Source organism: Hippopotamus amphibius, chromosome 5, assembly GCF_030028045.1.
Source record: "Hippopotamus amphibius kiboko isolate mHipAmp2 chromosome 5, mHipAmp2.hap2, whole genome shotgun sequence".
Taxonomy (NCBI): domain Eukaryota; kingdom Metazoa; phylum Chordata; class Mammalia; order Artiodactyla; family Hippopotamidae; genus Hippopotamus; species Hippopotamus amphibius.
Genome location: NC_080190.1, coordinates 39,457,118 through 40,033,833, shown reverse-complemented (window position 1 = coordinate 40,033,833; position 576,716 = coordinate 39,457,118). Strand labels below are relative to the sequence as shown.

The 576,716-nt window shown below is 38.3% G+C and overlaps 3 protein-coding genes, 1 long non-coding RNA gene and 1 pseudogene across 8 annotated transcripts; 3 read left to right on the top strand and 2 right to left on the bottom strand.

Annotated features, from left to right (window-relative positions):
- Positions 1–170,500: 170,500 nt before the first annotated feature.
- RNLS (renalase, FAD dependent amine oxidase) lies at positions 170,501–465,273 on the bottom strand. Of its 5 annotated transcripts, none has more exons than XR_009053958.1 (8): positions 465,143–465,273; positions 464,147–464,252; positions 463,394–463,536; positions 455,691–455,849; positions 236,461–236,634; positions 205,290–205,465; positions 181,966–184,091; positions 180,731–181,338 (listed from the first exon to the last, which is right to left on the bottom strand). XR_009053958.1 is itself a non-coding variant. In XM_057736664.1 (8 exons), exons 1-7 carry the CDS (start codon positions 465,258–465,260, stop codon positions 200,413–200,415), a joined length of 882 nt encoding a protein of 293 aa, XP_057592647.1. In that variant the 5' UTR covers positions 465,261–465,273; the 3' UTR covers positions 184,072–184,091; positions 200,390–200,412. The 5 variants fall into 5 exon arrangements, 4 of the variants coding, with proteins under 4 accessions (XP_057592648.1, XP_057592646.1, XP_057592645.1 ...); XM_057736664.1 differs by lacking the exon at positions 180,731–181,338 and adding an exon at positions 200,390–200,418 and having other exon boundaries at positions 184,072–184,091; XM_057736663.1 differs by lacking the exons at positions 180,731–181,338; positions 181,966–184,091 and adding an exon at positions 173,818–177,839.
- Positions 443,127–449,269, bottom strand: LOC130854059 (uncharacterized). Its single transcript, XR_009053959.1, has 4 exons — positions 448,817–449,269; positions 444,560–444,672; positions 443,686–443,797; positions 443,127–443,605 (listed from the first exon to the last, which is right to left on the bottom strand). It is a non-coding gene; the product is annotated as an uncharacterized LOC130854059 (long non-coding RNA).
- Positions 465,274–465,482: 209 nt separating the features above from the next.
- On the top strand, positions 465,483–502,287 carry LIPJ (lipase family member J). The gene is made up of 11 exons (XM_057736666.1): positions 465,483–465,629; positions 481,869–481,975; positions 484,242–484,357; positions 485,033–485,153; positions 492,081–492,279; positions 492,788–492,897; positions 494,307–494,443; positions 494,809–494,955; positions 497,654–497,725; positions 500,978–501,049; positions 502,004–502,287. Exons 2-11 carry the CDS (start codon positions 481,951–481,953, stop codon positions 502,235–502,237), a joined length of 1,233 nt encoding a protein of 410 aa, XP_057592649.1. The 5' UTR covers positions 465,483–465,629; positions 481,869–481,950; the 3' UTR covers positions 502,238–502,287.
- Positions 502,288–513,050: 10,763 nt separating this feature from the next.
- On the top strand, positions 513,051–513,495 carry LOC130854199 (40S ribosomal protein S13-like; annotated as a pseudogene).
- A 30,669-nt stretch (positions 513,496–544,164) lies between these two features.
- On the top strand, positions 544,165–561,326 carry LIPF (lipase F, gastric type). The gene is made up of 10 exons (XM_057736661.1): positions 544,165–544,228; positions 546,781–546,889; positions 547,465–547,582; positions 548,118–548,316; positions 549,421–549,530; positions 553,450–553,586; positions 555,353–555,499; positions 556,830–556,901; positions 557,591–557,662; positions 560,960–561,326. Exons 2-10 carry the CDS (start codon positions 546,788–546,790, stop codon positions 561,194–561,196), a joined length of 1,194 nt encoding a protein of 397 aa, XP_057592644.1. The 5' UTR covers positions 544,165–544,228; positions 546,781–546,787; the 3' UTR covers positions 561,197–561,326.
- Positions 561,327–576,716: the final 15,390 nt, after the last annotated feature.

The following is a 576,716-nucleotide window of genomic DNA, read 5'->3' as shown; positions in this document are numbered from 1 at the left end:
GAAGGGTGATTAGTTTAGGGGGAAATGATGGCTTTGAGACTTGTCAGTTGAAGGATGAGAATACAGATGAAGGGGACTGTCTAGCTCAAGAGGGCGGTCAAAGCTGGAGAATGTATGTGGAAGTCACTTTCAAAGCTCATTAAAGTTATTGGACTCAGTGAGATTTCCAAAGATGGAGCAGCAGGAAACCATCATCTCTGTTTTGCTTGTGTTCGCGCGTTGGGTGGAAGGGGGAAGTGGATGCAGTGAAAGACGTGGGGTACTGGCCCCCATGATGAGAGTATCACTAGAAGGTTCACAACAGAGAAGGGAGAAGAGAATGTCAGGAAAGTGGAGCTCTGTTCCTGCCTTGACTGCCACAGAGAAGCCAAGAACGAGCTGTGAGAAAACCCACTGCACATGTCAGATAGACGTTATTGGCGACTCTTGAGAAAGCAGTTGTGATCAGGCCGGCTTGGTGGGTGTTTGGAGCGTGCGGTGTTGAAATAAATACAATGAGGGTAGACCAGTGGTTTTAAGACTTTGCTGAACATCCTCATTACTTGTAGGGAACCTGAAAAATACAAATCCCTAGGCCCCACAGCAGACCTTGTGAGTCAAATCTTTAGTGGTTAGTGCCCAGGAAACTGAGTTTCCTCAGATGAAGCCAGTCAAATCTTTAGTGGTTAGTGCCCAGAAAACTGAGTTTCAGATGAAGCCAGTCCACAGAGCAGCATTTGTTAGTCACTGGTAGCTGATAAAAGGTGAGAAATCGGATGCTCTTGAGGTAGGGTAGGGCTGAGAAAGTTTTTTTGGGTTTTTTTTTCCTATAATTTTATTTTTAGAATAGAGGAGATCTGAGCTCTTTCTGCAGGTCATGGGGGAAATAATGTCATGGACGACACAAGAGAGATGGAAGATAGGAGATAAGGTGTTCCCAGCCATAGAAAATAGGAATGGGCCCCTGAGGCAGATGGGTACAGGGCAGCCTGGGACGGGGTAGAAGGTAGAGGAGGTGGAGAGGCAAGGGAATATTTGAGGACGTGGAAGTCAACCCCTGCATTTTTTTTTTTTATAAATTTATTTTTTATTTTATTGGCTGTGTTGGGTCTTTTTTGCTGTGCGCAGGCTTTCTTTAGTTGTGGTGAGTGGGAGCTACTCTTTGTTGTGGTACGTGGGCTCCTCATTGCTGTGGCTTCTCTTGTTGCGGAGCATGGGCTCTAGGCATGTGGGCTTCAGTAGTTGTAGCACATGGGCTCAGTAGTTGTGGCTCATGGGCTCTAAAGCGCAGGCTCAACAGTTGTGGCGCACCGGCTTAGTTGCTCTGCGGCATGTGGGATCTTCCTGGAGCAGGGATCGAACCCATGTCCCCTGCATTGGCAGGCAGATTCTTAACCACTGTGCCACCAGGGAAGCCCTTTTTTTTTTTAAGTAAATTTATTTATTTAATTTATTGGCTGCATTGGGCCTTTGTTGCTGCACACAGGCTTTCTCTAGTTGCTGTGAGTGGGGGCTACTCTTCATTGTGGTGCGTGGGTTTGCTCCGAGGCATGTGGGATCTTCCGAGAGCAGGGCTCGAACCCACGTCCCCTGCATTGGCAGGTGGAGTCTTAACCACTGTGCCACCTAGGAGTCCAACCCCTGTATTCTTAAACTGATTCCAAATTAACCTCGGTGTATTCTTCAAAGATTGATTCAATGCACCTAAGAAGCTTGTTGAGTCTTTCTTAGCCCCGTGTTGAGCAAATTACATGGCACTTTCATCATGCCAACTACACCCGGGAAGTGCAGGTTATGAAAGTTTAGAATTATGAAATGACACAAGTTGTGCAGTTCAACATGAGCTTATCTTCTGAAAGTTTCTATTTCACAGCTTCCGAGGGGATGCACTCTACATGACCCGTAATACCGAATGTTTAGGAGACCGGCACTAAGAGGAAGAATTGACCAAGTACCTATTACAGCTCCAGGCAGCATCATTTGAGAGTCCATTCTGGGGGTTAGAAGGGGACACTGTGGCTACTGTGCCCACAGGGCCTGTTGAAAATGGGTTCTCAGCATTGTGGCAGGAAGCATTGGGTCACGAATCATACCTCACACCTTTCTCTTGCTGGCTGCTTGGGTTCCGTGTGAAATCTGGGCCTGTAATCTCCTCCTTCTATCTTTTTTCCCCCTCTACTCAGTGTCAGCACAGTCCAACTGTCATTTGCGGGTTATCTTTGCATCCTCTGAAGCATGTCTCTAGTGTTCTTATAATAGCAATGAACTTAGTGGTCCAGGTAGTGAATAACAACCACTACACTCTTGAACTCATCATGTGCATTTAATCTAGTACCTCCCTTTGAAATGTGCCTTGGCCAAATTTCTATTTTGACATCCTATTGCAATGAAATAATTGTTTCTTATTGTGAAAGGCAATACAAATATTATGACCAATAATAGTGCTCGCTGTATACCAGACGCTGTCTTAAGTATTTTAGGTATCTTGATGCACTTCAACCTCACAACAGCACTGTGAGGTACTTATTCACATTCCCATTTTACAGATGAAAGAACTGAGGTTCAGAGGGGTGAGCATGTTTCTCCACAATCACATAGCTAGTGAGTGGTGGGGCAGGGATTCCAACCCACTTCTGTCTGACACCAGTGCCAGAGCTCTTCAATTGTAGATGATGAAATAGATTGAAACTAGAAGGGGAAGACATCCTTGGGAGTTAAAACTATTTGTTCTGGGTGCTCCCTGATTTTTTCAGCACAGTCTTGGCCGGGCATTCTTTAAACAATCTCAGCCGAAACACCTGCTTAAAGGACTCAGGCACTTTGTCTGCATCTTCCACATGCTGCTCAGGTTTAGAAAAGCCAGTTGGATGAACCCCTGGAAGCCTGTAGCAACTTCCATGAGCTCATAGAATATGAAAGTGAGTCAGAGGCTGGCCCTGATGTATCTCAGAGTTGATGGACAGGGAGGCTGTTCATTCATTCAAGAAACCATCCCAATAGAGCACACCTCTGGTGCCATGCCTGCGTTTTATAACAGTAACAGAAGTGCGGAAGCATCCATTCCAGGAAGGAACACTCACAGGAGACAAAGAGGACTAGGGTGGGGGCACTGGGGGCAGTGATTGCCTGTAACAGATGGATGTACAGAACAGGGCCCTAACCCACACAGCGAGGTGAGTGGGAGGTGTTAGTTCCTGTGAACTGGAGTTTACCCCTTGATTGACATAGGCGAAACCCACAGACGCAGACTTTCCGGATTCCGGGTAGGAGGGAGGTGCATTCCTGTGATGCTTGGATACAGGGTGCCAGTGACTGCAATTTCTCTCTGGCATTAGAGAAAAGTGTGATGGGGCAGTTTCCTCATCAGCTGCCTTGTGAAGGCCTGCTTATCTAGCAGCTCAGAAAGAGCTGGGGACTGACCGGCTGGCTGACCTTGATGAGAGCTCCTCCCCATGATTCACTGGCTGACAGATTTAAGCAACTATTTACCCCCTCTGAAACCTTTTAAAGCTGGAGATAATACCTCTCTCGCTGGGTTGCTGGGAGAATTATGGAGCCATCGGACGTCCCATCAGATACCGGCATTACTTCTGGCAAATGCTCAGGAGATAGCACTGTTTTATGTCGGTGGTTCTCAATCCAGGGTGATTTTGGCCTCCAGAGGACATTTGCCAATATTTGGGGACATTTTTGATTGTCACTAGTGGGAGGAGGATGTATTGGCATCGACTGGGTAGAGGCCCAGAATGCTGCTGTGTCCTATGTGCACAGGACAGCTCCACAGCAAAGAATTATCCCACCCAACTGTTAAAAGAGACAAAGTGGAAAAACTTTGTTCTATGTTATGGTAATGCCCATAATTCTCACAGGAACCCCATGAAGTGGCACTATTATTATTCCTCTATTTTAGATCAGGGACTACTGGGGAAATGTAATGCTTTGGAAATGAAATGACTTGCCCAAGCACAGGCAGCTAGTAAGAGCTGGGATTTAAACTGAGCCAGTCCGGCTCCAGGGTTCTCACATTTAACCACTTATCCTAGGTTGCCTGCTGCTGGAGTGGGTCATAAGCAGTGAGGGGAGGCTATCTAGAAGCTTCCCTTTCCCCTGTGCTAGTGATCTGTAAACCCCAGCAAGCATCGGAATGACTTGATGGGCAAATTAGAATGCAGATCCCTGGACCCTATGCCCAGGCCATCCTGATGCAGATGTTTTTGAGGCAGAGGCTCTACACCAGCCCTTGTGAAAGCTTTCACATAGAGTAGCAGCATGATACCAGCTATAAAATCTTGTTTTCTGAATCTCAGTTTTTCAAGAAATACTGGGTGAAGTGCTTAACATAATTGTAGGATGTTGTCCAAGGGAAAAAAATTTAAAGCAAAAGCTTTTGAACCTGGGGGTGACAATGTCTCCTTAAGGAGGCCCTCAGCTCTAACTCGTTCCTAGATGCTTGTCTCCAAATAAGAATAGGACAATGGCACCTGGTTGTCTTCCCATCACCTTAAATACTCGAAATTGGACTTCTTGTACCTTTCCCTCCCTACCCTCACCCTTGCTCCTTATGATATGGTCCATATGGCCATTTTAGCCAATTACTCAGGCCCCAAACCTCAAGCATTTTGGAATTCACCTTCCTTCCACTATGCAGCCAATCTCCAAATCCTTAAAATTCTTCTTTCATAGTGTTTCTCCTGTTGATCCTCATCTCTTCATGGCCACCATCTTCTAGTTCAGCTCTTTATCACAGGTTCTGATCTGTGGTAACTTCCTCCCTGATCTGCTAGCCTCAACTTTTTCCTCCAATGTATCCAGCCAGATAAATTTTCTGAAAATGCCATTTTGTTTCATTTACAGATCCACCAATTCACTCAGAAGTATTTACTGAGCACTGCTCTGTGCCAGACACTGTTCTGTGGACACAAAGATGGATATGACCCTATCAGGTCCCTTTCTTATTCAATGGTCCTCAGCTCTTTATACCATCATAAGCTGGCCTCCTGTCCCATCCCTGCATTTCCCTACACAGCCTCTCAGCTCTGTTCACTGCCCACTGTTCCCACTGTCTCCACTTGCTCATTGCTACTTCTGTAGCTTTGTCATGCTCTACTCTATGCAAGGTCTCCTCTCTCTCTAATCCACACGTCTAACTCCTATTCATCCTTCAAAACCCAGATCAAATTTCATTTGCTTTAGTGAAGGCCTCCCTAACCATCCTACTTCAGGACCATTTCTTCTCTCCTATAGTCTCACAGTATTTTAAATCACCATTATTTTTGGAACTGCTACTTCACAGACACATATGGATTTATTTTTATGCGTGTCTGGTAGGGGAGAAAAGGTTGCAATCTGGAAGAGTTTATTGTAAAGGATTTAGTCACTCTGGGCGGCATGGTAGATATAGACGCAAAATAGGCATCAGTTTGCCAAATGTAGTTTAAAATTCCTGTGGGTGGATCTTAGAGCCCAGATCTGCAGGCTGTGTGCCTGGCTTACCCACTTGGACCAAGAGCTGCTGCTCAGAATGGCCAAAACCCACAAAGGCCCCAGTTAGTATCTGTGTCTGGTAATAATTCCAAGAATTTCTGGATTTGTCCTTCCGTGATTCTTCCCAGAGCTGTCAGCTAAAGAGAAAGAGGAATACTTTAGCAATAGCTAATGTTTATTGAGCACTTACTATGTGCTGGGCATTATGTTCAGTGCTTAACTCGCACTGTTTTGTTCAACCCTCACAGTAACCACGTACGGTAGGGACTCCCACTTCCATTTTACATGTGAAGAAACGGAGGCTAAGGGAGATTTAGTAACTTGCCCAAGTTCGCACAGCTGGTAGCAGCTGTAGTCAATGGGAATTCAGGCCTTTCTGTTTTTATTCTTAACTTTTAACCCTTCTATGCAACCCAGGGTTGGGTGTAAAAACTATTAAGGACACCCAAGACTTTCCAATTTTTAGATGAATGCCAGGACTCATAATCCTTGTCATCTAAAAAGCTTTGTATTGAAATGAGGATTATTTTAGAAACAACATGATTCCAACTGAAAAGATGTTTTGTCATATTCAGTAAAAGAAGACTTAAAATAACTGCTGCTTGGTCATACTCCCATCTATCCTGAAAGCCAAGCTCTGGACAGCTGGGAAGATAGGGTGTAAAAGGGCACAAGCATTACAGTGTTTTCTAGGAAAACTGGTGGGTGAAAGACTTCCTGAGAAATTGCACGCTGGAAAGGAATACTCTGCTCTGCTATATTTCAAGGCAGATAATGAAAGCTTTTCTTTTGGGCACATGTTCCTTGCCCTGTATTTATAGTTGTCACTGGTTCAGGTGGCTTGAAAAGCCTGATTTCAGAAAGACTTGCCATTTCAGATTCCCCATTGGTCATGAAGGGTGAGGAATGTCTCCTAACCTTATAAAAAGCAGAGTCACATAACTTAGAAAGATGGAGTTTGTACCTATTACCAGAGCGATTTTTATGTTGTTTTTTTTTTTTTTTAGTGTCAATTTGACTTGATGGGGATAGCAATTGCATAATTTTAAAAATATGTTTTTGTTTTGTTTTATAAAAATCCAGATTTTGAGAGGCATGTGTAGCTGAGAGAAAGTGAGCTAACATTTTGGTCCAGAAAGAAATGCAGAAAAGAAGAAGCTCTTGGTGATTATGAATATTAAGTCTTTTCTTGGGAGTCAGTTGTAGTTTTTATATCAGTTCTTATTAAAGTAGTAGCAGACACATACATAATGAAGCTTTATTAAGGGTGGATGAGTCCCAGAGAGAATCGCTAGTGGTAAGAATAAAAAATGCTTCACTGAACCAACTTTTAAAAAATCTCCAAAGTTTAAATTCTTCCAGTCTCTCATAATTCAGCTTCCCCCAGAAGAACACCTTCCATTTAAAATTTGTTTTAATAATGTGAAATTTTTTTTCCATTTTTAAAATTGACTAAACCTCATCCTTCACCTATCTTCACGGTTAAGATACTTATCATCATGTTGGGAAAATGTAATTTTGGTTATGCGTCCTTTAGAATTTGCTAGTATGAAAAAAGCATTTTTAAAAAAAGACATAAGATTTAATAAGTCATTTTTTTCAGTTCCTCAGAAGATCAAAGCAAAATGGAATAGAATACCCTTCTTCCCTAACTTGGGTTAGGTGTTAATAGTTCTTCTTTGCTACCCTCTTGGTTACTGTTTAGTACAAGGATACTATTTTGGAATAGGTGACATAAGGGGTGTACCAATTAAGAATTACATTTGTTTGCTGGTAGCAAAGATCTAGCTACAGTGCTTAAACACGTAAGGATTTAATTCTCTTAAATAAAAGCACAGAGGTAGGCCAGTCATTGCTTAGTACTGCAACTCTACAGTGCCATCAGGAAAGCAGCCTCATTCTGTCTTTCTGGCCAGCCACCTTTAGTTTGTGACTTCTACTGTCAAGGACTCCTCATGATTTAAGAAGGCTGCTGAAGCTCCAGTCATTACATATGAGTTCTTATCAGGAAACAAGAGGGAGGACTTCTTGAAACACATTAATAACTTTTACTTATATCCCACTGGCCACCCCTAGCTAATATGTAATGTAAAGTAATGTAATGTAACATAACATAATATAATGTAATGTTTCAGCTTAGGCATATTACCCAAGATTCTTTTAGTAAGGAATAAAAAAATGAGTTACCATCAGCAATCCGTGTCACAAGATCTGTGTTTTAGTCTAGCTATTATCTAGTTAGGCTAGATTATACTGCAATAACAAAGTAACCCCCAAATCTTGGTGACTTGTAACAAAGGTGTCTTTCTCACTCTCACAAAGCCTGATCTAAGTCCAGTGGCTCTGAAATGCAGCTCTCCTCCATGTGATGACTGCTTCCTTTTATGGCCCCTTCTTCTTAGCATGTGGCTTCTGGGATGCTGAGATAAGGGGACATATAATTGAAGGATCTCACAAGGGTTTTTCACTGCGCCAGCATTGAAGTGACACAGATCAGTTTTGCTTACTGTCTTGCGGCCAAAACTAGTCATATAGTCCCTTCCAATTGCAATGGGGTTAAGAAGTACCATCTTCCTAATACCCACAAAGGATCCTATGGTGATGACTTTATCTATGCAATTCAATCCTATTCCCAAACTAAGCCAGTTGTATTCAATAGGTCCTAAAGCAATACAATAGCCTGTTTTTCAGTAACCATTTATCAGGTGGTTACTATGTGCCAAAGCATAGTGTCACATGCTCAAGGTACAGATACAAAAGAGACACAAATCCTCTTTCAAAGAAGTTATTGACTAATAAAGAAGACAGAAACACACCTGTAGAATAATAATGGCAATAATAAAAGTAAAATCAGGCGCTCTGGGAACTAAAAGTTGGGAGGATTTCGTTGAGTTGATGTCCAGGGAAAGGATTTTGGAGGAAGTGATATTTAAATGGGTCTCTGAAAGATTAGTAGAATTAACCTAGGTGGTGTGGTCCAATCAATAGTGTCTCCCTCAAGGAGTTTTCTGAATTAGTAGGACTGTTAGGCTGTAATTTCAATGTTGCCAGTGTCTAGCTATTTGATTTTGGACAAGTTTTTCTCTTCTGTAAGATGAAAGAGTTGGATAAAATGGTCTCTGTTGTTTCTTTCACCTCTAATTGTCTGCAATTCTCCAATTCTTAAACCAACATTATAAAAGCCTAATTATGTGGTTGTGGAACATGCAGACAGTAAAGCCTTCAAAACAGAAGCACAGTCAATGCTCATTGACATACACTTGGAAAACAGAGAAAATTAGAAGAAAAATCTAAATATCAGGCAATATTTAATCTCATTCTCTTGTTTTATTGCAGCTTCTTCCAGGATTTTTGATGCACAGGTTTAAAGATTTTGTTTTGCTTTTTTCTTTTGAACATAGTTGCCAAATAGAGCATGGAGTATATTATAGTAGTCTTTATTCTCTTAGTATACCACCACAAGCATTTTTTCTATGTTATTTCAAACTCTTTAGAAACTTAAGAAAATATGATAAAAATGATGTTTAAGTCCTTTTCTATGCCTCCTTCTGATAAGCTATTTAAAGGCCAAGTTTCCCTCATGTACTAGTGAAGCTTAGTAAAAATGAAATAATATTGTAGTGGCTTTAATCTTGTGATAGCAGGCATTGGGTTGCTTTTATTATAGTTTGTTCATTAAAAATTATAGCTCACATTTGTTGGACATGAACTACATGGCAGTAACTGTAACAAGTTACTGATATTATTGCCTCTCTTCTGTAGATGAGAAAACTGCAACCTGGAGAGATTATGTAACTTGCCTAAGGTCTCATAAGTGGAAAGTGGCTAAACCAGGATCCACAATTTTGTTTCTGCACTTTGAGAACCTGCATCACTACTGCATGGTATTGTCTGTCTCCATTGCAAATGGCAGAAATCGACTTAAGTTGGTGTAAGCAAAAAGGTAATGTAACTAAAGCCCAGAGGTAGCTCTCACTTCAGGTAGGCAGGATACAGGTTTCCACTGGGTCTCCCGTCGTGATCTTGATCGCCGTCTCTTGGCTCTGCTCTGCTCTGTGTTGCCTTCACCAACCGAGAGGCAATCCATGTGGTAGCCTCTAGTGGCTTCTCACAGTTGGTGATTTAAGTGGCAAGAGAGCCTTCTTTCCCAAAACATCGTTAAAGTTCAGCAGTATAGTCTCATTGGCTTGGCTTTTCCACATGACCATCCTTGACCCAATCACAATTGTGGGGAATAGGATATTCTGACTGTCCAAGTCTCAACCACACAACCACCCTTTGAGCTGATGAGGGTTGCACCGGGCAAATTTTAGTTCTGTCCAAATTTTATGAACTCAGAGGGGCGGGTATTCTTCAAAGGACAACGAGGGCACTTTTATCAAAAGAAGGTGAAATGGATGCCGGGCAGGCAAAACCAACCCGTGCCCTCCATGCTGGCTTCTGCAATTTCTCCTCATGGGCTTGTTTTTTTATCCCCCTGCCTCCAAAAGAGCTTACACTTTGCCATGTGGTGTTACCTCCCAAGAACACTTCACTTATGTCTTAGAAAAATAAATACACAGCCAATTTGCAGATTATACCTTCCTTAGTTCTGCTATAAATTATAGGACTTGTTCTTGGCAAAGCCTGAAGTCAAAGCTGGCTTTTTCCCACCCCCTCACCAGCTCGAAGAATGAGTGGCATTCACTGAAGGTGTGTGTCCAAGGATGGATTTGCCCACCTGAAGGGGATGGCTAAATTTATGGGAAGAATGGCAACTTTTCAAGTAGTTCCAAGCATCCACGCCAGGTTGAGGAGCTTACGGGCAAGTAGGAAATATTTTTTTTCTTTTGAACCTAGGCCAAACCTTCACTTACGGTATTTATAAAATTTGTGAATCTAGAGGAAACCCATTATGGTCACCTTCTCCGCATTAAAATTCCAAAATTTTCTAGCATGTCCCATGTGGTTTGAGAACAGCACAATGTACAGAATTCTAGCAGTGGGAAAAGACAAAACCAGAAATCAAGAAGTCTGGGTTCTAGGCTCAACCTGGACCCTAACCATCAGGGTGGTCTCAGACTGGTCCTTGGTTTCCTCCTCTGGAAATGGAGGGTTCAGTTTATACGGATTATGAAGTGCTGGAACCGAGCAGTCCCAGTTCAGGCATCCATTAGAAACACAATTTACTGGGCCGTTGGAACTATTCACAAGAGTTGAACACGTCTCAGTTGATTGGTTCTTTTCAATATAGTTATGCCAAATCTTTTTGGAGTTTCTACTCCTGGCTATAATTAGCCTGCTCCACACTATTCTCTTTTCCTAAATATGCTATAGAGGATAAACTTTCACCATGTAAGGAAGTCCAGTTAATTTTATTTTGAGGACTTTTAGATGTTAAGATTTTACTTGATATAACTGAAGGCATCTCAAAGTTTGGGAATTCCTGATTCAAATCATTCATTGAGTAAAATTCTCTTGGTCTTCCTTAGCCTCAAAGCCCTCTTGTCAAGGGTCCTGGTGCTCACTCAGCTTTGAGATGGACCACTATAATGATTCTTTTCGATTTGGGGAGCAAAGTCTGCCAGGCTTTCCTGCTTTGTCCTACAGTTAACATATGTTTTTTAAAAAACCTTGTCTATTAGGAAATTGAATGTGGGGTTCTTATATACACTCATACATCCACCGTTTATTGAGTGCATATTATCTACTGATTGCTGTGAAAGGGATAAGTTTACTGACACAAATTTCAATCAATAGCTCTGGCAGATGAGGGTCCTTTTTAAAGCAGAGGAAGCATAACTGGGAACTAATTTCTTTAAGGCTGATTTGAGAAAATATAATTCCACGTATCACTCCTAACTTTCCTGTTTCTTACAGCCTTTAATACTTACATATATTTTTACACTGAGGTATAATTCACATAACATAAAAGTCACAACTATTTTAAAGTGTGCACTTCAGCGGTTTTTAGTATATTCATTTAGCATATTCATTTAGTATATTCATTCATTCATATTCATTGTCACTACTATCTAATTCCAGAATATTTCAATCACCCTAAAAAGAAACCCCATACCCACTAGCAGTTTTGATCCCTATCCCCTCATCCCCTGTCAACCACTAATCTATTTTTTGTCTCTATGGATTTGTCTATTCTGGACATTTCATATAATGAAATCATACAGTATGTAGTCTGCTGTGTGGCTTTTTTCATCTAGCATAATGTTTTCAAGGTTCATCCATGTTGTAGCATGTACTTCGTGTGTTTTCATTGTCAAATGCTATTTCATTATATGGACATACCACATTTTGTTTATCCATTCACCATCTGATGGACATTTGGGTCATTTATACTTTTTGGTTATTATGAATAATGTTGACATGAACATTTGTTTACAACTTATTGTGTGAATGTATGTCTTCAGTTCTCTTGGGTATATAATATATCTGGGAGTGGAACTATTGGGTTATATGGTAATTCTACTGTTTAACTTTTTAAGGAACTGACAAAGTGTTTTTCCAAAGCGACTGTACCGTTTTACATTCCCATCAGCAATATACTTTTTGGGGTTGTTTTTAATCAAAAATATTTGAAACCACAACAGGAGTTAGGTTAGTAGTTTTCTTCCCAGTTTATTGGTGAGAACAGTAGGGCAATAAACTGAAAAATGCCTTCTCAGGGCCCAGATCCTAGGTTTATTCATTTATTCAGCATTTACTGAGCCCCCATTCTGTTCCTGGCACTGTTCCCAGTTCTGTGGATACGGAGATGAATAAAATATGTTGTCTGTGAAGCACTGAATCTTGAGTCTGTGAAAATTCTGTTGAAATCTTTAAAATGGTAAAGACTCTCATTTGTGTGACTCGGTTTAGGTGGAACCTGTCCAGAGTCTAAGGATGGACCTAAACAAATATCCCTTAACACTGGACAATTTTTGGATGGTGGTCCTAGTGTCCACAGTAAACTATCAGTTCATGTTTTATTTTCTTAATGGAGAAAATGTGTTAGCATCTGGCATTTGCTGTGTCTCTGAAATGAACAATTTTATACTGAAATCATCTAATCCCAGGAGTTTGGGAATAAGTGTATAACTTAAGAAAGAATAACAATCCTGAACACTTGTATAGTTCTTCACCTTCTCTAGAGCCATTCTGTGTATGTTACCCTGGCTTCTTTGACCACAGTCCTGTGAGGTAGGCCAGGCAAACACACATTATTTCCATGTCATGGATGATTACTGAACCTCCGGGAAGCAGAGTGATTTGCCCCGGGCCGCATGAATGAGCCAGAAGAAGACTCTTCACTAGAGCAGTCGTTCCCAAATACCATTCCCTGGACTGGTGCCAGTATGGGCTAGCGTCCACTGGTGCACGAGGAAGTGCGAAAAGTAAGGCAAAGTAATGACGATTTCACGTCATGAAATTTATTCAATTTTAAGAACTGGCTTTTATTCTAAAATTAAGTACCTCGTATTTCTATATTAGTAAAATGTCTCTTTGTTGAAGTGTGGTGATGGTAGATAGTAACATTTCTTATGTATTTATTTACTGGCTGTGTTGGGTCTTCGTTCTTGCGTGGGTTTTCTCTAGTCGTGGCGAGCGGGGGCTACTCTTCGTTGCGGGAGAGGGCTTCTCATTGCAGTGGCTTCTCTTGCTGCAGAGCACGGGCTCTAGGTGCACAGGCTTCAACAGTTGTGGAGCACGGGCCTAGCTGCTTCGAGGCATGTAGGATCTTCCCGACCAAGGGATCGAACCCGTATCCCCTGCATTGTCAGGTGGATTCTCAACCGCTGCGGCACCGGGGAAGTCCTAGTAACATTTCTTTATTTTACTTTTTATTTGACAAAACCAAATGTTGGTAACCTTAATTAACAAAATTTATTTATTCATTTATTTATTTATTTAATTTATTTTTCCGTTTCATAAAATCTGCCACAGCAGAGTCAGGTCTGGTCCAATCATTCCTAATTAATCACTTTGTTATTTTCTCCTGGGCACCTTCTTCTAGCTAAAGCAGAAAACATGCCCTTTTAGAGATGTAGCCATTTTTCCTATGTACCTATGTCACATGCAACTTTAGTATCCAGTCTGCTGGTTTTCAGCTAAACCCTCGTAGTCTACTATATATCAGAGATTCACAGGCTGGTGGGACACCCATGCAGGCAGAATGACCTACTCAGTCTTGTTTTCTAATTGTAAGTAAATATGTTTTATTGTTCAGTTTGTTAATTATTCTTGTGACTTTTTTGGGGGGGAGGGGGAGGGGAGGTTGGACAAGACATTTCTAGTGAAATGCAATTGGCTATATTTGAAAAGATGTAGCAATTATTCATTTGATGAATGGTTCTGCATCTGGTAGAAAGCAAGACTCAATCCAGACAGGCTAATTAACTTGCCCACATCACATACCGATGAGACGAACTACAAGTGGAAAGCCTTCTATTTCTAAATATTACTCATCTACTTCAAAATGTAATTGTGGGAACAACATACAAGTTACCAATGGAGAAATCCACTTGACTCTTTAAAACATCAAGCAAAAAGATGTAGCAGGATCAGGGCATTCTCAAGTCCTTTTGCTTGTTGCACAGGGTTTGTGGGAGGGGAGAGGTTTATCAGTGCCAGATACCCCCTCTCCTAAAGCAGCCTTCCCCACAGTGAGAAGACTTGCTCTAGGGTTATGTGGGATGGGGTACTGCACTCAAATATGCTTGGAAAAAGAGTAGCTACTCAAACTAAATCCTAGTCCTGTAATGTAGGATTTTGGATTTATTATCTGACATTGTAAACATCCAAGAGTGGCAGAGCTGCCACACTCCTCAAACTTTTGGGCTAGAATCTACCTGTTCCTCTTGTTGCTCCTGCCTCCCTCCTCTGGTATCCCTCAGAACTAGTCTTCTGCAGAAGGTAGTGTTTTTTATAGTTTTAACTACCTTTTTGTCTGATTCTCATGACAACTTTATAAGTAGTGTTATTCTTATTCCCATTTTACAGATAAAGAGCCCAAGGCACAGAGAGGTTAAGAAACTTGCCCAGAGTCACACAGTGGCAAGGCCTGTATTCAAACTTGACAATTGGGCATAAGAGATAGTCTGTGAATCCCTGTGTTGTGCTGCCTCGTATGGCTAAGTAGCTTTCTTCCTTTTACCTAGATACAGTGCTATTCCTTACATAAATAGTCAGTAATCTAAACTAGAAAATATACTGAAAGTTTCCAGTGCACTTGGCTGGTTGATGAATCCATTGAAAGCATAACAGAAAGACCACTGACTTTGGGGTGCAACAGCTGAACTCTCCCGTTTTTGCAGACATTTTCTAACTGTGTGAACTTGACTAGTTGGTTAACCTTAAAAGCCTCAACTTTCTCATTTGTACATTAGAGATAATAATTCCATAATGAGAAAAAAAGATAGCGGCGAAGTAGAGGGACGTGGAATGTATCCCTCTTCACAGATGCATTGGGAATGCACCGAAGGACGCAATAATTCCCACAGACAACCAGCTGAACACCAGCAGACGACCTCAGACACCAGAAAGGACCGCAAGGATCCTGACATAACGCTAAGTTTTTGGTAGTATGGACAATATATCTCTTATACTTTCCTTTCATCCCTATCTTTTATACATTTCTATTCCTTTCTTTTTCTTTGCATATTTCCAATCACACTATGCTCTTCTGTTCCCCTTTCTTCCATCCATTTTTAGTTTATTTTATCTTAGCATACTTATAAGCAACACTATCGATCTGCTCAGATTCCTTGCTCTATTCTCCAGATGACGCACCACCTTGGTATTTAATATTAGGTTTTTGTCTTTATCTTAGTTCTTAGTACAATTATGTAATTTCACTCTGAGAATCTCCATTCTGTCTGGTGGTACTCTAGCTCTTTTCTATATTTGATCCTAGCTTACAAAATCTCCCTGGATTAGTGTTTGTATGTGTAAAGTATTATTTGTTTGTTTGTTTGCTTTTGCTTTTGTCTCTGATTTGTTCTGTTTCAGTTGTCAATTTCTTTTGGGTTTCTCTTTGAATATCTGATAGCACACTGGGGTTCTGTCAGGTCTTTCCAGAGCCTTATGTCCTAATGGATTCAGTAATTGTGTGTCTTATACATGTATGTGTTTCCTAGACTTAGTATTTGTTTAACCCAATACTTGGACATTAGTCTGAGGCTTGGACAGTCTTCTATAAACACCTCTATCGCCAGGACAAGCAACCCCAAAAGTCTGGACAACCATGAGGAAACAAAGAAACACCATGCAGGCAAAGAAGCAGGAAAAAAACCCACAAGACCAAAGAAATGAGGAGGAAATAGGAAAAATGCCTGAAAAAGAATTCAGAGTAATGATAGTAAAAATGATACAAAATCTTGATAACAAAATAGAGAAAGTACAAGAAACAGTTCATAAGAACTCAGAAAAACAAACAGCAACAGATAACAAAATAACTGAAATTAAAAATACTCTAGATGCTATAAGCAGCAGAATGACTGAGGCAGAAGAATGAATAAGTGAGTTGGAAGATAGAATGGGGGAAATAACTGCCACAGAGCAGGAAAAAGAAAAAAGAATAAAAAGAATAGAAGACAGTCTCAGAGACCTCAGTGATAACATTAAGCATACCAACATTCGAATTACAGGCATCCCAGAAGAAGAAGAAAACAAGAAAGGGTCTGAGAAAATATTTGAAGAGGTTATAGTGGAAAACTTCCCCAACATGGGAAAGGAAATAATTAACCAAGTCCAAGAAGCACAGAGAGTCCCATACAGAATAAACCCAAGGAGAAATACACCAAGGCACATATTAATCAAACTAATGACAATTAAATACAAAGAAAAAATATTAAAAGCAGCAAGAGAAAAGCAACAAATAACATATAAGGGAAAACCCATAAGGATAACAGCTGACCTTTCTATAGAAACTCTGCAGGCCAGAAGGGAATGGCAGGATATACTGAAAGTCCTGAAAGAGAGAAACCTACAGCCAAGAATACTCTACCCAGCAAGAATCTCATTCAGATTTGAGGGAGAAATCAAAAGCTTTCCAGACAAGCAAAAGTTAAGAGAATTCAGCACCTCCAAACCAGCTTTACAACAAGTGCTAAAGGAACTTCTCTAAGTAGGAAACACAAGAAAAGGAAAACACCTACAAATACAAACCCAAAGCAATTAAGAAAATGGTAATTGGAATACACATGTCAATAATCACCTTAAATGTAAATGGATTAAATGCTCCAACCGAAACACACAGACTGGCTGAATGGATACAAAAACAAGACCCTTCCATATGCTGCCTACAAGAAACCCACTTCAGACCAAGGGATACATATAGACTGAAAGTAAAGGGAAGGAAAAAGATATTCCATGCAAATGGAAGTCAAAAGAAAGCTGGAGTAGCAATACTCATATCAGACAAATTAGACTTGAAAGTAAAGACTATTACAAGAGACAAGGAAGGACACTACATAATGATCAAGGGATCCATTCAAGAAGAACATATCACGATGGTAAATATCTATGCCCCCAACATAGGAGCACCTCAATACATAAGGCAAATGCTAACAGCTATAAAAGGGGACATCGACAGTAACACAATAATAGTGGGAGACTTGAACACCTCACTTACATCAATGGACAGAAAATAAATAAAGACACACAAGCTTTAAATGACACATTAGACAATCTTGACTTAATTGATATTTATAGGACATTCCATCCAAAAACGACAGAATACACCTTCTTCTCAAGTGCACATGGAACATTTTCCAGGATAGATCACATCTTGGGTCACAAATCAAACCTTGGCAAATTCAAGAAAATTGAAATCATATCAAGCATCTTCTCAGACCACAACACCATGAGACTAGATATCAATTACAGGAAAAAAACTGCAAAAAATACAAACACATGGAGGCTAAACAATTCACTCTCAAACAACCAAGAAATCACTGAAGAAATCAAAGAGGAAATAAAAAAATATCTAGAAACAAATGACAATGAAAACACAACAACCCAAAACCTATGGGACGCAGCAAAAGCAGTTCTAAGAGGGAAGTTTATAGCAATACAGTCCTACCTTAAGAAACAAGAAAATTATCAAATAAACAACCTAACCTTACACCTCAAACAATTAGAAAAAGAAGAACAAAGAAACCCCAAAGTGAGCAGCAGGAAAGAAATCATAAAGATCAGAGCAGAAATAAATGAAAAAGAAAGGAAGGAAGCAATAGCAAAAATTAATAAAACTAAAAGCTGGTTCTTTGAGAAGATTAACAAAATTGATAAACCATTAGCCAGACTCATCAAGAAAAAAAGGGAGAAGATGCAAATCAACAGAATTAGAAATGACAAAGGAGAAGTAACAACAGACACCTCAGAAATAGAAAAGATCATGAGAGACTACTACAAGCAACTATATGCCAATAAATTGGATAACCTGGAAGAAATGGATACATTCTTAGAAAAATACAATCTTCCAAGACTGAACCAGGAAGAAATAGAAACTATGAACAGACCAATCACAAGTACGGAAATTGAGGCAGTGATTAAAAATCTCCCAACACACAAAAGCCCAAGGCCAGATGGATTCACAGGCGAATTCTATCAAACATTTCAAGAGGAGCTAACACCTATCCTTCTCAAACTCTTCCAAAATATTGCAGAAGGCAGAACACTCCCATACTCATTCTACGAGGCCACCATCACCCTGATACCAAAACCAGGCAAACATGTCACAAAAAAAGAAAATTACAGGCCAATATCACTGATGAATATAGATGCAAAAATCCTCAACAAAATACTAGCTAACAGACTCCAACAGCACATTAAAAAAATCATACACCATGATCAAGTGGGGTTTATCCCTGGGATGCAAGGATTCTTCAATATACGCAAATCAATCAATGTGATACATCATATCAACAAACTGAAGGATAAAAACCATATGATCATCTAAATAGATGCAGAAAAAGCTTTTGACAAAGTTCAACATCCATTTATGATAAAAGATCTCCAGAAAATGGACATAGAAGGAAGTTACCTCAATATAATAAAAGCCATATATGAGAAACCAAAAGCCAACATCATTCTCAATGGGGAAAAACTGAAAGAATTCCCTCTAAGAACAGGAACAAGACAAAGGTGTCCACTCTCACCATTATTATTCAACATAGTTTTGGAAGTTTTAGCCACAGCAATCAGAGAAGAAAAAGAAATAAAAGGAAGCCAAATTGGAAAAGAAGTCAAATTGTCACTCTTTGCAGATGACATGATATTATATATAGAAAACCCTAAAGACTCTGCCAGAAAACTGCTAGCACTAATTGATGAGTTTAGTAAAGTAGCAGGATACAAAATTAATGCACAGAAATCTCTTGCATTCCTATACACTAACAACAGAAGAGCAGAAAGAGAAATTAAGGAAACTCTCCCATTCACTGTTGCAACAAAAAGAATAAAATACCTAGGAATAAACCTGCCTAAGGAGGCAAAAGATCTGTATGCAGAAAACTTTAAGACACTGATGAAAGAAATCAAAGATGACACAAACAGATTCAGGGACATACCATGTTCCCGGATTGGAAGAATCAACATCATGAAAATGACTGTACTACCCAAAGCAATCTACAGATTCAATGCAATCCCGATCAAATTACCAATGGCATTTTTCACAGAACTAGAGCAAGAAATCTTACGATTTGTATGGAAATGCAAAAGACCCCAAATAGCCAAAGCAATCTTGAGAAGGAAAAATGGAGTTGGTGGAATCAGGCTTCCTGACTTCAAACTATACTACAAAGCCATAGTGATCAAGACAAGTATGGTACTGGCACAAAAATAGAAAGGAAGATCAATGGAACAGAAGAGAGAATGCAGAGGTAAGCCCAAACACATATGGGCACCTTATCTTTGACAAAGGAGGCACGAGTATACAATGGAAAAAAGACAGCCTCTTCAATAAGTGGTGCTGGGACAATTGGACAGCAACATGTAAAAGAATGAAATTAGAACACTTCCTAGCACCATACACAAAAATAAACTCCAAATGGATTAAAGACCTACATGTAAGGCCAGACACTATAAAACTCTTAAGAGGAAAACATAGGCAGAACACTCTATGACATCCATCAAAGCAAGATCCTTTTGGACCCACCTCCTAGAATCGTGGAAATAAAATCAAGAATAAACAAATGGGACCTCATGAAACTTAAAAGCTTTTGCACAGGGAAAGAAACCATAAGCAAGACTAGAAGGCAACCCTCAGAATGGGAAAATATAGTTGCCTATGAAACAATGGACAAAGGATTAACCTCCAAAATATACAAGCAGCTCATGCAGCTTAATACCAAAAAAGCAAATAACCCAATCCACAAATGGGCGGAAGACCTAAATAGACATTTCTCCAAAGAAGACATACAGATGGCCAACAAACACATGAAAAGATGCTCAACATCACTCAACATCAGAGAAATGCAAGTCAAAGCCACAATGAGGTATCACCTCACACCGATCAGAATGGCCATCATCACAAAATCTGGAAACCACAAATGTTGGAGAGGGTGTGGAGAAAAGGGAACTCTCCTGCACTGTTGGTGGGAATGTAAGTTGGTACAGCCACTATGGAGAACAATTTGGAGGTTCCTTAAAAAACTACAAATAGAACTACCATATGATCCAGTAATCCCACTCCTGGGCATATACCCAAAGGAAACCATAATCCCAAAAGAAACATGTACCATAATGTTCATTGCAGCACTATTTACAATAGCCAGGACATGGAAGCAACCTAAATGCCCATCAACAAATGAATGGATAAAGAAGATGTGGCATATATATACAATGGAATATTACTCAGCTATAAAAAGGGATGAGATGGAGCTATATGTAATGAGGTGGATAGACCTAGAGTCCGTCACACAGAGTGAAGTAACTCAGAAAGAGAAAGACAAATGTTGTATGCTAACTCCCATATACGGAATCTAAAAATTGTACTGATGAACTCAGTGACAAGAACAAGGACGCAGATGCAGAGAATGGACTGAAGAACTCGAGGTTTGGGGGGTGGTGAAGGGGAAGCTGAGATGAAGTGAGAGAGTAGCACAGACATATATATAGTAACAACTGTAAAATAGATAGCCAGTGGGAAGTTGCTGTATAACAAAGGGACTCCAACTCGAGGATGGAAGATGCCTTAGAGGACTGGGATGGGGAGGATGCGGGGGGACTCGAGGGAGGGTGGGGGGGGGGGAGTCGAGGGAGGGAGGGAATATGGGGATATGTGTATAAAAACAGATGATTGAACTTGGTATACCCCCCAAAAAATAATAAATAAATTAAAAAAAATAAAAATAAAAATAATTCCATGATGAGTCCCATGAAGGAGTCAACCTGAGAATGTAAGTAAAAGCTCAGGAAGAGGATGGTGTGTAGCACACTCTACATGGTCAACAAGTGTCTGCCCGTTCTCCTCCTGCCTGCTTCCCACCTCACCCTTTCTCTGACTCAAATGCTCAGGTAAGCTTGGCGTGTCCTCCAATAAGATGGACTGCCTTCTACCACCTGCAGCTTCACGTGGAACAGGGCAAGAATAGATGCCATTAGAAGCTGCATGGTATAGAACAAAGAATTCAGAAAGGAAGCAAGTGTCAAGCATAATGTTCTCTGAGGAAATGAGAAACACCATGGAACCAAGAGAGCGGGTCTACAGAACCCTGAATTGTCCCCAGGGAATATTTACACTGAAGGGAAGGAAAAAATGGAGATTAAAGGACAGACAATAGAAACTAGCCCCATTGTCCACAAGCTCCTGATTGAAGAAGTGGGAGAACTGGGGTCTGGCAAGGTGACTCCTGTGGGATGTGATCCCGCCACAGGCCTAAAGAATATGCCCACTCACCCTGGGGCCCTCCTCAGATAACCTTAGGAATTTACCCTATTCAAGTAGCTGCCCTTGCTTCTCTAGTTTTGTGTTAAGAATGTGGATATGAATCCTAATTCCTCCTATTACTACAATATGTATCCTCATAGGGAGACATGGCCTCATATACTCAATAGCTGTATTTTCTTATGTCCGCTGGGCAAAAATAAATATGTTTAGGAGTAACTAAATAGCTAAGGTGATGATTTGGAGAACCTAGTATTTAAAAAACGCCTTTAATGCTCTAATTCAAAGGATAAGGCAATGATATTAAAGACAATTTTGAAAATAAGATTAAAAAATTAACCATGGTTCTGTCAGCTTAAATTTCTATTTTCATATATTACAAAACTTATTTCATATATTTATTTCATATATTAGATTTTAGTCTTTTCATATAAAGATATTTTTTAAGATTTCAATCATAAGCTATATGCCATTAGGTATATCTTAGGCTTAGGAATTTGCACATATAATCTTTATAACTATCATTTTAATGGCTTACGTGGGAAAGGATAGTGTGAGTTCCTCTTAGGAGTGGGGAGAGAGTGGCTCCCAGGCACGATTATAATGGTGTAACATCATTTGCTAAACCATGTCCCTACTGGTGATCGTTAATAGCTTTGTTCAATTACAGATAATGCTGTCTAGCACCTAAGCATCTTTATAGCTACTAGAAACAGAGACCCAACTATAGGATCTTAAACACATTAAAAGGGGGAAAAAAAGGCCAGTGGAAGGGTATTCGGGGCTGGTTTGATGTTGCAAGAAGACATCGGTGGCCAAGGCTTCTTCTGTTTTTCTGCTTTGCCATTCCTTTTGCCTGGCTCCCAAGTTCAAAGTTACAATATGGCTGCTTGAATTATAGATGTTATGTCTGAATTCCAGGCAAAAAGTAGGAAGACGAGAGAAAAGCAAAAGGTGCCTCTTCCCCACCTCCACTGTCTATTCCTTTTTAAAGAGCCTCCCCAAAGTTCTAGACCAAAGCATCTCATTAGCTGTGTGATCTTGATAAATCACACAAACTCTCAGAAGTTTAGTTTCTTCATCTATAAACCGACAGCAATAATTTTTGCCTCATAGGATGTACATGAAAGAATACTGTGAATCCAAAAATGCTGTGTAAATGCAAGTATTAAATCAAAATAGTACTTGTGGTCCAAGGCAGGTTGCAATAGCTGAAATAGTTTGTGTCTCTACACTCTTGTTGCAAAAGAATACATTACAATTACTTATAATCATTCCCTTTCCCCATCCCGAAGTACTTTCGAGACAGAGAGAAAGCAGAACTGGACCATGTTTAGTTCATGTCAAAGGGAAGTTTGAGGATTACGAGATTCCAGCAGTGGTAGAAGTGATTAAACTCCAAAGCCGCCCCCACATGCCTTCATGTCTTTGCCACCTGGAAGGGGACTAGTATGTTGCAGAAATGGGCCACCCCTAAACTCAGAGGCTGAACATCCTAACAAAGGCCGTTCCTCAAGAACTCACAGGCCTCCAGGTCAACGAACAAACTGCTGTGGGTGGAGTGGCCCTGATCTTAGTAATCAGAATTGTAAGCTCCCTGAGGGCAGGGATTCTATCTCTCTGCCCCTCTGCATTCCAATGCCTGGCACCTAGAAGGACTTGAGTAAAAATCTATTTATTAATTCTAGCCCCACCTTGAAGACTGAGAGTCATTCTTACATGTGACTTATTTAAACTCTTGTGCCACTTAGCTGGTCATTGTTGACTGAAGCTACAAAGGACTACCGTGGTTTGAAACATATTTTTTAACAAAAATAATTAAAGTTATAAGATAAATAAGCATGTACAGCATGATAATATAAATAACACTACTATAGGTCGTATATTAGAGTTGTCAGAGTAAATCCGGAGTTCCCGTCATAAGAAAACATTTTTTTCTATTTCTTTAATTTTGTATCTATATGAGATGATGGAGGTTCACTAAACTTACTGTGGTAATCATTTCATGATGTATGTAAGTCAAATCATTGTGCTGCACACCTTGAACTTAGCACAGTGCTGTGTGTCAATCATATCTCAATAAAACTGGATGGAAAAAGAAAAAAAGAAGGAAACAAGCAAGGCCAGAGACATCTATTGCATCAACCAGGCAGGATACTGACAGGTAGTCAGGGTGAAGGACAATTATACAAACCTGGACGGGGCTTGGATGGTGGAGGAGGCGGTGAGGGGAACAAGAAGTGAAGATGACTTTGAGATTTGAGCCTGGGTGATGGGAAGAATGGTTCTGTGACCAGAAAAGGGGAAGTAGAGGTACAAGCTGGGTTGGGAGAGGGACGGTGACAAGTTGAATGTGCTGAATTTGAGATGCCCTAGAAGTGGTGCACACATCTAGGAGTTAGGTGGAAATGTGTAGTTCAAAGGGGAGGGTAGGGACACACATGAGCAAATAAAAACAGTCAGACAGCTGCACTGTGGGCTGAAGTCTGGAGCCTCAGCATTAGATGAACTTTGTGGGAAGGAGAGTAGAGCAGGGATTCTTACTTAGGGTCTGTGGATGGGCTTTGTGGGCTGAACTCCTTAACATTTTAAGCAGACTATTATGTGTATGCAAGTGTCCACATTTTCACTGGAATTATTTATCCTAAACAAAGTTAAGAACCATTGGTATGTATAGAAAGAGGTGGATTGAGAGGGTGTTTATGGAATTTTTACATAGTAGGTTCTGCCTAAAATAACCAGCCCATCATACCTTAGATTGCAGTGGTAGCTGTCTTTACCATGGCAGACTCTTAGATCAGGATTATTTTAAAAATGTTTCTTCTTTCCAAGATAATTCAGTAGGGAAAGAATAATCTTTTAAAAAAATGGCCCTGAGATAAATGGATATCCACAGATGAAAGAATTAATCTGGACCCTCTGCCTCACACCATATATTTACAAAAGTTAACTCAAAATTGGTCAAAGACTTAAATATAAGAGCTAAAAGTATAAAACTCTTAAAAGAAAAACACCTCCTAAAATGTATATCTTTGTAACTTTGGATTAGAATGATTTCTGAGATATGGTACCTAAAGCACAAGAAACCAAAGAATATATTGGACCTTATTAAAATTCAATTTTTGTGCTTCAAAGACACTACCAAGGAAGTGAAAAGACAACCCACAGAATGGTAGAAAATATTTGCAAATCATATTGCAAAGATATGATAAGAATTTTGTATCCAGAACTTGTAAAGAATTCTTCTTACAACTCAACAATAAAAAGACAACCCAACTAACAATGGCAAAGGACTTGAATAAACATTTCTCCAATTTAAAAAAAAAAATAGCCAATAAGCACATGAAAAAATACTCAATATCATTCGTCATCAGGGAAATGCAAATCAAAGGCACAGTAAGATACTACTTCATATCCACTGGTTTGGGTAATAATAATAATAATAATAATCAACAACAGATAATAACGTGTTGGCAAGGATGTAGAGAAATTGCAATCTTCATACATACATTGAATGTACGAAATGGTATAGCCATTTTGGAAAAACAGTAGTACAAAGGTAAACAGTAGTACAAAGGTAGTACAGTAGTACAAAGGTAAACAGTAGTACAAAGGTAAACGTAGAGTTACCGTATGACCCAATAATTCCACTCCTGGGTATAAATTCAAGATAATTGAAAACATATGTTCATAAGCTTGTACACAAGTGTTCAGAGCAGCATTATTCATAATAGCCCCAAAGTATAAACAACCCGAATATTCATCAGCTGATGAATGAATAAATAAAATGTAGTGTAGTCAGATGATGGAATACGTACTGTTCAGACATAAGAAGGAATGAAGTACTGATCCACGCTGCGATAGGCATAAACCTTGAGACTATCATGCTCAGTGAAAGAAGCAGGACACAAAAGGCCATGTCTTACATGATTTCATTTAAATGAAATATCTAGGGTAGGTAAATCCATTGAAACAAAAAGTAGGTTAGTGATTGGCAAAGCTGGGGAGAAGGAAAATGGGGAGTAATGACTAATAGTTATCAGTTTCTTTTGGAGGTGATGGGAATATTCTGGAATTAGTGGTGTGAGAATAAATAGAATAAAAATCACTGGTGAATTTTATGATCTGTGAAATCGTATCTCAGTAAAAAATATTCTTCTGTCTTCTCTGATTCTGATTGCTTTTAAATAGGATGGAAATAATATCCATTATTCAAGAAAAAGGAATTGCATGAAAAGTCACAAAGATTAGAGAGTAAAGAGAGATGTAAGGGAACAGTGGATTTAGAGGGAACATAGGTGTGGGTGCGGAGGAATCAGGAGGTGAAGCCGCAAAGGTAGGTTGGGACCAGAGTTTCAAGTCAGCCAGTCACTGAATGAGTCATAAATATTCATGAGGACTTACTTGGTGCTAGTCACTACTTTGAGTGGTTGAACAAAAAGACCTGATCCCTATACACACAGGGCTCAGAAGTCTTGCTCTGGTGACAAACAAATATTTAATTCAAATTCAATTAAGCAGTTATCAGAGTGTGAAGGGCTGGAAGTTCAGAGTGCTATGGAAACGTGATGGTGGGTGCCACTGGTGTGTGCGGGAATCCGGGGAAGTTTTCCTGAAGAAGAGGAGGTTTAAGCTGAGAAGGGTCTGACTTCCAGGCCAGTAAATTTTGACTGAACGTGTCAGCAAGTGAAAGCCATTTAAAGGGGCTGTGCCCTGGAGAGGGATGCAATAGGAACAATGCCATAGGAAGATTTAGCCAGAGGTGGTTCTTAAACTCACCATGCAAGGCTCTTTTGGGGGCCAGTCTTGCCCAAAACACCCTGTACTGCCAGCAAAGCAAGGGTAGGAAGAACATTTCTTCAACAGGGACAGTTTGTGAGTTGCATTTAGAGGCGTGTCCTTCCAGATGTTGCTGGAGAAAGGGCACTCGTGACTGTTCATGAGAACATGATGGACTAGCACAGCAGGCCTCTCTTCCTCCCCACTGAAAGCAATTCATCAAGAGCCCTTCCTGGCCTTTTTTTTTTTTTTTTTTTTTGGTCAGGCAGTTAGAAATGTCATCATACAGCTCCATGTTCTAGGGTCACTTCTTTACCTTGAATGTGCCCCAATGGGAATTGTGAAAATGAGCTGCTAGATCACGATGTATATATTCTTTAAGTGTGGGTGTGTATGTACCTGTGTCAGGGAGAGGTGAAGTGCACAGTTGAGAACAATATTGTCAAACAAATTCTCTCTCTTTCTGTCTACATCAGTATTTGTATCTATCTATTTCCTGGTCTCTGTGGGAGCTGTTAGGGGACAAAAATGTGGATGACGTGGGCTGGACTCAGGGAGCTCCCCATATATCGAGGGACATAGGTCAAACACAACCATAATATGTATCAAGGACCATTGGAATTCAAGGGAAGGACAGGTTAGTTCCAACAGATGGAGAAAAAAAAAAAGAATTTCATTGGATAAGAACTCCCATGTCTACTTTAGATTAGAGACACAGGCTGACTATTTTTTCCCTTTCAACTCCTTGGAGCTCCTGAGAAGTCCCTGAGCCCTGTGTTTCCTTGATGGATTCAGCTGACTCACTGATAAGTCCTGCAGACCTTTGCTTCCTGGTGCCACCTGTATGCTGGTCACTAATGCCCCTTCACTCACATAGAACAACTCTGCTTATAGGGCTGGTGCTTGTTAGGAGGGCTGGAGCAATTCTTGCCTTTATTTAAAAAAACATACCATTGTAAGGAAATCTTGGTGAAAATAGCAAATATCCTGCCTGTCCTTTTCATTCTGCTCCTCTGCCTCCTCCAGCCCCACATTCTCTTACACACCCATCAACTGAGGTCCTTAAGTCCTAGAACCATTACTTCCTGGGCAAATCTCCTTGAAGAGTTGGAGTTTGGCCTGAGGCCTGGGCTACGGCCATTCCTTCTTTTTCTAGGACTGTCTACCTGGAAAGGACAGTGACCTAACCAATCGGGGTGGGCACAGTGCTTTGAAAAAGTGGGAGCTTGGGAATGAATCACTGAGGAGTCGCCTGGCCAGTAGGAGTTGCCTCTTTCAGCCAGTAGGATACAAAGATGCAAAGTCACCCAGACCACACTGTTGTACTGGTTGCTATTGGTTCCTTTTGTTTAAAAAAAAAAAAAAAAAAGCAAGCAAAGAGGCTGTTTGCTAAAGAAGCTTTTGTTCGGTGGGAAAAAGTGCTTCTACCTTAGACAGGAAAGGCGTCCGCAATGGCAGGAGAAGGCACTGGGCAGTCTTCTCACAGAGCCATCTGGTGGCTCTTCGCTGTAAGTGCCGCTCCTGGAGCTGCCTCCCTGTGGGCTGAGCGCGCTCGCTCCATGTTTCTCTCCTTGGAGAAATGGTCTCCCCAGCTCAGGAAAGAGACTCTCCACGACCACGTACCAGATGGCTGCCCACTTTGACTTTCCTCACTGTGGCTTTCCAGGACCCGCAGGACCTGCCCCTGGGCTTCCTGCCCACTCCTTGCCCCTCATCTCCAAACATGCTCCTCTAGCTCCAGGACCAATGGCCCTTCTGTGCTCCCCAGGCCCTTTGCATTCCCTTCCCTCTACTCAGGATGTCTTTCTCCAGCATTTTCTCAAGACTGGCTCCTTCTCATTGTCCATATTTCAGCTCAAATGAGCTTTCCTCAGAAAGACCTCCCTCTACAGCAGTCCCTACACCAGGTCATTCTCCATCATGGTTCTTTGCTTTATTTTACTCACAGGCTATTTAATGGTAGCTAAAACAACCTCATTCATTCATGTACTTTCCCTTGTTTATTGTCTGGCTTAAGTCTATACAGGCAGAGCCTTTCTGTTGCATCTGTGTATCCCTAGCATGGAGAAAATGCCTGACTTTTATTGGGTGTTCAGTAAATATATGTGGGAAAAATGAATGAAACAAGTTACAAAACGTGGAAAGGTGGAAGCCAAAGAGCCCAGGGGGTCTGTCTGAGGTTGTGCTGGACTCCTCCTCACCCACGTTTCTTTCCAGATAACAAGCTATTGAAGGGTCTATTTCCACGGCTGGCATCCATTTTTCTATGGGATTATATTTTGGGTGCCAGGAATCTGGTTCTCTCTCACCATCCAACCCTGCTCTCTCCCTTTCTTGGTGTAGTTTTCCCTAATGTATAGTCACACACTCTAATAGCTTTAACAGGGGCTGTATTCATAAGGGAAAGCTGTCTTCCATCTCGAGGCGCCATGGTTTTTAGACGTCTCCAAATACTCAGTGCAAAGGCACTGAACCATCAAGAGAAATGCACACCTCATGAGATCAAACTCTCCCGGTCAGTCTGCCTCACCGTTGAGAGCACCTGGCGTGCACACCCACACCCCCTGGCAGCCAGCAGCTGCCTCTTCTGATGAGGACTTTGCATTTCCCAGCCAGCAGCCAAGACTCTACCTGCTCAGATTCTTCAGGGAAGAGCCCTCAGATTCCAGGGGGTCAGGTCATGGTTAGCCAGCTTGCCATGTCTAAACCCAGACCTGGTCAATGTTCCCTCTCAGTCTTTTCATTTTTCGCCAGTCCTGTGTGCGCATGCGTCCACCCCTCCCGCCGCCCCCATCGTATGCATGGTCTTCCTTTGCATCGATATCTAGAAAAGGTGAGCTTGAATCACCAATCCAATGCGCTGTGAGTGTCCAGTGATTTCTCCAGATTTTTTTTTGGTGGGGGGGGGCGGGGGGTTATTTTCTTGTACTTACCCCTGGCTTCTAACTCCTTTATTTTGTGACTTTGTTCTTTCCGTGATTCTGTTCCACAGGTGACTCACACCTGAAATGAAGCCTCATCCCTGAGTTCTATCAACACAAACAAATAAACAAAAAACGTTATCCACACATGGAAGTTTGTAGGGGAGACGTGACAGCAGATCTGAGAGGAAGATGCAAGAGCTTTTATCGCAACAGGACACAACGATGTGATGGAGATAAGGCATCCAAGTTCTGGACACCTTGGGATTTTTCGCTGGCCGTTCCGCCCACAGAGAGCCCCAGACTTACCCATACTGATGACCTCTCTTTTTCTCATTGCCGTTTTCCTGGGTTTTCCTCACAATTTCCAATTCTTCTTATAAGTTTTGCAGAGCCCCGTTCAGCCCTGCCTCAGGCTCTCTTCCCACACTTTTCTCCCAGTCCATTTTGCATATTTGAACCCATCAAGGTACTCCTTGGACCCAAAGGGTTTCCTATGTATTAACAGCCACTCTCCTTAGAAGGCAATTATGCTTTAAGCAGCATTTTCTCCTCCTTTGCAAGTGAATTCCCCAAGGAAAGGCCGATGGGAACATGTGTGCCATTCCTGTGTGTCATGCAAAGGAGGAATCCACAGAATACCAAAGCTGGCGTTGCCTTTTCAGAGGTGCCCTCATTATCTACTTACTGCTCTACTCTGAGATGATATATGGCTTGAGGATTGATAGCAGCTGCAGAAATCAAACTGCCAAAGTTTTTGGAGTAGTTTTATTTCCATAGGACAACTGAGAGCCCCTGGGGCTTGTTTGCCCTTTTACTGAGGGTGTCTTTCCATCTTGGGTGAACTAGCAGTTTTCATGAGCTTTTCTCAGCCTGGAACTTAATAAAAAGGAAGCATCTTCCCACCAGTTATCCTGGCAATGCAGAGGGTGGCAGAAGACTTATTGTTTTCTGAGCAGGTCGAGCTGGGCAGGGAGTCCCTGGGGGGAGAAGGAAATTTGAGTCAGATAATGTGCATGCTCAGGGGTGCTTGGAAAACCTGCAGGTTCTCACTTTGTAGCTGCAGGATGCTGAGCCCAGAGCAGTGAAATGACTTATTGGCTCAAGGTCATACATCAAGGCCGTGTAATTTATGGTCCTCTGTTTGGTTTGGTTAGGCAAGTAGGAATCCCCTTGGACTGCCCTGGCTTCGGGAACAAGCCCACATAAGGGGTGTCAGGGCGGCTCTAGAGAACCCACAGCTCCTTGAATCAAGAAGAAATGAGTCAATTGCTAAGTTCTTCTTAACTCTTGAACTTTAAAACTTTGAGTTGTGGTTCAGTATTTGAGGTGGTATGTGCATTTGCTGAGGGGGTGGAAGGTGACAGGGAGGATTCAGAATATGGTGATTAGGTTCTTTGAGCTGTCTGGGGGAGGATGGAGAGCAGGAAAGGGAGGTGGGTTTCTCCCCTGCTGCGGTGGAATAAAGCAATGTCAGTGGGTCAGCTGGATGTCAGCTCTTTCCCTCCTGGACCGAGGTGCAAAGAGTATCCAGTTGAGGTTTTCTTTGGCAGAATGACTGCTGTGTAAACTGGAATCCGAGGGGAAAAGCAATTGCTGCATGGGATTGTCTGTGACAGAAAATCTGTTGTGACCAATTTCATTCAGCTCAACAAGTCATTCTCAAGTATATGCCCGGCAGAAGGCCAGATGCGTTGTGGGGAACGGGAAGAAAAGCTTTTCAGTAGTACTACACCCGAGAGCGGTCAATCTTATTAAGAAATCAAGACCCATCTACATGGAGCAGACAGAAAATGAGACTGGAAAGCTTAATTGACAAAAGACAATATGTGTTCCAGAAAATGATGAGGTAAAGGGGTCAGGAGGAGGGATCGGGAGGAGGTGGAACCTGAATGGGAGGGAAAGCCACTGCAAGGACCAGACCAACCTCGCCGAGCAGAGAACCCTCTGTGACAGACAGGCAGGGAGGGCGGGAGGGCTGGAATGTTCCAGATGCAGAGTTTAGACTTGCTCTGAGGTCCAGGGGAAGCACAGGAGAGGCAAGGTGAGGTGATTTGGAAAGCACGCTGGCCGCAGGTTAGGAAGATGTGGTGCTGGACTGGGCTTTGAGCTTTCATTCTCTTTGCCTTAGCTTTTTAACACGCCCGATGCAAGGTCGTCCCATGAATTCTCTTTCAGGTCTACATTCCAGAGAATGCATCTCAGGGTGCTGTGCAAGACGGACACTTGGAGGCAGAGAAACCTTTTGGCTGCAGGAATTCAGGGGCTGAAAACACGATCAGGGTGGTGGTAAAGGGAGCAGCAAGGGAGGAAGGATTTGGGAGATTTGGAAGTGACTCTTAGGATGCTTTTAGGTAACTTCAGGAGAATTGGAATCAGTACAGTTGGTTTTAGGGAAAGAGAGATTTTGGGGGGGTGATATTTGGGGTGTGAGGTCACTGTGAGGCATCTTAGAAGCAGCCAGAAATGTAAGAGTAGAGGTTGGCTAGATGAAGCAGGGTAGGTGAAAGTGGGGCCTTGATGTCAGACCATGGGTGCTTTGAATCCCACTGTAATGTTTACCAGTTGTGTGACCTTGAACACATGATTAGGGTCAGGTGTCCAACTCATCCAGTTTGCACAGGACTGTCCCATTTTAGCACTGAAAGTCCTGTGTTCTGGGAAACTTGCAGCCCCAAGCAAACTCAGACACTTTGCCTGGGACTGTCCTGGTAGGAAAAACTACAAGTCCCTTGTCTTGGGAACCCCCTCAGAGCTGGATAAACCGGAATGGTTGGTGAACCTACTTGACCAGCTTAAACCTCAGTGTCCTCATCTGAAAAGTAGAGGTAATAGCTGTACCTTCTTCAGAGCATGGCATGGATTCAGTGAGATGATATGTGTAAAGCACACAGCATAAAGGTTGGCACAAAAAAGATACGAAACAAATGTCTGTTGAAAGGGTGAGTTAGCTCAATCAAGCAGGTGAACCAGGTGGGTGCAGAGGGAATGGGGAAAGTAATCCTGTGTTACCATGGGACGTGTGCAGAGTTCACGGCTTTGTGTGCAGAACTTGTGGGTTGGGATTCCACCTGTATGTATAAAAGAGGGTTTGCCAAGAAAATTAGTAATGTAAACAAGGGAAATGTTAGCCCATGGAAGAGGGCAAACCTTAGCAGCAGCATTTACATTTTAATAATGCCTCTGCTAATTATTAGCGTTCCGTCCATTCACGAGAGGATTTCCAAGATTCTCTAAAGATGGGCATGTCTGCTCTCTGGTTCAGCTGACACTGTGGCTGTATGTACTCAGATCACATTTTGTTTCAGCATTCGTTCATTCAGTTCATCCAATGACCTATTCCACCAACATGACTTAGTCTTTTTCGTGTTATGAGGCTAGGCACCGTGGAGGCTATGAAGACATGAGAAGAAATCTGTATTCTTAGAAAATTTAAATAAAATTGTTTTATCATTACACTTATTTTCTTTATTTAAACTTGAATCACCATGTCCCTCCCCTCCCTTATGCTTTCCCCACCAGCATCGAGGCCTTTTGACAGCTACATATAAGATTGCACTATGTTCAAAGTCCTAAAAGCCAGAAACAGAGACATCAGAACGTCCCCGTCAGGGCATCTTGAAGAGATGGGCTGGGGACAGGAAAGAGAGACTGGAAGAGCAGGAGAGAGGATGCAGGGACTGAGAAAGGAGGGGGAGCGGGGAGGGAGGGGGGAGCAGAAAGGGAGGGGGAGCCGAGGGGGGGGGGTTGGGGGAGCAGGGGTGGGGAGCAGAGAGGGGAGATTTCGAGGGAAAGGGTCTGAGACAGGAGAGCGGAGGGCACCGCAAGAGGGTGGAGGCCGGAAAGGGGAAGGGAAGGAAGCCGCTCACAGGTGCAGGTGAGGGGGGAGGGCGCTGAGGGGACGGCCTGGAGGGCAGGAGGAGGCGCTGCGCTGGCGAAGCTACAGGCCCCCCCTGCCCCCCACACTGAATACAAGTGTTGTCATTACGCATGTGAGGTGAGGGTTTTTTGTTTTAATCGTGGTTTTGTTTCTTTAGCCACAGCTAAGAGGAAACTGAGGTGGAGACCAGAGCCTGGTGATGAGGCCGGGCCCGCAGCCCCGCCCGGGCGGGACCTGCTCGCCACCCGCCTGGGGCTGTGCCTCCTGCCCCGGGTGAGGCTGCCTACAGCCCCTCGGTGACACCGGAGGGGCAGGAGCCTGCTGTCCCCGTGGCCTGCGGAGTCTCCCCTGGCGGAGGAGGCCACCACCTCCAGGAGCCGGCGGCTCCCCCGAGCTTCGCAAGCTGCCGCTTCCCCAAACGGCTTCCTCCTCAGAACCGCTCTGGTGCAACCTTGACACCACCCTTCCTCTTCCTTCACCTGAAGAGGCAAAGCGGGGTCAGGCCAGAAAGGCTGCCTCCTTTGCCTTTCGTTTTCTTCAAAACTCCTTCCTCCTTTCCATTGTCGGGCACTGTACATCCCCGAGGCTTTCCTAAAGTAAGAGATTCAGACTGAAAAATGCATAACACACCCCAGGCCTCAGAGGCCAAGAAGGAAGATTTGTGTGTAAATAATCAGTTCACTTTCCTTGGAGAACGACCAGGCTGGAAGGGCCGGCAGAGAGCGTAATTGTTAGCCAAGAGCTGTGGACCAGAAGGTTGAAAAATTCCACAATCTGAGCCAAGTGGTCAGATCACTGGCTGCCTCAATCAGCAAAACTCTGGGGCCAGGTCTGGCTAGCCCGAGGACGGCTGCCACCGCGGTGCCACTCAGCAACCCCACACTGGTTTATCTCTTGGGTTATGATCTCAAGGGACAAAACCATTGTAGACTTTAGACTTGACAGGAAGCCATGCTATTGCATATCAGTTTGGGAGCTTTAAAAAAATTATGCCCAATCTATTTGAAAGATGCTAAGCTGTTAAGTACATCGTCAGGCAATTCCTCTCTGCACCTGGCTCTGCTGTGTATCCTGGACCTTTCTGAGTTCAGGCGTCCACGTTTCTGTGCCTCATTTTTGCTTTGCGTCGTTGGACTCTTAGGATGCTTTTAGGTATTACTCAACTGCCCGGACAGTCCATTTTCTGAACAAACTCACATAGATGGCATTTGCCCAGTGTTTCCAGAGGCTCAGGGCTAGCTTGGAGATGATTACATTCAATTATGCTTGCATATCATGTAATAGTTTGCAAGCACTTTCCCTGTGCAGTACTCCACTGAAGCCTGCAACAATTCTGCCAGATGGGTACGATTACTCCCCATTTGTTGATGAGGAAATGGAGGTCCAGCGAGGTGAGTTGACTACTCCGAAGACTTAGAGCTCGTGGCAGGCCCAGCTTTCCTGACTTAAGCTGTAAGCCTTTCCACCACACCTGCTGCCTGTCAATGACAGAAAACTAAAGATAATAAGGAATAGGGATTGAGCTTTTACTGTTCACCAGGCACCCTGCTAAGTACTCTGACATGCATTATCTCATTTAGTTTACTCAACAGTTACAAGCAGGAGCTGATGTTATTCTCCCCATCTTTAGATAAGGGAACCCAGGCTTAGAGGGATTAAGTAAATTCCTCACCGGCACACAAAGTAGTAAAGGGACCTAAATACAGCGTGTTGGTGTTGGATCCCAGAGCTGGTGTCCCTAACCCCTGACCACCACGCAGCAGGCAAGAGTTAGGGCATCCAGTTAAACTTGGGTCCTTGTATTTGTCTAAATGTTTCCTTGTCCCCTGTGTAAAAATTGTAGCGCTCTGGGATACTGAAAGCCCTGTTCACCAAATCCTCTGCAGACCACACAGTTAAACGGGTTGCCAGGTGCCCTGGTTTGGGGTGACAGAAGAGAACAGGAGGTTTTGGGGGACATAAGGGAGCATGAGGCTGGCACGGAGAAGGAGGAGGGGGTTTCCCCTCTCAATACGGCCACAGTGACAAGGACTGAAGGGCAAGATGGCGCTGGTGCCGTCACTTCTTGCCAGCCATGGGCGCTGTCGCAGTCTTTTTTTTTATAGTGCCACGTATGGCACTTTCTTAATTGAATTTTTCATAATAATGGATCTGACCTGTATCATTCTGTTAGCTTTAGCAAAACAAATTCTGACAGGTTTTGATATTAGAACTAAAAATATGTTTCCAACTAGCTGAGGAGCCATAAAGCAGGCTGGAATCACGCTAATGATAATGCACAATCTGCTTGCTACCATCACCTTCTTAGCGTTTACATGGAGCAAACCACCCAGAGATAATGTGAGCCTTGAATCGCCTTCCAGTTTTCACTGATCTTCTCTAATTTACCAAATAGGTGTAGGGGAGGGCTGAGAAAAGTCTCCCCAGGTCACCTTGCTGTGTCCTCCCTGATGCCTCCGTGTGTCACGTGGAGTCTTGCTGGTGCCGCCGCTCAGGAGTCTGTGGGACGGCCATCCTTGGTGGGGCGCGAGGGCTCTTTCAGTGAAAAAGCCCGTGTCTCTGGGAGGGGAGATGCACACTGATATTCTCAGGGGGTTCTTCTCAGGCGTCTTCTCTGAAACAATGCTGGTGACATTCCGTAGGGTAGAGCGAGCAGACTGCCCTCTCCTGGGCTCCACGTGTGCTGGCTTCCTCCCGCCCACCTCTCCACACAGGGCAGGGACCCTGCAGGGCTGAGGACCGACATCCCGCTTGGAGCCCATGCCTCCCCACACTGCTGGTGCTGGAACCCCCAACTGCTGACCAAACAACCCAAACCTGCTTCCACACTCAGGCTTCTGCCCTGGGTCTGACTTCCCGAGAGTCCGACATGCTGTGGGTACACACCCCGAGTTCTGAGGGGCGTCAAGAGGCAGCTATGTCAGGACATACGGTTGGACAGCTTGGACGTACGGTTTGAGGGGTCCGTATACAGGTGAACAAGGTCCCTCACAACATGGGACAGAGCCGGGGGTTGGAAAAGATGTAGTATAGCCTTGGGCTAGGGGCCTCTTCCTCATGTTCACTGAGGAATTCTGAGGGCTTTGAAATTTGAACTTGGCCCTCCAGGTCATTATGAAGGTCTGTTTGCTGAGGCAGGGGGGTAGAACATATTTTCTTCAGCAGTTTGTTAGCTTGACTTTTACCTGTTAGATTCTTAGACGTGTGCTGTGTGGATCTCCGTGTACTCCTGCTCTAGCCCCTGAAAATGCCACGATGGGCCTGAGAGGGTGGGGACTGAGCATGATGGACCTTATAGGTGGAGTGTGGGCTGCGTAGACATAGGACTTCTTCTTTCCTCACTCTCAAGGTGATGGGTTCATGGAAAGAGTCTCAGTAAAGAATGGGAAGAGCGGGGGACTTGGCTTCTCCATTTGGATTTGTGAGCAAGTAACCAAATGTCCTGGGCCAGCTCCTTTGAGGGCCTCAGCTTCCTGATGGGTAAAAGTGAGAGAGGAAGGGTTAGCATTTCCCCGATGAGTTATGGACCTCTTGCCCTGCCACATGATCTATGACAAAAGGGTTCCTTGGTCAATTACATTTGGGAAACAAAATTTTTCTTTGAGAGTCTTTTTTTAAAATTAATTAATTAATTAATTTTATTTATTGGCTGCGTTGGGTCTCATCGCTGCACACGGGCTTTCTCTAGTTGATGCGAACGGGGGCTACTCTTCATTGTGGTGTGCGGGAACCTCATTGTAGTGGCTTCTCTTGTTGTGGAGCACAGGCTCTAGGTGCGTGGGCTTCAATAGTTCCAGCACATGGGCTCAGTAGTTGTGGCTCACAGGCTCTAGAGCACAGGCTTAATAGTTGTGGTGCACGGGCTTAGTTGCTCCACGGCATGTGGAATCTTCCCAGAGCAGGGCTCGAACCCGTGTCCCCTGCATTGGCAGGCAGATTCTTAACCACTGGGTCACCTAGGAAGTCCTCTTTGAGAGTCAATGCATATTTGCATAATAAAGACTTCTAGAAATCCTAGAGTTTAAAAAAAACTGATTAATTTTAATTAACCTTATTCTTACATCAAATATTTATTGAGTGCTGACTGTGTGCTAGGGTCTATGCACATTTTATTTAATTATCACACCAGCCCTATGATGTAGGTATTATTAGCATTCCATTTTATAGTTGTGGAAACCAGGACTCAGGGAGGCTGAGTAACTTGCCCAGAATCAGGATTGAAGCTTTGCCACCTGACCCTGGGGCTGAAGTCCTCATGCATCCCCAAAGCCAGTCTTGTGATCTCTTTCTTTCTTGTGAGTCATTAAGGAATCTTTTTTATGCTTTTCTCTTTTGGTGGTTATTACCACAGGCTAAGAGAAATCTCCTGTGTACTTTGTATTTATTAGGAAGAAACTTCTTCTTTCTTATTCTAAACATTTTTCTAAATTGAAAAAAAGATTTTAAAATAGTATCAAATATACAAATGGCCAACAAGCACATAAAAAGTTGCTCAATGTCATTAGTTATCAGAGAAACATGAATCAAAACTACAATGCTATTTTGTACCCACCAGGATGGCTATAATGAAAAAGCCCAGAAAATAATCAGTGTCAGCAAGGATGTGGAGAAATCAGAACCTTCATACACTGTTGGTGTGAATGTAAAGTGGTACAACTAGGATGGAAAACATCCTTGCAGTTCCTCAAAATTTAAGCATAGAATTACCATAGGACCCAGCAGTTCTACTCCTAGATATGTGTTTAAGAGAAATGAATATATTATGTCCACTGAAAAATTTGTATACAAATGTTTATAGCAGCATTATTTATGGAAACAACCCAAATATCCATTAGCTGGTGAACAATGAGCAAATTATGGAATATCCATACAATGAAATATTATTTAGGCATAAAAAAGAATGAGGTACTGATACATGATACAACATGGATGAAACTTGAAAGCATTACACTGTTTGTGGCCATTACACAAAAGGCCACATATTATATGATTTCATTTATATGAAAGGTCTAGAATAGGTAAACCTATAGAGACAGAAAGTAGATGAGCATTTGCCTGAGGCTGGGGAGTATGGGGGCATACGTGGGGGAGGTGATAGTCGACAAGTTTATAGTCTCTTTTTGTGGTAATGAAAATGTCCTAAAGTTGATTGCAGTGATGTTTTCACAACTCTGTTAATATATTAAAAAGTATTGTTTTTTACACTTTAAATGAGTAAGTTGTATGGTATGTGAATTATATCTCAATAAAGCTTTATCTCCCCAAACCTCCCACCATATTAAAGACAATTTTGAGAAAGAAAGGCCTGATTTCCCCCAATGCCATAGACTTTCACGTTTCATCCTCCCTTCTTATCTCTGTTCACTGCATTGCATGCAAGAGTGCGTGTATTCCATTACTCACTCAAATAAGACAACAGAAGTGGCCAGTAGCAGTGCTATTTATTGATTGATTTCTTCGCTGATTTGTTCATTGATCATTCTTTTATTTATCCATTCATCCAATGCACATTGGTTGAGCCCCTATGTGTGCGAGGCACTATGAGAGGATAGAGCTGTGAGTAAAGTAGACAAGATCTCAGTTCAGAAGAAGCTCTCCAACTTCTTGGTGCAATGAAGAAGTGCACAGGCAATTGCAGTGCAGTGTAAAAATGCCGAGAAGGGGAGTCTTGCAAGGAAGGTCGTGGAACCCTCTTGAAGAAGTGATGCTTCAGCTGATTGTTGAAGGGTGACATGTTTGGGCAATTTCTAAGGTTTCTAAATAGTCAGAGCCAGGGCAGTTAAGGAGTGGGGTGACCAAACAAAATAGGACCTAATGGCCATATTAAGGAGGCTGTGCTAAAACTTGATGGCAATAGGGAGGCAGTGAAGGCTTTTAAGCAGCGCAATGGCATTCTTTTCAAATTATTGTAATCACAATATCCATCCTTGCTATGGTCTGAATGTTTGTGTCTCCTCAAAATTCATATGTTGAAATCCCAATGCCTGAAGTGATGGTATTAGGAGGTGGGGCTTTGTGAGGTGCTTAAGCCAGAAAGGTGGAGCCCCCACGAATGACCTTATAACAGATGCTCCAGAGAGATCCCTAAGCCCTTCCACCACGTGAAGACACTGTGAGAAGGGGCCACCAGTGAGTGAAAAAGAGGGTCCTCACCGGAACGTCACCATACTGGCACCCGGATCTTGGGCTTCCCACACTCCAGAACTATGAGAAATAATTTGTGTTGTTAAAATATACCCAGGCTGTGGTATTTTGTTATAGCAGCCCAAGTGGTCTAAGACGATACTATTTTGTATTCTCTAATATTCCATTCCGAGTATTTTTCTAGGTTTTTACACAGGTTTCATAATTATTATTTACAATGGCTGTATATTTAATCAAATGGACACTATGTTTTACTACATCATACGTCATTTGTTGGGACATGAAGGGTTTTTTCCCCAGTTTTTCTCTCACAACCCTTCTCTTGTTGTAGACAACGTGGCAATGGACATCCTCATTTTCTCATGCATATAAAGCGCCACCTTCCTGCCCATTCCCCATTCTGTTCACATGGCAATGGACATTTTACTCACATTATTTTTCTAGGAGTTATTTCCAGGATGGACTGTCACAGGCATTGAAAATCTTTCAGCTCTGACTTGGTTTCATCCATGCACTTTCTAAACAGGCTGTTGATGTTCTCTTTACCAGCACAAGATAAGCAGAGCATTTGTTCATTTTCTCTTTTCCTCTTTTTGGTGAAGGGACCCTTTTTCTGGGCGTACCATTTGTCTCAATACACCTGCTGAACTGTGTAAAGGCTGGACTATTCATCACATACTAGGCCTGACATATCAAAAAGTAAGAAAACCACATAGAATTTGAGATTATTAGTCAGGGATGGAGATTTTGAGAAGGAAAGTGTCAGAACCATGTGTTAAATAAAGTAAAACCAAGCTTAAATCATTAGTGTTGTTGACGCAGTTTTGCCAAGTTCCCTACCCTATAGTTTTCTGTCAGAATTTGAAATTTTTCCTTGAGAGTCATGGTTGTACTATTTTTAAAAACATTTTTACAGACTTTTGTCCATCAAGAGAATCCAATAGGCAAAGGCACTGGTCTTTGGTATTATAAAAGCCTATTTAGATGGAATGTGGCATTAATGCCTTCCTCTGAAATACTGTCAAAATAAAGATGACCTTTCAACATCCTTGTCTCTACAGCACATAAAAAGAGAATTACCTCTTATTCTGTGGAGCCCTATAAGAAATACTATATTTGTATAACCGCAGTAGCAGTTACTTTCGCTAGGTTCATGTTTGTCTTTAGCAGGAAAAGTTGGTTCCAGGAAGGTTTCAGCTGAAGGAGATTGTCTTAGCTAATGTTAGACATGCAGGAGGGGGTAATATATAGCATGTTGGCTTTGGAATGATGGGTTTGAATCTCGAATGTGGAAGTGCATCATTTCCTCTTTGAGATCTCGCTGCAGGAAAGCTGGGGTATGGGAGACTTCAAAGGAGTGGAAACTATGCTGTATAGAGAGTCAGGAGAAGTGGGATCCAGTCTCTACTCTGTCCCTAATTACTTCATTCAGTATCTGTAAGGCCCTGGGTAAAAACTTTCTGAGTATCCTGATAAAGCCCACATGGATTTATGGGCAGGAAAGTAACAGGGGATGGTTTAGTACTTGCAAGGAAAAGGAAAGCGAACTCTTCCCAAAGATCATCTTATCTGCTGGTTAAAACATATTGGCAATGCCTGGGGCCACCAATGCCAGGCCAGATTGTTTGGGAGACTGAGGGATTCAGCAATGGGAAGACCCAGTGACAGGTACCATGGAGCATGGTGTGAGTGTCAGGAAACTTGTGTCCTGGCATGGCTCATCTTCTCTGTTATTGGGACTTGAGTATCTCAAATATCTCCCCTGGCTTTGGGGGAAGTATCCTCAACCATCGAGTGACTTCAAAACCAGTTAGCTGGTTTTGTGGTATCTGGGAATTTCTTCCAGTTTAGGCATTTGGTGGTTCTATGATTTTTTTCTGAGGAAGTTCCAGTCCCTGTATTTATTTCCACGTGAAACTTTCATGGTCTTAAATGGACCAGCTCCTGGAATCTCATCGTAAATAACTGTCTGCCGAGTTAAGGGGACTCCCCTGCACTATTTAAATCATACTGCTGAAGTGTAGCTGGGATGACATATGTTATCAGGTACCGTCAAGTAGAAACAGAGGAAGAAAAAGACAACATTCATATTTCATTCAAGTTTCATAAGGGGATACAGACAGTCCAATGACTGAAGGGCTTGGAGAACTGGGGGCATTAAGTAGTGGTAGAATGCCTCTTTTTGTGAAATAAACAGGGTGTCAATAGGATGCTCAAGAATTAGGAAGCTGGAAGTAAAGTTGCAGGTGGTCCAGGTAGAAGACCTACATCTCCTACTTGGTTGAAAATAAATTTTGGTTGATTCTTAGCTCAGCAGGAGAGACTTCAATTATCCTACTGACAGGATTCAGATTTCATGTCACGCGAATGTCTATTACTTTTCAGAGATCGTGTGCAGCATTTGCCTCCTGCACTTTGTCTTGGTGGGAGTGTGCACCTTATAAATATTCTCATTTTCGGGAGCAGAGAAGCCCCTCCTGATGTATGAGATGGTTGCATAAGTAGACACGCTGTGCTTGCTGGTTGCATGATAAAATCAATATTATGAAAACTCGCCTTTCATGACGTTCATTGCCATTGTGATTGTTTCTTCATACGATTAGATTTTATTCAAGTCTCAGGGTTGTTTTGGAAAGGAAATGCCTAGAGCTTTTCAACCAGCTTTGTTTTGGGAAGGTGAAGGTGGAAGATTGGGATAGGGAAGTGAGGAGGGGTCACTTTGTCCCAACTAGATCCTTCTCTCCGAAGAGGATTTGGATGTAGAGTCAATTGGGCCTTTAGATTAGAATCAGTACATCTTCTTCTGCCCTTGTTTTCTACGTTCTGTTTTCATGAAACCAGCTCCCTAGTCCTAACCACAAGCTCTAAGATTTAAGAGCTGGTGTGGAATTTGTAAACATCCCATTTTGAAGATGTTCTTCTAGGTTGCAAGAGCTCAGTTCAGTGAAGCACACAACTTCCAAACAGCTTTTCTGGGTTCTTTTGACAGCCTCCCACCTGTGGGAGGAGTTTGTGTTCATATGGTGAGCCTTCTCTACAGGCTCGGGTGTCAGGTCACATTATTCCTTGGCCAAGGCAGTAGTTTCTTCCCGTAATTAGTACAGCTAAATCATAGTAGTAAGGGCTTAGATAACTGTAGTTCATGTACCTGTGGTTTGTCTTTCTGGTTCGCAGTCAGGGAATTCTAGGATTTACCAAATATTCTCTCTTTGCAGAAATTAGTTGCTGATTTAGGGGAATGAAGATTACATACTGTGATGGTTAATTTTGCATGTCAACTCAACTGGGCTAAGGGATGCTCAGATGGTGGTAAAACAGTATTTCTGAACATGTCTGTGAGGATGTTTGGGAAGGAGATACGTATTTGAATCAGTAGACTGAGTAAAGATCTTTCCCACCAACATGAGTGGGTATCACCCAACCCTTTGAAGGCCTTAATAGAACCAAAAGGTGGAGGAAGGAAGAATTTTCTCTCTGTTTGAACTAGGGTATCCATCTTCTCCTGCCCATCAGCACTCTTGATTCTCAAGCCTCCGGACTCAGACTGGGATTTACACCATTGACTCTTCTGGTTGTTAGGCTTTTGGGTTTGGACTGGAATTACGCCCCCAGTTATCTGGGGCCTCCAGCTTGCAGACAGCAGATGGTGGGACTTCTCAGCCTCTATAATCATGTGAGCCAATCCCTCAGAATAAATCTCTTTCTATATATCTATATATATCCTATTGGTTCTGTTTCTCCGGAGAATCCTGATTAATTCACATAGTAAAGCCTCTTTAAATTATTGCTACAGAGACCAATCAAGTCCTTTGATTAATGAACAGGCATCTATCTTCTCAGCATGTAAAATGTGTCAGACACCGGGGATACCTCCACATCGAAGACAGGGCCCCATCTCAAAGTACTCTCTCTGGTGGTTCAGATTAATAAGCAACCCCCCTCCCCTCCCCAAAAAATAAGCAAACCCCAGGGTACAATAGTGTCATGGGAGCAGAGGAGGGCTACCTTTACTCAAAAAGATCAGGACAGATGCCCCCCCCCACCCCCGCCCCGCCCCAGCAAGTCAGAGTCAAGCAGCCCCAAGAAGAACCTGGAGGTGTCAACAGGGAAAAGACCCAAAAAAGACATCCCCAGCTGAGGGCAACACAAGAAAAGGCGCAACCCTGAAAAGAATATCCCTTTCTAGGAACCACAAATAGTATGGAATGGCTAATGCACCGTGCATATGTGTATCTTGGCGTAAGGTTGAAAGGATAAGTGGTGAGGGATGAAGTTGGAGATGTAAGCAGAGACCAAGTCACGGAGGCCCTGCCTTGTGTACCATTTGAAGGAGTTTGATCTTTATCCTTTACTGAAAACATAGGGAAGCATCCAAAGATTTTTAAGCATGAGAATGACACTCACTCAGTAATTCAACAGATATTACCGGTACCGACCCTGTGCCATGTGGTTTTAGGTCCTAAGGTTACAGCAACAGAGACGCGCACTTGAGAAGAAGCTTTGTGGCAACAACGTGGGGGGTAGGTTGGGCTTAGAGCCGATTGAGAAGCAAGAATCCTAGACTCACTGTTTTACCTGCATCGAGACTGTCTGCGATGTGTTCATCATTATTTTCAGCAGACCCCAGAGCAGGACAGTAGCTTATGTGAAATACTTAAAAATTTTTTTTGAAACGCTATGACCTGGGTAAATTCTCATGAGAAGGCTGATGGATCGGCAAGGTAAGACATTTACAGAAATAAAAGTCACAATTTTTATGTATTAAGTTGCTGAAAGATAGAAACACATGTGAGATGGAAGAAGTTGTGCAAAGAGATTGGGCAGTGACCCTAGGAGATACTGTGGGGGAGCAGGGAAGTGAAGGCAGGGAAGAGGTGTGTTATACAGCCAGCTGCCACCCTAGGCAATGGAGTCTAAGCCCACTGGGGAATCTGGGGAGATGGTGTAGAACCCAGCTGTCTCAACTAAAGGGCTAGGCGGCTGGAATGTTTATTTCACCGACTCCTTACCTCTCAGTGGTTAAGGGCTGCTTCCAAGGGCAACAACTTCCAATTTGCCCTGTTCACGGACTAACCACATTCCTAAGGCCGGAAGCGCAGGTGATCACGGGAAGCGGCCATCAGTGTGTTGAGGTGGCTGCTGAGGAGATGTGGGAGAGGCAGTGATGCCATCCGTTGCAGGAATTAATCATTCTGGGTGCTTTCCATTCATTCATTCATTCATAGGTACTACACTCTATATTTGCAATGATATGTATAAAACAACAATCCTGAGGATTAGATTAGGTTAGTGGTTCTCAACTGGGCAATTTAGCCCCCCAGGGGACATTAGCCAAAGTCTAGAATCATTTTTGGTTGTCACAACTGGGAGGGGGAGGGTGCTACTAGTATCTAGTAGGTAGGTCAGGGGTGCTGTTAACTCTTCTATAATGCACAGGGCAGACCCCACTCCCACTCCCCTGCCCCAAACTCACAAAAACACATCAGTCTAAAATGTCAAGAGTGCTGAGGTTGAGACACTCTGGGTTAGATTAATGCTATTTCAGAAATAAGAACTCCAAGATTCGGAGAAACTGAATAACATTTTTTGGGCTTATAAACCCAGTGCATGGCCCGGCCAGGATTTGAATCAAGGTTTATCTGTTTCCAAAGCCCGTGCTTTTCGATTTACGTTGGTCTGCCTTCCAGAGGGAGAGACAGAGAGAGAGAAAGAACTCGAATCCCAGAGGCTCACTGAAAAAAACCTCAGCATCAGTACTGGCCGTGTCTTCTGGCCCAGGACTTCAAAGGAGCCTGGAGCTGGCTGGAACTGGAGGGAGGTGGGAGAGAACACCTTTCCCATCTCTCCCTGGCCTCTCTCTCTCCTGGGCAAGTTGGGGCAGGCTCGGTGGGCACCGATCCCAGAACTGCATACCAGGCCTGGCGAGGCGCCCTTAGCTTGAAGCCCTGACTCCTTCCCAATGCACAAGGACGCCCTTCTCTGCCAAAGCTGGCTGGTGGTTCTTTCTGGAATGGCAACTCTCCCCACCCCCCTAGACTTGGGACGATCTTCTGGCAAGCATATGTATTGAAGAGTTACAGGTGGTGCAGACACGGCTTGGAAGAAATCCCAGCTGGGCCTCCTCCCAGGAGCCTTCTGATCACTCACCAGATAACTCTAGCTGTTTGCAGAATCCCAGGAATCTTCACTGCTCCAGGAAACCAGCTTCAAGGGCAGCGAGAGCTTCTGAGAAGCTAGAATAATCCTGGAAGCTGAAACTGATTTGTCCTTTTGCCTCCTTAGGTTATAACTATTTTTGCAATACCACTGATTTCTCCCTTTTTTTTCTTATGGTAGGAATGAATACAAAAATTAAGAGGGAAAAAAATTGAGGAGTGGGAAATATGAAGGAAAGAAGGGAGGCTCAAAATCTGGTGACTTGATCCGGGTAGTTCGACGTCTCTGAATTTGACCTGTTTCTTTTTTGGCAGGTGAAGTATAGATTGTTTTTCTTTAGGCATAGGATATAGGCTCTTTTCTAGAACTTTCAGCTCTGTAGTATCAAGTTTTCTGGTTTCCAGACCTACATCCTACCCTAGGGGGAGTTCACATCTATCACACATGCTGTTCCTGGTCTGTTTAATCAAACTTTCATTTGATGTTGGTTGGAATTTCACATGTGGATCAAGTATAGAAGAATTAAATGGTTCCAGCAGCTTACGTCTAAAGGGAATCATTAACCTTTGGCATCAAATAAAATTTTAAAACCTAGTACATCTCAGTAATATGTTTTTGGAGGCATTGAGTAGTAGCTAGTTTACTTTCTTACTCATTATTTCATTTCTTTCACTTATTTGCCAAGTAGTCATTGAGTACTTACCACGTTGAAGGCTCTTAGCAGAAGCTTCAGGGTTATGAAGGTACGTATGATCAAGTTCTTTCTTGTCCTTGAGAGCTTAAAATCTTAATGGGAAAGGAGAGATAAAAAGCTATCTCACATCACGGAATATAAATACTATAAGTATGAAAAAGTGCAGTGATTCTTTTCTGTTCTATGCTATGAAACAGCTCCAGTATGGTGATGCAGTAAATGTGGCCTACATTTTAAAGAAAATAGGTCCTGGAGAGGAAGAGAAAAGAATGCTTTAGTCTGAGGGGTAAAGGTTGGGGAAAATATACTGAGTGGGTTTGGTTCCCAAAATAATTTAAATTGCTTTAAAAACTTCTTGTCCTATTCTCCCACCGTTGCCTCTGTTAAAGCAATAACTTAGTGGATTACATATCAGTGCTGCTCAAAATGTGGCCTGTGGACCACTGCTGGTGTGCAAAGTGTTACCACTCCACAGTGAGCTAAGTACGGAAATTGATGGTGATTGTTTAGAAACAGGTACAGCAGTTTGACAGTAATTTGATTGTTGATTCATATTACAAAAAATTGGGGCTTGTAATTTATATATCGTAAAAAATTTGTATTTCCTAGTAGTTTATTTTTGTTGTACTTTTCAAAAGTATCAATCTGTGACACACTGGAAATAAAATAACAAAAAAAAGCTGTTCCTTACCATCGATGGTTTGAGAAGCACCGTATAAGTGATTGCTATCTGTCTTCCCACTAGACTATATGCTTCTTCAGGGCAGGAGCTGTATTTTTCATCTCTATTTTATTTATTTCCTCTTTGATAAGTATTATTTCCTTTCTGCTGACTTTAGGTTTCGTTGGTCCTTTTTCTAATTCTTTTAGGTGGTAGGTTAGGTTTTTTATTTGAGATTTTCCTTGTTTTTTGAGAAAGGCCTGTATCGCTACGAACTTCCAAGAGCTGATTTTGCTGCATCCCATAGATTTGGTGTTGTTGTGTTTTAAGAGCTGTATTTTTCATGTTTGTATTTAAGTCCCAAACCTCTGAGTAGGTGCTCCTTAATTATCGGTCGGATGAAATGGAAACATAAATGGGATTTGGGTCCATCATCAGCGAATTGTTTTCAACCTTTAGAAAGCCTGTTTGCATTTTTCAGCTCGAATTAGCTCTTGGATTCATATATTCATTCCCTGCGAAAGCAGTGCTCGATTTTGTTATCCTAGTGAGACTTTGAAGCTTCAAGCTTGCGGCTCTGAGTTTCAGTGCTCTGTTTCTCTGTGAATGCATGCTTGCTCACCATATCCATGTCCTCCATGAGCCTAAAGACCAAGTCCTTACCATCCTTATTCTTTCTGCCTCACCCTCCAAACTTAGTATACTGATTGGGCCTTTTCCAGTTTTATATTTCTCTTAACAGGCAGAAACGGGGACCTTATACAATGTTGCCCTTTTTTATAATACCCACTGTTTTACTGACTTTTCATTCATTCATGCCACTGATTCATTCATTCAACCCCTTATCCCCCAAACATTTATTTTTTTATTTTATTTTTTAAAATTTTTTGTTTTTTTATTTTTTTTGAGGTACACCAAGTTCAATCATCTGTATTTATACACATATTCCCGTATTCCCTCTCTCCCCCCAAACATTTATCAAATACCTATGATGTGCTTGACACTGTGCTAGGCACTAAGGTTTTATAGTCTAGTAGGCGAGAGAGGCATATAAATACAAAAGCACACTAGGGAATGACAGGTACTAGGATGGACAACTGTATGAGACCCAGAAGAGTCACAACATCGCAAGTGGTCTGCTCTAAGTTGGAATCCAGGAGCAGCACCACAGCAGAGGCGTTTCTTGAGTTCAGGTGTGAACATGAGCAGCTTGTTTGTCAAGGGGACAGTGTTGCTGGCAGAGAGCACTCAGGGAAGATGGATGGTATTGTGACTGCGAGCACAGACTCTGCAGCCAGGCTCAAATCCTGACTATGCCACTTTAAGCAGTATGACTTGGGCATGTTAGTTATCTGAGCTGGGACCCTGGTTCCTCATAAGGCAGAAGGGAATAATAAGAGCCACAGCTTCAAAGAGTTCTTGTGAGTTTTAAAGGAATATATATAGATATACACATATATACATATATGTGTATATAGACATATATACAGACATACACACACACATATATGTATGTACATAAAGTGCTTTTAACAACATGTGTTTAGGGAATTCTATACATTTTGAAATGAAAGTTTGAGGGAAAAAAAACCCAGACACACCAGGCGAGTGTGAAACTCATATCATGTGGAACTTTCTATATATGTAAAGAGTTTCCACTTTATCCTGCAGATTGTGTGGGATTACTGAAGACTCTTAGCAGGAAGTAACATGATCAGATTTGTGTTTTAGAGGGTTATTCTGGCTCAGAATATAGAATGAAGTGTGCAATACCAGAATTAGCAAAATCACTGGAGACGACAGCAATCTTCCTAGTAAGATACGATAAAGGGAGAGGGGATGGATTTGGCCAATATTACTGAGACCAAATCAAAAGGACTGAGTGATGAATTGCATGATGGGAGAGGGTAGGGCATAGTCTAATATGACTCTCCTAGAACCTGGCATCATGGGTAGTTGGGAGGTAGGGTGTGATAGCTACCAAAGGGCCGGCTTTGATGGAAAGGTGATGAAAACAATTCGTACCAGTTATGCCTTATTCACAAATTTATATCAAATATTAAAGTTAATTAGTGATAGAAATGAGGATTATGTCCTTCAGTGCTTCATAAGTATCAAGAGTTGTGCCAAGCACTTACTATGCATTATCTTATTTCATTTTCTCAACCAATATCCCCATTTTTCAGATGAAAATACTGAGGCTCAGATTGGTGAAGTAACTTGCTACATGTCCTACAGCTAGTGAGTAGAGGAGCAAGGATTTGGTCACTCCTCTGGGTGCCTACAGAGCCTACAGTTTTATGCCATCACTTAGAAATTGGAATAAATAGTACAAGAGTTGGAATTTAGGGAAAATGTCAGCTTCCCAAATGGCTCTATCTTCCTGAAGTGCTTATTGTATTTGGTCCTAGCTTTCAAAAGCCTGTGGAGACAAGGCAGAGAAAACACCCAGAAATATTCCCTGTGCCCCAAAGTCTCTGAGCTACTTGTGGTGGTGCCAGCTCTCATCCCTGTGGTTTTAGAACGCATTTTCTTCTCCCAGCCCACATTTAGACACTGCTCCAAATAAATGGCATGTCTGTTATCCTTCCACTAATGGGTACAGTTGTCAACTTAGTCTATCTTGACAATTGCTGTTTTTCAAGAAACTTCTAAAAATTTAATTATTGGGAATGCTTAGTCACTGAACAGAATTTCAAAGGGAACTTAAAAACAAACAAACAAATCTTGCCTTACCTACCGCATAAGGTGTAGTGGTGGCCCAATGAGATGACATGTTAATTTAAATGCCTTTATTCAAATAAGTATAGGATATGTTATTAGATCTTGACTCTTGTGCCTTATTGATGCTGGAGAGGAGGAATGAATAGCAGGTGTGTTGTTGATCAGACACAGCAGATTTGTAGTTCTGTGACCTTGGGCTAATTTTCTAATACCTCGAAGCCTCAGTTTCTTTATTTGAAAGATGGGGATACTCATAGACGCTTTTTTAGGGTTACTGGGACTATTAAATAAGCTGATACTATACTTAGTACAGGAACTGCCACAGAGTCACAGCAACGAAAATAATAGTTATTCTATCATTTTTCTTAATCTCCATCTTCTCCTACCTGATAATTTCACCAGACCAGCTGGGTGACTGCTTGTCGACTGCTCTTTGGCACAACTGATCTGATAGAAGGCCGGGAGGCTGCCTGGTTGCTGACCAGGGGTTTTCTTTTGCCCATTAAAATGCTATCACGTTCTTTATGCAAACCCTAAACACACTGGCAGGAAGGAGGCCCTCCCCCATGAGGTGGCCATGAGTCTGGTTTCCTGCAGCAGTGGCTCAAGAGGCAAAGGAATGGTTTCACCTTACTTAGGGAGCAAAGAATCTGCTGATTTTCTGAGTCAGGAATTCCCCAAATTGGCCAGAGCGCTGTCCCTTTCATCACCCATGTTCTCAGGTCCTTGTGAGAAAAAAAAAAAAGAAAAAGAAAAAGGAAAAAGAAAAAACTAAAAAGGAAAAGGAAAGAGCTCAACTCCTCTCTTGTCCCAGATCACTTCTTTAATTGGTTGGTTTGAAGGTGGCCCTGTGTACCTGGTGGCCACGTTAGGGTTTAATGACTTGGTCAACTGTTTGCACGAGCACTTGTCCTAGTTATCCGATACTTTGTGCTGTAGGTCAAAGTGACTAGACATTCTGGTTTTGCAGGGACTTTTCCTAGTGACATGGCTCCCAGTGTTCCGTTTTAGCCACTGTATGATGTAATGTGGCCCCGTAGCATTCCCCTAGCCTCACACAGACTGGAAACATGAAGCGATTGCTCTTGCAATATGTTCATTGGAAGGATTAAATATCATCCTTCTTTTTTCTTCTTTCTTTCTTTAAACGGAGGTTGGAATTAAAATGGAGAAGGTCCAGGGTAGCTGGTAATCGCAATCTGAAAAAGCTGGGGACTCTGAAAACCAAACTGTAATGTAATTTCTATAGGAGGAGGAGGCACAGATTTGGTTCAACTAGTTTTGAGAGGCAGGAGTGCAGCTTATTAGAGCAAACTGAAAATTAAGAATCAAACCCCCTCAGGAAAGTGAGTCCAAGCCAGTGTTAAGAAGAAAATTAATCAGAGGAATGCACTCAAATCAAGGCAAAGAAAGTGGCTCATGAAATAGAAAGTTCCAGCCTTGACACTCACTACAAAGTTTTGAGTAAACACTCTAACTGGATCTTTGCTGATTATTTTCAATTTGACCTCCTACATTTTAAACGTATTATTAGTCAATGGAATTCTAACATTCTAGGATCAGAAGGGGTGTTGGTGGTCATCTAATCTGACCCCGATGAGGATATTTTGAAAGCGTGTGTATAGGCTGGGCTGTAGCTGTGTCCCCATCCATGGTTATTGCAATGAGATCTAGAGGATTACACTGGAAACTCTTTGTCCATTTGCAAAATTTAAATTGTTCTTGCTTCCCAGGGCATTTTTATATCATTCGATAAGATAAACGGTGCCTGAACGTTAGGGTGGTGTTGTCTGTCTGCCTTTGAGATGTGGCGGTTTAAATGCTTCAGTTGTGTGCAAAGTGAGCACCTGGCATTTTAGAAAGTAGGTGGGGGGGTTGGGGGCATCCGGCTTAGCCTAGATATCCATGGTCATCAGAAGCTCGCAAAATGTTGAATTAACTGGCAGTCACTGTGTAATTTCTGATACCTTTTCTTGGGCTGGATTTTTGTATAGGAGCCTAACAATAATAATGATGAGAATTATTATTATGGTAGCTACTTTTACTGAGTGCTTACCAAGTGCCAAACATTGTTTTAAGTATGTGTGTGTGTGTGTATGTATGTGTGTGTATATATATATATTATACATACACACTTTGTATGTATGTCTGTAATTACTCGTTTAATACCCAACGTGGGTATTGCTCTTCACATTATGTTCAAGAAATCATTCTCTACCCAAAGGTCACAAAGACCTTTTGTATTTTCTTCTGAAAGCTTTACAGTTTTGTCATTCACATTTGCTCTATAATCCTCCTGGAGTTGATGTTTACAGATAGTGTGAGTTCGGGGTCCATTGGCAATTTTCTCCACAAATACCCAATTGTCCCATTATAATTTATTGAAAGACCGTCCTTCGCCCACCAATCTGCAGTGCCACCTCTCATACACCAGATCTATATATGCATGTGTCTATTTCTGAATTCTACTGTTTTGTCATTTTATTTATGTATCCTTGGGCCAATACTACACTCTCTTGGTTACTATAGTATATGTAGTTACTACACTGTCTTTAAATTACGGCTTGGTAACTGGTAGAGCTAATTCTCTCACCTTGTTTTTCTTCTTTAAGAGTGTTTTTGCTCTTCTTTTTCCTTTGCATTTCCATATAAATTTTAGAATCAGCTAGTTAAAAGCCACACAAATAGCTTGTTGAGATTTTGATTGGAATCACAATGACTTTTAGAACAACGTGGGAACTGACTTTTTTGCAATAAATTTTCCCATTCATGAACATGGACCAATCTCTTTTCTTTAATGACGCTCAGTGAAATTTCTCATTTTCCCCATAGTAGTCTCACACATTTTTGCTCGATTTATTCTTAGGAAATTTAAGTTTGTGATGCTGTCATATGTGGTATCTTTTAGAAATTTTAATTCTAGTTTTTATTGGTGGACTATAATAATACAAATGATTTTTGTGTATTGATTTTGTATCCTATTACAAATTCTTATGATTTATTTATTTATTTATTTTTAAGCTCTTTATTGGAATATAATTGCTTTACAGAATTCTTACGATTTAAATGCAGTTTCTTTTAGGTTTTCTATGCTCAAAATGATATCATAAGTTGTTTCCATATCCTGGCTATTTTGAATAATGCTGCAATGAACAAAGGAGGGCAAGTATCTCAGTGAGATAGTGATTTTATTTACTTTGGATATATATCCAGTAGAGGAATTACTGGATCATATGGCAGTTCTATTTTTAATTTTTTGAGGGACCGCCATACTGTTTTCCATAGCGGCTGCGTGAATTTACATCCCCACTGACAGGGTCCAAGGAAGGCTCTGCACTTTGACTTTTAACTATCTCACCCACAAGTCCACCACAACTCCAGTATGGAGTTACAGCTTTTACTTTATAATTTGGCAAATGCCTTTAGGATTAAGCAACTTTAAATGTTGGGCTTATCTCCTTGGGTTCTGCCTTATCCCAGATATTGTCCCAGGAATTCCTTACTATTTTTGTTTGTTCTTTAATACTTTTAATGGAATGTTTTTTTTTAATATTCTATCCAGTTTTAAAAATTGTTCTCAAGAAGAAGATTGTTCTGCTGTAATGGTATTCATCTAAAAATGGCATTTTTAAACTTTATTTCCTCTCAGCAGTGGAAATGTTTTTTCAAATTAAGTCTTAGATGGAATCATAATACATAAAACACATAGCTTAAAATGATGCAGATATCAGTGGGTCAGCTGTCTCCAAGGAACCATTTTCCTCCTGGGGTCAGGAGTCACTCTCTGCTTCCTATTTGGATCCTAAGTGGTCTATACCAGTTTGGTACCATTATATCCACACCTTCCACCTTAGTGAACCTAACCCCACCTTAGAGGTCTTGATATATTAAAATATTATCAAGAAATTGCCAAAGGGAATCATAAATATTGTGGTTTATTGAAATTGCTTATCTAACAAATTAATGCCTGTGAAAATGTCGAATGTTGATTCTCCTCCTAAACACAAGGCCTAGATCTCATGCTCTTCAGCTACCTTGATGTGTCCTGTCTTAACCTGTGCTCACTATCCTTTTGCTGCCATGAATCCTGGTCATTGTCCTTTGCCATCAGAAAGGTGATTTACACACCTTGCCAACCATGTGGTCCTTGCTGCCCACTCTCCCTTCCTTCCTTCCTTCCTTCCTTCCTTCCTTCCTCCCTTCCTTCCTTTTAGCATATCGCTGATTTTTGCCAATAGTCTAACAAACTAGGTGTGAACTAGGAAAGGGTCCTAAGTCCCCTGAGGTTCTGCTCTAACAGAACTGGTGAGTAAGAATCTTTAGAGGGAGGGAGGGAATACGGGGATATGTGTATAAAAACAGATGATTGAACTTGGGGTACCCCCCAAAAATAATAAATAAATAAAATTAATAATAATAAAAAAAGAATCTTTAGAACTTGATGAATTGGCCAGTTGAAACTCTTCCTCAGTGATGGAGGTAGAGAGCAGCAGGGAGGAAAGCACATGTACCTTGACCCAGTGTAGTTGGTGGCCAGGACCAATTTTCAACTATGTGAAATCAGAAGTAGACTTACCAGACATTCTTGCTTTATGAAGTGGATATACCCTATGCTTTTTGCTTCAAAAGTTGGGTAGAATCCAGGTAGATGTGTAGGAATTTTCAATAATCCATTAGAACATAATTGATTCATATTTTTTTCCCTCTCAGGCCGTTTAAGGAGAAGAAAGCTTTGGTTTATTTCTCCTCTAAGTGAGGAAGATAAAAATGAAACCAACAAAACCAAACAAGCATCTGAAATCCAGTCCTAAAATGACAACTTAGAGTTACGCAAACGGAACAAGTCTTTGCATGGATGTGAGAACTTGATCATGGAATTAAGACTGAGGGGTAAGCTGATGACTTCCTAATCAACTCTTATATATATGTGGAGAAGCATTTCTCAGGCCAACGTTTTCATGCTCATACCCCACTAGCAAAGAAGCTATTGTCAAGCTTTATTTTCAAAGTTTGTATTATGAAAGCAATGCATTTCATTTTCTAAATAGAACACTGTGTTATAACATTGAATGTGCTTTTTCAAAATACTGTTCCTTGCTCCCACCCCCATCCTGTCCCCTGCTACCCCTCGCTCTCTGCTTGAGGGTCACTGAACAGCGCAATTCAACTGCCCTGCTCACGATGCTACGAATCTACAGACAGTTCTGGCAAAAGGTCTCAGGGTATTCTTCACAGGAAGTTCAACAGCAAACTTTGCAATGTTAAATAAAGTATAGGAAGTTTGGTAATTCTTTAAAAATATAATGCAAATGCAACAGTTTAAGTTTCTTGATGAGACACATTAAAAATTGTCACCCTGACACAAGTTTGAGGTGCAGTTTGAGATCCGTGAGATTCATATGGACTGTTAATATCATTATGATTTTTGACTGAGCAAAATCTTTCATTCAGCTCTCTCAAGCCATAGAAAGAAGGTTCTAATTTTTGGTATTATGTCTGGTGGCTAGAAAAATAGATCATAGGAAAATGAGGGAACAGTATACAGAGGTAAATTTTTCCTAAGTCAAGAAACATGTCAAAACAAGAATTCTTCACTATTCCTGCGTGCCTAATATAGAGCTGGGTGTGTAGGTGAAAATTAGTAAATATGTTTAGACCAGCAATTGAAATTTCCTGTATAGCCATGTATATTTGAGGACTAGTCTTGCTGTTTTGTGGGGAAGATGTTGGATGAAGTAGCAGAGACACAGAGAAAGTGGAATAAGATAGATCTTGGTTTCAAATGTCATCTTCTGCCTCTTATTATATGATCTTGGAAAAATTACTTACCTCCTGAGCCTCAAGTCTATCATCTGTGAAATATAAATTATAATACCTTGCAGCATTATTATTTATAAGGATTAGAAAGAGTATATGTATAGACAACAGGATTTGCTGTATAGCACAGGGAACTATGTTGGATATGTTTTAATAACCTATAATGGAAAAGAATTGAAAAACAGAATATAGATATATGAAATATATATATGAAAAAAGAATATATATACATATAAAATGGAATCACTGCTGTACACCTGAAACTAGCACAATACTGTAGATTAGCTATACTCCAATAAAAATAAATAAATAATAAATAAAATTGAAAAAAGAAATAGTATATGTAAAGTGCTCACACATACTTGTCCCTCATTAAGTGGCAGGTGCTATTATTATTGGTAAAATGAAAAAGAACAACAGTGTTAACTTCAAAATTCTTTTATTAGGGAAAAGCTTCCCTGAGCTAACTCTCTCCTAAATCCTTGTAGCAGAGTCTGGCTTCACCCCAAATTTCAGAAACATGTAGCCTTGGTGTGAACTCTGCACCCAGTCTCTTTTCTGTAATCCCCATAGACCCCAAGTTCATCTGACCCCAAAGTGCCTTAGTCAAAGGGGAATTAATGGGACATTTGGCCAAAAATTCTGAATGGAGAGCTTCCAAGGACAGAACATTCTGGAACCCACAGTGTTTTATATCCTCTTTTCACAGTGGCTGGGGTCAAAGCAAAGCTGGAAGGAAAACCTGGACCCAAAAAGGCCAAGAGTTTTTTATTTTGAATCTGTGCTGTAAACAATATATATTGGCATCATATTTAGATGCCTTTCATTAAATTGGCTGGTCTTATTAGCAATAAAGTTAATTTTTAAAAAAATGAAACAACTTTCAGCAGTTGAAAAGTAATTCTTTGAAAAAACTCCCTTTAATGATTTTAATATTACTTTTTAATGTTATTATATTAATTTTATATGCTATGGCTCAAGTGAGAGCAGTTGTTCCATTTAAAATTTGATCATCTTATTTGCAAATACAATTTTTAAAAACATTGAGAGTCACATAATTGGTAGAAGTATTTTCTACTAAATTTCCTGGGAATGTAGGGAGGTATTTTCTTAAATTGTCTTAGTTAGAGGGCAAGTATTTTCTTTTATTCATCTTTGGATCATCAGAACCCATTTAGCATAGTGACTGATATACAAAAGGTAATAAATAAGTTGTTGAATCATGGAAGAACAAACGAATGAAATTTGTTTCCATCATAAAGTGGTAGAAAGAGCACTCCACAGAAACCCGGAAGACCTCCATGTTGACCTTGGGTTTATCACTAATTTGCTGTGTGACTTAGACAAGCGACTTAACCTCCCTGGGCAGACTCATCTGATGATGAGGCAAAGCAGTGTAATAATACTCATCTCACAGGGTTGTTTTGCTGGCATCATAAGACTGGCATGGGGTGCAGATGAAATAATGAACATGCTTTATACACCAGAACATATGCTACAAATGGTGATTAAAATATATAGGGAGAACTCTTTGCCGTTTCTTAAATTCTTGATCAAGATACTAGTTTCTGAGAGGCCAATTCAGTTGGGAACAGCTGATGTTCTCACTTAGGCTGTGCCACATGATGGTATAAATAATAGGAATAATATTGGTAATGACGTGTGTTAACTGAGCAGTTACATAAGCTAGATCTTGTGCTCGACATGGCGCGTTATTTTTAATCTTCACAATAGCCCTGTAAGACAGGAGTTATAATTGCCTTTATTTTACAGACAAGGAAATGGGGGCTCAAGTCATATCCATCACTTGGTCTGTCTGACACCAATATCATACCCTTTCCACTAGGCCATAATGACCTTTACAAAAAGTTTTACCAGGTTTTGCGCTCCACTGTGATATGGGCTTCTTAACACAGCAGATTTCATTGAGTCCTCACCACAACCAATGAGGTAGGGTATTATTATTCTTGTCCCCATTCTACAGATGACAAAACTGAAGCCTACAGAGGCTAGGAGGTAATCAGGTCTGTCTGATTCCAAAGTGTGTCTATATTTACACAGTGCTAAAATGTGTGATATTTTTGTGTGTGTGATTATGTAGAAACATACAGTGGGATACACCTAATTCTCTATTGTTTCAAAGACGAGAACGTAGTCATAATGTGTAATATTCCTCCCCTAGCAGCTGACCTTTTTCTTTGTAGAAAGAAGTTAAGGGTAGCATAGGTTCAGGGGAAACCTTTCTGCACAAGGCAGAAAAGGACCTGAAAGCAATCTCAGTGGAATTCATGGAAGATGCTTATCCTCCAGATTTCTGCTGTTTCTCTGATTTGGGGAAATGCTCCTGTTCTGAATCTTATATCCCAGTAGCTGCAGAATTCACACCCAGACTCCAGTGCAACTAGGGGGCAGGATGGGACCCACGTCTTTCTGGTCCCAAGCTCCCAGTAGAGTCATTCGTTTGGAGGGGAGGAAATGCAGGGAACAGATAGGCTTGGTGTGAGTGAGGTTCTTTCCTTTTCACTGCAGTGGTGTCTGGCATTCTGTGGCAGCAGAAGCCACAGCTTCCTAGAGGTCTTAACGTGAAATTCCTGATGTAGAAGTGGCTTTGGTGCTGGTGGAAGGGCCCTGAGACAGGAATTGTGCGGAGTTCCTGCCTTTTAGTGGTTGAATTTTCTAATCCTGGTCTTGGGCATCAGTATTAGATGCCTAACCTTGATCTGCTTTTTAACACCCAAGATCTTCTGTGAATCTTTATTAAAATAAAATTCGAAATATCCTCCTCCTGACTAAATGAGCCAGGGTGGATTCTGTTTTTGGCAAATAAAAGTTGTGCCAGATTCAGTAGTCATAAAGTTTAGTGAGTAGGAGGGCTTGGCCACCTCTCAAGACTTTTGCTGCAGCTGTGCTCTGAGCAGAGGGTCAGATCTGTCCTCTCCACTGTCCTGTGGCACCGAGTAAGCGGGACCCGCACCCTGTACGTCTCCGAGTGCTTCTGATGCTGTGGTGTGTTGCTTGTACTGGCTTCTGAAAGCTGAGCGTTAAATTTTCAGGAAGTTTATGAGTCTGTTGACAACACTGATAGCTTGAAATCAACTGCGTTGGGAGTATTTATATTACAGAAATGAGCAAATGCTACAAATCAGGCCTCCCTCACTTCTTAGTAGGTTAAACATTTACCAGCCTATCACTGCCCTGCTCTCTGGTAATTCTGTACTCTTTGCTGCAAGATAGTTTGTGAAATGTTCTGTTAAGCCTCATTCAAGGTTGATAGCTTTCTAAGACTTTTACTGGGAATCAAACTCAAATCAGAAAACATGCCTTGTAAGAATTTTGCCAGTTTGTTTGTTTCCTAAACCTAGAGAACCCTGCTATGGCTCTTCTGCCTGGCAAACTTCAAGAACAGAACCAATAGCACCTTCTTTAGGTCTTAACTGACTCCCCAGACAGAATCAATCATCTCTTCTTCTGAGCACCCTGCCCCCCGCCCCACTTCAGCACTTGGCACATGAATGCATTCACCTCATTATTATTCTTTATAAAACATGACATGCTGGGACTTCCCTGGTGGCGCAGTGGTAAAGAATCCTCCTGCCAATGCAAGGGACATAGGTTTGATCCCTGGGCCGGGAAGATCCCACACGCTGTGGAGCAACTAAGCCCGTGCACCACAGCTACTGAGCCTGTGTGCCACAGCTTCTGAAGCCCTCGTGCCTAGAGCCTGTGCTCTGCAACAAGAGTAGCCCGCACTCGCCAGAACTAGAGAAAGCCCACGTGCAGCAACAAAGACCCAATGCAGCCAAAAATAAATAAATAAATAAATTTAAAAACAAACAAGCAAATATGACATGGTGCTTATACATGTCACACTCTTTTCTAACACATTCTAGTACCTTAGATATATTCACTCACTGAATTCATATAAAACTGCCCAATAAGGGAAGTACAATTATTATGCCTGTTTTATAGATGAGAAAACAGAGGCACAGAGCGTTAGGTAACTGGTGCATGGTCACACATCGTAGAATTTACATAGTGTGGCTTAGGGTCTGTGTTCTAAATACTCCTGTTTTAGTAACTGCCTCCCCTGGAGATTGTAAAAGTTTATTGTTTGTCTTTTTGTTTTTGTGTGTCTTGAGGGCAAGATCTGAGTCTTACCCATTTTGGGATCAGTAGTTCCAAGCACAGCCCGTGCTACCACTAGGCACTGTGCACTCAACCTATTTGCGTTAGAGGAGGGGATATATTCGTATCTTCTCAGCCCCTTCCTCCTTTTGAAGATTCTTACCTTGAAGCACAATTCAAAAGAGTGATAGGAATAGAGCTTCTCTGGAAGAAAGATGGCCCCATGGACTTCACCATGCTTCTTGAGACAGCCCCATGGGCATCGCTGGGGACCCTTAGGCTCTGACCACACCATTTTTTGTATTACTGAGTTGAACCATTGATCCCAAGTTTCCATCTCGAAAATAAGGTCTCAGTTTCTGCTAATGTTAGTGCTAAAGTTTTAGTGCTATTAGTGCTGGTGTTAGGGCTGTGATCTAGAGAGGGGTGGGACCAGCGAAGAAAAGAAAGGGAAAGCCATTTAATTACAAAGAGATCCTCACCTCAAGGATAATCAGTTACTCTGGACTGTGGGAGAGACCTTCAGGAACATTAGGGTGGGAGACTGAGCTGAGATTTGGAAGGATGGAGCTCCACGCGCTAGGACACTGCTTTTGCTGGGCTGCATAAGCAGCAGAGGGCACCTCCCTCCCCTGCCACCAAAGCAATAGGCTGTCTCTGGGCAGACCTTTCAAGTTGCAGTCCCCTCCACCTGGACTACTCTCCTGGATGGGACACCATGCTCATCATCCACGATCCCACTCAAATGCCATTGCCCTGGGGAAGTCTTCTCTTTCTCCCTGTGCCGTACCTACTGCGTAGATTATCAGGGACTTTGTAGAATCCATCAAAGCATATATGACTCTGGCTGATTCAACCAGCACTCAGCAACTGCCTGAGGAGGATTGAGGAGGCTCTTCCTGTGATGGCCTCAAAGAAACCATTCTGTTCTTTACTTGCATAACTGCTTGTCCTCCACCTGGCTATGGCCTTGGGGACATGGCCACATGTGCTGCTTTGAGAGCTTGCTCCTGCCTCCCATCACATCTTTTTTTTTTTTTTCTTCCTGGCAGAAGATTACTGAAATGTGGAAGATGAAGTCAAGCTTGACTCCAGTGATGGGTATGTGAAGTGTGGTCCTGTGTTGGGGGGAATGTTCACTGTCCTCCCACTGGTATCCCACCTCTCCAGGCACATCTCTGTATATGCCATGACAATTTCTTTGTTTCTAGTACATGGCCAGGCAGTGTTTGCCATCCTAGAAGCTGTGGAGAAGAGCCTATACCCCAGAATGAACCCAGTCCAAGTGAAGCATGCCAAGGGACAACCAGTGATGGCCCTAGGAGCAAAGTTCTAGTCAATTTGGTCTGTAATTAGGCCAAATTATTTCCTAATTCCACCTCTGGGGCATCTCTAGGGAACAGCAGTTGCCTCCCCTGGCTATGTTGGGCAGTCTCTGTTCTTCCTGGACAGCCCTGGGGTGCAGACTCTGAAGGAGATTGAGGATGCACACAGCCTCTACAAGTACTTGGCTTACTGTTTAGTCTCAGTAATAGCAACCACATGGTGCTGCAGAGGCCCTGTCATGCCTGGAGGGCTTGGGTCCTATTCTTATCCAACCAGATCTATGACTACAGCCAGGCTGAAAGTGACATGGCCTGCTTAGCAACCCTCAATATCCTCTTACGGGATTCTCTGACTCAGAACTCACAGACAGGATGTGATCTCAGCTTCTCGCATACCTTCACACACATGGGCATGGTCCTGTGTTTCCTCCAGTTTTAATTGGGGTGGGAAGAAATGCTAAACATGTGTGTGTGGGAGAACAAGAGGAATTTCTTAGGGAGGATCTTTCGAGAGACACTTGGCAAGCTCCAGAGAATTGCTTTTCCTTCCCAACTTTTTGCCCTATTGTCCAGCTCTCAGCATTTTACCTAGGAGTCAATGCCCACTAGGTACCTGGCTGGTCTCCCTTCCTTCAGGCTCTTAACTCCTTGAGTGCACAGAGATGCCAGAGCCACTGTACTCAAGCACTGCTCCATCACATCCAGCTCTTTCTATCAAACCAAGTCATCCCTTCCCCATCCATTCTGGTCAACAAAGTTGTCCATCAACTTACCTGCATTTCGATTTTCCCTCCCTTTTATCATTCTTTCCTTTAGCTTCTCTGCTGCCAGCTGGTCAGTTTCCTTGTAGTTTATCCCATATCCTGTCAGTTCCTCCAACTTAGTGTTAAAGTTTATCCTTACTGGAAAGGCTGTGTGTTTCAAAACACTCTGAAAATTCCATCGTCATCACCATCAACACTCTCATTATTATCTATTAGTACATCCTTTACCTGTGCTAAGGGCTTTACATGAGATAATTCATTTAATCCTCATGCTAATCCTATGAGGTGGGTACTATTATTATCTCCACTTTACAAATAAGAAAACTGAGGATCAAAAAGATTGAGTGACTTGTCAAAGGCCTCAAGGGTATTAAGCTTATCCCACATCAAGGATTTGAACCTAGACTTGTCTGATATCAAAGCTAGAGCTATTCTTCTTCTTTCTTATTTATTTGTTTTTGGCTGCCTTCGGTCTTCGTTGCTACACGGCAGGCTTTCCCTAGTTGTGGCGAGTGGGGGCTACTCTTCATTGTGGTGCGGTGGCTTCTCTTGCTGCAGAGCATGGGCTCTAGGCTCACGGGCTTCAGTAGTTGTGGCGCGTGGGCTCTAGAGCACAGGCTCAATTGTTGTGGTGCACAGGCTTAGTTGCTCCGCATCATGTGGGATCTTCCCGGACCAGGGCTTGAACCGGTGTTCCTGACCTTGGCAGGTTGATTCTTAACCACTGTGCTATCAGGGAAGTTCTAAAGCCAGACCTCTTCATAATGATAACATACAGTCTCCCATTGACCCCATGCTTCTTTATCTTGAATTCAATCAGAGTTTATTGATGTAGTCTAGGGTCCATCCTTGGGCATTTGGGTATTGGAGACAAGGAGGAATTTTTTTAAGATCAGATGGTCCTACACCTTTTTTAGTAGTTGAGAAAACTGAAGATTAGAGGGGAAAAAAGCTTGTCAAAGACTTTGAAGTAGGTAAATAGAGGAAGCAGAACTGAGGCACATCCAGTGCTGGTTCCAATACAACACATAGCATCCTTTTGTGTTTTTGAAACTTTGTTCTCCATAAATTTCAAAATTATAAATCTTGCTTACTCAATTATAGTACTAGTTAATTAAGGATAGAAGTCATATTTCACACGTTAATAACGTATTTCCAGTCTTATGTAAGATGTGGAAGTGAAGTGGTTTACATGGTGGTCACTGAATGGAAAATGCAGAAAGAGCTGGCTGTGCCTGGCACATAGTCTGCACTTTTCAAGTGAATGAGTGGATGAATGAAATGGTGTCAGGAAGACTAGAGTTGAGTTTAAGCTAGGGGGTGTTTCCAGGAATACGGATGAAGTTTTGCAACAAAGGAAAAACACCCAGCTTTGAATGCTGCTGACAAGCTGGTCTTTAAAGAAAATTACAACACATATGTATGAAGAGAAGAGTCAGTGGAGAAGAGTTATTGAACCTGACAGGCATGGTGAAGAGAACAGCAGTGATCTCTGACTGCTCAACGAATATGCTGAACATCTGCCTGGCATCCTCGAGACCATCTCTGCCTACTGGTCCATGGGATGTTCCCCTGTGTCAAGTGTTGGCCTCTCATGTTTGGCCTTGTTCATCCAGTGCTCTGAAAGATGTGGTTACTGCAATGGGTAAAGTGCCAGGTGTTGCAGGCATGCTAGTGAATCACTTGAGCATCTTTGTAAAAAGCTGGTTGTAATTTAATAGGTCTTGGGTGGAGTCTAAGATTCTGTAATTCTTACAAGCTACCAGGTGAGGCTGCTGCTGCTGGTCTGAGCAATACTTTGAGTAACACAGTTCTAAGTGCTCCATGGGAAAACACTAGAGAATGCAACATGTGAACGTAGCTCTCATTCACCTCTCAGCATTCTCCTCTGATCGGGGATCCCCACTCTGGACCAGATTTCCAGCAGTGGGCTGGACTCCCAGCTGGTTGGTTATGATGCTTCCTTGGGTATGATTGGATTTAGGGGTCATGGAGATATTATGGGAACAAAAATCAAAGAAGCATCAAAACTCATACTTCCTAGAGATTTACACCTAAAATCCATGCAAGGAAGATCTGAGTCATTTAGAGATTCCTCCTCATTTCTAGGGCCTAGCACATAGTAGGCCATCCTACTAAAAATGCCAAATGAATGAACAAAGGAAAAGGGAGGAGGCTTTAATAAAAACATTTAGAGTCATACTATATCTCACTAAAATTAACTTTACTTATAGAATTAAGAACTATGGCAGAAAGTCAAGTAAACAAAAATAGATGTTTCAGCGACCATACCTTAACTCTCAGGCATATTACTTATGGTAAAAATTCTAAGTCCTCACTCAGAGTCTATTTGTGCTTTTTTATTTTTAAATAAAGGAGTGAAATAGTTTATTATCAGAATAAACAGAGTGATGTGATATCTCACCTTTTGTAAGATTTTATAGTCTGCAATTCACTTTAAAAATAGCTTTATTGAGATATAATTCACATACCATAAAATTTACCCTTTAAAAGTGTTATTTGTACTTATTTTACAACCTATTTTACAGAGCTTGGCTGTCTTTAGTAACGAGGAAAGGCAAGTTAAAGGGGTTTGGAGAGAAAAAGAGACATACAAAGGCAGGCAAAGGAAAAGATGGTGCTCATGGTAAGAGATGAGGTGAAAATAATATGAAAAGAAGCACAGAGAAGTACCAAGAAATCCCAATAATCTGAAACTATTAAGTTTGGTGGAAACCCCTTTATAGTACGCTTCAAATTATCCCAAGAGGATGACTATATACAGCCTGGGATAATAATGGATGTTCATGGTAATGTCCTTGAGTTGTCAAGGGGAGGTTGAGTTATACTCAATGTATTCTGCTTAGGTAGCCAAGATAGCTGTGATCCATTAGCACATTTTCATTACAAGGGTAATAGAAATATATTTTTTAAATTTTTGGGTGCTTTAAGGAGTAAGTCCTGAGCTCTCTCCACAATGACTCAGTCCATGAGGATTCCAGAAAGTTGATGTTTTATGGTATGAACTGAGAGATATGACCAAAGCTCAGCCACATACATGTGGCCCTGCCAGCTGGTGGAAGGAAGTCCTTGCCAGCACCATGTGCGTGATTGAGGGCATCCAGGCCTCCCTGGTGGCACCTCATCCTCCCATGGGCACCATCCTTCCCTTCCCTTTTTGGACCTATCTCCTAAGATCCTCCTGAATCTAAAATTTAAACCTTTCTGAATGGGAATCAGAATGGTCCCGTGTCTGAGATGCAGAGAAAATGCTGGAAGATTTTCAGTCAAATTTTCCTTTGGTTCAAAAATCTGAAACTCATTTGCTCCTCTGACCCATTCCCAGCTGCCACAGGAAGCAAACACATGGATACGTAATGCCAGGATGCCAGTGTCTGAGAGCTCTTGTTTTTGATTGTGCAATAAGCTTCCTAGCCTTTCCCTTTGAAGGGCTACACCACTGCAGTGTTAGACAAGTCTTTTTCTGAGCTTTGGTTTCCTCACCTGTAACATGAGGATGGTAATACCTTCCCTGGGCACCTCACAGGGTTATTGTGAGCTTTATTAGTAAATTTAAAAAGTAGATCAAGCATATTGAATGCTTACTATTTTTTTCAGGCAACATGTGAAAGGCTTTGCATATATTGTCTCACTTCATCCTTACATTAATGCTTGGAAGTCAATAGTTTTATTTTCCCTATTTACAGGTAAGGATACTTTAGCTCACAGAGGCGACTGGCCCAAGATCACCATGGCTACGAACAGGTGGAGACTGAATTTGAAGACGGGCCCTCTGAGTCCAGAAATTAAATGGGATAATGCCTGCAAATGTGTTTGGAAGCTGAAGAGATCTCTGAAATATATGAGGTCAATATTCTGTCTAGGGTTATTTTACAGGACCACACTGGAGTCCACTTCCTACCTTCATCTTCCTAACTCGGCTTTCCTGGCTGGCCCCCTTTCCAGGCCACAGTTGACTTTAGAATCTTCACAACTACTTATGCTGCTTTTCCTGATGGTGCTGGACCACAGGAATCTTGGGCTATAGGATCTTGGAGGTCATTGCTGGGATTCGAGTCTTTGACCTCACTGATACTTGACATATCACTTGTATTGGCCTGACTCCTCACTGGGGAGAAATACTTCCCCTGATTTTTGGAAGGGAAGCATCTGAACTGTTTTCTCCTCTATCATTGGGAAATGCAACCACTTTGCTTCTAGGATCAAAATGACTAGGATGACACCTCGCACAGATCCCCAGTGGTTGCTATTTTTCTCTTCCCTTCCCTATGCACCATCTCAGATGGAAATCTGCTGCCTGGTCCTCTTAGGTAGGAAGTACCAGGTTGACGAGGGCTTCTCAGGGTTGTTGGAATAGTTTCAGGATTTGTGAATATTTCATTTCATCTCTGGACTGCCCCTTTATTGCAAAGTGTCTGTTTCCATGGGTATGCTTGCTCTACACAAGGAAAGAAAATCTTCAGCCTCAGGTTTCTTCCTGGCTGCTTCCTGTTTCTGCCCAGAGGTCAATTCTAGTCATCTTTGCCCCGGTGTGTGACTCAGTCTAAGAGCATCTCAGGTTTATCCAAGTTTATCCAGCTTGTAAACATATATTACTTTTTTAACATAAATTTATTTATTGGCTGTGTTGGGTCTTCATTGCTACACACGGGATTTTTCTAGTTGTGGCAAGCAGGGGCTACTCTTTGTTGCAGGCGCGGGCTTCTTATTGCAGTGGCTTCTCTTGTTGTGGCACTAGGTGCATGAGCTTCAGAAGTTGTGGCATGTGGGCTCAACAGTTGTGGCTCTCGGGCTCTAGAGCACAGGCTCAGTAGTTGTGGCACATAGGCTTAGTTGCTTCGCGCCACGTGGGATCTTCCCAGATCAGGGATTGACCATGTCCCCTGCATTGGCAGGCAGGTTCTTAACAATTGTGCCACCAGGGAAGTCTCCATATATTATTTTTTTCCTACTATATTTCACACAGACTATCCCAAACTCTTAGCATGATTTTCTAGCTAGGCTTAGAGCCACAGTCAAATTTACATTCAAGGGCTATGCTTTTGATTCCTCTTCTAGCCCTTTTTGACTTTCACCATCAAAACCTATGATGTTATCAATCCTTTACCAGCCATTACTCATGGAAGCCTCTGATGCTAGAGGCTCTTTCTGACTGCCATGGACAATTCCTTTTGTATCACCACCTTGATAGGATGCCATCAGCTCTATACCTTCACCATTTCCCTTCTGAGCCCATCATTCCACATTTTGCCCCCTCCTTCTTTTAACTTGATATATTTGCTTTTCAGACAAAGGTTAGGAAGAGCTGGTGGTGAGCACACAGCTGGAGCCATGGAAGAAAGCAAGGCATCTAGATGATAGCATTACTTTTTCTCTAATCAATAATTCATTTGGAACCAGAATGTTTGAGGAAATGGAGACTAGGCCTGACATAGCTCTTCACAAATAAAAGAAAATGAGCAGAAGTCAAAAACAAAATACAATTTGGGACATGGACCAAACAAAATGAAAACATCTTGCAGCATGACAAAGACTGTGTAAACTTCTTTATGTTTCAATGGGATTGCTTTTGCAAAATGCAAGGGCATGGCTTACATTTTCTTTGAAATGTATCTGTATTTTGTAAATACAGCAACTGTGGCTTTTGACTTGTCCTTGTATAAATAGAAGTACCCTAAAATCTTACATAATTTTAATGCTGCAGTTTAACGGAGGGCAAAAACTTACTGCACAGTATCACAGCAAATAAAATGCCCAGAAAAGGAGATTATTACCCTTACAGATGAGGACCGGTCCTATCTTCCTCTGGAGAAGGCCACCAGGATCAGGAATTTCAGGAATGATTAACTGGTTTCAGATGTTGAGGGTGCCCATACATGAAAACACTTGGGCCCCGTCTCTGTAAATGCAGTTTGTTCCGCATTAGGTCTATTCCCTGCTTTTTTGGCTCTCTCTCCCATGCCCTAATTTTAATCTCTTCATGCTCATGGGGCTTGTGTTTAGTTGCTAAACCTTGGCCCTTTTCACATTCCTCCCATGACAGGTGACCATCTCAGCAGTCCCCATGAGTCACCCCCAGGTGAGTCCACCAGTTTCCCCACACAGCAGTCCACAGCTGGGTCCCATTTCACCAGCCTTGCTCCTGGGCCCTGGTCTGCTCTGTGACGTGTCAGAGCCCCAGCCTGGGGTCTCAGGGACTTGTGTGAAATTCTTCCTCCTCAACCCATCCCAGTGGGAGCCCCAAAACCCTCCTGCCCATCTTTGTTCTACAGGTTCATTCCCTTCCTTTACAGCTGTTTTTTTTTGTTTTGTTTTGTTTTTTTAAGGAAAAGTAAAACTGCCTTTATTCACAGGCAACGTTATGTTGAAATTATGTTTTTTTTTTTAAAATTTTTAAAACTTTAACTATAGTTCATTAACAATACTATGTTATTTTCAGATGTACAGCTGCAGATTCTTTTCCATTATAGGTTCTTGTAAGATATTGGATATAGTTCCCTGTGCTATACAGTAAAGCCTTGTTGTCTATCTATTTTACATAGAGTAGCATGTATCTGTTAATCCCATACTCCTAATTTATTCCTCCTCCTCCCTTTTCCCCTTTGGTAACCATAAGTTTTTTCCTATGTCTGTGAGTCTGTTTCTGTTTTGTAAATAAGCTGATTTATATTATTTTTTTAGATTCCACACGTAAGTGATATTATATAATATTTGTCTTTTTCTGCCTGACTTACTTCACTTAGTGTGTGTGATAATCTCTAGGTCCATCCATGTTGCTGCAAATAACATTATTTCATTATTTTATATGGTTGAGTAATATTCCATTATATATATATTGGAATATTGGAATAAACATATATATGTGTATATATATATATACACATACCACATCTTGTTTATCCATTCCTCTGTTGATGGACACTTAGGTTGCTTCTATGTCTTGGCTACCATAAATAGTGCTGCTATGAACATTGGGGTGCATGTATCTTTTGGAATTAGAATTTTCATCTTTTCTGGATGTATGCCCAGGAGTGCATTGCTGGATCATATGGTAGCTCTATATTTAGTTTTTTTTAAGAAACCTCCATTCTGTTCTCCACAGTGGCTGTACCATTTTACATTCCAGCAGTGTAGAAGGGTTCCCTTTTCTCCACACCCTCCCCAGCATTTATTATTTGTAGATTTTTGATGATGGCCATTCTGACTTGTGTGAGGTGACACCTCATTGCGGTTTTGATTTGCATTTCTCTAATAGCGATGTGGAGTATTTTTTCATGTGCCTGTATGTCTTCTTTACCCCTGATTTTTTTTTTTTTAGATTTAGAAGGTTTTGCCAGAGCTGTGGGCAGGTTTTCTCACACTACTTCCTCTCTCTGTCCTTTTGTTTTCCTTTGTGTGTCTGACTCTCAAAGTCCTACATATGCACTTTATCTTATACGAAATATCTGCTATGAAGTAGTATTGTCCTTTTATAGTAAATTAAAACAATTTTTTTGTGTGAATATAGTAAGAGACCAGAGCTTGAAATTCAGGAAACACCTAGAACCTGAGAATGTGGCCTGAATGGGGAAAGGGATGTAGAAGGATGGGGGAACATAGTTAGACTTAACCCCCCGCTTCTTCCTCCCAGAGCCCCTCACCTCGCTTCGTTTCTTCTTCCCAGCTCTCCTGCACTCTAGCTGCTCTTCCAGCCTATAGTTTCTAAAGAGCCACCACCTCCACCCCTCTTTGCAGTGCAGGCTCTGCCCCAGTGCTAGGCAAAATCAAAACCTTTTCTAAAAAGCAAATGCAGATTAATTTTCACAGCAGGGGAGAAAAAATTAAGAAATTAATTAATTATGGTTCTATTGACATTTCTACTTTCAAAGATAAATATTTCTTTGATTATGCCTTCTTGAGAAAGCATGTGCTAAGACAGGTTCCTGTTTATGAAACAGAGGGTTTGTAGACCACGGGGACCAATCTTCTCTTACGGATGACCATGAGAATGGCAGGATGTGTTATTTAAGGAACACAAGACAAAAAGCATTTGGAGGTAGAGACATATATTAAATTAGTTTGTTACTTGTTCTCCCTACTGTAGATGTGTCAGAGTTTCAAGTGTGTTTTACACACATACCTGCACACACACAATCAGCTATCACTTCTCATTGTGGCCATTGGAGTCCCTGGCCTTGGGTTCTCTCTGTAGGACCACTAGTTGGCTATTTCGTTTGGGGGTGGGGGTTGTGGTATTTTCTTGCAGGGAGAAAAGGATCTCATATCAAAGAGTATATATTCTAAGTTTTCGATTGCCTTCACTAGAAGTGACACACTTCTGAATTTCGGCAAGGCTGCTCTACATATATTTTTGGTTACTTTCATCATGAATATTCCTATACCTAGAGATAGGTTTGAAGCAAAGAGAACTATTTTGTCATTCAGTGGTTCAATGACACTCTTTACCCTCTTGACCAAGTTTGTCTACGATGTACGTATGTATTATTTCTTTGGCCTTGACTTTTTTGGCATCTATATTTAGCTATTGGCTCTGCAGATCCTAATAGCAATTTGGATCAAATTTTAGTTTATTTCTTTATTATATATTTGGGAACTACTAAGAAAATAACCTATTCATAGCAAGATCCACATACAAGATTGTATATCTCTATAGTGTTGAGTTTGCCGCCTATTTCTCTTCACAGTGATATCTAAAGGCACCATGCTTCATCCCAGTGACAGATGCCTTTGCAAACTCCAGTTTGACAAAGGAACCTTTTTTATTTTTTAATATGAAAGCACTCAAAACCAAAAAATCAATATCTCATACTTTCTTGCAGTGCTGTCATTTAGAAGTGATTGAACAGATATTGTTCAAATTGAGGTGGTCTGATGTGTTTCCTGCCGAGGAGCCCCTGTCAGGCATTATTGATTTTCTTTTTGGCTTTATTTGGCACAGTGCCGTAGTTCATCAAAAGAGAAGATTGTGATCAAAATAATGCCAGAGTCTTAAGGAAGGTATTTCACTCTATCTCTTACAGTGCAAAAAATAATTTTTGAATCACAGATGATCGAGCAAGAAAACTAGCAAAATGAAAATAAACAGACATGTGGTTCTCAAATAGCAGATTACTGTTCAGGAACATTCCTGAGTAGAATTTCTAACTATCTCAGGAAGAACTCAGGTTACGGGACTGACGGCCACAGCCATGGACAACCTAGACATGGTTGCTCCAAATAAATTATGGATTTTGCCTAAAGCAGTGACCCTTTCTCCTAGCATTATCCAAATTACATCTGTACAACATTAGTCCTGTAACATGAGTAAAGTTGCTATGGTCGAACATATTTGAGACACAAATTCACAAACCTATTAGCAGTCAGGAATCATTTAAAATGTTTAACCCAATGTTTCTCAAAGCCACTCTCCACCCCTGTTTTCCCATATCAGACCTGCTACTATTCCATGGAGGTAGAGCCCCACTGATCACACTTTGGGAAAAGGCTGTAACTCTTTAAACCTTGGCTTTCTTGTGTGGGTCCTGCAAACTACATCGAGCACCTGGTTGTTATTATGAAGAGGGGTGTTCTTAAGGCCAGACAACTTTCTTACAATTTAATTCTTACAACTTCGATTCTACTCTTGGCCACAGGGTATTTATCATTTCTCACTGAAAAAAAGGGGAAGAAAAGTGGAAGACGCCTTGATGCTACTAAAGAACTGTGGCATCCTCATCAAATCACTGGACATTCCATTCGCTCTCTCTACAACAGTGGATTTAGGTGGCTGAACACCAGATTCTCACCCTCCCCCAAGGATTCTCCCAGCTCTGAGCTTCCATAATTCTGAGGCACTGTTTTGGGTTCCTCCTGCCCCGCCCCACTAATAACACTGCATCCTCAAACTCAGGAAGCATCTCTCTAGGGACTTACAGTCTGGCAAGCTTTTTTTCTTGGCATCTTCAATAACTGGTTAGAAGAGGTCAGTGGGCCCTCTTTATGTCTTTGGAGAGCTCCAGTGAACGTTCGTATTTTTGCTGGGCTTCTAATCTTTAGTCCGCAATTTTCTAGGCAATCTTTCTTCCCTGCACCAGAGGTTTAAAGTTCATTTCCATGATATAAGTGGGCCACCAATGCAGGTGCAATGTCATCAGGTGTCAAGGTGCATATTTCTTCCACACAGTAGCTGAGTCAATTATTCAAGGTTATATTTCAAATAAAATGAAGGAAAGAAAAAAAAAGAAAATCTCACGGCCATCTCAACTACTGTCTGGAAGTGAGATTTTCTTTCTTTTTCTTTCCTTCATTTTATTTGAAATATAACCTTGAATAGTTAGTTTTCTTTTCCAATTTGATTTCAAACAAATTGCATATATATAGAAAATGTGAAAAATCATACACACACATGTACACACATATGCATTCATGGAAGAAACTAAAAATTACCCATAATTTCATGATCTGGGAATAATAACAATTGATCTAGGGTCTCTTTTTTTTTTTTAGCTCTTTATTGGAATATAATAGCTTTACACTTGTACCAGTTTTTGAGGTACACCAAAGTCAATCGGCTGTATTTATACACACAGCGCCATATTATCTCCCTCCTGCGACTCCACCCAACCCTCCCTGTCCCGGCCCATTAAGGCATCACCCATCATCGAGTTGAACTCCCTTTGTTATACAGCAACTTCCCACTAGCTATCTATTTTACAGTTGGTAGTGTCTATGCTACTCTCTCACTTCATCAGAGCTTCCCCTTCGCCCCCTGCCCCCCCAACCTCGTGTCCTTCAGTTCATTCTCTGCATCTGTATCCTTATTCTTGTCTTGTCACTGGGTTCACCAGTACCACTTTTTTTTTTTTTTTTTTTAGATTCCGTATATATGAGTTAGCATACAGTATTTGTTTTTCTCTTTCTGAGTTACTTCACTCTGTATGACAGACTCTAGGTCTATCCACCTCATTACATATAGCTCCATTTCATTCCTTTTTATGGCTGAGTAATATTCCACTGTATATATATGCCACATCTTCTTTATCCATTCATTTGTTGATGGGCATTTAGGTTGCTTCCGTGTCCTGGCTATTGTAAATTGTGCTGCAATAAACATTACGGTACATGTTTCTTTTTGGATTATGATTTTCTCTGGGTATATGCCCAGTAGTGGAATTACTGGATCATATGGTAGTTCTATTTGTAGTTTTTTAAGAAACCTCCAAATTGTTTTCCATAGTGGCTGTACCAACTTACATTCCCACCAACAGTGCAGGAGAGTTCCCTTTTCTCCACACCCTCTCCAGCATTTGTTGTTTCTTGATTTTGTGATGATGGCCATTCTGACTGGTGTGAGGTGATACCTCATTGTGGTTTTGACTTGCATTTCTCTGATGATTTGTGATGTTGAGCATCTTTTCATGTGTTTGTTGGCCATCTATATGTCTTCCTTGGAGAAATGTCTATTTAGGTCTTCCGCCCATTTGTGGATTGGGTTATTGGCTTTTATGGTATTAAGCTGCATGAGCTGCTTGTATATTTTGGAGGTTAATCCTTTGTCTGTTGCTTTGGTGGCAAGTATTTTCTCCCATTCTGAGGGTTGTCTTCTTGTCTTGTTTATGGTTTCTTTCGCTGTGCAGAAACTTTTAAGTTTCATGAGATCCCATTTGTTTATTCTTGATTTTATTTCCATGATTCTAGGAGGTGGGTCCAAAAGGATCTTGCTTTGATGGATGTCATAGAGTGTTCTGCCTGTGTTTTCCTCTAGGAGTTTTATAGTGTCTGGCCTTACATGTAGGTCTTTAATCCATTTGGAGTTTATTTTTGTGTATGGTGCTAGGAAGTGTTCTAATTTCATTCTTTTACATGTTGCTGTCCAATTTTCCCAGCACCACTCATTGAAGAGGCTATCTTTTTTCCATTGTATATTCGTGCCTCCTTTGTCAAAGATAAGGTGCCCATATGTGTTTGGGCTTACCTCTGCATTCTCTCTTCTGTTCCATTGATCTTCCTTTCTATTTTTGTGCCAGTACCATACTGTCTTGATCACTATGGCCTTGTAGTGTAGTTTGAAGTCAGGAAGCCTAATTCCACCAACTCCGTCTTTCCTTCTCAAGATTGCTTTGGCTATTTGGGGTCTTTTGCATTTCCATACAAGTCATAAGTTTTCTTGTTCTAGTTCTATGAAAAATGCCATTGGTAATTTGATAGGGATTGCATTGAATCTGTAGATTGCTTTGGGTAGTACAGTCATTTTCACTATGTTGATTCTTCCAATCCAGAATCATGGTATGTCCCTGCATCTGTTTGTGTCATCTTTGATTTCTTCCATCAGTGTCTTATAGTTTTCTGCATACAGATCTTTTGCCTCCTTAGGCAGGTTTATTCCTAGGTATTTTATTCTTCTTGTTGCAATGGTGAATGGGAGAGTTTCCTTAATTTCTCTTTCTGCTCTTTCATTGTTAGTGTATAGGAATGCAAGAGATTTCTGTGCATTATTTTTTTATCCTGCAACTTTACTAAATTCATTGATTAGTGCTAGCAGTTTTCTGGTAGCATCTTTAGGGTTTTCTATATATAATATCATGTCATCTGCAAAGAGTGACAATTTTACTTCTTCTTTTCCAATTTGTATTCCTTTTGTTTCATTTTCTTCTCTGATTGCTGTGACTAACACTTCCAAAACTATGTTGAATAATAATGGTGAGAGTGGACACCCTTGTCTTGTTCCTGTTCTTAGAGGGAATTCTGATCTAGGGTCTTTACCTTTCATATAGCTCTATATTTCTGTCAGGGTGCAATTTATTTCCTATTATTGACATTTTGTTACATGTTGAGGAACTACCCCCACCCCTGGCCACAATATGCCTGCACTCTTATTACACCCTTGGCTTGACTCCTGGGGAGATGGGATGTCTTTAGACTGGTAAGTTTGGGAGAGGTACTAGGTATGAAGAGCCCAGCTCCTCCTTAGCGTGTCCTGCTGCCAGGAACGTGGGGCCCCACTTGCTCTCAATCATGCAGCAAATATAGGGGTAGGTCTACAGGAGGTCCACGGGGAGGCTGGGTGGTTAAATCATGCTGGTTGGGAGTTCAGGATTGCGAAATCCGCAATACACGAGAATCAGTTTTTTGCTCAGACTTGCAGCAAGAAGGATGAGAGGTGAGTCTTCATCTGCCTTCCTCTTCTAGATTGTCTCTAACCTGGTTCATAAGTCAGCAGGAAAGAAGACTGTTGTTTATGGTCCCCTGAAACTCCACCATCTCTGACTCTAACTGTCCCTCTCACCTTGAGTCTTGCAGGACTGGCTGAGGACCAGATGCAGTGAGTGCTAAAAATGTCCCCCCACCTCTCACTTCCCTTGGAATCTATTTGCATTTTATAATGTAAGGGGAATTTTGTTTAATTATGGGGGAGGAGGGGAGAGTTTGGATTGATGGGGACAGCAGAAAGGCTGGTATGAATAATATAGTCTTATCCCTGACCAAGGCTTTTATTGGATTTGAACATTTATGGTTAGAGGGATGAAGGCCCCAAATCCCAGAACCATTCAGAAGAAACCGTCACCCTGTGGGCCAACCAGAGCTTCTTTGGGCTCTAGTTACAGAGTATGGCCCAGACTTGGAGAGGAGGATATTTTTTCAACCCCTGACTCCAACTATGCCTGCAATAGTTTGGCACTCTAAGGATTGGAAGTGAATCCTGGGCACAGGTAACGGGGTTTTGACTGTGAGCAATGGTGACAGTGCTCTTTCGTGGTCAGAGGGCACTGACAAGTGGGCCAGCATGCTGAATGCTGGGAGGATGCTGCTGCTGGGATACATGAGACACCCCTTTGGAAACTTCCTAAAATTATGGGCGAATATTTTGAGAGGGCCTAATTTCTAGGAATTATCCTGGTAAGGATCTGGGTTGTGACAGCCGTCCACTTATCTGAGAAATGTTTATAGAAGGCACACTCTCAGCCAGATAGTCTCCTAGGTTCTAAGGTATCAAGATGAACAAGATAGAGAAAGCTCCCTTTCCCCAAGGAGATTAGACTCTAATAGGAGAGTTAGGGAGATAAATTTGATGAAGATGATGGTGATGATGATTAACTTCTATTTCTCTGGTAAGGTCTGGGACACCTGTATGTGTTTCTGTGTGTATTATATGTGTGTGTGTATATATACACATATAGTACATACAGCCATATGGATTACAAACACTTTTATCAATGTAATATATCATAATAATTTTTGTAATTAAATACTGTACTTGAGTACCATTTTTAATGGCTACATAACATTTCCACAGATAGCCATGTTCTCCCTTCTGGAAACCATCTTTCATGTTGGACATTTGGCATGTTGTATTATAAATGATGATGTTTAATCCCAATTTCCTGATTCCAGCCCCAGCCCTCAAGGTCCCCAGGATCTTCTCTGTGTCCCTGGAAGCCGGCTGGCCTGTGCTCAGGAGCAGCCCCCTCCTCTGTCCTTTCTGATGCCCAGTTGCCTTGGCCATTAGGATGGCCCCTCTACATGGCTTGAGCAGAACTGCAGCCTCTCCCGCTGCTCCAGGCAGAGTGTTTCTTGGCCAGCGGCTGCCACGGTGCTCATGTTGGCGAAGTTGTGAAGGGTGTTGTGGTCAAATAGGAAGAACACCTCTCTCATCCACGTGGCTTGTCTTCTCCTGAAAGGTTCCCAAGGCAGTGTTCCTTGGGCCCTAGAGTGTTGCAGAGTTTAGTGAAATTACTCTCTCAGTTTTCCCTCCTAGCCCTCTCTCTTCCTGGGCCTCAATGCCTCAAAGGACTGGGTGGAGACGGATGTTAGATGATAATGTTCATTCTGCCTCAGCATCTCTATACCCCGTGAAGGTGCAAGCCTTTATTCCTAGCCTAACCTTGAGCTGCCTGCTTTATTCCCTCTGGCTGAGCTGCTTCCAGCTTTTCAGCCTCTCACTCACCTCTCTCACCACCCTCAATCTGGACTTCTGTACCAGTCGATCAGTGTCCCCAGACAAGCCCGGCTCTTTCTGATCCCCAACAGGGAACATAACTTTGGTTCTCTTGCAGCCAGTCCTACCTGTGCTCCAAACATACCAGACCTTCCTGACCCCCAGCAGTAAATATAGTGTGGCAAGATGATCTCCCTGTTCTGATTATCTTAATAGTACCCATATTAATTTATGTATCCCTGATTGTTTTCTTAAGCTAAAATTCCTCGAAGTTAAATCTCTGGGCCCAAGGCTATGAGCATTTTTAAGGATTTTGATACCTATGCCTCATTTGGCCTGACATCAGGCTTGCTTTAGCATCAAACGCATAGAGAATAGAGGCTCTGCTCTGTTTTGAGCAGAAGGGCATCTAGAGCACAAAATGTAGCATCAGTCCTCTTTTTGGTGGAGTAACTCAGTCACCAAAATGACCAATCCTCAAAAGCTCAGGGTTATTGGGGGAAAAAGTCACAAACATATCTCTTATTTTTTTCCTTTCTACTCAACCCACACCCCTCACCCCCACCTCGCCCCAGTGGTCACATGGTGTCACAGGGCTTCATTCCAGCCAGGTGGGAGGGCTGTTCTCTGACAGCCTGGGAAAGATGGGTTCAGAGTTATTTGTGGCAGGCTCTCTCTGAGGAGCAGAGTCATCATTCTGTGAATAGTCTGGCACTGATGCTTTCATAGGACAGGGCTGCTGAAGGATTCCCGCGTCTCATCCAAAGAGCAGGCCCTTTGGATTTCTTCCTCTTTCTGGAAGCATTTGCTAGAGGCATCCTCTGGAAATAGCACACATGGCCTGAGAATGGTGTCTGAGGGGTGTGCGGCTATCACGGGTCCTGCTGGGGCTGGAGGTCCTGCCTGCTGTGGCAACTAATTATCTTGGTTCACTTGGGACAGTCCTGGTTTGAGCACTGAGAGTCCAGGCAAACTGGGACAGCTGGTCACCCTGTTCCCAAATAAGTGCCAGGCCTAAGATGCCCACCTTTGGGGGAAGACTAACAAGTCAGACAATTAGAAGGCAGAGATAATGACTCTGGTGGCAGGGGTGGGGGTGGGGGAGTGGGTTAAAATGTGGTGACAGTAATTGGGACTGGAAACCAGAAGCCCTGGGCTGAGTGCCTCTCTCCTTCTTGTGAGTTCGGAGAGTTTTGCGGAGTTAACAGTCTTCCCTGTATTTCAGGGAAGTGGTCAGCTTGCCCTGCCTGCCTCACAGAATGCCTGCAAGGATCAAGTGTGAGGTTGCCCATGAAAGCACACTGTAAGCTGGGATACCTGGGCCAGCATAATATGCTTTTATTGTTCTATGGAATTTATGGTTAATGACACGTGAGGCTCAGTGGTAATTGATTCTGTTTATTCTGAGTTTCATTTCTCAGCCTCACATTTAGTTCAGGGTAAATGAACACACATGTCAAATGTCCTAGACTGACTGGGGCAGAGTCTGAGTTGGTGGCGAGGCGGTGGGTTTCTAGCAGAGCTGGAGCGAACCTGGCAGAGCTGCTCCGAGCCCAGGCCGTGAAAAGGCAGGGTCATTACTTCTGGTGTCTACAGGCACCTCCATCATCTGTGGGTCTTCTACCCTCTGCTGTCTCAAAGAAGGAAGGATGAGTTTGGGGTGAAGGTGGATTGAAGGTTAATTCAATTCTGTCAGTCATGGAACAAGCTTTTCTAAAGATCCATCAGTAAATGACTCAAGAATGGCAAAAAAGAGATGGGCTGCCTTTTTCCCTTCTCTTCTCTATTTTTTCCACTTTGTAAGAGCCCAGTTTGGTGAAATGAGCCTTTAGTGGGTTGTGTTTTAAATGAGACACTCTGTGGAACACAAAACATGATGGCCCATGTGAATTGCTTTTTGTGTTCTGAGTTCTGGGTGCTCACATTTGCCTGACTGCCGTTCGCTGCTCGAGAGAGAGGCGTAGAATGGAAAATGCTGCAGGCACTACAGAGGGCCCATTATCTCAAAATAATTCTTCCCTTTTAGCAAGTCACCGCAGCCAGGCTGGGGGCAGAGAACAGATGTGACTCCTAGTCAAGAATCCTTAGAACCCAAAGCAGAAATCCAACTATGGGAAGAGCTGTCATCCAGGACGAAAGGCCATCGTTGGCACGGTCCTTACTAAGCTGTAGTGTTTAGCCCCTCGAAATGCAAATGCTGTTGTTTGCAGCACAAAAGCACTGATTTTCCCTTCAACAGAGCTTGTACTATTAAAATAGCATGTCTTATGTGTAGTTGCCACACATTCTTTCCTTTTTTTTTTTTTTTTTTTGCTGTGTGAGTCAGAATGCAGATTCTCGACAAGGCCGAAAAGAAAGCAAGCCATCTCATTTACATGGGCACGGAGTATCCACATCTGGATAGAGTTAGAGTGAGTGGGAATTATTTGCAGCATTTAAATATAGGCGTGCAGAGCTGCTTTCTCTTGACCATATGAGGCATTCACATATAATTCCATGAAAGCAAAATGTAAAAAGTCCACTTCACATTAAAAGGGGCAGTTACCAGGGTGATTCAGCCATTACAGGAACTTACCCAAACTTACAGGAACTGACCCAAACCTGGAGGCTGACAATGAGTGGCATGAGGCCACCAGGCTCTTACCACCCCTCGGATGCCCAGAGTTATACATCACTGTTGGAGGCTTGCTAGAACCCACCGTGTCTGTGCCAGGAAGCTGGCAAGATCTGAGTTCTGTCCTACTTGGAATTCCCAAGCCTGGCAGTGAGCTACAGATGCTGGAAAAGCTGGATGGAAATCATTGATAGTATCAAGTGCCACGCTGGATAAATCTTGTGTATATGAATGCCAGCACCGACAGATATGTTTTCAGTTCAAATAAAATGGGGAAAAAGAGAATATGAATAGCAGATATCAAGGCACCAGGAAAGAGAATATAAATAGCTGGCATAGGCCCTAGAAAGATGAGAGGAAAGATAAATGGCTGCTTTCTGAACCTGGGGCCCATCAATAGCTCATGACAGCATCTAAGGAAGAACTACATGAATTTTACAACTGAGCAGATACCTTCGTCAATGTGTGGATGGTGGCGATATTGCTAAGGACCGTAGTGAGGAAACTGGTAGACAAATAGAGAAGATTATATTGTTAGAGGGCTAACAAGGCAGAAAATAAATATCATTTTGTGGACTTGTTCTCAAAACGACTCACAAAGTGTTAAGACAATGCTCAGCGCTATGGATTTGCTGAATCCCGCTTTCTCTATGTTAGATTTGTGTCAGGTGATGTCTAGTAGAATTTTAGGCATCTGGCCTTGACTTTGATATCCTTCCCTGGGTCCCCAATAGTCTTTTGACGCAGTATGGTAATATTATTGTCTTTACAGGTGACTCCCTCAGAATTCCTTGTAGGGAGGGGATCTATCTTTATTTAGGAAAAATTCTTGATGCTGTTAGTGATAAAAGTAGATAAAAGAATCTATGAGGGCGTAGATTCAAGGGGTGAAGGAAAGGGAAGAGAGAGCAGACTGCTGTGCCCTGGTCATGGGCTGAAGACTGAGAAAGTGATGACAGAGGAGGGAGCAGAGAGCATGAGGAGAGAGAAGAGCATGAGGAGAGAGAAGACCATGAGACTGGAAAAGGCCCCAGCACTACAGTTTTGGGGCAGCAGGAAGATAAGAAGAGAGATGTCTACTGTCCAATTTGAAGTTGCTGTCATTGCTGTGATGGAAATCTTGCCTCCCCAAAGCCATAAAGTCAACCTTTCTGATACAATTAATTGCCCGAGTGAAGGAATTTTGGGGATCAAGGGACTGATTGGGTTTGAAAAAATAATGAGTTGGAGATAACGCGTTAGCTGTGGAAACAGGAATTTGGAAGCAGAGGTATGGTAAAGGCTGTTAGTTCATTCCTAATATCCATTCTTTCTCTTTCTTATCACTAAAAAAACCTGCTGAGTTTTAGCTGGGAACATTGTTGTCCAGGCAGACACGACATTTCTAAGCCTGTTTTTAAAGTTATGAATGAACAGGTGAGATTAATGGATGGCTAATTGTTGGGGTTGAAATAGTATGCATTATTTCTAGGTTGTGCCTTTAAAAGGAATGAACATGCACTTCCCTGACTCTTTTCTCATTTTTGTTGGCTAGTAAGTGATGGAAGAGTTGGAGCAGCCAACTGGAACCCAAATAGGGGAACCCCATGTGAAGGGTGATAGAACTGCTCCACTCGTCCTGGATTGTCAATGTCTGGACTGTTCTATGGGACAGAAATCCAATCTGACACATCATCAGTTGCAAAAGTCCTATTATTTCATAGAAGCTCAAGAAGAAAAACACACAGAGCTAATTAAGCTATGACATGATGCGAAGATGCTATTGATTATAAGACACATTCCCACTTCAGAATTGCTTAAAAGTGAAAACAATTTTATTTTAAAATTGTCAAAAGATGATAAATCTGTCTCACTTAAGCCACTGCATTTTGGGTTTTGTCGTGACAGCAGCTTATGCTATATTCTACCTGACACAGAATTTGCTTTCAGAAGTGGGGTGCTGCCATAACAAAGCCAAAAGTAAGTGGCTTAGTGATCAGGTAGCTGGAGGCAAAGACAAACATTGCAAACTAGAACTCTGGTGATTCTTGTTATGCCATGACAAAACATTTGAGAAAACTGTCTGCAATGAAACCTTGGAAGATAAAGTGGTTGGTGCTGGATCTAGAAATTTTAGTGAAACTTGTTGGGAAAACTGAGAATGTTGATGTGTTCAACAAACCTCCTGCTACTTCTAAATTGATGACCTCAGGTTGGTTACGACGAAAGGTGACTCATATTCTAAAGGGACAGCTTTAGCAGGTGGTAATATTATAGGCCCCAGACCTCCTAATCACTTCCCAGTAAGACTTCTTGTCCAGATAGCAAAAGCCAAGTCAGAAGTCAAAATCTGGTGAAGGGTTTGGCTATCCCACTGAAACCTATTGTTTCAGATGATTAATTTTTTAAATTAATTAATTAATTAATTGGCTGTGTTGGCTGTTCTTTGCTGTGTGCAGGCTCAGTAGTTGCAGCTTATTGGCTCAGTAGCTGTGGTGCATGGGCTTCGTTGCTCTGTGGCATGTAAGATCTTCCCAGACCAGGGATGGAACCCCGTGCTCCTGCATTTGCAGGCAGATTCTTAACCACTGCACCACCAGGGAAGTGCTCAGATGATTTCAAAGGAGCTAAAATGAGAGAGAGAGAGAGCGCAAGGGCAAGCATGAAGGAGATGAGTGGAGCACAAAGATGAGTAAATATAAGATCAGGTATACACACACACACACACAACTCTGGACGAGCTCTTTGGCCATAGTTACACATACATGGAATCAACTGGAACCAAATAACCAAAAGCCTAAAATTCTTCCATTCCTCAAAACAACCCTAATCCCCCCAAACACATCCCAAGCAGGAAGTGAATTACAAAAACTGCACAGCTCCCAAGGGAGGTCTGCTCTTCAACACTCATTTCATAATAATGGAGAAGGAAGCACTTCTCAGTGGGCAGAAGCAGGATCAAATCAAGGACATTTATTCAGTCAGAGGAGGGGAACTTCAGTCATTGCTATAGACAAGCGGCTGCTGTGTTTTTCCATCTTCCCTTTGCCTAATGGGAGTTTTAAATTGTGGTCTGCGAATTTCTTTTATTTAAAATTAATTAATTAATTAATTATTGGCTGCATTGGGTTTTCATTGCTGCACACGGGCTTTCTCTAGTTACAGCGGGTGGGGGCTACTCTTCTTTGTGGTGCGAGGGCTCCTTATTGCAGTGGGTTCTCTTGTTGTGGCACAGGGGCTCAATAGTTGTGGCACACGGGCTTTGTTGCTCCGTGGCATGTGGGATCTACCTGGGGCAGGGATTGAACCCGTGTCCCCTGCACTGGCAGGTGGATGCTTAACCTCTGCGCCACCTAGGAAGTCTGTGGTCTGTTAGTTTCTACTCCACCACTGTACATGGGGTGTGTGTGTATGTGTGAAAGATGCAGATAAAGCTTCAGTGGACCCCAAGGAGCTGCATCTAGACCATGGAAAAGATTGCTCCTCATCGGACAGAGCCCAGACTTGGAGCTATAAACAGCAACCAGATGGGACATTAGGCTGAATCCCTCAGGGATGGAGCAAGTATGTTCCATGCTGTTTGTGGGAAGAAGGGTGTGATTGCATATTGGAGTGGCTGCAGAGGGGGACTGTGCAGAGACTGCTGGTTGTCCTCCATCATCCATTCTCTCCTCACTCACAGAATGTCCTTTTTGCAGTTAGACCTATGACAGCCTAAGTAACAAATGCATTTCCAAGCCTCTTTTGCAGCCAATTGTGCAATGCAATAAGTTCTAGGTAATGAGTTATGAGCGGACATGATGTGTACCACTTCTGCTTCATGCCTTTATAAGGTACGAGTATGAACTCTGCATGTCATTTTCCTCTTCCTGCTACCTGGGATGCAGATGTGGTGGCAGGAGCTGGACCAGTCACCTTAAACTCAAGCATGTGCATTGAAAATGGCAGAGTGGCTTTACCTTCCTTATTCTGGCAACCCCTGGACCATTATTTGAGAGAGGATGAACTTCTACTTCGTTTAAGCCACTGCTGTTTGAGTCTTTTTATTACAGCAGCTTAGACTGAACCCTAAGAAATAGAAGCTGTAACCAAAAGCATGCCCAACCCATGAATTCACAGAAAACTTCTGAAGGGCTTTTGCATTAGAGAAAATTCAAGACAAATCTTATCTATATCTCAAGGGGCAGATGAGAAGAGAAGATAAAATCTAGATCTCCTGTGGGCCTTCCATTTCCCAGAACAGACAAGTAAATCCAGACAGGAAGCAGAAATGCTACTATTGCCTTAGCAGCTGAAAGCTGGAGGCAACGTGACCTTCACTCTCTGTCCAAAGATGTGGGTAATTTTTATATGCTAAGTGTCATCAGGCCCCTTTCTGCCACTATTGCTTATAAACTAATACTTTACTTCTGTCAGGGAGAGGAAGAGAGGCCACTTTTCTCTCCTCACAGAAAATTTTATCCAATAGTTTTTAAACGAAAAGAGAAAGATATTTTATTTCTAAATTTGTCAGTCACTGCACTAAACTGAGAAAGTTCTGTTACGGTTTTCTTGAGCGATCTTACACAAAACAATAATTAACATTTCTTGGGATTCTTGGAGCAGTCTCTCCACGTATGTCACCCGGTGCTGTAGCCACAAGTAAAATGGAAAATGTGACTTGCTTTGCTGACTCCAGTCAGGCTTTGCTAAGCGCGACTGAAGTAAGTCTGAGCGTATGGCCCTAAATAAATGCTGACCCATTTGCCTATTTTTCCCTTCTACTCACAGAAACATGGACGTTTTACATCCAAATGAGCCTTGATCAATCACCTGGTTCTCGTTTTAGATTCAAGGGAAGCTGGAGTGACTTGATAATTAGGGGCTGCAGTGGGATTGGAGCATGGTCTCCCAACATCCAGCTCATGGTTCCTTCCGCCTCACTCGGTCCCTTTAGAACTTCCACTGGGGATCTTATCAGGGGAGAGACTCACACAATGTAGGACTCTTACTGGGATTTCCCACAGATTGCTTGGGAGCTCTGAGTTGAAGTTTGCGATATCCACCCCTTGTTTTTAGAAGGAAGTCCTCTCTTGAAGGTAGGTGGCCTTCTAGGTATTGAACAAATATTTATAGAGCATCAATTATGAGTCAGGTGCTATGGTAGGTACTGAAGATAAAACAGCAAGAAACATACAAAAATCTCTGCCCTCTTGGAACTTAAGAGTAAACACAATAAATAAATTATGTAGAATGTTAAACGTGCAATAGAAGAAAAGAAAACAGACAAGACGGATGAGAACAGACAAGACGGATGAGGAGTGCCAGACTGGGGGTGGGGGCATAATTTTAAATTGGGTAATCAGGGGGTGCTTCCCTGAGAAGTTATTATTCCTGCAAAGTCCTGGAGGAAGTAAGGGAATGGACCATGCAGCTATTTCAATGAGGAAGCACCTGGTTGAGGGGAAAAGCCAACTCAAAGGCCCTGAGGCAGAAGGGTGCTTGGCTACTTAGCAGAACTTTAACTTCTTGAAGGCTTTGTAAATGGTCATGATTCTCCTAAGGATTTTTTCTTTTCTTTTGTTTTCTTTACTTCCTTTCCTTTTCTTTTTCTCTTCTCTTCTCCTCTCTCTTCCTCCCACTCTCCCCTCTCCCTTTCTTCCTTTGACTGATAATATCCTTAAATAGTACTGCTGCCTCTTTTACATGCTTCTCTTACAAGTGCTATTACTAGCAAGTACCAGACAGTGTTCCAAATGCTTTATAAGTTTAATTCACTTAAACCTCACAACAGTTCTAAGAAGTAGGTATTATTATTATATTCACTTTACAAACTGGGGCACACAGAGGTTAAATAACTGACCCATGGTAAAGCAGGTAGTAAAGATGAAACAAGATTTGGACCTAAGGATTTTGGTACCTTAGGATTTTGGTAGGAAAGCACATACTTTTTCACCATAATGCTGTAAGATACCCCACCAGTCTGCTACTGATCGGACATAGTTTGCAGTCAAGTCTGAGTTGGGGTCAAAGGCTTTGCTAGGTCTTCTAAGAATTAAGCCCACATTTGCTGACTGATTCTAAGTATGATCCCCAGGGTGGAAGTGGATCTTCCATAAACAGGAATAGTTGCCGAAGGGGAAAAAACCCTCTGTTTTCTTTAGAACAAAAACATCCAAGTTACATGGGAATGCACCACATGATTTTTGTGAATTGAAGTCAATTTGGCACCAACAGAAATAACCTTAGGAACAAAGTTTGTATACAGTGTGTTCTTACGGAAACCACAGTTAGAACGTAGAGTAAACTGTTAAAGATAGACTCTTCTTTCTGGAGTTGCATTAGCTGTCTTTGGGTGGGGACAGCAAATTGTTTCGTTTATAAGCTTTGTACATCAAAAGCTAGATTTGCTTACACTTTAAAACCAAAAGGAGGAGAAAGACTTATTTTTAGCTATCTGAAATTTAAACCAAACCCAACATTGACATATGGAAGTCTCAGGCTGCACCGTGTCAGAAAATTTCTCAGAGATGACATTGAACAACAATATATTATTGCAGCTATAGAAAGTCAGTGAGGTTCTTCTCTTATAGCTCGGTTTAATGACCACTGGGCTAAAGATCTTGGATGTCTGAGAGTTAGGGCCAGCTGCGTGGGATTGGTGTTGTCATGTGGGAACTGATTTGAGTCCCATGAGGATACGAATATCACTGGATCTGGGAGAAACGGTTTCTCATGTTTTGGGTGGGTCAGTCAGCTGGTCAAAGGGCTATCTACTGCATTCAGCTTGTAAGAGAAAGGTTTAATTTTTAAGTTGTGTGTGTGTGGCGGGGGGAGTGTAGAGGATATCCTTAATCATTTTAGATAAGTTTAAAAATATAAATTAGCCTTAAAAATTTTGCCAGTAATCTTTAACCTCAAATAATCACTCAACATTTTTGGGTAGACCTTTCCACCTAGATAGATACATAAATATTGAATAGCTGTAGAGATAGGTACAGATATATAGACATATCAAACTATAGATTATTTTTACTCTATAAAAATGGATGAAACTATCCATATTATTGGGTAGCCTGTTTTTTTAAGATGTTTTTCAGTATTTCACTTAGCAGTTTTCCATACCATTATGTATTTTTCAACACCATTACTTTTATTTATATTCCATTTAAGTCTGTGCACGTTCCATGCTTTACCCAACTGACACTTATTTTGGTAGATTCCTTCCCCTGCCCCCCCCCACCCCCTCCGCCCCCCCCCCCCCACACCCCCTGCCAAAGATCAACATGTCCTAATCTCTGGAATCTGTAACTATGTTAAATTACATGACAAAAGGAATTTTACAGGTGGAATTAGGGTTCCCAATTTTCAGATAGAGGGATTATCTTGGATTATCTGGTGGGCCCAATGTGATCACAGGGGCCTTTCTCAGTGCAAGAGGGAGGTAGAAGCACAGGTCATAGAGATGAGATACGAGAAGGACTGGTTCTAAAATTTGGAACTTTTTTTCTTAATTGGGACTCTAGTCAGTGAGCGCCCTTGGAAATGATACCATTAGCAAGCTCAGTTGTGGAAAGGCAGCCCAGTAGAGTGGCAAGAACACAGATTTGGATTTGGACAGACTAGCTTTGAATCCTACATCCCTTAAGGTTGCTCAGACACTTATTGAGGGTAAACTGTAAAGTTCTTATTATTTACAAATGTCATGTCAAGCTAATCTAGTGACATATGGATTCAAAAAACAATCAGTAATGTATCTAAGTTTATTATAAAGCTCAGCATTCAGGAAGGCTCTGTTGCAACCATACAACTGCCCTGAGACGTCTCCCTCTGTGGTCCTGAGACCCTCCAGGTCTCCCACCAGGGTACCAATGATCAGAGGCTGTGGAGAAGAGGCAGTGTGTTTTCAATGACTCCATGTTCTTTGTGCATGGGTGCTCTGTGCTTGTTCAGTCTTGAGGCTTTGGAGATAAGGGAATAATTAGGTGTTTAAAATCTCTTGTTGCTCTGCCTTTCCTTCAGCAACAGCTGATCAGCAATACAGTCACTGAGGCCAAGGTTATATAATAAAGACAGAGATTGTCAAAGATCTCATAAATTCAGACTGGATATGCCATCAAAAAGTATTGAAGGGACTTCCCTGGTGGCACAGTGGTTAAGAATCTGCCTGCCAATGTAGGGGACACGGGTTCGAGTACTGGTCCCAGAAGATCCCACATGCCGCAGAGCAACTGAGCCCATGAGCCACAACTACTGAAGCCCACGCGCCTAGAGCATGTGCTCCAAAACAAGAGAAGCCTCCTCAAGAAGAAGCCCACCCACTGCAACGAAGAGTAGCCCTCCTCTCCACAACCAGAGAAAGCCCACATGCAGCAACGAAGACCCAATGTAGCCAATAAATAAATAAATAAATAAATTTATAAAAGAAGTATTGGAGAGGGAAGAGATCTAGAAGTACTGGTTTTGCCATTAATACCACTCACATTAATTCATTAATCATTTGTCTCTATCATTTTCACCATTTAAATCCCCATCTCCACTCCATTGATCACTAAGATATGATCATTTTACCTTTGAAATATCTCTCAGTCTATCCCTTTTTCTTCATTCTCATTGTCACTGGACTAGCTTTGACCTCATTTAAAATATTGCTCCCTTAATGGTCTTCTTTCCTCCTTTATATTATTCTTTCAATCAGTTCTTAATACTGCCAAGGTTATTTTGTTAAAACACAGATGAGACAATATACTGTTTCTGCCTCGAAGCTTCTAAAGGATCTCCTTCTGTGCAACACATTCCAAACTCCTCACCCAGGTCCTCAGCATTTCCCATGATGTGGTTCCAACTTACTTTTCACATTTTATTTGGTCAATTTTGTCACATAAGCACTCAGTGTAAATTGTGTTGTTTTTTTTACATATCGGTCACATTCTTTGACTAAGCCCTATGACTCAAGCAAATATTTTGATGTCAGTGCTATCCTAGATATTTTGAGACCTGTTATGTGAGAAGTTAGCAAAAAAAGAAATGTCAGGCTTAAGCTAACAAAGAGAGGTCATTTTAAAAAATACAGTATTAAGTCTGCATCATTGGGCTACAAAAATCAATAAAAATTTAATCAATATCCTTGGAAATGAAAATAAATGCATTGAAAACCATAGTCAAAAATATCTCCTGGTCTTGATTTTTCTAATCAGTTTTAGTGGAAAAGTCTTTTCTTACCAAGGGTCTGTTAATATTTCACGGAAACAAGTCCCCAAGCACTTCTTTCTTGGGAAGTATTGCTCAACTGTGAATTTCTAATGTAACAAGTCCAGAGATTATAAGTGAAGACCAGAGGAGATAAGGAGAGACACAGTTTGAAGAATCCCACAGTAAATAAATAAAATTAGATCAGCTGTTAAAATGAAATGAGAACATTCTCCAGCTTGGTTGGCAAACACAAAGGCAGAGGGTTTAAGCAGACCTGAAAAAAGGCCATTACTTTTTAATCAACGAACAGATACTCAGAACTTAATTTTAAGTAAGGGGTTCTGGGTGCTACAGGCAATGGAAGCAGTTATGTTAGATCATGTATTTTAGCAGAAGAGTCAGAATAAAATCTGCTAATCCCATTTTTTAAAAAACCATCAGGATGGAGTTAACACTCCCATAAATGATATATAGTATATAAATGCATAGCCAAGTACTCACGCCTCACTATTAAATTCACATAACACATTCCCTTTCCTCAAAGAACGTGTATTTTACACGTCATCTCTGTTCATCTCTCGCCTCATTATGAAAACCCAGAGGAAAAACAATGGGTGACTCAGTCAAGGTCACAGCATGATGAAAGTGCTTGGGAGCTGGAAGGGAACCCAAGACACCCCATCCAGTGGCATACGCATGAATTTACACTGCTGGGTACGGCAATCACATGCGTGTTTAAGTGAAGTCAGTGCTAAATGGTAACAAATGTAACGCTTCCCACTTAGGATATGTTCTTGGCTAACTCTGTTGGAAAATATTATATGGAGATTTCTCCACGGTAAAAAAAAAAAAAAATTATTTTTTGAGTTGTTTAAACAAAAACAAACAAGATCTGAAGCCCAGAATATTCCCATGCCCATTTTTCCAAGAGTGGCAGTGGCTTCAGCACGCTCGCTTTATGGACACTGTTACGTGTGAAGGCAGAATTGCACAGTTCAGATATTCTTTCTAGAGAGAATTATCAAATTCATGTCAGCAAAACCATGTCCTGCAACAGAAAGTAATGTCACATTGCAAACTGCTTGGAAAAGAACAAAACTCTTTTTTACAACATTTTGCACTCAAGTCTCATAGCTGCCTGACCAGGCTGTCCCTGGGGCTGGCAAATGTGTAGGCACCGCAGGAGCTGACAGCTGGCCAGCACATCAGAGCCTGATCCTTTAACAAGCTGAGAGACACTGAAGTCTGCTAGGGAGGCTTCTTCAGAAAGAAAGAGGACTTGAGCATCCCATGAAGGTAAAGAGACTCCCAAGGAATCTGTGATGAATATGAAGTAATGGGTTCTCAGCACTAATCAGAGTCTATGTAACAAGTTAAGAGGGGGCTGGAGAAAACCTCCAGAGGAGGATGAGGGGGCTAACCTTCAACTCCCCCCAGCATACATTCTGATGGAGGCAGGTGAGGGTGAGAGGGTGAGGAGATGCTTACTCCTCACTGCAGATCCACGTGCTCCCCACATTTCAGCCGCCTAGCAGGTAGGTAGCCCATAGGCTGAAACTTAAAAGCTGATACAAGTGAACTTATTTACAACACAGAAATAGACTCACAGACACAGAAAACAAATTTATGGTTCCCAAAGGGGAAAGAGTAGGGGGAAGGATAAATTAGGAATTTGGGATTAACATATACACACCACTACATATAAAATAGATAAACTACAAGGACCTACTGTATAGCACAGGGAACTATGTTCAATATCTTGTCATAACCTATAATGGAAAAGAATCTGAAAAAGAATATGTATATATATATGAATATACATATATGAATCACTTTGCTGTACACCTGAAACACTCATTGTAAATCAATTATACTTCAATAAAAAATTAAAATAAAAAAATTAAAATTAAAATAATTTTTAAAAAGCTGATGTGCTTCCTTGAGCTTTTTCTTCCATTGCTATGGTGACCTTAAAACTAAGTGTTCCCAGTTTTATAGCTACAGGATGCGAGAAAACTTAGTCTTGAGCTGCCCTGGAGGACCCTGGTACAGGCAGAGTTCTTGTAGGACTGAGAAGTAAAAAGCCTTTCTGTGTTAAACCACTGAGATTTAGTATTTGTTATCACAGCACAACCTAGCTTATTCAGTCTAATACACATAGGACTGAAATAACTTTCTTGTCTTAAGGGAACTTGAATAATTATGACTAGTATCTCACCTTTTTTTCTGATCTGTTTCTCATCTTCTCAATCTTAGGACACACAGTTAAGATTGTAAAATCTTGGTCAGTCCTTTTACATGGACAATAAGATCATACATTAGGTATTAAATTTGTACAAAAACAAACATGTACCCTGGCAACACTGGCACTGAAATATTGGTGTGCCTCTATTGGTCACAGGCCTTGTTCTTTACTTGAAAATAAATGCTCAGCTGTTTCTTTACCTTAAAGTTTTTTAAAATGCACTTCGATTTACTTGACATTCCGTGGATTTCTCTCTCTTTTTTTGGTAAACTATTCATTCATGGCATCTTTGAAAACATCCCTTCTCACCATGGCAGCATTAGGGATTTTTTTTTTTTGCTAAGCTGTTAATATGACATTTCTGATGTCAGATGTATTCTATTACAATAACTATTTTTTAAAATCAGGTTTTACAAGCAGACTATTATACAAAAGGTGTCTGTCAAGCAGAGATTGTGGTTACATGGCTTTTCCCTCTGGACCAAACCCCAAAAGGCACTGGAGCTACAAGGATGAACTGTAAAAGTTCCACACAATACAACCAGTGGCTGAAGTCACTCATAATTAAAGTCCCAACACTAACTTGTATTCCTTTCTGGATTTATTTAAAAATGAATCAGTTAGCTTTTTAGAAAGCCAACTCCATATTCTTGGAAATACACAAAAGAGACAATTATTACTAGAGTCACCAGCTGAACAATATAAGTAAGTAGAATAATTTAGAATTCATTGTTCATCTGACCTTTATTTTGCTAATTGAAATGATCACACTTTTGGAGTCTCTTCTTTGTTGCTCTCTGAGAGCAAAACTATACCTTTTCTAGGCACCAGGGTCTTACTTTTAGATTGGAGTAACCCCCTAAAATGATGTCGATAGAAGAATGTCTTTGCTGGTAGTCAACAGACATGAGTTCTAGTTCTTAAACTGAGTGTTTGATGGTGACGAAGAGATTATCTGAAATTCAGTTTTATCACCTCCCAAGTTTGCTTAGTTCTAACATTCTCAGCTTTCATGGTAGTGATGTACATTCCAAGGACACAAAGAGAACCACCTGTATGCCTGTGTATGTGCATATATATGTATCTATCTATGTGAGAGAGGGAGAGAGAGAGCGCGCGCGCGCGAGAGAGAAAAGAATATACATTTTAAAAAACATTTCAGATATGACTTTAAAACTCTTAAGGGAGGTTAACACTTGAATACCATTTTCTTACGTCCTTCATTTTATCATTGTTTACATTTTTTCACTCGTGATTTTGAACGGTCAATAACATCCTGTCATTCTATATATTGTAGGTTGAACAACAAAGAAAAGTAACAATTTGGATCTCTAAAGGGATGTGGTAATAATTTTTCTATAGAGAAAACTTGTGATGAGATTTAACCTGAACCTATGAGCATTACTCTGACAAGACAATGAAAATACACAGAAGGCAGGAAGGCAGGAAGGAAGGAAGGAAATTTCCATTAGGCTGGATGGGAAGCTTCCTGATGCCAGGGACTGATTCTGGGTCTTATTTCCCCACATTCACAGAGCCTTGCACTGTGCTGGGTACATAGCAGGTGACCCATAAATATTTATTGACTGAACGACAATTTCATAGTGACTGACTGGAGCAAAAGTTTGGCATCAAAACGAAGGACTGATTTTAATCGCTCATCTCTTTGACCAGGCATGCGATGCAGTGAAGTGCTGGGGGATAGACGTTCATGACATCTATGTAGTTCTTAGGGTATAAGAAATGTTTTTCTGTCCATTCTTTGTACCTTTATAGGTGTCCCCATCAAGCGTAATGGACATATTTAAAATACTGACTGCCTGCCCCTTTAATACCACAGCTCCCGCCCCCCACCCCGCCCTCCCCTTTCAGGATACCATAACCATCCCTGTGGGCCATCCTTCTGTGGGCCAGGCATGAACAAATGAGAGCAGGAAGCGTGGTCTCACACAGGGGCAGAGGGATAACGGCCTCTGCCCTGGGATGGGCCCTAAGTTTGAGATTCCTGTTCTTTGGGACGCTTTCTTCAACTTCTCTGACCTGCTGAGCTCTGGACCTTTCTTGCCTTCATCTTAGATACCCAACTCCTTGAGATGCATTTGTCCCCTGGGATTTTCCACCCATCCTCTGCTCTGACATAGAGGAAGAGCCTTATTCTCCCTCTCTCTCTCTTGACCTGGGTCTTTCACTCACCATCTGTTCTGATCTCAGTGACCTGATTGAGACTTGAGCCGTGTCTCCTGCTGCCTACAGCCCAGCTGACCCAAGCAGATAAGACAAACACAGGCGGAGCCATTAGAGACCCAGGCACAGAAAGGGGAGGTCTGTGCGGATTCCAGAGATTAAGGAAGATTTGTCAAGGGAAGTGGAATTTCAAGGGTGGATTAACTCTGTTTTCCCTCTTGCTGTTGGTACAAATGTCGCGTGAGCCCGCGTGTAGTAAAAGGGACCTCTTCAGCACGCTGCAATGTTGAGGCTCTGCACTAACTCGCACCAGCCTTTCTAGTTCCCATGTATTCATTACAAGGTTGTTCTGTTTCCCTTGTGTGCTATAAACATTTTGTGATCTGAATTGGCTGGGTTCTCCCCCTCGCCCCTCCTTCCCTGCTCACGCACACCTATGCTTGCTTATTTTCCACCTTCTTGGATCATAGTTCATGGTCCGGAAAGCTCATGTCTGTCTTGGGGAGCCGTCGAGTCGGCCACGTCTCTATGTCGTGTGCGGCCGTCCGTGCTCCCTACTGAACGGACCTCTCTGAGCCGCCAGGTCAGGGAGGGCTTGGTCCAGGCTGGTGGAAAGCTCCCAGGCCCAAGTGGCAGGCCTACCCTGGCTCTGCCTGGCTTGATTCACAGCTTGGAAGGGGAGGCACAGAACCACACCAGGAGCTTTCTTGATGGAGTCCTGCTCTTAGGCCTGGCAGGCATGGCTCAGCGAGAGCGACGTGTGTGTGCGTGGGGTGGAGGGTGGGCAGGATGTGTGCTCTGTTACAAGGCACTTCGGCAGCTCCCGTGGTTGTGGGGATGGCATCCTAGTCTTCCCACCTGCACCGTCCTTCAGAGGAGGCTCATCTCTGACCTCCGACTGACTCACCACTCTGTTTTCCAACGAGCCTTGTAGAGTGCAGCCTGCCTGCCATGGCCAGTGGCAACATTACGCAGCTCTGAAATTGCAGCCTGAACTGTGCCCTGGGATCGCAGTCCTAGGGAGTTTTATAGGGTGAATAGTACTCTGTGTTTAAGAAAAGTATGCCAGATCTTTTGACTTTTTGTTCTTCTCACTTGGAAACCAAATGCAGAGGTTGGAGGGCAAGGAGGTAGGTCGGCTGGGCCATGCTCTTGGGTGGCGGCATCCTGTGCTAACTCCACGGTGACTGATTTTTGGTTGCTTTTGTCAGCAGAGTGGCTCAGTCTAAGCTCCTCTCAGTCTTTAAAATGAGCAGCAGTGTAGTTATGTATAGGAGAAAGTCCCAGAGCAGGAAGCAGGCACCCAGCTGGAGCGCTGAGCCCTTGGGCAAGACGTGTGTTCTGTCAGGTCCGGTTTTCTCACTTGTGTGTAAAATGAGAGGCACGGTTGATGCTTCTGAAAGTCCTCTCCACAGGACCAGTCTCAGATTTATAATCTTGACTCCGGCATGGCCATACCTCTGAGTCTAACGCTGTGCCTTGATTTGTCTGTGCTGCTGGTGGTGTCCACGGTGGCACTTTCAGCCCAGGTTGGCTAATCTGTCTTCTTCCCTGCCTTTGCCTGTGGCCCATTATGATGAAGAAGGTTTGTTAAACCAGAACACAGATACCAACGGGGTATTGGGAAGTAGCACAAATAGATAAGGGAGTGTCTCAACAAAAGAGCCATGGACTTCCCTGGTGGCACAGTGGTTAGGAATCCGCCTGCCAGTGCAGGGGACGCAGGTTTGTGCCCTGGCCCAGGAAGATCCCACATGCCATGGAGCAACGAAGTCCCTGCGCCACAACTACTGAGCCTGCACTCTAGAGCCCGTGAGTCACAATTATGGAGCCCACGCGCCACAACTACTGAAGCCCACATGCCTAGAGCCCATGCTCTGCAACAAGAGAAGCCACTGCAATGAGAAGCCTGTGCACTGAAACAAAGAGTAGCCCCGGCTCTCTGCTCTCCGCAACTACAGAAAGCCTGCGGGCAGCAACGGAGTCCCAACTCAGCCAATAAATAAAAAATAAATAAATAAATGTTAAACAAACAGAAAGAACCACATTCCTCCACGTTCCATCCCAAGATGGCCCCTCTAGGACACTGTATTTTCCATATCACGTTCCATGTGTTGGTTTAAAAACTCACACCTTGCTGCCTGGACGTCACAGGCAAATTTCCCTCCCTGCCCTTGCTGTGTATCTCATCTGCAAAATAAACCCATCCTATCTGCCTCAGGTATGATTCAAGGATGCCATGAACTAATTCTGTAAAGTGTTTAGAACAGTCCCCGGTACATAGTGAGTGCTTGTTAAATATCTCAGTACCCACGAAATGTTGGTGGGTGTGCTATTAAAAAAGAAATAAATAAAAAGATCTCCAAGCAAAATAAATTCATTTGGAAAATCTGGGTTGATCAAAGTAAAACACCCTTTTTTTCCCCCTTAGTATTTACAACATTTAGTGTGCTGCTCTGTGGGAGAATTTTGAAACTTCCTTGGAAACTATGGAAGGCACAAGGTATTACTTGGAATTTCCCAAGCTTACTTGACTATGGAGTTGTTTTTGTGAAACACTTTGGTCTCAAGGAACTTAAGTGTGTCTCGTGGGACACAATTTGCAATGTAGCTCCAGAAACATGGAATCAGAGCCGCAGCGGTTCAACCTTCATCAAAGGTCTCCTCTGCAGGTTTGGTCCTCAGACTCTCCTTATCCAGAGGGATGTCTGCCACTTGGTTATGCTGTCTTCTCTTTATTCTTTTCATATTTGTATAAAATCCACCTTTTGTATTTATATTTTTACTTGAGCAATTTTTGCTAATTTTACAGACTGAGAATAGCTTAGACGGGGGCACCCTGCTGAAGGAAGCAACCAAACATCAGTCTCCACTGACGTGGAGTTAGCACAGACAGCCTCAGGCCAACTGCACGGCCCAGCGAATTTATCTCTAATGATCCCCAACCTGATAGCAAAGGGCTGGCTTTGTTAAGGAGGAGAAGTGGTCGGTGAGCTCCTGGATGAATGAGAGCTAGAAATCTGGCTCCATGATGCTTAGCATGGTGGTGTTTTTGTATAAGCTAGAAATTCTTCTCTCCATACTGCTGCTGTGACCTCCAAACAACCCAATGCTCTTACCTGTCACCCAGCTCAATATTCAACAGGCCTCCTAGAAAACCGAGTCTGCAGCTATAAAATGGATAGTGAGCAGGAGGTGAAGGTGTGGGGCTAGACCGCCCCAAAAACATATGCCTATTGACTCTGCCCAAGAACTCTTTAGAGCCAAAAGGATTGGATTAGCGGGAATTCCCTGGCGGTCCAGTAGTGGTTGGGGCTCTGTGCTCTCACTGCCGAGGCCTGGGGTTAGATCCCTGGTCAGGGAATGCCCACAAGTCATGTGGCACTGCCAAATAAATAAATAAATAAAATGAAAAGGGTTGGATTAGGGATTAGAGCCTCCTAGGACCCAGGACTTGGGTGGCCCCTTATTACTCCCAGAATAAAGCCCCATACATTAGCCAAGCAGTCAAAACTTTTCCAAAGTGAGCCAACCTCACTTCTCTCCCTCACATATCAATGGAACCTTCATCTTCACTCTTCTGGGATCACCACCCCCATCCAGTACTTTGTTGCCTCTGAATCATTGCTTTAATAACCTTGCTTCTAGGTCTTCTGTCAAACTCATACTTATTTTTAAGACCAAACTAAAAACTATCACAATGTTTTCCCAATTCTTCTACCTATGCTCACCTATCCCCTGCCCATCAGAAGATTCAGGATTCCCTCTTCTATTTACGGCAGTTTCAGGTGCTCCATTTTGAGTCCATTTCTCTCTCCTTTACATCATGGCTTTTGGTGTAGGCATGATCTCCACTCACAGAAAATAATTTATTTGAGTGCAGGGACTGTGATGTTTTACCCATGTCTCTGGCCACATCTGAACGAGTTTGTGCTAAAAAAAATTTGCTAAAATCAATCAGTTAGAGTCACTGATCCACTGTGATGTGGTTTCCTTTGCGTCAAAATTCGACATGCATATGTCTATAGAGAGCTATTTATTTTGCTTTGACTTATCATGACTTAGTCTCCTCTGGGCTAATTGTTTTGCAGGCACAGGTGATTTTCTTCATTCTTCCAAGCTTACTAAATATAGAGCAGTGTTTATTTGCCTAAGAATGGCAGTCAAGACCCTCCACCATCTGGGCTCAATATACCTTTTGAGCACATGGAGAAGGGGTGTAAACTCTCCACATTCCCTTTGAAGACTAGCTCGGTCTAAAGCAGAGTTTCTCCATCTCAGGGTTGTTACCATTTTGTGCGGGGTCACTTTGTTGCTGATGGCTGTCCTGTGCATTACAGGATGTTTAGCAGTATCTTCGTCTCTACCCTCAAAAGGCAGTAGCACCCTTCCTAACTCCTCTCTCCTCCTGAGACTGAGATAACCAAACATATCTCCACACATTGTCACTCCTGGTTGAGGACCACCGATCTAGAGGTCTCCAATGTTTTACTCTGAACCTTGGGATCAAAAGGCTCCTGTCTGCCTCTCTAACAACTCAGGTGATATCTTGCTCATCTGGAACCAACCAGGAATGCATGTCGCGGGGTTAGGCAAATGCTTTCTGAAAAGCGGGAACAGGCAATGTACTGTCATTCACTGGTACAGTCAGAAAAAGGCCATGATCCAAGTCACATAGGGATAAACTAAAGAAAACCAGGGTGGTAGTTAGTTATTTAGATTAGCATTTTTCAGAGTCCTGTTCATCATGAACCACATCTTTTGGAGAGAGGATTATAAATGGAGATTGCTGGGCTATTCTCTGGACCTACTCTATTAAAATTTGGATTTTTTCATAACTTCCAAGGAGATTCTTATTCACCCAAGAGTTTGAGAACCACTGTGTTAGAAAACAGCGCTTATTTATTTATTATCTTAAAAAATATTTATTTTTAAATAACTAGGGACAGCATATTAATAGCATGCACAGAAAATGGAATTTGGCCTCAATGTAATAAAAAATACTGTACCTTAGCTTTGCTTTCTTTTTTTTTTTTCCTCTCTCTTTCTTAACTGCCTCCTAATACAATCCACATGTCCTGGAAAAAAAAATCATCCCCATCAGAATGTGAACTTGGTTGGGCACATTGAGTGAGTCTATCCACCTCTGACACCTGGTGGGTGTTGGATCCAAGTTCCCTTCTGCACAATGTGGGCACCCAGTGCTCTTGGCACTCCCTTTTCCAATCTGCTTTGTCTGTGCTTCTTCTTTTTTCTGACCCAGGGAGAGACATTTTTGAGACTTAGAAGGAAAAGTAAAAAGAAAAGACAGCTCAGATAAGGTGCTCTTTGGCAAAATAACAGGATAAAATTGCATTCTAATTGCTTCTAAATGTGTTGTCTGATTTGGGTCTGTGTTTTTATAAGCAAAGCCCCAAACTCTTAACCCCCAGTTCCCCAGATGCAGTGCAACTAAGGTCAGCACAGCTCAGAACCTAATAAACAGATAGATTGTAACTACTTTCTGCAACTAATTTTGGTCTTTCTTTGCTACCTTGCCTTGCCTAGCCCCAGTGCCAGGCCCACTGTAAGAAATCTGTAACTCCTTGATGATTGGAATTCAGGGCTGCACAAACCCTGTAGTTCAGGGCAAAAAGGCATGTGGATGTTGGATTTTCCTACCATCTGTAAGAGATGGGGAGCTGGCGGGGTACCCAGACACTGCATGGACACCTAGAAAGTTTTCCTAATGTCCTTGCTTCCTGGGAACTGAAATAATTGGTATTGTGGTGCTTATCTGAATAAGACAGAAAACAGAAAGTGATGCCAGGGGACATTTCTATTGAAAAGACAGAGCAATCCAGTTTTCTGTTGGAACTGTATCTCCCCAGTTCAAAAACAACCCCGTCATTAAAACTGCAGAGCCAACACAAGGAAATGTAAATACAGCTATATCCAGTAATGGGACACCACCAGAGGCCTACCCTGACTTCTGCAATAAAATCTGGCCCCAGTCCTTTCAGGTTTATGTTTCTAGAGTCTTTCCTTTTTTATTTTATTAGCATGCTTGTTCCTATTTGTCAAGCGGTTAGGCTGGTGTCTGTGTGTTTGTAGATTATAGGGGTCTAGATAAAACACCAAATGGGGACTTTGAGACCCCAACACAGAAGAACACATTTTTCACAGCCATTTGCCAAACACTACTTTTATAGATGGTTGAAACTTGAGACTGGAGGGATCTCTCTTTTTAGCCAGCCTTGCCTAATATTCTGGCATCCTACAATTTTGTATCCTTTATAAGGAAAAGGAAAAAGAAAGTGGGAGGGTGGGAAGGTTTGTCTTTCATTATCTCCCTTGGAGAAGTGAGGAAATGTGGTGTTTTATTCATAGGCAAATTTTTCTGGCAAATCTTTTGAAAGTTAGTGGGATTTTATAGATCCTCTCTGCCCACTCCATCCCCTCCATGTTAGCCACTCCCCATCAAAGTCAGAAAATATCTTTGGTGGACAGAATTATTGGCTCTGATGCTTTGCCCATGCCCTTTAGGGTGTGGCTTTGTAGCCCCTCCCACAAAAGGCAGAGCAAACTTTTCCACTACCGGTGACTTGCTTTGGCCAATGGAGTATGGGTGGCAGGGACCACGTGCCAATTCTGCACTTGGGCCTTGAGAGGCATCACTGCTCTCATCTCTATGTGAAGAGCTTTCCCCAGGCAGCTGCCACCTCTCTACCTGAGGCCTGGATGAATGCATGGAACCTGCAGCACAGCGCCAAGTGCGGCTGGATCTAGAGCCACTTAGCTGAGCCCAGCTGAGATGAGCCAATACCCAGCTGACCTGCAGACCTCTGAGCAGGAGTAACTGAATAAAGCAGTTACTCCTGATTATTGCTTTAATCCACTGAATTTTGGAGTGAAGTACTTGTTAGGTTATGCCCTTAATCCCTTTATCTGTCCAATTCATATATTAATTCTCAGCTCAGTGTGTTTAAGGGCGAATGGATAATTTTTTTCTGGCCCCTTCAAAATGCTGCAAGGGCTGGTTCTATATGTTGGCTTCAGTGACAAGTTGTTAGTGACCAGCTCCTCTTTTAATGAAGAATGACTCAGGGGAAGGGACTACAGCTTCCATTCTCTATGTCCACATCATTGAGCTTGTGCATGAGATAGTCCAGTCTTGGAATTAAGTCAAGCTTCTGCCACTTAATCATGTGTAGTTTGGGGAGCCCATGAATCTTTCTGAGTCTCCATTTCACCACCTGTTGAAGTTGTTGGGAGAAAGTGGAGATAATGTACATAAACTACTCCGTACATCATAAGTGTTAAATAAATGGCAACTGTTATGTTTGTGGAATAAATCAATGAATGTTGTTTTCTGTCAATGTCGGTGACCCTTTGTAAGGTACCTACCACTTCCTTCCTGCCAAACAGGGCTCCTTCCCTGAGCTCTTTCTGGTGCCTGTCTGTCTGTGTCTGATACGGCATGTCAGCACCGTGTCTTCCTTCCCTAGTCCCTACTCAATAAAATCCTTCGTAGCAGGTATCAAACAGCAGACCTAGTTGTCCTAGTCAGTGGGTCCTGGTCAAGAGCAACAACAATGATAATAACAGACATTGCGTGCTTCCCAGGGCCCAATACTTTGCGAGACAAGGCACGCCCCACTGCAGAGATACGCAGGGTCATGGGTCCCAGACCCTCACCTTCCATTTATATTGACTCCATTTTTTTTTTTGGTGAGAAGCCGTGGGAAGGGAAGACGTCCCCAGTGACCTAAGCAAGGTGGCGTCATCCAAAAAGAATTCAGACTGGAAGAGATTGAGACAGCATTCACTGACGTGTTTAAAATCCTCTCTTCCCAACTACCCAGTACAGTGAATATTATATCAAGAATTAAAAAATTAAAAAAAAAAAAAGAATGAGAAAATTAAGAAGCTACACCTCCTTTGCACACCTGAAGAGCAATGTGTGTGTGTGTGAGTCCATGATGTAGTAATAATAATAACAATAACAGCATAAACACATATCAAGTGCTCACTGCAGGCTGAATACTCTGCGAGCATCATCTTATTTAACCCGCAAGCAACTCCGCCAGGTAGACCTTTCTATTGTGATCTTTTCCTTATTTCTGAACACAGTGAAATTCAGCTAAGCTCAGTTATTGGTCCAAGGTGTCCTGGCTGGGAAGTGATGCAATTCCCAGACTAGGTGACAGTAGAGCCCGGATGCCTCAGGACTCCAGCACGCCGCCTCCTTGTTGCTGCAGCATTTTGTGTCTATGTCCCAAATTCATCCATTCACTCCCTGTGCCATACTTACAGGACAAACGGTGCCATTCCGTTTCTTTTCCATAGCAGTGCTTACAGAGAGCATTTCTAGCATTTAATTTCTATTGAGCACTGATTTCTTTTCTCTTGGGAGCTCAGATACTCTCAAGACTGGGAAGGAACTAAAGGGAGCATTTGTTGTAGTAGATTATTCATGGTAAAGAATTTGCTGCACCCAGAGCAACAAAGATCCATTTGTGTGCAGACTGCAAGGGTGGCATCTGTGTCACACTGAATACCATAAGCACAGCACTGAGAAATGAGCTCATCCCCGGGCCCCATGGAGTGGTCCTTGGTAACAACGCTCTGTAGATAGAGTTTCTGGATACTTCTTAGCCCTTCCCCTGTTATTCTTTCTGAAACAGCCAAGGACTCAGCATTATCAAACATAAAAGTCAATTACACTAAAATGAATCTTTTTTTTTTTTGCTTGTTTTTAAAACTGAAAAAAAATTTTTTAACAGATATCAGTTTCTATTTAAAAACAACTTTTTGGTCTGGAAACAGTGTCTTCACGAGCATGAACTTCCTCAGCACTCAGCTTCTTGTCTGGGTATGAAGAGGCCGTAGAACAATGTTGGATCCAAAACAGTCCTCTTGTTTTAAGAGAGCTGTATCTTTGCAGCTTTGTGAAGGAACAAACTTTTTTTTTGGAGTCATTGCCATTGGGTAGATTTAATCATGTTGGAATTGATTTCTATTTACATGCTGACTGTGGTGGATTGAAGATAGCTTGACATTTTCTGATTCTCCTCCCATGAGGCAGTGAGTTCCTGTTCTCCACTTGAATCTGCACTGGCTTGTGATGTTTTGACCAATAGCGTACGTGGAGGTGATGCTATACCAGCTCTGGGCCATGCATTTAAGAGCACCAGCAGCTTCTGACTTGGTCTGTTGGAATACCAAGGCCCTGTGTGGGAGCTCTGGATGCCCTGAGGCTGCCAGGCTATGGGAAGCAGGAGGCACACGAGGGTCCTGGAGGGCAAGTGGCCAAGTAGAGAGTGAGGGAGAGAAAGAAAGAGATGGAGGGAGGGAGGGAGGGAGACAGAAAGAGAGAAAGTGAGCGAGCAGAGCACTGAGGCATCTATTAGGTGAGACTCTCAGAAATGGGTCCTCCAGCACCAGCTGGAATCAGAGATGAACCACCAGCTGAACTCTTCCTAAAGTCTTGACCCACGAAATTGGGAGCAAAATAAAACGGTTGCTTTAAGCCTCAAAAATTTAGAGTTTGTTACACAGTAATAGAAAACCAGCTTTTCAACTACTAAAGGTCATTATAGTGAATCCTAAGAAAGTTCTCAGGCATAACTTGGATAAAACAATCATCCTTTGGATGTTAGAGCTGAAAGGGGTCAAAGACATCATCGGTTCCAATAACTTTATTTCACAGAAGAAACTGAAATCCATAGATATTAAAACAGCAGGGCTGATAGCCACTTAGTGGTAGAGCAAGGGGGTTAACCACTGTTCTAAGAGCCTTGTGACAACTTTCCCAGATAAGAACATTTCTTGGTCTTCACATTTTTTATGAGGGTATTTACTGTTGCCACTAAATCCAGAATCTCTCATCTGCCCTTCCCCGCTCCCAGTGCCTGCACTCCATGGCAGGACACCCTCTGAGTGGTCATAGTCTAGTCTGGGTACCCAGAAACTTACCTTCCTTCTTCCTCCACCTCATCCAGGAGCAGAGCTTATTCAATGTCGTCAAATGTAAACACAGAGGACATTGTGATTCATGTTATCAAGTTTCCCTCCTTCAGAACAGGCGCCTTTCCCCCTGAAAGCCAAGAAAGGGCAAACCCAGGACAGCAGGATGAGGGTAGGCTCCTGTGTTATCTGCCTCTTGACTGGGTGCCTGGGTCCCTTGGGCTCATCCCTCACTTTTACACAGTGGCTCATGTGTAGTGAATCAAAGCCCGGGATCCCCCCAGTACACAGAGCTGTGTTTCTGTGGCCATGTGCTCTGTGCTGAAGTTAACCATGTCACTTTTAAGTTCACAGGGAAGGGGCAGCTCACAGGAGACCCAGTTCAGCTGACTTCCCTCAGTTCAAAGTGCTCTTGGTGGAGAAAAACCCCTGAAGAAAAAAGCCTTTCTGGTATTCTCTGTCATTGTTTAGCCGAGATCCAGAATAAAGTAGTCTCCACTACACTTGCCGCAGCCTTACTCACGAAAGGGAACTTTAGCTTTCAGAGACTAAATAGTTTCCAAAAATGGAAAAAAAAACAAAAACAAAAACAAAACCCAGCCATGCAAATGATGGGACTCATGCTTCATGGGAAAACTGGGGAAAATAGTTAAAAGTTACTCCCCAATGGCAGGGGGTGGGGGTTGGAGGGAATGACTTGGGAGATTGGGATTGCCATATATACATTACTAATAAGAAAAAGAGAATCAAATTGTACACTTTAAATATATGCAGTTAATTGTATGTCAATTGTATCCCATTAAAAGTTCTTAAAAAAAAAGTTACTCCCTAATGAATAATAGGAAAGAAAAAAAACATATAAAGAGAGAAAGACACAAACCTTAGACTAGTGTTTTTCAGAGTGGTTCAAGAGCCATTTGCACTGGAATGACATAGGATTCTTGTTAAAAATAAAAATTCCAGATCCATTCTGGATCTTTTGAATCAAGACCACTGGGAGTGGAAATATAAATTTTCAGCGGCTCTCCAGGTGGTCCTTGTGCTCATTGAAGTTTGAGAATGGCTGCCTCAGATTTATTTTGCAAACAAATTTCATGAAACATTTTCTGGGAAGTCCATGCAAATTTCAGTTCTGATTTACTGCTCCCTTCCTAACACTTGCCTGTGCATGTGTTTATGTGCCCACGCACATGCGTGTGCATACACACACACACACACACGCACGCGCACACAGAGTTTTATAAACCTCTAATGGGAATGAGGGAAACGGATGGAGGCAGGCTAATTTAAATCTTTATGTGTGGTTTTTAGACCTCAAGACTCAACCCCCTCCTCTTTGCCTTATCTTCTCCCTTTAACATTTCTTTTATGCATGAAACATTCTCCCCTTAGGGTTTTCTGGCCACAAGGGAAATTCCCAGGTGCAAGAACTTTCAGTCCTCAGCCTCAGGAAAGACTCTCATGTGGATTTTTGAAGATGGAGGGACTTAAATATTAAAGGATCCTCCAGGTGCCAATAGAGTTGAGCGGGAGTCCCAAAGGGGAATTTGTTTTCAACATAAATACTAATGATATAGTAATTGTGAAGCGAATATTTATAGTGTGTGGAGTGCTCTGATCAGCGCTGCCCTTGTTCTCTTGCAGGATGTCAGGGTGGGTGAGGCAAAATAGGAAAATATGGGAAAGTGGTGACCTGGGGCGTTTCTGCTGAACATGCATTCCTTTCTGTCCTTCACCCCTGACAATTTCTGGTTCCAGGCTTCATCCTCATTAACCCTTCAGTAACGGAGCCTCCTGCCAAGTGGTCCTTTACGTTGCAGAACAGAAAACGCAGAACTGATTAGACACTTGGAAAAGCATCGGGTAAAACAGTTTCATTCTTTAGACATGATGAAATAGCCAAATATTGCTTAAATGTATCCGTTTTTCAAGGATACTTTGGAAAACGCCAGATTCTCCATGAAGCACTTATCACCTTAGAAATAGTATTATTATATTGTTAGTTTTTTTATAGTTTATGTAGTTATACTATTATATATAATACTATGTTATATATAGTTTATAGTAATATTATTATACTGATTAATATTATAATAACATCAACTGCAGTTTTAGAGATATATAATAATATGCTAGTAGTGTTATCCTGTGTATTAATACCTATAGCAATATTTCTGTTATCAAGTTAAAATACTAGTAGCTGTGTAATAAAAACATCCGCAACAATAATGGCTAACGTTTATTGAGCGCAGACCAGGCGTCACATCCAGCCACAAGCATTATCTCATCTCATGTTTACTACCATTCCATAAAGTGAACATTCTGAGTGCTCTCACTTTGCATATGAGGAAATGAAGTTTATTCCAGCCAGAAAACAGCGAGACAGGGATTTGAACCCAGAGCCCATCTTCCCAATTAGCAGATCACCCGTCCCCACCCCTTGGGTTCAGACCATGATCTGCACTTTGGCTGGAACACTTGATCACCGTCTGCCTTTCTTTATAGTGATTTATGAGTTGCCGGCTCCTGGAGGGCAGAATGCGATTTGTCTCTGAAAGCTTGGGAAACCTCAGCCCTGTGCCCTGAACATACAGATAAGTGCTGTTCAAATGCCTGTCTGAATCAGTTAAAATTTCACACTCCCAACAGGGTCAGGCCTATTGATGACATGGCAGCCCATCCTCTCCTGTGTGCAGTTGCAGGAGAGCACTAATTATTTACAGCTTATTTCTAGGGATAGCAGAAGGTAATTCCTGCACGATTTCCATGCTTGTTTCATTCAGCAAGGACCAAGGCAACTGTTATCCAAGCATTTTCAAAGTGTCAATCAGATTTAAGATGAGTTCCATTAAACTATATAATAATAATGAGAAAAGCAATCATTGAGCTCTTACCATGTGCAGAGAACTATGCTAAACCCTCTGTAAAATTAATCTCGTAACTCTTATCACAACTCTTTGAGGTAGATATTATTATCTTTTTTCCATAGATGAAAGTCGAATAACATGCCCAAAGTCAGCCAGTGGGTGAGTTGCAGTGTTTGTATTTGAAATCCAATTTGACTCCAAGGTCTGTACTTTTAATCATTTAATCACTATTCTTTATTTTTAATTTAAAAAAGTGTATTATTATTTTTTATTGGAGTATGGTTGCTTTACAATGTTGTGTTAGTTTCTTTTTTATGTATTTATTTATTTTATTTTATTTTTGCCTGCCTCGGGCCTTTGTTGTAGCATGCGAGATCTCTAGTTGTGGTACATGGGCTACAGAGCTCGTGGGCTCTGTAGTTGCGGCACGTGGGCTCTCTAGTTGAGGTGAGTGGGCTCAGAAGTTGTGGAGAGGGTTTAGTTGCCCTGCGGCATGTGGGATCTTAGTTTCCCAACCAGGGATCGAACCCGTGTCCCTGGCATTGGAAGGCAGATTCTTAACAACTGGACCATCAGGGAAGTCCCTAATCACTATTCTAATCAACCCACTCTTCCCTTCCTTCTTTCTTTCCTTCTTCCAAAAATATTTAATGAATGCTTCTTCTGCACTGGGGCTGTGTCGGGTGAATAATGCAAAGGTGAGCTGATAAGACATGTTCCTTTCCCTAGCAGGTTATTGGGGGAAATCAAAGGGGAAATAAGCAATTATAAAATATGGCAGTGAATGCTCTGATAGAATCTACAGGGTTTTGAGAACAGATGCATAACAGCCATGACCCCTGGGTACCCATTCGGTTCTTTAAAGCGCATTGAATCCTCACAGCAAGCATCTGGGCTGCATGTCAGTAGCCCCCTTTGTATGTGAAGATGCTGAATTTCAGAGAGGTCAGAATAATTGCTCAAGGCCACACAGACAGCAAGTGGCAAACTTGCTATAAATCCCAAAGTGTGTGCTTTCCTTACCAGACCAAGTCACCCAGGACTAATATAAAGTAAACTAACATGAAACGGCTGCCTTTGTCCACAGAGGGCAATGTGTTTTCTACTAAATAAAATGAAGTTAAATTTTTTCCTAGCTGAACTATCATCCCTCTACAGACTTCAGAAAAACAATGTCCAAAATTCCTGCTTTTCGATGATCCTTTCTGCAAAGATATGAAGGAAAACCCTTAAGATAACAAATCTTATAATTTCTTCAAGTTCTACTGTAGTAGAGTTTGCTAGGAAAGTTATTCCTCAGTTCATATTTATTTAGATTTTAAACCTGCCCTACCTTGGATTAAAAGCAAGAATCAGTAGCTTCATTTGGGCTGTGATGAACTGATCAAGGACTAGTACTAAATGCTGAAAAAAAAAATACAAGGACTATGAAGGTCCTTGAAATACAAGGCACTTGATTGCTGGTGCAAAATTAAGGATGTGATGTTCCATGGGGTACTCGGGCCTAAACTGTTCACACACTGGAAGTTTCGAGGCATTTAACCTCTTACTGGTCCTCTGAATTACTTTTTCCTTTTTTTTTTTCTTTCTTCTTTTTTTCTTTCTTCTTCCTTCCTTTCTTCCTTTCTTCCTTCCTTTCTTTCTTCTTTCTTTCTTTCTTTCTTTCTTTCTTTCTTTCTTTCTTTCTTTCTCTCTCTCTCTCTCTCTCTCTCTCTCTCTCTCTCTCTCTCTTTCTTTCTTTCTTTTGTAAAATAAGCACAACAGCATGGAATGGCTTCAGAAGAAGGATAAACTGTCCTACCACTTTGAGAATAATACCATGTATGCCCTGGAAGAGGAGATGAAAGGGGTTCATAGAATATTCTCTTGTAAGGGCAATGGAAAACTTTCACTTCTCAGAAAATGCGTTTTATGGGAGTTCAGGACTGCTTTTGAACCACTGTCGAAACAGTCAACAGTGTAGCAGAGTCAACAATGTAAGTTTTGCAGATTTTATGGTCATTGGTCCAAATCAGCATCTCAGCTGTAATAGAAGAGAAATTTTATGTGTTTACAGAGCGCTGGGATTGATAGTTGTCTTTGCTCCTTTTGCGGTCCTGACGTTTAATGCTGTAGTGGTTTCAGAGGGTCGAGCAAAGCTTTTTCCCAATAGAAGTCTCCGCTGACTTCCCGCTCTCCCTCGCCTGCGGTCTGACCATCCACCCAGTGACATTCTTAAGCCCCAGCGCTCACAGGACACATCACACATTCTGAACGGCACCCTGCATTTTTGTGGTGTCTGATTACATTTTAAAAAACTGTTCTCGTGAACAGTATTTGGACATGAGACAACTAATTTCCTGCATCATGTGTGGATTTCCAGAACAATGCCAGAGGGGCTAAGAACACTCTTTCTCTGTTGACTACACAAAAAGGTTTTTAGCATCTGCCCAGGGCCAGAATTTTATCTTCTCCAATATATTAAAAACACTGTGCTGGAGAGCTCATGTTAAAGAGCATTCAATTAGTCAAGTGCTTTTGGAATCATCTTTTTGAGTTCTGAGATGGTCATTGAAGAATAAAGGGCCCACTGGCACTGCCCCTGATTACCCAAAAGCAAAATTTAAACAAAAAAATCTGGTTTCCCTCTGCCCCTTCCCTTTTAACCCGCTTCTTTCCACGATTTTCTCATTAGTTAAATGTCAGCGATAGTTGGCTGATGTGGTAGATTGTTAATACGTTGTGCTTGTGAAGGTCACTTTCATCTGACCAGAAGTCCAAGGAAGTTCAAATTCAGGAGAACTAAGCCATCATTTACTCTTTTTCTCATTACTCAATAAAAGTATTCAGACGTCCAAAGCTTTTTAAAAAGAAAGCATTGATCTGTGTAAGAAAAGACGACCTTGAGTGAGACTTATCACAGTTTCTTGTGAAAGATGCTATGTTGTGAAAAAGTTCAGCAAGGGAATTGTTAGTTTTGCATGATATGAAATTAGGGACCTGAGGGATCATGCTATAAGTAAAAGGTTATAAACAGGTGAACCACAGGCTACATGGAGCTCATAGATGTTCTTTGTTTGGCCTACAGAGAACTTTCATCCAGCCTTTTAAAACAGGAAGAAAGAAAATATAGAAGAGCATCATTATCATCTTGGGTTAAGCAAAAATTTCCTAGATGGAACACCAAAATCATGATCCTTAAAAAAAAAAAAGTTGGGCTCTGGCAAAATTAAAAACTCACGTTTTTGGAAGACACTGTTAGGAGAATGAAAGATAAGTCATGGATTGGGAGAAAATATTTGAAAATCACATATCTAATAAAGGACACGTATAGAGATCCCATAAAGAATTCTCGAAACTCAATATCACGAAAATAAATAACCCAGTAAAAATGGGCAGAAGATTTAAATAGACACTTCACTAAAGAAGGTATATGGACAGCAAATAAACACATAAAAAGATATTCAACTGAAGTGGTCATTGGGGAATGCAAATTGATGCAAATTAAAACCACAATGAGATATCACTTCACAACTATTAAAACGGCTAAAATTAAAAAGATTGGCCTTACCAAGTGTTAGCAAGCACACAGAGCAACGGAAATCTCACACACACTGCTGGTGGGAATGTAAAGTGGTAACAGCCATTCTGGAAACTGTGGTAGTTTCCTAAAGGTTAAATATTTAGCGCATATACATATACCCATACCCATATACATGCTTATAAAGTTGTACATTTTATTTTTATTTTATTTTATTTTTTTAATGAAGTATAGTTGAGTCATAATATTATGTCAGTTTCAAGTGATTCAATATTTTTACAGATTATACTGCATTTAAAGTTATTACAAAATAATGGCTATATTTCCCTGTGCTGTGCAATATATCCTTGTTTCTTGTCTATTTTATACAGAGTAGTTTGTATCTCTTCATCCCTATCTTGCCCCTCCCTCCTCCCCTCACTGGTAACAACTAGTTTGTTCTCTATAGCTATGTGAGCCTGTTTCTGTTTGTTACAGACATTCGTTTGTTTTACTTTTTAGATTTCACATATAAGTGACAACATACAGTATTTGTCTTTTTCTGTCTAGCTTATTTCACTTAGCTTAATATTCTCTAGGTCCATCCACATTGTTGCAAATGGCAGCAATTCATTCTTTTTTATGGCTGAGTAATATTCCATTGTATATACATACCACATCTTCTTTACCCATTGGTCTGACATGCTTATCAAGTTATATATTTTAAATATGTGCAATTTACTATTTGTTAATCATATTGCAATATCACTGTTAAAAATTGGCATATCACATCTAAATTTTTTGGATCTTGAGTTTCTCCTACAAACCAAGCAGGACACCAGCAGGCTGGAACAGAGGAGCCATGGCTTTTGTGGCTTTCGACAGGATGTCTCTCTTGTGTTCACTGTGAACTGAGCTAGTTCTGCTTCACTCATCGAGGTTGCCTGCTTGGCCTTTGCAGTTGACTTTAGATCCCTAGGCTGCTAAGCCTTTGGCAGCCATCCGAGTTTTCAAATGTTCTTGCTTCCCAGATTAAGTCCGCTTTAGATAAGTTTTTCAAGTGTGAGCCTGGTGTCAAAAACCACTAAGACAGAAGGGAATTAGGGAACTTTTTGAGGCTGAAACACTTGGATCCCACCTGCAACCTGAGATGATTGTTCCCTTGCCTACTCGGGAGGCTGATTTCATCTCTTCAACCCGTAAATAACAATGGTCAGTATGAGTCACAGGAGCACTTTATTAAATGAAGAGAAGAATTGATAGGGCTTTTCTATCTTCCAGAGCTAAAATCATGGGGCTTAACAGTTGAGCAGGGCATTCCCCAGCGTGACACTCTGTCAGTCCTTGGATGAAGGGTCTCTGTGTGCTGGGACTCAGTCAGCCTGACTGCATCCCCGTTGCTGCTTCTAGAATACCTGTTTGCTTCACTAGGGCCTCTGACAAATCGCCTTGCACGCCCTAGATTTTGGCACGGGGAGCTCAGGAATCCCTGTGCTGATCTGAGCGATAATTATAACCCTTCCAGCCACTCAGAGCCAGATTAGGACTTCCCTTTTTTTGAGCTCTATGCCTTCTGTTTATGGTTCAGCTGCCTCAGCAGACTTGGAGACCCCAGAATGGGGTCATCGTGTCTCCTTAGCCGGATACAGCTCAGTCCTTTGAAGTCGGAACTTGGTCTAGACCACAGGCTAACAGCACACTGAGTGATTGAAACTCCCTCCAACCCCAGTGTGCTTTCCATCTCTCTATAGGGGAATTCTATAACACTTCCTTAAGGGACCACTTCCTGTTTACTTGGGTGCTGACTTACTCCTGGGCTCCTCTTTCAGAAGAGTCTCAGGCCTCTGCCATCTTCGGGTATTCATACCTCATGGAGCCTACTTCAAGTTTCTAGGTCCTTGTTTTTCTTTTTTAAGAGCTGATCTTGCCATGTTGGCTACAAGGGAATTTCCCATCATTTTGAAAATCAAAGCCCTGCAGTAATCTCGATTTTCTTTAGACATCTGTCTCCATCTAAAATCTGCCTTCTTTAATTAAGGGATTTCATCTGAGACTGGAGAACATCCTTGACTTTCTGTTTGTGTCAAAAGATGTATAAATGCTGCGTATCTAAAGAAGTGTATGATATTTCTACAAATGCAAACAGTGTAACACAAAGCTTGGAGACTGAAAGTGAAAAGGGGGTAACTCAACTTGAATCTGTTTCTGGCCAGATCAAATTTAGAAGCAGACACCCCTTTTACTATTATTATTTTATTCTCTGTGATTGAATAACCCTGGTCACTTTGAAATGAGTGCCAGTTGGTAAGGATAGACATGAATGAACACACTCTCCATTCCACATTCAAGAAGGGACAAAACAGTGGTCTAACTAAAGTTTAAATCATGAGAATGTATACACAGAGTCAGATATGATGGCTTTAAATTAATCACAATGGTGGTCACATCATATTTTTCAATAAAGCTGCCAGCTTCCACTGTCTGAAACATCTCTGGACCTCTTCTTTTTTGCTAGCTTTTGGAAAACCTGCATTGGACTATTTTGAAGGTCCTCAAGAGTGTAAAACTCCAGTTATTTTTTTTTTAAGAGTTTGATTTTGGGGACTGTTTTGGGCTGAATAGTGAACCCTCAAAATTCACATCTACCTGGAACCTCAGAATGTAATCTAATATGGAAATAGGGTATTTGCAGTTTTAGTTAAAATAAGATGAGGTCATAGTGACTCAGGGTGGGCCCTAAACCCTATCTAACTGGAATTCTTATAAGCAGAGGAGAAGAGACACAGAGACAGAGACACACAGGGAGGATGCCATGTGATGATGCAGGCAGAGGTTGGAGAGCCATGTCCACAAGCAAAGGGACATCCAGGGTTATTAGGGACCATCAGAGCTAGGAAGAGGCAAGGAAGGATCCTCCCCTAGAACCTTTAGAGAGAGAGCATGGCCCTGCTGAAACCTTGATTTTGGATTTTGGACTTGTAGCCTCCAGAACTGTGAGAGAATTTCTGTTGTTTAAGCCTCCCAGTGTGTAGCACTTGGTGACAGCAGCCCTAGGAAACTAATATGGGAACTAAGTTGGATGTCTGGAGGAGTGATCAAGCTGAGTAATTCTGCTGCTGGTCAAAAAAACTCCATGATTACCTAACAAGACTGATTTTATCCTATAGATCTAAAACTGAACTTAGATGACACAAGGAATGGCTGCCTTTGGTGGCCAGCATGCTGAGACTGTCCCTTTTTAGCATTATTTCATTGATCCTCCTAAAACTGTAGTGCAGTAGCTTATCTTCATTTTACAAGAGAAAAAAATCTAAGGAGTTGATAGGTTAGGAAACCTGTGCTCTTGCAGCTGGTAATGGTCAGAATTCAAAGTTAATGCTTCTTTCACTTCACCACGCCACGTCGCAATGTCTGAAGATGCCTTCCAAAATGTTTGAGCAATAGACATATCTCTGGACTAACTGTACCATACACCAAGGTGATGGATTTGCAGAACAGTCCTCTTGAACACTTAGTTCTGGTATTTTTGTTTAAAAGATTCCCTGTCATTACTTTACAGCCACACCTTGTCTATATTATGTTGGATCCTCCACCTGCCTAACTTACATTATCACTCCCTGAGGAGGGCCTGGGGCTTCTTTTCCATTTTGTACAGAACTGAAGAAGCTGTCAACGCTTAGTAAATAATCAGTATCCAAGCCAGCACAGTGATCCCTACAAATTATGACCCTCAGGCTAGAAGACTAAAAAAAAATCCCGTTGTGCAATTTTCCACTCTTTTAGCAATCTTAATAGTGTGGGTCATGCTAGTCCTAATTTAATATTATAATCCAAACAACATTTGACTCTGAACGCAGAGCAGAGGCTCGGGAATCACCCAGGCCGTGTATGCTGAGACAATCCATGGTAGCTGGTCGGGCTGTTTTGACCTTTCCAGTATTTGCAAACTGGCTAGGCTTTTTGTCCCTCCTCTGCCTACATGGCACTTACCACGCACGTAATAATAGAACAATGGTAACATTTTAATTTTTTTCTTTTTTTCTTCTTTTTTAATCTTGTGGGTTGGGTAAGTTGAGGACCAGCTTGCATGTTTGCTGACTCTCTGATCTGAGAGGAGTCAGGCTTGAGTGTGTCTATGTCCTCTACTCAGTTGTGAATCTCTGTCATTCTCTGTCCCCAGGCAAAGAAATTGGCTTACCCCATGTGGAAGGGTTATTTACAAACTGTCTTCAAGACTACGCGTTTCCCTTTCTCTATGTGTGAGTGTGTCTGGGTGAGGCATGTACTGGTGTTTATGACGTGGCTCAGAGGGAGGATGGCCTGTGTTTGATTCTGAGGACCAACTTTCAGTTGAGTTCAATCTGAAAAGTCCCCAAATATTAGTAACTCCGCTAAGAAGCGTTTCTAGACTATGCACTTGACTTCATGACTCCTTCTTTTAAACTCTTTCTTTTTCTGAAATGAAACTTTTTTCTTTTCCATTCTCCAATCTTGCCTTTCTATAGAATCAGTTGTACCTATTTTTTTCTCGTGAATATCAATTTCATCATCTCTTGTTTGTCACACTTTGTATTCGGAATTGTGTAAAAATTAGTTGCTTTCAAGGTAAAATTTGGAAGCCTTGGCTCATCCTTCAAGGCCCACCACAATCCTCTCTCTCCTCCTAACTTGCTTGTATAAAATTCATTCACTTATCCATTCCTTCATTCACCCATCCATCCATTAAGCAAAACTTTATTGAATATCTAACAAGTGTCAGACACTGTACTTTTTGTTGATAACAGACAAGCCTGGTCCATCTTCTCATGCAGCTTATAGCCTGGTGGCAAAATGGAACCATAAATGTGATCATGCAGTGCGACAAGCTCTATGAGAGAAAGCACAGGAGGCTATCAGAGAACGAAAGAGAGACATGGAACCCGGATCCTGAGGCCAAGGGACTCTTTACAGAGGAAGCGCTATCTAGGCTGAAATCTGACCTGTGAATAGGGGCCAGCCAGGTGAAAGCCAGGGGAAAAGTTTTCTTGGTGAGTGAAATACCGTGTCTGAAGCCCAGAGGTGAGACACCATAGCACACTTGGGAACTGAAAGAGGTTCATTGTAGCTGGAGGGCAGAGTGGGATAGGGCTGGAAGGTGGGGACTGGGGATCCCCGAAGCAGATCCTGCTGGGCTTCAAAGCCTAGTGAGTTGGGACTTTGTTCCATGGTCAGTGAGGAACCCCTGTAGGGTTTAAGCGGGTGAGAAAACTGATGAGATTTATCTTTTAAAAAGATTATTCTTGCTCCCTTGAGGACAGTGGATTGGAAGAGTGTAAGATAAAGGGACTGGAAACCCAACTGGAGGCTGCAATCCAGACAAGAGATGGTCGTAGGAGCCAGGAGCAGAGAGAGCAAGAGATGTAGACAGGTTAGAGATGTTTAGATGTCAGGCAGGTCCCAAATAGGTCACATGAATGCATTCACACTATACATTCCTGCCAGACAAGCCTTGCTCCTTCTATCCACAGATTCAAGTTCTACCACACTGAGGCTCTCTCTATGTGAAGTCTTCTCTAACTTTCAACCCTAGCACCTGTATGAATGCTTGTAGGATTTTTTTTCTCTGTACCCCCTTATTTCACAAAGAAAATTAATTTACAATGTCAGTTATTTCCTTAGTGGCTGGTGAGTAAAACAAGCAGAAATCATGTTGATACATCTTTTTATCTCCCTCCCCCTCAGCATTTCCCACTTCATCTTGTACAAGGTGGATGAACCATAAACATCTGACCTGTTGACCAACTGTGATGCTTCTCCAGTTCCAAAAATTCTCCAGGTTTCACTTTAAATGACATAGCCAACCAATCAATCTAGTAGTTCAGTCATTCATTTATTCAGTAGCTGTGCTTTTTTTCATTCGCTCTGCATATACTTATTAAGTGCCTGCTATGTCCTAGGCACTATTCTAGAGCTGGTCTTCTGCCTTTTACTAAACTATCCATTTCATTTTGGATACTGTGCTTTTTATTACAGAGCCAGACCACTTCTCCTGCTTGCCATATAGGACGAGGATTAAATGTACTGGAAATGTTTTCATGCTATAAGCATAGCTTAGCACACGGTACCCAGATGAGCCATCTGATGGCTTGGGAAGGAACGAGGGTGTGGACTGATTCCTTTGGCTTCCTAGATGGAGCGCTAGTCTTCCATAGTTGGCAAATGTCTTGCCCAAGGGACTTAGACCTTGGTGTTTGAATGTGTACGGGGCTGAGTCAATCCTGTCTTGTTTTTTAAACAGTTTCTAATGTTTACCCAGTAGAAACAGAATTAACTGGTGCCAGATACTCCAAAATACATGAATCAGAAGAATGTTGGAACCCTAATGCAAAGTTCTTAATGTAAAGAAAAAATTTTGTCTTTTGCCCCTGCTCCCTGCACAGCCCTCAACCTGCCATCACCCTGAACTCCATCCTGCCAGCAACAGGTACTGCACTAACTGTGGTTTGGGAGGAAAGCTTCTGAGTTCCAAGTTTCTTCTGAACTGTGCTTGCTGTGATTTTTATGCTAGCATTGCATCAAAGCTCTTTTTTGGCAAAGAATTTGCCATATACGATTAAAAATAATTCGGGGGGCAGGATTTCTACCAGGAATTGAACAAACAATGTACTGTCTTACGCTGGTTCCAAATTCCTAATGCATCTGCTTTGTACAGTCCCCGTTTCATAAAACTACAATTCCTCATTTGTCTGAGTTCTTTCTGCTTGTGTGCTAGCAGAGTCACACCCCTTTATTTTTGGCCCTAAAGGCACCTTCCCAAGTTCGGGAAAGCCTCTTATGTGAAGTCACAGAAGCGCTAGATAATGCACTTGCTGCAAGCATTCTTGTTCAACATTTAGGAAACTACCCCATCGCTTTTCCCGATCAGGGCAGATGTTGTAGAACAGTGGACTCCTCAGCTGGTTTGCCGAAGAGACCTTATCCCTGATGCATCTTTCTGCCTGTGCCACCATCTTGGATTCTGATACTTATCCTAGTTTCTGTCTCGAAACTCGCCCGTTGAGCAGATGTGGCCACACCGCAGAAATCACATGTTTTCTTTGTTTGTTTAATTACTTTTATCTGAAGGAGCATCCTGAGGGTATGGATCAGCTTGTAGAAATTTCTAGGTTCAACAGTCTTTTGTGCTGGGCCTCAATCTTTCAGCTGTGATCCTAGAACTTTTCCTGATTTGCTGATGCCTCATTTCAACGTTTTCTTGGGGTTTTTTTTGTTTGTTTTTGATGCTAGATCTTTATATCGTTAAGTGACCTTAATTGGCATATAACAAAATCCTAGCCAGTTAAACTGGCTTGAACGGAAAGGCAGTTCCCTGGCCTACCTAACCTGGAAAGTTCAGGGAGGAAGGTAAGGCACAGCTGGATTCAGGGCTTACAGGGGATTTTCAGGACTCGGTTTCTCTCCATTTCTTGTCCGTCCCTTCTGCTATGGTTGGCTTTCGTCCCATGTTTCCTGTGCAGGAGTAGTAGCCGTTGGCAGTAGTATTATAGATACATCCTCTAATTCTCAGGTCCTGTGGAAAAAAGTATCCCAAGATGTTCAATAAAATTCTGAACCTATCATTAACCAGAGTTTTTTTTCACATACTCATCCCTGAACCCATCACTCTGGCTAGGCTTATGTTGGTACCTGTACCACATCCCTGACGTGTTAGTCCCGGTGAAGAGCTCTGAACACAACAAAACAGAAGAGCTACACATCTCAACTCTCAACTTGGGTGGGGAACCCCTTATTCTCTTTACCCACAAAGGATCCAAGTTTGCTTTAAAGGAGAGCCGACCCTGAAAAAACGTTTATAACCCAGTTATCAAGGTCTGAATGAAACATCATTATAAACATGTGTATAGTATTTTTACATTCATTGACATTGCTTTTCTGTTTCGTTATTGTGGCAGAATTTGGTTTTCAGTTCTTATTTTCAGTTTAACTTTAGTTTTGTTTCCATTATGCCATATTTAAAAAACGGGGTAGTCTAGACTACATTTTCAAAATCTTTCTTTTAAAAAGTTCATATGTCATTTTAGATGCCATTTGGAGAGGCTGAACAAATGAGTGGAATGTATTAGCTTTTATCTTTTAATAAAGGTTAGATAATTCAACTGTTAAAGAGATTTGCTAGCATTATTTTAAATGTGATGTTTTGTCTGAATGAGAACACACAGAGATTAGCATAAAAAATCCTATAAAAGTGTTTGAGAAATTTGGCTTAGTTAAGATGCTTTGTATTGGCCTCAAGAAAATTGACCAAAACATTCTTCTTCCATCTCTTTGCTCCCTTCATCCTTATATGCTGGTCTAAGAGAACACCACAGCCTATCCATGGTAATTATTCTTAATCTTGTTTTATAGGCCTAAAATTCCAGTTACACCACACACATGAAATTTAAATAGAAAAATGTTTAATTAATTAATTAATTAATTTTTATTGGCTGTATTGGGTCTTCATTGCTGCACACAGGCTTTCTGTAGTTGCAGAGAGCAGGGGCTGTTCTTTGTTGAGGTGTGGTGGGCTTCTTAGTGTGGTGGCTTCTCTTGTTGCGGAGCACGGGCTGGAGGCACGAGGGCTTCCGTAGTTGCGGAGCTTGGGCTCATTAGTTGTGGCTCACGGGCTCTAGAGCACAGGCTCAGCAGTTGTGGCGCATGGGCTAAGGTGCTTTGCAGCATGTGGGATCCTCCCGGACCAGGGATTGAACCCATATCCCCTGCATTAGGATGCGGATTTTTAACCACTGCGCTACAAGAGAAGCCCCTTAAATAGAAATTTAAATAGGAGTGAGAAAAATCCTACTGCCTCTGTTATGATTATTATTACTATTACTAATAATTATACTAATGATAGCTACTAATTATTATTATTTTTTTATTATTATTATTTTTTTTTTAATTTTTTTTTTTGGGGGGTACACCAGGTTCAATCAACGTTTCCATACACATATCCCCGCATTCCCTCCCTTCCCCGACACCCCCCCTCGAGTCCCCCCCACCCTCCCTGCCCCAGTCCTCCAAGGCATTGTCCATCGCTACTAATTATTAATTGCCAACTATGTGCTAGTGACCAGAGAAGGTTCTTAGATTCATAATTTAATTAAATATCCTCAACAGCCGATGAGACGGGGGTACTATTCCCATTTCTGGGTGAGGAAACCAAGGTTAAGAAAGCTCCTCTGAGATTTCACACAACCAGTAAGTTACAAAGCTTGAGAGTTAAACACAAGTCTGCCTAATTTCAAAGCTCATGATTTTTGTTTGGGTCCTGTTAACTGACAGACTTAGTCTTTAGGTCTCAGGAAGTCCTTTTCCCAGGCCCTGATTGGCCCATTGTGGAGAGAGGCTTCACTTGGATGGCAGATAGTGTGTCCATGATCACCCTTTGGGTATCAGTTTTGTTCATCAGACAGGTCCTTTGTGGCTGCTTTTCACATTTAGACCTTTCATTATTAGTCAGTCCTCACACAGGTAAGCTGTTTGTAGATTTTGTTATCTGATCATGACTTTGTCATCTGATCATGACTTTGTCATGTTTGTGAGAGAAGAGATTAAGACTCTTCATTAAGATGAGTTGGAAATGGCTGTAGTGTTCATAAAAGCTACATATTTCTATCTTATGTCTTAATCAGTGGATAAATAGGGATGAATCAATCCATTCCTGGATTTCAGCACATCGTTACGACCAGGAAGCCTTCCATTAACAGTAGGTTCAGAGTACCAAGGCATCAGGCAGGAAAGGCTTTTCAGGAGAGTAGCTTTGCTCAAACTGCCTTAAGCAAGAAAGGGAGTTCTTTTGGCTAATATCATTGCCAAGTTCAGGCAAAGTCAGCTTCAGGCACAGCTAGATCTCGGGGCTCAAATAATGTCATCAAACAGCTGTGTCGCTCTACCTTACATCTCTGCTTTCCTCTCTTGGCTTAGTACTGCAGATGACAGGAGGGCCCCGAGAGGCCTCGTACTCACAGTCTATCAGCTTTCAAGCCCGGCACAAAGACAGTATCTCTTTCCTAAGGGTACTAGCCAAAATCCTGACAATAACACTTTGGCTTCACTTGGGTCATGCACCCACCTCCTGAGTCAGTTACTGAAACTGAGAGAGAGAACTGGCCGGGCCTTAGTTGTGTACTGTCCTCTGGAGCATGGGAGTGAGTTGAATCCCTCCAGAACCATGAATTCTGGAAATGTATAGAAAGATAGTTTTCCAAAGGAAAGTCAGGAAGAAGGGAAACCAAAGCAACAAACCAACCAACCAAACAACAACAGCCATAAAAACACAGGTGTCTGCCATACTTTTTCTAGAACTCAATTTCTCTATCTGGAAATAAATCTAACTCCAGAATTCTGAGCTGCTGGGTACCCTCTGGTGGGGGCAAGCAGGCAGAGAAAGATGTGGTCTGCGGGCTACTGCCCAAGCATTAGTTAGGGTAACAGAGACGGACTCTGGGCATCCTCGTGAGCCAGTAGGCTTGGAGGAGTCAGTAATTAAGATGAGAATGTGTCCCAACGGGGAGTGTTTCCCAGTTAGGGGGATCAGTGAGAGAGAGCAAGATCTGTCCTGAGGAAAAACAGATTTATTTTCAAACATCCATTTGGGGTGATTATTAAACAAGCCATTTAGAACACTTCCATGCCCCTGCCGGGCTGCACTCTGAAGATGTGACATTTGGGAGGTAACACCCACTGTTACTAGTGACTAGAAAATAAGGATGATGTGGCAAACCATGTCAAACAATACAGGACAGTCCGGAACAGGAGTGACATGGGTGGCCCTGGGTTAATTAGAGGTTGTTCGGAAGGGTATGGATTCATATAGTTTGCGGAAATCACTTTTTCATCAGTTGGGTAAAAATATTAAAAAGATTTGGGTTCATGTTTCAACATTTTCAATAAAAAAGCAGAAAGTGATCCTCACTCTATGGTTTGGTATAAAAAGCTGAGAAACCTTTGGTTCGGATCAAGGGATCCTGGGAACATATTACTAGATAATAGAATAAATTACAGGCCATCCAGGAAAATAAAATAGAGGGCCTCAGCTATAAAGAGAAACCCAAGTTAAGAAGATGCTCTTGGAGTAGAGCGTCTTATAGATCAAAAAAAATTCTCATGACTTTTCTAAACTCAGAAATTTTCTCCAATTGAATGTTAGAGAAAAACTCTTGTTGCTTTCAAAATTTAAAAAGGGGGAGTGAAAAATAAAAAGATACCCTATTTTCTGGTTTCCTGTACTGTGAATAGTGCCAGAGAGCTGGCCTCCAAGGCCTAATGGATGCCACCTGGAATGAGTGTCCAGGTCCCTTGGCACCAGCCCTCAGCAGGGACTAAAATCAGCACCTCCTCCATCGTCAAGTGGACTGTGGCTAAAGCAACCAGCCCTGTGCCTGTCAAAATATAAGCTAAGGATGGTATATGGGATTAGAGAGGGAGCATAGGACCTCAGACGTTCCCAAGAAAACTGAATCATATAAGGCCTGGCCTTGGACGATCTGCAGCTCATTAATTCCCCCTTTCCACAGCGGCGGGCGGGCTGCTGGCGACGTGGGCTGCAGATGGGAAGCACACTTTCCTGGGGCTTCGTTCTATTCTCCAGGCTCCTCTTAGGCACCAGAAGTATTCATTTCCTGGCACGCATGGGGATTTGGAGCACGGGTGTCCAATTCGCTCTTTGGACAGCTTGGATGGCTAGCTGGGCCCTGGAATATTTGAAAGGGCCAGTGGGAACCCACTGTTATGCTAGATGATGCCTGACCCAGCCGTCCCATCTCTCTGCCTCTGCAACGCAATCGTGGCCCCCAACTGACCTCTCCTTCCTCGATTCTCCTACTTCTGACCATTCCAAACATTGCTGCCAGATACATCTTCTTAAATCACCATTTAAAGTGGTGAACCCTTGCCCTGAAGGTTGGCAGGGACTCTCCTTTGTTTCCAGGAGAGTTTTGAGTACCTCCATCTCAGTCAGGCCAGTGGCCCATCCCCAGCATCCTTCAAGAACTCTGTGCATGTCTCCCTCCAAATTTTTGCCCATCTCTTCCCCTGGGCTGGAATGTTCCCTTGCACCCCTCACCCCCCTGCATCTACCTGCCCTGTCCAGACCACCCAACTCTCAGGGTTTTTGTCAACAGATTGCTTACATTGTACAGCATCTACACTGCTCCTAGGACAATTTATTGTTCCCTTTTTCTCTTTTTATTTTTAGCACATTTTCATATACTTATGTTAGTGAGACTATAAATTTCTTCCTGTCTTGTATCTTCCAGAAGGATGATCACATAGGTGATATTTAATAATTACTGAGTAAATGAATACATAACTAAGGGGCATTGAGAGCACTAACAACATTCTTGTGATTTGAGTAAAACAGGTTAGAAAAATTACAACCTACTCCTAACCTTGCTATTTCAAAATCTGAATTTGATCTACTCGTAGGTCAGTGTGCCCTTTGTACCACTTGTTTTAATTTGCAGCAAGAAAAGATGCTAGAAACATCTTTCATCAGCAGACTATTTCTACTGTCCATCCTTTGCTTAGAAACCTCTAGTGATTTTCTATCAGTACAACATTAATAACAAGCTGGGCCTTGGAATTCTCTGTTCTCCTGACTCCTTGCTTTGAGGGGCTCCTGCAAACTCCTCTTCCTGGTTCCTACCTCATTCTACTTCCTGGTTCCAACCTCATTTTCAAGGAGGCTTGAGCAGCCGGCCTCTGCCCCTTCCCTCTCCCAGTCAGATGGCTGCTTTCCCTGCCTCCTGGGCAAAGAACTAGGGCCTTCTGAAGTTTTATCTTTAAAGCTGTGTAAAAGCTCCTCTAAAGCTGGAGTACCAAAGAGGGGGAGGTGCAGAAATCTGATTTACCATTCAGTGTCTGTGACTTGTTGAGATTAAACAAAATAAACAAAGGCAGGCATATTTGAAACATGAAAGACACATCAATTCCTTCCAGCTTGTGCTATTTCCTTTTGAACTCGCATCTTGTGAATGTTATTGTCTCCCTACTCCTGAGAGCCTCTGTCCCCTTCTGGGGTCTGAGCCCACCCTTCAAGGGAATCTCCCCCAGGGAACAGGAAGCCAGGGAAAGTGTGGCCGTCCCTGAGCCAAGCTGGCACCCTGATGGCTTAGCAAACCTTGCCTTCCACTCCTTCCTGCTGACTGAGCTGGCTCTCCACCCAAATGTTGGAGATCAGGGCCACAGGTGGATGGAGCTTCCTGGCTTTCACAGTGGCCAAGCAGCCTAAACCCTCCACTTGATGGTCCCTGATTCACAGGTGAGGAGACTGAAAGCACAGAAAGGGGGTAGCGCTGGTGACAGACACAGATATGAATGAACAGAGGCTGGAATGCCTCCCCAGCTCTCATTTTCACCCTTGGTTATCCCTTGTTTGAAAATCTGCTTTCATTTGCTTGGAGTCAACTCCAGGAAGAAAAGGAGCCTTACAGGATCTCTGGGTGGTCAGGGTCAAATCTTCAGGGGGGACATAGCCCAGGGACTGCTGAGGTCAAGTGCTGCATTCTATGATCTTCCCTGGGACCTCCGTCTCATGGCCAGGACGGTACCCAGCTCGTAGTAGACTTGAGCATCTGTGAGAAATACAGAGGTTGAAAGAACATTATTGCTAAAAGGGATCTAAGAAATCAGTCTTCCTTACGTAGATGAGAAAACTGGGTTCCAACACGTATGTAAAATCCGTCTTGGATTTTCTTATTCATCCATTCATTTGTTCTGCAATGATTTATTTAGTGCTTACTACGTGCAAGGCAGAGGGTCCAAGGTCCCTGTGCTGGTTTGTAGACAACTGAGACCAGAACTCAGGGATCCTCACTCCTCCAGTATTGCAGTATTGTTTTCTCTACAAAATGTTGTCAGCCAGCACGTTAATTAGTTACTTGACCATTCATCAAGCCCCTGCTAAATTCTAAGCACTGGTGTGTGACATAATTATTTCCATCAATTTTATACCATCCTGAAAGGTGTATGATGAGGAAACCGAGGCTCTGAGCAGTTGCACCCCGTGTTGGGATCCTGCACTAGTAAGCAGTAGAATTGGGATTGAGCTGGGCGTCCATTTTCACCACGGCGCATTAGCTTGGCAACTGCTCCCAAGACTCCATGCTCACTTTGATGGGGCTGACCTCACTCTCCAGCAAGGGGGTCCCCTCCTTTTTACCAGCAAACCTTTGGAAATGCAGTTCCTATGCTCGGAATGCCCTCCTTTCTTCCTCTCTACCTTATTCTCACTTCTCCCTTAGGGCCCACATCTTGATTTGCTCATACTTCAGGAATGTTTAGAAATAATGAAATCTGCCACCAAGATTTTTTTCTTTTTAAAATTTTTTTTTCCTAACTACTTTTATTATTTATTTATTTATTAGTTGCATTGGGTCTTTGTTGCTGCACATGGGCTTCCTCTAGTTGCGGTGAGCGGGGGCTACTCTTTGTTGTGGTGTGTGGGCTTCTCATGGCGGTGGCTTCTCTTGTTGCGGAGCATGGGCTCTAGGCACATAGGCTTCAGTATTTGTGGCACGTGGACTTCAGTATTTGTGACATGTGGGCTCAGTAGTTGTGGCTCATGGGCTCTAGAGCGCAAGCTCAGTAGTTGTGGTGCACGGGCTTAGTTGCTCTGTGGCATGGGGGATCTTCCCAGAGCAGGGCTGGAATCCATGTCCCCTGCATTGGCAGGCAGATTCTTAACCACTGCACTGCCAGGGAAGCCCCTGGCCACCAAGTTTTAACTTTGCTGAGCTTACTGTTTAGAGAGCCATCATGCCTTCAAATGTGTTTTATTTTGTCAGGTTTTACTAACAAACTCGGGTCAGACTGGCAAACTGTATCGTTACATAAACCTTTGTCACTGGCCCTTTAGAAAACAGAGGAAGACCTTGACCTGTCTTCTTTCCTCTTGTCTGGAACAAATTGCTACTTGCCTTGGTGGTGGTGGTGGGGCGGGGGGGGGGGGGGGGGGGGTCATTTGCTGTTATTCAGCCAGGAGTCAGGGAATGAATGCTCTGAGTAATCAGATATTCTGATGCCTAGGGTTACATTTTATGGGTCATCAGCTCTCGAGGAACTAGAATGAAATACACTTGACACAAATACTCCACTAAGCACAATGCAGTTTGCTTGCTGGGTTTAGGTGCTGATCCTGTGATCACCAGTTATCACTTGACAGGAGTCGAGGTGTTGCAGAAAGAGCACCAAAAACCAGGTAACTAACCTGTTGAGTGATTCTGAGGCATTCCATCTTTCCTTTCTGAGTCCTATTTCCTCCTCTGTAAGAATACTGCAGATTAGATCCAGTTTGGGATACGTGTTGCATGCATGCCTTCATACTCTACTCCTGGGCCCATGTCAGACATCACTAATCAATTGAGGTGCTTTTTCCTTTGATCCCTGACAGCCTCAGGATTCCTTTACACCCAACGTTCCGGCAGCAGTCCTCAGTGGATTGGAGTTGGCACATGAAATGAGAGCTATCTGCTAGTGTTGAGCCAGATGATCTCCAGGGTCTCAGCTTTTATGCGTTGCCTGGAGCAAGTGCACGGCAGGTAAAAAGCTGGATGGTGGATAGTTTGTGGTGTTATCAAGCATTAAGTATTTGACCAGTCTGAGATTTTTTTTCCTCTTCAATCCACTGAGACCTAGGCTAACGTGGCTACTGAAAACTATGGCAGGAATTGTATCTAAAATCCTGGGTGGGCAAGTCCAAGTGAATGGTGACAAGAAAGGTCTGGTCTGCTTGGCTCAATGCCTAAGGCTCAAGTCAGCTGTTAACGTCTCTTGAAGCCCCCCTCATAGAAATAGGCAAAAGTCATTAAGCCCACATCTGAGTTCTCTCTGCCCACAGCACTAGGCTGGGATGTGTCACTCTATGTTATGGTTAGTGGGATGTGAAATACAAACCTCCTTGTGGATTATAAGCTTCGTGTTATCTTTTGGGTTCACAGCCTGATTCCATAACTAACAGACTGTTTAACCTTTGACAAGTTACTTAACCTTTCTCTGCCTCGGTTCTTAATTTATTAAACAGGGAAATAATAATAGTATGTACTTCTGGGGTTCATGGTGCCCACCAGAGAGCTCACTGATGTAAGCGCTTAGAAGACCACCTGGTATATTCTTGCTGTTTTACTATTATAAAATCACAGCCTAGCACAATGCCTGATGAACATAGGTGCTGATGTATGTTGACTGATTGAGTTTTTAAATGACCATCAGAGGTGAATATGCACCTTTGGAGGGACTCATCCAAGAACCACCATGGAGCTGGATATGACAGGATCTGTCCTCAAGGCAGTGGGGAACTGAACAGGGCAGATTTTAGTACAAAGGGTCTGAATCCATCTGCCTTTAAGGCCACTAGAAACTGCTGAAGGGAGGAAGCTCTGCTCAGTTTTCTGGGCTCAGGGAATTTTTATTCTTCTAACTAGAATCTTCCGTCTTTTGAAGCATATTCACAAATCATGAAAGTACTTTTGTGAGAATACATCATATTTATCTCATTGTGTCCTCAAACAAACATATGAGCTCAAGCTCAAGGCAATATCACTCCTGTGTGACTAATGAGGGGTGGCTGAGGCCCAGAAAGGTTACATGACTTGCCTAAGGACACACAGCTTTTGTGGGCGGCGCAGAGCCTATGCTCAGACTCCCATCTCCACAATCTCCTCTATTCGCTCTCCTTCCTGTTCTCTCCAGAAGCACAATTCAGTTTTAGGTTTCCCAGCAGTTTTTTCTAAATAGCTTCAGGAAAAAGCAATTTTATTAATATATTAATATAAATAATGAGGGCTTCCTAGGTGGCGCAGTGGTTAAGAATCTGCCTGCCAATGCAGGGGACACAGGTTCCATCCCTGCTCCAGGAAGATCCCACATGCCACGGAGCAACTAAGCCTGTGTGCCACAACTACTGAGCCTGTGCTCTAGAGCCCATGAGCCACAACTACTGAGCCCACTTGCTGCAACTACTGAAGCCCACGCACCTAGAGCCCATGCTCCACAGCAAGAGAAGCCACGGCAATGAGAAGCCCACGCACCGCAACGAAGAGTAGCCCCAGCTCGCCACAACTAGAGAAAGCCCATGTGCAGCAACAAAGACCCAACACAACCAATAAATAAATAAATAAATAAATAAATAAATTTATTTTAAAAATGTATAAATAAAGAGTTGATGAGTGATTTTTATCTTCTTCAAATCCTCTAACCAAAACATTCCCACAAAAGGAGTCTGCAAAACATGTGTGAGCATGATTGGAAAAATAGACAGGAACAGCATGTAATACTTAATGAAACGTATAAGGGACAGAACTGGGCTTTTATTCTAAACACAATCTTCCTTTTGCTGCCAAATAAAATAAAACAAGTATGAAACAGGAACAAACCACTGTTGGACATGCTTCCCTAAAGACTTGGACACAATGTGAAACCAGGAGTTTATATGTTGCCCTTTAAAAAAAAAATAAAGGAACAGGTACCTTTTGAGGAGACATGACTTTTAGTTTTCTTTTCCATGGTAGGAATAATTTTTCAAGAGACCAAAATCAATTCATCCCTCGTTTCTCCCGGAGACCAGGAGATACGGTCAACCCATTTTCCAAAATGGCACCCCGCCATGACCTGAAATGAGTGGGGCTGGGTCACCATGTTTGCACACGTGAGAGCCCCCATTCTCCTAGTTATATGGCTTCAGCTGATTGTGATGGTTGGACCCCAAGGGGAACCATAGCTGGCTAAGCCAACGAGATCCCTTTCTTTAGCTATTTTCAGTCACAGAGAGGAGGATTCCAATTCCAGTTGGTGTAAACACTTGAGTGGGGAGAACATGGAGATTGGGGCTAAGATAGCTACACTGGGCCACGCTGAAAATGAGCATGCAGAGAAAAGCCGAGGAAAGAAAGAGGGGAAAGTGGGGTAGATACAAAAGGCAGTGAAGGCATGAGAAGATATGAGAAAGACTGTGCAGGTCTTGAAAAACAGAGGGACTATTTTTCAAACCCAGATTCCAACTGCAGTCTGGGAGGTCTGGCTGGACTTCTTGCCCTAAGTTTCCATAAGATTCCATAAGATGCCCTCGTGTCTTGGCAGAATATAATACTCTATTTGTTCGGCAAACTGTTTACTAAATAACTCTCCTTCCTTGGGCTACTTTGAGTGGATTTTTGTTCCTCACATCCAGAGAGGCTTTGGTTGGTATATCTTACAGCTTTCTCTTGCTAACATACAGGTTGGTCAGGCTCATTCCAATGATCAGGTGAGGGTTATTCTTTTCTTTCTCTTTCTCTTTCTTTTTCTTTCTTTCTTTCTTTCTTTCTTTCTTTCTTTCTTTCTTTCTTTCTTTCTTTCTTTCTTTCTTTCTTTCTTTCTTTTTCTGTGATGATTTATTGTGCATTTAACACGTTCCAGAATCTGTGCAAAATATTTCACTGTGTGATCTCATTTAAATCACTTAACAATTTAAGTTAGTTCATACAATTTAGTACACATAACAATCAGAAATAAGTACAACTTTAACCCAGTTTTGTAGAGTAGAAAACTAAGGATGAGAGTAAGGACAACTGACTTGATCCAAGGTCATTCAGGTAATACATGGCAGAGCTACTATTAAAACCTAGAACTGGGCAGGTCATTTAACATTTCTTTGCTTCAGTTTCCTAACTTTAAAATGGGGACAATAGTATCTACAAAGAAGGAATGTTTTGAGATCTAAAGTCAGGTGGTGAAGAAATAAAAGTATCTAATATGCTGCTTGATACTTAGTGCTCAATGAATATTTGTTTAAAATAACAATAAGGCCAGGGTTTTTAACTGAGGTTTGTGGATGGGCTCCAGATCTGTTTACTCCCCCAAGTTACATGCAACATTTATGTATATGTCAATGCCCATTCTTTTTTATTTTTTCCCCTGGAGAGAGTGTTTGCTTTCCACAGTTTTCACCCAGGTTGGTGCTGCCCCAGCCCCACCCCCAAAGAGAAAAATATATACTTTAAAGGAAGCTTAAGATCCTCCTTTGTCTCCACTCGTCACTCACTCAACTCCAAGAAGGAAGAGTTTCATGGTGAGTTAGGTGGAGGTTTCGTGTGACAAGGAGAAAAGAAAAATGCTTGACTTCTATGTGGGAATCCTGGCCCTTTTGGTTGTCTTCCACGTTGCTTCTCTCACTGGGTGATCTGTGTGGCTACGACTGTTGACACTGGGCTATGTTGTATTTGAGATATTTGAGGAGAGATGGGGTCTTTTAGACCTCCCCTTCCCAGGCAAAATAAATCCTCACAGGTACACAGGTCTGATCCCACAGGTCAGCGGACTTGGGCCAGAGCCTCAGTGGGTAATCAGGCCTTCCTTTGCCAGCTCTCCTTGTCACGCTTGCCCTCATTGGTGTTGGCTTTTCAGCAGGAGAGAATTTGAGGTCAAGACCCCATCTGATATTTCTCTGCCTCTCAATAAAATAGTTTAGCAATTTTTTTTATCATCCTTTGTGATTACACACACATACATACACACAGTAGCAAAGTCTCAGGTAGAAGGTTTCCAACCATTTGACTGGCTTTAGTTGATAAAGATTTAGATAACTTTATTTTCCATTTTAGCTTCAAAATTTAGGAAACTAATTTCATGAATAAAATCAGCCATTTTCTCTCTTTTTAACACATAACCCAGATAATAGCACAAAACAATTATTGAGTACTCATTTTATGCCAGTAACTAAGCTATGCATTATCTCTAATTCCTAACCACCCTATGAGATTGGATATATTATTATTTCCATTTGTAGATTAAGAAGCCAAGCCTTGAAGAGGATAAAGAACATATCCAAAGTCACCTGATAGGTATCTCACTGGAAACTTCAGTGACTAAACTGTCATTGATTTGCTTCATGCTACGGTAGGAAGTGTGTGGTGTGTGAGTAGAATCCCATCTGTGAGGACATTTGGGTTTAATTTTCATGTCTCTAACAGCTGGAAAAATCAATTCTCAGTTTCTCCACCCAACAAATCAGGTGTCCTGATACCTGCCTCCTCCTTCATCAATGATGAGACCTCTTTCTGAGTGTGCACACATGCTGCCCAAAGACAAAGAGTTATTCAGCTTAGTTTTTACAATCCAGATTCTTAGAGATCAGCCAGCAATGACATACCCTCTGAACCCCGTAGGGAAGAAAACCCAAATTTGTTACTCTCTATGGAGCCAGCCAGTGTTAGAAATTAAAGTTTTACTGACACTGTCTTCTTAGTTCTCTACTCATTACATTGTAGAATTGTTACACTCACCGGCTGGAGCTGCCATACAAAATATTATAGAGTGGGTGGCTTAGACAACTGACATTTATTTCTCAGAGTTCTGGAGATTGGGTAGTTCAAGATTAAGGTATTGGCCAATGTGGTTCCTGGTGAGGGCCTTCTTTCCTGGTTGAGATGGCCACCTTCTTGCTGTATCTTCACATGGCAGAGAGAGAGAGAGAGAAATCTCTCTCTTCTTCCTCTTTTTCTACAGCCACTGATCCCATCATGAGTGTCCTACCCTCATGACCTCATTTAACTCTAGTTAACTCCCAAAGACCTCCTAAATAATATCTCTAAATTGGGGGTGACGGCTTCAACATATGAATTTTGGAGGGTCACATTCAGAAAATAGCAGCTGTAGTTTAAAACAACAGGGGACCAATAAAGGGTTGATAATGTTATTTTACTAATTAATTATTTAAAATTAATTAAATTTGACTACTTAACATAAAAATAGACTAAAGGAAGGTCCTTTAAATGCACTTAGCTATATAAAATACTTACACTGGCGTCCTAATTTTTTCCATCTCACTATGGAGTGACAAAACTTTATCATAAAATGAATATTGTAGACCATTGCTATTGAAAGGTTTTGTATGACTTTACAGTTGAAGAGACAGAAAACTTGCTTTATTTAAAAAAAAATGTTTTGGAGTTCAACTAATTTGTGCACAAAGTTTTCCTAATTTTGAACTGTTGGGCTTCTGCTCTGAGGCACTGTTTAGAGGCAGAGAAGTTGGGAACACTCAGTAGTTGACAGACATTATAATTTAAGACATGTTTATCCAGCCCAATGTCAAGGACATCAAAGTGGACAATTTTAGCTCTTTATCTCTGCATGGTTCATACAACCCTTGGTTATCTAGTGTAAAATGTTAATTTTAATCTTCAACAAATAATACTAGATAAATAAAATATCAATCTTTGATAAGTAAAACTTGACTCAGAGGTATTAACCCCTGCAATTAATGTCTACCCCAACTTGCCATATGTCTCTGAATACAGTTGGAGAAGAATTTCAGCTATCTAAGACTCATAAGTTCCCAGCTCCAGCTGGGACTTCAAATCATGTTTCCAGAACACAAAGAACACTTGATAAAGTTGGAGAGAAATATTTTTCAAAAATATGTCACTAGGCAGCTTGGGAGTGATTTAACAGAACCATCCTACAGGGTATGAATTTAACCTTTGATCTCTGAAATGAAGGTCAGCAAATTTGTTTTTACTCTGCATCTCTTATAATCAACTCAATGTCTGGGTAAATCAGTTTCTAAAGAGGAGGCTGTGTTTGCAGATAAGTGATACTTTCACCCTCCAATTTTTAGCTGCTTAACCCTCTCTTCCCTGAATTAAATTCGACCGTTGTTCTCAACTTTTTGTGGGAGAGGAATCTAAAAACTTAAGATGCCGTATATTAGAAAGTCAGAAATGCCATACGGCTGCCTGCAAAATAATTAAAATGTCCAACAGAATGTTTCAGTGATTTTTTTTTTTCCTTCTAGGAGATGAACACATGAAAAGACACTGGTTTTTGTCTATCAGTTCCCCTGAAGTCTTCTTGCTAATCCAGGGCTGGCAAAGTATAGCCCATGGGCTAAATCCAACCCACTGCCTGTTTTTGTAAATAAAGTTTTATTGAAACATAAACATGTTCATTCACTTAGGTATTACCTCTGGCTGGTTTTGTGTACAATGACAGAATTGAGTCGTTGCAACACAGATCATATATCTCACAAAGCCTAAAATATTTGCTCTCTGGGCCTTTACACAAAATGTTTGTCAACCACTGCTTTAAATCCAAGAAAGAGGCTTGGAGTGGTGACATCACAAAAATACATCCTTAGTCCAGATACACCAGTGGCTTGGGGGTAAATGAGGATGGACATTGGTTTTCATCCAAATATTCACTTTGCAGAAACAGAGTCTGAGAATGACGTTAAGCTGATGAAAAGAACACGAGTTGGGGATGCATCGTAATGAGGTATAGACGTAGTAACTAAATTTATTCCTCTGATTCTCCAGCAGTCTATCTAATAAAAATACGCTACAGTGGAGATGAACCCAGAATCTTTAGCTAATGTTGGCCATTTGGGAATAAGAATTCTTTCTCTGCAGCAGATGTGTGGCTCAAAGTTCACCACGAGTGCACTTACAGAGAGAGCACAGCATGTGTTGTTCTGTGAGGGACCAGCACTGGCCTGTCAATGGAATAACTAATTTCGTTAAAAGAATTGGGGAAAGTGGGGCGGGGGACGGGGACGGGGTGGGAGCTAGGCTAGAACAGCGGAAAAACCAATTTTAACCCTTTCTGGGAATGACTGTTTACTTTTTAAATAGTGATGATTCTGTCCAAGAAATGCCTATCGAATATAAGCCACAAGAAAGTGATGTGCTCTGTAGTCGTCCTTGCCAGTCATCCTACATGGACAGCTGCCAGGAAGTTGATACACAAAGGCGATCATTGCATGCATGGTTATTTCAGTCATAGACACTCGTCATGCCTTGAAATCACTCCACTCCAAGAATTCTAAATCCCAACTTCCTCTTGCCCATCTCAGACGTCAAGTGTGTGGGCTGATAAGGGTGGGCTCCCTCAATTTCCTTCTCCAGCCCAAACTGCCAGGTATTCAGTCTGGGTCTGGATTTTCACTTCTCTCTCGGAAGAAGAAGGACAGAGACCCACCACTGGGCTTGAGCATTGCCATGTTTTATGCCCTTTTTGGGACACCACTTTGTCATCTGCAGGTTCTTCCTTTCTACTGACTCTTTCTGTTTCCCTAACATATGTTTGGGTCTCACTTGCCCTAAAAATATAAAAAACCAAAAACAAAAACATCCTTTCTTGAACTTAGTGATTCTCTTTTGCCATTTTCCTGGCTTTTTCCCTTTTTACTTTCTGTAGCAAGGATAGGACTAGGTCATGCTGTAATAACACACAGCACCTACATCCCAGTGGCTTTCCACCACCACCCAACTCTGTAAGGATGTACCTACACTGCTGCCACCTATTTCTTCAGTGTCCACTCACCGTTCCCGCCCCCCATATCTTCCAAAACCTGGCTTTTGTTATCATCACCCCACTACAACCACATTTTGTTGTTGTTTTGATTTTTTTTTTTCTTAAAATGATCTCTTCGTTATCTATCTAACCATATTTTCTCTGCTATTTCCTCCTTGGTTTCTTTGTAGAATTTGACCCAGACTTTAATCCCCTTCTTCCTGAAGCCCATTCTTGGTTTGCGTGATAGTGTTTGCAGGATTTTCCAGATTTCCCATGTCCTTTCTACACACTTTTGCTCTGTCTCCTTCACTAATTCCTCCTGCTCTTCCTCCTACACAGTGGAGGTTTCCCTAGCAGTTCAGACTCCTCTCTGCACTCTCTCTGTGCTCTCCCTGGGGCTTCAACCTTCAGCTCTGAGCATGGAACTCCTCATCCATCCATCCCTTTCTCCAGATCTTGAACTACAATTCAAACTTTCACTTGGATTACACTTGCAAAGTAATGTGAATTCACAGTCTCTCTAGAAACCAACCCTTCTCCTTCCTGTTTATGGAACTGTATCAGTTAAAACGCTGCGGCTACAAGTGACAGAATATCCCAATTCAACTAGCCTGAAAAATAAGAAAATTCATTGTCTCAAGTAATGGGAAGTCTAGGTGCTTCTCTTGGCTCTAACCTGCTCTGTGGCTTCTGTCATGGTAGGTAGACTATTATAACATCCCCAGTGATCATATTCACATACATCAGCCTCTAGAAAGAGGATCCAAGTCTAAGTTTGTGTAAGTTTTTTTTTTTTTTTGAGAGCAATGAAATCTGTTCTAGAAGTCTCCCTAGCAGGCTTCCTTTTGGTTCTTTAAAAAAAATTAATAACAGCTTTATTGAGATATACTTTGCATATCATGTAATTCATATAATTCAGTGTTCTTCAGTACATCCACAGAACTGTGCAGCCATCACCACAATCAATTTTAGAACACTTTCTTTGCCCCCACAGAAAGCTGTATCCATTAACAATCACTTTCCATCCCCCTCTCCCCAAAGCCCCTGATAGGCACTAACCTACCTTCTGCCTTCATGGATTTACCAATTCTAAACATTTTGCTTAAATGGAATTACACAATACGCAGCTTTTTTGTATCTGGCTCCTTTCACTTATCCTGTGTTTTGAGGCCCATCCATGTTGTACCGTGAATCAGTATCTCATTCTTTTTTATTATGAAATAACCGTATTCCACTGTATGGACATACCACATTTGTTTATCCATTCCTTACTTGAAGAACATTTGGGCTATTGCCACTCCTCTGCTTCTTTTTTGCCAAGAATGTTGCCATATGCTCATGCTGAATCCAACCCCTGGGAAGAAACTGGAGCCACCTGGATGTCTTGGACAAATCAATACCCATCCCCTGGGGCTGAGGATAAGTGCATTTTCTCTTAAGCAGTGGCCACTTAGAGAAGGGTGAATATTTGAACAAAATTGGAGGAGGGGAGGAGAGATGGGGAATGTGGGATAGACAAAAAACAGGGTCAGCTAAAGGCAACAATCTATACTTGTCAAGACCGAAAACTTTGGTTCTTTTTCCTTCCTGACCAGTGATAGCCAATTGGTAGCCAAGCTTGTATATTTAATCTCTGCAATTCCCTCTCTCTCTCTCCCCTCTCCTAGCCTCTCCCTTCTCCCCATTTCCTCCCGTTGGGTGTCCCTCCCCTCCCCCTTCATGCTCCTATTACTTCTCATCTATTTTTTTCTAACAGCCTCCTGCTTACACCAGTCCTTCTCTTGTATCCTTTTCCCCCTCCAGTCCATCTTACACATCTTGGTGAGAGCACTCTTTTCTCAGCATCCACCTACTAGGAATAATGTCTCAGCCCCTGCTCAAAAGTCTTCGGCAGCTCCATTGCCTATAAAACCAAGTCCAAATTCATCACTCACACAGTTATGATCAGCCTCATAATAACTTTAATTATTTATTCTTCTAAGTTACAAATCCCTTTTTCTATTTATGAAAGTGCCACCCACTCTCTAAGACATCTCAGATAATAAGAGCTAACATTGTTAAGCTGTGGTTATGTCGGCACTGTTCTAATCGTTATTGAGATAATTCCATTGAGTGCTTCTAAGAAGTCTATGAGATCCCTCCCTCCCTGCCTCTCCTTCTCACACTCTCCCTCTCTCTCTGTTTCTCCCTCTCCCTCCCTCTTCTCCTTCTGCCCGCCGCCCCCCCCACCCAGCCCCGTCTCTCTTATTCCCACTTCTTCAAGTAGACTTCCTGACTCCCAATACTTTTTTGTGGTGATCTAATTCACATCCATTTGGTGATGCGATCATTGGCTTCAGAGGGCTTCCGTGTGCCACACTGAATGGGACAGGGCCCTGAAGGAGAGAGGCAGAGCCATCCTTCAATTGAATTCTCATTTACGGGTGTACAGGGCTTAACAGGCTTCTAGAATCTGTGTTCCCAGATCTCCTCATCAATTCCAGGTGTCACCTGTCATGTGTGACATGCCAAAGAGATACAATAATGATAACAGTTAACATTAAAGAGCGCCTGCTCTGTGTCAAGCACAGTGACGAGCACTGTGTATGCTCCAAACTTGTGTCACCCTCACCTCAACCCTGTGAGTTCCTTCATTTTACAGATGTGGAGACTGGGGCCCAGAGAGGTTAAGCAACTTGCCCGATGTGCCACAGGCAGGGAGTGGCGGAGCCAGAATTCCAAACTGAGTTCACCTGACTCCAAACTCCTTCTTCTTTACCTCTTAGCCCCTCCACGCTGCCTCCACAGTTGGCAAGCCTGGGTGGATCACAGTCTGCAAGCAATTAGCAAAAGCAGCTCCCCAGCAAATCTAAGAAACAACCCAATCTGTAAAAGGGGAGGGGAAAGCCGTCTTAAAAGAGAGAGTTTTTTCCTCCCCAGCTGGTTGAGGGGAAGCAGTTTGCCACAGGCTGCTGAGGGCAAGGAATGTTCACTGAATGTTCCTTCTCCCAATTGTTTTTCTATGACATTGAGCTCACACACCAGGGAAAATGCAGGGCCTGAATTGAAACGTCGTCCAAAGCCATTCAGTCAGGGCTTTAAAAGAAGCTTTTGTTGGTGAAAATCTCTTTACTGTCCTGACTCTCCCTGGGCTTAGGGTTGCCTGATAAAATATAGGATAATCACTTCAATTTGAATTTCAGATAATCAACAAATATTGTTTCGGTATAAGTACATCCCATGCAATCTTTGGGACATACTTATACTAAAACATTGTTCATTGTTTATCTGAAATTCAAACTGAACTAGGTGTCCTGTATTTATCTTTGCTAGATCTGCCAACCCTGCCTGATCTTCAGGGAGAAGCCTGTTCCCTTCTGCCCTGATGGCCAACCAGAATCCCACAGGTTATGTCAGAATCTAAGGACTCGTTCTGGAAGCTGCACGCTTATGTGTATTCTATGTTGTTCCTTTAAGGAAACTTAAAAAAAAGAAATATGTAAGCTTTGTAAATAATAATAACAATCAATAATAATAACCCTTTCAGGATCTGGGAAATGCCTTGAGGGTTTGGGGGAATCAGCTTTCCACTCAAGTTCCTGGAAGCTTCTCAGTGCAATTTGTATTTAATAAAGAGCAGCAACATTGCTGCCACAGCATCTTGGGAGAGCATCCCACAGAGGAAGTGGGAGATGACCCTGACCTCACTGGAGCAGAGGCCTCTTCCTCGGGATTAGGGTTGAACTCCAAGCTCAGCAAGACCAAGCAACAGTGGAGGACTGGGTACAGGAGAGGGAAATGGAAGGATGGAGAAGGAAAGGGGGGCAGGAGAGGGAAGAGGCTTCAGGGCAAGTTCAACATCCGTGTCGCTGTTGTGGTGCTCCCTGCTTTCCCTCTCAGTGATAAATCTGAGAGCACATTCTTGGCATTGAGACTTTCCTACTTAGACCCTTCTCTTTTCTTGCTTCCTGGCACAGTGAACTTGGCCATTTGCTGCAGTGATGGACCATTCCAGGGAGTGCCCCTTCTAACCAGCAGCAAGCCAACTGTCAGAGCAGCCTCTTCAAAAAGGAAGACACCCAGGGAGGGAGAGTATTTGCCAAGCAACTAAGCGGCCCCATGTTTCCAGGTGTTTAGTGTATGTTTGTGGGTGTGCGTGGTGGCGAATACAAGAAGCCATTGTGTTCTGCACTCTGGAGCTGGCCGAGGGCCTGGCAGCCGGGGGGGGGGGTCACGATTCACTGCAACTCAACACATTTTTATGGAGCTTCTGAATCCAACGCCCTGTGCTCAGCCTGCAGGAAATGTAAAGATAAGACTGATCCCTGCTTTCAAGGGCCTTCAAATCCAATTGGGGATCAGGCAAAGAGACGGTAACATGACATGCAGAGCAGCATGAGTACCCTCAGAGGGGTAAAAGCCAAAGCTTTTAAGATGTTCAAGGGAGAGTAAAAATATCTGCTTGGAGGAGAGATCAGGACAGATGAAATGGAGGAGGTGGCATTCAAAACGAGGCTTTGCCGGATGGGTGAGAGTTTATTAAGTTGGGCAGGGAGAAGAAGACATAGTTGACAACTGGCGTTTTATTGTGTTTCATATAGAAATAAAGTCACTCTTAACAGATCTGAAATGAATTTCACTAATGGCAAGCATGGTCACACCAGGGGTAGTATTCAAAGCAGGCAAGCACGACCAATTTTATCATAAAGCTTCCTCCTCTTGGAGTAGCCTCGGTGTTATCAATAACCAACGTGGTTGGCTAGAGCAGAACCCCAGGCCCACGTGCCAGACATGGTGACGTGTGGTTTATATACCGTATCGCACTCAATACGAATGAATGGCAGCTTCCTGAATAATGTTATTATCTCAATTGCACGATTAAGACTATGGTCAAGATAGACCTAGAGATTACCATATCAAGTGAAGTAAGTCAGAAATAGAAAGACAAATATCATATGATATCATTTATATGTGGAATCTAAAATATGATACAAATGAACTTATTTAAAAAACAGAAACAGACGCACAAACACGGAAAACAAACTTACGGTTACCAAAGGGGGAAGTGGGTGGGGGAGGGATAAATTAGGAGTTTGGGATTAGCAGATACACACTCCTATACATAAAATAGATGAACAACAAGCTCCTACTGTAGAGCACGGGGAGCTGTATTGTAAGATACCTTATAATAAACCACAATGAAAAAGAGTATATGTATACATATAAAACTGAGTCACTTTGCTGTACACCAGAAACTAACATAACATTGTAAATCAACTATATTTCAATTAAAAAAAAGAATATGATCAAATCAATTTACACAAATCCACCTCATCTGCACATCCACTCAGATTCAGGTATTCTTCCATCGGCGTTACAAAGCAATTCCTCTATTATTTTTTTTTCTTCAAGGTTTTTTCATTGATATACAATTTTTGACACTGTGTAGATTCAGTAAAAATGACCAATATTGACTAATAGATAACTAATTACTCTTTTTTTTCTTTATTTATATTGTAAAAGTATTGCACAGGTGGAACCCTATTGTAAAGCATTTCACTAAAACACAGGTTTTTGTTTTGGGTGTCAACATGCCATTTTGAGCTCTTGTTATCACTGCAGGCTGCTGTATGTATAAATATAACACAGTTACTTAATTAAGAAATCATGTATCGTAAGTTTTTGGTAGTTCCTGATCAATATTTGTCTACCTCTTCAGAAATTTCTGATCTTTCAGTATAGTATTTACGTGATGATTGCTACTGAACACCTGTATTACACTTAATATTTTAATAAGATATAGGAAATTTTCTAAAATATTTTAAGGAAACTGTGGTATAACATTGTTTGAAAGTGGCTGGGTTTTACTTAATTGTGGCATAAAGTTCTAGAAAAGAAAGGCCCTGGCTCCTTTAAGAAAGAGGCAGAAAGCTTTGGCAGCCTGTAAAAACTGTTGGCACACTCCTTGGAGTAGAAACCACTTTCCAAGTCTAGGAAGTCTTGATAAAGGAAGGAGAAGTAGAGCTCTCAGCTGGCTTTATGGGGGCCTAAGTAACCATTTTCCCATTTAGAAAAAAAAAAGTCACAGGGAAACACTATTACATAGGCCTTGATGGTTTCGCTTTCTTTGTAGCTAATCACCTTCAAGGGATCAAAAGAGTTTTCCTTTTTTTTTTTTTTTTAACTTATCAGCAAAAGGAGAGGATACCCTTGAAAGCAGCCCTCCAAATATAATGATGAGGGTGGGTACCAAGGTAGATGGAGGGTGGGTACCAAGGTAGATGGTTGCCTTCTCGCAGGAGGGCTCAACACAGATGCTAGTCAGAGGGACAGTGGTACAAATCAGGGTTCCGCAAAGATCTCAGGCAAGTAACTTATTCTCTTCACGTTTAAATTTCCCCATCCAGTAAATTGGCCTCCTGCTGTTGTTTCATAGGGCTGATATGAAAATGTATTTTCTCAACAAGTAGATGTTGAGCACCTCTTGTGTATCAGCTCTCCTCGAATAAAACAGACAGCTCCTGCCTCCATGGAGTGATTAAATGAGAGGATGTCTACAGAGTCCACCGAAAGGAGTCAATACCTGCTGTGGGCGAGCCTATTGTCCCAATAAGAAATGCAAGTGCATGTAAAGGCCCATCTCCCAGGCCTCTTTTGGAAGAACATCCCCAGCTGAAGCACTGATAAGTAGAGTGACACTTAGAAGTTCTAGAGTTTAGGTAGACTCCCAGAATGAGCTTTCCTTAGGCTGGAAATAAGATGTCATTGGGCAAAGTGGGGGGAAGATCCTCAAATTATATTTCCAGGATCGGAATTTCTTTTTTCCTTTAAATTTCTTACATTGATATACTTGCTCTGTGTACAAGTGATTAGTTAATAAGTGGTTAAATCATACATGTGAATATTTTAACAGAGTTTCTTCCCTTCCTTCCTCTTTTTCTCACTTGCTCTCTCTCTCTCCCTCCCCCCCCCCATTTTCTTTGCTTTCTTTCTTAATACAAAAAGCATGAAGACTAGATCTTGTACTCTAAAAAGCCTGATTAGTTCACCTACAAAGGATCTGTCATAACTAAGCCTCCTCAGAAATGGCTGTCATGGGCCTATTAGAAATTAATCAACGTCCCTGTCAATCAACAGAAAATGTCACTGCAGTGTTGCAATATTTGTATACTTGCTGTCTTACTTTACTGTATAAAACACATTATTCCCTCTTAAATACTGGTGTCTAAACCTAACTTGAGACCACAGAAAAGGTCTTCTAAGACAACGTTTCTTCCAAGCACGGGCTATAAAAAAAGTAGCAGAGAATGATACTTCTCTGTGTACTGCAACTTCAGCGGCCATATGGTACAGACCAGACTGTATTTTTAATATCTATCAGCGAACAAATCGATCTGTCAACAAACAGTTACTGAATGTGTGCTTTGTGCAAAAACTCGCATTGGGTCCTGAGGGGTTACCCCCCAAATTTAAGTAAGTAAACAATAAGACAGAACTTTTCCCTTTGGGGACCATGAAGTTAATTAACAACTCAAAGCCACATGATCGTTGTCCCCTCCAAGAATGACAAAGCAGAGAGTATTGGGAAGGCTTTGTCAAGAAAGTTGTTCTTCAAACACAGGTAGGGTTTAGGTATTTCATTTTCTAAAACTTGTGTAATGACAAACCAGGGACAAATGTCTTCCTAGAAACCTCAGCTGCCATGTGGTCCAAAACAGACTGTATTTCTCATATTTATCAGCTAACAAATTCATCAGTCAACAAGCATTCCTTGAGTAGCTGCTTTATACAAGAACCAATGCTGGATATGTTAAATTTGTTTTTTAAATTTTGGAACTTAATGAATTTCAGAACATATGTGTTGAATATTTGGAGGACAGATTTTTCAACCTCTGTAATGTTCTGGGAGAAGTTGCGCTCAGCTTCCAAGAGCCAGCCTCCTCCCCCACGTCCCAGAGCCTCCGAGGCCAGGCAGTGCATTCAGCGTCCCCCAGAGCATAGATCACTTGAAAGCCCAACGTGTAAGGATGACGACATTCTGCCGAGCTCTTCCCCACTCACAGGCACTTTGCATCTGAGTGAAAGGGAAGTTGAGGCTAGGAGACTGCTGAATCTTGAGGGGTTACTTCCTTAAGCTTCAAAGAAGGCAAAGTTCTCTGCATCAGACAATGGAAGAATTACTTTAGTTTAGAAGGAACTCCTGCGCAATGACCGGGTAACTCCCAGAGTGGAAATATGGACTTGCTGCTTGTTCATTCCCAGGTCCATGGATCCAAGCCATGAATGCGGAGTTCTTGGCTCATTAGGAAGGACAGATTTGGGGTTATGCCATAGAGCCACCCAGGTTTTATGAGGCTGGGAGTGGGTTGCACCAAGTGCCACAGAGTGAGAAAGGAAGATGTTTGGAAATATTTTTCTGCTTTGAGTGCTGAGATTGCAAGCGTTTTCTTAGCCCTGTGGAATTCCTCTTACAGCCTGGGGATTTCTAGGTTTCTAAGAAGCTTGAGGTGGTTGTTAACCTAATACACAGTCGAAGGGAGCCAAGACAGCCTTCCTATGCCAGCTGTGTGGTAGGATGTCTTCTTAAAAGGCTCTTTAAAATCAGGCGTGTAAGGGAATCCTTCTTTCCTGAACTAGGGCCTGTGAAACTGGGTCAATGGTTCTTATCCTCATCTTCCTGCTTGCTTTGCTGAAGCACAGTGTAAGCAAATAAATATCAACGAATTGCTTAATGATTTTCGTAAGGCTCCATATTTTCAAGGCAAGGGGCTCTCCTGAAATGTTTGATCTACTCCATATGACTCTGTTTTCCAAATGGCCAGCACATGTCGAGGCCTGCTGTCCTCTGGGTTACAGGAAGACGCCTTTGATGGGTAACCGCAGAGTAGCTGAACTCTTTTTCAAGTCCCTTTCAAAAGTTCCTTTGTCCTGCTGCGGATCCTGCCACTTGGATGGTTCCAGCAGGAGATTGCTCCTGGCAAAGGGTTCTAGTACATTCTCCCTCTGATCTGGGTTTGGTCCCTGGGTAATGCCATCTGTAATCTGGTGTCCCAAAGTTTTAAGCAACAGGCAATTATGAAATAATTACCAAACTCTAGATGGGCCACTCATACTTTTGCAGCACTCTCCACCCAACTCATGCCTGAATGCATTTCCTTAAAGCCCATCATCATTCTCGACCAGCTCAGGGAAGACTGATCCTACTAATAACAACGCTTGTTGGCCGTTCCCTCATGCCTTTTGCAGGTTGTGACTGTTTTCGAGGTGGCCTTCCACCTGTAGTCTTGTCCACTGTGTCCACTGCACCAGCCTGGGAAAAGGATGGATGGTGCGACGTTTAGCCAATGGCTTTCCTGACACTTGGCGTGTACATAGTAAAGCAGTGATTTAGTTTGGTTTATTTCTATAGATTTTGATACTATTCCAGTCACAGCCCACTGAGTGGGACATACATGGATATTACCAAGTTGGGAGGGAGAAATTGAAGAAATAAAGAGGAAGAAAAAGCCAATTCTTGCAGTTGCCAGCATGTGGCCACAGTGCCTCAGGTACATGAGAACCACTGAGGACCAAAATACTACATTTTGTAATTTTCTATACAAATTAAGTCTGATGTGAACAAAGCTTAACTTTTAATGCAAAAACTGCAATCATTATTTATAAAAACATAACAAAATATATGATAGAGCAAGATTTAAGAAAATAGAAATATCTTTCCCTCTTCGCTCTGTTTTCAATGTTAAAAGTATTCGTATCACTAATATTACCATTATTAAGTACTTCTTAACCCTAGATTTACTGTATACTTATCCAAGATAGACTTTATTTTTTCTTGCCTACTGTGATGCTGTGTACCCAAAAGCCTCAGCTCCTTACTCATTCATACACTCTGTAAACTGCTGGTAGCTTTGGCCTGGTTCAGTAACTGTTTATCAAGTGGCGACTTTGCCAGGCCCACCTCTAGCGCGGGCTTCAAAAGCATGTAATGCTCCGCTCTCTCTTCTGATAGTAATTGAAATCCAGTGAGAGCAAAAGCTTTTCTCAGGCTGCTGGCACTCAGTTCTTAGTTATTTCACCCTCATGCAAGAGGACTAGCTAATTTCAGACAGATCTTCAAACTGTACTTTCAATTTTGATTAATTGAATTACCATCCACACAAACAGCTAGACCAGAAAGCTGGGAGTCATAATGAAGTCCTGTCCCCTCATTTCGACCCTCCTCACATACCCAGTCAATCACCAGCTTCTATCCATCTTCCTCTTAACTGTTGCTGAAATCTGCTCTCCCCTCTGCCTCTACCATCAGGACTTTCCGCCAGCCTCTGAAGGTCACGTCTCATACCTGGGTTTGACATGATGCCCTCCTAACTGTTCTCTTTGCCTGCATTCTCTTCCCTCTTCGCATCCACTCGTTTCCTTTTTTGCACAAAGTTTAGATTGTCTTTACCTGAATTAAAATTTATTAACTAATAAGTCATGGAACTATGATTCAAAACAGTTTGCAAATAATTTTTTTTTTAATTTTTTAAATGAATAGGCATAGAATTTTCCTGAATATTTCCTATTATCAATTGTAATATGTCAATGTGGTAAATTATATGATTGATTTTCTAATGTTAAACAATTCTTCCATGCCACATAAAATATATTGTATATGATATTTATATATACACACTCATTTTGAATTTCTTGCTTATATTTATTCAGTATTTTTGCATCTTTGTCCATATGTGAGATTGATTCTTATTTTGTCCTTGTATGGCTTTGACATCAGGATTATAATGACTTTTATAAAACATGTTGGCAAGTTTTCTCTCATTTTCTATTCCCTAGAATGGTTATTTGTTCGGGGTTATTATTTCATCCTTGAAGTTTTGGAAAAAAATTGTCCACGTAATCTTCTGGAGCTGGTAGTCTTTGTGGTATACTTTTGACTGCTGAGTTAATTTTTTCCCCTTACTGGTTATAGGTTTATTCAGTGTCAATTTCTTCTCAAGTTTATTTCCATAATTTATGCTTTCTAAAAATTGTATGGTGTAGCTAAGGTTTCAAATACATTGGTCTGAAGTTGTTCATGTGATTCCCTTATGATTTTTAAATATTTACTTTTTCTGCTTCAATGTCCCTTTTCATATCTAGTACTGTTTATTTCTGCCTCTTAAAAAAAATCAATCATGCAGGAGTTTGTCTATTTAATTACTTTTTTTGAAACAACCGGCTTTTCATTTTGTTGATCAGATGACCAACCATTCATTCTTGACAGCACCGCAAGAGTAATTTTTTGGAAACTCAAATCCACTTTTGAAAGCCCATCAGTGGCTCACCACACCGCATCCAAGCCCCAGCCTCCCAACTACTTCGCCAGTTCATCTCTCCACGCTTAGCCCATCTGCTCTCCCCTCCAGCAGTATCAGATTCTTTCTAGGCCCCAGAATGTCAGCTCATTTCATGCTCCGTGCCTTTGTACAGACTTTCCCCCCCCCCCATTATCCACTTAGTCAAAGTCTTTAAGTTCCAGCTCAAGTTTTCCTCCTCTGTGACGCTTTTCCTGACACTTTCCTTTTCTCTCTAGGTAATTATGTCCCCCTCTACCTTATTTTTCTTTTTTTAAGCTCTTTATTGGTACCTTATTTTTGTGTCTTGTACATCTTCCTATTTTTTCATCCATCGTAGCGTTTTGTTTACGTGTCTGTCTCTACTTCGGGACCATGAAATCTCTGTGGGCAGGTGCAACCCATTTTTCATCTTTATTATAACCAGCACTTTTAACTTATTTTTCCTATCCCCATGTCTTTTCTTTTTTTCAAAAAGGAAGATAAAAAATTGAGAAAAGATGACACTACATGTTTTTCCTCTATTTTAAGAAAGGTTGGCATCCACACCCTCCAAATAAGATGCTAACTAAATTAACTTCGCTCTTCCTGCTTTGTCAACCTGCACTTAGCACTGAAGAACCTGTGTGCTAACATCTTTAACTTTCCAACTTTTTAAACCAATATTTTCCTCTTATAAGATCCAAAGTATTTTATTGTCTGGACATCTGCATTTCAAATATTGGGGTATGTATATATTGTCTTCCACACAGAGAGTTTATTTATAAATGTGTGTACTATTTAATTAAAAGGGATGCTTATATTTCATGACCAACCCCACTACCTTCCTATTTAGGCAAAATACTGCAAGTAGGTAATTCAAAGAAACCTCTGTTTTAACTCATAGCTTCTCTCATCTAGAAACTTACGCTTTATAACAGTCCACCCAGATATGAATACACAAAATAAGATGCTATTTTAAAAAGGCAGCTAAGTGGTTCTGAAATATGCAAGTTAGAAACCTAGATTTGAATTCCAGTTCTACCATTTACACATCAGGCAAAAGAGCTTTAATCAGTTTTAGTCCCATCAGTAAAATAGTGGCCCTCAAACCCACCAGGTACTTGTGAGGGTTAAATCGCGTAATGTGGGGAAAATGCCTTGCTCAGTGCCAGGAACACAGCACAGCGATACTCGCAACCTTTTAACGGGCATGATAAAAAATCACTAATATACCTACTGTGCAAATGACAATTTCACGTTTACAGCATTATTACCGAGGCATTCAATGTCAGCCTAATTAAAGAAAATTCTACTTTCCTTGAGGCTCTGTTTGCTTTCTGAACTTTCTGGCCTGGAGCAGTACCTTTTGCTAATCCGTTTTATTTTCATTGTTTCAGTCAAAGGACAATTAATCAGACACTGGGATTTGGGAGTCTTGAGTCTCATTTTGAGCATACACAGTCTGGTGACCTTGAACAATCGGGCGGAATGATGCTCTTTTGTGAACCTTTTTTTGCACTGCCCCGAAGGCAAAGCATCAGTCCTCTCCTCCTTTCTGCCTGCTTAGCACTAACTCGGCAACACTGCTTCCCCAAAATCAGGACATCGATGTTTTAATTCACAAGAGAAATCCAATTCATGTAATATCTTTATCCCTCTATGAACTGTGGGGGAAAGGCAAGTAACCAAGCATTTGTCAGTATCCCTTTAAAGTAATAGCCTCTCGACAAGGCCAGCAGCCCTTTAACTGACACTTCGTTTCGCTGCTGGGAAAACAAAACCCAAAAAACAAGCCTTTTCTGCACTCTCTGCCTCCACCTGAACAGCTCAGTAATTGCAAGTCATTTTGTTTCTCCCGTCACCCTCGGCGGCTACACGCACATCACCCGTCCACGGCGCTGTCTAAATCAGGGGCTGAGGAAAAGTCCCTGTGGGAAGCGTGAAGAGCCAGCAGCTGCGCTGGGCCTGGCCAGCTGAACGTCAGCCTGCTCCTTGGCTCAACCCCAGGACTGATAAAGGCTTCGCTAAGCTTTAGATTTCCCAGGCTTTTGTGAGCAAAAGGAAAGACTGCTTTCGTCTGTCCTGACGGCCTCTCCGTGTTCTTTGGACCCGTTAACGCTTGTCTCAGGCAGGAAGAGCGTGAGGGGGACCGGGCCCGGTGCGGGGTCCATCCACATGCTTCCAGCCTTCTTCAAGTTGTCCAGCAAAGGCTGACCTATATTCCAGTGACACACACCAGATCGGAGTAGGACAGAACTGCCCAGGGAGCCGCCCACCCCTCCTCCTCCTCCTTCCTCAGCCAAGAGGGCAGCCAGATCTGTACACGACGTCCTCTCTTGTCCGCCCGATGGCTCGACAGGGCTCCGGCAGGGAGGGGAGTGAGGGGGTTACTAGGAGGCGAGCCCCCTACAGCAGGAACCTCAGGGCCACCCCACACTGTCTCTCCTCCGTGGCAGTAACCAGAAGGGCGCAGAAAAGTCCATCTCTTGGGTTTATTCAAAATGATTTCCTTCCAGCCATTGTTTTTGGAATGCTTTGCTGCGTTTCTTTAGAGTGGGCAGATGGCAGGATCCTGGAGGTGTAAAACAGCTACAAAAAACAAGATGATTCAAACAGAAGGAATATGTATCAACCCTGCTGGATCATCCTGATATTAATCAGGAGAATTGGCTTTTTTTTTTTTTTCTTTTTTTGGTTTCTTTTCCAGGATGTTTAAAGTTTTCATGCTTTCCACACCATCCCCCGCCCTTTTTAAAAAGAAGAACACACTGTATAAATGGGCCACTTTTAGGGCTTTGGCTGGGAAAACTGGTGTCATGTTTTGTATTCAGCTTATTTTGAGGACGAACCCAGTTGAAAGTCTTTAGAATAAGATCACTCGCTTTGAGTCGATGGAGGAAAGTGAAAATGGAACCCCCGTAGAGGCAAGCCGAAGCTGGGCAGCCGGGGCTGGTGCCATCCAACATACAGGAACCATGCCCGAAAGAGATAATTTCAAGTTGAGCTGTGGTTTACCACAGTGTCCTCGTGATCAGTTGAGTGGTCAGATGTCAGGGGTGACTGAAAATAAGTTCATTTTCCCACAGTGAAAGAAAAAAGAAAAAAAAAAAAAGAGAAAAGAGCAGCCCTGAGCATACGAAACCAATACTAGCACATTTCAGAGTTTGGCAGGAGCAGGCTTGAAAATGCACCATCATCCTTGTGACTCTTGTGAAGACAGCTGAAGAAAAACCAACAGTTGTTTGCTTTTGATGAGCCTAACAGTTTACCTAGCCCACGCCCCCTTTTTTCTCCCTAATAATCATAAGTAGTAGTCTTTCAGGCTGTGACTGCTCTGCCCCATCATTCGTTCAATTCCGGAGATCTCCTGGGAGCGAGGGTTAGGCGTTTAGGTCGTGACATTGCTGGCGGGAAGAAGGAAGGAGTTACAGACTGATCTCAAGTGGAAGGGTTTGGTGATCACGTGCAGCCAGACCTTCCTCCTTTGATCTCTGGCGCAGTCTGGCTTTAGGATGGCAGCTGCAGAGCCATCTTTTCCCGCTGGGTGTGTGCAGGAGGGCTCTGGGAATCAAAGTGTTAAAGTGTCATCTGCAATGGGAAAAATGGCTTAACCACAAATGCATCCTGTGCCGGCCTAGTTATGTGTTACTGTGTGTGTGTACTCTTTTTTTTTTTTTTTCCATTTCAAAACTCTTCTCTTTCATGAGCTCATATCCTAAAATGTCTCCTTTCTAATTTAGCGAGAGGGATTCCATCCACGGTTTACCACTCAGAATAGGGTGCTTTCTCCCATCACATCTGCCAGAGAAGCACTGAAAATCTCAAAGGTGAAAACCCAGAGCAACAAATCACTGCTTGGAGGACCAAAAGGCTTGATTTGGAAATCACACACCAGGCAACCGGAAATCCCACTGTCCTGGTGCCTTTTCTTTCTCTTTGTCTTTTTGTCCATAGTGCATGCATCCTGACCTGAGCTCCCTGATGCCACTAAGCCAGCAGCACCTTGAGCAGTTCAGTGGCTGTAAAATCCCCTGCCGACTTTGTTTTGGCTGCAGTTGCAACCCACATATGGGAGAATTAAGCTAAAACATCACAGAGCTAATAGCGCGCCTCTGTGCAGTGGTAGCAGATCAGTAGAAAAAGGTGACATCATGGATATTCCAGAGCTTCAGGTCTGTAGTGCAAAGCGGCTTCCCCACTGTACATCAGAGTCAGAACCTGGATTGGAGACAAAAACAACTCTCGCTTCTCATAAATATCTGCTCTGGAGCTCAAAAAATATTCTAAGTGCAATGGCTCAGAAATGGTCCCTTTCCTTGGAGACCCATCTGATTTTCCAAATCCAATCACAAACTTTTTAATAGCATGTCATGAACCTCTCAGCTCATTATTTCTCTTCAAAGCCCTCTGGTTTGCCAGCTTAGAGCCTGTGAAGTGTTGTTTGATGATGTGCTGTACCATAAATAAACGCATAGTTCATGCTAAAATCCACGCTTCACTACACTGGCTTTCCCACCAGGAATACTGCCATATAACCAGGGATATGTGATTTGCAGCAATTGCTCTGGATTGAGGGTTTTTTTTTTTTTTTTTCTCTCTTTTTTAAACACATCCAGTGTGTCATGTAGGTAATAGAACAGATTTATCACTTTTATCTAAATCCCATTTTTTTCTCTTCCTGTTCCTTCTCCTCTCCCCACCAGCCCCTCTTGTGTTTAGGACATTGAAAGTAAAGAGGGTAGGAATATAGACATGCCCCCTAAACTAGCAATCACAGCTTTAATCATTCCTTACTGCAGGAAATTGACACATTGGATACTTTACCATGTCTCTAACACCCAGTGTTCCCTCTGCTGTTTTGAAGTTGTGAGCAGACAACCATTTTACATGTGTAACCAGCCATGAAGGTTAGCATACAGAGTGGAGGTTACTGTTGTAATCAAATAAAGCTCACACAAGCTAATCTGACATGTGTTTTGACTAATTTTTTTATTGTATGGTAATTAGGCAAAAATGGTAAGCCGTTGACCCAAATTACTGCCATGTGTATTGTTTTGTTGCAAATAATGGGGAGATTAAGATGGTTTTGGAGGGTAGGGACATAGGAACACATAAATCCTATTCTCAATCAGACTCCTTTCCCTGCAGTCTCGGAGGGAAATATATGGGGAGAGAATAAGGGTGTGCAAAGGATCTTTTTATTAATACCCGGGGCTGTGGACCAAAGCCCATGGCATGGTCCAAGGAAGCATCGCTTGAAAAATTGCCTTGGCTTGCGCTCCATGCTGTCCCAGGACAGGGACCCAAACAGTCCAGCTCTTGCTACCAAATTTACGGCCTGTGGACTAGCAGCAATGGCATCACCTGGGATCTTGTTAGACAGGCAGGATCTTGCAACTCCTCACGCCTCCACCGTTATCCCTCAACCCACAGCAGAACATGGATTATAACAAGATCTTTGCTGATTTCTATGCACATTCAAGTCCAAGAAACACAGGCCCGGTCAACTTACTCTGTCCTCCTTCCCTAGATCAGTGGTTCTCAAAGTGTGGTCCCTGGATCAGCAGCTTCACTGCCACCTGGAAACTTGTTAGGAATGCACATTCCTAGGCCCCAACACAGACCTACTGAATCAGGAGTGGAGGGCACGGTCTAGAACCCTGTGGCTTCAAAGGCCCTTCGGGGACCTCTGAGGCCATTGAAGTTTGAGAACCACTGCTCTAGGTCATGCGTTCTCAAGCTTTCATATGCACTCAGATCACTCAGGGACTTTGAAACCTTCTGATGCTCAGGCTGATTCCGGGTCAATCGAATCAGATTCTCCAGGGCTGAGCCCCTGGCGTTAGTAGTCTTTAAAACTCCCCCAGTGATTCCAACATGCAGCCACGTTTGAGTGCCAGTGCTTCTGAACCATCGGTGACCTGGTAAAAATACAGAGTTCCAGGCTCTTGCCCAGTTCAGTGGCCCTGGGCTTCAGGTGATGGTGAGTACAGCCAAAGTTTGAGAACCCTTCACCACTGCTTCTCAAAATGTGGTCCCCACACTAGCCAGATTGACACCCAGCTTCCTGGCGGGAGTGTGCTGGAAATGTAATTTTCCAATTCTACTCCAAAGTACGGATTAGAAATCTCTAGATGAAGCCCGAGTGGTTCTAACACACACGGAAGATGAGAGTCACCAGCTAAGACCACTCTCCCTAATGTGTTTGTTTTCCAGGCTGAGCTTATCGGTGCTGACCTCATGAAAGAAAGACTGCTGAGCAGCAAGAGGAGTTACCCAGGCACAGGTGTGTTTATCCTCTTCCTACATGGCTCTTTCTTTAAGACATGCGGTCCACCCCGTGTCTGATGTTGACCAACGGTGCTCATAAAAACTGGGGTGAGTAAGGAGTCGTGACCTTCTTCTGAATATTAAAGGCAAAACCACTTTCCAGTTTTCCAGTACCTCTCAATGGAACCCTTGAGTGTTTCCCATGTCCTCCCATCCACACTCAGGACAAGTTCATACACTGTCATTTAATTAAGTTAGTACTAACTGAGGTGCTACCAAACATGCTCGGAAGTGGTGGAATTTGGTATCGTGGCAGAGATGGTATTAAGCCCAGAAACACCCAAATAATCACGTAAGTACGATCATGATGAAAACCACACAGGAGAAATACAGGGGCCATTAGAGGGTTAACACAGGGACTAACTTACTTTTGAGTGGCCTGTGTAAGCTGGGGCCTGAAGGGTGAGGAATTACCCAAGCAAAGAAGTGGGAAAGCCGTACTAGAGGAAAGATGTGTGCCAAGGTCCTGAGCTCAGGAAGAGCTTGATGAGTTCAAGGAGCTGAAAGAAGGTGACTATGGCCAGAGGGAGGAGAGCCAGGGAGACAGTGGAAGGAGAGACGAGGCTGGAGAGGGGCAGGGGCCTATTGGTTCAGGGCTGTGATAAAGACAGGGGATTTTATTCTAAGAAAAGACTGAAATGCACACAGATGATCAAGTATAACTATGGTATACCTGATAGAAACACTTGGCCCCATCTGTGGTGACAGAGAAGGTGTCCCTGCCTGAGTGGCATATGAGTTGAATTTGATGGATGAGTAGAAGGTAGACTGGTGACAGAGGCAAAAGTGGGTGCTAAACAGGGAACAACGTGTATGAAGGCCTTATGGTAGGAAGAACACAGTGAGTGTGTAGAACTGAATAGCAGAGCTGGACAGGCCTGGCATGGAGTCCCCAGCCTGCCATTTACTGTGTGACCTTGGGCCAACTATCCTTGCTGAGTCTCAGTCTCCTCATCTGTAAAATGGACACAGTAATAGCATCGGCCTCATAGGGCTATAGTGTGGATGAAACGAAGTATGTCAAAACATGGTACATAATGAGTTTACTAGTCCAGGTTCTCCAGAGAGACAGAATCAAAAAGATAGATGATAGATAGATAGATGACAGATAGATACAAGGGTCAAAAATTATTCGCACTCTGGTTATATTAAAACTTCTGTTGGCCACACTGTCTTATCAGCGCTGTCTGTTCAAGGCTGCTGTCTCCCCAGTCACTGCTGTGCAGGTGTGAACGTGTTATATCAGTTCATTTGTAACTGGGATGCGAGCAAAAATGGATGCCCCACTTGTGATTTGCACGAAAGAAGAGCGGTGTGCAGTGATTGGTCTTTTTGTGGTCTGAGGGTGTGCACGTCTGCACACTTCTGCCCACACAGTTGACACTCTGCAAAAACTTTGTTTTGAGGTGTTAAAACACCCTCCCTACAGTCCTGCTCTTGCTCCATCGGCCTTTCACCTGTTTGGTCCCCTGAAAGCAGCCCTATGAGGATGAAGTTTCACTTCTGATGAAGAAGCGAAGACAGCGGTGCATTTGTGGCTCACAGCTGAGCCTAAAACATTTTTTAATAAGGGAACACAAAAGCTTGTTGACAGATGGACAAAGTGTATTGAACAGCAAGGAAATTATGTCAAAAAATGATGTATTTGTCTTTTCTAAAAGTTAATTAAAATAAATTCTATAGCCAAAGTGCAGATAATTTTTGACTCACCCTCACAGATAGATAGATTTATTATAGGAACTGGCTTATGTGGTTATGGAGGCCAAGAAGAGCCACGATCTACCATCTGCAAGCTGGTGGAAAAACTCCATCCGAGTCCGAAGGCCTGAGAACTGGGGAGGCAGTGGTGTGAGTCCCCATCTGAGCCTGAAAGCCTGAAAACCGGGAGGACTGATGTCCAAAGGCAGGAGAAGTTGGATGTCTCAGCTTAAGCAAAGGCAGGGGATGGGCCCTTCCTCCACCTTTTTTGTTCTGTTCAGGCCCTCAACAACCTGGAGGATGCCCAGCTGCAATAATGAGGGTGAACTTCTTTCCTCAGTCGGCTGATTCAAATGCTAGCCCCTTCCAGAAGCTCTCTCACAGACACACTCAGAAATAATGTTTTACTAGTTATCTGGGCCTCCCTTAGCCCAGGCAAGCTGCCGCTTAAATTGAGCATCACAAGAAGTTCTTGTGGTAGGCAGCATCGTTGATGCCCACAAAGATGTCCACATCCTAATCCCCGGAACCTGCAGGTATGTAGTGGCAAGAAGGAATTAAGTTTTCTAACCGCTGGCCTTTAAGTAAGACTACCCTAATTACCTGAGTGAGCTCAATGCAATCACAAGGGTACTTTGAAGGCAGGAGATGGAGGCAGGATGGTCATTGTGAGAGTGATGTGATGTAAGAAGCTTCCACCTTCCCTTGCTGCCTCTGTGGATGGAAGAGGCCACTAGACGAGGAATGCAGGCAGCCTATGGAAGCTGCAAAAGTGAAGACGACAGATTCTCACCTGGAGCCTCAAGAAAAAAACATAGTCCTCCTGATACCTTGATGTCAGCCCAGCGACACCCAGTTCAGATTTCTGACCTCCAGAACTGTAAGATAATAAATTTGTGTTGTTTGAAGCCACTAGGATTGTGGGTTTTTGTTTTTTCCTTTTAATAGCAGCCATAGGAAACTGTGAACATACTTAATGTTAGCTGATGATATAATTTTTCCTTTCAGTGAGGTCCCTTTGCAATTAGCAAGTACAGTCTGGATTCATTTTCACTTTAACATCTACCTAATGTTCTCAAAGTAAATGTTGTAAAGGGTACTTATGAGCACAAATTCTTACTTATTATATTATGGTCTGACTGCAAGCAGCAGAAACCAATGCTATATCTAACTTAAGCAGCAAAGAAACTTGTAGGCAGAATTAACTGGAAGACTGGAGAATCAGACTTAGAAAGTTAGCAGGATCAAGAAAGATAAAAAATCAAGTACTACAGCAAGATCAAGGCTGGTAGGGTTCAGAGGCTGCCGCTAGACACTCTGTGCCAGTAACCCTGGACTCCCAATGCCACCGCCACCACTGAAAATAAAATTTTAACTCTCTATCTTTGTGTTACTAACTCAAGAGTCCAAGTTCTGGGCAAAAATTCCAAGTGTCTGGCAGCTCTGATAGAGGTGGGTCAGCCCCTTTGGCTTTCATCCTGATTGACAGTGCCCCACCACTTACCAGGGCTTATACAATGAGAGTTCCCCCCAAAAGAAGATGTTGGGGCCCGGATAACTCCCCACGTGGCAAATGTCCACCACACTTACCCTCTCTTAGAATTGTAGTTGGTTTGGGTTTCTATAACAGAATAGCATAGACTGGGTGGCTTATAAACAATAGCGATTTTTTTTTCTCACCGTTCTGGAGGCTGGGAATTCCAAGATCAGGGTGCAGTCGATTTGGTGTCTGGGAAGAATGCTCTTCCTGGTTCCTAGACAGCTGTCTTTTCTTTGGCTTCACATGGCAGGAGGGACAAAGGGGTTCACGCAGGTCTCTTTTCTAAAGGTACTAATTCCATTCATAAGGATTTCACATTTATGACCTATTCATCTCCAGAAGGCCCCACCTCCTAATACCATCATATTGGGGGTTAGGTTTCAACATATGAATTTGGAGGAGACACAAACATCCAGTCTAGAGCCCTGAGCTTCGGTTTGCTTGTCCATACAGTGGGGGTAGGAATCTCTCCTGGTGCTATCCCACCCCAAATGCGAGGTACGTTCTAACCATGGAGAGCCACGGGAAGTTTCCTGAGCATGAGCACAGCTTTCATGCCTCCGCTGTGCCTTTTGTCTGGAGTGCTGTCTTCTCTGTCCTGCGACCATCGACTCACTCGTCAGGACTTAGCATGCAAATCCTGAGGCTGCCTTCCTCTGCTCTGTTCTGTGTTGGAAGGGCCCGAGCCTTGCAGGCTGTGTTTTCTAGGCGTCTGCCTGGGTTAGACCAATGGGAGACAGCAGCAGGATGAAGAGAGAAACCTAATATTTTTCTTCTCTCTTGGGTTGTATCTTCAACTCCAGCTTTTTTCCCCCGTTGGTCCCCTCTTGCTGGAAGGTCTGCCATAGGTCTAACTTCAGGTGATCCTGGACTCTGAGCCTCACTAATACCAACTATTCTCTTTGTCCCTTTAAGCTAGAGATGGTCGGGCTGTGTTTCCTGCTGTGGCTAATCTATGGGTTGCCTCCATGTCTCGTTTGACTTCTTAGCAATTCTACAACCTGTAGTCCTGATTACTATTTCTGTGTAACAAATGACCCCCAAATTCAGTGAATACTGGAAACAAGCATTCCATAGGACAGGAGTCTGGACAGGGCACAGCCAAGATGGTTTATCTCTTGTCCACAATGTCTGGGCTTCAGTTGGGAAAACTCAAAGATGGGAGGCAATGTGAACCTGGGAGGTGGAATCATCTGAAGGTTAGTTACTCACACGTCTGGGGCCCAGGCTGGGATGACTCAAAGACGAGGACTGCTGACGAGAGCACCCAATATGGCCTGACACAGCACGACAGCCTCGGGGCAGGCAGTCTGCTTACGCAGTGGCTCAGGGCTGCCAAAGACAGTGTTCCACCCGGCATCGAGCAGAAGCTCCCTTTTGTGCCCCAGCTTCTGAAGTTACACAGCATCACCCTCCTCCTGCTCTAGTCACGGGAACAGTCACACGTTCACCCAGATGCAAATAAAGGGTTGGGGTGGGGGCAGGGATATATCCCTCAATGGCAGAAATCGGGAAGAATTTGGGGGCCACCGCACCCGGATTAGCAGTTTACAATAGGAAACTGTTCCATTTTCCTTACTTAGAATGTTTTCTGTTTTCCTAATTGGACCCTGAACATTCAGTTCAGTTATTTTCTCTATTAAAATTCCTTAAATTTCCCTGATTAGAATTGGTCGCTCCCACCTTTATACTACCATGACTCACAAGAACATTTGGAGAAACTGTTCTAATCACTTACATGTTTTTCTCTCTCACTAGACCACGGGCTCCTGGAGGGACCGCATCTTATGTATCTCAGACTCCGTCACTCTTAGCACACGCCTGGAACGTAGTGGACAATAATATATGTTGGGTGAATGACGGCATATTTTCCTCTAACTGCAGAGATCACGAAAATCATTTTGCACTCAGCGCCTAAAGAAAATCGGTTGGAAGCCTCCGCAGAGCTTGCAAAGATTTTGACCCCTGATATCGAGCAGAGGTCATGAACTCAAGTGCCAACAGGGCCTGGCATGTGTATGAGTGAATCAGGCAGTTATAGAGGAGAGCAGGGCTGAGATGGGCTGTGGCCAGTGTTTTCCTCTCTGAAAAGGCTACCCTGTAGACAGCCCTAGTCAATTCATGCTGTCAGTGTGGCTTGGTGTTTCAAGAACTTTTGATTTTGTCGAAGAAGCTAGAATCTTAACTTGTATATAATAATCTCCTGATTCTTAAATGTTATGAAGTAACTCAAAAATTTAAAAACTGCTGTGTGGGTCAATATTCTGCCAGCCAAACCAAATACAACCTTTGGCTGAGACCACTCATCTATGTCCTCTGATTTAAGAGGTTCCCTGGGAATGACCCACAGATAATTTCATCAACCCAAACTTTAATGGCTTGAGATCATCATCCTAAAAATACAATTTGTGAAAGAGGCGTGTAAGTTTAACTAGTTAGACTCTGTAACATAACAAAACAGACAATAATCTAAAAGGATAAAAGAGCAAACTGCATGTTGATTTGCTCCAGTCTGCCCACCTAGATTGTTTTAAAAGCTGTAAACCTAACATTCACGATAGTTTTATCTTCTGAGGTTAAAATATTTCTTCCATATTTTGCCTTTGATCAAACGCTTGCGCAGTCAGAGAGAAGGCATAGATTGCTGCCTAGAGCTTCAATCACTCTTCCACGACTGCCCAGCTCCTCATAAAGCTGCAGGCAGGCTGATGCCTCTAACATTTACACTTAAATGTAAATTCCAGGATGTAAAAGGAAAGCACCGGATTGAAGTCCACATAACTGCCTTCTAGTACTTGGACTTGCCATTGCCTTGCACACAATGCCTAGCATGAGATAGGCACTCAGGAATATTTGCATACATTTCTACGCGAAACAATGAGCAGCTGTGGAACTTTGTTCATCTCAGCTGGTTGTGTCCCTCAGGTGCCTTATGTGTACAATGAGAAATGTGAAACCGTTGTTTTACCCATCATTGATAAACATGCCAAGCGCACGCTCCGTCTCCTCATGTAGGTTCTCATTTAATTTCTGTAAGCTCTAAAAACCTATAAACCAGGGGTTCCAAAGCATGGAGTGGGCCGTTGTGTGACTACCTAACAGACCGCGCTCCCCTTTATCCTTGCATCAGATGAGCGTGAACAGAGATCTTAAATTCACCACAAGTGCAAACACCCCCACGCACATGCTCACGCGTGCACGCAAGCATGCACGCGCACAAATACGCTTAAAGCTGCAACGACACATGTTGGAGTTTGACAGATTCTCGTGGCTTAACTGTGCGTTACGGCAGATACTCATGGAACTTCACTCTCTGAATCCCCTCTGAAGGTTCCTTCCCTCCGTAGTTCAGGTAAGCTTGGTCAGATCTCAGGCACAAGCTAGGGAGGAATCTAAGTGGGTCATCTAAGCTTTTTTCATGCCTGTAAAGCCTCTTCCAATGTGCCGTACACGGAGCATTGATCCCCTATTCGAAGCACGTCAGAGACACCTGGCAAGAAGTGCTTTATTATGTGAAGCTGAATCCCTCCTTCCAAGTGTATCCATCCCTGTTCACCTCGGCGGAGATGAGGTTGCTAGTCACCAATCGTCAGATAAAAATCAGCCAGTGAGCTTCTACTCGTAAGCAGCTGTTGGGTCACCTAGCCTGCCCAGTACCTCTTCCTTTCTTTCATTCCTTCACCCCGCACGCTTTCCCATCTCCCCTCTCTTCTCTCTCTGGTCTTCTCTCCACCCCATGCTCCCTGGCACACAGCAGGTATTCTACATATTTGATGAATTATTCCGATTGACTTGACCAGTTTATTATGGCAGAAAGTTCAGACAGTTCTTTAAGCTGCCAATCAAAAAGTCAGATTTTGTAATAATTCCTGGAAGAAGGAAAGCCTTTGTTTTCATTTCTGTGTGCCTAGCTCCTCACACCATCCCACTCTCCACAAAGATGTAGAGACTTGTGCTACTTTGGCAAAGTCAGCTCATCACTGGCCTTCATGAGATGCGGTGGGTCAGTAGCTGTGGCTGGAGGGTCTAGGGACTGCAGTTTTGTTTCCCTTCTTCCTCTGGCCACCTTCTTAATTTCCTTTACCTCCTCAGATCTAGTCTTTGCTCTCAGAAATCGTCTCTGACCCTTCAAGATTGTTTATGTTTCTGTCGATGCACTATGTCCTCTGTCCTTAATCCCATGAGCATTTATCATCCTTTATTGTCATTGCTTCTGTAGGCATCTTTTTCCTCTACTGGACTATAGACATCTCGGGGCAGGACTAAGTGTTATTCATCATTTTATACTCAGCTCCTAGTGTACTCCTGGGCACAGAGTAGGTGCTCAATTAACTGACAATCTTACTGAATGGATGGCTATTTTATAAGCGTGTTACGTAGATAACTTTGTAGGTCTACGCTCCATAGGACACAAAGGCCTGAGGCCACAGATAAACACGCTGAAATTGCACAAGTTGGTGATACTAAGTATGTCAGTTAAGACAATAGTTGTGGACTTACGGTTACCAGGGGATAAGCAGGAGAAGGATAAACTGGGGGGCTGCGATTGACATATACACACTGCTATATATAAAATAGATAACTGATAAGGACCTACTGTATAGAACCTCTACTAATACTCTGTAATGGCCTATGTGGGAAAAGAATCTAAAAAAAAGAGTGCATATATGTTTATGTATAACTGATTCACTTTGCTGTGCACCTGAAACTAACACAACATTGTAAATCAATTATACTCCAACAGAAATTTAACCAAAAAAAAAAAAGGAAAAAAGACAATAGTTGTGGAGACAGAAGGGAAGTATGTCTAGCTGGATCTTCTAATGCTTGGCCTTGAACACTTGCACTTTAGCAGGCAGTGAATTTCTCTGGCGCGTTGGCCTTATATAGTTTTGCTGAAGATAAAAGCAGAGTTTAAGGAAACATTTGGGCAATGTCTCAGGGCAGCCAACTCCAGCAATTTTCAAAACAATGTTTCTGCTCCACAGCTCAGGCTGTGGGTGTGATTTGCCCACTGCATTGCAGAGCCCAGGTCACTGTCCAGGCTGGAGTCGCAGGGGTCTGGCTCTGGGGTAGGAGTGACGCTCTCACAATGCCCTCGACGTTGCCTCGAGTCTCCGGCTTTAACGTGACAGCCATCCGTCCTGCGCGATCCCTGGGAGAAAGGCTAGAAGCAGCAGCACACTGACTTCAGGCTAAGCAAGCAGGGTGCCAGAGCCCACATGGGGAGACTTTTCGGGGTTATCTCGCTGGGTTCAGGGGCGGGACCCGCAGACAGAGTGCCAGATGGGCTCGGAGGCTGCTGAGGTGAGCGTGGGAGTATTTGTTTCTATAGAAATGTTTCTACAGGACATCTGTAGGGTCTAGAAGTTGGCACCAGCCTTGCCCTGAAAACCATGTGGTGCCTTTCACAATGTTTTTGATGCTTTTTATTTACCAAAGGAGTTTTCTGGTAGAGGCCCCGCCTTCCACCTGAAATTCACTGATGTTCTGTGAAAACATGATGGAGGCTTCAGCATCCTAAGCCAGGCTTCTGCCCTTCCAGGAAGAGAGGGTCCAGTCGCAGTGACCGTACACTGTGAGGAGCAAGAAGCTTGTCTCCAGTGCCCTTGGCACATCCCTGCTCCCTCCCTCCTCTTCCTCAGGCCTGGATCTGTCCCCTGGGGCCTGGCTCTCAGCCAGTTGTCAACTAATCCTTGCTAAGGTGTTAGGTGGCAAAGGCTCAAGGGTTATTAATCCTTGTAGGAGCTTTCCACATTAAACAAAGTTTTGTTACTAAATCAAGGGGCATTAAAAAATCATCCCTGTAACATAAAAACAATTTCTTTATGTTCCCTATAAATCTTTACATTTATAAGTGAATCTAGTTATGATTACAACATATAAGCAATATTTGTTTTTTTTTTCACACAAAAGGACATTTCATATATTTCTTCACGTTTCAAAATGCCCCATTTTCATTACCATAGTGGTTTGAAGGTACCTTTTGCAGCACCTGTACCTCTCATGACGATTCCTGCCCTCACCCCCAGCTGCCCGCCCTTTCTGCGAGCCTCTACCCCAGACAGAGGGGGCCATTGTGTAGCTGTGACCTATGCCTGACGGATGCCTGACCCCTACCACAGCTGAGGGAGCAAGACTAGCACCAGGTTCAAGGTGAACCCATCGGAGCCTTTCTCCAGAAATGTGAAAATTAAGCCCAGGAAAAAAGACGTATGTTGGTCTCTTTTTAGGGACCTGAATCTGCAATATGTCAGCTTAGGATCTGAGAGGTGGGTTTTCTCCATCAGTGATGTGGACTTGAGAAGAGAAGAAGACATGAGAGAAGAACAGAGAAAGTGTGCGGACCAGGACAGAGGTATCCTGAGGCCCAGGTACATTCCTGCCCTTGGTTTCTGTGAGACACACCTGTATTTTTCTTATGAAGCCAGCTTCGTTCATAATCATTTGCAAATAAGAGTCCAAACTAATTATAGTAATGATGATATTATTGACTACATTGAACATTTGCTATGTGCCAGCTACGTTACTCACACTGGCTCATTTAATCCGTTCAGCTACCTAATGAGTTAGCTTAGAGATGTTTAGTCACTTTACCAGGATGATACACCTCGGTGAATTATGGAGTGGGATTTGAACCCTGATCTGTCTGGTGCCACAGTCTTTGGTCTTCACTATTACTTTAGGTGACCTCCTAAGGTAAGTGTGTCATCCCAGAGGTGGGATGAATAGAAGAAACCACAAACATACCTTTCAGGAATGCATTTCAAACACTCTAATTACAGAAAGAAGACCTTCTGAGGCAGAAGCCCCTCCCTGCTCAGCCACCTCAAACAACTGCACTCAGATGGCACTGTTCCTCCTGTGTCCTAGCTCCTGGCTGTCCTCGCCTGGGTACCTCTGAGAGGACTACCCTCTCGCCAACAACAAGGGAAACTTGTGTTGAGTCAGTTCCCTGCATACAGGCGCTATCCATATGTGGATTTACCCAGGGTACCTTTGCAAGGGTTCTCCTCTTGCCATCAACCCTGCGCTTGAACCACCTTTCCTTGCCTCCGGATGGTATATTCTTAAGCTGTTCAAACTAGTGCCAGGCCCTCGTGCATTTATTCAGTATCTACTAAATGTCAATTGGCCACAGTCTATGGGCCTGTCCTACTCTTGGGAATACAAAAAGGACAGATTAAATGCTATCTCTTCCTCCTTAGAGACCACAGTGGCATCTTAAGATACTCCCTTTCAACATCACACATTAATACCAGTTGAGAGACTCCCACAGGCAGTCTTGGGAGCTCTGTGAAGGGGTAACTAACTGTCTGAGGAACGCGGGAGGACTTAATGGAGAAATGGACCTTGGAGGCTGTGAGCTTTTGTAACCTAAGCAAAGCAAATTCACAAGTTTTAGTCTACTGTGATCAGTCATCTATTGGGAACCCATACTGAGTTGCAAGGCTATTTCTCCCCTTGTCTCCCTTCAAGGGCACCATGATCTCAGGAACTGGCAGGATGGGTTTCAAACCCCCATATGCACTAAGGATTTCTAGCCAATCATCCAGGAGTATTGCATCAGCAAAGAGCGAGTCTTTGAGTGAAGATCTGGCTTCATAGTTCTCCTGAACAGCAGCACACCTTTTCAGAAACATCCATCTAATGGAGGGCGAGGATAGTTCTCTCATGCTTGACATCTTCAAAGATAGCAACTGGGAATTGTGACTATGTGCAGAACTTCTGTTCCTCCAGGATGGGTACAGTGGAGCAAAGTTATAGCTGCACCAGAAAGGGCAGAAAATAGAGTTTCAGGAAATTCAAACAAAACGAGCCCGTTGGGACTTTCTTTTTTTTTTTTAATTCCAGGCAAATGATTGGATTGGAATACAGTCAGTGTTCCAGTGTAAAGACTCTCCCTTCTGGCTATTGATCTTGTAGCAATTCCGAAAGCTCTTTGCAGGGAAATGGTCACTCTTTCCCTTTATATACGTTCATAAATGTGCAGGCAAATTAAATGTGTCATAGATGAAATGACCAACCAGAGTACCACCCGGCTGTCTCATGTGAGCTTGGTTTATGGATTCAGCGTTCTCCAGCCAGCATCACAAATCCACCTAATGTTCCCGAGTGCTAAATCTGGAGCTCTGATTTAGCTGACAGATGTTTAAAATCACATTTAGTTGGACAACTCCCTGAGGAGGACACAGCTGCAGATGTGAAAGAGTGCAAGTTCTTCCAGTTAAGGTCGGCGGGAACTCAGCCTGGAAGCCTGCCATCTCCATCCGCCTTTTTCAAACAGGATGATACGAGCGAAGGAACATTTTCAGGCTGATTCCACCCACCTTTGGCCAAACCTCACCCCCTTGTTGAATGGTTGCCAAGACAGATGCAGAAGTTGCATTTGGGCAAAGGATGGGTGCTCCAGGTGGCCTTAACTGAGTACAAAGGGGGCCACTAGCTCTTTGAAAACAGGCACAACGCCATGTTTTGGAGCCTGCTTTGCCCCTCTGGTGGCATCTCAGGCCTGGGAATGAGTATAATTCTGGGATTTTGCACTTCGTGATCAGTTATTTAGATGTCGACCTCTCTGGATAGGTTGAAGTCCACGTGCTGAAGGAGGATGGAGAGGAAGAAGGTGCCATTCTTCTCCCCTCCCTCCTCTGCCATCCCAAACAGTTCCTCCTTCATTTTTTAAAAAAACAACAAATTTAAAATTATCTTAGAAACTCCTTTGCAAAATCACATATTTTAGACTTGTCTCAAGACTCAGACTGAAATGGATTTGTTTAAAAAAATTGTCTGTGTATTTGATGTGGGAGACTAGTGACCTTTGGTATTTTGTGTTTAAAAAAAAATGTTTGATGTCTAAAATTTCCCTGCTGAGCTTGTATTGTTTCTGGTCTCTTTTCGTGATTTTTCCATCCTCCATTATTCCCCACATTCAAAATCAGTTCTTCATTTACTCAACAGAGGTTTTGACATAGTTATGAGCTCATCCTGATGGCAGCCTCAAATCAATGCAAATCACATTATGTTGTCAAAATTGACGTGATGTGAGTGTAAGTTAAACAATTGTAAAACAATTTTAGGACAGAGCCCAAGAGACGCTCTTACACTGTCAGGAGAGCGGCAGGAAAGGAGCAGTGGATGATCTTCCGCATTCAGAGCAGGGAGCCCTGTATGTACCAAGACTTCATGCCCAATTTAAAGTTCTCATAAGGTCATCCTTAGATGCCACAAAATACCCTCAGCAGAAATTGAGGGGTGGCTGGCTAGGGTGACAGAGTGGCTTTGGTTCATAATTTGTATGCACAAGGATGAACACATATTATGTCAAGTGGGTGAGAAACTAGGAACATACCAAACTCAACCAGCGCCAATTAATCCTGGGAGCCTGGCTTGTAACTGGTGAGGCCGAGAGGCCTAGAGCTAGAAAGGGGGATTCAGGCACGAGGTGAGTAGGAGAGGCAGCTGCAGACGCTAGGGTCAGTGAGAGATCTTCAGATAGATTTCTGTGCTAAAAATGATCAACATTACACTTCCTGACTTCCTGGAGGATGTGCATTTTAGTGTACGACTCAGTCTATGATATCTTAGAAACCGTGGCTTTTCATTGTCTGGAGTGAAAGTGAAAGATTATACACCAATCGATTGCCATGGATAACTTTGGGAGGGTGGAACTGGAAGAAGAATAAGGAAAGCGATTCCTCTCAATGTGTTTGGTTTATTACAACAAACACTGATTCTTTTACCTAAAAAAAAATCTAATAAAACAATTAAATCACACATGCATAAACACACATTCCTCCCTTCAAAAGAAATTTCACTGGATGAAGAGTCAGGAGACGTTATCACTGCCTAGGCAAATTCTTTGCCCTCATCTCTCAGGAATCGTAGTATTTCTGGGAGAATAAAATGCATCAGTAGATATGGAGAGTTCTTTGAGAAGCTGAAAGGGAGACTGGAATGTAAAATGTTATTGTCATTATTCTTGGTAGGACATAAAGGGTAGTTTATAAATATCATTGACTGTGACATTAATGGTAATTCCTGGAAGAGAGTCTTTTAGACATACATTTTCAGAGGACTTTGGACACCGAAGATAAATGTTTAAAACTAATCATTCTGGATCCTATTAAATAAAAACCTAATTTGGACCTGTGGATTGCAAATAGTCATTCTTCTCTTTTATAAGTGGACAGACTGAAATAATGGGAAAGGTGATAAACTCAAAACTGCACGTGAGTTAAGGTGATGGTTAGTAGTAAGTCCCAAGCCTAAGATTTGGCCGTTAGGTCATAAAGGAACCATTTGATCAAATTATGTAGAAGTACCTTGGAGTGTTAGGGGCTTATGATGTCTGGATATTGGAAAAGACAGACTCATCTCTTTGCCAGAAACCTGGGGATCCTTGGAACAGGGACCATGAGGAAGTGGGGAAAATAAAGTGCAGTCTGCGATGCTCTCTTACTGATAAGCTCAAATCCCTCAAGCTAAAGAGCATTGTGGATGCCCCTAGTTTCCTGCACATGGGACAGAGTTAGGGAAGAACTTGCTTTGATATTCTTTGAAGGAATAGCTGCTCTACCAATTCCTGACAATGACTGGAAGCTAGAAGGGAAGCAGCAGTTGGGAAGCTCAGTGTGGAAGAAGACATTTCTTTCCTCCTTCTCTATTCCATAGTGGTCTGGAAGACAAGCTCTAACCTCATATCTAACAGAGTTTGAATCCTCACTTACCACCTGGGTGACCTTAACTCATTTATAAAAAGAGGATAATATTAGACTCTCTTGGTATTCATCAGGGAAAGTTAAGTCATGCTGTGGTAACAAATACAAAATATCGCTGATTTAAAACCACAGTGATCTATTTCTCACCCATACTGTATGTCCAGTGTGGCTCAGCAGAGTGTGACTGAGGCTTCCCCGCCTTGTGAGGTTGCCTACCCAACACAAGACTTTAGGGTCCACCAATGCAGGGGAAAGGAGTACCAGGGTTTTTGTTTTTGTTTTTGTTTTCTGTTGCCTTCATTTTTTTTTTTAATATTTATTTATTTATTTATTTGGCTGCATTGGGTCTTTGTTGCTGCCCACAGGGCTCTCTCTCGTTGCTGCAAGTGGGGTGGGGCAGGGCTACTCTTCGTTGTGGTGTGTGAGCTTCTCATTGCAATGGCTTCCCTTGTTGTGGAGCATGGGCTCTAGACACATGGGCTTCAGCAGTTGTGGCATGTGGGCTCACTAATTGTGGTGCGTTGGCTTAGCTGCTCCTCTGCATGTGGGATCTTCTGGGACCAGGGATCAAACCATGACCCCTGCATTGGCAGGCTCATTCTTAACCACTGTACCACCAAGTAAGTTCCAAGAGTACCTGTTTTTGGGTAATTATATGTGGAGGTGACATATATCACTTCTGCTTAAATTTCATTGGCCAAAGCAGGTCATGTGGCCACACATAATGTCAAGAAGAGAACCGGAAGCCTTGATGAGCATTGGTAATATCTACCCCTAGCACATCCTCCCTTTAGGATTATTGTAGAGATTGAATGTTATTGCTATTGTTACGATTTTTTTTTAGTACCCACTAGAGCCTAGGCATTAAGTGACTAAAAAAATGACCAACATTGGATCTCTGACTTTAAGCAGTTCAGAGTTTAATGGAGGGAATAAAATTAAACCAAGAGCCAAAATACAATGTGGCAAGTGCTAAAAGCCCTGAGAACTGTGCACTCAGAGAACTGAAGAGTAATCAAATTAATTCTTTCTGGATGGATGGGTGGGGACTGGGTGGTCTTCACAGAAAGTTTCACTGTGAAGGTGACATTTGTGAGTTTAGATAAAAGAAGGAGTTCATGTGGTGGAGAATGGGAAGAAAGGCAATCCAGATGGAGAAAGCAGCCTACACAAAGGCTCAGAGCAGTGAGAGTTGTTAGGGACTGAATGATTGTGTCTGCCTCCCAAAATTCATATGTCAAAATTTAATTCCCAAGGGGAGGATATTTGGAGGTGGAGCTGTTGGGAGGTAATTAGGTCACAAAGGTGGGGCCCCCATGAATGAAATTAGTGCCCCCTCTTTAAACCCTGTGAGGATACAGCAAGAAGTTGGCTGTTTGCCACCTGGAAGAGTGGTCTCGTCAGAACCTAACTGTGCTGGCACCTTGATCTCAGACTTCCAGCCTCTGGAACTGTGAAAAATAAATTTCTTTTGTTTGTAAGCACCAAAGTATGGTATTTTGTTACATCAGCCCAAGCTAAGAGAGCATAGTGAGTGTTTTCTGGGAAATATACAAAACAAAGTTTCATACTGGGGAACTATATGAAGATGATGGTGAAAGGCAAGCAGAGCCCAGACCAATGAAAACCTTGTATGTCTATGCCACAGATAGAAATTTTTTTTTTTTAATTGCAGGATTACTGAAGCTGTGCCCAGCGGTGTGTCATAACCATGTGGCAGCACAGGGCAGCGGAAAGTCCTCTGTCCTAGCCCCGTAATCTGTTCAATTAGTTTTTTGAATGAATGATGCTCATTAGCTCTGTGACATTTGGCATCTCAGGGTCTCACTGACTTCATCTGTAAATGAAGGGGGTTTGACTAGGTAAATATTGAGTTTCCTTCAAACATTGAATTTCAAGGAACATGACTCAAATAAGCACTCTCCATGGTGCTTCAGCCCCAGGAAGACTGCCAAGCCAGTTAGACCAGATAATTTGACACAACCTCCCTAGTTTCCTCAGGCACCGTTCCTCGTTGGCTACCAGTTTTCAGGGGAAGCACAACTTTCTTGTACGGGTAATTAGATAATAACTGCGAAAGTATAAAACTTATGATATCGAGGTTTGGGAGAGGGTGGGGGGTGAAGGGGAAGCTGAGACGAAGCGAGAGAGCAGCACAGATATATATACTACCAACTGTAAAATAGATAGTCAGTGGGAAGTCGTTGTATAACAAAGGGAGTCCAACTCGAGGATGGAAGATGCCTTAGAGGACTGGGACGGGGAGGGTAGGGGGGACTCGGGGGGGGGAGTCAAGGAAGGGAGGGAATACGGGGATATGTGTATAAAAACAGATGATTGAACTTGGTGTACCCCCCCAAAATAATAAATAAATAAATAAAATTTAAAAAAAAACACATGATAAATATGTAAATTCAGGCACTGCCAAGCTTATTCTTTGGGCCCCAACGTTGCAACCTGGGAAAAAAATGTATTTCTTATCATTCAATCACATATTTCAAGGTCTTCTATGTCTCACAACTGCTGACTTGAAATAAATTTTTGTTTTTGCACTATTCACAGGTGCCTAAAGGGGATTCTGATCAAGGCATTAAGTCTGTCACTTACAGAATATCTAGCCTTATGTTGGGTAGTTTATCAAGGCATTGTAAGTATTGTACTTTACTCTGGCCTCTGTGGAGTCTGTTTGTGTTAATGTCTGACTGACCCGGGCTATTGGAAGCACTCTGGTGTGGTGGTTAAGAATGCAGATTTCAGAGATAAACTGTTTAATCTCTCAGGGCTCCAGTTTCCTCATCTGGAAAGTTTCTAATAAGCAATGAGGAAATTGCTTAGAGCAGTGCCTGTCACCTCCAGTAATGTTAGCTATAATTATAATTACTACTAAGAAGTTGAAAGAGGCAAATCAACAGAGATACACAGATAACATGGAGAGAATCAGAACAGCTAGGGTAAGACTCAGATGCAGAGAAATTATACGGTGGTTGGGGAAAGGGCAGGCAGGGTCTCTGAGCACCCAGACCAACTTTGTTTTCCAAAGTAAATCCTAAGATCCTGAACCAACCAGATTTTCATATATTTGCATCTGAAGAATAATTACTCTTCTTCATCTCAACACTGTTGGCAACAATGGTATTATCACAATCAAAAGTAGATTTACTGGGAAGCTAATGGAGCTTAAGCTTCAGCCTCCCTCACTTGCATGGACCTCTTCTAAGGCCCTATATTGAATTTTGTTTTCACATATATATCTGTTTTCCTTAAAGAGGGCTGCATCCCACCAAATGTACAAGTTCAGTCTCCCCCAAAGTCTGAATCAGCTCTGATCAGTGTGATAGTGAAGTGTGATTAAGGGCCCAGGCTCTGGACTCAACATGGTCTGAATTCAAGTCTCAGCTCAGCCATTTGCTCCCTGGGTTAGTTTAGGCAAATTACTTAAGCACACTGAGACTAGGTGTCCTCATTTCTCCAAAGAGGATGATAAAAATACTACCTTCTTGATAGGGTTGGTCTAAATATAAAATGAGATCATGCAGAAGTGCACAAATAATATTAGTTACTATAGCTGATTTGTCCTTCCCTTTTGAGTAAGAAGAGGGTCTGAGTTTATCTGAGTAGAGAACTGGCTTGCCATTCCATTAGGGCTTGTAACATGCAATACTTTTCTTTGAATCCCTCTTCCTTCATTTCGCAGGCGTCCAGTGGCTAAGGTTAGAGAAAATCACATAGAAAGCATCATAAAAGTTGTAAACATGGTTGTCATTTGTTGGGCTTTCTGATATGGGGCATTTTATTGACAGAAGATAGGCTGGTAAAACCTAGTGTGTATAGCGTTCCAAATGCTTTTTGCATGAGGCTAGTTAAGACATAGGCGACTCTGAGCCACGAGGTCCCTTGAATGGAGCAGACAAGTCACTTCCCAGGAAATCTCACCTCCTCTAATGACAATGATCTGCTTCCCTGCAGGCTCCCTTGAGGAGGTGAACGCTGGATTTGTCACAGATTTGTGCAAAAAGCCCTATGGAGAAAGAAACACGGGCCAGTGGAAAAGACTCTCAAGGCTTATGCTCTTCAGAGTTCTGGAACACAAATGGTGACGTCTGGGTCACTGCTGAGGCTGCTCCCGAAATAACTCCCCTGATTTCTGGCCAAAACGGAGGGCTTTTCCCCTTTATGATTAACACAGCATGTTGGATGCCCAGCAGTCCCAGAATACTTTGCACTCTTGGCATTTCTAATTCTGTTCCTTTTTAAAGTGGTGAAATTATCCTCTTTCAACCAGGCCAACAGTCTAGAAGTTCGGGGTGAGACCTGGTCCTCCAGACAGAAAGATTCTATTCTGGTTTTCATGGTTTTATCATGTCACAGTTCAGACCCTTGCTTTCAAGGCAATCTTCTATCTTTTAAATACACACCCCCACACACCTTATGCCAAAAACTGACTTCCACTTTCAACATACCCACAACGCCATACGTGCCTGCCAGGAGGGGTACCACTCGGATCTGCCTTTTAGAGAGGCTGCTGCGAAGAAGGCAGTTGGCTGGTGGTCAGTTGCTGCACCGAACAGATGGGAGCCACAAGAGCTGGGCCGTTTCTGCCTGAGCCATTTCTTCCTCTACCAGGCAGTTTCTGCTCTGGTGTGCTCACAGGGCCAGCCTGACATAATCTCAAGGTTGTATTACCCAGTCCTCCTCCTTCCTTGTCTCCTTTCACAGGTGTCAGACCAGCATCATTGTTCGAAAGCTCTCCATACCTGCTTCTGCTTTATTCTTCACAGGCATTTCCTCTTCTACACTTAACTGAATCTCACTGCCTGCTTTTCAGAGCGCCAGACTGATATGTCATCAATTCTATTTTTAATGAACTAAAAATCTCGCAGAGTGAAGACCCTGGTAGTTTGGCAGATGTTTGAGGATACACTGCTACCAACCCAAGAAGCGGCATAGAAGCGATGCCATAAAACACGAGAAGTGGTTGGGTTCCTGAAAGAAAACACTACGCTTACATACGCTAACCCTAACCAGAGAGAGCATACAACCTACACATTGTAGACATTTGAGCAGTATCGTCAGACATCCACATTTCGTATTTTGGTACATTTGAAAAAGATGCTTAATGATAGAAAGGAGGCATGAGAAGAAGGGAGGAGGAAGAGGGGACCAGAGAATCTCAATGTGGAGACAAGAAGGGCAGACAGGATTCAGTGTCTTAGTAAGGGGCTCAGAGGTCACACTTGGAAAGGATGAGAGCCTGCAAGGGGTGGGCTGTTCTCAGGGAAACTTGAAGCTTAAACATCTCGAGAAGGAAACTCAATTCTATGGGCTTATCATCAAAGTGGCACAGCTATAGCAGCTCTGGTGTCAGCTCTTCTCACATCCAAGTCCAGTGGGAAACTGAAGCGAGGTCCTGAGCTTCGTCCTGATAGAACGAATTTATTTCATGTTTATTTTACCCCCAACCAGTTGCTACACCCAACACTATGTGACGCGCTGATTAACGTTGGCGGAGGGGTGATGCCCCATGCCGGACCACATGGACTGAGGATGGGAGAAGGGAGCGTATGCCAAAAGAGGTCTTTGGAAAGAAAGACAATAGGTGTTAGGGAGACGACTGCCAAGTGTCCACTGTCAGCAAATTGCTGGATTCCATAATAAATGACTAGTGAAATGCAGGGAGGGGTATCCTCTTTGGGGGAAAAAGCAATACAATGCAAGATCCAGGTGAATCAAACCTATCAGACTTCTTTGGCAACTTTAAAAAATATTTTATAACCATGAGATTGAATACAATGTTTTTGTGCATAAGACTCTAGCTTTCACAAGGAGTAGATGGAAATTGACAGTTCTCTGAACAAAGGAGTATTACAATGGGATTCCTGAGAGCAGATTATTTATATGTCAACAGAATTAGCATACTAAACTAAGGTGCTGTGCATGAAAGAGTTTTACTAGCTTCTTTTCTCCCCTAATTTCATATTTTTTTCACTGCTTGCTGATGCGGTGGCAGAAAACCAAAGTGACAGTGACATTAACTAGTTCTGAGTGGTCATTCTCACCCATCATCAAACCAAAGTCTGGGCTAGCTCACTTCTAGAGGGTGGACATGCTGAAATAGGACACTTGGGGTTCACAAGGTTTACATAAGCCATTTGGATGACTTCCCCATGATGGGTCAAGGACAGAAGTCATGAAAGCTGAGGGGCATCCACCATAAGGTCACAAAGTGCCAGAATCAGGCAGCAGAGATCTGAGAAGTCCTTCTTAGTCATGGTTTAACCTGTAACCCTCGGAGGAACCCAGGGGGAACCCTCAGAGGAACCCAGGAGGGAGTCTTGCTTCTACTCGAAGGGCTGCTTTTCCTGTATGTGATTCATTAACTTACAAGACAATAGAAAATTTTGTCTGAATAACAACTTCCATGACTAAGGCGTACTTGGAAATCCACTTATCTCACCCAAATCCTTTATATTCTGAGAAAAGGACCCATAAGACTTCTAAACTTTGAGGCCATTTTAGGTTCTAGGAGAGAGATGACCTCTTTGATAAGAGGAGAGGGGTAAAAAACAAAAAACCCAATGACAGCTATGCCTACATATATAATCTCTATCAATTGACCTTTGTGCTGCTTGGTGATTCTTACAGCCAACAGATGCAAATTCGATCTGCTTGAATCCCTCTGGTGGTCAAGGTCTTCTTATTAGACTGAGGGTCAGGTTTATCTTCCAGCTTCTCACCACACCTTTTATTCTGAAGATTTGGCTGACTTTGCCTCAGTCTTCAGGCCAGACACTCCAAGAGCAATTCGGGGCCACTCCCTGGCTGTTAGATACTTAGCCTCAGTTGCTGTCTTGTGCCTCTGGGGTTTCTAAACCAGAAGTGGCAGCCAGGAGTGTTCTCCTATGCTGTGACATTGCCTCGAGAGGGGACCCCATGTTTCCGTCTGCTCAGTGCTTCCCTCCAGGAGCAGCTTGAGTCCGATTCTGCTCGGCTTCCTCCAAGAATGTTGCACAGTCCTTGTCAGCTAGCAAACACTCCTTACTGTTTGCTGGTTTGCATCCATAACTGAAATCTACCAGGGAAGAAGAGATGAGATGCTGAGGTTCATTTTTTTGCTAGTTAGTGAGAGAACACGTTTTTCAAATACTCATATCTCACACTGGACGGAAGACAGACACTGTCCCAACTCCCAGACACATACCTTTCCAGGATGACCCTGGCAGAGTCCCAGGAATGAGCTCATTTCTCAGAAGGGGGTTCTTCACCTAAACAACAAACCCTTGCTTTGGGGAATAGAACAAGAAATTCCTTTGGGATTTCTCTTCTCAAGCTTCCAGGGAGGCAGTCTTCTGCAGGCGGAGATGGCTTCCAGGCTGTTCGTACATAAACTGCTGCTGGCGGGCTGGTGGCCTGTTTGATATTCTGAGGTCTAGCAAAGATTTAGTTCCAGGGGGTCACCAAGAGGTCATGGTCTCAATGATTTCCTCTGTTATTTATCTTTGGCTTGCGGTACTGGAGCCTGCCTTTGATAGAGGGCATTTCTACCACAACTGCACAGAATCAAGCATTTCAGTGCTTTGGTTTGAGGTGGGGAAGGGTTGGCTTCTAATGCTGTGAACATGTCACCGAGTATGTCTGAGAGTATCTCATTCTGCCCAAATTCATTTTGGGGGGTTTACCAGTGGCAATTTCCAGACCTGTCCTGGTGAGGTCAGCAGTTTTTAGAGTGAGTAATTCCATTTTCAGTTCCTTAAGAGATACTCTTCTTGCCGTGAGATGGAGATGAAAGCAGCATTTCTCAGGCCTGCACTGCTGATGACTCACCTATGACCGCCCTCAGTGCAGCCAGGGGACCATTTGTGCTGAACTAGCCTTTGGATTTCTCTTCTTAGAGACAACAAAACTTGCGTGGCCAGCTTGCAAGTCAACCACAGGAATATCCCTGGTCTGGTCGGTTCAGCAGGGTCTTGTGTTCCCTGAGAGGACCCTCAGCGCATTTCATGTGGGTTTGTTAACCCTGTCCTGTTTCATTTTGATTTAAGACAACCATTATCTCTCGTCTGGGTCAGAAAGTATGGGCTGGACAGGATTTCAACCAGACATGAGGGGCCTGAATTAAATACCCAGCACTTTGCCTGGAAAAATTGGTTGCGTTATATGTCCTGTGTCCTTGTTCTGTCAAAAAGCATCTCAGCAAGTGGAAGCCATTCGGTCTCAGAAGTTCCTTTCTTGTGGCGGCTCTACCCCTGCCACTGAGTGCCAGGCCAGACAGTGTGCTGTGCTATGCTGGTGCCTTCAAAGAAAACTATGTGACGTGTGCTGGAGACATTGCCATCTGTGGGAGAGTGCAGCTCTGGGCTCAACGCAGAAGGAAAAGGAAGTGCCATGACGTCAGGAATATGACCAGTGAGTCAAATTCCCAGAACAGCCAGTTGCTTCTCAAGGCAGCCTCAGCCTCTCAGCAGCCCCAGATATGGACTTAGGGAGAACTGTTGGGTACAGGGGCTAGAGAGGAAAAGAGAAGTGATATGTTCTACATATCATCTTTTCTAGCAGTGTTTTTCTATATGAAACCCAGTTTACTTACTGACCCAGGGCACAGAAGCAAAAGTTTTATGAAATAATAGTGACTGTTATTGTATGTCAGCATTCTTATTTTCTTTTTCTGTTCTTTTCTTTTTCTTTTTTCTGTTCTTTTAATTAAAAAAAATTCTTGGCTTACTAAATTACTATTATAAACCATTATGGGTCAAGCCCATATTTTGAAAAATGACACTACATTAGTGTATATAAGCACCATCTCAGGAGATGTTATATAATATGGGTTCCTGGGCCATTCTCCAGAGATTCTAATGCACTCAGTCTTGGGTCTTCCAAATCTGCATTTTACATTAACCAAACTCTAATGTGATCGGTGTGAGGGCAGGAAAGCTTTTGGATCTCTGATGTATCCCAAATGTTTTGAATGGAGAGCCTAGTACAGAATAGACCCTTGATCAATGTTGGTTGAATAAATGAATGAATGAAAAAGCACGCCTGGTGATTTAGATTCAAGGAGTGTAGGGATTATCACTGTGTTTGCTTTGTCTTTTAATTGTCTTTTTTGAAGGTAAAATTTTCTTTTAATAAAATTGCAAGCTTCAGAAAAGATTCAAAAATAGGACAAAGATGTCCATTCATCTTTTACTTAAATTTGCAGTGTAGCTACATTTGCATTTTCTCATCTCCTTATCTAATTTTTTTTTCTTCTGAACCACCTGAGAGTTAGCTGTAGACAAAAAAATGCCCCTTTATTAGTAAATACTTCAGCATGTATTTTTCTAAGAACAAGAACATTCTCTCACTTGGGTTATAACGTGAGGGGCCCCTAGACTGGAGGTTAAGTGCCTAAATTATTAAACATTGAGTAGTGCTGACCTTCAAGTGACTTCATTCTCCATCCCAGCCCCATCCAGCATACTTCCCTTTTTATCTGTACTACTCTCCTTGGTTTTATAACATAAATAGATGACCTCCAGACTTTTAAGTCTCAGACTTGGTTGAGTCCCCACATTGGGAGAAATCTTAAGTCTTCTAATCTGTGGATTCTCCAATGCAGAAATTATCTGACCACCTCTGAATCCTCTGGAGAAATTTAAAGAAAATGCAAATTTCCAAAGCTCAGGCCTGGAGCTTCAATTCAGATAGATGGGGGTGTGTGGCCCAGAAATCTGCATTCTATCACCTCAACCCCTGCCTCCCTTGCCTTCCCCCAGGTGGCGATGGCTCAGCCAGGGCTGGGAAGCACAGTTCCTGTGACCTCTCTCCAGGGTAGAATACTCTAGTTGGTGATCACACTTCCCAGGATGGCAGAGAGAAGCCCCCAGAGGTCTTCTGCACATTGGGAAGTTCTGCTTGTTACAAATTTCTTTCTCATTTAGGCTTCAGTTGCTTTTCTAATGCTACTGATCTTGGTTCTGCCCTCTGAAGCACCTTAAAACAAGGTCAGTTGGCAGCCTGTTTCTCGTAAAAATACTGAAAAAGTATTTTTCACTCAAAATCCCACCACTTTGAGAACTTTGTTAAGATTTCAGTATATTTTCTTTTACACACACACACACGCACAGACACAGACACACACAGACACATAAATGCACATTACATGCACCTTAAGTTTTAATAGAATGAAAGTTATAATACATTCTGGTTTTACTGTTACATATATGGGGTGTTTTCTCTTAACATTATATCATAGAACTATTTCAGACAGGCAAGTATGCTTCGAGAGCACATTTTCAAATGACTACATTAAATTTCACTGTCTTGATCCATTGGAATTTATTCAACCATTTCCTATAAGTGTTTATTTAGGTTGTTTCCAGCTTTTCACTATCCTAACTAATGCTTAAATAAACATATTATAAGTAAATTATTTTCTGCATCCTTGATTATTTAAGCTAGATTCCTAGAAGTGTAATTATCGAGTCAAAAAAAATGCTTAAAAATGTGATACGTATTGCCAACTTACTATGCAGAGAGGTTATGAAAATTTTAACTTCTAAGAGTCAGTTTTGATTTCTTTTTAGAAGTTAGTAATTTTTAAAAGATGTCAATTTGATAGGTTAAAAATTGCATTTTTGTTGTGGTTTCTAACCTATTATTCCTTTGTTTACTCATGAGTCAGAACATGATTTTTACATCTTTATATATATATATATAAACACATACATATATATACACATAGGCATATATACATACACATGTGTATATATTTTGATTATTTACCAGGCAAAACATGTTCGTGTGTGTGTATGTGTGTGAATTTTTTACCATCTTTTTGGCCATTTCTGTTAAACAGAATGTTAAGGGGGAAAGAAACAGACTGAACCTATTTTTTTCTGCTGGAGCGAGGGGGCCTCATGCTTCTCTTATAGGTTTGTAAATGCCCTCCTACCCCTTTCCTTAAATGAAAAAAAAAATCAGTTTATACTTCTCTTTTTAAATTGTGGTAAAATATACACAACATAAAATTTCCCATTTTAAAGTGTACAGTTCTGTGGCATTAAGTATGTTCATATTATTCTGCAACCATCATCACCATCCATCTCCAGGCCTTCTCCATCTTAACTAAAACTCTGTACCTATTAAACACTAACTCCCCACTCCTTGCTTCCTCCAGCCCTTGGCAACCACCATACTACTTTCTGTCTCTAGGAATTTGTTTACTCTAGGAACCTTCCATAAGTGAAATCACATAGTATTTGTCCTTTTGTGACTGGCTTATTTCAGGTAGCATGATGTCTTCAAGGTTTATGCATGTTGTAGCACGTGTCAGAATTCCTTCCTTTTTTAAGGATGCATAATATTCCATTGTGTGTATATACCACATTTTGTTGATGCATTCATCTGTGGATGGAAGCAACTTGACTTGCTTCCACCTTCTGGCTCTTGTGAGTAATGCTGCTATGAATATGGGTGTACAAATATCTACTCAAGTCCCTGCTCTCATTTCTTTCGGGTATATACCCAGAAGTAGGATTGCTGGATCATATGGTAATTCTTTTGAAATTTTTGAGGAACCATCATGCCATTTCCCACAGTGGCTGCACTTTTTATATTCCCATCAGCAGTGCACAAGGGTTTCAATTTCTCCACATCCTCACCAACAATTGTTATTTTCTGTTGTTATGTTTAGCTTGTTTGTTTTTTGATAAAAGCCATCAAATGGCTCTGAAGTGGTGTCTCATTGTAGTTTTCTTCTCCTTAATCAAATAAAATATGACAGCCTGCTCTGATTTCCAGCAGCCAGATGGGAAATTCAGTCTGTCACTTGGTCGGGGGAGTCTTCTTACTTCCTAGAATCACACCCGCTTGGTGCCAGGAAACTAGAGGACTGTTGAGCAATCCCAAGGTCACCACAATTGCCTTTGATAGCTCCTTGTCTGCACCCTTAGTGGCTCTTTGCTTCCCTGGAAAATGAGTAGACTTGAAATGCATTGGGTTCTGGCTACATAGTGGTCTTGCTACCTCCTTGAGGATCTGCTACCAGGCAGGCTCCCCAATCTCTCAGCCTATCTCAACCTGGACGTACCCATTTCAATTATGGGAAAATGTCATCAGTTGGCTTTAAGGTACTCTTTATAATATTTTTAAGTTAATTTCCAAATTATTAAAAACATTACAGAGTAGAAAAAATATATAACATATTCCCTTGAACTCACAATTCAATTTTAATACATTTTAACATTATGCCTTGTAAAAACTCTTGCACAAGTGTACAAAGAGACATGCGCAAAGACCTTTATTACCACAATGTTTGCAAGAGTAAAAGTTTAAAGCAACTTAATGTCCATCAATAGGGAAAAGAACAAATATATATATAGCAATTTCTTTATCCATTCATCCACTGATGGACACTTAGGTTGTTTCCATATCTTGGCTATTGTAAATAATGCTGCAATGAACATGGGGGTACATATATCTTTTCAGTTTAGTGTTTTTAATACTTTAAAAGATATTTTAAATTAAACAAATTTAATTCTTAAAAAATTGAGCTAAAGTTTTAACATTTTGTTAATGTTTTCTCTGTATTAGAGATATTAATACTTTTACTGTAAGTCATTTACAAGTTTTTTTCAATACAGGTCTGTAAACTTTTAGTTTTGTTTTCTAAGGGTTTTGAATATTTATCTAAATTTTCCTTTCTTTCTTCTTCCTTAGGGGAAGATGTATATTTGTTTATATTTGCCTCTTTAATCCATCTAGAAATTATTGTAATATATGGTAGGTATAAGAACAGAATCACATTTGATTTCTTTTTCCTGTTTGTCTTTCTTTCTTCTTTTTTAACCAAATAGTCGATTTTCCTTAAATCATTTGTTAAATAATTCTTCCTTTCTCATTAGTTCTGTAATGCTTCCTTTTATTATGTTAAGTGCTTTTATAGCCATTATTTCCATTGATCTGTGTCAATTCTAGAATCAATAGTGAATTGTTTTATTTATCTAATTTTACAATATATCTTAATAGCTGATAAGTTCAATGCTTATGACCTGCTTGCTCATAAACTTACTACTTTCACCTGTTAATTTTTTTCCAGGTGAACTTTAGAATTATTTTTTTGTATTAACAAAATCTCATTGTGATTATGTTTAATCTATAGATTAATTAGAGGAAAATGGAAAAATATTCAGTATCCCCTGCAGGAACATGTATATTTTTCTACTTATTCAAATTTTTAAACATATCATTAAAATTTTAAATGTAAAAATTCTGGATATATTTTCCTGGAGATATTCTTTTGTATACTATGTTTTTTGTTAATAAAAATATATACAAGATATATTTGCATCGGTTAGTATGACATACAGAAAAATTATCGATCTTTGAGTATTTATAATTCAGCCTCTCTACTAGTCTCTTGTTAGATTTGATAAAATGTTAGTTTTTCATTTCTTTTGCTACATCTTTTAATTATATAACATAGCTTCCTAATTGCTGATGGTCTGAATGTTCTTGGATTATTCATTCAATATGTGACAGGCACTGTTCTGGTTACCGGGGATTCCAAAGTGAAGAAAAAAAGGCAAAAACCTCTGTTACCATAGAGCTTACTACATTCTAAAGAAATCCTGATTCCAAGGCTTTGCAAGATTCACTCATTAATATGCCATGTATACCATAGGCACTTAAAAAAAGAGAGAAAAGAAGTGAACCAAGCATTCTTGAAAGACAGAAATGCAGAAGCTGATGCAAAAACAGATTTCTAGTTAATAATTATTTAAATTGAAACTCAGTTACCCTCCCTCTCAGGTAATTCAATTGTCTAGTTTTAATAAATTTCAATATGTATGACTCCAGCTTTTCACAAAAAACAAAACCATAAAACAGAATCATCAGGCTTCTTTAGCCTGATGCATTTCTTTGCTCAAATTTTTGGCTTGATAGGCAGAAACCTTTAAACACTAGGCAAAATGATAAATGAAGAACAAGAGTTTATTAGGCAGTTCCAAACTGCAGAGCAGTTCTCCCATATTCCCCCACCCTCCAAAGAACTTCCCAAAGAGTGGCAGGCAGCATAAAGTAGGGACTTTCTGAGATCACCTATTGACTGAATAGAGACCAAGCAGGGAGAATGTTGTATTTATCTCCTCTACTGAGGATAAGGTTGGTACATTTTTCTTTCTTCTATAAGGTAATTCTGTGTCAGCAATGTTTTCCTTTGGTGCTTGCTGAAATTAAAATCAGAAATGCTCATTAGTTGAATCCATTCTTTCATTGGATCAACGGATGTTCACTGAGTACCTTCTGTGTGCCTGGCCTCCTGCTTTTGTGGATCTTGCAGTTTCGGTGGCAAGTAGATATTGACCAGTTAGTACAACACACACGTGACTGGTATCACACGAGTGGGGAGACTAGATTGGCTGGGAAAAACAGGACCCTGTGCAAGGTATGTGAAAGGGCATTGCAATAAATCATAAGGCATTCATTCACTCATTCGTTCACTCAAGGGTCAATAAGAATTTTGGAGGAGAAATGACTCTAAATGAGGACAAACTTACAGTGGCACTTGAATACAGTCCCCGATGAGTTTAATAAGTAATGAACTGGCCTCCTAGCTAGGTTTAGAGCTACCTATAGATGGAGTGATGGTTATGAGAGTGAATGATTTTTCCTAAGTCATATTTCCCTAATAATAATAGTAATAATAACAGTTCACATTTATTATTTTCTATGTGCAGAGCACAATGCTAAACACTTTATATATTATATTCCATAACTCTCAGAATAACCCTAAAGTAGGTAAAACTAGTATCCCCATTTTATAGACAAAGCTCCTGAGGCTCAGAGACATAAGAAACTGCTCCAAGATTACACATCTAGAAAGTGGTAGGCTCAGGACGTCATAGAACTTACCAGGAGTTGAGCTTTTTAAAATGAAGGCCAGGGACAGGAAATGAATCTGCAAACTTAGCCAAACACGTCAAGAATGTGAAATAACTCACTCCCAGTTTTCACAGCGTTTCAGAGATTGTCAATAATCTTCAGCAGAACCTAATCCAAGCATGCAATTCTTTGCATTCAGCACACATATTTGCTAAGGAGAAGACACGTTCACTGCAGAGAATGTTTCTATTTCACTTCATCCCCACTGCCGGTAATGACCTATCCTGGTTTCTTTTCAAGGACCACTTTAGAGCAAACCCCCTTTTCCCCAAGTGTCTACTTACCAACCACGACAGGAAAAGAGAAAGTGGCCCACAGCTGATCTTAGGTAGCCCCTGCTATTCTGTTTCATGAAGGTTTTGAAGAAACCTAAAATTGTTAACCTTCCCAGTTTCACCATCACTTAATCAATGGACAAACTCTCCTTACCATCAGCTCTCCTAAGTGTCCTACACAAATGCAGAGGAAACTGGCCTTCGCAGGGGCCTCAGAGGTACCAGGAGGATCTGCTTATACTTTCTTCCTCTCTCTTCTTCCTTCCCTTCATCGTCATCACCATCATTGCTATCATTTATTAAGCATTTACTAACTCTCTTAAGGTTTTATGTATATTTAAGCCTCACAACAATCTTATGAGGCAGCTACCATTGACTCATTTTTCAGTGATGGAGGAGACAGTGAGGCTAACTGTGAGGTCACATAACGAGGAGCAAAAGTGGATTAAAATACAGATCTATTTGACTCCAGGGAATGTGTTGTTAACTGCAAAGCAGTACTGCTTGCCTTAAAAGATTTACAATGGTGCATAGGATCAAGGAACAATGGACCAGATGTGTGGGTCTAAGATAAGCCTATATTTACATAAAGCAATAGGATGGAGATTTAGATGCTATTAATCTGAGATTCTTAGACCCCTGAGTGATTAAAAATAGATTTTGGAGGGTGTGTAACCCCCTAAAACAGGAGTCAGCAAAATTTTTCTTAGAAGACCAGATAGTAACTATTTTAGGCTTTGTAGGCTATATGGTCTCTGTCGCGAACACCCCTCTCTGCTGTTACAGTGCAAAAACAGCCACAGGTGATACACAAACACATGGGCAAGGCTGTGTTCCAATAAAACCTCATTTACAAAAACAGGCAGCTAGCCAGCAGGCTCTATAATGATATGCAAATTCTATTTGCATATGTGTATCGTTATTTTTATTAACAGAAAATCTGACAGCTTTCCATAGATTCTCAAGCAGGTTCAAAATCCAAGATGGCTAAGAATTGGTCTAAATGGTCTGCAAGTGCCTCTAAACTTAGACATTCCAGGATTCTATGATTCTACATGCCTTTTCAATTAACATACTCTTTAGAAATTCCTTCTTCTTAGCAGGCTCATTTGATGGATTCTGCTGTGAACTCTTAAGTGGACTATAATTATTGCCTGCTGAGAAGGAAACACAGGACACAGTACCATGTCAACCTTCTCTGGCTTACCTGGCCAGATGATACTGGCTGAAACACAAGGACATTCCAGCCTGGATTATAGCAGCTCAGTCCTGCACCAGCTAGTCTGAAGTTTGCAGAGGCATTTTCCTTCTCCCAGAGACCACATTCTGTGTTTCACTGAGCCTTTTCCACAGAAAGCACTCACTTATCCTGACCACTCTGATACACAGTTTGGACTCCTGGAGTCAGCCAGGTCTGCCCAGCTATGGTGTGGAGGGGTGGGGGTTGTTGCCAGAAGTGTTTTCCTGCTGGATCTCTGCCTCTGTTTGGAGACCCTCTCTCTCCCAAGGAAACATAGTTCTTTCTCTTAGGAGTCCCAGTTTCATGAGATACAGCATCTTATTTACTGCTGCAATTACACCAATGTGTACCTTTACCCTGCATCCCACTCTATGGGGCTTGTCTTCCCCTGACTAGCATCTTTAGGTAGAGATGACTAATTATATTCCATTGTGTCCACCACAGAGCCTAGTACCATGATTTGCATATATATTTTAGGTTATTAGCACTGAGATCCCTGAAAGCTATAGTTTTAAATTCTTGCATTACTTTCAAAAAATCAAAATAATCATTGTCCAATCAACGAATAAAAAGCAGCATGGACAGCGTTAAATTTTAGAAAAAAAGATTATATTAAAGCAAAAAATTACAAATACTATGAATCATAATGTGATTGCATTTATATTCCAGACTTCTGAGAAGGGAGAATTGGACACAGAGTAAGATGCAGGAGGGAAAAATAGGAAGGGAGAAAGAAGTGGTAGAAACTGATAGAGGAGAGAATGAAACAAAGGGGATGGAGTGACAAAGAGGACTAGAGAAAGAAAGGCTGAATGCAGAGGGAGCCTGTTTGCTAACCAGCTACTGCTGGGTTGAAATTTAGTGTCATTAGGATGCAACCATTTCTCACAGCAAGTGCCCCCCAAAGAAGGAAATAAACCAGCAAATGAAAATAACAGGAATATAAATCATTTAGCCAGTACTTATGGAGACTTTATTCCATATTAGACTCCTGTATACATCACATCAGGATTAGTGTTAGCTCTCTGAAATGAAACATCAATAAGAGGACCACATGGTGCTGACTGTACCTCCAACTAATATTTCAGTTCAGCTTTAATTATCAGGTTCATCTGGCAGCAGCATGGTGCCACGTAAATAGAAATGGGTCATGGGAGGCCTGGGTTCTTGTTCTGTGTTTGATGATGTGACCTTGGTTGGCTAATCTCTGTGCCTCAGTTTCCTCATTTGTCAAATGTGAAGAATTCTCTGCTTTGTTTATTTCATAAGCTGTTAGGAGGATGGAAAGTATATATATTATATATATATTATACATACACACACATACTTGGAAAGTATATATACATGTGCACATATACTTGGATGAGTATAATATACCAGATAAATGGAAAATTGACCTTGTTCTTTTTACTTAACAAGGTAGTGAGTAGGCGGAGGGGTGGGGACGATGGCATTTTGCACAGAAGACTTGGTGACTCAATGACGTGTCTTTTTTTCCCTCAGTAATATCTGGTCTGGGATTATTACTGCTTTCTCAATGTTTTTAGACATACTTTTCCCCTTCAGAAATGCCAAAGGTGAAAAATACTATTCGACTGCTATAATTTGTCACCCTTGCTGCCTGAGCAAGACGTGCATAGACATTTTAGTAATTAAGCTTTTCAACCCTGCATCATAAAGTTTTATTTCAGCAAAGGCTATATTTATCAGCTAACAAGTATTAAATCATCGCACCGCTCAAGCCGTTTCTCACTTGAATATGCTCCTTTCAAAACAGAGCAGATTTCCTTGGCTGGTTTGATTAATAGAAGTTCTTGTTTGGAAGCACTGTGGTGCTGTGTGGTCCTGTGGGGCTGACATACATACACCTTGGTAACTGTTCCAAAAGGTACTGACCCCTATTTCTCAGGCAACTTTGTTCCCTTTGCCCAGGGTCTTCTGAGTCTTGTGGCCTCTGGGATGGCTTCTAGCACAAGACAGTCCCATATCCATTTCAATTTCAAAAGAGGAAGAGGTAAATGAAAGTAGAGGAACACAAGGTTTTGATACATTTTCTTTCCTTATTTGAACATCAGGGAATTGGTCTGTTCCTATCAGAGATGGATGTAAATGTAAAATGAATTTTCAAAATGATTAATTTAGCAAAGTAACAATGATCTACGTACTAAGCAGGGCTGAGTCTTTTCTCGTATTGCCATAGTCTTCTCTAAGCAGATGTACCATTATTAGGGAAACACACTTTGAATGAATAGATATTAAAAGTTGTCATTAATAGCTTAGAATAATTTCTGTAAGTACCCCATCCCACCTTTATAAATCATTTTTTTTCTCTTCTTGGGAGTATATACACTCATGAGACAAATATAACATTGCTTTTAAAGCTTCAGGATGCTTTCACTCAAATGGCTCCAGAATTATATTAGTTAAAAACAAAACAATTAGTTAATATATTTGAATATTTTTTACCATATTTTAAGGCTATAACCAAAGACAAATGTTAATCAAATATACACCAAAAATGATGAAAAAAATCTCAATATTTTTATCATATCATACCAGAGATCCCATTAATTTCCCTTTTCCTTTCTATGCTTTCAAAAATAAGTGACATTAACCACATGTCAGCATTCCAGTTTTCCATCAATTGATTACTAATAGGAGATGTATAATAACATTCTGTAGAATCACAAAACCCACTTTGTAGTTACATAAACAAATTCTGCCCGTGCCTGCATGTGTGTATATAGGATAGTGGGCATGTAAGTGTGAGCTTTTAAATACTACCAAGCCAAGGAGTCTTCTGTTGAACTTTTCTTAGTTTGAGAAGCTGCAACAATTTCTTCCCTTTCAAAATGACAAAACGGAACTCGCCATTTTGCTTTCCAAATTAGCAACAGGTAGCTTGTTTAGAAGGCTAGGGATCAATTTCTCTCCAGCCAGCAAGTCACGGGGTTGTCACTGAAGCATGTTGGTGATATGCTGAACCGCTAAGTTGGCAAATATTGAACTATTTTAAGTGCATCTATTTTCTGGTTCAGTAAATTTTTTTGTATTAAATTCATTAAACTTGACAGAGTCTAAGTGCCACAGTACATACTGGAGAGGACATAAAAGTAATAGCACTAGCCATAGGAGATAGCAAAAGGTAAAGATCAACATAATTTCTCTCAGTTTCCATTTAATTTTTATCTTTCCTATTAAGACTGGATTTTTTTTAAGGTTAAAAAGTACTGTGTGACTTGAAAAGTCAAGTTGAATCTGGTTATTTTCTGAAAATTTGAAGAGACATTTCTTTGTCAGTCAAGTTGCCCTCCAAACTGCATTCTTAGAGATGATGACATATGTGACCTACAATTCAGATCATTTAATAACTTGGAAGAGAAATGAGAAACAAAGATTATACTCTGTTATCCACAGTTCTGAGGAATCTTGCAGTTCAGCAATTTGCAAAAATACTGAATCAAGGACATACTTGAAGACTTATAATGAGGCCTTGATAATGATTATTTGGGATTGAAATTTTCAAAAGGATAATATAGGTTTTTGAACATCAACTGTTACTTTGATTTGACATAATTTTGGGGGAGAGTCATTTGTTTTTCTTAAGCACTACTTTGCCTCCAACAAGGAGCAGAAATGGCTATTCAGAAAAGTGGAGAAAAGTATAAAGTACAAGGAATTTTCATTCTAGCATGAGTTGTAACTATTGAAATTATAAAACTGATTTTATACTGCATATGAAAAAAAAACAATCAGTAAAACAATTTTTCCAGTAATTTCTCTCAACAAACTAGAAAACAAAATAATCAATGCCAAAAAATTGTGAAAACAAAATCCCAAAGTACATGTAAAAAATAAGAATACTGGTACTAAATATGATTCTTTAAAGCTTCCAGAACACATAAGGCAGAAGTGATGCAGCCATCAAAGTTGGACTGAGTAAATCCATCCCCTCCACACACGAGAAAAGGTTTGAGATGAAGAGTCATTTGACCAGGAGAGTTGGCAGCAGCATTTGTAACCTGAAAATGTTTAAAAAAAAAAAAGAATTGCAATTGACATTCTGGGCTCTGTTGTGCTGCCCACATCAATGCCCACCTAAGGAATGTTTCTCTACCTGGAGAAATCAAGATGTTTCAGAATGAGCAACAGAAAACTAAGCCAAGACCCCTAAACACTTCCCCTTGCCCAAGTGTTTACATCGAAATTCTTAAATGTTTACATTTTCAGTTATTTGATAAGATAATCAGAATTGTATTGAACTTCAAAATTAGTAAGTCATGATCTGCTAAATTAGTTGAAAGTACAGTGAATCTTTTCACTGGGGTGAAATAAAATTCATGAAATTATTCACCAATTATTGAGAACCTGCTATGTGCCAGACAAGGTGGATTCAAAAGAGATGTAAAGGGTCATGTCCTTAAGGAGTTTCCAGTTCAGCCCAACTGCTAATGTGTAAGTGTCTAAGGCCTAAGACAGAGTGAAGGGCAAGGTGCTATGAGAACACATGGGAGGAGGCAAGCACACCGCACAGAGAAAGCTTCAAAGGGGAGTGGCTGGTCATGTGTGTGCGTGTGCGTGTGCGTGTGCGTGTGCGTGTGTGTGTGTGTGTGTGTGTGTTGGAGGAGAGGGGTTGACTGGAGGAAGGGACATAACTGAGAGGCAAGATAAGAGGTACACTGTGTTTCAAATTTTAAAAACACAAAATTTAAAAATAAAGTCTACTAAGAATGTAGAATTTACTATTTATGAACCAAAAGCAGGGAGAATCAGCTGAAGTCTGGGACTTATTTTATTTTGTAGCACCAGATTTATAATGTTTGAAATGATGAAAAAGGCATAGAAGTTATTTCCTGGAAAAATTATTCTCTAATTTAGAATGTATGTTGCTAACAAGCACCCACAGTGAGGAGAATAAGCGGGAGATGAGTGTATTTATCTTGGACACTGATGGTTTGGCTAATGAAGCACTAAAAACTCCCTAAAAGACCAAATTGCACAAAGCTATTGTAAAGGCAATCTCACTTGGGACCACTTTCCTGCACAACTTCAGGGGGCGCCATTCACATAGACTAAAATGGGCAGTTCTGGTCTCTCATATAGTGTTTTCATGAAGAGTAATAGAATAAGGTCCATGAGGATTTGCTTGTTAAAATATCACACCAAAAAATAAATAAATGTAATAAATGCTATTTGGATTATGGAGCTGATTTTGGTTCTTGATAGGCTGAGTTAGTATATGCTTTTATAATTTTTTAAAACTAGAAAAACTTTGCACAGATAGTTTTATTTATATGCCATATTTTGTTTTAAAAAAAGAGGTGGTACAATTATTTCCTTCTCGAATAAAGTTATGGACTTTAATGACCTGTATCACTCAGGTACGAATGTAAAATTTTAAAAGTATCCTCTCACTTTTCCGGAGGGCACTTGATAGCAATATCATCTATCATAGACATAGCAGATAATCTTTTAAGAAATTAAGTCATAGTTTTAATTTATTATGTTGAATTGTAATTTCTTTTTTCCCCCAGCTTTACTGAAGTATAATGACAAATAAAAATTGTATATATTTGAGATGTAAAACTTGATGTTGTGATTTATGCATACACTGCAAAATAATCACCATAATCCAGGTAATTAATAAGATTTGCTCTCTTAGCAAATTTCAAGTATATGATACAGCATCATTAACTATAGTCATGTTGCTGTACATTAGACCCCTAGAACTGATTTATTACATACAATTGAAACTTTGCACCCTTTGACCAACATCTCCTTATTTCCCCCTCCCACCAGCCTCTGGCAATCACCATTCTACTCTCTGCTTCTATGCATTTGACTATTTTAGATCTCACACATAAGCGAGATCATGCACTATTTGTCTTTCCATAGCTGATAATCTTGAAATGGGGAGAAAAGATTTTTGAGTAGATAAAATAGACAGCACATAGTGCAGACACTGAAGCACAGACTTGGGTGTTCAATCAGAGCTTTTAATCTCCTGCTCAATAAATTGGATGAGTTGATTTGTCAGTGAAACACTAAGGGAGGAAGAAAGCTGCTGGGTTCCTATCTATTAGCGATTTTGGAATGTGACAATTCATAGTCTGAAAGCAAAAGATGCTGTAGAAACACTCAAAAACCAGACAGGGCTGGGTAAAAGCCTGGCAGTCTGGGGTCACTCAGTGGAGGGCAAATAACTTTCTGGCTCTTAATTGTCCCCGAGGGTGCCAGCTATTAGTTTTCCTACAATCATTAATGCTCATGATGAAGGCCCCAATATTCCAGAACCAATTCTAATATGCGTGAAGTATGAAATGTTGGCATTTCTTGAATGTTCACTGCATACCAAATGCTTCACATGCACACCCCACTTAATTCACACAGCAACCTATGAGGTAGTTACTACCATTTTCATTTTATAGCTGAGAAAGCTGAGACTCAGTGACTCTTACTTGCCCAAGGACAGAAAGCTAGGAGAAGAAATATTCAAACAGAGCAGAACTCCAGAACTCCCCTTTCCAACGCTTTCAGAAACATTTCCATAAAGACTTGATTTAAGTAAAACAAAAGAAAAACATTTGACAGTCATCTGGAAAATTCACATAAATGGGAATAATTCATTCATACGTATTCATATATATACATACGTGTATGTCTATGTATAATTTATACACACACATATATAAATCTCCATTTGTAGTAACGTTTTGAAACATTCCAGCTGACATCGCTGTATAGATAAACCACGGTACTATTAAACATTACACAAGTGTTAAGCAGGAGGTAGCTTAAGGGAAAAAGTTCTGCCCAGGGGTGAGCTGGTAATTTATCAGTGCTGTGTAATTTCATTTGATGAGTGGTAAATGCCAGATGCCAGATCACATGGCTGGAAAACTGGGCCACTGATTAGCCAGTCTGCAGTTGGGATGAAATCAATCTTGCTGCATTTAGGTGGATTTGCCTATTTTGCAATTACCCAATGAGGAAAATATGAAAACACGAAGGGTGTGTTGGCAAGCTCCTTCACCCATGTGAAGTAGAGAGCCCTGCAGTGGAGAAGCACGTAATTGTCAAAGCCACAATCTCTCACAATAATGCAGCCTTTGGCTATGCTTCCAGCCACAGTGAGGAACCACAGCTTAATGACTATGTTTAAGAGAGATGTCAGGGCTGAAACAACCCCTTGGAAATCCAGGATGTTTGGGCTCACAAGTGTGCCAGGGCGGGTCAGAAAGAATGCACGCTGCAGATGCTGATGCTCCACGGTTGCTAATGTAATGGTTCTATATACGTAGGTGATGACTGGGCTGGACATACAAATTCAAAGCAGAAAAAGCAGTTTTATATCTAAGCAATTTAAACTCATGTGTGTTTTGTGACTCCTTGCCACCTGCAGAATAAAAGGCAAACTCCTCGGCCCGCCATGGAAGACCTTTCATAACTCAATCTTATCTCCATCCAAGCCTCCCCTCTTGCTGTTTCTCTCCCTTTTGCCATGTTTCCTATCTACATTCAAACTAAGGTTCTTCAAGCACTTCCTTCTTTGTTGTGCTTCTGTGACTTTGAACAAGTCATTCTGCTTGGTGATCTTGTATTGCTTCCTCTCTTTTCTGCCAAGTAAATTGCTCATCCTTCAAGAACTAGCACAAATGTCACCTGCTCAGAGGTCTTCTTGCTCTGCCAGGCAGGGTAAGTGCCTTTTCAGCATGTTATTTACATCTATTATGTTACTTGCTATTTTGCACTGTAATTATGTCCATGCCTGTCTCCCTCCCTAGACTGCATGCTCCAAAAAGTGGGGACTGTGGTGCACTAATTTTTGTATCCAAGGCTGGAAATGGTGCCTAGCCCATATTAAGTGTGCAGTAAATGTTTACTGAGTTTAAAAAGAGACAGAATATTGTACACATAGTTGATCAAATGAAGATCTTCATAGCAGCTCCACAAAAAGTGTTATTCAGAGGCTCCCACAGAGCTGGCAGAAACTCAAATGGAAGAGCTATTGTATTTAGAAGGCTCTCAGTAATGATAAATGTCCCTGTGAACTGCTATACGTGAATGTCTCCTATGTCATGTATTAAACTACATAAACTTGCTGATTCTGTAGGTTAGAACTGTTAAAATGCTGTCAATTCTTATATGATTTAACCTAATAGTTTCTCTTTGTAATGATTATTAATTGTGAAAAGTCACACAAAAAAAGTCCCTTGGGTGTGAGAATGAAATTAAAGATGAAAAGAAAGAGGGAGCCAGACAAGTAGGCTAATGGGTATTTCCACAAAATTATAGTTGATAATTAGCAAAAGAATTCAGTGACACACATGACAGTGTACCTTCTTTCTTCCAAAACTGTGTTGACAACTAAAGCTTGTCCTTGGACTGTCAAAAATCTACCAATGAGGCTGTCAGAACAATCTCACTGGCTTGGCCTACAGAGTGGCTCTATTTTAGGGTGACAAGCTCCAGTTGACCCATTCAGCCCATTTGGTTACTTAAAACCAACCTTTCTGAAATATGGCACTAGGTGGTGTTCAAGTGAGCTAGGCAAGAATTAAGGTCTCATAAGCTTTAACCCTAGATGTGCAACGAACCTGAGAGACCTTAGACAACCTAAGAACAATTAGGTGCTTGTTGCAGCTTGTTATGGATGTAAATTACACTACATTTCACTGAATCTAAGGCACCATCAATATTTTATGTACCAATGAGAAATTTTAAAAAAATGGTGTCAGCATGACACAAAGCTTTATTTTATACTTACTAGAGAAGTTCTTTTAGAATTATCTACATGTAGATCTTTTGCAAACATAAAAAGGAAATAAAAGAGGAATAGGTTGGTTAGCTTTTCCAAAAACGTCTTCACATTCAGAGTTTGACTTCTGTGAATCACTCTTTCACTTGGGGTGTCGATGTCCACGCTTTTCCCCACCCAATCTGTCCTCTGTGCAGTCTTGAGTGCTGGCCATGCAGCCTTTCTTACAAGAGTGCTCCACTGAATTGTCTTTTCTGGGGTTTTCCTACAAGATGCTGACACCTGTTCTTCAAGTTCTGATTGTATACTTTCTCTTTGGTGGGAAAGAAAGGTTTTGGGCAGCAACCAAGGCTCATATTCTTTTTTGAAATGGTCCTTAAATTATTCGTTAATTTAAATATCAAGGGACTGTGGTGGTGGTCCCACTGTTAGATCACTAAAAATAACCAGGTTCACATGTGCGAAAACTACACCCTGACTGTCGCCTGGTGTTTACCCACTTGATGGCATCTTACAATTGATGAAATATGGCAAATATTAAATAGGGTAAGAGAAGAAAGACTTGTTATGCATTTACTTACTAGTTAGTCAGTGCACAATAAGTGCAAAAATACTGAATGGCAGGATCCTTTAAGCAGGCCTTTTTAGGCAAGCGGCATCTCAGTGCCAGGATTTCCAAGGTCTTCAGCACTGCTGGTTTAAACCCTCCATTTTCTCAATACACCCAAATGAGCAGCCTCAGGTGAAACTGACAGAGATAGACTGGTTATCACAGAATTGATTTGTTCATTTACAAAGGTAAATGTACTGATTCCAGAACCGAATCTGGTTGTCTTTCCAGACCATTCATCTTAGTAGGCAAATTTCCTCAACCGTATCATAGATTATAGGGATGACACATATGCGGCACCTCCGGACAGACATCACTAATCAATTGTGGCATTCTTCTTCACTGAGTCCAGAAGTGGCCTCAGCTTCCTTCTCACTTCATTGCTTCAGGCAGCCACTACCAGCCAATTGGAGTTGGCACTTGAGAGGAATCCTATATACCAATCCCGGATTAGAAGATTGCAGAGCAAACATGTAATTAGAAATAAGGGAATTAAATATTCTTTACTGTTTTTTCCCCTCCTTCCCCATTAGGCCAGGAGAGTCTGAGGCATTGTCTTTGTCCAAAGCAGAGATATTTCAATGCCAAGAATTAGAATGACATCAGGAGCTATTTCCTCTAATGATGCTGGAAGCTCAATTCCAATTCCCTCTAACAACCTTCTAGTAATCTCCTTCTAGACCACTGCCCTTCTGTGGGTCACATCGGGGCTTTGACTGCCGTGTGAAAATAAAATACAGATATTTTGGCTACAACCGTAGTTCTATAAAACTGTGTTACAAGTATCAGGGCTTGTAGGAAGATGGAGTTGGTGCAGGTAACTCAAAACCTAAAGAACTTTGAAAGCACTAATAAAAACAATAAAGTGAAGTGACTAGCAAGATTAACATTCTCCCAGCCTCTGAGTCTAGGGACATCTTTGCAGCCTAAACTCTGGGGCTTAAGCTTCCTCCTTTGAGATGTAGGTCCTAGGGGGAAGTTGCTTCTAAAAGAGGCCAATGTGACCAAAATTAAAAATATCCAGGATATAGCCTTCTTCATCAGTCCATCATTTTACCAAAGGGGAAATGTGGGTTTTTCATCAGCACTTACACTTCTGCTCAAGAGTGTAACATGGTGGAAAACCCAGCGGTTCTTAAGGCCACTGCAGCAGCCACTATGGCACTAAAGGAAGACAACTCGGGAGATTCTCAGTTTTTTTCTTAAGATTTTCATATTTGCTGAGGCTTTCTGTTTGCTTGTGAGAAAACATACGCCAGTCACTTGAAAACAAACGTATGAAACTGACACAATTCCCCTGTGATACTACTGATCTCCTATTTCTCAATTGCATTTGAAAGACGTCACATCAAAAAAAAAACCCTCTGGTATAAATACAGCTGATTCACTTTGGTGTACCTCAAAAGCTGGTACAAGAGTGTAAAGCAATTATTTTCCAATAAAGAGCTTAAAAAAACAAACAAACAAAAAACCTCTGGTGTTATAAAAGACTGTAGGTAATTTTATTGCTTTCTTATGTTGCCCTACATTCCCAAGGGTCACTTTATTTAAACTTAGGTATGCCTGAGTCTTGACAGCAGATGGAGATGTCTAAACCATCACTTGTGCTTTTGATAGAGACACTACATCTTTTTAATCGATTTTTAATCAATTCCAATGTCTGAGGGTGACTCTTTCCTTAAACTGTCCCTGGATTTCAAGGAAATCTTATTGTCTCCTATTTGCACGCTAACTTGATTGGGGTGAGCTTTGAGTAATAATATCTTTGTGTTGGCATTTCCCTTGCCCATTGTGTGTGTGAGGTACTAACCACACTGGCAATATGAAGAGCTCGGAGGGCTGAGATGGTATGGAGCTGATTCATACATTTCCTCACTTCCTCTACTCTGCTGCCAGTGTAAACCTGAATCCATGCCATGGTACATAAACAGCAGAAACTGAATATTTGGTTAACTTATTCTTTTATAGCCCCTATGCAAAGCTCAAAGGTAGTGGTTCCCAGAAGTCAATCTATGGCAAAAAGAGAAAAAAATAAGGAGAATTATGAACTTTTGCATAGAGCTAAATGTATTGTAATTATAAATTGTTATGAGGTGATATCTTTACTACATGTTGTTTGGGGGTTATTCTTTTCATTAAATTCTTGTAGCTATGTTTTGCTTTTTAACTTCTTACTTGCAGAATAAAAAGATAGCAATATTTAGAGGGATTTTTACTGGTCCATGAATTAAACACTCTTGGAACCACTGCTCTGAGGTGAGGTGCTTGATGTGGCTCAGAGCAGAGACTCTGTCAGCCTGAGGAATGTTTCCCATAAAAGGGGGATTGGGGAGCAGCAATGGTCAGCTCTGAAAAACCATCAGTAATCTCAAGTAACACTGGACAACCTTAGTTTGGACTTGGTGAGTGGATGAGTAGTTTTAGAAAATGGAATAAAACTTTATGTAGAATTTATTTCCCAGAAACTTGCACAACAGCCTTTTACACAAATATTAATCTAGATAGACCTAGAATCTGAGGTAAAACATTCTTTGTTTACTCGAAGCGAAATTTTCAGGTAGTAATCATAAAAGATGTGGAGAGAAATAGGAATTGGTGGGAAAAGACAATCAAATGTGGAATAAATACCTACCTTCAAATTGCAAATACCTAGAAGGTAAATGTGGTTTGTATTGATTCTCTATTTACATCTCCTCATTCTTACTGTATACCCAAGGCATCGGTTATAAGCATCTACATATGCCTGTTTACAAAACCAGGAAGAAATGTAAAGAAATGAACAAGAGACCATAACTTATGCTGATGTTGATGGAAATGTTTGTTTACTTATTTATAGATGGGGAACTAGTCCAAGTACTCTGAAAAAGATGAGACTTCAGTGTTGTGTCAATAGTGAAAAAATACTATTGACCCGTAAGTAAATTTCTGTGATGCAGGAAAGGGAGATCTGAGAAATGAAAGTTAAATACAGATTTTTTTTTAACAGTACAAAATGTTTTCTATTGGCCGAATTAAAAATGTAATGTGTCTATCCTTTTCTCTTATTTTTTTTAAAGTCCCTCTGGGGTTTGATGAAAAGGCAATAAAATGTTGATTCCTCTACACTTAACTCACCAAATTACAATTTAGTAAGAGATATTTGATGCCTTTTGAGTCCTCAGAAATAGAAAGCTAGGGGGACTGTGTTTTATTTATTTTTGTATTTCCAGCATCTCCATTTAAATCTCCATTGTACATGGTTGGTATCGAATAAATGTGCGCTCCAAGGAAGTATGCACACAGGCCAACAAAAAAATAATTCAAACTTTTGAAAGGTTTAAATTCTCAGTGTGGTCTTTAGATGCGGTGGAATTTTTTTCTCTATGAAAATAATCTCCCTTGGTTTCTCTGTCTCTGAATTTTTCATTTCGTTTCTGTGTCATCACGCATCCCCACTCTGACTCTGTTCTTAAGCAGCTTCATTGGCTGGGAAACAGCTATTCCGATGTCCCTAATCCTTGCGCTGACATTTATGTCATCACTCCTGGAAAGCCGAATTCTCTACCTCCTGCTCACTTTCTGTGGAATCCAGGCAAAGGCACTAGGAATATTTGAATCAGTCTGAATTTCAAATAGGTAGTAAAGACGGTTTCTTACCCAGATAATTCACCCTCATCTCGGAAAAGGCCATTGTATAAAGAATACCTTGAAAGGGGTATAAAACAGAACTAGGTGAGTGTGTATGTGTGAATGTCAATATGTGTGTATAATGGAATATACAGATGTTTGCCTTTATTTCAAAAGATGGAGACTATAGTGACACAGTCCACGCTATTTCCATAGTTTATAGCTAAACTGTAGTGAGCCTGCACAGACATAAAGTCTAAATAATCCTTTAAATAATGTTTTCCCTCAGAGATGGTAAATACATTCTTAAAAGCTATAGGTGTCACAGAGGAAAAAAAAAAAACCCACAAATTTTCTGGACAACCTAGCCAATTTTATGTCTAATTTTTTTTATCTTTCAAAAATTCTTTCTTAGAAGAGTCAGCTTTCCATGTGCAGATTTTTGTGGCACAGCCAGAAATCACAGACATATGGAATATATTTGTTATATTCTTAAGAAAAGTGTTGATAAGGATTATTTCTTAATCATCTACTGCATATTACTGAAGATAAGTGATATTCAGAACTGGGCTAATAATGATAAATTCAGGGTGCTTATGATACCATTTAGCCTATTTTTAGGTATATTTCCTTAAAATCCTGTACTTCTTTTGGCCACTGGTGTTTGAGGCTCTCAGTCCTATATTATATTATGTTACAGTACTTAATATTCATAAAGAGCTTTATCAACACATGGGGATTTCCTGCAGAGGCGGTACATTTTTAATTGTTTCTCGTGTGTTATGTGCATCATCTCATCTTGCCTCTGTTCTACTCATCTCTCCAGTGTTCTATTATATTTAATGGTGATTTCATAAACTCGCTTCTTTGTTATGCTTTAGGGAAAGGTTTGCTTGTATTGTGGGCTTCTGGCTACCAAGCTCTGTATCTGATACACAGAGAGCTGCTGTAAAATTACTATTGGTTGGAATACCCTAGGTGTGAAGAGAGTGATGTGGTTTGGTCAATTCTCAGCGGAGCTTTTCTCTTTACTGTTATTTGTCTATTCTATTTTAATAAACCATTGGGTGGATGCAGGCAGAATGTGCCACACATCAATTATATGATCCATATAGCAGCTTTAGCGGGCTCGAACTACAAAGGACATACTTTGCTGAAATTGTGTATTCAACTGCTGAAGTCTATATTGAATCCTTTTAGATCTATTCTGTCTTTTAAAGTCCTGAAAACACTGGCGCAGTCTATTTTTATGAGGACTTGTTCAGAATAAGCACACAATAAAGAATGAGACATTGTTTTCTCTAGTACGGTGGCAGTAGTAATGGACAAAACAACAGTCATGTTATATTTCCCTTTAGAGTTTTTCATTTAATAGAAAGTTGTTCTGTCCTTCATCAAGTTTTAGTATATTCATTCATTAACTCCTCAGACATCTGTTGTGTTCCTGGTAGTTGCCAAGCACTGTGTAAGGTGTGAGGGTACAAAAAACCAGTTCCTAGTTACAAGGTGATTTAACAGACTTGAATCTTTTTGTTTTCATCTAAATGTAAATGTTAAACTACAATCTTTCAAACGATCCGATTGCTTGGGCTGCTAGGATGCAGAGAACCAAAAATGCTTTTGATTTTGAGTGGAGAGAGAAACTTAAAATCATCTTTCCTGCTCAACTGAGCCTAACAACTACTTCTTTCGCATTTAAGTTAATAGCTGCTTAATTTCCCACTAATTTAATCCTTTTTCACCCCTCCTCCCATTCACTTTCCCTTCTTCTTGACAGCCCAGAAGCATGGCCATTATTTCTTTTCGGTTCTCATTCATGTTGAACAGACCGAATAGTTTTTTGTTTGGGTTCTGCAATTATGGCAAAAAGATTGCAGCCATTTTGATCTTTAGGTCTAGAAACAACCTTCTTTCTACTTTTAATACTGTGAAAATAAAAGGGTCAATGCTTGTGCACCGCAGACAACGGTGGAGGATAAAAAACAAGTGGTCTTTAAAGTCAGCTTAATTGAGGTATAATTTACATACAGTAAAATTCACCCCTTTTTTGTGAATATGCTATATTTATGCTATAAATTTTGACAATTCACAGTTGTGTAACTACCACTATACAACAATATAGAGAACATTCTCATCAGCCTCCCCCAAATTCCCTTGTGCCTCTTTGCAGTTAACCTCATTCACCCAATCCCAGACCCTGGGATGAGTGTTTTGTCCCTATAGTTTTGCCTATTCTGGAAAGTCATATAAATAGAACAATATATGTATGTAACCTATGAGTCTGGCTTCTTTCACTAAGATAATGCTTCTGAGATTCACTCATGCTATTGCAAATATTATCAGTTTATTCCATTTTCCTACAGTGTAGTTTTGCATTTATGGATGTGCAACAGTTTGACCATTTACCAGGTGATTAATATTTGAGATAGTTCTAGTTTTTGGCTATTATTAGTAAAACTGCTATAAACATTTGCATACAGTTTCGATGTGGATATATGACTCATTTTTCTTAGGAAAATTCCTAAGAGTGGCGTTGTTGGGTAATATGGTAAGTGTATACTTAACTTTGTAAGAAAGTGAGAAACATTTTTCCTAAGGGGCCATGCCATGCTGCTCTCCCACAGTGATATGTGAGAATTCCAGTTGCTCCACATGCCCACAAGCATTTGGTATCTTCAGAGTTTTTGATCTGAGCCATTCTAGTAGGTGTGTCATGGTATTTCATTGTCATTTTAGTTTGCATTTCTCCAAGGACCAATGATGTTCAGCATATTTTTGTGTGCTTGCTTGTCATCCACATCTCTTCTTCTTTTTGTGGGTGGTAAAATACATGTAACATGAAATTTATCACTAGTAGTAGCCACTGGCAAACATCATTTTTCTGTCTCTATGAATGTGCCTATTCTGAATATTTCACATAAATGGAATCACTCATGATGAGGCCTTTGTGTCTTGTTTCTTTCACTTAGCGTAATGTTTTCAAGGTTCATCCATTCTGTATCATGTACCGACTGCATTGTTTTTTAAGGCTGAATGGTATTCCATCTTATGGGTATACCACATTTTATGTATCCATTCATCAGTTGATGGACATTTGGATTATTTCTGCCTTTGGCTATTGTGAATCATGCTGTGATGAATATCTGTGTGTACAGTTTTATTTGAACAAATGTTTTCAATTCTTTTGAGTTTATATCTAGGATTGGAATAGCTTGATCATGTTGTAATTCTATGTTTATTTTATTGAGGAACTGCCAAAATGTTTTCCACAGTGGCTAAACCATTTTATATTCCCACCAGCAAGGTACAAGCATTCCAATTTCTCTACATCTTCACCAGCAATTATTTTTTGTTTCTTTAAAAAGAAATTATAGCCATCCTAGTTGATGTGAAATGGTATCTCATTTGGTTTTAGTTTGCACTTCCCTAATGACTAATGACATTGGGCATCTTTTCATGAGCTTGTTGACCATTTGCATCTTCTTTGGAGAAAGGTCTATTCAAGTCCTTTGCACAGTTTTAAACTGAACAGTTTGGCTTCTTGCTGTTGAGTTATGAGTTCTTTATATATTCTGAATAGTAGACCCATATCAGGTAAGTGATCCACAAATATTTTCTCCCATTCTATGGATTATTTTTTCACTTCCTTGCCAATCCTTCTGTGCACACAAGGTTTGAATTTTGATGAAGTCCAAATTACCTACTCTTTTTTTTCTTGTTGCTTATGCTTCTGATGTTATATTTAAGAAACCATTGCCAAATACAAGGTCATAAAGATTTAACTCCTATTTTTTCTTCTAGGAGTTTTATGATTTCAGTTTGCATATTTATGTTTTCAATTCATTTTAGGTGAATTTTTTTTCAAGATTTATTTTATTATTTATTTACTTATTTATTTTTGCTTGCATTGGGTCTTCACTGCTGCGCGCAGGCTTTCTCTAGTTGTGGCGAGCTGGGGCTACTCTTTGTTGCAGTGTGCAGGTTTCTCATTGCAGTGGCTTCTCTTGTTGTGGAGCATGAGCTCCAGTATGCAGGATTCAGTAGTTGCAGCATGTGGGCTCAGCAGTTGTGGCTCTAGGGCTCTAGAGCACAGGGTCAGTAGTCGTGGCACACAGGCTTAGTTGCTCTGCGGCATGTGGGATCTTCCTGGACCAGGGATGGAACTCCTGTCCCCTGCATTGGCAGGTGGATTCTTAACCACTGCGCCACCAGGGAAGCCCCATTTTAGATGAATTTTTGCATGTGGAGTGAAGTAAGGGTCCAACTTCACTCTTTTGTATATGGATATCCTGTTGTTCCAGCACTACATGTTGAAAAGACTATTCATTTCCCATTGAGTGTTTTTGGGAACTTCGTCAGAAATCAGCTCATCACAGGTATGGGTTTATTTCTAGGCTCTCGGTTCTATTCCATGATCTATGTATCTATTCTTATGTCATTACTACACTGTTTTTATTATGGTAGCTTTGCAGTAAGTTTGGAAATCAGAAAGTGTAAGTCTTCCAACTTTATTCTTTTTCAAGATTTGGCTATTTGGGGTCCCTTGCAACTCCATGTGAATTTCTGTATTAGCTTTCCCATTTCTGCAAAGGCCATTGACACTTTGATAGAGACTGTAATAAATCTGTAGGTCACTTTGGATAATATTGCTGTCTTAAAAATATTGAGTCTTGCAATGTATGAACATGGGTTATCTTTTCATTTATTTAAGTCTTCTTTAATTTCTTTCAGCAATGTTTTGTAGTTTTCATTGTAGAAGTCTTATACCTCCATGTTTAAATTCACACCTATTCTTTAGTGAAGTGCTCTTTCAAATCTGTTGCCAAGTTTTAAATAATTGGGCCATTTGTTTTCTTATTACTGATTTGTGAGTGTTCTTTATATATTCTGGATACCAGTCTTTTATCAGATATATGTTTTTGCAAACATTTTCTCCAAGTCTGTGGCTTGATTTTCATTTTCTTAAGTGTCTTTCAGAGGCATTTTAAAAATTTTCATCAAGCCCAACTTATCAATTTATTCTTTTATGGTTTGTGCTTTTTGCATACTAAGAAATGTTTGCCAAGCCAAAGACTGTAAAGATTTTCTCCTATGTTTTCATCTAGAAGTTTTATAGTGTAAGGTTTTATATTTAGGTCTATGATCCATTTTTAGTTAATTTTTGTATACAGTGTGAAACTTGGACTTTTGAATCTAAAGTGACATGTCCAGTTTCCACTTTGCTGCTCACTCGTTGTGTCATGTTAGGCAAAACAGTCAATTTGAACCTCAGTTTCCTCATTTAAACAAAGATACTTCCTGACCTGTCAGAACTGTTGTGAGGATCAAATGAAAATAAGTATAAAAGTACTTTCTAAAATCAGAGTATAAATGCTAATTATTATTATTTCTAACTGACAGCAGCCAACAGAATGATGGTATAAGAATATGTCATAATTGGAGGAAAGTCAGATCTCAATTACCAGTAGTAGAATGAGTGTTTAAAAGCCCTAGATTTTAAATAGACCCGGGTTTGAAGTCCATTTTTGAAACTTCCTAGTGGAAGAACCTCACACAAGGCACTGAGCTCTCAACTGCCCAACTTTGTGACCTATACAATGAGGAAGGAGTGTAAACCTTCACAGGGTGGAGATGAAGTGAGTTATATACAGAGCCTAGTGAGGTACACAGAATAGGGGATTAATAAATGGCATTTTTGAGGGGGGGGAAGAATGATTATGCATATACACTGCCTAATAAAATGATGATGTAGACTGTCATGGTTTATATGAATGCTATAGATGATGGCAAGATCAAGGTAAAAAGCAAGAATGTACCTTGCACACTCCTGCCTCTGGAAAAGTGTACACATTGTTAGAACATCATTCCAACATCATTCCCTTTGCCTCTCTGACTTCATCTTGTAGGATTTAGCTCAAGTGATATGTTCTTCTAGGAAGCTATTTACTACCACTTTCTCCTCAAATCTGCTCTGTGTTCACACAGTACATTGTGTAGAACAAACTGCAACATATCATGATTATCTGCTTATTGGTCAGCCTTGCTGATTATATGGGAAGGTCCTTGAATGAAGGGAGCTGTTTTTGAGTCTTTCGAATCCAGTATAATGTCTCGCACATAGTAGAAACTCAACAAATCTATGCTAAATGAAAAGATGAGTATATATTATTCATTTCTAATGTGGGTATAAATAGCGTTTGTCAACTGAACTTTTTAGTTCAGCTTGTTAGTTTTAGAGCATAAAACTGATGTCTACCCTAAACAGACCAAGTTAACTTTCCTTTATGGAATAGAGCCTATTTCTTTTAGATTGTCCACACTCATATAATAACATCCACCATCCAGTTTTCAGTAGTAATACTGGGTACAGATGAATATACATTGCATTTGTCCAGGAAAAATGACACAGACTCCCTTTTAAAGTTTTCTATAAAGTAATGCTTCAAAATAATTAGTTTTTTTGAAAAAGTGTGATGCTGACTACATGGCAGGGTAAGTTCCTGCCAAGAGTACTTGAAAAAAAATGATTTAATTAAACTTATATGTGTTAAAACATTTAATAGCTCATATAATATGGAATTTTATGAAAAGGGGAAATATCTGCCCATGTAAACTTCAATTAAACTGTGACTGATCATCCCTAATTCAATGATCAGAATTTCTCAGCTGATGATCTCATGCATATGTAGCTATATCATAATAAAGTGAAACAACTGGTTAGTTCTGTGCCAGTGAGGAAGAGGTGAGAGATTACTCAATGGAATACTTAGGACTGACACCTGTTAGATTTCCTGCTCTTGGTAGGCTGAGTCATACCACAGTTCACCGATCCCAAAGGGCCTGTTTTGGCTCTCCATAGGTTACCATAAACTTATGGCACATAGGCAAGAGTGCTCTTGAGGCTATAATTCCACGCCAGGAAATTTTGACTCATGACATAAATTGTGTTCAACTACCAGACACTGGAAAATGTGCAAGTTGTTTAGGAATGAATGGCAAGAAGGTGAAAAATCTATAAGCAGAAAAAAACTGACAAGAGTTCCTCATGTCCACAGGGATCCACCACTTTTATCTCATCTTGTTGTGATGTTAACAGTCCCTATGGTATGACTTAGTGTCACAGCCCCTGGCATTGAGTCAGTCCTTCTGTAACATCCTTGTCCAGAACTATTTGCATATATGAAACAGAGAGAGAGAAAAGACAGAGACTCTGAAAAGAGAAGAGAGTAAGAAGCAAGAAAAAGTGGGATAGCATGTGGGCATGAAGAGAGGTAATCAAGAAAAGAGAGCAAGGGATACACAGAGCTCATCTACAAAGAAATAACCATGGAATCACCCTTACCCACCTCATTTCTTCTTCCTCCTCTTGCTACCCCTATTTAATAAATATTAATTGAGAACTTGCTTTGTGCTAGTTTTGTAGTAAACATTTTCTACTGCATTCTCTCCTTTCATTCTGACCACAACCCTATGAGAGGTTCAGGTTGTACCATTTACAGATGGGACCCCGAGGCTTAGAGTTACAGTCTAGCTTGTTCAAAGGCACAGGAAGAGCTGAGGTTTGATCTGACGACTGTCTGACTCCTAAGTCCAAGATCATAATCACACCATGTTATTAAAAATCCAGGAATTACAAGACACAAATATGGGAGAAAAGTCTTAGTGGAAGAATGAACTAAAGAGCATGATTTTATCGTAGAAATAAATTGCAAAATAACACACCTAATGCACTTTAATGATAAACACAGTTGATTACTGTCATTCAAAGCATTTATCCTAGAAGGCCATGTGGTTAAATCTGTAGTGATGCACTGGTCTTTTGGGGGGAGCAGCTTTTAGAATCAGCACATTAAAACAGATAAATACAAATAGCTATATTTCTTTAGTTCTATAAAAACACTTAAGAAAATTGTCAAGACTGACCATCTATTTTATTAAAAAGATTTAAGTCCAAACAACTTTGGTTGCATCTAAAACATTGAATTCAAGCTCAGCTTTCAAAGACTTGATTCAACTGATTACATCCTGAAGAAAATGTGTCAGGCTCCAAAAGAGATGCCGGATCTTGTTGAAATAAGGGTGTGGCTTATTGGGGTGACTGACTATGCTGAAGGGGACTTGTCTAAGGGGGAAAAAAAGAGTCAAAAGAGAGGAATGTGAATGGGAGGCTGAAGAGAGGAAAGAAAAAAAAAAGAGATAAGCCCACATGGCTTATTTATCAGGGAAAATTCTGTGGGAAACTAGAATTAAGGGTACAAAAAGATTTCAGGGAGCTTCCAGAAGTGGGATATGTAAGGAATGAGAAGAAAAACTTCAAAAAGTACTGCTAAGGATGATGAATTTTGGAAATTCTTTAAAGTTCTACAAAAGATACTAGTAAAGATAAGAATTATTTTACATTCCTTTTGGTTGCTGAATTTTGTTTCTTTGACTACAACACAAGACTGGGCTATGAGGGGTTCTTGATTTATTTGGGTTATAGGAGTGTAACATTCACAGTGGGTGTTCTTAATGTTGGATCTATTGGAGGACTTTTAGGTTGCTTATAAATCTTCATAATTAGATGAAATCTTGTGTTTATGTGTACATGTATATTTTGAAAGGATGAGCATCTTCATATTTGTAGCTTTGATCAGATTCTTAAAGAGTTCATAATCCTTTCCCTTAAAGAATATAAAAGGAGTACCACTGAGGAGAGAGAAAGTAGAGTCTCAGCGCAAAAAAGCAAGTGAAGAAATGTAACTACAGAGGATAACTAATTTCTAACTTTACAGCAAAAGCTTAACAGGCTATTCCAAATTATTTTTTGCCAAAGATGCCAAAGTATTCATTGACCACCTGACTCTCCTTTTTCTCCTCCCCCTAAATTCCTCTCTTGATCTCCTTGGTATTTGAAATACATTCAGTGATTTTTTAAAAAATAAAGTAATCCATGAGTGTGCTAAGTGAGGGAAAAGGCACTGACATTTTCAGGAACTACATACCGAAAGATGGGGGAAAATTAGAGTTACACTTGCAAGCAAATCATACATTTACTGTAGTTTGAGAAAGGCATCATGATAGACTTTGAAATAAAGGAAGCACAGTGAATAATAGTGTTCTATAAAAATATAACAGTTTGATAATTAAGGTTATCAAACTGATTAAGTGTCCTCTGTCAAGGTACATGGAAAGGTGTTTTCAGTTATTATCCTTCTGCTGAGAGGATTAATATATCATACTTGTTATAGAAATCTTAATTCAATGCATCACAGCCTAGGCATCCAGTTATATTGACTGGATAAACATTTAAGTGATGGAAGGCAAGTAGCTGCAAAAGGGAGGAACTGAGAATCACGAAAAATCTGCCATTGCTTTGCTATGTTTGTTTGAACCACCTACTCAAGTGTTTTATCAAACCCCAAATGGGAGGCACAGAGCAGCTCCCAAGTCTTTCAAACACGCCTTCTTTCTTCATCTGCCTCTTTCCTTAAGAGCAGCACCCACAAAAAAGCAGTGTTATCTTATTCAAGACAAAAAATTCACTTTAGTGTCTTAGGAGAAGGCTTTCAGCAAAGATTAGTCTCTACGATTCCATGGGCAGAGTATTAGATGTGTCCTAGGCATCACACTTATGGAATAAATGAGCGACCAAATGAATAAATGAACAACGATCTTTCACCCCCCTTGCTGCCACTGTGGACATATGACATTAGAGGCAGCAGAAGGCATGGAGAGCAACATTAGGGAAACAAAAAACTGCCCCCTCACAAAATACTCCCTTTCCTCTTTATGTTTCTCACCGTTGTAGTGGGTTAAAACTAGCAACCTCATATGGCTACTTCTGGTGTTAAATGAGATTACATCTATGAATCGCCCAGCTCCAGGCCTGCTGCACTACACCCTATGGGTGTTCATCGCTGTGATCCCCTTTTCTTTCTTTTTTCCTTCCCTACCCTCCATAGTCACTGAGTGCCAGGATGCAGCATAGGGTTCACAAAAGAAGAGAAAAATAAAATGCGTGGAGACGGAGAGTCCAGCCTGAGAGGCCTAGGGTGGGGAACCTGCACCACCCACTGCTGCCTGGGGCAGGGACCCCCGTTCTGTAGTCTGCCTAGGATTTAATAAAATGAGGGTGTGAAGGGCTCTATCATTGTGTTGGTCAGAAAGAAAGAAGGGAAGGACGGGGGTGGAGTGGGAAGAACAGGAGAAGGTTTGGCTGAAGCAGGGCTGGAGAAGGAGGAAAGGAAATGAAGGGTGAGAGCCAGACTGAAGAAATAAAGGGCAGGATTCTCCTGCAACGGGAATCAGAAATGAGAGAAACTTCAAAATCAGTTGGCTGCTCTTTCTTTGTTGTCCCTCTTTCTACACCATCCTTCTCTTCAGTTGAAGCGCTGTATTACATCATATTCATACATAAACACTCGTGAATTCATTTAAGGTAGAGCTGGTGTCCCGGGATGGCAAGGGAAAAGGGTGCATTGACATTTAGGTTAAATTTCAAGGGTTAAGATGAACCTTTTAAAAACACTGGAGAAATGTTCTCTTGGGAATAATAACTGAAAACTAACTAGCTAAATGTTATTAAGTCTCTGGACCTGTCACTAATTAGCCCTTTTTCTAAGGTGATATGGGAGATCTCTCTCGCTCTCATTCTATCTCTCTATTGAACAATGTAGGTAAGACCTCTGCTCTAATGACAATGTTATGTTCTGTAGAATGATGCTCAAGGTACTATGAACAGTGGAAAATGCAAACCTCTAAATCTTATTATTCCCTTTCAGGTTTTGCAGCCAATGTAGATTTCATGACTACAGAGCTATAAATGTACTGGGATAATTTCAAGGGAAAACATCCAAATTGTAATAAAAATCATTGTTACAGTCTGGATGTACTTTGTGTTCAAAGATTTTTTTATTAAATTTTGTGATATTGCTCAACTCTGACTAGGTAATTTTGTGGGTAAGTAAAATCTATTTCTATTAACACATTTAATTTTAGGAAATAAGTAGATTTTAACCCATCTTTTCATTTTATTAATACATTATTTTGAGGAAGTCACAAGGAGAAACGCACAAGCTATTGTTTCTTTTAAAAGAATGTTTATAAATTGCAGAGTGACTTGCTGTGTAATATATCTACCTTCAAATTACATCAACAAGATTATTCCCTTTTCTTTTTTTTCAGGCCAGCCTAAGATTAAGTTAAATATCACTTAAAGACATTAGCTATTGAGAGTTTTAAAACTGTTTTAAAAGGAAAAAGTAAAGTCTTCTAAAGTGACCATGATGTGTTTAAGTAAATAGTTTCCTGGAAGGTTCACTGTATAATTTAACTTGAGAAGATATGGGTAAACACATAGACCTGCTGTAATACTTTAGGAAGTAATTTACCATTTCCTCTGATTTTGGAAAGTCCTTTAAAATATACAAAATCTGCTGTGATTTCGCACCACCACTTTTTCTAAAGGCTTCACAGCTTTGGTAACCAGCAGTGCTGACAAGTCAGATAATCAATGTGCTTAGAAATCTTAGGAAAAAATTGACAAGCCACTGCTTCTTTTCTCCTTCTGCCCTTTGCTCCATTGTCCCCAAATGACTTCACAACTGAGTTTCCAGTTCAAAAGACTTTTTCTATGAATACTCACAAACTTCTGTTGGAACATGCAGAGATTTTCAGAAAAGTCAACATTTACTTAGTGTAAAGAGCTTTTAAGTTTGAACTAGTAGAGTAATCAGCAGGTTTATCTAACCCTGAAAAACAGCTCAACTAGCTGATCTATGCAGGTATTCATCTTTCTCCCCCAAATAGCTCTACTGGCAGCAGTCAAAACCAAAGTGGGAACTTAATAAAAATGAAAATTGTGGTAGCAAAATACACTTACAAGGTTAATTTGACATATTGCAAAAATTTGGGAGGTTATAGTGGTTTCTATATAACCACAGTACTGATTTAGAAAAACCCCAGAGAAACAGCTGCATTTTGATATATAACCTGCCTTGCCTGCATAGGAAACCCCAGATTTTCAGGGTATGTAAGTCTTGAGATGTTAGAATTTGAACATAACATGGGGGAAAATTATACGCATCCCTTATTGAGAAATAACGGGATAATAAAACCTGTGTGTAAACTTCCATATTAGGCAAACTCATATTTGCTCCCAAGATCATATTAATTTCTTTTATTAGAGAGTGGCAAAGGATGAGAAGAAGTAAAGTCATGTCTGACTGAGAAGACTGTGCTCCTACCACTGGATTCTCTGATTACCTGTGAATGTCTCCATTTCTGGCATTTGGTAGCAACTGGCTGAGGCAAACCAGGCAAAATATTTTCCAGCTGCTGGAAGATTAACTCCTGCACATCTTCAATGCTGTGTTCCAAGTATGTAACTCCAAATGGGACAGTGGTGTGGATCACAAGGGAAGGCCCAATTTCTGATGACTCTAGTGTAAGAGGAACATAAAGATTCATCTTAAAGTGGGTAACACGGAAGTGTCTCTCAGCATTTCAATCTGGATTTAAGAACTGATCACAATAATTAGACAATAAATAAAGGGAAAACACATTCTAGTCTTTGAAGCATAAAATTAGGCTAGTTCTGAAGTTCAAAATCAGGCTTCACTGAAGAGGAGGGCAGATTCAAGATGTATTTTAGAGAACAAATTTTCAGGTTTTGTTAAAGAACCTGAAGGAGGGTAGAAGGCAATATGTATTGCCTTGGGTATAATTAAATTTATTGGTATGTTTATCTCTCTCACCATTAAATCAGAAGGCAGCAACCATGTCTTATATGTAGCCTATATTCGCTTTAAATTCTGAGAACAAAGTAGATGTGCACCCTCTTAATTTTATGTTAAATGGATAGCAAAATATCTTGTAGAAATTATATAAATGCCAGAATAAAATATCTTAAGGAAAAAAACCTTCTTTCTAAAAACAAGCTTGACCTTATAATCTTCTTCACCTTTGAAGCAGCATTCAAAATAACAGTCTGAAAAAAAAAAGTCTGTTTCCTTCATAACATGGAGCTACTTTCCATTTTTATTTGCCATTGAATTTTTTTTTTTTTTTGCTATATTTTCACAATGGCAAATAACGAGGGTCTGCTTCATATCTTTCACTCTTAGTAGAATATAGGAAATCAAATACAGTTTGACATTGAAAGCAAAGTGACTGAGGCATTAGAGAAGACAATCTTGGAAGGAATGTTAACCAGGATTTCCTATTATTTGTTTAAATCATGCAGAAAAGTTGAGAGAAAACAAAATAGATATGAAATGCATGAAATTATATTATGAAAGTTGGTGCTCCCCCTGATGAAAGAAGAAAATACTAAAATGTATAAGTTATTGACAGGGGTTGGGAAGACTGATACTGAAAATTCTTTAAATTGAGATTATAAAGTTCTTTTCGGGGTTGTTATAAAAGACAACAATCTCTTTGAGACAGGTTTGTACATTTTTACACAGAACAAGTAATTTTACACAGAACAAGCCACTTACTTGGCTGTGTGTCCACTCAACCTCTTTACTCTGTGTATATGCATGTGGAACGAGAATAAGTTAGTATCTACCACACTGTTCTGTGGTCTGGATTAGATGACATAATGTGTGCGAAGTGCTTAGCACAGTTTCTGGTACAGAGGAGGTGCTTAATAAATGTAAGCTATGGGAATAAAAGCAATAAATCAGATATACCCAAGGGAAAAAGTTCTCCTGGTGTTGCCCAGAAGATGGGTATGAGTTATTTTTTGTTGTTGTTAAAGTACTTCATTTTCCCGTTGCACCCTGGCTTACGAATTTTACAGCAAAATACAAGAGAAGATAGACCCAAAATGCTGTGAGCACTTTAAAGTGGCGTGCTTCCAAACATTTTAATATATATGAAGTGGGAGATCTGACTTTGGAATCTGTGCCATAAATGCAATGGTAAGAAGATTGTCCAGTTTGCACCTCACAGTAGCTGGAATGACTTGAAAGAGCAAAGAGGGGGACCCCCTCTTTGAACTTTCAAAGTTTAACTTGTCAGTGTCGACTTTATCGGTACCACACAGGAGTGCAAAATCTCAAATTCTTTCCCTGAATACCACCACGGTGAGAAACCTACTGCATATTGCCTCAGGGAGTGTCATCCACGTTGTCAGTTAATACATTCAGGGAGGCTTGTTCACAGAAAGGGGGTGGCAATGCCACCTGTCTTCCATGAGGTTCCAAACCTTCCCAGAGACACAGAAAGCTACCAGCTCAGCATTCAGAATCAGGAGAGTTGGGGTTCTGAGTTGACTTACCTATGGCAGGCTTCAAAAGGAAAGGAACTAGAGCTGTGTGCGTGAGGTTGCACTGACCCAGCCATTTGTTACAGGGGGGAGCTCGTAAAATTCGTAAGGGCAGTGATGGGGCATTGCCAGGTTTCTCCCCTTTACATTAGCCATCCACTCCAAGGAGAGCAATATAAAAGGAAATTTAAGACCCAAAATGAAACCGTTCTTGCATAACAATGAGAGAAAAACCTGGCTACTTGTTTTTCTTGGAATCAGACAAAATTTTTGAGAATTTCAATTAAAATTTGAATAGCTGCAACCTAAGACAATGAGTTTTAAAGGAAAGACCCCCAAGCCCCAAGTTAGAGGGTATTTTCAGAAGCTAAAGTGCAGAAATACAAATAGCCAACCAGAGTTTAAATGTGACCTAGGCTTGGAACTAGGGCATTATAAAAAGCCACAAATATGTTAATAGGATTCAGCGCGTAAACTCAGTGTAATCATTATTCCTTGGTCACTGAGAAGGTAATGATGTTATCTTTCTTTTTCTTTTCTTTATTCAGTTTAACAAGCATAGCACTTTGCTTTTGGCATTTTAAATGTAAAGTTCATAGTAAGTTGACAACTATTCCTGTATGTTGGGAGATCAATGGCTTCAGTCAGAAGATAAGTATTTGAACCTTTGCATCCTTAATAGCCCGGTGGTCTTGGACAACTTAATCTCTTAGGCTCCACTTTCTGCCATCAATTAGAAGGGAGTAATATTAGTTACCTTATAAGACTGTCACGAGGATTAAATGGGTCTGGATACATAAAAGCCTTCTTCAAATACAAAGTGCCATACAAACATAAGGCACCCCTAGATAATATTTTTGTTTTGACCTCTGTGCTGTGGTAAGAAGAGCTTTAGGAAGGGATAACAGAGTTGACTTCTCTCAAAGTATTAAGGTTGATTCTTATATTAACACCCCAGGAACAGTGGCAGACTATTCCTGGGTATAGGCATAGCAGTTTTTTTTTTTAATTATGGTAAAATATGTAACATAAAATTTACCTTTTAAACCTATTTTAAGCATATAGTTTTCTGGCGTTAAGTATGTTCACACTGTTCTGCAACCATCACCACCATCCATCACTAGAACTATTTTATCTTCCCAAATTGAAACTTTGTAGACATTAAACACTAATCCCTTACTCCCCACTCCCCACTTGCCCCAGCCCCTGTCAACCACCATTCTATTTCTGCCTCTATTAATTTGACCACTCTAGGTACCTCATATAAGTGGAATCATACAATATTTGTCCTTTTGTAATAGGCTTATTTCGCTTAATATGACGTCTTCAAGGTTCATCCATGTTGTAGCAGGTGTCAGAATTTCCTTCTTTTTTTAAGGCCACATAATATTCCACTGTGTGTATATACCATATTTTGTCAATGCATTCACCTTTTGGATATTGTGAGTAATGCTGCTATGAACATGGGGGGACAATTATCTGTTCAAGTCTCCACTTTCACTTCTTTTGGGTGTATACCCAGAAGTGAGATTGCTGGATCATATGATAATTTTATGTTTAAATTGATCAATCACCATATTATTTTCCACAGTGGTTGCATCATATTTCCATTACCACCAGCAATGTACGAAGGTTCTAATTTCTCCACGTCCTTGTCAACACCTGGTATTTTATTTTTTTTAAATAGCCATCCTAATGAGTCTGAAGTGGGTACTGCATTTTTTTAGTGCACAGTTTTGGGTGGAGGTCAAGACATTGAAAGTTGATAATAGCAAGAATAGCAGCATTATCATGTACTGTTAATATAACACCGAGCTTTGGAAGCCTCTCACATGAAATACCTACAATTAAAAGCTACAGACGTCACATGTTCTCCAAATAGACACTGAAATTTGTTTTGAAATAAGTATTTTCACTGCTTCAGAGCCATGGTGATATCAGTCATAATAATAGAGATTAACAGGTTAAACTTGCTTAAAGACAAAGTGTGTCATATAGGATCCAGAAAATAACATCTATGTGGCATGTAATAAAATACATTTTAGAAACAAATCCTAACTCAAGTGTGTTGAGTCAGAGACTGTGATCTATATGATACTTTAAGATTTGTTGAATGGCTTCATACACAATCAGTTTTCATAAGTGTTACATGTGTGCTTGAACAGAATTTTCTAGATGTTGAATTAACAGTTTGATAAGTTCATTAGAACAATCTTATTAACTGTATGGTTCTAATCAACTAAATTCTTATGAATTTTTTGTCTGCTTGATCAGTTACTGAGAGAAGTACTATGTTAAAAATCTCTCCTTATGATGGCAAGTTTGCCAATTCCTCCTTTCAGTTCTGATAGTTTTTGCTTTACATTGAAGCTATGTTACTCTTTTCCTATTTCCTGATACCTTTAAAAAATATGTTGTGAACACCTTTGCATCTAGAAATGCTTTTCATCTTAAAGTTTACGTTCTTCTTTCTATTTGTTCCACTTTTTGAACATTTCTTTGTTTCTTTTTTAAAAAGAAAATTCTTTTAAAGCACTTTTCTCCCTTATTGCATTCTTTCCCTCTACTAGTTTGTAAGTTTTACAGCTTATTTGTATTCTTAGGAATTACCCATAGATTTAAAAGCATCCATATTAAAGTCAAAAGTTAATATCTTTATCCTTCTCCTGAATAATATAAGAACCTTAGAATACCTTAACTCTGATTGTGTAGGCCTTTGTTGTTCAGGATTTACTTCTTAAGTTTTGTTTAATACAGTTAACATTTACTAATGTTTACCCACAGCTTCCTTCGTGGATCTCACATCTTCTCTCCAGGGTCATTTTCCTTTTCCCAAAGTATCTCCTTTTGAAGTTCCTTAATGAGGTTCTGTTGAAGGTAGGCTTTTCTCAGTTTCTGTTTTTCTAAAAATGTCTTTATTAGAAGATGTGGTACATATATACAATGGAATATTATTCAGCCGTAAAAAGGAATGAAATTGGGACATTTGTAGAGACATGGATGGACCTAGAGACTGTCATACAGAGTGAAGTAAGTCAGAAAGAGAAAAACAAATATCGTATATTAACGCACATGTATAGAATCTAGAAAAATGGTACAGATCAACCAGTTTGCAAGGCAGAAACAGAGACACAGATGTAGAGAACAAACATATGGACACCAAGCAGGGAAGTGGGGGGGATTGGGGTGGGATGAACTGGGAGATTGGGATTGCCATATATACATTACTAATAAGAAAAAAAAATCAAATTGTATATTTTAAATATATGCAGTTTATTGTATGTCAATTATATCTCAATACAAGTTCTTAAAAAATAAATAAAAATGTCTTTATTTCACCCTCATTTGTGAAAGATAGTTGTCCTTGGTATATAATAGATTGAAAATATTTTCTCTCAGCCCTTTAAAGCTATTATTCCAATGTAAGTTAGCTTTTATTGATGTTGTTAAGAAGTCAACTCTTAATTTGATTGCAGGTTCTTCACAGGTAATTCTTCTTTGATATCTGGATGCTTGTACTGTTTTCTCTTTGCCTTTGGTGTTCTGCAGTTTTACTTGAATATTTTGAGGTTTTAAGTTTCTTTTTGCTTACTTGCTTTGACTTCATTGAGTTTTCTGAGTCTGAAGACTCATTTTTGTCATTAATTTTGAAAATTGTTCAGCCATGAGTTCTCTCCATTTTCTCTGCTCTGTCTAGTGGATACAGTACTCTACCCAGAGATACGATAGATATTCTCATTCTAACTTCATGTGTCTTGATTTCTTTATAACGTTTTCCATCTCTGTCTCTTTATGCCAGATATCATGTAATTTCTTCTGATTTATCTTTCAGTTCACCATTCTCCCTATATATGTGTTTATTCTGATGTTTAATTTGTCCTTTGAATTTCAAATTTAAATTATTTTGTTTTTCATTTTTAAAAATTCTGTTTTTCAAATCCACATGATCAATTTTGATAGCTTCTTTCTTCCTAGTCACATTGTCAGTACTCTCTTTTCTCTCTTTAAACATATTCAATATACTATATTTATTTAGTTATGCAAAAATCTGCAGTCTTTATGAGTTTGAGTGCTTTTTGTAGACATATAAACACACACCAAACTATTAATGTTCTATTAATATTAATAGATTTTTATTAATAAGTACATTTTTTCATATTAATAAGTGCAATTATTCATAGTTGCTCATGATAGTGCGTTTCCTTGTGTCTTATGTGATTTTTTTCTTTTCTTTTGGGAGCCGTGTTCCTATGGTAAGTCTAAAGTTCCTAGGAAATTTGTCTCAGAAATTCTTTAAGGCCTAAGTTTAAAGATTATTCCTTTGGAAATTTACTTTCGTTTCTGCCAGATACCTTGGAGACAATACTGCATATGACTACTTTAACTGGATTTTTAAAACATACTAGCAGAATGAATTCTGGCACCAAATCTGCCTGAGGGTGGATATGTGGTTTGGCATCTCAGGGGAGATATTTTATTTCTTTTTTGTTTTTTTCCACTCCACTTAAAGATAGGCAAGAATCCCCAATGTCTTCCTTTGCCAGATAGGATATAGCAGATATAGATAAGTTTTTTAAAGCCATAAAAGTGTACCTGTCCATGTGAATAAACTTTTAAATCTAAGGGAAACAGGCTAATTTTTCTTGGAAAAAAAAGTTACCAAAATTAACTCAATATAAAAGAAATCAGTATGAACTAAAATACATAAAAGAAATTAAAAACACAGTCTATAAATATTTAAAACAAAAAAAGACTTCAGGACTTAATTATTTTACTTGTGATTTGTTTAAAATTGTCAAGCTAGTATAATGTTGATTACAGACACACACTTCACATTTACATATATAAACACACACCAAACTACAGATCATTCTTCTATTAATAATAATAGGTATGTTCTTTTATATCAATAGGTACAATGAAAAGAAACATGATAATCTCAATATGTATTTAAAAGGCATCCATTAACATTTAATATAAATTCATGGAAAAAAGATACAACGTGAAAACAAGAGACTTTCTCAAAATGAGGTAGAATATCTTCCGTAAGCTGTTGGTCTATATCATACTTTACTATGAAATAATATAGATTTTCATGGTAAAATTAGCATAAACCAAGGGTGCTTGGTATACCAATGATATTTAACATTGCTCTGGTTAATGCACTAAGATAAAAAATAAAAATAAGATTTATAATTATTAGGAAGAAGGAAAATCATGATTTAAAATAATAGTAAGCCAACATAAAATCCATCAAATTTATTTAAAAATTTTGATATTAAATTGATTTCCGCATATACCAACAATAACTAGTAAGGAAAAATAATTCTTAATTAATTTTACAAGTGTTTTTGGAATTTGAAAATGATTCTAAAGGAAAAATAAGGCAGTGAGAATATTAACTTTTTTTTTTTGGAAAAAAAAAAGATCAATGAATGGAGATTTACTTTGCCATGTATTTAAATGTATTACAGAGACACAGCAATCAAATCAGCTGGCTACTGGTTGACAATAATAGTTAATGAATCAGAATAAATCTCTCTGGAAAAAAAATCCTAAAATATAGTAAGTATTTAGTATGGGACAACAAACTTAACAAAGCAACGGAGGAGGAATGCATTTTTATATTGACCTAGAAAACTGGGTACATGGACAGTTTTAACTTAGAATATTCCCCTCCTACTTCTGACCCAAATTTGTCACCATTTCTGACTACCTTCTTCCAAAATTATATGAGGAATCTATACTCTCCACTCATATAGCAAACTCAAACTTACTGTGACATCCTTATTTACACGCAAATACTTCAGAGACCTTTTCCATCTGTTAAATTTTTTTTTAGCCATATCTATCAAGGGGCAGAAGTTGAGTTCCCCTAAGGCCAGCTCTAGATTGCATCTCTGACAGGAAAGTAGAGGATTAAAGAAATTTAAGGAGTGGCAGACACAATAGCTGCAGACCAAGAATATCAAACAATGGGTGAGAATGTTTCTTAAATTACTGATTCAATCAAATGAGCATGTGGGTATTTAGTGCAGTTTGGTACCAAGAGAACTTGGTTGAGGCCTTTTAGAAGCTTACATCTCAGTTGGGGAGATGGCACCTGGGCAAAACAATTAGAGAGCCATTATCTCTAACTGGTATGGTCTTGACAGTGTGTGCAAATAAGTTTAGGAAAGAGATTCCTGGGAAGCGAGAAAAGGGACCAGGCGTTGAGAGCCACAGCTTGAGGGGGTGGGTGGTCAGCGATCCTTCCTTCCAGCAGTGGCATTGGTGCTAAGTTTCCCTCTCCCGACCAGCATGGAACTGGTTTAACAATCTTTGCCCTCTAGCCATGAGAGCTCTTATTACAATTTAGCTCTTTCATATGGCTCCAGAGCCCAGCAGCAAATGTAATGGAGATTAAGCCAGTCACATCAGTAAGTCCAACCAAAAAAAGTAACTCACTCTTGATGATGAAAACATAGCAAGGGAAAGGGAAGGAAGAAGAGAGGGAGGGGAAAGGGAGACAGAGATGGAGAGATATGTGCTCCTGTTGTCTCTCTCTCCCCCTCCTCACCTTCCTGGCAGAGGCAACCCAAACAAGCATTGAACACTCTGCCATGTGGCATTCCACCTCCTTGGCAGCGTGTCTGCTGCTCTGTGTGTCTGCTGCTGCCGCAGAATCAGAAACTAGGCCTCACTATTCAGAGGGACTACCTGCAGGTTTTATTTGCTTTTAAATAACCATCTCAAACCTATTTCTCGTATATAAGTTACAGAAGCCAAAATTCACTTACAAGAGCTCTACTCATGTCCTGGGCAACTTCATTACCTCCAACTTTATCTGCAGGAAGGACCTCTCCATCACTGAGTTGGAAATACTAGCTTTAAAAAAAACTAATATACTTCTTTTGGTCTTTGACTTGTTTATTCTAGGCCTGTGGCTACTAATATATCTAGGGATGTATGCATTTGCCATTTTAAATAGAGGCTAGGAAGGAAAGTTTTAAAACTGATACATATGTATGTTTGTAATCCTTGTTATCCCAGGCTAGATATGTTTGGATTTCTTATGTTTAAAAAGGCACGCATCCTCTAAACAATTCTGTGTAAGATAACCATTCTGATAGGCATTTAGTTAAATATAAACAAGTGTGTAAAACCCCACACGATGAATTGAAAATAAAATGAGAATTCCCCCAAAGTTCATACTTCCAATTTCAGAAGATGTTTCCCCATAGCTCCAGTATAAATAAATGTATACAAATTCAGGAAATAATCTTCCAGTAAACAATGGAAAATTGTTCACAGAAGAGTATGTTTGCCTTCTCCAGCCAGCTGAGAAAGTAAATGATAACATTCACCAGTAATCCAAACTACTTGAATAATAAACATGTTGCCTATTTCCTCAATACCTATGAGGGCTGAATGCCAGGGATGGGGTCAGGAGGGCGGGTACAGGGATTGGACTGAGCTACTGGGGATAATTTTCTACTGATTAGAGGGGCATCCCCAAGTCCTGAGAGTGGAGCAGGTATAAGTAAGTGTCAAGGCGTTGAGCCAAATCCTCAAAATAGATAAGGCTTCAGAATAAACAAGGTCATCAGTGGAAAGGATGAGGGATGACAGGCAGGGCTTGGCCTAGGGGATGGGCAGGAAGTACTCCTACTTACAGGGAGAAAAAAAAATACATTGCCTGCAGAAATTCATTTTAATACTTCTTTTCCTACTGAATTGGCTTTGGGTCTCATGAAGGAGCTCAAACCAGTTCACAAATGGTGAAGATCTTCTGTCTGGGGATCTTCTTAATAGATTCAAAAAATCCAGTACCCTTAAAGAGAAGGCAAGGTATAGGACAGTTAAATATTGACCTCCAGGCTAATCATAAGGATCATATGAGCAAATATCTGTGTGGATGGACTGTTCGGTGCCCACTGGTTCTTCTGTGGCAACAGTAGCTAAACTTTGTTTTAGAAGAACTCTCCCCCACTTTCAGCCCTAATAAAGGTGACCAAAGTTAAACTGATCAATTAATCCATTCCTAACTAAGTGATTAGTTTAGCAATGGGTACATAATTCAAGGCAGGCCAATTGGGTCAATGAGATTCAATTCCTGTTTTGGGAAAACAGCTTCTTTGTTTTGTAAGACTTGGCACTGAAATGCTTGGTACCATGAATGAACCCAATCCAGCGGAAAGTAGAGTCAAGAAATGGATAGAAACTAAGTCTTCATATGTTGACCGAATCAATCCAGACATGCCTGCAGCTCTACTCCTGGATTTTTCAGGAACAATAACAATAAATTCCACCCCCTCCTTTTTTTGGGTTGGAGGGGGGTAAGCCATCTAAGTTGGGTTTTATGTCATTTGTAACCTAAACTAACCTAAACGTGTGAAGTATCTAGTAATGTCTGCCATATATATGCTTGTTTCTACAAATGCGTTTCCTTTCTTTCTTCTCTTCTCTTCTGTCTGCCCTTAATCTTACTTTATATCTCTAATATATAAAGAAGATTAGATTTTATCAGTTTCTTTAGGAAACTTGACCAATAATTATGGAAAAAAAAAGAATAAAAACAAAAAACAACCTCCTTCTGGGCCTCAGTTTTTTCATATGTGAAGTAAAAGGGTGAGAAAAGTTCATTCTCTTCAGATCCCTTTCAGCTTTAATTTTCTATGACTATAAAATGGAGGTCCAGATAGTGGTGACAATTTGAGTAGTAAAGCTCACCCTTTCCCTAGCCACTCCATGCTGACACTAGGGCAGAAATTCCTGGTCCTCAAAGATGAGACTAAAACTAAGAATCTATAAGACCAATGTGATGAAAATACTTCTCTTCATCTGAGCTTTCTAAGCCTTGAGTTTGCCCTAGATTTTAGGGCTTTAATTTCCATCCCACTTTTGAGTTTGAATGCAGTGAGCTACTCTATAGTATGGTTAAGAAAACACACTACATTGTTTAAGAATTCCTTGGTCTGGATTCAGCTCTGCTACTACCTAGAACAGTTCTTGACATACTCCAGATACTCAATTCACACACTGAAATAAATAAATAATTCACAGATGTCATAGCTCTGTGGAAAATCATGTGTAACTAACAACAGTTAAATTTACATACCCAGGATTGAGAACATTTTGCTTTTTAAAGATATATTAAGTTGGATTCAAGTTCATTTTGAAAATAACATTACTTTTGCTTGCATGTATTTTGATACATGTGATCTTGAGTGTGAGAACGCTAGGCCTCTTGAGATTCCTAATAACTTGAGTTATCCTCATGAAGTGTGTCATGAGTATGAAATATCATTTGTCATGTGAGCGGTGGTAGGAGAACTAGATTTCCAAGGTTCTTTCATTCCCAGGATTCTCAGTGGTGGGCTGGTAGTGGCAGTGGTGAAAGTGGATTGTTAGGGCTGGAGGTAGAGGCAGGGACTGAGAGTCTGGCTAACCCAAATCTGGGATGAGGGTGAGGGGAACAAGTGAAATTTCAAATAACAGATTTGGCATTATTATCTCATCTTTAGAAATGAATTTTTAAAGCTGCTGTTAATTTCAGTATACAAATGACAGAACTATAGGTTAAAGAAGAATATGAAAGAGTCGAGTTTCCAGGTATCAATCAACCTCACTGTGTCTAAGGGTGGGTGCTGGGGCAAGAGATAAGCTTCCATGGGGAGCTTTTATTAGGCTTTCCAGCACAGAGATTTTTACTTTGATCAAAAAAGTCTGATTTGGAGACAAAGCTCAGGCTGAAGTCATCGTTTTATGTAATTTCTCTAAGTTTTAGTTTCTTCACTTATAAAAAGAGAGATAATAATATTTATCTCAGAGAGTTGTTGTAAAGATAAAATGTAAAAAGAACACGTAAAGCACTTAGCACAGTGCCTGGCTCCCAGTGCTGGGCTTAATGAAGATTATGGATATGGAGTTTTAAAAGGTTGAATAACATTGTTCTGATTTTTCTTTTCTTTCCTTGTTACCTTTCAAACTCCTGACGTAAGTTGTTTTAAATTCAGGCTATAGAAAAGTTCTCTTTGCTTCCTATATAGAAATATATTGTAATAGAGAAGAAGCATAATTTCTAATTTGTAATTGGAGATATAATTAGCACACACACAAGCGAATACGTATACACTGAAATAGCAACAGGGAAGATGAGGGTGACTCAAGGCTGTGGGGCAGACCCAGGTTTTCCCCCCAAACCCGGATATACATTGTGCAAATCAGAGCTCAAGACTCATAAGTATTTCCACATTACAAAGGGTCTTAGATAACATTTTCCTTCATGAGACTTCTTTGATTATTCCAATCATATTTAACTACTGAATTGGAAATTCCAGTTTTGTTTTGTTTTGTTTTGTTTTTTCAAATAATTCTGACCTCTTCAGAGAAAGCAATTTCTTAAAGATTTCCATTGTGGAAAACCAAGGAGGCAAGATTTCCAGATTCCATGGCAAAGATAAATCCTTGCAGATCAACAGAATTCCTGTTGCAGGGTGCCCTGAGGAGGTTCTGTGTCAGGGAAGTTTTCCACTTGGTCAGGAATTCATGTTTGAATCCATCCCTCTCCATCATTGTTTAGGCTCTTGTCTTTATTTGGAGGAAGCAGATCTGGTTTTGTGAGATGTATCTCTCCAGAGGAGTACCTTTAGGCAAGCTATACAGGCATAGCTCAAAGATACTGTGGGTTTGGTTCCAGACTACCACAATAAAGCAAATATCACAATAAAGCAAGTCACATGAATTTTTTTGTTTCCCCAATGCACATAAAAGTTATGTTTACTCATACTGTGGTCTATTAAGTGTGCAATGGCATTATGTATAAAAATGTACATATCTTAATTTTTAAAAATCCTATATCACTAAAAAATGCTAACCATCATCTAAGTCTTCAGCAAGTTGTAATCTTTGCAGGTGGAAGGTCTTGCCTTGATGTTTCTGGCTGCTGAGTGACCAGGGTGGTGGTTGTCAAAGGCTAGGGTGGCCGTGGCAATTTCTTAAAATAAGACAACAATGAAGTTTGACACATCAATTGACTCCTCTTTTCATGAATAATTTCTCTGCAGCATGCAATGCTGTTTGTTAGCATTTTACTCACAGTAGAACTTCTTTCAAAATTGGAGTCATTCCTCTCAAATCCTACTGCTGATTTATTAACTAAGTTTATGTAATATTCTAAATCCTTTGTTGTCAACAGTCTTCACAGCATCTTCACCAGGAGTAGTTTCCATTTCAAGAAAGAAGCTACTTTCTCTGCTCATCCATAAGAAGTAACTCCTCATCCATTGAAGTTTTATCATGAGGTTGCAGCAATTCAGTCAAATCTATGGCCTCTACTTCTAATTCTAGTTCTTTTGCTATTTCTACCATATCTGCAGTTACTTTCTCCACTGAAGTCTTGAATCCCTCAAAATCATCCACTAAGGTTGGAGTCAACTTCTTCCAAATTCCTGTTGATGTTGATATTTTGACCTCTTTCCATGAATTACAAATGTTCTTGATGGCATCTAGAAAGGCAAATCCTTTTCAAAAGGTTTTCAATTTACTTCGCATATATTTATTGGAGGAATCACTATCTATGGCAGCTGTAGCCTTACAAAATATATTTTTTTAAATAATAAAACTCAGAAGTCAAAATTACTTCTTGATCCATGGCCTGCAGAATGGATGCTGTGTTAGCAGGCATGAAAACAACATTAATCTCATTGTATGTCTCCATCAAAGCTCTTGGGTGACCAGACGCCTTGTCAATGAGCAGTAATATTTTGAATCTTTTTTTTTTTTCTGAGCAGTAAGTCTCAATCGTGAGCTTAAAATATTCAGTAAACCTTGTCGTCAACAGATGCGCTGTCATCCAGGCTTTGTTGTTCCATTTATAGAGCACACACAGAACAGATACAGAAAATTCCTAGGAGCCCTAGGATTTTCAGAATGGTAAATGAGCACTGGCTTCATCTTTAAGTCGCCAGTTGCATTAGTGTCTAATGTAGCCTGTCCTTCGAAGCTTTGAAGCCAGGCATTGACTTCTCCTCTCTTGCTATGAAAGTCCTAGCTGGCATCTTCTTCCAATACAAGGCTGTTTAGTGTAGCCATCTTCATTTATTATCATGGCTGGAGCTTCTGGATGACTTGCTGCAGCTTCTACATCAGCTCTTGCTGCTTCACCTTGCATGTTTATGTTATGGAGAAGGCTTCTTTTCTTAAACTTCATGAATCAACAACCTCTGCTAGCTTCAGACTTTTCTTTTGCATCTTCCTCACTGCTCAGCCTCCAAAGAACTGAAAAGAGTTATGGCCTTGCTTTTGATTAGGCTCTGGCCTACGGGAATGTTGTGGCTGGTCTGTACTTCTATCTGGACCACTAAAACTTTCTCCATATCAGTAACAAGATTGTTTCACTTTCTTATCATTTGTGTGTTCAGTGGAATAGCACTTTAATTTCCTTCAAGAATTTTCCCTTCACATTCACAACCTGGTTGACTGTTTGGCACAAGAGGCCTAGGTTTTGGCCTCTCTTGGCTTTTGACATGCCTTCCTCACTAAGCTTATTTGGTTCTAGCTTTTGATTTAAAGTGAGAGATGTGTGACTCTTCCCTTCACTTAAACACTTAGTGGCCACTCCAGGGTTACTAATTGGCCTAATTTCAATACTGTTGTGTCTCAGGGAATAGAGAGGCCTGGAGAGAGGGCGAAAGATGGGGGAATGGCCACTGAATGGAGCAGTCAGAACACACACAACATTTATGGATTAAATTCACCTCATATGTGCAGAGTCTGTGGGACAGCAAAACAATTACAGTAGTAACATCAAAGATCACTGATCACAGGTCACCATAAGAAATGTAATAATAATGAAAAAGTCAGAAATATTATGAGAATTACCAAAATGTGACACAGAGACACGAAGTGAGCACATGCTATTAGAAAAATGGCGCTGACAGACTTGCTTGAGACACGATTGTCACAAACCTTCAATTTGTTAAAAAATGAAGTATCTGCTAAGCACAATAAAGTGAAGTGCAACAAAACGAAGTATGCCTGTATACATAAGGAGGGCAGACCCCAGGAGACTGATTTCAAAATGGAGAATTGTTTCTGCCTTCTTCAATGGAGCAGAGCTGATTACTGTCCCTTTAAAACAAGGTACATTTTTATGTTTGTGTAAGTGTAACTCAAGGATTACTAAAGACCTGACTAGAAATACTGACCAGATGAAAAGACAGTGTCCTACAGAGATACTGATACTTCAATTCCACAAACATTTGCAGAAATAAAATAACAAGGACACAAGAGAATATCAGATTAAACACTGTTGAAATTTTGCTGATAAGGAATTCTAACTTTTTATCATTATGCTGGAACATGTTTAAGTATTCCCTGTCAAATGTAAGCAGTAGCAAATCTTAATCACCTGAACACACAGAATGATGCCTGGCCCCTAGCTGAAATGCAATAAATATTCATTGAATGTATGACTGATGAATAACTTATGGAGACAGATAATTTGGGAAGCAAAGAGAACATACAGATATTTCTTTCCTTATGAAGACCTTCCCCTTACAGTAAAATTTTGGATCATAATATTTTACTTTTAAGAGGAAATGTGCTATAGAATTCTTTTAAAATGACCAAAATTTATAGATTACATAGAAAAAACATGGCCATAAGATGAAATTATTACAAAATGAGCATTTTCCTCTACTAAACATTAAAAGTCTTTGTAGAAAAGTGTCTGATGGAGACATGAAAGACCCTAATGATGACTACCAAGTGAGATATTAACATAAATGAGGTAAATTAAAATTTAAGAAAAGCTTTTTTAAATTAGTAAAATATATCATCTACAGTATACCAATATGTGTGGTTTATAGTACCTTCATATAGCCATATAGCCAATTTTGTTTAATATTAGGAAATATATTTGAACTATTTTTTATACTCTGGCAGAGATAGTTCATTCTCACCAAATAGTCCATGTGCTCCCTGACAATTCCCAGTCTGTGTGGCAGTTAAGCTGGAGCCACGTAACTAGTTTTGGTCAGTGGACATGAGGGGAAGTGAAGTGTGTCCCATCTAGTCCAAGGCTATTAAGAGCTGTTATGTGCCTTCCATTCCTTTCTTACCTCCATGCTGACTTTAGGGGCTCATGTTCTAGATAGCAGATCTACAAGATGAAGTAGAGATGCCCATCCTGCTTGTGGCTTTGTGTAAAAGCCCACAGCGTGTCAACCACAAATGCCTTTGTAGCACTGATATACTGAGGTATGTCTATGAATTACACACCCCTCATTTCAAGGGTAGAACCTTTAAGAATGATATACTTTATAAATCAATGGACTTAAAGCATCTCATATTTCAGTTCTGAGCCCAAATTGTTACCTTTTGTTTTCCTCTCTCAGGTTTTGATTAGATCTCATTAATTCATTATTTATTTAACAAAATTTAATTGAGAAATAACTGTATGTGAAGGACTGTTGCACGTGCTGGAGATACAAAGAGGAGCAAAGCAAATTCTGTCTCTCCATTCATGGACCTTACAACATGAAGGTGAAAGAGACATTACACAAATGATTCCACAAATCAAAATGTAGTTACTGAAAATTAAAATATAAGGTGTTACACTACTACATATAAAATAGTGAACAAGGACCTACTGTATAGCATCGGGAGCTCTCTTCAATATTCTGTAATAACCTATATGGGAAAAGAACCTGAGAAAGAATGGGTATATGTATATGTATAACTGAATCACTTTGCTGTACACCTGAAACTAACATAACATTCTAAATCAACTATTCTCCAATATAAGAAAAATTAAATTAAATGAATAAAATTAAAAAAAATCTTATTATAAAAGAGCATAACAGGAAAAACCTAATTAAATTAGGAATTTAGGAATTCAGGAATGGCCTCTGTGGAAATGATATTTAAACTGAGACATTCTAGGCAGAGAGAACAAAATGGACAATGGTCTTGAGGGGGAAAAACCATGGCATGAATGAAAGGTGTGACTGGAGAGCTAAGTAAGGTATGGAGGGAGGAGCTAGTGAAATAGACATGTGCTAGACCAGGGGCTGGCAAACTAATCTGGCCTCCACATGTGCTGGGAAATAGTTTTACTGGAACATAGTCATGCCCATTCCTTTATATTGGGTTGGCCAAAAAGTTCATTTGGGTTTTTCTGTAACAGCGAACCAAAAACCCGAATGACCTGTTTGGCCAACACAATGTAATGTCTATATCTTGTGTGACACCAGTAGAGCTAAGTAGTGGCAACAAGAGACCGTATGTCTCACAGAGTCTAAAGTATTCACTATCTGGCCTTTACAGAAAAAGTTTGTGACCCCTGTATAAGATCATTCAGGACCATGGAGGTCATGATAAGGATCTGAGATTTAATCTACACACAAAGGGAAAGGCTTTGAGTAGGAAAGCAAGTGGCATAACCAGGTGTGTTTGAAGATCATTCTGGCTACGTGATGAATGAACTGGAGAGGGGCAAGTATGGAGATACCAGTTAAAATAAGATGGTGCCTGGGTTGTGACAGCAGTGATGAAGAGAAGTGAGTTCAATGAAAGAGAAGAAAAAAGAAAGGATGATTCCTGATTTGGGGCTCAAGTTGCTAGGAGATTGGTGGCTCCATTTTCAGAAACAGAGAAGATTAGAGAACGAACAAATTCTGAACTTCGAAGGCAGGCAATCAAGAGCCAGCGCTTCACATGTTAAGTTTGATTATAAAATACTTTTTTTTTTTTTTAAAGGAGTAAAGTAACTCTGACAATCATATTCTGAATTCTACTTGCTTTCCAGGGCTGGAATAACCTTTCCTCTATGTTCCTTGCATTAATTCCTTTAAAAATTCCATATATTCTGCCTGTTTAACAAGTGGGGCCACATTTAGTGGGACTGCATATATTTCAGGATCTGTTTGGGAGAAGTTTTTTCTTTGGCTAAGACCTCCCAAGTTTTATGAAAACATCTATTTATCCCGAGACACAAGGAGATTTTCAGCCTGTTGCAGCTTTTATTGGCACTGCCAAAAGGAAAAATGGAAGCATTTCAATAGTCCTTTAATTGGGCCTACCCAGGTCCCCAGAGCAGGCGATTTGTCCTAACTCGCACTTGGTGTTCCAGACCTCGCTGGAGTTCTTCTGCAGTGTGTAAGAAAGCCCTGGTTTTCTATGATGACAGTCAACTAAAATGCCCCACTTTCCCAATACTCACCAGCAATAAGCAGTCATCCCTTATTAAACGTCGTTATTCTGGTCTACGCAGCATCATGCCCTATATGAAGTTTTGTGTGTTAAGTGGTATTATGATTGGACTCTCTTCCTGAAATTGGGCAAGGTTTTCCCTTTGAGCCAGCATACTGGTTTGCTCTAAGGATATCACTTTATCACTGTAGTTGCGTAATTGTGTTCAGCTTTAGATTTGTAACTGCTCAAAAGGATACCAGATGAAATATATCTCTGGGCTGGAGGATTTGACCTAATACTTTGCTCTAGTTCATTTGGTGCATTAAAGAGAAGATTTTGGCTTGACATTATAAAATGTTGAATTTGAAAGACTGAGACTAATCAGATGAACTTTTTATTTATGTTTGTGTCAAAATATCTCTGGTCCTTTTGATAGAAGAAATTTACTGGTTTACTACAGACATTCTTATCTCCTTTACCAATAAGACCAGTGAAATTATCCTTCCTGTTATATTTTGACAGAAAAGAAAAATTGAATCTGGATATTTTGGCCAAAGTTCTTAAATCAAAGGGACTATCATCTTTATGATATTGTTAGCTACTCCTGTGAAACCAATATTATGAATATACATAGTAGAAAAAGGAACAAGGGAACAAACAGGCATTTTATCTTTAATAAAAAAAGACTGGATTAGGTTCAATTGAGCTTAAGGTTCTAAAATGCCTTTCCTGACTCTATTAAATAATGTAAGGATATAGAATATCAACAACATAGAGTTCACTGGGTATATGTATAATAGAAATCTATTTCAGTGAGGAAAACTATATTTTAAATTCAAGGATGCTTCCTTCTTACAAACATGAATTTGGAATATTTTATACTGAAGAATTCCCCTAGTCCCACAGATCAGTTATAAATATTAATGGAATTTCAATAGATTCTTTTCAGAATCCAGTGTTTAATATTCATTCATATGATGCAGGGAATTCAAGGTCCTGTACAGTACATGTAGATCCTTCCCATTATCTAAATGAGCACATATATGAAGTCTGTAGGGGCAATGATTATTAAAAATAGCAGAGCCCACATATGATCTTAAAGGGCATATCAAAGCCTTCTCAGCTCACTTAATAACAAGCAAGTCACTGGTAATAAACCAAAGGACTCTTTAGGCTAAATTGACTCAGTAATGTCACATCCGGGCAAAATGATGGATTGGTGATTCTGGACAGAGTTAAAAATGCTAACTGATATAAAGTATTTATGAAATACAATGAAGCGATTTCCTGTGGTGAGATTCTGCAGTCACACTTTGAAACTTGCTCTTGAATTAGTCTCAGCCCTTTGATTTGCTGACGACTTACTTCATAGTATCTAACTCTTCTCGAATATGCTGGACTGTAAATTTTGGGGGAACTATTCAAAAAGTGATTTGAGATTCCATAAAAAGAAAGAAGAACCATAGTTAACTTAATGTTTTCTGAGTTTAACACCTTATTCGGGAAATGAGATATTGTTTAACTACCCTAATGTGTAAGTGTTATTATTTTTAACAGAAGATAACATAATTTAACTAAACTTGCACTATTGGCATTATCCTTCCTTTTTCTCTTTCTTAAAATGAAGAAAAGTTTATTTTCTGACAGAAACCATAAAATAATTTATGTGACAACAATTTATGTGACAACAAAGTAAATGTGACAGCATTTACTATGTGCCTCCAGTGTGCTGGGCATGGGACTAGAGTTTTGGATACATTATTCAACCCTTTTACATTTCTGGGAGACACTATTAACCTTACAGGACAGATAAGTGAAGCTCAGAGAGATTGAGAAACTTACTCATGGTCACAGAGCTATTAGGTTGAATTACATGAAAATGCTGGTATTCAACCATTTTAAATTACAAAGACAGCAATATAATATAGTTCAACCTGATTCGAAGTATAGCATTATAATTTGAAACTAGGTCTGTGTGACTGCAAGGTCCATGTAACCATGGAACTGAACCATGCTTGATAATACTGGCTATTTTTGATCATTCATGATAATAAAAACCAAATCATGAATTATACAATAAGGAATTCACCACTCACCAAGCTTGGGTTAATATGAACTCATCATTTGTGGCAAGGTTCCTATGTAAGATATCGTTTTAATTCCACTGTGATATAAAAAAGAGATAACTGCTAAACTGTGGAAGAGAAATGGCACATTTGCAGACCTTATCACATATTTTCTAAGTTAAACATCTCAGCTGGAGCACAGTTGTTCTTCAACCAAGTATTTAAAAAAAATCTTTCACAAAAAGAACAGTGGGATGCTTTGAAGTGTAATCTTGGAAATCAAGGTCTGTTACAGGGCATCATTCAAAGCAGATGCACGTTCCCTAGAGACCATGGTAAAACTGTTACTGAGAAGACTTGGACCTCTTTGGGATGAGAGCTTGATAAAACTTTCAAGTCTTACTAGCAGTACCTCTGATACTATGTAGTCAAGAATTCCCAATGCAATAGGCATGGAACAGAGTCTCCATAAGAGGCTTCTGATCATTCTAATTGTCAAGAGCTCACATACGTTTTCTTTCAATGGCTTCCAGATTTGGAATCTAGAGAGCTCATTCATTTTATATGATTTAAAGGGCAGTGGTGACAGATACCTAGATTGTGTTAGGAATGAACAATTTGCTGACTAGCCATTACTTTTCCTTGCCTGCTAAGTTGTGACCAGTGCTGAAGTATTAACTCTCAATGTTATTTTGGAAAAAGAGAAGGGCATCTCAGAGCTGCATAAAGGACGACTGGCTCAGCAAATATTTCCTGAGCACTGAATACACACTCTCGTTATGCTGCGATGTCTATCTCTTATTTTCAATCTTAATGAAGATAAGAGGGATCGATTGCTGGATAGCATGTGTGATAGACAGTGGCATGTATTCCCTCTAAAGGAGGGAGCTGCTAATCTGGAGAAAGCGGCAGCTCTGCAAACAGGGCATATCAATTCTTTAGCCCATGAGACATTCAGATTGATCTGAGGAAGAATTCTTGACAGTGAGAAAAATGGTGAAATCTTTTCTGAGGGAGCTCTAAGCAAAGGAAAGTTTCCATCACTTTGGGATAGTGTTATTGTGGGCCCAGATAAAAATGGACCAGAATGAAGACTTGTCAAGCTCTCATCCAGCTCAACAAGTCTTTACTGTCTCCCAGGACCTGAGGCTCACAAGCTGTCTGAGACTTACACAGTTTTACAAGACTATTCTCAATTTGCAAAGGATTTGAGATGCCTCCAGAATGATGAAAACCAGGCCCTTGTCTGGGAAGCAGAGCAGAGCACATCATTTTGAGCCCTGGCTTACAACTCAGGGTGTTGACAGCTTCACTTCAGGCTACAGTAAGGACTTAACTTCAAGATACTTCAAAACAGTTCAGTCCCAAAGACAGAGCCTTTTCCCAATTTCCAGCTCTCTCAACAGATTGACCTGGTTGCAGGTACTATGGAAACAGTAAGTTGAGCTTGCTTTATTTGAGGTCCAGACGATGAGGGGTTCTGTGTGCATTCAAAATAAGGTATTCAAACAGATGTGAGGTTTTCCATACAGACAACAGACTCCAAATTTCTGCACAGGAACTAACCTGAAGAAACCATAAAGTTCCTAATTTCATCTTAGATATTCTAAAAAGTGCCTGGACTTTGCTGATTTACAAAATAACTCCCCAGTAAAAAGCACCCATCAATTTAAAACAGTTGCTGAATCCAGAACTACATTGAGGGGGTAGGGACTTGTAGGAGGTGGGTCGCAAAGTAAATTATACAGCAAACGAGTTACAAATCTACACAGCAATCCCTCTGGTCAAGCCAGAGTCTCTCACCATGTAGTTTTCTCTTTCTTCTTTCCCTTCTCTGCTCCGTGCCCTCCCCTTAGTCTCAGAGTGTCTGAAATTATTTCCTCAATTAGGCAAAGCAATTTAGCTTTCTTTGTTCTCACCCACAAACTGGCATCTAATCTCTCCTAGGTGCTTGGCAGATAGAAAAGCCATCACTTAAAGGGATCGTAATTATAAATGGCAAAAATTAGATGTCATTACATGTAATACAGCAGTGCCTTCATTACATGATAACTACATACTAAGTTACTTGACCTTCGTTGGTGAAGAGGTTGGAGGGACTGCAGCCATTCCCACCTGTGCACTTCTGCAGATTTTTCCCTCTTTGATGTAACTGGCCTTCCTCACCTCCTTACAAAGCCAACAGAGGGTTTTCCCTTGCTACTGCCTTTCTAAGTTGGCAGCAGCAATGGCAGCCTCTCAGTTTTTCTGTTGCTCTCATCTATACCTTGTAAATTTCAGATCCATACATTTATTCATCATAAACGGTCATCTGATTCTCATTCCCCTCTTCTCTCCCTAATGGTGGATTCAAACTACACTCAGTCACCAATACATCTGGCTCTTGTATTCTGGAGGAACTCTTGGCCAACATGAAGATCTTCTGTAAATTTCAGCCTGACAGCCACAAGTTTAGGCCAATACCACAAGTGAAAATACCACTCTCAGAGGGCAGGGCAGGCAGAACACAAAGGTGGAATCCTGACACAAAAAGGGACTTGCACATGTAACGTTTAAGACTCGCTTCTTAATGTGGATGCTATATACATCTGCCATTTGGAATTGTTTATAGTTACAGAAATGCCAGGCAGCTGTAGACTCTCGACTTTCTTTACCCTTTTGCTCACTACTTCTTGGACATTTCATTACTTATTTGCATTTACTGAACTTTTTAGCAGCCCCAGGAGAAAGTTAAACAATAGGCCATGCTAAAGTTTCTGATTTTTTTCATGGATTTAAATGTTCCATAGTCCCCATCTTTCACTTTTTCACCTGAAGAAAGAAGATTATTAGGTTCATGTGACTAGGTCTCAAGCGTCCTTTAAAACCATATCATCACGAGGCAGCATGACTCTCCCCAGTTTTGATCACACATGTGAGTCGTTGCTCTCTAGGCTGTATATATCAGTACATCCATTTATATTTATGAGGACTCTTACTTGACTCCAAGTCACTAGTCCAACAGAGCCTCATGTATCAATTTCCTTCAGAATTTCTCATTTGAGTAGACTTCATAAAACGTTATGTTTCATGAGGGCAGAGACTATGGAATCCTCATTTCCAAGCACAATGCCCAGGACACAGAAGTGTCCAATGCATACTTGTAAATAATTATTCAAATGAATAAACTGAGAATGGAAAACATATAAATAAAATATTTGTGAATTCAATTTTTCCGAAACTTCCATAAGATATATTTTTCCCCAGGAATATGCTGCTTAGGATATTTTAAAGGTTTATTTTTGACGTTATATATTTAGCTGCTTTTCCACTTTCCCTCTTGTCTCTGGCATTGATTTTCATGCTGAGTTCACTTGCTTGGCAAGTGGGAGGACAAATGTTATCATAGATGTAAATCTTTCCCATTGAGGATAGCCTGATAGGGAAACCAGAGGCTGAAAGGGATCTGTTTGTTTTTACTTTGTGTGTAAATGTTCTCCTTACAAAATGGACTGAGTTATTTCATTTTCTAAAGAAAACAGATTTCTGTTTTTAAAAAGTGGCAAATATTATGTGAAATAAGATTAATCTATTTTATAATTTGTGCCTATTACTTTAAATGACAACATGTGAATATTCATTTTATGTATACATATGTGCACATATTTTATATAAGTACATTTGTACATTACACATACACACACACACATGTATACACACACATATATCTTTTTTCCTTCCTGAGACAGCATCTCAAGATCTGATATTACAGTCATGTGATATTCTGTGGCATCACTATAACAGTGAGATAGATATTTGTAATTTGTATTTGACTGCTGTTTATTAAATTGCCTTAACAGATTTATATGGACAGCATCAGTTACATAATTGAATTACTAATGACGACGTCAATAATACAAAAGACACAATATTATGAATTTTGTAACTGGTTACTGCTTGTTATTTTAAGATGATGATTGCTATTTTATCTGAGAGCTCTGTTTCTGGAGTTGATATTTTAAAACAAAAGCCTGAACTGGAAACCTGACAGTTTTCATCATTACAGTTCTTTTCCTTTGCTTTTCCTGCTTCCCCTGTTTCTTCTCCCTCTTTTTTTGTTCTACTTATAAAGTATTATCTATCTGGATCGCATTTTCTGCAAGTTTAAGGACAAATAATTCCACAATGTTTCAAATCCAAAAGCAGACATTTTGTGTTGTCAATTGCATGGCTATCACTCAAGCTGGAATAACCATGAACTCTCCTAAGTGAACACCAGATGACTGGATTTATGGCCCCAGGCCCATCCCAATTATTTACAGAATTTCATATTATGCTCCTGTCTTTTATAAAGAGTTGATGCAACAGGTAGCTATATGGAATAATCTTTCTGCATCTTTTGTAAAAGAGCCTTTAAATGCATTACGCACTATATTAGTGTTTGTTACTCAAGGATCCTAATAATACAATCCTTGCACTTATAAATTCCATGTGGTACAAAAATTTGTTTACTTGTTTTCTTCTTGGATGAGTCGGATTATTTTCTTTAATGAGATATTGAAAGCTGTGAAGTTATGGTCATTGGCCATCACATTTCTAGAGTTACAGATTGTATTAATCCTCTCAGATTGCTGCCTATTAGCAATTGTACTGATCATTAACACTCTTCTAGATGGTGAACAGGGAAGGATGCTAAAATTTTGACCAAAGATTTTGAGGGTTACTCATACATTTTATTTATTTAAGCCACTCTGACTCCTATCTGTCCTGGCAACATAGGGCTGCATTCACTTAAGTTAGCCTTTTATAGGTATGCCCTTTGCTTTAGAGAATATAATACCTGAAATAAAGACTGAAATTATTAGTTATAATATTAGGTACCATAGATGCTGACATTATTTGCTAAGTGCTATGTGAAGCTCTTTATCTGTTTAAATTATTTCATCTTCAACCCTTTAGAGTGGGTATTGTTTTCCTCACTTTATTGAACAGTAAACAGAGAGTTTAAGTAATTTACCCAAGGTCACACAGCTAGTAAGTGGTAGAACTGAATTCAGTATAGGAAGTTTGACTCCTGGCCAGTCTGTCTCCAAATTTAAGATGTTGGGAAGGATCTCAGAGATCTTCTTCAGAGGTGTAAAACTATATATATAAAACTATATATATATACACACACAGTATATATGAAGTATATATATATTTACACAGTATATATGAAACTATATATATATAGTATATATATACTGAGGATATATATATCTCCTCAGTTCCTGGCACAGAGGTTCTAAATCCCTTGGAATTTTCTGGGTGATAGAAGTGTCTTTTGGTTTAATGAAGCGACTCTTGGTGGGCTCCTAGATAGCTTCAGGATAGGGGTTGGGGTTGGTCACCAGAAAGACCAAGCCACGATTAGAAGCTTAGAACTTTCAGCGCCACTCCCTATGCTCCAAGAAGGGAGGGGGCTAGAGTCAAGTTACTGATCGATCATGCCTACATGTTGAAGCCACCATAAAAATCTTAATAATGTGGGGTTCAGAGGGCTTCTGGTGAACACATCCTTCCTGGAGATGGCACATCCCAACTCCACAGGGACAGAAGGTTCTGCACACGAGACCCTTCCAGATTCCCTCTATGTACCTCTCCATCTGGCTGTTAATTTGTGTGCTGTATCATGTCCTTTATTATGCAATAAATCAGTAAGTGTAAGTGTTTCCCCGAGTTCTGTGAGCCATTCTAGCAAATTATCAAACCCAAGAAGGGGTCATGGGAACATTGGTTTATAGCTGGTTGGTCAGAGGTACAGATGACAGCTTGAAACTTGAAATTGGTATCTGAAGTGGAGGCAGTCTTGTGGCATTGAACCCTTTGCCTGTGGGATCTGCCACTAACTCCTTATAGATGGTGTCAGAACTGAATTGCGTTGCAGGGCACCAAGCAGGGGTCGCAAAAGTCCTTGAGGTGTGGAAAACCTGTAAATCTGGTGTCAGAAGTGTTGTGAGTGTGGTAGTAGTGTGAGAGTAAAGAAGAAACACACATGAGTGTTTTTTCTATACAGGAGATACATGCATTCCACTTGTCCCACTGCTGTCTATGCCCTCTGCCTGACGGATGCTGTCAATTGTTGGTAGAATCCTTTCCTACTGAGCCTAGATTCAGCCTTGGAATCATTCTTAGTTTTTGCCCCAGGTAATGAATACCTGTTAAATGATTGGCACTTGTGTTGAAATCTATTTATCATCTATGTAGGTCTAATCTGTCTCTTTCACAGAAGGACTTATGCTAAGTGGTAGCAGAAACTGGCTAGATGTTCATCAATCCACTTTTCATTCTTCTTCCATGCATGGGTAGGCTACAGTTCCAGCTTCTCTTCCAAATAGGTATGGCCACATATCTGTTCTAATCAATAAAATATGAGCCCTCCTGATATGTACCATTTCTAGGTTTAATCCTAAAAATATCCCATATACTCTCCTCCATTCTTTTTCTCATCTACTGATTTGATTCCTAACAGCACAGTAACTCTATAAGCCACCTGATGAAGTTGTTAGTGTCAAAAGATGGAAGGAGTCTGGGTCTCTGAATTACCTCTTTGATGAAAGCTACCTACCAATCATAAAGAGCTCTTTGGGTCTTATGCGAATGAGAAACAGACTTCTGTTATGTTCAGGCCGTTAAAATTTTTGAGTGTGGGGTGGGAGGGAGTCGCAGGAGGGAGGGGATATGGGGATATATGTATAAATACAGCTGATTCTCTTTGGTGTACCTCAAAAGCTAGTACAAGACTGTAAAGCAATTATATTCCAATAAAGGGCTTAAAAAATTTTTTTTCAGTGTGTTTGTTATAAAAACTAATGTTACAAAACAAGGGTCATAGGAGATCACATTATTAGCAAGTTTCAGAGCCAGAATTTGAATCTGAGTCTTTTAAATTCCAAATTCTTCCCACAATGATAATCTTATTGATAATTTTAAAAATTACCCATGTTAATAATTAATATGACCTTATTTCAGACCTTATTTCAACCTAAATTTTCTCCAGTTATAACCCCACCAAGTTTTGCGTTCATCTGCAACAAGTCTTCTTCCACCTCTAAAAAATCTCAGTATCTTCCCACTGATGACTTCAGGACTAGACTTCCCCATCCTCTCATCTAGCCTACAATTCTTGCCCAGGTACGAAGCACAAATGGTGACATCAAGTCAGGCTTTCTCAAGTGTGTCCTGGGGAACAATTTCTGTGGACTATTGGCAGATTTGGTGCCTAAATCAAATATTCCATGGTCAAGTACATTTGAGAAATTCTAGATTAAATAAAGTGAGAAGGTATCTTTTCTAAAGGAATGTCTTTTAATAAGAAATATGCCCTGAAAGTCTCTAAAATAGGGGTAAAATCAGTAGCATTTTACCAACTTATTTGATGACAGAGCCCCTTGCCAAAGAGCATATCAAGGAACTGATGTTCCATTGAACACATTTTAGAAAGCACATAAACTTAAGTGTATTGGGTCATACCCATAATCATTGGTAGGGATCTAATATATCTTGGAATTTAGCCCTTCTGCCCAAGGAGACTTCTGTTTCTGGTTTGTGTACTGTCTATTCCTGACATCTGACAAATGATTACTCCTTGACCTTTGTCTGGTTTGGGCTACTAATCCTTTATCCTCTGGCTCTCTTCAAGACTTGACAACAGACTTTATTTTGTGGACTCAGCTCTGCCACCCTTTGTCTATCTTGCTGCTGCCCTACCTGACAGAACACAGATGTTCCCCTTCATTGATTGTGTGTATTTATAGTATTAATTCTTGATTCAATCAAACGCCCCAAATAAAGGGTAGAGTTGGGTAGTGTTAGTAACATAAAGAGACAATTCTTACTGGTCTAGTTAAATATCAGTATCAATAAAATACAGTGGAGTTACATCTTATGGACATTTACATTATGAGAATTCAAGTAGACATACTTAGCACCCTGGCCCCAGATAGTGAGAAAAAAAATAGTTTAAATGCAAGGTAGTTAGATTTTTTTTTTTTTTTTTGGCACACGGGCTTAGTTGCTCCGCGGCATGTGGGATCTTCCTGGAGCTGGGATCGAACCCGTGACCTCTGCATTGGCAGGCGGATTCTTAACCACTGCGCCACCTAGGAAGCCCAGGTAGTTAGATTTTATGTTAGGGAAGCCATTACCGGGGGCCTCCCAAAATTTAAAACTTGCATAATCCAAAATTAATTTTTCATAAAACTGACAAAGGAAGGAAGGTATTTCTTTGCTGTCTGGAGTGGCATCACCATGGGCTGGAACAAAAACGTGGTTCCCAATTCACCAGGCCCTCAAGCTTTAAAACTGTGTGATTGTTAATATAAAAAAAATTTTTTTTTGGTATTTCTATCATTTCAGAAGCTGCCAATCTTGTGAGAATGTATTAATATTTTTAATGTTGCACGCTTTCAAAGGTGCATAACCCTGATTTTATAAATTGCTACTGCATTGTAGTGTGGGTGCTTTCACCCACCATCCCACTCCATTTGCACAGCAATTTAATCTGTTAGGAGATATGACTGCTATTTCTTTCTTTCCTGTGTGTCTTTCACAGTAGAAAATATCACTCTGTTCTATAAATGCAAACCAACAATCTCATCTGGCCTCACCTAAAGAAACTGAAATCTACTGAATGTTGGCAAAATGGCTCTACTGAATTTACTGAACATTATGTCACTCTCCAAAATGTCATGCAGTTTAAAGATATTTTCAAAGATAATTTTGAATACACATGATTCTTCTCTTTATGTGCCAACTTTATAACTTTATCTCCCACATCAGACATGAATCTACTTGCAGATAATGAACATTATTTGTTGCCGACCCAGCAACCACTATTCCCTTCTTTCTTCCTAACAAACCTCTGTTTTATTCAGGTATAAATATAAGTCCCCCACAGGACTAAAGGGAAGATGATCCTGATATCAGTTCCAGGAGCAGACCTTGACTTTTCTAGGGCTGTAATGGTTGTCCCATCCCCCCTTGCCGGTGATTGGTTTAAGACTGGTTGAGTAACCCAATGATGACCTATGAGATACAAGATAGTCAGTTGAGGGGTTTCTGGAAAGATTTCCTTGATTCTCAGGAAGGGACAGAGACAGTAATAGTCTCTCTTCTTCCTAAGCATGTTGTTGGGTCTGGATGTGACTCCACTAGCTATTGCCATCTTGCTACCAGTCCTCTGAGGATGTCAACATTAAGAGTGGAAGAGAGCAGGGATGGATAAACCCTAGGTCCCTGAAGATACTGCTCTGTTATTGAATCAATCAGTCATGAAATTCTTCCTCTTAGATAATGTATCCATTAGCTTGGGCTGCCATAGACTGGATGGCTTAAACAACAGAAATTTATTTCTCTCAGTTCCAGAGAAAGGAAGTCCAAGACAAGGTGCCAGCTGATTTGGTTTCTGGTGAGGACTCTCTTCCTGGCTTGCAGACAGCTTGCCTTTTCACCTTCTCACTCTCCTCACATGGCCTTTTCTTGGTGTACGCATAAGAATAGAGCTCTCTCTCTTTCTCTTCCTCATTTTATAAGGTCATTCTTAGTCCCTTATGACCTCATTTAACCTTAATTACCTCCTAAAAGCCCCATCTCCAAATGTAATCACATTGGTGGGTTTAGAGATTCAACATTATGAATTTGGGGGGATACAATTCAGTCCATAGCAGATAATATAACAAATGTCCATATATTGTTTAAACAAGTTGAAATTGGTTTCTCTGTTATGTACTACTAAGTACACCCAAACAGATATCGTATCTTATGAAGCATACACAAAGAATAATGTCTAATTCATGACATATAATGTGAGAAGATCAAGGGCTATTTTCCTTTTCTCAGAACAAAGCAGTTGTCGAGTTAAGTTAGTCCATTGCTGTTACAGGGCATTTCATGAACTGCTGATTGTACATATATGTGGTATCATGTTAACATAAACAGTCCAGTCCTTAGGGAGTTTTAAGTTATAAAAGAAACATTTTTCTAAGATCATGTGCTCTGATATAAAAACCATACTCAGTCCAGTTCTATCATTACAAAGTTCTGGCAAGCCAAGAGACGTTAGTTGGTGATTTTATCAGGCATGATTTCTAACTAATGCTTGATGAAACCATCACTGCACCATAAAACACCGTAACAAATTGCAGTGACGATTCCTTTCAAGAATTTAGTCATTTTAGATCATTACGGTTTATTCCACAAAAAGCAGTATCTCCGCGACCCCTACAATCCTACAAATAAGAATACACTTTCACCTTTATGCCTGAAATGAATGTTATGTTCATTCTTGCAATTCAAATCTAATTTTAATAACTATCTTCAACAAAGAGGGTGGAGCCGTAGACTTTATTCTATTCTGGTAAAGCTCGTATGAAACATTTTATCAATTATTTTAGTTACATTGTAAACAAAGTAATTTTATGTAGCCTTCCAGGTGAAAATTAAATAAAATTATATTGAAGTGAAGGATTTTCATAACATAGTAAAATTCACTTTCTATATCTAGCCTGGGAAGTGGAAAGAGCAGCACTCATCAAATTTTAAAAACAAAACCAAACAAAAAACAAACTCCGCCAAGAAACAAACGATGAGAGATACATTTGCATATAGATGGATCCATATTAAAGCAATAGAACTTGGGCCATTTTGAAATCTTAAACCGTCTGACACTATTTTCATAAACTCAGTAATACAAACCATGTGGTGAATGATTTTCTGAAAAACTTTGCTGGTTTCACTGTGTATTTTATTATTGGCCAAATGTGACATTAAATTTTATCCCCTGTGGCTTGGAGTTAAATGCTTGCTCTGTTCAGAATGGCAACACTCAATTAAACAGCATTTTTCATGATCTACACCCACCATTGTTACTGTATTTAAGGGAAATAATGGGGGTACTGACCTATATTGCGTTTCTTATTATCAATGGAGATGAAGCGAATGCAGGGATTACTGGTGATGTACTGCCCAGCCCAAGGGACATCAATCTTCGTGCCAGCTTCATAAAAGAGGCCCAGAGCGTAGCGAGAGGAGTAGCTCACAGACTCCAGTTGCTGTCTTTGGCATTCACTAATTACTGTGGAAGAAAAAGTACAGGGCATCAAACTTGAAAATATCATCTTTCCTTTTAGTACATCAAATACAAAACTCCTTTAAACCAGTTCCAACTGTTTCTACCGACTCTATCGCACTTACGATGAAGTTTGAAAAGTGATGTAAAATAGCATCAGCTCTAATTTCTTTGCAGAGTGATTACTGTCCTTGGCACGCTTGTTTTCATCAAGCTGAAGGGTCCAAACTCTTTCGACTGGCATTAAGTCTCTCAAAATCTGACACCAAGTTGCTTTTCTAGCTTTGTATCTTAGTTACTATCCTGGGACTGGCTGGCAACATTATAGATTCCATACACTGAGCACTTCCTATGGGTCAGGGTCTTTGCCAAACACTTAACACCAGCATTTCACTCTATCCTAACAAGCACTGTGTAAGGTAGAATATCATTCTCATGTTACAGGTGACGAGACTCACGCTCCATCTCTCATGGACCTCTTAAGGTCTTCCATGTCATACAATCATTTGTTTGCCTGTCACCTTTCTGTCAGCAGATTATCATCATTTCTTAAAGCACAGGGACCGTACCTTAGTTGTTTTTGTTTCAGTCCTCTACCCTACTCATTACAGAAATACAAAGGATGAAAGTATAAAGGGATAGAAAGGCAAGCACAGACATGCCAAGTTAGTTAAAATGTAGGCGGTAAATAATCAACAAATGGAAAAAGACTGGGAAAGGAATTAGGCAGGTTTGGGTTCAAATCCTGACTCTACCACTTACTAGGTAGGTGACCTTGGTCAAGCTACTTATTCTACTGGGTTGGTCAAAAAGTTTGTTCAGGTTTTCTTATAAACCCGAACAAAGTTTTTGTCCAACCCAATAATTACAATCCTCTTGTCTATAAGTGGCAATAATAGTACAGGATGCATTAGTCTGTTGTGAGGATTACATAGTGCATAGCACAGTGCTTGGTATATGATAAGTGTTCATTAATCTTTTCTTCTATTATAGACAGAAAAATATTTAGGAAAATGGGACAATATTCCAACCTGGGAAGAAGAAGGAAAAGACTTCCCTCAGGTTTTAATCTCCATCTCCGATTTTCCTACCTTTAAGGGTCTCAGGGAGCTGCTTTGGGTTTCAGAGAAGGCCATAGTTCTATTCTGAAGTCTTAAGGCAAGCCAGTTCAGAAATGGAACATATGAAAAATTCTCATTTAATTGGTGAAAAATATCCTAATCGACAACAGTACGGATTGGCAAACCTCAAGGATGGGGGTTTAGCTAAACCTTCCAGAAGTGAGTTTAGGAGGAAGGCAGACAGCAAGAAGGGTACTCAGTAAACTATTTAAGCACAGTAATAATCGTACACATTATCACAGAATATTCTTGGGTACACAACATTTTTAGAACTAAGACCTCATTTAATTTTCACAAAAGCCTTGCAAGATAGATGTTTTTACCATCCTAATTTTATATCTCTATGAAACTGAGATTCAGAGAGGTTAAGTAACTTGCCCTAAGTTACACAGCTTCCAAGTTGATGTGGTCAAGATGAAGCTAGAATTCTTGCATTGGAGTCATGCACATGTCTTCATTACTCCATACTCCCCCTCCTACTCTGTAAGTCTGAGTTTCAAAATGAACTTTAGCATTGCTTTCTCCTCTGACATTAACTCTTATTTTGCACTCAGAAGTAAAAAGCCATCATTGCCTTTAACCATCATTTTCTGTCTTATTAAAAGATTTAACTACTTGACGAACGAATGATCTTCTGACACTGGCCTTGTTACATTCAATATATCCTGGGCTTCATTTTATCATTTAATCTACTTTCGGAGTAATGGGGTCTGATATTATGCTTACTGCTTTCTGAGCTGGAGGAGGTGAAGGAGACCAATACTAGCAGTTAAGCACATAATGCATACTTGGGGGCTTATCACTAAGTTTCCCGTTTTTTCAATTGAAAAAAAAAAAACACCAACAAAACTGTGAAGTCAGCTATTTAGCAAATGAAATGGCCTAAAACTCTTTTTAAAATATATATATTTTTTTCTTTTTACCAAAACTGAAAGGTCAACTAGGTTGACAACCAAACTGGACCTCTTCCTCCCTTGCCACACACATTTGCACATTTAGCTAGTTTTTAGACAAGCTGCCAACTGGCAAATCCCACTGGGTAGCCCTTTGAAAAGGTAATTGATATCTATATAGAAACAGAGGTTAACCTTAAGCACCCTTGTCTGTTCCAAGGGCTCTACAACTCATTCTGAGAATAGGGAGGTGAGACTTTTGACTAAAACAATCTCAATTTCTGAACATATTCACTTACAAAAAAATTTATCTTCAGGGCCCGGAAAGTTTTTGATTGTTGCAAGACCTAACAAAATGGTCTTATTTTCTTTTCTTTTTTTTTTTAATTGGAATATAATTGCTTTACACTCTTGTACCAGTTTTTGAGGTACACCAAGGTCAATCATCTGTATTTATACACATATCCCCGTATTCCCTCCCTCCCTGGACTCCCCCCACCCTCCCCGTCCCAGTCCTCTAAGGCATCATCCAATTTGAAAAAATTTTTAAGGCAAAATGCTAGAGGGAGCAGCCCAAGGTCCTACTAAATACATACGTTTTGGCAAGAAAATTAATAGGTTCTTTACTAGCATGTATTCAAAAGGGCCATATATTTACAAAATAAGGCTCATATAAAAGGGCCTGATTCCAATATAATGATCTTTACCTGGATGTCATCCTCATGTAATTCTGAACCACTAGGATTATATAATCTCTGTAATTATACACACACAAACACGCATGCACATATTATATATGTATATATAAAACGTATTTATGGTTATCTGATGTAAATAAAGTGGCTCTGTATTGTATTGAATGGGGTAGTTTACATTCACACCTCTGTCAACTAGGAGAACTGTCCTCATCCCATTCTCCTTGTGCCTATGCCTGTGTATGCACACATGTGTATACCTGTGGGTATGGGGGAGGGGAAGAACAGCAGAGAAAGGGGAAGAAGGGAAGGAGAGAGAAAAACAGAAGACCTGAACTGTACTTCTGAATAACATCAAGTATTTCATTTTTTTATATCCTAATGTCACGTTATTCTTTTAGTCTCCTAATATATAAAAGAGGGCTTGATATACATATTCTGCCTTATTTCCTTTGTGGTTTGGTGATGATCTTATTCATTCATTCATTGCCTACTTCATGATGTCAGGTATTGTTCCAGATGTTAGGGCTATAATAAAGAAAGATAAAGTCCCTGCTCTCAGGTAGCTTACATACTAGTGGTGGAGAGACTAGTTATCAAATAACCAAGTAAATGGTATGTCAGTTGGTGATAAGAACTACAAAGAAAAATAAAGCAGGATAAAGGGATAAAAGTGACACATCTGGGTAGGGAGGCTATTTTAAAAAGGCGGTCAGGGATAAAGGTCTCCTCTGAGGATTTTATTCTGATTGACATGGGAACCATTACTACTGGTTATGAGCCAACGACAGATATGACCTGGCTTTTGTTCTAAAAATTATCATTCTGGCTACAGGTGAAGACTGCAGGGATGCATGAGAGGAAGTGGGGCAAACAGCTATTGCAGTAGTCTTAGATTGGAGGTAACAGTAGAGGAGGTCATTAGTGGTTTCTTTTTGGATGTAGTGTGTGTGTGTGTATGTGTGTGTGTGTATACACATGCGTGTATAGATACATACATTTGCATTATATATATTTTATAAATATGTGTGTGCATGTATGTGTATATATATGTATGGCACATACAAACACATACACATATATAAAACGTAATTTTAATAGAGGTTTATATACCTACAGAAACGTATGCCTTGAATTTTCATAAAGTGAATGCACCAGTATAATCACCAGCCAGATTAAGAAACAGATTACCAGAACCCCAGAAGCTATCTTCTTCCTCCTTTACGGGCACTCCTTGCCAAGGGTAAGCAGTAGTCCTGAGTTCTAACATCATAAATCAGTTGAGCTGTTTCTGAATGCCATGTAGAGAGAATGATGTTGTATGTACTCTTTGTGTCTGGTTTCTTTCACTCAATATCATGCTTGTGATATTTTAAATGTTGTTACATGTAGTTGTACTTAATTCTCCTTGTGGGATAGTATTGCTTATATGTATCTACTACACTTTATCCATTCTGCTGTTGATGGACATTTGGATCGTTTACAGTTTTTGGCCATTACAAATGTAACCTAAGGAACATGTGTATGTGCTTCTCTCGGGTATATACTAGTACAGGAGTTACTGGATCATGGGGTTCCCTTACGTTCAGCTCAGGTAGCTATTGCCAAATGTTTTTCTAAAGTGACTATACCAATTTGTACTCCCACCAACAGTGTATGGAAATTTAGCTGCTCCACATCTTCATCCACATCTGCTACAATCTGCCTTTGCAATTTGGGATGTAGTGATATCATATTGTGGTTTTAATTTGTGTTCCATGATGACTAATAGTTGGAAGCCTTTCCATGTTTATTTGGATATTCTTTTATGATTGCCTGTTCAAATCTTTGCTTATTTTTCTTCTGGGTTATCTGCCTTTTTCTTATTGCTACGTAGGAGTTCTTTATATATTCTGGATATGAGTCATATATGAATTATAAAAGCTTTCTTTCCCTTCAGTGGCCTGCCTTTTCACTCTCTTAATAGTGTGGGTTGATGAACAGAGTTTTAATTATAACTTAGTACAATTTACCATTTTTTCATTTATAGTTAGCCCGTTTGTGTTCTGTTTAAGAACTCTGCCTACTCCAGGGTCTTGAAGATATTCTCATATTTATTTATTTTCTCTGAAAGCTTTATTGGTTTACCTTTCATAGGATCTTGGATATATTTTGAAGATAAATCAGCCAGAATTTCTGTTGGCTTGAAAATGTGGTGTGTGGGAAAGAGATCAAAGAGAAGAGATGGGACACTACTTCTCACCTACCCCAGTTAATAAACAACAATTTTGCTGTCCTATAATTTTAAAAGTTACAATATAAAAATAAGACACTATATTATAAGCAACTTAAAGCAAAGACTGTGCGTCATGAGCTTTGTGTGTCCAGGTCCCAAGAACAATGACTGATGCAACATGGGCATTCCATAAATATTGATGAATACATCATTTTAGAATATTTGGAAAGTACACATAGGTATGAAAAGGCAAAGGGAAAATGATAATCACTATATTCTCATTACCTAGAGAAACAACTATCAACATTTTGACATTTTTCTTTAGTATTTCCCTGATGTTTTTTCTTTAAACATGGCTGTGATCATATTGTACATATAATTTTATATACTGCATTTTACAAAATATCTCCTTGTAAACATAGTTTTTAATGCCCCCATACATTTTGATGGAATGGATGCTGTGTAATTTGAATTTAACCATTTCATTAATGTTGGACAGTTGTTTCCTTTTTTGTCCATTATAATTAAAGCTGTTTTATTTACATCTTTGTGCACAGATCTTTATCTACATTTCTACAATTATTTTCTTAAGACAGAATATTGGAAATGGAATTACTGTTAAATTGACATTCAGAAAGATGCACCAATTTACACTTCTAATATCTTTGCCTGTATTATTACCTTTTCTCTTGATAATTTAATAAGAAAAATAGATCTTACTTTAGTTTTAATATATATTTCTTTACTGATGAGACTAAACACTCTTCATATTTCTACTAGTCCAAATAGTCTTTTGGAAACACTCTGTTCATGTTATTTTGCTAATTGGTCAATTAAATTCTTCATGTTATTAAGTTGATTTTTATTAATGGGTGATATATTCTCCATTTATTGTACATTATAAAATTTTTCCTATTTGCTGTTTAATTTTTAGTATTGTATATATCATAATATTTATTTAGATAATCTCTTGTTTTCTCTCTTTCCTTTTCTCTCCCTTTCCTTTTCTTGCTTTCTTTCTTTTTCTTTCTTTCTTTCTTCTTTCTTTCTTTTCTTCTCTCTCTCCCCTCTCTCTCCCTCTGTCCTATCTCTATCGCCATCTCAATCTCTATTTCTACCTCTATCTATCTATCCCTCCTTCCCTCCCTCCCTCTTTCCCTTCTTTCTTTCCTGTTTAAACAGAGACTAAAACTTGATTTGTGCTGGTTATTCTTGCTCCCTATGTCCACCCCCTGCCCTTCTCTGCCCCATGCCTGGTGACTGCCCTCTCTATTGGCTAAATCTCTATGAGTCCTGAATCTGGATGGTTTTGGGCAACGAGAGGCATTGACAGGAGACTGAAGGGTGGAAGGAGACAGAGGATGGATTATCGGTTCCGTTTTGTCCTGCTTTGCCAGGTGTTGGCAATGCTGAGCTCCTTTACATTAAAGTTCCTTTCAGGCAGCTCTTCTTCCATGGTTCTAACTCTCTTGGAGTACTGGACACCTTGTTTTCTTCCTCACCCAGTTAGACCTAAAGGCAGTAATGGCTTCCTGCTGTGATTGTCCCTAGGTGTCACAATATCCTTTTCGGATTGCCTTATTGTTTTGTAAATGCCCTTTCATTGAATTCTATCAGGTAAAACCCTTTTAAATATACTATCTTTTTCTTGCTGGGACCCTGACTGAAACAATATTTAACTGTATTTTCTTCTTGCTTCTTCTAGGAAAATACCCTGGAACAAAGCATGATATCGGCTACTCTTTTGGAGTGATAGAGATCAACCTCTTAAAACCAAATCCCTGGGCCCAGGAGTCTTCCTATTGAGAATTTTTTGTGATTTCTGAAGGTCTGTGTTTTCATAAAAAAACAAAGTACTGCTTTCAACTGTATTTCTCCTTACCGAAGGCTGATGTTTTTTGGCATGACAGTGAATATTTCAATAGTGATAGTAAAACAAACACCTTAGCATTAACTTGGCATTCATTACCAATACTGTAGTTAATGGTAAATGTTCACATTGGTGGTTAATCTGTGCTCAAAGCAGTAACCTCCTTCTAGAAGTTTTGTTGTTTATAGCCAATTATAGAGGATTGCTAATTTCCCAATTTGCTACCATATATAAAGAATTTCAACTCAGGGACAGTTGAGGTTAGGAAGTCAATTGGTATTATAATTATTTAATATAATTATATTGGCTGCTTTTGATTTACTTATTATTGCTTTTATCTTTTGTGTTGAATTCCAAGAATGTCAATAAGTTTTATGCACAAATCATTCAATTCCTAATATTAGGCCATCTGGTTCTGTGGGTACATGAAGCCAATAGTATTTTAGCTAGAATAACTGGTTTTTCTTTATTCAAAGTGATTGCAGAAATAGTGTTAAAAAACCCATTTTCCATAAATAGTTCTCCTAGCAGGCCAGTAGAGTCTGAACTTTTACCATTCATGAGTCATTCCTTTCATGTAAAAGCATCACAGAACCAGTCTCATTTCACTCCACCTGGAATAAAATGAATGTTCACATGAACTCTATAGGTATAGAAGTCATCACACCTGGAAGCATATTTTCAAAAATAGTTTTGGCAAGCAATAAATCTAAAGTTTATTGGGGACAGACTTCAGTAGTTATATCTATGTGGGATTTCCCGAGGGAAATATTGCTTTCATCCTGAGAGGTATCTCTGGAGTCAGAAAAATTTGGGTTTGAATTCTGGCTCTGACACAGAATCTGTGTGACCTTGGTCGAATTGCTTAATCCCTCTAAGCATCTGTTTTCCTATAAAATGAGAATGATAACAGTGCTGGCTTTAAAGGATTGTTAAGAAAATTAAATGAGATAACATCAAGTGCTTAGCACAATGCCTGGCATATAAGTGTATTGCAAAAACCCACCACTACAGTTCTTGAATTCAAAAGCTTTTAGAGGTATCTATGTGCATAACATACTTTAGAAAAAGTTTTTAAAAAGTCTTTAGAGGCAACATCCTAAATTTCAAGCATATCAGGATAGTATTAAATCAAAGATATTGTGTGGTAGGTTAAGTATATGTACTGAATACACTTCACTTTTCAAAGCAGAGAGTAAAAAAACCCAAAACTTTTCTTTGAAAAGTTAGATATAAAAAGAGCGGATATATGTACACGTATAGCTGATTCACTTTGCTGTACAGTAGAAACTAACACAACATTGTAAAGCAACTATACTCCAATAAAAATTTTAAAAAAAGAAAAGTAAGGAGTATTAAAGATGCTAAAACTGTTTCAGATAACAGTTTTTGAAAAATTAAAATAAATTGTGGACTTTAGCTATCTAATTTAAAATGCTGACTCTTCAAAGATTTGTCTTTTGAAAGGAAAGAAGACCCATATTTTGCATTATCATTATTCTAGTATGCCGGCATTACATTTTCTTAATCCTAATCCTATCCCAGGATTATATAAAAATGAAAGGTGCCAAACAAATAGGTTTCTCTGTATTGTCTTTTGGTCACTTAATAAAAATATTTTGATGGAAAATTTGGGATTAAGCTAGTTTCACACTCATGTGTTTAGGGAGAATGCTAATCACTACCTGAATACAAAATTTAACAGGTCCATTCCATCTAGCTGCTCGCACAGCTGTTTTTTGGAAGTCATTAAAGCACATTAAAAATCATAGGCATCTTAGGGCAATTGAGTTCATATCTAGTAAGAGAAGTTTATCATGTTTCCCAAATTTTGTGGGACCCTAAAATCAATGCATTAAGAGGCATTAAAAAGGGGACGAAAAGAAAGGCACTTCCTATTCCCAGTTCACCAGATGAATCAAAAAGTGAAGGAAGTGTAAGAATTTAGGTGTTGACATTTATTTGTCACAGTGGACATTCCAGGGTTGTGAGGTATTTGAGGAGATAGATACTAAATGGTCATCTGGGTCAATATTGCCTTAATGAGAACTTCTGACAATTGTAAAGTTTCCTTTCCCTCATTTTGGTGACCAGCTGTATTTGGCTTTTTGAGGTTCATGGGGTATTAATATGTTGGAATATTATGTAAATTTAAAGAAGTCATAAACAGCATTTATTGCCTTGGTTAAAAAAAATTTCTGTAAGACACTGAGACATAAAGATACTAAAGTTTCTAAGACCTAATAATACTTAATTGATCATGACTTTATTTTATTTTGTGTGTGGGAAAAATAAAAATAAACAAGGCTTTATTTTAGGAGCAAGTTCTTAAGCTTCCATGATTAAACTGGCATTCCTGCTATACTGGGGGCAGATTTCATGCTAAAATGTCTGCAGTACTATGAAGGCCCAAACTGTTAGTGCTGTTACCAGCACTGGTGACGAATCAGGTTCCCTCCCCCTCCTCAGTGATCCAGGAGGGATTTCTAATCCCTGCTGTCTCCCCATCTCTCTAATCATAAGGAACAAACTGTCAAGGACAAAAAAATACTGTTTTCTCTCTGGTTTCTGCTTTCTTGCCACGCTGTCCCAGTTACCTTTGAAAAAGAGTATTTAGCTATACAGATGTGGCTGTAGTTGGCTCTTCATAAAGTCTTTGACTTTCTCCCAATCACATGAAGTCTCTGCTGTTTTACAAACTCACTACCCACTCTGCTCTTTATCTGGATGGAAGTTCTGTGAAACTAAAATGACAGTCAATTATTTCTACAGCAACTAGCGCTAACCATGGGATTAGAACAATAAGCATTTTTTGTTTGTTTTTAACTAGAAGCTGTTTTCTGAAAGAATGTAGGATTATTTAACTCAAGCATTGTTTACTGTAAATCCACCATGCCTCCAGCACTATGCCAGTCACCAGAAAATACCTCTTAACAAAACACTGAGCAGACTCTGGGATAGACTTTGGACTGAGACATTAAATAATTTTACCCTGGTTATTATCAATTTTATCCTTGGGAATCTTCTTTTTGGATTTCTGAATAGAAATGTGATTGGCTTTTCATGTTCTCTTTCAGAACATATACAGTAAGTCTGGAAACCGCAATAATAATGTTGGGAAATGCTTGCCTTATTTCCATGCATTCTAAATTTTTAGACTATTATGCCATCATTCTTATTGTAGGAAAAGGGTTGAGTTTTAGATGACAAAGAATATAATAATAAAGCATGTGTACTCTTATACAAAATGTCACAGAATATCACATATTTTACAGCCGCTCTTCCCAGCCTATCCATTTAATTACTTTATGGCCATGCCATTCATGAGCAATAGAGTCATTCTACAGTTCACAATAGTAAAAACTTTATTACATGTCACCTCATATTTTTATACAGATATATATTTTTATATTTATGGCTAGAGTTAATTTATATAGAGGCAATGATTCGGAGAATTAACATTCTAATTCAAAACTTTCATAGTTTTAGAAATCAGAAAGCAATGCTTTCAAGGGCCCAGGATCTGCAGTATTAAGGCAAAATGTCAGAGTCTGGTGGTATAAGCTCTAGAACACTCAGAAATATGTTCATCTTGTACTTTGCAAATCCGCTAGTTTCTTCTCTGTTTACATAATAACAATTCCCCACAATGCTTAGCTAAAGCCAAAGCAAATAAACTGGACTTGAGGGAAAAAACAAAAACTGTAAGTGGCACCAGACTTCATTTAGTGGAAGCCTACAGCATTTTACTTATTTTAAAATCAGCATACGCCCAAAACTAACAAAAATCTCAATTTCAGTGAAAAGAACAATCACTTAAAAAGTTTTTTTGTTAATTTACTGGTAAAATATTGTTCATTTTCTCTGTTATCTTTGTTTTGTTCCCATTTTAAACTCTAAGATTTTACTGCCAGGTTTCATTCACTTCCCCCTATTTCTCATCTGACCTTTACATCACTGCGAATGTTTAACCTGAAAGATTCGACAGAGGTTATCCTTCACTGAACACTTGCATTTCTGAGCCTCAGTAAAAACCTTTCTGTGTATAAATAAGTGCATATCAATATAGCATGATACACATATTTCTCCTTACTGAGCGTCAGTTTCCTCATCTGTTAAATAGTGGTATGACCTAGCTTAAAGGGTTACTATGAAGATTAGAAATTTTATGTTCTAAATATTATAAAAAAAGTTTTGGAAGTTTTATATTCTAAATATTATAAAATTATATACATATATAATTTATATACCTGGCACAAAATAGGGGCAAATAAAAAGTAATAAAAACAAATATTGTTCTTGTTCTTGTTGCAGGGAAAGGGATTAGCAAGATAGCCTTAACTGGTACAGGAAGGTACAGGAAGGGATAGGAAGGTAACAATTGTTAAAAGGAGATCTAGAAGTGGGAATAATGAAGGAAGAAAACAAAGAATTTTTCCTAGCTCATCTTTAGAAAGATATAATTTTATAGCCAATTTTATAGCCTCAAGGTATTTGCTTCTGACTATAACTTAGCTTCATTTAAATACTATTTTATCAAGTTTAGTGTATTAAAAAATTTTTTTACCAGGTATGGGTTTTTACCAGGTATCTGTTATTAATCAAAGTTAGTATATAATTTAAACCTAATACAGTTAACCAAAGCACCTCTATAGCCTGGAACATAGTAGGTAGTTTTCTTCCTTCTTATGACATATTCCAGACACATGGTTTTACCACATGCAGTCAGAAACATAAATTCCTCGTTTGCTTTCCTGTCCGAACACACCCACCTCCCACACCTGTTTATGCTTTGCTTGCAGGTAAATGTGTACATCTGCTAGGGCATGATCTCCATGATGGGATGACAAATGGGATCTTGTCACTGTATTATTTAAAGAGCAAATTCCAAAGATCAAATCTTTCTCCACACCTGTGTCTGCTTAGGGACATTAAAATGGAGCTAGTCTCATTGATTACAAGGAAATTTAGAGTAAAATTATTGGATTACTTGCTGAAATCTTTTTGGACATATCTGGTTTCACCCTAGGTTATGGATATCTCATGTACATAAGAATTCAATTGTAGATGCTTTTTCCACGTTTCCACCCTACCCACCTCGCCCTCCCCTCTGACTTAGGCAGCAAACAGGCTGTCCTGGTTAGATGGACACCTGATGACTTACTCTTGACACCTCCTTTCCTCTACTACAAACCCAAATTACCTCCTCCCCACCCCTCTCCCTCTCATCCAAGTTGTCCTATTGTCACAGGAAGATCTCTTCTTAGGTCACCAAATGCCTTCTCTTGTCTTTCTCTTTTATTCTATTTATGAACAAGACATGGGCCACTACCACAATAACAGAACAGAATTCCTTGAGCCTCAAGTAAATTGAAAAAAGCTTTAACAGTTGATGATGCAAGGATAAGGAAAGCCACGTATTTTGTAGCGAAATTAGAAGTAATAAACGATCTAACTTGTAAGAGTTCCCTGGAGCCCCCTTCAGGATCTCACAAATGACTCCATCTACCTCCTCATCTGGCTTTTCTTCAATAACCAGTGTCCAATATAAATAGAACAATTGTATTGTTCTCTACTTTATTTGAGCAAATGAATAGTATTTCCATTTCATTAACGATAAATACATTTTTGTGGGCAAGACTGAGATAGCAGATTAGAACACTGTTTCTATAAGAATACACATTCCTAATTTGAAACAACCAGATTACCAACAGAGAGTTTATATACTGAGAACTGCCTGGAGTGGGAACTGATTTACGGTCTGGTTTCTCACTCAGTACCAATTTCACTATGCCAGCTTGTCCTCTTGCATAAAGATTCAGGGACATGTTGCAAAAGAAGAAAATCAGAATAGTCAGCCCATAAAAAAGTTAGTTCACCTCTATTTTGAGTAATGCATATTGAGAAACTGAATAACACAGTGAATAAAATATTTATTTCTTATATGCAATATAGATGAATCAATGTCACTGAGAAATTTAACTTTTTAATTTGCTAACTTAATGTTTGTATTTTACCAGTAATTGCAAAAGAATAATCTATTATTCTCTTGCAAGTGTCAAAAAGATGATATTGTGGGGAAAGCAGCTCCAACTATTACTCCAGGATGGCTGGAAAAAGCATGCACTCTTTATTTTTCTTTGCTAGTCCCTGGATCCCATGTCTTTAACGGTGGCAAGAACCAAAATCAGGGTGGGATTATGAATTTGCATAACAGTATATACAGCAATCCGGTTGTATGAAATTAATGCAAATCTGCTATGTACTGTGTAGTTAACTACACAATGAACATTATGTAAATATCATAGGTATAGTAAATAAACATAAAATCATACATTCACATTAATGATATTAAAAGAACACAGATGACTGGTGAAGAACATAAAACATTCTCTTTCTGAAAAAAAAATTTTCTCTGTTGCAATAGTCTTGGTAAAAATATTACCCTATATGCTAATATACTTAACATATAAAAAAATAACATAATACTTAAACTTCACCAGAAATAGCAACCCATTAGTTACAAATCATTTATTAAACTTAAGGAACTCTTTTATATAGGAAAATTCTCTTGAAGCAAAATGATATTTGTATGGCTTATTAAAATCACAAAATTAGCTATATGAGTTTCTTGCTTTCTTGAATACAACTTGAAAAATTCTTTAAAAAGCTCGAATACAAAATCAGGTGTATTCTTCATGTTACTCTCTTTCTCCCCCTCCATCTCTCCTCTCACCCCTCTCTTCCCCCTCACCCCCCCACAGAAACCATTTTTATTATTCACTTCTAAACTTAACTCCAACTATAAAATACAGGGGGAAAATGCAATTTTATGTTCAGTAGTGAGTATGCTTTAATGAAGCATGAGTTAAATTAAGGACAAAGAATTTCTTTGTTTTTGCTTACTTAAGTGTGCAAATACATAGCTATTTAAGTGGAATGTGCAAAATTAATAACTTTTCATGTTCTAATAAAATGGCCAGTTTTTAATAACATTTTAAACAAAGAAGAAATTTGTTCAAGACCAAGTTTTTTGTTGTTGTTTTTTGTTTTGTTTTGTTTTTTTTAACTAGGGAAAAACACAATGGTAAAATTTAGCCTAACGTTTTTATTTTTCTTATCTTCCTCTTTATCCCCCTTTCACTCTTTCTCCCAAAGAATTAATGAAAGTGGGAAGAATTATCAATCTGTTGTGTGTAAATTGTCTCGAGTTATCCGCTTTCCATTTTCCTGATAACCAGTGTGGCAGATAGATTTTCCCCAAATGGGTGCAACAATATCCCCCATCCTACATTCTCTTTTTACATCCCTTCTATCAAGAGGTAGGGTCATCGTGCCCTTCCCTTGAATTTGAGAAAGCTTGTGACTAAGGCAGAACTGACACTATGTGACTTTTGAACTAGGTCATAAAAGATAATACAATTTATGCCTGGTTCTCTTGGGACGTTCAATCTTGGAACCCAGCCACCATGTTACGAAGAATCCCAGGCCACTTGAGAGGGTACATAGGTTTCTGGAGGACAGCTCCAGCCTATACCAGCATTAACTCACAGACATAGGAATGAAGATGCCTCCAGAAGATAGCATTCCCCCAGCTGTAGAGTCACCAGCCAGCTTTTGAGTCTTTCCAGCTGAGATCCCAGACACTGTGGAGCTGAGGCAAGCTGTCCCCATTGTAATCTGTCCAAATTTCTGACGTGTAGAATTGCCGATGTAATACAATGGTTGTTTCATCACTAAATTTTGGCATGGTTTGTCACGCTACAATAGAAAACTGCAACTACCAGGGAGGTCGACAATCATCTTTTCATATGTTTACTGACCACTTGCATTCTTCTGTGATCTTTGCCCTTTGACTCTTGGGCTATTTTTGTTTTGTTCACATATTCTGCATATAATCATATAATCCTACACTTGTTATAGATATTGTAAATGTATTCACCTCGTTGTTTCTAGGTGATAGGAAAGTTTGCGTTTTATGTAGTCAAATCTTCCAATTCTTTCTCTTTTTTAGTTTTGGGATTCTGTCTCTTCAAGGAAAGGCTTTCCCAAATGAAGATTATAAAAGTATTCTATATTCTCTTCCAACAATTTTATGCCTTTATTTATGACTCTTTTTTTAAATTGAAGTATACTTGATTTACAATATTGTGTTAGTTTCAGGTGTACAGAAAAGTGATCAGTTGTGTATATATATATTAAGATTATTTTCCATTATAAGTTATTACAAGATTCTGAATTATGACCAACTCTTTAATCCATCTTTTATTTATTATTTTATATGGTATGAAGTAGGGGGAATTGAACTTTGAAATGGATAGTCAGTTGTCTTTATATCATTTACTTAAATAATCCATTCATTACCTACTGATTTGGAATGCCTCTTTTATCAACCAAATTCTTAAACATATGTCTATTTCTGGACTCTATTCTGACTCATTGATCAATTTGACCATTTCTATAAAAATGCCCTTTTATTTTAATTTCTCTAGGTTTTTGGTACATCAATATCTGAGAGAGCAAGTAACCTGGCCTCATTTACTCCCCACACCTCCTGGCACTCTAAATTTCTTGGTGAATTTTAAACATTTCATCTTTCAGATGAACTGCAGAAACAATTTGCCAGTTGTCTTAGGAAAATTGTTCTGAGTTTATAGATTAATGTGGGGCCAAATTACATATTTATTGTATTGAGTCTCTTCTTGAACATGAATATGGTATATTTCCTTATTCATCCAGGTCATCTTTTAGGTCCTTCAGTAAAGTTTTAGTGTTTTCTTCATCCAATCATGTACAATCCCTTGTTTGATTTATTTCTAGGTAGTTTACTGTTTTTGTTATTCTTGAGGATAGAGGGTTTTTTTAAAAATATATTTTCTAATTGGTCATTGCTATAGCATAATAAAAATGCTGAATTGTGTATATGTGTATTTATACCTATATGTATCAAAATATATTTTATATTTCTTATATTTAGCTTTTATTTACTACTTTATTAATTTTAATAGGTTTTCAGTTCATTCCCCTTGAATTTCCCCATATAAATGACCATCATGTCATCTACAAATAATGACAGGATTACCTCTTCCTTTCCAAAATGTATATTTTAAATTTCTTTTCTTTGCATCATTGGCTAGCATCTCCTTTACCAGTGCTTCTTAAACTTTAATGTGCATGAAAATCATCTGAGGATCCTGTTAAAGTGCTGATTCTGATTTTAATAAGCTGTCAAGTGACGTAGACCACATTTTGAGTGACCAAGTCCTCCTCTCTGTTAAACAGTAGTGATGACGCTGGTCTCTATGTCTTATTTATGACCTCAGTAAGAATTCTAATTATCTGCCCCATTTATGTAGATGAACAAACAAATTTAAATACATTTAAGGACCTTTCCCACGTGGCAAATGTCAGAGCAAGGCTCAGCCCAAAATGAGCAAGTTCAAAGCCTTTGTTCTTAATATTTACTCTACACTAACTTTCTGTAATAAAAGAAAGATTAGTGTCTAACAGAGCCTGTTATAAAATGCAGATCATGTGTCATCTACTTTAGAAAATTTTGCATCAAATCTTTTAATCAACTTTAACATTTAGTTACATAGAACAGGGGTTGGTAAAAGATATCCCATGGCCCATATCTGACTCCTACCCGTTTTTGTATGGTCCTCCAGCTGAGAATGGTTTTTAGATTTTTAAATGATTGAGAAAAAAAGAAAAATAATGTTTTGTGATACATGAAAATAGATGTATTCAAATTCAGTATCCATAAATAAAGGTTTATTGGAACGAGCCATGCTCATTTGTTTACATATTGTTCACTGCTGCTTTCCTACTACAGTGGCAGAATAAGTAGAGTGGTTGGGACATAGCTGGTATAGGTTGCTCTTATCACTTTGCGGTGCTGCTTAGGTGCATTACAAATTACTCTGATGCAGTTATGATCTGACTGTGTTTTAAATGCCATGCTGTATTGTGACATCTTTTATTATTATTTTTAAATTACCACTGCATACTCATCATGTCCAAACAAGAAGAGAAAAGTGCACTTCAAATGGCAAATACAGTAGCGTGTGGATGATTTTGTTATCAAATTAGATGGCAAAGCATCTACAGCTATACTAAAAAAAAAATACAATATACTTAGGCAATACTAGATTTAAATACTCATCACAACTCACAGGAAAGCAAAAGTCATAAAATCAAAAAAATTTAAATGGAATATCTCATCATAGCATAATTTTTTCTTTTTACAAAAATAAAAAGTGAAAATGAGGGTTCAACCAAAGCAAGTTTCTGAGTGTCTCCTTTGTTTCCTAAGCAAGGAAAGCTGTTTGCCGAAGGTGAGTAAATTAAATTGTGTTTGACTGTAGCAGTTGAAAAAATTGTATAGACAAAGTAAACCTGTTTAAGACTACTGGCTTTCCAGGGAGAAGAGTTGCTTGAAGAGTACAGATTGGGAGCAACATCAGTAGTCAATTAAAAAACAAGGCAAATGATTTTGGGTGGTTTTCTCTAGCTCTTGATGAACCGACAGATGTTACTGATACTGCTCAGTTGTTATTTATTTAAAAAGTCAATCCTGCCTTTGAAGAGACTGAAGAATTGTCTTCTATGAACAAACTGCATTGTAAAAACTATAGGCAAGAATATTTTTGAAGAAATTGAGAGAAATTCAGTACAACCTGACGGGGAATCTTCTTAGATGTATTCCAAATGATGGTGATAAAAATACCTGTTCTTAAGCAGAAAAAAGGCTTAGTTATACAAATTTACAAAGCTTATGAACTTATAAGGCATCTTAAGTCTATGGATATTCATTGTATTATTCACAAGCAGGTGGTTTGTGGACAATATTTAAATATATCATGTGCAACTGAAAGTGTTAAGAGTGAGCTTCCTAATTTTTGTAGACTTAACCATTATAAGTTCTGTAAGTATTTGTCAGAATAGAATCTGAACATCCTATTTCTATACTATATAGCAGATAAACTGCTGAGCAGTGGTAATTTTTTTTGTAATATTTTTTGAGGGCCGATGTTGAAATTTTTGTCAATGGTATTTGTTACCATCAACTACTACCAGTGGACATCAAATGGATTTGGAAATAGGCTTTTGTTGAAGAATTGATAATGCTTCTTAACAAATACAACCTAAAATTACAAGGCAAAACAGCACTTAAAGGCAGAGTCAAGATGGCGGCGAGGGAAGATGTGGAGATCACATCTCCCCACAAACAGATAGGTTGCCAGAGGCCGGCAGGAGACCTGAGGCCCAAGCAGACTGCAGGAACTCCGGAGCAACTGGGTAGTACCTGGGGGAAGTCAGGGGAGCAGGGAAGGGGAAGCCGGACCAGACCGGTGTCCCGGGGGTAGCTGAGTGAGGGGGGAGGTTTCTGCCTGGAGGGACCATTGGGGGCTGGGGAGATCCAAAACCGCAACTTGGTTTCTCCCGCCCAGGAGCCCAGGAGGCCTGCTGAGCTCCCCAGCTTGGGAGCCTGCTGGGCTCCCCAGCAGGGTCCTATACCCTCCAAGGCCCCCTCTGGGCTGCCTGGCTCCTGGGGGTGTGGGAAGGAGGGAGGAGGGGTGAGGAGGTGGAGAGGTGGACAGGTGGGGGTGGGGGACGGGGAGGTGAGAGGGCAGTTCACCTGCCCTCTTGGCCAGGGAGGCTGACTGGGCTCCCGGGCCTGGTCCTTCACTCTCTGGGCCCCCCTCTGGCAGGAGGATCCTGGGGGCATGGGCGGGGGAGGGAGAGAGGAAGACAGTGGGGGTGGGAAGGGATCTCTCCAGGTCAGAAGAATAGGGGAGGCGCCGCCAGGTATTTCTTCTGGGCGGGTCCTCCACCTTCAAAGGCTCCTCCCTGCCCTTGGTCCTAGAAGTACAGGAGGGAAGTGGTGGGGGGAAAAGAAGAGAGGTGGAAAGGGGGAGGGACCCTCTGGGATCAAAGGATTGGGGGAGGAGCAGAAGGCATTTTCACTGCCCACTGGACCGGCAAGCCTGCTGGGCTCCTGGGCGTGGTCTCCAACTCTCCAGGGTCCCCTTCCAGACACATTGGTCCCAGGCATGTTGGAGCATGGCAGGGGAAGAGGAAGAGAGGCAGACTGGTGGTGGGACATTCCAGGTACAGAGGACCTTTCCCCTGCCCACTTGGGCCCGGCGGGCCTGCTGGGCTCCTAAGTCTGGTCCCTTGGTCTCTCAGGCTGAGTGGGTCATACAGGCATGGGAGGGAAGGAGGAGAGGAGAAGAGAAAGAGAGGCAGACACCGGTTGGGGGGAGACCTTGCAGGACTGGAGGATCAGGGGAGATGCTGTGGGAAATCTCCCTACCCACCTGGCACCAGGAGGCCTGTTGCGCCCCCAGGCCTGGTCTTTGGTCCTCCAGGGGCCCCTCTAGGTCTCACTGGTCCTAGGGGGTGTAGGAGGAAAGCAGGGGAGAAGAGGAGAGGTGGGCAGGGGAGGGGGCCTTCTGGGATTAGAGGATCAAGGGAGGCAGAGAAGGTATTTCCCCTGCCCACTAGCTCTGGGAAGCCTGCTAGGCTCACGGATCTGGTCTTTCACACTCCAGGGCTCCCTACAGCTGCTTGGGACCTAGGAGAGTGGGGGGCTGGAGGGAGGAAGGGAGGCAGACAGGGACCCTACAAGACTCGGAGATCTGGGGAAGTGCCACAGGCATTACCCTAGCCGAGTTGGCCCTGGGAAGCCTGTTGGGCATCAAAGTCTGGTCTCCTGCCTTCCAGTGCCCCCTGCAGCTGTCAGGGTCCTAGGGGAATAGGAGAGAAGGGGTGAGGAAGAAGAGAACCCAAGGGGTAGCAACCCTCGAGATTGGAGGACTAGCGGAGGTGCCTGGCTTTTCTCCCACCAAATCGGGCCCAGGGAGCCCGCTGAATACCTCGACCTGCTCCTTTGCACCCAGGCCAGAGGCATTCCTGGGCCCCTCTGCCTCACTGGGCCTAAGCCCCATTCCCCACCACACCCAGGGCCTTTACTAAGCATAGGCCCTGCCCATTGCCTAACCTACCCCTGGCCAGCCCCTGCCTAATCCCCGCCCCCACAGCCAAGGCCTTTTCTGGCTTTTTTTTTTCTTTTTTCTTCTTTTTTCTTCCCACTTCCTTACTTAGGCTATTGCAGTTGTTTTACCTTCCAGTTGTTGCTCCATCTTTTTATTTTTTAAAAATTTTTTCTAACACATCTGCTAGTTTCCTATTATCATATTTTTTATCTTGCTATAGTTCTGCTGTTCTCCTACTTTTTTTTCTTTTTTTCTTTTTTTAAATTTTTTTCATTTTCCTGCTCCACACAGCTTGTGGGATCTTGATTCACAAGCCCAGGGTTAGGCCTGAGCTCCTGAGGTGGGAGCTCTGAGTCCAAAACATTAAACTAACAGGGAAACCCAGTGCCCAGGAAATATGCATCAGAGTGAGGTCTCCCAGAGGTTCTCATCTCAACACCAAGACCCAGCTACACTCAACAGCCTACAAACTCCAGTGCTTGAAACCTCAGCCCAAACACCCAGTGGGACAGGAACACAATACCGCCCATCCAAAGTGCGGGGAAAATGAGATGACAAAAAAATATGTCACAGATGAAAGAACAAGGTAAAAATACACAAGACCAAATAAATGAAGAGGAAATAGGGAAATTGCCTGAAAAAGAATTGAGAGTAATGATAGTAAAGATGATCCAAAATCTTGATAATAAAATAAAGAAAATATAAGAAACAGTTAATAAAGACTCAGAAGAACTAAAGAGCAAAAAAGCAGTAATAGATAACAAAATAACTGAAATTAAAAATACTCTAGATGGTATAAACAGCAGAATAACTGAGGCAGAAGAATGAATAAGTGAGCTGGAAGATAGAATGGGGGAAATAACTGCCACAGAGCAGGAAAAAGACAAAAGAATAAAAAGAATGGAAGACAGTCTCAGAGACCTTGGTGAAAACAATAAGTGCACCAACATTTGAATCATAGGCATCCCAGAAGAAGAAGAAAAAAAAAAGGGTCTGAGAAAATACTGGAAGAGGTTATAGTAGAAAAACTCCCGAACATGGGAAAGGAAATAATTAATCAAGTCCAAGAAGCACAGAGAGTCCCATACAGAATAAACCCAAGGAGAAACACACTGAGGCACATATTAATCAAACTAATGAAAATTAAACACAAAGAAAATATATGAAAAGCAGCAAGAGAAAAGCAACAAAATAACATATAAGGGAAAACACATAAGGATAATGGCTGATCTTTCTGCAGAAACTCTGCAGGCCAGAAGGGAGTGGCAGAATATACAGAAAGCCCTGAAAGAGAAAAACCTACAGCCAAGAATACTCTACCCAGCAAGAATCTCATTCAGATTTGATGGAGAAATCCAAAGCTTTACAGAAAGCAAAAGTTAAGAGAATTCAACACCACCAAACCAGCCTTACAACAATTGCTAAAGGAACTTTTCTAAGCAGGAAAAACAAGAGAAGAAAAAGACCTACAAAAAAACAAACCCAAAACAATTAAGAAAATGGTAATAGGAACATACATGTCAATAATCACTTTAAATGTAAATGGATTAAATGCTCCAACCAAAAGACACAGACTGGCTGAATGGATACAAGAACAAGACCCTTACAAATGCTGTCTACAAGAAACCCACTTCAGACCAAGGGACACATATAAACTGAAAGTAAGGGGGTGGGAAAAGACATTCCATGCAAATGGAAGTCAAAAGAAAGCCAGAGTAGCAATATTCATATCAGACACATTAGACTTTGAAGTAAAGACTATTACAAGAGACAAGGAAGGACACTACATAATGATCAAGAGATCAATCCAAGAACAAGATGTAACAATTGTAAATATCTATGCACCCAACATAGGAGCACCTCAATACATAAGGCAAATGCTAAAACAGCTATAAAAGGGGAAATCGACAGTAACACAATAATAGTAGGAGACGTTAACACCCCACTTACATCAATGGACAGATCATCCAAACAGAAAATAAGTAAAGACACACAAGCTTTAAATGACACATTAGACCATCTCAACTCAATTGATATTTACATTCCATCCAAAAACTACAGAATACACTTTCTTCTCAAGTGCACACAGAACATTTTTCAGGATAGATCACATCTTGGGTCACAAATCAAGCCTCGGTAAATTAAAAACAATTGACATCATATCAAGCATTTTCTCTGACCACAACACCATGAGACTAGATATCAATTACAGGAAAAAAACTGTAAAAAATACAAACAAAAGGAGGCTAAACAATATGCTATTGAACCACCAAGAAATCACTGAAAAAATCAAAGAGGAAATCAAAAAATACCTAGAAACAAATGACAATGAAAACATAGCAATCCAAAATGTATGGGATGCAGCAAAAGCAGTTCTAAGAGGCAAGTTTATAGCAATACAGTCCTACCTCAAGAAACAAGAAAAATATTGAATAAACAACCTAATCTTACACCTAAAACAATTAGAGAAAGAAGAACAGAAAAAATCCCCAAAGTGAGCAGGAGGAAAGAAACCATAAAGATCAGACCAGAAATAAATGGAGGGGCTTCCTAGGTGGCGCAGTGGTTAAGAATCTGCCTGCCAGTGCAGAGGTCACGGGTTCGATCCCAGCTCCAGGAAGATCCCACATGCCGCGGAGCAACTAAGCCCGTGTGCCAAAAAAAAAAAAAGAAATATATATTTGGTACTTATCCACCTTGGACTTCCTAGGTGGCGCAGTGGTAAAGAATCCGCCTGCCAATGCAGGGGACATGGGTTCGAGCCCTGCCCTGGGAAGATTCCACATGCCATGGAGCAACTAAGCCCATGTGCCACAACTATAAAAAAAAAAAAAAAAGAGAGAGAAATAAATGGAAAAGAAATGAAGGAAACAATAGCGAAGATTAATGAAACTAAAAGTTGGTTCTTTGAGAAGATAAACAAAATTGATAAACCATTAGCCAGATTCATCAGGAAGAAAGGGGAGAAGACGCAAATCAACAGAATTAGAAATGAAAAAGGAGAAGCAACAACTGACACTGCAGAAATACAAAAGATCATGAGAGACTACTACAAACAACTATATGCCAATAAATTGGATAACCTGGAAGAAATGAAAAAATTCTTAGAAAAGTACAATCCTCCAAGACTGAACCAAGAAGAAACAGAAAATACGAACAGACTAATCACAAGTACGGAAATTGAGACTGTGATTAAAAGTCTCCCAACAAACAAAAGCCCAGGGCCAGATGGATTCACAGGCAAGTTGTACCAAACATTTAGAGAAGAGCTAACACCTATCCTTCTCAAACTCTTCCAAAATATAGCAGGAGGAGGAACACTCCCAAACTCATTCTACGAGGCCACAATCACCCTGATACCAAAACCAGGCAAAGTTGTCACAAAAAAAGAAAATTAGAGGCCAATATCATTGATGAATATAGATGCAAAAATCCTCAACAAAATACTAGCTAACAGAATCCAACAGCACATTAAAAAGATCATACACCATGATCAAGTGGGGTTTAGCCTTGGGATGCAAGGATTCTTCAATATACGCAAATTAATCAATGTGATACATCATATCAACAAACTGAAGGATAAAAACCATATGACAATCTCAATAGATTCGGAAAAATATTTTGACAAAATTCAACATCCATTTATGATAAAAACTCTCTAGAAAATGGGCATAGAAGGAAATTACCTCAACATAATAAAAACCATATATGACAAACCAAGAGCCAACATCATTCTAAATGGTGAAAAACTGAAAGCATTCCCTCTGAGAACAGGAACAAGACAAGGAGGCCCACTCTCACCATTATTATTCAACATAGTTTTGGAAGTTTTAGCCACAGCAATCAGAGAAGAAAAGGAAATAAAAGGAATCCAAATTGGAAAAGAAGTAAAATTGTCACTCTTTGCAGATGACATGATATTATACATAGAAAACCCAAAAGACTCTGCCAGAAAACTGCTAGCACTAATTGATGAATTTAGTAAAGTAGCAGGATACAAAATTAATGCACAGAAATCTCTTGCATTTCTATACACTAACAACGAAAGAGCAGAAAGAGGAATTAAGGAAACCCTCCTATTTACCATTGCAACAAAAAGAATGAAATACCTAGGAATAAACCTGCCTAAAGAGGCAAAAGACCTGTATGCAGAAAACTATAAGACACTGATGAAAGAAATCAAAGGTGACACAAACAGATGGAGGGACATACCATGTTCTTGGACTGTAAGAATCAATATTGTGAAAATGACTGTACTACCCAAAGCAATTTACAGATTCAATGCAATCCCGATCAAATTACCAACGGCATTTTTCATAGAACTAGAACAAGAAATCTTACAATTTGTATGGAAACGCAAAAGACCCCGAATAGCCAAAGCAATCTTGAGAAGGAAAGATGGAGGTGGTGGAATTGGACTTCCTGACTTCAAATTATACTACAAGGCCACAGTGATCAAGACAGTATGGTACTGGCACAAAAATAGAAAGGAAGATCAATGGAACAGAAGAGAGAACCTAGGGTAAACCCACACACATATGGGCACCTTATCTTTGACAAAGCAGGCAAGAATATATAATGGAAAAAAGACAGCTTCTTCAATAAGTGGTGCAGAGAAAATTGGACAGCTACATGGAAAAGAATGAAATTAGAACACTTCCTAGCACCATATACAAAAATAAACTCAAAATGGATTAAAGACCTACATGTAAGGCCAGACACGATAAAACTCCTAGAGGAAAACATAGGCAGAACACTCTATGACATCCATCAAAGCAAGATCCTTTGTGACCCACCTCCTAGAATCATGGAAATAAAATCAAGAATAAACAAATGGGACCTCATGAAACTTAAAAGCTTTTGCACAGCGAATGAAACCATAAACAAGACAAGAAGACAGCCTTCGGAATGGGAGAAAATACTTGCCAATGAAGTAACGGACAAGGGATTAATCTCCAAAATATATAAGTAGCTCATGCAGCTTAATACCAAAAAAGCCAATAACCTAATCCACAAATGGGCGGAAGACCTAAATAGACATTTCTCCAAGGAAGACATGCAGATGGCTAACAAACACATGAAAAGATGCTCAACATCACTAATCATTAGAGAAATGCATGTCAAAGCCACAATGAGGTATCACCTCACTCCGGTCAGAATAGCCGTCATCAAAAAATCTAGAAACAATAAATGCTGGAGAGGGTGTGGAGAAAAGGGAACTCTCCTGCACTGTTGGTGGGAATGTAAGTTGGTACAGCCACTATGGAAAACAGTTTGGAGGTTCCTTAAAAAACTAAAAATGGAATTACCATATGATCCAGTAATCCCACTACTGGGCATATACCCAGAGAAAACCATAATCCCAAAAGAAACATGTACCATAATGTTCATTGCAGCACTATTTACAATAGCCAGGACATGGAAGCAACCTAAATGCCCATCAACAGATGAATGGATAAAGAAGATGTGGCATATATATACAATGGAATGTTACTCATCCATAAAAGGGAATGAAATTGAACTATATGCTATGATGTGGATAGACCTAGAGACTGTCATCCAGAGTGAAGTAAGCCAGAAAGAGAAAAACAAATACCATTTGCTAACTTATATATATGGAACCTGAAGAAATGGTACTGATGAACCCAGCGACAGGGCAAGTGTGGAGATGCAGATGTAGAGAATGGACTTGAGGACACGGGGCTTCGGTGAGGGGTGGGGGGCAAAGGGGAAGCTGTGACGAAGTGAGAGAGTAGCATAGACATATATACACTACCAACCATAAAATAGATAGCTAGTGGGAAGTTGCTGTATAACAAGGGGAGATCAACTCGATGATGGGTGATGCTTTAGAGGGCCAGGACAGGGAGGGTAGCAGGGAGTCGCGGGAGGGAGCGGATATGGGGATATATGTATAAATATAGCTGATTCACTTTGGTGTACCTCAAAAACCAGTACAAGATTGTAAAGCCATTATATTCCAATAAAGAGCTTAAAAAAAACAACAAAAAAATAAAAAACAAAAAACAGCACTTAAAGTAAAACTTATACTGCAGTTCATTTCAATGACAATTAATGTTGTTTGAATCACATGAAATGTCCACCTGCTTTACACATTTCCTGTGCTGTCAAAATTTAAAAGAAGAAAAAGCAAGGCCTCCATTTCCACACAAATATGCACCAGATATATTTTCTGAGTTCAAACTATGGTTCTAGCAGCATTTTTTTGGACCTAAGTGCAAGTGCAAATGAAATTTCCATATTTCAAAATCTACTTAACTGTGCAATTGAGGAGCTTCCACCTACCCTTCAATTGGAAGTAATTAATTTAATGACATGCTAAAAGGCAAATATCAGGAGACGAATCAGATAGAATTCTTTAAATGCCTTCCAAGCAATGAATGTGCTCTATTAAAATCATATGCTCATGGACAGATATTAGTATTTGGCAGTACCTATCTGTATGAAAAGACATTTTCAAAAATGAAATATGTAAAATCTCATTATGAATCAGCATTAACAGATGGACATGTGCAACTGATTTTGATGACAGGAAACACTAACTTTGAACCCCAATTAAGTGAAATGTTATCCCTCCCCCACAATAGAAGAATTCCCTTCTTCTCATTAGGAGACCTATATTATAGAAAATTATACTCAGTTATTATTATTATTAAATTTTCAATTTTTTCAAAAAAGATTTGTGGAAATGTGTTCTTTCTTGTTATGTAACTGCCTAAATAATACCCTTGATTTTGCCTCTTGGCCTGCAAAGACCAACATATTTACTCTCTAGCCCTTACAGAAAAATGTTGCCAATCTCTGACCTAGAATATTCTCTTATGTCTCTTGTCACAAGTGCCTAGTAAAGATAATTCTCAAAATCAAACTCATGTGTGTTGAGTGCTTATTATGTACGAAGCTTTTTCCTTGTCAGAAAGGCACTATCATTTTCAATTTATGGTATGGAGCTTTTCCTAAGGTTGTACACTAATAACTGAATTAACCATGATTAAACCTTGGTGTTCCTGGCTGCAAAGCCTAGGCTGTGTAACGTTGGGAAATTACTTCACATCTCTAAACCTCAGTTTCCACATCTGTAAACTGAAGATTATAACTACAGTATCACCTAAATCATAGGGATGATTTAAGTATTAAATTAACTAATACATGGAAAGCCCTTAGAATAGCTCCAGTGGAGAGCAGTCAGAAATGGACTGAAGGTCCAATAACAGGAAAAAGATCAATAAAACAGTTTATTCTTTAGAAGGAGTTGATGGAGAATAGTTCCCAATTCAGCTGGCAATTAGAATCACTTATTAGAATCACTTATTACACAATCTGTGCTATTGGTAGAGGCTTGTCAAGAAAAAAATCCTAATATATTATAAACATGCAAAAATTAAACATTATATTTAAATCTGACTAATGCAGATGTGCTAAAGTCGTTGAGAAAGCCAGTTGGGTCACACTTACCTGGCTTATTCTAAGCTTTGCTACTTGTTAGTTGTGTGACCTTGGTCAAATCACTCAACCTCTTTGATCCTCAGTATCTTCCTTTGTAAAATGTAGATTATAAGTAATTTACCATTCGGGAATGATGTGAGGATTAACAAACAAACAAACACCATGCATCAAAAGCACCTAATACAAAACTTGGTATAAGAATGAACTCAGTAGATGCCAGTTCATTTCCCTTTGCCTTTCTAAATTGATTCAAAGCTTAAAAACAAAGCAAAGCAAAACTAAGCAACAACAAAACCAACCAAAGTGAAAAACTCCAAACAAACAAACAAAACCCATCTTATTTATTGGGTGTTGGAGGATAGGGAGATTATTGGGAAGGAAAGAAAATGACAGGACCTTACTAGAGCTGCCAGATAAAATATAGGACATCTATATAAATTTGAATTTCAGTTAACCACCAATTTTATTTTATTTTATTTTTTAGTATAGGTGTATCCCAAATATTGCATGGGGCATACTTATGCTAAATAAATTATTGTTTATCTATAATTCAAATGTAACTGGGTGCCAGGTATTTCCATTTACTAAATCTGACAGCCTAGACAGGACAGAATTTAGTAAGAAACCTCTTGCCCTGCACAGCCAACCACTCTCAGCATTCAAAAGAGCCAACTGTGTTTCCAAGTTGCTAACTGCAAAAGCTTCAAGGAAAAGGTTGACCCCACCCTCTCTGTCTTTGCCAAGCTAAGAGCCCAGACAGGAACCCCCATGTGAGCGATTCTGCCTCCTGTGCACGCTCCATGGGAGCCTGGTGCAGAGGCTGCTGGGAAAACTGTGGCAGCCGGCCCATTGTCCCCTTGGGTCCCTCTGCCCCAGGCTTTCCTTCGGGTGGGGCCCTGCGGTTAGTGTGGTGACTCTTTGTCTCTGCACCCCTGCCACGCCCTGCTTAGTCCACCTGGAGGTGGGGGCGGGGTGAGGGAGAGAGAAAACAGGTTAGAGTAGGGAAGAAAAGGCTTATCCATTGAACATATTTGCCAGCTGGGTTGTGCTCTGCTGTTCTGGTCTGCAAAACTTTAATTCTTACTTTGATGCAGGGTGGCTGCAGACTGTCATTGCCAGGGCTGATTTAATAGCCTGCTGGCACCAAGTCCCACAGAGATTGCTCTTGTTGCACTTTCGAACAGCTCGTGACGGTGGCTCTTTTACGCTGAGGAGGAAACTCTGTGGTTAAACTGTAGCCTAGGTATTTTTAGAGCCGTTACCATGTTAACCGAATTTCGTACATTTCACCTGCAGGATATGCAGCAGTGCTTAGGGCCTTCCCTAAACTCTAACAAAAAATAAGATTTAATAGTTGTTAATACTGTACTTAGGACCCACTACATGGTATCAGAAAAGCTACTCACCAAATACGTGGGCTGCCTAAGAATTCCTTTTTGGATGGGTTGTACTATGCCATTAGGGAGTGTTTTTTTCCCTTGATACAGAATGATTTGAAGCAACCTAACCAAAAGGCTAAAACTGGTTAGTTCTAAAGGTCAGAGCCTGAAGGCAGTGACCCATTTGTTAATCATTAAGCTTTTCTAAGCCGTCTCTGACAGAATTCTGGCTTTCTGCCACTTCTCTGGTCATTTTAAGCTACAAATTCTTGTACTGTTTCAGTTTTTAAGTAGGTAGCAAAGGTTATGAGAAAGACATCACTTGTTAGTTATTTTTCCTTATCAAACTTCTTTAGGGTTTTTGAAAGCAGAGCTGTTCTGTGTTAAGGGAATCTTCTTAACGTCCCAGCTATACAGCATTTAAAGACCAGTGGGTCCTCTAAAAAGGGAGGGTTTCTAGCTATTATTCCCATGTTAATTAGCTTCCAAAGATAAACAGGAAGTGAGTGAGAGAACACCCACTTAGCCATTAGGTATTAGTTCCCAAATCACTGCTATCCATGGTGGTTTTCTTCAATAATCCCAGCACTGAAAGTTGAAGAAACAGGAGCATGATAAGCACAATGTGTTTATCATCTTCTGTCATCAGTTAAAAACTGGAAGAGCTTTAAAATATTTTGAATGTATTTTGTGAAGCCCAGGGAGGTTGGAGTGATAGGACGTTTCATTCCTAAAGTTAATGCCAGTTTATACTCTAGACCATCTGAATTAAAATTAATTTATACACCAAAAACTCCCATAAACACAACTAAATTGTATGTAGTCAAGGGACATTAAGCTGTTAAAATACTTGCTACAATATTGAACATGGAATAGTTGTTCTCTATTTCTCAAGGGAAAAAATACAGTCAAATTTTGCTTATCCATAACCCAAACTTCCGGAAGCCTTAAGTATTTGGAATTGCTCCAAACCCTGAACAGGGAGCGGGGAGAGGCATGCAGAGGAAGGACAGGAGGGGAGAGGGGGAGAAGGGGGGAGAGAGAGAGAGAATGAGAACCAGCAGAAAGCAAGCAAGTCAGCTTTTAGAAGTAGACCTGAAGCCCTAGCAACACTGAAAAGAGACCTGGAGGTTACATCTGATTGGCTTACCAGCCAGAAGGAATGGTGAGCTCTGATTGGCTAGTGATGATGTCTCCAAATAACCAGCCTTTTTCAGGAAAGCAAATTTATGTGGCAGAAGGGACAAGAGACAGAAGAAGCAGGCAAGAAGAAAGGGAAGAGAACAGGGCAAAATGAATGGCAGATTATATGTAGTAGAGGTGATGACTGAGATTAAAATGAGAAAAAGAATAACAACACCTATTTATGGTACTGCTTGCAAGTTTACAGAGTGCTTTTACATGTAATCATTGATACTGTCTTTTCAAAGACCTGCAGGGCTCCCAGAAGTTAAATAGCATGCCCCAGGTCACTCAGCTACTCAGAAAAATAGCAGAGATTTTCTGGTCACATATCCAAACACTTTTTATGCCACACAGGTGTTGTGGAGATGATTTGAAGTTGTCCTGCAGGACAGAGAGTAGTAAATGCTCTGAATGTAGAAAAGGAATCAGAAGCCACGTCAGCCTGCAGTTTAGCAGGATACGTAAATGGAGGCGGGGGGCTCACTGCCCTTCATGACTTCAGACCTTGAAAACACAGACATAGGGATCATCTCTTGGGTATTTGGAAGAGCAGATAGTAGTGGTACAAGTGAGACTTGTGTCTTGAGAGCTTGTGTTTTCAGAGGGCAGTTCTGAATCTTTCAGTGGGGTGTATCACCATCTTCTTGCACTTCATGTAGAACTTGGGTATATAACTATTACCTCCCACCTCTTGGCTTTGAAAGCCATTCCTTTCACAGTCCTAGTAAATAGCAACCACATTCACTAGTTGCTCAAGCTAAAAACCTGAAAGTCATCTTTGTCTTTGCTTTCTCTCCATATCTAATTTATCTTCAATGCAGCTTCAATTTCCAAAATGTATCTTTAATCAGGCTCCTTCTGTCCATCTCTACAGTCACCACCATTTTCTCCTCCTGGACCACTGCAATAGCTTCCCACTTGATTTCTCTAATTTTTTGAATCCTATCTTCTCCAACTTTTGTCCACTTCTCTTCAAATCTATTGTCCGGATCATGCCTCCTTCCTGCTTAAAATTTGTCCTGAGACTATAACTCAAAATCCTTAGTATGATTTGGCCCCTGTTTACTTTGGAAACTCACCACTCTACCCACTGAAGCCTCATTTCATTTATTAAAACATACTGCAGTCTTTCCAGCTGAAGAACGTTCAGTATTGCTGCTCCCTATCTCCATATCATCAATGGCTGGCTTTTTCTCCTATTTCATGTAACCTACACAGGTAGGGCTTCTCTCACAAGCCTGTCTAAGTAAGAGCTTCCTTTCATTCTCAGTCACAGTACCTTTGCATTAACTTCTGGTGATTCTTAATCTGAAATTACATGTTTTTATTTGATTCCTTGCTTATCACCTTCTTTTTATATGTCTTTCCCCTACTATCACCATGCTCCATTAAGGCAAAGACCAAGTCGATTTCCCTCACCACTGTATCCCCAGAGCCCACAACAGTGGTATGTGGGAAGTAGTGTTTGCTGAATGAATGAATGAATGAATGAATGAATGAATACCAGGGCATTAACATACCCTGTGTGCCATATCACCTATGCACTCATGGGGTCATGGGCATGGTATACTGTGTTTCCTGTTTGTGCCCTATTATTTGTTAGTTCCTTTTAGAGGTATGAGTACTAATATAGCTGCCATAATTTGGGAAGTTTTGTGGAATCTCAACACCATGATTTCTGAAAAAGAGAATGGAATCTTGTTTGGGTTGGGACTTGAAGGATATTATAAATTCATTCTCAAGGTTTGTTAGTAGTAAACAATTGAAATCTATCCTAAAATTGGAGCTTTACAAAAGATAGCTATTTTGTAGCACGTAGGAAAGTGTGAAATTGGTTTGCCTCTTGAGATTCACATGCTGAAAGGCATCCATTCTTTTTTAGAGCTAGAAAAGTAGAGGTTCCCCACTCCTCAACAGTCAAGAAAACTGCCATTTTCTTGACAATATATGGAGCTCATACATTGGCCATGATACAGTCTGTATCTATTTTTGATTTGCCAAATTTGTGCCTCTGAATGATGAACAGAATCTTAGCAAAATGAATCGTTCTATAGGGATTTTAAAATCACAATGGAATCAATGTCTTGGTCAACGTACTGCTGCTTTAGTTACATTCGTTTCAACATTCTGGTTTGGGGAATTTTCTTATCTAACCTAGTACGGGTCCCTTTGAAAATGAAGTTTACCATGGTGCCCTCTGGTGGAATGAAATCTAGACATTTGTAAAACTAAAGCCTTATCTAGTGAGAATGCATCCCTCTATGTCAAAGAAAGGAGCAACTCTGAATAAAAATGTACACAAACTATAAGAAGGGTTCTGTTGCTATTGAAGGACTGCAAGAAATACATGCCTCAGAATATCTGCGTGCAAATTCAGGAAGAAATACAGCATGCAGAGGCTGCAAAGGAAAGGCCATCATATAAATGTATGTAATTCCAGCTCCATTAGAATGAAGGTTAGGAGCCACAGCACTTCACATCACCTGGCAACATGGAAGCTGACTAATTAGGTATTATATTCAGACGGTCAAAAGAAGGTTATAGATATTTCAGCACTTGCAACAATATTCATAAATAGTCATGAACATAAAAGGGAAGTAGAATTTGGTTGTGGTTTATTGAGAACCAGTAGAGATTCATTTCATAGGACTTTTGTCATTATTTTCCTCATCAGAGTTGATAAAATCATAATGTGTCCATCAAAATGGCAAGAGTCACAGTGCTGGTTCCTTGAAACTGTTGTGACCATGAAATTTAGTGAGTCCTTCATAAAGCAGCTCTCACTTATTTCCACAAGGGGACAAAGTGAAGGTCTCTTGGAGACAATCTGGACTACATATCACAGGGACCCTACTCAAGGAATTTGAGTACCAGCCAATTATAAAAAGATGTCAATGGAATTACAAAGCCCTTAGCTGAGGACTTAGGGTCTTAGCGTTATTCTACATAAATCAGTTCTATATTTGTTCACCTGAATGTACTAAATAAAACTGTCATTTAAAATAAAAATTAAAAAGGGAAAAGTAAACAAAATTTTTGAGCATCTAATCCATCAAAGTGTCCACAAATTATTTAATGATTATTTCAGTATTCAGTATTCCTGAAACGTAGACTGTAGGGCAGAGTAAGCAGTGAGTTGTGAATATAGCACATTTGAATTTGATCAGGTTGGTCATGCTTTTCTTACTGGGGACCTTTCTTTGAAACTTGGTGCATATCAGATTAAAACAAAAACAACTACTAAATCCTCAAAGCAGTGATTTTCAAAGGAGTGGTACTGCCCCCTAGGGGGTGTTTGGGGACGATTTTTGCCAGGAGGGTGTCTCAAAGTGTCTATGATTATGTGGTTGTTACTGACATTCAGTTGGTAGTGGTAGTGACCAAGGATTGAGGAGCAGTTCCACATCATGCTAGATTTTCCCACCAACTATTCAGGTAGATAAAAAAAACCTGTATGTAATGATCTAAACCTAGAACCAAATTCAGTTTTACATAAAAACACTAATATGCAAGGTTTTAATATGCATTGAATTTTTCAGAAATGCTAGTCCAATGTAAATTGAGGAAAGCTTGTACTTTGTTTTGTTTGAAATTTTACAAAGAATTGTTCAGCACTTTTGAAAACTGTAATATCAATGGTTACATTTGCTATGTGAGTACTCCAAGAGCAGAACCATAATCATTTCCTTTTGTAACATCCAATTCAGAATGATTCTACAAAGAGGTGTGTTTGACTCTTTCATTGTGTCTTCTAGTGTAGTTGTAGCCAAGCATTTTCAATTATTATCAATATATTCTTTATATTATAATTAAGTAATTACATTGATAGTTTTGAAAGTATGTGTATTGGTACGTTATATTATCCGTGAATTCATTTTAGGAAGTAAAGAATATCATTAAACATTATTTGTTACTAAAAGAGTACATTGGGGTGATAATGAAAAATACCAGAACTAGAAACTCTAAGAACCCTCTCCTCTACAAAAGCAAGAGAATACTGGCAAAATTTTCAGAATATACTTTTTCAGAACTCTGGAAATTAACCACAGACTTACAGCAATCAGGGGAGCTTTTCTTCAAGAAAAATGGCTGAATATCAGTAAAGATAGTGAGATTAGTTTGATTTTACCTTGCTCTAGTCCCATCACACCCCTTCCCAACTCTGCAATAACCAAGAGCCTGCAACCATGGTAAAAAACAAAACAAAACAAAAAAACAGCAGCCTGGCAACCAATGAAGAGCAAAACAGGGTTAGTGTTCCTTCTAAGCCCCATTCCCAGAAAAACTGTCATTATTTGACCTGTCTGATGGTTCCCTGGAATACCTGCTCAGGACACTGTCTATATTCTCATTTGACTCAGAGCTTACCTACTCAATAGAGTGGGTCTTTTTCTTAATAGAAACAGTTTTCTATTACTTGCAGAAAAAGAGTCCAGGGCAATTGTTTAACATCACAGCTGCCAGATGTAGTAGATAACAGTTGTGGCATATAACAGGCTTATCAAAAGCTTAAAATGAAAAGCTAGGGAAAGATATGTCCACAGGGTTATTTGAAGAGCACAGACATATTACTAGTAATCCAGAAGGCTGAGCACAATCATAGGGATGTGACCATATACAGGGCTGTGTTCAGAAAAGAGCTGAAAAGAATCTAAATTCTCACTTCTGCCTAACCTTGAGGTTCTGTGAAAACAGGAAGTAAAAGCTAAGGCAGAGCTGCTCACTGCCTGTTAGAGTGTTGAAGATATTCCCAAACACACACAGAGCCTGGGAAACTCATCGACTCCAGGCATTTAAGGAAATCTTTGTCCAATCATAAGCCAAACACTAAGCTAACCAGCAGAAACTCCAGTGGCCACCCATGACAAAGAAACCAGACATTAAAACAATTAGTTCAGAAAAATCAACAAAACAGCCAACAACAAGCAGCAACTATGACAACCCATTGGGAGGTGGGAGAATATGATTTTAAGAATTGTCACATTATATTATTTAAAATATAAGTTTTCAACACAAAATTAGGAGACATGTAAATTAACAAAAAGTATGGCTCACATAGAAGACAAAAGTAGTCAACAGAATCTGTCCCTGAGAAAGCCCAGACATTGTACTTACTAGAAAAAGATTTAAATCAGCTATTTTAGTTCTGTTCAAAGAACTAAAGAAAATTTTATCTGAAGAAATAAAGTATGAGAAGGACTTCTCACCAAATAGAGAAGATCGATAAAGACACAGAATTCTAAAATACAGTCAAATGAAAATTCTGGGGTTGAAAAGTAAAATAATAGAAGTGAAATTTTCACTAGAGGAGCTCCATAGAAGATTTGAGCAGGCAGAAGAAAGAATCAGCAAACTTGAAGATAGATCAACTGATACTATCAAGTCTGAGGAAGGAAAAGATAAATAAATAAAGAAAAAATAAACAGAGCCTCAGAAACCTGGGAAACACTATCAAGTATACCAACATATGCATAATGGAAATCACAGAAGGAGAGAGGAGAGAAAGGAGCAGAAATAATATAGAGAGATAATGTCAAAAACATTCCAAATTTGATGAAAATCATTAATCTATACATCCAACAAGCTCAACAAGCTTAAAGGATAAAATCAAAGAGAGTCACACCTAAACACATCACAATAAAACTGTTGCAAGACAAAGACAAAGAGAACCTTGAAGTGGCAAGAGAGAATGACTCATCATGTATATGGAATCCTTGATAATATTAGCAGCTGATTTCTCATCAGAAACCATGGGGGTAAGAATACAGTGCCAATGACATGTATGAAAGAAAACTACATCAACCACAAATTATATATTCAGCAAAACTATCCTTCAAAAATGAAGGTGAAATCAAGACATTTTTAAGAAAACAAAAAACTGAAAGAATCCATTGCTAGAAGACCTGCCCTACAATTAATACTATTACTTCAGAATAAAATGAAAGGTCACTAGACAGTAACTCAAATCCACATGAAGAAATAAAGAGCACTGGTAAAGATAACTATATAGGTAAGTATAAAATACAGTATAATAATATTTTTTGTTTGTAACTATCTGATTTAAAAGACAGTTTTATAAAGTAATAAATTTTAAATATGTGTTTATGTGCAGGCAATGTAAGATGTAATCTGTACAACTATAACAGCACAAAGTAAGGGGGAGGGAATGGAGCTATATAGGGACAAAAGTTTTGTGTACTACTGAAGTTAAGCTGGTATTAATCCAAATTAGATTGTTATAAATTAAAATGTTAACTGTAAGCCCAGAGAAACCACTAAGAAAATAACTTAAAAAAAACCATAATAAGAGAAATGAGAAGGGAATTAAAATGGTACACTGGAAAATATCTACTTAATACAAAAGAAGGCAGTAATGGAGGAATCAAGAAACAAAAAAGGCATTAGAAAACAAGTGGCAAAATGGCAGATGTGAATCCTACCACCTCAGTAATTACATTAATTTTAAATAGCTTAAACATTCTAATTAAAAGCCCAAAGATCATCAGATGGCTAAAAAGCCTGATCCAACTCCATGCTGTCTACAAGAGACAAACTTTAGATTCAAAGACACAAAGAGGTAGAAAGTTAAAGAATGCAAAAGATATGTTATGCAAAAATAGAACTGGAGTGATTATACTAATACCGAAAAAATAGAGTTTAGGGCAAAAACTGTTACTAAAGACAAAGAAGGATGTTTATAATAATAAACACCTAACAACAGAGTACCAAAATACATGAGGCAAAACCTGCCAGAAGTGAAGGGAGAAATAATGGTCAGAGACATCATTACCCCACTTTTAGTAATGTATTGAATAATCAGATAGAAGATCACTAAGGAAATAGAGGATATGAACAACACCATAAACTGATTATATGTGAGAGACATACAGAACACTCCACCTACAAAAGTAGAATAACATATTCTTCTCAAGTACACACAGGACATCCTCCAGGATAGACCTATATTTGACCATAAAACAAATTTCAGTAAGTTTAAAAGGACTGAAATCATATAAAGTATGCTCTCTGATCACAATAGAATGAAATTAGAAATCACTAACAGACAGAAATTCAGAAAGACATGAAAATTAAACAACACACATCTGAATAACCAAAGACTCAAAGAAGAAATAATGGAAATTAGAAAATACTTTTCCAATTTTATGGGATGCAAATAAGCAGTGCTTAGAGGGAAATCTGTGGCTGTACATGCCCACATTAAAAAAGAACAAAGACCCCAAATCAATAAACTGAACTTCCACCTTAAGAAACTAGTAAAAGAAGAGCAAACTAAACCCAAAGAAAGCAGAAGGAAGAAAATGGTAAATATTAGAGTGGAAATAAACAAAATAGGCAATAGAAAAATGAGAGAGAAAATCAATGATCTACAGATTCAATATAATCTCTATCAACATCTCAGCTGACTCTTTTTTTTTTTTTTTGCAAAAAATTGACACGCTTATTTCAAAATTCATATGGGAATTCAAGGGACATAGAATAGCCAATACAATCTTGAAGAGAAAAAAAATGGAGGACACACTTCCCAATTTCAAAACCTACTATGGCGCTATAGTAGTCAAGACAGTGTGGTATTGGCCACAAGGACAGACATATAGATCAGTGAAATAGAACTGGCACTCCAGAAATAAATCCATACGTCGATGACAAATGGATTTTGACAAAGTGCTAATAAGACCACTCAAAGGGAGAAAGAATGGTCTTTTCAACAAATGGTGTTGGGACAATCATATATCCACATGCAAAAACATGAGGTTGTGTTTTAATCTAGGTTTTATTATTATTTAGGTATAGCAAGACCAACAGATCAGGAGATGACTGTAATAGATAGTTACACTACTCACAGATCCAAAGAGAAATGCGCAGTCTACATTATGGGGTACCACACAAGGAAGCATCAAGGTCAGTCAGTAGGTAGATGGAGGGGGGAAATTGTGGTCAAGGGCCTTTATTGTGGTTTCCCTGGTAAGAAACAGGTAAGCCAGGGTAAACAGGTTTAGAATTGGCTAGTTTGAATAATATCAGCAGGCTCTGGGGCACAGGGGCTGTCCCTAAATTGTATGGTACCTGGCCCTGGGGTAATTGAGACAGGTGAATAGTAGCCCTGAGTGTGAGAGCCTGATGAAAGAGGTGGTTGAATGTATGGGCTTCGGATTGATTGGTATGCATTTGAAAGGAACACTCAGAGTGAGTTGTTTACTATCTCTAGGAATTGGCTAACCCTGAGTGAGGTAGTTTTTCTAGGATCAGCAAGACCCAGATGTTGAATCATCAAAATACAGAAAATAAAAGACACGGTTAATACAAATTGGACCACTATCTGACATCATATGAAAATTAACCCCAAATGGGTCAAAGATATAAATATAAGAGCTAAAACTATAAAACTCTTAGGAGAAAACACAGGTATAAATCTTCATCACTTTGGCTTAGGCAATGATTTGTTGGACACTAACAGTGCAAGCAATGAAACATACAATAGATAAGTTGGACTTCATGAAAATGAAAAACTTTTGTGCTTCAAAGGACACTATCAAGAATGTGAAAATATATACAAAGAATGGTGAACTATTTGTATATCATGTATCTGATAGACTTTTATCTTAAAAAATAAAGGACTCATAATTCAATAATAAGAAAAATAACCCATGAAAAAGTGGACAAATGATCTAAGTAGACATTTTTTTCCAAAGAAGATATACAAATGACCAATAAGTACATGAAAAGATGCTCAACATCATTAGTCATTAAGGAAATGCAAATCAAAACCTCAATGGGATAATTCCACTTCACACCTCGTAGGATGGGTATAAAAAAAGGACAATAACAAGCATTCACAAGGATGTGGCAACACTGAAACCCTCATACATTGCTGTTGGGAATGTAAAAATGGCAAAATGCATTTGGAAACCAATTTGGCAGTTCTTAAAAAATTATACATAGTGTTAGACATGACTTAGCAATTCTACTTTTAGGTATGTACCCAAGACAATTGAAAATGTATGTCTAAACAAAAATTGTACATGAATGTTCATAGCAGTATTATTCATAATGGCCAAAAAGTTGAAGTAATCAAAATGTGGATCGAGTGATGAATGATAAACAACTGATGAATGGAATGTTATCCAGCCAGAAAAAAGAATGAAGTCATGCTACAACATGGATGGTCCTTGAAAATATTACTAAATGAAAAACAGACAGACACAAAAGTCCACAAATTGTATGATGCAACTTATATAAAATGTCTGGAATAGGCAAGCACATAGAAACAGAAAGTAGATTAATAGTTGCCAGAGGTGGGAATAGGGAGTGACTATTAATGGGCATAGAGTTTCTTTTCAGAGTGATGAAAATGTTCTGAAATTAGAGAGAGGTGATGGCTGCAAATCAAAACACAACCTTGTGAATATACTAAAAACACTGAATTGTAAACTTTAAAGGGTGAATTTTATGGTATGTGAACTTTAATTAAAAAAAGAGGACATTGGGTTGGAATTAGTTTTCTGTGGCTGCTATAAAAAATGGTACCCCAAGCTTGGTGGTTTAAAATAACAGAACTTTATTTTCTTACAGTTCTGGAGGCTACGAGTTTGAAATCAGTTTCACTGGGCCAAAATCAAGTTGTTGGCAAGGCTGTGCTCTCTCCAGAGGCTCTAGGAGAGAAGCTGTTCCTTGCCTCCTTCAGCTTCTGGTGGCTGCCAACACAACATTCCCTGACTTATACTTGCATCACTCTAATCTCGTCTCTGTGGTCACAGTGCCTCCTCCTCTTCCGTGTTTTGTATCAAATCTCCCCCTACGTCTCTCTTACAAAGGTACTTGTGATTTTATTTAGGGTCCACCAGGAAATCCAGGGTAATCTCTTCATCTAAAGACTTAATTATGTCTGCAAAGACTCTTTTTCCTTATAACATTTACAAGTTCCAGAGATTAGAACCTGAATTGAGATCACAGCTCCTTAGTATGACATCCAGGAATCCCAATTTTCCTCCATCCTTCCTTTGCAGCTTCATCTCTTCCCCTTGGATTCTCTGTTCTAGCCACACTGAACTTTATACCATGCTTTGTCATCCTCTTTGTGTATATTGCTCTCTCCATGAACACACTCGCCTCTGTCACATTCCAAATCTTTCAGGTCCTTATTAATCACCTCTCTGTGAATCCCTTCACAGCTTCTCTAAGAAAAAGTGACATCTCTGTCTTCTTTACTGCCAAAGCACCTCTATTTTGACACATACCACTTGGTATTTTATTAATTTGTTTACATATTTGGTTATCCTACTAGATCATATTCCTTAAAGCAGGGACAATATGATGTTAATCTACATATGTGTTAAGCACAATGCTTGGCATATAAAAGGTATAAAAACACATGTATTTTGAATGAGTGAGTTAATAGTTGATTATCAATGGTCATTGTAAGTACCCAAACAATCACTGCTCATTAAGAGCAGGCTTGAATTAAATTTACTCATTCAGGACTTTGCTGCTTATGGAAAGATCCTGCTCTTTCAAATTTTGAGAGTTATCCCAATGGTTCTATGTGACCCAGATTTGTTTGGAAGGACATCTTATTTTTTTTTAACAAATATGGATATACGCCTCAGATTCCTCAGTGTGCTATTTAATATAATTTATTGAATTTTACTTCTTGAATATTATCATATTTAAATAGCATTCAATTCTGTCCTCTAAGAAAACATTTTAATTTTCCTTTGGAAAACAAGAATTCGAATTATTCTAGATGTTAAATTCCAGGACTACCCCCCAAACTTTTCCCCTTTTCCCCATCATCCAATGACTAATATTGGCTTGTAAGGTAAATTTTACCTTTAGGAGAGACTTCAATTAGCAGAAGTGTACTTATGATTATTCTGAGAAAATAAATTGAAAAATCAATGTGACAAAAAATAAATAAAAATCAACATGCTTTCCATAAACGAGGAGGATATAAATTCTTTCTAAATATAGTAATACCAAATAACTTATCCATTCTCAGTAAATTAACCATAATAAATATTGAGACAGATTTTATAATCATATATTTGGAATTTGGTCCCAGAAAATATTGGGATAGTTGGACAGAATTCAAATACCCTTAGCATTCACAGCCTCAGACTGTCAAAGCACCACATGCTGGAATGGGGGTGTTCTAATTGAATGAATTCTCTAGTAAACTAAAAGTTAGGGAGAGGTTCTTTTTCCTGATAATTCAAGATTCTGCACTGCCCAAGTATCATGATTATCATGAGTAACTCTCTTACAGTTCTGCTATAGGATAAAAGGTGTCAGAGATATGACTGAATATGGCCAGGCCCTAAGAAATACCTTATAAGATGGTGTTTTGCATTACCTTTTCACTGTTTATTTGCTTATTTTTTAAAAGACAATGCAGGGAGGGTTCTGGGCAGATGCAGCACAGAAGTAATTATGTCCTATAAAAATAAAACAACTAGGGTAGCAAAATCAAAAGCCCGCAGACAACACCTAAAACAAAAAAAAGTGACAAAGTATCACACAAATCCTCATATGTGGCTGCTGAAACCGAGAGAGTGCTCTGCATAATCCAATTCATAGGTAGTGCAAAGGGCCTGTGATTCATTAGATCTGATGGTGATAGATCTGTCTGGACCATATAAGTTCTCAAAATTAACAAGCCAAAGCTACTTAATAAGACAGAGTCTCACACTGTAGAGAAAGCTCTGGGAGGAAAACGAAACTGAACACACGGGAGCAAAAGGATAGAGGAAAGAAAAGGGCCAGTAAAAAGTGGGATAGAGAGCAGGGGAGGTCATCTTAGAAAGTAAGAGGTCATATTTTTTATCACACCTTTCAAAAGAAGGAGCTTCTCAAAATCTATTTTGCCTCACACCTCCTTTCTCAAAGTACAGGAACTCTCATTCACTGAAACTAAGCAGCAGAATAAAATTGTTCATACAAAGTCATTATAAGACAAACTAGAAGAGGCAGAATAATTTTCCTACAGATGATACAAGCAGGCCAGAGAGTTATATGATAGAAGTTCCAGAGGAAGAAAACCAGAGCAATGGAATAGAACAACTACTAAACATCATTTTTTTTTAAAGTATGATTGAAACTACATATTGAAAGAGTGCATCATGTCCCTGGAACAATAAACCAAGAACAGCCACTGCTGAGATATATTCTAGTAAAACTTTGGGACTTTAATAGTCTTAAAGCTAAAAGTTTCTTTAAAAAATAAATCTTTTGATTATCCAAACAAAAAAGACCAAGTTAATTATAAAGAAAAGGAACTCAGATTATTACCAGTCTTTGATAGCAAAAGACAATGGGGTATCACATTAAAACACTCAAAGGAAGAAAATTGTGAGCCACAGATTTTATAACCAGCCAAAATAATTTTCAAGTAAAAAGGCCATAGACAAACTTATGGACATGTAAGAACTCAAAAAATATTGTTTACCTACACTTTTATGGAGTAATGTCTAAGAGAAGCTTGAGATAAGCAATTATTGAAGAGATATTGACATAAGCAATGAACCGCCCACTAGTTAATGAACTGAATTTTCTTTAGAAACAGTCTAGCCAATAAACTAAAATGTCACAATTTTTGAAATCTCTAATGAATTAATGGATCTTGGCAATGATCATTAATAGTTGACAAGAGCCTACTTCCTGATAGAAGAATACAGTATCACTTACGAAGTGTGAGCTTCTCTAAATATGAATGTGAGTATGATCTGAATATGATCAATCTTCCAAATCTAACCATCAACTTATAGGAAATATAGGCTTCAGAAGAACATGTTAAGTAACACCATGGGGATGCATTCAGCAAAATCCAGACTGTAGAAACTATAAAGGATAAACAACCCCTGGTTTCCTCAACAACAACAACAAAAAATGCAAGGAGGAGAAAAGAAGGATTAACAGGGGCTTAAAAGACACATAAATTCATTGCTTATATTGCAATTACAGTTATATTGTAAACCTTACTTTGATCTTGACCAAACACACAAACTGTTACATGTACACAGATATGAAAATTATAAAATTATGAACACTGACTAGCTATCTGATAATATTAACTAATTACATGACTGGATACTTGATACTTAGAAATTATTGTTAATATTTGTGGGTGTTATAAATATTATGTTTCTGATTTTAAAGAAATTCACACTGAAATAGGGATAAAACAATAAGATGCCTGAGATTTCCATAAAATAATTGTGAGGGACATGGAGACCTAGATAAAACAAGTTTTACCACATACTGATGATTGCTGAGTCTGGATTCACTATTCTATGCTCTCCACATTTATATACATTTGCAGGTTTATATTATAAAAATTTAAAAATAAAAGTTCAGTGGGGAGAACCTATTTTGATTAATTGAAGAGTGCTTGTAGGTTTTTTTTTTCTGGCTAACTGAAACACGAAAAGTCTTTTAGTATAACATAGGATAGGATTCTAGTTTATAACGCCTATATTATTCATTGATAACATTGTGTAATTCACAATAAACACAGTTTTCTATTAAATTCCTTCAATTTTACAATTTCCATACCTTTCTCATTTGGCAGTCTTACTTGGCAACTTTGTTAGTGTAACATAAGGCATGGTTTAAAGGCTTTAGTGAGTTGTAGAAAGGGCATGCAACTGAGAATCACGTGACCTTGGTTTCTATCCTGCCTCTGCCCCCAGGAATCTCTGTGACCTGGGACAAACTGTTTAATCATTCTAAGTCTTAGTTTCATTGTCTGTATAATAAAGGAATTGGACTTAACCTTTTCTACAATTCAGACTTCTACTATCTCTAATTTTTTTTTTTTTTTGGACATTTTATTCTGGAACAGTATGAAAGGATTTTCTTAAAAACAAATAGGTAGGAGTTTAAAACTATTTTCTAAACCCTTAAGTCATGGGCCAAATAATATGCAAAATGGAACAGTAGTTTTCCCAGAGAAGGAAACATAATTTTGAATTAGAGAAAGGGGAAAATACAACTCAAGTTTAAAGAGAAAGAGCTGAAGATCATAACGAATCCTGATCTTATCAGGAAGAAGCAAAATGGTGCTACAATGGAAAACTCAAGCTTGATAACACAAGGTGCATAAGTAACTGTAGCAAATAGAAACCATGAGGTAACCTGGACACTTAACTCAGCATCACCCCAATTCCACCTAGTTTATTCTTGGGTAAGTTTAGTAAAATCCAGTACACTTGGGATTATCCAAAAGACAAACATACAAGCATTGAAAGGGTTACAAAATAGGCAAAGCTAAGGGAACTAGAATCAGTTGGACCAGGGAAAAGAATGCTGGAGTAGAGAGAAGCTGTAATAACAACCTTCAAACAGGCAAAGAAATATTATCCAGATGAAGATAAGGAGCTGTTTTAGTCAGCTGGGTAGAGTCAGGGCTTATATTACAGAAGAAAGAATTATAGTTAGGTTTAGGAAAAACTTCCTGGCACCTGGGAAATTGGAAATATTTCTTCTCTGGAGATCTTTAAGCAAAGGGAAGGCAACTACCTTGAGATGATTTTAGTGTAGGCTTCTTGAAGTTGTGAGGATAACTAAATGATGTGTATCTGGTGATTTACGTCCAAATCTCATAGATGTGGGTGAAAATAATTGCTTTGGTGTGGACTGCAGATACAAATCTGGCAGACATAGATCAGGCCTCATTTCCTTCTCTGATTCTTTCAATTTCCTGCTCCCTTGAACAATCATAATCATCAACATCAAAAAGTTCTTATTAAGCTCTAGGTGCACGTGGAATATGCCAGCCCACCGCCAATAAAATAACATAATCTCCATCCTCTTGAGTATCTAGTTCCTCTCCCGAAGAGAAAAATGCAACGTAGTCATAGGGATGTAATGTACGGCACAGAGCATACAGTCAATAATATTATATTAACTTTTTATGGTGTATAATCTATGAAAATATCAAATCACTATGTTGTACATTTGAAAAAAATTATTGTTATGAAAATGCAACATGGAAAGGCTGGCTTATGGTTTTCATTGCTGGTTTAGTTTGGTTTGTGATTCCTTTTTCTATAGCTACACTCAGGTTTCTTTATGGCCGAGAGGGTAAGAAAAGGAGAGATGACCATGCTATACATGACTGATGTGTAGGAGAGAATTAATACTACTAGTACAGAGGAGGAGAGGGGCATGAGAATTAAGGTAATAGGTGACATCATCATAAGAGGAAAATGGAGGGAAAATAGCAGGAGTTAGTGTAAATAAACGAAGAAAGGCCAACTTTAGCTTCTTTATTTATTAAGTGTTAGAAGCAAAATGCAAATGCACAGTTCTAGTCTCCATGGTGCCCTGCTATCGCTGCTGGCCTAACCAAGGGGATCATAATTATTGGGGCTAAAAAGGACAGCCATGTTCCTGCTTTGAAAGTTATTATTAGAGCACTCTGATTTTAGTTTCAGTATTGACTCTGTAATACAGGGAAATCTGTTTTTTTGTGGGCAAAACATGAATGACATTGGTGACCTGACTTGCAGACTTGGTTAACATACAGCATAAAATGCTTCTATCTAAGGAAATCACTATTAGTATCAACTTTGGCTCTTCTGTCCTCTCTACAGCTTACAGAATTTTTTATGTCCTTGCCTTTACCTCCGCCCCCTACTTCCAGCGCTAGCAGTGTACTGATAAAAATGAAAGAAAAGGCAAGCTGTTAAAGAGATAGTACACAAATCACACAAATGTAATTGTTAAATGTGTTTAAACTATACCTTCTGCACCTCAGCTAAGGATGTCTGAAAAGTGGCCAAAATACATCTTAAAAAGATAATCGTGGTGACTTTATGGGGAAAAGAGTTGTTCAATTAGATGTGAAAGTTTTTCGTTTCCATTTCTTTTTTCTTTTCTGTTTTCTTTAATCTGTAAGCGTTATGCAGTGAGGTGAAACTTCTCCCTTTCCACATTTTAATACTGAATTTTCAATTTGGTGTTTTACATAATGTAAATTTTTTATGTGGAAAATTCTTTTTGGCTTATTGTTCAATAGTTATTTTTATAACTTTCCTGTTCCAAAAAGGATTTGAGTTGGTTTATTAGTAAATTACATTTCTTTATGAAAAGTGTAATTTGTTTTAATTGTGTGTATGTGCACACACACGCACATATATGTGTGTTTTAATACTGCATTGCGGAAAAAAACCTTAGTGGAGATCCATTTCTGAAAATACAATTTAAATAAATAAAATAAAATAAAATAAAATTTACAAAAATGTTGCTTTATACCAAACTGTTCAACCGTTTAAGAAATTATCTACTACGTAAAATTTTTTTACGCATATGGTATGGACGAGAACAAACAAGAATCTATACACAATGTCATTTAGTCATTTGCTGAATGTACACTGAGGCCACCATTTCCAATCAGAGACATCAGGAATGACTTCTCGGTTTTAGCTATTGTTTGTGAACATTTTCACAGTGATGCAATTAGGAAGTAATTTAATTAGCCTTATTTTCCACTTGGGATCCAAAATCAGGAAAAGAACATGTGCAAGAACACACATCTCAAGGCATTAGAAATGCATATCTCCGCCCTGTGCCGTAAGAGCAAAGTTCATGCACTAATATTAGATGAATCACGATTCCTTTCTTACTTCTGCAAGAGCCATCACATATATGAATCATTAATTTCAGTTTCAAATGATTTAAGTAGAGCCCAGAAAGATTTTATGAGTCATTAGAGCTTCTGACTTAGATAGTGATTCTGTATCTCATTTTCCACTTTCGTATAAGAAATCAGTTCTAGATTGCAGGCCCTCTCCCCTATATCTGACAAAAAATGTCACTTATGATATTCAAAGGATTAAATAAAGCAACAGAGTCAAATAAATAACTTACTTTGCATATAAAATGCCCTTTACATTAAACTTTCAAACTGAAGGAACTCTGTCAGTTAGTTGTTTGAAAAATCGCTGGTGGAGCTGAAATTCATTTTTGATAACTGACAGCTTTTTGTTTTCAAAAACTTTTTATTTTTCATTTTTTAAGAGAAATTACCTGGAAGTCTGCCAGCTCAGTAGCTCTGGGTTCTACACTCTAAACAGTAGGCTTTATTTATTGATATTTGTCTTAATATCCACTGCTATATCAAAGGTCAGCACACGTTTTCTGTAAAGGGACAGATAATAAATATTTTAGACTTTGTGTAGCATACAGACTCTGTTGCAAGGACTCAGCTTTGACATCATAGCAGGAAAGCAGACAATACATAAATGAATGAGTTTGTCTGTGTTCCAAAATGACTACAAAAGCAGGAGTCAGGCTGGATTTGGCCCATGGGCTGTAGTTTGCCAACTTTTGTTCTATATAATGGCAATCTTCACAAAACAGTGGAGAATACAGGAAAGATTCTATGCCAAATTTAAGGGCATAGGAGTAAAAATTCAAAGACTTCTTTTAAAATTGATTTTTCTAGTTTTATTGAGATGTAATTGGCATATAACATTGTATTGGTTTTAGGTGTACAGCGTAGTGATTTGATATATGTATAAATTATGAGATGATTATCACAAGTTTAGTTAATATTCATTACCCTGCAAAGTTACAATTTTTTTCTTATGATGAGAACTTTAAAAAAATTTTTATATGCTTTTTAAAAATTTTTATTTGTTTATTTATTGGCTGTGTTGGGTCTTCATTGCTGCACATGGGCTTTCTCTAGTTGTGGCGAGTGGGGGCCACTCTCTGTTGCGGTGCACAGGCTCTTCATTGCTGTGCGCAGGCTCTTCATTGCTGTGGCTTCTCTTGTGAGAGAGCACAGGCTCTAGGCACGCAGGCTTCAGTAGGTGCAGCACACAGGCTCAACAGTTGTGGCACACAGGCTTAAGTTGCTCCACGGCATGTGGGATCTTCCTGGAGCAGGGATTGAACCTGTGTCCCCTGCATTGGCAGGCAGATTCTTACCTACTGTGCCACCTAGGAAGTCCATGATGGGAACTTTTAAAATCTACTCTCTTAGCTTCTTTAAAATACACAATAAAGTATTGTCAATTATAGTCACCATGCTGTACATTCCATCCCCAGGACTTATTTATAACTAGAAATCTGTACCTTTTGATCACCTTCAGCCATTTCACCCACCCACACCATCTACCCTGGCAACCACAAATCTGTTCTCTGTATTTATGAATTCAGGTTTTTTAGATTCCACATATAAGTGCTCCCAGTAATTTACGCATGAACATTTAATCACTGCTCCATGTTCTAGAACTTATATGTACCCCTATACATTCCTTTGCTTTTGAAAAAGTAGAATTTGTTTCCTCACTGGACCATGGGGAAAATACATATTGTCCATGTTTGTTGTTAGGCAAACTGTAATTCTGTTTCACACTGCCTTCATCACTGGTTTTGCAGATTTGCCTACTTACTCCTGGTTGATTCATTTTTACATACATACTTCATACTGGCTCAAAGTCCATGCTCTGTTCTTTTTTTTTTTCTTCCTTCCTTCCTTCCTTCCTTCCTTCCTTCCTTCCTTCCTTCCTTCCTTCTTTCTTTCTTTCTTTCTTTCTTTCTTTCTTTCTTTCTTTCTTTCTTTCTTTCTTTCTTTCTTTCTTTCCTTTCTTTCTTTCCTTTCTTTCCTTCTTTTCCTGCCAAAACACTGAAACTCATTGCTTACGTAATTAGGTCACAAACATGTATTTTCATAAGTCCAGGCCTTATGAAAAGAATGGGACACAGATACAGTCCCTCATGGAGTGCATACCCAGTTAGGAAGACAAATAAGCAAAATTAATAGGTAAAACACAATATGCATTAGATAATACTGAAGCACGTCAGAAGGAGAACTAATTATCTGCTTTAGGAAAAATTTTAAAAGATGTAATAATGAGCTGAATTTGAAGAACACACAGAAGTTATCCAGGCAGAAAAGGAGGTAAAGGCTTTCCAAGTAGAGCAAAAGTCATGTGCAAAAGCATGGAGGTGTGTGAGCACACAGAGTGCTCACAGAACTACAGGTGGTTCAACATGGCCAAAGTGAAGGGTGTGGGAGGCTGTTATGGTAAATGATGCTGGAGAGATGAGCCTAGGTCACAACATGCTTAGGAGTCTGGACTTTGTTCCACTGAAGAATTTTAGGAAGGAATGTGGTATGATCAGATTTGCATTTCACAAAGTCTATAGGTGAGAAATAGAATGGAATCAATGAAAGATGTAAGACGGGGGACTGGTGAGAGGCCATTGAAATAATTCAGGGAGGAGGTGAGAAGAACGTGAAGTAAGATAGTAGTAGTGCAGATGGAGGGAAAGGAACCCAAAAAGAACTCTTACGTTGATCTTATTATTCTAGTATGTACCAGGCACGATGCTTTACCTTCATGAAATCCTTACAACAATAACATAAGGAGGGTGTTCAATGAAACTATAAGCACCTCATTTTACAGGTGAAGAGACTAACTTGGTTAAATAATTTTCTCAGGTTTACAAGATGACAAAGATGAGATTTGCACTCATATCTCTGTGGCTCCAAGCTCACTTTATAAATTTTTGGGACATACTACATCATTGATAAGAAGACCAGGGAAGGTGAGAGTTTTAATAAAGAGAATGGTCAATAATATCAAATGCCTTAACAAAAATGAAAAGATGAAAGACCTGAAGAACATCCAAAGGATGACACAGTCATGGATGACCTTAAAGGAGGGTAGTTTCCTTGGAGCAAAGAGGCTTGAGATCAGATAGCACAGGGAAGAGAGATGAATGAAGGGTGGGGTGGTATGGGAACCATTCTCTCAAGACACTTAGCAATAATGAAAATAATCTTAAATGTTCTGTAGCTTTCCAATTACTCTCCATAGATTAATCCTCAAACTACTGAACTACTTGATATAAAAAAATCTTTACTCATGCTTAGAAAGGTATCTGTTAAATAGTGGGTGCTCTCTAAGTATCTGTTGAATGAATAACCTTTCTTCTTTAGCACTGATTCTGAAGAAAAACTAGAAATATTTAAAGTCTATGTTTTGGGTTGCATGTATCCTTTTTTTTTTTAAGGAATATAATTGCTTTACACTGTTGTGCCAGTTTTTGCTGTACACTAAAGTGAATCAGCTAATCAGCTGTATTTATACATAAATCTCCATATCCCTTCCCTCCCACAACTCCCTCCCACCCTCCTCATCCAGCCCTCTAAGTCACCACCCATAATCAAGTTGTTCTCCCTAGGTTATGCAGCAACTTCCCACTAGCTGTCTATTTTACATTTGGTAGTGTATATATGTCAATGCTACTCTCTCACTTCGCCCCAGTTTCCCCTTTGCCCCCTGCCACCCCGTGTCCTCAAGTCCGTTCTCTACATCTGCATCTTTATTCTTATCCTGTCACTGGGTTCATCAGTACCATTTGCTTAGATTCATATATATGAGTTAGCAGACAGTATTTGTTTTTCTCTTTCTGGCTTACTTCGCTCTGGATGACAGTCTCTAGGTCCATCCACCTCACTACAAATAACTCAATTTCGTTCCTCTTTACAGCTGAGTAATATTCCATCGTATATATGTGCCACATCTTCTTTATCCATTAATCTCTTGATGGGCATTTAGGCTGCTTCCATGTCCTGGCTATTGTAAATAGTGCTGCAATGAACATTCTGGTACATATTTCTTTTTGCATTATGGTTTTCTCTGGGCATATGTCCAGTAGTGGGATAGCTGGGTCATGTGGTAGTTCCATTTTTAGTTTTTTAAGGAACCTCCAAACTGTTTTCCATAGTGGCTGTACCAATTTACATTCCCACCAACAGTGCAGGAGGGTTCCCTTTTCTCCACACCCTCTCCAGCATTTATTGTTTCTAGATTTTTTGATGATGGCCATTCTGACAGGTGTGAGGTGATACCTCACTGTGGCTTTGACATGCATTTCTCTAATGATTAGTGATGTTGAGCATCTTTTCATGTGTTTGTTGGCCATCTGCATGTCTTCTTTGGAGAAATGTCTATTTAGTCTTCCACCCATTTCTGGATTGTGTTATTTGCTTTTTTGGTATTAAGCTGCATGAGCTACTTGTATATTTTGGAGATTAATCCTTTGTCAGTTGCTTCATTGGCAAATATTTTCTCCCATTCTGAGGGTTGTCTTCTTGTCTTGTTTATGGTTTCTTTTGCTATGCAAAAGCTTTTCAGTTTCATTAGGTCCCATTTGTTTATTTTGTTTTTATTTCCATTATTCTAGTATCTTTTTGAATTATGGTTTTCTCTGGGTATATGCCCAGAACTATTCATTGCAGCACTATTTACAATAGCCAAGACATGGAAGCAAGCTAAATGTTTATTAACAGAGGAATGGATAAAGAAGATGTGGTATGTATATACAATGGAATATTACTCAGCCATAAAAAGGAATGAAATAGTGCCATTTGTGGAGACGAGGATAGACCTAGAGACTGTCATACAGAGTGAAATAAGTCAGAAAGAGAAAAACAAATATCATATAATATAGGTTATATGTGGAACCTAGAAAAATGGTACAGATGAACTTATTTGCAAAGTAGAAATATAGACAGATGCAGAGAACAAAGTTATGGATACTAAGGGGAGAATGGGAGTGGGATGAATTGGGAGACTGGGATTGACATATATACACTACTATGTATAAAACTGATAACTAATGAGAACCTACTATCTAGCACAGGGAACTCTACTCAGTGCTCTGTGGTGACAATGGGAAGGAAATCTAAAAAAGAAGGGATATATGTATACATATAACTGATTCACTTTGCTGTACAGCAGAAACTAACACAACATTGTAAAGCAACTATACTCCAAAAAAAATTAATTAAAAAAATAAAATAAAGTCTACATGTTAGACACAGATCCATTGATGATGTCCAGCCCCAAAGGAGAAGTATTGATTCATTACAGTGTTTGAGGAATCTCTTTGGTCCCTTTAAATGGGGGAGAAAATGTCAATTCCATTTATTAAGAAGAAAATATAAAGCCAGATCCTCTGCCTGAGGTCACATAATGTACCACGGTGGAGGCTTCAGACAAAGATCACCTGGCTTCCATTCAAATGCTCCCAAATCCTTCTGCTCTGGTAGTAGATGTCTTTTTCTTTCCTTGATCTTCTGCTCCATTCCCCTTCACTAATCTATATCTTATGTTACAGTTCTGGTAATAGCTTTTGCTGACCTGTGGTTTCTTCCTTTTTTCTCACATACTAACTAGATCTCCATTTCCAACACTGCCTGACATTCACTCACTCATTCATTCTACAAATATTAAGCATTTCTGCACCAACATTGCTTTTGGCACTACGAAAACAGCAGTGAATGGCAGTGCGTTCCCTTCCCTCACTTTAAAGTGAGTCCTCATTTAAGGGTTTCCACCTACTTGGTGTTACACTGACTTGACTTTACATCAGTTTGATCTTACACCATCTCTGCTTTGTATTTATGGTCTTCTTCCAAGTAGCTGACCAAATGTTCACTGCTCTATTTGTAGCTTGGCCCAAGCTCTTAAGCATCACTGAGGTGGAACAGTGGGGGGCATATTTTCCATTTAACATTAAGGGCCTCTTCCTTCCTCTTTCAGATAGCTCCTTTTGGTGCTTCAGTGATTTTTTTTTTGGTTGGCAAATCAGATTCTTTTGCTTTGTCTCCAATTCTCATGTTCATATATGTTTCAGACAATTTATCTGGTCAGATCTGACCCATTCTATTTTCTATTCCTTTTGAAGACAGTGATAAAGTTTTCCCATGTCAATATCTTCTACTCATAATTTGAGTTTAGTAGGCAAGCTACTGGGAATTCTGACCTTATTTTGATCCTCTCATTTTATATTTCATAATAAAGGAAAAGAGTCTCCACAGTCACATCTGTACTGAAATTAAAGATACAGAAATACTTTCTATCTACAGAAATTAATACAAATAACATCATTTTCTTATTTAGGCTGATTCTATATATGCATGCCTTCCACTTTGAAGAAATTATAAGGAGTTCGTTTGTTCTGTTAGTTTATTTTTTGATGTCTGGTTACCATGAAGCAAATATTCTGAATCCATCTGGAAAAATACACAGAAGGCTTCTGTTAATCTAACTTTGTCTTGAGAGACTGTATCAGTACTACTACAGGAGTGTAAAAAAGTTTTCCATGAGCATAAGAAAAAAGGTGGCCAAAAAGTCTTAGAGCTGAAGGGACATTAGAGATAAGGAAATTCAGTGTATATATGTCAGTTTCAAACTCCCTAATTATCCCTTCCAACCTTCCCCACCCTCCTCCCCGGTAACCATAAGTTCATTCTCTAAGTCTGTGAGTCTATTTCTGTTTTGTAAGAAGTTCATTTGTATCATTTCTTTTTAGATCCCGCTTATAAGAATATCATAAGATATTTCTCTTTCTCTCTGACTTACTGTACACACTGCTATATTTAAAATGGATAACCACCAAGGACCTACTATATAGCACAGGGAACTCTGCTCAATATTATGTAACAACCTAAATGGGAAAATAATTTGAAAAAAGAATAGATACTGTAAATGTATAACTGAATCATTTTGCTGTACACTTGAAACTAACACAACATTGTTAATCAACTATAAAACAAAATAAAAAGTTTAAAAAAGAGATAAGGAAATTCAAATTGCGTAATTTTAAAGATGAGGAAACTGAAGCTTGAAATGATGAGGTTGTTACTTAAACACTAGTTCAGGGCATAGTTTCCACTTCGTTTCTTTGCTCTACCACTGCTTACACCATAGGATCTTAATGCTATATCCGTGTGTGTGTGTGTGTGTGTGTGTTTACATACCACTGATCAGATTCTTGAAAAAGATTAAGGCTACTATTTGAGACTTAATTTAGGAGATTCAGCTTTGACTATGATGTCTTCTGTGAAATCCTAAAATATATGTGTGTATTTTGCTGACTGTGTGAACAGGAAAATCACAAAAGCAGAAAGGCTCTTTTGAAGTTTATAGTCATACGCAGTCACTAGCAACTTTTTGGACCTTGCTAACTCTTATTTTAATGACATATAGGGTGGAGGTTAGAAGTTGTAAAGTATTGAAAAGACTCCCTTGCTCAGAAATGACCTCTCCAATCAATCTGCCCATTAGGGATTCATTTAGTTAACCAAACTTATCTTTTAAATTGACTGTAATTAGCTTACCAGATTGCTTCTGTGCCTCTCAGATGTACTGCAATGAATAAATTGAAGTTTGATCTTGGGCAGGGAGGAATGCTTTTGAGAAGGACAGGCAGAAAGTCAGGCTGTGGGCAGCTAGAACTCTGGGGGAGATGTATAGAAAGAAGACTGCAAAATCTCTGGTTTTCAATGCTCCAACCAAAGTCCCCAGATGGAAAGCACACAGACAGTATAAAGTATGTACGAGCAGTTAGGCAGATTACGCTCTGGGCATGGTTAAAAAAGTCCAACTTTGAACAAAGATATTCCATGGTGTTGGAAAGGCAACAGAAGATCAGGGTGAAAGTTCAAGAGCATATGAGCAAATGAACCCATATTAGATGGTTTTATGAGATGGTAAAATATTTATTTCTCTTTGCCTGTTAATGATGTCAGCACCCATCTCTCTCCAAATAAACAATCCATGCTGGAAAAAACTAGAGCTCATTATGAAGCTTAGACAGGGTGTATGGCATTTGAAAGCACTGTAATTCAAGAGTGCATAGGTTGTGTTTATGTTCAAAAGATAGATTTTGACTGGATTGGCTGGATTGATGATTTCATATCCAAAATCTCAACCATGCCATTTATTAGACTGAGTTGATTTGTACTTTTTTGAATGGCCTTTCCCCCCACTTTCATCAGTAAGGTGACACTTGTTTCTGTGCCTATAGAAATACTCAAGAATAAAAGTTGACTTCATATACATTTATTAGTTATATGATTGAGGTAGTTACTTGATCTTTCTAAGCCTCAGTTTTACCGTCTGTAAAATGGGGATAATAGTAGTCCTGTCTCATTGAGTTGCTGAAATTTCATTAGGATTAAATGAGATGTACACTTACAAACCTTAAAATAGAATCTGGCACATAGTAATTAGTGTTAGCCTTTTACACTCTATAAAGGTCATCTGTTCTTGTTCCCAGATAAGAATGTATGTGAATTAGTTAATCTGAAAGTCAAGAACAGATGAAAGAGGAGGACATATTAATAAGGTTTCAGTGGCAGCAGTTCTGGTCCTCCAAGTTTTCCTATCCTGTGACTGAACTGATTTCTGCACTCTTCTGTAAATCTAACCTGTGGGGCTCCTCCTGCCTTCCTCTCCTTGGACCTTTAGTGTTCTGACCATGGTTAGCATGACAAAGTCTATTTCTGCCCTTCCATAACCCTGACCTTGATTTTTGTTTCTGTATTTGCATCACAGCAACTCTATCTTATGAGTTGAGGCACATTAAAAACTCCCACTCTCTTTTCCTTAGAGAAAATGCTACAGTGAATTCTAAGTAGGTGAAGGTTTCAAAATTATTCAGTCGCCACCTGATTACCTGACCTCATTTTTCCCCTTTAATCTTAAATGAGAAACATGAGAATTATGTTAAATTGGCAAGGTCTATTACATTTTTTTTGAGAATTTTGTTTTTACCTTATATCTACCTGTATTTTTGAAATGTTTTACAAGCCTATGCCATTTTGTAATGTAAAAAAACCCTACATATGCAAATATAATCATATTACCCTTCTGCCTAAAATTTGACTCGTCATATGTGTCATAGCTCCCACTTTACTGAAAACTGGATAAAAAAACAACAGGGTGATTTTACAAATATCCTTATGTCCCTTTATGGCAACAGAGTTGCTGAATGACAGACTGAATTCTTGGGAACCCATGAAGCAGTGTATTGAAGCCCCAAGATCATCTTATCCCAGTTAACATCTGAGGCTTAATTGAGGGCAAAGATCATATCTTAAAGAATTTTATGTTTATTGTTTATAAACCAGATTCTCATCCTATATAGCACTATGAGAATTTCCGCAAGGGAGGTTTCTGAATTCTTTCACAGATTTCCCTGTGGGAATTCTCAGAGAATTATATAGGATGAGAATCTGGCCTTCCTAGGCTTTATGATATGTTTGGAGAGGGGAGTGGGAGCTCAGCTAGGTTATTTTTATTTTCTGCTGAATTCTTCTGGGGGAAGTTGTACTTTTTGAATCACGATTGTATGTGTTTTAAAATTTCCAAAGACTTTTAAACAGCAGGGCCTAAAGAATGCAGTACTGTTTAATGGCTTAAAACTTGGATTTCTACATGTGGTTTAAGAAGATATTTCCCAAACCTTTTAAATTGGTGCTTCTTCTAACATGCTTTCTATAAGTAGAAAATCTTACTACAAAATACCACGTTTAACCTGGAATTTAGATTTAAAAGCCTTTGATTAATGAAGTAGTTTTTAACTGACAAGAGTCCACATTTATGGTGAATTATTATTAGTAAAACTTTACATTAGAACAGCCATAAATAGTCTGCTATGTTAATATGACAGGCAAATTAACAAATACTGTAACAGCATGAAACATAATACAGCATGTTTCCCAAAAAGGTCAAAGTGCCAACAGTACTGAATAAAATGATCCTCTTGTTTCTTGAGATGACTTGAAAGCCAGCTCCTGAAATATGAGTTGTAGCCCTTTAAATGTCTAATTATTATGGCAATGCTGAGGACTTCAGCCGTAACTTCAATATCTACCCTGGAGAACAGGAACAAAGAGAGTACATTAAAAATGTTCTTCATTTTCACTTCACGAAACTTCAAGCTTAGGACCTCAGCAGGTTATTTTCTCTGGAATCTTTATGATTTTGGCTTTTTGTTGCCCACATAATTTTATGTACTGGAGACAAATTATTTTTAAGATGCAGATAAGAATACAGTTTTATGTGACAGTGTTGACATCTCTGACTCACTTCATATTCATGTGGTGTATAATTACTCACTTTCCCTTTCGGAGTTAGTGATCTGAAATGGATATCCATGGACTTTTAAAATACTCTAAAATATCCATATAAAATGAAGCTAAGGTTCAGCAATCAACTAGTAAGTTCAGAATGGAAACAATGAGCTTGTTTTTTTTTTTTTTAATTCCTTGCTGGAGATGCAGAAATAGGTAGTCACCTTTTTGCCTTGATGAAGCTAATGATTCATCAGAATTTCTTTTATTGCATGCCTATACGTGCTAGATGCTTTTACATGTTATCTCATTTTCTTCTTGCAACAACCCTGGTAGGTAGGCATAATTAATCCTGTTTTACAGTTGAGGAAATAAAGGTTCAGAGGTAAAATGACTTTTCCCAGGTCACTCAACTGGTGTGTGGCACGTTTGAGAACTGAATCCAACTCTAACATTGAACTCTGCTCACTACAATATAGCACAAAACTTGAGTATATTAGGGCTTCCCTGGTGGTCCAGTGGTTAAGACTCCATGCTTCCACTGCAGGGGGCATGGGTTCGCTCCCTGGCCAGGGAAGTTCCACATGCCACATGGGGCGGCCAAAAAAAAGTTAGATAATTATTTTGGGGGGATTTAGAAAGCATGCATTGTTAGTCCGCCATATTGTGCCATGTCTGTGCACACCTATTTCATTGAGACATTGAAAATAGCAGTATGTCCTCAACTTTGGCCATCTAAAATAACGATGTTGGGCTTCCTAGGTGGCGCAGTGGTTGAGAATCTGCCTGCCAATGCAGGGAACACGGGTTTGAGCCCTGCTCCAGGAAGATCTCACATGCCACGGAGCAACTAGGTCCCTGTGCCACAACTACTGAGCCTGTGCTTTAGAGCCCGTGAGCCACAACTATTGAGCCCATGTGCTGCAACAACTGAAGCCCATGCGCCTAGAGCCCGTGCTCCGCAATGAGAGAAGCCACAGCAATGAGGAGCCCGCGCACCACAATGAAGAGTAGCCCCCACTCACCACAACTAAAAAGAAAGCCCGCACACAGCAAAAAAGACCCAACACAGCCAATAAAATAAATTAATTAATTAAAAAAATAAATAAAAATAAAATAAAATGACGATGTTTGCTTCATCAAAGGCTTACAAAATCTGACTTGAGGATTCTCCTGAATGAATGGTTAAAAAGGCTCTCATTCAAGGTAAGACTCAAACACACACTCTCCATATTCTGTTTCCATTAGCAGGATTCTCATGGAATTGCACAAGCAGTTCAAGTGACCAGGGTATTAAGTTGGTTAAATACCTCCATCTACTAATTCTTATTGAGCACTCTCGAGTATATGTGTATACACCAAAGCAAAAACTACACATTGTGTTTATGTTCCTGGGCTAAGGAGTCTTTACAAATGTAATAGAGAACTTTAGGAGTGACGCATTGAGGCAGATAATCTATGAGACCCAGAGAAGGAGCTTTTATGGAAAGGTCTGTGTTCTTAAGCACACTATGGACATCCCCTTAAAAGCAATTTTCTTTTTCTTAATTTTTCTTTTTACTTTTTTTTCCCATCTTTTTGTTGTTTTTTTTTTTTTTTCATTTTTATTGGAGTACAGTTGCTTTATAATGCTGTGCTAGTTTCTTTTGTAAAGCAAAGTGAATCAGCTATACATATACATATAGCCCCTCTTTTTTGGATTTCCTTCCCATTTAAGTCACCACAGAGCACTGAGTAGAGTTCCCTGTGCTATACAGTAGGTTCTCGTTAGTTATCTACTTTATACATATGTCAATCCCAATCTCCCAATTGATTCCCCTCCTCTCCCTCTTGGTATCCATGTTTGTTCTCTATTTCTGCTCTGTAAATAATGTCGTCTATACCAATTTTTTCAGATTCCACATATATACGTTAATATATGATATTTGTTTTTCTCTTTCTGACTTACTTCACTCTGTATGACAGTCTCTTTCTAAACGACTTTACTCTGGCGGGCTTACTCTCTTCTGCTCTCTCTTGCTGATGCCTGATAGCTGAATCCCAGCTTAAGCAGAGTTGCTCAAACACCCCATTGGCTGACCTCAAGGAACAGTGTCAGAGTTAGGAAGACTCAGATTCCTTAGGACTCCTCGCAAGTCTGACAGTTCCTTAGACTGTTTGCTAAAGTCTATTGCAGGGTGAATGTGGCTCAGAATAGGGCTTTAGCGGCCCCCTCTCAGCCACAGACATGCCATCTAAGTACAAACAGTGCCCTTGCTATGCAAGTGGCATTTCGAGGTCTCCTATCTCTTCCTTCCAAGCAAACTGCTGCTTCTAAAACCTCTACGCCCAGAACTGTCACTGGCCAATAGGGAACATGATGCAAGAATTCTGCCTGAGAGATCAGTCACATTGCTACTGCCAGAAGATACATGCAATGGTCTGTGGTGGGGCCGCTACTCTCAGGATCTGAGGACTCCGCTGTCCATCCAGAACTCTCTCTAACCTCTTCATGGAGGGCAAGAGGTGAGAGATAAAGAGCAAAATAAGACTGGGCTCACACTTTCTTTTTCTCCAAGTCACTGTATTTTCCAGCTTTAATTCCTGTTCCTTCTTACTCTTTTGCCTTTTTAAAGATGTAGCAATCAGAAGAGGGAGAAAAGCCTATTAAAATGTTCAGAAGCCTTTGGAAAAAAGATTAATTTCTCCATTTCCTAAATTTAAGAAGTGTTTTTCCCTTTCGTGAGATTCTGTTCTGTTGCACATGTGCCACTTAATAGAAAGAGCATCAGATTTAGAGCCAGGGAAGGTCCTTGCGTGGCCCTAGCTAGATATGTGGTTTATCTTCATTTGGTTGCTATTTCATCATTTGTAAAATGGCGGTTTAAACCTATCTCATTGGATTTTGGGGAGAATTAAATGAGATAATGTCTAGTAACAGGGCCTTACTATCTAGTATAATGTCTAGTATACAGTAGGCACTTATTTTATAGAGCCAATATTATTAGCCTGGAGAGGTAACTGAACTTCTCTTTTCCTCCAAGGAAAAGAGAAACCTTTTCTGGGTTTCAGGTAGACAGGAAGCATTATTAATATTGCTGATGATATTTTACCCATATCTTGTGATTTTGTGCATTCTGTTCTTTTAGTACAAAGGCCTACTCACTTAGTAAATGAAACTACTCTTCATTTACTTCTGGAAGAAAAAAAAGCCTTTAATCAAACTAGCAAACATTTGCAATTAAGGATCCAAACGACTTCTGGTTACATAAGCTTTAACAATAAGTCATTCGTAACACAGCCGTGTCTCTCACGCAGACACCCTCCAGACAGTCCCCACATCTTCAAAAAGTTTCCCACATGTGTCCCACTGCCATCTCCTTAGACTGTGCTGTCCACACACATTTGGAGTTGTGAAGTAGTCTCTTAATTAGATCCCCTGCCTCCAATCAGTCTCCTTTCTAATCCACATGGTATCTGATACAGTATGCATACTCCTTTGCTCCCATTACACATGAGATTAATCAAGATCTCTGACGACTGCCTTATTGCCTACAGAAGGAAATTCCAACTTCTTAGCCTGGCAGTTAAGTCCCCATACAACCTAGACATAACCTATCATTTCAATATTTTTCCTGTTCCAAGCAGTTTTGCCCACTGGTTTGCCTCAACCGTGGTTTCTCTGACCTTTATTGCTGGCTGCTCTTCTGCCCAGAGTGTTCCTCATCTTCGCCTCCTCCTCCTTTAAGAAGACTTCACAAAAGCCCACATATCACTGTTCCCTTTACTGCTTGTTCGTTTATTACACAAGGTCACAGTGTATTGTAATTCATCTTTTATGTACATGTCTTTTCACTTCATCTTGACTTGGTTTCTCAAGGGTGGGATTTTTTTTTTTTTAATCTCTTTCTAGGCCCAACACTTCTACCATCTTTATAGGCAGCTAACTCTTGATGAGAATAAAGCTTCTGGAGGGAAAAGTTCTACCTTTAATTAATTAATTTCTCCTCTATTTGAAACACTCACTTACATATTAAGTGATATCTCCAAATATTAAAGGTGTTCTTCCTATAGGATGAATAAGAATGCACTATTCCCTGATATCTAATCTTGTTTTCTGCTAACCCTGCCTTATTCAATGCACTCATGATTTTAAAACTGTCTTATGTTGAAGGATGAGACATATGAATTAGAAGCCTGGAAGAAAAAAGTAGTTTCCAGGAGGATATAAATTTACTTCAGATGGTTACTGTTTCAGAACCAATCTATGGCATACAGCAAATCACTAAAAATATATGTGGCCTTTTCAGTGTTTCTGTCAAGGATTTGGAAATGGAGCTTTTTGATGGCCCGGATCTCCTTTAATGGAACATCTGCTGTTGAAGTGTGCTGCTTCCTTACACTTTCTTCCAGATATCCGGAAATTCTGAGCATTAACCAATTTAAGTTTCATCAGGGTGTTCTGTTTACTAATTGTGACTAAATGTCAGGACATATAGCTGGTCTTTGGTTTGAAAGTGTTCCTGTTTCATAATTTAGCTTTCCTTATGTGAGATGCTTGATAGAAATCCCACAAAAATAAGATGAAAAAGGCAAAGAAAGGAATCATTTCCTTTTTCTTTTGTTATGGCTGTTACTCCAATTAGGTAGATTTTTATAAAGGGAACACTTTTCAAAATGCAAGGAACCTTGGTGATGAATCCAAAATCACAGAATACTAGTTCTGTTTTAAGGTAAGATATTTTATTCTTTTCATGCTTCCAGACCATTTTACATAAATCTAATATCTATTTTCCCTAATAGCACTGTTGATGACCCTCAGTTGTAAAAAGACGGCATGATTAGGCTTGCGTTGAGCTTGCATTTATGCTACACATACGCCGACATGCAACCTGTCAGCATTTTCCAGATCTCTTATGCCGTGAGGACATGCTCTATTTATTTGGACCCACGAGTATTATTAATAGACACTGTGGTACAACCAGTGCTCTTAACACTTCTTTAGAAACTAATTTCGCGGAAATGGGCAAGGATTGACTTTGTTAAGGTTAATTACTTAGTATTTGCCATGTCTGAAGGAACACTGACTGAGAGAGTTGCTTTACTGAACAAGGAGTGTGATGCTGAGATTATAGATTTAAGACTCTCCTAAAATTAACACTGCTTATAATTGCAATAGATTTAAGTTGGATATACAATTTCAAACTGAGACTTTTATGTAAATGTTGACAAAGCCTACAGCTAAATAAAAGGAATGAGCTGATTGTACTGGCAATCTTGGTATTTTTCTGTTAAACTTTACTTGTTGCTTAGTCTGTCTTTAGTTGATTGGGCGGTGCATTGGTATTGCACATTCTCCTCAATTCCTTGGGTTCTTGTGCTATGAATTCCTGCAGGGATTGCAGTGCTGGCCTACAGCAAGTATGGACCTTCCCCTGGAAGCTATCCATTAAAGGATGGCGTAGGATCAAGAGCACAGCTTGGCACCATGGTAAAGAGCACGTGCTCTTGAGCCAGGTGGCCTGGTTTTGATCTGGCTTGGCCATCCACTAAATGTGTGACCCCAGGCCAATCAGCTGTCCCTCCTGTGTCTGTTTTCTCATCTGTCATGTGAGGCCTTGTCCAAACACCCCACCTCCTGCCCCAACCACCCATCATTCTTCTTTACCCTGTTTTATTTCCCTCCATAGCTTTTATTGCCACCTAGCACATATGTGTTTGCTATATGTTTGTTCACTCTCTGACCCCCTCCACTGGAACTGAAGGTCCATGAGTGCTGGAACTTGTCTTGTTCACCCAATACATATAATCGTGCTTGGCACACACCAAGTCAATCTACCTAAGTTGAGAGAGGGATGAACGAATGGATGAGTGGATGGAAAATGGAGATAGAAGCTGAATGGGCAAAATGTCAGTTCTCTGTGATGCTCCTGGAAGACTGACCAGAGTAAGCAGAGGAAAAGTGGAAGCTCATCATAGGAGTAAAGGAAACAATCTAGGAATGGGAAGAAAGAGAGCTTGATACTAAAGGGATAGGTGGCATTAAAGCAGTTTCATGGAAGTACATGAGCAGTAAGTCTCTCAGATGCAGGCCCTAAGAAAGGCAGCATGCCTAACTGAACTAGGGCAGAGGCTCATTGGAGGAGATGACTCTATGCCTAGCTGATGACTTGAGGCAGCCCACACCAGTCCTAAAACAAATGGAACATTATTCTTTCCTCGGTGGATATATAATCAAAGGCAAATCTTAATAAGGTGATGAGTGAAGGAAGATGCTGATCTAGCTCCATGCAATGCTGACACATTACCCAGGTGGTAATATTCAGACAATTAATAGATATGAAAATTTTTAATGCATAAATGCAGAGTAAGGAAAATGCATGGGACCATATGCTCTTGGCAACTGGGGCAGAAGCAGTGTCCAGTGTCAAAGACAACCTTGGTCCTTAGCACAGATCAGCTATCATTGTAGCTGTTCTGAGATTTGGAGCAATGGTTGGTAATACCTTTCTCTTCATCTGCATTTCAGAAAGACTCATTCACCAGGATGTAAAATGTGAACAAGAACTTGCGTGACCTTCCAGCATCCTGCTCATGTACAATTCTTTACACTGCTTTGGATTTGGTAGCTCCATATATTGTGATAATCAAGACGTTCAAATACATCGCCACACACTGTAAATCTGGGTGATATCCATGCCACAGTCATTAGCACTATGTTCCTGAAAGGTTTGAAGAGGAGGAGGGAACTGTGCATATAACACTTCACCCCCATCTACACCTTCCCCACACTTCTTCACAACAGATGGCAGAGAGGCATTAGTTGTCTCATGTTTTGTTTTGAAATGTTTCATTGTAAAATAAACAGTTCTGCGGTAGAGTTTTTAATTTGTTAGCACATATAACTAGACTTAAAGTTAAATGCCCTTACCCCACGACCCTTGCCCCAAAGCATGTATCAAACAAAAATAAAAAGATGCATCAAACAAAATAATAATAAAGCACAGAATCAAAAGAAACTAATAAAGCTGAAACTCTACCTGTAACTTACATCTTTGTCCTGATGTGTTTCAGCACATTAAATCTCTCTATTTACTCATGAATTAATGTTTTCATTGTGCTGTGTTTAGTTTCATTTTGCATTGCTATCTGATGGTATAGACCAAGTCACCCCAGTAACAATTTATTTTTTATTGCACCAAGTGGGAGGTGCAACACGAGGTATAGAAGTGTAAGCCATGGTCATTGCTTTCAAGGGATTTAAAATCTGGTTAAGTATATTTCTTGAAAAATGATAACTAAAAATATGCAACAGTACATATTAAGTGACAGCTATTGGTTTAGACAACAGCTGCTAGAGTAGGTCAGAAGGTGAAATGATGTACACTTAGAATAAAGAAGGAAATGTTCACATGAGATGTGAGTTGAGGTTCGGATAAGTAGAGAAGGAGACAAAGGCATTCCAAAAAGAAAGGACAGTGAGAGTAAAGGCACAGAGACAGGAAAGCACAAATTATGTTCGGGGGCGGGGAGGTGGTGGGCAGGTGGGTGGTGGCGGACAGTGAACTATGGCAGGAATGATGACATGAGGGAGGTAGAAAGTCCCCAAATAGAATGCGTGAGAGTCTTCCTTAAAATTTAAAAGTTCAGATTATCCTAAACTTACCCGAGAGTTTACTCTGCTGCTGAACAGAAGGCTACCATACTATACTTTGAATGTGACTTCATTCATTCATTCATTCATTCATTCAGTTATGTGTCAGTTTACTGAGCATTCCTGGGTATGCATTAGGTGCTGTAGATACAGTGAAGTTAGGATATGGTCTTTGACCTCAAGAAGATGACAGTTTAACGTGGAATACAGAAAAATACACGTGAATTACAATTTGGGTTGAACATCATAGCTGGGTCAGAATTGGAATAACTTTCTTTGGTGCTTCACAAAAACCCTGCTTTAAATGAACCCTCCATGTGAATATGGAGGAAGCCCAGGGAGGTACTCATCATTATACTTCAATACTGCAACAGAAGACAATTGTATTGACAATGTGTGGGCCTGGTATGCTGTACATAGGACACTTTGCCCTTCTTTTTTTATTGTTGGGAAAAAAGCAAAAGAGGAGAACAAGGGGAAAAAAATCCTCACAATAGAAAGTCAGGACCCCAAAATAAACAGAAGAGAAAAAATGAATACATTCTGTTACTCCTAATTGCTAGCATTGAATCCTGGTTAGCGCTTAAAGAGCACATAGTACTTTCCTGGCACTCTTCTAGGTGCTCTACATATATTAACTCAATTATCACAATAACTCCAAGACACAGGTATTATTATTATCCTTTTTTATAGGTACCTAGTGATCAGATAAAGTTACCCCAAGCACAAAGTCAATAAGAGGAGGAGCTTGGATTCAAACTCAGCTGTGTTCTTAAGCAGTATGCCATACAGCTTTCTCACATGTGGGAGGGTCCCACTGGGTAATAGTGGTGCTGGGGAAAGGGGTGGGGGACCTTCAGAAAGATATCAAATAAAGATCATTTAAATCTAAGGGAAGTTAGAACTGGTGGAGCAAATCGATGTGAGAGCCTACAGTTTTTGCTTTGTTTTGTTTACCTTTTCTCATTTTATAACACTGCAGTTAGAATTAAATGTAAATAGGAAACAGTCTCTTTTAGATAACTAACAATGGTATTTAACATTGATTGAACATCTGTATTGCCTGGTACTCCACACAGGTACCATTATTATCCCCATTTTACAACAAAAACGACGACAAAAACTGAAGAGACTCCTATTACATAGATAGAGGTTTGTTTAACTTTATCACATTCTACACAGTTTTAGCAGGGACTGGAATACAGGTGTGTCTGACTAATCTTTACCATCACACTACATATTAATTATATGTCCAGGTTATTGGCCTTGATCTGCTGGGTTTGCCTTTCTTCCGTTAATCTGATGCTAAAAGCCCTGCTGTGCTGGAGTGGAGTTAGGACATGGCACTGAGGGGATAAGGCTGTTCTCTTGACAGGGTAGCTGCCTCTTTATGATATTTCAGAACCAGAAGAACTATTTGGGACCTATTCAGGACAGTCCATACCTCTGCCTCTACCATAGTGTGGAAAATTGTATCTCTCTTTCCAATACCTAATATTTAAATATTTATCTATGAGCCATTCTTTGTCTTAAAGTAAGAAATTTTACCTACCTGACACATTTTAAGTTTTAAGCTCCAGAAACCAAACTGAAAATCACATCGTACTTCAAGTTCCAAAATAGAGAGCCATAATCATCAAAAGTACAGCATTTGGAGGTTGCACTATTTCTATTACATTTCTGATAACCAGAGAATAATTTATTTACTGTTTGATCCAAATAAAGATACATGCATCAACAAAGGTATACAACGGAGAGAAATTACTCATACTCTTAAATTCATTAAGGGGAAAGTTTAAAATGATGCTTATTGGATATCTTCTATATGTTTGTCATTTTACATATTTTACAGTAACTCATTTGGTTCTCACAATGACCTGTGTATTGTGATCTCATTGTACATACGAAACACTTTAACTTCAGTGTGGTTAAGTAAATTCCTCTTGCCCAGGTCAAACAATTAACAAGTGGCAGAGGCAACTTAGACACACCTAGCTCTCTTTCTCCCTCTCTCTCTTTTAAACTACGGTGGCCTCTACTAGGAGAAACAAGAGAAACCAACTCTTTTTTTCTGCCAGAATTGTTATAAAGACTAAAAACACCCTCAACAATAGGAAAAGAATACAGGTTTATAGGCAGAAATAACGCAAATCAAAAAGGACAAAAACTGTTGCTCAAGTCAGACAAAACATGTATATGAGGCACTTGAAGTAAAGTATTTTACTTCCAATCATAGTTTTCCAACCTCTTTCTCCATTTCTGTTTCTCTGGATGCCATGCAAGTATGATACTAAATTTGTTTGCCAAGAGAAAGGACTAGGATTACTACTAATAAGAAAATACAGTTTTGTATATCTCTGGATAGCTTTAAAAAATGCATCCCCCCTTCCAAATGTTAAATGTTTGGCTATAATGTGAAAGGCTCACTTTTTATTCATTTACATTTCTCACATATTGTCTTTTACAATAAGTACACTGGTCTAAAATTTGATTCTGTGAATGACATTCTACTTCGGCTTTCAAATGACTTAACCGTGTCTAGAAGCACAATTGAAGAATAATCTGACTGAGAATGATAAAACTGCTTATGTGGTTTTGACTCTCAGACAGGATAGTGGGTGGGTATTATCCTTTCTACTTTGTGCCATTCTCAGAGGACAGTCACAGATGTGTAAACAAATGTGAAAGAGAAATAAAGGGGACAGCCAGATTGCCGGAGATCCATTACTTTACCCCTGGGGTATGAGGATATTACAGAATTGGGGCAAATGCCAAGAGCACTGAATTCAAAGGGAGGCTCCCTGAAGTGAGTCATCTATTTAGACAACATCAGAAGAATATCGGGTCAGTTCCTACTGGGCCAAGCAGTTACACCATGGGCATTTGGTAGTCATTTTGGGAATTACATTAATTTACAGCAACCTGAGTACAGAGTGGCAAAGTGTCATTAAAGGCTAAGGCAAATTTATTCCTATATAATATAGAAAGGGTAGTTGGTCATACATCTTTTCCTGTTAGCCATAGTTATAAACATGGATGGCAGCCATGATAGGTTTGAAAGATTAAAGGATAGATATCTAGTGTGCTAAGTAATATCCTGGTGTCTTGAGAGAGTTGATGCTGTCATTAATTTTCTCTCCTAGCAAGAACTGGTTTCTTTTTAAAAATCAGGGACCAATTCACCACTCTGTATAGAGAAGCAAAGTTAGACAGTAGAGAAACAACCAGACTTCAAGATCAGGGAACTTGTGTTAAAGTCTGGCCCTACCAGTTTCTAGCAATGTAACCTTGGGTAAATAACTGAAACTCTCTCAGCCTCAGTTTAGTCATGTGTAAGATAGGCATAATAAGAGTATCCTCTTTACAAAAGTTGCTGTATAATTAAGATGATACATACAGATGGATACAAATCCATCTGTAACTTTAACAACACTAAACAAAAGTTAGGCATTGATGCTTTATTTAAAAATTAAAAAAGAAAAAGGATTCTTAGGCAATATAAGTCAAATTTCAGTTTCCTAAACAAGAATGTTGAATGAACCTCGAGTTTAAGTTCATCTGTCTTCCAAGGCTAGGAAGGATAAGGGTGGTTAGAATCATTTGCTGAGCTCAAGTCCCATTCAGTAATTTGTTTTTTTATGGATTACGCTTTTGATGTTATATCTAAGAAATCCTGGCCTAATTTCAAGCCACAAATATTTTCCTCTTAAAATTTTTATAATTTTAGGTTTTACATGTAGGTCTATAATCCACTTTGAGTTAATCTTTTACATGTTTTGAGATATAATTAGAGTTCTTTTCTTTTCTTTTTAGTGTATAGCCATCCAACTGATCCAGCACAACTTGTTGAAAAGATTATCTTTTCTCCACTGAATTGCTTTTGAATCCTTGTCAAAAATCAATTGTCTATATATGTGTGGAACTCTTTCTATTCAGTTCCATTGATCAGCTTTCTATTTTCATGCCAGTGTCACACTGTTTTGATTATTGTATCTTTATGATAGTCTTGAAATCAGGTAATGTTAGCTCTTCGACTTTGTTCTTTCCCAAGTTGTTTTCATTATTCTAGGTTCTTTGTATTTACACATGAATTTTACAATCAGTTTGTCAATTTCCACCAAAAATCCCACATGGAATTTGATTGGGACTACGTTGAATCTATAGTGAGTCTTCCAACCAATGAAGAAGGTATATCTCTTTATTTACATTGGTCTTTATGTTTGTCAGCAACGCTTTATAGTTTTCAGTGTATGGGTCTTGCATATCATTTGTCATATATATCACAAAGTGTTTTCTTTTTTTAATGCTATTGTATTGATACATATATTTAATTTTTTAAAAATTTGATTGCTTATTGCTAGCATATAAAAATACAATTAATTTTTGCCTATTGATCTTATAGTCTGCAATCTTGCTAATAAACTCACTCACTGTTTTTGTGCATTTTGGATTTTCTATCTAGATGCTTACATGATCCGTGAATAAAGACAGTTTTATACCTTCCTTTCCAATCTAGATACTTCATATTTCTTTTTCTTGCTTAATTGCACTGGCTAAACCCTAAGTATAATGCTGAATAAAAGTGATGACAACAATCATTTGGTCTTTTATTATGAAGTCTGATATTGGCTGTAGGTTTTTCATAGATACATTATCAGATTGAGGAAATTCTCTTCTATTCCTGGTTAGCTAACAGTTTTTATCAAGAATGAATATTGAATTTTGTTAAATGCTTTCTTTGCACCTATTGAGATGATCATTGATTTTAAAAAGTTTCTTCACATGGTGAATTATACTGATTTTTGGCAAGTTAAGCCAATCCTGCATTCATGATATAATGCCCATCTGATCATGATCCTTTTTTTTTACAGAGTTAGATTCCATCTGCTATAATTTTGTTCAGAATTTTTGTTTCTCTGTTCATAGGAATATTGGTCCGTGGTTTTCTTTTAATGTCTTTGTGTGGTTTTGGCATTGGGATAATAATGCTGGTCTTACAGAATGAATTGGAAACTATATCCTCTACTTCAATTTTCTGGAAAAATTATGTAGGATTGCTATTTATTTCTTATTGTTTGGTGGAATTTCCCCAGTGAAACTATCTGGGCCTGGAGTTTTCTTTGTGAGAAGGTTTTCAACTATAAGTTCAATTTTTTTTTAGTAGATCTAGGGCTATTCAGGTTTTCAATTTCTCTTTGAGTGAGTTTGTTTCCTTCAAGAAATTTGTCCATTTCATCTAAGTTGTCACATTTACAGGCATAAGCTGTTCATAATATCTCTTTATTATCCTTTTAATATCTATAGAATCTGTACTGATGTTACCACTCCAATTACTGATATTGGTAATTTTTGTCTTTCTTATTTTCAAGATCATTGTGGCCAAAGATTTATTAATTTCATCTTCTCAATGAACCAACTTTTGGTTTCACTGATTTCTCTATTGCTTTTGTTTCCTATTTCATTAATTTCCACATTGATCTTTATTATTTCCTTTCTTCTGCTAAATTTGGCTTTATTCACTCTTTGTTTTCTAGCTTCTTAAAGTAGAAGCTGAGGTCACTAATTTTAGACACTTCTTCTTTATAAATTTAGGGATTTAGTGCTATAAATTTCCTCCAAACACTGTTTTAGCAGTATTTCGCACATTCTGATATGTTGTATATTCATACTCATTCAGTTCAAAAAACTTTATAATTTCCGATTTGATTTTTCCCTTCATCCACGGGCTATTCAGAATTGTGTTATGTAGTTTCCAAATATTTGGAGATTTTTCAGAGATATTTCTGTTATTGATTTCTAATTTAATTCCATTGTAGTCAGAGAATACACTTTGGATTGCTTGAATCCTTTTGAATTTACTGAAAATATTTTAATGGCCCAGGATGGGGTCTATCTCAATAAATTTTCCATGTACATAGGAAAAGAACGTATTTTGCTGTTGTTCACTGGAGTGTTCTATAAGTCAAGTAGATAAAGTTGATTGATGACCACTACTCAAGTGTACTACATCACTGGTAATTTTTTGTCTCTTTGTTCCATAAATTATTGACAAAGGGGCATCGATGTCTCTGCCAATTATTTTGGATATCATCATTTCTCCTTGAAGCTCCATCAAGTCTTTTTTTCCCCCTATGTATTTAGAAACTCATTAGGTATATGTGCATTTAGGACTCTTTTGTCCTGTTGAATTGGCTCCTTTATCATTATGAAATGACCTTCTTTCCCTGTTAACATTTTTTGCTCTGAAATCTAATGTTAATATAGTCATTCAGCTTTTTTCTTTTCTTTTCTTTTTCTTTTCTTTTTCTTGATTAGTGTTAGCATGGTGTATATTTTTTATCCTCTTTACTTTTAATATATATGTCATTATATTTAAAGTGTGTTTCTTTTTGGCAGCATAGAGTTGTGTCTTGATTTTTTTAATTCAATATAACAATCTCTGCTTTTTAATTAGGGCATTTAAACCATTTACATTTAATGTCATGATTCATATGGTTTGATTTAGGCCTATCACTTGTTATTTGTTTTCTGTTTTTCCTGTTTGTTCTAGTTTTTCTCTTTTGTCTCTTTTCTTTTGGATTAAATGAACTTTTTTTATGATTCCCATTTCATTTCTTTGTTGGATCATGGGCTATTTATTACTCTGGGTTTTGTTATTTCAGGGATTGCAAAGCACTTTTTAAAGGCACAAGTTTTCAATTCAAATACCAAGGAGCATATAAATCTGACCCCCTTTAAAAAGTCTGTTGTTATGTGTCTTGTCTTCAGTTTTTGAAGAAGTACTGAAATGAATGGGCTGAAAAGATCAAGCTAAAATGGATGTTTGCAATTCATAATCTTTCAAATGGAGCCAAAATGCCAGACTACACTTTACTGCTTTTAAACCAAATTCATCATAGCCAGTACAGAGCTGAAGTGAGATTTTGGAACCAGCTGAAAATTCTTCTTTTTAAATAACATATAGCTCTTAGTGATGCCATGCTGAATTTCTCGATAAGTCCTAAATATCAGAAATTGTGTTTACCCAGGCAAAACATTAAAAACTGACACTGAAAATAATGAACTAAAAAGTCATGTTAATCTAGTGGTCATAAAAAGGAAATTGTTATTTCAGTAAAATAAGAGAAACACTACATTCAATTTTATATATCTTTGTGATTTTCTGCTGAACATACAGATAGGTGTGATGAGTTGAGTTGGGGGCAGAACAAAGAAATTCCAAGAGTCCTGTGGTATTAGTGAAACCTAAGACCCACATGTTTACAAGGTGAACATCTCCATCTGAGGGATGGAAACCAGTATTAGAAAACCCCAGTGGTCCAGACTTGTTCTTCTGAGTATTGCTGGAGAAGCAATGCAGTGTGGCATAAGCATGGGGATTCAGAGACAGATAACTGGAGTGTGAGTTTTTCTTTCACCACCACTTAATCTGTGTTTGTGCTATGCAGGATAAGTCATTTAATTTCTCAGAATGTTTCCTTATTTTAATATCTAAATATCATACTTCAGCTATAATCTAAATATCATAATATTTACTTTATAATGTTTTGATAAGCATTAAAGGAGAAATTTTATAGAAAACTATGATAAGTTAAGCAATAGCAAATGTAAAGTATTGTTTCTATTATTTACTTCCTTTATTTTTCATTAGAGTGAAAACAGAAGTAAGGCAGTAGGGATGTAATGAATAAGACAAAATTCCCTTATTGGAGTCCAAGTATTCATCTCAATAGCTCTGTAAACATATGGTAGCTGTTGTTATTACTAGTATTATTAACATCAATAGCTAATGAGCTAATGAAGGGGTAAGTGAAGACTTAGATCAAACCTCTTTATTCAGCAGAGGCAATGGAATTTCACTTCAGCGATGCCACTCATTGTTGATACCTAATGCTTTCTGCTTTCATACTTTCCCACCCAGAGTACAATGACCTAGGTAACAGTACCCAGTTCAAAATAATGTAATGCAGCGTGCTTATAATTGTTTCATTACAGGTTCACCATTTTTTCTCCAGTTGACAATGATAGTCTCTTAGAAGTCTTCAGTGCAGTGTGGTTTGTGTTATTTGAAATGTCTACTAGCACTATTAAAAATCCACATGGTCTACTAGATTCCTCAGTTGATTAGATTCTTCAGTAAACTTCTGATTTGTCGATGTTTTCTCTTTGATACAACTAGTTCTCTCTCTTTTATTTCTAAGCACATTGTAGAACTACCTTAAAACAAAGATGCAAAACTTTTGGAGCATTGAGGACATATTGGAAATCTTTTGCAAATCTAAGGGCTAATTCTTTGATGTATACTTGCATAAAACATCAATGCATTATTGGATCTAATCATATCAAAAACAAGCCAGGTCTTGCCATTTGCAGTCTCCAATAAGTGTGTGTGTTTGTGTGTGTGTGTGTGTGTGTGTGTGTGTTAACAATATGATTTTGAAAAAGGGCTAATAACAGGACCAAGGAAACTGAGGTAGTGAGGCTTGGTATAAAGGTGCCTAGAAGGGTTGAAAATTAGGAAAGTTGGGTTCTGCTTCAGGTTCTATGCTGTGAGGTCATGGAGCACAGGGGCATAAAGATTTTCTTTGTATCCTGAGTTCTTATTATGTACCAAGCATTATTTTCTGCACATGTAGCAATATTTGCTACATTCCACTATTAGCTGTGAGTTCCTGGGCTAGTCACTTAACATTTCTGAGTCTGATTCCTCATTAATCAACTGGAGACAGTAGTCATAAAACCTTACAGGCTATATACTGTGCAGACTAAATGGAGCATTGAATGTGACCATATATAAACTGGAAAGCCTGTAATGAAAATCAGAGTACATACTGGTTGGGAACACAGGCCTGGCATCAGAGGAGTTGGTCAGAATAGATAGGATCTCAGATTTTTGTGCATATTCTTAAAGCTAATTATAGTTATTTCATTTGTGAAATGGGAGTAAATATTGGATCAAAATGGTAGATGGAATTCAGGAATCCTACTGTCTCCCATACAAAATATGAAATGACAGAAAAGGTATTTTTAAAAAGAATTATAAAACCATGCAGCATTGGAAAATAAGGACTTGTGCTATCAAAAAGCTAGAGATTTTGAAGCATTCCTGAAAGTTAGAAGCCAGAGACTAAGACTGGAGGAAACCATGTCCCAAAATATGAGCAGGAGAGCATGCTGTGAAGAGAGCAGTTTAAAAATGTGCTCTGTGCTTATTAGAGAGGTACAAGTAGCAGAGGCATGTCTGTGTGAATAACTGGCAAACAATTCTGATTAGCCGTCTTGTTCCTCACCCAACTCAATTCCTCCATTTGCTGAAACAGTGAGAAAGGGCCCTGTGACTTGGAAGACAGCCACGACCAAGGATAAACAGAGACCTCTAGGAGGGGCAAGGCACCCCCAAGCTCGGAAAGAAACTTCCCAGCACGCTACAATGAGCATATATTTCTCCTTTCTCCTTCGTTCAAGAGCACCTGTAACTAAAACCTGTATCTTCTTCCCTCAACCCTCCCCCAAAAGATTTTCAAACACAAAGTGAAAACACAAATAAGAATCAAATTAGCAAATATTTGGGGTAAACCAAAAACAACATGAAAAATATGAACAAAGGTCAAAATTTTACCCCCCAAAATTATGTAAGGAAACAGAATTAATAGAACTAGTAGAATACTTCAATACTTAAATAAAAATAACATTCTAGGAGAGAATCTAGAGGATAACAGCACCATAAAATAAGAAGAGACTGTTATAAAAATGAAATAATTAAAAATTTGGAATTAAAAATTTCCAGAGAACACAAAATATGTCTCCATAGATGGCTGGAAAGCAAAAGGGATGCAGCTTAAGTGCAAAAGGAAATAAATAAAAAGGTATAGAGTGGGGATAATAATAGTGGCTCCTCTTAAAGGATTAAACAAAAGAAACCATGTAAGATTGCCTAGTTCAGTGGCTACCACACAGGAAGGTTACAACAAAGAGCTACTTTGTTACTATTATTATAGTTGTTACAACCATACTACATAACTCTTAGTTACTAATTTTACCACTGTTATTATATTATCACTAAAATTAGGTCTTCAATAGTTGATCTCTCTGCCAGGTTCCAGATATAACACTCTAAGAGCTGATGATATTGAGAGGAAGACAGAGGCAGAAAGGAGCCAGGAAACAGGAAGCCAGGATCCTGGGGCAGGGTGATGACACTCATTAGATAATTCAGGTGAGGGGATGTAGGAAGCAAGGTGTGAGGACAAGAAGGAAAGAGGAATGGAAGATGAAGAGGAATGGAAGATAAAGAGGAATTCTTCCCCTGATGTTTAGGGAGGAACAACTACGGGGCTGATGTTGTAGGTTCATTCTGGGCTCAAAAGTGTGATGGTACCAGGGGCCAGATGGAGGCCCCACATCTGTCAGAGACCACATAGAAGGCCAGCATTAGAATCATCCCATGGCTTCTCGTGCCCTGCCCACCAAAACATCCTGCGGATCCTTTGGATCAGAGACAACCTTGGACCAGATGGGTCTCCTGAATGGTTCTGGATTAGAACAAAAATTTCAGACCTCTGTCCTATAGCAATTCCAACAGAGTGAGAAGGTTTTACATCTTATTTCCACCAAGGCTGACAAAGCCACTCACAATTTCTTAATCAATTAAAGCTTCTATCACCTAATACAGATCCTGGCATCAAAGTAATTTTCAGTTTGCTCGTGAGAAATGTTGCCAGGCTACAGACCATTGTATGCATTCACAAATCCCTAATGCAGGCAAACCCCTAAGTGCTTTTTAAGAATTACTTCTTTAAAACTATCCTTTGGGCTTCAAGTTGGTCTTTGTCCATCAGAATTCTATCATTTACCCTTATACCTAAATAAATATCTTTATTTTCGAGAGAGATATGCAGGACAACTAGGGACCCATTTCTAGATGTTTTAGAAAGAACTCATTTAACTAAATATTATATTTCATTACCGTTGTGTCCAGTATTAAAATCAGTTTTCAGATACTATCTCCATTTCCATATATTATTTACACAAGCTTGAGGTTTGTAATTTCAAGACCAAAAATATTGATATAAGGGAATACGGGGATATGTGTATAAAAACAGATGATTGAACTTGGTGTACCCCCCCAAAAATAATAAATAAATAAATTAAATAAATAAATAAATAAATAAATACAATTTTAAAAACTGATATAAATTTGCATATTATTGAAATGGCATAATTTATTGATGAAGCACACAAATAACAGAGGTGACGCTTACAGTAGTTTGGAGGCTAATGTATAATTTACAACACTAAACAACTTCACGAACAAGAGTGAAAATTGCATGTTAGGCCCTGCCTGAGCAAATACTAGCTATAAAACGAATGCATTTTAGCTTTATTTTTGGTAACAAAGAAAATTTGTTTGTGGGAAATGGATAAGACAATTGGCTTTCAATCCGTGAGTGCACAAAGAAGTATCCATTGGCCGGAAGAGAAGAGACAGGCATAGTCATCTTCTCGCCTACCTCCCTCTCAGTCCTCCAGCTATACAAAGCCTTTCATTAACATCTGCATGCAGAAAGGAATCAATAAAAGATTGAGTTTAAAGCCTCATAATTGATGGGGCTAATTTTTGTATTAACAATGTTACTCAAAACCAGAAAAATTTATAATTTGAAATAATTTATTTTAGAATCAAGATGTTATATTATAATAAGAATTGTTGTAATTATTGTATCCAAGGTTTATGTCTTAGGGGGAAATTCAATTCAAAGTTTATCCAACATACCAGCTTCCAAATCCCAGGATAATAGACTGTGTTCGACACTGTTGGGAAGTCTTCCCAATTCTCACTCCCACACCCTACTTTCTAATAAAACTTGGATTCCATTTGACTATCCAGTTTAAGATGTCAGTCCTGTTGGCATCCTAACAAACACCTCCATGGATACACAGTGCTTTAGCCTAAAGCAGTCATTAACAGTCAGGATTGGAGGTCTGGTGTTAGATTGGTAAAAGAGATAATCTGTGGTTGGTACTCCTCCAATCAAAGCACCTAGACAGACTTGGATTTCAATCATTTGCAGGGTCTGCCCAGACATGAATATAAAATGTTAATCATAAGTGTATTATTCAAGATGCAAAGAAAGAAAAGCCCCATTCACTCTGACTTAAATAATAAGGAAATTAATTATCTCACATAATGGGAAGCCCACAAGGAGAAAAGATTTCATGTCTGGCTAATTCACTAGCCATACCACGTCTCCCTGGACTAAATTCCTTTTATCCCTCTCCTCTATCATCTTTGGTGTTGATCTGTTCCTCTCCTCCTCATTAGATATCTGGTGCTAGCAATGAGAGCGACAACCCTCCTTATTCATGTCCAGCATGAGAAAGAAAACCCCTGCCCCAACTATGCAATAAAAATCCTTCCCTGTGGTCTGAATCGAGGTCACATGACCAGCTAACTAGACTTATTACAGTCATTACAAGAGAGTCTGATCCTGCCTAGCTTAGAAATTTAAGACTGTCTCTGGACCTCAGGATGTATTTAGCTTCCCTTCAGTCTCTTGGGCTGCTTAGGGGAGGGGTGAATACATGAACAAATTCAGGTTCTGCTTGGAAGAAGGAAGGAGGGTGGAAGCTTGGTAGGGAATCATCAGTACACGTGATCTAAGGATGACAATTTTTCAAATTGTAAATTAGCATCAATAACCTCCTTTATGGAATTTTGAGTTAAGAGAAAGAAAATCGCTATTTCTTTTTATAAATAATCATGTGATATAAGTAATATAAATATAAATATTTCAGTGTCATCTTTCCATTAGATCAAATGAGTTATATCATGATGACTTATGAATTGACAAATCAAGGGAAAATTCTTCTTTTTCATGTTTAGTAATGCACTGTTGGGAACCTATGGCAATTTACAAACCTTCAGATTGAATGATTTCTTTCTCAGAAAATTCATTTGAATTTTTCCTTTCACATCTTCCAAATTCCTATCTATGCAGCACTTATTTAGAGCGAGCTCTTCCTTCCCACCTACTTATATAAAAGTTGATGGTGATTCACTGAAATCCTGCTATGCTGATCATGGTGATTAAGGAAGAAGTGGAGTGCTGGGAAGTGGGCATTTTCTCAAGATTAAAAAAAAAAGGTTGATACTGAAAGGTAAATTGCTTACGGTCTTAAAAGCCTCCCAGGGTATCTGCAGCATTCAGTGCTATCCTCTCTGTATGGAAAAGGTAAAGAAATGCTAACTCTGGAAAGCCTGGTACTCCATGATTTGGGATATTTGGACTTAATTCTATTTCTACTGTCAAGCATAGGTGTGCTCTGTTCAGTCACAGCCTATTTGGTGGGCACAGCAGTGAAGGCTGCATTTCCACGTACGTGAAGTAATTCCAGGGGTATATGTTTCATGGAGAAGAAATCATTTTCTAAGTGTCGGAAATATAATCAAACAACATCTAAGATGGGCTAGAGACGCAACGGCTGTATTCAAACATTACTGTATTTATTCCATGACTAATAAACATAGAAAGGAAATGGGGAACCTTGACAGATATTAATGGGGCTCCTGAGGAGGACAGCTCCCGGCTATGATGCTCTCACTTACCCACGCAGCGAACTCGAGCTTCTTGTATTCAGGGAAGAAAATAGCTCCTTTGAGGCAGAGGCAGCAGGGTTACTATACCCTACGGTGACACCCTCGCAGAATTTTCTCTGCCACAGGAATGACAAGCTCATATAATATGACAAGAGGCTGGGAACATTTCTTTGGAATTTGGAAACTGTTCAGAAGTCCTTCTGCAGAGATAGGGATCCTCCTGGGTCCCTGGTCGTATGATTTAAAACTGGGAAGGGGATATAGTTCTTTTAACATGTAGGTTAATACAATTTTATGTAGGATTCTGTTGTTGTTTAGTTGTTTTTTTTTAAAGGACATCCAGAGAAAACAAATAGTTCACTGCTCCAGGACATTTTTCTCTTATGTACCTTTTGCATATATTATACAAAAACATTATTCACTTAGGATGGGTGTCTATATATATGTCTTGCTAAAGTGAGTTTCCCTTATATTACATGTCATAACTGGACATTTACCTGATCAAAACTTGGTTTTAATGCTTCAGAATCTGGTTTAAACCACTCCTCACATCCCCCCCCCGCCCCCCTTAATACAGCACCCTGACTTTTCTTTCTTGTTAATCTTCTAGAAAAAGCAGAACTCACTACTTATGCTTTCCTTAAGCCACAAAGTTCTGTGTTCAGACTTTCTACTTGCTCCCTCGTTACTCTCTCATCCTTAATTTAAAGGAGCCACATCATAAGCAGCTGCTGACTAAGCCCTCCTTCTTACCTCTTTCATCTCCTGGATTCTGTGCCCTGTCTCTCCTGGCTCTCCCCTCCTCCCACTAGTTCCTTTTTACTGGTCTCTGAGGGTTCCTTTTCTTTGGCCTGCATCATGTTGCACAGGATTTTCTTCTCCGCCTTCTGTTTCTCCATGTTTTCACCTTCCTCCTGATGGATCATCTTGCCCAAATTCGTGCCTCTAACAATCACATCAACACTTCCAGCTCCAACACTTGTCTGAGTCACAGATCCTAATGTGAAGCTCTCCACCAGACACCTCTACTTCGCGTCCCTCGGGTATGTCAAATTCAAGACAGCCAAATCCGAACTTGGTATTTGCCCTTCTTTAATTCAGAGATCAAAATTCCTATTTTCATAGTCACTCAATGACTAGAAATTTCAGCATCATTCTCCCTTTCCTCAACTCCCAATTCCAAGGTTGAAGATTAGACCTGCTATTCATCTTCCATATCTTCCCCTCTGCATTTCGTCATCTGTACTCAGATTCTTACCACTCATCTAAATTTTGCAATAATCTTCTAACTTTTGTCCTTTCTAATTTGAGATCCACCTAAAAATGTAATTCATTTTCTACATTTTCGACACAGTGGCCAGAGTGACCTGTCTAAAATTCTTTTTAAGGATTTCCTTAAAAATCCTTAATCCTTTTATTTCTTTATAGAAATAATTTTCTTCATAATTTTCAAAGTTAAGTTCTCTATAATTTTTCAGTTTTCAAAGTTAAATTCAAACCGCTAATAAGCATAAAAGGTCCTTCTTGAACTGTTTATTGAATACTAATCTCTTCTTTCTTTCACCTTCTTTGATCACCAAAGGCTCCTTACTTTTTCTGAGCACAATTAAATAGTTGTAATTCCCAACTATGCTCCCATTTATTCATACGTGCAGATTCCTATGGATGGAATAAAACTTTCCTTGATGTGCTGAACTCAGCTTGTGTCACCTCCCCTAGGGAGCTGTTTTGGATTCCTCATTCTGATTTATATTCTTCTCCTCTGAGTTATCTTGGTTTACTCTCTACTTTCCTTTTATTACCTAACAGTGATTTTTATTAACTCATGAACTCATGAAGGACAGGGACAGTCATTCACCTTTTTGTTAATAGCTCTTGGTATTCAATACCTGTTTGCTTAATGAATGAATGAATGAATGAATGAATAAACCCAGGTGCTCTGAGGAATACAAGAGACTTCTCTACCTTATCCTCTGCCCTAAATAACTGAAAAAACTTAATACTAGACTGAAGAAATTAGAAGACAATTTAAAAATGGAAGGGCATGTAATTAAATATGGGAAGTTGGCATGGGTTACTTGTGTAGCAAAATATTATGAAATCCAGTGCATTTTTCCTTTTCTTACTTAAAACAAACAAACAAACAAACTTTTGGTCTTTCTAACATTAAACTAAAGAAGGCTGAAGCTTTTTGCTTTAGGGAAGGGAGGACACAAAAGCAACATCAAGAACAAAAAGTCCAATTCTTGGCTTTGAGTTCCAAAATAGGTTCTTGAAATTCATGGCAGAGTCAATAGTTTTGAAAGCCAAAGAGCTTTTGATTCACAAGAGCTGAGCCTTTTGAGAGGAAAAAAAAATTTGTAAGTTGCAATAGAGTCTGGAAGACTTAAAATGTATAAGTTATATCAAGAATATTAGAGTAGGGAAAGCTATAGACAATGCGAAAGGACTGAGAGATGAAATCAACATCCTTCTTGGGATTAACCGTGGGGCTTAGAGAGAGAAAGGAAGAAGACAGAAGAGAAATTAGACATGAGTATGGGATACCTGCTGTCTGTCCCCCATCCAAGGTTGAACTCTTTCAGAATTAGACCAGAAAATAAGTTGGTAGAGCCTGGAAAGCCTGTGCATGTCAGAAAAATCCCGCCCATCATGCCATTTGAGAGATAGTGTCCAGACAGATAGAGCTGAGGTCAGGTTAAAGGATTTGGATTACCCCAGCTAGGGGTAGAGAGAGCAGCTGAGAGTTTTCAGAGCCCTTGTAGAAGGCCCACAAATACTGAGAGGGCTATCAGACTAGAAGTCATAGGAGGACCATAAATATCAGAGGAGGCCAACATATAGCAGTACAGACCAAATGAAACTGCCAGAGTTCAGTGAGGAAAGAGAAGGCCTGCAAAACAATACCCTCCTTGGAACTCAGATCATCTATCACTCAAGGGAAAGAGAAGAAAAGGACAGAAGGGATTCTTCAATCAATAACAGTGCTCACTGTTCATCAGCATTTAAGTGTCATTAAAGCACATGTTCTTTCTAAGCTCTTTCTCTAAATCTCCTTGTTTGATTTGAGTTTGCTTGTTCAATGTTTCCCATATATTCCTTTGGATATTACCACTCTACTCTGTTTACATGGCTGTCTCTGCTACTAGTCTTTCTTAAAGACAGAGACTCTTATCTTTCTATCCCCACTATTTACTGTCACACAGCAATTTGTGAACAAATATTTGTGGAATAAAAAAAAATATATTGATCTGGAAAATGGATAGTGGTTTGAATTAGTGATGTAGATGTCATGGTGGCATACAGACAGGAGTAGAAGCTATGGGAATGGATGAAACTGCTGACAGATTATGCATAGAGTAAGAAGAGAAGATGGCTTACCACAGACCCTGTGAAACACCCACGCTTAAGGGGTAAACAAAGAAGAGCCTATGGAAGAATGGTTGGTGAGAGAAAACCAAGGAAGGGTATTTTCCTGGAAGCCCAGGTAGAGAAAAATCCAAGAAGGGAGTATTCAACAGGGCCAAATAATAATTGGAAATCAGTTAAAGGCAAAGAAATACCTATTGGAATTGATAATTAGGAGGACATTCATGACTTTTTCTGGTGACATTTTGGTGGCATGATGGGAAGAAATATATTCAGAGTCAATTTTGTAGATCAAACTTTTCCTATAGGTGGCTGCTGCACTGATAACTGGGAAATACGAAGCACCAACTTCAGCTTCCTGTTTAAGACGTTCTCTAATCCCACTTCAGCAGGGGACTTTGTTCTTTAGGAGTCTAGTGGGATTTCATTAAGAATGCTTTTATATCCACATGGCTCTTTGAATCTGTTTTCAATGGTTAGAATTTAGAGAGGTCAGGTATATGATTATAATCTTCAAACCTCCCACAAGGTCAACTCCTTACTGAAAGTTATAAAGCCTAACCCAGAATTACTCAGAGCTCAAATAAACAGAGGTGGTTAAGTCACTCAAGGGAAACATATTAAAGTCAATTACAGCTCAATATAAGTAGCTTTATCAGATTTCTTTCCCCTGTGACCAAATAAGCAAGAAGTAGAACTTGTTCCAAAGTGTGGGGATAAAGGAGGGGGTGTAGCAGGAGATTGATGGAGAGCAGAGAAACTAGGAACACAGACAACCCATGCCTATTTCCTTGAGAGTTAATCAAGTTTGGACACATTTCTTGCATTTGAACTATTTGATTTATACAAATACGATTCAACAAGTATTTATTCAGTACTGTTATCTGTCAGGCATTATTTTAGGAACTAAGAAAATAAAAAATAAAAATAAACAGCATGGCATCTGTCCTCAAGGAGTTCACAGACTAGTAGCTAAGAAAACATACAAGATTACCATATGATTTTAAAGGTATTATGAGTAGTGCATACAAAGTGGGATGGAGATACAGAGAGAGCACTGCCATCAACCTGGGAGGGAGGCACAACCAGGAATGCCACAGGTTGATAAGAACAGAGTGCAAGCAAAGTGGAGGGGGAAAGAAATCTTTTGTTTTCTAGAAAAATCTATAGAATTAAACATTCTAAACCTTGTAGGGCAACAAGTTCTGGGCTATTAAAACCTATGCAGAGAGAGAGGGAATTATTCCTGTAATTACCTCTAAGCCTTATAATTCATTTTAAGCCTTCTCTTTTCTCTTTTTTCACAGTGGAAAAAACTAGGAACAGATAGTTAACGTGGTATTTATATTTCTGTTAGAAGTGTCTCCCAACAACTCTGTCAGTTTCCAGAAAACAAAACAAAAACCTCCCCAAATCACTTTATCCCAATGCACACTCATTCATCATTTAGCCTTTTTGTTTTAAAGTGAATTCTAATCTACCTCCAGTGAAAGGCTCCCAAAGGGCCTTAGCTCCAGTGAACATGAAAGTTTTAACTGATGGGCTTAAGGGATGGAAGAAGATGTACAAGAAATCAGTAAGAACATTCTTTGATAAAACTAGTCCTAATAAGAATTCTTAAGATTTGGAAAGGAAATCATATTTGTCTTACTGCCAGGAGACTCTCTTATTTCCTGTTTCAACTAAGTGAATTAGGAACGGTTATTTCCATGGTATTTCTCCCCATTCTAGGCACTAAATCTCAACTTACTCCAAACTATGTTTCCAAGAGGGCTGAATAAGCACCCAAATTCTTTAGCAGAATTAAAGTTCTTACAGCTTTCCTGAGGTACATTTCCAGCTTGCTTTTATTTCTATTACATCTAACCTCGAGGAGATGTAAAAACATATATACACATATATATATTTCTTATAATATACTATATTGGTAATTACTGTGAAATCTGTATTCAAAAATTCTTGAATAATATTGAGAGGTAGAGAATAAAAAGTGAGTATGAGATAACTTTAGAAATAGAAATGACTATAAGGAATATTTATAGGTAAGGCAAAAAATAAGGTTCTATCGCTTTCCCAAGGTCAAGTAGCTATTTAACAGCAGAGCTGAGCACAGAATCCAAGTGAAGGAACCAGGTCCTCTACTGCCTGTTATCACAGGGAGGACTGCACAGTGCACAACATGAAGGGCAGCTTTCACACAGAATGACAACAACACACCCTGAATGCACAGCAGGGACCAGGCCTGGAACCAACCCCAGTGGGGCTTGGATGACTCTCATAACACAGCAGCCTCAGAACCACCAGAAACCCATTAATTATTTCATTATTATTAGTAAGATGCCTTGATAAATTTATAAAAATTCCAGGGAAGTATTCCGCCAGTTCTGGCTCCTCAAGAGAACCAGGGTAGGTTTCCTCAAGAGAAGTGGGACTTGAGGTTCACCAGTGTTTCTCACCATAATAATTCTTAAGATTTAAAAACGTTTTTCTCACTGATGTTCTGTGCAGTATCAGTGGCTTTTGGAAAGATGCCACTGAGTCATACTTGTAGGATTTATATAGCATAAGCCTTCTAAATGGTTTGATAAAGCAGAATAGAAAATAAAGGCCTCCCTCCTTCACCCACATTTAAAAAATATCCACTAGTTTTAGGAAAAATCCTAGCTCTAACTAAAATCCTTGAAGCCCTTGTGAAGCCTCAGAGTTTCCCTCCCCTGCCATTACCCAGGAATTTGTGCAGCAGTGGCTTGAAGATAAATTTGAGGTAGCCATCCTCCTTTAGGTTGCTCTTTGAGTGACATGGTTGATACTACACAGCCCAGTGGTACTACACAGCCCCCTTCCCCCCCGCCAAACATAACACATAATGGTTGTTATAAAGAGTTTGGAGATTTATGTGGCTAAAGGAGGTAATAAAGTGTAATAAAATCATAATACTAAATGTTAGCTCATTATCTGAAGCCTTGGTCCACCTCAAGGAGGAAAACATCGGGGGGGGGGGGGTGGACAATGAAGATGAAGATGATGCAAATCATCAAGGAGAACCATTTGCCGCCTCAACTGCATCATAAAGCCGACCCAGCCTGCGGTAGCCCCACACTCACAGGAAACCTAAGGAATTTTCTGCTGAATGGATGCAGTGGCATTCAAACCAATGGAATGCATGGTCTTTGGTGTGAGATCCATTACAAGAAAAAGGATGTGGGATCTACCGGTTTCCGCTGTTGATATTTTGTGATTTTTAGCAGAGGGTTTATGTTTTAACTCAGACCCAGCGGGTGCAGTTTACTAGGATGAATTCCTCCATATCCTGTCAGTCCTCAATATCTCAATGTCCCTGTGAACACAGCGTCCTGAGCTCTCCAGCGGCTGTGGAAGTCTTGAAGCTAGATTTGACCTCAGAGGCAGCGGGCGGTGGGGAGGAGGCATGCCATCTGCTGGTGCTGAGTGCCCCGCCGCCGACACACAGGCAATCAGTGTGCTCATCTTCCATTCTGGAGACTTTGGGGCCAGCCAGACTCTTTCAGGATAATATGCCCTCTTATATGTACCATTCAGCCTGAAAGTAGCCTTCTGGCTATCTCTCCTGATTCCCCACCAAATCTTTTTCCGCCTTAAGGAGCCTGTCCTCTCAGGACATCCATTATGGGGTAAGCATGACAGGTACCCCTTTGCCCCTCTGGACGAGCCTTGCCTTCCAGCATGGCATATTAGCCAAATGGGTTTCACATTGTTTCCACTGGGCGGGGGGAGGACTATATCATAGCATGGGCCTTCAGAGCTAGAACTTTAACTTAATGCTTGCAATATTTTTTCATAAACCAGAAATTCATTGTTCAATAGAAACATATGGTGTGAATCTTTCTTTCACTTTTTTTGTTGCTGTTTGGATGGTGGGGATAGAGAAGAGAGAGGATCTGGTGGGGGGGGGGAGGTATGGGGAGGTGGGAGAAGAAGAAGGGGGAATTACTGTTTTCAAAAAGATCTGAGGTGGTACTGATGAACTCAGTGACAAGAACAAGGAAGCAGATACAGAGAATGGATTGGAGAACTCGAGGTTTGGGAGGGGGCAGGGGGTGAAGGGGAAGCTGAGACGAAGCGAGAGAGTAGCACAGACATATATATACTACCAACTGTAAAATAGATAGTCAGTGGGAAGTTGTATAACAAAGGGAGTCCAACTCGAGGATGGAAGATGCCTTAGAGGACTGGGACGGGGAGGGTGGGGGGGACTCGGGGGGGGGGAGTCAAGGAAGGGAGGGAATACGGGGATATATGTATCCAAACAGTTGACTGAACTTGGTGTACCCCCAAAAAAATAATAAATAAATAAATAAAATTAAAAAAAAAAAAAAAGAATCAGCTAAAATAACCAGAAAAAAAAAAAAAAAAGATCTTAGGTGGATAAGGGCTTTCCCCCTCCCTTTTCCTTTACTTTTTTAAATTTTGCTATTAAAAGATGAATTTTCAGCATCCCTATTTTCCAGCAGTTATGTCCTTTGATGGAAACATGTTCTGATGTTTACAGTGATTAAGTTTGTCAGCGGGTAAATTTAGTGTTCAATTCTGAGACAAAGCCATATGACCAAACCCACCACTTCTTATTGGAAACATCAGGACTAAGGAAGAGAGGCAATTCATTAATTTTAAGCCTATATGGAGCAGTTTGCTCTTTTTTTCTGTTTGGTATTGTGCCAGAGCAGAACCACTGTGTGTACCTTTGCTGCTAGAACTGTCCAAGCACCCTGGGAGCTTGCTAATCAATTTTAGAGTCAACAGAGCCCCAAGACATGGTTAAGAAACTCAAGGTTTTCAATGATGATAGCTGAAAAGGAAAACAAATGACTGGGCCTGCTCATCTCTGTTTCCACTCTGCTGGGCGGAGGAAAAATAATGCTTCCTGATAACAGTATGTGATGTACCAGTGACTTTTCTCCAGCCCGACTGCAGCTCTCAGGAGAGCCCACTTTTCACTGAAAGGCACTTGTGTTCCCACATAACGGTGCTCACGATTAAAGGGCACTGGATCACTCCAGACCTTTCACGGTACTAAATGCACTGTTAGGAAGAAGTGAAACTGAGGTGACCTCTACAATTCCCAGCTCGGAAATATATTAGCCACTGAATAATTACCTCACATCTTTTAGTCTGGCACTGGAAATGGAAGGCAAAAAGGGAACACGCAAATATGGAGGGAGCATTTGTTGAATTCAGCACGGTGCCAAGTCATTCACCAGTTTATTTAATCCTCACCAGATCACTCTGAAAGGTGGATTTTTATGCTTCTTTTACAGAAGTGGAAACTGAGGATCAGAGGGTAAAAGAACTTTGTAACCCTGCAAGAAAGTGGTATGGCCAGGAGAGATGCCTGAGAAGCATCCCTCCAGGGAAATTTGCTCATTAACAGACGAGAGAAATCTGATCAGTACACTTTTCTTCTTTTCTTACTTCCATTTTCCTTCCAGCTACATGAAGAACAATGATGCCTACTTCAAGATTTGTTATGAGGCATAAATGAAATAGCTCATGCTATTTTTATATTTGTGGTTCCCTCTGCCTGACGTTTTAGGATAGCTGACTCCTTCTCTTCTTTCTTGTCTCAGCTTAAATGTCATGGTCTCCAAGAAGCCCTCCCAGGTTACCTAGCATCTAAAGTATCCTCAACCTCTTGACTTGCTATCACATTTCCCCTTATCATCTTCACAGCACCGATCACAATCTGTAACTATCTTATTATTACCCATCTTCCACACAGAAGGAAGCCTCCATGAAAAAAGGACTGTTTCTATGTTGCTTATGCCCTATGCCTGATGCTTAGCACAGTGCCTGGCATGTAGTTGCGCTCAAAAGTACTGGTTGAGTGAGAGCATGAATGAATAATAAATGACCTAGAAATTTAGAGCTACTAAATACACAAAAGTTCCCTTCTATTTCTCTCTGACCGTTTTTGGGTTCACTTCCATTTGACCTCATTTTTCATTGTGGTGACCAGTGATCCTGAACCATGTTACACTGAGATGCAATTGAAGCAGGAGAGGAAAGCTAGCTTTGCTCCTGCTCTGTAGAAAAAGGACTTGGGCTGTTTTTCTCTTGTTATAGAAAAGAGGCCTTTCTATTTTGGGCCTGAATGGAGAAAATGTAAGTGGGTATAAATCGAAGATCTGGTGACTCCTGTGTCTAAGGAGGGGTTGAGAGACTTAATAATGGGAGGGAAGAAATGGCTCCTACTGTGCAAAGAAACTTGCCCTGACAGTCCCCCAATTTCCTCAGAAAGCTTCTGAAATGCTTCTCCACGATTCCAGTCTGCCCTTAGCTTGCAGGTCACAGCAACAGTTAAAAGCCCTCCTTGGATCCTGAACTTCTAAACTTAGGTTCTTCCCTCAAAACTCTATCCAGAGCTCAGATGGGAAAGGAAGGGTTGCCTGTTCTCAGACTGAGGAGTGGGAGGAGGCCCTCGGGTGCTTTCAGCTGGGCTCTGCAACCTTTGAAATTCCTGACCTTTCAGCTGTCAACTCAAAGTCAAGTGGAGGTGAAAATGCGTGGACTGACCACCTTGTTAAAGTGTCCACCAAATTTTAAGCAAGAAGGCTTTCTCCATGAAAGTCATCATCTTTTTTACTTAGGTAACCTTTCAATAATTACAGCACAAAGCACTGGTCAAATGTTCCTGCCCCATGTGAGGGCTTCCCCAGGCACACAGAAGAGCTCTCTGATTTCCCATACCACCATCTCTGTGCCTCTTACAGGACTGACTTACCTTGTGTAACAGTCACATTCTTATGTTTCTTGGACTAGCTTATGGCTCCATGGAGGTAATGTTTCATACATTTTTGCATCCTTCAATCAAGATCCCAGTATCTTGTCAGATGCTAGGAATATAGCAAGTGTGCAATATATAATTGTAGGATATATATTTGAATAGTAGAATTTTGGAGCTAAAAGGGAGATGCCAACTAGTTGTTTGATATTTAAAAAGGCCAAAGAAAGATGAAGTTATTGCCCCAGGTAGCTACAAAGTAGCAGATGGGATATACTCAAATAAATATTATTCATTACTTGGAATTAAACCAGCATGATAAAGACTCCCCAAAAGTTTTAAAATCTAAAGCAATTTGAAATACTTTCTATCTAAATTTAATGTTTACATTTAAAAAAAAAATTTCATTGGGTTTCAAAAGATCTTATGTTTTATACTTTTGAGAATTTGTCAAATAATGATTATCTTATAAGTGTTAGTTTTTCTATTATCCTTGAAAATACCTGCTTGATAAATACTAATTTGGGTTAATTATTTACTACCTTATATTTACATATGTTGACAAAGTATTGACCAGATACTAGGTGTATAGACTATATTAGATAAAATTCGATATGGGATCTCTTCTAGTTCTAAAATGATACGCCTCTATGCGCTCTTCTATGTTGATTCCATCTTTAATGAGCTTTTATTGGCTGCTTAAAATATCCCAAACATTATGTGCCAGACACCGTACCGGGTACTGGGGAAATAAATAATACACTCTAATAAATAAGATAGACAATCCCTGTCCTCAAATTACTCACAGTCTCATAGAGAAGTCAGGCATGAAAACAACAAAAAAAATATTTTAATGAATGCAATTGTACAATGGAGGCATGAACCTAATACTGTGAGGACACAGAGAAGGAAATAATAACTTGCCTGGGAGGAGTTAGAGAATGCTGTCTTCTAAATAACCTTTTGAATAAATTGGACTTGGAAGTTGAGGATCAAGAACTTATCAAAAATTCACTCAGAGTAAATGAAAATATTTGTCCTGCTGAGCAAAAAAAATAGATGAGAGGAAAGCCTGCAAAAATCAAGGTAGTATCTCAAGGTGATGAAATAATTCATTATATTCTTAACCTCCAGGTAGTGTGGTCTTGAATTATAGGGACTTTATTTAAAAGTACATGATGGATTTAATGTTATTAAATGATTAATTCAAAGTAAATACTTGCCACTTGTATTTTCTTTTCTTGATAGATGAGAAACCATATTGCCTATATTTAGGTTTTTTGTGTTTGATTTGCTAATCAAAGAATTAACCTTTTCTTAAATAGACAGTGTTATGGGTTGAATTCATATGTTGAAATTCTAAGCATCAGTACCTCACAATGTAACCTTATTTGGAAATAGGGTTGTTGCTGATATAATTTGTTGAGATCAGGTCACACTGGAATAGGGTGGACTCCTAGTCCAATATGACTGGGGTCTTTTGATAAAAAAGGGGAAATGTGGACACAAGCATGCACACAGGGAGAACAGCATGTGAAGATGAAGGCAGAGATTGGGGTGATGTTTCTATAAGCAAAGGAATGCCAAGGATTGTCAGCAAACCACCATAAGCTAGGTGCTATGGACTGAATGTTTTTGTCCCCCCTCCTCCATCCAAAATTCACTTGTTGAAATGCTAACACCCAAGGTAATAGTACAGTATTAGCAGGTGAGATCTTTGGGATCTCAAAGAGATCCCTTGACCCTTCTACCATGTGAGAAGATAGCCATCATCTGTAAATTAGTAAGTTGGCTCTCACCAGACACTGAATCTTCTTGTGTCTTGATCTTGAACTTAGCTTCCAGAAGTATGAGAAACAAATTTGTGTTGTTTATAAGCGATGCAGTCTATGGCATTTCGTTATAGCAGCCCAAGGAACTAAGACACTAGGGAAGAGGCATGGAATAGACTCTTTCTAACAACCCTCAGAAGGAACCAACCCTGCTGACACCTCAATCTTGGACTTTTAGCCTCCGGAACTGTGAGACAATAAATTTCTCTTGTTTAAGCCACTCAGTTTGTGGTGATTTATTATGGTAGCTATAACAAACTAATACAGACTATAAATTCTTTTTAGGGACATGATGAAGGACCATAGAAATTTTAAACTGGATTCTATACAATATTGGATCATTAACTCAGTTGAGAAAAAAAATCTAAAGGAGTTAAGAAAGTACTACTCCTTTTCCAGTTTTTCTATCTAGTAACTCCCTAAGAGCATTCAAATATATAACATATACTTTTTTTTAAAATTTTAATTTTAGGTCAGTCCAGCATTTGGTTAGAAAATTAAATATGATTTTTATATCTTTTCCTGCTAGGTTCTTGGAAAGCTACTCTTGTGGTTGTGTGTGTGTTATTCTTTGGAAACTTAAATCTGTGAGGGCTTTGAGCTCTCAAAATAATTGGCTTTTACCAAGTAAATTTTTCTTTAACTTTTCTTCCTAAGGTGCAATATTGACCATTATTTCAAACAAATAAACTCTGAGAATGTGGAACAATAGAAAGAGCACTGAACCAGCTGTCTGGAGACTGAGAGTCTAGCCTCAGTTTTGACCATAACGAACTGTGTGGCCTTGGACCAGTGCTTAATTTTCAAATAGCTATCAGATCAAGAAAAACTTGGGTCAGAGCAGCTTTTGATATTGGCCATGATCCACAATTTGCCAAAATTTCTATTGGAAATGGATATGCTTCAAAATGAGAAAGAACTAACAGAAAGCTCATAAGAAAAGCACTGCAAATCAATATCATCAGCAAGGAAAATAAATGACGGGGAGAAAAATATCCCTTTATTTTCTTCATTTTAACAAAAGAATCCCTGCTTATCATTTCCCCCTTCTCAGTGTACAAAAGGCAACCTTAAAATATGAGTTAACAAAAGCAAATGATTCAAAGCTAGTATTTTGTTGTCTTTAAAGTTACAACGGTATCAAATGATTTTATAGCCTACTGGGGCCAGAAAAATCACTTGGAAGCAGAGTGTACCTAAGTGAGCAAGTTGTACTACATAAAGTGGCAAATATTCTTAGACAATTACAGAAACCTTTATACCGCAATCGGTACCCTGGGGACAGCCGATAATGTTGGCACATACTGCTAAAACTGTCAGTAATAAGATGTGAGGAAAATCCAGACCAGGACTTTTAACAAATTATGAGGTTCTGAAAAAGAGCAGAAACCTCTGTGGTAATGGCTTACATTAACAATAGAGCTCCCTCTTCAAGATCCCCAAGTCATAAAACACTAACAGCGAGGGACTGAAAGAAAAACATGTGAGCACTATGAGGAAACCAAGGTCGGGAGAAATGGCCTTCGCATGGGAGTATGGTGGCTGCCAAACTAAATGTTGGAGACTGGCAGTCCTCGATGTGAAAACAGACTCAACCATAACACTCACGGGTAAGGGCCACAAGTGGGCCTCATCATCTCATCCACAAAGTGTGGTCCCTAAAGGTGGTTCAAATTGGAATGGCTGGGTTTGAACCACTAGCTGCGGTGACATGAGCAAGTAGCTCAGTTTCTTTATATGTCAAATATGGATAATAGCAGTTCCCATCATATAAGCTGTTGAGAAGATCAGGTTAGTTAATAGAGGTAAAGCACCTTGAAGAGTGTCTGGTAATTGAATATCCAATAAATGTTAGCTGTTACTACTTCTGCTCCTATTGCTACTACTAGACAATGAGTCCTTAAATAAAACAAGGTCATTTTTTCCAAATATTTAGATAAAACCACAGTATTATAGAATAATGGCAAATAAATTCAAGAGTTATTATTTAGGCTCAAGTCCCTTTGTTCATGTATTAATTTTGATTTATACAACACATATTTATTGAGCATGGTGCTAGGGCAGTGTGCTACATACTTGGATTCCAATCATGAATCAGATACATAATCTCTGAACCCAAAGGGCTCACAGCCTAGGTAGAGAGTAGACAGAATTCTGAGGAGTTATGTTTGAGCCAAGTGGAGGGTACAGTGGGAATACAAAGAGTGAGGAGGGAGGAACACTTGGTCCAGATGGTGTGGGTGGGGTGATGGTCAGGCATCATTTCCTAAAGGTGACATCTGAACTAAAATGTGAGACAATACTATTTTAGTTAGAATAAAGATGGCCAGTCAAGTTGGGTAACACCCAGAACACCTTGGTTTCCCTAGTATCACTGACAAAGAGCCTAATGTACATTTTTAAAGTTAATGCCTACTTTTGTGTTTTCTTCTGTTGGTGGTTGCTTATGGAATCTTTATGTGTCATGATTTTATATTTGCTCTTTCAAAAGAAACATTACTTTTAATGATTACAGCATATATTTATAAGTAGTAATTTGCTTCACTCATACTTACATAAGGTCTGTTTGGATGCATGAAGTCCTATAGGACCTCGGACTGATCACTACTGACCAATAAAGAAGAAAATTTTCTAGACTTAGAGCCTTAGGGCAGACTTACTCTGGGCACTAGTGTATAACTGGGTTTTTGTTATGCCATAGTGAGGCAGGAGGTAAAGGTGATGAGTCTTGCAGCCACTGTGAAAGGGAGAGAAGAATGAGGAGGAAAAGGAAACACTGTGAGCAGATAGGATGAAATGAGAGACGACAGGTGATGTATTGTGAGAAGTATAAGATTGTCCTGCTCAGTATGCCAATGGAGGAACAATCTAAACCAGAGAGAGGCAACAGTTCCTTTCTGAATATGAGGAGAGGGTTATCTCAGAAAAAGTCCCCAACAACAATAAGCAGAAATCAAGATTTTGTCATGAAACTGACCAACATTTATTTTAACATGTACTTATGGCAGAAAGATACTTTAGAAACCCGTTAAGAAATTTTCAGTGAAAGCATACAAATACTGAATGGGTTTCCTATTGTTCAATTTAGTTTTCTTCTTTTGTAACCTACCTTTTAAAAAATATGCAACAGACTGAGGATTGTCAAAGAATAGAATTCTGCCCCATCCTAGTTATGCACGTGAAAAATAGCAAAGAACATTTTTCTTCCTTCTTATTGAGTTGTGACCCTCAAAACGCATTTCCTTAATTGAGTCCCCCAAACATCTGATAATTTAATCATTTGGTTTAAAAATATGCAAACAAACTAGGTTTCATTTCTGAGAAATCAAGACCTCTTGGAGAAAAAATAGAGAGAGATGCAAGGAATGTCTGAGCATAGAAGATATTTCATTCCTCTTAAAACCACATTTCACTTGCTCAATGAAAAACAATGTCCTTTTATTTGTAAAACCTCTTTCAAGATGAAATTGTCTATGTCCAAGCCATAGCCTAGAGCAAAATTTTACAGCTGAGTAACAAACCTCTTAAAACTTGGGTTTGTAATGGAAATGCTGTCTGAGAGTTAATCACAGTGGGCTCCAGCAGGGTAAAATTTTTTTCATCAGTTTGGAGTTTGGAGACAACACGATTTTGACGTGACCGTATTTATCCAGAACTTCAGACTCTATTATTTCATTTTGTTGGGTTGTATGGCAAAAGCCAATGAGCAGGGCCCTCCTTTCTTTACTTTACAGCCTCAGTTTGCCCAAAGGTTTCAGAAGAAGAAAAGTTACTTCAAGAGAAGTTGGCATCAATAACAGTTTTAAATTAGGACAGCCTAAAGGCAAGAAAGAAGTCCTGCTTGCTCTTAAGGGAGAAATCACGAATACACTTTTAAGAAAGACAAAATTTTTAAAAGTTTAAATCTTAACTGTCTTTAGATTTCTTCTAGGTCTTTGACAGGGTAGGGCTTACTCTTCCTAGGAGGTCTGTCTTCTGAGAGAACAGCCAGTACTTCATCAAGGACTGCAGAGTTTAGCCTGAGACTTAAGAGACTGGGTGAGCTATTTACCAACCCTTTGTCTTAAGCCAGTGCTTCTCAACTACTAGAATCACCTGGGGGAATTAAAAAAAAATACATCTGCCTGAGTCCCAAGGTTGGAATTTTAGATTCAATTAGCATAGAGTGCAGCCTAAGGGTCAGGAGACTTAAAAGCTCCCTAGTGGATTTTAAGGGGCAACCAAGACTTCTCTATGTCCTTCCACTAAATGTGGAGACCATGGACAAGCAGCGTTAGCATACACCTGGAAGCTTATTAGAAAGGCAGGGTCTCAGGCCCCACCCCAGACCTGCCAAATCAGAGTCAGAATTTTAACAAGATTTTCAGGGATTTGCTTGCACACTAAAGTTTAGGAAGCACTGTCCTATACTACTGCCACTCCAAGTAATTCCTGACAGTCTGAGAGTCAGTCTTACAAGAATTCCAAAGTACTCACTGAAAATATGACCTGCTTTACATTCTATGAAATAAAAACAGATAGGGAGTGTTCTTCCATCTGATTAGGAGTTGGAAGAGAACAACAGGATGGGAACGAGACGGGTGTCTCGAAAGCTTTCTGAGCTCTGGATACAGGGCAGACACAGAGCCAGAAAGTGGGACGATGGCAGGGAGGGGAGAAGGGGAAGGGAAGCCAGTGGCTGAAATGAGTTATGACTCATCAATGTTTATATTGTACCAGTCATTACATATTTTGAAAATCATCTCTGATTTTCTGTTTTGGCCCACCTCCAGAGCAATCGTTGTCATTACCTGAAATATGCTAGGCTCTTTCTGTCACAATGTCTTTGCACTAGGTTGTGCCTCTGTCTGGAATGCCCTTCTCCAAATCTTTGCATGACCAACTACTCCTTAGCATACAGATCTCAGCTTGTCACTTCCACAGCAAACCCTTCCTTGACCACCTAATCTAAAGTGCCCACCCAGCATTTTATAACATCATCCTCATTTTAATTCTCTTCATTGCACTCCTTCATCTAATGACTTTCTTATTTGTTGGCTTATTCTCTCTCTTTCCTCTTTAAAAGTTATACTTCAGGAGAATAGGGACCTTGTCTTATCCAGTGCTGTATCTGCATTCATTCACTCATTCAACTGGTATTTACTGTTTATGGGCCATCTATTAATATGCAGGTACAGTCCTAGATGCTAGGGAAGAGTACTTTTAATAGTGCCTGTCCTATAGTAACTGTTTAATAACAGTTGCCCTGTACCTATCCTATGCCCTTTGGAGTAGAATGATGTCAAATGTGGCCTTGTGAGTTGAACCAAGAAGAAATCCTGATTCTCAATGTGCAACCCAGAACTTTGTAAAACCAAAACTGAGGCCAAACCAAATGTTTAACAATAGTTAATTCACAACACGGACTATATGCAGCTCTAAAAGCTCACGTTTTTGAAGAATAATGTAGTGGAAAATAAATTTTTGTGGTATATTAACCACAAAATATATAACGTGAGAATAAATATATGGTATGTATATAGAATATTTGTTTTTATAAAACCCACAAGGAATTTCAACCAAAATGTAGCGAAGAAGAGAGTAAGGCAACATATTGGACATCCTATATTTTGTCACCTTTTCCCTCCTCTCTTTTTCTTGGGGCAACTAATTTTCCCCACTCTAATACCTGTGATTCTTTCCATTTTGGCCATCATAGAGCTCAGTGTCCTGGCCACGGTACTCAGCCTATGTCCCAAGCTGATCAACCAAGATATCTCCTTTTCCATAGTGACTGTTTGGGGCATGTTGCTCAGGTAGAGTCAATTAGAATCATTCTTGGGCATCTTGATTGAGCAAATATTGGGACAACTAAATTGAGGCTTCTGACTCCTCTTTGGACAAAGATGAGAAAATAGTTGCTGCCAGTGACCAGCTTGCTAAGACAGAAGAGGAAGCAACAGTTATTTTTCATTTTGTGGGCTTCCCAGGTATAGACAGTCATATAGCATAGGGGTTTATATGGTCACATAACCTAAGAAATACTGAATAAAGAAGTGCTTTTTTTTGCAGGTCTTATTTAATAAACATATTTTCACTGGAACAAGGAGAGGGTGCAGCATGCGGTGTTTGCCAAATGTATTTAAATAACAATAAAGAAGTGCTTTTTTTTTGCAGGTCTTATTTAACAAACATATTTTCACTGGAACAAGGAGAGGATGCAGCATGCAGTGTTTGCCAAATTTATTTAAACAAAACTTTTCTTTGTTTTCTTTTTCTTTTCTTTTTTAAGAAAACCTGCTAGTATGTCTGCTGATGAGATTTGTTTCCAGAACATAGAAAAGAAATGCTACTCTAAGAAAATAATGGATCAGTCCTTTGCTTCATTTATCAGTGCTTTGCTTCATTTTCTAAATTTCCTACAACTAAAAAGTTATTTTATATATATATTAAACATAATATACAAATTATGCTTAATATATATTAAACAATAAATATTATATATAAATATGATGATATTTAATATATTGTCTATTTCTATCTGTGAAAGGATGCACACACATTTTCCTTTCATAAATATATTAGTAGTATTACTAATATAGTAATACTTTTTTGTTGCCCAAAATATAGGATCAAGAGTACCTCCCCTTTTAGCAATGGAGGCACATAATTTGTATTTTTATTTTGAGATCCCTGTCTTCTCTGTTTCATATCCCTGCATAAGGGTAGCCAAGTTTATCATGGAATCATAATCCTAGTGTATTAGGAGAAAAGAAGTTACTTGTTACCTGTTCAGCAAATTAATGAACCTTACTGCATTTTTTGGTTCCTATGCAAATGTGTGTATATATAGATATGGCTTACGAAAATGGTAACATATTACATGACATTTTCATAATTTAATTTTCATTTTAAACTTAATAATATGTGATAGGCATCCTTCCCGGCCAGGCTACAGAGCTCATTAACCACACTTTATTAGCCTAGTATGAATTGTAAGAATGGAGTCATACAGACCTTAGCCATGTGTCCTCATTTAACCTTTAGGTGCATCAGTGTTTGTCTAAGTGGGGATAATCTACCTATGTGGAAGATTTGCTATAAATTTAAGTGAAGCACTATAAGTAAAGCACTTAGCACAGGGCTGGAACAGAATGAGCTCAGTAAATGGGAGCTTTATCATTATTACTATTAAGAGATTATCATTCTATTAACATTGTCATCAATGGATGATTGGGTTATTTCCAATTTTTGCTTCTGCAAACAAGACAGCAACACACTCAGTACACCCTTGTGTAAAGACTTCTCTAGAATAAACTCCAAAAAGTGGAACAGCTGGGGCAATGGTATGCCCATTTTAAGTTTTTCTAACATTGCCAAATTTCCTTTCAGAAAAGTGTTTTCAGTGGGCACTATCACCAGCAGAGGGTGCTACTTGCCACCTGCCTTTCTGGAAATGCAACATGGAAGGGAAGGGATTTTAGCAGGCACTTGAAAATGACTAGGCTAAGGTGAGGCAGAAAAGAGAAGGGAGTCCTATGGGGGTGTGTCAAGGGTTCTCAAGACCATCCTTGGGCTTGATGCTTCATGAGAAGCACTCACAGGATTCAGAAAAGCTGTTATATTATTGGGTTATGTTTTATTACAGTCAAATGGTACAGATCTAAATCAGCAAAGGGAAAAGGTACAGGGGTGGAAGTCCAGGAGAAACCAGGCACAAGCTTCTTCTCCCTCCCAGTGGAGTCTTATGGGGACAAACTTAATACTCCCAGCAACAATATGTGATAACCCATGTGAAACGTTGCCAACCAGGAAAGACCACCTGAGCCTTGGTGTCCAGGATTGTTATTGGGAGTCAGTCACAATAGACATGTAGAGCCCTCTTGACTGATCTCAGCTACTCAGAGTCCAGCCACTCACTAGAGCCAAAACAGACCTTCACCATAAATTACATTGTCAGGACACACTTATCTGGTCAAATGGGTATGCCAAGGCCTCGGGCATGCAAGTGGGTTTTTACCATAAACATAGTAGGGTCCAAGGCCTTAGGCATACAAAAACACTTATCAGGAAGACAATTTCAGGGGTTCAGAGGTTATCTCCCAGGAGCTGGCCATGGAGAACTGAAGACAGGCATTTCTGTGGAAGGTGCACAATTTGAACAACCCAGGCCTGCTGAGTTAACCCCTTTCTGTCCATGGGGGAATGGCATAAGCAAAGACAGGGAGACAGAAATACATAAACCACCATTAAGGACAAGAGTGTAAACTTGTATGGTTAAAGAGAAGGAGAGCAGATGGAGATTCAGTGGAAATGTAGCTTGGGTCAAGAGTCTTCAATGCAGGGCTTCCTAGGTGGCGCAGTAGTTGAGAATCTGCCTGCCAGTGCAGGGGACATGGGTTTGATCCCTGCTCCAGGAAGGACCCACATGCCACGGGGCAACTAAGCCCGTGCACCACAACTACTGAGCCTGCGCTTTAGAGACCGTGAGACACAACTATTGAGCCCATGTGCTGCAACTACTGAAGCCCATGAGCCTAGAGTCCATGTTCCGCAACAAGAGAAGCCATGGCAATGAGGAGTCTGCGCACCACAATGAAGAGTAGCCCCCACTCACCGCAACTAAAAAGAAAGCCCGTGCACAGCAAAAAAGACCCAGCACAGCCAATAAAATAAATAGATAAATAAATAAATTTATTAAAAAAAGAGTCTTCAATGCAGATATGCCTGGGATTGGGGACTATTAATTGATAGTGGTTTATAAGCTGAGTTGGAGTAAAAAGAATATGGATTCCAGGGAATCCAGAGCCATGAGATAGGAGGTCCTGAAGCAGCGTGATAGCCATGGAGATGGAAAGGACCTGTGCAAGAAACAGTGAGAAGCAACCACAGTAAGATTTCAAGAGTCAGTGAAAACAGGTGGACAAAGGTGAGGGAGAAGTAGGGTTAACGAATCTTCTAGGACTGTAAGTTCACATGGTTGTAGGTAAAAGCCTCTGTTGACAGAAATAAAGGTGTCAGGACAGCCTTCAGATACATTCATATATCTGACAGCTATCTATTTATCGATAGCCTACTAAGTACTAAACTAATTGTCTTCAAAGTACAGTCCATGAACCACCAGCACTCCATCACTTGGGGAGCTTGCTGACAAAGCGTATTACACCCTTCAAGAGCTACTAAATTCAGGTCTCCAGATCAGGGTTTGGAAATCTGCATTTTCAACAAGCTCTCCATATAGTCTTACCACAACTAAAGTTTGAGATTCTCTGTTCTCAATGGTACCCAGAAAATCATCTGTATATCTGAATTTAAATATATCTCAAGTTGTGAAAATAGGAAGGAGAAAAATTGTGTAAAAAAACAGTCCCTTTTTTCTTTCAGGCAATTCAGGATGGGAGTTTCAAAGTCAGGTACAAGAATGAGGCTGAAACTGCTATTGCAGTTTTTGAGGGTGGCAAAAAAAAATGGCAGTGGGCCTTGATGTTAGGAAAGGATAGCTAAATTTTGCAGACTTGGGCATGTTCAAGTGTATGGTCCAGGTATACAATCTATGATTATGAAAAACACAACTCTGCTTTATCATGAATAACAAGGTCTTTTGCCCAGCACAGTCTAAAACTGCTACAAAAAATATATAACATTTATTTTGGAAATAAGCACATTTAAGAGATGCCTTTATATGCAAATCTTATTTAAATGTGGGCAACTATTTAGACCTTAGGATATTTATGCAAAAGATTTTTAAAAAAGAAGCAGCAAAGATTGCAAGTGACAGCTCAGAGCTCAGTATATAAGACTAATTAAATAAAAATCCAAGTATATATATTTTCCCATCTCCTAACCTCTTTTCCTAGCTTTCCCCATCCCCTCCTTTTTTTCCATTCCTAAATGAGTCCTTTCCACTCCTGGATGACAGTAAAGAAGACAGCATGCTCCAGATTATGCAGCTTTCTTCATTTAATATAATGTTGATGGTTTCTTTCATTAAGTTTTAGCATCCTTCTGAAAATCTGCCAAACACTATGATACATGCTATCTCCATTAAATGTATTAAAAGAACATTCAATCAGGAAATTAGTTAACTATTCTCTAAATCAATTATATTTGAAATGTTACATATAAAATATGATAATTCTGAGAGGAAATCAAATCATGCATAATATTTTAATGTTCTGTTGAATAGAGTGAAAAAAACATAAGCTTTAGAGTCAGACAGATATCAGTTTGATTTATGGCTCCAGATTCGGGGAAGTTATTTAAGCTTTCTGAATCCATTATTAGATCCTCATCCATTATCATTGTTTCTGAATGGGGCATCACTGGCATTTGAGGCAGGATAACTCTGTTGCATGAGGTGGTTCTCAGCATTACAGGACAGTTCTCACCACTACACTCCTTGTTTTAGCTATGAAATACTAGCAGCATTCTCAGCTTCAACTTCAGGACAACCAAATGTTGCTACAAATTTGCAAATGCCCCCAAGGAGGATGCTGATGCTCCTTGTTAAGAGCAAGTGCATTAAATGGATTATAATAATACCTCTTCAGTTGGGAGCATTTTCCTGGCACTTCTGAGTAAACAAAGAGGTAGTTAAGAGAATGCACTGAGGTCAGTCAGACCTGGGCTAAATCCCAGCCCTGTCAATAGTGGCTATGTTGCTTCATCTAAGCCTGAGCATCTCATCTATACAATTACAGTAGGAGTAATACCTGACTCAGAAGGTTACTGTGAGAACTGACTTAAATAATGTGTGCTAAGCACTAAGCACTGAGCCTGGTGCAGAGTAAGTACTCAGTCAAGCCAGCCATAGTTTCTGCAGTCATTATTGTTATTAAGGCCAGATGCCTGAGACTAAGAAGAGGGAAGGTGGCAAGGAAATAAGACACCTCGTTTAAGAAGTTCTGCAAAAACAGGAAAGTGGGAAATAAAAAGTAGCTATAGAGTGTAGAGTTGTCAGCTTCCTCCTGCCCCCTTCCCCACTACCTAAGATAGGGAAATGATATGTATATTTGAAGAGAGAGGGAAGATAGAAAACAGTGAAAATGAGGCTGAGATTCAAGAGGATAGAATGGGTGGCTATATGAGGTGATGTGATGAGGAAGCCAGCAGGTTGGGCACACAGAAAGAAAAGTGATCACTGGCGTTCCACTGGGGCTTTTCCAAACGTAAAGTGGCCGAGTCTGCCCACTTTCATGGGGATTTTCACCTACTCCACACTTTATTAGCGCCTCACTCTCAAGTGATAGCCAGCAATCAACAGAGCTGCTTTAATGCTATCAAACCAGGGGGAAAAAAAAGAATCTGGACTTGAGAGTGTGCTGGTTTAGTAAGGGAGACCAGTCTAGGAAGCGAAGCAATCTCTTCCCTATAACTTGTTGCTGGCACTAGATCGTGGCCTCAGAGCTCTGATATCTGATAGCCTTTCAAAGATCACTTTTACATTTTCTTTAGGTACTTTTTCAATGACATTTTTTAACCCTCATTTGCCCTTTCTTTTTTCCTCTACCTTCACGAGTAGCACTAAAAAACCTTTTCATATCTGATTTATTCCAATGTCCTTTCAGATCCTAATCTTACCTTCCCATGCCAAGAAGAATTTTCCAGCACAATTATTTTCCCTCACATAAACTGCATAGGTTCATTCCAGATTCTCTGCGATGATCCAGAAATCATGAGAAAAATGTAGTCTCTGACTTCTAGGAGGTGGGGCTTTGTCTTGACCAATAGGTCATATATTTTTTTTTTTTAAACTAAATGAAAAAAAATCCATGATATTAGAAAAATGGTTAACATTGACTACAGTGATAACAGTATAGGCAATGTTTCAAAAACTTAAAAATAAGTAAAAAATCAAGTTTGGAGGATTATAATGCTGTATTAAGCTGTGTAAGAAATAACTGAAAAGTTAAAAATAGCCATGGAATATTTTTTTCATAAAGTCCCCTCTACAGGACACTCTGCAGATGCTCTACAAATCCAGGGTTTTATGAGATCAGAGACTCTGCTTAGCCTTTTCCTCCCCTGGAGGTTTGCAATGCAGTCTCTGAGGAATCCTGAAGAACTCAGACTTATTTTATAAGTTCTTCCCAAACTTATTTAAGGATTCTATGCACTTTTTATGGAATACCTATTAATATCCCACAGAACTGGTGTTCTGTTGACCACTGTGGTGAAGGACCAGAATTTAGTTTCTGTTTTTGTTTTGGTTGTTGTTACAGTTTTTCATTTTTTAAAACTTCCAATCAATTGACGACTGAGACTTTTGTTAAATACAAAGGCATATGTTTGATGTCGTGGCAATGTCAAATTTCCACGGAAGTGCCTAAGCACTTATTCTCAGTCTCTGACTTATCTTCTCCTAGGCTGGTAGCAAAATGTTTGCCGGTGGGCACTGGTCCATGGACTCCACAGAGAAGCAGCTGAGTCATTCAGTGTGCATCACCCTTAACCTTGGTGGAATGCATATCGCAGAGGACAAGGGAGTGCATAAAATAAGCTCCTCCATACTCCAAAATGAGTAGGTGACATATTGAAAAGCAACATGATTTTATCTTGAGGAATGTTCATCAAAGCCACTTTCTAAATCAACAATCTTATAATACTTCAAAGCAGAAGTCTGGACATAATATAAACCACCTCCTTCAGTTATTGTTTAAGAATGCATCTTAGGACTTCCTAGGTGGCGCACTGGGTAAGAATCTGCCTGCCAATGCAGGGGACACGGGTTCGATCCCTGCCCCAGGAAGATACCACATGCTGAGGAGCAACTAAGCCCGTTTGGCACAACTATTGAGCCTGCGCTCTAGAGCCCGTGAACCACAACTACTGAGCCCATATGCCGCAACTACTGAAGCCCATGCGCCTAGAGCCCATGCCCTGCAACGAGAGAGGCCACTGCAATGAGAAGCCTGAGCACCACAACGAAGAGTAGCCCTGCTCACCACAACTAGAGAAAGCCCATATGCAGCAACGAAGACTCAACACAACCAATTAAATAAATAAATTTATTTTAAAAAAAAGGAATGCATCTTAAACATGAATCGCTTCCCCTATAGATATAGGTATTAGCGATAAGGAAATGATAGTCAAATTTTTTCCATTATTTATTTTTTAAAAACCTGCATAAATGGGTTGAGAGGTGGGTAAGAGGAGCCAGTTCTTCATTTTTTTGCTTGCCAGGATACTGATGTTCATAAAACATGCAAGCCCAAAGCATGGTTAAACAGCAAATGCAATGTCGTTCCTTAACTAGAAAGGTTTGCAGGAATTCAAATCTGATTAAGTCTTTTTTGAACAGAAGATACGTCTCTGTGAGTACTTTATGCTGTGTTCCTTTGGCACAAAAGGTAAATGCAATAATAGTATGACTTTTTTTCCCCAGCAATTAACTTGCTATAATATAAATGAAACTCAAATTTTGGATTAACCCAAACAAGAATAACTTAAGCAAATTTTAGTTTTGTATCAATATCATTAAATGATGGATAACTATCTATTATTAGAAAGAGAACAGAAGAATGGTACAGTGTGACCTGAACTGACATCAACAATTCAGGGACATTCCATATCTAGATTTGCCTCTTAAATAATAATATTCAGTATTTGTTTACAGAAAAACTAATAGAGCAACAAAGCAGGTGCCTATCACTTTGAGGAATTTCCACCATGGAGGCTATACATGATGGTGATGATGGTGAGCACAGGGATGACAATGATAACAGCGATGGAAAGGAGATGGTGAACAGGGATGTTGATGATGATGGAGATAACAGTGATGGTGGGGATAAAGGGGATTCAGAGATGATGACAGACACTAACAGCAGCATCTCACCCTCACTGATCATCTGAAGCCCCTTCTCAGAATGGTTCATTTGTACTTCTCCATTAAGACCCAGGAATATCAGACTTCCTCTGTGAATTCCAATTTACCCTCTGCACAACTGATCCTTCCTTGACTCTTCTGCTATAGCATTTATCACCCAGTGTTGTGATTCTCTGTGCTTGTGGACCTCTTATCTGCTGCTTTTTCATATTCCAGCAAATAGCACAATGCATGGCCTATACAAGGGTGTTAATAAATGCTTATTGAATGAATGAATGAAATGTTCACCAAATATGCTCTCTTCACTGGACTAAAGGTTTTACATGCATCACCCCACTTAATTCCCACAAGTGTCCTATGAGGTGGGCACTGCCATTGTCTCTGTTTCACAGCGGAGGAATTTCAGGGTCAGAGAGGGTCAGTATTTTGCTGATTTCACACAGCTATCCAGTGCAAGATTTAGGATATGACCCAAGTTCTGCCCAACTCTAGAACACGTACTGTTCCTTTCTAATCTATACCACTATCCACTAGGTCATACTCTCTAGGAGTTCATAATGCATGCTGAATGCATGCATGGAATTTTATGAGGCCACGTGCTCCAGAGAGACTAATGTTTATCCTGGTTAGATTTTATCTTTTGTTTTTTAACTTACAAACATTAAAACTTGAGAATCCACTGCCTTGCGTTCTTTGTGGACTAAAGGACCACTAACAACGACTTTAAAATCTATTCCAAAATGTTCTCATATTATCTTTCAAACATTAAAAAAAAATTTACTTTCTCTCACTTAAGCACATTCCTTGTACCCATTTATTAATGTCTGCTTCCAATGCTATGGTCCTCCTAGTCTCCAAGTTTCCTGGGCTTGAAAATATGAGGTCATCTGACTCTTCCCTCTCTCTTATTTCTTATATCCAATCAGTCTTTGATACTTCGCAATATATCAACACTCCTGTCAGATTCACTTCCTTTCTATTCCCACTGCCATCATGCCATCATGAAATCATCACCTCAGGCCCACTTGCTGATTTTAACTATATAGCTGGGTTTAATCATACCACATGGTTCCTCACTTTCTGTCACCTCAAGTCCAAACACCTCGTTCTGTCACTAAAGATCCCTTTACAGGCGGCCTCACTTTACCCCAACATTACCTGTCTCTAGTCATCAAAGCATGCCTGGGCATGTTGGTACCCTCGAAGGCTCTCTGCTGTTCCCCCAGATAAAGGATGAACCCACAATATGCAGGCCTTATCCATCCTCAACTCAACCGTTCCAGCTTCAAATCCCTAATTACCTCCAATTATCTTCTGTGGTGACACTTCTGTTACTCTGAACCATGTGACTATTCTATGTGCTCTCATACTTACCCTGCAGCCCCTTCTTGGAATGGTTCATTTGTACTTCTCCATTAAGACCCAGGAATATCAGGCTTCCTCTGTGAATTTCAACTTATCCTCTGCACAACTGATCCTTCCTTGACTCTCCTGCTAATGCATTTATCACCCAGTGTTGTCATTCTCTGTGCTTGTGGAACTCTTCTCTGCTGCTTTTTCATATTCCAGCAAATAGCACAATGCATGGTCTATATGAGAGTGTTAATAAACGCTTATTGAATGAATGAATGAATGAACTGTTCACAGAATATGCTCTCTTCATTCCTATACAACCCACTTATAATGTACTCCCTTCCATGTTCAGTCTATCTCTTTAAGAATGCTGGAACTACTTGTCTAAACAAGTGCAAATTGAATTCTTCCTTTTTCTGACTTCACATAACTTTAACTATGTTACCTTCTACTGTTCCTATCTATCTATCTATATTCTATCTCTCCAGCCAAGTGAGGAGCTAGAGTACTTCGGTTTGAATCATAGTTCTGCCATTAACTAGATTCTATTGAATCCTTCTTCTGTAAAGTAAGGATAATAGTAGCTAGTGCATGGGGTTGTTGTGAATTTTACATGAACACACAGTACTTAATAAACATTAACTACAATAATTATTAGGTCATTCAATATATTTGATTTTGTGTCTGTGTGTGTCCTATCATGGCATCTAGAACAATGTTAAGTACGTTGTAGGTATTCAACAATGGTTGTTGGATTTAATTATATCAGAACAAAACGTCAATTGATTTTCTTTGAAACGAATTTTTCTTTACTTGGTCCTTAACAGCAATGACGCATCCTCCACATAGATTGACTATAATTTTGGTAAACAAATAAACCTTGGAAGCTAGTATTGCAAAGCATTTTCATGTTTCTACCTGAAGGAGCGAGACACATTTTATTGGCCTAGTTTTCACCTGATTAAAATTATATTGTTTCCTAATATGAAAAATGAAACTAATTTGGATAGTCACCTCAAAGCATGATTGTGAAGGTGAAATAAGGTAATCCATGTAGATAACAAGCATTAGTTCTCTATAAATGTTAGCAGCAATTTTAGAAATATGAGTATCATCACCATTATTATCATTGGACTTGTCTAAGCGAAGAAGAACCTGAACTACAAATAAGAGCTGTTGATTCTTGGACTAATTTTTAAAAATTATACTCCCATCTCTTAGCCTTTCCCATTTCAGGAAAAGTAACCCAAATTCCTTTTATTTGCTCTTATAAAGAACCTATGTTCAGATCAAAATAATGACATTTGCAGCAACATGAATGGACCTAGAGATTATCATAGTAAATGAAGTAATTCAGAAAGAGAAAGACAAAAACCACATATCACTTATATGAGGAATCTAAAATATGACACAAATGAACTTATCTATGAGACAGATAGAGACTCACAGGCATAGAAAACAGGCAGTGTTTGCCAAAGGGGAGGGGAGGTAGGGCAGGGGTGGAGGGGGAGTTTAAGTTTAGGAGATACAAACTATTATATTTAGAATGGATAAACAACAAGGTCCTACTGTATACCACAGGGAACTATATTCAATATCCTGTGATAAACCATAATGGAAAAGAATATGAAAAAGAATATATATATACATGTGTAACTGAATCACTTTGCTGTATAGCAGAAATTAATACAACTTTATAAATCAATTACACATCAACAAAAAAAGTAAAGAAATAAAGGACCTATTTTCCATTCATCATTTTTTTCATTTCAGCCATTCTTCTCTGTACATTCCCTTAGTTTCTACCTTTCTAAGAGCATAATAGAAAAAAAAAAGAAAGCAGCGTATGAAGAAAAACTAACATATCATAATAAAAAGATTCATTTTAAAAACTTGTATATCACATTCTTTTTAATATATCCTTGCATTATATCAGATTTTTGTACAATCCTACATCCATCAAGTGTTCACTCATGATTTAAGCTCTTTTTCTCTTAAATTTATGATTAGTCAGTCTCGATCCATCATATTCTTATACTACTGCATTTTTGCATTACCAGAACTTCATCTAATTTTTGTGGGCTTATATTCCTATTTAATCACATATTTTGAACGTCAATTCTACATTTGAGAGCATTAGAAATGTCACCTCATATGGGACTTTTAAATCTGGTAAGCATATTCTGAGTTCTGTTTCCGGTCATCAATGAGGTACCTGTTCTTTAACATAATTGTGGGTTGAATCTGATAGGTTCTTAAAGTTGATGCCTAACCACTGATAACTGTCCTTTACGGGAAACCTTTAGTAAGATTCATACTTTTCCAATAATCTTATGAGACTTTAGTCAAAGTATCACCTCCCTAAGATTTAGGGAGACTTTTAGTCAATTAATACTTTCCTATAACTGCTTTGGAGCTGAAATCAGTTTTGTTCATTCCTGTATTTCTTGTATATGTGTGCATGTGTGGGGGGTGGTAATATGTTACAAATAGAACTCATATTTGGTAATAATATTTTTTTACAAGGACATGACTAGTAACATTCAGATATTTTATGTTTTTTAGTTGATTGAAGTTAATCAATTCGTTTCCATGATTTATTTCTACTTTCAATTCTGTCAGTTTTGCTTCATGCATTTTGTGGCTCTACTGTTAGGTGTGTGTATGTATTTACAGTTGTTATATCTCCCTGGTCTACTGACTCATTCATCATTTTGAAATATCCCTCTTTCTCTCTAGAAATATTTCTTGTTTTAAAGTATATTTTCTCTGATATTATAACTACTACAGCTTTCTTATGGCTACTGTTTGCATGACATATCTCTTTCTATATATTTACTTTAAATAGATTTGTTTGTCTTTGAATCTAACTTGTGTCTCTGTATAGAGCATATAGCTGGATCCTACTTTTTAAATCTAGCATGACAATCTCTGTCTTTTGACTGAGATGTTTAGACCATTCACATTTAATTGACATAGAAGGATTCACATTTTTCCTTTTGCTATTTGTTGTCTATATGTCTCCTTTATGTTTTATTCCTTCTTTACTGCCTTTTTTTGTGTTAAGTATATTTTTAGCGTACTATTTTAATTCCTGTGTTGATTTTTTTAATGCTTTTATTTGGAGTTATTTTCTTAATGGATACTCTAGGGGTTACAATATGCATCTTGATTTATCACAATCAATTGCAGACTAATAAATTAATTGTGTAAAATACAGAAAATTGGCTCCTTTGTAGTTCCATTCCCTCTCCATTCTTTGTGCTATTATTGTCCTATACATTACATAGAAATGAATGTATACATATATATGTAAATGCAACAGTATAGTATAATAATTACCTTATAGAATATTATGACTTTTTATGAAGTCATGATAAGAAACATGCTTATATAACCTTTTATACTGACATATTTATCATTCTCGGTGTTTTTCATTTCTTTCTGTGAATTTGAGTTATCGTCTAGTGTGAAATCTACAAGATTTCTTGTCCGGTGGTATTCTTTTTTTTTCAAACTCTTTATTGCAGTATAATTGATTTACACTGTTGTGTCAGTTTTCACTGTACAACAAAGTGAATCAGCTGTATTTATACATATACCCCCATATCCCCTCCCTCCCATGACTCCCTCCCACTCTCCCTACCCCAGCCCTCTAAGTCATCACCCATCATCTAGTTGTTATCCCTATGTTATGCAGCAACTTCCCACTAGCTATCTATTTTACATTTGGCAGTGTATATGTGTCAATGCTACTCTCTCACTTCATCCCAGCTTCCCCTTTGCTCACCCTGTGTCCTCAAGTCCGTTCTCTATATTTACACCTTTATTCTTGTTCTGACACTGGGTTCATCAGTACCATTTGCTTAGATTCCATATATGTGAGCTCGCATACAGTATTTGTTTTACTCTTTCTGACTTACTTCGCTCTGGATGGCAGACTCTAGGTCCATCCACCTGACTACAAATAACTCAATTTCATTGCTTTTTATGGCTGAGTAATATTCCATTGTATATATATGCCACATCTCTTTATCCATTCAACTGTTGATGGGCATTTAGGTTGCTTCCATGTCCTGGCTATTGTAAATAGTGCTGCAATGAACATTATGGTACATATTTCTTTTTGGATTATGGTTTTCTTTGGGTATGTGCCCAGGAGTGGGATTACTGGATCATATGGTGGTTCCATTTTTAGTTTTTTAAGGAACCTCCATACTATTTTCCATAATGGCTGTACCAACTTACATTCCCACCACCAATGCAGGAGGGTTCTCTTTTCTCCACACCCTCTCCAACATTTATTGCTTCTAGATTTTTTGATGATGGCCCTTTTGACTGGTGTGAGATGATACTTCATTGTGGCTCTGACATGCATTTCTCTAATGATTAGTGATGTTGAGCATCCTTTCATGTGTTTGTTGGCCATCTGTATGTCTTCTTTGGAGAAATGTCTATTTAGGTCTTCTGCCCATTTGTGGATTGGGTTATTTGCTTTTTTGGTATTAAGTTGCATGAGCTTCTTGTATATTTTGGAGATTAATCCTTTGTCCGTTGCTTCATTGGCAAGTATTTTCTCCCATTCTGAGGGTTGTCTTCTTGTCTTGTTTATGGTTTCTTTCGCTATGCAAAAGCTTTTAAGTTTCATTAGGTCCCATTTGTTTATTCTTGATTTTATTTCCATTATTCTAGATGGAGGGTCAAAAAGGATCTTACTTTGATGTATGTCATAGAGTGTTCTGCCTATGTTTTCATCTAAGAGTTTTAAAGTGTCTGGCCTTACATTTAGGTCTTTAATTCATTTTGAGTTTATTTTTGTGTGTGGTGTTAGGAAGTGTTCTAATTTCATTCTTTTACATGTAGCTGTGCCATTTTCCCAGCACCACTTATTGAAGAGGCTGTCTTTTTTCCACTGTATATTCTTGCCTCCTTTGTCAAAGATAAGGTGCCCATATGTGTGTGGCTTTATTTCTGGGGTCTCTATTCTGCTCCACTGATCTATATTTCTGTTTTTGTGCCAGTACCATACTGTCTTGATCACTGTAGCCTTGTAGTATAGATTGAAGTCAGGAAGCCTGATTCCACCAACTCTGTCTTTCCTTCTTGAGATTGTTTTGGCTATTTGGGTTCTTTTGCGTTTCCATACAAATCGTAAGATTTCTTGTTCTAGTTCTATGAAAAATGTAATTGATAGGGATTGCATTGAATCTGTAAATTGCTTTGGGTAGTATAGTCATTTTCACAATGTTGATTCTTCCAATCCAAGAACATGGTATGTCCCTCCATCTGTTTGTGTCACCTTTGATTTCTTTCATCAGTGTCTTATAGTTTTCTGCATACAGGTCTTCTGCCTCCTTAGGCAGGTTTATTCCTAGGTATTTTATTATTTTTGTTGCAATGGTAAATAAAGTGTTTCCTTAATTTCTCCTTCTGCTCTTTTGTTGTTAGTGTATAGGAATGCAAGAGATTTCTGTGCATTAATTTTGTATCCTGCTGCTTTACTAAGTTCATCAGCTACAGCTAGCAGTTTTCTGGTAGCATCTTTAGGGTTTTCTATGTATAATATCATGTCATCTGCAAAGAGTGACAACTTTACTTCTTTTCCAATTTGGATTCCTTTATTTCATTTTCTTCTCTGATTGCTGTGGCTAAAACTTCCAAAACTATGTTGAATAATAATGGTAACAGTGGGCACCCTTGTCTTGCTCCTGTTTTTACAGGGAATGCTTTCAGTTTTTCACCATGTAGAATGATGTTGGCTGTTGGTTTCTTATATATGGCTTTATTATGCTGAGACAATTTCCTTCTATGCCTGTTTTCTGGAGAATTTTTATCACAAATGGATGTTGAATTTTGTCAAAAGCTTTTCCCCATCTATTGAGATTATCATACAGTTTTTAACCTTCAGTCTGTTGATATGATGTATCACATTGATTGATTTGCATATATTGAAGAATCCTTGCATTCCAGGGCTAAACCCCACTTGAACAGGGTGTATGATCTTTTTAATGTGCTATTGGATTCTGTTTGCAACTACTGTGTTGAGGATTTCTGCATCTATATTCATCAGTAATACTGGCCTGTAATGTTCTTTTTTGTGACAACTTTGCCTGGTTTGGGTATCAGGGTGATGGTGGCCTCATAGAATGAGTATGGGAGTGTTCCTCCTTCTGCTATATTTTGGAAGACGTTGAGAAGGATAGTGTTAGCTCTTCTCTAAATGTTTGATAGAATTTGCCTGTGAAGTCAGCTGGCCCTGGGCTTTTGTTTGTTGGGACACTTTTGATCACAGTCTCAATTTCTGTACTTGTGATTGGTCTGTTCATATGTTCTATTTCTTCCTGGTTCAGTTTTTGAAGATTGTCCTTTTCTAACAATTTATCCATTTCTTCCAGGTTATCCAATTTATTGGCATATAGTTGCTTGTAGTAGTCTCTCATGACCTTTGTATTTTTGAGGTGTCTGTTCTTAACTTCTCCTTTTTCATTACTAATTCCATTGATTTGTGTCTTCTCCCTTTTTTTTCCTGATGAGTGTGGCTAATGGTTTATCAATTTTGTTTATCTTCTCAAAGAATCAGCTTTTTTCGTTTTATTGATCTTTGCTACTGTTTCCTTCATTTCTTTTTCATTTATTTCTGATCTGATCTTTATGATTTCTTTGCTTCTGCTCACTTTGGGGTTTTTTGGTTCTTCTTTCTCTAATTGTTTTAGGTGTAAGGTTAGGTTGTTTATTTGAGATTTTTCTTGTTTCTTGAAATAGGACTGTATTGCTATAAACTTCCCTCTTAGAACTGCTTTTGCTGCATCCCATAGCTTTTGGGTCATTGTGTTTTCATTGTCATTTGTTTCTACGTATTTTTTGATTTCCTCTTTTATTCCTTCAGTGATTTCTTGGTTGTTTAATAACATATTGTTTAGCCTCCACGTGTCTGCATTTTTTACAGTTTTTTTCCTGTAATTGATATCTAGTCTCATGGTGTTGTGGTCAGAGAAGATGCTTGATACGATTTCAGTTTTCTTGAATTTACCAAGGCCTGATTTGTGACCCAAGATGTGATCTATCCTGGAGAATGTTCCATGTGCACTTGAGAAGAAAGTGCAATCTGCTGTTTTTGGATGGAATGTCCTATAAATATCAATTAAGTCAAGATGGTGTAGTGTGTCATTTAAAGCTTGTGTTTCCCTATTTATTTGCTGTTTGGATGATCTGTCCATTGGTGTAAGTGGGGTGTGAGAGTCTCCTACTGTTATTGTGTTACTGTTGATTTCCCCTTTTATGGCCGTTAGCATTTGCCTTATGTGTTGAGGTGCTCCTGTGTTGGGTGCATAGATATTTACAATTGTTATGTCTTCTTCTTGGATTGACCCCTTGATCATTATGTAGTGTCCTTCCTTGTCTCTTGTAATAGTCTTTACTTTCAAGTCTAATTTGTCTGATATGAGTATTGCTACTCTGGCTTTCTTTTGACTTCCATTTGCCTGGAGTATCTTTTTCCATCCCCTTACTTTCAGTCTGTATGTGTCCCTAGGTCTGAAGTGGGTTGCTTATAGACAGCATATATAAGGGTGTTGTTTTTGTATGCATTCAGCCAGTCTGTGTCTTTTGGTTGGAGCATTTAATCCATTTACATTTAAGGTAATTATTGACATGTATGTTCCTGTTACTGTTTTCTTAATTGTTTTGGGTTTGTTTTTGTAGGTCTTTTCCTTCTCTTGTGTTTCCTGCCTAGAGAAGTTCCTTTAGCAATTGCCATAAGGCTGGTGTGGTGGTGCTGAATTCTCTTAACTTTTGCTTGTCTGTAAAGCTTTGGATTTCTCCGTTGAATCCGAATGAGATTCTTGCTGGGTAGAGTATTCATAGCTGTAGGTTTTTCTCTTTCAAGACTTTAAGTATATCTTGCCACTCCCTTCTGGCCTGCAGAGTTTCTGCAGAAAGATCAGCCATTATCCTTATGGGTTTTCCCTTATATGTTATTTGTTGCTTCTCTCTTGCTGCTTTTAATATTTTTTCTTTGTTTTTAGTTTTCATTAGTTTGATTAATATGTGCCTCAGTGTGTTTCTCCTTGGGTTTATTCTCTATGGGACTCTCTGCACTTCTTGGACTTCATTAATTATTTCCTTTCCCATGTTGGGGAAGTTTTCCACTATAACCTCTTCAAATATTTTCTCAGACCCTTTCTTTTTTTCTTCTTCTTCTGGGATGCCTATGATTCAAATGTTGGTGCACTTAATGTTGTCACCAAGGTCTCTGAGACTGTCTTCCATTCTTTTGTCTTTTTCCTGCTCTGTGGCAGTTATTTCCCCCATTCTATCTTCCAACTCACTTATTCATTCTTCTGCCTCAGTTATTCTGCTGTTTATACCATCTAGAGTATTTTTAATTTCAGTTGTGTTGTTCATTACTGCTTGTTTGCTCTTTAGTTCTTCTAGCTCCTTATTAAATGTTACTTGTATTTTCTCTGTTTTGTTACGGAGATTTTGGATCATCTTTACCATCATTACTCTGAATTCTTTTTCAGGCAGTTTTCCTATTTCCTCTTCATTTATTTGGCTTTGTGGGTGTTTACCTTGTTCCTTTGCCTGCAAGGTGTTTGTTTTCTTATTTTTTCTAATTTATAGTATTTGCTGTCTCCTTTCCCTATGCTGCCTATTAGTAATTCCTCTTGTTTCTGCTCTCTACCCGCTGTGGTGGGGTTGGCCCAGTGTCTTGTGCAGGCTTCCTGATGGGAGGGTCTGGTGTCTGCTTTCTGGCGTGTGGATCTGAGTCTTTTCCCTCTGATGAGCAGGGCTGTGTGAGGCGGTGTGCTTTCAGGTATCTGTGAGCTTAATATGGCTTTAGGTAGTCTGTGTGCTATGGGTGGGTTTGTGTTCCTGCCCTATTTGTAGTTTGGTGTTAGGTATCCAGCACTGGCAGTTGCAGGCAGTCGGGCAAAGCCGGGTCTTAGACTCTGATAGAGGTCTCCATGAGAATTCTCTACAGGTAATCTTCCCTGTGGCTGAGGTCTCTCTAGTGGTCTAGCGTCCTGTTCTTGGTGCTCCCTCCCCACAGCCTCCAACTTGACCTCTGGTCGAGGAATCCAGACTCCAGAGGTCACTTGCTGCAGCAATAAAGGGAATTAAAAATGACTATCCAAGCCCCAGACTAATGGCAAAAGATTAAGTTAAACAGATACTAAATCAAGGAAACACGTACATGCACAAGAAACACAAAAACTGAACCCAATAGAACATAAAGCAGTAGAACAACCTGACAGAAGAATTCCAGAATGCAATCAGACAGTCAAAGAGAAAACCAACAAAAATTCAAAACCAAACAAGCAAACAAACAAACAAATAAAAAACCAGAAAACAAACAAAAACATGAAAACACAAAACCAGGGAAATTGTGAAAAGAAGGATCAAATATAACAAAGAGCAAGAGAACAACCAGACAGACTAAAGATCCCCAAAATGAAATAAAATTAGAATTAGAATTAAGATAAAGACAAAACCAAATAACAAAAACCAAAGCAGTGTGTCATCTGAAGAATAAAGCAAGGAAACAGAGCAGACCAATAATATTGATTAAAAGTATAATAGGATAAAATAAACTAAAAAGGAATAGAACACAGAGCAACAGAAGAATGTAGTATGACTGGAAATATAAAAAGAAAAAGAAACAAAATAGAAATGTATAAAAGAGAAAGAGAAAAGAAGATGGGGAAATAAACTCAGCACTACAAAAAGGCTAGCTAGAAATAGAAATATATAAAAAGGCTAAAAATAAGAAGAGAAGTAAAAAATAGAATAAAAAATATGTTATAAAGCGTGAAAATCCCTTAGGACTAAGATTGTAATTAAAAAAAAAAAGCTAGAACTGACCACAGAATGGATCAGATCCATAGAACTAATAATAATAATTCTGTTTCCTTGCGTGTCTCAGCTATAAGTGACCTTCTAACTGCTTTGGGCCTCAGGCCACCTTCGCCTCCCCAAGAAGCCCTCTTCTGTCTCTTGGTTGGACTGTGGACCTGCTGTGGGTCCTATGCGGTCCACTTAGGCTCTGATCTGGCCCAATTCCTATGTGTGCTTGCTCCCACAGTCCACAGCTGCCAGAGATAGACCTTCTTCATTTGTGGGAACATTCATTGTTTACTCAGATATTCCAAAGACATAGGATCTACTTAGTTGATCATGGGGATTTAGTCTGCAGTGTGTATATCTGATTGAAAGATTTTAGAACCTCTTTCTTAGTCCCCCGTCCCTGGTATTCAGCTTTGGTTTTTGTCCCTGCATCTGCATGTGGTCTTACCGCCAGAATCTGGTCCTGAGGCTGTCTTGGAGCTCTTTTAGTCTGCCTCAGTGAGGGTTTCCTTTATTGTTCATTTGCAGATGGAGGTGTGTGGGGAGAGAGAGGCTTTGGTAGTGGCTCCTCTCCTTGCATGTGACTCAACAGTAGCGCCCTGCTTGGATCACGGGTGCCCTGTGGGTAACGGCCGATGTGCAGGGATGCCAGCAGCATGGGTATAGGATATCTGGCCTTATTGTGGTTCTTTACTGGTGCCTGGGGCAAGGTGCCTGATGGGCAGCCCTCAGGGGCTGTTTGTATTACTCTGTGACCAGCAGAGCTTCCTTTATTGTTTGTCTGTAGGCGCTGGTGTGTGGGGAGAGAGAGGGTTCAATAGTGGCTCCTTCCCCTGGGTGTGAGTGAGCAGTAGCATCCTGCCTGGGTCGCTGGAGCCCTGGCGGCAGCAGTGGTGCCTATTGCAGAGGGAAGCTGTAAGCAGAATGTCTCCAGAGCTGGGCCACTCTGCGGACTTCTTCTGGCTCTTGGCCACAGGCACACCAATCCAGCCCCGCCAGGGGACTTTTTCTATCCCTTGTCAACTGCAGCAGGCAGGCCCAGAGGGGGCCTCCCTTTGTTTGTCACAGGTGTCAAGAAAGAGGCTACAGCAGTGGCTCCTCCACCCTGCTTGTGACTCAGCAGTAGTGCCCTGCCACCATGGCCGCCCAGCTTTCTGCAGTAGGCATTCTCTGCTGTGGATTTCTTCCCTCCTGTCCCCTCAGTCCGTCTCCTCACAGCCAATAATGTTTCTCACCCTGAACCAGTTTTCTGGTTCCCATGTTCCAGCTCCCAGATCCCCTGTACAGCTGTGAACCCATGTCTCAGTCCGGGACACACAGGGCTGTGGTATGGACCCTCTGTGTGTTTCTCACTCTTTTCCGTCTGCCACAGATTGGCTGCTTCACCCTCTTTGGACAGTCCCAAATGCCTCCCTTCTGACCCAATCAAATTCCCCATTGGAGAGGGGGTCTCTCCATCAGATAAGGGAGGTTTCCCCGAATTCGGCAATCTCTCCACTGTTTCAGCTCCCCCTGCCCCAGGGTATAGGACCCATCCCTTTCCTTTCTTCTCCTCTTTCTCCTTTTTTTTTTTTCCCTCTGTCCTACGAGGTTATGTTGGGATCTTTGCAGTCCATTCTGGTATCCAAGGTCTTCTGCTGGTGTTCAGCTGGTTTTCTGTGGGAATTATTGTACCTTTTGATGTATTCCTGATGTATCTCTGGAGAGGGATACATTCCACATCCTTCTACTTCGCGGCCATCCTTTTCCCCCTTGTCCTGTGTTATTCTTGTAAGGCAGGCCTGCTAGCAATGAGTTCTCTCAGTCTTTTTTTTTTTTTTAATCTTGGATGATTTATTTCATCTCCATTTTTTGAAGGCTAATTTTGCTGGATATAAAATTTTTGGTTGGCATTCTTTCTTTTAGTACTTTGAATATATCATTCAACAGCTTTCTGGACTCCATTCTTTCAAATGAGTAGTCAGTCATTAATTGCATTAATTCTTCTCATGTCATGGGTTGTCTCTCTCTTACTGATTCTAAGGTTTCCTTTTTTCCATTGGCTCTCGACAGTTTGAATATGATGTGTCTAGTTGTGGATGGTTTTGTGTTTATTCTTTACAGGATTCATTGAGTTTCTTGGATATGTGGAGTAATGTTCATTTTCAAATTTGGAAAGTTTTTGGCCATTATTTCATCAAACGTTTCCTTTCTCTGCTGCTTTCTCTCTTTCCTCTCATTTAGGACTCCTATTATGTGTATGTTGATATTCAAGATGTACCACGGATTTCCAAGGCTCTCCTCATTTTTCTTTTCCTTTTTTTTTTTTAAGTTTCAGTAATTTAATTTTATGTTTTGTCTTTGAGAAATCACATAAGGGAAAAAATCTATTTTAGGTAATATTAAACACTACATTATCCATGCCATGAGAATGAGGATTTTGCCCTGGGAAGTGACCAGTACTTGGGTTCTGAACATGGCATTCAAGTTCAAACTTAGACACTGAGATATCTACCACACTGGATTGCACTATCTTCTTTTTTCTCTTTTTATTATAGTTGAAATGCAATACTATATTAATTTCAGGTGTACAACATAGTAATTTGACATTTATATACATTATAAATTGATTGCCATGATGTCTAGTAACCATCTCTCACCATACCAAATCATTACAATATAATTGACTATAGTCTCTATATTGTAAGCTATATCCTCATGACTTATTTATTTTATAACTGGAAGTCTGTACCTCTTAATCCCTGTCAGCTATTTTGCCCAACTACCAAACCCCTTCACTTTGGCAACCACCAATTTGTTCTGTGTATCTACGAGTCTTTTACTGTTTTATTCTGTTTCTTTGTATATTTTGTGTTTAAGATTCCACATAAAAGTGAAATCATACAGTATTTGTCTCTGTCTCACTTACTTCCCTTAGCATAATACCCTCTAGGTTCATCTATGTTGTCACAAATGACAAGATTTTATTCTTTTTTTTTATGGCTGAGTAATATTCCATTGTCTATATATACCACATCTTTATCCATTCATCTATCAATGGACACTTAGGCTGCTTCCATATTTTGGCTATTGTAAATAATGTTGCAAAAAACATAAAGTGCACACATCTTTTCAAATTAGTGCTTTCATTTTCTTTGGATAAATATCCAGAAGTGGAAATGCTTGATTGCATGGTAGTTTTATTTTTAATTTTTTGAGGGACCTCCACACTGTTTTCTATAGTGGCTGCACCAATTCACATTCCCACCAAAAATGCATGAAGGTTCACTTTTCTCTACATCCTTGCCTACCCTTGTTATTTGTTGTCTTTTTGATAATAGCCATTCTGACACGTGTAAGGTATCTTAGTGTGGTTTTGATTTTCCTTCCCCTGATGATTAATGATGTTGAGCATCTTTTCATGTGTCTCTGGCCATCTGTATGTCTTCCTTGGAAAATTCCTCTGCTCATTTTTAATCTGCTTGATTTTTTTGATATTGAGTTGTGTAAGTTCTTTATATATTTTGGATATTAAAATCTTATCAGATATATCATGTGCAAATATCTTCTCCCATTCAATAGGCTGCCTTTTCATTTTGTTGATGATTTCCTTCATGTGCAAAAGCTTTTTAGTTTGATGTAGTCCCATTTGTTTATTTTTGCTTTTTTGCTCTTGCCTGAGGAGACAGAGCCAAAAAAATATTGCTAAGACTGAAGCCAAAGAACATACTGCCTATGTTTTCTTCTAGGAGTTTTGTGGTTTCAGGTCATACATTTAAGTCTTTAATCCATTTTGGGTGTATTTTTGTATATGCAATAAGAAAACGGTCCAGTTTCATTCTTTTGCATGTAGCTGTCCAGCTTTCCAAACATCATTTTTGAAGAGAATGTGTTTTCCCCACTGCATATTCTTGGTTCATTTGTCATAAATTAATTGATCATATAAGCATGGGTTTATTTCTGGGCTCTCCATTCTGTTTCATTGATCTATGTATCTGTTTTTGTGCCAATGCCATATTGTTTTGATTAGTATAGTTTTGTAATATAATTTGAAGTCAGGGGTCAGAGCGCATGCTAACTTCACCTTTATTCTTCTTTCTTTTTTTTTAAATTAATTAATTAATTTATTTATTGGCTGTGTTGGGTCTTTGCTGCTGCACACAGGCTTTCTCTAGTTGCGACAAGCAGGGGCTACTCTTCATTGTGGTTCACAGGCTCCTCCTTGCCATGGCTTCTCTTGTTGCAGAGCATGGGCCCTAGGCATGTGGGCTTTAGTAGTTGCAGCACATGGGCTCAATAGTTGTGGCTCGTGGCCTCTAGAGCACAGGCTCAATAGTTGTGGTGCACGAGCTTAGTTGCTTTGTGGCATGTGGAATCTTCCTGGAGCAGGGCTTGAACCTGTGTCCCCTGCATTGGCAGGTGATTCTTAACCACTGCGCCACCTAGGAAGTCCACTTTGTTTTTCTTTCTTAAGATTGCTTTGTATATTCAGGATTTTTTTGTTCCATACAAATTTTAGGATTATTTGTTCCAGTTCTGTGAAAAATGCCATTTGATAGGGTAATACTGAATTTGTAGTTGGCTGTGGGTAGTATGGACATTTTAACAACATTAATTTCTCCAATTCATGAACACAGAGTATCTTTACATTTACTTGCAGTTCTTCTTTGTTCCTTTCTTCTCTCATTCTCTTTCCTTGTGATTTGATGACTTGCTTTATTGTTACATTTGTATTCCTTTCTCTTTATTTTTTGCCTATCTGTTCTATGTTTTTACTTTACGGTGTCCTTGAGGTTCATATATTACAACATATGTATACAGCAGTCTATTCTAAGTTTATGGTTTATAGTAAAGTGCATTCTAAAAGCACTACATTTTTACCCCCACCCCAGTTTCACATTTTTAACATCATATTTTACATCTTTTTGTTTTGTGTATTGCTTAACTAATTATTTTAGATATAGGTAATTTTACTACTTTTCTCTTTTAACCTTCACACTAGCTTTATAGGTGGTTGACCCACTACCTTTACTATATGTTTACCTTTATTAGTAGAATTTTTTCTTTTATAATTATCTTGTTTCTAATTTTGGCTTTTTCCTTCCCATTTAAATAAGTCCGTTTAACATTTCTTATAATGTCAGTTTAGTGGTAATGAACTCCTTTAGGTTTTGCTTGTCTGAGAAGCTCTTCACCTCTCCTTCAATTCCAAATAATAACCTTGCTGGGTAGAGTATTCTTGGTTGTAAGTTTTTCCTTTTCAGTGCTTTGAATATATCATGCCACTCCTTTCAGGCCTGTAAAGTTTCTACTGAAAAATAAGCCAATAGTCTTATGGGGGTTCCCTTGTATGTAACTAGCTGTTTTTCTCTTGCTGCTTTTAAGATTCTCTTTTTATCTTTAACTTTTGGCATTTTAATTATAGTATGTCTCAGTATGGGTCTCTTTGGTTTCATCTTGTTTGGAACTCTCTCTGGTTTCTGGACTGGATGTCTGTTTCTTTCACCAAGTTAATGAAGTTTTCAGTCATTATTTCTTCAATAGGTTTTCTGTTCCCTTCTGTCTCTCTTCTTCTGGAATCCCTATAAATGTGAATGTTAGTATCTTTGATGTGTCCCAAAGGTCCCTTAAACTATTCTTATTTTTACAATTCTTTTTTTTTCTTTTTGCTGTTCCAACTGGGTGATTTCTATTACTCTGTCTTCCAGATCACTAATCCATTTTTCTGTGTCCTCTAACCTTCTGTTGATTCCCTGTAGTGTAGTTTTCATTTCGCTTAGTATATTCTTCTCTCTGATTGGCTCTTTTTTTATATTTTCTATCTCTTTGTTGAAGTCCTCACTGAGTTAATTCATTCTTCTCTTGAGTTTGGTAAGCATTTTTATGACTATTATTTTGAACTCTTTATCTGGTAAATTTCATAACTCTGCTTTATTTAGTTCTTTTAGGTATTGTCTTATTCTTTTGTTTGGAAGGTATTCCTTTCTCTCTTCATTTTACCGAACTCTCTGTGTTTGTTTCTTTGTGTTAGATATATCTTCTACATCTCCCAGTTTTGAAAGAGTGGATTTATGTAGAAGGTGTCCTATGGGGCTCCATGGCACAATCCCCTGTGATTACCAAAGCCAGGTGTTCCAGGGGTAGCCCCTGTGTAGGCTGCATGTCTCCTTCTGTCTAGTTGGGCTGCAACTGCTGTGGGTTCAGTGTTGGGCAGGGCTGGCCCCTGGCCCAGCTGGCTGAGAGGTCCAGCCATGACTGTTGCTAGTATATGGATTTGTGGGGCTGGCCCCTGGTGCAAGTGGCAGCAAGGCATTTTGAGACTGTTGTAGGCACACTGGGTGTGCAGGACTCACCCCCTGAAGTGACAGTAGCTTTAGAAAGGCACTGGTGCCAGCTGAGGCTGCCTGTCAGATAGGTTGTGTCTAGCCCACAAAGTAGGAGCTGCTTTAGAGGGGAGCCAGCACTGGTTGGGACTGCTTTGGAGGGGCACCAGATGGGGTGGGGCCAGAGCTGCTTTGAAGGGGCCAGACACGGTGGGCAGGGTTGAGTCCTCAGGGGAATGCCAGGGCAGGGGATGTGGTGTTAGGTAGGTTGATTGACAGTGACAGAAATGGTGCCTTTCAATGTCAGTTGAGCTAGGTGAAGGAGAGTACCAAAAAATGGCACCCGTTAGGGCTTGTGTTTCCAGAGAAAGTTCCACTAGATCCTTGCCCTTGGTCATCCACCTTAATATTAGTCAAGGAATCTCCTTTTTGTATGACCCAAGTGCTTTTATAGCTGTTGCTTCTGTGCTGGAACTTGGAGACAGTGAATTTGTATGTGAGAATCTTGGTTTCCCACAACGCTCCAGCTCTCCCAGATGTAACCCCTGCTGGTTTTTGCAGCCAGACATTATGGAGCCTCATCTTCCTGATGCAAGTCCCCCAGGCTGGGGAGCATCATGTGGGGCTTGAAAGCCTCCCTTTTCAGGGAGGCCCTCAGTGCTCGTGATATCCCTCTCTCTGCTAGGTTGCCATACTGGGGATGTGGATTCTGAATAGACTGTGTCTCTGCTCCTCCTAACTGCCACAATGTGGCCTTTCATTTATATCCTTTGTTGTAGAAAATCTGTTCTGCTAGTCTTCAGGCCTTTCTCAGAGAGAGTTCTTCTAGATATAGTTGTACTTTTGGTGTGTCCATGGGAGGAGGTGAGCTCAGTGTCTTCCTACTCTGCCATCTTGATCTGGAACTCTCCATTTTTCTTCAGTCCTTTTTCTCTGTGTTCTTCATATTGGATAACTTCTGCTGATCAATCTCAAGTCCACTGATTCTTTCTCCTGCCATCTCAAATCTGCTCTTGAGTTCATTTTAGTGAATTTTTCATTTTAGTTGCTGTATTTTAACTTCAGAATTTCCATTTGAATCTTTTTCTTTCTATAATTTCTATATACTTATTGAGATTTATTACTTGATTCATATTATAATTTCCTTTAATTCTTTAAAAATGATTTCATTTAGCTGCTTTGAAGTCTTTGCCTACTAAATCCAACATCTGAGGATACTTGGAGACAACTGCTACTGACTGCTTCTTTCTTTAGTTACACTTTGTAGTCTTTTAACTTTTTGTTGAAAATTGAACATTTCAGATAATATATTGCAGCAACTCTGGATTCTGACTTCTTCCCTTGATGGCAATGGTTGTTGTTTTTTATTGTTGTCATTTGTTTTTTGTTTAGCAACTTGCCTGGATTAAATCTGTGAAATCTGTCTCCCAGTGGAGTGCAGCCACTGATGTCCCTGCTCAGTTTTCTTTTATTATTCTTGTTTTAATTTTTAAACCTAGATTCCTGGCAGTCACCCTTTTGACTCATAATTTAATGGACAGCCAATGATTGGACTGAGGCTGTGCTCAAACTCCTTGATTTTATAAAGCTTCTATTTTCTGATAGATAGATCTAACATTCAATAGCTTTTCAAGCATGAAGCTTCTCAGATTTTGGTTGTTCTACAGAACTTAAATGGCTTCTTGTTAGTTTTTTTTTTTTTTTACACAAGTTTTGTCCAGTTTTACAATTGCTTTTTTTAAGAAGAGGATTTGCCAAGCTCTTCCTTTGGAAACAGTCAAAATGATTGAAATCAGGATTTTGACTTCATCTCTGTATTCCAGCTCTTAAAACACAGTGGGTTTGCATTAAATGTTGGCAGAATTTCACATTTAAGTTTCCTTTGTTTTAAGATGGATAAGTTTCCCAAAGGCTACATAGAAAAATTTCCTGCTAACTATGATTTTTCAAAATAATAGCTACTGATTCCCTGATGACATTTATAGGTTCCCTAAATGTCACATGAGGCACATCACAAAAGCTGCTTATTTGAATAAATTTACTCTTTCTTGGTACTTTCCCCTCCAGCTATGTATTGATATATAATTGATATATAACATTGTATAAGTTTAAGGTGTATAACATGATGGTTTGATACATGTAAATATTGCAAAATGATTATCTTGGTGTCCTTTAACTATTTCTTTTATTCCAGTTGTGTTCTTTATATTTCTGTTTCTCAAAGACTAAAGACAATTTTTCTTGACAAGTTCTAGTCCCATTCTTTGCCTAATTCTCTTTGTTCACAACACTTCCTCCTAGAGAATCAATAACCTCACACTACATAATAAGAAAAAAATAACCTTCATATTTTATACTGTGCAAGCAATTTTACTCTAAATTAAGTTACATAAGAATCTTACAAACTGGTACTAATAATGGAGAATCTTTTGCAAATTACATAATTTTGCAAATTAACAATTAAGTGACTATAATAAAGAAAATCAGGGATGTTGGATCGCAATACATATTCTTTTTATTTTATCGAGTAACAGTTTTAATTATATCTTACTGAAGATGCTCTTATGAATAATATTCAATTTATTATACCTCACAATTCTGAAAGTATGTCTTGGTAACACACACATCAGCTCTAACTTTTATCGACTCTCTTACAAGATGTGAACCAAAAGCAAATTTTCATAAGAATTATTAATCCTAAGTATGAATAACATAAAAGTTTATGACGGTTCTCAGTAATAGCTTGTTTTAATCTCGATAGCTGCCAAGCAAACTCTATTAAATAATCTAACAAATTTCAAAATTCTAAATCTTTATTATAATGACAAATCTTCTTCAAAAAGATAGGCTTTCCTCTTGAGAAATGCACTTCACATATGTTCTGAGTATTAACTGATAAAACACTTTCACAAATTTAGAAGGCAGCATTTGATATTTAAATGTGCATATTTGTACTTTCCTACTATCACCAATCATCACTCATCTATGGAAATGCAGAGCACAGAATGGGGATTGGAAAGATAAGTGAAATCCCTAAACACAGCATTCAATCTCTTTTTCCATAAAGGCTTTTAATAACAGGGAAAAAAGAACTTATTAGTTAAGTTTATTTTTTCTCTCTATTCCTATATAGCCCAGAAGACACTAATGAGAAGTGAAAGTGCCAGAAGTAGACAAAAAAATTGAAGAAGAGAAAGAACAAAGTGCCTAGATAATACATAGAACAGCTAATGATTCCATGAATAATTTATTTATAAACACTTCTTTTCTAAACTTTGCATCAATCATTTTTTCATTAGTAACTGAAAGTAGAGACAAATCAGACCTTTAAAGTTATTATATCTTAATTTTTTTGAAGTTGGCCTACAAGCAGAGAAGGAGAAAAAAAAAACATAAGGCAAATAAAACATGACAAATTTTTTAAATGCCCAGCTGAAATATATGTATTCAGGTCTTTAATTTCTCTCAGCAATGTTTTATGTTTTCACTGTGGGTATCTCACACACAGTCAGATTTATGCCTAAGCATATATTATCTGATGCTTATTCATGGGTCAAAAGACTCAATAGCATTAAGATGTCAATTCTCCCCAAATTAATCTACAGATTCAACAAAATCCCAACCACAATCACAGCAAGTTCTTTTTTAAAATAAATTGAAAAGCTGATTCCAAAATTTATATGGAAATATAAAAAACCCAGAATAGACAAAACAACTTCAAAAAGGAAGAACAAAGCTGGAGGGATAACCTTACCTGATATCAAGATTTATTATAAAGCTACAGCAATGAAGACAGCATGGCACCGGTGTAAAGACAGACAATTAGGTTAATGGAACAGAACACAGGGTCGAGAAATGGATCCATACAAATACAGACAATGGATTTTCGACAAAGGTGCAAAGGCAAATCAGTGGCAAAAGAATAGTTTTTCAAAAAGGTGTTCTGGAACAACAAGATATCCATATGTAAAATATGAATTTTGTTCCATACCTTATACTAGATATAAGAATGAACTCAAAGTGAATCATAGGCCTAAAATCTATAACACTTCTTGAAATACAGTTGGAGAAAAAGCTTTGTGACATCAAAGATATGATTATAAAAGAATAAATTCATAAATTCCCCTCCTTCAAAATTAAAAAAAAAATTCTGTCTTCAAGAGATACTGTTAAGGAAAGAAAAGGATAGCCACAGGCTAAGAGAAAATATTTACAAAGCATGTATTTAATGAAGGACTTGAATCTAATATATATATACACAAGAGTTCTCAAGACTCAAAAATAAGAAGCAACCAAATTTAAAATGTACAAAAGATTTGAATAGACATTTTGCTAAAGATATGCAGATGGCAAATAAGCACATGAAAAGATGCCCTACACTATTAGTCATTAGGCAAATGTAAATTAAAATCACAATGAGATACATATCTATTAGAATGGCTAAAATGTAAAAGACAATACTATGAGCTGATGAGAAGGTGGAGGGAAGGTAGAAGAACTGGAACTCATATACTGCTGGTGGAAATGTAAAATGGTATAATAATTTAGAAAACCATTAGACAGTTTCTTTAAAAATTAAGCATACACCTAATATATGATAAACTCATTTCACTCCCAGGTATTTATCCAACAGAAAGGGAAATTCATATTCATACAGGCTCAACACAGTCAAAGCAGTCTGACATAACCCCAAACTGGAAACAAGCCAAATATCCATCAAGAGATGAGTGAATAAACACACTGTTGACATACCAAACTACAAACAAGACAGGAATACAAACCCGTCCATAGCACACAGACTACCTAAAGCCATATTAAGCTCACAGATACCTGAAAGCACACCGCCTCACACAGCCCTGCTCATCAGAGGGAAAAGACTCAGATCCACATGCCAGAAAGCAGGCACCAGACCCTCCCATCAGGAAGCCTGCACAAGACACTGGGCCAACCCCACCACAGCGGGTAGAGAGCAGAAACAAGAGGAATTACTAATAGGCAGCATAGGGAAAGGAGACAGCAAATACTATAAATTAAAAAAATAAGAAAACAAACACCTTGCAGGCAAAGGAACAAGGTAAACACCCACAAAGCCAAATAAATGAAGAGGAAATAGGAAAACTGCCTGAAAAAGAATTCAGAGTAATGATGGTAAAGATGATCCAAAATCTCCGTAACAAAACAGAGAAAATACAAGTAACATTTAATAAGGAGCTAGAAGAACTAAAGAGCAAACAAGCAGTAATGAACAACACAACTGAAATTAAAAATACTCTAGATGGTATAAACAGCAGAATAACTGAGGCAGAAGAATGAATAAGTGAGTTGGAAGATAGAATGGGGGAAATAACTGCCACAGAGCAGGAAAAAGACAAAAGAATGGAAGACAGTCTCAGAGACCTTGGTGACAACATTAAGTGCACCAACATTTGAATCATAGGCATCCCAGAAGAAGAAGAAAAAAAGAAAGGGTCTGAGAAAATATTTGAAGAGGTTATAGTGGAAAACTTCCCCAACATGGGAAAGGAAATAATTAATGAAGTCCAAGAAGTGCAGAGAGTCCCATAGAGAATAAACCCAAGGAGAAACACACTGAGGCACATATTAATCAAACTAATGAAAACTAAAAACAAAGAAAAAATATTAAAAGCAGCAAGAGAGAAGCAACAAATAACATATAAGGGAAAACCCATAAGGATAATGGCTGATCTTTCTGCAGAAACTCTGCAGGCCAGAAGGGAGTGGCAAGATATACTTAAAGTCTTGAAAGAGAAAAACCTACAGCTATGAATACTCTACCCAGCAAGAATCTCATTCGGATTCAACGGAGAAATCCAAAGCTTTACAGACAAGCAAAAGTTAAGAGAATTCAGCACCACCACACCAGCCTTATGGCAATTGCTAAAGGAACTTCTCTAGGCAGGAAACACAAGAGAAGGAAAAGACCTACAAAAACAAACCCAAAACAATTAAGAAAACAGTAACAGGAACATACATGTCAATAATTACCTTAAATGTAAATGGATTAAATGCTCCAACCAAAAGACACAGACTGGCTGAATGCATACAAAAACAACACCCTTATATATGCTGTCTATAAGCAACCCACTTCAGACCTAGGGACACATACAGACTGAAAGTAAGGGGATGGAAAAAGATACTCCAGGCAAATGGAAGTCAAAAGAAAGCCAGAGTAGCAATACTCATATCAGACAAATTAGACTTGAAAGTAAAGACTATTACAAGAGACAAGGAAGGACACTACATAATGATCAAGGGGTCAATCCAAGAAGAAGACATAACAATTGTAAATATCTATGCACCCAACACAGGAGCACCTCAACACATAAGGCAAATGCTAACGGCCATAAAAGGGGAAATCAACAGTAACACAATAACAGTAGGAGACTCTCACACCCCACTTACACCAATGGACAGATCATCCAAACAGCAAATAAATAGGGAAACACAAGCTTTAAATGACACACTACACCATCTTGACTTAATTGATATTTATAGGACATTCCATCCAAAAACAGCAGATTGCACTTTCTTCTCAAGTGCACATGGAACATTCTCCAGGATAGATCACATCTTGGGTCACAAATCAGGCCTTGGTAAATTCAAGAAAACTGAAATCGTATCAAGCATCTTCTCTGACCACAACACCATGAGACTAGATATCAATTACAGGAAAAAAACTGTAAAAAATGCAGACACGTGGAGGCTAAACAATATGTTATTAAACAACCAAGAAATCACTGAAGGAATAAAAGAGGAAATCAAAAAATACGTAGAAACAAATGACAATGAAAACACAATGACCCAAAAGCTATGGGATGCAGCAAAAGCAGTTCTAAGAGGGAAGTTTATAGCAATACAGTCCTATTTCAAGAAACAAGAAAAATCTCAAATAAACAACCTAAACTTACTCCTAAACACACTGTTATATACCCATACACAGAATACTAATCATCGTTAAAAAGGAATGAACTGGGGACTTCCTAGGTGATGCACTGGTTAAGAAACCACCTGCCAATGTAGGGGACATGGGTTCAAGCCCTGGTCCAGGAAGATCCCACATGCTGCAGAGCAACTAAGCCCATGCACCACAACTACTGAGCCTGTGCTCTAGAGCCTGTAAGCTGCAACTATTGAGCCCTTGAGCCATAACTACTGAAGCCCACACGCCTAGAACTCGTGCTCCACAGCAAGAGAAGCCACCGCAATAAGAAGCCTGTGCACCACAATGGAGAGTGGCCCCCACTCGCAGCAACTAGAGAAAGTCCGCATGCAGCAACAAAGACACAACTCAGCCAATAAATAAATAAATAAGTAAATTTATTTAAAAAAAAAGGAATGAACTGTTGATACCTGCAATAATGAGAATGACTTTCAAAATAATCATGCTGAGTAAAAGAATAAGACAAAAAGAGTACAGAATATATGAGTCCATTTAAATAAAATTCTAGAAAAGGCAAATGCATCTATAGAGACAGAAAGCAGATTAGTGGTTGCCTGGGCATGCAAGGGCTGGAGGATGGGAGAAGAAACAGATTACACAGAATCATATGGAAATTTGGGGGAATTATGGATACACTCACTATCATAAGTGGGTATATAAAATTTATACATATAAAATTTATCAGATGGCACACTTTAAATATGTACGGTTTATTGTATGTCAAATATACCTCAATAAATTTGTTTAAGGAGAAAAATGGCCACATGTCACTTGTTAAAAACTTCAGAGACAACTTTAAAGAAAAGACCAATGAATAAATTAGAGGAAATATAATATTAAAATATGAGAAATTGGAATGAATAATGAAATAAATATGAAGAAAGAGATGTTGAAAGCTAAGATTGCAAAAGTACCAGAAACCAAATTTTTTGTGATTACTGTCACAGCAATGAGTGTGCTACATTCTTAGGTTAAAACAGAAAGTGAAGTAGTTTGGCTCTAATTAAAATATTTAAGGGACGAATTTGGGTCATGGTTGTGAATGGCAAAGTTGCCAATATTTAAAATAAAGTGTATGCATCTGAATATTTAAAAGATTTTTAAAAATTCTTTGTAGTCAGTTCAGAATGCATGGCCTCTTTTAAATTGCGATGAGCTCTTCAGGACAGACAAGTGGCTAAAGTGAGGATCATTATCTGTAATAAGACATACTAGGTACAGCGGTATTGCCTTGAAATCCAAGAGTTCCAAGTTCTGGTCACAATTCCATTATGGACAAGAAATCAGCTTGTGAGCAAATGATCTGTCTTTTCTATATCTTCCAATTTAAAAATGGGAAAAGGGAGGACTGCATTCTTTATGGGAGAGGTCAATTAGGGTTTCCAATGCTTTCGGTTCCCTGGAGCTAGTCACTAACCAGGTGAAGTTATTATTTAAATTGCATCTTTGCCTTTATCATTGCTATTCTCATAACATAAATGATAAGTGTCCTCTTACTCCCATTGCTTCTAAGAAGACTGCTTTTGTCTGTTCAGAAAAGGAAAGAAAGAAATCAATCTGCCAGTACACTGACTGATTACCTATGTATTTCAATGGCACTTTATCACCATGGTACCCAGGTTCTGGGACCCTGGCAATAAATTGGGAACAAGAACATCAAAACCATAGCTCTGTGTGATGAGGCCAGTATGAATTCTAGGACATGAGTCCTTTGAATCTGTTCCTTTTGTGTAAACAAGTAGAAGGCCAAAATGGATGTGGAGCCTATGGTTCCCAAGGTGATTTAAATTAGAACTTAATAGCAAGGACCTCATCAATCTGAGGTCCCCATTTTCTCACAAGAACAGATACCTCTTGCAGAGATGGCCATGTCAGTGCATTAGTCCTGATGCAGAGATGCTTATGTCAGCCAATTCAACCAGTCATGTCTGTTGGATCTGTAAGACTTAGTTCATCATCTGAGATTTTAAGACCATCAATTTGTGTTCTAGTTTCTTTTATGTCAGACAGAGTATTCAGGCTGTAATTTCTTGTGAGACAAAAAAGAAAATTAAAAGTCTGGCCTTGATCGAATTTTAAACTCTTTTATGAATTACTGATTTTCTGTATTGAGCAACTAGAGGTGAGATATTGCTAGCAGGCTGTCTACCGTATGGCTACAGGGGCCAGCTGTATTGGAATATTGATTAGAATAACATGAAAAGTCTCTTAAAACTTTTAAAACTAAACTTTCTGTATGGATTTTTGGCTAGATTTTATAGGGAAAAATTATGTTGTGAAATGCTAATTTCAATTTGTGCTCTTAATAGTATCCAAAAGACATGGTTTAAGCTGATTTTGGAGCAAGCTGTAGTAAAACATTTACCTTTAGAAACTGAGTTAGTGAAATTATTTTGCAGTGCCTCAAGATAATTCTCTAAAATGTGATCTCTAACTGTATTAAATATCAAATAGTCTGAGGTTATTTTAAAAGAAGGATATGTTGTATGCAGTTAATTTAATTGTAGCTAATTCTCTGTTGCATAATTTTCAACTGAAAGATTTTCTCATCTATGAACTTTTAAGCTTATGAGTGGGAGTGCCTATAATCTTTACATAAAAGAACTGTGTGCACACAAAGTGAACATTAGCTACAACTATGACAATAAATTACTAAATGAGATCAGATAATACAGCAAGTTGTTTACTTTTTTAAAAGTCAAGAATCCTGCTTATTGTTAGCAAATGTAAACATACATCTTCCAGGAGTATGTGTTCTAGCTCTCCTAATAATAACTTAATGGACTGCAAGTTACAGTAACAACCTACTTAAAAATATGATATACTTATTTTTTAAACTTTACTTTTTTTGATGCACAGCTTTTTCAGATTCTTGGAATTCTAAGGCTGTACAATAGAGCATCAAAATATCAATCTCTTCTTACCTAAAACTGGGATTTTCAAAATTTAAAATTTTGTTTTTCTTGAAAAATTTCATGAAGTGACTGAAGCTACATGATTAGGCCACAGCATATAAGCCACCTAGGAGTTATAACATATTAAAGCCTAAAATAGGAGGGAAAAAACAACCAAAATCTAAGGACATTTCAAAACCTCATTAGAAATATTTTCCTTGTTGTAAACCTCAAAAAATGGATTGAAATGGACTCAATTCTTTTCCATTGTCTCTTGAATACACATGAGCTAACTAATTATTCCCAGAAAGCCTATTTAGTACTCTGGTCTACAGTTCGAAACTGCATTAAAGGTATCCAAATAATTTTTTATTAACCAGCTATTCATTTATTAATATTTCCTCATCATAATAAAATAGTGGTAAGAGTACTATATTGACAGCCCCACATATCTGTGGAATACGTGGAAGGAAAAGGAACATTAATTATCCCTTACAATTATCACTGATAGCACTGCAGATCTTGAAGAGGTAGTGACGACGTGAAAAGGAGGTGATGAAGGACCATGACAATGAAAGCGAGTCCAACGTTTCCTAAAGTGAGGATGCTAGTTCTTAGAGATGTTAAAGGGTATTAGAGTAAAAGAGAATTTTCAAAATAAGGTAAAATAAAATAAAAGGTTAAAATGGTAAAAAAAAAAAAAAAAAAAAAGGTTTGAGAAGAGCTGGGATAAACAAAGTTAAATAATCTGCCATACAGCAGAATTTTTCATATGTAAACATGCATTATGTATGTCTGGAGGAAAACAGACTGTGTGAGAACCTCCCAATCTTATTTTATCAGGAACTTGATTCCCAGGCCCATCATCCCCCAGCCTGAAGAACATTTCTTAGGATACACTCTGGGAAAAGATACTCTGCTTCCTTTTAGAAAGTAAAGTTTGAGGTAGCATCTAGTCCTCCTAAAAAACATCAGAAAAAGTCCAAAAGATGGCCATTAGGGGTAGCTCTGGGAAATAGGATGCAAGATGCTAATGTATTTATAGGAGTAAAATGTAAATCATTGACTTGTTTTTGTTTTGGTTTTTTTTGACATGATTTTTCTCCCAAGTTCTGTGTATGTGCAGTTACCTAATCTTTTTCAATCTCATCATCCCCAAATATTTACTAAAAGACTATCTGTAGATGGTTCCTGAAAGGAGGAGAATGATCAAACTTAAAGACTTAATATTTTCTCTTCTCTCCCAATGTTTACAGCAGTCCCCTTTCCTCTCTGGACAAAGTTCTGAGCTTAGGATTTTTAAATTTTCAAAGTGAATAAAAGTATGAAACTATTTAAATATATTTCATAACTCAAAACATTTGTGGACAAGCGTTAACTACAATAACTGACATTTTACATTAGTCAACTTCTTCTGTTATATAAGAAATTAAATCAATGTAATGGACCTTTATTTTTCACTGTCTCACCAGCACAAGTCATCTCTGTTCCTAACATGTGTTTATTTGCAAGCTGGCTTTAAATAGACCATTATGATAATCTGATGTATAGTTAGGAGAGATAATAAATGGATATTTAATGGGAGTTACATTTATTATACTTTTTTTTAACCAATGATGTATATTCTGATATCTCGGAAAATTAGATAAGAAATGTGGTAAATGGATATTTAATAGAGGCTTAAGCAGATTATAATCTTGTTTTTCCCCATATTATGCAGAGTATCATTTGATGTTAACAGAAACTATTATATACATAGGAACAGAGGGAAGCATGTAAGTAGAGCATCAGTTATTAGTCAGTGAATAGCTACAACGTGACATCAATTATTCTGTGATTTTTTTTAACACTCAGCCAATTATTCTCCTCTAGATCTCTAATTTGTAAGTTTTTCAGTGTTTTTGTTTGCCCTGAACATTTCTTTATTTTTTAAATGAGTGCTCTACTTGTTCTTATCATTTACAAACCAGCTCAAGACCACCATCTTATATTATTGCAGGGTTATATCTATGAATTTAGGTCTTTTTTAAAAATTGTGGGATAACAATTTCCCTTCTTCCTCTCTCTCTCTTTCCCCTGTCCTGTTTTTTGCCTTCCCTTCTTGTCATTTGTTTGACAGGCACAAATCTCAACTATCCTGATTGTCTTCTTAGGTGTAATGGGGGAAGTGAAGTCATTCAAAGCTGTATTTGTTCATGTTGCTTTTTACCACTGCTGGCAGCTGTGTTATAAAAATATTCCCAAACAATTTTGAACACTAGCAGAGCACAAGCAAGATGGAAAACCCTGAAAGACATTTAGATGTCAACGTCTTGACCCCTGATTCTAAAATTAGACTAAAATAACACTGATTATACTTTGTCATTATAATGTAAAATGAATTACCACCCCAAAGCCACCCCAGATATGCACAGTAGACATACACAAAAAATGTCAGGTTAGGACTCAGCCATAAAACGAAATGAAATTATGTGTACTGATGTGGATGGATGTAGAGTCTGTCATACAGAGTGGAGTAAGCCAGAAAGAGAAAAAAACAAATACTGTATGCTAACGCATATATATGGAATCTAAAAAAATGGTACTGATGAACCCAGCGGCAGAGCAAGAATAAAGATGCAGATGTAGAGAACAGAAAGGGAAGCTGGGATGAAGTGAGAGAGCAGCACTGACATATATACACTACCAAATGTAAAATAGATACCTGACGGGAAGCTGCTGCATAACACAGGGAGATCGACTTGATGACTGGTGATGACTTAGAGGGGTGGGATAGGGAGGGTGGGAAGGAGTCGTGGGAGGCAGGGATATGGGGGGTATATGTATAAATACAGCTGATTCACTTTGTTGTACAGCAGAAACTGGCACAACAGTGTAAAGCAATTATACCCCAATAAAGAGATTAAAAAAAAAAAGGTAAGGAGGGAAAAAAGGAACATATGGATTCTGTTAAAATGCATGCCTTTACAGTAACAGGTTTTTGAAAGTCAGGGATGTTCAGATTTTGAACAGCAACTAGCTTCAGTGTGGAGAAATTTCTACAATAAGAAGTTATATGGCAAAATGTTAAACACTGTTTTTTAAAAAGTGACACTTGTACAGCAGAAACTGGCACGACAGTGTAAAGCAATTATACTCCAATAAAGAGCTTAAAAAAAGAAAAGAGTTTTCATCAAATCTAAAAAAAAAAGTGAAAATATGAAAAAAGCGTAGTGACTTTCTTAATAATCAGCACACAAATGGCATATTTGTTTATCTATCCATCCAACAAAACATTTTCTTCAGTCATGCTGTGAACAGTCTCTGTTTTGGGCCAGTGAGGGACACAAGGATAAATAAAGAGTTTAAACAGGAGTGAATAAAATTAATAAGGCTCTACAATTTAATGGGCCCCTATTAATTATTTCCTCTGCATTTAATTAAAATATTTATTTAAAGCTCACCTACTTTTCAAAAATATTCAATGCATTGTTTTTTAGGTGACCCAAGATTATTCAGAAATTATGTATGAAGTCTTTCTGAATCTGAGTGGTGTTGCATTCAAAAGCTAGCCTGACAGAAGGGACTGCTTTCAAAGGCTAATATTACCAGTGATGATGGGGAGAAATCAGAAGAGCATTAGATCTGCGACTGGAGAATCTGGCCCAAGTTCCAGTCCCATTGCTTTACTAGCTGTGTAATTTGGGACAACTCTGATGGGTGCCTATCAAAATCAGTGATGAACTTTTCTCTAGGCCAGACAATTTTTGATTCTTTTAATTTTTGATTCTTTTAAATTAAACAACCAGGACACCAGCTAAACAGTTACTCTGCTGTCCTTATATTCTATATTCAAGAAAATAATAAACAACATTCAAATATTACCAATTTCTTTCTACGTCTGAACAAATTTGGACACATCCCCCCCTTAACTTTTTGTGGATAAGACATTGAGATTTGCCTCCAACTCAGCACCTGCTTTGATTAAGGAAAGTGTTCTGTACTTTTTTTAATATCCTCTCCTACAACAGATACAATCCTATTTCCACTACCTAATTTTAGATATGTTAAAACATCCTGCTCTGTTTTTAAGAAGCAACGTTAGACAATAAACTGGTACACATTCTGGACAAAGATTTTGTATAGAGGTTTTTTAATCATTGCATTAACATAAAATTGCAAAAACATAAAATTTACCTTTCTGAGAAAGATGCACACAGATGTTGGTATAACTTGAGAAAAAATAGTTAATAGCTTCAATTTGTTATCTTCAGCTTTAGATCCAAGAAGGAGGGGAGGTCATTAAATAAACAGAGTGTGACGAGGGAGCTTCAGATCTATAAGTCTTAACGACAACTGGTTATGTTACACACGTAAGTTAAACTTTCCAAACTTCAGTTATTATGTTTGTAAGATATAGAATATGATACATTTGCTCTCACTACCCCACAGAGATTGTGTCAAAATAAATAATATTCATTTAAGTGAGTGGAACATACAGAAAAGAAGGGAAATCAAAAGGAGCTACCAATGGGGGATGAGAGAGGAGGGAAATCTGGGGAGGAAGGGGAGAACGTAGAAATGGAAATGAGAGAGGGCAATGTATGTGTAGAAGCAGGTATGTAGGAAGGAGGACAGAAGGGAAAAGGGGAGAAATGGGAGGAAAACTTGGTTTGGATTTAGTTAGGGCAAAGCCTAACTAACAAAGGAATTCAAGATCAAGGGCAACAGGAGTGGAAATGAAAGGGTGTATCTTAGCATTTTTTTTCTTTTGGTTGAGGATTTAGATGAGTGTCATCTTCAAGTGGGAATTCTGAAAGGAAGAAAGGCAGAGTGTATTTGAAAAACTGGGGCAGGACAGAGCAAAGCAGTTTAAAAAGTTGTGATGGGGGATGTAGAAGACAAAAAGGGAAAGAGGGCAAACACTTTTAACTTGTCTATTTTGCCTTCCATATGGGGTGCAGAAGGCAAAGGGGATAGAAGGAAGAGGGGAGAGAACATTCATGCAGCTTCTGCAAGGAGAGAAGTACCCCAGAAGCACACTTTTAAGAAAGAACTATTTGAAATTATCTATGAAAGCAGAGGGCAATTGCCCAATAGACTAAATGCAGTAATTAAAACCCCTGGAATTAAGGAATTGATAGGATTTTCAAATTGTAAAGCTGGGTTCCCTTGGGGGATTATATTATGAGAAAAGGATCCAAAACTTCGAAGAAAACTATTTAGAATTTCATTAACCTAGCATAGGCTAAACCCAATGCACACTTTAAGAATAGCATAGGAGAAGGAAGACTCTGTGACCTGATAATTTACTTCTTCAATCACTGAAATGGAGAAAAAAAATAGCCCGGTTGGCTTTTTGACTAGAGAATATGAACTTGAACCAGAACTTGAGAAAGGGAGACAGAATTTGATGAAACCATAAACCCTCTCCCAAGGAAGAGTGGACTAAAATCTGCCACAATTTCAGAGATTTCAGAGGCTATCATGTGCCACATCTCTTTGCCACATGCAACACACAGCAAACTGGATTCCTTTTTATTTTTTAAATTTGTTTATTTTTGGCCACACCACGCAGCACAGGGGATCTTAGTTCCCTAACCAGGGAACACACCCCCAGCGTTGGAAGCATGAAGTCCCAACCACTGGACGGCCAGGGAAGTCCCTCGGATTCCTTTTAAAGAACACTTGATTTCATGGAAGAGAAAGGTTTAAGCTGGGATAGGCAAATACATGCTAAACAGATCAGGAAAGGGATCTCAGAAAAAATTCAAAAGAGCATTTGCCTATGGTGTGCAGCAAGGGAAGCTTTCAAGTTTGAGAACTACAACTTATCTAGTATTTTTTAAGAAGGCGACTATATGGAAGTTTTGTGGGAATACAGATATAGCTGTGGAGATGGCCAAAGTGTGGGGTATTCTAAAAGGGAGGAAAGAATAGGTACACTAAAGGCTGAGAATCTCGAATTGAATGCATTGCTTCCCTGGGAAACATATCGAAATGAAAATGAAAGGAAAGAGAAAAATGAACAGGCTATATAATGAGCCCCAGTGAGAATGAACTTGACTGCCAGCAGCTACACAAGCTGGGGGAGGATACAGAATATGAGGTAAATGGAAAATGAGTACATTAATGTTAAAAAGTGAGTTCAAAGTTGTTTTGAAAGACAAACTGAAATTGTTGAAAATATTGGAGGAACACAACCTGAAGGAAAAAAACACAATAATACAGATAATGAACACAAGTCAGTTTGCTGGAAGCAGACAAGAACAGTGCAGGATTAGCTTATTTTCGTGTTTCAGTGTTTCAAGACAAAAGAAGATACAACCATAGAGAAGCAGGCTTAAAATTCCAGCAGCCCACACTGAAAGAGACTTTAAATGGCTCGATGAAGGTGATTTTCAAAAGTTAAAATGAGAGAGACACAAAAAGGACATAATAAATAAAACAGATTTGGAGAATACAAACCTTGGATTTAAAACAACAACTAACAACAGGAAAGTCTTTTACAAAGAAAGATGTCAAAGGTCTAAACCTGAGAAAAGGAAGCAGACAGATTTGAGGATGTGGGCATTAAGAAGAAAAGTTTTTTGCCTAAAACCAGGAACAGGCAGGAGAAAAACTAGAACAAAGCAGAAATGTCATGCGAAATATCTTACATAACAAACTGATGGCTTACGCCAGTAAAAGTTCTGGGAGAGAAGAAGCACCTGCCCAAAGGGAAGGTGTGAGGAGGAAGAGACACAACACCACCTGGTCTCTTAATATACCATAAAAAGATTTTTGGTGCCAACTAACTAGAATTTTGGAAGAAACTGAGTAAAGTAGAGTTATAAAATAGTGTTTGTAAGGTCATTCAGGAGAGAAAAAAGTAAAGTTCTGGTCAAAGGAATAAAATTTATCTGGATATGATTTAGGCAAGACTCATCAAGGGATGCTAAAACTAGTGGGTGGAAAGTTGAATAAGAAACAGGATATTTACATAGTCTCAAAGTTTCTTCCTACAAATTACTTATTCATTACAAAAAGGAAATTAGTAACTTAACAGTGGAGAAATCTGACAAACATTACCTGAACCAAGTGATCACCACCATTTAACATCATCAAGTTAGCATTACCAGTGATAGGATAAATCAAATCATGGGTTGTCTAAACATAATGTTCTGCGAAGGACACAACATCACATCCAACCCCAAAATGCAAAACCTGAATCTAATCACGAGGAAACATCAGACAAACCAAAATTAGGAGGCACTTTTGTATTACAATTGTTCAGAACTTTTCAACTTTTCAAAAATATCAAAGTCATGAAAGACAAAAAGTGAGAAACCATTCAGATTAAAGAAAACTAAAGAGACGTGACAACTAAATGTAACGTGATTCTGGACTGAATCCTGGAGCAGAAAAAAAATAATTTTTTCTCGTTATAAAGGTCATTACTGAAACAATAGGCAAAATATGAATAAAGTCTGTAGATTTGATAATCATATTGTATCCATGTTAATTTCCTGATTTTGACAAATGTATTACCATTATGTAAGAAAATGTCCTTGTTTTGAGGAAGTACACACTGAAATATTCGTGAATATGAGGCATCACCCTGCAACCTACTCTCTAACAGTTCAGAGACTGATAAAGCAAATGTGGTAAACTGTTAACATTTGGAAAATCCAGGTGAAAGATATACAGGATTTTTTGCATTGTTCTTGCATCTCTTTTTCTACATTTGAAATTATTTCAAAACGAACAATTAAAAATTCTCTGGAAAGAATAAACTAATACAATTCATGAACTTTGACTGGATCCTGGTTCAGGGAAAAGACAGCCAATGAAAGACAATTTGAGAGAACTGGGGAAATCTGAATACGAACAAAATACTAGATGAAATTCTGGAATGATTACAGCTTTGACAATGGTAGTGTGCTTATGCAGAAGGATGTCCTTAGTTTTAGAAGATGAGGGTAAAAGTGCTATCCATGTGGACGATTCCACTGTTGCACACTAGATCTGGCAGCAGCAGCAAGCCACTCACCGGTCTGCACTGCTCTGCTGGGCACAGTATTTGTTTTGTTCCTTAGTCGGGCACAGCCTTTCTCTGCCAGTGACTGTCTTGATCCCTGGGGTGCAAAGGCTCCTGTTTGATTAACACTGTTAGATGGGTTTTAAAGCAGGATTTCTTGGTTCCAATGAGTTCCAAAATTTAATGAAAATGGCCATTCAGCATTTCCTTACAGTTCTGTCTATCCCTGCAGGACTCAAGCTTGTGTTTGTAACAACTAAAATGTTCCAAGCTCTTATAAAAAATATGTGTTATTGTGACTGCTTTGTCAGGGTTGGCTTTTTTTTTCAGGGCTGGGCATTGGATGTATTCTCCTCCTTTCCTCCCCCTCATAGGAGGTTTCTCAGCTGCTCTGCAAATAGATTTATTTGGACCACCCCCATAGTAACCAGATAGACATGAATCCCAGAAGCGGACATGGCCTGAGTTATTTCTCAAGAAGCTTTGTAGGCTCCTCCCCTCTCCCACCACCTCAGCAATCAGTTTCTGCCAGCTCTGACCTAGCACGTACGTCCTCATATGCCTGAAGCCCTCAGTGAGCTCTGCTTATCATCCAGCTGAGATCCTGAGAAGTACATATAAGAAATAGGCAGACAAGCAAGAAGGATGTACTACAGTCTAAAGACAAGTGTCAAACAAATAGAAGAAGGGAATAATAACTCTCTGCATATATTTATAAGATATGAAAGTTTTTAGAAATTCTCATAGTGGCAAGAAGAGGCATGCAGAAAGAATTATGAACAGGTATAATCATAAATATCCTTTACAATGAACCTGTAAAGATTTAATGAGAGCAAAGCTCTGTTTATGGTTAGAATACAAATTTAATAGTGTTTTTCTGAGCAGCCATTTCTGTTGATGCAGCAAATGGAACTTTTGACTAAAGGGACACGAAATTTGAGGGCTCATTCTCAAATATATAAGTTAGCTCCTGTTGTAGTCTGAACAGGAGGCCACTGATTCATTATTTCACCAGAGAAATCATCTCTTGCACTAAATCCACTAGAGACAGTGAGCAGGGCCACATGCCTCACTTGGAACACTGGGATTAAGACAATCATATAACTTGTTCCAGCACATAATATCAGACATGTTGTAGAGCTGAATGAACTCATTTGCTCTTGGGAGGTCTGTATTTTCTAAACTAGAAGTAAACTTTTCTCTGGAATAACTTTGGGCTTAACAGGAGTTAGTTCTGGACTATTGTTTAAGAATTCACAATGGGTTAATACTACTGCAATCACCTGGATTTTTTAGAGTTGCACTTCAACATTTATATCATTGTTTAGTTTCATTCAGGATAAAAGCAGTTCTTCAAAACTGCAGATACAAACTAAGGTAAGCAAATCATGCTACTTAGTGTTGGCATTTCTCTGAAACTGAGAAAAATATAATGCTCAACCACTGGTGTTTAATTCAAAGACACATTTTAAATCACCACCCTCTTCAAAAAGTTTAGCTTGACTGTTATATTATTCCTATGATCTTAGTCATCCCTTGAAGAGATTACTCACAGTGTAGTAGTAGGAGATAGATAATAGAAGTATAACCACGTCTAGAAAGTAGATGAATTACACTTGCTTTCCCTTACCCTTAATAAACAGCTATCTATATAACAACATTATGGTCTTAATTCAGGAGACAATGTAAGATGGATTTATATATACTAATTACTATACCTAATTCATAAGTACTCATTAAAGTTAGCTATTATCATTTTGATGCTGCTGAACTAGAAGTATCTTTCTTCTACTTAGCTATTAGTAGAAAAACTTAATATCAACAATATTAATTAAATTTCATACTAAAGAGCAAATCATTTCATCACTTGGGGATATAGTTTACCTAATTGATAGTTGTAAATTAGCTATAAAAGTCATTACCTTTAAATCTGTGTCCTTAGCATTAAAATGGGGATAATACCTATTTCATAACTTGGTTGTGAAGAAAAGTGAAGATTCACAGCAGACACTCATTTAAATGTTAGTTCTCTCCCTAAACCTTTATGTCCTCTACCACTATGCCTAGTAGCATATAATCCTGTTCACAAAATATATTTTAACTGATGAATGAGGCAGCTCAATGGTAACACCTGGGTTCTCAACAGCATAGGCTCTTAACAGTCTACCTATCAGTGTTCCTGAGCAGATCTGAAGAATTAAAATAATGACTTTGCCCATCACACTCCTGAGCTTCTCTAAGGTCTACCATGACATTTCAGTAAGCTGACCTTGTGAGCTACAAGGTGTTAGTTTTTACACTACCTTTGTCATTTGCACATTTTATAGTCAAAGCATGTGGATTTCTCTTTAATCAATAACCTAAAACCTCGGCAATTATCAGAGCAGTCACCTAAAAATGAATGATTTTCAGCGCTCGACAAGACTAGATTGAAACATCTGATCTTTAGAAAAGCAAACACTGATATATTCCCCTATATTTTCAAACCTCTTATTATATTCTGCTCATCCAGACAAGAAATTTGCTCCCATATGATCTTCATTCCTTGCTGAGAGCTGGTAGCATACAGAATCGGCCTAATGATTGATACTCCTATTACAACACTTTGTGCATGTCTTTCTGCTCTACAGGTTTGCAAGCTCCTTTAGGAAATATAGCATAGTATGAGAACTTCACATTCATCTTTGTATCTATCATACTGCTTTACTCGTAAGAGTGCCCTCACTACAAATCCATAGAGTAGTGTTCATCAAATTAGAGTCTATCACTGGAATCAGAAACACCAGAGGTACTTACTTAAAATGCAGACTTTTTTATTCTACTGATTTACTCTAAATTATAGTTGCTAGTCTGGGGAACTGGGGAGATTTTAACATGTTCTGTAGGTGATTCTTACATACAGTAACATTTGGGAACTCTCTCACAGAAGAAGGGCTAGACGTTAGGAACCTGAGGTTCCTTCTGATGAGCAGAAAATTTGATAGTTATCAGAACTAGTCAATTTTTTTAATGTTCAGAAACACTTATATTCCTTTATTGCAATAAGTCTTGAAGGACAGAAAACTAAAATCAAAAGACCTAGGTTTTCTTTTCATCCTCCTCCCCTCTTTTTTTTTTTTTTTTTTTTTTTACTTTTCATTATTGGAACACACACAAACATGCAGAATAGTATAATGAGCCCCCAAGTATCTTTCCATCATCCAGCCTCAACAATCATAAATTTATAGCCAATCTTTTTAAATCCATCACTCCACCCATTTCTTCCCACTGTATATGGGGTTTGTTTGTTTGTTTGTTGTTTGTTTTTATCACTGTCCTAAAACATTATAACAAAAGCTAAGGTACTGAAAAACACAGATGTATAAGATGATCTACTGAAATTTTATATTGGGAATAGCCATAGAAATTAATTTATAATCTGGAAACTCATTAAAACTACAAAGTTGAGGGCTTCCTAGGCGGTGCAGTGGTTAAGAATCCGCCTGCCAACGCAGGGGACACAGGTTCGATCCCTGCTCCAGGAAGATCCCACATGCCACGGAGCAACTAAGCCCGTGTGCCAAACAAACAAACAAACAAACAAACAAACAAAAACTACAAAGTTGCGATTTGATAGATGTGTAGTTCTATCCTGAAGTAATAGAAGAAGGTTGTTAGGATTAAATGAAATAACATTTGTGATATCATATAGTACAAGTGCTATCATAGAAAAAGTGTTTTGAGATTGAAGTCTCTGTGTTAGACAATGTGGTAGTTTAAAAAATATCAATATGTTCACCAATTTTTGACACTTCTCCCCCCAAGAGGTGGAGCTTATCCCCACCTTCCCTTTAGTGTGACCTGGACCTAGCAACTTACTTCTAGTTTAATAAAATATACCAGATATGACCAGATGACACTTCCAGTATTGGGTTATGGACTGTGATTTCTGCCTTGGATGTGTGCATGTGCTTTCTCTCATCATGCATTCTGGAGGAAGACAGCTATCATGTCAGAAAGTGGCCCAGGGGAGAAGGAAGCCAACTGTCACATCTTGAGGATACTCAGGTGCCTATGGAAAGGCCCAAGTAGCAAGAAATAAAGTCTTGTCAGCAACCATAAAAGTGAACTAGGAATTGGATTCTCCAACCTCAACTGAGTGTAAAATAACTGGTCCATAGCTTGATTGCAATGTCAACAGACCCTAAATAAAGCCAGCTAAGACCTGCTTACATTGGTTACCACAGCAAAATTTTGGAAGCAACGTAAAAGCTCATCCATAAGACACTGATTGAATTATCTATGATGCAAAATGGGATATATGTACTTCTGAGAAAGAATGAGGAAGATCTTTATGAACTGGTATTTGGGTGATTCCCAGAATATATTGATAAATTAAAAAAAAAAAAAAAGATGCCAGAGAACTTATATAATATAGTTCTTCTGCATAAGAAAGAAGAGTAAACATACACATATTTATTTACTTTTGTCAAAAGAAACATAGGAAAAATAAATCTGAAACTAATGAATATAAATAGGTTTGAAACTTTCTGATTTTTACATAATTTTGACTTTGACCATGTAAATATTTCACACATGCAAAACATAAAATTAAATCAAATAGTTGTAAAAACAAACCCTAAAATAGAATAAAAAGAGCAACAACTACAATAAGCTGTATATCAAATTGATAACACAACACAAAGAAAAATAATTTAAGAAACTTTTGAACACAGAACTCAGACTACAAATACTCTAGTAAATTCTAAGGACAAAAAAGTTACAAGGAAATCTGATTTTCTTGGTAGTTTTATTATTGTTGGTTGAAGTATTATTATTGTAATTCTGAATGTATTTTGTATGGACTGGAGCAAATGAGCAAATATTTATGTATATACTTATATTAAAAAAATTTTTTTAATGTTTTGAAATTTGTGACAATCAGAGTTGTCATTGTGGATGACTATGGATACCAACGGGGACTGGAGGAAGATGAGGAAGAACTCTGGTGCTGCGTTTGAATTCATCACGTCTTAAAAAATTAAATCCTAAGTCTGTCCTGTAAAAGGGCGTAGGAGCAATAACACCCTAGTAGCAATTAAAACCCCCCAGGACCCAGACATTGGCTTCTAAATAATATTCCTGACAAAAAGAAACCAGTTGTCCTTAGAGAAATGGCTGATTCCAGGTTTACAGCAGAAAAAGTACAAGGTGAGATGTGAACATCTTTTGCCAGACAACAAGAAAGTGCCCAAAAGGGCCTGTCACTGGATAAACCTAAGAAAATTTGAGTCTCAAAAATAAAAACAATGGTATAAATTATAACATATTGAATTTTAAAAATCTTGATCCATAATGAAACTCAGAAGAGAGGTAAGCAGGTGGGAAGGAGAGGGAAAAGGCAGGGAAGAGAGCAGAGAGTGTGAGAGAGAGAGAAAAACTGTATGTGTACGTATGTGTGTAGGAAGGAGTAAGAGAGAGAAAGAGGAAGAAAAACAAAATATTGTTCTTCTTTTAAGAATAAGAAGAATGACAACTGATTCAGACAAGAATTATCACTAGACGCTAAAACCAGGCTATTAAGGAACAGAAATTCACAGTTTCTCCTTGCAGATTACTTATTACTCGCAGAGTATCATTCCATAGATAACTTAATAACTACTAAGTACAAAGGAGAAAAATGATGCTTTACAATGGAGAGATCTATCAGTCACCACCTTAACCAACCAAATGATCAAACTACCATCGGCAGAGGAACAAGCGGCCACCTTGTGCCCTTTAATGTGATCCTATAAGAAGTACATGTCACCTATGTCAAAAATATTTAACCTGGTGGTTCTCAAAATGTGGTCCCTAGACCAGCAGCATCAGCATTAGCATCAGCTTTAGAAATGCAAATAGGTCCGACACAGACCTATTGAATCAGGAACTTTGGAAGTAGGCCAAACAATCTATGTTTAGTAAACCCTCCAGATGATTGTGAAACATGTTAAAATTGGAGAACCAGTGGCTTAATCTGAATTTAATGAGAAAACAGTGAGACATCAAATCTTCAGATCATCAAATTTTCTACTGGCCTAAACTCTTCAAAAAAGTCAAGGTAACAAATAACAAAAAAGGAGAGTCCAAGAGGGATTGTAGGAGGAAACTTTTAGTTAGATTAAAGCTAAAGAGATGAAACAACTTAATGCAATGAATTTTGAGTCATGAATTTAAAATAATAAAAAATAACTAGTTATGAGGTCTGCAAATTATCAACTTACTTTCAAATGATTCAGGAAAAATAAAAACAACAAGCAAAAATAAACAAACAAAATAACAGGTATTATCTATATATAGAAAAAGAAAATAAATCTGAAACAATGGTAACAGTTGACGTATATAGATGTCATTGAGCTATTTTTCAGCTTTTCTGTAATTCTGAACATTTTCATAAGATGGACAAAAGTTAATGCAAAAAGTGTCTCTAGAACCATAAGAAAAGTGAGTATTTGGTTTTTCCCAAAGAAAAGTAAACACACAAAACAATTCTATAAATTCATTTTTGCAAAGTGAAATAAAGTATTCTGAAGCAACTAAATGCTTGACAATTGAGGTGGCAGAGTTGTGATAACTGGGTTAGTCACTTACTGAGCTCCGACACGGTTTTCACCCCCATATTTTATAGCCACCCACACGTGGACTATATTAAAAAGTGCTGCACTTCCAATTTTCCCCTTTACTACAGAGGAAATGCACAGAGTTAATAACATCATCAACCATAAGCTTTTAAGGTTCAGCATCCTAATAAAACTGATGAATCTTGACTTGCAGCCTCAGCAGTTAAATTACTGCTATGAAAATCACTGCCAATGGCCAAGTTGCATGAAAGAATAATTATACATGTTTACTGTTAACCATCAGTCAAGTCCAAGAGCTATGAGATGAAATATGAAATGCAATTAAATGTGAATGCATAGTCTGAGGGCCTACCTTCCCCAATCTTTCTCTCTCCTCCTAGCCCCCCACCCCACCTCCCTCCTTCCTTCCCTTTCTCTCTCTGCCCCCCTCTCCCTCTCTCTCACACACATAAACATAAGAAATGAGTATAATGTTTTCGTTGGATATTTTTTCTGGAACTTTAAAAAAGGTATTGAAAAATACAAAACAGTAAGTCCTAAATGACATCCCTGAAAGAAGGGGTCCAATCAACTGCAAACAAATCAATAACGAAAGTGCTATGTTAATGGAAGTATTAAACCTTTCATTTTACAATCATCTGTTCTTGAGAAACTGTACTATCCACAGCAAGATGCTCTCCCCATATTTAAAGTACATGATTTATGGCTGACTTTCTTCTACAGCTTTTATGAAAAAGCATTTTTAGCTGTCCCCTGTGAGCTGCTAACATCTGCACCGATGAAAGAATTGAAAAGATCAAAATTCACAAAGGATTACCACTATCAGATTTTTAAAAAGAGAAGCAATACATTATAATTTGATGTACTGATAGTTTTTGAAGTACTTTCCAATGTAAACTTCAAAAGACCATAATGAATATTTAATTTCAATGAAGCACACATTGAGAGTTCAAAATTATTGGCCACTAGGAAACTAAATCCACTGATAAAAGAATGTAACCACTTATTATATCCACAGGCATGATTTTGAGCTGTGATTATATGTAAATCTAATGTCTCTACAATTGATAACTGTAGGATTACTGGATATTTCTGCAACCTTAAAATAGAGTAAACAGTCAATAGTGAGAGGAGTTAATCAGTTAATGGATAGCAATTGCAGCTGCAAAGTGAATTACCATTCTTTGAAAATCTGAATTTTAATCTTGCTTGGTCTCTATACTATAAGGAAGAACTATTTTGAAGTCTTTTATTATTAAGTCTCTTATCCTGTCTTCAGTTGCCAGCTGTGTATCCATCAGACTTGGGGGAAAGAACAAATTCCAATCGGTATACAGCTTGAAATTGAGGGTTCTTGAGTGAAGGTTCTCAAGCAAACAGCGCTCTAGAGAGAAATTGCAGCCTTATTGGCTATGACTGTGTTCTATGCAGATAGACAGATCTGTGTTTGAATAACTCCACCACCTACAAGCTGTGTAACCTAATGAAAATTACATCAGTTTTCCATGCCTTTATTGCCCCATCTGTAAATGGAGATATTTATTGATTCCATGAGATAATGCATATAAAGTATTTGCCAGAGCATCTGACATGTAGTAAGTATTCAGTATACTGCTGTTCTTGCTACTTACCATTATTATTTGGTACAATCCTAATGACCTCTACTAGTGTTTCCCCAGCAGTAGCTTGTGAATCATGGGTGATGGTGGTGGTTGTGATGATAGTGGCTGTAGCAGCTGTAGGGGTGGGGAATTAAAAGACCACAACCTTGGAACTCTGTGTCTGTTGGTCAAAGCCTGTTTCCTATGATTCCCCTCCACTGCTTTCTCAGTATTTTACCCCATCTAGGAATGTTCCTTTGAGACAATGTTTATATAGAAGAAAACTATGCAGAAATCTAAGGAAATATTGGCATGGATAATGTCAAATATTCCCATTCTCAGCTCAATCCCTAAATATAACTGTTGATTTACTGATTTATTATCACTCTCCTCCATCCTTTCTCAAATGCACTGCACATTTCCCTCTGGGTTTCAGGATGCAATAGTTTTAGAATGACTGTTTTTCCTTCGGCAAGATTTTATTTTATTTTATTTTATTTTATTTATTTTATTTTATTTTTTGCCAGGGGCGGGGTGAGGGGTGGCTCTTAAACCTCTTCTAAGATTGCCCCTGTGGAGTTCTCCTCCTGCATTCCTGAACTAAATTCCTCTGTGGTTCTTATTTGGCTTCCATCAGAACAAATGCAGAACTTTGAAGTTCAATGTCACACCACTAATGAGTGACTAGGTGGACTCACTACTTTCTTCTCTATATGATCATTTTTGTGACAAGCTAGCCTTTGATACTGGCAAACAAAGACAGACAATTTTTGCCCATTGTCCCAAATAAAAGACAGAACTGCTTTTGTCTGTGAGCTCCATGAGAAAACAGACTATATTTGCTCATTGCATTCTCAACACCTAGCACAGTGGCCGGTGTGGGTGGACGTTGGGAAAGTATTTGTTGAATGATAGGATTAATGGCAGAAAGAAAGTAAGAGACAAAGTAAGAGAGAAAAGGAAGGCAGAAAAAAAGAAAAAAGCAATTCTAATCTCAGTTCTGAACTCAGAATGAAATATATAAAATTGATTGTCTTTTTAAAAAATGCCACAAAATGGTTAAGTTGAATGTTTAAAAACCGTTTAGGTTAAAAATATGAAGGATTAGGAAACAAGCAAATGCAAAATGCGATTGTACAGGTGAGCTGTTCTCTGCCAAGGACACAATTATAAAAAAGTAAGGAGGCTTAAATAATAACACCTACAAGGAAGGATATCCTTACAGCTATGATTATTAAATACCAAAATAGATGCCAACTGGTTATATAATCTTTCTGCCTCAAATACTTTTGAAAACATAAGAGTGATACCCATCTGCCTGGAACAATTTAGGAATGTTTCTGCCAAGATGACTTATCAAACCCCATTCCAATGCTAATAAATTTTTCATAGTCTCCTTTCTAGCTATGTCCAAATGACCAATGTAAGTAGTCCCCTAGGATATTAACATTTGGAGTACATGTGCCTACTGAGGCTTTTAATATAAATGAACATTTAGAGAATAATTTAGGATTAGTAGTCTCAACCATTTCACATTTCATGAAAGTATGTCAAATTTATGTCAGACTTTTAAGTGAAGGACTATGTTTTCCCCAATAGAACAGCATGGTATGTATATAAATTGAATGCACACTTGGGATAATAAGCAACTGTATGGTGCAACAGAAGAGAAAAATGTTACATTTAAAAAATTATAACAAAAAACATTTGCGCAGATAATTCTAGCCATCCTAATATAAACAGGCAAGAAAATAGCACAGAAAAAGAGAAAAGAAACCTTTAAAATTGTTCAATTATTCAAACTAGCAAGAAATTATTTAAATTTTTAATTTAAATAATTTTGGTTATTTAAATTTTCCACTGACTCACATCATAAGCAGCTTCAAAATAAAGCTTTTGCCAAACTTCTCCTATCCCTAAAATGTTTCACTCCATAGTGATCAAATTATAGCAATATCTGTGATAATAAAGAGGATATATTGTATCATCAGAGAAGAAAATAAATAACAGATAAGCAAGTTAATATTTATTACAGGCTTACTATGTGCCAAGCACTACATTCATTAACACCTTACATACACTTAAAATTTTAATCCACATAAAAAGACTATGAGGTAAATACAATTATTATGCCCATTTCACAGATGAAAAAACTGAGGCTTTGAATGGAAACAATAGGAAACATAAGAATACAGACAAGGGTGAGGGAGAAATCTATCCCATCTTAAATGTGGATTCAGGAGGGTATTATCTCCCTCCCTTCCTATCAAGCCAGTCAGTGGTAGGTTCCTGGCCTTCAGCTGCACTGAGATCCTTAGGCACTCATTTCTTAGGAGAATCATTTCACAGTGATACACAGGCCAGGAGTGATTGTAACAGCTCCCTCACTTCCTGAGTGACCAAGATGTGGGGTGTGAAAGAGAAGAGTCAAGAATAATACCACAATTTTTGGCTTGAGCAACTGGAGTTAGATAGCAGTGTCATTTTCTGAAATGCAGAAAACTGTGGGAGAAATATGTTTGTGAAGGGAGAAATCAGAAGTTTACTTTGGCTGAGTTAAATTTGAGATGCTTATCAGACAAGCAGGAGGACTTCCCAAGTAAGCTGGAGTTCAAGGGAGAAATTCAAGCTGAAGATGTACATTTGGCACTTAAAGTCATAAAACTGGACAAGAAGGGTGTAGATGAGGAAGGGAAGGACATCAGGTTGAGTCCTGGACACTCCAACATTTAGAGGTTAGAAAAGATTAGAGGACATGAAGACAAAAGGTAAGAAAGAGATCAGAAAGCTAAAAAGTGTGTTATCTGGGGAGGCAAGTGAAAGATGGTATTTCAAGAAGGAGGGAGTGATAGTAATCTACACTCAAGTACCCCAGGTATGTCAAGTATGATGAAGGTTGAGGACTGATAGTTGGATTGTGCAACCTGGAGATCACTGACCTGCTTGATAAACTGATAGTCATGCTGTAGATAAAATTTTGTTTCCTATTTTTTTCATCTGCCATTAAACACTCTTTGAAACCATATTTTTAATGCCTGCGTAATATTCTATACTATATATGTACAATGATTTATTTACTCAGATTATTATTGTGGATATTTAGATTATTTTCAATTTTTTACTTTTATAAATAACAAGGCAAAATCATCCTTGAATGTAAATCAGTCATACTATATTTAAGTGAATTCAAGTGAATACTATAGCATGCATTAAAATAGTACAAAATACAAGAGAAATTTTGCCACTATATAGCATTTGCAATTAAATTTATTATTCATAACATTTACATTATTTAATTATAATATTTAGTTCTATATTTAATATTAAGTAGCATATTTATAATTATTATTATTATATTTATAGTATAATGCTATAACAAAGAAGGTGGGAAAATCCTGTACATAGTAATCCCTTAATAGTAATAACTATTCTTATTAGCTATTATTATTTTCTTTTTTAAAGGAGGGTGAGATTTAGGGAAAAAAATGTTTGCATACTTTTGTGTCAGCAACAAGTACCCTTCTGCTATAATTCTTGCTGCAGTAAACTGTCAGTGGAAGTTCTACTTGGGAGGTTTTTATTACATATAAGTAGGGTTTTCTTCATATGTTCATATAAAATGTAAACGTGACAATTTATAATGGAAGTACTCTACAGCTCACAAAACATTTCCCATTCCATTACTTGACTGATGTTCAGAAAGCAACATGGGTAACAAAAGCTCCCTGTTAAGCCAGTTGTCTGAACTTGTCATTTTTTACTCTTCTCGATCCTGCCCCATACATACTCAAAAAGAAACTCATCTTCAACATCATCCATGGCTCCTAAATATCTGTAAGATAGAGTTCACACTTCTTAATGTGGCATCTACATTTTCTTCACAATTTGGCCTCTTGTTTTCATCTTCTCCCGCTACTCTCCACAATGCATTCTGCACTCCAGCTACTCTGTACTGTTCTCAATTCTCCAGTGAGTGCTTCCCTTCCCACCTTTGTGCCCTTTGCTCAGGCGGTCTCCTCTGCTTGGAATGCAGTGCTTCCTTGCACTACTTGGCAGTGCAAAAGGCAAAGGTTTTGGAATTAGACAGACCTATGTCCCAGCTGTGCCTTTTCCATTTACTAGTTGTGTGGCCTCGGCCAATTACTGATCTTCTCAGAAACTCTTTTTCTCATCTGCAAATGGTGATAATAACACCTACTTTGCTGGATGGCAGTGGGAATTATATAAAGATGCCAAAAGCATCTATTATGTTTTCAAACTCTACTTTTGAGTAGATAGTAAATGTACATGACTCAAAACTCAAAAATGTATAAAATAATAGCTCTCCCTTTCATCTCATGCCCCAGATGAAGTTCCCCTAACAGAGACTATATTTGTTTCCAATTTTTTGCACATCCTTTTAGATATTATATACAAATGGCAGTGTACATACATAGTCTTTGACATCTTTCTTATTTCACTTCATAGCATATCTTGGAGAGTCTCCCTTGTCTGTATATAAACATCTGTCTTTTTCTTTTTTTAAAATAGCTGTAGTATTCCATGGTACAGATGCACCATCATTAGATAAGTCATTACCCTATGGACAGACTTTAAGATTATTAGCAAGGTTTTCAAACATACACCAAAGTTTAATTTTGCAGTAAACACTCATACACCCACCAGCTAGATTCTATAAATAATATTTTATTATATATTTGCTTTATCACATATCTGTCCATTCCTCCTATATTTCTATTAACTTTAGAATATGTTGTGGATATCATCACACCTCCCTTGAAATAATGTGTATAATTATTAGACATTAAACTTTTGCTATTATAGTTAGTGCCACAATGAAAAGCTGTATAAACACTATTTCACATTTGTGTGGGTATTTCTTAGAAACTGAATTACTGGAAATTTGTACTTATAATTTTGAGGGATACTGCCAAATTTTCCTCTGTCAAGGTTGTAACAATTGACACTCTTACCAGCAATGTAGGTATCTGTTTCTCTTTACTTTTATAATACATTATCAAATTTTTAAATATCTGCCAATACCAAATGTGAATATATCTTGTAGTTTTATTTTGTAGCTTTTTTTTTCATATGTTTGAGCCACTCATTTCTTTTTCTTTCAACTCTCTAGTCCTTTGCATATTCTTCTACTGAATTACTGGCCTTTTCATACTGATTAGTAGAACTCTTTATATATTAAGGAAACTAGCGCTTTGCACTAGAAGCTGAAGATATTTTTTCCAAGTCTTTCATTTCTATTTTGATTTTAACATGACTTATTTTCCCAAGCATAACTTTATTTTGTTAATTTACTTCCAAGCAGTACTTAATACTGATTTAGTACTTCTCCATTACCTATCACCTCAGTCCCAACTCTCACAACTGCTTCACTCAAACTCTACTGAATTATTTGCAGGGTCTAGGTGTGCTATGTCTTTCCCACCTATGGGCTCCTGTATATGTTGCTTCTTTGTGGAGCATTCTCCCAGTTCTCTTCTCCTGGCTGATTGCTACTAGTCATTCAAAACTCACCTGAAGACTGCTTCTACAATAAAGGTTTTCCTTAATGCCCCAAAACAGGTTTCAATGGTTTTGCCCTATCCTTTCAGAGTGTCTTACGTGCACCTTGATCAGAACACTATTCTTTTGTAATGTAATCAATTACTTTCTTACTTTCCCCTCCAGATCTGTGGGGAAAAAGACTGTTATTTATTCATTCATCATTGTATCTTCAGCATCTAGCCAAGTATCTTGCATACAAGTAGGTGCTCATAAATGTTTAAGGAAAAAAATAAGAAAAGAAAAAGTGGAAGGAGGGGGAAGAGTGGGAATAATACATAAAGGGTGTTGTGGGCAGAATTGTGCCCCTCCAAATTCATGTAATGAAGCCCTAAGCCCCAGTACCTCAGAAAGTGACTCTGGAGATGGGGCCTTTAAAGTGGTCATTTAGGTGAAATAAGGCCATTAGGGTGGGGCATTAACCCAATCTGTCTGGTGTCCTTATAAAAAGAGGAAATTTGGACACATAGAGAGATACCAGAGATGCATGCAGACAGAGGAAAGACCATGTGAGGACAGAGGAAGGGGGTGGCTGCCTACAAGACAAGAAGAAAGGCTTCAGGAGAACATACTGATGTCTTGATCTTGGAGCTATAGTCTCCAGAACCATGAGAAAATAAATTTCCATTGTTTAGGTCACCCAATCTCTGGTGTTTTGCTATAGCAGCCCTAGCAAACTAATACACAGTCCTAGAAAACTAACACACAAGGTTAGAGGATGTAGAAGGGAAGAAGGCTGGGTTAGGATCTATCTAAGTGCAGTGCATTAGAGGCATATGGAAGAGTCGTGTGTCCTGGCAAGTACATCAAAACTGAGAAAAAAAAGATTCTTTATTTTCCATCCAGAACAAAGAGAAGATGGTGATTTTAAATTAAAACCTCTGTTCTCTAGATTATAATGTGAACATATATATAATTAAATTTGATCTTGATTGGGTAAGGCTCTCTCAGTTATAATTCTCATGGATTTAAGTCATAAACTATAATGGATTTACATGGTGTGAGAATTTAGTCTGATTATAATAAGCCACTCAAGCTTAAGGAGGTACATGCATTCACAGCAATACTGCATTGTTGGGACTGTTGAGAAATCCCTATAATTTTTAGTCTGTCTATAAAGTTGGATGGCATTTTATGATTTAGTGTTTCCCTCTTCACTACTGAGTTAGTTTGTTTCAAAGAGATGCTTTTCTTAGAAAATGAAATTTGACACACTGGCATACTCAACACCATTATGAAAAAGGAAAAATTAATCATGGGACATGAAGTCCTTGAGAGTGCTTTTGTGGTTGTATGTTTCATTTCTTATCATGGCCATATTTTTGCATTAACAACTATATGCTAGCTTTGACAATCTATTTATTTCCCTTCAAATTTTGGGGAAGTCAATATATCTATGACAGTATATAAATCATTAAGTGAAATCAAGTAATGTCTGTTTTTCATCTCAAAATATGATTGAAATGTGTGAAATTATAGTCTGTCTATATTATGACAGCTATGATCTGGAGGCTACATGGTTAATTTCCCTGACAGACTATAAAATCACCCAGCCAGGAATGGTGAAAGCTGTTAATCAGGAAGATAACCTTTGAAAGCCTTGCTCCTTTCATAATGGTTGCTAGTTAAATATGAACATCTGGGAAATCATTATGAATTCATTGTGCATAAATCTATTGCCCTATGTACAGAACTCCTTATTATCACAAACAGACTTTCCATAATAAGGAAAGAATAAATGTGTCAACTTTTTTTTTAACCATACACATATTTGAGGCACCATTTATTAACAAAAATTGACATTGCCCTTGGATGTCCATAATGCTGGCTATAAAATGGGGATAATAATATTTAGCTGAGAACATATCTAAAAGGTTTAATGTTTTAGCAGTGCTTTGAGAATTTAAATGCTTCGAATGTGCTAATTTTTATGATGTCTCAGAAGTTCACTTTGATATTTATCTTATGGTATATGAAGTAAACGGAATGAAATGGCCTTTTGTTTACACATAACTACGTACATACATAACGTAGGTTGATAAATTTACATGATTTCCACAAGCCAGTCTTTATTCTTCCAACATTTCTTACAAGTTATCTAGAAATAATCTTTCAACATGGAAACCTACACCATTCAGTGAAGAGATTTCTTCTAGACTTCATATAGACACAAATGCCACAGGCCCAAGTTACTTATGAAAAGTGAAAAGCCAAAGAGGGTCATATAATTTTTAACTGAATAAAGATTCTCCCACCTAACAAAACTTGATTATCAATGCCAGGAGATATTGAGAGGCAATTCTCATATCATTTGAAAAGGAACACTGAATTTTAAGCAATGGGAAACAATGAACAGATTATAGCTCTGCCTAATGGTGTTAAGACACTAAAACTCTTCTGTTATAAATCTTAATTTGCTGAAGTATATAACTAGGACAGACCCTAATTCCAAATGAAACTTAATTGAAAGTTGTTTTTATGAACATGGTAGGAGAGATTTCTCTTTTTAGTGTTGCCAAACAGAACTGACTCTGGATATTTCTTCATTGTCCTTTCAGCCAAGTTAGACTATAATGAGAACCAGTCCTTTTGTCTTTTAACCCAACAGCTTAAATAAAATTTAAAATCTAGATTCTTTATTAAAATACATTAAAAAGGGCTTTCAAAAAGCTTGGCACTAAGGATATACATATTTATCCATAACAGTAAGTAACATACATATGTATAATATAATCCACGGGCAAAATAATAGTGTGTATCTGTCATTTATACTTGTGTATTAGGCATTTCTATTCCCTACAATAAGCTTTCCTGTATTAACAATGGAGAAAATATTATTTCAATACATCAATATGAAAAATAAAATCATAGCTATAAAAGAAGGCTAAAATACTACATAAATTAGGTCAGAAAATCTTACTAGAGACCCTTATAACCTGCCATTTAAAATTGTAATTGAATAAATATTTGTGTAATTGGTTTGTTACTCATTTCCCCCATTAGCCTGTGAACTGGGGTGCTGAAGTACTTGTTTTTAAGGATCACTGTTTACCTAGAGAGAGGGGGAAAAGGGCAGGTAAGAACTAATATTTATTGTCTACCTACTACAGGTCAGCTCCTATGGAAGCTTCATTTCTTTTAATAGTCACAACAGCTCTGGACAGAAAGTATCAGAGTCTCCATTAAGCAGCTGAGAAACTGAGATAAAAGAGACTGTGACCTTCTCCATTAGCAGAGCTAAATCTATGACTAGATCCTAACCCAGTACTTTTTCCATTTGGCCTTGGCACATCCTTAAGGAAAGTAAGGATAATCCTTTTATAAAGGATTGGCTTTTGTTTTGTAAAGCAGAAAATCAGTATTTTCTCCAGCATCCAATCAGTGGTTCATAACCTTGACTGCTCATCAGAATCATCTGAGGAACATTTAAAAAGTATCTGGGTCCCACAGCCAGAGACCCTGATTTGGAAGGTCTGGGGCAGGCATTTCTATTTTTAAAAATCTCTGTAGGTGAATCTGATGCTTATTCAGGCTTGAAGTTCTGTTCTTTTCCAAGCCTAGCAAATGTTCCATCCCAATCCTTTCCTAAATTATAAACATCTTTCTGGTTGAAAGGGGAATATTAGAAGTCTATGCAAACTAATATGTACTGCACTTAAGTTCCAGGCATTGTATAAAAGGGTTTCATATATATTACTCCCCACCCCCACACACACATAATCTCATTTAGTAGGCAGTAGACATTGGATCAATGCTTACATAGGCCCAGTTACCATTTATTTAAGCTTATGAAAACCATAAAAGCATATCTTATTTACAAAACATACCTTACATCTCTCTTAAATATTTCAAATATCAGTGTTCAAGATCTAACAAATCTAAAACAATCAAACAAAAAAACCCAGGGGAAAAAGCCTTTCTCTAAGCCCAAGAAATTTAAGAATTCACACTGTGCTGTTTCCTGACCCTACCTATTAAAACAAAGTATCTCTAATGCCCTGCAAAGCCCTTTGCAAATATTTATGAATCGCCAAGGGTTATCTCATGGGTGCTCTTGAACAAGCAATATCAGCTACTACATGTGGTCTGGCACTTTCTTCTTCTGCTCTGGATACTCCTCACCCTCTGAGGTCTTCCATGATGCGTAAATGCATTTATCAGCAGCCTCTGGTTGACAGATCACTGATCTGCCACCATAATCTGCTGGACACTGTTGCCTCTGCCAAGTACTGTGCCCATTTCCAATGGACACCATTATCTCCTGTTGCTTTCCTGCTGGGGAGCCAGTTCTTGAAGGGCTAAAGTTGTTTTGGGCTCTCTGGAGTTCATAACATGTAGAAGTTACTCTGTGTTGCATGAAAAGTGGCTGGGTAGCTAGAAATGTCTCATTCTCTGATTCAGTGTTGTATTTTTCCATATGAGTACAGATGCAGAACTGTTCCAAAGCCTTCCAGGAGTTTAGTGTGGAGCTTTCTGCTTCTCTTCATAGTTCCCTCCTGCCTATGTCTCCATGTGATTCACATGGATTTTAAGTTAGCATGGCTGGTAGATGAATCAAATGACAGAAACTTAATATTCTCAGAAATATCACTCCTAACTATTACTAAAGCCTTATTACTAGGTTAACTTTGTCTAACTTCATCTTCCCTGCAAAGGAGTTCTCTCTCCAGAAGTTCTATTTAGTCTCTCCTATAAACTGTCTTCTGGTTGATCAGTTGCACCAGTCCAACAGACATGCCCAGACTGTTTGTAATGGCCTGTCATAGGCCCAGAGTAGGGACCACCACCATACCTACATCAACATGAGACTGGTTTGTAGCGTATGAGGTAAGAAAAGAAAAAGATGATTGAAGTGGTAAAGGGGCACTTTACATCTTCTTTGCCTTCCTCTATATCTCATACACAGAACATGAACTAACCACATCCCTGAATAAAAATCTTACTGAACACACATACAGAAAAACTTCCTCTGGAGGAAAAGTTCTAAATCCACAACAGAATTATGTCCCCAAAACACTGGCCTATTGAAAACAAACCTGGGAGAGTAGTAGGAAGGGGTGGGTTACCAGAAGCTAAGATTCTATGTAAACATCACTTTTTACTAACTTATCAGACAATCCTGGAATTTTGGCTTTTTTTTTTCCTTCTATGGATCTGTTCTTCACTTCTGCCTCTATCAATGTCCATTAAGGTCTTTGCTAGGATTTTTGTTCTCCCTCATGGGTGTCTTTTTTTTTTTAAGCTCTTTATTGGAATATAATTGCTTTACATTCCTGTACCAACTTTTGAGGTACACCAAAGTGAATCAGCTGTATTTGTACATATATCTCCGTATCCCCTCCCTCCTGCAACTCCCTCCCACTCTCCCTGTCCTGACACACTAAGGCATCACCCATCATTCAGTTGATCTCCCTTTGTTATACAGCAACTTCCCACCAGCTATCTATTTTACAGTTGGTAGTGTATATATGTTCATGTTACTCTCTCACTTTGTCCTAGCTTCCCCCTCGCCCCCCGCCACCCCCAACCCGTGTCCTCCAGTCCATTCTCTGCATCTGCATCCTTATTCTTGCCCTATCACTGGGTTCATCAGTACCATTTTTTTTTTTTAAGATTCCATATATATGAGTGAGCATACAGTATTTGTTTTACTCTTTCTGGCTTACTTTGCTCTGGATGACAGACTCTAGGTCTATCCACCTCATTACATATAGCTCCATTTCATTTATTTTTATGGCGAGTAATATTCCATTGTATATATATGCCACATCTTCTTTACCCATTCATCTGCTGATGGGCATTTAGGTTGCTTCCATGTCCTGGCTATTGTAAATAGTGCTGCAATGAACATTATGGTACATGTTTCTTTCTGGATTATGGTTTTCTCTGGGTATATGCCCAGGAGTGGGATTACTGGATCATATGGTAGTTCTATTTTAGGTTTTAAGGAATCTCCAAACTGTTTTCCATAGTGGCTGTACCAACTTACATTCCCACCAACAGTGCAGGAGAGTTCCCTTTTCTCCACACTCTCCAATATTTGTTGTTTCTAGATTTTTTGATGATGGCCATTCTGACCAGAGTGAGATGATACCTCATGGTGGCTCGGACGTGCATTTCTCTAATGATTAGTGATGTTGAGCAACTTTTCATGTGTTTGTTGGCCATCTGCATGCCTTCTTTGGAGAAATGTCTATTTAGGTCTTCTGCCCATTTGTGGATTGGCTTATTTGCTTTTTTGGTATTAAGCTGCACGAGCTGCTTGTATATTTTGGAGATTAATCCTTTGTCCGTTGCTTCGTTGGCAAGTATTTTCTCCCATTCTGAGGGTTGTTTTCTTGTCTTATTTATGGTTTCTTTCACTATACAAAAGCTTTTAAGTCTCATTAGGTCCCATTTGTTTATTCATGATTTTATTTCCATTATTCCAGGAGGTGGGTCAAAAAGGATTTTGCTTTGATGTATGTCATAGAGTGTTCTGCCTATGTTTTCCTCTAAGAGTATTATAGTGTCTGGCCTTACATTTAGGCCTTTAATCCATTTTGAGTTTATTCTTGGGTATGCTGTTAGGAAGTGTTCTAATTTCATTCTTTTACATGTAGCTGTGCCATTTTCCCAACACCACTTATTGAAGAGGCTGTCTTTTTTCCACTGTATATCCTTGCCTCCTTTGTCAAAGATAAGGTGCCCATATGTGTGTGGGTTTACCCGAGTTCTCTATTCTGTTCCACTGATCTACATTTCTGTTTTTGTGCCAGTACCATACTGTCTTGATCACTGTGGCCTTCTAGTAAAGTTTGAAGTCAGGAAGCCTAATTCCACCAACTCCATCTTTCCTTCTCAAGATTGCTTTGCCTATTCAAGGTCTTTTGCGTTTCCATACAAATTGTAAGATTTCTTGTTCTAGTTCTATGAAAAATGCCATTGGTAATTTGATAGGGATTGCATTGAATCTGTAAATTGCTTTGGGTAAGATAGTCATTTTCACAATATTGATTCTTACAGTCCAAGAACATGGTATGCCCCTCCATCTGTTTGTGTCGTCTTTGATTTCTTTCATCAGTGTCTTATAGTTTTGTGCATACAGGTCTTTTGCCTCCTTAGACAGGTTTATTCCTAGGTATTTTATTATTTTTGTTGCAGTGATAAATGGGAGAGTTTCCTTAATTTCTCTTTTTGCTTTTTCGTTGTTAGTGTATAGGAATGCAAGAGATTTCTGTGCATTAATTTTGTATCCTGCTACTTTACTAAACTCATCAATTAGTGCTAGCAGTTTTCTGGTAGTGTCTTTAGGGTTTTCTATATATAATATCATGTCATCTGCAAAGAGTGACAATTTGACTTCTTTTCCAATTTGGATTCCTTTTATTTCTTTTTCTTCTCTGATTGCTGTGGCTAAAACTTCCAAAACTATGTTGAATAATAGTGGTGAGAGTGGACACCCTTGTCTTGTTCCTGTTCTTAGAGGGAATTCTTCCAGTTTTTCCCCATTGAGAACAATGTTGGCTTTTGGTTTTTCATATATGGCTTTTATTATGTTGAGGTAATTCCCTTCTATGCCCATTTTCTGGAGAGCTTTTATCATAAATGGATGTTGAACTTTGTCAAAAGCTTTTTCTGCATCTATTGAAATGATCATATGGTTTTTATCCTTCAATTTGTTGATATGATGTATCACGTTGATTGATTTGCGTATATTGAAGAATCCTTGCATCCCAGGGATAAACCCCACTTGATCATGGTGTATGATTTTTTTAATGTGCTGTTGGAGTCTGTTAGCTAGTATTTTGTTGAGGATTTTTGCATCTATATTCATCAGTGATATTGGTCTGTAGTTTTCTTTTTTTGTGACATCTTTGCCTGGTTTTGGTATCAGGGTGATGGTAGCCTCGTAGAATGAGTTTGGGAGTGCTCCGCCTTCTGCAATATTTTGGAAGAGTTTGAGAAGGATAGGTGTTACCTCTTCTCGAAATGTTTGATAGAATTCACCCGTGAACCCACCTGGTCCTGGGCTTTTGTGTGTTGGGAGATTTTTAATCACTGCCTCAATTTCTGTACTTGTGATTGGTCTGCTCATGGTTTCTATTTCTTCCTGGTTCAGTCTTGGAAGATTGTATTTTTCTAAGAATGTATCCATTTCTTCCAGGTTATCCAATTGATTGGCATATAGTTGCTTGTAGTAGTCTCTCATGATGTTTTGTATTTCTGAGGTGTCCGTTGTGACTTCTCCTTTTTCATTTCTAATTCTGTTGATTTGCATCTTCTCCCTTTTTTTCTTGATGAGTCTGGCTAATGGTTTATCAATTTTGTTAATCTTCTCAAAGAACCAGCTTTTAGTTTTATTTATTTTTCTTATGGTTTCTTTCCTTTCTTTTTCATTTATTTCTGCTCTGATCTTTATGATTTCTTTGCTTCTGCTCACTTTGGGGTTTCTTTGTTCTTCTTTCTCTAATTGCTTTAGGTGTAAGGTTCTGTTGTTTATTCAATATTTTTCTTGTTTCTTGAGGAAGGACTGTATTGCTATAAACTTCCCCCTTAGAATTGCTTTTGCTGCATCCCATAGGCTTTGGGTTGTTGTATTTTCATTGTCATTTGTTTCTAGATTTTTTTTATTTCCTCTTTGATTTCTTCAGTGATTTCTTGGTTGTTTAATACTGTATTGTTTATTCTCCATGTGTTTGTATTTTTTACAGTTTTTTTCCTGTAATTGATATTTAGTCTCATGGCATTGTGGTCAGAGAAGATGCTTGATACTATTTCAATTTTCTTGAATTTATCAAGGCTTGATTTGTGACCCAAGATGTGATCTATCCTGGAGAATGTTCCATGTGCACTTGAGAAGAAAGTATATTCTGTACTTTTTGGATGGAATGTCCTATAAGTATCAATTAAGTTGAGATGGTCTAATGTGTCATTTAAAGCTTGTGTTTCCTTATTTATTTGCTGTTTGGATGATCTGTCCATTGATGTAAGTGGGGTGTTAAAGTGTCCTACTATTATTGTGTTACTGTCGATTTCCCCTTTATGGCTGTTAGCATTTGACTTATGTATTGAGGTGCTCCTATGCTGGGTGCATAGATATTTACAATTGTTATATGTTCTTCTTGGATTGACCCCTTGATCATTACGTAGTGTCCTTCCTTGTCTCTTGTAATAGTCTTTACTTTCAAGTCTAATTTGTCTGATATGAGTATTGCTACTCTGGCTTTCTTTTGATTTCCATTTGCATGGAATATCTTTTTCCATCCTCTTACTTTCAGTCTGTATGTGTCCCTATGTCTGAAGGGCGTTTCTTGTAGGCAGCATATATAAGGGTCTTGTTTTTTTATCCATGCAGCCAGTCTGTGTCTTTTGGTTGGAGCATTTAATCCATTTACATTTAAGGTGATTATTGACATGTGTGTTCCTATTACCATCTTCTTAATTGTTTTGGGTTTGTTTTTGTAGGTCTTTTCCTTCTCTTGTGTTTGTCGTAAGGCTGGTGTGGTGGTGCTGAATTCTCTTAACTTTTGCTTGTCTGTAAAGCTTTGGATTTCTCCATCGAATGTGAATGAGATTCTTGCTGGGTAGAGTATTCTTGGCTGTAGGTTTTTCTCTTTCAAGACTTTAAGTATATCCTGCCACTCCCTTCTGGCCTGCAGAGTTTCTGCAGAAAGATCAGCTGTTAACCTTATGGGTTTTCCCTTATATGTTATTTATTGCTTCTCTCTTGCTGCTTTTAATATTTTTTCTTTGTGTTTAGTTTTCATTAGTTTGATTAATATGTGCCTCGGTGTAGTTCTCCTTGGGTTTATTCTGTATGGGACTCTCTGCACTTCTTGGACTTCATTAATTATTTCCTTTCCCATGTTGGGGAAGTTTTCCATTATAACCTCTTCAAATATTTTTTCAGACCCTTTCTTTTCTTCTTCTTCTGGGATGCCTATAATTCGAATGTTGGTGCACTTAATGTTGTCACCAAGCTTTCTGAGACTGTCTTCCATTCTTTTTATTCTTTTTTCTCTTTCCTGCTCTGTGGCAGTTATTTCCCCCATTCTATCTTCCAACTCACTTATTCATTCTTCTGCCTCAGTTATTCTGCTGTGTATACCATCTAGAGTATTTTTAATTGCAGTTATTTTGTTGTCCATTACTGTTTGTTTGCTCTTTAGTTCTTCTGAGTCCTTACTAACTGTTACTTGTTTTTTCTTTATTTTGTTATGGAGATTTTGGATCATCTTTACTCTCATTACTCTGAATTCATTTTCAGACAATTTTCCTAATTCCTCTTCATTTATTTGGTCTTGTGGGTTTTTTCTTGCTCCTTTGCCTGCATGGTGTTTCTTTGTTTTCTCATTTTGTCTAATTTATAGGATTTGCTGTCTCCTTTCCCTTTGCTGCCTAGTAGTAATTCTTCTTGTTTCTGCCCTCTGCCCCCTGTGGTGGGGTTTGTCCAGTGTCTTGTGTAGGCTTCCTGGTGGGGGGGGGGGGTCTGGTGTCTGCTTTCCGGTGTGTGGCTCTGTGTCTTTTCTCTCTGATGAGCAAGGCCATGTCAGGTGGTGTGTTTTAGGGTATCTGTGAGGTTAATATGGCTTTAGGTAGTCTGTGTGCTGATGGGTGGGTTTGTGTTCCTGTCTTGTTTGTAGTTTGGTGTGAGGTGTCTAGCACAGGTAGTTGCAGATTGTTGGATGAAGCTGAGTCTTAGACTCTGATACAGGGCTCTGTGAGAGTTCTCTGCAGTTAATCTCCCCTGTGTCTGTGGACACCCTAGTAGTCTAGCATCCTGGATTCAGTGCTCCCTCCCCAGAGCCTCCTACATGACTTCTGATGGAGTAGTCCAGACTTCAGACGTTGCTTGTCCCGGCAATAAAGGGGTTTAAAGAGGACTGTCCAAGCCCCAGACTAATGGCAGTGTTGAGTCAAACAAATACTAAGTCAAGGAAACACATATACATATAAGACACACAAATACTGAATCCAACAGAACATAAGGCACTAGAAAGACCTAACAGAAGAACCCCAGTATGCCATCAGACAATCAAAGAGAAAACCAACAGAAATTCAAAACCAAAACAAACAAACAAAAAAAAAAACCACACACTCACAGACACAAATCCAGGCGAGATTTTGAAAGCTAGGATCAAATATAAGAAAAAGCAAGCATACCACCAAACAGACTGAAGATTCTCAGAACAAAATCAGATACTTACACTTAGAACTAAGATAAAGACAAAACCTAATAATGAAAACCAAAGCAGTGTGTAATCTGGAGAATAAAGCAAGGAAACAGAGCAGACCGATAATATTGCTTGTAAGTATATCAAGATAAAATGAACTAAAAAAGGATAGAAGACAGGGCAACAGAAGAGCGTAGTGTGACTGGAAATATGAAAAGAAAAAGAAAGAAACAGAAATGTACAAAAGATAGAGATGAAAAGAAGGTAGGAGAGATACAGCCAGCACTAAAAAAACTTAGAAATAGAAATATATAAAAAGGCTAAAAAAAATATAGAATAAAAAATAGAATAAAAAATATGTTATAAAATGTGTAGATCCCTTAGGACTAAGATCATAATTAATAAAATTAAAAAAAAAACTGGAACTGACCCCAGAATGGATGAGATCAATAGAATTAATAATAATATTTCTGTTTCCTTAGGGTCTCAGCTGTAAGTGTCCTTCTACCTGCCTTGGGTTTTTTGTATTACTCTGCAACCAGCAGAGCTTCCTTTATTGTTCATCTGTAAGCGCCACTGTGTGGGGAGAGAGAGGGTACAATAGTGGTGCCTTCCACTGGGAGTGAGTGAGCAATGGCCCCCTGCCTGGGTTACAGTGGCTTGGGTGGCTCAGGCCAAGAGAGCAACTCCAACCGGGGCTCCTCCCCCCTGCTATGGCTCCACAGGGGCGCCTTGCCTGGGTCATGGTGGCTCAGTTGGCCATGGCAGTGCCTGTTGCAGAGGGATGCCAGTGGATCAGGTGTAAACAGAATGTCTCCAGAGCTGGGCCACTCTGCGGACTTTTGGCTCTCGGCTGCAGGCCCTCTAGGCCAGTCTCGCCCAGGGGCCTTTGTTATCCCTAAGTGTGTTAGCCAGGCCCAGAGTGGTCCTTCCTTTGTCCCTCGCAGGCAACAAGAGAGAAGCTACACCCGCAGCTCCTCTCCCCTGTTTGTGAGTCAGCAACATCAAGCTGCCACCATGGCCACCCAGCCTTCCGTGGTAGGCACTCTCCGCTGTGGACTTCTTCCCTCCTGTCCTCTCAGTCCGTCTCCCCACTGCCAACAATGTTTCTCACCCTGAACCAGTTCTCTGGTTCCCATGTTCCAGCTCCAAGACCCCCTGTTCAGCTGTGAACTGATGTCTCAGTCTGGACATGCTGAGCCGTGTTGCAGACCCTCTGTGTATTTCTCACTCTTTCCTGTCTGCCACAGCTCAGCTGCTTCACCCTCTTTGAACAGTCCCAAATGCCTCCCTTCCGACCCAGGGAAATTCCCCATTGGAGAAGGGGTTTCCCCGTCAGATAAGGGACGTTTCCCCGAATTCAGCAATCTCCCCTCTGTTTCAGATCCCCTCACCCCAGGGTGTGGCACCCGTCCCTTTCCTTTCTTCTCCTCCTCTTTCTTCTCTTTCTTTTTCCCCTCTGTCCTACCCAGGTATGTCAGGATCTTTGCAGTTCTTTCTGGTGTCTGCGGTTGTTTGCTGGTGTTCAGTTGGTTCTTTGTGGGAATTATTGAGTCTTTTGGTGTATTCCTGATGCATCTGTGGAGAGGGATGCATTCCACGTCCTTCTACTTTGCCACCATCTTTCTTCTCCTCTTGGGTGTCTTTATTTCTTGTCCATTTGTATTTTTCTTTTCCAGGCCTTGCTGGGAAATGTGCTTAAATTTTCTCCTATCCAAATTATCCTATTCCCGAGTTAGCCTTTTTTAGTTCAGATCCTAACCATGGGTACGCTATTTCCTTGCCTCAACTTTCAAAGATACTGGCGTTTAGGGAATAGATTGGATGGTACTGAAGGAGAGTAGGAGCAGTGACAGAGGCAGAATTATAAAATAATTGTGTTTAATATTGTGACCTTGCCTTGTTCCCAGGTTTGTGTGTCTTAAAATTTTGGGACTTTATCTTGTAGATGATGGGGACCCACTGGTGGTTTTTGAGAAGTGTGATATGATGAAATTGTCTGCCCATAATGGGTAATCTGGATTAATTAAAGGAGATGTTGGAACAGGCTATTATTAGGATATGATGGAAGGAAAAGGGGACAGAATTTTAAAAATGAGGTTTTAAGTGGAGGATGTATATGTCAGCAATAGACTGTCAGCTATCAGAAATGGCAAGTAATTTGGAAGAGAATAAAATGTCCTAAATTTGGGATAAAACACATTTCAAATAATGGTGTTTGAGGTAGCTAATGATACAGAACTGGAGCTTAATAGAGATGGTATAAACATAAATACAGAGAAAAAGAGTAAAAATTGCTGCACAGGGTCCCATTACCAAAGAAAAGAACAGAGAGAACTGAACACCAAGAACCAAATAAACCCTGGGAACACCCACAGTTACCAGAATGGAAAGTGAAAAAAGGAGATTCAGAGTTTAGCCAAAAAAGTGGACATTAAAGAGTGACTCTTGTTAAACAAAACAAGAAGCAGTAACTGTTGCTTCATTTTCACCCTGGAGTAAAGGCTCAAATAAGCTCTAGCAGGCTCAGTTCACTGGCTGGTACTATACCAGAATATCACCCTAATGTTGTCCTCTTCTAATGGGGATTTTTTATTCTTCATTAACTGCATTTTCCTAAAATGAGCCCAATGCACTCTTGCCTTGGGCTGAAACAAAGTTGTATTTGTCGATACGTTAAAAATGTGCATGGTAGGACAGGCAGTACCTGAAATATAGGGGCTTAATAAACATATGCCAAAGGAATAAATAAGGGATTGACTGTGCAAAACTTTAATTCAGCACAAATTGGGTGTAGAAATTGGAATACGGATTAAAATTCTAAATGGCAATAATGTTGTAGAAGTTTGCAAATAGATGCAACAATAAAGACTGAATAGAGTAGATTTTTCTAAGTGAAACCACTCTGAACCAATAAAGATTTAGTAATGGTGCTGAATATCTATGACAAAAAGAACCTGTGCCCCTATGAAAAATGCAGGTTAAATCTGAGCCAATAATGCTTTGCTATAATTTAAAAACCAAGTTTTGTACAAGAGTATTTTCAGCATGTTACTGATAGGAAATACAGGATAATCACCCCTTTAGGCTCAGCATTGGGCAAGCCTTAATAAAGGTACTGATTAGCTCAGTTTTAGGTCCTGAACACATCTATAGAGGATTTGGAAGGAATCCCAAGGAGACTGATCAAAGAGATTAAAGGAATAAAAAATGGTAAGAAAATTGGCCCCAAACAGAAAGACAAAGAAATGTGGCTTATTTAACCTACGAAAGAGAAGGCTGATAAGCAAATAACAGTCTTCAAGTATTTTGCCAATGTGGTGAGCAGCTGTTCTGTTTCCCTGCAGGCAGGACAAGAGAAAACGAGTTTCCACAGTGCAGGAAAAGCAGGCTGCACCACTGGTTTTTCCACAAAGAACTTCCTCCCTGCTGGAGCTGTGGTGTACTGTTTGAGAGGACCTTAACAGGCAGTGGCATTTCTCTTTCTCTGGACCTTCCTTAGCATGAATGTACAGTTATATATCTAAACAATTGTCCAGGGAAAGGGAGAAATTCTATAAACAGAGAAATCCTTTTCTAGCTTTATAGTTCTCAAAATCATCCCATAGACTTAGACATCAAGAGATGTGTGAAGGAATTTTCTTAAGATTCTTAAGAAGGTGAATTCTGAACCTTAAATCATAAAAAAATATTTTTTAAGAAAATTTTGCTGCTGATTAGCCACAAGTCTTCTCTGCACATGTCCCACTGTGCCACTCAGAAAATAACTTTATTCAGTTATCTATATTCCCAGCCAAGGCTAAAAGGACACTTGCCATTATTTCACAAAATTGTGAAGTTTGCAGACTTTTTGAAAATAAGTTACAACTTTTCTGAAAGGAATTATTCAAATGTTAGTGTAAGCCTATAAAGCAAAATGACTAGATGGTGGCATTTTTATTATCGTCCTGTTCCAATTCTTTTCTCCTTTAGAAGTAAGGGATCACTTTACATCAGGTTCCAAACTCAGGAACATTCAGCTTCAGTTCACCCTTCCCTTTGAGTTTAGAAGATTACAAGGAACAAAATGAAAGATGACTTTCTCCCATCTCTTTCTTGGATTCAGAATCTCAGATTCATGAGTCATTCAACTTTTTGGGTCACAGACTCAGGTTAAAAAGAAGCCAAGGAAAGTCCTTTGTAGTTATTGTGTGATTCTCAGGCAAGAGTGGTTTCAGAATCACCTGAAGAATAACAGAATCACTGTTCAAATTATAAACTCACCCTTTCCTCCCTCACTATTGAGCCAGGACAACACATAAGGGGAATGAGTGAGTGGTAGGCTCATATCTCATTCGACCCACATTTGCTTGCTAGATGGATTTCACTTAGAGGTCATGGTCACTCAGCTGTACTTTGCAACAATACTGTATCCTGGTTGAACAGCAGCTTCACGGGATGTGCTAATCTTGCAATAATTTCAACTTGGCTTTGGCCCATGTTTCTGTTTTAGCTTTTTAAATTCCATCTTCTGGTAATTTTTACCATATACCATTTCTTCAAACTGATTAATTAAAACAAATTCTTTAGGTCTCTTGGCTTCTGTCCTCTTTCGTTGGCTTCAGGAAATGTCCCTGAGGGCTTCTAGGGCCCTGTTCTTCTTTCTATCCTGTTCTGTAACATCAATAGAACCATTTGCCCCTCCAACCTCAACTGGCCAGTTTCACATATATGTTGTAATCTTAAAAAGGTTTTCACGTATTTGGGGCCCAATTTAGCAACAGAAAACTTATGTACCTTAATATCTAGCATAACATAGTTTAAGTATAGTACAGTATATAGTAAGTTCTTGATATTTGTTAAATAGATGTGTGAATGAATGACCTGTGTCATAGTCAGGCTACTGGCAATTTTCTGTTTTATAGAGTAGACTTGCTGTTCAAAATAATTTTACTCTGTTACCTATATTCCCAGGCAACTATCAAAGTACACCCGATTATCTATTAGCTATTTAGATTTAAATTAATTGAAATTAAACAAAATTTAAATTCAGTTCCTCAGTCACACTAATTCAAGTGCTCCATACCCACATGTGGCTGGTGCTGACAACATTAGACAGTGGAGACACAGAACATTTCTGTCATCACAGAAAGTTCTATTGAACAGTATTGGGCTAGACCACTTTCAGATTTATTAGTACAATTTTGGCTTTCTACATAATGTTGTGACAAATACTGGCTGTATCTAACCTTTCAGTACACTTCAAGTACTAAAAATCCTTGCCCTCGTCCAAAGCAGATCAAACAACAGTTTATTTTCCCAACCTTGCAACACAATGAGAAGGAGCACCTAAACTCTACATAAAAACTATAGCAAAAAGAAACTTCACTTGTCTAAGTCATCTCAGAAGCAAAGGATGTGTCTCTGCGTGTGCATGTGTATGTTTATATGTGTATGTATGTATATGAGGGATACTCGAACTAAAGATTTAAAACCATAATTAAATTTTCATTCTATGTCCCAACACCAAATTTCCTGTTTATCATCCCTGGTATGAAATATATTCTACAGAACAGAAGGAAACCCATAAACCTCTTCTTCGCACAACACAAACTTTCTTCACATTTATAAAGGACCTAGGAAAGCCCTAAATAACTGCATGTAGAGCACCTAAATAATAAAACAGTTCAGATGGCTGAATCTACAGCAATGTATAAGGATATTCAAAGCTAAAGGGAGAATATGTTCTCTAGACAGGTTTTTAGCAGGCCTCATTTTTATTTTAAATTTTACTTATTTTTGTTAATACAGAACTATGTTCACAAATAATGCTCCATGAACTTGCAATAGCATAGATATACAGTTATATATTTATATCTATCTATATCTATATCTACACACACACACACACACACGCACACTTACTGGCATTCAAATTGATCCTGTAGTGAAGAAAGAGATCCTCATACTTCTAGGTCACTATATCTTACCAAATTAGATATTCAGGTTTGTTATTAAGATTTTACAAATAAACATTCACCCACAAAGAAGAATAATTCAGTTCAAGTGGGTGGTAAAGAATATTACTTTTTATTTATTTGACTAGAGTGCTGCTGTGGGCTACAACTAAGCTAGTAAAAACATTATATGGTCTGGTATATTTCTGTATTCATTTGCAACATTAAATCACAGTTTTAGCAGCCACTAGAGATTATAATACTTCCTAGTAATAATACAAATATACATTAGCTGCCCAGGTCTCCTCAGTCCCTTAGGAAATCACAATATGACTTTCACTAAAAAATCTGGCCCAATGCCTACAGAAGCCAATCAAGATTTGTGGGATGATGTGAAATCCAAGTGAATGTGCTTATCAAGGTACAATGCATCTAGTGAAGCAGCACCTTAACCCTGGTTTAAATCTACTTCATCTTCATAATTTTGCAAAGGATCATAACACCTCAACTACTGCCAATGAAGATCAAAAACAGATTCTGTTAGAGCAGAGGCTAAGACAGTGGAGTAGGAAGACCTTGAGCTCACCTCCTCCCACAGGCACCTCCAAAATTACAAATATTTCAGTCACTATCTATGAGAATGACCTTAAGACCAGAAGAAAAGATTTTCCACAACTAAGACATAAAGAAGGAACCACAATGATAAAGGTAGAAGGGGTAGAGACACATTAGTCAAGAATCACACCTCAAGGTAGGCAACCCACAAAAGGTAAGACAATCATGATTGCAGAGGTTCTCCCCAAAGAGAGAGGGTTCTGAGTCCCACATCAGGTTTTCTAGCCTTGGGGATCTGCACCAGGAAGAGACCCTAGAAGGTCTGGCTTTGAAGGCCAGCAGGGCTTGCATATAAGAAAGCTAGAAGGCTGTAGGAAACAGAGCTTTCATGCTTAAAGGTTGCACACAAAATCTCACACTCTCTAAGTACTAGTGCAGAGGCAGTAATTTGAAAGGAGCCTGGGTCATACCCATTTGCTGATGTTAGAGAACTTCCTAGAGAGGCAGGTGGCAACCAGGACTCCCCCTGGGAATACACATACAGGCAGCAGTCACCTTTGGGAGCTTGTTCAACCATGAGGACACTGGTACTAGCAAGCATCATTTTGGAGTGTTCCTTCTAGCTTATTAGTGCCAGGTGCTCACCCAAAGCAGCCACAGGACCCCCAAGGACATGCATCCAGCCATTCCAGGACCTGGCTCTGCCCACCAGTGGACCAGTGCCAGCCCACAATCCTCCAGGCTGTGCAGCCAGTCACAGTGGAAGCCAGTTCTGCCCACCAGCAGACCACCAGACCACCAGCCACTGCACTTGAAGGATCTGGCAGCCAACTGGGCCAGGGGCCAGACCCACATAAAAGTGCTCCCACAGTAGCGAGCCCTGCCACAACAGAAGGGTCCATGAAGCCCACATAAGGGGCACCCCTAGAGCATATAGCTCTGGTGACCAGAAGGGAGTGTGCTGCTGGACCCCATAGGACATCTCCTACATAAGACCACTTTTCCATGATTGAGAAATGTAACCAAGCTACCTAATACATAGAAACAAACACAGAAAATTAGGCAAAATGAGGAAACAGAGAAATATGTTCCAAACAAAGGAACAAGACAAAACCCAAGAAAAAGAACTAAACTAAATGCAGATAAATAATTGACCTAATAAAAAGTTCAAGGTAATGATCATAATAATGCTTTATGAACTTGGAGGAAGAATGGATGAACATAGTGAGAAGCTTAACAAAGAGTTGGATAATACAAAGAAGAACTAAACAGAGTTGAAGAATACAATAACTGAAATGAAAAACACATGAGAAGGAATCAATAGAAGATTAGATGATACAGAGGAATGAATCTGCAAACTGGAAGACAAAGCAGTGCAGATCACCCAGGCTGAACAGAAAAAAGAAAAAAGAATTTTTTGTAATAAAAGATAGTTTAAGAGACCTCTGAGACAACATCAAGTATATTATCATTCACATTATGGGAGTCCCCCCCAAAAAAAAAGAAAAGAGGGAAAGGGGCAGAGAACTTATCTGAAAAAACAACTGCTGAAGATTCCCTAACCTGGGAAAGGAAACAGACATCCAAGTACAGGAAGCACAGAGATTCCCAAACAAGATGAACCCAAAGAAGACCATGCCAAGACATATTATAACTGAAATGGTAGATATTAAAGATAAGGAGAGAATCTTAAGTGCAGTAAGAGAATAGCAACTAGTTACATACAAAGGAACTCCCAAAGGACTATCAGCTATCTTATCAGCAGAAACTTTGCAGGCCAGAAAAGAGTGACATAATATATTCAAAGTGATGAAAGAAAAAAAAACTTGCAACCAAGAATACTTTACCTGTCAAGGCTATCATTCAGATTTGAAGGAGAGATAAATAGTGTTACAGACAAGAAAAAGCTAAAAGAGTTCAGCAACACTAAGCCAGCTTTACAGAACTGTTAAAGAAACTTCTCTAAGCAGAAAATAAAAGGCCACAACTAGAAATATGAAAATTACAAAAAGAAAAATCTCATTGGCTAAGGCAAAGAGTCAGCAAAGGTAGGAAACCACTTAGAAATTTAGTAGGAAGGTTAAAAGACAAAAGTAGTAAAATCATCTATATCCACAATAAGTAGTTAAGGAATACACAAAACAAAAAGATATAAAATATGTCAAAAACACTGAATGTTGAGGGGGGCAAAATTTAGGGTTGTTAGAATTTGTCTGACTTAAGAGATCATAATCTCAAAATAATTATATATATATATATATATATATATACACACACAGGATGTTATATATGAACCTCATGGTAATCACAGACCAAAAACCTATAATAGATACACATACACAAAAAAAGAAAGGAATACAAATATAACACTAAAGAAAGTCATCCAATCACAAGGGAAGAGAACAAAAGAAGAAAGGAACAAAAGGAAATATAAAAACACCAGATGACAATTAACAAAATAGCAGTAACTACATATCTATCAATAATTCTGTAAAAAAATAATTCTTTAAATGTAAATGGACTAAATCCTCCAATTAAAAGACACAGAATGGGGCTTCCCTGGTGGCGCAGTGGTTAAGAATCCGCTTGCCAATGCAGGGGCCATGGGTTTGAGCCCTGGTCCAGGAATATCCCACAATGCCATGGAGCAACTAAGCCCGTGCACCACAACTCAGCCTGCAGTCTAGAGCCTGTGAGCCACAACTACAGAGCCCATGCACCACAACTACTGAAGCCCACATGCTTAGAGACCATGCTCCGCAACAAGAGAAGCCACTGCAATAAGAAGCCCATGTATCTCAATGAAGAGTAGCCCTGCTCTCTGCAACTACAGAAAGCCCACATGCAGCAATGAAGACCCAATGTGCCAATAAATAAAAAAAATAAATTAATTAAATTAAAAAAAAAAAAAGACACAGAGTGGCTGAATGGATACAAAACAGGGTCTATACATACACCGCCCACAAGAGATTAACTACAGATATAAAGACACACACAGACTAAAAGTGAGGGGATGGAAAAAAAGAATATTCCAAGCAAATGAAAATGAAAAGAAAGCTAGGGTAGCTGTACTTATTTCAGACAAAACAGACTTTATAACAAAGACAATAGTAAGAGACAAAGAAGTACATTACATGATGAAAAAGGGATCTATCTAACAACAAGATATAAGAATTGCAAACACATGCATCCAACACAGAAGTACCTAAATATGTACAACAAATATTAATAAACATATAGGAAGAAACTGATAGGAACACAATCATCGTAGGGAAATTTAACACCCAACTTTGTTCATGATCAATAAACAAATCATCCAGACTGAAAATTAATAAGGAAAAAACTGGCCTTAAATGACACATTAGACCAAATAGCTAATAGCTATATACAGAACATTCCATTCAAAGCAGTAGAAGACACATTCTCAGGTGCACAAAGAACATTCTTTAGGATAGATCACATGCTAGGTGACAAAATGAATTATGAGCTTCTCAATAAATTTAAGAAGTTTGAAATCACATCAGGTATCTTTTCCAACAACAGCTGTATGAGACTAAAAATCAACTACAAGAGAGAAAAAAAAAAAAAAAAACAGCAAAAACCAGAAATATATGAAGGCTAAACAAAATGCTCCTAAAAAATAAATGGCTCGCTGGAGATTAAAGAGGAAAAAAAAATACTCAGAAACAAATGAAAATGGAAACACAATGATCCAAAGTCTATGGGATGCAGCAAAAGCAGTTCTATGAGGGAAATCTATAGCAATACAACCATACCTCAGGAAACAAGAAAAATCTCAAATAAACAATCTAACTTCACACCTTGAAAGAGAAGAACACACAAAACCCAAAATTAGTAGGAGAAAACAAATAAATATCAGAGCAGAAATAAATGTAATGAGACTAAAAAATAATAGGAAAGACGAGTGAAACTAAGAGCTGGCTCTTTGAAAAGATAAACAAAATTTAGCCAGATACATAAAGAAGAAAAGAGAGAGGGCCAAAATAAATAAAATCAGAACTGAAAGATGAGAAGTTACAACCAACAGCATAGAAATCTTCAAATGATCATGAGAAATTACTACAAGCAATTACATGACAATAAAATAAACATTCTAAAAGAAATAGATATATTCCTAGAAACATACACTCTCCCAAGACTAAATCAGGAAGAAAAAGGAAATATAAACAGACCAATTACCAAAAATGAAATTGAATCAATAATACAAAAACTTCCAACAAGCAAAAATCCAGGACCAGATGGCTTCACAGGTGAATTTTACCAAACATTTAAATTAGCATTAACACCTATCCTTCTCAAATTATTCCATAAAATTGAGGAGGAAGGAATGCTCCTGAACTCATTCTATAAGGTCAGCATGCTGATACCAAAATTAGACAAAGACACCACAAAAAGTGCTATTTTTACATTACAAAAATTAGCACATAATTTCAGTGATAACCTAAATTTTATTAATTACAAGAAAAATAAGTTTATGTTCATAATTTGTAATTTTTAGTTTCATTTTTCAAGTTAAAATCCCAATCAACCCTTTAATTCTTATTTACTATAAGATTCTGGTCCCTGTTTGATGTGGATTCCTCTTTACCCTAGTACCAATCATCCCTAGTTAGAGAGGACCACCAAGTTTTACTTTTGGCTTAGAATATAAGGAAGTGACAGAAGAAGAGGATCTTGAAGGATGGACTGAGTCTTAACAGAAGAGAGGAAATACTTTCTAGAGAAAGTAAAAATTTAGGAAAAGACACAGAAATGGAAAATTGTAGAAATGTCAGAAGGAAAAGAAATAGATAAATTTGACCCAAAAGGTCAGTTGAAATCAGATAAAAAGGAGCTTTGAAGGCCCAGTTTTAGTTAGTATACACTGGGGAATTCTTCAAAGTTTATATGCACAGGAGAATCAAATGATCTGAGGTTCTCTTAAAAAGATTACTTTGGTTAGGAGCGTTTTGTTTAGTCTCCACATATTTCTGGTTTTTTGCATTGTTTTGTTGTTTTTTTGCAGCTGTTGGGTTGAAGTAGGATTTGACTAGTAACAGAAAGATCCCTTAAGCGGCTTTTATAAAAGTACAGGCAATAGGTAAGTGATGCATGGGGGCATGACAGAAAGAATGATAAGCCAACAGGATGACACTGCACTAAACATAAAGGGAGGAACAGGTTTGGTGAGGAGAGCAGATGTTGAAATTATCTTTGCACAAGTTGAATTCCCAAGCAGCCTGAACCCCAGGTCTAAATCTTGGAGAAATCAGAGTTATAAAGATTTGGGGTCTACTGCATGGAAAGCCTTGGGGTAAATGAAATTGGTAACAGAGAGGGCAAAGAAAAGGAGGGGGTTTAGGACAAAGCCTTGTATACTGCCTATTTTAGGAGGAAGGAAGAGGAATAGTTAACAAAGGAGAGAGAGAAAGTGTGATCACAGTTAGAAGGAAAACAAGGAGAGTTCAGCTCCAGGGTACCCAAGGGAAGATGAGCTTCATATAGGAAGCACTGAATATGGAGGCTTAAAACTGAGAAAAACTTTAAATGTGATGGTGAGGAGGTCATTGAGGATGGCCTTTAAGAGAATGGTTTTATCTGAGGATTAATAAAAGAGGTTTAAATTTGTTGTATGGACCTGCTAACAGACTTATCTCCTTAAACAGCAGACCTGCAGCATTATGTGACAGAGAAGCCCTGGACTAGGTGTCATGAAGATGGGTTCTAGCACTGACTCCCCTGAGTAGCCATGTGGCCCCATACTGGCCATTTAACCCCTCTGGACATTAACATTCTCACTTGTAAAATAAAAGATGGCAGAGACTGGGGAGAGGAGCTGGCATTGCATATTACCTACAATTACAAGAAATAATAAAAAATAAATTCCTTCTCCAATGAACAAAATTTTGAGAGGTTATTAAAAGCATTAGGTTTAGAGTCAGACACACCTAAAATTAACATTAGCATGGGATCCAAAGATTTATAGTATTAGACAAGTGATTCAGTCTTTAAATTGTGGTTTCCTCTTCTGTCAACTGAGCTCAATACCAGTACCTCTCTTGCGGGCTGTAGTAGAAATTACATTAGGCATGGAATAGGATTAGCATAGTCCCTGGAACCTAAAAAAGGTTCATAAATATTTGTCTTCTGAATGAATGCATTAACGTCAGCTAGTATTCTTAGAGAGGATCAAAAACAAGACAGAATTATGCAAGGAAGAGCACATGAAGGGAGTAAGACTTTGAAATAAATAAAAAGTGAGAGGGAAGAGGTTTACAGAGACTTGAATAAAGAGCCAAATATCAGCTGGGCTCAAATGTCAGCTCTGTCACATAATGGTAGTGTGACTTGAGCAAGTCACCTAATTCTAAATTTGGGGGACAGGAAAAATTTGAAACAAAGATGGAAAGCTCTTTACCTAAATTAAATCTGAGAAATGGGTCCATGAATGTTAGCTATATTATTCTTGGTTCCTTTTTTGCATATTTGTAACATTTCATAACTTAAAATTTTATTATTTTATATGTTTCAGGTGCACAGAATTATAATTCACCATCTGTACACACTACAAAGTGATCACCACTACAAGTCTAGTTACCATCTATCACGATACAGTTGACCTCCTCCACCCATTTCTCCTACTCCCAATCTCCCTTCCCCTCTGGTAACCAGTACTCTATTCTCTGAATCTATTAGTTTGTTTTTGTTTAATTTTGTTTGGTTGTTGTTTCCTGGTTTTTGTTTTGTTTTGTATTTTAGAGTTCACATTTAAGTGAAATATTATGGTATTTGTCTTTCTCCATCTGACTTATTTCACTAGCATAATACCTTCAAGGTCCACCCATGTTGTCTCAAATGGCAGGATTTCATTCTTTTTATAGCTTAGTAGTATTTCTCTGTTATATACCACATATTCTTTATTCATTCATCCAGTAATGGACACTTACATTGTTTCCATGTCTTGGCTATCACAAATAATGCTGAAATTAACATAGGGGAGCATATATCTTTTCAAATTCGTGTTTTTGTGTTCTTCAGATAAATTCCCAGAAGTGGAACAGCTGAGTTATTTGCTGGTTCTGGTATTAATTTTTTTGAGGAATCTCCATACTGTTTTCTGTAGTGGCTGACCAATTTACAATCCCACCAACAGTGCATGAAGGTTCCCTTTTCTCTCCCACATTTGCTACTTCCTGTCTTTTCCATAATAGCCATTCTAACAGGTGTGAAGTGGTAACTCACTGTGGTTTTGACTTCCGTGTCCCCAATAATTAGCGATGTTGAACATCTTTTCATGTGCCTGTTGGCAAGTCATCTTTGGAAAAATGTTCAGATCCTCTACTCACTTTTTAAGTGGGTTGTTTGTTTTTCTGTTGTTGAGCTGTATGAGTTCTTCACATATTTTGGATATTAACTCTTTATCAGATACATATCTTCTCTTATTAGGTAGGTTGCATTTTCATTTTGTTGATGGTTTCCTTTGCTGTGCAGAAGCTTTCTAGTTTGATGTAGCACCATTTCTTTATTTTTTCTTTTGTTTCCCTTATCACTGGAGTCAGATCCACAAAAACAGCTAAGACATGTCAATGAGGTTAGTACTTCTTTTCTAGAAATTTGATGGCTTCAGGTCTTATATTCAAATATTTAATCCATTTTGAGTTAATTTCTGTGTATGGTTAAGACAGTGGTCCAGTTTCATTCTTTTGCATGTGGCTGTCCAATTTTCTCAATGAAATTTATTGAAGAAACTATTCTTTCTCCACCATATGTTCATTGCTCCTTTGTTATAAATTAATTGTCCATATATGTGTGGGTTTATTTCTGGGCTGTCAATTCTGTTCCATTGACCTGTGTGTCTTTTGTGTGTGTGTGCCAATACCATATTGTTTTGATTACTATAGCTTCATAGTATGGTTTAAAATTAGGGAACATGATATCTCCAGCTTTGTTTTTCTTTCTCAAGACTGTTTTGGCTATTTGAGATTTTTTGACATTCCATATAAATTTTAGAATTATTTGTTCTAGCCTTATAAAAAAAATGCATTGGAATTTTGAAGGGATGCTTTGAATCTGTAGATTGCTTTGGGTAGTAGGAACATTTTAACAATATTGATTCTCCCAATACAGGAACATGAAATATCTTTCCATTTATATGTGTCTTCAATTTATTTCATCAGTGTCTTTATAGTTTTCAGAGTACAGGTCTTTCACCTCCTTGGTTAAATTTATTCCTAGGTATTTTATTCTTTTGAAGCAATTTTAAATGGGATTGCTTTCTTAATTTCTCTTTCTAATAGTTCATTATTAGTGTCTAGAAATGCCACAAATTTCTATATATTGATTTGGTATCCTACAATATTACTGAGTTCATTTATTAGTTCTAGTAATTTTTTGATGGAGTCTTTAGGGTTCTTTATATACTGTATCATGTCATCTGCAAACAATGAGTTTTACTTCTTCCCTTCTGTTTTGGATGACTTATATTACTTGCCTAACTGCTATGGCTAGGACTTCCAAAACTATGTTGAATGAAAGTGGTGAAAGTGGGCATGCTTGTCTTCTTGTTCCTGATCTTGAAGAAAAGCTTTCACCTTTTCGCTGTTGAGTATGGGTTGTTAGCTGTGGGTGTGTCATATATGGCCTTTATTATGTTGAAATACATTCCATCTGTACCCACTTTGTTGAGAGTTTTTATCATAAATGGATGTTGAATTTTCTCAGATGCTCTTTCTCCATATACTGAGATGATCACATAATTTTTTATCCTTCATTTCGTTAACGTGACATATTATGTTGATTAATTTGAGGATGTTGAACCATCCTTGTATCCCTGGAACAAATCCCACTTGACTGTGAGGTATGATCCTTTTAATGTATTGTTGGATTCAGTTTGCTAATATTTTGTTGAAGATTTTTATATTTATGCTCAACAAGGATATTGGCTTGTACTTTATTTATTTATTTATTTATTTATTTATTTATTTAGTGGTGTCCTTGTTTGATATTGACATCAGGGTAATGTTGGCTTTGTAAAATGTGTTTGGAAAGTTTTCCTCCTCTTGAACTTTTTGGAAGAGTTTGGGAAGCAGAGGTATTAAACCTTCTTTGAATGTTCTGTAGAATTTGTCAGTGAAACTGTATGGTCCTGGGCTTTTGTTTGTTGAGAGATTTTGTATAATTGTTTCAACCTCTTTACAAGTAATTGGTCTATTCTGATTTCCTTTTCTTCATTATTCAGTCTTGGAAGAGTGTATGTTACTAGGAATTTGTCCATTTCTTCTAGATTGCCCAAATTGTTGGTGTATAGTTATTCACTGTAGTCTCTTATGATCCTTTGTATTTCTGTGGTATCAGTTTTAACTTGTCATTCATTTCTGATTTTATTTGAGTCCTCTCTCTTTTTTTCTTGGTTAGTCTAGCAAAAAGATTTGTTGATTGATTTTTATTTATATTTTCAAAGAATCAGCTCTTAATTTTATTGATCTTTTCTATTTTTTTTAGTCTCTTTTACTTATTGTCTCTCTGATCTTTATTATTTCCTTCCTTCTGCTACTTTTTGGCTTCACTTGCTCTATATTTTCTGTATTTATTTGGGATTTTTCCTATTTCTTGAGGTAGGCCTGTATTGCTATGGACCTCCCTTTTAGAACCACTTTTGCTGCTTCCTATGGCTTTTGGTATGCCATATTCCTATTTTCATTTATCTCTAAGTAGTTTTGATTTCTCCTCTGATATCTTATGACCAATTGGTTTCTCAGTAGCATGTTGTTTAATCTCCACATTTTGGTGTTTTTCTTCCCTTGTGATTGATTTCCAGTTTCATACCATTGAGGTTGATATGATTTCAGTCTTCTTGAAAAAAATACTATCAATTGCAATAATATATACATAAGTATTATGTGAGGGTAAAATAAAATAATGTAAAAAATATCATAATGTGCAGATGCAGAGAATGGACTGGAGGACACAGGGTTGGGGGGGCTGGGGGCAAAGGGGAAGCTGGGACGAAGTGGGAGAGTAGCATAGACATATATACACTACCAACTGTAAAACAGATAGCTAGTGGGAAATTGCTGCATAACAAAGGGAGATCAACTCTATGATGGGTGATCCCTTAGTGGGCCAGGACAGGGAGAGTGGGAGGGAGTCACAGGAGGGTGGGGACATGGGGATATATGTATAAATACAGCTGCTTCACTTTGGTGTACCTCAAAAGCTGGTACAAAAGTGTAAAGCAATTATATTTCAATAAAGAGCTTAAAAAATCATAATAGTGTTTTTTCCCACACACTTAGTGCTCAATAAACAGTTGCTGCTGTTATTTATTACTATAAGTATTATATTATTACTATACCATTCTAGGAGACAGAAGTAAAGTAACGAGGGAGGAGTAAGCATAAGTATACAACGTGTATTAGTAGGTACGCAGGGTGAGAGGAAGTCAGTGAAAAAGGCAGAAGTGAAACTAGCTTGATTGAAACCAAGAGGGCTGGGTAACTAAAATATTAAGTTTCTGTGATTTAGAAAAAAAATTCTACCAACTCAACATGGTACCTCTGGTTGATTCATGCTGACCAGAAATTCTCAGTTATGTAAATTTTTCATTAATAAACTTGAAAAATTAAAATATGTTGATGACCTCCTGTGTATATACAAATTTCTCACCAAGTAAATGTACAAGACTCTTCATAGGAGCACTATTTGTAATGGCATCAACTGGAAAATTACCTTAATGCCCATCAACAGTGAAATGGATAAAGTGTGCTATATCTACACAATATAATGCTACACAGTAGTAAAATAGAATGATTAACATAACTCTCACAAATAACGGTAAGTGAAGAAAGCTAAACACTTGTAAGAGCACATAGTGTTTCATTTCATTTAAATGAAGAACATAGCAGGCAAACTGAAAATCTAGAAGTCAGGGTAAGAGCTACTGCGAAGATGGAAGAGTCAGTGACTGGAAGGGAATGCAGGTGAGGCTTCTCTGGGTGCTAACGTGCTCTATTTCTTGATAGGAGTGCTGGTTATTTGGGTGTATCTTCCATCTGTAAATTCATCAAGATGTATACTTAACATATGTGCACTATTCTAGATGTATATTATATTTCAATAAAAAGTTTTTTTTAAAAGGCAGGAAAAAAGATGGTGTTGATGATGACAATTTTATAGGTGAACTGTTTCCAAATCTAGGCTTCCCAGGAAATTTTGGAGGAGAAAAGAAGATTGATACACTAGTTGAGTCACTTGACAGTTTCAGTAGTAGAAAACTGTAACTGACATTCAAGAAATGGTTAATGTAGCATGATTACATGAAAATAAAGAATTTATATATGAATTCAAAACAAGCCTCAGGTGCCTTTATTTACACATATGTGATTCTGACTGGAAAAAAATTTATCATTGGAGATTAATCTGTGACTCTCACAATTAATGAAAATGCCTGGCATCCACACAGGGCAAGATTGACTCTGGGCCCAGAAGTTTGCTGATTTTGAAATGGATTTTAAGAAAGAACTTTATTTAAAAGGGTTGACTAGAAACACCTGCACTTTGTCGTCAGAATAAAAATCCACAAGTATTCTTAGACTTCAAAAAAATATAACAACGTGACCTCATTAACCCTTAGAAAAGACATTTCTGCCATGGTTTTATTCAATCACCATTTCTCTCTCCTCAAAACATCTTGTAATGCCTGTCTTCAGAGATGCTTCCAGAAAAGTCTGAAGGAAGCAGAACTTGAAAACAAGAGTAAAATACTCTTTTGTTCTTAGTGAAAAACAATGCTAGTAAAATTTGACTTTTTTTCCTTTTTTAAAATGTTTTGAGCATGTTTAGTTGCAGTTTATCCTTAAGAGGGCTTAACTATTGGTTGAGGCATTTAAAAAAAAAAAGCAAAACAATAGAAAAATTGAGAAAGATTTAGGAGATAGTTTTAGACATTATCCTGTTATTTCCTTTGTTTTTCACATGAAGGAGCCTACTTAAGAAAAATGTATGTGACTGCTGACTTAGGTTACTTAGGGAAATTATAACATCTTGCTAAAAAATGTCCAAGAAAAAAGTTAACTAGCCCTTGTTAATTATTTGGAATTACTTCTCCCCAAAAGGCAGTGGCCAAATAGGGTGTCTTCCAGATTTATGACTTCATTTTGTGCTCTACTTTCATAAACAATATTGAGAGTCTCTCTTTAATGGGGTGACACATTCTGTGCCCGCCAGAAAATATAATCTCTAAACCATAGTGAACATAAATATAGTTTCAAGGGATTTAGAAATTGTTTCTACGAAGACTAAGTGAGGTAGACAGTTGATAATTAACTTGTTAAGTCAGGCAAAAAATACCTCTAATTTTTAAGAAGGAGGAAAAAAAAGACCTTCAGATTAGCTGTTTTCTTATTATCTGCAAAATTGTGTGATTGTGTAAGTCTTTACTGTACTTTGTATAGGTATAGCGCAAAGCTTTCTTGTTGAATAACAACACTACCTTACAGTTAAAAAATTTACAACTTACAAAATGCTCTACATATAGTACTCATATATTCTATTACATGTTGAATACACTAGGAATTTGGGGAATAGAACAATAGCAATTAAGATGAGGAAGGAAAATTCAGAAAACCATAGCATAAACTCTAATCTGAGAGCTCTTTAGAGACCATGAGTCCAAATTCAACACACTTCAAAGTAAAGAACAGAACCCAGAGATTTGGAACGAGAACTTTTCCATGCAATATGGAGTCACCACAAAAACTTCTAGTTTGGTCTCTTCTCTCCAGAGCCCTACAGTCACTAGAGCATAAGCTCATCTAGCAGGGATGTTACCTGCTTTTCCACCACATTATCCCCATCATCTAGTGCAACAACTGGAACCACAGTGGTTACTCAAGTTAAATGTGTTGAATGAATTAATCTCTGTAAATATCTAACTTGCTTTTTTAACATGAACACATCTAACACTTTCTTGAACCTAATTTCTGGTTCATAACTTTGGAGTTAATGTAACATACTTAAAAGTTAAATCATTCAAAATAAAGATTTACAAAAGTAAATCTGTATTTACTTTTGAATACCCATCAAGCTATTACAATGAATCAAGTGTTGTTCATAATCTAATTTTTCAATATTCACATTCATTTACTCCATCAATAGATTTTTTAACTACCATTTATGGATAAAATATTGTATTATTATTTTAATAATATAAGCCACAAGCTAACAAAGATGAGTTAAATTAGATACCACTTCCACCAGAATAAAGTCAATATAATTTCAAATATAAAATTTATGTTGTGATAAAAAGTATTTTACGTAATTATCTGGTTTTCAAATATAATTTTTTTTCTATTTTGTGAAGTCTTACTTTGTTAACAACACATTTTTACTAATAAAAGATGTAGTTTTAAAAAACGCCTGTGGATACATTATGCTAGACTATGCTACCATGACTCCTAAAAAATTACAAGATTACATATTCCTCAAAAAGTCTACAACAAGTATTTCATTAGGCTATTCTGGAGGCTATTAGAATAGCAATTGTATTCAGGTTCAAGGAAGTGAAAATTTTCTAAAACAAGGCATCTACTATCTTACTATTGGACGTGTTGACAATGAAATATTATATTTTGTCAACAAATGTAAGAACTAACATATACAGACAACATGCTGTTTCAAAAGTGATGTTGTTATACCAAAGTTATTACTATTATTGTAAACATTTTGAAAAGTCTCCTTCCGGAATTACTTTTAGAGAACGCAGCTCATTCTTTTTTAATATCTGCAAGGATAGCAAATCTTTTCCCTTTGAAAGTGGAAAATAGTTTTATAGAAGTCAAAAATTATTCAGGCCATAGTTAGAGAATAGGTGTGTATCTAAAAGAATGTGTGGCTGCAACAGCCATTTGAAGAATTTTTCCAGGGTGACTCTAAATTCCCAAACCCATTCTTATGCAGCTTCCAAAAAAACAAAACTTTGCTCTAGTTTTATTTAAAGGAATTGACTAGAACTTTATTTAAAAGAACTTTCCAAAAGTTTCAAAAAAATATTTTGAGAACTGTGGAATAAGTACAAATTTCCAGAGGCACTCTCTCAAGGACAACACATGTTTTTTAATAAATCATATATAAATAACTTAAAAACCAGGTCTCATTACTTTATAAGCATGCCACATATAGTTGCTTCCCATGTCAAATCTAGATTAAGCTATGTGTGTGGCAATTTGCTAGAAAGCAGGATAATTTCCCACCCTCAATCTGAAACCAAGTTTTAGAAACTATCGCTTGCTCTCTCGTGATCAGGAATCTCATTCTTTTACAGTATGGTCACTATAGGTCTCTTCTTACTGCATTTCTTAACTAGCTTGAAATTGAAATTCTAGAATATGGTTTCAATAAAAAATGCCAACTTCTACCAGTTGTCTCCCATGATAAGGCTGCTGACTGTGAAAACTATAGTCTGAGTATTTCCAATACACAGAGAGGGGATACTTGTATTTTGTGAGCAGTTTCAGAATGCACTATAAATCAATACACAAACTGAATTCTCTAACTAAAAATTTTCTAAATTGCAATGAAAAGTTTAATACTTTTTTTTTTAAAAAAAACAAAGCTACTTCCATAACAATTGAAAGGAACAACATGTCTATGTACATGTCTTAATTCTGTTTCATCACTATGTAATTCATTTGCTTCATGTTGATTTTGGCAAATTCTGGCTTTCCTCAATGAAAACAGATACTTGGACATGTTCAGAAATTAAATGCTGAAACAGGATGAAACGTATTCTTGAATTCCCACATATCCTTTTTTATTAATATGTAGTATGTAATACAAATGACCCACTGTGTCTGACACATTCAACCCCTTTGGACTTTGACAAGTAGCAACAAAATAAGAAGCACATGAAACTTTCTAAACTGTTCCAAGAATTAGTCTTGAGAACACACTGTACTATATAGTGCACTAGATATCAGGAAATCAGGGCAGGAAGATTATGTTTGCAAAAGAAAATAATTCTAACCTTTTTCAGCTTGAGAAGACAACTGGCCCTAACAACAGCTCCTTCTTTGGCCTTACAATTTGTATTTCTATATTCTGGTCAAATCCGGGTATGGGTCAAGTTGCCCCTGAGACGGGGAGAAATATCCTTGTTGTGGCACTTTGAGTCAACATATGGTACTAACAAGAACTTCCTGCCTTTCATGTTTTCTTGAGGATACTTTATAGAGGAGGAAGCCTCAGAAGCTGAAGTGTCTATCTGGTGAGGGTGGAGGTTTGAGGGACAACGGGGTAGGAGGGATAGGAATATTAAATGAAACCCTCCACAGTCACTCCAAGGACATAATAAGACATTTCTGAGGGTAGGGGGGCTAAAATGGGGAGAGACACCTTTGCATTTTTCTTGGGGAACCAGTCATGTGACTATCAAAGTCTCTTTCCACTGAGTTTCTGCTTAAATACAAGCCTTGATTAAAGATGGATCCCTGTGACATAAAAATTCATGGTTACAGTGAATGGAGAGCTAGCACATCAGATTAATGCAGGGTCCTTTTATAGTTCCCCCCTCTCTAAGTCTGTAAACCTAGCGTCTTGGAATCAGCTCTGGAACTTCAGCCTGAGGCTATATTCAAGCATGACTACTCTGTGCTGCAGGCACAGGAATTCTGGTGAGAATAGAAGGAAGCCCACGGAGCCAAGCATGTGACTGGAAGTGAGAAACATGGATCTCCCTTTTCAGTTCTGTTGCAGACTCACTAAGTGCACTTGAAAAAATATGGTCCCATTTGCTTTCGTTTCTTCATCTGAAAAGACAATATGTACATCTTCCGGACAGGGTGACATTCACAAATCCAGCACAAACTTTCTTCTGTCAACATGAAGCCTTACTTGGTGTGACACCAATGACCTCACAGTGAGGCCTGGACACAGGGCAGAAAAGGTCAAACAATTAATTTGCCAAATTTAATTGCTAGGAAGAGATGGGCCAATTCCAGACAGTATACATCAGCTATGCATTTAGAAACTATTATCGGGAGCCCTAGACAGCACTGCATGATGGTCTGCAAACCACAAGTGATGTCAAAGCTATGAGGCTGCCAGGCTGCCAAGGCTCAAGCACGATAATAGATGCTAAAATTACTGCTGAAGAAGCATATTTGATTACAGAGGGACCCAAGAGCAGTAAAGCCCTTGGAAGACTTCCCTCTGAGTTTTACAAGAAATAAGATAAGCAGCATCTCCAATTGTAATCACAAAATATAATAAAAATGCTCTGAGCTCTCATAGGACTTGCAAGAACATCTCCCTTGAATGATACAAAACCATTCCATTCCTAATACACAATGATGACGACAAGGTTACCCCCAAATTGAGGCAAAGTCTGGTTCATGACACAGACAACTCTATGAGGAGTCTTTTAAAATTGTATTTTAAAAGAGGTGCACTTATTTAAATTGACGCCAAACTATGTGTCCCCACCTCTCTGCCCTTTCCCTTTATCCTCAAGCCTCAGTTTTACAATTCTTTTGCTCAATATTTCCAGCCTAATTCCTCATGGTATTTGATGAACTGATGTGGCTGCCAGCTTTCCCTCAACCCCCACATCCCTCCATCCTCTACCCCATCCCATATTCTCATCCCCAGCTCTCAGTAGTCCCCCCTTAGGTCTTGTCCAAGGTCTCTCTCTTGTCACTTGTAGAAAATTCAGAGGTTAATAACTGTCAAAAAAAAAAAAAAAAAAAAAACCTACATGTGAAGAAATTCATTTCAATTTTTTTTTTTTTTAAAAAAACAAAACCTTCTAAAATCGGTTATCTAGGAGTTCCCATCTACTTCTGAAAACTTCTTAAAAGTCACTGTATACTTTCTCCCTATATATTTTAAAATTCAGAGGGACCAATAGATCATCTAGTGGCTGCCTAGTACAATCCAAATTATCATTTTTTTAAACTATCTCTATTTGCAGATGATATAATCTTTTTAAATTTATTTTCTTTATTTTTTGGCTGCACTGGGTCTTAGTTGCTGCATGCAGGATCTTCAATGAGGCATGCGGGATCTTTCCGTTGTGGTGTGGGCTCTTTGTTGTGGAACACAGGCTTCTCTTCAGTTGTGGTGTGGACGTTTTCTCTCTCTAGTTGCAGTGCATGGGCTCCAGGGTGTATGGGCTCTGTAGTTATGGCACTTGAGCTCTCTAGCTGAGGTGTGCAAGCTCAGTAGTTGAGGTGTGCGGGCTTAGTTGCCTCATGGCATGTGGGATCTTAGTTCCCTGACCAGGAATCGAACCTGAGTCCCCTGCACTGGAAAGCAGATTCTTTACCACTGCACCACTAGGGAAGCCCCCAAATTATCTTTTTAAGAAATTATATCTGATTAAGAAAAACGCATAGGAGATGAAGAAGTTTAGATAAAATGTCTCTGGAAAAGCAAACCTAAAATTCACAAAGACGTTTATTTAACAAAAACAATCAGTTAAAAGATACTAAATAGACACAAAAATACTTTATACAGCTTATAAAATATTTGTAAATTTATAATAACAAAATGCAAGACATACCAAATGCAAAGATTTTCAATGGATTAAAATGACAACAGAAGGCATCTTAACCACTGGGTTCCTAAAAGCTAGCCTACCTGAGAACCAGTTCCTAAAACAGGTCTTGGTGGCCAACTGATTATATAAAATCTGAATGACCAAAAAGTATTTAAATCCCCTAAATAAAGTATATATTATTTGCTCTGTTTGAGACCCCATAAGAGTTTTGCTTCTAATTGGATAAAGTTATGGGATATTTATAGTGTAATTACAGAGTTAACACTTTATTCAAAATATCTGTTTTCTGTTAAGTCTGAAAAATTCAAGGCACAACAGTTAGGGAGAAACCTGACAAGGTTTGTCTAATTATTCTGCTATCAAACTAAAAGTTTTGACTTACAAGAATCTTTTCAGTTCTTCTGCACTTCGACAATCCAGACATTAACTTAAAATGTCAAACGTGGCATATAAATAAACAACTCTGAGAAGAATAGATGCTCTGCTTTGCTTAATTTTGAAATAACAAACAACCACTGGTGCTTGAATGACATACAGCACTCTATGAGACAGGGCTTCCATTCCTTAAGTGTACTTAGATGAATGGTGACTTTTCAGTCTTCTTTCACGATTTAGGTGGGAAATATCACCATGGAAAGGTTACTCTTATATAGAAGACAGAATGTTGTTTTGAGTTTGATTTTTTTAAATAAAAATTTATAAGAGAGCATGTTATTTGTGATGTACAGTGCAGAATGCAGAATTAACATTCCAATCTCAGGACCTATACAGTCTTGGAATAATCCCAATTTGGCAGCTGATTGATAAAGGCAGTAACACTCCAAGGTGCGCTATCCTGGATACCTCTGCTTTTGGGGGTCTCTACCATTAGCATCTCGTCTGATAAGATACTTTGTTGCAGCACCATCTGACTGAAAAAGCCCCTTCTTCACTAGAGCTGGCATTCCGAACTCACTGCTTCTCAGGCATTTCACAACATAATCTCTATTTTCAATATAGTAAACCACTAAGACATGCCCTGTATCTTATCTCAAACTTCACTTTTATGGAATACTCACCAAAAACTTAAACAGAGAAAGACTTTTTTTAAAAAAAAAGGGAAAAGTAACAATATAGAGTCAATACAAATTTAACAGCACAAATCAGCATTATACTGCTGCTATTCTGTTAAAGGGCTGACACTTGAGCTCCCAGAAACTTCATTTTGTCAAAAACATCAGTTTTTCCATTCTCCCCAAAATCAATCTACAAATTTAATGAAGTTCTAATAAAAATCCTACAAACTGATACTCAAAGGCAGAATCAAGATTAGCCAAGACTATTGTATCAATCAAGAAGGGAGGCAGATGTTATCAGATATTTAGAGTTATACACTTTATAAGTCTATAGTAATTAAGAGAGTATGGCATGAGGGTAAGATGCTTACAAGGTCAATGGCAGAATAGAAAGCACATTTATAAGGAGAAAATTTAATACTTGTGTTTTCCTTTTTCTTTTCTTCATCTATACCACATTAGAACATTTTGAGGGTGCTTTTACTCAGTTTATACAACCCTGATGTGTCACTAAAGTAGTATTTAATAGAAAATTTGTTTCAAAGTAATAAATTAATATCCCAACAACTGTAAAAAAAATCAATTTTTGTCAGTTTCTGCCATGATATATCTATATCTATCTAATTAGAGACCATATGAGACTTGCTATTTCAGGAAAAAATATTCAAATGGATATACTTTGATTAACTGGAAATTTTAAATAAAAAATTTCTTTATCAGTAGCGCTAATGAATGAAAACATTTAGCTAAGAAGATCATTCTGAGGTATTTTAAAAATTTGAATCACCTATTCACTCATTCAATAAATAATTATGAAATAAAAAATTATTTGTATGCTCATGTGAAATGAAGTGTCCTAAATTTGGTAGTGGTATTGAGAAAAAATATATATGATAAGTACAATGCCACTGAGAAGTCATTACAAAGAATGGAGAATATAGTCAATATTTACACATCTTAATGGCAGGAAAATTCTGCAATTACTTCCACATCAAGAATGAAAACTAAAATCCAACCACATAATCCTTCAAGTATTATAAGTATACCTGTCTGTGGCATATTCATAGTAATAGATAAAATTTCATATTCACTTTTTATGTATACCTATTGTGAAGTCATTTGTAAACACAAAGAACTATTTTGACACTGTTGCCTGGTCTGAACATTTTAAATTATTATGAAAGGAAAAAGCACGCTTTGCTGATCTTTCTACCTACTTGAACCAGATATGAAAAGAATAAAATTCTAAAATAAAGAATGATGACTTTTAAAAACCCTCAACAGTTAAAATAAAGGCAGAGTTCACTGATGTAGATTGAGAGCAATTAAGTAAAAGAATTAATCATTGCCCTTTGTTTCTACTGCAAATAAAAACAGTTTTCCTTACTTTCATATAAGAAATAATGAATAAGTCAGTGAACACCATTGCTAAGGAAACTTCTGATAATGATAGATTAAAATATGGTCAATTATCAGCTTCATGTTAGGGATAGATAGAAATTTTGTAATCTAATCCATGATTCAGAAAATGTATGTCATACGTCAATGATTAAACAAGAAATTATCCAGGTAAAGAATGTTAAAATCTTTCTTAACTAGTCATAAACTTATTATTGAGCAGGCTAAATAAAATTTCAGGATAATAAGTATAAGAAAATCCAACAAAATTACTTCAAAGACAACAAGAATTTTCAAATGGTAAACTGATTTCTTACCAAGAAACCAAAACAATGGTTAAACAGACTGTACCCTGTAAATGACAAGGAAAGAATTATGGAAGGATTATGGTGGGCCGACAATAGATGTCTAATAAATACTATTGAACTAAATTTATGTATGTTTCTATACACGTTAGTGTGTTGAGAATGAACGGTGGAGGAGAAGTGAGTGTGAACTTTTTCATTATTCTGAAGAAATGGTCCTGCAGGGGATATCAATGCCTTGAGATAATCTTCAGAGATATCAAGTCCTTAGTTCAAGACTTCCTTTTCCTATTTACTTTTAAATTGTTTTCTCTCTTTTTACGTTGGTTTATGAGAACACTAATGATCCAACTACATGATCACTGAGCTCAAAGTGGAAGTAGATATGGAAGGGCTTCCATCTGTCTGTCCTGGCCCGTGCATGTTAGCAGTGGTATGCTATCTTGAAGCTTATGAATTTGAAAAGCACTTTTCTCTTCAAATAATTAGTAGGGTTTTACAAAATTTACTAACAGACACATCCTTACAACATGCTAAGTGAAACTAATTGCAGATAAAGTAGATTTTATCTTAGTCAAAGTAAATATGTTTCTAAAATATCAGCATTTTGAAACTTCAAAGCAACTTTGACTTTTCCAATTATGGGTTAGAATATAAATAATCTATGAAGGGGCAAACCCTTTCACTATAAGATAAAAAGAATTATCTTATTCAAGGTCTATGCCTAAATAAATTCTTAGTCATGTTCAAATGAATTGCTCAAAAGTTTTTTTTAACAAGTTAGTCTATCAGTACTTGACCTAGCAAAACTTTAAGGATATAAAGATTATTTATTCCAAACTTTCAGAGAAAGCAGTCACCTGGAATTATTTACGAGAGAAGAGAGGCAAATTCCTCAAATTCCTACATAGAATTTTCAGTAAGAAATGGATACAATGTTCAATATGACTATCATTCTCAGCTGAGAATGAGCTAGTTTCATGAAAAACATTATTGCTAACAAAAATAATTCTCTTGCTGCTGTAACAAATTACCACAAGCACTGTGGCTTAACAGTAATACACAATGTATTATCTTATACAATGCTGGAGGTCAGAAGTCTGAACTGGGTCTTATGGGGCTAAAATCATGGTGTCCACGTGACTGTGTTCCTTCTTGAAGCTCTGGAGGAGAACCTGTTTCTTGTCTTTTCAAGCTTCTAAAGGCTGCTCACGGTCCTTGGTTTGTAGCCCCTTTATATCCTCAAAGCCAGCAATCACATCCTTCTGAACTTTGCTCTTGTCATCACATGTTACAGCTTCTCAGTCTTTCCTCTAGCTTTTACTTATGAGGACCTCTGAGATTACATTGGGCCCACCAGATAATCCAGGATAATCTTGCCAACTCAAGATCCTTAACTTAATCACATATGCAAAGTTCCTTTTTCCATGTAAGGTTCCAGAGATTAGGAAGTGGACATCTTTGAGGGGTCATTATTTTCACTGGATATCAAAATATGGAAAGTGAAAGACTGTCCATTTTGCCTTTCTATCATGGTTCTACTATACTTGCACACTCATGGCTCATTTGTTCAGTATAAGAAGCACGAATAGTAAGAAGGAGTACAGCGTAGTGGTTAAGGCCTGGCCCCTGGATTCAGCCTGCCTGGGGTTCCAATCCTAGCTCACTCATTAACTCTGTCACCTTGGGCAAGTTACCTCAATCTCAATTTCTTCATCTTTAAATTGGGAGTAATAATTGTACCTACCTCTTCGTGTTGCTGTAAAAACTAAGTTATTTACCATTTTTGAAACACTATCATGTCAAAAGCATATAATATTAAAATAACTATATTATCTTTTATTATTAAACATACTTAGATCTTTTCTTCAGGGTTGCAGGTCAGAGGACCTGTTGTAGTGGTTCCAAATTTTTGCTCCTGTTGAAGCTATGGAATCCTTTGAGAGTTACCTATGTAGGACACCAGTTTTACCAGGAATGACTTGAGATTTTAGTGCATATTCCAAATAACCATCAAACGCTTTGGTAGTAGCCTGAGAAACTAAGAATGGCAATATTGAATATGATCATGAAAATTTAACAGAAAAGCTGAACCAGAGAAAGAGGTTCCTTTTCTTATTAACTACTTTTATTTTAATACATCCCATAATTTCTTCAAACAGATCACATTGGCTCACAATTTCCATATAACTGAGTGACTGGTGAGGAAGGGAAGTTTCTGAGGCCTGATAAATTAACACAATTGTAGACATTTGTTTCTTTTCACACTTGGATCAATAGTTTTGTGACTCTTCTTTACTGTGCTGTTTCTAAGGGCAGAGACTATATTTAAATATATGACATACAATATGTGTGTTCAAGATACAGACCTTTAATAAATGTTAAATATCGTGTCAGTTCCCCCCAATAATTTCAACAATTTATGTACTGCATTTCATTAGAAGCTTTAAAAAAAAACTTTTATGAGTAAACTACTATGAACAATACTGTGGAAATAAAAACATAGCCTCCAGAGAAACATCTCCAAAAGCCAAATATATTTGTCAACACACTCCCTAATCCCAGAATCCTCAAAACATTTCTGGCATTTCCTGGCATAATCTCCATTTCAGCTTTTGTGTCATCTAAGAAAATTTCTCTGATTACTTTCCAACCATATTTTATTTATGACCAAAAATCAGTTTCCCCTGGCTTGGAAAGTCCACTTTACTTAGTCATCAGTCAAGACTGAGGGCCTGTCTTGACATATCAAAGGATGATGACCTACTGCCTCAGAAGGTGATATAAGAGTAGGCAAAACTACAATTGTAGAAGAACAATTCCAGATGAAAATGTTTGAGGAGGTAGCATCACTACAAGAAGTCCTACATTAACTAATTTAAAAGATAAACTAAGTAAATTTCAAAAATTACTTAGGTACTCATCATGAGATAATTAGGTGTATTACATTTTTACATCATTACAAATATATCCCTACACATTTATGAGAATGTTAAATATTTTTAAAAGTCCGCACATTCAAAGACCAACAGATCATAGAAGCACTCATTTAACACACATGTAGTATCTAGCATTCTGCTAGGCTTCAGAATACAAGATGAAGGCACACTCCTGGCTGTCAAAAAGGTGCCACATTAATAGAATCGATCATGCATTAAGATATGCTTATTCAGAATCATTAAGAAGGAGAGTGAACTGATACACATGAGTGTATGGCATAAGTCTAGTTTCACAATTAGGGGAGTGATACTGGCAGCATGAACGATTAGATTCAGTGTATTCAATATGAAATAGATTATATTCAACGTGAAAAATCCCAGTGAATGCTCCACAGACACTGGGCCACAGGAACAAGCTAGAGCTTTTGTCATATAGTTGTAGCCTGATACTCTCATCTCCTAAAACTTAGTCCCATATATATCAAAATAAAAAATACTGCCTATCATGTAAAAATATATTTGAAAAATATCCAAGGTGCCTATTATTTAATTTTTTTTCATAACACAAGCTACAAAATGGGGGACTAAAAAAAATCTTGTTTAGTGGAGATAAACAGAAGGGAATAAAAAAGCAGTGTAGGACAGAGGTCTTTAAAAAGGTAGAGAAATGCCACTGTAGAGTCAAGCTGGAAAGCAGTGTTACAGCCAACTGATCAACTGATTTACAAAATCAGTGAATGTCTGGTGCTGAAAGAACCTTAAACATCATTTATTCCAATCCCCTCACATCATGGTTAAGGAGATTGAAGCCCAGAAAAAGAAATAGTGTTTTGTTTTGTATAATCACAAACTGAAAGCCAGTTTTTAAACTTCTCCATATATAAAACATTATCAGATTTGAAAATAACTAATACTGAAACTTATTATTGTTAGAGTTGGTTCTAACCTCATAAGTTGCTTCAAAATACATCCAAATAACAATGTCTTTACAATTCATTCCTCCTTCAGTGCAATACCCACGGTCACACCCATCCCTACCCATCTACCCTCACATCCACATACACAATTCCTGAACGTTTTTTTTTTTTTGGTTGTTGCTATGTTTTGTTGTTGCTTTAGATATACCTTCTTGCAAATGGGAAAATAGCCCTACCCAAATTTCTGCTATATTTCATTCAGCGGTTTTCTTACACAAGTAGAACTGCTTATAGAAATAAAAATTACTTATGTTTATAAAACTTCAAAAAATCATTCAGCTAGCCATCAAAATATACTAGCTTGCTTTTCTTTAATGAGAGTTCAGTGAAGGAACTGGATAAGTAGAGGATTCTTTTTTTCCTTTGGTAACTGATTTTTTTTCCCCTTCAACATAAGGTAGGTACATAGTAGGTAATGAGACAGTTGAGGCTAAAGAGAGTGCAAATTGAAGAAGTTTTACTTTCTCATAGTTGTCCACAGTGTGTAATCAGGTACACTGAGGTTTTTATCATTCAATTAATTAATTCATTCAAGAAATACTGCTTGGGGCACTGTAAGGTAGCAGAGATAGTATAAGACTCAAGAAACTCAAGTTTAATGGATAAAAAAGACAAATAAACTAACCATTATCTTTAAAACAAAAAAAGAAGAACCTTGGTTTAAATACAAGCCTTTTTCTTTCCTTCCCCCAAATCTAATGTGTTCAGGAAAGGTGTAAGCTTGTTAACCAAGGTGTTTGTAAACAACAATGAAATATTTCTCTCTCACTCAGCCACATTAACATTTTCTAAACATACTTTCTGACATCTATACTGTATGAATTCATGTTCAAATAACTCACATTTCAAACAGTGATCACACACACACGCATCTGCCTTTTTACAGAATCATTTTGGATTAGATTTTAGATTGAGAAGGGATCTTGGAGTTCTAGAGTTCAATGGTCTCATTTTACAGAGGAGGAAAATGAAGTCCAGATAGATTGGCATTCTCCCAAAGTAACTATTTAGAAGCTGATATTGAGAATTCTACATAGAATTCTACATTCTAATTATTCTAATTTAATTTAAGTGTTTGTTCAGTTTCTCCAAGGAAAATACATACCCATAAGTTCCTCTTTCTCAAATCAGGAACTCTTGCTACATTAACTCAGAAGGCAATGGCTCAGCAACTGAGCCACATGGGTCAGCTGTACATCTCCTTAATTGCATCATCTCTTTATGCCTGATGTCCTCAGGCTACCAGGGACCACAGAGTACTAAATAAAGACAGAGAACAACCCTACCAAAGCAAGCACAGATTGTCAATGTTTACCACTCATGATTAAGGAAAAGTCAAAATATAAAAACAAATCTTTTATTAAAAATCAGTGATAAATTTTTAACAAAAATTTTAAAATATTTCCAAAAGCCTAAAGAAAGAAAAGCACTCCCCCCAGCACCCCCCTTAAAAAGAATTCTACTTTCAGATGATACAGAAAAATCAACTGATGCAGATGGCAGGATCTGAGAACGATTTGAGGAACTTTGGTCTGTCCATGGACTATCTGTCATATTTATTTATAAAAATGCAGATCTCTATATCTCAGCTTGTTAATGACATCGTTGGGCAACCAGATTTTAAGACTGAGACTGTGTTCAAATGAAAACTTCTACTGCTTATGATCATAATGCACATCCGTTTTTTAAAAGAAAAATTTAAAGCATTTAGAATTAGAAGGGATCTTGGAAAGAATGTGTGGCAGTAAAATAATGACAGGCTTTGGAGTCTTTCGTTTTTCTAGCAGGTAGTTTCATAGCTTTAGAAAGTAATTTTTATCTCCCTGGTCTTCTCCTATATAGGAGGAATAATAATACTGGGTTGTTTTAAGGATTATTGACACGACATGTAAAATATCTAGCACGTAAAAGATGCTCATAAATTGGAGCTGTTGCTATTCACTTTAGTTTTAAATTCCAAACTGGCTATATGTTTGAAGAACGGATAACAGCAAGGGAATGAACGGGAACTAAACCTTAGCAATAAGTGCCAGACACATGACAAATACAAGTTAAACAACAGCAGCAGGAGTTTCCTTTCATCGACCACTGATCATGTGCCAGCAATTTATTTAAGTGCTTTAATAGATTATCCTATTTAATTTCCCCAAATGCCCTCCCTGATGAGGTAGGAATTATCACCTCAATTGTATAGAAGAGGAATCAGGGAGTCAGAGAGGTTAAGTAGTGTGCCCAAGGGCACATAGACAATAAGCAGCAGAGCCTGGACTAGGAATCAGGGCAGAAGAAATGGCCAGAATTTGCACTTAAGCCTACTTCTGTATATTAAAAAAAAAAAAAATGTCGGAAGCAACTAGAAAAGAAATGCAACAGACAAATCTTCGCACTATGAGCTCCTTAAGAACTGAGGCTAGGGCTCATTAACCTAGGTGAACTCAGAATCTGGGACAATTCCTGGACTACAGTGAGTGCTCATTAGATGTATGTGTATGATAATTAATTGGAAAGCAATTGGCAATGGGGACAATAAGATATCACATTCCCTCAAAGCAAAGTCTTTGTGATGACAGTAAATATAAAAGGTAGAGTAGTGAGAACATTCATGCATAAGAACAATAGTCACAAACTAAAAATATCTTTATACATCTACTGTCTGATAATGACTACTGTCTATTCATAGAGCTCCCTCCCATTATATTAGTATATAAAGATTTCAATCACTCCGAGTAGTATTATCTTAAAATGTGAAGGACAATGAGGAGGATACACACACACACACCCACAAACACATACACACACATATCTGTATTTTGGGGATGGCCTAAAATTCACTGCATTGTATACAGAAAAAAAATCTAAAGGAAAGAAAACTCTGTGAAAGTTTAAAAAATGAATCAAAAGCTTAATTCTCCTTTATTCAAATAATATGTATAATTTAAAGTCATGACAAGATAGACTCACAATTATGTTAGATTCGTGCGACTACATTTATACAAGTGAAACCTCAGTAATTGGATAGTTTGCTTTTTTCGGGGGTGGGGTGGAGTGGGAGTATTATGAAAACAAAGAGAACCTTGGTCTATCAAAATTTTCAAAGAAAATAACACTTTGGCCAAACCAAAATTCCCCACAGCAACAACCTACATACAGCCACATCCACTGACTACATTATGCTTTTCTTAAGCAACAGAGTTCATTCTGACAATTTATCTACTAAGACTTGTACCAGAAAACTGCCTATTCATTTTCCATATTCTGTTTGGCAAACAAAGCATGACACATAGCAATATAAAAGAAAAATATAATCCTGAGACGCATTTGCAATCATTGTAGAGAAGTGTTCTAAATTGTCTTAGGCCTGTGGCCTCAGCTTTCTGAACAGCATTTAAACACTGCCACATGCCGTTCGTCTGGGTGTCCTGCAGCCTGTGGGCACCGGGCCTGGCCCCAACACAAGAATGAATCATGCGCCAAATTTACGAAGCTGTTAACTCTTCAAAAGCACCAACTGGTCTTAAAAAAGGGAAGTATAACAATCTTGAGAATTAGTAATTCTTTAAGAATGAATAATTTCTAATTAAGATTCTATGAAGCACGCAATTGTAGTCATGACAGAGTCTCTGTGAGCACACTGTTTTCTGTTAAACAGATTTTATATTTTATACATAATGTACTGAATTTACTAATGTGCTTAATTTTTTATTTTACAAATTTCATTACGTTCTCTCTTTTTCAGTTCTAATTGTATGCGGTACTACATAGGAACCATGTTCACTAAATACATTAGTTTGAGTATGTCTTTCGAGGTCTAAAGTAAATATACATACACACCTCTTCTAAAAGTAGTGTGACATCCAAATGCCTGTAATGTACTTCAAGGTAGGAATCATGTTTTATTCAGTTTTGTTCTTCCTATGGCTGATGAAAGAGGAGATGCTGAGAAAATGCTTGTTATATTAATAAAGGGATGAATGAATTAAGCATAGTTCAGAATTTCAGAAATTTCTGGAGAATGACTACCATATCCTCAAAGAAACTACCATTGACTTCTTGTTTCCTTTTTATGAAAATAATATATTTAGAAAGAGATTCAAACTAGTTATTTTTACATCCTCCTTCCATATTCAGCACCAGTACCAGCTAAAACAAAGGCACTAAAGACCCTTGTTAATCTTAGCTACTTTGATCAGAAAACTTGAACCGGGGTGTGCTATTCTATGTTCTTGTCTAATGGCCTTAATTTTAACAAAATCAAGTATAGAACATTTCAATTAAAAAGGTTAGGTAGCATACAGCATAAACTCAGTATTCACTAACTTTAGTCATTTATTCATTAACTCAAATACTTAAAATATCTAATACGCTTAGAGGAGATCAATTGCTAGAGGGAAAAATACTGACTGGTCTCATTTGAAACTCATCATCACTAACTTCAAGTGGGTCTTAGTGCTGCTGAGCTACCCTTCTTCATTCTGCTCAGTTCACTCCCCTAGATGATTATGTCACATGTTTCCTCTCCGTTTAAATCTTCAAAACCTCCTGCCTCTCCTCAGTCTCAGCTGATGATCTTGCTTCTTGTTTCACTGAGAAAATAAATCAATCAGAAAAGGACATCCACAGGCTCTTATCTCCAAAGATATCACCCTGTCCTCACCTGTGCTCATGTGTTCTGCCTTCCCTTCTGTTATACTGGGAGAACTGTCTGGTTCCCATCCTCTGTCTCCTCCTCAAGATCATGAGTCCTGTAATTGTCCAATCTACAGCATCAATTTCCCCCTTTCTATTATGTTGTTTCCACCAGCACACAAACATGTTATAATGCATCCCATCTTAAAATTATAAAACAATAAAAACATGGTCCAACCTCCTTCTCTAGCTACCAGCCCAATTTTTTGTCCAGCTTCACAGAAAAACTCCTCTAAATGATTATCTAAACCATGACATTCTCAGTAGGAGTAATATCATCCTCAAAGGGCAAAAACTGACGCTTGCAAGGCAAACAATTCTCACTCTTTTTATACGTAAAGCATGCATATACATGAAACATGTAGCAAATATAAAAATATATCTATGATATTATAATTCCATTGGGGTGGCTGGAGGACTATTAGGAAAAAAATGTCTAAAAAAGCTCCTTAGGGAGGTGATAATGAAAAAAAGATTGAGAAACACTGGTCTACACCCACTATCTCAATGTCCTCTCTTCCTGTTGCTTCTTGAGCCTTCTCCAATCCGTTTTTCATTCCTAATATCCCATAGAAACTACTACTGTCAAGGTCACCTATGCTTTCCATGTTGCTAAATCCAATGGCCAACTCATACATGAAACAATAGGCAGCATTTGGTATAGCTTATCACTTCCTCTTCCTTCAAACATTTTCTTGGCACCACTAATGCTTCAGTTTCTCCCTAACTATCTGAACACTTGAGATCCTATATCAGGAACAGAACTGATGCAAAAACTACTGATTATTGTACATCTAGATTGCAACCATTCTTCAATACACCGCCTGTATAACCTCATTTGACACCCTCATTTCTGCCCTGTATTTTTATAGTATCAGTCCATCTAGTCAACTCCTCTCTCATAGCCTAAATTCCACACAACAGAAGGAAAACATCTCCTCAAATCTAAGTCAGATCATGTCATTCCTTTGATGGCTTTCTATCTCATGTGGAGTAAAATCCAATGTCTTTATCACAGCCCACAAAACCCTATATAATTGGGCCTCCTGCTTCCTCTCTGCTCTAATCTCCTACCACTGCCCGTCCTTATACACTGTATGCCAGCAACAATGGCCCCCTTGTGAAATTCCTCATTCCCTGGGGCTTTTCTACTTGCAGCTACTTCTGCTAGGATATCCCTCCAGACAATCTCATGGCTCACACTTTCACTACCTTGAAGTCTCTGCTGCTCAGAAAATCACTATGTCACAGATCTGCTCACACTATCCACAAAAGTACTCCTTGTCACATTTTATTTCCATATAGCTTCATTTCTTTCGCAGTACTTACTATCACCTCACATATTTTACTTATTTTTCCTCCTCCCACTGGAATAGAAATTACTTGGAACTTTTATTGTTTGGTTCACTGCTGTATTCAGGGTATCTAGAACAGCTTCTAGCACACAGCAGATGTTCAATAAATATTTACATAATGAAAAAAATAAATTCAACATCCAAATAAAAGATTACAATTGCCATTTAAAAAAACAAAACTGGATTTTAATTTCTTTTTTGGAATAAAATTTTATAATCTCATAACGCCTGTGGCAAGTAAAATTATAAGATGCATAAGATATCTAATAATTCACAGAAATGGAAAGCAAACTCTGCTTTGGATATAGTGATTTTCTTTGTCTATTTCATGGAAGAAATTTTGGGAGAGACCGATATTTAAATAGCTTCCTCAAACCAACAGAGAATTCTACACTAGTAAACATAAAATGTTCTGTGCTAGCTACTCAAGTTTTTTTTTGATTCTGTCTCTCATTCTTTTCTAGAAGCAAACATTCAAGTCAGAATGAAAAATGTGAAACTCTGAAAACAAGGTTTCAGAAGAATGACAGAAGATCAGAATGTCTAGTAAGTAGATAGCCATGTCTCATCAATCTGATGCAACAGAATAAGAAACTTCTTAAATAAGATACATCGGTGGAAAAGAAAAACAAATTTGAGAAGAAAGCTTATCCAATGTAGAATGTCGGTCTTCTTTTATTCCTCTCTTGATCTCTTTTAATCTTAATGTTTAAAATTCCCTGTTTTAAAATTAGTAGTTGATTGTGGTGATATGTTCTTATTTGTGTTTAGCACATTTTATTTGAACCTTCGGATATTTCTACCAGAAAGCTAAGAATCTTAGTTCTCAAATTTCTTCTCTCTTTGCCAGCTCAGATGGGAAAAAGTTTAATTTAATTCAGTTGGTGACTCAGTTGGTGATAATGACGCAATCCAATAAATTATAGCTCTCTGGTCTTTCATCTCTCCCCATCTCTAGTTTTGACATTTCTTTTTAAAGCCTTTCTGTTATCGAAGAACTCTAAATGAAGAATAGAGTTCTAACTTTGGAAGGAAGTACACAGTCAGTAAGACAGCATTAAGAAGGGATCTTTTTTTCCCTTAGAGTAGCAACCTTGTGGCCTAGTTTCAAACCTCATACATCTATCGACAGCATGTGTACAAGAACAAAAAAGTCCAAATATTTACATCATAGATGCATTCACATCCAGTATGGGGAGATCATACACATTAGTGCTGGGTACAGAAGCCAAAGGGTACCTTGCCCCAATTACAAGAACCTAGAGGAAATCTGGATTCCAGATCTGCCCCCCCCAGAGCTATGTGGCATCAGACAAGTTAACTTAATTTCTCTGAGTCTCACTTCCCCTTTCTATAAAATAGGGATAAAATACTTCCCATAAGGTGCCTGTAAAGAGTAAAAAATAAAATGTAGGTAAAATGCTTAATAATAAAAAATTCACAAAATGCTGTTTGACGTTGATTATCATCACCAGCAAGTTAATTCTCTCTTTTTTTTGTCCCCCAACACAAGTACTCATTCTCCAGAGGAACGTTTAAGTAGGGAAACTCCCTCTGGCCTGCCAGGACCTGGAGTGGGTAATACGCATAAGTATTGATAATATCAGTGGCAGATCGCTCTAAACTCCAAGACAATGAAGATCTCTGCCATTTGGGAGGGTGGCAGAGAGGCAAAGATTAGCTTAGGTTGCCTCAGACACTTAGAGAAAGAATGGAAGATTAAGTGGAACCAATTCTCAGTCTCTAATATTTTGTAAATAATAATAAAGACATGTAGATGAGGCATATATGAAAGGTGAAGATCAAGATATAATAAATAAAAGGAATTTAATACCAATAATTGTTTTTTTTCTAAACTTGAGATCTCAGTTCATAAGCTTGCAGGAAGCCCAACAGAGCAGCTAATATCTAAAGAAGTTTAGAAACTGAATTATTTCCCCTCCTGTGGAGACGGTCTGCTGGGAAAAGCAATGAAGCATATCATTCAATAAATAAAGGACTTTTGTTTCCTGTGCTTGTAATCAAAATCCTTTCAGCAAAATGTCAAGGAAAAATGAAGGATTTAAACTTCTTTTAGTAAAAAGAATTGGCTCTCATTTTTCCATCAAGGATGATGGGAGATTCTAGAAGTTCTAAGAAGGAGGTTGAAGGTGTTCATTACCAGTAATATTTTATTATTATATTCTATGGTACATAATAAGTTCTGAGATTATGCATTTTTGTAGTGTAGATTACCGAAGTTCTAAGTGTCTGTTTAAGGAGAGTGTATATGTTAAGATTAGGAACTTTTTGAACAATGTTCCCCAAGTCCTCAAATGTTTTTTCCTGTCAATCCAATTAGGTAAAGTTGTTTCCCATCTCAATGTACCTAGTCAGGTTTTAAAGGTAGATTCCATATGTTTTGATGAACTAGGACCTCTGTTGCTTGCTCAACAGATGTTCACTGCAATCTGCCCCAAATCCACATTTCCAGCTTTATCTCCACAAAATCCCCCACTGCAAAGCCTTTACTCCCACTAAGCCAGTCTATTTCAGGGCCCCAATATATAAAACATGTGGTCCTACTTCCAACTTCTTGATAAGACCTGTTTTCTCTCCAAAGCCTTCTCTTCTTCTCCCTCTGCCTATCCTTCATGATGTATTTCAGACTGTGTCACTCGTCCACTCAGTAAACAGAGACTGAGGCCTACATGTGTGAGGCACTCACAGGGAGCAGGCAAATCAGAGCCAGTTCTCATCTTCACATACTTTATAGTCTTAAATTCTACCAGGAAAGACACACATTGCACATTGGGTTAAGTCATTAATTAATTACAATTGTGACAGTGTTAAAATATAAGGCACAGGAAACTAGGCTAACATGCAATGAAAGAAATAGCCTGGTCTTGGTGGTCGGGAAGACGTTATTGTGGAAGCAGTTTGGAACTGAATTTGAAAGCAGTTTTGAACTGAATTCGAAAGCCCTCCCTCTGTTAGAGGGCTAAAGTGGGGCAGAGGGAGGTCAACAAGTAAACTTTTTTGATGGGGCTCGTTATTATTAAATTGGAATATATTAATAAAAACACACTAAGGAAATTCTTGCCTTCCAGACATTAAAACTTCAAGAGTATTTTTGTCCCTTTATCCTGGCTCTCTGTAAAGTTAGGGACAGAAAAGCAATAAAAAAGCCACTGGAGAAGGACCTGGCCAACTGCTCTCAGAGAGCTCTGTGAAATTACCAGTAAGAACTGGCCTTACTGCTCTGAGCCCCACTACCTAGTCAATACAGAAAGAAGACTCAAGGGGATACGAAAGCTCAGCTTTATGGAGGATGTCATATTCCTGGAGGGAAGCTTTTCCCCCAAATCCTGTGAGCCAGGAGGAGGTGATTCTCCTCCCTAGGAGGCCCCCAGAAAATAAATTTAGAAACAAACCCTGAGGAGGGAGCTCCAAGAAGGGGTGACAAAGACCTTGTTTTCTAACTAGGTACTTACTAAACTGTAGAAGCTGTAGGGGCTGGGGCAAAGCTCTGCTGGTGCTGCAGCCTGGGAGAGACTTTGCTGCCTCTAGGCTTGAGGAGGGATTGTTAACAGCCCCAGAAAGGTTCAGTGTGAAGCTGAAATCTGCCCACTGGGCCAAGAAAACACACCACACACTATCTACATGGAATCAACACCAAGCATCAGACAACAGGAATGAAGTGCAGGGAAGCCAAGGCTACCTTCTTACTACCAACAAACTGCCGGTCATAGGAGCAGTCAATGTCTCCTGGAGAAATAGAGAGTTTGAAGGGAGGGGTGGGTTGATATTCAAAGAGAGACTGAAGGGGTGTGTGTATAAAACAGACCCCACAATTCACTCTGCCACAAGCCCCTGGTACCACATACAGGCCTACCTAGCATTAAGAGATGGGGAGAATGAGCTCTGAATTGAGACTGAAGTTAAAAAATAAACATAGCTGAGTCTTAAAAACCAAAATGAGACTATTCCAACAGCCAAAAGTAACTAGAAAGTTGGAGCAAGTGACCAAGATGTTACTAAGGCACTTACTCTCTAGAAAGACACAGAGTTCAAATAGGAAAGTGTGAGGGCAATTCCAGGAAAAAATAAAACTTCCTTATGTTTACACCCATATAATTCAGACTCCTTAAAAATGAGTTACAACCACAAAGTGATTATAAAGAAAATAGTGATGGTATTGGCAAAGGAATAAATAAATGGAACAGAATAGATATCCAGAAACAGATGCAAGTACATATGGAACTTATATAGCAAATGTGGAATTTCAATTTAGTGGGAAAAAGAAACTCTTTTAAGGAAATGGTGCTGATAAAATTGGTACCACTATGGGGGAAAAATGCCCACAAAGCTAGATCCATATCTCCTACCTTATAAAACATATTAATAGATAAACATTTAAATGTAAAGCATAAGAATTAAAATTATTAAAATATAATTTATAATATTTATATGACTTTAGAGTGAGAGAAATAGTTCTTAGCAAATCAGGAAATCCAGCTCTATGAAAGAAAAGATAGACAAGCTTGACTACCTAAAAATCTTAACAAATTATTATGGCAAATGACATAAACAAGAGAAAACTACAAATAAATGGTAGTCCGGTAAATATTTGTAATACCATGTGAAAAACTTTAATATCTCTTATATATGAATTGCTCCTAAAAGACAAATAGCCCACTAGAAAAGAAAGTGTAGTAGATGACCAGGACATATACAAAGGAGGAAATCTTGTGTCCAATAAACTTATGAAATGAGGCTCCATCTCTCTTTCAGTCAAGGTAAATGCAAATTAAAGCAAGAATGATGTACCTGTTTTCATTTATCAATTTGGCAGAAATTTTAAAGATTAATAAAAAATTAAAAATATCCAGTGCAAATGAGTATATAGAAAAACAGGCATTCTCAAACATTAAGAATGATAATCATCACAAAATTTTTGGAAAGAAATATGGCAGTATGTATTAAAACATACAGAGCTTTTAACCCCAAAATTCCAATGCTGGTACTTTATTACCCAATTTAGCAATAAACAGGAATTAATAGGAAAAAACTGGAAACCATATGAATGCTGCCAATAATCAATAAGAGATGAAAAACTAAATTCTGGTACTCCCAAATATAGAAAATCATGCAGTTGTTAAATAGAAATAAATCAGATGTAATTATCTGAAGGCATGTTAATTTAATATGTAAATTTCAAAACAATACATTTAGAAGGTGCCCATATGCCTGGGGCAAGGTGTGGAAGGACACTCACTAAACCATTAACATTAGTTACTTCCAGGGAATGGGAAAGGAAGACAGCACAGGGAATGAATGGTTAATTCAACTTTGCATTGCTTCATTTGTTATAAGATTACTAATCGGCTTTGTCATTTAAAGTAATAAAAAAATATTTGGGGAGAGGAAAAGTAGGGCCACTTAATTTTTTTAACTTACCGAACAAAATGTAACACAGTAGACATTCAAAAAAATATTTGTGGAATGAGACAGAGAGGAATAGAAGGGAGATGAAATATGTTTAAATTTAAATGTGTTTGTAAAGGATAAAAAGATAACCATTAATGGAATGACAAAGCACTGTAGACCCTATAAATAAAGTGAGGAAAGGAATAAGAAATACTTGATAGAGTTGGCAAATAAGAAAGTGGAAAAAAGTGAAAAAAAAGTAAAATAAGTAATAGATATCAATGCAAAGGAAAAACACAATATACGAGGGCAAGTGAAAAATTATCTGCACTCTGGCTATAGAATTTATTTTAATTAGCTTTTAGAAAAGATAAATACATCATTTTTTGACATAATCTCCTTACTTGTTGACACTTTGTCCATCTGTCAACAAGCTTTCATATTCCCTCATGAAAAAATGTTTTAGGCTGTGCTGTGAGCCATGAATGCACCGCTGTCCTCACTTCATCAGAAGTTAATCTTTGTCCTTGTAGGGCTGCTTTCAGGGGACCAAACAGGTGAAAGGCCGATGGAGCAAGATCAGGGCTATAGTGAGGATGCTTTAACACCTCAAAATGAAGTTTTTGCAGAGTGTCAACAGTGTGGGCAGAAGTGTGCAGACGCGCACACCTTCAGACCACAAAAAAATGAATCACTACGCATTGCTCTTCTTTTGTGCAAATCACAAGTGGGGCATCCATTTTTGCTTGCAGCACAGTTACAAATGAACTGATGTAACACGTTCACACCTGCACAGCAGTGACTGGGGAGACAGCAGCCTTGAACAGAAAGCGCTGATAAGACAGTGTGGCCAACAGAAGTTTTAATATAATCAGAGTGCGGATAATTTTTGACTTACCCTTGCAGTTATTATTCCAGTGAATGTAAAAGTGTTGAATTCTCCTATCACAAGAAACAGATTTTTCATTTTAGACCTAAAAATTCAACTAGGTGGTGTTCTCTGTAAATACCTAAGTAAACATAAAACAACAAAAGTGTATTATTCATAATCTCACAAATATAAAAGATTCCACAATAAGCCTAGTAAGAAATGTGTAAGTTCTTAAGATAAAAGCTACAAGATTTTTCTGAAGGACATAAAAATATCTAAATAAGTGGAGAACTTTGATTCTCTTGAATGAGAAGATGCACTATTATAAAGACATAAATTCTTCCTAAATTAATACAAATTCAGTGTAATTCAAATCAACATTCCAACAAGATTTTTTAATGAAACCTTATTCTAAAACATACAAAGAGAAATAAAACATTAGATTAACAAAGAAAACTTAGAACAGAAGTCACCAAGAGGACCTTATTTCACTCTATATTAAAATAACTACTTGCATCCTGTATGGAGTCTAGTAGAGAAAATCTTTGTTTCAGGTTTGCGCTATCAAAGCTACACTTTGCAAACTTGGAAACCTCCTAAATGTTCATCAAACTGGTTTAATACATAAAGGTAAATCTGAAGAATAGAACACTATATAGTAAAATCATGACAAACATGAACATTCACTGGTATTGAAAAATTTTTCCTAAGATAAATTTTTTTTTCTACCTTAAAAAACCCTAGAAATAAGTAAGATCTATGGAGCTGGAATTATGAACAGATTTTATTTTCTTTTTACTTTCAGGTTTTCATCAATAAAGTATATTAAGTATAAAATAAAATTCAAATTCAAAAATCACATAATATTAAAAGAAGAAAGACACTGAACATTTTTATGTACCTTAAGTACAGCATTAAGGTGCAAATTGGTGGTAGACTATCTGAAGCCAGAGGTTGGAAAGGAAAACAGAGTGAGGGGACAGTCTGATGAACTCCGTTTTGCTTGACAGAACACTGATGTGAGAAAAGGAGAGGGGGGGAATGGTACACAGGTGACTACTGAGAAAGTGGTTATTTACTAGGACATCTTTAGAAAGTTAAAAATGTACCCCCAGGATCTTTAACAGTTCATTAAAAACCTACTGTCTGCGAACTTACTGAACTTTTAAATTACACTTCAGATGAATGTTTTAATTTTTTTTCTTTTATTTATTTATTTTTGAGGTACACCAAGTTCAATCATCTGTATTTATACACATATTCCTCTGTATTCCCTCCCTCCCTCGACTCCCCCCCACCCTCTCCGTCCCAGTCCTCTAAGGCATCATCCATCCTCGAGTTGAACTCCCTTTGTTATACAGCAACTTCCCACTGGCTATCTATTTTACAGTTGGTAGTATATATATGTCTATGCTACTCTCTCACTTCATCTCAGCTTCCCCTTCACCCCCCGGCCCCCCAAACCTCGAGTTCTCCAGTCCATTCTCTGCGTCTGCGTTCTTGTTCTTGTCTTGTCACTGAGTTCATCAGTATCATTTTTAGATTCCATATACATGAGTTAGCATACAATATTTGTCTTTCTCTTTCTGGCTTACTTCACTCTGTATGACAGACTCTAGGTCTATCCACCTCATTACATATAGCTCCATCTCATTCCTTTTTATAGCTGAGTAATATTCCATTGTATACATATGCCACATCTTCTGTATCCATTCATTTGTTGATGGGCATTTAGGTTGCTTCCATGTCCTGGCTATTGTAAATAGTGCTGCAATAAACATTATGGTACATGTTTCTTTTGGGATTATGGTTTTCTCTGGGTATGTGCCCAGTAGTGGGATTACTGGATCATATGGTAGTTCTATTTTTAGTTTCTTAAGGAACCTCCAAACTGTGTTCCATAGTGGCTGTACCAACTTACATTCCCACCAACAGTGCAGGAGAGTTCCCTTTTCTCCAAGAATGTTTTAATTTTTAAAATGTAAGCCAAGTAAGCATTTTTTTTAGATACACTCAAATAAATAATACTTTATTGCATTGAAAACTTCTGAACATTGCACTTCCTTAGTCTAAAACTATGTATCTTAAGGCTTGAAGGTTTCTGCTCTTCCTTTGGTGGTTGTATTCCAGAATTTTAATAACAATTTCAGGTTCTCCTAATTTATAATTAAATATATATGTATATGTATACATACATCTCTATTGCCATTGTAAATCTCCACTGTATACAGCTGTGGAGTTTTATGTTTCTAGGTAAATAATTTTTCATTTCTTTTAGACTATATATATATATATATACATATATATATATATATATATATATATATAAAATCCTTTGGTTATTATAGTTTGCGTTCTCGAGACCTGTAGGTTTATCACATCTTTGCCATCATATACCAACCAGAAATTAAAGAACTCACCAAAATTAGTCATTTTGGGAAAATCAACTCTCTTTTCTCCACCCTCCAATCTACGAATGAGACGCTCAGTACGCTTCTAAAGGTTGGGATGGCCACACACACACACACACACACATACACGCACACACACATAGAAGCGAGTTATCTTTCTTTTATAGTCTTAAATTGGATTAAGCTCATGGGTTGCTGAAAGTGGGAGTGGGTATGAAGTGGAGATGAAATGTTTAAGGAACAGGAGTTTAGGGGACTCCTGTCTGGGTAGAGATCTGGCTCTCACTTTTGTGCCCGGCCCAGCTGGGATCTTGCTATAGAATGCCTGTGAAGCATGTGTCTCAGCCTGGAGAGCAGTGGAAAGATCTCAGTGTCAGTGCAGTGTTATCCCTTGAGAGGTATCCCTGAGTCCACACAACGCAATGTGTCTAATCCGTGTCAGAGGACTAGGGTTGGCTCAGCCCCACACAGCAGAGGAGGAGCAGTAATGATGGCAACTTTATGGACTTGGGCCCCATGCCTCCCCTGTTTTCTGGCACTATAAAAGCCTGGGATTCCTGTGTGATCCCCGAGGGAAGGGAAGCAGTTTCTAATGATGACTGAGTGTGGGTTTCCTATCAGGTGGGTATAAATATGCTCTAAGAAGATAATTTGCATATTTAGAGAAATAAAGGAACAGATGATCCTTTGCACCCTACTGTTGTAAACTCTAACTCAAGATGACCATACGATATTCTGGATATAAATACACCATTGCTTTGCACAAGGGCAAAGTAATGTTTCCCACTGTGTTTCCAATATCTTTATTATTGATATCGAAAATCCTGACTAGGATTTTTCTGGCTGCCTTTTTGTAGGCACACATTTGATTGATAATAACGAATCATTTACAGAGACACCCCCCCCCCCACTACCATTTGCTTATTCATAACCAAGAGCTTAGACCACATCATCTTATAAGAATGCTTTCATACTGGTTTCCCCTAACACAGAACTTTTACACTTGTCAGATGTAAAGCTCACCTGTTACTTTTGTGCCCACACACAACTTCATGAGAACACCTGGTCAATGGGCACTGCATCTTCTAAATTTAGTTGAGTGAGCATTTAGAAAAATGTCAGGAATACAGGGACACTTAAGAAATATTCCTATCATGATGCTTTCTCCAGGGTATGCGTGACCCTATGAACAGGGTGCACAGAGGTCACGAGTGGGAGCAGATGTTACGACAAGGTAACATCTTCTCTTACTCTGGAACAGATTTGGGGGTGGGGGGTGAAGAGGGGTATGGGAGGAGTGAGGTTGTACCCCCTATAAAAGACGTGGCTTTCATAAAAATGTCGCTGTTGACTTGTGCAAAAGCTCCAATAATGACTTACTTCTCCTACAAAAGTGATGTTCGTTAATTAAAAGTTAATCGACGTAGAGTTTTCAAGGCAATTGTCATGTTCTTTCACGATAAGGGATATGTCTATAATGTTTCCTATTTGTAAAACCCTGAAAATGAAATAGTCACCTTTGTTTAATCTCCAACACCAAGCATACAATCCTTTAAATAGACATCTCAGACCTTCTCCTTTAAGGGTAAAGAAGTCACAAACACTATATAGATACTGGGAGTATTAGTACTAGCTATGTGCTTACTGTGTGCCTGGCACAATTCTAAGTCTTCTACTCAGATTATCTCATTTAATCTTCACTATAATCCTACATGGTTAGATAATGCTATTCATCCTCATTTTATAAACATGGAAACCGAAGCTCAGAGAGGTTAAGTGACTTGCTTCAAATCACTCAGACAGCAAGTTGCAGAGCTGGGTTACAAATCCTGGCTGTCTGTCTATCCTCTTTACTCCCTCCACAGAGTAGCCAATGCCAAATAAGTAGCATAAAAACCAAGTACTACAGGTCTTCGCTGTGGCACAGTGGTTAAGAATCCGCCTGCCAATGCAGGGGACACAGGTTTGATCCCTGGTCCGGGAAGATCCCACATCTCGCGGAGCAACTAAGCCCGAGTGCCACAACTACTGAACCTGCACTCTAGAGCCCATAAGCCACAACTATTGAGCCTATGCATCACAGCTACTGAAGCCCAGGTACTTAGAGCCTGTGCTCCGCAACAAGAGAAGCCTCTGCAATCAGAAGCCTGCTCACTGCAACAAAGAGTAGCCCCCGCTCACCACAACTAGAGAAAGCCAGCACACAGCAACAAAGACCCAAAGTAGCCAATAAAAAATAAATAAATAAATAAATAAATAAATAAATAAATAAATAAATAACCAAGTGCTAGAGGAGGTTCTGAACACTTTCCCTGATGCACAGAACTCCCTGAAAGCTCTAAAGAACTCAGAGGCCCAAAGCTGAATCCTGAAGGAGAAAGAACACAAAGAATGCATCAAACTGGTCCAGGCAATGGGAGCCTTGTGAGTAAACGCAGATGAAGAATGTGTGGTTCATTCAATGAACCCAGAGGAGACCAGGATTTCTGAAGAAAGGAGGCCAACTAGATGATCTCCTTGCCTCTCTCATCTCTATTCGTGGTGACTCTCCCGATCTGTGGACACATGTTCAGCATGGACCTCTCTTTCGCTCTTATTTGTCTGCTTTCTGAAGTAATGTTAGGGGGGCTTGAGGCCTTTGGTCCAATATTTACAGTATTTTGGGGGCTAAGGGCAGGACAGGACTAGCACATTTTCTCCCTGTACTGATACTGACATGTTTCTGCTCAAATGCATATGGTTCTCACCTCTATGGATTTATCTGGTCAGAGCAGGAATGCAGGTGAGTCTACAGGGGGACAGGAGGAGTGGTTCTCACATGGAGAGTACAGCTCCAGACCCAGTGTGTTTCCTTCTCTTTGTGTGTCTATGTCTGTCTCTTCCTTCCTTCCTTCTTTCCTTTCTGTTCATAAGAAAAAAAATTAGCATTCTGGTTTTAAGGATGTGAGATAGCATACAAAACTATAAAGGAAGCATATTCATTAGGAGACCTTTAAAAACATGCATACCTTTAATCTAAGCATGTGGGAGAAAACCTGAGGAGGTGGTCTGGTGAAAAGAAACTTTGCACGCTCCTCATTCCTCATCATTACTTAGCACATCCCACCTGTTTTATTTTACAATGTTTATCAAACATCCCTTCCACTGCCTCTGCCACTTCCCTAGCAGGAGAATGAAAGAACTATGGCAGGAAAGTCAGGTATGTGGATTTCAGGCCCAGATGTTCCATTATAGCCGCTGAAGAGCTCTGTTTGAGTGTGTAGGAAACATGAACTCAAGACAGTAATGGTATTTGAAAGGTGCCTCCTTTTTTCTTAACCATACTTTCTCCTGTCCAGCCCCTAATAAATTATATGAACTTGTACAGGGCAGATGATGTCTTAAATTCCTCATCAGGGTGGAAGAAGCAATGAGCCTCAAGGTTTCTCCTAGTCCTAAAAATTCTACCATCCATCCAAGGTTCACGCTTTTATCCCAGTAGCAGAGACCTAGAACCAGGAACCAAGCCAGGACCAGTAGATTCTAAGATTAGCTGACTCCTAGGAGCTTATAATCAAGTTGGGAAATAAAACAGGTGCTCACTCATTTGGCAGATATTGATTGAACAAAAATGGTGTGTGGGCTGCATGCAACATGGTACTTGATGCTGGGTGGGGACGGGGTGGCCTATAGGAGCCCTTTCCTCCTGGATTTTATGGATTAGTAGGGAAGACACTTACTGAAAAATAAGGACCACAATAAAATCTATTAAGTATTATGATAGGGCAGAATGTCCCAAACGGGCCTAACTGAGAGGAAAAAATTCCCATAAGGTGCTTATTAAAGATATGGATTGCTGGGCCTGACCTAAACTCTAGGAATCAAAATCTTCTCAAAGGTGCTCCTTAAGTTTTTTCTAACTCACAATCTTCATTAGGCAAGTCTGGAAAACGGTGATCAAGAATGAGCAGGACACTGTAGGAACTCATAAGTACACAGAAGTCAGTAACAGGATAGTCTAAGATACCATGTATAACAGTGGTTATGTATATGGGCTCTGGAGTCAGACTACTAAGGCTCACATCTTAGCATCACCACCAAGAATGGAAATAATAGTAATTAGGATTGTTGTGAGGATTAAGTGAGCTAATATTTATAATATGAGTATATAGAGAGTAACACAGTTAAAAAACCAGATGACAAATCATGAATCACAAGAGGTTCACTATGTGATTCATAAAGCTTCCCCGTTCTCCCAACTGGGAGAAAGTAATAAGTGTAATATGTAACTGCCAAAAAAACAAGTTCTGTTTTTTCTGTAAAAAGGAAAATAGGGAAAGGGAGGATAGATAAGGGAAAATCCAAACACGCTGTAATCAAAAGGGAAGTCTTTCCTATAAGAGGTGGTACTATATTGATTCCAAGGGTAGACATGATTTAGAAAGAGAGACAGAGAGAATGAGAAGACAAGCACAAAGGAAGCCAAAGACACAGGGCTGCTCATAGTTTGTACGATCATGAGACCAACAGCACAGCCCTAGTTCTGTCACTAATTAGCTAGGAACTTTTGGGTAAGTTAGTTAATTATCATGGGCCTAAATTTGTTTCCTTGTGTGAATGGAGTTTTGTGAATTATATTACAGATTGTTTTATACGTAGCCTATATTTCAGTCATCTCCATAGTTCTCTAGAGCTAAAAAATTCGTGGGGAACTGCAATATATACCATTTCCACTAGATGGCGATAGACAAATCTGTAAATGGAGGTCTCTCATAGAAACAGAATAAGTCTAATAAGCAAGCAAGAGTGTATTTAAGGTTTTCGAGAAACAGAGATGACACTAATTCCTCATACTGAGGTCCTCATTGAGATTTTTTTTTTTTTTTTTTTTTTTTTTTTTTGTGGCACACGGGCTTAGTTGCTCTGTGGCATGTGGGATCTTCCTGGAGCTGGGATCGAACCCGTGACCTCTGCATTGGCAGGCGGATTCTTAACCACTGCGCCACCTAGGAAGCCCCTCATTGAGATTTATAACATAAAGAGAAATCATATGTTATTAGTACCTTTGTTTTAGACCCACAGGTATTCCAGGGTCACGTTAGGACATTCTGTTTTAAACCTTTACAGCCTGGAAGACAGAATGGTGATACTCACTGATGCAGAAAAGAATGAAGAAAAAAGAATGAAAAGAACTGAAGACAGCCTAAGAGACCTCTGGGACAATGTTAAACACACCAACATTCTCATTATAGGGGTCCCAGAAGGAGGAGAGAGAGAGAAAGGACCTGAGAAAATACTGGAAAAGATTACAGTTGAAAACTTCCCTAACATAGGAAAGGAAATAGCCATCCAAGTCCAGGAAGCACAGAAAGTCCCAGGCAGGATAAATCCAAGGAGAAACCCGCCAAGACATAGAGTAATCAAGTTGACAAAAATTAAAGACAGAGAAATGTTATTAAAAGCAACAAGAGAAAAACGACAAATAACATACAAGGGAACTCCCATAAGGGTAACAGCTGATTTCTCAGCAGAAACTCTGCAAGCCAGAAGGGAGTGGCATGATACATTTCAAGTGATGAAAGGGAAGAACCTACAACCAAGAATACTCTACCCAGCAAGGATCTCATTCAGATTTGACGGAGAAATCAAAAGCTTTCCAGACAAGCAACAGCTAAGAGAATTCAGCACCACCAAACCAGCCCTACAACAAATGCTAAAGGAATTTCTCTAAGCAGGAAACATAAGAGAAGAAAACGACCTACAAAAACAACAACAAAACAATTAAGAAAATGGTAATAGGAACATACATATCAATAATTACCTTGAATGTAAATGGACTAAATGCACCAACCAAAAGACACAGACTGGCTGAATGGATACAAAAATGAGACCCATATATATGTTGTCTACAAGAGACCCACTTCAGACCTAGGGACACATACAGACGGAAAGTGAGGGGATGGAAAAAGATATTCCATGCAAATGAAAATCAAAAGAAAGCTGAAGTAGCAATACTCATATCAGATAAAATAGACTTTAAGATAAAAAAATGTTACAAGAGACAAGAAAGGACACTACATAAAGATCAAGGGATCAATCCAAGAAGAGGAGAGAACAATTATAAATATATATGCACCCAATATAGGAACACCTCAATACATAAGGCAAATGCTAACAACTATGAAGAGGAAATGCAAGGCAGAAAGAGAGACACAGGTGTAGAGAACAAACACATTGACACCACGTGGGGAAACCGGGGAGGGTTGTGGGGTAATGAACTGGGAGATTGGGATGCCAAATTGTACACTCTAAATATATGCTATTTATTGTCTGTTAACTGTATCTCAATAAAAGTTCTTAAAAAAATAAAATAAAATAAACCTTTACTGCTAGGGTGGGTTATTTTACAACAATGAAGCAAACACAGAATTATTTGCATGAGGTCTAATTCTGAACTGAGCCAGTAAAACACCCCAAAGATCCTTACCCTCAGTCAAAAGTACTAAATCAATCATTCTTAAACTTTTTCATCATAAAGAGCCTACATATACCACCACTAAAAAAGAAAAGGAAAAAAGATCTATTTCATTTTCAGCATGATATACTTTTTAAAATGGTGTCAACATTATCATTTTTATAATAAGAGTAAGCTAGCCTTATTTTTAAAATTACAACTGTTCAAAAAAATTGTAACAAAGAAAATGAAAATCATCTTCAAGCAATGACAATGTTATTAAACTATTCTGTGTAGATGGAAAAGAAAAAGTGATGCATCCTTTTATCCTTTTTAAATTAAAAATATTTTGAAATCTTTCCATGTTAATAAACATAAACATATTAATGATCACTAGCATTTAATAGTTCACAGCTAAATATTTACAAAATTTATGCAACCTACTTTAATGGAAATGTCTGGCCTTCCATGACAACACTTCCCTTCACAAATTCACAGAAATGGCCCCATTTAAAGGTGAATAATGACTCCACCTATGCAGAGAAATGGAGGAAGACACACAGAACATAACAGAACCTAACAAATGAGCAGATGAAAAATGCATATCAGAAATTTTTTTTCCAGGAAGCAGATTAGTTCAACAAACACTCAGGCAATGACCTCAAAACAGCGAAGGAATACATGACCTCTTTGAAACAATATCTCAAGGAAGGGAGCAAATGGAACACATCTGTAAACTACATGGATGACGTAGAGCAGGGGTCTCCAACCCCTGGGTGGCAGACTGGTGTTGGGCTGCAGAGCAGGAGGTGAGCGGCGGGTGAGTCATCAGAGCTTCATCTGCCACTCCCCATCTCTCCCATCCTCGCACTTACCTACTGCCTGAACCATTACCCACCCCCACCCACCCACCCCTCCAACCCCCTGGCTGCAGAAAAACTGTCCTGCATGAAACCGGACCCAAATGCCAAAAAGGTTGGGGACCGCTGACATAGAGGAAGGCTAGAAATAGAAAATAAAAAATAATGCCAAGACCAAAACTGAAAGTGAGTTGAGATAAATGGCAGATATGGAAGGGAGATACTTTGTATTTTTTTTAAGATACTCTGAGATCATAATAAAAGGAACAAATATAAATCATCATGTTAAGTTTAGAAGGAAACTTAGCTGAAAATAAGGGAAAAGCTGAATCTTCAAATAAAAAATGTACAACACAATCCATAAAAAACTGACAAAAAACTATTAACAATAAGATATATCTTTATGAAATAACTGGACTCAAAGATAAATACAAAAGAGGTACTTCTAAAATACAGTATCTCTGAAAGGCTAAAAGTAAAAAAGATGTACCAGACAAATGAAAATAAAAGAACAAGCATCTTATTTACCAGTCAAGGTTGATATGAAAGCAAAATAAAATGAAAATGACCCTAAAGAAAGAACTTAAAGGGTATAATTTTAATGAAGATGTATTATGAATCAAATAATATGGTATCAAAAAAATCATAAAGCAAAATTTGCCTCCCCAAACCCCAGGAAAGACGGAAGTACAAATTGTTATCCGTCTCAGCCCAATACAAGTTCAGCTACTCAAAAAATGATACAGATGATCTAAATAAAACTATTAATTAGCAGGCCCTTAAACATCTTAGGACTCAGTCTATGCCATGGTGTTATATTTTGTATGTCATTTAATACAGATATTGAGAAATATTTTCAAAATGCAACACTGAAGGGTCTCTCTTCACAAACAAAATTATGTAGCTTTTAAAAATCTGAATATGTAATTTACAATACAACTGAATACACTAACCAATAACTGTGTTTTAGTTAAGCTACAGTATGTTATTTAACAGTCTGAAAATCAATCCAATTATCACAGAATCTGAGGCAATAAATGATCCTACTTTAAAGTGACTTTGGCAACACACTAGAGGTAGACTTATGAAAGAGATATTTCAAATTAGTTTTCTACTTTGCCTGTAGTTATCTAATAAATATTCCAGTCCTTTCTATATTACTGTCTCTGACTGTACAAGAAAAGAAGCTATATATTATTACTGCATGGTAGAACTGATGCTCAAACTGCTTTCAAGATGTAATATGCAGCTACGTTCTTCCTCAGAGAACAATCCCTATTACAGTTCTAAATCTAAGATCTATAAAGCATATTTATTACTAGTTTTCTTCCTAATAGTGGCATAAAAGGCCATTTCTCAATCAAATCCAGTGTCACCTTCAGTCATGCAACAAAGTCAAAAGCTACAGGCATGTCACATCCCCGAAGCCCTGCCACCATCACCAGACTCTGCTTTGTTATAACTCATGGACTTCAGGGCAAGATGAGGTATCTTCCATCAATGACTCTGATGTGTCAGGCTCAGTCAGACATGATGAAAGAAAGGAGAATAATCAGTTAAACCTGGCATAGGTAGACACAAAGCAAAGTCACAGAAAAGCTTTTCTTAAGAATCCAGATAACAGGGAAATTGACAGAGACAAACTAGATTACTGTTTGCTTAGATCTGGAGTTGCTTAGGGATGAGAGATAGGGAGATGGAGGTGATAGTTTTAGGCTTTGGGGTTTCTTTATGGGGTGATGAAAATATTCCGAAATTGACTGTGTGAATGATTGCGTATGTCATTGGATATACGAAATACCATTGAAATATACACGTCAAATGCATGAGTTGTATAGTGTGTGAATTAGCCTCAGAGCTGTTTGTTCGTTTTTAAAGGAGGTGGGAGAAACCAGGTGAAAGGTGAGCCAGCAAATCTCAATCAGGGAAGAGCATGAGACTCACACTCAAGAACAATCCAAGGTAAGGTTTACCAGGTTTGATTAATGCTTATATCATAAAACCTTTCTTTCAGAACAGCCACAAAGAGACTGTTCGTCTTTGGGGCCAAACTACTACATCTCCATCAAAAATAGTTCTAAAAGGCAAGGACAAAAAGAGAAATATTCCATTTTTAACTCGTTTTTTAAAAATCTGGATTTAAAAAAAAAAAATCTGGATTTCAGTTTGACCTAGACTAATGTCATGAACCAGGCCATAGTATCAGTTTTTAAAATATGCAAATCAGTAGAATCCGTAATATACTCTTTGCTAAGAGAGCTAAACTGAATTCACGCTCTATTGAAGAAAGCCCATTCCCTGAGGTAAACAGTGCAGGCTGTCACTCACAGTTGGTGACGTCACCTTGAAGCTGCAGAATCTGAGGAGCTGGCATCGTGAGGACAACAATATCAAACTGCTCAGGGGAGCCTGTTTCCTTGGAGACTTCCCACTTGTCATTTCTCAGGTTGATCTGGGTCACACACTGTCTGAAGTAGATATCAGCACCTGTTCCCAAAGCAAAATCATATTTGCATGATCAGGATTTTCCATATGAATGAAGGGGAAGAGAAGAGTCACAAATTGGATCCATTCAAATGAATAAAATGGTGAAATTCATCTTCTACAACCCCCGGGCTTCACTGTCTTTCTTTCTATCTTGTTTAATGGGAATCCCTCCCTTCTGACACCCTTGGCCCTCCCTATCAATGCCTGCTCTGGGGAAAAAAAAAACTATAATTAATAATTATAGTAACCATAGCTATCTTTCATTAATCAGCTATGGTATGCCAAGACTATGCCAAACTCTTGATACACATTAAACCAATTCATTTCACAGATAAGGAAACATTTAGAAACGTCATGCCATGATTAAAATCTACATCATCTGACCCTAAAGTTCATTATCTTTGTAGAGCACATATATATCTTAGTAAAGATGTTAAGAATTCTTCTCTCTAGTAATACCAAGAAAGAGCAATATTCCCTATTAAAAGTATCAATAATCCCTATTAAACCTGAAAAATAAATCTCTGTAAGAGAAATTCAAGTGTCATCTGTGGATCAATTACCTTTACTAAGAAGAATCTAAATTAAGAGAAATACAATCTGGCATATCCTCTCATTACATTTCCCTTCTTTGCACTTATCACAAAGATATTTTAATAATTATCTGAGTAGTTATATGATTAATATTTTCTTCCCTTTTAATTGGTAAGTTTCATGAGCCACATTTCACGCCTATTTTTTCTATGTATAGCATATGGTATATGTTGTATTGTACTTGGCACATACTAGGTATTTAATCAATATTTGTTTAAGAGAATGAATTATGAACCATAAACTGAAAGATAGGAAAATATAATTGGTATAATTAAGTATAATTGGTATCATTAAGTCTCCTTGGTATACTAGTACTTACCTCACATTCCAGTTTTCAGAAAACTTTGATTTTAAAACAAATCTACTTTTATTTGGCCTCATGAATAGAAAAGAAATAAATGAAAATGGAATAAGAAAAAAAAAAAAAGGACACTGAACAATCCTGTCCATCACTGCATGGGACACCTCGTGCTCCTAGCCACTAAAAATCCAGCTTAAGTCCAACCTTGGCCATGAAGCTTCCTTTCCATAGTACTCCAGCTCAATGTGATCCTTCTCATCTATGATGTCTCTCAAACGTCACTCCCTTTACCACTCATTCTGACATTGATTCAAAGTATCTCTATGCTTTAGACATTTATTATCTATCCCAAAATACTCTGGGGCTCCTCCATGTCAGGTCTCCAGATCTCATATACCGTTACATCTTTCACATTCCCTTGAGTAACTCTACCACATTAGTAATTACAAATTTTTTTAATCAAATGCAAATATGTTAGAAGGAATAAGGCCCAGGGGTCAATCTCTTTGAGGCAATTAGTAACATTCTGTTCAAAGATTTGAGCAAGGGCTTATAAATAGTGATCCAACTTGCCCGGGTGGTTGTCTAAGGCCCCTCCTCAGGGAAGGTACAAATAACTGGAACTTTCAACTCACACCCACCGTCTCCTTTACCCCAACCAGAGCGGCTCTACTTCCCTCTGTTCTATTTATGTAGGATGTCTCACCCCTGACTTAGTTGCCTCACTTGCCTCATGCTAGTCCTGGCCCTGACCAGGATCTCAACTAAGTCAATTGATTTTCTATGTTTTATTCATTTGTGTTTTCCATATATTCCCTTTGAAAACAGCATTACATTGGTTTTGTTTGGTGGTGGTGAGTAGGTGTGTGTGTTTAAGAGAACTGAAGTCCAGTAACTAGAAATTCTCCATATCCAGTCAAACATCTGGGACATGCATCCCAGAGGTCCCGAAGTGTTCTGCAAGATGTGTACCAGTGCTCCTCTAAGTGTGGACCTCAGACCAGCAGCACCAGCAGCACCTTGGAACTTGTTACAAATGCAAACCCAGACTTACTGAATCAGAATCTGGGGATCAGGCCCAACAGTCTGCATTTAACAAGCCCCCAGGTTTGTTACCATGCACATTAAAATGTGAGAACCACTGAGGTAAATAGATAGACACAAATCTAACACCACAACTGGCAAAGCCACTCAAAACACAGCATTTTCCAAGAGTTAGGGGCAATGGTATAGCTGCTATGACTAATCAGGAAGTTTTCCTTTTCAATTGCTAGGAATAAAGTTTCTGGGAAAGTGGAATTTCCTTGTGAAAGTAATTAATAACTTTTGAAAGGACCACATGATCAAACCTATAGGCTCTGGAAAATCATTTTTAAACAGTTAGAAAACTACATAAAATCTCTCTATCTGAGCCTAGTAAATTTGACCATGGCTCTCTCTTGCATAAAATCCTTCAGTGGCTTCCCACTGCATTTAGGACAAAGTATAAAATCTTAACATTGCTTACAAGGCCCCTTATGATCTGGCCCTGATGAGATGGACCTGAAGAGATGTAAGCAATGTCTAAATAAATGCACTGCTTCAACTGCAGAGTGCTTAACCAAAGCTCCCAGGCTATCTTCTACCTTCTCTCTGAAAGACACTGTTAGGGATGAGAGCCACGATCACCCGCCTACAAGAAACTTTGAGACAGAACTGCCCAGGCTTAATTCCCTTACATCAATTTTAGAAAGAAAATAAACACAAAAGTAAAAGGGAGAAAATGATAAAATTAAATATTACCAGAAAGAAGTCACCCTAGCTGACAGTATCTGCAAATTGAACCATCTTTTCTAATAAATCGATCCTATCAACTTTGACAAGTTACATTGTCCATGTTGACTTTCAGTTGTTAGTCAATGTCCCTTTTGAAATAGATGGTAAAATAAAAACAAATAAATGCAGCACTTGTTCTTCCTATGATAGGCCAAACCAAATAAAAGATGCTCACCCTGTCCTGGAAACTAAATTCATCCTTCTTATAAATGTGTTAATAACACGGGCTTTATTCAAAAGCAAAAGGACTTGGTTCATCACTGTCCAAATGTCATAGGCAGGAACCATCAGGCGACTGATCTTCCTAGTTGCATAAAGAAACAAAATGGCATTACTCCTCAGGAGCCCCTTCCCCCTGAGGCAGGGACTAACCAGTGAAAGAGGGGGACTAGGGGATGGGCACTATGAGTTTGTTCTCTTGAGCCATATGTCCACTGATATGCAGAACCAGGGGGGGATGGGAACAATCTCTCACACTGTATGGGAAAAGCTGGGAAGGAAGAGATGTTAAATCAGAGGTATGAAACCCTCTCACTGTCCTCCACAGGATTGTTAAAAGGAAAAGACAAAAGGCTCAGCTTAAAGAGAGTGCTGGTCTCTTACTTACCAGTTCAGTCACCATAAACAAAGTACTTAACCTCCCCAAGTCTAAATTTTTCTCATTAGTAGATGGGGATAATGATAACCGCCTTGAATGGCTGTACGAGAATTAGAAATGATGTATGTTATTAACTGCTTAACACAGTAGCAGATAAATAGCACTTAACAAATGATAGAATAGCTTTTGTTCCTTTGAATTTCTCCCATCCCCACAACAATGACAACCAAATAAATAAATAAACAGAAAAATCACATTTTACTCACTCAAAAAGACTGTATTAATTGGGAAGACAGGCAGCAGGCAAAACTGATGTCAATAAACAGTTTTCTCTGTAATAAGCTTAATACAAATACATGAGACAATAAATGAGAATAGGACATAGGTCAAGAGGCATGTGCCTATTTCCTCCTGCTCTTTATTGCTTAATATGGGAAACGGGTCTATTTAAATATTGGCTTTAAAGATTTGAATCTATTCCTTTTTTTTTTAATTTATTGGCTGTGTTGGGTCTTCGTTGCTGTGCACGGGCTCTCTCTAGTTGCTGGGAGCAGGGGTTATTCTTCATTGTGGTGCATGGGCTTCTCTTATTGCAGAGCATGGGTTCTAGGTGTGCAGACTTCCATAGTTGTGGCACATGGGCTCAATAGCTGTGGTTCGCAGGCTCTAGAGCACAGGCTCAGTAGTTGTGGCACATGGGCTTAGTTGCTCCACAGCATGTGGGATCTTCCCAGACCAGGGCTCGAACCTGTGTACCCTGCATTGGCAGGCAGATTCTTATCTACTGCGCCACCAGGGAAGCCCTGAACCTATTCAAAAGCATACCTGATTAGACATACCCCACGTAGATAATTTCCCTCTAAGTCTGGTCCCAAACTAAATAAAACTGGCTGGACCATCAAATTGTGGGGTTGTGAACTCAACTGATTCCAAAACGTAGAGTATTTTTTTGGAATGACTTGGCAATTTGGGTTCTTATGCACTCAGCACATGCAAAGGTCAGCTTCACTCAACTGGACTATTTTTTAAAACAAACATTTATCAAGAGAGTTCTATGTACATGGCCTATTATTTGCTTTAATTGACGAGTGCATTATATCCTTTATTCCTCACAAAACTTTGTAGTAGGTACTGTTATTGCTCTCATTTTTCCAATGAAAGAACCAAGGTATAGATTCTAAAACTTTCCTAAAATTACAGAGCTGGGAAAGGGTTGTAGAATGTGGGTTTGAATCCAGATCATTCTGATTCCAGGGACTCTCTCAACTTATATTGTGCAAACAGGAAAATAAGATAGAAATCATTTATAGGATAGAAAGCTCTAAAGAAGTTTAAAGAATGCTTAAAGGGATATAATTATAAAATTTAAAATGGTATAGATAGGGTCTACGAAACCTCTAATAATGGATCTGGGTAGAGGGAGGAAAGACCTCTTGAAGCATTACAAAGATAATATTAAAATAAACTAAGAAAAAGTTTATATACACTCGAATTATGTAGACTTTGAACTCAATTATATAAAAATTCATTAAAAAAAAGCAGAAAGTATGTCACAAAATGGACTTACTGTTGATTTATGTATTATAATGACACTTTCCCCTGCTACTTTTCTATATTTTCCAAATTTTCTACCAGTAGTATGTAATTCTTTTTTAAAAGTTACTTTTGAAGTAAATCTTTTACATAGTGATAAGAAAACCTAAAGTACTCATGCTCTCAAGAGAATGTACAAATTGAAAGTATAAATAGGTTTTTACTAAGAATTGGTTAAATTAGAATGAATAAATATATGTATATTTATACATAGTAGAAATCTAAATCCATCTCACTATACCTACCTACTATGTGCAAGGTACTATTAGATTCTGTGAGCTACAAATAATTAAATATGATCTCTTCTCCCAAGAGTTTCCAAAGTAAAATTGGAAAATAAAACATATATTCCCCCAAATACCTGACACAAAAAGGATGCAGGTGCAATGTATTCAAGGACTGTCCCTCAGCTATATGGGCAGGGACTTTGGTTCTTGTTTTACTATGATACAAGTATAGTATAAACAGTATAGTATAAACATTTACTGAGTAAGCACTCAGTAAATGTTTATTGAATGAATGGATGTATGCATGCGTGGATGGCTAGATATATAATACAATTACTAAGTACTTGAAGATTTTAGTAAGTATGCACATCTAATTTTGGTTCAGTAAAAATCATGATGGAAATGAGATTTTTTTTGTTATATGGTGGCAATATATGAAGCTGATGGTGACATTCTGCAAAATGTCCAAATCGTGTCACCATCTGTGATGGTAAATTTTACTTGTCAACTTGACTGAGTCACGGGGTTCCCATATATTTGGCAAACATTATTATGGGTATGTCTGTGAGGGTGTTTTTGGAAGAGATTAATATTTAAATTGGTAGACTGAGTAAAGCAGGTTGCCCTCCCTAATGTAGGTGAGTATAATCAAATCAGTTAAAGGCCAGAATGAAACAGAAACGGTGACCCTCCCTTGAGTAAAGAAGTCTTCCTGTCTAATAACCTTTGAACTGGAACATTGTTTTATGTCCTTGAGACCCTCTTTCTGGGTCTAAAGCTTGTCAGCCTTTGGACTGGAACTATACCTTTAGCTCTCCAGGGTCTCAGGCTTTTGGACTGAAACTAAACCATCAGCTCTCCTGGGTCTCCAGCTTGTCAGCTCACCCAGCAGATCTTCAGACTTGCCAGCCTCCAAAATCATATACGCTAATATATATATATATATATATATATATATATATATATATGTATGTATGTATTCTCTTGGTTCTGTTTTTCTGGAAAATCCTGATGAATACACCATCATACACTAAATCTTACATGGATAAATTGCCTCACCCAGAATGGTATTTACCATGTCTTCACGTTATATATTCAATCTCACTGGCCCCTCCCATGCCCAGTATCAGGGATTCTCAGGGTTTCCAATAAGTAAAATTTGATGGAGATCGAAACTGTAACTATTCTAGAAATAGCTTATGAAACAAAACAAATTCTCAGCTTATACCTTTCCTCAGTGATCTTCAATTAGGTACTTAATTATGATTCATCAAGAAGTCTTTCTATTTTTAAAAATAAATCGTTTATCATCCAAGATTATTTATTATCTTTTTCAAAAAAGTTCATTTTAAAACATTTATAATATATATAAAGAACAAATGAAAATCCTCATAGAAAATGGGCAAAGGTTATAAATAAGACATGCACAGAAGAAAAAAAGCACAGACTTGGTTTGCAAAACAAAGACTCATAAACTCACTCATAATTAAGTAAATGCAAATCAAAACACAAGGAGATACCATTTTAACCTATCACATGGGAAAAATTTTAAATTTCCATAATATCAAGATGTGTAGAAAGAGATGTTCTCATTCACTATTTTTTTTTAAATTTTATTTATTTATTTATTATTTTTGGGGGGTACACCAAGTTCAATCATCTGTTTTTATACACATATCCCCATATTCCTCATTCACTATTGATGACATATTCTTTAAGAGGAACAGATGGCACAATCTAGTTAAATAAAAAATGCACATACCACTGACACACCTACTGTACTGTTACAAACTTATCCTACAGATATGCTTTCAAAAATATGTCAGGGTTAGACACTGCAGCAATATCAGTATTAGCATAAACCTAAACAATCCCTCACCCCCCAAACAATCTACATACTTACCAGAGAGTTAACAGTTAAATAAATAATAGTACACACATACCATGTAATACTAAACAGGCACTGAAAAGAATGAAGCACACTGAATTTGCTAATATGAAAACAGACCCAAGATACGATTCAGTCTATGACTATGTATTAGTCTGGATTCTCCAGAGAAATAGAACCAATAGGATATATACAGACGTAAATAGATATAGAGATTGATTTATTATAAACATAGATGAAACAAAGTATGGAATGGCTTATGTAAAATAATCTCATATATATTTTAAAAAAGAATACATACAAACATATATGAATAGATAAATAGAGACTGCCACCTAGAACAATAGATAGATGCATAAACATTTTTCTGGAAGCATATATTGGAAACTGATTACTTCAGGAGAAGAACACTAGCTACTGAGTGGTGAGCAAGAGAATATTTATTTTATAACTTTCTTTATAGTATTAGTATAACTTTTATTTTAAAATGCTAACTTTAAAAGAAGGCAGAAAAAATTTTATTCTCACCTGATTCTTTCAAGTAATGGTTAATAACTGAAGAAACTCCTTGAGGTGCCACAAAGTTACAATCTCCTTCTTTTATCACCATTCCTTCAATAGGAGAGGTCAGAGGCTTCAAAATGCCATGGGCTAACAGTTCATCATAAAAACTGAAATAAATCAATATGTAAAACATAACTACATGCTATACTCAACTCTAAATTCTACATTCTCTTACAAAAATTCTTAGAGATTACAATCCTAAATAATAACTAGAAATCTTCCTATGGACAACTCAACATATGTTTTGTGTTTATAAAACAAAATTCAGGTGAAGAACGGAAATGCTTTCAGAATCCATAGTCTTTTGCTGATCTTAAAGGTCTATTTTCTCATATATTTCAAAACTGAAGTCAGTGAAAATACACAGAAAGGTATTCAGTACACCAATTTTAAATCTGGTTAAGACTGACTTCCATCACAGCTATCTGTCTTCTTCCTCAACACCAACATAGTAACTCCTATTTATTGAGCCCTAACTATGTTCCATGTAACATCTCATCGGATCTTCACAACTGTATGAGGCACGTATTAGTTTTCCCACTTTATTCAGGTTAAGCTTTTACTGCTAATATGATCAATGATGATAACATAATTTCACTATATTACAAGAGTCAAATCTTAATAAGCCTGTTAATAAGCCTGTTAAAAATGGATGATTTGTATCTTTTTACATCTTACAACCAGTAAGACTGATTCCATCCCTCTCAACTAACTCACCTTTGGTGTTTTGTGGCATAATGAGGAGTGCAGGTGATGTACTGGGCACCCAAGTCCACTGTGCTCTGTGGATTATGAGGACTGCTGGCTGTAGTCATTCTTCCCCCTTGAATTAGTCGCCAGGAAAATGTCTTAGTGCATTAGAATGAACCTTTCGCAGTTAACGCTGTTCACCCCAGGTTACCACAAACGGATTACTTAGAGCTGTATTAGAAGATTTTTTTAATTTTTTTTATTTTTACTTTCATAATAATTAATATATTTGTAAATATTCTGTTTTCTTCAGACTCCAGATCTAGAAAACGTTTTTTTAAAGTGAAGGTTTTGTCATCTAACATTTGTCAGGACGTAATTAACAGAGACAGTTCAGTGACTGAGCGTGAGATAGTTGTTAACAAGAACGCATGAATAATGCAGCAGCCTTCAGCACGGTGCCTGCTGCATCTATGTACTGATGTGACTAAAAGGAATGAACGGACAAGAGAAAAAGGAATGAATGAATTGTCAGAATGAACTGAGTCAACGAATGCTTTTCCTCTTGTAGTCAGGCGTCAGGAGACCCACAGGATTCTGTCAACAAGATCTTCGTAAAGCCCTGGTGCCCACTGGGGCACCTGAGGATTCTCATAGCCCAGAGAAAGCTGCCAAGGCACAGAGCAGCCACGAAAAACATCCATTTCTTAGCGACAGCGGCAGGCCCAGGCTTTGCAAACTCCAGTCAGGATTCCTCCCAGGCCGCTCAGCCCTCGCGGCTGAACTGCTCTCCTTACTCCGGCCTCGCCCCCGAGCCCTGCCGGGGTCGCCGCCCGCACCCGCGCCCCGCTCTCAGGCCCTCCGGGCCGCCGGAAGTCTCCGATCACGTGATCAGGCGCCCGCCGAGCTGCCGGATTTTCTTCACAGACTTAACTCCGGGAGGGCCCACCGCACCTCAGAAGCCGGGGTCCCGGCCGGCTTCTTCCCGCCTCCCTCCCCAGTTTCGGTCGGGAGACGACCCACCTGAGTCCCCAGCCTTGTCCCACACAACGAGGTGCAAAGGACGGCACGCCTCCTTCCTCAGCAGCGCTGCGCACAGGCTGCCTGTCAGCCCGGCGCCCACGATCAGCACCCGCGCCATGGCCCGCCGTCTCCGCGGCGAGGTGGCCGGCCTGCACTCTGAGACCGCCAAAGCCCAGCTGGCGAGAGCTTTCGGCTCCGCGCTCCGGGCCCCACCCGGCCCCTGAGCAGTTCCCCGGCCGGCCTGCAGGCGGCGGAGAGGAGGCGACCGGGGCTGAGAGGATGATCCGCGCTGAAAACCAGCAAACCTCGGCTTTCCTCTTGGTTTGAGGGCCACTAGCGTTCTTCCAAGACAGGCTGGCGCCATCCGATAAGCTGTGAATTCCAGCCCCTTCCTCGCCCCCCCAAACCTGTACATCACACAGGTTAGAGTGTGAGACCGCGCCTCGCCACAGGGGCGGTGTTGACTACAGTGGAGACCCAGCCCAAGGTAACTGCTAGGGTAACTATGCCTTGTTGGAACATTTGCTATCTTAATATTCTTAAGTCTGAAAGAAACACACTAGCGATGCCAGAGCCAGCATTCCTCAAGGGCCTTAATAGCCACAAATCACTTAATAGAAAAAGAGTTTTGAGAGATTTTGCTTAAACTAGCCCTCGGCCTTTGGGTAAGCAATGTAACCTTTTGAACCTCAGTTTTTCCATCTGTGAAAGGGGGCCAAAAAATTTTGCATTCCGAATTGTTGAAAATTGAAGATACTTGGTTCACCAGAAAATTTTAGATCACTCATCTCTTCAGTAAATATTAAGTTTTATGTCAGAACACGTTCTAAATGCTGTAAGGGACATGAAGGTGAGCAAGACAAGAATTCGTGCCATTACCACTAGTTTTTTGTTCGTTTTTTCTAACATTGCCTTGGAAATTCTCAAGGAAACAATAAAAATCAAGGATAAGACAACGATTAAAAATTAAAAGTTAAGTTACTCTGGATTGCAGATAAATTATTACCTGAAAACTAGAGAAACTTGAGTAACTATCAGAATTATAAGAACTTTGACAGTGGTAGCCAATTATAATGAAAACATTTTTTTATGAAAACATTTTAAAATTAGAAGTTTTATGTACACATCATGAAGAAATTACCAGGCATCAAGTTGTTGATAGATTAATATTATTGTACATATATCTAATAAAAGATAATAGAACTAGAAGATATAGATGAACATATATAACCTAACAAGACATTTCTAAGCATAAAAATAAAACTGAACTGAATATAAAAATGGAACTGAATGGAAAAACATTGAATACATAAGCATTTATAAATTATGTTCAAAATATACAAGACAAAATACAAATAGTTAACAAATTTTTGGAGCATAAGAAAGATGAAAGTTTAACACCCTTATATAAATCTTTAGATAATTTTTTATTGAAGTATAGTTGATTAACAATATTAGTTTCAGGTGTACAACATAGTGACAATATTTTTACAGATTATATTCCATTTAAAGTTATTCCAAAATAATGGCTATATTTTCCCGTGCTGTGTATCCTGTTGCTTAATTACTTCATAAATAGTAGTTTGTATCCCTTAACCACTACCCCTATCTTGCTGCTCCCCCTTTCCTCTCCCCAATGGTAACCACTACTTTTTTCCCTATATTTGTGAACCTGTTTCTATTTTGTTATACTCATTAATTTATTTTACTTTTTAGATTCCACATGTGATTGATAACAGAGAGTATTTGTCTTTCTCTGTTTGACTTATTTCACTAAGCCTAATATGCTCTAGGTTTATCCAGATTGTTGCAAATGGCAGAATTCCATTTCTTTCTTATGACTACTATTCCATTTTATGCTTTATGTACACCTTCTCTCTATCCATTCATCTGTTGTTGGAACTTAGGTTGCTTCATTATCTTGGCTTTTGCGTATAATGCTGCTATGGACATTGAGATGCCTGTGTCTTTTCAAATTAGTGTTTCATTTTCTTCAGTTAAATACCGAAGGGTGGAATTTCTAGATTATATGGTAGTTCTGTTTTTAGATTTTTTGAGGAAACTCCATGCTGTTTTCTATAGTGGCTGCACCAATTTACATTCCTACCGACAGTGCAGAAGGGTTCTGTTTTCTCTGTATCCTCACCAACACCTGTTATTTGTAGATTTTTTGATGAAAGCCTTTCAAATAGGTGTGAGGTGTTATCTCATTGTGGTTCTAATTTGCATTTCTCTGGCGATTAACAATGCCCGCATATTTTTATGTGTCTATTGACCATCTGTATGTCTTTTTTGGAAAAATGCTTATTCAGGTCTTCTGTCTATTTTTTAATTGGGTTGTTTGTTTTTTGATGTTAAGTTACATGAGCTGTTTATATATTTTGGATAGTAACCCTTTATCCGTCATATCATTTGTAAATATTTTTGTCCCATTCAATACGTTGTCTTTTTGTTTTAGTGATCATTTCATTTACTGTGTAAAAGCTTATAAGTTTAATTTGGTCTCATTTGTTTACTCTCGCATGTGTTTCTTTTGCCTTAGGAGACAGATCCAAAAAATATTGCTATAATTTACGTCAAAGAGTGGTCTGCCTATGTTCTCTTCTATGAGTTTTATGGTTTCGGGTCTTACATTTAGATTTTTAAACCATTTTGAGTTTATTTTTGTATAATGTGTGAGGAAATGTTCTAATCTCATTCCTTAACATGTAGCTTTCCAGTTTTCCTAGCACTGAGACTTTCTTCCACCCACACATGGGAGAGGGTGATACCTCCAGCTTTGTTCTTTTTTCTCAAGATTGCTTTGGAAATTCAGAATCTGTTGTGGTTCTGTATAAATTTTAGGATTACTTGTTTTAGTTCAGTGAAAAATGTCCTGGGTATTTTGATAGGGATTTCATTAAATCTGTAGATTGCTTTGGTTATTTTAACAATGCTAATTCGTCCAATTTATGAACACAGGATATCTTTCCATTTCTTTGTATCATCTTCAGTTTCCTTTTTCCATGTTTTATAGTTTTCAGAGTATAGGTCTTTAACCTCCTTGGTTAAGTTTATTCCTAAGTATTTTATTCTTTTTGATGCACTTTTAAATGAGATCATTTGCTTGCTTTCTCTTTCTGGTAGTTCATTATTAGTGTATAGCAAACCAACAGATTTCTGTATATCAATCTTGTATCCAGCAGCCTTGCTGAATTCATTTATTAGTTCTAATAGTTTTTGGGTGGAAACTTTAGCGTTCTCTATATAGAGTATCATGTCACCTTCAAGTAGTGTCATTTTTGCCCTTCCCTTCCAATTTGGATACCTTTAATTTCTTTTTATTGTCTGATTGCCGTGACTAGGACTTCCAGTACCACGTATTTATAAGTGCCAAGAGTGGGCATCCTTGTCTTGGTCCTGATTTTAGAGGAAAGGCTTTCAGCTTTTCAGTTTTGAGATGATGTTAGCTGTGGGTGTGTCATAAATGGCCTTTATTGTGTTGAGATATATTCCCTCTATACCAACTTTGATGAGAGGTTTTTTTTTTTTTTTTTATCATGAACGGATGTTGAATTTTGTCAAATCCTTTTTCTGATTATGTGATTTTTATCCTTACTTTTGTTAATGTGGTGTATCACATTGATTGATTTGTAGATATTCAGCCATCCTTGCAGCCGTGGAATAAATCTCACTTGATCCTGGTGTATGATCCCTTTCATATATTGTTTAATTTGCTAATATCTTGTTGAGGACTTTTGCATCTATACTCATCAAAGATATTTGTCTGTAATTTTCTTTTTTTGTAGTGTCTATGTCTGGTTTTGGTATCAGGATAATGGTGGCCTTGTAGAATGAATTTGGGAGTATTCCATCCTCTTCAATTTTTTGGAATAGTTTGAAAAGGATAGGTGTTAGTTCTACTTTATATGTTTTGTAGAATTTCCTTGTGAAACTGTGAAGTCCTGGACTTTTGATTGCTGGGAGTTTTTTGATTACTAACTAAATTTCACTTCTAGTGATCTGTCTGTTCAGATTGTCTGTTTCTTTCTGATTGAGTCTTGGAAGATTGTATGTTTCTAGCAATTTGTCCGTTTCTTATTGGTTGTCCAGTTCATTGGGATATAACTTCCATGGTATTCTCTTATGATTTTTTTAAAAATCTCTGTGATATCATTGTTATTTCTCCTCTTTCATTTCTTATTTTGTTTATTTAGTCTTCTCTCTTTTTTTCTTGATGAATCTGGTTAAAGGTTTATCAGTTTTCTTTATCTTTTTAAAAATCCAGTTCATTTCTTTTCTATTTTTTTTTGTCTCTGTTTTATTATTTCCTCTCTGATCTTTATTATTTCCTTCCTTCTCTGGACTTTGGGATTTGTTTGTTCTTCTTTTTCAAATTCCCTAGATAGTAGGTTGTTTGAGATTTCTCTTCTTTCTTGAGGTAGGCCTGTATGGCTATGAACTTCCTTCTTAGAACTGTATTTGCTGCATCCCATAGATTTTGGGAAGTTGTGTTTCCATTTTCATCCGTCTTGAGGTGTTTTCTGATTTCCTCTTTCATTTATTCCTTGACTCATTGGTTTTTTAGTAGCATGTTATTTAGTCTCCACATGTTTGTATTTTTCCATTTTTCTTCCTGTAATTGATTTCTAATTTCATACCATTGTGGTCAGCAACAGTGCTTGATTTAATTTCTGTCGTCTTAAATTTGTTGAGGTTTGTTTTGTGGCCTAGTATTTGATCTGTCCTGAGGAATGTTCCATGTACACTTGAAAAGAATGTATATTCTGCTTCTTTTGGATATAATGTCCTGTAGATATCAGTTATGTCCAATTGGTCTGTTGTGTCATTTAAGTACACCATTGCAGTATTGATTTTATGTCTGAATGATATGTCCATTGATATCAGTAGGATGTTAAAGCCCACTACTATATTATGTTATTGTTGATTTCTTTCTTTATGTCTGTTACTATTGCTTTATCTATGTGCTCCTGTTTTAGGTGCATATATGTTAATGAATGTTATATTTTGTTCTTGTGTTGATCCCTTTATCATTGTATAATGCCCTTCTTTGTCTTTTGTTATAAACTTTGTTTTAAAGTTTGTTTTGTCTGATATGAGTATTGCTACCCCCGCTTTCTTGTCATTTCCATTTCCATGAACTATCCTTTTCTATCACTTCATTTTCAGTCTGTGTGTGTCCTTAGCTCTGAGGTGAGTCTCTTGTAAACAGCACATAGATGGGCATTACTTCTTATCCAATCAGTTGCCTTATGTCTTTTGATTGGACAATTTTTCCACCAACATTTAAAATAATTATTGTACTTATTGTCATTTTGTTCCTTGTTTTCTGGTTATTTTTGTAATTCTTCTCAGTTAATTTCTCTTATTTAAGTTTCTTCCTTTGTGGTTTAATGATTTTTCTTTAGTGGTATGCTTGTGTTCCTTTCTCTCTAGTTTTTATACATCTATTGTTCATTTTTTAGTTACACTTATTCAGTTCATATATCTTGATCTATAACTATATCTACTTGTTTTAAAATAGTAGTCATTTAAGTTCAAACATTAAATTCAAACATTCCGAAAGATCTACATTTTTAACTTGCCTCCCCCACATTTTGTGTTTTTGATATATTTTACAGCTTCATGTTTATCCCTGTACTGATTATTTATTTATAGTTGATTTTACAATTTTTGTCTTTTAATCTTCAGACTAGCTTATTTAAGTGGTTGATCCTCAGTCCTAACTATACAAGATGTTACAGAAAAACCCAAATGAAATTTTTGGCCAACCCAATATTTGCCTTTCCTACTGGAATTTTTCCTTTCCTGTAGATCCTTCTTCTTATATATCCTTTTCTTTTCCTCATAGAGAAGACCCTTTAACATTCCTTTTAGAATAGGTTTAGTATTGATGAACTCTTTCAGTTTTTACTTATCTGAGCAGTTTTTTACCTCTCCTTCTGTACTAAATGATGATCTTGCTGGGTAGAGTATTCTAGGTTGCAGCTTTTTCCCTTTCAACACTTAGAATATGTCATGCCTCTCTCTTCTGGCATGCAATGCTTCTACAGAAAAATCAGCTGATAGCCTTCTGGGGGTTCCCTTGTATATTGACTCTTTCTTATTCTCTTTCTGCCTTTAGAATTCTCTCTTTATCTTTTTCTGTTTTAATTATATGTCTTAGTGTAGGTCTGTTTGGGTTCATCTTGGTTGGGACCCTCTGTGCTGCTACTGGGTATCTGTCTCCTCCTTCAGGTTTGAGAAGTTTCCATCCATAATTTTATTAAATATATTTTGACCCTTTTTTTCTCTTTCCTCCTTCTGGGACCCCTATAATGCAGTATACTGTTGGTATGCTTGATGTTGTTTCAGAGGTCCCTTAAACTGTTCTCATTTTTTTAAAATTTGTGTTTCTTTCTGCTGTTCTGACTTGGTGATTTCCATTATTCCATCTACCAGATCATTTATGCATTCATCTTTATCACCTTGTCTACTGTTAATTCCTTCTAGTACACTCCAGGGTGGTCACAGGAAACTGGCTAGCATCCCATGCAGCTTCAATCCACCCTCTAGACCTGTTTCAGGAGTTAGCAAGTGTGTGCACCCTCATGAGCAGAGTCCAGGCTTCCCATAGCCCTCCTGTTAGTCTCACCAGCTCTCCAGCCAGCCAGCCAAGGGGGCTCATCTTTCCAATGTTGGACTATAGGACTATGTGGTTTGAACCTCTCACTCCACATGGAAGATCTCTGCCCATGTAATCCTCACCTCTTCTCAGTCTCCTCCCAGGAGCACAGGTCCCAACCTGATTGCTTCTCTTTCCTTCCTACCTGATTCTGTGTGGATCTTTCTTACAGCCTTGGTTGTATAGGCATCTTTCTGCTAGTCTCCAATTAGTTTTCAGTGAGAATTGCTCCACATGTAAATGTATTTTTGATGTTTTCATTGGGGGAGGTGAGTCCCATGCCATCTTGTTCTTGCCCCACCTCTTATAGATATAGTTAAATGACAAAAGCCAAAAGGAAAATGTTCTCAGATTGAATAGAAGTCTTGAGTAGAAAGAAATATAAAAGTCCAATAAATATTTTAGAACATTTAAGTTTTCTATATTCAAATACAAATTAATATGAGATGCCATTTTTCATTTGTTTGGAATTGCTTTTTTTTTTTTTTTGGAATTGCTTTTTAAAATGCCTACACTTGGCAAAATTGTAGCAAAACACACACTTTAATGTATTATTGTGGAAGTGTAATGGACAAGTTAAGCAGATTGATAATATATCAAAAGATTGATAATATATCAAAAGCCTCAAAACTATTCCCTTTAAACAAGACACCTAAGCTGTAGACAATTATCTTGGGAAAATAATGTACAGATAAGCATTAAGATTTATGTAAAAATGTGTTTACCTCGATGTTATTAAAAGCATTAATGTATACAGTCAGTAGAGGATTGATTAGATCCGTATGTCTGTATAAAGCTACTGAAAACATTGTTTTGAACATATAAGTTTGTATGGGAAACTACTCATTCTATAATGCTGAAAAACAGGGTACAAAACAAGTAAAATCCTGGATTTTCATAAACAGAGTAATACAAATGTATGTGCATTATTAGAGAAATGTGAGAGGAAGTGGATGTACTTATATTTTTCTACTAATTTAAAATGTTTTATGAATATATTTATAACCATATATTTTTTCATTCGTTAGGAACAAAGAAAAGCTAATATACTAGGCAGAATACGTTAGTAAGTTCCTGCTTTAGAGTCGCTTTTAATCTAAATTAAGAGATTTCACTGAAATTAAAAGGATATACAACCACATTCTAAAATCGCAGAATTATCTAGTTGGAAAGAATTTTTGAGGTAATCTACTTTAGCCTCCCTCTGCCACCACCATTTTACATATGTAAATGTAGACACTAAGTTCAAATGAGTTTCTCCAAAGTTAAGCAGTATCTCAAGGAGGTCAGTGCAGGTCCTCATGGTCTGTTGAGTTTGTTCTCCTGCGCTTTTCCATCATCTCCTCCTGTTACCTCATTTCTGTTAATAGTCTGATCACCTTGAATAATCAGGCCTGAAACCTCACAGTCATCTTCAGTAGTTTGGTATCTGTTCTCTTTTCTCATGCTTAATATCTATCAGTCCTCTGGTCTTTTTTTAACCTCTTCTCCTTTGTCTCTTAAATCCAATCCCACCCCTTTGTACATCAGAAAAATCCAAATTCCATTTTCACCAGGAATATACTACAGTGCCTGTTTTATTACATTCTTATCAGCTGTGGGCACTCAGCATCTTGAAAGGTAATCACCAACAGACTAATCCATTACTTAAATTCAAACAGTCATTAATTCTTAACTGAATTATTACAATAGCTTTCTAATTGGTCTCCCTGATCCTAGTCTCTTTTCTGCACCAAGTTTCTAGATTGGTCACTACCATCCTCAAACAAATTTCTATAACTCTCAATTTCATACAGAATAAAGTTCAACTACTTGATGTAAAAAGTATACAGTGATATTTCCCCAGTCCGTTTATATCTTGGTAATCTTTGTATGTCTTGTGTTATAACTAAATTGAGTTATTTTCTGTTCCCTGAATATATCCTCAGATTTTCCACTTGTCTATGGAAGTGGGAAACCTTTGCTTATATTGTTCTTGAGTATAAAGCATACTTTTTTGACTTGTGTTTCCATAGTTGTGAATTTGCATTAATTCTTCACTCTCTTTTTTCTTTTCCCCGTGATCAGCAATATCCTCATTAAAAAGTTATCCAGAATTTGGGATTCTTATGACCATTTAGTAGAAGTAGCAATGGTGGCTTGTGATTTCTCATTACCTTAGTCTTTAGAGAGTGATAAAGCCACCACCCCACTCCCACTCCCAATCTCCAGAATGGGTTATATTAATTCAGAGTTATATCTATAGGGTTGTAGGTTCATGGTTGGCTACTGGCACTAGTGTATCTTTATGGGAGAGGTGGGAATGATTAGATGACCTAGAGAAAGTAAGATTTCAAAAGAGCTGGGATGGATGTACTTATATTTACTCTTCCTAGTCACCTTGACCTTTTCCCTTCACTTTTTTCCTATTCCTGATCTCTGCGAGGCTGGCTCCTCCAGATCATTCAAGTCCAGCTTAAAAGTTAACTAAAAGAGGCCTTCCCCAACCACTTAATACACCTAAAACGTCCACCCAGTGACTCACTTTTCCATTAAGAAAATAATTAAGATTATTTTCTTAAATCACTTAATCACCTTTAGAAGTTATCTTACTTTTTTACTTGTTTAACTATTTATTGTTTACTTAGTGTTTTTCTCTCACTAGAATTTAAGCACCAAGAGGGCAGAAACATTGTCATGTTCAATATAATATCCTTGGCAACTAGAATCCAAGTTAGAATTCTCAGAGACTGAGTTCACTAACTGACTAGAAGATATCAAAGCATTTTGAGGATAATACTTAAAGTAAGATAAGCTGAATGGTAGTTCATTTGGGTGATATCAACATTAAATATCCTTTCTCAGAATTTTTTTATGATATACTATTACTATAATCATATAAAGTATAATGCCTGTCAACAACAGATATCTATTAGTGTAATGCACAGGACTGTCTGTCCTTATTTAATTATTTTATTGATAACTTGGATAATCATTGCTGGCATATCTAACAGTATTTAGATGGCATAAAATCATGATGAATAGCCCCATGAAGCTATTTTACTTTTTAAGTTTGTTTTTTATTGAAATATAGTTAATCCACAGCACCGTGCTAGTTTCAGGTGTACAGCAAAGTGATTCAGTTACACACACGCACACACACACACATTCTTTTTCAGATTCTTTTCCATTATAGGTTGTTACAAGACACTGATTATAGCTCCCTATGCTATACAGTAGGTCCCCATTGCTTACTGTTCCCATACATAGATAGCAGTGTGATTATGTCAATTCCAAATTCCTAACGTACCTCCTCCACTATCCCCCTGGTAACCGCAACTTATTTCCTCTCTGATCTTTATTATTTCCTGTCTTCTACTTACTTTGGGATTTGTTTGCTCTTCTTTTTCACATTCTTCTAGGTGGTTGGTTAAATTGTTCATGTAAGATTTTTCTTGTTTCATGAGGAAGACCTGTATTGCTATGAACTCCCCTCTTAGACCTGCTTTTGCTGCATCCCATTGATTTTGGAAAATTATGTTTCCATTTTCATTTGCATTGAGGTATCTTCTGATTTCCTCTTTGATTTCACTTTTTTTAATAGCATGTTGTTTAGTTTCCACATGTTCATTCTTTTCCTGTTTTTCTTTGTGTAGTTCATTTCTAATTTCCTACAATTATAGTCAAAAAATGCTGTTTCTACATATTTTATTGTTATTCAATTTCAGTTTAATTCTATTATAGTGTGAAAACATATTCTGCAATGTTTCAGTACCATTGAGCTTTATTAATACTTATTTCATGACATATGGTCTTTCTTAGTGAATATTCCTGTGCACTTGAAAAAAATGGATATTCTGCAGTTGTGGTGTGTTAGTCTGTAAAAGTTAATTTAATCAAGGTTTTTGCTAGTCTTACTCATGCTTTCTATATACATACTGATTATCTGACTACATATTCTCTCATTTATTGAGATAGATGTGTTAAAATTTCCAACTGTGTTTATAGATTTATCTGTTTCTCCTTTGATTATATCAGTTTTACTTCCTATGTTTTTAAACCCTATATTAGACACAGACATATTGTCTTTCCATGAATGGACCCTTCTCTTTATCCCTATTAGTACTCTTTGATGTGATGTCTACATTATCTGATATTAAATAGCAATGTCAGGTTTCTAATGCCTACTTATATCATTTTATATACATTTTATATCATTTTATTTTAACTTATATATAGCTTTATGTTTAAATATTTAAATTTTATCTCTAGTAGACAGCATATAATTGGATTTTGCATCTTTAAATAAGCTTAGGATTTATACCTTTTAACTAAAAATCAATAACTATTTATTGATATAGATTGAATTAGTTTACCTTTTGCTATGTTTTTCCTACTATTTTGTTCTTTTGTTTACCCTTTTCTGCCTTCTTTGTTACACATATTATTTAATATTATATTTTAATTTCTGTATTATATTCTTACCAACACCTATTATATTTATTCCAGAGTGACTAATTAAATAATTTTGATAGTCATCCTTAACATTACACAGTGTACTTAGAGTTAGTATTGTATTAATTCATATATTAGTGCCTTGCAATATTGTTAGTTCCATTTCCCCCACACCTGACCTTTTAGTATTGTCATATATTTTACATGACATACATAATAAACTGCAAAATACATTATAATTTTTGTATTACATGATCCATTTTTTAAAATTAATAAAATAAAGAAAAATAAAGGTAGTCTTTTGTATTTACCCACATATTTACCATTTCCAGTGTTCTTTATTCCTTCCAATGGATCTGAATTTCCACCTCGTGTTATTTTTTTTTTAATCTTAATGACTTCGTTTAGTATTTTGAGTTGTGTGTGTCAGTGTATAATGAATTCTCTCTTTTTATTTACCTGATTGTGTCTTTATTTCATCTTTTTTTAAAACAGCTGCAGTGAGGTAAGATTGAATATGTTAAGCTGCACATATTAAACACATTAGTTTAACTTTTGACATATATGTATATACCTATGATCTATGATATATGTTTTGACATATATGTGATCTATGATCACAATCAAGGTAATGAATGTATTCATCACTCTAAAACATTCCCTCAAGTTTCTGTGTAGTCCTTCACTCCTGCCTTCTCATCTTCAGACAGTGTTCTGCTTTCACTATAAATTAATTTTTATTGTCTACTATTTCATTTTCTAGTATTTTCTGGCATAATTTGTATTCTTTTCATTGTCTGACTTTATTTGGCTTGATTAATTCATGTTGTTGTATGTTTCACTTCATTTCTTTTTACTGATGAATGGTATTTCTTTATATGGATATATCACAAAATGTTTATCTGTTCACCTCCTGATGGACATTTGTGTTGTTTGTAGTTTTTTACATGAAAAATAAAGCTGCTGTGAACATTTTTACAAGTTTTTATATGAATATTGGTTTTCATTTATCTTGCATGAATACCTAGGAGTGGAATAATCTTGTCATATGGAAGATGTATGTTCAACTTTGCAAGAAACAGTCAAGTCAAACTGTTTCCCACAATGGTTTTACCGTTTTACATTCAAACAGAAGCATTTGAGGATTCCAGTTACTCCCCATTCTCAGCATCATTGAATATGATCAATCTTTTTAATTTTAGCCATTCTAATAAGTGTGGTGGCATTTCAATATAATTTTAATTTTAATTTCTTCAGTGATGTTTGATGTTGACCATTTTTTCAAGTGCCCTTTTACCATTTATACATCTTTTGTCAAGTGTCTGCTCAAGGCTTCTGCCCATTTAAAAAATGGGGTAATTGTTGTCTTTTTATTGAATTTACAGAGTTCATTATATATTTTTGATACAAATAAAATGTGTGACTGGCAAATACTTTCTTCCTGTCTGCAACATCTATTCATTCTGTTATCAGCATCTTTCAAAATGCAGATGTTCTTAATTTACCGATTTTTTACTCATGTGGTTTCTACTTTCTGTGTTCTAAGAAATATTGGCATAACTCAAGGTAACAAAGATTTTTCTGTTAACATTTTCTTCTGAAAGTTTTTTAGTGTTATTAGATTTTGCAGTTAGGACTATGGTACTTTCTAAGTTAATTATTGTATTTGGTGTCAGGTATGGATCAAAGTTCACACTTTTGCATATGAATATCCATTTGTTTCAGCACCATTTGTTTTAGGCTGAATTGCCTTTGCATTTTTTGACAATTAATTGACCATGTAAATGTATATCTATTTTTTAAACTATGTTCTCATCCATTTATCTATCTTGTTGATGCCAGTACCACACTGTCTTGATTACTTTAGCTTTATAATAAATAAGTCTTGAATTCAGGTAGTGTAGGGATTCCAATTATGTGCTTTTTCAAAATGATTTTGACTCTTTTAGGTTCTCATCATTTCCATGTACTATTTAGAAATAACTTAATTTCTATGAAAATGCCTGGGATTTTGATAAGGATTATGTTGTTCAGGTCTTCTATATCTTTACAGATTTTCTATGCATTGTACCCTATCAATTATAAATTAATATCTCCAACTGTAAATGTGGATTTATGTATTTCTCCTTGCAGCTCTGTTTTTGGTTTTTGTGTCGTGACTCTCTCTTTTTAGATATATGAACATTTAGATTGATAAACGCTTGCTGAAATGATCCCTTTATCATTATGAAATTGTACTAGTTATCCCTGGTTATATTTTCCTTTAAAACCTATACTGTCTGATAGTTAACATAGTTTTCATTTGATTGTATTAGCATGCTATATTATTTTCCACCTTTTTAGTTTTACTGTATTTGTGCCTCTGTATTTAAAGTGAATTTCTTGAGGGAAGCCTTCCTTTTTTATTCAATCTGACAGTCTCTTTTAATTGGGCTATTAGATTTATACCTAAGTACTCAATTATGAGGGAGAGAAAAGTGCTATTGTAATTGGGATTTTTAAAATTTCAAATTCCAAGTGTTCTTTACTCACTCTTCTATATTTATCTTTTATCTTAAATCTTTTATAAACTCCATTATTAGTTGTAGGAGATTTCAAAAATATACATAGATTCTTTGGAGTTTCTACATAAATGATCAGGTATACCTTTAGTTTTTTTTTTTTTTTCTTGCTTAATTGCACTGGCCAAGGCTTCCAGTACAATGTTGAATAGGACTGGCAAGAAAGGACATTTTTTTTCTTCCTCCCAATCTTATGGAGAAAGCATTCAGTCTCTCACCAAGTATCATATGAACTGTGGATTTTTCATAAATGGCCTCTATTAGGTTAAGGAAGTTTCTATTTATAGTTTGAGACACTTTATGAATAAATGATTAATTTAGTCAAACACTTTTTTGCATCTTTTGAGATGATGTAGTTTTTCTTATTTAGCATGTTAATATTGTGAATTACATGAATTGATGTTTGAATGTTGAATCAATCTCTTGTTCCTGGGATGAACCCCACTAGATTGAGATGTGTTTTTTAATATGTTGCTGGATTTATTTTGCTAATATTTTGGTGAGAATTTTGGAATCTATATTTTGGGGGGAAAGTGTTCTGTAGTTTTCTTCTTTCATAATGTGACCTTATAAAAATAATTGTGAAGAATACCCTTCTCTTCTATTTTCTGGAAGAGATTGTACAGAATTGGTATTATGTTTTCTTTAATATTTGGTGAAATTTGGCAGTGAAACTGTCTGAGCCTGGAGTTGTCTTTTTCAGAAGTTTTTATACTTTACATTTAATGTTAAAAATAGATACAGGAATATTCAGGTTATCATTTTTTATTGGGTGAGTTTTGGTAGTTTCTCTTTTTAAGGAATTTTTAAATTTCATTTAAGTTTTTGAGTTTATGGACATAGAGTTGTTTTAAGTATTCCCTTATTATAATTTTAATATCTGTGGGATCAGTAGCAAGGTTTTTTTTCATTCCTGTTATGGGTATTTTATGTTTTCCTTTTTTTTTTTCTTGGTCATCCTGGCTAAAAGTTTATTAATTTTGTTAACCATTTTAAAGAATCAGCTTTTGGTTCATAATTTCCTCTTTCTTTCTTTCTTTTTTTTTTTTGGATTTCTGTCTGATCTTTTTTCCTTCTATTTGCTTTAAGTTTAATATGCTTTTTTTTTACTTTAGTTTCTTCAAGGTAAAACTTCAATTACTGATTTCTCTCACCTTTCTTATTTTCTCACATAAGCAGTTACTGCTATAAATATCCTGCTAAGTACTGCTTAGTTGCATCCCACAAATTTTTATATGTTGTATTTTCAGTTTCAGTTAGTTCAAAATATTTTTAAATGTCCCTCTTTTTTAACCTATGGGTTATTTAGAAATATATTATTTAATTTCTGAATATTTGGGTACTTTCATATATATTTTATTATTGATTGCTAGTTTAATTTTGTTATGACTCAAGAATTTTGTAGAAATTTTACTCTTTTAAATTTAAGTCTTTTCTATAGGCCTGAATCTTTATGAATATTTCTTGTATGGTTGAGAAGAATGTGTATTGTGCTATGATTGTGTAGAATGTTTTATAAATGTCAGTTAAGTCAAGTTGGTTGATATGTATTGTTCAGGTCATCTATGTTCTTACTGATTTTTCTCTCTACTCATTCTATCAATTACTGAAAAGGAGGAGTTGAATTCTCCAAATTTGTCTATTCCTTTTAATCTATCAATGTTTGCCTCATATATTTAGGGGTCTGTTGTTCAGTGCATACACATTTAGGATTGTTATGTCTTTTTATTTTATATTTTTGTTGTTGTTGTTTTATAAACTTATTTATTTATTTTATTGGCTGTGTTGGGTCTTTTTTGCTGTGCACGGGCTTTCTTTTTAGTTGTGGTGAGCAGGGGCTAGTCTTCATTGTGGTGCTCGGGCTCCTCATTGCCTTGGCTTCTCTTGTTGCAGAGCATGGGCTCTAGGCGCATGGGCTTCAGTAGTTGCAGCACATGGGCTCAATAGTTGTGGCTCACGGGCTTAGTTGCTCTGTGGATTGTGAGATCTTCCTGGAGCAGGGATCGAACCCGTGTCCCCTGCATTGGCAGGCAGATTCTCAACCACTGCGCCACCTAGGAAGCCCTGTTATGGCTTCTTAGAACTGACTCCTATCACTATGTAATCTTGCTTTTTATCTATTATATTTCTTATTCTGAGTCTACTTTGTTTGAAATCAACATAAATAGTCCAAGTTTCTTTTGGTGTATCTTGCTCTATACTTTTACTCTTTAACCTATCTACATATCTGTATTTAATGTAGATTTCTTGTAGACATCACAGAGTGGAGTCTTGCTTTTCTAATCCAATCTGACAATCTCTGTATTTAACCAGTATATATAGACCATTCACATTAAAGTGATGATTATATTGTTGATTAAAATCTACTATGTTGCTACCATGTTTATTTGTTCTTTGTTTCTTTTTTTAAAAATCATTTTGACTTCTCAAGGTCTAATTGAGCATTTCTTATTATTCCATTTCATCTCCTTCATTGACTAATTATTTATACTTCTTAAAAGTTTTTTAGTGGTTTTCCTTGAGTTTACAATATATATTTTTAAATAAACTCAGCCCAACTTCAGTGATATACTTTCTTTCATATGGTTTAGGGGAAAAACTGAGCACTTGCTCATGTTTTTCATAGGGAGAAATCTTCAAAACCTAGCAGTAATTGTAACACAGTTGCTTCTCTAATTGAACTTCTGTACACCATTGATAGACTGCATATTTACTACTCATTACTGTTATTACAGTAGCTGCCAGTCAGAAGAACAGGAATCTATTTTAGGATTTTAAGGGAGTTAGAATTATGTCTTAGTAATTCTAATTATTTTAAAACTGACACTAGTGGGAAACTACCGCCAACAACCTCTGTGGGGATATTTTTCTGAATGTGTTTGGAGTAGCATATGGGAAAGTGACTTGAAAAGCAACTCAAAATTTATTAGTATCAACAAAGTGTTATTTCAGTTTTTTTTTTTTAGTTTTTGTTGCCAGTTTACATAATACTGGGTTTGATTTTGCATTGAAATTAAATATCCTCATTTTATTTTGGTTTCCAAAACAATGCTTTTTTTTTTTCCAGTTTCTCTATGACTATATTTAGCAACCTTTGCCAAAAGGAGCACAATCTGTGATTGACTGCTTTGAAGTCATGTACATTAGGCATGCAACATCAGCAAGAGCAGAGAGGTATGGCATGTTTTTCATTGTTGTGGGTTGCATCTAGAGTCAGACCAATCATTTTAATGACAGAAACTGAAGAAAAATGACCCTCAAATCAGCTTTTAGGAAATTATATTTAGTCATAGATGGGTGCTATTAATAATGCAGATTTTGGGTACCATTGTATTTAAGTGCTTTTGCTAACTGGGTGATAATCTTTAAAAATCTCTATGTAAGAGTTTGGCTACCTTGAATTTTAGTGCTCTTGCACAAAACTCATTTTTCTGTCACACTTCCGTCTTTCAAATTATCTTTTAAAAGTTTGCTCCTACACAAAGCAAAGCACCAGTTCATGAAATAGCATATCAGCAGGCAGCCAACACAGATGAGTGACTAAAGTTGAGGTAATAATTGCTTCATTAGATACTGGGTTTACAGGTAAAAGTAATATTTTATTTTAGTAGCAACATCTAATTCTATGGTATCTGTGTGAATTTAATAAATAGTGGTCCACTGTATTCAAATGATCATTTCAACACATAAGCATTTTAAAAATTATTGAGATATTTAAAAATTTCTTTGTACTAAACTTTTAAAATTTGGTGTGTATTTGGTGCTATAAAAAGTCTCAATTTGGGAGCTAAATTTTTTTTCAGACATTTAATATGTGTTTAGATTTCATAAAATTTATACTTAAAAGAGTAGTTTCATGTACCCAAATTGTGCTGAATATATTTAAAAGTCTTTCAGTAACTGAATTGACTATCAATAAATCATTTTTCTTGTATATTTTCATCTACTTTGACAAAATTTTTTTCAATGTTTTTAGAAGGATTGATTTGACTTTTAAGGAGAATATCAGTATAAAAATTACATATGTCCAAAGTGTATTTGAAAGCTCATGTTAACTTAGTAGTATCAATATCAAATTCAATTAGGGTTGAAAAGCAACTCAAAATTTATCAGTATCAACAAAGTATTCAATTTTCTTGTAGTTTTTGTAGCCACTTTACATAACACCTTATATTATACTTTATATAACACTGTTGTCACTACAAATGTTATAAATTTTTTTCTTATGCATTTAAATTAGCAGCTTTCTCTCTCTTCTTTGGTAGAAAAGCATGGTAATACTGTTTTAAAATTTGATTTTTGCCTTCAATGGAAAGCACAGATACTACACCAAATATAATACAAACCTCTAGACCAAAAGGTGAGATGTCCAATTTCTATAAATCAAAGCTTCAAATTAGAAAAAACATTTTTAAGTAATAAATGCAGTTTAAATTTCAGATCCACATAATTTGTACCAAGCTATTACAATATTGCACTGGATACTAGCCTAACAAATACATAAGATATAGCAATTATTTTCATGCAAATTCTTTTCCTGGATTTCTAGTATGTTATTTGTTCTCTTAAGGAGGTCTAATATATATTAAATGTTAGTTATATGACTAGTAGTATACTAATAAAGCATCATATCATATTTATCAAATGTGAGTTTTATAACAATCCTGAGAAGTAGATATTATTTACATTTTGTAGGTAAGGAAACTGATGCTTGGAGAGGTTAAGTAACTTGCTTTAAGTCACATAGTTTGTAAGTTGTGGAGCTGGGAGTTTTATAAACTCTGCATAATATCCTTTCAGGTGTAATGTCTGGCTCATTGTATAAGGCTCATGAAATCTGTAAGTCAAGCTTCTGGGGAGAAAATTTGGGTGGTGACCTTTGTGGTTGCCTGATTTCTCAGTTTTCTAGAAAAGATTTAAATGTCCTGGCTTCCCAGAATTTCGATACTCAAAACTCACATTCTGTAAACAAAATAAAATCCAAACCCTGAGAGGCTGAATGTTAAGTTATCCAAGCTTCTTAATCTCCCCATTAGTCCCCTTTCCCTCCCCCAAACCCAGCAACCTTTAAACATACTTTAAATAAATGTTAGTCTTGCAAGCATACTATTACATCAATTCAGACATCAGTTAACTTACAATATGTGATGAAGATCTCAAAATTGGGCTAAACAATACTATAAAGAAGACTTTAAAGAGGGAATTTGTGCTACAGAATATAGAGTAATTGGAAAAGCATGGATTTTGGAGTTAAGCAGGCCTGAATCTGAATCCTGACCACCAATTATACATTGTATATCCTTAGACAAGTTATTTAATTTTTCAGAGCCTCTGTTTTGTCATCTGAAAATGGTAATATTCCCTACCTCACAGAATTATTTAAGTAAGTAGTATTAATTGCTGCAATTTTAATAGTATTAACATCTCCTTTTATGTGTAGATAGATACCAAATGTGGTACCTTTTCAAGGTGATGTCTTTCATCCTAATTCTTGGAACTGCTCATGCTGCCTTTAGAAATCGAAGATCTGTGAACCCTGAAGCAAATATGAATATTGTAAGTTGCTAGGAAATAAATACTTAGCTGCTGAAATAACAGGGAATGCCACCCTTCAATTTTGAGGGTTTTATTTGAAAAGATCTACAGTCAAATTTATATCTCTGCATTCATGTATTTTGAATATGGGTCAACTAATATTCACCATCTATTATTTATAGTTTACAGTTTCCCCTTCTGCTTTATTCTGTGTCTGAAATGAAAATATACATAAATATATCCTTACCTGCCTGGGGGACTTAAAAATTCTCTCTGCTATATATGCATGTACACAACAAATTCCAGAAATAATCTTAGCTATATACATAGATATGTAAACATTTATGGATAAACATATTTTTAAATTGTATAAGGGTGAGTAAGTAAAACTATGATTAGTAGTCAGAAAAAAAAATTAATGCGTTAGTTCTTAAGATATCTCCTTGAAGGCAGGGATTTTATTTATTTATTTTTTTATTTATCTGTGAATCCCCTGATATGTAAGACAGATGCTTAGTAGATGCTCTATAAATATTTATTAGTGAATTAATCAGTTAATTAGTGAAAATAAAAACATATAGGCCTGAGATTGAGAGGAATACAAAGGTTCATTATTACATTAATAAGTTAGATTAATCAGGTTACATTAATTCACTAACAATCTTATTCTAAAAGGTTTGCTTTTTCTTTATCTAGAGCCAAATTATTTCCTACTGGGGCTACCCAGATGAAGAGTATGATATTACGACTGAAGATGGTTATATCCTTGGCCTTTACAGAATTCCTTATGGGAAGACAAAAAATAATAACAATTCAGGTAATGTTCAGTTCAAGATAAACCTGTGACCATCTGGGGCCTGAAGTTCTTAACTTTTCCATTTCTTCTCAGCTTAGGACAAGAAAAGGGTGAAAAGATTAAGTGGACAGTTAACTTCTCATACATATCTCTACATGTCCCAAGAAGAGAGTCTGAATCTCCTTTAGCTTCCTGTGCACAGAGTACTCCTCTCAAGTTTTCTTTGTGGATCACTATACTCATACATGTTGATTTTCTAGAATTTTCTTTGTTTAATGAGGGCTTAGAAATTCTCCAAAACACAGTAACATTATTCTGTAGGTTTGAAGCACAGCCGGTAAACGTTTCTTTCTTTGTTTTTATGGCTCTTTCCTCTAGTAATAGCAAAGAGATCAGTTTGGAGCCTCATGGCTCTTTACTCCAACAATAGGTACACTACTATCCGTAGAATGAGGTTCAAAAAACTGCACTAGAATTTGGCACTAGGGTTATAATTCTAGATGTGCCACTTATTAGCACAATATGTAACAGATTGTTTTTGCCTATTCATCTAATTGTTCAAATAAAAACCAGGGAATTTTTCTTTTCTCCTTAGATTTTTCTGCCTGAAAAGAATGTTTCCCATATTTTAGGACATCCTCTCAAGTTTTCATTATGAACAGTAAAGCAGTTTTCAGAGAAGATACATTAATTTGGAACAGCCTCAATCAATATAATTTTGGATCCTTATAGAGGTCACATCTACTAGGCAGAAAATGTTAACATAGATTTGACATGATTATAGTAATCGTTCCTTAGGGTATGACCTAATTTTCCAAATACTGTAATAAAAGATTTAAAGATAATTTTAAAATACACTAAGTGCCTTAGAGTTCTCTAGAAGTAGGCCTGGGACAGGGATTTGGTGCATGTGATTTATTGATTAGAATACTTTCATGAGAAAATCAGGGGAAGGAAGGGGAAGGAGCTAAGAAAGAATGTGAGTCTAGTTACAGTATGGTCTCAGAGGAGTTCATGGATCCCTGAATTGCACTGCAGAAGTGGTCCCACCTTGGAGTTAGGCAGCTAGCTCTTTTGCATTCCCGTATCAGTTAGTTACTGCCAGAAGGCTATACATAGAAAGAAGTATAATCTGGCTGAGGAAATTCCCATTTCCCTGGGGGCAGTTTCACAGAGAAAGGCGCAGTAGTGAACCCTTCAAAAGCACCAGTCACAACAGCTAGAAGAATGATTCAGCTGCTTAGTGAAGGAAATCTAGGTGGGGCACTAAAATAATCTAGTAGAGTGAACCCCTTGCACTACTCAGATCCATTTGTTTCTCACATTAAGTTTATTTCATCCAGGTACAGCTTTCCAGGGTTCTGGTAGATCAGAATTTGTGGGAAAACTTACAAGAGGAAAGTTGACAGGGGGGCAAATTAGGACATCAACTATTGCATCTGATCCTAAAGCCATATTTGGTATTCATACATTCCCACCTTCACTACCCACTGTACATTTCCCCTCCTCTTGGCTGTCTTCCCTGATATGGTAAGGCAGGCCTTTAGCCCTAAGGGCTACTATTTCCCTAAGAGGTCATAGTTGCCATGCTTAAGTATTTACAGTTAAAACAAGATATGGGAGTAACAAAAAAATACCACTGTGTATCACCTGAATACCAAATGTATTTTTCCCTGTCATCATTATATATCAGCAGCCCTACCTCCCTATGATGATCAAGGTCAGTTACTCTTTATCTCAGGGTCAGTATAGTAATTCCTTCCTTTGCCTCCAAGTCATCTAACATGAGGAGTCCAAAGTGACGAGGTGGCAGATACGGCTTTAAGTTTATTAGCATGTTTCCTGCATGCCATTGTGGAAATGTTTTCTCTCTGAGAACTAGGGCTTCTAGATGTACAATACCTAAAATTTCGAGGGTAAAAAGTATGAGTCACTGACTGAGTTACTGGGAGTGATAGTGAATGGGACCATTTCTAATATCACCCCTTTTTCTCTTACTCGTGTATTCTATTGATTAATCAGTAATATATTATGGCCATTTGTTTAAGGTGTTTAATGATTCCTGAAGGATAGCACCCATACTTATAGGATGTCATCTCCCAACTGGCATCTCCACTGAGTCTTTAAAGTGTTATTTCATTGTTCTATCAAGCTGACAGCCTCTTGATGGTATTTATGTGGTAGGACCAGTGGCCTTTATGGCTGTATACCAATGAGTGAATCTTCTTTGACCTGAGGTGAATTGCTTGATTCAAGGTAACGTTATGATGGGGTCCTACGTTGGCATATCAGGCACTCCATGAACTCCTGAGTAGTGGTACTGGCTTTGATCCTATGTGGAAGAAAAGGCAAATCATAGCAAAAGTGTGTATCAATCCTAGTCATAATGAGTTCTTGCCCTTTCTAGGAGAGAAAGGATCTGATGTACCCAACTTGTCTCCAAGTAGCCGGTTTGGTTTGCTTGAAGGATGGTACCATGTGAGATCTCGTTCGCTGGCGTGTCGGACATACTGCTCTGGCAGTAGCTGGATCTGCCTTCATGAGAGGGCCCAAATGATGGGTCTACGTGTTGCCTACATCTCTATTTTCATAGCTACTCCTTTTGTGAGCCCGTTGCACAGCACTGGGGGAGCTAAAAACAGTGTCCGGCTGCCATCTGTTTGTCAAGTCATCACATGCACTTGTTTGGTTAGTGTTCTCTGTGTAGTGCTCATTGCCGTTCCTGTCCCCTCCCCTTCCCCCACACAGACTGAGTATTGTTCTGGAGGTAGGTGGAGAAAAATCGAAGGAGAGCTTCATGCGCCTCCTGCATAGCTGCTGTTCCCTCTCACAAGTCTGCACCACAATGGACACTTTTCTAAGATTCTCTCCAGTCTTTTATTTGAGACTCACATAGAGTTCATGGGAAAGAACTTGCAAGAGAGGATGGACTTTCCCAATTTCTACTGAACCCAGAAGCTTCATACTGATGTGGACTGTGTACTTGATCTGCACTACATTCAGTTATTCTATCTGAGCTATTCTGATTGTGTCTCCCCCATAAAGAAGGGTTTATGTCTCCTGCCTCCCTGCAAGCACCTGTCTCTCCTCAGATTTGGGGCCAGCTTTTTGCTCTGTGACGTCAGCTCTCTGATGATTTTTTTTTAGTTATAAATTTGAACTCACTTCATTGTAAAGATGGGAGTGATACTTCTAGCTTAGTATATATTCCCAAATGGAAGCAGAAGTCATTCACTTCTGAGCTTTTATATTCTGCTGGTGTCCTCACCAGTGTATTTTTTTCAGGTTGGTAAATGGAATATCCTCCAGCCTCTCCTAAGGCACATAAATCAGATGGTGGGTGTTCTGGTCCTATTTAATAGTTTGAGCATATCTTCACCTAAGCCCTTTTATTCTTTCTTCCATAATCTGCTGTTGCAATTCTGGAATTTTCTAGCTTCCAAGAAATCTCGGCAGAATGTCAGAACTGACCCCTGGAACCATGACCCCTGGAACCATTGCCAGTGTGTTAAATCCTGTGTCATAGGAATGTGCCCTCATAGGAATAAACTCTCCCTTATCCACACCTATATAGATGTACATTTCCCTCTTTGATACAATACCCAGGCATACTCTTCCAATTCCCGATGTTACATGGGTATTAGCCAGATTTTGTAGCTCCTTTAGTGTATAATTCTCCTTTCCCTCAGCAGATCCAACACTTCTTCAGTTAAGCAGTTAATAGTTACTGATTCTGTTTCCAGGAAGGGATTGGGGGGGATCTTGAGTAGGAGAAGACTTGTTCTGAAAGTTCTAAGTCAGGATGGCATTATCCTCTAACAAAGAGGAGTGGGTCACTTCTGTAGTCTCATTGAGTTCAGGGAAGTCTGGGATTCAAGTTTCCGAAGCTCTTCTACCCAGATATTCTCATCTCAAGTCTGAGTCCTACTTCCCTATGAAGTCCCTGAGCATGGCATGGGTTCTTTCCAAGGCTGAAAATTCTACCTTGTACTATTCTTATAATTAAGTCCTGGCAATGATTTTCACCTCTGACTATAGAAAATGATTTTAGATGATGCCGAAGAGGTCTTATGTCTTTCATACTTTGCTTTGAATTGACTGCTCTGAGCCTATAATTTTTTTCTCTTCAAAACAGCATTGGCACTCAGCAATAGCTACCCAATTCCCCATCCCTCATAATTATGTTTCTTTTTTTTTTTTAATTTTATTTAGTTATTTATTATTTTTTGGGGGGGTACACCAAGTTCAATCATCTGTTTTTATACACATATCCCCGTATTCCCTCCCTCCCTTGACTCCCCTCCCACCCTCCCTCAAGTCCCCCCCACCCTCCCCATCCCAGTCCTCTAAGGCATCTTCCATCCTCGAGTTGAACTCCCTTTGTTATGCAACAACTTCCCACTGGCTATCTATTTTACAGTTGGTAGTATATATATGTCTGTGCTACTCTCTCACTTCGTCTCAGCTTCCCCTTCACCCCCCGACCCTCCCAAAACTCGAGTTCTCCAGTCCTTTCTCTGCACCTGCGTCCTTGTTCTTGTCACTGAGTTCATCAGTACCATTTTTAGATTCCATATATGTGAGTTAGCATACAATATTTGTCTTTCCCTTTCTGACTTACTTCACTCTGTATGACAGACTCTAGGTCTATCCACCTCATTACATATAGCTCCATCTCATCCCTTTTTATAGCTGAGTAATATTCCATTGTATATATATGCCACATCTTCTTTATCCATTCATTTGTTGATGGGCATTTCGGTTGCTTCCATGTCCTGGCTATTGTAAATAGTGCTGCAATAAACATTATGGTACAAGTTTCTTTTGGGATTATGGTTTTCTCTGGGTATGTGCCCAGTAGTGGGATTACTGGATCATATGGTAGTTCTATTTGTAGTTTTTTAAGGAACCTCCAAATTGTTTTCCATAGTGGCTGTACCAACTTACATTCCCACCAACAGTGCAGGAGAGTTCCCTTTTCTCTACACCCTCTCCAACATTTGTTGTTTCCAGATTTTGTGATGATGGCCATTCTGATTGGTGTGAGGTGATACCTCATTGTGGCTTTGACTTGCATTTCTCTGATGATGAGTGGTGTTGAGCATCTTTTCATGTGTTTGTTGGCCATCTGTATGTCTTCTTTGGACAAATGTCTATTTAGGTCTTCTGCCCATTTGTGGATTGGGTTATTTGCTTTTTTGGTATTAAGCTGCATGAGCTGCTTGTATATTTTGGAGGTTAATCCTTTGTCCGTTGTTTCATAGGCAACTATTTTTTCCCATTCTGAGTGCTGCCTTTTAGTCTTGTTTATGGTTTCATTCGCTGTGCAAAAGCTTTTAAGTTTCATGAGGTCCCATTTGTTTATTCTTGATTTTATTTCCATGATTCTAGGAGGTGGGTCACAAAGGATCTTGCTTTGATGGATGTCAGAGAGTGTTCTGCCTATGTGTTCCTCTAGGAGTTTTATAGTGACTGGCCTTACATGTAGGTCTTTAATCCATTTGGAGTTTATTTTTGTGTATGGTGTTAGGAAGTGTTCTAATTTCATTCTTTTACATGTTGCTGTCCAATTTTCCCAGCACCACTTATTGAAGAGGCTGTCTTTTTTCCATTGTATACTCGTGCCTCCTTTGTCAAAGATAAGGTGCCCATATGTGTTTGGGCTTACTTCTGAGTTCTCTATTCTATTCCATTGATCTTCCTTTCTATTTTTGTGCCAGTACCATACTGTCTTGATCACTATGGCCTTGTAGTATAGTTTGAAGTCAGGAAGCCTGTTTCCACCAACTCCATTTTTCCTTCTCAAGATTGCTTTGGCTATTCAGGGTCTTTTGCGTTTCCATACAAATCGTAAGATTTCTTGCTCTAGTTCTGTGAAAAATGCCATTGGTAATTTGATCGGGATTGCATTGAATCTGTAAATTGCTTTGGGTAGTACAGTCATTTTCACAATGTTGATTCTTCCAATCCAGGAACATGGTATGTCCCTCCATCTGTTTGTGTCATCTTTGATTTCTTTCATCAATGTCTTAAAGTTTTCTGCATACAGATCTTTTGCCTCCTTAGGCAGGTTTATTCCTAGGTATTTTATTCTTTTGGTTGCAATGGTGAATGGGAGAGTTTCCTTAATTTCTCTTTCTGCTCTTCCGTTGTTAGTGTATAGGAATGCAAGAGATTTCTGTGCATTAATTTTGTATCCTGCTACTTTACTAAACTCATCTTCTTTACCTCTTCACCATCAGAGATTCCATACAAGCCAGTCATCCCTTTCCTGTATCATCACAGGAAACGTGAATATTTTAGCCATTGGAGTGTTACAACATGCAAGGTTCTTTCAATACTCTGCCTACAATCAGTGATGTGGTCCTCATTGCCCGCCAACCAGTACTAATGATGATGATGTGGATTATGTGTGAATGGCAGTTTGGGGCTTAAAACAAAGTTACTAGTGAGTACACATGTTATTCAAAAGGTGCTGCGTCTCAGAAACCTTGGAAGTGTAAATTAAAGCTCTAGGAAGGCTGGTGATTAAAACAGTGGTTCTAATGATGAAACCTATATGAAATATGTCTGTGAAAAATGCGATTATAAAATTATTTTATGAAATGAAAAAGTGGGAAAATCATAGAAAGTATATTTTATGTAATATACTATTTAAAATGTATATGAGTATGCAAATGATTAGATATTTGAATATTCTATATCCTTAAAAATTTGTATATTTAAGTGTGACATGACCTAATTGCCCACTTGGTCATTTGAAAGAAATTCATTAGTGAACCGTATTAAATAACTCTGACATAAAATGGGGTTAAACTTAATAACTTACCTTATTTATACAATTTTTGAGATCTTCAAACTGTCACATATTAAAAGATTAAATTTGAGGTGAGGTACTCATGTAGACACTACAATACTTTAAAAGAAATTTTCTGCATTTTTTTCTAGCTCAGAGGCTTGTTGTATACTTGCAGCATGGTTTGCTCACATCTGCCAGCAGCTGGATTTCCAATCTTCCTAACAACAGCCTAGGCTTCCTTCTGGCAGATGCTGGTTATGATGTGTGGATGGGGAACAGCAGAGGGACTACCTGGTCCAGGAAACACTTGTACCTAAAAACAAATTCCAAAGAATTCTGGGCTTTCAGGTACAAGGAAAACCAAATAATGTTTTGCTTTATATTATAAGTGTATTAAAAAATTTTTTTCTTTTTGAATTAAATAAAATAATACCTAAGTCTTTTTCTCAACTCAGGGCTTTTAATAGGCCATCAAAATTTATATAAATTTTGCCTTGGAAATTAAAGAGTGCTTGTTTGATTTTGAGCTTGTTTCTCAGGTTTCAGCAGTAACCTTTATTGGACTACCCTACTCTTCCTTTAACGATTGTTTCACTCTAACCTATTATATTTAGTCTGCTTCACTGTATTTAGAATATGTAAGCACCCTCTTTATAAGACTGTCTTGTGACTATTTTACTTCCTTGGCTTAGTATTCTCACAGAAGTCTCTATTCAATAGATACATTATACTATAATATACAACGTATTGATAAGAGAGTTGAAAATGCATTAAATGTATTTACCTATTCATTATGTTCAAATGTTAATATAACATTAGTAGAAAGTACATTTTTATTTTCCTTTTTCTTTTGTAGTTTTGATGAGATGGCTAAATATGACCTTCCAGCCTCCATTGATTTCATTGTGAAGCAAACCCAACAGGAGGAAATATTTTATGTAGGCCATTCACAAGGCACTACCATTGGTATGGCAAGAAAGATTGTTGCTACTATTACTTAATTATGCTTTTAAAATTTGTAGATATACTTCTTAAGGATGTAGGTAAATTCCACATAATTTTCTCTAGTCACAAAGAATTGACTGTAAAAACAAGGTTTTGTTTGTGGTTTTGTTTGTTTACAATTGTATATAAGTTGGATATCCACCTTAAGGTCACAGTGAGCTCATAACTCACTGTGATTGTTTCACAAATAGAAATTTCATAATTTTTTTTAAATGAAGCATAGGGATTTATGAGTAAGAAACTTTAAAAGGATATTTATGTTTTTATATTTAGGGCAAATTAAACTTAAGAAATGCACAAAGTTTAAGAAAGCCTTCCTGTATTTAAAGATGACTAGAAAAGAACTTTCATCACCTTACCATACTAACGCTTCTACCTAATGAGTAAAACTTCACGTTCAGAAAAAAATTCCCTGAGACCTAACGTAATTTCCTTACATGGTATTGTAAGCCTGTTCACTCTCAATCTTTCTATTTTGAAAGTAGAAAAGTCCATTTTATACTAAATGCCAATATTAAATGAGTCTTTCCTAGGCTGAAGAGTATCATTTTCTTACAGGAATAGTCTACTTTCTACCAGAGAATGTGTGTTGAATAACAATCTCATCCCATTTCTCATAGATATTTTCACTGATGTTTATTAACCATGTGTGACTTTTAGTCTGAATTTTCAACAGCTGCTCAGTTGTCTGGAGCCAAGAATCCTAGAAAATAATTAAATAAGAAAAAAAATGGGTGATATGCCAGAGCTAATTGACTCATAATAAGATATAGAATTCTTTTCTTCTTTGACTTCTCAGAACCCAGGGAGAAAACAACCAATAAAAATAGAGATGTGCAGGTAGATAGCTTGATAAGATATCAAAAAAGGGAAAACTACTATTTGTCATATTAATTACTCTAAATTATCAATAAAATATAAAGTAGCATTTAGTGTTCTCCATACAAGAAGGCAAGGAAATTTTTAATTAAAAGTAAATATTAAAACAATTTGACATTTATTGAATTTCTCACCTAAAGTATAAGATTCATGTGTCTGAAAAATTCACTTACTTCATTTTCACCATTGCCAGTTATATAAATGTACAATATTATTTCTGATTTTTAAACTATGGTTTACAAAACTGATTAATTGCAGAGTAATCCTCATTTATGATATACATATTTGTTTTAGACCCTGATAATCAGCATTATGTTGTGATGAATATGCGTGTGTCATACTGGGTGATCAGTAAATGTTTGATAAATGAATTAAGAAATGAATGAGTAAATTAATTGTTCAGAGCTTATTGAACTTACTTGCCATTGTGTCATTTCTTACATACTAGTAATTGCTTAAGAGTAGTGTATTTATATCTTATTTTCTTTCAGCTTTCATAACATTTTCCACAATACCAAAGATAGCTGAAAGAATCAAAATATTTTTTGCCTTAGCACCAGTTTTTTCCATTAAATACTCAAAAAGTCCTTTAATTAAAATGGCATACAACTGGAAGTCAGTGATCAAGGTATGTTATTCCTTTCCTTTTTGTAGTTGATAATCCAAAATAATAATGATTCTCTGCTTTCAAAATAAAAGGTCTTGGCTATGTTTGTGCAGTCATGTGTATGATGTGAATTTTTTTGGCTTTATTTCCCTTTGTTTCTACAGAGGGATAGAATTTTACTTATGATACTTTGGGACAACTCATTATGAAAGAAAATCCATTAATCAAATCATCTCTACATCCTGCTCCCAAGTTTTGTCCCTTAATTTAAATGTTTTAAACTGTGAGATAATGTATTTGGTTGTAAACATAGAGAACTCATCACATCAATTTTTGATTGATTGTTTTAGTCTTCCAAATATGAATAAAGTAAATTTATTTTACAGTTTTTTTCTGGCAGCAAAGAATTCTTAGCTCATACCTCCTTTAAAAGATTTGTTGGTTCAAAGCTGTGTCCACTGAAGATTTTTGGTAAGATTTGCCATGATATCTTGCTTATGATATCTGGATTTGACCTGAAGAACTTAAATATGGTGAGAACAAGTTGTATTTGAAATGTATTTTGTCAATTTTTAGAAAGCATCTCTTAATAGTGCTTATTTTATGCCTTGTGTATCATTTTATGTTTTATCCATTTATATTTGTAAATTCTTAGCCTTTCTGATTGTGTGACTATACCAACATTATGGAACTAATTTGTATTAGCATGCTGGGATTATTTTGCTTCTTTTTTGTCTTGATCTCTGTAAAGAACAGAGAGCAGCTGCAGTGATAGATATCTTTATTAGTCTTTGCTATTAGATATTAGTTTCCTGAGGTTTCACATATTTAGGTTGTGTTCTATTTACTTGTCTTCCATAACTCCTCCTTTATATCCTGGTACCTAATGCTTTTTCCCTTCTTTGTTGATCCTTCCGTAATTAGAATTAGTGCCTTCCAATTAACTTACATGCTTCTGGCATTCATCAGACTTCCTGGAGTGGGAAACTGTTTTGGTACTAAAACTGTTACCAAGGCCATTTGTATTGATTGTATAGAGATTCTCTTGAAGTAGGCATTCATTCTAAGTTTTTTTCAGCACATTAAGTGAAAAATCCAGATTTGGTAAAAAGCGATTGTGGCATTTGGACTAGTTGGCTGGTTCTTGCACCTGAACCTTTTAAGAAAGTTCTCAATGAGAACCAATTTATTTAGTCAAAGAAAAAGAGGTGTTCTCTTAATTCCCAAACACATTTCGTACCACAAGGATATATTGATTTTATTCAACCTCAAGAAGATCTTATGTGAGTCTCAGCGGGCTAAATAGACAATTACATACATTTGAAAGAAACACTTCATAATAGAAGAAATGAACTCCATTCTCTCCCTTTTCCCAAAAGATGTGAGCAGCATACTTTCTGTCATAGATGGTAAAAAAAAAGAAAGAAAAGACTTCTCATATTCTTCTGTCCATCCAGTGTAATATACCTACCATGGAATGACTAGAAGAGTCATACATACAAACTTTATTTCTGCTTGCCTTTTTTATTTATTCTGTGTTTTGGGCAGTGTATTTAGCCATTGATGTATTTACTGTAATTATAGTGTATTTGAGAACTCTTTTTTTGTGTGTGAACTATTAGGAAAACTTATATTCTGGCTTCTTAGCCTTTAAATTCGTGAGTCTCCTTTCTGGGACAAAAGTTTGACAGTGTCATAGATTGTAATATGATTGTGTACTAAGTTATCTAGGATTAGGGAAAGTTTTAAGTGAAAAATTTCACACAGTGTGTATGGAAACAATAAGAGTGATAGTATAGTTCAGTTTGGTGCAATCCTCTTGAGCCTATCAAGATCTATGGGAAGGTAGGATCTGATCTGGCATTTCTTTCCTGTAGGCAGTATGAAAAACCAGAAGAGAATCTTGCAGTATCTAGAACCAGGCCAAAGTCACTCAGAGAACTGAAGGGAAGCTGTCATGCAAGGAAGAACAGGTAGTAATTTGGAAAATGTGTGATCAAACAATCCAGACTTTGTCTAGTTTTTGTAATTCAGCTTATCAATTATTTCTTTCATGGATTGTGCCTTTGGTGCTGGATCTGAAAAGTCATTGCCACACCCAAGGTCATCTAGGTTTTTTTCCTATGTTATCTTTTAGACGTTTTATAGTTTTGCATTTCCCATTTAGGCCTGTGATCCATTTTGAGTTAATTTTTGTGAAGAATATAAGGTCTGTGTCTAGATTCTTTTTTTTTTTTTGATATGTGAATGTCCAGTTGTTCCAACACCATTTGCTGAAGAGACTATCATTTTTCTGTTGCATTGTCTTTGCTCTTTTGTCAAAGATCAGTTGACTATACTTATAGGGTCTGTTTCTGTGCTCTCTATTATGCTCTATTTATCTATTAGTCTATTCTTTCACCAGTACCACACTGTCTTGATTACTGTAGCTTTGTAACAAGTTTTGAGGTTGTGTTGTGTCAGTCCTCCAATTTTTCCCCTTTAATACTCTGTTGGCTATTTGGGGTCTTTTGTCTCTCCATATTAACTTTGGAAGCAGTTTGTCATATCCTTAAAATAACTTGCTGAGATTTTGGTAGGGATTACATTGACCTTATGTGTCTTGTTCACTGATTTAGGTTCCCAGGGAGTACGTAGGGAATGCAAACCTAGGTTACAGATTGACGTGAGCACTGCTGTATTTCTGATTCAGCTTCACTTTGAGTTGTGTAGAACTTTGGGACCCCAGTTTATTATGGAAGGAATAAATCTCCCAACTGTCCTCAGCAAGCCCTGAGCTGATTTTTGCTTTCCTTAACTAGCTAAGTTCTTAAAATGAAACTTCAGATTTTCTGGGATTGGCAGATAAACTTAAGGGAAAAGTAGCTTCAGTACTTTGCTTTTCTCTTGGGGTTCTTTGTCTTTACTCTTCCATTTGTCCTGGTAATTTCTTTCTATCTTTTCAGTTCTTTAGTGCTTTCAAAAGATGTGTGTGTGTGTGTGTTACATCACTTTTGATTTTCAGTATTGGGTAATGGACCTCATAACTTAGGAATCCAACAATAGCTTCTACATTAATGCAAAATTTATATTTAATAAGTACATTTATGTATTTAATTTAAGTATAATTTTATGTTTTATTAACATTATTTATTAGAAATTAAATTTCCTTGAAATTTTTAAATTTAATAAATGTCAAAGATTGTTTTCTCTGGTTAGACTAAGAATAAAAATAATTTTTTAACCCCTCAGAGTCGTGTGGATGTGTATATGTCACAAAACCCAGCAGGAACATCTGTTCAAAATATGCTCCACTGGAGTCAGGTATAAATTTTAAAGTGCATTTTAATAAAATTTTGTTTACACTTCTCACAGTTTATCTCATCATTCTAGAGATCAGGCTGTTGCCATAGAGTGATAAATTTCAAAGGATAAAATGAAATTATTAAAAATTTGTATGATTCTTTAAAGTTTATAATATATGCTAATAATATAATCTATTAGATCCTCTAAATTTAAGCAATGATCAGAGCAATACAGTTATTTTTATTTTACAAATGAGAAAATGTTCATTCAGAACAGTAGACAAGGGATCATCTAGGCCATTATTTAACTTACCCAAACATTTACAACTATTTCTTTTTTTTTTTTGGCACACGGGCTTAGTTGCTCCGCGGCATGTGGGATCTTCCTGGAGCTGGGATCGAACCCGTGACCTCTGCATTGGCAGGCGGATTCTTAACCACTGCGCCACCTAGGAAACCCTACAACTATTTCTTTAAAAAAAAAAAAAACAAGCAAACAAAAAAACTGAGACTAGAATAGAGGTCTCTCAGTGCCTACTCTTTCACTAGACTACACTTCCTCCTCTGTTAAGTTGTGAATTCCATGAGGACCATGAGCAAGTTTTGTTCACTTCTCTATTTGTGAGGCTAAGAGTTCGTGGCATATAGTAGATACTTAAGAATATTTGTTGAATGAATATTGATGAAGCAAAAAATGCAATGTGAATACCATATTAATGTTGAGAGCCAAGATAATATGGAAAGAACACTATGCCTGCGATTAAAATACCAACATTGAATTCTTTCTCTGAACCTTACTGCCCGTGTGACACTGAGCAAGATTATTTAATCTTTATGAATTCAGTTTCCTTAATTTTAAAAATAGAATTAATAATAAAGCTCTGACCTAACAAAAATACTATGAGAATTAAATAGGATGATGATTATGAGTATTCTTTAAAGTTAATAAACACTAGATACTTTAAAGTGTTATTAATATTGGTTAAGGGCTTACTTAAATTTTAAAGTTTAAATTTACTAAGTAATTGTTTTGAGGTAAATTATTTAAAAAATTTATTACAACTTACGTTTAGGTTTAGTTTATTTCTGGTGAAGCTATGCCAGGGAAATCTAAACAGCCTTTGCATTTATTCACACATTGAAACAATATTTATTGGGCAGCTAGTATGTGCCCTATACTGTTCTATGCTTATGGTATATATCAGTGAACAAAATAAATATCTGCCTTAAGCTTACTTTCTAATATGAGATATACAGACAGTAAACAATAAGCATAACAAATAAGTAAATTATTAAAATATTAGATAGTGATAGAAGCTATGGAAAATGGCAGGAAAAGAGCAGGAAGAAAGTTTAGGGATTCTGGTTAGTGGGTTCCCCTTTTGAACAGAGAGGTTAGGACGAGCCTCAGTGATGGTAACATGTGAGAAGATTTAAAGGAGATGAGAAAAGTTAGCAATGTGAACATCTGGGGGAAGAGCATCCAGATGGAGGTAATAGCCAGTGGAAAGCCCTTAGTCAGGAGCATTTCTGATAGGCACAGCTAAGAGGGCAATGTGGCTGACTTGAGTGATTCAGGAAGCGAGTAGTAGGAAAAGGGGACAGAAAAGTAAGAGGGAGTCAGAAAGGAACCTTTATGCCATTGTAAGGACTTTGGCATTCTGTATCAAGTGGGTAGCCACTGCAGGTTTTTGAGCAGGGAGGTGACTTAACATGATTTACATTTTTAAAGGAATACTTTGGCTGCTGTGAGTAGACTATAGTGGGACAAGAGCAGAAGCAATGAGAAAGTTAGGAGATTATTGCAGTAATCTAAAAAAAAAAGACTTGATAGCTTGCACTGATATATTCCCAGTAGAAATGGTAAAAAATGTTAGATTATGAATATACATGTATATCATGAAAATGGAGCCAACAAAATTTAATCATGGATTCCATGAGAGGTAAGAGAAAAGAGTCTTGGATGATTCCAAAGTTTTTGGCCTAAGTAATGAAAAGATGAAAGTACTATTAAAAGAGACAGAGAGATTTGATGGTGGGAGGGGTTTAGAGGAAAGATAAGATGTCCTGTTTTGGAGATGTTGTTTTAAACATCTAAGTGGTGAATTTGAATAAGAAGTTGTGTATAGAAGTCTAGAACTCAGAGAGACTTATAAAAGAAGATACACACTTTGAATATGGATAACATTTAAAGCCAAGAGACGGGATGAGAACACAAATAGAGTGACTATAGATAGAAAAGAAAAGAGGAGTGAAGATTGAGTACTGAGACATGAAAAGATTAAGAGGTCAGGCAGCAGAGACTGAATATGACAAGGAAACTTAAAAGGAGCACTGAGTGAAAAAATAGAGATCAAGAAATTATGTTATTCTAGAAACTAAGTGAAGAGAAGATCTCAAGGATAAGGGAATAAACAACTAGTCAAGTGCTGCTCATAGATAACATGAGAAAACGTCTCAGAAATGACCAAAGTTTACAGATGTCAAGGTCATAAATAACCTTGACCAGGTTTGGTGGAAGGAAAGAACTGCAGGGAAAGATGTGCATTCTCATAGAAAATCAGATTGACAATCAGAGAAGAGTTTTAAGCTATAGCTTGATGACCATATTATAGTTGATAGAGTTTTAGGAGTTGGGGAGTGTTGGGAGGAGATAAAATAGTGTATAAGTGGAAACTTAAAAAGTTTATAGTACCAGAGAAGGTGGGTAACCTGAGAGGCTTAACCTTCTTGAAATAAAAACATAATAGGGGGAAAAAAATGGACATAATCAGATTAGACCTAATAGGCTCAAAGCAGGCTGTGGTGGTGAAGCTGCAAATGTTAAGGGGTGAAGAAAGGGATGGCTTCTGGGGCATGCTCTTGAGCCTTGTTATTTGAAACGAGAATTTTTAGGGCAGTGTCATCTTAGTCCTAGTGCACTTAGTCCTAGACACTCACTTTTGACCTCTGTTGACACAGTTGAGTATTTCTGGGGAGGTCTAATGTTACTCCAAACACATAGGCGCCCTTTAATAAGGTGAAAGGCCGTGGGAAGATGTGCATTTATATGAAGATGGGAGAAATATAGTCAGCAGATTCCCTTGCCCCCCACCTCCTAGCTCTTCCATTTCTTACGCTATGTATAGGAAGAGAGAAACAAAGAAGCCCACCTACACATATATCAGCAGACAGTACAGAAGGGCCTTCTGTGCAGTGCATACCTAACTTGTATCAGCTGCCACTGTAATGAACAAATGAGTATAATCTTACTTTTAAATTTTTCTTTCAGCTTTTTAATTCTAGTCACTTGAAAGCTTTTGACTGGGGCAGTCCTGTTCTGAACTTGGTTCATTTTAATCAGGTACATAATTATGTATAAACTAAAAACTATCTCCCTGATCAGTTGAGATAATTATTGCTGTAAAGACTCATCTGTAAAGCCCAAAAGTACAACAATACAGTGAGAAGGACTAGTAGGTGAAGATCATGTTGATTTGGATCCATATTTTCATTTCCAACCAAAGTGGCTTTTTGATATTTTTTATGTATTTTAACAACAAATATCTTAGATAAGTCTAGACAAGTTGACAAGCGATAGAATAATTCATCATCCCTCAAGAGGAAAAATACTGTGTTTATAATATGCATAGCTCTGTGCTTGGTTAAATAAGAAATAAAAAGCAGAATATAGTTCTTGACCCTAAAACTATTTATTGTGTTTGGGAAGATAAGACAAACACATACAATAATTAGGAAAAAGTAGAAGTTAATGAGAAGATGGTAAAAATTGTCTGCACATGATGACTAATGTGTTGAAGTACTAGAACTCAAGTCTATCTACTTCAAACTTTCTGCTTTTCCACCATATTTTTCTACCTTGGCTAAACTACAATGCCTAATATAGTTTGCTTGTGTAAAATTTTGAAGTAAAACATAAAGATCAAATTCAATAAAATCATATTTGACCTTGACTGCCAATATTTATCATTTACTGATAAACATATTGATAGTTATACAAGCCAAAGATTTTGATTAAATACTTTAATTCTTTATAAATAAAACTGAAATTGTCTCCATGGAATGACTGAATACTCTGGATCAGAACAAACTCACTAGTTTTAATTTGTATCTGATTTATTTCTAAGTAAAAACTATAATAAACAATTTTTCATACCATTGCTTCCTTAATAACAGTTATTTTAGATTAAGCTTATTTTTGAATTGTATTTTAAATTATCATTTAAATAGTTAGTAAATAACACCTTCTGTGTATTATTCCCTGTGAAAACTCTTATTTTTACTTATTTGTATTTAGACAACTTCTCCATTGTACAATGTGAGAAACATGAACGTGCCAACTGCAACTTGGAATGGTGAGAGTGACTTGTTGGCTGATCCTGAAGATGTTAAAATTTTACTTTCTGAAATCACAAACCATATTTACCATAAAACTATTTCTTACTATAATCACATAGACTTTTTGTTTGGATTAGATGTATACCATCAAGTTTATCGTGAAATCATTGATCTTATCCAAGGCACTCCATAAAGAACCATGGTATTCTGTGTGGAAGGACCCATATACTTTGTTAAAATCTATTTTTTATTACTACGTACATTTTTCCAGTTATTTAAATAAAGTCTGGAATGTTATCCTATTTTTTGCATTGTCCCTAGTTTTTCCATTCATTAAATCAGTGGTATTTATTATATCAGGGTAATGGCAGATTATAACTCAACCCAGAGCAGTCTGTTGAGTTTTTTTTTTTTTTTTTTTTTTTTGGCACACGGGCTTAGTTGCTCCGCGGCATGTGGGATCTTCCTAGAGCTGGGATCGAACCCGTGACCTCTGCATTGGCAGGCAGATTCTTAACCACTGCGCCACCTAGGAAGCCCTGTTGAGTTTTTAAGTAGAAAATAAATAACTAAAAACAGAAACAATAATCTTAAATATTTTCAATTGCAAAAGATAGATTTTTGAGAAAGGTGGGGTTTTTTTGTTCAAAGAAATATGAGCATATATGACATTTTAGAAATGAGTTTGGAAGAATACTTGCTGATATGAAAGATAATTTTTCTCTATGCTGAATAAAAAGTAAAAACACTTCCTGAGCTATGTAAAGGAGTTTGGGGGAGAAAAGAAGAAAGAAAGCCTGGATGCCAGTGTAATGTTGCTACCCTCTGCTCCACTTCAAGTTTCAGAGTTAGGGAAATCTTATAAACCATATGGGAGCTTCATTTCCCAGGATATATAGCCTGGGGAGATTACAGTTGCCTTTCCAGCCTAGTGTATGTTAAGAGTAACAATGATTGAGGTTATTTCTAGGTCAGTGGATCTGAGGGTGGCCTCACAAAATATGCACTGCAGCATAGTGCACAAAAGATCCAAGAGTCTCCTGCACACCAGAAAAGTGTAGACATGTTCAACAGGTCTAGCAGATGGGAAGATGCCTAAGATGTGGAATGAAGGGATATTGCAGCCTTCCTCAAAATCACATACAAGGTTTTATGCTTCAGTGGAGGCCAGACCTCTCTTCCTTCTAATTCTTGAATGATGCCTAACTTTGCTGTCCTTTTGTAATCCTTGGAGAGAGCAAGATGGAAAAGAGGAATTCTAGAACTGGGTGTGAATTTACCACATAAAGACTGAGAAAAACAATTTATAATTTACTGAATTAGAAATTTTTTTTCCTCAAACTAGAGGTTGAAAGCTAAGCCAAGTGCAGTTAGTTCTGAGGTTGCTAAGTTTGTACTTAACACACACTTATCAACTTTAAAAGTTGTTATACAAAATAAGTGGAATATGTATAGGTAGAAAAAATAAAATATTAATACATGCATACATTATTATGAATGCAACTAAGAGAAGGCAAATACCTTTAAATGTCATAGTTAAAGATAAGTTCTTTTTTTCTTTGGTAACCCTTGGTACTAAAATAGTAGAGCGTTGAGAATAGATACATATTTAGAGATATCTTTTTTAGAGAGATCAAGAATGTTAATATAGATGTGTCACTTCAAAATTTTCAAATGATCCTTCAAAGAAGGCAAATGTAATAGGATAATTATCTAGAAGAATTAATCATATTGAGGTTTAAAGAATACATTGGAAGTTTTTGGTAATGGTGGACTACATTATTCAGACCTGGAAAAATGTAAAAAGTGTTTATTTGAAGACAACAGAGAGCTAAAAATGCAGTAAAGAATTACAGGGTCAAGAAAAAGAAAACGAGAGAAGTGAGCTTGGCATCTTTGATGTTTATATCCTAGCAACATCTGCTTATTCTAGAAGTATGGTTAAAAGCTGCAAAAAATTAGTAGAGAAAAAAAATGTAATTCAGCCTACCAAGGGAAAGATTCTCTGGTAAAGCTCGATCCTCAGGCTTTGGATTAGAACCTCAAAGAGCTGAAACCATAGGAATAAAGTCAAAGTGGAAATTGAGCACCCTTTTAGGAACAATAGCCCAGTTTTGAATAATATGAATTCCCAGTGTACTAAGATTATTTGGGAATACTAGTGTCCTCCCCATCTGCAAAAGTAAATCTTCTCTGAAATAAGATCACATCATCCAGGATGCTTCAAATAAAGCTAAAATTTTGCAATGTTTCAAGATAGGTTGATATACAAAAATAAATTTTATGTTTATGTGTTAGCATCAAATAATTGCAAAATGAAATTTAAATGTACCACTTAAATATTATGGACAGTTATATTACTTAGGAAAACAGACAAATGTTCATGTTAGAAGACACTATTACTAAGAAATACACTCTTCCCAAACTTATCTATATATTCAAAGAAATTCCAATCAAAATCCCACTAAACTTTTTTTCTAGAAAATATTTTATTGATTCTAAAATTGATAATCTATAATTGCCAAAATAATTTTTAAAAGTTTGGAGGACTTGTACTACCTAATTGCAAGACAAATAACAAAGCTGCATTAATTAAGATAGTGTGATATTAGTATAAAAAGATAACTACATCCATGGAACAAAAAAATAGAGTCCAAAAATAGACTACACCTATGTAGTTAATTGATCTTGTATTTTCAAAAGTGGAAAAAAGATATCATTACAGAAAAAAGATGAATATTGACCTCTACATTACATCATACACAATATTTAATTTGAAATGAATCACAGACCTAAATCTAAAACCCCAAACTCTGAAACTTCTAGAAGAAAACAGAGAAATTCTTTGTAACTTTGGAGCAGGCAAAGATACCTTAGATGAGATACAACAAGAGCAACTATAAAGAAAATTTGGATAGATTGAATGCCATGAAAATTAAAATTTGCCATCAAATGACACTTAAGAGAATGACAGACTAGCCACCAACTGGGAAAAAATATTTACAACAAATATATCTGACAAAAGATGTTTATCTGAAGTATATAAAAATAACTCTCACAACTCAATAATAAGAAAAGTAATACAAGAAAAATTGAGCAAAAGACTTAAATTGATTTTTCACAAAAGAAGATATAAGAATGGCCAATAAAACAGATATATGTAAAGGTGTTCAACATCACTAATCATCAGAGAAAATGCAAATCAAAACTACTGTAAGATATAACTTCACGTCCTCCAGTACACTTTCTGCATCTGCATCCTTATTCTTGCCCTGTCACTGGGTTCATCAGTACCTTTTTTTTTTTTAGATTCCATATATATGAGTTAGCATACAGTATTTGTTTTTCTCTTTCTGGCTTACTTCACTCTGTATGACAGACTCTAGGTCTATCCACCTCATTACATATAGCTCAATTTGACGAGGGGTGGGGGGGACGAAGGGGAAGCTGGGACGAAGTGAGAGAGTAGCATAGACATATTTACACTACCAACTGTAAAATAGATAGCTAGTGGGAAGTTGCTGTATAACAAAGGGAGATCAACTCTATGATGGGTGATGCCTTAGAGGGCCAGGACAGGGAGGGTGGGAGAGAGTCACACGCGGGAGGGAGGGGATATGGGAATATATGTATAAATACAGCTGATTCACTTTGGTGTACCTCAAAAGCTGGTACAAGAGCGTAAAGCAATTATATTCCAATAAAGAGCTTAAAAAAAAAGATTAACCTTACATCTGTTAGAATGGCTATTATCAAAAAATCGAAAGATAAAAAGTGTTGACAAGGAGGTGCAGAAAAGGAACCTTAATACACTGTTGGTGGGAATGTAAATTGGTGCACCCACTGTAGTAAACGGTATGGAGGTTTCTTTAAAAATTGAATAGAACTACCATATGATCCAGCAATCTCACATCTAGGTATATAGCCAAAGGAAATAAAATCACTATCTCAAAGAGATCTCTGCACGCCCATGTCCATTGCAGCACTATTCACGGTAGCCAAGATAGAGAAATAACCCATGTCTGTCGACAGATGAATGGATTACAAAATAAATAAAATTCAGCCTTAAAAAAGAAGGAAATCCTGCCTTTTGCAACAATATGGAAACATGGACAAACCTGGAGGACTTGGTGCTAAATGAACAAGTCATACAGAGAAAGACAAATACTTCATGATCACACTTAAAGGTGGTATCTAAAAAAATCAAATTCACCGTAATAGAGAATAGAATGGTGGTTACCAGGGAGTGGGGGTGGGAGAAATAGGGAGATGTTGATCAAAGGATACAAACTGTTAGTCATAAGATGAATAAGTTCTGGAGACCTAATGTACAGCATAGTGACTATGGTTAGTAATAATATATTATATACTTGAAATTTGCCAAGAGAGTAGATCTCAAGTGTTCTCACCACACACAAAACAAAGGCAACAATGTGAGGTGAAGGATATGTTGATTAGTTTGATTGTGGTAATCATTCCACAGTGCATATGTATATCAAAACATCATATTGTACACGTTAAATAGACACAATTTTTTTAGATTCTTTTCCCATATAGGTCATTAGAGAGTATTGAGTAGAATCCCCTGTGCTATATAATAGGTCCTCATTAGTTATTTATTTTGTACATAGCAGTGTGTCTATGTCAGTCCCAATCTCCTAGTTTATCCCTCCCTCCTCACCACCCCCGTAACCATAAATTTGTTTTCTATATTTGTGACACTATTTCTGCTTTGTAAATAAATTCATTTGTACCATTTTTTTAGATTCCACATATAAACAATATGATACTTGTCTTTCACTGTCTGATATACTTCACTCAGTATGATAATCTCTCACTCAAGTATATTTTTAACTTTATAAGAAATTTATCTAGAGATAAATTATGTAATATATATGGATATATCATATGCAAGGATTGGAAACATTAATAATATAAAAGTGTCAATTCTCCCCAGATTGGTTTAGGAATTTAGTATAATCCTAATGACATTTCCAACAGATTTTATTGAAATTAACAGACTGATTCTAAAATTTACGTATAGTTAAAAATGTCAGGAAACCAAGGAACTCAAATAGTTGGAACGAAATGGCAGGACTTACTCTACTCTATGTCAAGACATATAAAGCCACAATAATAATACAAGAATTTGTTGGTCAATAAAACAGATTAGAGACTCTATAACCAAGCAGGACCCTTTGGGGCCTTCCCGGGACAGACCCTCCCCTGCCCCACCATGTCCTCTGCCTGCCTCATGTTTATAGAAAAGCTTTAGTCTTCCAGGCCTGTCCTGAGTCACAAAAGGCTGGCTCAAGAATTAATGATTGAATTAAAGACCTAAATGTAAGGCCAGACACTATAAAACTCCTAGAGGAACACATAGGCAGAACACTCTATGACATACATCAAAGCAAGATCCTTTTTGACCCACCTCCTAGAATCATGGAAATAAAATCAAGAATAAACAAATGGGACCTCATGAAACTTAAAAGCTTTTGCACAGCGAATGAAACCATAAACAAGACTAAAAGGCAACCCTCAGAATGGGAAAAAATAGTTGCCTATGAAACAACGGACAAAGGATTAACCTCCAAAATACACAAGCAGCTCATGCAGGTTAATACCAAAAAAGCAAATAACCCAATCCACAAATGGGCAGAAGACCTAAATAGACATTTGTCCAAAGAAGACATACAGATGGCCAACAAACACATGAAAAGATGCTCAACATCACTCATCAGAGAAATGCAAGTCAAAGCCACAATGAGGTATCACCTCACACCAATCAGAATGGCCATCATCACAAAATCTGGAAACAACAAATGTTGGAGAGGGTGTAGAGAAAAGGGAACTCTCCTGCACTGTTGGTGGGAATGTAAGTTGGTACAGCCACTATGGAAAACAATTTGGAGGTTCCTTAAAAAACTACAAATAGAACTATCATATGATCCAGTAATCCCACTACTGGGCACATACCCAGAGAAAACCATAATCCCAAAAGAAACATGTACCATAATGTTTATTGCAGCACTATTTACAATAGCCAGGACATGGAAGCAACCGAAATGCCCATCAACAAATGAATGGATACAGAAGATGTGGCATATATATACAATGGAATATTACTCAGCTATAAAAAGGGATGAGATGGAGCTATATGTAATGAGGTGGATAGACCTAGAGTCTGTCATACAGAGTGAAGTAAGTCAGAAAGGGAAAGACAAATATTGTATGCTAACTCACATATATGGAATCTAAAAATGGTACTGATGAACTCAATGACAAGACAAGAACAAGGATGCAGATGCAGAGAATGGACTGGAGAACTCGAGGTTTCGGGGGGCGGGGGGTGAAGGGGAAGCTGAGACGAAGTGAGAGAGTAGCAGAGACATATATATACTACCAACTGTAAAATAGATAGCCAGTGGGAAGTTGCTATATAACAAAGGGAGTTCAACTCGAGGATGGATGATGCCTTAGAGGACTGGGACGGGGAGGGTGGGGGGGAGTTGAGGGAGGGAGGGAATACGGGGATATGTGTATAAAAACAAATGATTGAACTTGGTGTACCCCCCAAAAAATAATAAATAAATAAAATGAAAAAAAAAAAGAAACAGTTCAGATCATAAAAAAAAAAGAATTAATGATTGAAGCAACAAAAAAATAGCAGTTGGGCCAGAACTGATGATAATTTAAACAATAAATTAGCCCTATAGCAGATTCTTTAGTTCCTCCCTGAAGGACACAGTGTCTGATGCACATTCCTGAGTTGTTTTATAGACACTGAAATCCCCACAAGATGGAAGAAGCTAACTACATGATGACCATGGTCATGTAGCCCCTAGACCAGCTGGATTGATGATGTTAACCCCTGTAACACCAGCCTGTTACCTCACCATCAACCAATCAGAGAATGGTGTACAAGCTGATCATGCACCCTGTGACTCTCTCCCTCACCCTGCCTTTAAAACACTTCCCTAAAATTCTTTGAGGAGTTCAGCTCTTTTGAGCATTACATGTAATATAGTTTGCTCATTTTTATTACTGAGTAGAATTCCATTGTATAGATATATACTACATTTTATTTACCACACTTTCTTCATTACAGTATCTTTACAGTAGCTTGAATAAATCTTGAAATCAGGGAAAAAAATCCTCCAACTTTTCTTTCTTAAAAATTTTGAATAGGCTAGGCTCTTTGTCCTTCATATAAATATTAGTATTAGCTTGTCAACCTCTACCAAAGTCTGCTGAAATTTCTACTGTGATTATATTCAACATATAGAAAAATTTGAGGAAAACTGACTTTGTAAAATACTGAGGTGATGTCAGCATCAAGGTGGCGAAAGATATGCCTCCTTTTTGTCCTCCTTTTTAACAACTAAAAATTGGCACCCACCCACAAACAAAATACTTCTCTGGGAGTTGTGGAATCCAGCACAAGAGGCCCAGGGACCCAGGAGAAATCTCACACACAGTGCATCTGGTAATAGGCAGACATACCTCCATATGGGCTGCAGAACTAGCAGAAGCCAGCAAACCTGCCACAATCTCTTTAAGCCGAGGTTGGGGAAGGCCTGGGAATGCTATCTTGGGCAGATACCCACAGATGAGAAAGACTTTGTAGAAGCTCAGCTATCTGGAAGGGAGTTTCCCGCACACCACTGGAGAAAAACCAAAACGAAAAAAAAAAAACAAAAACAAAAACACCAACCCCACCAGTCTGGAAACATTGGAGAGGGTAAGAAGACCTTTGCCAGGGCTGCCCCTGTACTTTGTCATACATTTAAAATTCTAAGAGGGTAGAACTCATGTTAAGTGTTCTTAGCACAATAAAATAAAATTTCAATAAACATATAAAACTTCATTTTGTTCACATATGCAAGATTTGGTAGAAGTCATTTTATAACTCTAGCTATAACAACCCTCAAAGGCTCTGGTAAAAATTGTTTTGCCTGGAATTTTCAAAACTGTACCAGTGGGTCATACTGACTCTTTTAAGATAAATGAACATCTTCACGAGCTACATGCTCCTACCCAAGTTCTGGAGAAAGACTTCATAGCTAGAGTCTGGAACACTCAGAGAATAAAGTCGTGGGGAAAGCAGAATTTCACCAGCTGATAAATCAAAGAAAATGGATCTCTAGGATGGTTTTGGAGGCACATCCTTTTGTGAATTGGCTATTAATACAATATTTGACTTGCAATTTGGCAAATATGAGAGCTTACTGGAAATGCAACCACTGAACTTTTTTAGAAAATGTCACCCAAAATACACAGGTACATGTATATAAATATGGATAGAGAAAGAAAAAGAGAATTAAATTTTTCATTTATCTTCCAGAAAGCAGAAAGCATCCACATTTGGTGACAGTAAGTATGACTCTTTTTTTAATTATACTTTCAAAATTAATATATTTACTTGTGAAGTTTATTTCTATCTTAGGGAAAATATAATTCTCCACTAAAGTTTTCAGCCTTGATTGTATGTGGGGTCTTTTGGAAAAATTCACTTATTTTAGTAATTCAAGTGACATGCAAGGAATATTTATGGTGTTTACAGTTATCAAAAGAGGCCAGGTGGGAGGCTTGATCAGATTAGGTCCCTCACAGTTACAGTCCTGTTAGCCTATGGACCTCATTCTCTTTTGCTCTCCCCCTCTCACCCCTACATGTTACCTTCCCTTTTGCCTTCTCTCCTAGGCTACATCTACTCAAAATCTGTGGGCTTTGAATTGAGATCTTTACAGTCTTTGTTCTAAACAACATACACTAATGTTTAGTCCTTTAATAAGACAAGTCCTAAGGAGCCTCTGATGAGGTTCATACAGCGAGTGAGAAAAAACTTTATTATTAATTGTTGATGAAAATATAAGGGGCCATAGGTGGCTTTTAGGAACAATGATGTCATTTATTTTTCATTTAATTTTAACTGTGCTTTTGAAAGTATGGAGCTATTACAAAAAGACTTACTGGATTTGAAGAGTTCTAATAATATGATTAATTTTCATTTATTGAGCAGAAAATGCTTATTAGAGCCAAGGACTGAGTAAGATGCTCTATAGCTACCTTGTTACCTAGTCATCCTTCTGTTTGAATAGACTAAAGCTTCAGTTTACCTATGGGATTTTGAGCAAGCACACAGGCCCTGAGTAGACCTGAAGTGAAAAGGACTGAGAAATGCTTGGACAGTCCAGGTAGGAGAACAAGTAGAAAGAGCTGTACTGCTGAACTAGCACTAGGTGACAAGCACCTTAAAGGCAGAGAACATGCCATTTCTTCATGTATCCCTCAGGCTCAACTTTTTCTTATTGAACAAATGTGTCAAGTTTTGAGCAGAAGACTGCAGCTGTGAAACATCTGAAACTTTGAAAAATTATTGGGCTGTGAATGGAACACCATGGAGCATTTCCAAGGTGTAGGTGAGAGTGTGGTTATGTTTGTTAATGCATGTGTCCCTTAGGGAAACTATCCATTAGGGAGAGGGGAAGAGTTGCTATAGATCTTTGTAGTAGGAATTAAGGTGTATGCATTGTATATAATACAGTGAGTGAACAAAAGAGCTATTTAATAGGTCATTTTGAGTCCCAATGTTTTAAAGCAAAAATACAAAAATTCATCTGTATTATCAGTGTTTGAGTAACATTTGGTCTGCCTTTTTGAGGGGATTAAAGGGAGTTCTCACATACCAAACAGTGAATCAGGGACTGTCTAGTTTTATTCACAAATTCAATAAAGAAGATCAGTCCAGGTATTAATTTTCTTTCCTTTTTCCGACAGATGGTGTATGATTTTTCTAGAACTATCATAACAAAATATTACAAACTAGGTGGCTTAAAATATTAGAAAATTATTGTTTCACAGTTCTGGAAGGTAGAAGTCTGAAAGCAAGGTCTTTGAAGAGCCATGCTCTCTCTGAAACCTGCAGCTGAGGAATTCATTATTGCCTCTTCCTAGATTCTGGTGGTTTGCCAGCAGTCTCTATCATTCCTTGGTTTGCAGCTGAATAACTCCAATCTATATAGGTATTTATAAACAATTGCAGAAATGTATTTTTGGTTGTAATTCTTTTTTCCCCTCTCTGATATAATTATAAGGGCAATAATTATAATAATGTGTTGATATGCTTATAGTATATAATATACAATTTATATGGCAAGAATAGCAAAAGAGAACTAATTGAGCTATATTGGACCAATGTGATTATACACTACTGAAGTTAAATTAGTATAAATTAGTTAAATTAGTATAAATGTAAATTAGTATAAATCTAAACTAGATTGGTTTAAGATGTCATCTGTAATCCTCAAGGCAATCAAAATATAACAAAAGACATTCCAGCATTATTTACAAAAGCCAGGACATGGAAGCAACCTAAATGTCCATCAACAGATGAATGGATAAAGAGGATGTGGCACATATATACAATGGAATATTACTCAGCCATAAAAAGAAATGAAATTGAGTTGTTTGTAGTGAGGTGGATGGATCTAGAGTTTGTCATATAGAGTGAAGTAAGTCAGAAAGATAAAAAAATACCATATGCTAACACATATATATGGAATCTAAAAAGATGGTATTGATGCACTCAGTGGCAGAGGGAGAATAAAGATGCAGATGTAAAGAAAAGACATGAGGACATGGGGTGGTGGGGAAGGAGAAGCTGGAACAAAGTGAAAGAGTAGTATTGACATTTATATACTACCAAATATAAAATAGATAGCTAGTGGGAAGCAACTGCCTAACACAGGGAGATCAATTCGGTGATTGCTGATGACCTAGAGGGGTGGGATAGGGAGGATGGGAGGGAGGCTTGGAACAGAGGCTGAAGAGGAAGGGGGTATGGGGATACCTGTATAAATACAGCTGATTCGCTTTGTTGTACAGTGGAAACTGGCACAACAATGTAAAGCTATTATACTCCAATAAATATCAAAAAAAAAAAAAAAGAAAGAAAGAAAGACACAACAACATAGCCTCTTTTTCTCTGCCTGAGGCCTGCCATCATGGGTCATATGTATACTCCTGGGAAAGGCCTGTCCCAGTCAGCTCTGTGCTACCATCATAGCACTCCCACCTGGCTGACTTGGGCATCTGGTGATATGTAGGAGAGATTTACAAACTGGCCTGCCTGTCTCACAAATCAGTGTGATCCTTAGATACTCACATGGTGTTGCCCAAGTATGCTTTGTGACAGGAAATAAAATATTGAGAATTCTTCAGTCCAATGGACTTGCTCCTGATCTTTCTGAGGATCTCTACCATTTAATTAAGAAAACTGCTGCTGTTCAAAAGCATCTTGAGAAAAACAGAAAGAATAAGAATGTTAAACTTTGTCTAATTCTGAATAAGAGCCGTATTCACTGGTTGGCTTGATGTTATGAGACTAAATGAGTTCTCCTGCTCAACTCTAAATACAATTCATCTGCAGCCTCTGCCTTGTTTCCATAAATATGCCTATGTACTCAAGCAATAAATCATTGTTTAACCAACTAGACAGATGAATAAATAAATGAGAAAAATAGAATTAAATGGTACACTAAAAATATCTATGTAACACAAAGTCAGTGACAGGTAAACAGAGGAACAAAAAAGGCATAAGACATGAAGCTCAATAACAAAATGGGAGAAATAAATCCTACTTTATCAGAAATTACATTAATCTTAAATGGATTAAAATTTCCAATCAAAAGACAGAGATTAGTAGAATAGATTAAAATAAAAATCACAATCCGACTACAGATTCAGTTCAATCCCTGTAAAATCCCATCTGCCATTTTGCAGAAATTTGTAAGTTAGTTCTGTTCTAAAATTAATATGGAAATGCAAGAGACCCAAAGTGAAAAAAACAATCTGATAAAGAAGTAAAAATCTGGAGGACTCACTCTCCTTGACTTCAAAACTTACTATAAAGATAATCAAGATAAAACAGAAATATATAGATAGATTAAATAGCATTGAGAGTCCAGAAGTAAATCCATACATCTATGGTAAACTGATTACCAACCAAGGTGCAAGGCAATTAAATAAGGAAAGACTAGTCTTTGTGAAAACCAGTGGTGCCAATCCACAAATGGGCAGAAGACCTAAATAGACATTTCTCCAAAGACATACAGATGGCCAACAAACACATGAAAAGATGCTCAACATCACTAATCATCAGAGAAATGCAAGTCAAAGCCACAATGAGGTATCACCTCACACCAATCAGAATGGCCATCATCACAAAGTCTGGAAACAACAAATGTTGGAGAGGGTGTGGAGAAAAGGGAACTCTCCTGCACTGTTGGTGGGAATGTAAGTTGGTACAGCCACTATGGAAAACAGTTTGGAGGTTCCTTAAAAAACTACAAATAGAACTACCATATGATCCAGTAATCCCACTCCTGGGCATATACCCAAAGAAAACCATAATCCCAAAAGAAACTTGTACCATAATGTTTATTGCAGCACTCTTTACAATAGCCAGGACATGGAAGCAACCTAAATGCCCATCAACAAATGAATGGATACAGAAGATGTGGCATATATATACAATGGAATATTACTCAGCTATAAAAAGGGATGAGATGGAGCTATATGTAATGAGGTGGATAGAACTACAATCTGTCATACATAGTGAAGTAAGTCAGAAAGAGAAGGACAAATATTGTATGCTAACTCACATATACGGAATCTAAAAATGGTACTGATGAACTCAGTGACAAGAACAAGGAAGCAGATACAGAGAATGGACTGGAGAACTCGAGGTATGGGAGGGGGCGGGGGGTGAAGGGGAAACTGAGAAGAAGCGAGAGAGTAGCACAGACATATATATACTACCAACTGTAAAATAGTGAGTGGGAAGTTGTTGTATAACAAAGGGAGTCCAACTTGAGGATGGAAGATGCCTTAGAGGACTGGGGCAGGGAGGGTGGGGGGGACTCGAGGGGGGGGCGTCAAGGAAGGGAGGGAATGTGGGGATATGTGTATAAAAACAGTTGATTGAACCTGGTGTACCCCCCAAAAAAAAAAAAAAAAAAAAAACCAGTGGTGCTATGACAACTGGATGTCTATATCAAAAAATAAAATTGGCTTCTTTCCTCATGCCATATATAAAAATTAACTTAAAATGTATCATAGGACTAAATAAGAGAAGTAAACTTTAAAACTTTTAGAAGAAAAAATTGGAGGAAACCTTTGTGATCTTGGTGTAAACAATGATTTCTTAGTCATAACACCAAAAGCACAAGAACAAAAGAAAAAAGATAAAGTGAACTTCACCAAAATTGCAACTTTTGTGCTTCAAAGGACATCATTAAGATAGTGAGAAGGCAGTGCACGGAATAGGAGTAAATATTTGCAAGTGATATACCTAATAAGAGATTTGTATTCAGAATGTATAAAGATTTTTAGAACTCAACAAAAAAATAGACAAAGAACCAAGTGAACAAATGGGCAAAGGAATTGAACAGATATTTCTCCAAAGAAGAGAAACAAATGGCCAACAGGCACATGAAAGAATGCTTAACATCATTAGTCATTAAGGAAATGCAAAACAAAATTGTGATGACATACCACTTTACACCCACTTGGATGGCTATAATCAAAAGACAAATAATAACAAGTGCTGGCTAGGAGGTGGAATGCCCATACTCTGCTAGTAGGAATCAAAAATGGTGTAGCTACTTTGGAAAACACTTAGAAATGTCCTAATAATATTAAACATAGAGTTTTCACATGACCCTGCATTCTATTCCCAAGTATATACCCAACAGAAACAAAAACATATGTCCACACTAAAACTTATAAATAGATATGCATATCAACATTACTCATGATAGCAAAAACAAACAAACAAACCTGGAAACAACCCCAAACTCCACTAGTGGATGGATAAAAAAATAAAGTGTGGTATATTCATACAATGGAATATTACTCTGCCATATAAAGAAGTAAAGTACTGATACATTCTACAACACAGATGAACGTTGACTGAATGTGAGAAGTTTATGCCAAGTAAAAGAAGCCAGACACAAAAGACCACATATTGTATGATTCTAACAGAGACAGAAAATAAATTATTTGTTGTCAGGTGATAGGGAAAGGAGGCAATAGGGTGTTTCTTTTTGAGATTATGAAAACTTCCTGAAACAAGATAGTAGTCACAGTGGAAATAAATAAAATCCATGAAACAAGAGCTTTAGAGTTTTAAAACATTGGATATCAGGCAGCACAAGATAGTGATCCCTGAAAAAGGTAGGAGGTGAATCAAATTGAGCCCCACAATTGTTCAGATGCTGCCTGAAGAGAATTCTCAGGCTGCAGGATAGAAACCCAGGCAAAGCTGGGTAAACTACCTGAATTATGGGATAGTATTGAGATTTTGGGGAAGGTCAATGTATCTAAAGTTACCATGTGAAAAAAAGGGGGGGGGGAGAGAAAGAGAGAGACCCAGAGATCTACAGAGGTTCCATCTGGATTCTTCTGCTCAGTATAAAACTGTATATGTATTTGAGAAAACTTACTCAAGACCAGGGAACGATCCACTGGAAGGATTTAGAGATAACAATCCATGAAGTTAAAAGGTCTGAAATGGTGTCTGTTCCCACCAACCAGATTTGAAAACCTCATGATAACCGTTATTAGAGTAATCTGAAGGTAATTGACTCAGAGGAAGGAAAAATTAGACCTAGACTTAAGGCTTTTCTGGTTTCTATTAACAAAGCAAAGAACACGCCTCAAAATGATCAATCTGTTTCCAAGTAACTTAACTTTATCCCACAAGAAAAGTTCAAAACTATTTCCAGGAATACAGAATTATCTAGCATCCAACAAGAAAAATGTCACAAAGATTGGCAGTGAATCAAAAATTGTCAGTAACACAAAGCAGGAATAAGTCCACATAGGGAAAAAAGTGAATTAACAGAACATAGATGATATAATTAGTAGACAAGAATATTGTTATTTTAACTATATTCCATGTCTAAGACAGTAGAGAAAAAATTAGCATGTTGAATAGAAATACACTTTCAAATTTCATTTTCAAACTACATACCCATAAATCCAAGAAGCATAGTTAATTCCAAGCATGAGAATCATGGAAAATTATACCAAGGCATGTAATTTTTAAGATTGCTTAAAAGTTTGAAAGAAAAATGTCTAAAACGGCCAGAAAAACAGACATTATATGTAGAGCAAAAATTATAGCAATAAAAGACTTCCTGCTGGAAACAATGAAAGACAAAAACTTGGAGCAATATCTTTAAAGTACCAATGAAAAATAAGGTACTACAAACCTAGAATTCTATCTCCAGTGAAAATATCTTTGAGAAACACAGGCAAAATAAAGATTATTTATAAATAAAGATGGCATAATTAATTATCAACAATATAAGAAAGGTTAAGAAAAGTCCAATAACCCAAAGAAAAAATGATACCAGATGAAAATCTGGATCTACCCACTGACACAAAGAACACAAGACATAGCACATATACAGGAAAATATAAAAGATGGCTTTCCTTGTTTTTTTTAATGAAAAATAACTAAAAGTATAAATTACTATTTGAAGAAAAATAATAATAATGTACTTTGGTGTAGGTAACATATGTCAACACAAAAGGTGTGACAAAAATACCACAAATACTGGGAGAGGGGAAATGAAAGTTTACTGTTTTAAAGTTATTATACTATATATTAAGTAGAAAATATCACTTTCACATAGGCTGTGCTAAGTTAAAGAAGTATACTATAAACCTGAAATAGCCATAAGAAAACAAAATAAAATAGAATGATAAACTTAAAAAGCCAACGGAGATAAAATGAAACCATAAAATATACCCAATTAATCCAAAATAAGGCGTAAAGAAAGGGACAAAAAAAAAAAAAACAGATTGGACAAATACAAATAAATATCAAGATTTAAACCTACCTATACTAATTATCATATTAAATGTAGGTGGTCTGAACACCATGATTAAAAGATAGGGATTGTTATTTAGGATTAAAATGAAAGGTCTAACTCTGTGCTTCCTAATACAAACCCACTTTGTATGTAAAGACAGATAAGTTGGGGAAAAAGATGGAAAAACACACCGTAATAATACTGACCAAATAGGAAGTTAGAGTGGCTACATTAACCTTAGACAAAGTAGATTTTAGAGCAAAGAAGATCAACAAAGATAAAGTGGATCATTTAATGACAACAGGATCACTTCATCAACAGAAGAGAACACAAAAATCCTACATATTTATGCACTTAAAAAAACTTCAAAATGCATGAAGGAAAAGCTGATAGAAATGTAAGGAGAAAACTAAATCCATAATTATAGTGGGAGATTTCAATACTCTTCTCTCAATAATTTACGGAAAAAATACTTGACCAACACAACCTAACTGACATTTAAGGAACACTCTGCTCAGTGGTAGCAGAAGCACATTCAATGCACATTCTTTTCGATGCATGTGAAACATTTACTGTGATGGACCACGTTCAGAAGTGTAAAACAGAACTTAACGAATTTAAAAGTATTCAGGTCATGCAAACTATGTTCTGTGGACAAAATAGGATTAGATTATAAGACAACAACAGAAAGATACCTAGAAAATGTCCACATATTTGGAAACTGTATGATACACTTTTAGGTAGCAAAGGGCCAAATAAGACATCAAAAGAACAATTGAGGTATTTTAACTTCAATGAAAATGAGATCAAAACATATTCAAATTTGTTTTGATATCACTAAGGCAGTGCCTAGGCAGAAATATATAACAATAAATACTTAAATTAGAAAAGAGGAAAGTTTAAGAAGCAATTATCTAAGAAAACAGGAAAAAGAAATGATACAGATCAAGTGAAAATCAATGAGCTATTCAAAAGAAACACAAAAGGAAAAAATCAGTAAAACCAAAGGCTAGTTCTTTGAGAAGATTAATAAAATTGGTAAGTCTCTAGCCAGACTGAACAGGACAAAAAGAGAGATGCAAGAAATCAATATCTGGAACAAGAAAAGGAACATCACTACAGATTCTATAGATATTAAGGTATAATAAGAAAATCTTATGAACAATTTTATGGCAATAAATGCAATATCTCAGATGAATGAGCACGTTGTTTGAGGAGATATTACCACTATTTACTCACACATAAATATATAACCTGAATAGCCATATGTTTATTAAAGAAATTGAATTTGTAGCTACATTCTCCCAACAGAAAATTCCAGGCCCAGATGCCTTTTTTAAATAGAACAGACCAAATATTTTTAAAGATTGAATATCAATTTTACATAATCTCTTCTAGAAAAGTGAAGCAGAGGGACTACTTCTCAATTCATTTTATGAGGCCAAGCATTACCTTGACACTAACATTTGAAAAAGAAATTACGAGAAAAGAAGCTATAGCCAATAGGCCTTATCAATATAACTGCAGCAATGTTCAACAAAATTTTTGTAAATTGAGGACAGTAATATAAAAAGTATAACACATCAAGAAAAAGTGAGATTTATCCCTGGAATGAAAAATTAGATTAACTTTCAGAATATCTATCAATTTGAAAGAAAAATCATGCTATCATCTCAATAGATGCAGAAAAAGCATCAATGACCAACATACATTCCTGATAAACATTTTCAACAAACTAGGATTAGAAGTTAATGTCCTTAAACTAAGAAAGTGCATCTATGAAAAACCCACACCTGATATCACATAATAGTGAAAGGCTGAATGCTTTCCCTATGAGCACAGAAAATTATGTCTGCTGTTTCTATTTATATTCAGCATTGTCCTGGAGGTTTGGGTTAGTGCAATACGGCACACACAAAAATTAAATTAAAAAAGTATTGACACTAAAACATAAAGAAGTAAAACTATCTTCATTCTTAGAAGACATCTTCTAAGATGTCAGATCTTCTAAGATGATCTTCTAAATAGAACACTCTATAAATCTAAAAAAAAAGGAATTAGAACTAATATGTGTGTTTAGCAAGGTTGTAGTATATAACACCAATATACAAAAATCAACTTTGTTATATGTACTTGTAACAATCATAGCTTAATTTTTTGAAATCAAAGAGATGTTAAATAAATGAGGAGAGAGACTATTTTTATAAATTGGAAGATTCAAAACCCCAACAAAATTTTATTTTGTTCTGTTTTGTTTGCTTAAGAAAAATTGGCAACTAAAATTATAGTTTAGTGCAAGGAGCTATAGTTGGAAAATAATTTTGAAAAAGAAGATTAAAGGTGGAGAACTCACAATTCCTGTCTTCCAGAATTACTAAAAATTTTTATAAGGATGAAATGTCTATCTACTCTATGCAATAATATTAACTGGATGTTAGAAATAAGATTAAGAAAGTAGTTGCTTCAATTTTCATGACATGCTTAAGCCCAGATTGATAATTAACACTTTTTATATAAGAGGGAGCAAAACAAATTCATGGCAACATTACTATATTTTTAATAGTACATAAATGCATGAAAATAGCTGGAATTAAAAACAACACACTAGCTAAAGTCATAAGCTCTGAGGAGTGGAGACAGAAGGCTGCAAATATACATATGAAAAGATGCCCAATCATTAGTCAATATATCAATGCAAATTAAAACCACAACAAGAAATCACACCAATTAGAATGGCTACAGTTTTAACCTGAAAATATCAACGGATGGCAAGGATGCAGAGGAACTGTTACCAGTGGTGCAAGATGGAACAGCCACTTTGGAAAACTGATGTTTTTCATTGAGGTAAACATAAACTGACCATATGACCATTGTTATGACCATGAACAATAAGATTTCCAACCATTTTATTTACCTTTCATTAAGATATTTTAAAAATTTGCTACAATATTTTTACACTGAATATATCAAGATAGTTAATGCAAGTGTAATGGAGAGACCTTAGTGTAGGCAGAGGCAAAATGATGGAAAACAGAAAGGAAGTTGAAAGGGGAAAAAAACATTCAAACTATTGAAATTTCAGTGTGCAAAATTAAAGGGAGACCAAGATTGTAAACTTGAAAGAGAAATACAAAATGTGGAACTGTGTAAGGAGAAACTGCATTAATAATGATTTCTAAAGACAGACAATGCATGTAAGTCAAAGGGAAAAATGTACCTAATGAACTGGGTGATTCAAGCCTGAGCACCATGCAGAATGCAACATCAAGTTTAGGGGAGACATGAATTGCAGCCAAGCCAATGAGGGAAACAAAGCATTTTAATCCAACAGGAGACTATGTCAGCTTCTCTTTTCTTTAGTTTTGTTCACATTTCCTCATTTTGAAAACTATAAGCATATGCTATAATGAATCACAAACCTTGAATAGTGTTGGTTCAACGTAAACAAGTGTGCAATATACTTGTGTATTTAAGAGCAATGACTGAAGCCAGTGCAAAATTGACTTTAATCTTTTCAGCCAGTTGTGGATTTGTTGCAAATTCTCCAAATGCTGAAAGTAAACAAGAAAACAGACTACTTTACCCAAGTCCTATCTTGCCTCAAATTTCCATTGTTACTTGGCTAGTTCTCCTAAGATTATATAATATGGCTGTTATCTTTACCATATATTCCAAACTGGTCTCTAGATATTTTCTCTACAATCTACTCTGCACATTAACACCAGATTAATTTCCTGAAATTCCATTCTGTTTATCTTTTTCGCAATCACTCTGAGTGGTTGCTGATTCCATAATTTAATATTCAGTGACACCTGTTGTTTTATTTAATTAGTAAAAAATCTAGAAAAAATAAACCATTCCTTCTATCATTGACCAATTCTCTTATGTTTTTAGGATTCTAATTATTCCACCTGCTTTTGTCTCTACTGATTACTTTGAATCATTACTTTGTAGTGTGTTATCACAACCACAAGGATGGAAGTGGGGGGGCTACCAGAACCTCATGGGTAGAGACCAGAGATGCTACCAAGCATCCAGCTATGCACAGAGAAGCCCCCACCCTGACCCCCAGAAGAATATCAGCAGTGATGAGCGAGAGAAACCCTGACTTATTAGATTGTGAGCTTTGAGGAAATGAAATTTCTTTAGCATACAACATACATTGCAAATACCAGTCAGCAAAGTATATTTCAAATAGTAGGTACACTGTGTATTTAAATAATAAATACTTGAATTAATTAGAAATATTTTCCTGTCCAGTTGAAAAGTCTAGAAGCATCTGGTCTTTACTGTATTTTCAGTACGAAAGTTAACATGCCTCATACTACCCAAGAGGGATCCCAGGCAAAGTGCAAAGTAAGCTCACCGGACACCAGAATGTCACTGCTCAGAGAAGCCATACTAACGAAACTTAAGACTTTTCTTGAGGAATATCAACATATCAACTTTCTATTAAGAGAGCACTGTAAGAAAAATTACAAAAAAAACACAAATGCCAAGTCCTCAGTCTTGGAAATTCTAGTTGTAGAGAGCCGCCGGTGACTCTAATACATACATTTTGTTTAGAATATGTGCTATGATTGGAAAGATCATGTTAATAGATGATGATACCCATTAATGACTATTTTTTAAAAGACTATACACCTATACACCATAATAAAACAATTATCATTGGCTTTTAGTATTGTTCCTTTTGGTCTGTCTGTATGTTCTAAATAATTAGAACATAGTGAATATGTATGCTTTCTAAAATAAATTCTTTTTAAAAAGAAATGTTTTCTTTGTTATTTTTAAAATAAAACCACAGCACAATCAGATTTCAATATTTCTTAGCATACAATACTGGTTCCCTGGGAATGGCCCACATAATAAATTTGCTTTTGTCCTATTTTCTTCACAACGTAATCAATGGTGGCTGGAAGGTCATATTTTATTTCATCACAACTGCATGAAAAAAATGAATAAAACTTGTTTTAATTCTTTATTAGTAATAAGAAAGTTATTTTCATGTTTTAAATTATGCACTTAGAAAACCCTCTGCAGGGACACCTGGGTCATAAGAGCTAACATTGATTCCACACTTCCTATTTGTTAACTACTAACATGTTATAAGCACCACTTCATTCCAAGCCTGCAAAATACCTTTGAGATGTGTATAACTATGTATATTACAGAGCTGAGGAAACAAGAAATGTGCCTGTGATCATAGCCAATAAGTGATAGACTAAATTTCAGAGTGCTCTTATTCTAGAGCCCAAGTTCTAACATATTTCATTTTATGGCTTTCCTATAAGAGAGTTATGAACAATATACTATTTAAAAATGGGTAACAGACAAAAACCATTGCAGGGGTACAGGAGTAAAAGTAGAAAGTCAATTTATTTTGGCAATTGATGAGGGCAATTGATTCTACTTTTCTGTTTCAAAAAGTAACCATGTACACTTTTATCCTTGTCTTTTCCTCCCTCCTCCACTTTTTTTCTCAAAAAAAAAAGAAAGCAAAAAGTCGTGAATGGGTTGAAAACATGATGAATATTTGGGAAGTTGGAGAAAGAATAGGAAATAATGTCTTTCAGACATATTTTCATTTTAATTCTTAGGCACATTAATAACCATACAAAGAAAATTCTAGAATAATTTTTACATATAAACCTTTTAAATATTAAAAACATTATTCAAGAGTTACATATCTTAATGAAATATCTTCATTCCAGCTCTACAAAATTATTTAAATATTAATCATTTAATAAACACATTTAATACATTTTTAAGTCAAAATAAAACAACACAGATTTTTTTTTTTCCCTACCTGGAAGCCCAGAATTCTTTGGAATTTGTTTTTAGGTACAAGTGTGTCCTGGACCAGGTAGTCCCTCTGCTGTTTCCCATCCACACATCATAACCAGCATCTGCCAGAAGGAAGCCTAGGCTGTTGTTGGAATGATTGGAAATCCAGATACTGGCACTTACAAATGCACCATGCTATAAATACAGAACTAGCTTTTGGACTGAAAAGAAAGCATTGAAAATATTTTACAACAGAAAAATCTATTGGAAAGTATAACACAGATTCTCAAATCATTATAATATGTTTAGGACTGGTTGGCTTGTATCCCAAAGAAATGTGCTAATAATTCATGACATTAATTCTATACTAACAAATGTAATTCCGTAATCCTCAGGGCAAATAATTGCCACATCTATGGGGTCCCATGTCCCCTTCTTGCTCCACTTCCTCAAGCATAATTTTCCTTAGTGGATGATTTTAATTTCTAGGATTTACAATTTATATTCTTTCTATATAGAGAGTTTACACTTCATGAAAAACAACAGAGAAATCTCCAGAAACAGGAATGTTTTGAGCCTTAAAAAGCTCACGTGCGGATTATTAAAGAAAAAAAAAATACCCTCCTAAACTTGGATAGCACCTGCTTACTCTGAGTACTTAGGCAGAAAAGAGGAGTGAACCAGATCTCTGCTGTTACACCAGGAAGAGCAATGATAATACACGCTTGGGTAAACTGAAGAATCCCAGAGAAAAAATGTGGTTGAAAATCCTGGGTGGGGCTTCTAGTCAGGGGCTCTGAGTTCCTATCCAGTACACCAAATGAAATTCACGGGCTAGTGTGTGCTCCACTTTCTCATCATAGAAACCAATGTAAATCAAGTGTCACAAAGACCCTCAGCTTAATCTCAGAGATTCAAGGAGTTTCAAGGTGTTTTTTGCTTTTCCATGAGTAAATTAATCTCATGTTCTATGATTAGGATATATTTGACTGGAATGTATTTGATTCAGGATTTGAGATGCTCATCTTTTCCCCTCACTCCAATCCTGCCTAAATGGTTAGCATCAATTTTCCCATGAGGAATCCCCTTGAGCTGAAGGATGTAACCATCTGCAGTTATAACTTCGTGCATTTCAGTTGGGTAACCCCAGGAGGAAATTATCTGGCTCTGAATGGAGAAAAGACAAGACATTTAGCTTCATCAGTTCACTTGGCCACTTTTATGACTCTTTCAGTAAAACTTCTTGGTTGGTATAACATACACCCTGTAAGGAGAGATTTCAGATTTTATAATAAAAGAAATTTTAAAAGAATGAATGAAAGCAACAATGCCAAAGTCTTTGGAAGTGTTTTTTTTAATTAGTGATGGAAATAACTTACAATATCCATATTGGCCTCAGGATTAATAGTTTTTTCCCGAAGTAAACAAAATGCATTTCCAAACACGTGGAGGAAGCACATTGCTGTTAAGTAGTCACCACATTTTGAATCTACAAAGGAAAAAAATTATTAGCAAGATGCAGTAAATGTTTCAACGTAAAGTCATGTTATTCTGCTGCCTTGCTATTTGCTTCACAAATTTTCCGTTTGTCACCTTATCCTCTGGTTCTCCTTATTGCCTTGTATCTCAGAGGGTTTTACAACACTTCTGCTATTCTGGTCATTTCTTCAGTTGTGTACAGTGTATTTCCTCAGAGGTCCTTTTATCTATCAACCTACTCTTGTAGACTTAATTTCAGAGCTACCATTTACTATCTGTTATAGGTTGAATTGTGTCTCCTCACCGACACCCCCCTTAAAAAAGATATGTTCAAGTTCTAACACTCAATACCCCAGAATGTTGTTGCATTTGTAAACAAGGTTATTGCAGATGTAATTGTTTAAGTTAAGATGAAGTACTGGAGAAGGGTGAGCCTCAAATCCTGTATAACTTGTCTTTATAAGAAGATTACCATATGAAGACAGGGACACACAGGGAATATACCTTGTGACAAAGAAGACATATTTCCCTTTACTTGTCCTATTTATTTAGTAATGTGAATTCAAATTACTGGCTAACCCTCTTTCATTCAGCATAAACACTCTCTTTATTTAATATTTCTAGTAAATCAGGTCAGCTAGTGGCCAGTTCCCTACTTTTTTTGTTTATTTGGAAGTATCTTTATTTCTCCTTTGTTTCTGAAGTAGAGCTTTGCTAGATATAGGACTCTTGGTTGACCATCTCTTTCTTTCAGAACTTTGAATATGTCATTTCACTGTCATCTAGCCTTTGTTCTTTCTGATGAGAGAAGGTCTGTTAATTGTATTGAAGATTTCCATTATGTGTTGAGTTCCTTTTCTCTTTCTGCACTCAAAATTTTTTATCTTTTGATAATTTAACTATGATGTGTCTTGGTGTGGATCTCTTTGAGTTCATCATATTTAGTTTGTTCAGCCTCTTTTGTATGAAGAGAAATGTTATTTTATCACATTTGGGAATTTTTCAAACATTCTTTCTGCAAATACTATTTACTCTCTCTCCTCTCCTTCCAGACTCCAATTGTGCATATGTTAACATGTTTGATGGTGTCTCATAGGTCTTTTAGGATGGAATAGGGCTTTTCCCACTTAGTAAGATCTGAGTTAGGTCAAAGAAAGACAAACCCTATGAATAGGGTTTTTTCCAAGTTCTGCCAGACAGATTGAATAGTGACAGTTCTCCGTAGATTGAGCATTTTAAGGAGCTCCAACCCCAGTCATTCCCTTCCAATGGCTGGCTGCTAAATCTACATTGTTTACAAGGTTCCTCTTTTTCAAAGCTTCTGCACAGCTGGAAAAGGACACAGGAATAGCACAGACTAAAACACCTCATGATTCATTATTCTTACCAAGATTCAGGAGTTCTCTCAAAGATATACTCCATGGATTGTTGCAAGCTTTTTGTTAATTTTCAGAATTATCAACAATTTGATTTCACCAGTTCTCATTGCCATTGTTGAGGAATGGCTTTTTGGAAGTCTTTATGCCACCAATTTTCAAGTTATATCCCTGGACAATTTTTGTAAGTTTTTCTTGTGTACTTGATAAGCATGTCACTTCTCTAATATTCCCAGGCCATGTTAAAAATATTTCAAATAAATCAAATCATTTGTGTTGTTTAAAGTCCCTATATTTGTAATAATTTGGGGTTTGCATTACATGTAACCCAGATGCACTCTAGATGGAGCTCCTGTCTGTGGAATTGATTTCATTCATACTTTAACTTTGCTCCTTTCATAGAAAATGCATACAGAGTATCTTCTCTCAACATCCACAGGTTGTGTCTTTGTTCTGTACGTTTTTCCTTCTAATATCTATCTTATACAATGCTACTTCCAAGTTGATGGTTGCTATATTTGTAACTTAAAAAAATTTTTCTACTTAATTAATGTGGGTTAGATTTACATACAACCTAATGCACCCATTTTAAGTATACTGTCCAATAAGTTTTGACAATTGTGTAATCCTATGTAACCACAATCAAAATAAAGGTATATTACATATTCATCATCCCAGATAACTTCCATTTGTCCCTTTGAGATTTATCATTCTCTCACTCCCAGACTTAAGTAACCTCAAATACAGTAATTATGCTTTCTGGCACTAAGGATCCATTTTAACATTTTGAGAAATGCATGTAAGGACTTCCCTGGTGGCATAGTGGTGAAGAATCTGCCTGCCAATGCAGGGGACATGGGTTCGAGCCCTGGTCCTGGAATATCCCACATGCCGCATAGCAATTAAACCTATGTGCCACAACTACTGAGCCTGCACTCTAGAGCCCGTGAGCCATAACTATTGAGCCCATGTGCCACAACTACTGAAGCCCACATGCCTAGAGCCCATGCTCTGCAACAAGAGAAGCCACTGCAATGAGAAGCCTGCACACCACAACAAAGAGTAGCCCCTGCTCACAACTAGGGAAAGCCCACATGCAGCAACGAAGACCCAATGCAGCAAATAAATAAATAAATAAATAAATTTATAAAAAAGGAAAAAAAAGAAATGCACATAAATGGAATCATACATTAAGTATGATTTGTGCTCTACTTTTTGATGAACTTTTTTTTCATTTTTATCTACACATTTTATATCTTCCTCTCTTTCATTCTCATGTCTGAGATAGAATTCAATTGTTTACCTAAAAATAAATTTTTACCTAATTTCTTTTGTTTTTAACCCATTAATTTACCTAAATATACTTCTTCCACTATCCTCTCCTTGAAGGACTTCAGAGAAAATATATTTTTCTATCATGAAATTTCTTAATTTTTTTCTTCAGTGTATTTTCTTTTTTATAAATTTATTTATTAATTTGTTTATTGGTTCTGTTGTGTCTTCATTGCTATACACAGGCTTTCTTTAGTTGCAGAGAGCAGGGGCTACTCTTCGTTGCAGTGTGCAGTCTTCTCAATGTGGTGGCTTCTCTTGTGGAGCATGGGCTCTAGGTGCATGGGCTTCAGTAGTTGTGGCATGTGGGCTCAGTAGTTGTGGCTCACAGGCTCTAGAGCACAAACTCAATAGTTGTGGCATAAGGGCTTAGTTGCTCCATGGCATGTAGGATCTTCCTGGAGCAGGGCTCGAACCCAGGCCCCCTGCATTGGCAAGCAGATTTTAACCACTGCACCACCTAGGAAGTCCCTTCAGTGTCTATTTTTGATATTTTATTTTATTACCACTTCTTTTAGTCTATTATTACGTTTTCTAGCTTATTTTTTCTCCTGTGTTTATTTCTTGAAATTTATTTTCTCTTTTTAAAAATTTACTTTGTCTTATTTACAATTTTTTCATACAATGGTCATATTTTAATATGAACAAAATTTACCTGCTTACCTGTGTATGCATTTTAAGTGCGAATCTTTCCATTTTTATGTAGCACAGTATCAAAAAAATTTAAATTTTATTTTCATTATCTCTAATTAAGGTAAATTCTATTTTCTTTTTCTGAAGTGAGATCAAGTCCACTATTCTCAAAAGTGTTTACTCCGGTTGAGTTAATAGAAAACATTTCTAATACATTCAATTTTATTGGGCAACTGTTTTCATGTTATTTGTAGAATATCACAGTGAACTAACTCATTCTACCATTCAGGAATACATTGCTATTTTGTATCTTCTATTTCTTCTATCTTTGTTGATATCTGCTGGACAAAAAAAAATTTTCCATCAAAAGTTATCTTTCAAATATGTCATTTCCAGATCTTGTTTGGTGAAAAAGAATTTTTACCCAATACATGTATTAAAAAAATCATCGGTCAGAATGTGTGCAACTATAAGGTGTTTGGTGCAGTTTGCAACAATTTATTTACATTCGTATATGGATATGATCCCAAAAATTTTAATGAGGTGTGTGTCATTCATGATTTAAAGTAAAACATTTTTGATGAGGTCTCAGTGGTGCTATATCATTATCTTAACAGGCAAAAATTAAGACCTAGGGACAATCAATGTACACTATGTATGTATATCCTAACCTGTTTAATATAGGCAAATTATATTATAATCCTGTGTATATTTTGTGAATAATTTCTAAAGTCCAGTATTTCTGAGATGAAGTAATTAAAATGACTGTAGAAGTTTCAAATACAAGCCTTCACATCATATATGAATGTATATCTGAATATCATATGTGGAGGAATTTTAATCTTTTTCCTCTGTTTGCTTCATTTTAATAAATGAGATGTAATTAATAAAGGCACTGATTATTCACTTTAATACCTTTATATGGAAAAAAATTTAATCAAACATTATTATTTAAACACAAGAGACCGAGATTCCTCTGATGTTAGATAAAATTATATGTTTTCTTCTAAACTTATTGAAGAGGGATCTGAATCATAGAAGTAACACAGTTTTACTATTTTGAGTGATTCTCATTCTTGCAAAGAAACTAATTATTGACAAATGCGTATGTTGTTTTTGTTTCTTCTAGAGTCACCTTGATGTCTATTTAACACAGAATCCAGTAGGAACTTCAGTTTAAAATATGCTTGACGTTTTTCAAGCAAAACTTTTCAAATTTTATCACTCAGTATTTATGAAGCTTCTAATATCTATTATCTATAACTGTGATGTGGTGCAGTAAATAAATGATTTAGGTGATTGGAATAAATTATTGTAGAACTTAAATTTCAATCAAATGACTTTTATTTAGGGTTGCCAGATTTAGCAAATAAGAAGGAGGACACAGTTAAATTTTAATTTCAGATAAATAAATAAATTTTTAGTATAACTCTGTCCACCATAGCATTCTAAATTTTACTTAGCGTCCTGTATTTTCTCTGGGAAACCTGCTTTTTATCCCATAATTAAGGAAGCAGTTTGAGTTTTTAGCAAAAAAAAAGGAAAATGTTTCATAAATATATCCATAACATTTCTGTCATTTAGTTTAATAATCTCATTAAAAATGATATTTATATAATCCATCTCCAACCAGATGACAATAATAAGCAGCAAATTTCTTAAGCATTTCCCCCTTCTTTTTTTTTAATTAATTAATTTATTTATTGGATTTATTTTTTTATTGGCTGTGTTGGGTCTTTGATGCTCCGCACAGGCTTTCTCTAGTTGCGGGAAGCGGGGGCTACTGTTCATTTTGGTGCATGGGCTTGTCATTGTGGTGGCTTCTTTTGTTGCGGAGCACAGGCTCTAGGCACGTGGGCTTCAGTAGCTGTGGCACACGGGCTCAATAGTTGTGACTCATGGGCTCTAGAGCACAGGCTCAATAGTTGTGGCACTCGGGCTTAGTTGCTCCACAGCATGTGGAATCTTCCCAGAGCAGGGCTCGAACCCGTGTCCCCTGCATTGGCAGGCATCTTAACCACTGTGCCACCTAGGAAGTCCTAAACATTTCCCCCTTCTTTACTTCCTTCCCTCCTTCTGTCTCCCTCCCTCCATGCCTTCCTTTCTTCTCTCTTTTTTTTTAAACCTCCCCTACTTAGTAAGTTTTAGTGATTCTCTGTTTGGTTTTGTAGCCAATGTATTACACTCCTTTCTGAAAAGATAAAAAGGGAATTCCTTTGATACCAGGACAGTTATTGACCTGGGGGGTGGGGGGTGGTGGAGGAATGTGATAAAGGCAGAATTTTTTCTTTAATCCTTAAAAGTAATAGCTTTCTTTTCTATTCAAAATGGAAAACTGTTACAGATGAGTTTTATGACAGCTTAATACCAGTTTTTGCAATTGTCAGAGTTTGATGATAGATGGAAATTCTAGGAGCCTTTGAGGTATAGTGTAAATTAGAACTTTACTTTCTTACCCCTCTAGAAGACCTTCCCGCGTGACAGCCAAAATGCTGGGGGCAAAGTAACCTCACATTTCTAATACCATTTGCTAAGATGTAAGCTGATGCCTACACACAAGGTGCAAGAGCATCTTATTCCAAGGCACATACCCTTGAAATCTATAGATGAATGGTACTCTTGGATTCTGTACCTTGATTACCACAAAATTTTTTACTCCATTGACTCATAATGAACAAAGCAACATATGTCACATCATAAGAAGAGATGCCTCATCTCAATATTTTGTTTGCAGACATCTATTTAGTATATCTCCACTGCCTAGCATCTCCATTTTTCAGAAAAGACACTCCTTGAACTACGTAGGTTTGAAAATTAGAGTTCCACAAAAGCCCCATTTCTTAGTCCTTACCATTATGAGACCAACAGAATCTTTTGCAACAGAAATCTTTCTTACTATGTTACAAAAATTCTTTATCTTGGAGTATCATGGGGATATCTTTATAAAAAGAAAATTCTGCATAAAGGTAAAATCTTTTTCTGCATACCAATTATGAATGAAAATGTTACTAATTTAGTCTGAAAATGTATTTTGAGTCAACTGAACTGTGAAGCAACAAAGCAGTCTTTATACTGCTAATAAATTGATATTGCACACTTTGTACTATAGACTTCATTAATTTGGATCTTAGTAATTTGAAATATTTGATTCTTAAGAAATATTTACAGACTGAAATTTACTTTGTACCACCAAATTAAATATAAAACAAAACTTAGTGATGTAACAAATTTGCATTTTAAAATAACTTGGCAAACATCCATTTATTTCTATGAAATCATAATTGTTATTTTTTCATATGTTTACTAGGTCCTTCCTTCATGAATAGTATAAGTTACTAGAGTTCAAACATTATTAAAATGGGTGTAAAAAATACCCTTTTTTTTCTCAAAAAAGTATGTTATCTGGGCCAGTCCTTCTGATTTCTAATTATCTGGGAATGTTTTAGTAATCATTAATCCAGGAGCAATAGCATTGTGATAGAGAGAGTACTGGACTGATGCATGAGGGACATTGAATCTGAATCAATGGGTCATAGTATAAAATGAGGCAATGAGACTCAGTAGTCTCTAGCTCTATTAATTTTGTAAGATTTTATAAGTAATAAAAAATTACTTATAAAATGCAGTTTATTTTATCTTTATTTAAGGTTGTTAATAAAGGTACATTTCAAGCTTATGACTGGGGAAGTCCATCTCTAAATAATCTACATTATAATCAGGTAAGCTCACTTTTTCAAAATTTAACAATTGGCCCCTTTGGAGAGACAAAAATGAAAATAATATTAAAGATATAACAAAACACTTGTTTTTAAAAGATTATGCAGTATTGTACATTTCCCAGAAAATGGTATAAGTAGACCTAATGATAGGTTCAAAACAATAAAGAATAAATTTTTATGACAACACTTATACAAAGCAAATTTCTCTATATCATGTTACTTGAACCTCACAACAACCTTATGAAATCTTTCATATATTTATTAATATCACCCCTTCACATGTAAAGGACCTAAGGTGCACAGAGCTTCTAGTTTGTGAAAGTCATTTTGTTAGTACAATTTAAAGGCTTGGATAGTAGTCCGTTTCTGTCTGACAATAGTTGAGATCCCACAGATAATTTTTATGAACTTAATAAACAGGTAATTACCATTATAGTTTCATGGAAGAAGAAATAAATTTACTATTCTTAGTTTGATATGCTGTTAACATACACCTTACTATTTCTCATTTTCCTTTAGCCCACTCCTCCATCATACAATGTGGAGAATAAGAAGGTTCCAACTGCAATGTGGAGTGGCAGACGAGACCCTCTGGCATATCTAATAGATGTTAAGAATTTGGAACCAAAAGTCTCCAATCTCATTTACCATAAGAAGATTCCTTATTATAATCATATCGATTTTGAAGCAGGATTAGATGCTTACTATCAGATTTACACTGAAATCATCATGATGATGGATGAAGTTTAATGACATTGAAATTTTCTTTGCTTTTACATGTATTTCCACCTCTTCTAAAGCTTCCTTGCTTTTCTATATGCACAGGATTTTGTGCTAGTCTTTATTGTTTGCTTGAATGATCTGTATAATTTTTAAGCCAGAATCAGTTTGCTAAATCATTGTTCTTGTCTAAAGAAGTACCAGCACTAATAAAATATTTCATTCATCTCGTGAATGCTTTCCAGGCCATGGTGATTTTGATAAGAAGAGAGCTCTTTGAAATATAAACATGTCTTACAAGCAATAAAACAATCTTGAAATATTTATGCAGAAAGAAACTGAATTGTATGATGTGCTTTTTGGTTGTGGGTAGGGACAGTGATACGGTGTCTGGGGAAAGGACTGTAAAGATGACTGTCATAGTTATTGGCCAAGAAGCCAAATGGGAACTTCTTCAGTTAGTCCTCTTGGCTGGAATTCAACGAGACCAGGACTTTTCCTGTCTCACCATCTATATGAACCAGGAACTATTTTGAAGAAACTGAATATATTAGTATTCTCTAGTACGGAAAAGAGGAAAAAAATTTAAGAATCATTTTTTATTATGGATAATGCTTGCCTTAGGACCAGTAGCTCCAGACAGAAGTTTGCACAGGTCACAGCTCCTTGATGTCAACAGTGGGTCTTCCATTACTTAAATGAAAGCCTACTCCATTCTATCACCTTCTGTAACTGCTCTTCTGTTTGTGTTCTTGTCATTTCCTTTACTGCTGTATTTAAATGGATAGTGTATAGTCAGTTTATTTACCAACCACATATCTTTTAATTGAAGTGATTCCTCTATCATATTACTAAACCTGCTCAATAAGTTCATCAATGGACTTTCAGTTCTCATGTCTTATGTTTAAGGCTATTTGTTAACATTTCCCTTCTACCCCTGCTGCCCTATAACCCTGGTTACCCTCTACTATTCCTGTTATTTTGTCCTCTGTGTCTACTCTTGTGTATTCTAAATTCTCATCTCTCTACCCTCAGTCCTTAACATTTTCCTCTCTGTGCTTTGTCTCTAGGTGATTTCATCCTTTATTCTGATCTTGATGGACTTTCTCTGCAGATGATCTTTAATCTCTTGCAATTCTGAAGCCAAAAGTCTGTCTTATTCACTGTGTAACCTAGTCCAGTGACTTCTCCTCAAGAAATATTTGTATATTTATTTATCCTTCACTGAATCCAGTGCCTGAAGTAGCAACAATATTTTTATGATTAAATATGGGTTTGCACTCTGTAGATGACTACAGAATTATTTGAGAGAGTTGATATTAATTCATGAAAAATCCATTTAGGAATTACACTCTGCACCATAAAGGGGCCCTTCACCCATTCCTCAAACAGGCTGCAGAGGTCTCAGATCTGAAAAAAATGTAACATGAGAAAGCTGTTCCAAATTTTGAAACATTTACAAGCCAAGTGTTTCCAATTCCTTCACATACACTTTGTTATATCTTTGTTACATATTTAAGAAATAAAATAGTAGGGAAGTATTATTAGTTCAGATAATTTTCTCAGATCTATTGAGCATAATATGCCACCCTAAACATCTATCTTTGTTTTATTGCATACAATCAGCCCACATAAGTAATTTTTTAAAATCCCTACTGACATTATCCTGATTTAAATTTTGAGGATTATAACCATCCATCATAGTTAAAAGGTTGTTACAAATTTCAGTAGTGTGGATGGACACCGTCTGAACAATGATTACCTCGATAACTGTACTGGGGGAAAATTATGCGTGTATAGGTTTTAAAAATTATGTTCGTATTTCTACAGCTTCTTTGATCATCACTAACTATACTGAGTCTCCTTCACTCTTACATATGTGTGTGTGCCTTTGGAGACAACCAGTTTATAAAAAACCATCTACTGATTATAATTCTACGAAAATATGACATTGACTTTTTGGTTAAAATTCTAACATTAAAAATCAAGTACAGCATCAGGAGTCATGCACTAATGGGAGGAATTTCACATTCATCCTTGGAGTTCTTGGGCTCATTCACCGCAGACCACCATACTCCCGTGACAACCTGCCGTTTACTATAGTGTGTGGCCATAACTTCAGGGCTGCATTTAACTTGTCTCTTAGATCTTACAGATATTTTAATACTTTCTGAAGTTGTTATGTACAAAGAAAACATAGTGTGAGTTACTGTAACTGTTAGGAGGATCTGCTTATGAACGTCATGTCATGGGTCTTGACCTGCTAGACAGAAGACGTACACTTCAAAACAATCTAGAGCTCTCAATCTCATTATTAGAACAGTTTTTTCAGTAACTTAGTCTGTAGAACAAAAATCCATCCTTTCAGATATCCTCCCACTTCCATGCTCTCTAAAGCTGGCCTTTGGGTGAAGCAGGGAGACTTCATATTTTTTTTGAATGGAATAAGTGGGTCACAGCTTTCATTCAGTGACCTTCATCTGTACTCTGAACTGAAGATCTCTGAAAGGCAATTTGTCTCATCCCAGTGCATTCAGCTCTTCCATATGGAGAAGACACAATGTAAACAAAGTCACATGTTTATTCATTATAATTTCTATATTATAGAATTTATCTAAGATTGTATCAACAGAATGTAGTTACTGATATCATAGTTGGAGGCAATGCTGATTGTCCATTATTTTATCAAGTATAATACTATTCCATAATCTTCTACATACTGATATGGTATAAATTTATATCCAAATAAAACATCAGATATCACATGAAGTTTGTGGGGGGTTTTTTCCCTCCCTTCGGAACCACGAGATTCCGTTAAACCTTAGGTTAAGAACTTTAAAAATTTGGGGAATTACTGGCATTCCAGTGGTTAGATCTCTGCCCTTCCACTGCTGGGGGCACTGGTTTGATCCCTGCTCAGGGAACGAAATCCACACATGCTGCATAGTGCCGCCAAAACAGCAACAACAACAAAAGAAAAAAGAAACCCAAAACTTAAAAGCTTTTGTGTAATGAAATAGGAAATGAATTAAAGTGACTTTTACAAATCATAAAATTGATATCCCCAGTACTGCTGTAGGCAAAAATTTCAAGTATATATAACATTATTCATTTCAAATCATCCCTACATATTTTAAAGTATGTATCTTAAAGATGTCAAGCAAAAATATTATATCAGTTAAATACACTAACTCACAATCCTATCTTCATTATGAAATATTGGGACAATGGAAAGCTTATGCCTATAGAAATTGTGCTATAAAAACAGTAAAATTCAATCATAAAATGTTAAATCAAGCCCAAATATGGTGCTGTCTTTTTGTGAAGTTAATGTAATGAGTAGGGCAAGCATGTGCAGCTATCAGCCTAAACATCAAGGGTCTAGCTTTAAAAACCAAAACATCAAGATCCAAGCTAATGGCTTAAGTCACCTGGCGATGGTTGGCCATTGTACCTTATGTAGCCATGAGAATGATTCGGGATTCCTTGGCTAGCTGGGATTTCAAGGCCAGGTATAAAAATCCAGAGTCTCTTCATTGGTTTGTACATGTTTCGCCTTCTTAATTTGAAGAAATTGGGCCTGGACAAGATTGCCATCAAGGGTCCACCCTAAGTCTCCTTGCTTTCTGAAACATTTGCTTCCTTTCTCACTCTCCCCTCCTCTACCCAACACCATCCATCCATGGAAGATGAAAACTTAGCCAAGATGGGCCACAAACATTAGGTCTTGTCTAACTTGTAATTGTGTCCCATGAAATGTAAACACTTGATCTGGATATATACTATATCTTTATTCTTACATTCAGTTAGGTATCATTTTTCCCAAAGGAATTGTGTAACTTCACCTCCGCCAACAAAGAACTCATGTCAAAACAACAGATGTGTCAAAATGTCACATAGGCTGATGATATTATCCTCTGTCATTAACTACATTTATTTTAACTAAAGCAGTTGAGAACATTTCATTTTACTTTTCTAGACCCTGCCCCACAGGTGCTTGGAAATTTTTCTTTCAACCTTTTGTATTTTCTACATCACCTTCTATTTTACTCTTCCCTACCTCAGGCTCCCTCTTTCAACAGCTCCGGAATTCATGTCACGCATTATGCATCTCCATGGATGGCAGCACTGGCAGGAACTCTCATTAGCTATTCAGTAGTTGTTTGAACAGTTGTAAAAGCTTCCTGGATAGTTCCATGCCTTTGTGAGTATCCTAACCTTTAGCTCCTAAAGACGCTGTTGTCCAAATCTACACAGTACAAAGACTCTTCATATTACTGGTAATCCATTTGTTTATTTTGTTTGGCAATAGCATCTTTAGAAAAATTGCATGTGACCCCACTGAGACATGGCAAGGTTGTTCCCACATAATACTATGACTTTTTCCCTAGTTGGCATTTTCAGGAAATCTGAAAATTGTGAGTCTATTGAACTGAACTATTGAAGTGTTTTTTTAGTGTACTTATTTTCTGACTAGATATTAATTGGAACTATCCTGATAATTTTTTTTTTGGCCTCATGTAATTTATTTATTTATTTATTTATTTTAAGAAGTTTTACTGCGATATAATGGACATACAGTAAACAGCAAATATTTAAAGTGTACAATTTGATACTTTTTTCTTATTAGTAATGTATATATGGCAATCCCAATCTCCCAATGTCATCCCACCCCAACCCTCCCATCCCCACTTTCCCCACATGGTGTCCATATGTTTGTTCTCTACATCTGTGGCTCTCTTTCTGCCTTGAAAACCCGTTGATATGTACCATTTTTCTATATTCCGCATATATGTTAATATACTATATTCATTTTTCTCTTTCTGACTTACTTCACTCTGTATGACAGTCTCTAGGTCCATCCATGTCTCTACAAATGTCCCAATTTCATTCCTTTTTACTGCTGAGTACTATTCTGTTGTATATATGTACCACATCTTCTTTATCCATTCATCTGTTGATGGACATTTAGCTTGCTTCTACTACCTGGCTATTGTAAATAGTGCTTCAGTGAACATTGGGGTGCGTGTGTCTCTGATAATTTTTAATATCTTTATTCATTTATTCTATCCTACAAGTAAACATAAAGTGTCTGGATCAGCAAGACTACTGTAGCAATAACTACATCAGTCCCTCATGCCTCGATCTGTTCCCCCTCTGAAGCTGTGTGATAATTAGGCCCAGGTGTGCACACAAAGGATTTCTCTTGCACCACAGGAGAAGAACCCTAGACTTATGAATCCAGCAGTGTAAAGAGGATGAGGACAGTTGTTTAGCTGCCACTTCATTTCCTGGGAGAGGGGAAGAAAACTGCTCCACTCAAATGTAAATGGCTGGCTCCATGACTCAGAGTTTCATCCATCTTTAAATGTGAACAAATTTCCTCAGGAAGAGAAAATGGAAAGTCCCTACCACAGAATGAAAGCAACTGATTCCAGGGAAATAAGATTTACTACCCTTTGAATGGTAGCAAATTACTCTAGGTCTAACATTTTTTAACTTACGAGGCTTGTCCTTTAATTCAAGTTGAAGATTTATTTGCTCAGAAAGGACTAACTAAACAGAAACTTTAAATTATTCATTTTTGCAAAGTACCTTGGGTACACTGAATAAACTTGAGTATAGGATCAGACAGCCATATATATGTTAAGTCAGAGATAAGTTAACCACAATCTCCAGATACTACTTTTAAATCTGAGAAGCAGCTTAGTCTTCATCTACTGAGCACTATCAGGACACAATACTTAGTTCTATACAAGGGAGTGCAGATTGCACAAGTCTAGCATTTTGTAAGGATGTATATGTCATGCCTCAGCTTTCCGCTAAGCCTCTCTTCCATAAACTAGAATATGGATAAATGAAAGAATGATATATTAACTTCTCTCCCAAAATAATAGTTTTCTTACATTATTTATTCCTTGACAAAGACTTTAAATTATTAATTATTATTATAATGTATCTGTAAGTCACACAGTTCAAACTATAAAATCTTTAGAGTTCATAGGTATATTGCTATCTGTGTGGCTCAGTAAAATATTTTCTCTGTAGGCTTATTCTTATAAACATGAATGAATAAATTCAATGGATTTCATTGTCATAAAGAATGTAGTCTATTTAAATTGGGAGTTTATGTGAAAATATGTCATGTGTCAACTAGGTCTAGAAATGATCACCGTAATAGATGTTTAGGAGTTATGCTAAGATAAACTTTAGAGAGTGGGAGAAGACATAATCTTCAAGACCAAGTGAGTGATGCCTCTGCTAGGGCCAATTAAGTCAGATGGTGTGGATAGGTGCTGATTCAGGAAAAATAAGAGCAAGACCATGAATTCCAAAGAAAGATAATACCAAGGTCCATGCTTCGTAACATCCACCTTATCTGATTGAATTACACCTTTGGAATGAGTGTGAAGATCATTCCATAAAAAGGCCTTCTCTCGACTGGGGCGGGGAGGGTGGGGGGGGACTCGAGGTGGGGGAGACAAGGAAGGGAGGGCATACGGGGATATGTGTATAAAAACAGATGATTGAACTTGGTGTACCCCCCCCCCCAAAAAAAAAGGCCTCCTCTCTTATTCTGTCTACCTTGACATATAATTCACGTACATCAACCTATACACATTTTAAAGGTGCAACTTTATGAGTTTTTCTACATGTACACATCCAGAAAACTAACATCCTAATCACGATACCCAATACTGTCTTCACCCAGAACGTTCCCTCATGCCCGTTGCTAATTTATCCTTTCGTACTGGAATTGTCCACAGCCCAGCATTGATCTCATCTGAGTCATTGTAGAGCAGTTCTTACTTTCTATGACTTTATATAATTGAATAATACAGTAGGCATTCTTTTTTTGTCTTTTTAAAAACTGTGTCTTATGTTTATTCAGATTATCTTCAAAAGCACAAAGAAAACAGAGTTTCTTTATTTTCAATTAACAGGTGTAATGTTCACCTCAGCAGCCCCTTGTTCACCACTGGGTGTCTGGGCCAAGGAAGGTGGTGGAGGCCAGTACAGAATAATAAATTTATTCCAATATGGTAACATTGTCCATTATAAACACTGCATGTATTTTAAATTTCCGTATTTTCTTTTAGATCATTCGGTCCCCTCAGAACTACCTTCTCCCCTGCTCCTTTCCAAATCTGAGTACTCCTCTCCAAGCCAACCTGGAGTGACTGTGAAAGTCACAAAGCTTAAGCTTCAAGACCCTCACTTGCAAAAGTCCCTTCCAGGGCTCCCAGATTTCATTACAAGGTGATATGTTTTTATGAAATTTGCAAAATCAATATATATTAACCATACTTGATGAAGACCCTTGGCTGTGGGCGCTCTCATTTCCTCTCTGCCACTGTCCTCCTTTGGTTTGCTAATGCTGGCATGGCCATGGGAAGTTTTAGAATTTGCCTGTGGACACTTAGCTGAGAATACATTTAGTCTAAATATAAGGAAATAAGTTTTTGTAGTTTGTGGTAATTTCTGTGTAAGTAAATTATTTATAAGTCTTGAAAGGCTTCTAGGAATAATGTAGTCAGTTTAGAGAGTATCTATTTAAGTCTCCCTGAATATTTAGGGAGACTTGAACTGTCCTGAAATTTTAAAGCACACATATGACAAAACCTTGACAGAGGGCTTTCCAGATTTGACAGCAACAATGAAAACCTCATGGCAATATTTAATTATAAGTTGTGAAGTCGAAAGGAACTTTTCTTACACTGATGCTATTTTTTAAGAAATTAATTTTAAATAGATAATTTTTGAGATATAATTGGCATATAACATTGCAGTAGCTTCAGACGTATACCATAATGATTTGATTTTTGTGTATATTGCAAAATAATCACCAAAATAACTCTAGTTAACATCCATCACTGCACTTAGTTACAAACTTCTTGTGATAAGAGCATTTTAGATCTACTTTTTTTTAGCAACTTTCAAGTATACAATACAATATCATTTACTAGAGTCACCATGCCATACATTACTTACCCATGACTGACTTACTTTATAGATGGAAGTTTGTGCCATTTGATCCTATTCACTCATTTCATCCATGCTCCTCCCACCACTGGCAACCACCAATCTCTTTTATCTATGAGTTTAGTTTTCATTTGTTTGTTTCTTTAGATAACATGTAAGTGAGATCATAGGGTTTTGTCTTTCTCTATCTGACTTAGGCTATTGCCCCCAAAGTCCATTTACATTGTCCAAATGTCAAGGTTCTTTTCATTTGTATGGCTGAATTTTTTAGATAGATAGGTAGGTAGTTAAGTAGATAGATAATCACATTTTCTTCATTCATTCATCAATGGACTTATATTGCTTCTATGTTTTGGCTATCATAAATAATGTTGCAAAGAACATGGGGGTGCATATTTCTTTTCCAGTCAGTGTTTTCCTTTTCTTTAGATAAATATCCAGAAGCAGATCTACTGGATCATTAATACTTTTTTCCATACTGACTGTAGCAATTTATATCCCTACCGATGATGCTTAAATGTTTCCTTTTTCCACATCTTTGCCAAAACTTATTTCTAGTCTTTTGATAATAGCCATTCTAGTAGGTTTAAGCTGATATTTTACTGTGGTTATTATTTACATTTACCTGATGATTAGCAATGTTGAGCATTTTTTCATGTACCTGTTGGTTATTTGTATGTCTTCTTTGGGAAAATGTCTATCCAGGTCCTCTGGTCATTTTTTAAGTTGAACTGTTTTCTTGTTATTGAGTTGTGTGTGTTCTTTATATATTTTGGATATTAACCCTCTATCAGATATTATTTGCAAATATTTTCTCCAGTTTGATAGATTGACTTCATTTTGTTAATAGTTTCCTTTGCTGTGCAGACACTTTGAAGTTTCATATAGTCCTGCTTGTTTATGTTAACTTCTTTTGCTTGCTCTTTTGGTGTCAAATACAAAAACATCATTGCCAAAATTGATGTTAAAGGGCTTATTCTCTATTTGTTAAGGGGCTTATTCCCTATTTTTCTTCTAGGTGTTTTATGGTTTCAGGTCTTACATTAAAGATTTTAATCCATTTTGAGTTAATTTTTGTGTATAGTATAATATGGTGGCCCAGTCTCATTCTTTTGCATGTGACTGTCCAGTTTTTCTAACACCATTTATTGAAGAGACTCTCTTTTTTCCACTGTATGTTCTTGGCTCTTTGTTGTGAATTAATTAACCGTATATGTGTGCATTTGTTTCTGGGCTCTCTATTCTCTTCCATTGATCTATGTGTCTGCTTTTATGTCAATATCATGCTGTTTTGACTACTATATCTTTGTAATATAGTTAGAAGTCAGAAAATGAGATGCCTCTTGCTCTGTTGTTCTTTCTCAAGATTGCTTTGGCTCTTTGTGGTCTTTTATGTTTTCATACAAATTTTATGAGAGTTTATTTTATTTCTGTATAAAAATGCCATTGGAATTTTGATAGAGACTGTATTGATCCTACAGACTGCTTTAGGTAATATTGAGAGTTTAACAATATTAATTCTTTCAATCATGAGCACAGAATATCTCAATGTTTATTTTTATCTTTTTCAATATCTTTCCTTTATGTCTTATAGTTTTCATTGTATAGGTCTTTCATCTCCTTGGTTACATTTATTTCTAGGTATTTTCTACTTTTCAGTGCAATTCTAAGAGGCATTTTTGTTTGTTTATTTATTTCATTTTTATTTCTGATAGTTCATTTTTAGTAAATAGGAATGCAATACTCTTTTGTACATCGATCTTGTATCCTGAAACTCTACTGAATTTGTTTATTCTAATTTTTTTTGGAGGGGTCTTTAGGGTTTTTTGTATTTAATATCATGTCATCTGCAAATAGTGAAGTTTTACTTCTTCCTTTATGATTTGGATGCCCGTTTCTTTTTTTCGCTTCATGGAATGATTTTGAGATTCATCCATGTTGTTGCATGTAATAGTAGCTTGCTCATTTTTATTAGTGAGTAGAATTCCATTGGATGGATATAGAAATATTTTGTTTACCACACTCTCTTGGTTACAATACCTTTACAGTAACTTAAATCTTGAAATCAGGGAGAAATACTCCGACTTTGTTTTTTTTCTTCTATTTTCTTTGAATAGTCTAGGTTCTTTGCTTTTTATATTAATTTTAGTATAAGCTTGTCAACTTCTACCAAAAATTTTGATAATATTTTTACTGAGATTCTATTGAATATATAGAAAAATTTGAGAAAAGTTGACATCTTAACAATACTAAAGTGACATCAGCATCAAGGTGACATAAAATGTCCCACCTTTTTGTTCCCCTTTTTAACAATTTAAAATCAATATCCATCACAAGAAAGAAAATCTCTTTGAAAGTTGTGGAATCCAACACCAATTTACAAGGGGCCCAAGAAAAGTCTAACCTACCTGTGCAGCTGGTAATAGGCAGACACACCTCCATACGGACTGTGGAACTAGTAGAAAACATTGATACTGTCTCAACTCTTCATAGCTGCAATTGGGAAAATCTGGGGAATGCTGATGAGGGCCAACATCAGTGGATGAGGAAGATTTTATAGAAGTTCAGCCATCTGGAAGGGAGATTTCAGCATACCACTAGAGAAAAAAATAAATACAAGTTTGAACACACTGGAGATGATCCTGGTGTACCAGTGCTGCCCCTGTACTGTATTATATACAAATTTTTAAGATTGTAGGACTCGTGTTAAGTGTTCTTAATAAAAATAACATTTCAATAAATAAAACTTCATTTTGTTCACGTTTCAATATTTGATATTAGTTATTTCATAATTTAGGCAAAAAACAACCATCAAAAACTCTTGATAAATGTTTTTCTCTCAAATTTTGAAAAGCATACCAATGGGTCATACTGACTGCTTTAAGATAAAAGTGATTCTTTATGAGTTAAAGTGCTCCTAACTAAGTGTGGGAAAAGACTTGCTAATTGTCAGAATCAAGAAAACTGAAATAACAAGGATGTGGGAGGCAGAGTTTCAACAGGTGATAAATCAAAGAGAATGAATCTCTAAGGATGATTTGGAACCACATCCTTTTTTGAATTTACTGCTTATGCAATATTTGACTTGCCATTTGGCAAATATAGGACTTCACTGGAAATGCAGTGACTTCACATTTTTAGGAAAGGTCACCCAAAACACACACATGTACGTATATATATATATGGATATACAGTGAGAGAGAGAAGGGAAAAAGAGAATTAAGTTTCTCATTCACCTTCAAGACAGCAGAAAGCATTCAGTTTGGTGACAGTGAGTATGACTCTCTGGTGTTGTTAAGTTCATTTAATATACTTCAAAATTAATACATTGATATGTTTTGCAAACTTTATTTCTACCTTAGGTAAAATATAATTTTCCATTGCATTTTTAACTTTGATTATATGCATATAAATTTTTTTCTAGGATGTTTCTTGTCTCTCTTTCTCTTCTTTGGGGCTTGATTTCAGGACATTTGAGAAAAAGAAAGAACAAGCACTGCTCTAAATGTATAACAGGAAACAGGCCATATTACCAATGGGCTCTATCTCCTCACTATGCAGTTTCTAACTTAAAACCAGACTCATTCTCAAATCAATATGGGTAGAATGGTACTCTATTCACAATCTCTTTGGGAAGTGGCAAGGAGTTTGAAAATATATTCAGTATTTATTAACAATGTATGTGGGGTCTTTTGGAAAAATTCATTTATTCTAGTAATTCAAATAACATTCCGGGAATGTTTATGGTGCTTATAGTTATGAAAAAAGGCCAGTTTGGCAGACTTAACCAGATTAGGTCCTTTGCAGTCACCAATCCTAGTATCCTATGACTATCATTCTCTTTCGCTCTCCCCCTGTCACCCCTATCTCTTACATTTCCTTCTGCCTTCTCTCCTAGTCTTCCTCAACTGTCAAAACCTGAGAGCTTTGAATTGAGCTCTTTACAGCCTTGGTCAAAACAACATATGCAAATTTGTTTTTTTAGGAGGAAATAATCTTAATAAGTCTTACTGAGGTTCATACAGTGAATGAGAAATAATTTTTATTTTAATTTTTGATAAAAGATAAAGGGCCATAGGTGGCTCTTAGGAATAGTAGGGTCAGTCATTTTTAACTTTATTTTAGCTGGTAGTTAGAAAGTGTGAGGCTACCAAAGAGACTTATATAGTTTGAAGAGTACTACTACCAGTATAATTAATTTTTATTTATTAAGCAGCAACTGTTTATGGAGCCAAGGACTGAGCAGGCTCTATAGCTACCTTGGTACCTAGTCATCCTTCTGTTTGACTCCATCTAAAGCTTCAGGTTACCCATGGAATTTTAAGAGCAAGCACACAGGCCCTGAGTAGACCTGAAGTAGAAGGGACTGAGAAATGCATGGACAGTCCAGGCAAGAGAGCAAGTAGAAAGAGCTGTACTGCTGAACTAGCACTAGGTCACAAGCACCTTAAAAGCAGAGAACACAACATTCCTTCATGTATCCCTCAGGCTAACCTTTTTGTTGTCGAATGAAACTGTCAAGGTTCGAGCAGAAGACTGCAGCTGTAGAAGCTACAGCCACATTTGGATATGATGTTTTCAAATAGAGGGTAGGGGAAAATAAAAGTCGGAAAGTTTGAAAAAATTACAAGGCTGAGTATGGAACACAGTGGAACATTTCCAAGGCGAGGTGGGAACAGGATTGTGCTAGTGCAGGCATCTCTTAGGGAAAGTATCCATTAGGGAGAGGGGAAGAATTGATGGAGATCTTTGCAGTGGGGATGGAGAGGAATCAACACCTAGAAGTTCAAAACACAGCGATGGTCACTGATTAAGTCATATGCAGCATGTGTAGTACAGCGAGTGAACGAAAGAGTTATTGAATAGGTCATCTTTGAATCCAGATATTTTATAGCAATAATATACAAATTTCTCTGTATTGCCAATGTCTGAGTAACATTCAGTCTGCCATTTTGAGGGAATTAAAGGAAGTTCTCATACAAAACAGGTAGACTTGCCTGTTTTATTCACAGTTTCAATGCCTGGATCATTCCAGGTATTATTTTCTCTCCCTTTTCTGACAGATGGTGTATCAGTTTCCTAGGACTGCCGGAACAAAGTACCACAACTGGGTGGCTTAAAATAACAGAAAATTATTGTCTTACTTTTGTGGAATCTATAATCTGAAATCATGGTGTTTGAAGGGGTATGCTCCCTCCGGAACATGTAGAGGAATCCTTCATTGCTTCTTCCTAGTTTCTGGTGGTTTGACAGCAGTCTCGTGTGCCCCTTGGCTTGCAACTAAATAGCTTCAATCTCTGCCTTTATTATTCCATGACATTCTCTCTGTGTGTCTCTGTCTTCACATGGCCTTCTTCTTATAAGAAGACCACTCATATTGGATTAAGGTTTCCCCCTACTCCTGTATTTCCTCATATTAACTTAAATTGCATCTGTAATAACCCTGTTTCCAATGCAGTGACATTCAGAGGTACTGAGTTGAGGATGTCAGCATATCTATTTTTTGGGGTGTCAGGGGGAGACCAACTCAATCCAGAACAGGTGGTAAATGGTAGCTCTGACATCAAGTTTACAAGGGTAGGTTGATAGATAAAATATCCTTTGGGAAAACAGAATCATGTACAAAACAATAAATTACCAGAATAGCAGAAGAATTGCAAAGACCTTCTAATTGACAAAGTGATAAGACACAGGGACAACATTATGACAGGTAAGGTAATAAATGGAAAATCTGTTAAGCAAATAGAAGGCAGCTCAATGTCATGACTTTATATTATGTTGTAACATTTACCAGGTGATGCAATAACTTTTTTCCCCTAATAGGTTGAAAATGTGGTGGCTACTTGTAACAATGTGTTTCATCCACATGTCTGGAAATGCATTTTGCTTTCTCGGAAAAAAGGCTGTGAACCCTGAAGCCAGTATGAATATTGTAAGTTATTCACATCACATCACTAACATTTAAAAAATAACACTTCCAAAGATATTGACACTATTGCTCTCATTAATTCTGTTTTTTTTAATTGATTAAAAAATTTTTTTTTAATTTATTTTGGCTGTGTTGGGTCTTTGTTGCTGTGCACGGGCTTTCTCTAGTTGTAGAGAGCAGGGGCTACACTTCATTGTGGTGCATGGGCTTCTCATTGCGGTGGCTTCTTTTGTTGCGGAACAAGGGCTCTAGGCACATGGGCTTCAGTGATTGCAGCACACAGGCTCAGTAGCTGTGGCACACGGATTCTAGAGCATAGGATTAGTAGTTGAGGGGCACCGGCTTAGCTGCTCTGAGGCATATGGGATAGAACCCATGTCCCCTGCATTGGCAGGCGGATTCTTAACAACTGCGCACCAGGGAAGGCCCTCATTAATTCTTTATGATTTATAATAAAGTCTGAAAAATTTTTTTACATAGTACATGTTACCCCAACCAATAACAAATTCTACTTTAAGAATCATAAAAGTGGCCAAGTGAACTGATGAAGCTACATGTCTTGTCTTTTCTCCATTCAGAGCCAGATGATTTCCTACTGGGGTTACCCAAGTGAAATGCACGAAGTTATAACCACAGACGGTTACATCCTTCAGGTCTATCGGATTCCTCATGGGAAGAATGATGCTAATCATTTAGGCAGGATTGGAGTGAGGGGAAAAGATGAGTGTCTCAAATCCTGAATCAAATACATTCCAGTCAAATATATCCTAATCATAGAACATGAGATTAAGTTACTCATAAAAAAAGCCTTGAACCACCTTGGTCTCTGAGATTAAGCTGAGGGTCTGAGTGATACCAGATTTACATTGGCTTCTACGATGTGAAGCACACTGGGCCATGATTTTAGTTTGTCGTGCTGGGTGGGATCTCAGAGTCCCTGAATAGAAAAACCCAGTTAATCAACATAATGCTGAATTTCCTTAGAATATAATTTTTTCAATAACTTTTTGAGGTTTAATTGGCATACAATCCACTGCACGTATTTGAAGTGTACAATTTGATATGCATTGTCATCTGAGAAATCATTACACAATTAAGATAACATATTCAAAAATATTCACCTCCCCAAGCAAACATTTAATTCTAGTCTTGTGAAAGCCTGTCTGTATCCTCATGCTTATCTGAGAGTACGGAGTGAGTGTATAAAGGTTTTCACAATTTTCTTCTTCAGGTCAGAGACCTGCTGTGTTTCTGCAGCATGGTTTCCTGGCGTCGGCCACAAGCTGGATTTCCAACCTGCCCAGCAACAGCCTGGGCTTCCTCCTGGCAGATGTTGGTTATGATGTGTGGCTGGGAAACAGCAGAGGAAATACGTGGGCCAGGAGAAATTTATACTATTCACCAGACTCAGCTGAATTCTGGGCTTTCAGGTAAAGAAAAGGGACAATTAAAAATAAATATTGATTAAGAAGCATGGGTATTCACTGCTTTCAATCCAGGCTCATTTTAACAAATTACACTCCAGATAGGAGGAGAAGGAAGTCATCTTCATTCTAATTGGTTTTTGGATTCTTCCTGACATCTCATTCCAAGGGTAGCCTTTCCTCCAAACGGTCTGTGATCCTAGTAACCTCTATTATGGGATCCTCTGAATATGTTTTCCACAAGGAATGAGTGAAAGGACTGAAGCAAGGAAATTTGCTGGCCCTAGCAGATTCTGAAGGAACATCCACACGAATTGAGAAGAGGTTAAACCCAGTTGGGGTTCAGCACTTATCACCGGCCATGGAGTGGTGGGGAGACGATGGAATTCTGACACCATCGAGCGATTAACAAAGATTTTCTCCCGCTGGCCCTCGTGTGCCTTCTTCCAGGAAATTGCTGATGGAAGTGGAGAACAGAGAGAATTTGGCTGATGAGGCTGAGGCACAAAGGTGCTCTGAGAAACTCGAGGAATTGAAAGAAAGCCCGTGTGTCTCGAGTGTAGTGAGGACGAGGGCAAGTGAGAGGAGAGGAGACGGGAGAGGCTGACAAGGGCCAGGTCAGGCCGGGCTGTGTAGGTTGTGGTGAGAGCCTTGTGGCTCATTCTAAGTGACATGAGAAGCTTCTGGAAAGTTTTCAACAGGGGAGTGGCATAGCCCGTTCTCATTTTCAAAAGATTATTCTGGCTGATTTGTAAAGAATAAAATAGAGAAATTGCTCATTTTACATGGCAGTGGAACACAACATACAGATGATGAGTAAATCTGACATTCAGGTCCAGGGGTAGAAGTAGCTCCCAGCTACAGGTACCATTGTGTTTGAATTAAACTTCAGCTGTAATCCTGTGCTCCAGAACTGATGTCGGCTGTTTATGAAAGCCACCCCAAAGCACCCCTGACACTCACTAATAGTCTATTTATAAGCAGCAACACTTAGAGAATCTAGTTTTCTATTTCTCAAAGGAAACCTTAGCTTAAAAAACATTTGACTGATGGGAATTATAGCAAAGACATGTATCCAGTTTATTTCGTCTTTTTTTTCTCTTCTTGTAGCTTTGATGAAATGGCTAAATATGACCTTCCATCCACGATCGACTTCATCTTAAAGACAACTGGACGGGAGAAGCTACACTATGTTGGCCATTCCCAGGGCACCACAATTGGTAGGTAACAGCAGTCAGTTTAGTTCATACAGACCCCTTCCCAGGGGTTATGCTGGCATGTTGGTCACCATGCTAGTTGTATTCCATTCATTGCATGATGTAATGTCTACAACAACCAATGTTATAAGACCATTATTATTCTTAATAATATATATAAGGAAACTAAAGAGCAGGTAAATAAATGGTTTGGGTAAGGTAACACAGTTATTACAAATAGGGTAGCTCAGATAGCAGGTCAGGCAATCTGACACCCAAACCAATGCTCTGAAACTTTGTACCACATGGCCTCTGGTCTCAATTTATTCTATTCCTTCAACCATATTTATGGAGCACCTATAACGTATCCTGAGAATACAGCAAAAAATTAAGTAGTTTAAAATCTCTGTCTTCCTACTACTTACACTCTAGCAGGAGGAGGCAGAGAAAATAATCAAAATAAAAAGTAAAATACATAACTGTTGGATAGTGATAGTACTACGAAGAGAAAAGTAAATCAGGGAGCCAGATTAGGGAGCATGAGAGGGGTACGCAGCACTTTTATACCAGGAACACCACCAGGCACCTTCTAGGTAATCACCAAGGAGGTCAGTGAGCCAAGCTCATACCTGGAAGGCTGATGTTGCAGGAAGAGGGAACAGATGGTGCAAAAGATCTAAGGCTCCAGCACACCCAGCATGTTTAAGGAACAGCAGTTCCATTATGATCTGTTCATTGTGTGGACAGATCAGACTGAGAGAGACAGAGAAGAGGTGGGTGGGGTGGTGAGGAGGGCCGACTGTTCAGGGCTTTTGGGCTGTTGTAGGGATCTCTGCTTTCACTCTGAGTGAAATGGGAAACCATAGAAAAGTTTCAGTAGAGGAGTTACATGATCTGACGTGTTCACAGGATCCTTCCAGCTGTTGAAGGAAAACAGGGCTGGAGCAGGGAAAGCAGTCCGTGAACTCTTACTGTAACCCAGGGGAGAGGTGATAGTGACCCAGGAGAGGGGGTGGGGGATAGATGTGGAAGTAATGATACCTGATTAGGTTCTAGACATGTTTTTCTATATATTTTGAAGGGGAAGCAGCAGGCTTTGCTTATATATTGGATATGGAGTGTGAGAGAAAGAAGAGTCAAGGATGACACCACAATTTGTGGCCAGAGCACCTAGAGAGATGGAGACTCCATTAGCCAAAACGAGAGAGACAGTGAGAAAAGCTGATGTGGTGGGGAGAGCAGGGTCCCAGTTCTGGACCCAAGTGTTAGGTGCTATTGGAGATTCAAGTGGAGGGTCAAGCAGTCGAATGTAGATACAAATCTGGAGTTTAAGAGAGAAAACTAGGCTGAAAATACAAAATGTGAATCATCTGTACATGAGACAAGATGCAATAAGTAAAGGACTGAGTTCAGATGGAAAAGAGGAGGGGTTCAAGGACTAAGCCCTGGGCCACAATGGATTTGGAAGATGAGGGCAAATCAGGTGAATGAACTGGAAAATAAGGTGACTGTGAGATAAGGGTAGCCAGGAATATCTGGTGTTCTGGAAGACAGGTGAAGACAGTGTTATTAGGAAAATACTGTGGTCAGTTGTGGAAGAGGCTTTGCTAGATCATGTGAAGTGAAGTCTGAGGACTGACCATTGGTTCTGGCAGCCTCGAAGCTATAAGGGAATCTTTATAGCAGCAACTTTGGTGGGTAGTTGGGACAAAAGCATAATCAAGGGAACTTAAGAGAGGATGAGAGGAACTGTAAAGGGAAGAGATAGGGTGAAAGCAGAAGGGGGAATAGGGGATCATATGGGAGAAACAATGGGGTATTTTTTATGCTGATCCTCACAGTTAGCCACTGACAATACTTCCAACTACAGTTCTGAGCAATCGGAATGTCTATGTATGGACACATTCAGGAAAGTGGATGAAATCATTGGTAGAAGCCTGTGGAATTTCTCTCTTCCCGCTGCTTGTTCATCTTAAAGCCTGGATCCCACTGGTAGAATTTTAGGCAGAAAAATGGGTCAGTGAGGAAGAGCTTCCCAATGTTTCTCTCATTGCGTAATAGGCTATGGGCCCAAGCAGATGAGGATTAGTACTAGATTTTTTTCATAAAAGCAGTGTTAGAGGAAAGGGCAAAAAAAGCAGGACTAGGCATGGAGAAGCTGGGCTGTGATGCAGTCCCCAAAATGCCTCAGCCAGCTCTGTTTAACATGCCTCTTCAGACTCTTCACCAGTGGGACGAGCTGACTGGTCCTTTATCCACTTTTTGACCAGTCGTTAAATGCAGGATGTCCCAAGAAGGGACCTTGGGTTCTTTGGAGCAGAAGCATAATCAAAAGTCTCCCTGCAGCTTCAGCTGTATAAATGTCTTGGACTCATTAGGGATCTGGGCAATAAAGAACAGCAACAAAACACACAGTCAATTGTGGAGTCAAATTCTTTGTTAAGAAGTGAGAAATGTTCTAGATTACTAAAATTTACTCCTTCAGTTTCCAAAACTATGCAAAATTTAACCATTTTGGATGGAAATCTACCTCAACTTATGACCGACTCCCATGCTTTTATATAGAACATGTTGAACATAGCTTAACTTTTTCTCAGAGAAACAGAGCTATAAAATCATTGCATTTAGCTCAAATACAAAAATTTCCTTAGGACTTATTGAGATAAATAGAACTGCTTGTGCTGACATAAAATAAATCCAACCTACCACTCTTTTGAGTATTTGAATTTTTAACATTTCCATTCTTCTTTCTCACCAGTGGACAGTTTGTCACTATGTGACCATACTCATAAATTTGGGGAAGTTATTTCTGCCTTCTAATTCACATCTTCCAATCAATCTGCTGTGTACTCGAAAGTTAAATAAGTGTCCTAGATAGACCTGTGTCTAAAATGGGATTAAGTTTATTCTGAGAAGTCACCTGTTCTGACGGTATGGGGACGTATTGACACCCACTCAGGCTCCTCGCGTGTGATTCTTATAACTCTGGGTGACCTGTTGACTGTTATCCTCAGACTTAGGCCACAAGATAAAGAATCCCTTAATAAACACAGTGCTCTTGGAAGGACTATTCTTCTTCCAATGGGATCAGGCTAGATATTATATAACTGAAGCAGTTGCATAAATTGGAAAGCTTTGTTTCAGGCCATTCTAGAGTCTCGTCAATATGTCATTATCAAGAGTAGGGAGAGATTGTCCTATGTAATTCAACTGTAAAGAATTTAAGTTAATAATTCTTTGATTACAACCCAATGTATTTGTATGCTACTGTTCATGAAAACAATTAAAAGCAGACGTGGGTGAGAATATTTATTGTATGTGGATGTTGGAATCATGTTGGCCACTCATTTGTCAGATATTTACTATGTGACTCATTCCTGGTAAGTGCTTTACATGGTTCACCTCAGTTCCTTCCTAAACAACCTAAGGAAGCATCTGTTATTATACCCATTTTTAGATGAGGAAACTAAGGCTCTTAGAGATTAGATGACTTTTCCAAGGTCACAAAGCTAATAATAAACCACGAAACCAGGTTTCAAACTCTGTTTGGACACATTTGCAATTTGTGCTTTAATCTTTCCACTTATAGTAATGTTAAGTAATTATCTCATTGTTATGAGATTAGGTAAATTTAAACTGAACCCAACCTGTTGTAATATAAATTAGAACATTTTTGTTAACACATGAATATTCTAAAGTTGGCCTATTTTCTAAAGTCAGATAAAAGGGTTTATTGAAACTTTCAAAAAGTTTTAACCTCATGTCCCCGGAGAGAATCTATGAAAACAAAACAAATATGCTAAAATCTGATCATTCTGTCAATTTCAGGTTGTTCCAGATTGCACCCTTAGTAAGTCCAAAGTACTGTTACACTTGTAAAGTGCGCAGGTGTGCACACAGACACACACACACACTTATTCACCTGTTCCTTGTGCTGTTCCAGGTTTTATTGCCTTTTCTACCAATCCCATGCTGGCTAAAAAAATCAAAGCCTTCTATGCGTTAGCACCAGTTGCCACAGTGAAGTACACCAAAAGCCTGTTGAACAAACTTTCACTTATTCCTCCCTTCCTCTTCAAGGTATGTGATTCCCTTTAACCGGATCTAAGATATTAAGTTGTTTGTGGATTTCAAAGCAAAGTGATGTAAAGAGAGCAAACACCTGGTGGACAATCATGTTTATAGTCAAGAATGGAAATGAACATGTTTATATTATTTCTTGAATAGCATTGACCATGTTCAAATCCCCATCATAGTTTATGAGATTTCTACTGATTTCTTTATTCTCGATTACTTTGTGTGGATTAGCAACTCCTGGGAGTGTTTCTGCTCCTTTATGGGTGTTTCTTTACAAGCACCCACACAGGTCTTCAAGGCTGTGATTCCACCCCAAGATCAGGGAAGGAGAAATAAAAACAAAACAAAAAAGTCAGATAAGAAGCCTAAACCACCTGGTCTGAGAAACGTGGGAAGAAAAGAAAGGGAAGGGAAGGAAAAGAGAGAGATAGGGGAAGATAGCAGTGGTGAAGTATGGCAAGGCCTTGAGACCTCTCAAATACCCTTGACTTTCTAATCCTTTTCCTAAAAGCTCCTTCCTCTTTAAATGGGGATTACATGGGGCAGTGGCATAGATTTCAATAAACTGTAAATATTATATAGGAATATATAGTAAGGCATTAATAACCTTTCCTTTTTCCAATATTTAATCTCTGACTTCTCCCACCCACCAAAACCAGCACGTACACACACATACACAGTCTCCTTTGGGAAAGAGTTTACCTCAGGCTCCAAAACTTAATGATGCCATTTTATTCTCTCGTTGTGTGCTATTCTTTTCTTTTTCACTCCATTAACATGCATATCTAAAACCTAAGCGATTTTACCTACAGTTCAACTGCATTTATGAAACTTTTACTCAAAATGTAAAATCATGTGATGACCCTGAGTATGTTTACTGCCTGCATTGATTCAGAACTAGTTTGTTTCTTACTTGTATTTGGATTTTCTGACCGGCAATGTAGAGAGAGGTTTAACAAAAAGCATCAGACCTTAAGTCAGGGGCTTGAGGCTAAGGTTAGGATTCTAGCTGTAATCCAGTTCTCATTAGACAAAGACCCTGACTTTTATTAGCCTATGTTCGCACATATAAAATGGGGATAACAGGGTACAAGCTATCAGTTATAAAATAAATAAGTCACATGGCTATGACATACAGCACAGGGAATACAATCAACACTTTATAATAACTGTATGGTGTGTAACTTTGAAATTATGGAGTCGCTATGTTGTACACCTGAAACTAACATAATATTATGTCAACTATACGTCAATAAAAAATAAATAAAATAAAATGAGGATAACAAACTGTCTCCTTTCCTCCAGAACAGTTAGGGTGAGTCCTTTCAATGATTAAACTACTTTGTCTTTTTAAAGATTTTGCTGAAAATATGGCTTGGAGTCACCATTTCCTATCCTGATTTTTTTATTATTTATTGTTGAAATTACACATCTTGGCACATAATTTTGATATCTACCATGTTGTCTTATGATTTTATTCTGTTAACTCCTATTACTCCAACTAGACTATAACTCTTTGTGTCTTATACTTCTCAGCAGCCAGTACAGTTCTCAATGCAACAATAAATACCCAATATTCACACCTGCCCTGTCCATTCCACATTTTTATTGTGAGGATTCCATGAGAGAAAGTATTTAAACTTCTTAAGACAACCTATAGAAGTATGAAAATGTAATGTCTCTTCCTATTTGTGCCACTAACCTCGACAAATCGAGTCTTTTCTGCTGCTTGTTATTTGCAAATCTTTAATGATGCTCTTATTTTTCAGATTATATTTGGTAACAAAATGTTCTACCCACACAATTTTTTTCAAAAATTTCTTGGTGCGGAAGTGTGCTCCCGTGAGATGCTGGATGTCCTTTGTAGGAATGCCTTGTTTACCATCACTGGAACTGACAACAGAAACTTGAACATGGTTTGTATGCATTGACATTTCTATTCTGAATATTTTGAGCAACACTGTTGATTACTGGCTCATCATCACTTAGGAGTGATACTTTATTAGAACCAAGACTCACTTCAGAATGGTGCCCATGATATGCAGATAAGCCCAAGAAAAATCATAAGTCATTTCTCCCAGCTTTGTTGCCTCCAGGTTCCTTCCATCACCTGACTGTGCCCTGAAGTAAACAGCTTGTAGGGAAAAAAAAAAAACAGAAAACAAAAAAAAACTCACTACTCACTTTTTAAAATAATTAATTAATTTATTTATTTATTTATTTGCTGTGTTGGGTCTTCGTTGCTGCACCTGGACTTTCTCTAGTTGTGGCGAGCTGGGGCTACTCTTCACTGTGGTGTGTGGGCTCATTGCCATGGCTTCTCTTGTTGCAGAGCACAGGCTCTAGGCACTTGGGCTTCAGTAGTTGCAGCACATGGGCTCAATAGTTGTGGTTCACGGACTCTAAAGCGCAGGCTCAATAGCTGTGGCACACGGACTGAGTTGCTCTGCGGCATGTGGGATCTTGCTGGAGCAGGGATGGAACGTGTGTCCCCTGCATTGGCAGGCGGATTCTTAACCACTGCGTCACCTAGGAAGCCCACTACTCACTTCTAATCACCTAAATAATTGGTGTGACATTTAAATTCTGTGAGAGGAGGCATTGAACCAAATTGTCAGGTTCCTCTGTAGGAAAAAAATGTCTTCATATTGAATAAATGTTATTTCAAATGCTTTTAATGCCCATAACCTCTTAAAACTTATTTCAGAGTAACTGTTTATATAATATCTTGTCCACACTCTTTATCTTCTATTTCACTTGCTTTGCATCAAGTTGGCATTTAAAAACTCATGATAAAATGCAGTATCGGAAAGCAGTTAAGCATACGGATTCAGGTTAAAAGCCTAAATTCAAATCCTATCTTTGCAGCTCACTTGAACTCCTCTGTCTTGATTTCCTTATCCATGAAATGAGTTACTGTGAAGATTAAATGAGCTAACATATGTAAATTATATAGACCACAGTACAAAACAACATAGTTCATAGTGTATCACGTTGCTACTAATAATATTATACACTGACAACTATTCTCACTCAAAACTGTTAGTTTAGTTATAGACCCCTGAAATTAGCCCTTATCATCACAGTTTGCAAGCCATAAAGTGACATACATCTTTTGGTCGTATCCTTCCAGTACCGCTGCCTGTAAAACTTGATCTACATCTGAGAAAAGTGAGTCTTAGATGTTTTGAGAAACTGAACATATATCTAAGTGTGCATATGTGTGCTTGTGTGTTTGCTTTCTAGAGTCGCTTAGATGTGTATGTGTCACATAATCCAGCGGGAACTTCAGTTCAAAACGCCCTCCACTGGAGCCAGGTATCATTTCAAGCAGTTAAAACTTTTTTGTGGGCCTAAACCATTAACAATTTACCTAAAGCACAGGTTTTTTTGTTTGTTTGTTTGCTTTTTAATATTTATTTATTTTTATTTTTGGCTGCATTGGGTCTTAGCTGTGGCACGCGGTATCCTCCGCTAAGGTGTGTGGGCTCCTTGTTAAGGCAAACGAGTTTCTCTCTAGTTGTGTCCCTGGTGCTCAGTAGTTGTGGTGTGCCACGTGGGATCCTAGTTCCCCAACTAGGGATCTAACGGGCATTCCCTGAACTGGAAGGTGGATTCTTAACCACTGGACCACCAGGGAAGTCCCTAAAGCACAATCTTAAAATATTCCATCAAATGCTCCTATCAGGGAATTTTTCTGGCATGTGACTTCCAGATGAAAATATCTATCAATCCATGTGAATGAAAATCCTATAAAAACAGGTGCTTTGGGTAGTAAGAAATACATGACTTTTATGACTTGGGGCAAGAAAAATTATTTCAAACAAAGCTACATTTAAACTTGAATAAATTATCCTGGAGGAGTAATAGTCTTTATTTTTAGAATGAGTAAAAAAAACTTTTAATATTTAAATTAAAAGTAAATTACTTGGAAATGTTGGCATTTTATTATTCACATAGCCAAGTGATTTTTTTGTTTCCTTGTGTTTTTAATTGCTCTACATTAGGCTATCAAGTCCGGGAAATTCCAAGCTTTTGACTGGGGAAACCCGTTTCAGAACTTCATGCGCTATAATCAGGTAAGCGTCTTAAGCTGAAGTTATTCATATTTTGAACGACAAAGATATAAAAGGTTAAAGATGAAATTAGGATAACTTTGCTTGTATTTTCCAAAGGAATGTTGTTGCCCAGACCTGGCCTTAAGGAAATGATAAAGTAGATGATTCTAGCCTTTGAGTCTCTCTGTCGTGTAAAACCTCACACGGGTCTCTAATTCTTCCACTGAGACTTCATGCTCCAGTGTCTGTGCTCATTCAAGCTGCCCTCAAATTGCCACACCACTGCAGTGAGAAACTTCCAGATCTTATCACCCCTCGCTGCGTTAGACACACCTGCCCTGTATCCCAGATCCCCAGTGTTCTCTCTGCTCCTTTCCAAAGTGCAATTAACTGACAAACCAGAAATTCTAACTGTTCATGAGACAGAACTGGAATCTCTGGTCTTCTTAGACAGTACGCTCTCCTTTGCTGACATCTAGACAAGCTTTTCCAACATATTCCAAGACATAAAAGAAGGATGGTATGCTTGCAGTTCAAGGCCGGAAATATTTTTTAGCAGACAAGGGTATATGTGTATACGTAGACAGAGTGAGCATTCCTTCCACTAGCTCAGAGAAGCCAGTGTTTGGAGTCCATCCTATCTGAGGGCAATATGAGTTGAGACAATAACTTTTTCATCTCTCCCCCCAGACTCAGGGAGTTATTGACAGTAACTAATAGGTAATGTCTATAAGCCCTCCGCTCAGGATAAACTCTTAGAATGTCATAGGCTAATTTTGAATGAGAGAAGCACCCTGTATTTCTTGGTAATTCTTTCCCCTTCTACTTCACCCCACCTCCAATTTCTTTTTATTCCAAGTAGTATCAACGCTACTCATTTTCATTGGCTTCAATGACTCCATATCTACAAGGGATTTCTATTTTTTCCCCACAATATCTTTTGTGTAGAGAAGATGGTGCAAGCATGTCTGATGTCTCTAAAGAGGTTTTCTGAACACAGTTAGATCAGACATTTGTTATAAAGACTTTTTCCCCCAACCATCACCACCTCAAACTCCTCAGATACAGACTCTACTTTTCTATTGGGCTCTAATACTGGTAATCAGAGACTCCGTCTTGCGGGGGCAACTGTGTTGTGAAGCACCCGCTACCATTTCCAGGCTCCCTTCAACTAAGGCAAATACAACTCAGGATGGTTTCAGTGGAGGCAGTGACACTAACTCAAGAGCCAGAAGCAAGGTTCTGGAAAACACTTTGAACAGTGGAATACGAGTAAAGAAAAGTAGGTTTATTCTTATGGATATTCTCCACACTTTCCCCTTTCCTCCAACATATAAGGGAATACAAAGTATTAAAATACTATGAAAAGTGAATATAATAAAATATTTTTCTTTGGCAAATTGGCTATAGCATAAAGATAGAGGAAATTGTAGTATATTGAATTAGAATTCTTGAGACTATCGTCTTTAAAACCTAACAAAATTCTCTGTGAACAGTGGGAAATGTAGCAGCGATTCTCTTGTCCCCCTGGCCTGCTTTATGAATCTCTTTAAAATATGTGTGAGAATGGTGATTTTGTAGAAATAGGAAATGGGGCTACTGATAGATTTTCTCAGAATTTGAACCTATATTTAGTAAAATCAGGCAAGTGTTTAACAACAACTCCTTAAACAAACTGACTACCTATCGAATGACTACACTGGGAAGTCATACAAAGCCAAAATAAATGACTCAGGACATTTTGAGGAGCTCGTACCTTAGAGTGTTTGTGTAGAAACACTCTATCACCGTGAAAATTCAATCAAATTCCCTTCCTTCAGCTTGAGTTGAAATCTAGGTTTTCCCTGTGTAAGAATTGTTACCTAAAGCCTGGCTACTCAAAGCCTGGCCCGGGACCAGCAGCATCATGGCACCTGGGAATGCAGAATCTAGGCTCTTCAAACAGATGTACTGAATCAGAATATTCACTTTCATAAGATCCCTGAGTGATTCACAGGGCCTTCAGAGTTTGAGAAGCACTGATTTAAAATATTTCATCCACTTTCCCCTGTGGATAAGGGTGACTTTCTCTGAGCAATAATTTCATGAGATTTACTTATGAAACTGGGTCATGCCACTTGTGACAACATGGATGGATCTTGAGGGTATTGTGCTAAATGAAATAAGATAAATATTGTATGATCTCACTTATATGTGTAATCTAAAAAAAAGAAAAAAACACAGAACATATAGATATGGAAAACAGATTGGTGGTTGCCAGAGGCATGGGCAAAATGGGTGAAGGTGGTCAAAAGGTATGAATGTCCAGTTATAAAATAAGTAAGATCTGGAGATGTAATGTACAGCATGGTGACTATAGTTAATAATACTGCACTGTATATTTGAAAGTTGCCAAACGAGTATATCTTAAAAGTTCTCATTACAAAGATGTATGTAAAAAACTACCTGTGGTGGTAGATGTTAACTAGATTTATTGTGGCCATCATTTCATGCCGGGATCAACTCGGCGACTCGAGGTGAATGACGGGTGCCGCAAGCTTGAAGAAGACACAGACGCAGACTGAAGAGAAAGATGGGACCGGGGGACTCAAGACCTCTAGGATCAAGAGCCTCGCTGATTGATCCCACATTGCTTTTATTGAGTTCTTGGCATAGCCTAAGGGTCTAACACTCCCAGGTTAATCCCATAAACAATCAAAGGCCTCACATGACTGGGGGCAATGATCTTTGTTTGCCTCCTGGGTCCTGATTTGAGCAGGGTGTGGATTTGAGCTGGGTGTGGATTTGAGCTGGGTGCGGATTTGAGCTGGGCGTGGCATGGGTTTGAGCTGGGCGTGGAGAGCAAAGCAGCCCTGGGGGCAGGAGACCTCTCTCAAAAGGATTAAGGGTCTGTGCCCCACCCGTGTTGGCCCCTCTGCGGCTGTGCCTGTCTTAGGTTGTTCCTCCTCTGAGGAATCTTACCCGTCTTTGGCTAACCAGCCATCCCTCAGGACCAAACAGGGTGATATTAGTCTCCATGCCCCGCACCCTCAGTTCCTCCACTGCTCAAGCAGGACATTCTGAATCCCATCGCTCGGCCCACATACTTCAACATTTTCAATGTTTCAAAAAGGTTCCAGAATGTCTTCCCACAATTTCACAATGTATACATGTATGGAATCATGCACCTGCAACTAGTATAATGTTATATATCAATTATATCTCAATTAAAAAAAAAACTAGATCAGTTAATGCTATCTAATCCACCCACTGAATAAGTATTGAGTTTAAAGTGTAGTTGCTTATGAAAACTCTGGTTCTTTTCCTCCTGTGTTTTAGCTCACTCCTCCCGACTACGATTTGACAGCCATGAATGTGCCAATTGCAGTATGGAGTGGTGGCAATGACCCGTTGGCTGACCCTCAGGATGTTGACCTTTTGCTTTCAAAGCTGTCTAATCTCATTTACCATAAGAAAATTCCTACTTACAATCACTTGGACTTTATCTGGGCAATGGATGCACCTCAAGAAATTTACAATACGATTGTTTCTATGGTGGCAGAAGATAAAAATTAGTGCTGGATTTAAAGAATTATTCATTCAGTTTTCCTGAAATACTTTCTTCTCTCCCACATGATTTTCTGTACTGTTATAAATGCAGTGTTTCTTTCTGTAACCCTGAGTTTCAAAATATATTAGCATCAACGAACTTTCCATTGGTCATTTTTAATTGAAAAGAATTTTTTTTAATTTGATTTTTTTCACTTGAAAATTTGTCTAGAAACACTTGAGAGAACACAATCTTGGAAAGGTGAAACTTCTCTTCCAATTCTCCCATTACGTTTATCTTCTAAACTCCAGGTAGATAAGGGTCATGAATCATGGGTGTTGCCGAAAGACAGACCTGGGATTGAATAGTAATACCTCTTACGCACCCTTGAGATTGAGTAAATTGTTTTCTTTCTATTGTCTATTATTGCTAAAGCTCAGTCGCTCCATCTGTTCCATTGGGGATATCACTTGTTCTTTTGGTTGTTAAACTCCATGAAAAGGAATATTAGACTTTCCCTTTCCAGGGAGAGAAGAACAAGGGTAGGTTAGGAAGCAACAGACAGCCCCAGTTCAGGAAGTTGAGAGGTAAAGGATTTCTTAACCTCAATATTATTGACATTTTTGGACAGGTAGTTTTTTGTCCTGGTCTTGTAGAATATTTAGTATCACTCCTGGCTTCTACTCACCAGATGCCTTGAGTATGCACCGGCCCCCAGGTTGTGCCTCATATGCGCCTCTTAACTTGCACCATCATATTGTTGCTCACATTCCCCTCCCAAATTCTTCCTAATTTATCTTGGGGTTACAAGTATGTATCTATGTTCTGTGCATAACTCACAGGAAGACCAATATATCTGAATAGAGAATTGTTTTATAATCTAAAATCTGCTAGATATAATCTGGCTCACATTTTAAAAAATCATGATATTCTAAAATTAAAAGATTCCTAAGCATTACCTAGTTTAATCCCATCATTTTCCAAGTGAGCATAATAAAGGACATACAATTGACATTGTCAGGGCTGAAACCCACACATTATAGTCCAAGTACGCTTCTCTTTTAGCTGCACAAAGCTGGTGTACATAGCTCTGTTATATTTTCAAATTAAATATTTCTTGAGTTATGTGAGGGAAGAAATGGGGAGAGGTGGTGCTGAGGATTTTATAAAGCATTACTCAGAGTAATACTGTTTATCTGAGTTCCTAGGCTCTACACAGATATCTAGTAAGAGAAAAATGCCAGTTGAAAGTGAGCTTTCTCTGCTAGTGTGAAAGAAAGAAAGTAGAAGTAGCTAGACAGATGTTAGAATGAGAAAGAAGGAATAGAGGTGAGGAAAAAGTAAAAAATGGAAGATGTTAGAAGGTACAGGAAGGGGTTTGTGCTTTCAGATGCAAAACTTATCTGTTTTGCTAGGTCTCAGCTGGTCACTGTCATAGCCCTACTCAGAGAGACCGGATCACAGAATCCATGTATAATCTAAGCCAAACAGGGAAAAATATTTAAAGCATACAGGGAGGATGCCAACCTAGAATTTCCTTTTGAAAATAGCACTTAGGAAAGCAAATTAAAATATAGATGAGGGACTTCCCCGGGTGGCCCAGTGGTTATGACTCCGAAATTCCAATGCAAGGGATGAAGGTTCCATCCCTGTTTGGGGAACTAAGAAGATCCTGCATGCTGCAAGCCATGGGAAAAAAAAAAAAAAAAAAAAGATGAGATGAACTGTGTGTCTAAATAACTCACCCTGAGTAGTTTTCAGATGCTCATAGTATAGTGCTCATAACAGCTCATAATAGCAGTGAATCCAAAACCTCATCAAGGTTATTAAATTATAGCTGAAATAAAGTGTAAAACAAGTCAAGGCATCATGACAAGTTGATGTCACAGTAAGGTCTACAGTAAGTATAGAGCTATGTTTCAACCTCAAAGGTTTGTCGAGAGGATTTCTGTTTTCATTTTGAACAACTATCTATTGAATGGCTTCTCTATGCCGGAGAATTTAATATAACTAGTACATGATCCGTGGTAGGACTCAACCAATATGACCCATTATTACTTTTACAGCTCCAAGACATTGTCTATTAAGATCATTTTGTTGTTGTTCTTACATACCAGACAATCTTAGCTTCAAGCTGGTCTAACCTACTAAGTGGGAAGTTCATAGGACAGTCAGTATTAAGTGTACAATCTATTGAACAGCAGGTAATTTCTTTGCACTCATGAAACATTGATATTCTGGTTTATTGAGTCCTTCTTGTGATTTTGGTTGGTATAAAGCATTTCCTCAAACCTCGTTATCTTTAAGTAAACTACTGAAGTCATATTAAAAAACACAGAAAGCCAGGACTTCCCTGGCGGTCCAGTGATTGGGATTTAATGCAGGGCGTGAGAGTTTGATCCCTAGTCAGGGAGCTAATATCCCACATGCCTCAGGGCCAGAAAACCAAAACATAAAACAGAAGCAATATTGTAACAAATTCAAAAAGACTTTAAAATAAATGGTAAACATCAAAAAAAAAAAATCTTTAAAAAAAAACCAAAAAAACAGAGAAAGCCAAAGTTTACACACAATTAAGGAACCAAGTTAGACCCAATCTGAGGGACCAGCTGGCTTCCATCTAAAGATCTTATTTTATTATACATTTTGGAGCTTAATGAAGTATATATTTCTTTGAATGTTAACCCTCTTATACAATTATTTCAAGATTTATTTCCAAGACTGAAAAATTATTTGAGAAACTCTTGCTTCTCATATTCATATGGTTTGCCTACTCATTCTTCCAAGGTTTTCATCTCATCCATTATGTCATCCAGCTGGCTCTCCAAACCAGGGTTCCTTAACTTGCCATATCTGTGAGCTCAACATTTAAATGAAACATGTATGCTTTTTAAAATTTCCTCGATTCAAGGTCTCTCGGCAAGTCCCAACAATCTACTGCTCTTTACGGACGAGAACACAATGCATGTATGTCAGCACACTCAGCAGCACCAGATCACTTAGTGTATTATTGCATTGTTCAGCTTAGGTCACTGCAGCAAGGCCAGTACCTACTAAGTGGATAGTTATGATACAGGAATACTTACTGGGAGTTAGGTGATTCTGCTGGTGAATCCTTATCTCTTTATCAAAAACATGTTAGATCAGGTTATGGAACACTGTAAAATATATGCTCATTGTGAGTGTATAAATATTTACAGGTATACATATATATTTTTACAAATGCATATTATATATTTTATATATACAAATATACACAAAATACATCATTTATATTATACATATAAAATTACACACATATTTATGCACAAATATACACTATTTCCTGAGAATGTGTGTACATAGTCAGATAGGCACACAGTCAGAAGAAGAATTATTTTTTCTTGAGGAAATATGCTGCCAAACAATATTAATCATTGAAGTATTAATATGTCTTTTCTGAGAGCTTCAAAATTTTCATTTTAATGAATTTAGGATTCTGTGTTTCACACTTTAATTTTGAAGCATCTCATAGCATATATTTACTATTCTTTAGAATTTTAAAGGCTGCTTGAGTTCAAAACAGGTCAACTCACCAAAGGAAATTAAAAGATTACAAGATCTGTAAACGGTTTGACTCTAGAGCAAGTTCAAACCCAAAAAGAAGTGAGATGATTTGGAAATGATATCCTAGAGTGATTTTGCATGCCTTCTGTCAAATGCCTGTCCAAGCAATGATGCAAAATATGGTTGAACTGATTATCAAAACAGGCCAAAATTAACCTATTGGGTTCAAAATTTTTAAAAAACTTCTTGGTCTATTATATCTGCACTGCTTGTGGAAAATATTTATATCCATTTAGTAAGCTTAAGTTGTATAGAATACATTATATTGATATTCAGTTAATAAATATTTATCAAGCAAGCTAGACACTGTTCTGGGTACAGAAGACAAACGTTTTGCCTCATAGAACTTATATTTTAGTGGTGAAGATTGATAATAAAATACAAACAGATACATGTATGTATGTATATATATATATATATTATGTTATCAGGTAATATAACCACTGATAATAAAAATCTGGCAGCTAGGTGAGTAGAAAGGACACAAGGCACTATGTTAAATAGAGTGATCGGGAAAGGCCCCTTTGAGATGTGAAACCTGAGCAGAGAACTGACAAAAGTGAGAGATTTCCAATGTGTTTGAGTGTCTTGGTTCAGTAGCTCTGATCTGTCAAAGATGTGACTAGTCTTGCAAGCTGGCAAGGGAACCTGCCACAATTTCCTGAATGCTGGCAGAAGACAAGAAACCTCCATTTCAAAGATAAAAGACTCTATTACTCGTAGCACAGCAGACCTCATGATTTTCACATTCCCCTTGATCTTCAAGATTCACAGGGGTAATGTGAAAGCAGAACTAGATGAACATTGGACATAGAGTGTGTCTATGTCACAGGGAGGAGTCCCACACTCAGGAAACACCCAGTCTTATAGAGGGGGATGTTCGTAAACCTGTCCAGTCTCTGGCCAAGAGAGACATGTTCTTTATCATATGGGTCAAGAACAAACTTGCCCTCTACCTTGGAGAGAGACATTACTTCTGTCTTCTGAGGCTATACAAACATCCTTGGAAAGATAGTCTGTAAAAAAAACTGACCTGAGAAGTGCAGAAATACCCTGGAAAATAGTCTTTCGATGTCAGTCTTTAGTGTACATCAGAGTCACCTGAAAAGCTTTACAAGCACAAATTGCTAGGACTAACCCCCAGTGTTCCTGATTCAGTAGGTCTGGGATGAGTCTAAACATGTGCATTTCTAACAATTTCCCAGGTGACACAATGCTGCTGGTCAGGAATACTTACTTTCAGAATCACTGTTCTAGGTCTATTAAGCAAATGACATTTTGTTGTGTTGTTGATTTGTTTTCCTTTGGCTCTGCTTTATAATTAGAAACCTGCATTTCTAAATTACTTATAGCCATTGTAATCTTTTATTTCATTGAATCTGATAAGTAGTGTCTGTGTAATGAGAGACAATTCTCATATCTTATAATGTTGTTCAACCTAGTGGCTTTTATACTACTATTTCAGACGAATCTTAGTTATTATTGATGCTGAAAACTTGGCCTCTGTGCACAGGTGCCAAATTGAATCTCTGAGACAGAGTTTTGGATGAAGTAGAAAAGAATAACTTTATTGCTTTCCCAGAAGAAGGGGGACACATTGGGCTCGAGCCCTCAAAACTGTGTGTCCCAGCCTAGGGGAATTTGGTGAGGATTTTTATAGCAATGGTTCAAGGGAAGGATTGCTGTATAAGGATCAGAGTCTGTGCAGGGACAGCATTCCTTTACTCTGTCCTCAGGCCATCTCCCGAGGAGCTGCTGTGATTCCCAGGTTATCAAATTGTGACCTTCTCTTTGGAATGAAGAGTGCTTCATCAAGTCGTTAACATCTTCCATTTGTTGGGGGCATTAGTTCTGCAGAGAAGATCAAAGATATTGCTCTGTGTATCCCTTGAGGTGGAACCAGGATCCTGCCCCGGGGCTGCCCTATTGTTTCTTGACTACCCCTCCCCTCGTCTCTGTACCTTCTCCCTTGACGGATTAACAGCAGTTTGAACTTGCCCTTTGGAACTCAGGGAAGGTCGTGGAGGCTAAAGCCTACTTCCTACAAAGAAGATATTGTGGCCAGAAAGGCTTCCGTGCCCAGGAGCCCCACAGGGTCCTCCTTGGTTTCATTATCAACTTCAGTTTATCCAGATATGAAATAAAGCAACGGTTGAAATAATAGAGAAAAAAAATTTGCTTGTGATATTATCTTAATAATCTTAATGGTAATTTCATGCCTAATTTTAATAAAATGACATTCCGGCCTATAGTGTCAACTATAAATTGGCATTTGCCACGGGCGCTTGCCATCTCCCTCTACTACAATGATAAAATCACTCCTGCTGCTGCAGCTGCTGACCTTCCACATCCCCTGAAGGGAATTCAGGGTGGAGACCAGGAATGAGGCACTCTGTGCTTTGGAAAATGGGCAGAACAGAGCTTCAGATAGTAAGATGTTTTCAGGAGCTTATTTTATGAGTCCCAACCCTTGCATCTCCTCATATCTAGAAAAGCGCTAAATCCCTACCTGGTGACCTCTGCTCCTTGTGACTAGCAGAAACCCCCTACAAAAAATGTGTTTGATTGCATGTACTCCTCCTGTACCAAGAATACATATATACTAATCTTCCCCCAACCCCGCCTCTTTGGAACAGTTTCTCAGAGCTATCTGGGATGCTGTCTCCTGGGCTCCAGTCCTAATTTTGCCCCAAATAAACTCAACTCACAACTCTCACGTTGTGCATTTTTTTAAGTTGACAATAGCTACAAGACATACTGATTGAAACACAGATCTATAGGAGATAAAAAAAATTTCCTCTACCCTTCCAGGTCCTTTGACTATTCTAATAATCAAATTGGCATAAAACAGATAAATAGGAGAAAACCAGATTTAATTGTGTACATATGGGGGCCCCACAAGACAATGAAACCCAAGGACAAGGCAGACAATTGAGGCTTACATGCCATCTTGAGTTAAGGCACAGGAGAGGGGCCTGGGATTTCAAAGGGAGGGAGGTAACTCACAGGAGGAGAAAAAGAGCAGGTGTTTGGTAATTTGATGTTTGTCCTGCCACACAGATAGGTCATTCAGATAAGAAGTTACCTCTTGGTTATAGCTGTCTTTCTGAGCTAGACCCCCTATCTAAATTGTTTTACCTAGTTACAAGGCAGATAAAAGTCTTTCTTGAGTCTTCTGGGTGTGGTTGCCTTCAGCTTAAAATAGTCTGTGTACAAGAGTGGCATATTTCTGAACCTCTTCAGATTGTTTCAAGAGTAATGATCATTTTCCATCTGCTATAACATATTCTTGGTTTCCTCAGCTATGAAAACATTTTTGAAGTCAAAATTGAGTTTTAAATAACATAGTAGTATTTAGATATTTCAGATTATACACAGATCCAGAAACCTATGCCATTAATATAAAAATATGTCTAATGGTTATATCAGAATTGCTGCAGATCTGGCAGTGTTTTGTTTGTTTTGTTTTACAACTCTAAAACTTAACTGTTTTATGAAATAAATTCCTTAAGGGACTTACTAGGTGGCACAGCGGTTAAGAATCCACTTGCCAATGCAGGGGACACAGGTCCCTGCTCCTGGAAGATCCCACATGCCTCGGAGCAACTAAGCCTGTGAGCCACAACTATTGAGCCCATGTGCTACTACTACTGAACCCCTCACGCCTAGAGCCTATGCTCCACAACAGGAGAAGCCACTGCAGTGAGGAGCCTGCACACCACAATGAGGAGTAACCCCTGCTCTCCACAACTAGAGAAAGCCTGTGTGCAGCAACAAAGACCCAATGCAGTAAATAAATAAATAAATAAATAAATTTATAATAAATAAATAAATAAATTCCTTAAGTGGCCAGACAGGAATGTGCAGCTAATAATCTTATGAGAAAAACACTTACTGATATTTAAAATAGTATTCTCATATTCACAATCTATGTTCAAAAGAAATATATAGGAACTATGTAATTACCCAAAGTTGCCACTAGAGGGAAGATTTGGAAATTTGCTTCTGTTTTTTTCTCTTAATCCAGGACATACACATTTTATCAATAGATAAATGCTCATTTTATGTAACATGTTAAGATGCTTGATAAAAATTTAGAAAATTTATCTAAAAAATAGGAATTGAGTTTTAGAGAAGTTCACAAACTTAAGGTAGGGAAACCAACACTTTGCTAAGTACTTGATAATGGCATCACAATTCCCACAAAAATACTACACAATTGACAATATTATACCAATTTTAAAAAGTAAGGCTGCTGAGGATAAATTCTGCATGCAAAATCTCACATCAAATAGTGGAAAGGGAATTTTAATTGAGTTCTGCCTGACTCAAAAACCCAAGTTTGTTCAATATTCCACATCAGCAAATTCTACACTCCAAATCAAGTCCTAATACAAATAAATCTTTTTTTTTTGGGGGGGGGGGAGTTTCAATTAGCCTGTTTTATTTTTTTTTTCTTTTAAGTACTCAATATGCTATTTATTATTATTATTTTTTAATTATTTTTTGGGGGTACACCAGGTTCAATCATCTGTTCCCATACACATATCCCTGTATTCCCTCCCTTCCTTGACCCCCCCCCATCGAGTCCCCCCCACCCTCCCCGCCCCAGTCCTCCAAGGCATCTTCCATCCTCGAGCTGGACTCCCTTTGCCATACAACAACTTCCCACTATTTTACAGTTGGTAGTATATATATGTCTGTGCTACTCTCTCGCTTCGTCTCAGCTTCCCCTTCACCCCCCGCCCCCTCCCATACCTCGAGTTCTCCAGTCCATTCTCTGTATCTGCATCCTTGTTCTTGTCACTGAGTTCATCAGTACCATTCAAATAAATCTTTTACATATTTGCTACGTAGTACGTTTTTACCTCTGTTGTGTCTCTTACCACTTTGTTTTGTATAGTAGATATATTTGATGTGTTTTTAATCACTTCTTCTATGTTTATAAAGTCTATAAATTCAGGGAAACCAGTTTGCTTCTTTTTATATCTTCTCTTCTGCGTGACACAGGCAGACACACAGGAGATTTTGTTTAATTACTGAAGCTTATTATTATGTGCCTCTATAATTAATGCCTTTACTAATTTTGTAAAACAAAGCGTTTAATAAATTTTTCTCCATGTGCCTAATCTGTCTATTTCTTTAATGTGCCAGATCTCTTAAAATCCCACGTAGATAGCAAACACACTTGGAATTGGCTTAATTGTTATAAAAGTTATTCCTAAACAATACAAAACCACAATTCTAAGAGTTTGATTTACTTCATCATCTTATAAGTTCTTTGTTTTTAAAACATATTTTTGAAATTTTCGAACACAAAAGTTGAGAAAATAGTATAGTCCCTAAATATCTATCTTCCAGCTTTGGGAGGTTGGATGTTTCTAGGAATTTATCCATTTCTTCTAATGTGTCCCTTTTATTACTTTTAAGAAGCCTAAACTATCAAGTCTGAGAAAAGTGGGAAGAGGAAGGATAGGAAAGAAGAGAAGAAAAGCAAATGGAAAAGTAGAAAGATGCGGATGAAAGCAGTGGTAAAGTGAGGCAAGGACTTTAAGACCCCTCATCAAATACGCTTGGCTTTCTAAACCTTTCCCTAAGAGTTTCTTCCTCTTTAAATGGGGATCTCATAGAGCAGTAGCATAGATTTCGGTAAACCATAAATATTAATTTAGTTTTGGTAAGTTGGCTATCACATAAGGTGAGAATAAAGAAAATTTTAGTATATTGGATTAGAATTCTTGAAAATATGATCTTAAAACTAACAGTATTCACTGCGGACAGTGGGAAAATTGGCAATGATTCTTTTGTTCCCATGGCCCGCTTTATGAAGCTCCTTAAAATCTACGACTGCAAACTGAATTGAGGTCAGCTCACCTTCCCTTTCTAGGGAGAATAGAGAAAGGGTAGGTTAGGAAGTAACAGGCAACCTCAGTTCAGAAGGTTAGGAGGTAAAGGTGGGCTCTACATTCTACTGCTATTCTGCCTCCATATCCCCGGATCTCAACCACAAAACATGTACTAACCAACCAAAAGATTTGAAATCACTGCCACCATCCTGGCAACCGCAGGATTCGGAAACATTCCCACTGAAGTCAGAATGTACAATCACCACCAGTTGGTGCCAAAAAAACAGGAAAAAAAGAAGAAGAAAACCAGACCCAGATGGATGCTACATATACAGAGGGTCTATGTCACAGTGAGGAATCCCCCACACTTAGGAAACTGCTAATCTTACAAAGGAGGCTGTTAGCAAACCTGTCCAGTCTCTGCCCCAAAGAGGGACATGTTCTTTATCATATTGGTTAAGAACAAACCTGCCCTCTACCCTTGAGAGAGACATTACTTCTGTCTTCTGAGGTTGTTTGCTATACAAACATCCTTGAAAAAAAAGTTCTGGAAAAAAAAAAAAAACTGATCTGAGATGTGCAGAAATACTGGAGGATAGCCTCTCCATATCAACCTTTAGTGTACATCAGAATCACCTGAAATGCTTTTCAAACACAAATTGCTAGGGCTAACCGTCACTATTCCTGACTCAGTCGATCTGGGGTGAGTCTAAAACTTTACATTTCTAACAATTTCCCAGATGACACTGATAAACTGGTCAGGAATTCCTACTTTGATAATCACTGTTTTAAATCTATTAAACAGACCATGTTTTGTAGTGCTAATTTGATTTCATTTTGCTATGCTTTATAATTAGAAATTCTAAATTACTTATACCTATTGTAATCTTTTATTTCATTAAATCTGTTAAATAATGTCTCTTATTAGACACAATTCTCATACTTTGTAATGTGGTGCAGCTTAGTGACTTCTACTTCCACTCCCATAAACTTTAGCTATTATCAACTTCAGTTTATCCAGATATGCAATGAGACAACTAAAATAATGAGAAAAAAATCCTGCACTGATATTGTCTAAATAATCTTAATAATATATTTCAGTCTATAGCTATAAGATGCACTGATTAGAATAATAGACATTGACATCATTTAGCAAGTGTTGATAATTTTTCCATCTACTATAACATACTCTTGGTTATTTAAGCTATAAAAAGATCTTGAAGTCAAGCTGTTTTAATGACCTACTACTCATATTAGATATTCATATTGCACACAGGTCCAGAAATCTATGCTGTTAATACAGAAATATGCTTTGTGGCTGCATCAGAATTGCTGAAAATCTAGCAGTGTTTTGTTTTTATAGCTCCAAAATTTAGCTGTTCTATGAAATTAATTCTGTCAGTGGCCAAACAGAGAGAGGCAGCTTATTCTTATGAGAAAAGCACTGCTATTTAAAATATTTTCATATCACAATTTATTTTAACCAAGTGTTGTAGGAAGTGTGCAGTTACCCAAATTTGCCACTAGGGGATAGATTTGGATATTTGCTTATTTTTTCCCTCTGAATCCAAGGTATTTACTCTAATTCATCAACAGATGGAGCATGTGCTCATTTTATTTGGCATGTTAAACCTTGTGTTAAAATTGAGGAAGTTTCATCTTTAAAAAAAGGGAATGAAGTCTTAACTCACAAATGGAAAGTAGCTCTGCTAAATATATATAAAATGCTACAAAACTGGTAATAGTATACCAACTGTAAAAAGTAAGGATGCTGAGAATAAATTCTGTGTGCAAAGTCTTGCAGCGAATAATGGAACCGGGATTTGAATTCAGGTCTGCTTGACTAGAAATCACAGGATTGTCCGCTCTTCCACACCAACAAATCAAGTCCTGATACAAATAAATCTTTCACATGATTTCATGCTACGCAGTAACCTTTACCTTTGTTACCTCTCTTACCACTTCCTTTTGTGAAGTAGGGCTGCCTGGAGCATTTTCAACACTGTTTCTAGATTTGAAAAGTCTGTAAATTCAGGAAACCCATGTTGCTTCTCATTTTATCCTCTCCACTGTGTGGCACAGGCAGACACATAGGAGCTCGTAATTATTGAAACATTATTATGTGCCTCTACAATGATTGCTTTTACTGGTTTTGTATAGCAAAGAATTTAACAGATTTTTCTCCATGTGCCTATTCTGTCCATTTCTTTAATATGCCAGATCTCCTTAAAATCACATATAAAATCCAAACACTTGGAATGGGCTTAATTATTACAACACTTTCTCCTAAACTTAATACAAACTTAAAATTCCCTGAGTTTGATTTACTTCAATTCTTATTGGTTACTTTTTTAAATATTTACTTATTTTATTTATTTATTTGGCTATGTCGGGTCTTACTTGTGGCATGTGGGATCTTTTGTTGCAGTACTCAGGCTCTTCGACATGGCACACAGGATTCTCTCTAGTTGTGGTGCACAGGCTTAGTAGTTGTGGCCCACGGGTTTAGTTGCCCCATGGCATGTGGGATCTTAGTTCCCTGACCAGGGATTGAACCCAAGTCCCCTGCATTGGAAGGAGGGTTATTAACCTCTGGAACACCAGGGAAGTCCCTTATTAGTTTTTTTTTTTTTTAACTTTTATCATTGAAGTTTTCAAATGTAACAATTGAGAAAATAATTTAGCCCCCAAATATCTATTGTCTAGTATAACTCATTATTAGTATATGGCCAATTTTGTTTCATTTATATCCCACCACAATCAGCAACAGATTGCTTAAAAGCAAACTTCCAGACAACATATCATCTCATCTAGAAAGATTTTATTATAAAACTTTAAGACATGACAATTTAAAAACATAACCACAATATCAATATCACACTAAACACCAAGCAAATCAAAAATTCCTTAATATTATCAAATATTCAGGCAATGTTCACCTTCCCATGATTGTCTCATAAGTGTGTTTTTTACAATTAGTTTGTCCAAATCAAGACGTAAACGTTCCCATACACTGTACTTGGTTTACAGGTATCTCAAGACTTTGTTTATCCCAGTCAATCTGGAATTAGCTGGCCAGCACTAATGAGGTAATCCACCTGCTAAACCCCTGCCTTCACCCAAAGGAAGGTGATCTTGCCTAAAATAATCCTTTCTTTTGTTTATGACTTCCTTGTCCCAATCCCTTTCTGCCTTTAAAAACCTTTCCTTTTCTGCCACTCTTTGGAGCTCCTTTCTATTGCCTAGATAGGATGCTGCTTAATTTATGAATTGTTGTATAAAGCCAATTAGATCTTCAAATTTACTTAGTTGAATTTTGCTTTTTAACAGCTTTGGTTAAACACAGCTTTGGTTAAACACAGATTTGGTTAAACACAGGTTAAACACCCACGAACCCTTTTGAGGTTTTTGTCTTTCTCACCATTTCCAAGGGCCATAGGTAAGTTCCTTTCATTTCTCAGGTCCACTCTCTTTGCATGGAGCTTCCAATTAATTGACTTTCCAACACAGGGCAGGTCAGCTTGAGCTGGTAGACGGTTCTGATTGGAGCCTAAGCCCCTAACCTTTATTTCAGATCACAACTGTCATTTAATTAATGAAAATTCTTAGCCCTTGATTCTGTCCCAAAATCCACTTGGAAAGTGGTAGTGGCAGTTCACAGTTCCCCATTAATGTAGAGCCCCCAGTCTGCAGTCCCCAATCCATCCTTTCCCCAGTCCAAGCTTCTACGGTGGGAGTGGGTGTTGGTGCACCCAGGGCCTTCTCGTGGCCAGGATATAGCAACATCTCTTGGTTATCTGATATAGTAAGATGCACAAATTTGTTTTCTTTTGCATAGATAAAGGCTGGCGCCAATGGGAATCTTAAAAGCCAAAAAGCCGCAAAAATTGGTGGGCATGGATTAAGTGCTTAGAAGTTGTTGGAGCCCTTACCACCTAATCCAAAGACTCCCATGTTAGGCTATATTGGTCACAGAATGGGTTAGATTGACACTAAATAACCCACCAACCTCAAGAAAATTTCTGTGCAACAGAGCACACTGTAAAACATCACACAATTCCCAATCCGGTGGCGTATACCTTTTAAGTATTAGTTTGGCTCTGAGAGCCCCCAAAACTTCACTAAAATAGATAAGTAAGTAAGTAAGTAAGTAAGTAAATAAATAAATAAATAAATAAGGGACCCTTAAATTCTAAAGAGTTAAGCATGTCACCTTCTAGCACACCTGCTTATTTTATGTCTAGAAGGTATAAATGTCTACGAAAGTGACAGAATCTTACTCAAAACAACTAGATTTAGACAAGATCACTGTTTTGTTTCCTCAGAACTATCAGGTTGGGGGCCCCAAGATATGACTGGACAGAAATTTGGGTTCATGTTATTTGCGGCTGAGGGTCCTACCAAAATGCGGGCAGCCTTCGGGGTAATCACCATAGCCATTTTGAGGAATATTCCAATCGAATAAGATCATTTAAAAAGCACACTTGAAAATAAGATACCCAAAGTAAACAAACTGAATGAGATTCTTCATTACTGAAATTACTTCATTAAAAAAATATGTTGCAAAGGCTAATGAAAATTAAAGACAAAAGAAGTACCCAAATCAAAAGACAATAGACTACTATGGCTCCTAGTCCTACTCTATCCCCTTTTATTTGAGTACTCATTCTAGTAATTCTCTGTCTAAATTGTCTTTCCATTCTAAAGAGACTACAAGACTGTAAACAAAAGGTCACCAAGTTAGTCACCCTCATATCTGCCCTTAAAGTCACCCTCCTATCTACCCTTAAAGGACAGCCCATGTATGGGCCCCTCCCAGGATCAACAGAACTCTGAGGGATTTTCTAGTAAACTGCTAGTTATTTCCTTAAATAGTCAAAAGAAAACTAAAATTAAAATTAATTAAAAAAAAAACCTTTCCAAATTCTGGTAGATACCTAAGCTACAGATGAGATCCCAGGAAAGCTAGCAGAAACTGGCAAAGGGTGAGAATTCTTACCAGAGTCAGCTGTCCCATATCTCTGTGTGTAATACCAGGTAGAAAGAGGAAAATAAAATATCTTTTGCACCCTTATTGGGGCTATCACTTGAGTTCAAGAAGTTGTTCCATATTGCAGAAATATTTACTTGTCTCAGTTGAAAACTGGCAAGATATTTAAAAGAATTTCTTTTAAGTTTTTCAGCCTTTTCCTATAACCTAAAATGAAATTGTGTTACTACTGCAAAAATACTACAGCTCACTGAAGGCTCAGGTGATGGTTAGAACTTTTTAGCAATGAAAGATTTTTAAATTTAGGTATGTCGATTATTTTTTAGACATAATGCTATTGCACACTCAATAGAATACAGTATAGTGTAGACATAACCTTTATATTCACTGGGAAAGAAAAATCATGTGACTCGGTGTATGTGATATTCACTTTATTGCAAGTGATCTGAAACTGAACCCAAAATATCTCTGAGGTACGCCTGTAAATAAACCTATAATCAGGAAGCCTTCCTTAACTCTTGAAAGTACTGGGACTAGCTTAAACAACAGCTGCCCAACAAAAATCCTTAGACTCACTAGCCAAAGTTGTTCTTGTAGTACGATAGCCCTGAATTATCTTTTAGCTGAGCAGAGAGTTGTGAGTGCTGGGATCAGTATTTCCTGCTGTACCTGGATTGATGCTTCTGGGCAGGTTGGAATTCAGTTATGTAAGATCACTAAGCAAACCAGTTGGCTTAAAAAGATTACTCCCTCAATGGGGTCTTCCTTTGACTTATTTGGTTTTGAGTGGTTTGGGTCTTGGCAACCATAGCTTCAAAGTGCACTCCAGATATCAGGAATTATCCTGCTTATAATAATCATGGGAGTTCCCCTGGTGTGCTGTATTCTCTTAAAGGCTTTAAGTGCATGTTACAGCTCCTCAACCCAGGCATAATATCTCCTTAAGACAGGAACATCAAAAATGGGATGAAGAGAATGATCAGCTAATAAAAAAAGTGAACCTGAAACTGTGACCTGCGAATACAACAGAGGTGCAACAAAAACATCATGACTTGTGAATACCACACTGAGGATCAGCAAATATTGGAAGAACGCCAGAGCGGT

Bases quoted from the DNA above. Each gene is read 5' to 3' on its own strand.
- LIPF (XM_057736661.1), top strand. From the start codon at position 546,788: ATGTGGTGGCTACTTGTAACAATGTGTTTCATCCACATGTCTGGAAAT. The intron at 547,583-548,117 runs GCAGGATTGGAG...TTTCTTCTTCAG, and splicing joins GAATGATGCTAATCATTTAG to GTCAGAGACCTGCTGTGTTT. The intron at 555,500-556,829 runs GTTTGTATGCAT...TTTGCTTTCTAG, and splicing joins ACAACAGAAACTTGAACATG to AGTCGCTTAGATGTGTATGT.
- LIPJ (XM_057736666.1), top strand. From the start codon at position 481,951: ATGCAACATCAGCAAGAGCAGAGAG. The intron at 494,444-494,808 runs GTATGTTATTCC...TTTATTTTACAG, and splicing joins ACTGGAAGTCAGTGATCAAG to TTTTTTTCTGGCAGCAAAGA. The intron at 494,956-497,653 runs GTGAGAACAAGT...TTAACCCCTCAG, and splicing joins ACCTGAAGAACTTAAATATG to AGTCGTGTGGATGTGTATAT.
- RNLS (XM_057736662.1), bottom strand. From the start codon at position 465,260: ATGGCGCGGGTGCTGATCGTGGGCGCCGGGCTGACAGGCAGCCTGTGC. The intron at 464,253-465,142 runs GTGGGTCGTCTC...GACTAATTCAAG, and splicing joins GGACAAGGCTGGGGACTCAG to GGGGAAGAATGACTACAGCC. The intron at 184,092-205,289 runs GTAATCAGAGAA...AAACATTTTCAG, and splicing joins AGAAATGGAGACATTCACAG to GTTACAAATGCTGCTGCCAA.